At 41.0% G+C, this 576,716-nt stretch overlaps 2 protein-coding genes and 1 long non-coding RNA gene across 8 annotated transcripts; 1 reads left to right on the plus strand and 2 right to left on the minus strand.

Moving 5' to 3' along the window:
- Positions 1–65,930: 65,930 nt before the first annotated feature.
- On the minus strand, positions 65,931–112,746 carry LOC120789715 (cadherin-12-like). 5 transcript variants are annotated; one of them, XM_040126650.1, is made up of 11 exons: positions 112,707–112,746; positions 108,949–109,243; positions 104,849–104,968; positions 102,779–102,946; positions 99,875–100,062; positions 84,714–84,967; positions 80,197–80,333; positions 76,539–76,660; positions 71,647–71,767; positions 69,951–70,202; positions 65,931–67,224 (listed from the first exon to the last, which is right to left on the minus strand). In XM_040126650.1, the coding sequence occupies exons 2-11, from the start codon at positions 108,959–108,961 to the stop codon at positions 66,713–66,715; spliced, it is 1,887 nt and encodes a 628-aa protein (XP_039982584.1). In that variant the 5' UTR covers positions 108,962–109,243; positions 112,707–112,746; the 3' UTR covers positions 65,931–66,712. The 5 variants fall into 5 exon arrangements, with proteins under 5 accessions (XP_039982584.1, XP_039982582.1, XP_039982580.1 ...); XM_040126648.1 differs by lacking the exons at positions 108,949–109,243; positions 112,707–112,746 and adding an exon at positions 105,579–105,838; XM_040126646.1 differs by lacking the exons at positions 108,949–109,243; positions 112,707–112,746 and adding an exon at positions 105,074–105,838.
- LOC120789716 lies at positions 112,334–418,711 on the plus strand. Of its 2 annotated transcripts, XR_005707443.1 has the most exons (4): positions 357,491–357,613; positions 359,377–359,479; positions 415,670–415,815; positions 418,525–418,711. It is a non-coding gene; the product is annotated as an uncharacterized LOC120789716 (long non-coding RNA). The 2 variants fall into 2 exon arrangements; XR_005707444.1 differs by lacking the exons at positions 357,491–357,613; positions 359,377–359,479 and adding an exon at positions 112,334–112,831.
- On the minus strand, positions 257,822–277,098 carry cdh10a (cadherin 10, type 2a (T2-cadherin)). Its single transcript, XM_040126645.1, has 11 exons — positions 276,889–277,098; positions 270,176–270,470; positions 268,216–268,335; positions 266,705–266,872; positions 266,367–266,548; positions 265,253–265,506; positions 264,132–264,268; positions 263,867–263,988; positions 262,166–262,274; positions 260,898–261,149; positions 257,822–258,312 (listed from the first exon to the last, which is right to left on the minus strand). Exons 1-11 carry the CDS (start codon positions 277,096–277,098, stop codon positions 257,822–257,824), a joined length of 2,340 nt encoding a protein of 779 aa, XP_039982579.1.
- Positions 418,712–576,716: the final 158,005 nt, after the last annotated feature.

The raw sequence follows: 576,716 nt of genomic DNA on the forward strand, positions 1-576,716 counted from the left end.
TACCCCAAGCACAGTCTTTTCCAGCCAGGTGTGGAGAATATGAAGCAGAACAGTTGGCAGACAAAGGACAGGGACGCAACAGGACCGTTGTACTTTGCACCGATACAGTTTTGGATTATTGTGCTGTTGTTATTGTGCATTTCCCGTTACTGGCACATTAAAAACATGTGCGTTTTTCCATCATTGTCACAGGCTAATTTCAACCACCTATCAGTTTGAAGCTCACTATAACATGAGAGGACGGCTGGCAACAGCTTAAAATATTTATGAGACGTGATAATGATGTTTCATAAACGTAATTATTGCACTGTTGCTAAAACAACACAGGAAACTGTGTTTTCTGCGATGCAAATTGAAATTAAGCCTCAGCATCTACAAGGGGCAACGTTAGCTTAGGCATTGACCCAATGAAAGAAAATCAACAGGAAACAGTGGGAAAAATGGCGTCCTCCCACACCAGTTGATCGACAGGCGATGTGCTGGAGGTGCAGCGCATCAACACCTCCTTAAAGACAGGCGAGCAGCTTAGCAGTGGCATCTGATCACCAAAAATGTTGCCAGAATGAAAAGAAAATACATATTTTTGTTCAGCAACTCATTGAAAGGTGGTCAAATGCAGTGCATGACATGGGGAATCTACACGATGGTGTTCAATTTCATAAAATTCAAACTACTCTGACAAAGCACTCAGAAATAGTCAATGCAAACATTGCCAAGGGCTGGATACTTTCAATTGGATGAAACTGTTTCCGTGTTTATACCAAGCACCTCTTTTTCTAACAGCTCATAAGCCGAGCCAGCATGTTTGCCCACTGCTCTACCTGTGTCACATACACATCATCTATCGGAAAGGCATTAGAACCTTAGTCTTTGACAGTGCAGTTCACCGAGAGTGAACATGTGTTACAGTGTAGGGCACAATAAATGTTGGAAGGCACAGATGTTACATAAAACAAGGAAATTGGAGTGTTGGATCGTGTAGAACTAAAAGGAGGAGTCCGATCAATTACAAAATAAGAGTGGTTAAATCTCATGGGCTGTTTTACCCTGTAAACATCGCTGTTTGAGTTGCATTTTTCCTGTCACATTCAACGGCAAAATTTCAACAGTATCCCACTTTGGACCAGCCTCTTTGATATCCAGCTGCGTAACCATCTTGCATCAGACTTCAGCCTCAGTGAACCTCAACACTTCCTTATGTAGCAGCACATCAACAGCCAGTCCTACCGAGATGTTACACGTTCCTTCCCCTTCTGCCTTTTTCTTTTCACTCTCTCCGGCAGCCTGCTCTTACACCCTCCGCATTATCAAACAGAAAGTCAACACGACATCAACTTAAAGGTGTGCCACAGTATATCAAATCGATTCGCTTCCCTCGGGCAGCGGTCGCATATCAATCTCTGGCCTCATATTGCTGTGTGTGTTGGTGAGCGAGACAAAGAGAGAAACGTGCACAAAAATCCCCTCCAAAAGAGAGGCTCAGCCATTTTAAGCTTGAAAACATTAAGTCTTCCTGACACGAAGTTTAGACAAGAAGCATATTATGAAATTAGCTCCCAGAATCCTTCACACTCTTCACAAACAGCTTTATATATATATATATATATATATACAAATACATATATATATATCTGTGTATGTATGTGTATATATATATGTATATGTGTGTGTGTGTGTGTATATGTATATATGTCTGTTTGTGTATATATATGTGTGTGTGTGTGTGTGTGTGTGTGTGTGTGTGTGTGTGTGTGTATATATATATATATTTGTGTGTGTGTGTTTGTCCGTGTGTGTGTGTCCATACAGTATATATATATATATATATATATATATACATATAAATGTCTATATGTATATATATATATATATTATATATGTCTATATATGTGTATGCATATGTATATATATATATATATATATATATATATATATATATGTATGTATGTATACACACATATATGTATACATATATGTATTTGTAAATGCTACGTGTACAGATATCAGATATCCCAGATATCACACAGATATCTGATCAAAAGTTTATATACAATATATATCTCAGAAATCAAGCTGCGCTATAAAGCCTCAGTCCCAACTGGATGTGTCCAAGCACCATAAAACATGAAATAGGGAGGTCTCATTCTGCCACTCTGTTTCTGTTTGGCAGAGCAACACAGTCCAGATTCCGTTGAGCCCCATGCAATTGAACCCACATGATAAGCCTCAGTGTTGCTCTTTATGAGTGAATAAAGGTAGAGCAGCCGGCGGAATGGGTGGATAGTGTGTGTGTGCGTGCGGTGGGGGTGGGTGGGGGGGTTTAGTGACACGCATGGGAACATTAAACTTTATTGCATGCCAAAGACCGATGCTCCAACAATTTCTAATGTACCCCCTGATGTGTAAAGACTATCACTGACATTTTTATCATTTATTATTTGTTTTTTTTTTTTTTTTTGGCTGCTTCAGTAAGCTACCATGGCAACAGTTTCACCGACTCTTTGCCCCAAAAATCATCTAATTGCAAAAAAAGGTAAATTATGCAGTAAGTTAGGAAGCGAATCAGCCACGAGACTTTAAAAGATGCATGCAGCCGGTATAAATTTCACACACCACAAACTCTGAATCTCATGAAGGCAAAGTAGCACTTGGTCTTGCTCTCGCCTTACCTGTGCAGCTTGACATAGAGTTCCAGATGGGGGGTTTACAGACGACTGATACCTCAGGTTGTTGACGCTGTGCTGGAGTGAGAACGGTAGTGAGTAGAAGCAGCACGAGCAGCGGGCAGAAGGAGACAGGAGGAAAAGAGGGAGGAGGAGGGCGCAAATGCTGAATAATGGATGTGGAGGGGGGAGGGAGAGGAAATCCTCTGCCGCTCTTACTCCCCAGATCGCAGAGCGTGAATCATCTTCGGCATGGATCAAATGGCACAGTCCACTCAAGGGCTGGGTTGGTGCAGTGAACAGGGTAGAGGGTGTATACCGAGAATGGGATGGGACGCAATTGTGGGTGGGTGGGTGGTGGTGGTGGTGGTGATGGGGGGGGGGGGGGGGGGTCGTGTTATATGAGGCGCAGCAAAGCACAGGAGTGTTACAGAATATACACCTATGCACACATGCAGAGTCAATCTTGAACTGTCTAATCAGTTTATACTCTGTAGCTAACAGTCCCCTATTTAACCAGGTAATCAATGCCTGGGGTTCTTTGCGGTGAACGGCCTTCAATATCCTTACCCTCCTCCTTTAATGATTTACTCTCCCCCTCTTCCAGACTCCCTAAATCAATTTCTCCGGTTTACAGTTTGTTCCAGCATAGTATTGTAGACCGTTCATCAGTCCTTTCGGTATTGTTCTTGCTAAATTTCCGGATGATCCGGTTGGGCAAAAAAATCTGGTTGTGGTCCTGATTTACTGAAATTGACATTCCTCAGCTGCTGCTAACTGGCTTGACTACGTGAGGCAGGGTTTAAAGCCACCCCATTCTTTCCTTCCCTTGGTGTTTGCAAACATTCCCTGAGAAAAAAGGCAATGTGGCCTAAAACCAGACAGCAAACACCAATTTCCCGTCAAATTTTATCTCTTGTTTTCAGTATTCCCCTGATGTCCTGCAGCGGCTCTTATTAAGTTCATGATTTATGATATGAATTTTGTACCAAATTTAATTTAGTTTGAATGGAATTGTTGCAAGCAGTCAGTAAGTTCACGAGAACAAAGTCCGCCTCTGCCTATGTCTCTTGCCAAATTCACTGCATGGTACCTCCAGGGGGCCACCGGCATCCCTAACCCAGGCAGTATGCCGCTTTGATAATGCATATCAAAGTATATAATCTGTCACCGTGGGGCTACGGAGCACAGGAAGGGAGGACCCAATCGCAGGCACACTTTCATTCATGAACTGAGGAAAACCAGGCTTACAGGCAGATGAATGGACTAGCAGGTAGGCAGGCAGACGGGCAGGTACAGACAATGGGGAACTACACGCAGGTAGCAGGCACAAAGGAAAACACGTGGGAGCATGAGCGGACGATCTGACAAGGAGCTGGTGACTGCTTTGAATACTGGCTGGGGTTGTTAGGGAACTGGGAACAGGTACGTGAGTGGGCAGGTGATTCATGGTCATTTGTAGCAAAGTAGGGCAAGCCCACAAAAGGGAATTGAATGGGTCAAAAGAAATAATGACAGCTGAAAGGGTAATACACCGCTCGCTTTTCATATACCGCGTCGTTAAAAGGCCCCAATGGTGTGGTGTGTCTGGTCATGATGCATAATCGGGTAGATGCCGTAAATTGTTTCTACATGCGCTTTAAAGCAGTATTAATAGATTATTTTTTGGCCTTTTGGGAGCAGTTGAAAGACCGGTGTACTCTTCTCTCATCTTTTTGTTCTGGTCTGGTCTTCGCCAACATCTGAGAGAAATATGTCCACTTAGTTGTTAAATGCTGCAATAAGTTCCCCCACTAGTCACTAACTTTGTCTGCTGTTTGGTGCTGGCAAGTACAATACAGGGGGTTTATCAGAGCTTTTCCCCCCCGTAAAACAGCCGCCTCTTCCTGCTAGAAACAGGGTTGATGAGGACGGCGAGAGCGAACCAAAACAGTAAAGTTTCAGGTCTGTAAAACCAAATAGTGATGGCCAAAAATGAATTACCTTTGCCTGCACTTTGGACAGACTTGTTGTTACAGTTCAGTTAAGTTACTGGTTATCTTTTTTATTTCTGCTATTGTAATGATATAACTTATATACAAGTTTGTGGACTTTTATTTATTTACTGTAAAAAAAAAAAAAAAAAATTCACAGCAAAAACAGTTCTTGATTTCATAAGTTATCAGTTTTACGCAGCCTGCAACTTAATAATTCGGGAAGATGTTAAAGCATGTCGTTTTACTTCCACTCGATACTGACGTCTAGTGTTACTGACATGTCATCATGCGTGCTGGGCACGCCTGCGGCCTGAAAAGTGAACAACGCCAAATGCTGGAAAAACTCAGAAAGTACACTTCAGAAAGTGTACTGGAAAATACACCCGGTGCATACAAAGGGGGAAAAAAAAAAACCACTCAAACATCCCGGCAATAAAACCAAACGAATGAGCCGAAAGATGCTAAAATTGTCTGTAGAGCGGAAAATAACTGTCAAGTCCGGTGATAAATCTGTGGGTCCATCTTGCCAAGCATTACACATAGTCAAAAACATATCGATTGGTGCAGCGTTAAGTTGGCAGGCCTGCTAATGCACTAATCAACTTCTGATACTGCCAACATTTGTAAGCAACACACAGGGGGATTTAGCTGTGCCACTTTCTGGTGAGGTCTTTGGTCTTCAGTTACTCTGGCAGACACCACATCTGATAACACCGGTCCCCTCGGCCACCCAGATTAAATTTCCATTCAAACCTCCTCAAACATAATCTCCTCTGTCTGGGTCTACGATCCTGAAAACTGTCAGTTAAGCCTCTCATAATAAGTGGTTCAAACGTCATCAACCCGAACCCCCGACCCGAGATGCATTTCCACCAACTCAGACCAAAGGCTGCTGTCTGTGGTTTGCAACATGAAGCCACTCTCTTCTTCCGTTTCGGCGTTAGTTACATGACGTCGAATTATCATGGCTTTACTGCCTCCATTGTGCTCAGTGTGAAAGCTAGAGTATACAGTTGAATAAAATAAACTGGTTCAAGTAATCGTTTTCCTGCATTGATCGAATGTTTCAACAAAAACGCAACGCTGCATTAAAGCAGAGCACTGTGAAGGTTCCAGCTCTCTGTCGTCCATCTTAGAGCAATATTCGACTCTGAGAGCGCAATATATTATGGGTGATGGACAAGTGATCGCCGGGACGTGCACTGCACGGACACCACAGCAATGGCTGCTTAAGATTTAGCTTTATCCATAATTTGTTATTGAAATCACAAGCTTTACTGTTTATGTGCTTAGGAAATTGTGGCTTACAACCTGTGATGATGTGTTTGAAAGTAATAATAAATAATAACTCCTTAATATTTAATGTGCAGTTATCGTACCTGTAGTCCTTACCATAGGGGGTGTGTGGGGGGGCACTATGGGGAAATTACCTGAGACCACTCTTAGGAGTTACTTGTGGTGAAACAATGCAATTGTGTAATCCAGGTCACATTTTCGTAGCTTTAACCTGTTTTCTGTTATTTACCACCAGAGGCAGGTGACTAAGCTGATTGCAGTCCGCGGTTTAAGTGTTGGTTAGTTGGACACGTGTGCCTATCGAAAACCAGTGAGTGAAAATAAGCCGGTCTATTTCCAAGCCCCATTCCAGCAGACGCCTGCAAACTGTTCTATCTTTATCTCAATCTATACAATCAAGTGTGACGCCTCTTCAAGTGTACATCATTATATTGATGGCAGTGAGGAGCAATTGTCTCCCTCCAAGCATGCCCTCGGCTCCGTGATTGAGCTTTACACCTGCGTTTTCATTCCTGTTGGGTTTCTGCCTTGTTGAACCTATCCTCGGCTTCTCCTGTGCTACCCGCTGCAGCGCCTTCCCCTATCAATGTCAGTCTGTCAGGGGAGGAGGAGGAGGAGGAGGGAGTCAGCCTCGGCTCCTCTGCTGCTCGGCCCAGCCATGCGTCTGTAATCATTCTGGCTGTTGCGGTGCTGATTGGTGCTCTTGTGTCGGGCCCTGCTGTAGGTGAGTGATCAGCCGTTCTCTGGGATACACAAGTCTGCCGTTGATCAATTGCCCCATTAATCCAGCAGCAGAATGGATAATGCACAGCTAGCAGGGATACACATGCCAGCACAGCGACACAGGCACATGTTCTCACTTTGCAGCGCTTGTAAAACAACCCCTGAGGTTGTTTTAGGGAAAAAAAGTCTTACATGGATGATGTCCTCTCTCCATTTGCATAATGCGGTACCTATTTTAGAGCTGAATATTACCTTGTGACACAAGAAGGAAAGCTCTCACGCTGATGATGCGCTGGCTTATAATGCAGGGTTCAGGATGATGACACAATCATTCAATCAGTCGGGGGAAATGACCAATTTGAGGGGCCAAAATAATAATCACAAAGGTTTTGGAAATGTCATCAAAACAAGGCCTGCAATCACCAAAAGCCACTCCAGCCGTTTTGTCGGTGTAAACAACGGGCGTATACGATACAACCTTGCGCTGCAAACGATTCTCCCCTGTTGTCCGCAACGGTAACACCGCGTATGGATTTTGAAGTGGCCAGCTGTCCCTTCTGAAGTCCGTAGCATTCGGGCACGTTCTGTGTTGAGCACGTGGCTCACGTATACTCCGCTCCAATTGGGCAGGTATTCGCTGACATTGGCTAAATCATTTTTCCAAATTGCATTCAAATTCTGGTTGCCGGTTCAAGTTGGAGAATTTGGAAGCTGGAAACCGCCATGATCAGCGTTTCCTGCTTTTGATTTAACCTTGTGTGCCTCCGTTTCCCACTGGGATCAAACACTCATCACTGGATGCTGCTCCTGTACATTTGCATAAATTTGAAACTTTTTCAACTCACCCACTCCGCACTGCTGGGCAACTTTTAACCGTGAGTCTCGGTGGCTGGCGGCGGTATGTATAGTGACATTCACAATGGCTGTCGCCCATGTTTATTTTCAGTCCTTGAGTCTGCGTGTGTTAACGTAGGTCACACAGAAGGGTATGATGCTGTAAAATATGACAAGTACTGTTTATAGATTCTCCATTCAGTGTCTCCATAGACACTCTAGCCAAAGAAGAACTCGTTACTGACTGGCTTGCGATCAAATCTAAGTCAGGACACAAAGTTAAGTACATTAAAATGCAAGTAACCATTATGTCAGAACTTCCTGCCATGTTAAAAGTTCCCACCCAAGGGTGAGTCTAACCACGGCTCACACCGACTACAAGCAAACTGACTACTACAAAGCGAATAACAAACCGGACATTTCTGTCGCCTGAGGTTGTTGGCCATGGTTCGAGCACAATAATACACCCCAAGGGGTCCTGATATGAAAAAAATGACAAAATCCCTTCACCTGATCGTAATTCTTCGGAGAATTTCTTTCCACTGTGTTATTCATCACTTACAGATTTCAAAAAATTCAATCTGCCTTTAAAAGTATAAGCATAAAGAAAGAGCCATAAATGCTTATCTATCCCTACGGCGTTTTAATGATCGATCAGTTCTCTCCTCCTCACTTTCACCATTGATCCAAAATAATTTAATCATGTCATATATATATATTATGCTGAGGACTTGTTTTGAAATGATTTTTCAGTCTCTGCAGTCTGATCCTAATAAAATAAAAGCGTCATGTCTGACACTGAAGCCCTGCCAATGATCAATACAGGTTGCGAGCTGAGTGACATTTGCTTTGAGTGAAACTCTGGCATCCAACTACGCGCAGCTTCTGGAGTGGATAATATTTCTGTGGTAACACCAACGCACTATAAGTGCAATCAGCGGGAACTTGTTAGAGTTTGTGGGCAGGGGAATATTTTGACTAATGATTCAAATAAAATCTGATTCTTATTCAATGAAGCCGAAATGTAATTGCTGTATTTCACAGCTCTCTCCGTTGTCCTCTCACAATGTGGCAGCCGCTACACAGGTTCCTGTATGAAAAATGACACCCTCCCTGTCGTCCTCTCTCCGTTATTCCCCGTTCTGTGATTTATTCATAGAGCAGCCATGTTCAGGTTCCAGGTATGTTTATTGTGTACCTGTGGCAATAACTCTGCAAGGACCATGATCATACATTTCAAATGTATTTTTTTTTTTTAAGGAAAAACAAAAGCTGACTTACTCAGAGAAGACCTTCACCTCAGCAGCTAAATAAAGATAGAGGATGATACTTGACTCCCTACCTTGGTATACTAACTCTGTGCCTTATTCGCTGTTTCTTCCATTTATTTTGCTGCCTCGGTGCTCTAAAATTAAGGGCTGCAATTCAGCACTTATTTCCCTTGCAGAACTATTGTTTTGAATATAATTTTGTTTCCATATTGTATCTATTTATGATCCGCTTTTTCTTCTTGCAGGCCGTGTCTCATTCCATACAAAATAGCAAGGCCATATAGTATGTATATAGTATTCTGTTTTGGTGGGCAAAATGCAAGAAATGAGTGTCTTTTATCATTTTTATATTAACAGGAGGCGAGAGACTGACTTTGGGACAATGATTAAAATTTGGAAACTCAGGAAAACCAAGCTTAATTTAATTTAAGAGATTTAATACTTGGTTTTAATTTTTTTTAAATTAATGTATCCTTGAGGCTTCCACAGTTTGTTTGAAACTTCCCCATCCTCAATGCCATTTTTCGCATCACATTAATGGGCCATAGTGACCATCAAAACTCACCCAAAGGCAAGCGGTTTGAGTACGCATAGGGACATCTCTGAGTGCGAAACACACCACATACTCAAAACCCAGTCAGAAGCGGTAGGTGGTATGGAACTGGAAAACAGTTTATTCTTAAAAAGTGAACAGTCAGAGCAGCTGACATTGAACTTAATGTCGACTCCACTCAACTGAGTAAATGCTGAGAAAGAAATCCAGAAAAACTGCTTGGCGCAGTAAAAGTCTTGCCTGCATCTGCACAGCTTTTGATGTGTTGCTTGTGCAAGCAACAGGTCACAAGACAGTGTACCTCAATTTCTTGAGAACACTCTCATGTAACAAGTAAACAAATGCACTAAATGTGTTATTAATTCTTAGCCAATATACACCTGACACATAGGGCCAGCAGTCTAAGATGTACCGTGTACCATGTAGCTGTGCTGTCGCTCTCTACTACCAACCATCCAAATAAAGCAAAAATGCCCCCAAAAATCTAGTGTACCGGTTGCTCCAGTTTCAGGTAAAAAGAAATATGTTTTATTTGATCAAGAGGCACTTCTACTCTCACATTTTCCGCTGAAACTTGGGCGAGCACAGCTCATTTATCACAATTCTTCACGTCCTTTTTTTCTAGCCTGAATGCAATAGGGAAGGTAATTAACGGCGGGATTTCATCAGCGGCAATCAGCAGCAGGAACTGGATTTGTTCTGACTTCCTATTCAAACCAAATCTGCATTAAAAAGTTGTTAATAAGATCCCTGCGAGTCCATGTGACTTTTGTTTACAAGCACAGCCTCCCCTGTATTTGGAATATTCCAACCCTTTAATGATCGAAACACAAAGATGCACATTTTGTACTAACCCATAAAAATTACTCAAGTCATACATTTACATTTCAGTGGGAAAATACTTATTTTTACACTTCACAGCCTCTCTCCTGGTAACTGCCTTTTTTTTCTTTTTTTCTTCCAAAATGCAGTCGCATATGAGTTGCTGCTGTTACACCCCGGCAGCGCTGATGAGTCACGTCTCAGTCATTAATTAAGAAGATAAAGCTGAGAAAATGCACCCGGTGCCCTCTGTGTGCTCCGCTCGCCGGAGCGCCCTCTTCCCGGACGATGCCAAGGTCACGGTCTGCACTGGCTCTAGCTCCATTAGCAACATTCTGCCCACTGCTTGTATTCCATCAGGCGTGCGACCACCTTGCTCCGCAAAATTAGCCAATCATTACAGAACTGATCAAACATAATGACTAAAATGCAGCACACTGAGAGCCGGTTATTGAGGTTGCCATGCTCAGTAAATTCCCCCCAGTCTTGTCAGTTTAGCTTTATTGGTTCTTTTGGTATTGAGGGGACACTACATTTATACTCCGCTGCATTAAATACTACGAAATGCAACCTAAATTGCTTTTTGAATGCCCGCATCTGTACGTCCACTCACTGTACTCGGTGCGCTGAAAGTCCCTGACACAAATAAATTAATCTATATGAAGTGGAGGAAGGACGAGTGAGGAAAGAGCAGCGGTCTCTCCTGCAAACCCTCCATCATCCTGTCTCCCAATCACCCACGATGATTGAGGCCAATCAGTGGCATCGGGGCCTACTTCTTTTTTCCACCTCTTTGCTCTCTTCTCTCCTCCATTTGTGACCCATTGTAAAAGGCATTAGCCGCCCACTCCGAATGCAGTCCCCCCCCCCCCCACAGAATCATCCCACACTACACCTGCACCTAATTGAGGTTTTTCTAAATCCTCTTCTCCTTACCTATGGCTCAATCATGCCGAGATTGTATCATCCATAAACATTACGGCTTCGTGCGTGTGGGTTTGTGCGCGCGGATGCGCGTGTTTGAGTTAGCATACGTGCGTGCATGCAAATGCCCACAGGAATGTACCCCTTTGCCAAGAGGAAATATTTTTCCTCAGCTTTAAGATTAGGGCTAGATGTGAAAGGAAAACCTGGGCATGCAGAACCTGAACTTTAAGCTCCGTAGTTAATTGAATTTCATGACATTTTCATATAAATAAATTTCCATTTTGTCTATCCCCGCTGTTATCGGCACATTCATATAATACACTATGGAGTCAACCTAAACTCATTCTGGAAAGCCTTGAAGTTTCATGTTCGTAACACCGGGGTGTGCTTCAAAAGGTCAGAAAATCATTACGGCTTTTTTTCGTCTGCATGACCCAGCAAGATGTTCACATAATGTGGCTTGTCGCAGCAGTTGACAAGATGAGTGAATGGGCTCTTGAAGTCTTACGGGGGGTGGTACCCTCTGCTGCGAAGCCGGACGTGTCGACCTCACTGCAAACATGTCCAGAATTAGACACCACTGACGAAACTGGAAATAGAAGCCTACGGCCGCGGCAGTGGCCCCGTGAGGCTGTAATGCTCGTTGTAAAGAAAACCGAACTGAAGCATCAATTGAGTAGCATTTGTGGTAAAAGAAATTTAAAATCCTGGTGGTCAGTATCGGACGGTGGTTGTCATGCTGTCACCTTTGTAGTTTAATGTGCTAGCATGCTAGCGTTTCCTAATTTGCTCCAAAAAACGAAATAAGGCTGAAGTTGACGGGGATCTCATTAGTTTTGATAGTAGGTAGTAGTGACAGGGCGATGCATTTTACCCGCAGCCGCATAGGTTTGCTTGTGGGCAGAAGGTGAATTGGTGTGTTAACATTAGCAGTGAAAGTGGCTGCGATGGAACAGACGAAAAACACGATCGGAGGCCAAGGAAACAAAGAATGTGAAGGGAAAAAAAAAAAAACCCCACTACCCACCACTGGGAAGAATCACTGAGCAGAAACAACACCGAATTTTAGTGAGTACAACTTTATAAATGGACTGGAATGATTAGATTTTAAGGGTCGTATCGCAACTAAAAACAGACTTATTGTATTTTCCCGGCGTACAGGTTAGTGTGGGGTGACGTAGCCCACGGACGCCCCCGGCTTGCACACACTGAGTCCTTTCGGTTTGGGTGGCACACTTCTGCCCAAGAGATACAATGAGCAGCGTCTGAGCCATTAGTCACCACAGAGAGGGGTCAGCGCTCTGTCTCAGCTGTCTGCCTGATATCGGCCCGCAGAGACTCATCTGGCTCTAATGATAGCGAGGTGTGAGCTTGTGGACACTTCCTGCTTCATCTGTGACCCTTGTGTTACTCCAGGAATGGGCAGCTGGTGGCTCGCTAACTGCACCTGCTCCCTGCCCCTCTTCGAGAAAACTCCACGTTTTTACTGTCCATTAGCCAAAATGGCTGTAATATACGGGGGGGGGGGTGTTTGATGGGATTGTTGATCTATGACCTGCCGCGCTCTCCTGCGTGTGATTTCAGCTGAATGGAATTAAAGGAAGTCTTTTTGTTCTCTTGCCGAAAAAGCTCTTGGCATGAGTAAAGCTATTATTATCATTTATGTTAGCTCAGCTACTTTACTTGGCTGAATGTGACGCCTGGAATATTTTTGGCATCTTTCACATTCACCCACCAAAAACAGTCGCCGGCCATGTTCCCTTACTAACAGTAGAGCCATTAATACACAATGAAACAACACACACTGACTCTGTGCGTGACAGCTGATGCGACCCTGCGATGAAAGGCCGACCGACTATCACCCGAGTTACAGCAGGCGTACACGCAGTCGTCCGTTTAAAGCACCCGTATTGTCAAAAACTCATCACACGTACCTGTAGACCGTCATCAGCGGTGACATCCCAGTTATCATAAAACATCAGAAATGTAATGAGTGACTCATCTTAGTGTTCATATCAAAAGAGACCTGAAAACTTACTCCACAAAAAAAAAAAGGATAAAATGTAAAAACTTGGAAATTAAATGGTGCCTCCGAAGTAAAAAGAAAAAAATTGAATTGAGAACTCAGCTAGATATGTGCCTTAGATTGACATATTATTTCAAACCCTTCTGTAAACAGTGTCACTGGAATCCATCATTCACAAAATAAAAGAATATCCACTTCAGTATCTCACACTAAACTCCACCATAGAGACCGAAGTATGAGTGAGGTGCACACATTCTCACTGTACATTCTTTTATAAATATAGTTTGTGTGGTGAATGCTATACGCATCATTTTTACCAGGTCTTTTCTGAAATTGTTTCTCCAGACACTCTCCACTTTTTATACCTGCATACTTTTCACTGAGATAGATGCGTTTCCAACTCCAGCAAAGTAGCGCCTTTCCCGTCTAAAGGTCCTTTCTTGTTTCCGCTACCATCGCGATAAGGCATACGTACACGCTGGTGGAGTACGTATGCATCAACACAATTATCACAGCAAACGAAGTAAAAACAATTCTTGACGTCATAAGTTATCAACTTTTTGTACCCTGGAGCTTCATATTTTGGGATAACAAGGCATACTATTGTTCTACTTCCACTCAATACTGGCACATCGTGTTGGTGTGCCCTGCCCTCGTGCTCAACACTCAATACTCGAAATACCCTAAATACTCAATCGACTCGATGCGTTTAGAGGTCCGGATCCAGCACACACAGAGGGAAAATAACATTTGAAACCTCCCGGCACTACAGCAACCCCCGCCCCTCCTGCTGAATTCTCGTTATGATGGCCCTCTCGCCCGCTTGGTAGTGCCTGTTGACTTGCTCCCCCGTGTGTCTTGTATTTTATTGGTGGGCGGAGCTGCCCGGTCCCTTCAACTGGAAGCACCTGGGCCCAGTGCTCCTCAGGCACTATAAAAGGTGCACTGCCCTTTGTTTCTGCTCACTGAGGTTCATCCTCACCTCCACTGATCGTGCTTGGTTCCTCTGAGCTGACATTTCAGTTTGTTTTGTAGCTTAAAATAAGCTTCTTTAAATAAATGTCTCTTCCCATTATTTTCTGTGTTGTACAAGCCGGTCATGACATCTCTTTGTATCTGGACAATGGTTTTATATGTATTCACACCACCCAATTTTTGCTTTTTTTTTTTTTTTCAAGCCTTGATAGCGTTGATGATAAATGCTTGGATGCATATACAGTAAAAGTTTGTAAAAGTTGTGTGAAACTATTTGATATTCTTTTTAAAAAGAATGCAGGAGCATGGGCTTAAAGTGACCTTTGCCAGCAACTCGTTTGATGTGACAGCAGTTAGAATTTTTACCTTTCCATCATGTGACGTGGATTTTGGCCATCTCCTGCCCTTCACCACGTTCAAAGACCGTTGCACTTCTCAGCCCCAGCTCTTGCTGCCTGCCTTCAGCCAGCAAACCTTGACGCGTCGGTTGAATGTGGCAGCCGCCTCCGATTTTCAAACCACAAACTCTGCAAAAAACACACAAGTGCAGTTTTGGCCGTTCCCTTTGTCGCCTTGGATTGACGCTTTGATATGGTCGTTTTATGTGTTTGAGTGATTTTCATGACTTTTTTAAACCTCAAAAGCTCTCTAAGAGCGACTGTGAATGAACTATGACTAATTCTGTCTCCTGCAAAGAAAAAACAAATCAGCTTCTGAATCATCCAAAAGACCTTTTGAATCATTCTTCCTTCCTCCTTTTTTTTCTCACATGAGTAAATATAGCATGTATGGAAAGGTATCATTCTGACAACTATAGACTTAGCATAGCTGCTAAATGTTTGTCACCTTTTTATATAATATCATTAGAAGCGTGACTGTTGGATTATCTACAATGGGGAGAAGTGTAATTCACAAAACTGACTCTGACTCTCGGGTGAGGCATGATTTGGACTTTAGCATCCCATTTTTCCATTTGGCCACTTTGCGTCTTAAGTCAATCAGATGGTGATTGGACACACACACACACACACACACACACACACACACACACACACACACACAAAAAACAAATTAGTGTAATTGCAACCAACTCCCACGTCTATCTGATACACTGATGGTGGTGGTTGGTTTTAAATGGAATGTTTTTATAAATTATATCTGGGTATTATTCACTAACAGGCACAATAATAGAGCAGTGCTTTAAGCAAATTTTCTATCCTACCAGGTAGCTGATTGCAGATAATTACGTTCACCTTGCAGCCCCGGTGTGAATCAGTTCCCCTATTTTTAGATGGCTGGAGTGTAAACCAGTAGGCCACTGCATTCATATGGACCCAGACCTAGAAGCTTACCTGTCAGATGTGTTTGTTTCTAACAAATGAGCACATTGCCACTTTTTTTCTTTCTTTACAGAATCCTCAATCCGGAAAGTGAGCTGCTCTTTTTTTTTTTTTTTCTGTGTAACCACACTGGGTGTAAGGGTGCTGCTCCCCTTTTCAAAACCTCAGCCTGCTCACTTAAATTAAAAATTTGGATTTTTGGAAAAGTGCTGCATAGAGATGGCGTGGCCATGACAGTTTTTTTTTAAGTTTTTATAATGAGCGTTTTCTCCCAGAGCCCAACACTGAGTTAAAAACCGAAGTTGTCACATCATGCATCCAGTCAGTGTTTCCAGGGGAAAAGCTTAAAAAATACAGCTTTTAGGAACTGATAAACGCTTCCGCTACGCTACTACTGTGAGAAGATCAAGACTAAATATGTTCTAACATTTCTAAAGCCTCGATTCTCCTTCTGAATAATCACCTACAGTAGGGAGTACTGAACGTGTCTTTTGCCTCGTCTTTCTTTCTAATATGAACAAGGAACAGACCGCATTAACAGCTGAAGAGAAATTCAGTTTGCAGTGCCATTACACAAAACCGCATACATCACATGCTACAGTGGACAAAATCCATTGGCTTGCTAACAAGGTAATTGAACTTTTGTCTTAACATGTTGGGCTCGTTGCGTCTGCAAGGAGAATATCTGTTTTTATTTATACTGGCAGGGTTCCATTTGCTGCCCACTGTATGATATATAATTTTTCTACTGTCACATAATGTGACATTAGAAAATTCAGACATGGGAGCCCAAAAAACATTATTTGTTGCAGCTACATTTTTTTTGTTAATACAGTTTAGACTTTCATTCTCACTCTCACAGTGGAGTGTGAGAATGAAAGTTTAAAGCAGCGCATTTCAAACAGAATTAGATGAGCTGTAAGAATATTTTAAATATTCTAGCGTATTATCCGATGTATCCACTATAAAGGAGCTGTTTTAATTTCGAGGATACATTTCTCTTTTGCTAGGCAGATCTGTCCATTTTTTAATGAGACACTCCACCAGTAGTGTACACTGCTGTCGGTGATTTAGATGCAGTTCAACGCACACGTTGTTTTCATCCTGATTTTTAAATGATTCCGATTTGAAGATTTCTGGTCAGCTGTTTTACGTGGGATGTGATTTTAATACAGTCCGATGTTTACATGCAGCGACGCATTTGACCGGAGCAGCTATGTGCGTCGTGCATCCGTCCTCCTCCAACGGCTATCTTCTCTCTTCGGCACGTGTTTGATCAGCCACCTTGAGGGCGGATGTCTATCGCCTGTTCAGCGCAGTAGATGCCGTCATTGGCCAGCTATTGCCCAATAACGTTCAGTTCTTGAAGGGTTTGTATTAAAACCCAACTCTCAGCAGAGGACCGGTTCAGCTCGGAAGCTGCCATTTTTTTTTTTTTTTTGGGAAGTGGAGAAACGTATGTCCCCACGTGAAGACGGAGGGAACACAGTCAGGAGATAATCTGGTCAAATCGTATACATGGTACAATAATTTTTTTTTGATTTGGTTTCATGAAAAGGTGTCAACTGCCACCGAGCGATTGAGGTGTTTATATGCAGCACTTTTGTTCTGTTTTGGCTTTTAAATTGATTTTTATAATTGGAATATTAGGCTCCATGTAAACGGACCTATTTGTTTTTTCCACACTAAAGCAGGCATTTACTTTTCCCTTTTTTGTCCTTGTCTCCCGTTACACGGAAAAGAAATGCACGTGCACAGGCATTTTTTTTTTTTTTTTTTTTTGGCGCAGCTTAGCAGGGTTGGTCTGCTTCGAGCACATGTGCACTCCCGGACACCGCGATACCGAGCAAGGAGAGTCCGGCAGACCGGATTCGATGAGGGTGACTTTAATTGAAAATGGCATGGAAATCGCCGCACTAAGCCCGCCTGGAGAGAGTGCTGGAAACTGACACTGGCGGTCTGCTCACTAAATGTGATGTCCAATACTAGCAAGTAGTGACACTCACTCTCTCTAAAATACAAAACCATGAAAGCTCAATACTTGGAATAATGCTGGAACATACGAGCGCTTGATGTAGGCCTATGGGGATTCTAACTTTCTTCAAAGTGAGCATGATTTTATTTATGAACTGTTAAAATACAGTCTGCACAATATACATAACTATCATCAAAACAATCCCAGCTGAGGGAGCCAGGTGATTAAACTGCAATCTTGTAATTACTTTCACTGCTTTCAACCATAATGGATATAATATTTTACCCATTTGCACGTCGCTATGTTTTCCTTTTATCCCATTATGTGAGAAGCCAAAATTGAAAGATGGCACCCTCCTTTGCTCGCATCAGTTAGCAGCAGGCAGGATTTGGTTTCCCAAAGCTGCCAAACGCGATGAGCTTCCCTTCGTCCGTCTCGGTGAATTTCAGTTTCAGTACCGCGGTACCTGCCAGCGTTTATAGTGTAATCAAAGGTGCACCCTGAGATTATCCACCGGTCAGTTCCAACACACATGAGATAAAAGTGCCGTATTTGATATCACCCCTTCTTCTCTGCAGTCAGCTCACGCGGCGTAGAGTCGCCTATCCGGTATGCGCTGCGGTGCTGTTAACTCCACTGTGGGTCTAAATCCTCCCGGTGGTAATGACCATCATTTTTACATGACTACTGGATTTACAGGACTGCGCGAGTGAGACGCCGCGTCTGGATTTAGACAAAACGGGTTCTGAAACCACTGAATCTTGTCAAAATCCCTCAAGGAAAACCACGTCCAAGACATTTTTTGTTTGTGAAGAATTCAAATGATTTGTATAAAAGTGCAATGATTTTGTTGAGAATTTGGAGACGGATCACTTGATGACTGAGTAGGCGTACAGCTTGGGAATATCACACTTGAAAACAATTTCCTTAAATTAAATGAATCATTACTTAGAACACCAATAAAACCCTAGATAGGGCTAGATTGGATTTAGCAAGCTTTTTTTTTTTTTTTATACTTTTAATTTACTTTTTATAAGTTGTTTATCAAGGGAAATTAAAGTTGGGATTTAGTTGTAGGTTTCTCAAGAGTCACAAATCGGTTGGTTGCACAGTCTTACTATTACATTTCAGACATTTAGTTCTCCCTCTACTCTTGAAAAAGCACACTCAACAATAACACCAAACATTTGTCAGGAGAAATAATAACAAAAATGAGATACAAAAAAAAAAAAAAAAAAAGGAATTTGACACTGAAATAAAACAGTTCGACTACTACAGGCCCAGGTTCAACAAATTACCCATCAATAACCGAAACGTTCATTTTAGCACTTCCACGTCCAGAAGCCCGTTTTTGTGTTGCAAACGTTTTTAGTGGCTCATTCATAGCCGCGGTTTAAAACGTCAGACTTGCTTCCGTCAAGGTCTCCGACGTGCACACACACTCGTGATTTCCGTGCGTTTTGTGGGTGAATGAAGTCCAAGCGCCCCTTCAGTGACAGTTTGTGTGTGTGTGTGTGTGTGTGTGTGCTCGTCATCGCTCTGGCCGGTGGTGAGAGGGGAAAGCCACAAAAACGGGAACCATGGGATGACCAAACATTAAACGAACTTCACAATTTTAAAGCAATGTATCGGGAGTTTAAGGCGTCCAAGTGTTATGTGCACTCGGCTTATTAGAAAAAAATATGGGTTTCCCTTTTTTTTTTTTTCTTACCATCATAGCAAGGGAGAGAGAAAAACTGTCTGCGTGGGAGCGAAGTGTGAAGAACAGAACTGAAAAGTCATGTTGGTACAGAAGTGGACTGTACATTATTTAATAGCTTTTATGGGTTTTCAGCTGATATTAACTCCAAATCCTGTGTTTGACCCTCAGCCACAGCAACAACAAAAAAATCCCTTCTTGTTGACTTTGCTGCAGTTTTCTCATATTTTGATAATACAATTACAAGCTGAAAGCTGGCAGGCGTCTCTCTCTCTCTCTGAGGGACGTAAGCAGAGGTGAAACTTGCATCCTCCGTATAATTCTTTGGTGTTTGCATTGATTTCAGTTGCTTCTCATTTTATTTCACAGAGCGGGTCTGACAGACTTGTTTGAGGCGAGCATTAAAGTGTCAAGAGATGAATAAGCTTTCATTTTGGAGCAGGCTGACATTTTTAGAGCGACAATGCAGAATCCATAGCCCCCCTTTTTAAAGCCCCTCTTCTTTTTTTTTTTTTAGCACAGCAGGCTATTTTTCAGGGAAGAAAAATTAGATAACACTTTGGGACTTTGTGAGCCAGTTGGTCATGACATATTAGTGATGGGGGAAAAAATGGAATTGCATTGGCGTGTGGTATAATTTGTTCAATTACACACAGTGTGTCCACCTGACAAGGTTAATTTGGTATCGTGCATGAGATGTATTCTTAATCCTCTGAGATCAAAGTTCATATATAATTTCATTCATTCATTCATTCAATGAACAAGCTTTTATTTAGAGATTAAAATGCTATTTTTAAGTTTTTCTCTGCCGCCAAACGTGGTTTCTTGCCGGTAGCGGGTGGCGGTGATGGTCACCAATGCGTTTACAATGAAAGAGGTTACAACACGCCCTCCGAGCAGAGCTACTTCTTCCGGGCCGCCTGGACGCTGCAGTGACTCGCCATCGGACAGTGACCGGACAGCCAGCGCGCTAACTCCAACAGAAGAAAAGCAGCGCAGACCAAGAGTCACCGTTGGCGCTCGCCAGCGGTGGAAGAGAATGTATGTAGGTACGTTCAGTGATGGAGCTCAACAGTACAAAAAGTCCAGCCTTTATCAAAGCCTGGATTTACTATTGGGCACAATGTGCGCGTCTCCTTCATCTTGGCAACTCGACCTTTTTTTAAGGCAAAAGAATCCTCCTTCGAGTGTTGCAGATCTATCAGAACTGCGCTGACCCATCCTCTCCATTTTTCACTTCTTCTTTTCAAAGCTGGTTCCGGGCATTACAGGCTGCAGGTCATCCGCGCATAACACACCGTGTACCGTACAAACCGGCTCTTGACTCCAATAAACTTAAAACTCCTACTTGGGGTCTTTCTCAGAAGATGTGAGCAATGTTCGAAGGCGAAAGTAAAAAAAAAAAATGAACCTGACTCGGTATCGACGCTGAACCTCTCTCATCAGAATGTGTTGATTTTTCCACATGGTTTTTGTTGAAGAGAGCCAGACATTTAGGCGAGCGATGGACTGTTGTTTCACATCTGAGTTTACCCTTACGCAATATCATCCTTCAATGAACTGTGTCACTCACTAATTTTCGAGAGCTAAATGCAGCCTGCAGAGCCACACATCCGGCAAATTAGGTCAAATCCGTTCCCGAAGCACTTTAAACAGAGTTGTTAGGCAGTGTTTTTTAAAAAGAAACAAAAGATGAGAATGCTTGACAGAAAACAAGATAAAATAATGGATAGTGAAACAGGGGATGAGAGCAAGAAGAAGCAGAATCAATACATCAAAAACTTCTCCGAAATGGGGCCAGAGGTTTTTTGTGTGTGTGTGTGTGTGATGGGCATGAGAGCAGTGAGAATACAAATCAGAAACAATGAACTCAATATGATCTGTGTCGTTCATATAATTTGGTCCCAAAACACAAAATCGGCAGGTTGACTTGAACTCCACTTCGGCTTGTACACGTCTGCATCAGAGCGCAGAACACCGTCTGACGTGCCCCGGAATCCAACGTGCCTAACGTACCTATCTAAAACCGCATGAATGAACTGCAACGTCGGTGCAAGGCAACGGCAACCTTGCCAGACCGTTTTCACCAGCATGGTGTTTCTGTAAATTTTAAAAGGGATTTTATCCTTCAGCCTCATAGATGATGCGTTTCTCCCGGCACTAAAAAAAAAAAAAAAATGGACATTTGGGTGATGAATCATCCTGCACTTTTTTAGCGCAGCTTTCAATTTTTATTTTATTGTACAATCAAGAGAGGATAATTAATTTAGCAGTGTGCAAAGATGGCTAGCTTATACCGTGCATAAATCACTCTGCTGTTACTCATAAGTGGTTTGATCAGCATATATTGAGATGTACTTCATATTGTGATAAATCAAATTGACTCAGTTAAAGCTGCACTTGGCAATTTTTATTTTATTTTTTACTAAATGTAAAATCATTCTAAACCAGTAAAAATATATAGTGGTTCGGTGCTCAGTGTGCTTAATCCACTGTTTTGCTATTTGCTATTTTCTTAAGAGCTTCAGTGGGTCTAAAAGCATCCCATCCCCATTAAATGAGACCCTGTAAATTGGCCCTATTTGCCCAAATGAAATGTTTTTATTGGGTCTAAGCACTTAATTTGTTCCATCCAGCGTATGTCTTTTTTGTTTTGTTTTTTTTCCCCTCTCCTCTCCCTTTTTTTTTTGCTATAAAAGTGATCGCGGGAGTAAACGTGAGAGCACTGTGTGCCGTTTGCTGACATCAAATTTATACGACCTCTGGGAAGTGAGGTTAAAAGTCTGTAAACAAACCAACTCGTGCCAACGCGGGGAAGCTGCCTTCCACAGTCGCACAGCAACGGCATTCTTGGAGAAACATGCTCGTGCGATGTGATGTGGTAGAGGATTTTTGCAACTGTAGCACCGTTCAAACTGAACCAAAAAGTACAGCAATGAGTGCTTATGTATGGATCTATGGGATTGTTATTAGTGATATGGCTCGTATGTCAGAGTGAGCCCATCTCAGGTGTTCAAAGACAATAAATACATATTAGCCAGACAATGTTAATTGTTTTTAGGGTTACTATAGGTGTGTATGGGACTCATTGATTCAATTGTTGGCTTCTTCATCCTCGCTGTGGGGTCTGCTGAATGTAGCCTGCTCACCATCCTGTTTCTTTATCCCATTAAGCATGTACTGTATTCAAACGCCCCCCCCCCCAGCAGAATTTGTTTTCCCTGTAACTCACTCACCAATGAATTAGCAAACGCATATCTGTAAATGGTGCAACGAGGGCACATGTGAAGTGTGGGAGTACTCCGGAGGAGGTTGTGTGAGGGTTATACTGTAACTTGCGGTGCGTCTCGGGGGGCCGAGTACCCTGCTGTAATGAATTCAAGACTTTGGAAATTTTTTATCGATCGTCGCAGCACAATAACATGAAAATCCAATTTACAGTATTTACTATAAATTTAAGAGCCAGCTACACCTTGGAGCACCAAATGACCTTCCTTTTGCAGATTTCCGAATATAGAGAACATTTTATTTTATTTTTTTACTGTTTGTATCAAAGTAATGTTTTTGTGTTTGAGGATTCTTGGAAAAATAGCCCAGTTAAAAATCTGATTAAATCTCTTTTTTGATTTGATGTGTGTGGAGATGTTCATGCAGCTCCGAACAACTGTCTGTATCTCAGTGTTCTTGTGTGCATTTTTTCACCATCATAAATATGGCTATGGGGAGCGACATGCTCTGAATGCACTACTTGCCATGTAAATCAATCACTCCTGTAGGGGGTAGAAACCGACACATCCTCAGTGCTGCTGCTAAATACTGAGCTATCGTACCATTCTCCGCTACCCACCTCTCAACTGTGTTTTTATTGTTGTGTACAGGGGCAAAAAAAACCCTGTTAACCCTGTATTTTTTTTTTTTAAAGCTTTTACACTGAATATATTCTGAATTAATAATCAAATGATTTTGAGTAAATTCAAACCATTGTACTTGGCTTTGAGTAACAGCCAGTCCCATACAGCGAAGCTGTTTATTGTATTACCACCATCTGTAATTATTGCAAGGGCATCGGGCTTGTACATGTGTGCAAAACAATGACTATGTTATCAGGATGTCGGGATTCCAAACTTCTTCCTGAGGAACAAAATCCACGGAAAGGACTATTAAGTCAGGATTCCGAGTAGGAAAACTACTCCACTACAAAATTATTTACATGCACTGACATGATTAAAAATAGCAGAAGCTCATGTGCTTTAAAGACAGACGTTTGAAATGCAAGCTGTCAACCACATGGCCATCGCTGTCATTTAATTCAAGATCTGGTTTTTGTGCCAGCAGCTCTCTTGTTTCCCCTTCCAGATTTTTGTTTTCGAGCGTGCATCGCTTGGTGCCATTCATATTCACTGACATTTTAGAATGACTACCCTTTTTATGGGGAGGTTTTTCAAGGTTAAACTGTCAAGGTTAAATTTGGTGAGATTTTAGGGGGTTGTCACTTAAACTGAGCTAAGCACGGGGACGGACACACACTAAAGGGGCTCAAGTTGCTGCCCCTTTCCCCTTTTTGGCTGAAATGCCCCTTTAGGACACATTCAGTAATTAAAAATGTATAATACTGACACTGCTGTTGTTCTAATAAGTGCAATAAAATCTGTCCATGGTAAACTAATATTTAATGAATGGTGACGTCATCATCCACAGATTTTTTTTTTTTGGCATTCATTTCTTTAATTGAATAAAATGAGAAGGACCTCCTTGACCTTTTCTCCTTTCCCTGCAAATGAACAGAACGGTAGCTGTTACACTGACTGTATTTTATTTTTTGCCTGAAACAAAATTTTATAAGGCCACGCGGTCTGGGAGAAGTCAGAGGGGTGACATTTATTAAGCCATCCTGTCAGAGATAACTTGTCTTTTGCGGCTTTTTTAATGCAAACTGTGACACAAGATATTCATTTTGGCTTATATAAGCAAAATAGTTACACGCCCTTGTGTCATTTTGTTCCAGATTTTTGCGGATAATCTAGTATTTGAATTGTAACGGAACTGTACCTTTTTTTTAAATTATCCATTGGATATTTACATCCGGAGTAAATGAGAAAACAAAGCGCATGGTGAAAAACTGGAGTAGCTGTGGACATGTTGTTGTTTGAAGGGTTTCCCTTTAGGGATTTAGTTTCTGGCCAGGTGGAGTAACTGCATGAATACTCGCCACTGCCATGGGAAACGTGGCTATGTATTATTTTGAGGAGGAAACTCAAGGACATCCTTGTTTTTGGGCCGCTGTAGGACCACTGTAAATACGACCTCCGATACCATCTGCGAATGTCTGAATTCAAACTGTCCTTTTACTTTTTTTTCTTTTTTTTCTTTGTAGCCTCACCAGGATGCCCCTCTCTCTGTCCCCAGGTATAAAAATATAGGTAGGGTTTTTGGAAGGGCTCATTAAAGAAACTTCTGCCGCGGGGTTGAACAGAGGTGCAGAAAAAAAATCAGAAGTTGGTTGTTTAAAAAGTTACACACACTTTTTTTTAATGTTCTAATGGGAGAACATTGTTTTATTGTTTCAAATACAACACCCTTAAACTCGCTTAAAAAAAAACAAAACAAAACTAGTTGGGGGGAACTCAAGGGCATTCATGTTTTTCTCATGGTTTGTCCAAGTTGGACTAATGAAATGCACAGAAGCTGTAAATACAACTTACCGTCTGTGAATACCTGACTTCCAAGTGCAATGCAAAATAAGCCTGTGTAGTGGAGATAGCGGCCCTAAACCAATCTATGGGAGAAATTAGGGTTGTGGTTGTCGTCGTTGGTTAATACAAAATACTGGCACCGCCAGCACTTTGCAGACGTCTCTCAGCATTACAGGGGGCACGCTAGAGTGCATCCTTTCCTCTGAAAATAACAATAGGCGCTCTGTGGGTCCTGGTGGACACAGACTCTGACTGTGAGTGACGGAGATGACGGCAGGTCATCCTTTCAGTTGAAACGTGTGTTTCCCAGTCGAATGACAGAATGGCGGGGGAAATAGCCAGGCAGTCTTCTCCCACCTCGATACAACACATGAACAGTTTTTTTTCCCTCCCAAAGACAGAGCAACCATTTGAAAAGATGGCGGTGACACCTACAGTAGAAGAGAAAAGACTGGTTGACAAAATAGCAGGAAACCATTGCATGATATTGTTATTCCAAAACGATGGCCGTGCAATAAAATTCCTACTTTTGTGAAGGTCATGATATTTGTTTGTTTTTTTTGGTGAGATTGCATCAGAAAATTTCACATAACTTTCAGCTTTTTACTTAAAAATGCAATTTTGTGTCTTTGATACAATGATGCCCCGAAGGGGAAATTAATCTCTTTAAAGGTTGTTTCTCCGCAGAGAGACGAGACCCTACAGGACCAAACCCATTGATCGCTCCTCATAGGGATTTAGTGTCCTGCTCAAGGACACTCCAGCAGGTCGCTTCGCTGTCGTGAGTGATTTAAACTGGGTCATTTCTTTTTTCCTTTTTTGGGGGGTGGTGGGTGGAGGGGGTTGTTTCTTTGTAGCCTCACCAGGATGCCTCTTTCTCTGTCCCCAGGTATAAAAAAATATAGGTAGGGTTTTTGGAAGGGCTCATTAAAGAAACATCTGCCGCAGGGGTTGAACAGAGGTGCAGAATAAAGGGGAAGTTGCTTGTTTGAAAAGTTACTTTGTCCTTGTGGAACAACAAGGAATCAAATCAGAAGTGTATTCTGATACAAAATCAAAGAACTGTTTTGATAATTATTTCAAATGCACCACCCTTAAACTAGCTGGGGGGGAAAAAAAAAAAAAGTTCTATTACAGCACAATTACAGAAAGTATAGACCTGCAGTGGAAATACTAAAACTGTACCACTAAATGTCAGTGGACTCATCGATTGCTGTATGCCTGATTTAAAACAGTTATATACTATTAACATTAAGTTCCCTCAAGTAAAAACCACCAAACTGTATTGATTCAATGATTTATTATCATTAACGAAAATAAAAAGGTATGTGTCTTGTATCTGCAGATAATGATGGCAGCGGGGAAACATGAAGTAAATGCACTTGTAGCAGCAGAAAACAACCTTCATTTTTCAATCATTCAGTTCTTAATCAGTCAGTTACAGTATTTATTTTGTAACTGAACTGCACTATCATTATTGATAAGGAGCTGGAATAGTTCAAAAGTTCAAACTAAGAGTTCCAAACTTAGAACGCCTTGCCAAATCTCTTCAGGCCAAAAAGCCCCCCAAAACCGGCCTTTTTAAAAACCAAACCTTTAATTCACTTAGGGTTTTAACAATGCTGTAGATGAGGTCTACAATGTTACCTCATTGAAAAACCTTGAGAGAGCTCGCATTTGAAGATGTCTGATCAGCTCAGCGTCCGCAGTGGAGTGAAGGATTACTAATTTATGTTCACCTTTGCTGCCTAAATATTCAAAGTCTTCAAAAGTGTCTGCATCGTCTCCAGAATGATTTCCTTGGCCTCAAACATTGTCCCGACAATATATAATTTTTTTTCCCCCATATGCATTCATAAATACACTCTGTGTTTACTGTAAGCATCGTCTCCAGGATAGTCCATCATACTGTCATGGAGATCAACTAACCTTTTCATGATGTCCAGCCCAGCTTCTGAGCCTCTTTTTTTCCTCTATTTTAGTTCAGCTTCATCAAATAAAGATAAACCTGTCAAGGTGGAGAACAAAGGACATCTAGTTTCTTTTGGTCCACCTCATTCTATTCTGCCATCAAAACCAAATTCAAACACCATTAACATTTTAAATCATCTCTCAAAATAGTTTTGGGACTTCAAAGAGGTATTACCAAAAGCTGAACTATTGAGGCATGATGAGGTTTCAAATAAATCTTACTTTTTTTTCTTTTCACAATGCTCGACGGCATCACTGCGCCGCAAATAAACAATATTGACACCTGAAATTTGTTTTCAGCATTTCTCCATACCAGCGCAGGGAAGACTGTCAGATGATGTTTAGATGTGTGAGTCAGGATTTTGGGCTGCATTTGTAAAGACTGCTGTGGCTCGGTGTTAATCTTTGTACTCAGGCCAGAGCTGTGAGTCTTTGTGACGCCGGTCTGTATCTTTATCTCCTTTATCACAGCAGAACAGGCCACAAGCTTCCACTACCAGGAATGGATGAAACATCTGTATACTGTATGTCTGCATCCATTCTACTCCTACTTTATTATGCAACAAATATCATACAGCATTTGACAGCTCAGAAGCACAGGCTAACCGTTTGATGATAAACCGCAGAAAAGAAAGGAGGGGTTGATGATAAACACATTTCATGCTGGACTGCCGGAACTGAAAAGCCTAAATCCTCACTTTCTCGCACAAAAAAAAAAAAAAAAAGCTACGGGCATACCTTAGATTCCTGGGTCCATTTTGTTGTAGTACATTTTTCTTATCTGACATTGAGACATTTCCTGCACAGCTGGGGTTCCATAGCAAAAACAAAAACAAAAAAAAGGTTATCTTAAACATCAACAGCGGGCGTCTCGCTTTGATGTCATACTCACAAATGGAAAAAATATATATATATATATATATATATATATATATATATTTTTTTTTTTTTTTTTTTAAAGTTCTATAGGAACACCTAGAGAACAAAAGTAATCCCCCGAGCCTTACTCTAACCTCCAGAACCATGCCAAACTCAAGCTAATAATTTGAAGGCACTGATTTGCACCAATGTTTTACAGTCATTTAATAAGAAATTCCTTGTGAAAGAAGGGATGTTTATCTGTCTGCAGCTTCAATAGTCCACGATCCACAGGGGGAGCATAGCTGTAAGACATTAGCTCTTGACCGCCACTGTTATCACCCCCTTTCCACCCACGCTACCTGAAAACCAACGGAAAAATTCAGAAAGAACGGGGTCACACAAGGAATTCTGGGAAAATGTAAGATACAACATTAGCTGATGCAGATGAACGTGAGGCAGCTTAAGAGAGTGTAGATCAGACAAAGAGGTAGATTACAACACTTTAAATTACTCTTTCAATGCATTACAAACCACATGTGAGGGCGGCCCCACTTTGTGACTTAACCTGATGAGACAAACGTGTTTTTGCACGAAAGCAATGGGCAATGCAATATCAACTGTATTAAATCAGGAGAAAAATCTGCCACTTAGGGCTGATAATTTCAAATGTTTCCAAAGAAGCTTCAGTTGCATTCTTTTGTTACTAAGTGGAGGTCTTGGTCTTATTTCAAGCACATGAGTTGGCTGTGGGCTGTGGATTGTCAGACCAGGAAAGAACCATTCTTCCCGGGTCAATAGCAGCAGTTTCCAAAAACTTCCACCATTAAATTTGTATTCTCTGGGAAAAGCTATCTCAAAATGTGATGGATATAGTTGATAACTGAAAGTTTGCTACACGACTACAGTAGGCTTACTCGCAGTTGCTCAAATGCTCTTGAGACTGCACATCTAGCTGTCACAGCTGTCCCACAAGACTGAGATCCTGGGCCTTTTTAGGTTCTAGGAGTTTCATTTTGGTCGCTGGCATTGCCTATGTGGCTGGGGGCCACCGCATTTATTATGCATAGCAGCTCCTCTTAGTCAGCAGGTGGTGACTGCAAGTGGGAATATCCAGCATGGAGGAGATCATCAAGCAGGTGGTACTGGAGCCCCTGGAAAGCAATGGGTGACTGGTCCATTGGCTATTCATCTTCATGGCAGCCATGGCCCTAGCAGACATCCATCTGCACCTCCAGCCATTGAGGAGCTTAAACCTATCCATGGTTCTTTTCTTTGATCCTGATTATTTCTTTCCCCCACCTCACCAGACATTTTAATATTATGTCGCCCGGTTCCTGCCGCCTCGCTGGTCCAGACCAGCGAGCGGTGTCCCAGTACACAGGGTGGCACTGGGCCATTTTGTGACAAATGCTTATTAATGAATGTAGGGCAGGTTGTTTAAGTTGCCTGTGGGTTAGCTTCCCTTTATATAGTAGGGATTTACCAAAAACCAGCGTGCGTATAAAGGGGTTTTAAACTGGGATGGTCACAGTCTCGTAAATGAATTTTAAAACTAAACTCAATCCCAAAACAAAGCATAAGACTGCCCTTACTGTCCTGAAGGTAAAAAAGTGGACGATAAAATATACACGTGTGTGGTTCTGACAGGCGAGGTGATGTTTTGTTGTGATGCTTCGTCATACAAGATTGATGAAGATGAACAAGTTGAGATGCAGGTGCACCTCTCCCAGGATGAAGGCTCGGCTCCCAGTGGGGCTCTGGCTGCAGTCTCGGGATGACACATGACGGAGTGATAAAGGATGACTGTGGCACTATTAAGTGCACAGGGTTTTGTTTTTATAAAAGGCCTATTGGGGTTAGTTAAACTGTCAAGAAAAGGTTTTCTTAGCAATGTAATATTTCTGTTCCTGGTATTTCAGTATTTAAAAGCGCTTTCTGGTAACTGTTTTGCCTTAAGCACATGAAATATATGTGTGCTGCTGTGTGAAGGTATGTGGCCTTTTTGGATATGTCAACTAATCAACCTCCGAGGCATCCAAAAAGGGAGTTACCACCCCCATCTCCACAGTTGATGTCCCATGTAAAAGAACTGGCTCGGAACACATCATGCCGTCAGACTGTGGCGTTGACATATTGCTTTATACTGGTCACAGTTGATTTATGCAACATAATGTATCCTGATGCAACGTTTGCATGGCAAAAGCTGCTGCTCTACAACTGTTTCATCTCATCCCCCAGGTCATAATCCCAAACGAGTAGCTGACCAAGATTCATTGTAAACACTAGGAAACGTAGAAAAACAGACCAGGACTTTTGTTTGTGGGGTGGCTCAGTGGAGGGAAATGTCAGTTGACCCGTCAATCAGGTGGTGCAACTTTTTGTTGAAGAGTGAAATGTCTCAACAAATGCGAGTGGATTACTATTACAACTAAGTTGGTAAGACTGTTACGGAAGTCTTTTCAAAGTCCCAAAAATGGATGAAACAGTGGGTATTTACTATTGTAAGTGTTTTATACCAGTGCTGTAAAAGCCAATTCAACCGCCGACTGACCTCATTTGAAAAGATGCTCGCACAAACCTAACTTTTTTTTTTTTTTTTTTTTTTCCTTTTGACCTCTAGACGAATTAATCAAACAGATGGCTGGGGCCCGTTTTGTCCCAGAAGATCAATTTTCAAGTGATCCATATGTTTTTGGCAGACAAGACGGCTGCTGACTTCCTCTCCTGCTAACAGAGTGGGGATGAGCTGGCTCCTGGCTGGACAGTAACCCTGTTTACCATAAAGAGGTGCATCTGTGTGGCAGTGGAACAGCAATCAAACATTCAACAGTCAGCCGTCTGTCTACGCATCTGACCATCCATTGAAGTATGCCTGCTGAAAGTCAGTATAAGGCAAACCTTTTTAGTTGAAAAATACCGCAAGGGTTGTGCATCACTTATGTTATATAAAGGAAAATGAAAAGGATTATTCTCCATTAAAATCAGTAATGGGGGCAAATGGTGTCCCTTATTGTTGCTGATTTAATGTCATCCTGTGCGAACACTAATATGGTCCTGCTTAAAAAAATATTAGGGATAATTTTAGGTAGATCTGACCATTCACTTTTGAAAGTTGCAGCACTACGGCATTTTTAGAAAAGTACAAACTGAACAAATGGTTTTGGTAGCACCCATAAAAGGAAAATGTTATAACACACAGAAAAAAAAACAAAAAACAGCCGTTCACAGTTTAACACCTAAATGAGGCGTGCAGTCCTTCAACAGGAAGAGTCTCGCTATCAGTGTGGCCTTATGTTGTGGCGTTTTTTGGAGAAGGAACAAGGACACTCTGTGCTTTAAAACACCCAAACGAGTGAGTGTCAAACTTCACGCTAGAGCCCAAAAAAATGCAGTTGACAAAACAATTAAGTGTTAAAAAACGAAAAAAGGCCATAACTATTTTTGTGACTTGAGGTGAGATTATATACTCAACCAAAATGTGCGCTTTCTTAAATATACTGTCGTTTGCAGATATTTTATGCTTTGACCCAAATAAAATCTTTCCACTAATCTGGGGCGCACCCCTCCCGTTTCTTCTATTTCCCCCATTGTCTTGAGAATAAAACCTCCTGTGACTCTCAGACCCATACTGCCGTCCTCCACAGAACATTTTGCCAAGAAACCAAAGAAGTTCTCCTAATTTTTTTTTTTTTAAATTTGGATATGGATATGTTTTTATTTCTGTTCAACTGTTCAGTTGAATTTTCTGTAAACTTTATGTGCCCGTATGAAGGTCTAATTGACGTTGCAAAGCCTTCACCACACTGACCTCAGCGACCTCAATGGTAGCTACAGCTCTGCAGATACTATATCATTATACTGTATATGGCCACTTTAACCAACAGGACAATAGGAATTCTCTTATTTTTGTGAAAAAGATAAAAGTAAAAATCCCACTCTAGAGTAACAATACGTGCGGTAATAACACAGCTGGATTCCCTGTCATGGTTTGTACAAAATAAAAGCCCTTCAGTGAAAACTGCACTTTCTCATCACAACACCGGGCTCCATATTTATTCATCTCGGGTATTGGATATAGTGTGAAAGTCAGAAATACATCTCCCTGCTCCTCGCCTCACATCCGCATTCTGCTCGGATGATATTCCCTGGGATCCCTCTTCAGATTGCTGTGTGACTTGGATGTCCTCTGAAGCAGCCCAGGCACACTGCAAATCCATGCTTCTGCACTGGCTGGCCACTGCATAAGCCAATGCCCCGGAGTGAATAATATGCCTCTACTGAGCAGCGCCTAGTTTTATATTTATTCGTCACCGGTATCTATTCAGGGTTTCATGTGTTACCTGAGGCCCGGGTTTGTTGTTTGGTACCGATTGAGCAATTCTAAACCTGTTTTTTCTCTGGAAATCCCAGATACGTATGTATAAGGGTATGTGATATACTCCTGCATCATGATAAGCTAAGGGGGGCTGTGCTTCTACAATAAGCTTCTCCCAGGAGGAGTCAGAGGTCAGACGTGAAAGTAAGTCCATAGTCGGGCCTCTGCTTGCTATGGATCTTTCTACCCAACCTCCCATTTACTTACCTCCTCAGCGACCTTGGCCTCTCATTTAATGACTGACCCCGCAAGAGCCACAGGAACACCTTTCCCTTTCTGTGCTCAGACTGGAACACGGTTGCAGAGAAAAACTGCCTTATTGACGAAATGCAACCGTAGAGCGGGGTCCCAAAGTCTGAGGGTTGAAAAATTCATGCGGGAATTTGTGCTTGTTCTTTGGCTCTTGGACCTGTCTCACTTAAATCTCGTTTCTCATCGGATAGTTAAACAGATGTGGAAAGCCACCTGGATAAATGACCATTCATATCTCCTACTCATAACACTTGTTCTGTAAACTACACAGGTTTTAGGGAGAACGGTTTTTTTTTTTTTTTTTTTTCCTTTACCAACTGCCATTCAAACCCAGGCATCACATCTGCTTTTACGTACGTAATTAGGCAAACAAAATTACAAAAATAGCTTGAGGGATATTCGTCGAGGTTGGTGAGCGCTGAAACTGTGCCAGCGAGTGAGTGGGGGAAAGATTTTCTTGTATAATTGAAGACGGCAAAGAGAAACAAAGGCTCAGTCTCCAGAGGTGTTGTCAGGTGCCATTTGTAGGTTTTTTGGGGGTTTTTTTTCCTAACCAGCTGCAATAAATTTAAATAACCAAGAAAGTTCCTGTCATGAATTTTTCAGGATATCTGAGAGGCAGTCGCTCATCACTGACTGTTTATTTACAACCCCTCCCCAAAATCCCTCCACTCATGCAGCAAAAGCCCACCTCAACGAATAAAAGTCCCTCATAATTCACCCTCTATACGGAGGGTGAATTGAACAGACAGGATGTCAGAGGTCTGATTTACACTTAAAGTATATACTTCATTCCCTCTCCGAACTGAAAAAATCTGCACTTCTGACTTTCCTGACAATACTAGACTGCGCAGCAAGACAAGCACACGGTGTCAGTCTGACACTCGCTGTCAAATGAGCTCAGGCTCATGTGAGGGATGATACATCTGTGGCCACTTTCCCTTTTTAGAAAGAATAAGGTAACGGATAGAATACACCTTGAGAGGGGGTCTGAGGATTAACCGTCTGAGGTCACGCAATGGAGAACAACCCATTATTAAATTGTTTATTAAATACGTGATGCGTTCAGAGCTTGACAATGACTGTTTGTACGACGATCCCTGTATCTTGGGATGTTTAAACCCTCTCATGTAGCAGATGTGTACGTGGCATGGATCTGCAGGGACTACACTGGACTCTTAACACGGGTTAATCTCCGGCAGTCACTGTTAGCAGAGACCCCAGTGTGCAGTGAACTGTAGGTCCATTCACTTCACTGCAAAATCACAGAAATAACAGAAATTTACACTTAATAATCGTCAAATAAAAGCTTCTTTTTTTTTTCTCATATCCATGTTTATTCTCTCATATGTGCAGTAAAATGATTAAATGACTCATGTCAAAATGTCTGAAAAAGGGGAGTGAAAAATCTTTTGTCACACAAAGAAAAAAAAAAAAGTGACATTTTGATTATACTTTCTTTTGTAATTTTTCAAAAGCCATTAATGCTTCACGATAAAATTTGTCGAGGACACAGAGGAAAAAATTGTGAAGCAAATTTACAGACACATTTGTCACGAAAAGAATGATGCCATGCACTGCAGATTTTCTTTTTTTTTCCCCAGTTGTTTTGGTAGTTGTCTACACACCCTCAAGTACAATTTCTGAAATGACATTAGACCACAGAGACGGAGGCAAATGTTTGGATGTAATGTATGCACAGATTTGTCCAAATTTGAAGACACGGCTGTGAGAATATTCATCGCCTCTGGGTGAATGATTTAGTGTACAAGAGTACAGGGCGACCCCTGCTCACACATTGAAATATGATTGATTGATCCATTCTAAATGGAAAGAGAAATGTATTCCTGGTCGGTGCTAAGAAACCTCTCCTGACCTTAATGCCACTGGCCAATTAAACCTTTCTCATGAATGTGCAGGAATGGAGCTGTTTTTTTTGTTATTTTTCCCCCTTTTTTATTCAGTGGAAACGGGAAACCAGAGCCTCGTTTGATTTTCACAAACTTGAGGCGCATAAAAAAGTTCTTTTTGAAGGAGAGTAATTTGTTTTGTTTAGACACCATGCCTCTGCAGGAACAATGAATCATATGAAAAATGTATGGACCTAAGGTCTCTTAGAATTACCTGCCAAAATGTTTCATGACTCATAATATGCAAACAGCTGAAGGGTAGGTATATTCAGCACTGGGTTGCTTCTTTGCATATAGCACATCAAATAATGCGGGAAAACAAATATTAGTCAATCAGTCAGTCAGACAATCATTCACCACGGGAAGTGAAGGTATGTGTTTTCTTTCGGAGAAAGCGTACTCTGGTGCGTTGCAGCGCCGCCCAGTTTGGGGGTTTTGGGTCTTCGGCGCGCGTGCGCGTGCATCTTCGTACGACGACCGTCCATGAAGTGCTCAGGCCACACGATCCCGCCGTATTCCTTTTTTTCTTGTCGCTACTTTCTCCAGAGTGAGCCCTTCTCTACCGGGCTGGCGAAAAATGAGATTTAAACAGCGGAGAGCTCCAGGGTCACAGCGCCGCGCTAAACTCCTCCATCAGACTCTGTGAAAGGGAAAGTAACTGCAGAACCAAAAAAAAAAAAAAAAAAAAAAGGGATGGGAGAGGAAATCAGTTTCTAGCAAAACATACAATGGCTAAAAACTTAAGGCACATCAACAAAACAGAATAGATACTGTAAAAAATAGGTCCATGCATTGATTATTATTAATGCAGATTTCCACACCATAAGCTCTGCAGTCTTTCCAGATTCTTGAATCCATGGTTGGGACCTTGGTTGGGACCTAATCATACCTAATCATCTGGAGAGAGATCTCTTTATGGTCATTTGGATGACAAATCAATATCTAATCTCATGGAGTGTGATCAGGTTTAATTCAACATTTGCGCGTTCTGTTTCCATTTGCAGTAGGGGAGCGAGCGTAAGCCAACTTTCTTTTCAGTCCAACAGGAGGAACATCTTGTGGCCTTTGAGGTAAAAGGAGAAAAAACATCTGAGAGGAGGATTCTACTTTGATGTCGAGTTGCCAGCTCTGACATTCTTTCTTTCTTTAAGCTGATTCTTGGGGTTATGCAGCTTGAGACCCATCTGATCTGCTCCGAGAGATTTCTCTTATTTCTCCTCACCACAGCATATCAACCTCACTGAGTTTTCTGATATCTCATTGCAGCACCTTGATGTTGCTGAACTCCACCGCTTTCCCCTGCAGTTGTCTGTAAAATTGTTTGCCGCATCCCTTTCCAGGTCAACAAGAGGAGGGCAACGAATAGATGACTAACTACAAGCGCAGAGGAGATTGCGAACAAGACCCTGTGAAGGTTCATTTTAGGGATACCAGTGATTAAAGCGCGCGGGGCTTGAACTCTGGAGAATTTCCCATTTCACAAGGGCACTCGGGATGGGATACTCTGCAATTTAGGAACGAGCACGGAGAGATCTGAAAAACAAAAACCTAAAGCAGCGCTGCTTCTAAGCAATTATGTGGATAATTATCCCTTGCATTAATAAAGTGGCAGAATAAATGCAGGCCCGCTAGCACACTGTACGGTTAAGGAGAGACTTGGCCGGGCGTCTTTAGCTACAGGCAAGCTCGAGGAGATTTTCATTAGCCCGCGCTTCGCTTTTAAGGAGCTAGTAAAAGAGAATAATAACAGACACGAAGAACAGATCGAAACACAATTACCCAGTATACCTTGCCATAAGTACAAAGCAAGCACCCTGTACTTCTCCATTTGCTGGTTTCAGCTCACGTTGAGGATTTTGATTCTTTTAATGAGGCATTCCTTGTTTCGTAAAACCAGCAGTAAATTCTGCCACGCTACGCCAAAAAAAACCCAAAATTCGATGCTGAAGTTAAGACAGCTGTGAAAATTTCCTTGTCCTAGATCCAGGAACCAAGTGTGTGGGCATCTGTGCAGCAATCTCACATTTAACCCGCTGAGCCCAAAAATGTATCATTTCCGCTGTCACCTTTTATTTCCTCGAGGAAAGTACAGCGTGGATATCCCCCTTAGCTGTTCTGTAGGGGATTACAAAAGTAAACTGCAGCTTTACAGGGACAGGAGAGGTCACCCCAGCACCAGACCCCCCCCCACGACCACCACCTCCTTCCCTCTCTCCTCCACGCATTCTCATACTTCTTTGATTCCGTCAGACTTCTTCCCCTCCCGCTTCATCAGTCTGTTGCACAAATGCCACTGACGGTCTCGCCGGGGACGTGCCTGCGACCTTCCCCCTCCTTGTCCCGGTGTGCAAGGACAGAGCCGATACAGTGCCGCGGGGCCCCCCCCCCGAGGAAAACCGGCGACGCCACGTCTCCCTTGCGTGCAGTCGTACTGGTCTGGGTGTGTAAATTTCCCTGGTAGCCCAGGCTGAAGACACGAGGGAGGCTTTTGGAACAGGCACGAGTGAACTCCCATAACCATGATAAAACTCAGTGTTGTTGACTGGTTGGATGTTGTAATTTTGAATGTGCCTCTCCGTGTACAGTGTAAGATGCAATTAATATGTCACACTGCAAGACTCGGGTGTTTAACTCTTGTGTTTTGTTGACACTGGCTTTACTTCCTTACTGTCTGGGATCCTACAAACCACCACTGCTCTATCAGTAAACATGAGTAATTGCAAATGAAACCCCTTTCTTCCCTCTTAATATTTTTGTTTATGTTCAAAAGTAGTAAAGTGGTTACCCTACACTTCACTACAAAACGGAAAAATACAGAAAAATGAATAAAGTATGTTTATATTACACTAAATAATCATCTTAGATATTATTTGGGCTACAGTATGCATGAACAAATACTGTATATTACTCCTTTTGCTGCCAAAAGCGAGTCGTTCGCAGACAAAGAAATTGCTTATGTAATACACTTGGGATGCAGCTCTACCCTGTTAATTGTAGCGCTGTGTAAAAGGGAAAAAAAAGTCCTATCAACACCCATCACGCACGCAACACACGTGACAATCTTCGGTTTTACAGCTGTCCAGTGTCTCTGGAACCCGATCAAAACCCCTGTGTCATTTTCTGCAGTGGATTTCCGAAACCACGTAGTTAGTTCAAAACCATGCTTATAATCAATTCTCATTAAATAAGGAAAATTCATTGAGTGATAAGTCAAGTGTCAGATATGTTTTTTTATTTGAGCAGTCAGAGAGCACCTGGAACAACACATTTATAATCTCCTGTTTGGGATGCTGGTCCCGGAATATGACATATAATTAACAAGTCAGGCGTTGAATGCTGCTCTCCAGGAGTGAGAGCGTCCCACTATTGTTCTCCGTTGGCCGTTTTTCCGGTTATGACGTCCTTACCACTCCACTTTCTGCTCTTTTCGTGTGTAGAACACACTGTATCTGCTCAAGGGGAATAAAAATAACCTTTTTTAAGTACAATATATTTGGATTTGTCACAGAAGTGACATTTGCAAAGTAATAATATATATTTGTCGCTGAAATATTGTTCAGAAAACGTATTTGCTACATCTGAAATTGTGTGGCTCTGTTTGGGACTGAGAAGATGTTGTCTGCTGGGACAGCGTTCGGAAGGAAAATAATGAAATAAAAGGAGCAGAGTCTATTTGAGGAAACGTTCCCACATGTACAAATAAGAATCAGAAGCCTTCCCTTTAAGCTCTTCGGGCTATAAGCATCTCCAGTCGAATGGGTATGCGCATAGATGGTGTCACACCAAGGTAAAAGTTCATGCTAAGGCCATTGTCTCCGCCTCTCTCGTTTCTTTACGCTCCAGATGTGATTTCCCTGAGCAGTGGCCGAGGCTTGATTTCGAATGTCTCGCGGACCTTTCAGGTGAATTCCGCTGCTATCGGGGACACACATCTTGAACGCTGCTTTTTTATCAAAAAGAAATTGTCTCAGAGTCGTAAAAAAAGGAGGCACCTGGTTCAGGCAAGCGATTCACTAATCAATTATTAACCCTGTTTTGCAGATTTTAAAGGCTCGGGCTGTTTTTTTCTTTGAAGACGTCGAGGCACTTGAAGTTTCTTTCGTCTCAATCAAAATGCACAAAAACTCAAAACAAAAAAAAATCTTGATACACATGCTACGTGGATGTATGCGCTAATACGTATTTTTAATGCTCAGATCCAGTGTTCAGAGCGAAGCTTCACTGAGCTCCTCACAAAGGTCCCGTGCTAATATTTGCATATATGCTCTACATGCTTAACGGGCTTGCTCACACTCTGCCCATAGAGGACCTCCGTTTGCATTTGCACATCTCCGAGCATTACCTCTAGCGCTGTCTCGGAAGTCCTGTAGTTCAGAGAGAAAAGGGAAGATGTGGTCAGTCTAGTGTCTAGTAAGTGAATGGTGGGAGGAATGTAGGTTACGGGAAACTGTCTCTCTCTTCCAAAACAATCGAATAAATGTTTAGAGCTTGAGAAGTGCAATTTCAGGGTTGTGAGCTCGGTGAAATTATCTTTATAACTTCAAACTATCATTGTTTTGTGTCCAGCAGCACTGGTTGTCTGTTCAAATGTATTTCCACTGTATTTACATTTTGTGAACTGGTTTTTTTTTTTTTAATTTCGACAGGAAATCCCCGTTTCCTACCGAACGTCAACAACAGTGGTTTCTTTTAACGACGAACAGCGTCTTTCCCCGTCCTTGACAAGGTAGTTTTTGTGCCTGAACCCAACCAGAGTTCAAAACGCAGCGATGGCGGATCCGAAAATCCTTGTATGAAATCGGCTTCTCATTTTGGTTTTGTTTGTCGTCCTGACATGTTTACATGGGTCTGACAAACAACCTTTTTTTGGCGTTCAGTTTGGAGGTCTTGCTGGCAAAATGATCATTTTTGCATCAGAAATTGTAAGAATATGTCAAAGCGGTCCGCATCCTCAGTCCCTTCTCCCCATGGCTGATGTCTTTCACTACGGCTGTGAGAGTGTGTGCGTTAGGTTTTCATAAAAGTCCAATCTACAAAACCTTTGATCTCTAATCACCTGCTGTTCCAACACAGTAATAACCGCTGCGGCCTCATGTTGACCATTCAAAATACAAATGCACTGATGGTTGACACTTTTCTTTTGATGCTCTTAAACGAAGGCGTAATTGTGCTTCTCACAACATCTGCCACTGTTATCCAAAAAAAACAGATACACCGCCAATGTGTGAAGTTGCAAGCACGGGGGATAGGTACTCGTGGGCTGGGCTGTGACTGGGAGTTTAAAGATCTATTAAAATAGGAGCGTTTCCTCCGCAGCTTTCCGAGGACCCGGCAGGCAGTTCGTTAGGCAGAGAGTGTCGACTCTTGACTGACTGCAGCAGATGCTCGCTCTCCGCGTGCCGTGCATCACTTGGCTTGATAATGAGCGGAGTGTTTTTGCTCCATGCAGCAGTTTGCCAAAAATAATTAAAAGTACATTTCATTTCTCCGCCTCCCTTTTCTTTTTCATTAAGCAAGAGCGAGGGAGTGGTTGTTCGTCAGGAAGAACCTATGACAGTATACTAGTTTGTATTTAAAAATGTCAAGTTTGCTAACTAAATTGTTTTTAGAAATGTATAATCACTTGAATGTACATATTCTAGATTGTATGTTGTATTAGATTTGAATTGCATCCTGATTACGTTTATTTAACAGAAAGCACTTTTTGACAAGCCTATAAGCCCTAGGTAGAAGTGACTGTGCAGTTGTTGAAAAGTCCATTCGTAAACAAAGAAAGCAATAAATATGACATTTTGAAAGTGTATTTGTTACCCAAAAAAAAAAAAAAAAGGAGCTAAGGGTTTGAAAAACAGTTAAACTTATTTGTGTGGTAGAACTGCAAAGCATTTGTCCCCTTCAAAAAATGCACCTCTGAATCAGTTCAATCAGCAGCTCGGTCATCTATCACACCTGCGGTAAACTGACGCCGCCACAACACCGGCTCATTCCGAGAGGTCTGGAGAAAATCAAGTTAGAGACCGCCGAATAGGTGGGCTGCGTGGAGCGCAAGGTTGCCATCGGATTGGCTGCAAGTTTGAGGAAAAGTTTCTCGCAGCACAGCCACGGAGGAGGCTTCCTTTTTCGTTTTGTCTACTGGACTGGACAGGCCAAGTTCTCAGTTACCTCAATGCAATGTACAGTACTGAGCGCCGCCTGCCGATGTGACTCCTGAAGCAAAGGAAACGGGTGAAAACTGTTTTGCCTGTCGTTTTCTTGTTACAGCAGATGCAGAGCGGCCCATGTCACGTTCACGCTCAGATGTAACGCCGCAGACAGGCAAGCAAACGTTCGGTTTGCCGGGCATGGTTGACCGTTTGTGGCATAATACAAGGGGAGAAAGAAATCCATAACACCATAATTCTGTCCTCTCAAATCAATAACGCTGGATTGGCTCGCTGTGATAAATGCAAAAGGAATTAGAGGACAAAACACGGACAGAAAAACACTTGTTTAAGCAATTCTGAATGATTGGCACTTTGGTCCGGAGACAAGATAACAATTTTTTATTCCTGAGGAAAAAAAATGAAGGGATAGTGGTGTGGAAAAAAATGACAACCTACGATGTTACTCTCGAGGAAAAGAAAAATCTGTATTTAAAGAGAGAACCTGGATATATGAATGCAGAACAGGTCCATACGAGCCAATAAGGAGGATCCATGAAATTACTCTGACCCGCTCAAGGGCCGTAAGTGTGAAAACACCAGTAATATACGCTCAGCGTTCATTCCTCTGCACACTAGGCTCTTCTGATGAATCTGCCGTAACCTGCCACTACGCTACAAAATAACGCCTGACGTCACACAGGCGTCATATAAAAATATTGTCCGAGCCTCGCAATCATTCAAAATTTTGATGGACATGTGAGAAGTTGGACTTTTGAATGATTCATGCAAAATATAAAGACAAAAATAGGACAAACAAGAAGATGAGGATTTGTCACATGAGGCACACACGAGTTGCATAATGCACCTGGGTAATCTTGTTTAGACAAAGAGTAAAAACTGACAACCACGAGAGCAATGAGAAGGATGTCGCTTTCATCAAAGCGATTGCTGAATTATTCAATCAAAATAATGAAAGTTCATAAAAAATGTAAGTCTTTGACTTAGTGCCGCCTTTCTGACAGACGCATCTCGGCGAAATTAACCGTTGAAAAGCTCCTTTGAAATAGTGAGAGGTCCTTCATTATTTAAGATCTCTAGGGTTTGCTCTTTGAAATAAAGAATTACCGCGTGTAAAGTGAGGGACACATTAAGTCACGTCCTGGCCCCGGTCGAACAAAAATCGCATTTGTTGTGGGCTGTTTTGTCATGACGTTTGAAAACAAGCTCCAGCAGGACGTGGATGATGCCCGAACACTCCTCCTGTCCCCGTGATCTGAAGTGTTCAGGTTTGCCCTTCAGAGTGAGCGCAACATTGGCGCGGTGCATCCAAGTCATAATGGAAACTTCTCCTTACTTAGCCCATACGTTCTGTACCATTTCTGTCAAAGTAAATCTGATTTACTAAGATACAGCCACCGTCTCACACGACAGCCATTAACTCTTTGAGTTAATAGCCTCTAGAAAGATACTGTGTGAGCGGACGCTTACTAACCCTATTAACACTATGAGTCATATTTATATTTCTCTTATTTTTCTAACTTTAATATAGATTCAGTGACTAGTTCTACATGTCAGGATTTAATTGAGGCCTCATCCAGCCGTGGATTTTTAAGCACGTGGCTGACACTGTTTGATATGCTACGCCTTATGAAACATTCCCCCCCTTGTGAACTCTAATTTTGGCCAAACATAGTTAGTTAGTAAGCAGTTTCTACAAGCTCACAGAGGTGGACAGACAAATTGCATAGCAAGGGACAAAGAAATCAATAAATGAGTGGAGAAACAAACAAGTGCAGGTGTTTCCCTATAGGTGCATGATACGATTAAGAAAAAGAATATCTTATCACGCTCTGTGACATGTAAAAATGCTGAGCAGACTCGTTTGACCTCGGTTTTTTATCAAGATGGCAAGAGGAAAAGATCTAGACCTAGTAGAAAGTTTGGTTCACCAGCAGATCTCGCTATATCTAACAAACAATATTGACCAATTTTGACAAAGTCTGACCAAAGAGAAAACCCAAACACACACAGTCCAGCATCTTGAAATATAAGAGAAACTGAAAAGCATTAGTTTTGGCCCAGCATGCTGGAGAGCGCTCTCCACCGCCATTACCAAAACACCACATGAAGGGATTATCTTTGGTAAGAATGGAGTTCAAGCATCTGTGCCAAGGAGCACTGAAGCTCTTCTGGAGGCCTGTGTTTGAACAGCACCCTTTTCCCAGCATTTCATGCGAGTGGTTCCTAGAATTTATCGCCCATCTCTGCACGTGGTATTTATACAGTATATGATATATATATTTATCTGACGTGTCTGATGAACACACTGACTAATGAGCATTTCAACATGCATTTCCAGAGGAAAGAGGAAAAAAAAAAAACAAGATTTATGGAGTTAATTTGAATCTGCTGCCGAACCTCATGGATCCCTTCTGCAACGTGGGGCAGCACCAATTAAAACATTCTAATTATGATGACCGACATATGGGTTCAACAGCGTGCATATTCACACGTGGTGTGATATATTGCGTACACACATAATTCAGAGACTTGCGCGGAGTCTCGTGGAGCTGTAGACCCTGGGGCAATGCAGATAAGATTACATCGGTTGTGTGTACACTACTCCAGGTACCAGTTCCTGCATGAGGATATCCACTGCAACTCAACACATGAACCGGTAGGGCTCACATATTGCTTAGTAATGTCGATTTGTATACAATTGATTTATTTTATTTTTTTTAATTTGAGAGATCATACTTTTTAAAATAATCTCTTATCTCCACTTTTGTATTCACCTTCACATAAATTCCCATTAACACTCTCTTAAACTGCAAATTTCCCTCCGTAATGTTAATACTGAAACCACCAAGCGATCAATATGACTCAACCAAAACTCAGACTCATGAACTTTCATGACTGTAAAATTTGGAAAAATATGCATCGTTAACGGTGCGAGCTTTATGGGGGTTATGTTAACTGTCGGCTGCCAAGAAACCTGAGCGCCGAGCCTTGAACCTGTGGCCTCGTGGTTACGGCTCAGTCTCTCCAACAAGTGACACACGCTGATAATAACAGTCATACCTAAACAGTCCCTCTAAAATATGAAGTTTATTGTTGTATACAAATCAACACAACCACATACCAACAATGTTTTTTTTTTTTCAGAATAACCATAGTAGGCAAAGCAAGTTTATTTATATAGCACCATTCAGACACAAGGCAATTCAAAGCGCTAATAGATGAGTTTACAATCTTTGGTCAAACAGTGCCACAGACTCCAGCCACTTTCTTTCTATGAGCCTCGGAGCCGTCACTTTGACTGCACTCGCATGTCACACGTTCCTCTGTGGTTCACTGTCCATTAGGCTCACCAGGTGCCCATGTGTTGGCACCTTCTGCACGCTACTCTGCCCGACCCATATGCTCTAGTGCAGGCTATTACTGATCATCAAGCATATTGACATGTAGATGAAGAGGTTGTTGGCGCCCTCCCTCTGCCATGAAATGGTCAAGGCTATTATTATTATTACTGTTTATGTATTGTTTCACTTTTTGTAATTTTTATCCACAAGAAAAAAAAACCAACAAATGATTGGATTTACAGAACGATTCAACGTTTACAATGTTTGACAGCGGGACCAGTTTCCAATGCTCACGTCAGGGGAATTTGCTAATCCAGTCACAGATATGTTTTGTGGATCTTTAAAAAAAAAAGGAACGCTCACACCCACACTCCCCGAGGTATTCCGTGGGAGGTGTGCTGGACTCCAGATTGGCAGCCATGTCCACCTACGGAGCATGGACAAAATAACAGGAACAACATGCAATATAGTGCAATCCAATACAAACTGTGGCCACAAAAAATCACCATGCGTTTCTGACATGGGCTCAACAAAAAAATGGAAAAAACAACTTTAGAACGCTGGTGTTTTGCAAGGATAATGTATTGTATTATATTTTGATATGTGCATGTTATTAATGTCACCCCATGTATGTTATTTCAATGTGCTTGAATACATTCAAACCAAGCTCAAGATTCAGTGCACCAAATGTTCAGCCTGTTTCACAGCTCACAGTGAGATGTCCTTTTGCATATATCTCCAAAATGTTCTTGGCACGTTCACGTAAACAGAGCATACCGGTTTCATTTGGGCATTTCATTCGAATCAACTTAAATTCAGGCCGCATGTGCAGCGGTTGGCAGTCAGAGAGCAGCCCTCAGTGAATAATTTTTGTCCTTAGTGTGGCGAATTTTAATTTTGTGCGCTTTGCGAAACAGCTCCGTAGAGAGCTTCACTGTTCAATTAGATATTTCACACATCCCAGAGAAAAGGAGAGGTTTAGGGAACGAGGAACCTAAATTGTTAAAGAAATTATATTATTATTATGTAACTTAGTCTGTATACTAAGATATAGGAGCAAGTCTCCTGTGGATAAAGTAGGAAATCAAAGAAGGAAAGGAGGGAATATTTTATAAATTTTGAGGCTTGTGAACACAGGGATCAGCTCCTCCTTTTTTCCTCTCCTAATTCTACATAGATTGTTGTACTACTGCTGTAATTGCACAACGATGATGGATTTGACAGTAACTGTCGCAGCTATCATGTTTCCACTCTGCTTTTATCCAGCCATGTGACTCAGGTCTGTGAATTGCTCCTGAGCAGCTGAGGGAATTAACCATGAAAGTGTAAAAAAAAAAACAACAAAAAAACCAAAATCAAAACAGCTGCTGCAAAGCCGATAAAGCAAAACCTTTATATTTGAATGACAAGTTTGTCCTCCTTTTGAGACTAATTAGACATCAAATCAAGGTTGAATGAGGTGATGTTTAAAATATAGCAAATTGGCTTTTAGTAAGTATCTAAAAAGTAACTTCGCATTGGGTATGAAAAGCATTTTTTAAATTATATTATTATTATTATGTTATTCATATCTGACGTCCCTTTGAGTATAAAAGGCCAAAAAAACCAACACTTTGAGCTCAAATAAATCCAAAAAGCCTTTTATTATTGATATTCAGAGACCAAAACAACAACATCTGTCCGTGTAGCACAAAAAAAACCAGTGACAAGTCCCGCATCTTTGCAACATCCAACAGTCATTCAGAGGAGCGGAGATCATAGTGGACTGCTGCACCTCCTTTGAAGAAATCAAAGCTCATCAGAGTATAGACCTCACGGCAAGGCAATTTCCTGGCTCCACCAAAACTGTTGAAGACACAGCTATTACAGCACCTGTGGGAGAAGTCGGCCCATTACCAAAATCTCATTAGCTACATCACTGCATGTTGGCATTACAATGAAAAATGATGTGTGCTCGCAAAGTTTCATTTTAATTATTCACTGTTTGCAATAAAGTTCTCTAGTACGTCCGGTGAGGTAGACGATAAAGCTTAAATGGGATTTTCCATTCTCGCATCCTCCCAGAACGAGGATTGAAGGGAAAGTATGGTGCTTTGCTATGTCTTATGTAAAGTTGCCTGATGTTCAGAGAGATGGGTCCATATCTAAAGTATATCCAGTAGGATTTAACTCACGATGTTTTCATGAGGGGAAGTAAGATTTCAGTTCATGCTGGTTCATAATTTTTTATTTTTTTAGCCACACAAGTGGCAAGGCCTCTGTGGATGGCAATCGTCTGTTTGTTGATAGGTTTTGCGAATCAAACGGTCCACCATTTTGGTCCAGACATATTTTCAACAGCTACTGATGGACTGCCATGAAGCTTTGTACAGTCATTTATAGCCTCCAGAGCATAAATCCGCCAATAGGCTGAAGTATCTTGATAACTACTGGGTGGATTGCTGTGACTGCTGCAGATGTTCAATGTCCCTATAGGATGGATCATAAAGACCTTGGTAATCTCCTGGATTATCCTTCGGTGCCACCAGCAAGTCAAAGTTCATCCATTTCACTCATCCACTGAAATATCTCAAAACCTATTGGATAGACTGGCACAAAACTTTGCAGAGAGAGTCATGACTCACAGATGATGAATCCTCTTGACTCCGATCTCATGACTTTTCCTCTAGCAAACCTGCAGTTGTACTTGGAGTTTATTGCTAGTTATAAAATTGAAGCATGGTAACTAAGATGGCTATTATGGGAAACATTACACTTGCAAAATCATTGTATTAGCATGTTAGTTTGCTGATGTTAGCATTTAGCACCACCGTGCCTAACTACAGCCTCCCTGAGCTGCTAGCATGGATCTAGACTCTTATTCTCTTTTCTTTCTTTCTGCTATCTCTTATTCATCATTGTTTGTTTAATGTAGGAATTTTATGTACAACTTCGATGATTTTGAGATATGGGGAGAGAAATTGCGACGGTGCGACTATTTTGTAGGTGTCTTAAACGCTAGGTTAACGGCGCCCCAACCCTGCTTTTATATATTATTGTCATGCCAATTCATAAGTCATATGCACTCTCAAAAACATTCTATCTAAAGACAACAGTGTCTCTTAAATGCATTTAAAAAACAGCGATTGTCATTTGACTTACAACAAATATAATGTACAAGGTGACACTTGTTCAAACACGTGGTGCACACTGTGCTTTCTCTCTGTATTAAAGACACAAGCTATAATGTGTTCATTAGTGAGCCTCAGAGATGCTGGTAGGTGCAATTTGTTTCCTTTTCCTTTCTTTTGCAGGCTCCTGCTGCATGCAGTATCTACCACACAGACAAGATAATGGTTTCAACCTTCTCATATAACTCTCTGCAAGAAAGCAAGTAAATGTATTTCCCAAAATGGCAAGCTATTCGTGCAAGCATCTACATGGTAAACCAGTGCAATCCAATTGGCTTTTTATGGGAAAAAAAGTAAAAGTAGAGGAAAAAAAATAAGCATTTCTAAAATATAGTCATGTCAAAAATGATTATGTTATATTACAGTAAAAGGCTCTGTTTCCCTGCATGACAGCATTTAACAACATATTACAACAAGCTAGCTCCGACAGGGCGGGTTGTGATCATGTTAAACCTACTATAAATGCTGCGGCTGCAACAATTGAACTTTGTTGGTTAGGAAAGTGAAAGAAAGAAAGAAAGAAAAATCCTTTCTACTTTGAAATCCTAGAAATGCCTCTGATCTGAAGCCAAGCAGTTAGCATGCAACCATCAATGAATCCTTATGAAACAGCTAATCTAAACGTTATGATAGCAATTGCTTTCAGTGTGTGGCTTCATAGGACATTCATAGGCTTATATTTTGACTTAATAAAAATCCACAGTAAGATAGAACTGTACTAATCAACATTTAATCAAAAATAACAGAGCTAAAAGAGGCTAAGAATGCTTAAAAAAAACCCTTTTCAGCCAATTTCAACTCATTATTTTTGTCTTACATCACATTTAGCCCACTGTATGTTTCGTTCCAGCCGCAGCAGGAAAGAAAGCTCTGACTAACCCACTGTACGCTGCGTGTCCGGCGAACTGCGGACAGAGTTAGCACCTAGCTGGTGAAGAAAGTGGAACATTTAGCAGCTACATAGCCAGATATGTCTCTTGAGGAGTTGACACACGTCAAGCCAAAACCAAAAGGAGAGCGAATATTGGGATTGAATTCATTAGGTGGAAAGAAACAGAAATCGGAGTGGTTGCTAATGTTGCTTTGTGTCTGCTAGCTGTGACAATAGGCAATTCTTTGCTATCACATTAGCAGAAACAACTTAATAAGCTAATAACATGTCAGAGATGTGGCGCAGGTAAAGTTCTTCACCCATGTTGCCGAAAAGTTGAAAATAAAAGCATAAGGTAACAAAAGATTTAAATACATATACATACACAATTTTCATATACATACACCTACTGCCCTATACTTTGGAGACATTTAATACTACCAGAACTTAAGATTGAAAATGCCAGTCCTCAGGGGCCCTGTCTTTTTCATCAAATCATGGAACAGAAACCACTGCGGCAAATTGCCTCCATTTCTTTACAATACATGTGCTGCATAAGAGGGACCCGCTCAAGTCACCTGGGTTTGTACCCTGAGCGAATTTCAGAGAGAGAGAGAGACCGCTACCCTTGGCTCGTACCTTCATCAATAATTACTTGGCTTTAAAACTTGCTTTTGGAAAGCAAAGTGAGTGGACTGCTGCTAATTTTCCCCCTGCATGAGAAGAGTCTCAGCGGGTGGCCTGCAGCGAATTTCACTGCAATAAGGTGGTTTTCAGACAAGACTAAAAAGGGGTCGAACAGGTGAAGGTTTAGGAGAGGACACTGATGACACATCAGAAAGTGGCTTTAGAGTCGGCTAAGTCCGCTTTGTTTGCTTTCAAATTGCTTCCAAAATTTGTTTTTTAATGTGTCCCTCACCATATGTTGACGCCTGGCAGAGTCTGACTGAATGATACTGCAGTTTAAGTAGCCACCAATAGAGAAGGATAAGAACCTGACTTTCAAAGGTTGTCGGTTGAGCGAGGGGATCCCTTCTTGACGTCTAAATTTTGCTGAGGCTCAGCTTTGTAGTGCTGTGAGTGAATCCACTCTCGCACACTCACAACCCTCAAAAGAAAACAGTACTGAGAGTATCTCCGCAGCGTTTCATTGTTTTTGAGAAGAGAATCTGCTCCCTTGCCTGTCTTGTCGCTGAAATAGGGCAGCATCAGCCGGAGTTGCTTTGAACAGTCTGACATGATTTCAGGAGGCATCTTAAGGGAACAGAAACATAAGAAATGATCTCTCAAAGGTGTGGGATGAAAGGCAAAAAAAAAGTTGAGGACTGTTGAAAGTTTATTGCTCTGAAGCCAGCTATTTTGGGCTGCATAGCAGCTGAGTGGTGTCAATAGTTAAGTGAGATTTACAGAACTGCCCACAAGCATAAACAAGACGCGATGGCCATTGCAGACAGAAACTGGATCTCATCTGGGCTACGATCACAAGAATACATCACTGTATTACTGTGAAGGACACTGGAACACTTACAGTACTTCTAAATGGAACGTTTTGTAGCGACATGGTGATACTCTTTTTCTGTTACCTATTTTTTCAAAGCTTGTGTCCAAAATAGTTTACTATGTAGCATGTTTTGCCAATTTTTGCCAAGTGTAGAATATGCAGTGAAAATATGCAGTGAAAGAGAATACATACCTTTTTGTTAATGGACAAATGATCCCGGCGTGCAACACGGGTAGCACAATAAAATCAGCATCATGCTTTGCACAAGAAAAATAGACTAATATGAACGACTGCTAGATGACAGTAATAAAGTAATGGGTGGGGAGTTTTGGTTTAATAAACTCTTATCAAAGTGCATTGTACTGGTCTTTTGTTTTTTCTGTGAGAGAACAAAAGGAGATGTTATTACTCAGACTTCGACTATATGGGCGTTGTTCGTTTCTCTGTGTTTTATGTGCGTGTGTCTTTGCTATCGTTTTACCATCCGGTTTGGTACGTGCCCGTGCGTCATGTGACACGTACTGTGAGTGACAGTTTCCTTCGATGAAAACGTATGAATATAATAAATAGTATCCCTCTGTCTGAGCGATCTGTCTGTCTCAGGTTGTAAAATGCCCCCTAAAAAATGATTTAAAAAACAATGCATGAAAATGTATCTATTTTTCTACCACCGGGAAAAAGAATTGTCTCTTGAGTTTGCCAACTGAAATGCTGCATGTCGGTGTCCTCCGCAAAGAATCCCTCTGTATGATGAGTAATGAATATGTGAATCATTTCATGATATGTCACTTGCCAGTTATATTCCCAGAATATAACTGGCAGGGACTTCGGCGGTGATACTGAATTCTGCATGTTTTCGTGTTGCCATAGGCGCTACAGTAGACTGACCCGGAATCTTGGCCATTTATGATTTTTCTCGACGTGTCTGACTCAAAAAATCCTGGCTGAAAGATGGCCAATAAAAGCTTGTAATAATTCTGCGTGTGTAAACAGGTCTTAAATCAACTTAATTCCTCCCAGCTTCTTGGTAAAAAGCTACATTCTCAGTGGGATTTGAACCATGATTATAATCCTGAACGAGTTTCTCTCTTCATCAGGGAAATAACCATCTGTGTATGAATAAAATGCCATTTAGTAATGGTGGAGATAAAATTGTAAATGTGTGAATGCAGTGCAGCCTACTGTATCTTGAATTCAGCAGTTAGATTGGAATTGGACAAAGGTGGTGTGTAAAGTACGCGACTGGCAGTCATGGATGGCCACACTGATCTCCATATCTTCCAAACACAGCCTTTTTCTCTGGTGTCACCTTGTTTGACTGCTTTGCTGCAAGGGGCTTCACGCATAATCTGCCATTTACTCCCATGCTCTAAAAACACAGGGCTTACAAGACACACGCGGCCCGAGTTACGCCAGCAAAGCGTGTGTTCCTGTGCTGATCCACACCAAAAACACCCAGGTGGCAAACCGGACACACGGGGGGAATGCTCACAGATAAAGCTGGAATTGCTTGTTGTCTTACAATGAAATGATTTCCATGAAGCTTTGGAGAAGAGGGGATCTAATAATATGGAATATAATGGAGTTTTTTTTGTGTTTTATTGGTTTACAAAGAGGTTTAGCATAAACAGACACAAATCCTACCAGCATGAGCTTTGCGGGTGTAAACACACTGCAGAAAGCTAAAACACAGGTAAGAACGCTTGAGTTTTGATGGTGACATGTACTTAGGAGAAGGTAGCCTATAAAAAACAATACATTTAATTTCAATTGAGACATTTTACCGAGAATCATTTTAATGAGCATATAATTGCTTTATCAACCAACCGCAAAGGCATATAGAAAAATTAACATTTACTTTGTTGTTGCAAGGTTTATGTTGCACAAACACCCAAAAACTTTTGAATCTATGATGAAAACAGGATATTTTTGACTCAAAGACACACTCCAGATGGCATTAGTATTACCAAGGGAGGACCTGGTGACGAGTAATTATTCTCTCAGGACCCTGTGTAACTTGTCGCTATGAGGAACAAACACGGGGATGAATTTTTCCTTGGGTTCCCTGATGCAAATTCATCTGTATGTAAATACCTACAGTATTTTGAGTTACCTCTAATGTCTGACGGGGTTTATCTTTGTTCCCGCCCTGAATGTCATCCGGGACATTTAATGGCTTATGCACACATCGTTTTAAGAGTCTGTCTTCGCTTCACTTGTGAAATCTAGCTTATCATTGGTCATGTGCTACCTATACGTGTACCCATGTGACCTAAGAATGGCAATGTTGGTTGGGCAGTCATTCCACAGCTTTGCCAAATGCTGAAATGTCTTGGGGGCGATCAAACGCACGGGTGAGGTAAAAACTAGCCTTCTAGATTTGAGTCGACGAAATCATTGTTGTTTTGTAGCCTTGTGCAATATGTTACCGTCAGTTGCACTCTGTGATGACGGAATGTCCCAGGAAATTTGACCCAGTCTGGCCCCTTCACATCAACCCACAGATACTCCATCCAGTGCCCCAGTTTTCACTGTGACACACACACACATCACAAAGTAATATAGAGGATGTAACCTATTTTGGGAATTTATAACAAACACCGTGGAAACTTAGGGAACGCAGGAAGTCTGGACCATCCCCATACTTTTTTGCTTTCCTCCAGCACGGTCCACACAGGAAACAATCAGTCTGTCAGTGCTAGCTTGGTTTATGAAAGAGAGAATTTACCAAAGTAAAGCTGCAGAAGGAAAAATGGTGAACTCATGAGATAAAGAATTTATAGCCCACACAGACAATAAACATACCTGTATGGAGCCAGACAGCCAGTCTAATGCAGGATCAAATAGCAGTGGACAGTTTTAATCTTTTTCTGTCAGTGTTGGTAGACTCAAAACTGGCCCACAGCTCAACCATCAGGGAAAAAACCCACGATGTCACATACTGTATTTTTCCTATACAGCTTCCTGACTGTGGCTGTCGTCTCTCAGTGTGTTCGTGACGATTTAATCCACAGTTAGAACATCCAAGACGTCCTTGCTGTGGTTATAAACCCAAAATGACTGGGGTTTAGGTTATAGTCTAAAAGTCAATCGCCAGTAATATGAATGAAAAACAGTGAAAATCCTGACTAGAGACTAAAGAGTCTGCATCTTGTCAGCAGATTGCCCTCACGAACCACATGCTCACCTCACGGTCTGTCACAAGGCTCTCAGGCACCAACCCTTAGCAATGCGAAATGAACTTCATTCTCAATGGAAGCACAAAGATCGTTATAAGCAAATCACCTAATTCTAAATTTCTTTCTTACATTCTGAGATCCAGTTACACAAAAGAAGAATGTCCTCGCCTCGCCTCAGATTTAAAACGGCCCGTTTACACCCTCAACAAGTGACCTTTTCCTGGTCTTGAGAGTATTTACTGTCCTCCCTAAGTAGCAACATTGAAACTAGCGTAGACGTAGCAACGACTTTGTGACTTCAGAAGGGTAGACCATGGCCTCTCTTCATCAAGATGGCAATGTTTTCCTAAACCTAACAATTATCTTCCCTAAAACTTAACTGCATACAGTAGCTCTGGTTGCCTAAACTAACCGGGCCTTTGGCCACAGAGGTGGCCCCATTCAAAAACGTGCAAACGAATAATGTTTGAAGCAGCCAAATGGGTCATTTTAAAAGACAGCCCCCCTCTTTTGTTGTTCAGGTAGGAGCACTTCTTAAGAAGTAACTCCCCAGATGTTTTTCCATGAGCCGGACCTTGCCTTGGAGTACTGAGTCTGGCTTCCATCTCTTCAGCAGAGGGACACTGCAACCAACTTCATTTCAAACAGTGTATTCGAGACCTTTTTGTCGGCCTCAGCGTCATAAAACTGCTGCTTTATAAAATATATCAGATAATAATTCCTGTCTATATAAGGTTGTTGACAATTTATGCACTTTGAATCATGCTGTCTATTGCTACACGGTGCATCTCGAGGGTAGAGGGATTTTTTTTCAGTTTTTTTTTTACCACTCACTCAATCCAATGACAGCGAATCCGTCTCTATGGTCTGTCTTTTCTGAGAGTGCGTGAACTCTTCCGCCGCAACCACCCTTTTCCACAAAACCGCCTTACACAGTGATGCAGAATATACAAGGTCATATTGCACCAGGTTAAAGCCATAATACAGTGGGATTGAAGTTTAGATTGCGCGTATAAAGCTTTAATCGCATCCTCCTCCATGTGAGCGCAAGCGCATCACATCTTTACCCCATTGACTTAATTTATCACAGGTTCATGCGTTTTGACCTTGCACATTGCCACTTTCCCCCCACGGTTTCAGCAGCACCGATACAGAGATTCACTTCATTCATGTAGCCCAGAAACAGGGATCTTACCTACCAACCGAACCTAACCCTGCTCTTCCCGACCTGCCACGGTCACATCAAGGGGAAGATCTTATTTTGAAATTGACATTCAGGGGCAACTAACGAACCACTGCCTGCAACTAATTTATGCACAGCTCGTATCCATTTTAGTTTTCCAAGGCTCTATGTAGCTCTTCCTCACGTTAGAAAGGTGTTGAGTGCTTATTTCCTCAGGAGTCCCTTCTCTAAATGAAAAGGGGTAGGAGAAGCAGTGAATCAGTTCCACTCATCCTGTTTGCTGATAATACTGCAGAAGCAGAACTGCGTTTTCCATCTTTGAATTCAAACTTCAATAAAACTCAGGATTTTGCTTCTGTCTTCATAATCAAACTTCAATAGAACCCCACGCGCTCATTTACATGTCTGTTCTCAACAGAGTCAAATAATGACTAGTTTTCTTTTTCTTTTTTTTTTTTTTAGGCATTTTGTTATGTTTTGTTTTTCTGGGGATATAAATGTTTGCCAGAAATGTGTTGCAGTGTATTGTTATTTGGTGTGGCAAGATCTGTAAAAGGAAGCCCAAGTGAAATTTAGATTGTACATATATACATTTGTGTTTGCATGATATATGCACAATAAAAATGTGAAATCTGTTTTCGTACTTTCCTGTTTAAATCACTCTATTCATAGTAATATGAAAACAAAACTAGATTGAGGAAGAAATTTTAATTGTATATAGTTTAATGAATTCATTATATTTATTCATTTCAAGTACTTGTGCTTTGCTTTAATATTTCCATTTATATTGTACGATATACATTTTCAAAATAAAAGCGGCGTAGTATCTTTGGTTTTATTGTTGACACTCACGATGCCTTTTGTAACATTAAAATGTGAAAATTAAGTTTTTTTTATCCTGGGTTTGTCAGAAATGATTCCCATACATGTACCAATTCATTCTAAGTTTTGCTTGAATATTTTCAATATTTTTCAATCCTAAACTTCTATATAATAATGTGCGCTGACATTTTAAATTAGCACATGTTATGACCAGTGTTTCCGTAATGCCTATGTTTCTCTCAAGTACTGTCGGCACCAATGATTGAAACCCACAGCGTTTGAAATGACTCGTGGGGGCCCCGACCCTGCCACAATCACCAGGAAAGCACAGACGAGAATGCACATTACATTAATGTGCAACAAATCTCAAGAGTGCTTAATGGCTGGGCAGTTAACAGTAATAACACAGGTGACGCAAAAAAAAACAAAAAGAAGTAAAAATCCGGAGGAAATTTATACACTGACGACCACTGAGAATGACCCACAGAGCACAACACGGTGATCATTTGAGTGAGATGGGTTTTCCCCTCTTTAATGAATCTTCCCACATCTAAAAATAGAACACTTTGTTTGTTAATGGTGTTGTAGAGTGACTGCACGGTCGTCTCATATGAGCTGTTCGGGCAAATAATTAGCCCAAACAACGACGGCACACGACAATTAATCAGAAACCACTGCGCGCAAAACGATCGTCTAACCTTTTTTTTGGGGCAAACAATGCAAACCAGCCACAACTGCTGAGCCCATCACCAGCATGAAGGATACAAATTTAAACAGGGTGGTCATTCGCACAGAGAGAGACAGAGACAAAGAACGCTTCGAGGGAAAAGTGAAGAACTGCTCCTCCTCCTGAAATGAACAGCGTTGTCGAAGACAGCGATGTCGTCACTTTTAGCTTGGAGCCGGGCACGAACTGGAGATTTGTCACAGCAATCATCACCCAAGCAACTTGAGGAACTCTGGCGACAAAAACAAAATACTAATACCTTTAATTACATTACTCGTTTACACTGAATCAAGCTACGAACCCCGTTAAAGTCAGCATAAAGTAAGTATTTTGAAAGCAGCTCTGGAACAACACCATAATCCCAGCATAAACATTTGGTTTTCCACTTAAAGCGTCTTGGGTGAGGTAGTTTGAAGAGGACACGCTGTTTGCTCGGTTGGGCCTCAAGACCTGGCTTCATCATCTTTACTGGAGTGATAATAAGAGTTTCATCACGCAGAACAGAATTGCACTGTCAGCGTCTGCACTTACACCTGAATGAAGTGGACAGTTCGGGGGTTACTATAGTCTTTCTTTCAACCCCCCCCCCCCAGTAGTTGCAGTTGTCGAGTTAGAGTAGTGTGCTTCTCATCAGTGAACAAAAATGACAGGGCTAATGAGATTCCTCCATTTCTCTCAGCGAGTTTTCTATTTCAGCAAAGTAGATGCTTGTGGCAAAGTGATGGGAGTTGAACTTGTGCCACTGTCTGCTGGTATTTTCTGCACCGGTTTTAGAAAAGTCTACAAGCTAGCTAGTCTTCCTACAGAGATTATTGTACTAAGTAGCTCGATTTTGGTAAAACAAAAAAAGTTTGGAAACTATCAAGGTCTCTCCCAGATACTAATTATTGGAGTGTGAGCCGAGCAGTGCTCACGGAAAAACCAGTTATCTCTCATGGCAGGGGGCGGTGAACTGCCTTTTTCATTAATAGGTGGCAGCAAGGATTTCCACTAAGTCTCAAATCTCCGGTGCTGCAAAGGCGTCAGAGGTGAGATGACAGCCGAGTTTTTATGGTGGACAAAGGCAATAAATAAGAGGGAAGAAGTAAAACAAGAAAAAAGAAAAAAAACACGTTAATGAGATGATAAACAAATCACAGAAGAACAGAGTCATGACGCAGTAGACAAAATACAAGGATTAAATTAAATGACAAGAGAACAAAACATGATAGAAAGCAACAACAAATGCACAAAATTACAAGAGAGAGAAATGAATTAATTCACTTGGCTGAAGCAGCCTGCCTTGAAGATTTTCCCCTCGCAGGATTAAGAGAACTGTGCGGTTGAATCTTGTTACGCTGAAAACAGACTGAGGCAACAAGAATCTTAAAGCACAAACCTAAAGACTTCAAGGTCTCCGTCGTTGAGTGTGAAGGTCAAATAGATATTACGGCTGGACAGTGTTAAGATGGAATCATGCAGATAAAAAACCTGTAGCACTCTCACCTCGAGACTGGCTCATCTCTGGAGGAGCGGGCAGACCTGAATCTGAATTAATGTCTAAGTTACCTGTCAGATCCCTGCACCGATATTCTGGTACCGCACATGAATTCTGCATAGAGCGTTCAGGGCGATGAAGTCTGTCTTATGTGAGGGTTCTGATCACGTTCCTGAAACCTGCCGGAATTACGCAACAATTCAGTTGCAACCCCCTTGGAGGTATGTCAGTCAGGAAGAACCGAGGGACGAGTGCCAAATACTAAATAAATCAAAAGTTTTACCGTAAAAGACATGCGACAGCGTTTGTCAGTCAAAATAACATCATTTCGTATAAGCGTAAAATCCGATTAGTAAATCAAACGATGATATTCAAGGTAACACATTACACTCTCTAAGTGTGGGGGACAAAAAAAAATTGGAATCCATTGATTGCACATACAGAACCAGACTGAGAGATGGAGACATCATTACCGTTATCACATTGTCACTTCCCACCGACAAGTAAAAGCAGCCAGTGCATTAAAGCAACCCTGTCATATTTTTTGTACGGATACTGGGTAAAGGGAGCCATTAGCAACATAGTGTATCAGGGTGAACTGGCATCACTTAGTCTCTCTTCGTTACCGTTTTCGGAATATATTTATATATTCCTCGTAAGAGAAATCTAGATGCGGTCTGCACTGACGATGCAAACCAATATGATACACAGCACAGACAGATATAGAGTATTAAACGGTATTTAAGTCTCAGATAGAATCTGATCACATGTTTTGTCCGCAGAATCTGAAGCTGCAGAGTAACTAGTAACTGAAGGCACTCGAGTAAAAAAATGCCCACATTTACCTCGTAAATGTAGTGGAGTAGAAGTACAGGGTTGTATGAAATGCAGATACTCAGGTAAAGAACAAGTACAAGTACAGTACTAGATTAAATGTACTTGTTTCATCACTGGTGACCGACCGATACACATCGAACAATAGTCGAACCAGGTCAATTTCTTTTATTTTAAATTTAAATTAGAACAAAAAAAAAAGAGGTATACCTTAGAGCTTGTTACAATAACAACAGAAATCGATAAAGGTGAAATATGTGTATTTTGTTTTTCCCCCTGCTGCCCCCGTAGAGGTCCCTGCGGGGCAGCCATCCCAGCTTGTTTATACTCCCGGACTGGGCTGTAAAAACACATTAGCTCGGAGCTTCGGGCTGAACGCCTATGCTTCACCCCGCGGTCGAATCGAGGTGGCCGAGGTGGCATTTCTCAGAGCACAGGGATAATCCCAGGCTTCATTACACTGCACTGTATGGCCGGGATATTATTTTGCTGGGGTTTTTTTCGATAGAAGGTAGGGCTTCTGAATTTTGTTTAGTGGCCCCAGTGGATGTAGAAAACTGGCAAATTCATTCGTAGCATTTAAAAAAAAAATAAAAAATTATGTTTTTTGTTTTTTTTTTAATTCACAGCATGTTATAATCTGCAGCATTTTCCCCCAAGTGTGAAGTATTTCCAGAAAGTTATCACTCCAATTATGATCAGTGTTCTTTTATTCTGTCACAACAAATTTATCTAGCCCCCTTCTATAGACAATTTCATGATTACAATCAATGTCTCTATCACATTTCACTCAGCGGCTACACCTTCATGTCAGCCGCAAGGTTTATTATTGCTTAAAATCTTTTTGTAATTTTCAACCTCTCGCAGACTCAGTCTGAATAATAACTTCGGCCGGGATCAGATTCCCGACTGTCTTTGTAGCAGGTGCCAGACTAGATGAAAGCTTATCGACGTGGGGAAAGCTGTCAAAAGCGTAATAGAACATGATTGTCTGATAAAGGAGATGAACAGCAGTATCATCCTAACACATTCTAATGAGTAATTACGGGGAATCTATCATCATCATTACACGATCAATATTTCACATTTACATTTATTCATTTGGCACACACGTTTGTCCAGAGGGGCATACAAATGAGGTACAATTCCGGCCAATAGCAGATCAAGGAGGACAAGGGCCTCAGCTCCACGTTCCACCTGACACGGCTGCCACAAGGCGGCGGGTTGCGCCGAGGTCACGCGTAAGTGCATAGCAAATGACAGGGAAGGATCGTGAGATAAAGAGCGAGAGAAGGAGCATATTAGGTGACTAAGTGCTCTCGGGAGAGGTACAGCGGGCCTTCCGGCAGACAGATTGTGGGTTTTATTCTATAAGTTCTTTGGGCCCATCTCTACTAAACCCAGATGGTATCTCTTTCCTCCCAGATTATAATGAATCCTCACCACCTTTGATGCGTTAACATCTTCTAAATATTACTAGTTGCCAAAATCTTCTCTTTGCAGCCTGTTTGAGGTAAACTGCAGTTATCACTTACAACGAAATATACGGGTTGTAGCTGCCGTGCAGAGCAACACGTATACATTTATTTTTTTCTTCTCTGACACCCCTGTTGGCAGGGCGACATTGTGTTTCAGTGCTTTCCAAAACTGTTGCACCTCGCTGCTGCCAAATGGAAACAAAAGTTTAAAAAATGGTTAATGTTTGGACAGGTTTGGACACAAAAATGACGTGGTTAAGGTTAGAAAATAATCACGGCCCTGATAAATAAAAAGATGCCAACGTAGACCGTCAGTAGGAAAGGAACGGTGGCGTCAAGGGTCAAAGTCTGACGTTTGCTGGAAAAGCCATCCTTGTACAAATCTCAGTAATTCCAGAAGGTTTTTGTTAAAATAACAGATTTAGGGGATTGTGCGGTCTGGGCAGCGGTATGCACTCGCTGAGGGCTTTCTAGTGTTAATCAGTAATCTGCTCCATTTCACAGATCTGTGGTCAAATCTTTTCAAGGAATCGGGGTCTTCCACGCTAAATCATTTACTCTACCAACGGTGCATCAAAGAAAGCTTAAGGCGGCAGGGGTGCTCTGCGGAATTGGAGACTCCTGAAACGCTCTCTCTCTCAGCGAACCCAGATCCGAGTAGGGTGCTACGGTAACAAGGACTCACACGCACACCCCCAACACAGATAATAAACCAAAGTGGTGTTCACAGCGGCCCAAACTGTGGTTCGCCCTCGGATCGTTTTCTGCTGGATATCAACATCCGCCCTCTCATAGCCGTGAAACCCCGCATTTTGGGTTTGCCCGCTGTAGTTTGTTCGGACGATTTGCACAGCACCACTGCAGTCGGAGCAGACTTGAGAGCTGCATTTTGAATGGACTCGGTGCCGTTCTCCGGTGCCCCACGAGTTAGAAATGCACAGAACAGACTGGTCTAAAAAGTTTCAACAAGCCGTCTCATCCATGCTTAATGGGTACATCCCGAACCGAACCCTTTACTTTATCAAGGCTTTTCGGGGTTTTTCAGAGAGGCAACCAGCTGTAGTCCTTCCCTCTAACAAAATAAAAAAAGAAAAGTACGAATGTATTTCAATAAATAAGTTGAAGGAAGCCTAAGAAGAAGAAGATGGCTGCAGACGGAGAATCCCTGACCCGTGTTCTTTTAGAACGCGCCGTTGTGCATTTGTATCTCACCAGCCAGGTCAACCCTTTGTATTGGCTTTAAAAAAAAGCATGCGCACAGTCCTTAGGGAAAGATACCGCGTGGGAACTGGCCTGTGTGTGTGTGTGTGTGTGTGTGTGTGTGTGTGTGTGTGTGTGTGCGTGTGTTGGTGTCGGTGCAGCGCATAAGCAGGCGACTGGATGAGTAAGCGGAGTGAGTTCGCGCCATGCGTACGCTACAAGTTTCGTCTGAACAGAGCACGGAGCATATGGGGCCTTGACTCATTCCGTGGTCAACAGTTAATGAACTGGCAAAGACGACGGTGATTCAGACACGACTATGTGGGAATTTCCGGAGGTACATATTAGAATTTCTGATTCAGAGAATGAAAAGAGAATCGTACTCCGCGTGCACAAAATGGCTGTTGAAGTCTGCTTTTCAGTCTTTTTTCTGGCATTGTTTTCGACCATAAAACCTTCGACCTGTGAATTCAAAAAATTGAGTACTTTTTTTTTTTTTTCCGTCGTACAGTGGTCGAGGAACAACAAAGGCGTGTTTTGCTTTTTTTTTTTAGCAAACACCGCAGAAACCCCTTCACTTCAGTAGGAGTAAAATGATTAGCGTACAATGCGGCATCAATTTCCATTTGCCATTAGTCGTTTCTGGGAACGGCTTCAGTGGCAAACCTGTCCAACTCTGAACAGTTACCGGCCAAGGCATTGATACTTCTGAAATTTGGAGAGGGCTTCAGTTAACACCGCAACTCTTTCACTCTTTTGCCCATGTCCTACATGTAATACCTGCATTTTACTCAGGCAAGCGTGAATGTAAACGTGAGACATAATTGTTTGTAAGGTGAGGAGAGGCACACGCTAATGGAAAACTTCAACACTTTCAACAGAGAGAGTGCCGGTGGTACAGAACAAGCTGCACGCTGACTTATTGTGGCATTTAATGTTTAATGCATCTGTTTCCACTCTTGCCGTTTATCGCCTGGAGCAGTAATATCCAGGCCTTTCGGAGGAGGCGGAGGAGGATTGAGGTGAGGATCAAAATTTGACGTGGAACATAGTTGTATATGTTGCTTGTTAAATTACAAAATATCATCGAAGCGAGCATTTTATTTATTACATTTAGTTTTCGAAGGGAAGATGTGAGAATACTGTCTAATTTAATTCTGTTGTGTTTTATTTTCCTCTTGCCCGTGTGTTGAACTGCATTTGTTTTTCCTGATGAGGAGCATCTTTTCTTGCCTTGTCTTGTATTTGAAAGGTGCAATACAAATAAACTTGCCTTGCCGTCTTTATTATTGTGCTGTGTGGCTCTTCCTCTAGCAAATATTCATTTCGTCTCTTTGCAGTATTATACTTACAGTTCCCTGATGTGCTTTGCAGGATAAGTAAGCAACAAGTGCTGTGAGGTGAGGTACTAAATTTTAGGTAACGTTGTGCTAAACTACTAACTAAATCTACGCAATCCATCTGGTGTTTTATCTGACATTCCAGAATTACAAGACTCCCAACTTAAACGACCATATAGGTCGTTTAGGCATAAAAACTACTTGGTTAGGTTCTAGGGAAAGATCACGGTTTGGGTTGAAAGAAGTACTTCGTCAAGGTCAGAGGAAGTCTGTTGTCATGGGGACGACGCGTCTGAGGTTGTGGAACAGTCATGGGTAAAAGAAGCAACGTAGACTAGAGGTTTCACGTGGGAAACAGACTAGCGGTCTCCTGTGTGAAGGTCCTGCGTCCGCCCCAGCCTCCTCCCAATGCGGACTTTACTGATCTTTTAACTGCGTCACCTGACTTCCTCCTTTGCTCCTGTCATAGTTACTACGGCCGCTAGGGGTCGCCTGACAACAAAACGTAACTATGGGCTGTGAGAGGCTGCTGACACAGACGAGCCATGGGATCGTTCGTTACAGGAGGACAGTCCCCGAGTCCCCGAGTCCCCAAGTCCCCATGACTAGATTTAGGTGGTCACTTGCTCAGTATCGGCCTGATGTTTAAATCTTCCTGCTGATTCGTTCCCTAGCAGTTCTATCGTTCCTGCTGAGAAGAAAAAATGAATGCGGTACACTTATTTTTTTTTTGACTTGTAGCGGGTCACGGTGCGGGGAAGAACAACACTGGAGAACAGGAAAATAAAGATATTACATCAGAGAAGAATTTAGAATTTTTCATACATCGAATTTAAAAAGTTAAGGATGGATTTAAAAGAAAAAATGTTGCAGCTTAGTTTTGATGTAATACCTTCAAAGGAAAAATACAATGCTTTCTATTCACTGGCTGACTTTTTCACCCTGTTCTTCTCAAGCTTTACGTGTACCTGGACGTTATGGTGTCTCTGGTGGTTTTAAATCGCGATGAAAATAAGGGCGTAGTTTTCACGCCTCTTGACTTAAATGGGGTTTGACACCAATACGTAGCAAAACAAATTTAACGCCAACTGTGGTCTTCAATTCGACCCCATCACTTGACACGTGTCAACAAAAAAGTCAGCATTTTAAGCTTCACAAAGATATGATACCTCGCTGATCTTTTCTATTGAATTGGATTAGATTTACGCTACCTAGGTGAACCTTAATAAACTGGCAACTATGTGTGCGTTGCCCCGTAAACAATTATTTTTGCTTCTCCGTCAGTTAATTATTGCTTGGCACTCGGTAAACACGTTCTTGCACGGTGATGACTGCTGTGTTTGCTTACATGTCACTGTCTCAAGCGTAGTCTCCGCCGCGTCTGCATAATTAACAAAGGTTCAAAGGCCACAAATATATGAAGCTTTGCGCACTGAGATCCGCACATTTCTGTGAAGCAGACATGTCATATTAGAGAGCACTCAGCAGCAGTGGTGACAGCTTTATTTCCATACGCAACACCACTCTCAGAAAAGACCCCTTAGATGCAGAGTACAAAAGTGACTAAACAGAAAGTGACTGGTATTAATTAAAGCACCACTATGTATCAGCACTATACAGTAATTCCTAACAGCAGTGCAATACAGGGGTTCATTAGAAACTGAGGCGTATTTCAATGAAAAGTAATAACAAAGAGTGGTCTTGTGTATTCGTTTATTTCAGTCTTATCAAATTGTTCAGTGCCTATATCAATAGAGGACGCTGTGACAACACGTCTTTGTTGATTCATGACAGCAGTGCTTGCACAGACTCGTATGCCTTAGAAACTGAATGCTGTAAACACATTTGGTTCACAACCAAACAATGCTCCCATAATTTGTAAAGCCCAGTAAATTGTGATTTTTTTTTTTTTCCCCCTACATTGTGAAGTCAAATGTTTGCTGCATCTTTCCTGCTGATAAAAAAGCTTCTTGCTGTGATGAAATTATTGATGAATGAGTTGCAAGGAAGGGGACATTTTGATTTTACTGAGTCTCTCTACTCATAGAGGAGTACTGGCAGTAAAAAATCCTAGAGAGGAGACTAAACAATGACACTGGACGATGCTGTTCACTGGGGCACAGAGAGTTGAAAACCATCCAACATAAACAGTATCAATGCCATCACTTCTTTTTGCTTTGGCCTGTGGTAATGGTTTGTTTCCCCTGAGCTGCTGCGAAAATTGTGCCAGTTCTCACATGTTTATGCATAGGATGGCAGCACTCCTCGCTCCCACACCCACCATTCCTCCCCGTTAGTGCTGATGTCTCTGTTCTGTCTGCGCAGCCTTGGTGCCACTAGACGGGGTGAGTCATAAGTCGCGTGGAAATGGTGTGTTTTGGGAAAGGCCACAGAACGGCAGGGGGGATATAGTGTTTGGTGATCACAACCTCCTGTTGTGCCAATTCAAAGACTTCATCAAGATGACCGCGCGCACGGGGTTGCAACTAACAGAAACTGAACTAAACACAAAGTGCAGCTTAGGCTGATGGGAATGTCATTAGTTTTGCAAGTATATAGTCAGGAATGAAAATATTGGAAAAACGGAAATTTTGACCGAATGAGGACTCTAGATGAAAAGTCAGGGAATCATCAAAGTGATTCACATTTCATCCTGAGGGGTGGACATGAATGTGTGTACCAAATTCCATTATAATCCATCCAATGGGTGTTAAGAAATGTCCCTCATGACCAAAAATTCCAACCTTGCGGTGGCACTACAGGTTAAGTGAAGGAGTGTCTATATGGATTCATTGTCTGGAAACCGTTAATGTCTGTATCGAATTTTGAGCCAATGCATCCAGTAGATGTTGGGATGTTTCACAGGATCAGGTCAGCAGCGTGGCTAAAAACGCAAGGCAAGTTAATGGCATGAGATAGAGAAGAACTGCAAATCTTCACATTGGAAAAGCTGGAGCCTACAAATTTCTGTTGGTGCATTAAGCGATTTATTGACAGATCATTTCAGCACAAAACTTTTCAAGACAATTTTGAGAATTGCAGGTAAATATAGTTAAAAAAAATTTTGTGTTCCTTTATTATGAAGGAGCAACAAGCCAAATACAAAGCAGCATTATTACATCATATCCTAAACAACAGCGTTTGCCGTTGCCTTCCAAAATCAACGATATAAGTTTATTGTGATCCTCAGGAAGATATGGTTTGTCGGTGGCCCCCTAAACGCATATGACCACGACAAAAAGGATTCATATGACAATTTTGTCACCTAGGGAAGACGGTCTACATGGTTAAAAGGAACCATCCACCCCAACAGCTTCCCTAAAACAGGTTTTGTTGCGACATCATATGGCTTCCACCTTTGCTATAAAGAGTGGACAGTTTCCGTCATTACTCTAGTTTTTGTCAAGGTATACATCACTTCTTCTGTTGGATCTCTGCTCTAATTAACTAACTCACTCCTCTCTTCTGAAAATGTGACCGCATGGTCGATTTCAGTTACAGACCACCATGGCTCAAAATGATGGCGAGGGTGTAGAAGTTAACTTACTATGTGTCGCTGTTGTTGCTGCTGCCTGCAAGGGTAATAGATTATTTAATGTCCATTCAAACACGTCACTGCACATTTACTGAAGCTCATCCTTGAGATATACCTGTTGGATGTGATAGAGAGGGACAGAAAGGGGAATCACTTCACGTCCATTGGTAGAACCTCTGTATTGTATGTCACTGACTGCTTTGGCTTTCATCCAGACCTTCCATTTTGTCCTCAGCAGAGCATGGCAAGAAAGCTCTGAGCCGCTCTTATCAATGACTGAGGATATAGGGCTATGTTGGTACCTTACTGAAGCCTTGGTGTGACTGGTAATTCTTGCACCTCGATTGACTTCCTTCAGCATGCGGACATCTAGCAGAATTAGGAAACGGTCCCTTTGAAAACATTTATTTGTTGATTTGTCTGAAGAAAACCAATCAAATGTAAAGTAATTTCTCCCTTCAAGGAAGGTTGCACCGTGTTGTTGGTGGAATTAGGGATATTAAGCTTTGTGTCATTTGATGGCAGATACATGAAAGTTATGAAAAGTTTGGGATTGGAAATAATGCTTGAGAGGTTATTGGAGGTTGTTGTTTGCATTTTCTTTAAGCTGTTTTAAACGTATTTTTACTGAGATTTTATGTCAGCATGAAGTCAGAAGTCTTTGTGTCATCCACTTTCAAAGGACACGTCATTGCAACAGCTCTGTCTGGAAAATCAGTGCACCCTCTTACATTTTCTAATTATCCTACTACGTGTACCTATTAGCCATCTTTTAGGTCTGGACTGTTATGGCCCGTTCATACCGATTATCCCAGACAGTATCATCGTATACAGTACATTTTTAATCAAATGAATACAGTGGAATTTAGAAAATAGAAAAGTGCAGAACTTTGAATATTAATAGATCAGACATCATGTGAGCCAAATAAGTAAACACAAAAAGGGATTTTGTCCAAGTGTGGTTTATTTAAGAAAACAGTGTTTATTACATGACTGAACTGCTGTATTTAGCCCTAATTTATCTTTTTACAACTCTAGTACAAGTCTATTCACAGGACCCACCTAACAGAAACATACATTTTCATGTGGGCCTTGATTAATTACAAAATTACTTGAGTGTCTCAAAAAATAAAAAATACAGATTGATGACTGAGAGATAAATAGATAAATACACAAAAATCTAATCAAACTCAATCAGCCAATAAATAAATAGAACAATAAATAACATTCAAAACATCTTTGGCCAAACTCAGGCCACTTCATTGTCCCCACAGAGTTGACATTGATCTTGGTAGATGCCTGGGCCAGTCAGAGCACAGTGCTGTATGCTGACCGAATCAGTTTAACCTATGGGGTTCTAAGGAGCAACACTGGATATGTGGCAATGAAATAGCAAGTGAAAGAACAATTATATTGAGGCACTTTTAAGGATGTTGTAGGAAATGACAACATTTCCGTGTGTACGCGTATTCCCCAAGAGGAATGTAATACCAAAATGTAAGACAAGAAATAACATTCAATTTAATTTTAATTGAATGGCTGCTTTGCTCATCTAATCATGTTACCGTATGTTCCTTCGATTTTTACAATTTTGGGACTGAGCATGGTAAAGTACCACATAAAAAAGAAAACAGTGAGCTGGAAAAAGATGAAACAGATAACATGAGAGGAAAACAATGCTGAAACATTGTGTGTCGCCAACCAAAAGAACATTGTTGTATACTTGCTTTTTGAGTCTGTGAATAACATCAGTGTGTGTTCTCTGTGGTTGTTGAGTCTGACTGAGTTTCTGACTGTTCCCCAAATATCCCTGCCAACGTCTTAAAGCGGGGCCCCCAGTCGTTGAGGTAATCGTAGTCCTCCTCGAGGTCTATGGTGAGGGACTGGATGGAGCTGAGCGACTCGGCTACAGAGCCGTCGCCCTCGTAAGCATATGTGGCCAGGGAGTCATAGGGAGGGGCTGAGTTGTCGATGTCGTGCTCTTTTAGACGCTGGTTGATGAAATCTCGGATGTCAGCGCTGTCCTGAGAGACAGGTGGCCTGGGATCTCTCTTCATCTCAGGTTTGACGTCCCTGCGGTACAGGTTCTCTTTGATAACCTTGGGATTGCGAAGTGTCCCCATGTCAAATGCGTGAGTGTCCTCCTCGCCCCCTCCTTCGTCATCGTAGTGGATCACATTATCCCGGATGTCCTCTTTGGATGACATGAGGGTTTCCTTTTTCTTCTGCCGTCTCAAGCCCACATAGAGGACCACAATAACTGGAGGAACAAAATCAAGAGAATGACATCTCAAACCACTGACGACAGACCCAAATTACTGTGCACTCTACCTGTGCGGAAGGCAGAGACCCTAGTACTGATGGTTTTGGGGATTTGCAGCCCAAAAGATGTCAAGGTATTTAGGTAAGAATCTGGTTGACATTTTTTAGATGTTAAATGTCAGTTTCTAGTCGCATGGCTGTAGGGATGGAAATGTCTGTCTGTCTGGTTCAGACTAAAATATCTCAACAACTATGGGATGGATTGCCATGAAACGCTGTACAGATATTCATGAAGAGGATGAAGCCTACCGACTGAGCTTTCTTGTAGCGCCACCATAAGGTTGCCATTTTTGGTTTTGTGCAAAATGTCTTGACAGTAATTTCCTCTAGAGCCTTCATCAGGTCAGAAGAAAATTATTTATCCAGTGCTTTGTCTTGTAACTAAATACCTTCAAAACTAATCACATTCCCATCAGTTTCAGCTACACTTTGCGTTTAGTGCTAATTAGCAAATGTTAGCATATTAACACACTAAACTAAGACGGTGCACATGTAAACATTACCTGCTAAACATCAGCATGTTAGCACTGTCACCTTTCATTATAAGTACGCCGGCATGTTTGCGTTATCAATTAGCTCAAAGCAACACTGTGTCTATACGGTACATACAGCCTCGCAGAGCCACTAGCTGAAGACTCTTAGTCCTGTTTAGACATCTAGGTTAAATGTTAACTATGATTTAACATTATTTCAATGACATAGTTTGGGACCCGATTCACATTAAAATAGAGTAAACAAAATCTTGTTGAAACAATAGTTATACAGCATGCAACCTAGATATCTGGGGAAAAAAACAATTCGCAAACAAATTATTCCTCGGCTTTCTCCTACATGTCTCGAAAGATTCTGACCTGCAAATCAGTACCTACTGGGATTCAAATTGCTTTTGTAGCTCAAAATGAATTATGTGCACTGGCAGCATTACATACTCAGATAGCAACAGAAATGTAAACACTTTGGGGGGGGGGTGTACCAGAATATAATTACTGTTTTAGCAAGCATCTTTTCGGTGGCTGTGTGAGGTTCTGCATATTTTCTGCACCGTGGTACCACGGTGCGATTTCTAACACATAATGTTACAATAAATTTCCCTCTCTCCCTTTTCTCCTGTCAGTGCAATCTGTCTCCCTCTGTCTATCTCCCTCGGTGTCCCTCTCTCTGGCTCCTTTGTGAAAGTGCGGTAAAAAATGTGTTCTTCCTCCGGGTTTTTAATATACAGCTGCATCTAGGAGGAAGAGCAATGGCCAGAATAAAGCTGAAATCATTCAAATGAAAGGGTCCAATAAATACATTCAGACTGGGAAAAAAAAAAACCCTTTGAGTAGGTCTCTTACTTTCATCCGCTCTGTATCTCACTTCTTTCTGCCTTCCTCCATTCCCAAGCGATTCTATCTGCCTGTGTATTGTGTGATAGTGTTCCAGCTCCCCCCAGTGGCAACTACGTAGACTTCAACAACAGGCGGTTGCTGTAGGACACGCTGGTAGAACGCAGCCTGGCACTGGGTGCACCCAATCCACATCGGTTTGGAAGAGGCAGCAGTGCAGATGAAAGTCTCTGCGCTGGTCTGTTTAATTTACCTCATCAGTTCTCCGCAAGGGAGAGCTACTACAACTGGGTCATCCTGACAAATCCTGCACAGAAACAAAGTGGCTCAATGGAAATGTTCTCAGTGTGAGTTCGGATTTTCTCTGCTTCTCTCCTTCTCAGGGCCAGCATGACAGTTTGGCGTCAGCCTCAGCCTTGTGGGCGAGTCGACTTGGAGCTTTGAAGACATTTTTTTTCAGAAGAAGCGAACACATCGACACGGCTCCACAGCAAACCCCTACAATTGACTGTGTTCTTTCAAACTGATATTTCACATGAATTTAAATGAAAAAAGGATTGATGTTGAAGCACTGTTGCAATTTCATGGACGATTCTTTGTTAAGCCGTATATTAGAGAGAGATAGGGAAAAGCAAATACAGCTCAATTCAAAGGTCATGGCTACCCTTGACTTCCACTGTAAAATAGGGACTTCTTTAATAACCTCCCATCCCACATTTATAATTCAGAAAACGATGCCATAAACCTACATTTACTTCCTCCCTGCTATGCAGATGAGTTTGGACATTAATAGCAGGGAATTAAGGAGGAGTTTTACAACAATGACCTTGTGGGAAACATAAAAGCCGGAGCCTGGGAAGCAGCCACAGGGCGGCAAAATTGGATCTAGTTTATAGAGCCGAGCGTCCCTCCCTCCAATCTCAATTGTCTCATTGAATGACCAAAATCATATGGGTTCCATAATTAACTGCAGGCACTCCCGGAGAGATGCCAGCCAAACTCTGATGGTCAGCTGAGTATGCTCGGAGCTGAATGCAAACAGATCTGGAAATTTGGATGTACATTTTTATGCCACCGACAAAAAAGAATACAATTAGGTCAGCTCACTAAGACACATAACATAAATTTTGGAAATTAAAAGGTATATTTAAACCCTTAAAAATCAGACCATTTATCTTTCATGCCCAGCTGGAGCTCGCAGGCGTAAGGTTATGGCTGGTCATGGCTGTGGCACTAGGGCGTGGCGGTACAGTTAGGGCGTCCTGTTTCCTTTTGTGATTATCGGTGGTACCGTGCTGAAATCAAGAATGTTTACAATCCAGTCGACAACAGGTCTCACCTAACAAGATGATGATACATAGAAGGATGGCAATGAGAGCCCCCGTGCTGAGACCCACAGGGAGAAAGATGGCCTCGGCGCTGCACGTTAAGAGGGATCCATCTGATTCGCAGCCGCACACACGGATGGTCAGGGTGCCTGTGCTGCTCTTGGGTGGGTAGCCATTATCTTCAATCACCACGGGAAGGAAATAGATCTCCTGTAATCGCCGTCTAAAGCCACTCCGCTTCGTCACAATTCCAGCTGTGTTATCTAGAAGAAGGAACACGGGGAGAATTTTTTTTTTTTTTTTGGAAAACATATGTAGTCTCAAATTTAACAAATCTTACAAATATGTTTGGGAAAGGCCTAAAGTAGCGCAGCAAGTGCTTATTCCAAGAGTGCAGGAGTTTATCTGACCAAAGCAACAAAAACACTCTGCCCAGTATAACCTCGCATCAATCAGACAATCCTCGGAGCTACATCGCAAGTCTGTAGGTCCCAGAATGAGAAAGATAAAACTTTTCAATTTGTGATAAGTCTTTATGTTTGATAGGAGATCCTTTCCAAATGTGTCTCTCTGAATGTGATGAGAAACTTCAACATATCAAAGACTTGGCTTATCAAAGCTCTCGACATTTTACGCTGCTTATTTTAAAGGCTGATTGAGCCCGTCCATACTCAGCACATTGTTCTTTGAAACGCTGCGAAGCCTTTTCCATCTAACCGCACTGGGAGAACTACTTGGATCTGTTGCTATTTCGTTATCTCTTTGAGCGGGCAGCGTCACGCCAGAAAAGCAGCAGATTAGCAACGATAGATGGTAGATTAAAACAATAACAACACACAAAGGGAACAACTTCGGAAGACAGCCGGAGGTGTGAGGACGGTGAGTGGAATGGAGGTCGACAACGTATACGAGAGAGGGGGAACATGTCAGGTTGGACCTGCCTGGTTCTGTCTGCTACAGCTAGACTGTCTGACCCCTGTCAAGCTGCGTTTGTTCCGCTGACAAAGCCTGGCACATTTTCTTGACAGGAGGTCAGGCACATTAGCACACCTTGGATGTTGTGCACAACTGCGATTTTGTTTGCGCTCCCTCTCCCTCTCTCGCTGAACCCGTTCCACGGTGCCAATGGTGTTTGTATTTCCTGTCCCTGCCTATCAGATCTCGCCCTGTATCTGGAGAGGGTGCTTGCAGGGCCCCTGGCAGCCAGGAAGCTGCAAGACAGTGTGTCTAAAGGTAAAACTGGATCAGGGGTTCGGACCAGGGCTTGTCAGGGAGAGCGAATACATTCGTTTCCCTGGCCTCATCCTGCCACGTCCCACTTTTCATTACCAGTCTTTCTGGTTAGACTTCAAAGGGCTTGGCCGGCGCACTCTGCAGAGTGTCATACGTGCCCCAATCATAAGACAACGTGTGGCCGCATGTGTTTAAGTCATTTTTAGAACTGAAACATGCCGCTCTCATTGCTTAGAGCAGCACATTTTCATCTAGCTAAGAAATAGTCTTGAGCAGATAGTTGTCCCAATTTATTTATATTGCAGTTGTGAATTAACACACTGTTAACGCCGAGTGTGACGCGGTTCCAGTAGTCTAGAGGACCAAGTTGCACAAACTGCCGGAAGGTGATCTTCAGGCTCTATACTCTTATCACACTGCACTGAGTCACCACGGCACCTAACACAGCTGTTGTCCGGATACAAGAACACTTACTTCCAAAGTCCCGGATGGTGAAATTCTTGTTGTTCTTTATATCTTCCTTCGGTGATTTGAAGGAGAACTGTTGCCCAGAAGTCGGTAGATCCTGATCTTTAGCGCTGAAGGTTTGAAACACCTGTCAAAAATAAAGAGAGAAAAAAAACATTTGATTATCAAAAAGGAATAGATTCTTATTTTTTTTCATTTGGCATTCACTTGTTTTATTTTAAACCTAGGGTTCTTGTTAAACTTTTTCTTTTCTATCGGTCTTGTCTGTATGGGGTAGATTAGTAGTGGACTGCTAACCCTTTCCTAAACATCCTGATTTGCGCAGTTGGAAGGTTTTGTTTTGAGTGGTGGTTCCAATGTCAAATGTTTCTCATTACTGGAGAGTAAAATTCCCACGGGTCAAATTTGCTTTTGCAAGAAAATGTGAAATTATTCCACACTGAACATCGGTATCAACAAGTCCTGAACTGACTGCTTGTCAGACCTGTCAGTGCTGAGAAAAGGCAGTGAACTGTTCTCTCTGTAGTTTTGGATGCAGTCACTGAGCACTTGAGTGATACCTTTTTGAAAATTTCTAGATTACCTCAACACATACTGTGATGGATAAGTTCATTCAAAGCTGCTGGAGCTTTGTGCAGGGGTCACGAGCAGAGACCAGTTGTTTTATAGGTTACTTATTTTACAGTACATCTGTTAAACCACAGAGCAACCCCCAATAAAAGAAGAAAAAGACACAATTTGATCAGTCCGGCAGCTCCTCGCGCGTACTGCAGCACTTCGACAAACTCCCTCATTTATGTGTGAAAATTGTGAAGCTGACTGTCGTGCCAGCCCAGCTGTGCTACCAGTCTGCCCTTCCCTGCTCACTGGGCTTGACCTGCTGGAGACCTGACGCCTAAGGCCCCGCATCCCCCCACACGCGGGAGCGGCTAATCAGCCCTCCTGCCCGGTTACATCAACCTGACTGCGTTTGCTGCCCCTCTCTTTCACCTCTCAGTGTCTGAATAGGGTTCCCTCAAGGGGAGCAAACCTGACACCAGGTGTGATGAGTGCGATGTTGTGCTCCCCACAGCAGATGTACTGTACACTTCTCACTATTGATTTCCTGCAACCACAGTGGCTTTCAGATGAGTAAATCTAAAGCTTCAACTAACAATTACACTTGCATTTAATCTGTCAACCTTTTTTTTTCAGTGTATCAGTTAAGTTAGAAATACTGGCTAATCCGCATCAAACATTACCGCAGCCCAAAGTGATGTCTTGAAGTCGTATGTTTTGCAGGGTGTCCCGGCGGAAGAGCAGTTAAGTTGCATCTCCCAGGTTCAATGCCAGCTTTGTTGCATGTCATCATACCCCCCTCTCCCACCCCCTCATTTCTGGGCTAACTATACTATTAACTGTCTAAAAAAAAAAGAAGAAGAAGAAGACGAAGACAAAGAAAAAGAAAAAAAAAAACACCCAAAGACAAGATGGGAGTTTTTTTCTGAACTCCTAGTGAATTGTGCATGAAGTGTGCACCATCAAATGTCTGGCATCTTACTTAACAAATGGCAAATGATTAATCAAAATTGTCCATTACTTATCTGACTAACTGAAAAATCATTTCAGTGCTAATAAACACCCATAATGCGTATATTCTATTTCGTCTTCAGTAAAATGAACACACTTAAATACTGTCCGGTTACACGATACAATAACGTGTTTTTTTTTTCTGCACCTTTTTTTTTGGGGGGGGGATTTCTAGAATCGCCTGTTCAGCGTAACGTTACCCGTCTAACAGTTCTTTAAAAGCTGTTTCAGAGGCAAGAATAAATACTGAACCAGTGGAAATATCAAATGTTAGTATATGACACTGCCTCATCATCAACTTCAATGCTAAAAACATCAGTATATGCCGTACGATTTGTTGTATTTTCTAATTGCAATATTAATTATAATCTATCATGTACAAATGCCCCCATTGTGGAGGTGGGAAGCACCTTCTCTCAATCACAAGTAGACCTGTGCCTGCTGTAACTGCTTATTACTGGGCGCTATTGTATACGTGAAATGGCTTTGAGTGTATTCTGCTTTTGCACTTGGCAAAGCATTGTAAATCGAGCTAGATAAGAGCGCACAGCTAAATGCTGTTAATGTAAATGCAATTATTCCGGCACAATAAACTGATTCAGTTGGTTGGCATTCCAATGTGGCTTTATAAAAAAGCAAAGGAAATACATTAAAGAGCAGGGAACACATTATAGCACCGGTTGTCCTAAGTATATCTAATTCATAGAACTCCGCAGTGGTGAATGCTTGTTGTGTGTTTCCTTTGTGGCAGGTTTTTTCTCATTTCACACTTGACCAGTTGACCAGTCGGGCCTTTGAATACAGTAAATAATAAAATAATAAAATATTCTGCGGTTTTGCTTTGCCACAGCGCTGACCTTTTTTCATTTGCTAAATCTCCCTTTAAAGCCTTACCCCGCTCTCCTCCCTGCTCCTGCCACACATTTACATGAAAATAGTCAGCTCCCTCTCTCGCTCGGCCATGTCCCGGGAACAGATTATTTTCCATGGGAGGTCGTGCCACAGCGTGAGACCCTCCAAAACAAGTGGTTCGTATTTTGAGCGGTGTGAGTTCAGATAATCATCAGGGGACAAATGTGACCGATTTAACGAGAGAGGACCCGCAAGTCTTTTGTCGTCCACCCGCTGTGCGCTACTACACCGGGTGGAATCCTGCTCGGGCAACACTGGGGGACGGTGTACATTCTGCACTGGGGGCCGAGGGACGAGAGAGGAGCAGGAGAAGCAGCGGAGGGGGAACGAAGAGGTAAAAAGCGGGAGATTAGACTTCACGAGTAAGAAATAGGATAAAAGAGAATTAGGCCACAGGAGGGGAGAGGTGGTGATGACTTTTAAATACAAGGCACATATTGTATGATGATTGCAGCTAATCTTAATATAAGGCCGTAGTTGTCTAGTCTTGCACTTTTTCTGCCTCTGTTGACTTTGACTTGTCTTTGTGTCTACTTTCTGGACTTTTCTGAATGTGGTAAAATATGTATTTCTCTCTAGCTGAGTGGATTAAAGGCTGCGGACCTCAGTCCTTTTACGATTTCCTCCGTCTGATTTATTGAAGAGCATGATGGTGACACGTTAATAGCGGGAGTCATGCAAGTGAATATAAAGATCTGTTAGTCCTTTCTCTATAGCTTCATGAATAAAAAAGAGAGGCAAAATACTTTGCTTTGAATAATAACTTGTGTCTGATATGGTTTATCAAGTTCAATTATCTAGTTAAAAATTCTTTTTAAAATTACGTCTACTCATTCTCCCTCACTGAAACATCCAGAAACTGCGAATGCAAATATTGTTCATTTCAAAAGTTTAACTACTGGACACAAAATGTCTCCTACTTCACCGAAAAAAGGCTTCAAGTGTTCACATCCAACTTGCGTGTAAGATGCCTGTTGGACCGCAGTTGTTTTCCCAACAAGCTGTAATTTGATAAAACCACATCACGTCCTCAAGTCAGACTTAGCGGGAGCGTACGGAAGCTGTCTTCTTCGGAAGATGAATTTAAAAACTGCCTTCTAGTGTAAGACCGCACAGAGGTCACTCTGCAAACAGTGAATGGAAAACATCCAGGTGAGGCGACAGTAAGCCAGACACATTTCTGATGGGAGAGGGGCTTGAAATAGGCAAAAATGAAAGTTACAGTTTGAAAGAAAACAAAACGTATGGATGGATTCGATCGAATCTGATTGACGGAGCCTTAATGACATCAGCCAATTTTAAGCAGGTGATGTTAGGTTTTTCCAACTCGGCCCCTGCGCCCATCGAAACAGCAAGAAGAGCACAGACAAAGAGAGACAAATTCAGAAACCTCTAGATTCAACTAACCCAAACTTTGGCAGAAATTGTGTTCTCATGTGGGACCCCAAGGTAGCAAGCGGCATATTGAAAGAAAAGGTTATCAAGGCCTTTGAGAAATGTGTTATAGTTATTTTTTAATTTGTGATTTGATTTGTTTTTCAGTATCCAATTGGCCTCTATCCCCTTTATTCTAAGTTTCTTGACTCAGCCTTGATGGCTGAAAAGATGGCAAATTCACATGCCAAGGAAGACAGCGATGTCCTCAAATGGAGTTCAGAGCCGTTGCTTTGATTGCAACAGCCCTGAGGAGCAGCAAAACATCCTCAATATGATGAGGAGTCTACAGCAATTTGATAGACTGCCAAAGAAGCTGTTCCCTCACAACGCTAACTGCATATAGATGCTAGTTAATGGGCTAATTTACAGGCACAGGTGATTTACAATGCACACGGGCAAATTCTCCACTGCATCTCAAATATATCATCTGAAATGTACTCCAGATTGCTGATATGCAAAGCACTGCTGTGCTTTATGATTGCTTCCCCTGGCTGAATCCATCTATATGACACAATCAGTTCAAGATTTAGATTCATACTCCGTGCCGAACGATTCTCTGCAAAATCCCCCGAACTAAAAGTCAAGTGACCTTGAGTTAAAACAATGGAAACCAACCCTCTGCTAGGTATCGGTGTGCGAGCTAAAATGTATGCATTGACTAGACAGAGCAGAAAAACATCACTAAAGTTTTATCTCCGCACACCACAAAATCAGTGTTTATTCCTGCCTAAGCGTAAACAATAACTCTTTGCCAGTCTTTATAGAAATCAACACCTTTCAGATTCAGTTTAGCACCTTTGATAGTTTTCAACAACCACCTTGAAGCCATATAAGGTCTATGGGAGGACAAAAAAACACTCCAATCAACAGCTTTCTGCTCACTAAAAAAAAATCAACACGTCTTAACACCGGAAAATTGGCTGCGTAGAAGGCCACCAGCGCACGGAGAGAGGCGGGGGGAAGAGGAAACGCTGACATACCTGTCCCATTTTGGCGTTTTCACACACAAAGGTCTCGTAGGGACTGGCGAGTTCAGGGGGGAACTCGTTGATGTCCAGCACGTGAACGGTGACGGCCACCCGACTGGTCAGAACTGGACTATCTGGAGGACGAAAAACAAAACAAACACACAAGACAGGACTGTTTAAGTAAAGCACGAAAGTGCACCCAGGGCCGGACAGTGTCCCATGAATGCAGAGTAAAAGACAACATGGGAGTTTTTTTCTGTTGTTTTTTTTTTCACAGCACTGACATCATGTGGATACCTACAGTACTACCGCCTTATGATGAGCCAGAGCCCCCAAGGTTTATCACTGTTGGGGCAGGATGGCCGGACGGTTAAAGAGGCCGTCATGCTAGATTTTCGCTCAGTCGGAGTGTCCTTGAGCGGCCGCTATGCCACACCTAGCTGCTCGGCCACCGAAAGACACCCTGGTTAAATGCTGGGAAAACCTCTGATGCGTCTGGGACGTGTCGACGCATAAATTGCACCTGGGACTCTGCTGTTTTATGGCGCTTTTCACTGATGATGAAAAGGAGAATTAAATAAAAACACACAATAAATGCATCCCATGTGCTGCCTACAAATAAAGCATGCCTCACATTATGGAATATGGCTCTATGGAGAGAATATTTCTTTACAAGCATTTTTTTTCCCCTTAGGTTCTGTTATAGGGGGTTCTTTTCCATAAGATGTGCAGCCCATATTAATTATAGTGTGAAGCCCCCTTGAGAGGGACTAACTTGAATCCAGGGTTGTTTGTAACAATGTCTCCTCACTGCCGGGGCACGGCGGGGAAATGTTTATTTTTTGTGTATCCCAAGTAAGGTAAACTTTATGGATTTGATGAGGGAATAGGCGTTTCTCTTCGGTGGCGGGGGGGGCTAGCGTGCACCGGTTCGTGTGAGTGCTAGTGGCACCGGTGCGTAGTTTTTTGTGCAGGTGGGTGGCTGAGAAGAAATGCAGGGGGGGGATCTGTAGAGTGGTCTCAAGGGGATTGGAGACGCAGCCACGGCTCAGTTACTAACCTGTGTCTGACCTTGATGGAAAAAGCAATCTTCCCGCCGAGGTAAAAGTGACACCGAACATGGGATTTGCTGCTTTGCACTGACTGAACTACTAACATTGATGCTCGGCCAGCAAAAATACTAATCTTTTCTGTCATTAAGGTCCTGTATTCTCTGGCCTTCAAAAAGTTGGAGCAACTTCAAATCTAACAGATCAATGAAATCTGTAAAATGTTTCTTCAAAGGCCCAGACTTCTGAATATAAGAGTTTATCCTTTCTCCCTCGTCTCATCTTCATAACTGTTGACCGACTCTCAGTATATCATCCGTGATATATCTTTCAGCCCACTAGATGGCGCAACGGTATAGTGGTTATATTCAAATCTGACTAGCATCAGCATTTCAGCCCAATAACACATGCTCTGTTTATTTGATTAAATCAGAGTCCCATATCGCTTGCTTGAGTGGTCAGCCATAAAGTTGTCTGCCTTATACTGCTTTTCTTCTGGCTATTACTTTTTTAATTAAGCTTACTTTAATAAAAATAAATAAATAAATAAAAACCTCAATCTCTGCAAGCCATCAACCACAAATCTATAAACTGCGCTGGAAAGCGGAGACGGAAAGATTCCTTGTGGATAACAATCTGTTAAAAGTGCAACTGTGGCCAGAAACTGTAAGCAAGCTCACAACCAAAATGTTAAGTTTGAAACTAAATTCAGCTGCTGTAAATAGATGGGAAGCGTGCTTTCTCATTGCCTCCTGCCGTGGTTATTATTGCATTTAATAGATCTTGCTCTCTCTTCGACTCCTAAAAATTGCCAGTGGGCTCAAATGCCAAAAAGCAAACCGTTAATCTAGCCCCGGCTCTCATTTAGCACGCCTTCTGCTGTGTGCTGTGTCTCGGGAGAGCAGCAGACACTGCTCTCATTTTGCTGCATGACTGCAGTGTCTAGCAGTGACCGGACAAATCTCAGAGGCTTTGTGAAGTGAAAAGCCTCCAACTCAGGTGTTATGCTAATCAGTGCAGAGTAAAGGTAGCTTTATTCAGGGGAAAATGTCATCCGACAACTCGTATTGTTGGATATTTTCTTCCGAGTCATTATAATTGGGAATAAAAGGTGCGGCTGGATAAATGTTAAAAAGTAATAGCAGCAAGGACACACAGTAGATGCAGTGATAGTTCAAATATAGAGGTCTGCAATAATTTAATGTTTATCAGAAACCGCTGTGGCTGTGGCTGCTCAAGACCATAGAAAAGTCACGTCTCTTCGCACAAGCAATATGAACAATGTGTCATGTATATTGACATTAAAGGCCTCTTTGCTTTAGTATGCACTGCCGTTCCTCGTGGTTTAAAACCCGAATAACAGACAGACAAAATCCCAGCAATGATAATAGAATGTTCCACAGCGGAGCCTGAACAGCTTTCCAGCGCTCAGACCGCAAAGTTCTGCCAAATCTCACTCAAGGTCAGAAACAGATTTGAACTTACAAGTTGGGATGCAAACACTGGGGCGCTGGGGCTTATCTCTATGCTTACTGCACCAGCGCAACCGTTATTCTAAACTCTGGCCCCGGACGGGATTTTCTTTTCCGGTCATGGGGGAAGAATCGTCTCTAGACAAACAACGGTCCTCCGAGAGGGGGGCCCGGAGTGGGCAGAGGCCTGGTGCAGAGGCTGACCTGGGGAAAGGTGACGAGAAAGGAGTGGAAGGTAGGCGGGCAAGGGGCGAGATGTGGAAAGATACCGCTCGATTCCTGCGTCCGGTACGATGGGGCTGAACATGTAACGCCGTGCTAAAACCTCCATCTCCCTCCTCCGTCTACGCTCTACCCTTTCAGTCTGCCTCATCCTCCAATTCCTTGCCACTCACACACAAAAGCCACGCAACGAAACACACACTCACACGCAAGGAAAACAGAATTGGCATGTCACTGCCATGACCTTGAGGGGAAGTGAGTAATATCAGTTTCCAAGGCAACAATGACTCAAGTTTTAACAGCCCATATTTCACAGTCTATCCTAATGAATATACAGCGTGGGTAATTTTGATTGAGCACCAGCTTGCCTCCGGGATAATGACTTTGACGGTTCTTAGCAGATTTGATGACTTGATGACGATGGATTTGCTTATTTATCCGGAAATTTGCTCCACTTCCTTCATAAAAACATAATTAGCCTGATGACATGTCTTAAAGCCACGGCTCGGCATCAGTTCACTCTTCTTGAGCTTGGCGCACGACGGCCCCGTGATGCGGCCGCATCTGCGTGCTCCGAGACTCGGGAAGGTTCACATTTTACTGCAGTGTAAGTAAAAGTTGACTCTGGCAAGAAAAGCTCCCTTCCAATGCCAATGTCATCAAATGTGTTAAAAAAAAAAAAAAAAAAAAAAAAAGGCAGTTAAAAATGAAAACAGACTTGAGGTGAGTGTGCTAGAGGAGACAATGTCCTGAAGATACATTTTCCGGGAGAGCCATCATGGTTTATAGTCACCTATAAACCTTTCCAGCAAAATGGGATTGAGTATTGACTTGAGTAAAAGTGTGTTAAATCCTTCACACAGATTATGGCGGGGGAAGGACAACAACACCTACATGAATCACAGTCTACCTTGCTGTCATACTTACTAAGTTTGGTCGCCACGATGGAGATATTGTGCTGTGCGATGCTCTCTCTGTCAAGGAGTTCGTTCGTGGAAATCGTTCCCTCCACCGGATCGATATCAAAGTAGCTGTCCAGGTCACTCTTCCAGTCGATGGAATACCTGAAAAACAAAATGTTTGTTTAATGGCTTTCATTTCCCACATAAACCAGAGAATTAAACCATAGTGATTTTCCCCTCTGGGCTCATGCATTAGGTGTAATATAATGTTTGCATAGTATTCATTACTCATTCTGAATGGCCATTTCCAGAAAATGTGCTGAGGATCGCATATACATTCCAATCTAGTAATGGGGCACATGTACTTTGGCCGTGCTGAGCAAACGGTTTTCTTGGGAACACAAATTAATTTTAGGCACTGTTGAAACCCTATCAATCTGTCACAGCCAGTGAAGAATCAAAGGCTTAAAATATTGGTTTGGTGTATGAGAACAGAGGGTAAGACGTCCTCTCTGTGAAACGCATCTCGGTCCTGCCCGGTCGCTCTGAACGCAAACCGAAACGCGAGCGAGATCTGAAACCGAACCGCATGCCAGCAACAGCACCATTCATCATGACATGCCATTTGATCTTAAAAAGCTACTTTTCATTAATAATTTTGTCACCGTCAGTGGACTTCACCCAGGAGAAAATAAGTTGTTGCCTCTTATTCCCCTTCACGAGGGGAGGTCGGAGGTTTGGGGTCCGCGCTTTGCTCCTGGGACCTTTCCACAGGACTGATGCTTAATTTCTCATGGGCTTGAGCCTGGGTCTTTCGAATGAAAAAACAGCCTCTCTATGCCACAATTCTACATTTTTTTTCTTTCGCATGCCAAGCTATTTGATCTTTAAAGGCCATTTCTCATTAATATTTACCATGCTTGTTTTTTTACACCATATAACCTCAAACTGGACTTGGCTCTTTTATTACGAGAGTACATTCAAGGCTCCGAGTCTTTAACTGTAATGAGAATGATAATAAAACCAGTAGAAATATTTTACAAGCTTTCGTTCAATCAAATTTTCTGTTTCAGTTCTGTTTTGTCCACGTCCTCTCTCTAACTCTGTGTTGAGTGCATCCTTGAAGTGAACATGATATTGTCAAAATAGTTTAGTGTGAGTCTCTTTGATAAATATTACAGCCAAACTCCCATCAAGAGATCAATGGTTTGCAATTTTTCCTCAGGGCAAAAAGCTTCTTTTTGTGTGTGTGTGTGTGTGGGGGGGGGTTGTTAGAGCCAATCTCCAAATGATGTATACATACATTTTTTTGCAGATTGACAGCATGGAAAAGTGGTTGGAGAGACCTTCTCATAACCAGAATGATACAGGTTAATTCACAGTGTATATGAATATTGAATAATGAAATTTCCTTGAACCAAAACAACAAACCCCCACCAGCTAAATGACAAAAAATGCGTCTGAAATTACTTTTTTTTTTTTTTTTTTTTTATTAATGTGAGATAGAAAATCATCAGGAATGTTTTACTTGTAATTGGATCAATCTCCAAGTTATCTTTAAAGAGAATAGAGCTCATCAACAGCTGTGAGAAAGAAATCGCAGATCTAAAGAGTCTACTTAAGCTCAGCTCAGTACTATGAGCTGTAGATATGAAAATTAATAACAGTGTTATCTCCTGCTTTGAGCTGCAGTGATGTTAATTCAGTCCAGTGAACATTACACACAATACACAAGGTAATTAAAGAAAAAAGAAAAGGCGTGTACGAGTTTATTTTCCGCAGTCATTGATTTTTAGAGTTTGAGGTTTTTCCGCAGTGGAGCCCTTAAAGTCTGTGACCATTGTGGCCGGTCACTGTCTTGTAACGTGTGATATTACCATTTCAGACAGAGGCCAAAAGTGCTCATGTATTTGCTTCAAAACTTATTCAAACCCTAGGAAACTCCTTAGATTCACCCAACAATGCAGTATTCATGATGCCCTTTTTGTTTCCCCGGAGATAACTCGGCACTATATTGTTAAATAGCAGAATCAGTTGAGTCTGAAGTCTAAAAGCATAATTCCCTATGCATGATGGGTCACTGGGTCTATTGTCTTGAAGTGAAGAATGCAAGGCTGCTCTCTGAAGGCACACTAATGAACAGTGTCAGCTGTGATATTGATGAATATTTAAAGTGCTGGAGACAAAGTGGAGATCCACAGACTAGAGGGCATAAGCTATTTGTTGTACAAATCTCTGCTTTTTCCATTCTTTTGTTTTCTCTGGAGTAAAATATTCATAATAAAACAACTACATGCAGCAGGTATCTCTGCCATTTGCGTTTCACTTGAGCGATACATCTTCGAAGAACCATTACTACAAAGCAATTTGCTAGAGCAAAGAAACAGCTAGCAGATTCTAAAAACAACAGGGTTTCATACATTTTTAAGAATGCGCTTCTTAAAAGACAGTCTATTGTTACCTACCGCTCAAGCTTTATGTGAGGATAGCGTGTGTCTGAGTGTGCATGTAGTTTTATGGTAGCGGGTGCATAGTCAAATGGAGAGAGATTGAGAAAGAAAAGGAATGACTTGCCCCGAGTATAAATCAGGAGTTGAGTCAGGCATGTCAGAGCTATAAAACTGAGCAGTGATGTTTGAATGTCTCCCCTTATAATTACCAAGGAAAGACAAGTGATTTATAGTACAGTGCCTTGTAAAAGTATTTTGTCAAACATTTTGTTATCCATATCCACTCCACTGTACTTTCAATTACGTTACACCAGTCCGCCAAGCCAAGAAACACGAAAGGAAAACTAAAGAATATGTAATCAATTATGTCAATCATCCCAATTAAAACAGTAATATCCTGTAATCTACTAAATAAATCTTAAAAGGGCTTTAAAGAACAAACCCAATGGCAAGGCAACAGCTGGCCACTCAATTAGGAAAAAAATAAGAGCCAGTTATTTCCTTTACAATAACATAACTGTTTCTTCAATCTTTCCGAGCCTTAGTGGATGTTAGCCACAGGGGATAACACGGTGTACGTAAGCATTGGTTCCTAAAAATAGTCAAACGAAAACGCCGCAACTTTTGTTCAATCCAACAGGTATGATGCAACAATACATAAAAATGTGCATATAAACATCACCAGCGGAGAGGTGACATGACAATTCCTTCTGAAACTTAAAACTAGTAACGTTTATAGCCCTAAAGAGTTGCAGTTATCAGGACATCAGCTGAAATGATTTTTATTTTTAATTTTGTTAGCGAAAGCTGAGTGAGTTCCCGCGGCACTGCTCTTCCAAACCATGTGTTACAGGGCAAAATGACATACAACATACATAGAAACTGAACATAACCTACGTCAAATGTCCAGCTGCAAATACAGTTGCTGAATTAATTTAAATTATAAGTTTAATATAGTAAAATCAAACTAAAGCCAGATAATATCCGCACTCTCATGCAGATATTTTGAGAGTGCGGATATCAGGTGCAGATATGCAAATAGGGGGGCCACTAATAACGTTGTAATATTCTCTGCTGCACAACGTCACCAACAACTCCTGACCTGCCACGAGATGAGGCTAGCAGAATTTTACATGACGATGTCAAATGTTCTACATAGATTGATTAGTCCTCAAGCTGATGAGTAAAATTGGCAATACTCTCGAGATTAAAGCCATGCTGACATTGATGAATGGAGTCCGGGGACACTGATGAATGGATTAGAGTTCCAAAAGCTTCGATCACTGGTTGCAGTATCACAGCACTTCTCCCTTGAGCTGTTTTGTCCTCACAGGTGTACCGAGGAGTAAAGCCCCTGAAGACGAAGATGTGCACTCAGATCCAGGACTACTTCATTCACTTTAAGTTTTCATTGCAGAGTAAGACCTAGTCATTGTGGAGAATCTGATCTACATTACGCTTCTTTAAATAGACTAGATTTTCCAAACCGTGGATCACACTGACATGCAGTTTCTTTCTTTCTTTTTATCTTGACCCTTATATACCGTACACTATTCGAGGAGCAAAGTTTTACTGTGTCTGCACAACAACAAGTCTACACTGAAAATGGACTCGAAAAATCCACTGAAACAGCAGATGAATCTTCAAAAAAAAGACTTGAAAAGAGATGAAATGTGTATTTTTTAACCAATAGAACTGGACTCTAGTATCATCCACAAATGAACCATTTCTATTTGTTAAGAATTCTGATGCCCCATCAAGTCCCTATAAGTTCCATTAAAGCTGGGAATTTGAACTGTTTGTAAAGACGTTAAAACCCATACTCTAAAAGGAGATCTTGTTTTCAACTAAATATAATCTTAATGCTGTATATCACGAGTCTGTATGTCGGGCTTTCTAATGTGGTTTAACCAATTTATCCTAAACAAAGCAATTTCGTTTTTTAACAAAAAATTTGCTTTCACTTTGGTAATTTAGATCACTTTGTAACAAACCTGATTGAATGCATTGTGATACAACACCATCATATCACACCACGCGCAGAAAGTTATGTGTAAAGACTGTTGTTTTCGATAGAAGACTTCAACTTTACCTGACTGGACTGCTGCCGGCATCTAAATCCTGTGCCGTCACCGCTCCAATGATGGTGCCCGCAGGTGTGTCCTCATACACATCCATCACATACGAGTGCTTATTGAACACCGGGGGCTCATCCACATCCAAGACGTTAATCTTCACCGTTGCTGTGTCTTTGAAGGCCCCAAAGCTCTGAAATCGTGGATCCAGATGAGCATTGGAGGCATCTACCTTAAAGGTGTACGCCTTCTTGGTTTCATAGTCCAGGGGCTAAAAAAAAAACAAAAACAGAAAAGACTACAGTTAAAGTTTCTTTTACGCCTTCAGTTCACTCCTGCTGTAGTTCATTTTCTCTGTAGTGTTCATCCTGTAGGAGCTAAGAGCTCTTGAGGAGATGCTGTAACTGAATATGAGCAACAGTGCTCACAGCAGTTTCCTCTCAGTTCGTTTTTGTTACTGTAGCATTTTCCAGGATGAGTAACTGCTATCAGATGTCAACATCAGCCTCCTCATATCTAACAAATTCCAGTATTTGTGTCATTTCTGGTGTTTATCTCATCGCACGAAGCAAATTCAAATAGCATTGTCCTCACCTGCGTGAAAAGCAGAAATAAACGCCCTTGTAAAACCCCCCTCGGATATGATATCACATTAGATTATTGTGTGCAATTTTTTGTTGTTTAAATGACAGCTCAATCGGAAGCCAATCGTGGAGTGGTGCCTGTTTCATGAGAGACTCACATTAGGTCCTGACCGGGTTAATGGTCAGGTTAATGGTCAGGACCTGACAGGTTAATGCTTTGCCCCGCCAGAGTGAGAGAGCCAAGCTGCACTTCCGTGGTTCAGCAGAACTTCACCCCTTTACAAGAGTTCTTCAGACAACAGCTTAGGAGTTCATATGTTCTACCCCCTCAAGCCTCTGACATATCAGGTCAGGTCAATTAGTCAAAAGTGAGGGGAGGAATTGGCATCCTCGGCATGTCTGCAGCTGAGGTGTAAACATCCGACAGCAGTGACACCCGTGTTCGTGCTCCTGCCCGTCTCCTGGCCTCTCATGTGTGACCGACCATACTTGGCGAGCTTGCAGTCGGTCATGCTCCACTGGCCTGCAGTCACATGAGAGACATTCCTTTCTGTGTATTTCAAATTGACTAACATGTAACCACTATGGCAGCAACGCTATCTTTCTGCCCCAGGACTTGGGTTTCTCTGGCATATTGTTCTGAAAGACATCAAGTGAAAACAGCTGGTAATAGCACTACGAAATGTGCTTATGCACAGAGACAGCGAATGTGAGGCGGGAGGTGCACTGGAGGGTGTAGGAAAAAAGCTTTTTTGTGATGCAAGATAAAAATGACCAATCATCTCTCCAAATTAAATGGACATGAATTAGCGATATAATTAGAGTCCAGCCACTAGAAATGATCAGAGGCTGTGCAGTCATGATTTCACAGGGATAGCAGATGCTTCTCAAGCCCTCTGTTTTTCTTCCATCTCCATGGTTTCACAGACTTTCTGCTACAGCAGGTGTCCGTAAAAAGAAAAAAAAAGGGAGCCATGTGAAGGCGAGCCAATCTGAAAGCAATCATTGACCATCAACCACCGTGATTGGTTTGATTACAGTGTGCCAGATGCAACTGGCTAGGCACAGCTATAAGATCCTTCAACAGGAAATACACTCCGTCCCTTTCAATCTCATTCAAGAAGTGACAATGCTGCGAGAACACCAAGCTCTCTGACGCAACGGTCCCATACAAAAACTGAATTCATTGTAGGTGTCGTTCAAATGCTGATCCCTACAGTCAAGCCCAAAGGCTTCCCGCCTAGCTACACCTACAAAGGGGTCGAAAATGTACAGCATTCATTATTTCAGTTTTCTTCTAGTTCCCTCCTAGTTCCTGTGAATTGCTGGAAGTCAGCATCTAAAGGGAGGTTTTGGAGACTTCAATAAGTACATCGACAATTACAATCAACACATTCTCACTATTTGGAGTTTGTGTTCTGCAAGACCGCTCTGAGAAAAACTGAAGTAAGTAACATACATATAAATAAATACATAATAGGAGGCCCCTCTTGCACTGTATATATCATATTGTGCCCAGACTGCGCGTGCAGACAGCCACGCGTAGCTCAGCTGAAATACTTGCACAGGTGGAGTAGAGGGAGGGAAGGCGAGGCTGGGAAGGTGGACAGCAGGAGGCGCACACCAGGCCTCATTAGCCTCGAGTCTCACTGGGGATGAGAAGAGACGTTGCTTTCCATCTCAACATGCTGCATCACCACAATTAGGATGGAGGCCCCAACACTCACCCTTTATAACTGTCTCATTTTAGTGTAATCGTCAGCTAGCCGAAGACAGAGACTTGTGGAGTGTGATGGGGAAATGTTGCTTTCACGCACAGACTCTGCAGTTTTGATGCAAATCTCCTAGCGGGCACAGCTTGCATCCTGTCCCAAATGACAAATAATTGTATGCAAACAATGCCTTCATTTAAAAACAGCTGAGCATGAGAAATGTTATTTAGGTGCAAGTGGATTCATTAATGCTAAAGCTGATTGGTTTGAAAAGATATAATTTTACAAAATAAAAAACATATAAAATATATATTATTCGCTTTTTTCTTTAGTATGTGTTTGCTATACTCTTGGCTGTGGAGGGGCAACTAAGTAGACGGCTAAAATGAGGGAGCTATTTCTATTGACCGCTAGCTGGTCAGATAGCCATGGCTAGTTGCTAATGCTAACACTAGAATTGCTTGTTGGTTTTTCTCCATCCATCATCGCTAATTGGAAACCACCTATTCTGATAAACCAACATCCTGGTGATTTAGTTTGTTATTCGACATAGCTAAACAAAACAAAAACAAAAAACGAAAGAAAAATGTTGTTAATGGTAACTCGCATAGACAGCTACTAAAAGAGCTAGCTAGCAAAACAGAGATACATTTGATTCCAGTAAACTATGGATTGTAAATAATTATTTAGAGTTTATTTTCTTAAACAAACTAGCTAACGAAGGAGAGGAAAGTTAAAATAAAACATTCTGTTGGTGGAAATGCATTTTCCTATTGCATTACTGATAAAATGGGTGCAACATCTACAGTTTTTGGTGATTAAGTAGGTTGCATGGCAGGGATTTTTCGATAAAATTACCAGCCCTAAAATGCCTAAAATGGAGGCCTTAAATCCTTTCTATCTGTTACGCAGTAGCTTTTCCAGCTGGCCTGTAAACTTTAAACCCTTTTTTTCCCTCAACTTCACTGCTTCTGGAGTTAATGCTCCCTACCTTTTGTAGGGCAGAATTTACCAGCGTTGGCGTTGTTAATGCTAACATGCAACTGCAAGCCACTGGTAAATCCTACGTGAGATGCCGTCACTACAGTGCAAATCAGATGTCCTCACTCTGACAACACTATCGTTGGCCAGATGCTTGATTAGCTAGCTAATAAGCTAACATTATCAGCAAACCCAAACAGAGTATTTTTTCTTTAGTTCGTTCGATATCGCCACCAAAGCGCTGTGGCGATATTGGCCACGTGATGTGACAAGTGTCTGTGTCGATTGATCTTCCACATTTGAGCATCTCCGGGCCTATCTCAGATGATTTCTTTTTTAAACGTATCATTATATGGTTACTCATTATAAAATGTATTTAGTTCATTTGACATATTATCCAGTGTAGTACACACATAGTATTTGATCAGTGTTGAAAGACTTTGCTAGTGACAAAAATAGATGACATCACAGGAACAATTTGCAGCTCATTTCCTCACCAGATGGAGGAGGGAGAGGCCTTTCTGACACCAGTGGAACACTGCATGGACTGCCATATGATTAACTGTCGTGCAAATCCAACAGATTCATTTACAGATTCCGTTTTTGGGCGCAAAAGCAGTAACGTTGAGAGCTTGACTTTCTTTTTAATGCGTCTGAGACACAGGATGGTCCAAGTGTGTCCGGGATATGTGCTGTTAAATAGGAATAAAATGAGGCCAGGAGAGGGTAATGAGAAGACATGCTAATGTGTCAACACTTGACTTGGGGAGAATCAAATCAGATCTGGAGTCCATGGGGGAAATTTCCCATGAAGGAAAAGATGGCCATTCATTCTCAGACTGCACGAATCGTTTTTAGTTTTTCCCCCTTCCTTGAAGATGGCCTACTTATGCAGTCAGAACCAGTGCAGCCCAAGTAAATATTACCCATAACCAGACATGTCAGCCTTAAACAGGTTGTATACACCTATACACGTTCAGTTACACATTGGAAGTGTCTCATTATAGCTTCAGTTGTTATGCACCTTTTATGGGTTACTGCGGACACAACAAGGAAGTGTATCAACGGTAGAATTTGTAAGGACGACAGACCGAGTTCCTCTCACGTCAGCGCTGCTGCTCTTCAACATCACAACAGAACACACTTGAAATTCCAGACATGGTGCTGCGCCCTTTGATATGTAAATGTGCACCTTCATTGCACTGGCAGTGATACCGAATCAAGGAACTTTTTTTTTCTAGCCAATTGAACCTGTTATGTTCCAAGGGAATCTGTTAATTTAGAACTGGGGACTAATCAAGGCATCACAGTCTCACAGGTACAGTATTATAATTCACACGCCTTAAAAAGCCCTTATTTCGTCACATTTGCATGTGTGAATACAGAACAATGGATGTTCTTGTTGATGATTTATAGTGAGATATGATAAGAGCTAATCCATATACTGAAATATGTTTCTTGCTTGATACTTAGGTCGTTTCTGGTCCCTCCCTCACAGCTTGCTCTCTGCATGGCATAAAGTGTTAGTTGCAGCTGTTTTTTCAGCTCGGTGGTTATTTTGGGGACGGGAGAAGCAGGATGATATGCATATTTAATAGGTTCTCAGTTTGTTTGTGTGTTCAGTTCAGTAGTACAATAGCAGATTTCAATATTCTTTTCAAACCTCCACCACGCTCACCCACTAATATGGGGAACGGTCTTCTGCCAAAACCCATGGGTAATCTAGTTTTTCCCCTTGAAGAATCATTATCACAGCACAGCAAGTCATTAGTAGGCTGATTTCATTTGTTTGTGCTGAACACAGGTATTACCTGAAGAGGCTGATGATTAAATAGGTTGAAAAATTCTGCAAATGTCGTTTAATCTGTGTTATGCACTGCAACATTAAATCCATTTAACGACAGTATTATATATTTACAATAAAATTTATGAATCATTAACACCCCCTCACATGATTTATCCCCTAAGAGCAAATCAAAGCTAAGCCAAACATGCCTAGAATATCACACATCTCTGAAAGCAGCTGTGTGAGCCAACATATTACTCCCGACAGAAACATTAGGCCATGTCTGTATGCTTAACTCTAGTGAGGCCAAAACCTCTCGATCCCACATGACAGCACCCAATCATCCAAAAGCTAAACATTACCTGATTGGCTGCAGTAAGCTCTAATAGTCATAACAATTCCCAATGAGCTAAACTCATTGTTTCTGGAACGCAAAGCTGCTTCATAGCGAAGATTCCTCTGAGATACGGAGATAGGCAATTATAACCCAGTGGTCTGAGTCCGGCCTAATGTCACTCCTGTGAATGAATGACGTCTTCACAAGGTCACCACAGTCGCTGACTGACGGTTCAGCAAGATACGGCCATGCGGAAGAATGCTGAAGACCTCTGGCCACCACTGTGCCATCCCCACTCAACTGACCACAGAGCACAATGAGCTTATCGTCAGCAGCGAAAAGCTTCCATACACCAGAGAGCCATTTGATGTCCCCCTGAATACCGGGGCTCCTAACACTTTGGAGACGAGATGCTCACTTTGTTTTGCCGCCATCAGTCACATCAGTTTGTGTCCTTGGCTGCCTCGAAGCATCTCCATCACCCCCGTGCGCAACAACAGCGGAGCGCCATCGGAGTGCCTTGCCAGCAGTCCTGTCCACACTGCAGTGGAGTGGAGTGACTGTGAAAGACTCGCACTGCCACTCTTAATAGGACAGGGTTAGCCATGGGATGAGCCCCGAGACACTAGTTTAATCTATTACACCCACGCCTCCCCAGGCCACCGGAGAGAAGGCACTTCATCGGCTCCAAGCACCACCTCAGCCTCCTCTTTCTCACTCTCTCTCCCCTTTTTTCTCTCTTCCTCTCACACGCAGCGCATGCATGGCACGCAAACCTACACGGAGACATGCACACACACACACACACACGCATTGCTCCCTGCTTGGTTGTTTGGTGAGGTGTTATTTGTCTGAGTTGTGCACCAGGCTCTCCTACTGTTCTGAGGTATTGTTTCCATCTTTCCACTCCTTTCACATCAGGGCCTAAAATAACTCATTTCAGCTCCCACTGGAACATTCAGCACTATAATCAATAGATTAGCTCCAACTCCTGTCTGTGAGCAAGACTCGGTTGGTGTCATGCCACTGGATGAGCTCTTAGGTACACGGGCTGTCAGCTTTAAGATATAATATCCTGCAATTACCCCATGACAACATAGAGATTACGTATCCTCTGTTTCAGAGACTTTCTCAAGGTAAGGACATTTTTTTTTTCATTTTAAAATGTATGAATGCGTCCTTATGTAAACTGTAAACTATATTAGACAACAGCCCATTGTTTTCTTTAGTATTCAACCAACACTTGCCATTGTAATTTCGCCTTCAGTCGAATTAACAGTTTGTTCATTAGTTTTGTCATTTGGCCATTACTTTTTTTTACTGCCTGGTAGTATCTCATCAAGACTAAAAATGCAGTAACAGCTTCCGCTCTCTGAAACGATTTACTGTTCAAACAGCCCAGTAATGACATTTCTGATGGAGAAATTAGACCGCAGTCACTGTCCGGCTTTAGTGAAATTAAGTCCTTAATTGATGGCAGGAGGGATGAAAAAGGCTTCTCGCCTCAATACTGCCAATGGCGCTGACTTTGGGGAAGTCTAAATAGGGCCGTGTGCTGAGGCATCCAGACATTAGTGGCATTTGTTTTGTAGGCAAGTGTCAGTTTTGCATTATGTTGTTGACAAGCTCTTTTCTTGAATGTTATGTAACATTATAACATCAAAAACTTGAATGTGCTTCTCCTTGGAAGTGGGAAAAATAAGACCTTATGCAAGCTGGATGAATCACTGGATACTTTGTTTTAGACGGTTACCTCACGAAAAATCCGTTTGCAGTGATAAATCAATTACATACTTATACAATATCTCAAAACATCAAACCTCGTCTGGAATCGGTGTGCTAGTACTGGAGTCTTTGAACCGACATACACAGATAGGTGAAAAACCTGAATAAATGGGTGCAGAAACATAACGAATGCAGATGCTTCCACACAGGTGCACTGCATGGTACAATTAAGCAGTTAACATCCAATCATGCTCTGTGGCATGTATAAAAACGCTGAGCAGGCCCAGATGATTCTGATTCTGCATCAAGATGGCAGCAGGAAAAGATCTACGTGACTCTGAAAGAGGGCTCATCGTTGTGGTGGAGACGGCGGGAGATTCGGTCACAAAAGCTGCTCAACTGACCTGTGTTTCAATAGGAGCAGTGGCTAAAGTGACATCTGCATTTAGATCTATGGGCAAGACGTCAGTAAACGGGGTCAGAAATTGGGGTCAACAGCGTACGTTAGATGACTGTGTCGACAGTCTGTCGACAATTACGTAGAGATGTATATGATAGTTGGGTTGCAGCGCATAAACCGCTCATTACAAAGATGTATACACATTTGAGAGTTCGGTGGCGCAGAAACCATAGGCACTGGTCTACAGAGATGTGGAAAAAAGTGACATGGTCAGATGCTCCATCCATCAACATGTTCTCGACAAGTGGGCGAGTGCATGTGTGGGTTACATCAAGAGTGCAGGCCTGAATTGCTTGGCCCCAGCGAGGGGATATGGTGGCTCTGTTATGCTGCGGGGGGGCATTTCGTTCGCATGGTTGGAGTCCACTTGTCCCCTTAGAGGGACGGGTCGCTGCTAATCAATACAAAGTTGTTCTGAGTGATCGCCTTCATCGTACGATGAAACATTTCTATGCTGATGGGAGTGGTGTCTTCCATGATGATAAAGCCCCCATCCAAAGGCCACGAGGGGTCACTGCCTGGTTTGATGAGCATGAAAATGATGTGAGTCATATGCTATGGCCTGCGCAGTCACCAGATCTCAACCCAGCTGAACACCTATGGGAGATTTTGGAGTGATGTGTTAGACAGCGCTCTCCAACACCATTATCAAAACACCAACTGAGGGAATATCTTTTGGAATAATAGTGTTCATCGTGACACTAGAGACTTGTATAATCAATGCCAACAAGCATTGAGGCTGTTCCGGTGGCACATGGTAACCCGACACCTTACTAAGAAACTTTTTTTTTCCCTTTAATTTTTCACCCATCTGTAGTTTTTTTTTTAATTAATTTCGCAGTAATCTGTCTTCCTCTACTGCGAGCAGTCACTTAGGAACACCAAAATGATAACTCTGAAAATCCGAGCAACCACAAACCCTGGTGAATTGATTGCATTTAGTGCTTTACATTGCGCCTCTCATTCCCCCAGGCCCAGCCACTGGGGGCAATTGGGGTTCAGTGTCATGCTCGAGGACGTGTCGACAGGCGAAGTCAGGGATCCAAACCCCATCCTGAGTCACGGCTACTCAATCAACACCGCATATGCAACACCATAGCAATCACTGTGATCACCAAAGTAACTACTGTAACACCTTAGAAACAAACCTAGAAATAAACTCATAACACCTTAGCTGCACCCCAAAGTACCAAGCAATCCCCAAATTACTTTTAGTTAGTATTCATGCACACAACTTTTCTTAAAACCATTTATATTTTTAGTCATATTCTGTCATCATTCTTATTTCTATTAAATAAATTGGAACTAAACACTAGCGGTATAAGTGTACATTCATCAGTTTGAACTATACATGTCAGCCTGGCTTCTCTACATTGTTTTTCGGAGCCCTGTGCCACTCTGGGGCAATGAATTTGGAGGCAGTGCCAGAGGTCTGCAGCAGATGCTCTTTATTCAATGCACTGTGTCCGCTGATGGCATTGGGTTTGTAAGCTGAGGAGATAGTTCTGTTTTAAAATGGATTCCCTGAAAGTGAGCCAGCTACTATTATGCCACACATGCTGCCATTAAACAATGCTGTTCCTTTAGGCTTAGAACAGCAATTTTCAATTATGCATATCTGCCATCTTTTATTCTCCCAGGAGGAGGTAAATGAACAACATTTAAATGACATTTAATCTGACTAACAGTTTTTTTTTTTACCAACACAACCGAAGGTCATCATTCCGCCACACTCAATGTGTGGGAGTGCTCTTGCTCTCCGTATACAGTATATATATAGCAGTGTTTGAATACGGCTGTGTCCTCTTGAGTGCCTTTCCATGTACTGTATTTCTCTCTGTGTGCCCACATTTGTCTGCACGTTTCCCTGGGAATTCATTGATGGATTTACCTATTGTCTCCCATAATCTTATGTTTTGCAGATGTGATGTGCAAACCCCCTCCGTGCCTCTGTGCCTCTTTTTTTTTTCTCTCCCCCTGTATCGGCAGACCGGGAAACAGATGATCATCCTTTGAACCCATTACTCAGCCTGATCCTCTTATCATAACCAACCTTCCTGATTCTCTAATTTGGGGTCTGCCAAACTCTGCTCTGTGTACAATGTGGCTTTCGTCTCTGTCCTGCTGTTTTTTTTTGTTTTTGTTTTTTTTTGTTGTTGTTGTTTTGTTTTTTTGACGTGTGTGAGGGAGGCAAGTCAGAAGAGGAAGGGAAAGAAAGAGACAGAGAGAGAGAGGGAGAGGGGTAGAGAGAAGGATTTTCTGCACACATTTGCACACCTGTCTCCGGGGATATTCTACCAATCTGAAATAAGACAAGTCTGTGGGCAGGTCAGTATTCTGGGAACACAGCGAACAACTCATAAAGGCTTCATCTCCAGCAACCTACTCCCCGCACCTTTCAGCGGCATGGCTCATACTTTATCTCCTCTCTTTCTTACTCTGTGCATGTCCTGCCAATATCACAATCTCACATGCGTAGGATCACATGTTGTTTAGTAAATTACACTGTTGGGGGGGGGGGAGCTTGGTCAGTTAAAGGGGCTCAAAATATCCCCCATCAACACTGGCTTTGTGCAGTAGTCTCCCACTGTAGGGAATATATTACACTGCCGCATTGATGTTATGGCAGCATATCAAACACTGGAAGTATAACAATTAGAGGAAAGATGCATCCTTGCCATCCATCGAGGGTATACATGACATCAACAAATAACTGTCTTTATTTACATCATAATTGCTTTCCGTCTCATTCTGTTATTCCCTTACTGTCGAGCGAGAAGGTCACTAAGCAGTGATATATAGCGATGAATATAAGCACCATTCATACTCTCAGAACATACGTGATTTACGCACAGGGGAGGCGTTCATAAACACATGCAGATAGAGTACCGGGGGAGCTCTTACACTGAGCAGGGAATCAATTACTCACTGCTGCATATTTTTGGGGGATCAAAGGATCGCACACCTTTGTGTGCCGGGGCATGTACTAAAAATGTACCAGTTAACGAATACCTCAGTCTGATGCATCAGAAAAACAAATGCAGATTTGCATTCCCCCAAAGAACATTTTAGACACTTACATCAGAAATACCCTGAAAGGCACAAAACCAGATGGAATGGGCCGGCCCCCTTTTTTTTTTTTTATTACTTTTGCAATCAGATGAAATATATGCTGTCTACATGGAAATGAAACGGCAAGTGACAAAAACAGATATATTACCACTCCTTGAAAAGTATTTTGTGAACTTTCATGGAAGAGGCAAGCTTTGATGAGAAACCCACTTTTTTTAATCTTCCAGAAGCGAATTTGAGTGTAAAGCCACAAAGTTTTGGAGGAAGACTGAATGACCGTGTTTTTATTTAAAAAGTTTGTGGCTGGGTGGTTGATAAGAGTGATAACTGTTTTCGCTTGTCCCCGACCCTCGGATGCGTCCCCTGGGAGCACACCGGAGGCAGGCGCGCCTGACCTTCGTCGTCACGGTAACAATAATAAACACCAGGTTAAAGTTGTGGAGTGGTCATAGTCTGGTTAGGTTTGGGCACAAGGTGGTTGCGGAAGGGTCCTGGATAAAAGAAACGATATTAACAGTATCGGTTTTCCCAGGGGAAACAAAAAGCAGCCTCCCGTTTGAAAGTCCTGGGTTTCATCGACTCCTCCAACCATCCCCGGCCCGCTCCCAACACAGACCGTCGCTCCGCTTTTGCTCCCGTCGCAATTGCCACAGAGGTCGCCTAACAATAAAAACAGGGCTGCTGGTCATAGGAAGCCACTTGAACAGACAACCGATGGGGTTGTTTTTTTACAGAAGGACTGTCTGTGTGTGGCAGCAACAGCGAGCACCAGAAGCGCTGTGTGATTAAACAAATCAAAGTGAGATATCCATCACTGGTCAACAATACTGTTTGCTCTCACCAAACTATCGCCGACCTGATGGTGAAGCAGAATGAGTTGTTTGTAAAGTTGGGAGAAGTTGTGTGTTACCCTTCCCTACACAAAAGTCTAATAATAGAAATATTTTATATGTTTTGGAAATGATGACACAAATCTCAAGCGCAATTTTTTATCCAAATCTCAAGCAGCATTTTGGGAGAATAAGCAGAGAACTCGTTCCAGAAAAGGAATCCATCTCATCGGTGCATTAGAGCTTTGCTTCAAAAAAATCTTTACTTTCTGACATTTACATTTTTCTCCTTTGTCATATCGCAGAGACATTTTGTGGCTGCTGCATTATGTAAATGTAGCATTGCTCTGCGGTTCTTTTCTTTTTTTTTCTATCGAACCTCAATAGCACCGACAACAAATGGCATTTAAACTCACCACATGGGTCTACTGCATGCTGCCAAAGGGAAATGCAGCACAGAGAATGAGGGAATCAATGTGCAAGTCTGTCAGAGCACGTAATACAAAAGCAGCTTGAAAGCTTCTATTTCTGCATGTTTGCCTACATGTGTGTGAGAGCAGACAAGAAACTGCCTACGTGTGCACCGGTAGTTTGGTGTGTGGGCAAGACCCTACTAACTTTAACATCCGTATGATACGCTAACTGGGACACTGAGCCAAACCCTCGCCAGCTCCTCAAGTGATACTGACGCGATGTGTTTTAGCAGCACGCCGGTAGAGGTGCGGAATCGGGAGCAGCTCTGCTATTCAGCGGCGGCTCCAAACGGCAGCGAGAGATAACAGCTTGTGAACTGTCGAAAACTGCACAGTCCTGTTTACTAACCTGGCTGGCCCGCGATGCTCGATGCCGTGGTGTCCCAGACAGATTAGAGACGCAAACAATCCCAGACTCCTCTGTACAGTGCACTTACATTCTGATTAATATGACCAAATGTAGGCAAGGCGTCAGTCTAATGATGATTTCATCAATACAAATTCTTTCTTTTACGCCCTCTGTGACACACCGATGCTTGCCAAAGTGTTAAAAGGGTAGGTGTACCTTTTAAGAGTAGGCTCCTGACATCTTAATCAGACTGTACAGAGACACTTTCATTCTCTGCCCATGCAGCACTCATAAATGCATATTACCCACCCACTGTCATCGAGCCGAATGCTCCCAGTGTCTAAAGAGAAATAATACCACGCTCTGGCTTTCTGCAGTCGAGCTTGTGTGTAGAAGAATCGTATTATTCCTGTTCAGTGTGTTTGGGTATAATAGACCTGCGGGTCTTTAACTAGGCATACCCTCAGGAGAGTGTCACCGCTGGGCTGAGGACGTACACAAATGAGGGGACACGGTCAACGGGAGGATTTTTACTGAATAAACCAAAACATCACGAATACATTTGGAAAGATGACATTATCGGGCTAATCCACGGAGCAGCTGCGAAGCTCTAACTCTATTACTCAGTGTCCTATTATCACAGTTAAAAAAATCGGTGTGGTTATTAGTCGCATTGTTTATTAAAAACTGCACTGTGGTATATATTTGCAATGAAATGAAACATCTATCATTCCTTAGTTCATTCCCAAGGTCCTAAGGATATAAGATAATGATGTAATTTAAGAATGAATGAACTGGATTTTCGGACAGAGCTTATTATTTTTTTAAATATATAGGCTAAAGTTAATAATTGATTGCATAAGAAGTTTTATTAGACTCTAGCTATTTAGTAGATTAGTACTCATTTCACTGACTGGACCTCAATTTCTCCCTCTAATTTTAGTCTGTGGCGGCTGTAAGGTTGCTTTTCTTCAACTCTAGCAGTTGAAAATGAGATGATAGATCTCAAAGGGTTTATCCTAGGATTAATACATTTCTCTAATATCACTGGTGGTTTTGTGCCACTTGCCATTTCGTGAACTCACATCATGGCTCTGCAAATGTTACACGTGGCAAAAGTTGGTTTTAAATGAGATACGGTGGTCCAAAGAAAGTACAACTGAAGAGCACGACCCCTTGCTGGGGGTCACCATGCGCTGGATGTATTAATCCGTGCCGCAAAAAGAACATATGGCATAGTAAATGAGCCCTGACATGCTGAGTGAATGCTTAATATAGCACAGTTGCTCGGAGAGAGTAATGCCTTTGCTACGAACTGTGCTTCAAGGCATGGACAGCGAGGAGACAAACAGTTAGAGAGCGGCATCACACAACTGAAAGACCGTAGCCCTTCAGCCCTCGCATCTGCCAAACGTCCTGCTGGTACGCCATTATGCGACACTGTCTGCACACTTGTTGTCATTTTATTTTGATACACATCTTATTTGACTTATTTTGATATCTAGATTTAGAGTTGCTCTCTCCATTGGCCCCGTGATGTTACCGACGGTGTTTCTGCTATTGAAGTAAAGACGTGCAAGTGTAAAATATACAGCAAAGGTAACTTTCCACGGGGCTCCAAAACAAGTAGACGCACCGGTGGAATAGCAGCACTGGGAACTTTCTAGGTGTAAATATAACGCACAGAATGGCGTACCTGCGGGAAGTAGGGGTGGTGGGAGCGACACCCCCCCCCCCCCCCCCCGGGTGCAGCACACAAGCTGCTGAGATATATATACTAAAATTCAACATGCAGCATTCAACCAACACGATAGGAACACTTGTCAAGGTGTGGCATTGTCACGAGGGAAGACTCTGTGCAACATCTACAGAATTCTTTTGAACTATGATTTTCCATATTGTCAGATTGTCTGATAACATGATATGGTGTTGTAAAGATGTGACGTGACCCACGATGTGGTATGGACCCAATAGGGCACCATTTTGCCGATATATTTTGCAGCAAGTTCGATAATATTACAATCTTGTGTTTTATGTTTTAGTGATTTGAAAAAAAAACCCTAATAACCTTTTTATCCATGTAGAAGGCCAGTGGCATACACAGTATTCCCTGGATATAAAGTTACATAAAAAAAAAAAAAAACATATCATAAATTCTCAGATATTGGCCTTTATATTTGCCGCAATGGCAGAGAGAACTGTGCTCTTATTTATTTGGCTTATATTAGAGACAGGCTTTTTTGTTCCCGATTCACCTGCTTCCCAGTTAATGCAAACTCAACGTTTCCACCATGTTTACCGTCTTGATAAATTCAGTATTACATTTCCGAACACGACAAGAGAGTCACGTGACACTGTACTTTACCACTGCTGCGCTCAGTTTTTCTTCTGCGACAGAAAACCATTTTCATTGACCATTTGATTCAATTTTTTTTTTCCAATTTAACGTTTGAGCAAGCAAATTTTTTCACATTAAAAATGATTCCAGCCTTCCCATTATTGGTGGGCTTTTAATGTGAATAACAGACAGGAAGACTTGAGTTTCTCTGACAACGGTTTAACATCAACTGGGGAAAAAAACTGGAATTAATAGGTGGCTGAAACCGTTATCCTGTTAAAAATAGAAGCGCAAAGCGGTGAGCAAAACCTGGCTCTGTTGTTGTACAGATGAAGTAGTGCTGTTGAAGTGTACAGTAGGCTGAAGTTACCATGTGAGCCATACAGCTAATTTTACACCCCTCTTTTTTTGTTCCCCAGCCTTGATTAGCGACCGGGCCTTTATTTGTTTGTGATGGCCGCCTATTATTTGATACTCAGCCCTTTATGAGGATTTGTTTAACATTTTGTCCTTGTTTCTGAAACGCCGTACCCTTTTGAGAATGATGATCCCCTCTTGGTTGTGTTCACTGGTGGCGATGTCAAACATGGCGCCTCCATCTCCTGGCACAATGGTGTACTCTACTTCGGCATTTTTCCCGATGTCCAAGTCATGGGCTTTGATTCTCCCCACAGCCGACCCCACTGCGGAGGACTCAGGAACTCTCAGGTGAAAGAAACCTGCGAACAAACCAAATCAGACTGCACTCAGAGTCACTCATTATCATCACTTGACATCGGATGGAAACACTGAGCGCTTCACATCCTCTGTCTTTTATGTTGTCTCACCCGGGGGTGTCTCATCCACCCACAGGCAAGTGGCTGATATCCTCTCTGTCTGAAGTCAGGCCTCTAGCTATAGGCATGACATTACTCAATTTTGATGTGTCTGGACATCAAGACTGCTCAGCTCCGCATAATTGGCCGGCTCAACCTGTAAGATCAACAAACACAAGAGTAACAAACACACGAGTCCCCGGGCTTTGATGCCGCTGACAGCGGAAGTCACTGCTGAGGACTCTGCTGGGGGAGAAATCTACAAACCAACAAACGGCGGATTGCTTGATTATCACGTACACCTGACAATAGATGGGAATTAATCTTGTCTTGTGTTTCCCTTCACGCTCTGTGATGGCTAGCTTCAAACACCGGCACCCGCTTGCGCCAGAGACATTCAAACTTTGATGTTGCATTACAAGTCTGCTGCCCGAACCTGGCGGCCTCGCAGAGGTGCTGTGTGCGGTACTATGTGAAAGTGTCCTTACTGCTGTTCTCGGGACTTGGAATGCCTTTGGGAAAAACTTGACAAGTACGCATCCTTTTTTCATACTCTCGGCAGTTCAAGGCATGTCAGCAAATCATTGTGACAATTATTCAACATGACTTTACAAGCTGGTGCTATGTCAAAGCTACACAACATTATAATCACAGTCTTTATAATCACAGTGTAGCTTTGGTAGTTGGACCCTTGTCCGGCTTCACTTTTGTGTTTACATATATTTGACTAAATTCTTAAGACACATTCATCCATTGAATTCAACAAATTCCTAATACATTTCCCTTCTGCGACAAAAACACAAACACAGAGAACGCTGCCAGAAAAACACAATTTATTCCGTGGCATCTGATTTATTTGGCCCTTACATGAAAAATAAACCCTAACTTGGACTAGAGCTGAAGAATGGATACATCTAAGAGAAGACAATGTGCCACAGAGGAAGGAATGAATGAGTCTCTTATAAATTCCTTCTCTACTTGACACACAATGGCAAGTTTGAGATGGATGAACTTGAACATAAATGTCTATAATAAGCCAGAGTGTCAGCCACTTGGCAGTGGAAGGTTGAAAAAGGATGCTGCTTGGCAGAGAGGATATTTCTCTTTTCTCAGTGGAGGACAAAAATAGATGCACTGACACTAAAATGCCCTTCTTCGTTTAGTTTATTGGAAAATGTCGCATTAAATATTGTTTAAAGTCAATAGTATACGTGTGGCCGTGCTACACCGCGAGATCCCGGTACCGCTGTGAAGTATATGTTATTGCACTCCTTCTCATTTGTCATTTTCCTCAGTGTTGATCCTAGGATTGAGAGAGGGGAGCTGAGGTATATGGATGCGCTTGGGTGCTAGAATTTCAATAAATAAAATAAAAAGTACCTTCAAGGACATGCATAAATTTAAAAAAAAAAAGCCCTTAAAGGTTCATGTCCTTGGAAGGACAGGCCGACAACTTTTCTTTTTGTTAGCTCCAGCGCTGAAATGGTTTGAGCTGCAGGTTGAGAGAAGTTTACAAACGGCTTCCGGGACGGCAAAGCCACATAAAGGTACCATACAGCACTATTAGTCAGGACCGCCGCAGGCTTTGCAGATGCAGCCGCCTCCGGTGCCATTATAGAGGTTTAGGGGATTGACTGTTCGCAAATCCGTAATCTATAATAACTAGGGAGGAAAAGAGAGATTTCTGGTAAAGACAGATGTGGGGTGGATTCATGCAACACCATAATACGTAAACTGAAACATCTGATCAGGTCCTGCAGTATGGTCACGACACTTTTTTTTTTTTTTTTCCCTTTTTTAACCTGAACAGAAAAGAGAGGAAGACAAAGGGAGGATTTGGGACAGGGCAGAGGGAGCCGCCATACTTGGCCCAGCCCTCTGTGCTACGACAGCATTATGGAAATATCATCTTTTCCGCGCAGCCAAAGGAGCTTGACCGTCTGACTGCCTGAATTTACATTCAGGGGAGCCCACTCGGTGTCACCTCAAACTACCTGATGAGACTGCATCAGTACGGAGCACTGGTTTTGCTTTCCTGTCGTGCGCTCGCTGTTTTGGAGTATAATACATTTTGCACACAGTTTAATATTCATCCTTAGTACATGTCGAAAAGCTTTCACAGATCAATGAGTTTACAGTTACATTTCCAGCTTGGCTTCTTACACGATCCTGTGAGCGGTACAATCAAATGAATCTGGTTTAGCTGCTTATATAAAAAAAAATACGGGATAAAACACAGTGTTTAAATACACTGACTCAATCCCTGGTGCAGCACCATCGCGCTCGAACCTGATCTAAATATAGAAAGATGCCCCAACAGTGAAACGAGACCAAGCCTGGTTTATTTGCCAGGAGTAGTAGTCGTAGATGCAATCATGCTAAATAAACAGACCTTTGCTTATGATAAAAGCATAATGACAAATAATGAAAACCAATTACAAAGAGTAGGCATGATGAATACCTCCTGCCCCGTTGTAATTGCACAGGGGTTTATTTCATTATCATAAAACGTGTCAACCGGTGAAGGTCATCGGCATTATTACTGTTTTCCAAAAATGAAAGTTGCTGTTGTTAAACAGTCGTTATATTTCAATATCTCTCATCGACAAAGGGCACTCACTTTTAGAGAACCTGGGCGGGTTATCGTTGACATCGCTGAGGGTGATGTTGACAGTGGTGGTCCCGGCCAGCCCCCCTAGTTGGCCCCCCATGTCCTTGGCCTGGATTAATACCTGGTACTGTTCCTTCACCTCTCTGTCCATATTGGGCAAGGCCGTCTTTATAACTCCTGGTGTACGGCAAGATTGATGAGGAATAAAGATAATAAAAGAGGGAGAAACAGAGGAAGATGAGATAGTGAGAGACAGAGATGGTAAGATAAAAAGACAAAGGGGGGAAAAGGCAGTCCACATAAAATCCCCTGAAATATGTTTGATGCCAAGTGCACAATTTACCTCAAAATGCACAATATATTTCCACCTAAGGAGTTCGCTCCCCCAGCGAGAAGCTGCACATCTGCCCCTGACCACGGCTGAAACAGGGGTCATTTCACAAACCGGAGCCACTTGACATTCAGTAGGGAACTCTGGTGAAGCCATATGACGATTCACTTGAGGATCAGAGACCCTCAGATCAGAGAGTGTTTGTACTGCAGATTAATGGCTAGGTCGGAGGGAGGTTGGCAGGCTAAAAGGAAGCAGGCAGCATAGGTAGGTCCACCCCCCCCTTTATTCCATTGAATGTGGTGAGGATGTGAGGATGTCCCATTTGATCCACCGACTCCTAACATGTGTGACTCCAAAATCAAAGACTATATTTATATTTGAAATGTCTGTCATGTTTTTCTTTTTTCTTTTGGGACAGGGAGGGGTGTCTCTCTCTCTCTGACGCGGATGATTCCCATGACATGCGCGGTGATTTACGTATGTTGTTGTCCTCCCCCTCCCCCTCCGTCACCTTTTTTCCTTCAGAGGTTTTTTTTTTTTTTTTTTTTTCCTTTCCACTTGTTGATGTGCGTTTGGAGATAACGCAAGCCCAGCGGGGCCAAACATTTGCTTGAACAGTTTGATTTTTCCCCGGCATCGGTCTGAAATGCCGTCACAGTATGCGCTCTGTAAGCGGCATAATCAGCGACAGACTCGACAGGTTCTGCCCGTGTGATACGTATGAACCTGTTTTCACATGTTCTCAACTGTCCCGGATAGCCAGCCAACAGCAGCCCGCTACCAGCAAGCACTGCTGGTATGAAGGCATTTAAGATTTAGAGCAGGCATCCCTGCTGCCTCTCTACAACCTTTCTAATGCCATTTTTCTCCTATGACGCCATCTGCCTAATCCAGCAAAGTGCAGGTATAAATAAAGTGGAAAAAGTAGCCCCGTTAACGTTTCAGCATCAAATGTTATTGCGCCATTTGTTTCTTGGCGATTTCAATGTAAGCCACCTGGTCCGGCGGTTTGCAGACTCACTTGTATACTCGGTACCCTTGCCGCAGATATATTGAGAAAGTCGCCGGCGGTTGAGAGATAGCAGCTTATTTCCTGGTGCGGAGACCGTCAGTTTACGGGTTCACCTAGCCTTTTGATATGTTGCAAAAAGTGATGTAATTCTGCAATTCCACCCAGTTGAGCACCTGCCATATTATCCCGCCCGAAAAAAAAAAATCATACGTTTGATTTTTGCAAATCTACTTCCTCCGAAACAGATATTGTTCACCTTTTACAATATATTGCACAGTATACCCTCTCATAATGGTAAATGCTTGATATTAGCGCTGTTTGATTTAAGTGCCGGGTTACAACCGACCCTTTGTTTAATACCTGTCAAATAATGAATTCACTCTCTGTTCTGGAGAGCATGTGTCCTTTTGTGTCACAAGGGGTCAATTCCTACTGGCCTGTTTTATCTTCCTGATGTATGGTTCTACGAGTCCACATTATATTACACTCACTGTTTAGAAGACACTCAATCATTCATATCATTTAAGACTAATGGCCTAGATAACCTTATTTCACTGCGAGACTGCCTCGCTGCAATTGCCAGGTGCACATAAAACAGGGGCACTTATTTTTTTGACACTTCTGACACGCATATTTAAAATTAAATATACAGATGTTTATGAACTTTACCGCTGGCTAAATCACTGTTTTGCCACATAAATACTCGGTAGAAAAAGAAGGATAAGCACTTTACCGGTTTTAGGGTCTACAGAGAAGTACGGTTGGCCATGGAGGATGCTGTATACCACTCTAGCACTGTTTCCATAGGTAGGGTCATCTGCATCTGTGGCTGTCACTTGCGTCACATACGTCCCTGTGGAAAAGAGTGGGAAGACTTATTGACCTTGGCTTAATTTGTTTCCCCGGGAGACCGAAATCCAAGCTCTTTGAGGTGCATCAGTTTACCGAATGATCTCACCTGACACTAATGAATGATGAATCCCAAATGGGAGAGCCACAACTGAAGCTGAACAGTCAAAGTCCCTGATAGAGTGCGATGAGGGGGAGTATGGGGGAGACGGAATGTGTTGGGAAGTTTGCTTTGCACATTTGCAGCATTACTAAGTGGCTATTATTTAAACAAACAAAGTAAGGGTAAAATTGCTCTTGTGCACCCATTTATTAAACAATGCTGCCATTAAGAAAAACAAAGGTCCAGGGGAAGAATAGTATTAAGATGGCAGTCTTCCAAACTCCTGCAGTAACAGGGGCTGAATAATTACTCCTTGGATGTTTGGCTCATCTCCCTTAACTAGCTGGCACTGAAAACACCATTCCATTAACACGGTCCTTATTTACCATGCATTTATATTCAACAAATTCATCAAAACTTTCCAGTTTGAGTAACTAACTAAAAAATGCCCTGTCAGCCTGACTGCTTTAGAACTCATAGGCCCAATCCCGATTCCCCCCCTTGGCCTTACCCTGGCGCTAGTCTTGGAGTGCCTTTGAATTGGTAGAGGCCCTACAGAACCAAGCTACAAGGGGTACGGGTTGAAATAGGAAATGGGACACCACTCGTTACTCGTTTGGCTAAGCATTCTGGGAACTTGCTTCTTCCACCCCCTTCGGAGGCTGCATCTCAAAACGCTTTGTCTGCAGGGCCATCGGGAGGGCTAGATGACCGCTACCCCTCAATCCCCAAAAGAAGTGGGACGTCCTATCCTGCAGGACAGCGCACAAAATGGAGGGGTAGGGCCAAGCGGTGGGGCCAAGGGGGTGAACTGGGATTGGGCCTAAGTGTCACGCCCTCTGCTTCTGCCCCCTCTCCCTCCCTCCCTCAGAGCCAGGAGCTTCTCTCTCTCTCTCCCTCCCTCCCTCTGACTGTCTGTGTTGTGCTCTGATTACAGGAGTGGGATCAGGTGCGGCGGTGTCGTGCAGCAAGCTGCTAATCATTTCTAATCTTCTCTGCTTTAAATACCAGGCTTCAACTCCACCAGGCTACCAGATTGTAGACTCAGCTACACAGCCAGTCCCATTCCTGCCTTTTTTGAACCGCTTTGCTTGTTTGAGCTTTTCTTCATTTTTGCCTCCCTCTGCCTGCAGCATTCCCTGATCTGACTCCCGCCTCCGTCCCTCTTCCGTTCTGCCTGGAAACCTCACTGGATCAGCCCAGCTCTTCCTGACTCTCCGGACTCTCTCTGCCTGGCTCCCCTCTGCCAATTCCCCTGCCTTGCCCTGCTGAGCTCCCCTACTCCTGTCTCAGCCTCAGATTCTGGCTGCCAGCCTCAACCTTTCCCCTGGGTCCTCTTTGCCCAGTCTCTGCTCTTCTTTGACTACAAAACTCTGCTGCCCGCTCTCTACAAATAACATCGGTTTATTAATAAATCATCCCTCGTTCCAATTCTTAGCCTCTGCATCTGTGTTCTCCATTTGGGTTCTCTAAATTCTTTAGAAACGCTCCTTGCAGACAGGTTGGCATGTCCACCTTCAAAGGCTGACAGATCCGCGTACATGTGTCCATGTATCAGTTGCATAACCACATCTGGCTGGCTCAAAAACACGCCGTGTAAGGTATTTTCAAGTGCAGGAATTGTGAAGTGCTTACTATGATTAGGGGGCTCTGACCAGAGGGATGGCATTTACATGGTCATCTTAAAATTCTGGCAAGCTACTAGTTGCCTTTTAGAGAACTTGATCTATATTAAATAAGCTTTGCAGTCTCAGAAGATGGTAACAATGGCATTAAAACATTAGGTGAGAGAGAGAGATTAGTGTCTCAGTCCTCCCTAACAAAGCCACATATCCCTGATTAGACACGCCAGCGAAGGACTGCAATGTCTTCAGCACAAATATAAAGCAGATGATACATTAATGCGTTTTCAGTTCAGCAAAGGGGAGAGTATCCACAGCACTAAGAGCTCAGATGTAATGAAAGTTTAAAAGCCTCTGTGCTTGTCCGACACCTATGCATTTCCAGGTGCAAAAGTTAACAGCATTTGCTTAGGTGTGAGACTATAAACGAGCCGAATAAATTCTGTTTGTATAATTACGGAAATGCAGGTGTGTGACTGAGGACGACGTGGAAGGAATTGCTTCAGAAGTCATTGCCGGTAAACACCGGAGGAGAATGCAGGCAGTAGTTTTGCAAAATGTAGATTTTCAGTCTGACTTCGTTAAATGTTCTTTATATTTCAATATTAGACAATTTACTGTAACGTGAGAATACAATCCAGAGAAAAGCAATTAACTCTCTCTGGATTAATGCCATTTTAGTCATTTTATATTGTTTGGCCATAGATTAGTCTTCATTAGCATGCATTATGGTATATTAATTTTCAGCATCGCTCTCTTTTAGTTTTTGTTTTGCCCTGCTAACATAAAAACATCCAGAGGGACATTCTAGCCAAAGACGACAACAACAGGGGTATAACAGTTAATGAACACATGATCACACAAGTCTTGCTGGTATGAATATACATAAGGACTTAATTTGTTTTGATGTCTATACGATGGTTGCATCTCTCGCAGTATTTTACTTTCTTGCACTGGAAGTAAAGGTAACTTCTCACACAAATTGTGGGGGGATGTTTAAAACTCACAGTTGAATTCTCCATATCTCTAATAACGGTGTCGCTCTGCCTCAATTGACAACAATTATCAGCGTTTCTTTTGATTTTTATGGTATCAACTGTTATGTGTGACAGTGAAGATTATTTCTGAACCAACAGCTTCTTTAGTTTTGTTTTTATAATCCGAATCGTTCCTTTGCTTGACTGTAAGTGCACATTTTGTGATTCTGCTTGATTTGCAGCACCATGTGACGCTAAGGCATTTCCGGCTCTAGCCACAAAAGCACTGACAAGTTTTTGCAGTAAAGATGATTTGATATCATGGCCCAGACCTTGATCGCATTTTCTTAAATTTAGAAATTACCTTAGGGATATTCTTCATGTTTTTTTTCTACATTGCTATTTGTTAAAAAAATACAAAACAAAAAAATACTGTACACTCAAATTTAACCTTCTCCTAAAACGTAAGCTGTCATATTTTGGCTGGAAAAATTCTAATGAATAAAAGGGGCAGAGACATGAAGCTAACACGTTAGACAGCAGTGAAAACAGCTTTTCTATTGGGCTAAAGATTTGAAATTTATAACAGAAAGCTGGTCTTTCAGCGTCGGAGTGTACATTTCGAAATAGTTTGGTAAATTCAGTTGACAAATTACAAAAACGCTCAAGTGATAATCTAAATGAAAAGTGATTATTCACCTACCAATCATCTATTTGATCATCTGCGGGCGGTGTTTAAAGCTAATCTCTGTACCCTGCTTCCATGAGCTGGATGTGTTTTTGATAAACTTGAAAGGTTCTCTGATTCTACTGCAAACAGGTGGAGCTGAGTAGTGTGTGATTTCCAGTGTTCACTGGGGCTAGGCTGTGTTGTTCCTGCTTTTCTACTCATACTCTAGAGACTCCTGATTTTTGGAGTTTTGAGGGCTTTATTGCCATTCAGATCAAGAGGAAGCATTCTCTCATCGAATTACCTTGATCTGTTCTCCCTGGAAGGGGGGTGGCGGCTGGGGGCTGGGGGTGGTGTATGAAGACAGAGCTGTGAAATATATACTCAGGGCACACCAAGAATAACTGGTTCTATTAAATGTCGAAATCGGTCGGGGGCAGCAGCTTGGCCCCTCTGGTTGTACCTGTGACGCTCTTCGAGCTAAACTTTTGTTTTCCTCGGTGAAAGAGGAGAAAACAAAGCTTCTACTGCAAAGAATTCCAATTCATTACTGATAGCACTGGCCTCTCTATATTTAATGGGCAGAACAAGTCACTGCAGATGGTCACTTGCCTACTGGTGACATCTCTGGGACGCTGGCCGTATACGGTCCCTCCAGGAACTTGGGCTCGTTGTCGTTGATGTCTTGAACCTTGATTACAAATTCAGATTCAGGCTCTAGGGGCCTATTGGTGTTGATATCAACAGCCTGGGCGCGCAGGGTGTAGTAAGGCTTCTCCTCCCTGTCAAGACTCCTTAAGGCATGGATGTCCCCCGTTGTTTGGTCAATTGTGAAAATGGAGCCAGCCCCTTCCCCCGAGAGAGTGTACTTGACCGCATTGTCCCCCTTATCGAGGTCAGTGTGCAGCTGCAAGACAAAAAAGGGAAAAAAAAAAAAAAAAAAGACAGGTTGAGTGCAAACATTGGCACAGATAAGGATTCACCGTAAGCACTAGGGAAAAGCTGTCACAGAAGACTATTTCACAGAGACAGTCGAGGAAACTGACTGCGCATCAAAGAAGAAATTCATGTCTCTACAAGGATCTGCAAAACACTAAGTCATGAGAAAAATAAAATACTTTCAGAACGTTTCACAAATTAATGAGGCTAAATCTCTCATAAATAATGTATTCTCTCAGTGCAATTACGCTGCAGTGACAACTCATGGACTAATTTCTATTCAAGCGTGACTCAAAAATCTTCTCTTATGTGAGAGAGGAGGTAGGGTTTTTTTTTTTTTTATCCTCAAAGTGGCAGAGATCGGGCCGGGAAAACCAGAGGTAAATACTCGTTTTCCACCAGAACAATTTCTAATACCTCGATCTCATAGCGGAGGTCAGTGTCCAGATGACTCTCAGCACAGTTGCAAAATATCCCTACTGCAGTCAGAGAACATCTTTGCTAATATACTAGATCTGTGGGTACGGCAGCTCTCTTTGTACAAGACAAACACATTCCGGGCTGTTGACAGAAAAACCTATTGACATAGTTATGTTTGCCTCTCTGCAGAGATCAGTTACACAGTTCAAAGCATTTTAAATATTTCAGGGGCCCTCATGCAACGTGATCGCCACCCTATACAGTATGGATATGGATTTTTGCCTTCTTATCGATGGCGTGGACTTTCCGCCAACACCGCTGAACATCAGTCTCATTCCGGGAGACAAGAAAGGATATTTTAAGCTCCGAGGCAGAGGCATGCAATATAGCCAGCTGACCAGAAAAACCTGCCGGCTTGTGGCAAAATGGATTAATTTTGTCTCTGTCAGAAATCTTCCATAACTTGAGCGGAGCTATCTCTTAACCCAACACTTTATGATTGAGTCTGGGGCTTTTTTTCAAGCACCGCTGTAACTAGAAGGACGTGGCTACTTTTTTTGGCTGCTTTGGGATGGGAACTAGCTTCTTCCCAGTGGTGTCCTCTGGCTGACGATTACCGTCCTGTAATCACATTCTTATGTGTGCACTGGCCAATGGCTGAATGGATCCACACTCTAACATTGACTTTAAAAAAAAAAAAAAAAAAAAATTTTTCAGTGATTTAGTCTCTCTCTACCCCACTTGTAAATATTAAACAATAATTTGCATACAGCCAATTTTCCACTGAGCCTCCATCGTAGTGGGAGCCATGGAGAGGAGAGGAAATTTGAGATGCGGCTATAAATTCTCTGTAGGTTGCGGTTCAAAACAACCCAAGACAAGCAGATGCGAGCTCAAACACACAGGGAATGATTGGTTATTCAGTGCAAATTGCCCAGTTCACACAAGCATAGCATGGAATTATAATGTTCTCACCCATGGTGCATTATTCATTGCCATTCAATTATTTTTAGTACATGACCCTTGTTGGGTGACAGCTACATCCCATAACATTTTCTGCAATGAGCACAAAATCTGAAATGTAGATTATACACTATATTGTCTGTATGAATAATGCGAACAACACGCTCCTCCTCCAGAAACTAGACAAACTGGCAATAAAACAAAACAGATTTCAAAATGAACTCTCTGCTGGGTTAGGTTCAGGCAGGTGCTGTTAAGTAATTGCTAAGTTCAGTCAGGTAAAACGTTCCACTCAGTGTTTGGGTGATGTTGAAAAAAAATGTGTTGAAACAAATTTATATTTTCACATCTGAAGCCCCTGTTTTAAATCAAAACATATATAGTCTATAATCAAAGACATATAGTATTTACCTATGACTTATAGTCGCCTGGATAAAAATATTGGCGAATATGCAATTTTATGGCATTTCCTGGCTTTGTGAGTTTACAAGGATCACCTGATTGTCCATTTAAGTACAGCCAATTTCTGAGATACTGAGGGCCGCAGAGAATAGTCTACACTTGTGTCCCCCGAAAATTCGGAACCAGACTATCTTGGTTTGCGGTTGCAAGAGCCCTTTGACATGGGAACAGGCCTCGTTGGCCCATCGCGGCGCATGCAAATGCAGACTAGAAAAACGCTGAACTTTGCGGATCCAACCTCTGAACCTGGACGCAGGTTCAGAGGTTCCCCCTTCAGATTTCTTTCAGTTTGCGGTGCAGTGGGAGTGAGCTCTTCCAGTCTGGAGCAAAGGAACAAGGGGATCAGCTAAAGCCGAAGCCGATCAGCCCTCGCAAAAGCCAAGAAGGTGACGCCAAAAGAGCTGAAAGCGCGGGATTCTAAGGAAGTGTACGCCTCAAGTGCTTCAAAAGACACATAGTGGGTCAACAACATCAGGGACGCATCAGAAAACTTCATCCCGGTCATACTTGACCTGTTTCATTTTCTCCAGAAGGGCACCTATTATTATTATTATTATTATTATTATTATTATAATTGTTATTATTATTATTATTTAATGATAATAAGGGCTTCTGTTTTTCCATGTGTCCCTGATTTGAAATAATAATGATTTAAAAAAAAAATGCTGGGGCATTTTTTTTTTCTTTTTATCACAACCTGTCTCCGGTGCAGCAGGGAAAGCTAAACCCCAACAAATTTTAATGTCCACTTGAATTTGTGGGACCACAGAGCCCCTCTGCCCTCCCACCACCTATGCGGCGAATCCGGGGCTGATTTGGCGCACTGTGGCAGACTTCACGGAAGGACAGGGGACATTACCCCCCCGGTTCCCCGGTTCCCCGGTTCCCCTCACTTCACATAAACTGGAACTAGACTAGATAGCAGCATCTTCTTGTCGTGGGGCAATTCGGGGTTTTTTCCTTGCTCATCTCCGGGGGACAGAGATTCTCTGAGGGGAGAATTGAAATGGCGCGCACCCACCTGGTGTTGGCCATAGCCCGAAGAACCGGGCAGGAACGGTAAACGGGAGGGGCTCCAGTTATTTACTTATTCATTTATTATTATTATTATTTATTTGTTAGGCTGTAGGGTGGCCGGGTTGAGCAGGCGAGCGCCAGCTAAAGCTCAACTGCGCAGGTGGAGGTGGGCGTCTACCTAAGGGAAGGTGGGCGAGCCGCCGCCGCCAGGTGTTAGCAAGGGAAGGCGAAAGGCTGGCTAACATAAGATGGATGAAAAGACTTAGCCTAGGACGAGGTTGTGATGAAAAGACTCGGGGGTAAAGTTAGTCAAATGCAAAACTTTATGGTCGTCTTTGAAAACACAAAGTCCCCTCGGAAAGACCAGAAAAACAAAAACCAAAAACAAACAAAAACAAAGCCAGGCAGGTGATAGCGGAGCTGTCACCGCCGTGGAAATTCACGTAGTCCAGCTGGACCACGGCGACCGGTTGAACTTGAGCCGGTTCTGGGTGAATCGCAACGAGGTTACCTGCCGCCTGGCTACAACCGGGACACCCCCCCCCCCCAAGCTGAGCGTTTAAAAGGACCTGGCTGAGGGGTTGAACTTCCAAGTGGACATTCGTCAAGTTTTCCCGATGGAAAATTTAATCCCGAGGACGTTGCTACGGGCAGGTTGCCGGCGCACTCCCGAGTTACCTGTGACTACAAAGCGGTAGGGCGTCGTTTTTTTTTAATTTGACCCCGTTTTGAGGTGCTCGCAGGCCGCCTGGCCCCCTGCTCTGCTTGGGTTTGCACGTTGAAAGGCCGCCGCGCCGTGGATTATTCTGCTGTGTGTGTGTGTGTGTGTGTGTGTGTGTGTGTGTGTGTGTGTGTGTGTGTGTGTGTGTGTGTGTGTGTTTAATTTATTGATCTTCGGTGGCATTTGAGTGCCGACATAATGATCCCAATCAAGTCATCATTTTACGAAGTTCTCTAAACCAAATGAATGATTACATCTAAACTGCAATTTCACTTTTATAGAACCTTTTTTTTATAGAAAGTTTTCATTCACGTTTTCCATTTCCTGTCTGCAGCTTTAATGCAGATCAGTAGAACAAAGTGTGACAATGTGCGACTTTGATTACACTTTACCTTGATACAAATTGGGGGAAAAAGAAAATCTCATTTTAATTTTGGGACATTTTATTTAAAAGATATTGCCCAGTCTTGTGTGCTTGTGTGGGTGTACACACATGCACAGGCGTGTGTCAGGCTTTGAGGTGACTTTCTCTTCTGTCTTCTGCCTTATTTTATTCTATTCTGTGCTGAGCCGTTGTTGGCCGCTGTGCCATTATGCTTTGCTTGGCTGCTGTACTGCTCATTTGCCTCTGTGTGTGTTTTGTATGCGCACAGACATTTGTTTGGTATTGAAGTGAAAAAGATGTGAACTATTAAATGTTTGTGCTTGATTCCTCCCCCCCCTGTTCTCAAATCTTTTTTATTGCAATGTATGATTTCGTTTTGCTCCACCAAACACATTCCATGTTGTGAAATTTTTTTCACAAACAAGAAAATACACAGCGTGCATGATACGGAAAGTATTCGAAGGATGGTTTTGCACACAAGATGTGGACCAGGTGGTCTCTGACTGCAAAAGGTAAGACGGCGTTCTGTGCTGCTTGGCCGCCGTGCCACTCAAGCTGCCTGTGAGCATGTCTGTGTCACGGTTTTTGTCCCGCCCGCTGTGTGGGCGCTGGTGGGCGATTGATTCTCATGGATTTTAAGTTAGGGACGTTTTATGTGCTTTGCTACGTTATCAGACAAGCTGGTGGGACACTTTGAGCTGTAACTTATCGTTTTGTGAGGAGCGGCACGTCTCCGAAATGTAGGCTCGGTTCATATATTGTTAATCGGCACAAAGTCGGCAGGATTTTGTTTGCCAACTTTTGTTGGGCTTAAAAAGCCGAGTAACTGTGAAAGTGACGCAGAGATTTGGTTTGGATTGTAATCGTACTGATGTGTGAAGTGTAGTTACCGTAGTGCTGGGCTTTAGACTCCAGGCTGGAAGTGAATACCGTGGTGGCTTTGCTCAGGGCTGGATTTATCGGCAACACGGATACAGTGTGCTCCCAACATGTCTTCTGCCTTACGTACAGACACAGTTCTATCATTTTCTATGCTGCTTGGGTTTCTGCCATCGTGCCATTATCCCGGTCACTGTACTTGCCCGTGTGTGCATGTGCACATGTCGACCTGTGGCAGTGGTTGCTTACTTTTTTTTGTATCTGGTTGTGTTGGAAAATGGTTACAGTCTCCAGTAGAATGAACTGGGCAGAGAGCCCCCTCTCTAACTGAGGTTCCCTCATCAGAAAAATCGGGAAGCACTTATTTGATCAGTTACGATCATAGTTAGACAACATTTGTGTGATGGTGTGAAATGGCATTTGACTGGCGTGTCTGCAAGTGAGGCGACAGAACAATAATTACTGGCAAGAAACCACTGGGATTTCAGCCTTATGAGTTTAAACCCTAAACAACAAAAGGGAACTAGAGTGGTTTGAGTCTCCATTAGTGTTTTTATCTGTAACCCTTCTTAATGTTGACCTTAAAGTGACCCTAGAGTGTATATATACATATATTTTTTTTTAAATTAGTCATAGCTATATCTAATACAAACCAAACACAATCCCCCAACGATTACATGTTTAGTTGAGCCAAATGAAAGGGGACTATTTCTTGTGGGCCTCCATACGCCGTCAGCGGTATGGTTTATGAGTCTCGTCGCCGCCGGCGGTCTCCCCAGGTTTGCCGGTCTCCTAATAAAACACTGTACGTTCCAGTGCCGTATGTTTTAGTCAGACAGTAACGGGGGAATCTTTCAAGAGCAGCTGTTTTGTATAACTGTTGTTCGTTTTTATCATCGCTCTCGTTTCCTATTGTTTTGTTTTTTTGTAATCCTGTAATCTTTTGCAATCCATCAAATTATCTGCGACCTCATTATACTAGATTATCGCAGGATTTTAGTGTCGCAGACTTGTTCAAACAGTTTTTTCATTTTTTTTTGTCCAATTAGACAGATTAAAATGGCATTGCCAGCGAACAACCATTTCATTCTTAGGCCTGGTGAAAGTTGATACCGCTTTTGCTTGTGGTATTCGAGAGAGATCAGAGTTGCAGGCGGACTGTTGCAACAGTGTAGTCATACTAGTGTCCACGGTCCTTTTTTTTACTTGTTAGACTCAGCCAACAAAATGCGTTGCTGACAGAAAACATACAGCGGGTGGCCACAACAACGTGAAGACTTGTGCACAATCTTAGGCAATCCGGTACAAAATTCCCCCTCAACAAACGCTGTTGTGAAAATATACTGTTTGTGATTTGTGGTTGCTTTAAATTACAAGATGTTAACCTTTAATTTTTCACTCACTCCGGGTTGACAAAATGACAAATGCCTAACAGTGAAAGTCCATACATTTTTTTGTCTTCCTGAATCAACATGTTTGACACCCATTGCATGTGATGGTTTCCATAGACTACACTGCACAAAGGCATTTGAAGGCAGAGAGAAAGTGACACTGATTACTGTGTAGATGATAAGTATATTGATAACTCAACAGGCTGCTCAGGCCAAAAACCATATTCTGCCTACTGAATAAATGATCAGTTTTGTATCCGTGATTAATGGGAGTTTATATTTGGTTGTCTTTTGACTGACAGTGATATGAAAATCAAAAACAAAACAAACAGAAAAACAGCAAGTTTTCCACTGTTTTTTTTTTTTTTAAAATACAAGTGCCCAGGAGAGGCACCTGCAAAATGTTTCAGAACTGCACAATTAAAGATGAAAAAAACGTAAAAAGAATAGGTACATTGCATCATTAATTAAAAGTTGAAGCTGACTGATGATAATTAAAAATGACATTACCCTAACAATGGTAATCGGTTATATAAAAAGATTTGTTTAATAGACAGGCAGACAAAGGCTTCTTTTAAACTGCAAAACACCCATTTGGCTCAGTAGAAAAGAAGCAGAATCACAGCCACAAACGTCTTCACAGTATGTGATTTTTTTTTTTTGTAAAGAGAAGAAAAAATTTGTCCATTTCTTTCTTGTAACAGTTGTTTCCAATTTATAATGCATGAATCAACAAAGCTGAGTCGATGCATGCAGAATTCAAATGATGGAATCAGTGATAACCTTCTGCAAATTCAAAAAAGCAAATATCCACCTGGTTAGCATAAAGCATGTGCAGAGTGACTGACTGGGACCTGGCTCGTAGAGACGGATTGACGATATGCACCCATATCAAGGCGAAAATTTCCTAACAAATAGGCATAATTAGCAAGGGGCTCTGCTCAGCATACCGGTTGACGTGGCGGCTATAAAAAGAAACAGGTAGTGTGAGGAACTGAAATAAGATTGCTGTTACCATCCAAACTCATACCATCTGTTTGAATAATCATGTTTGCATTCCTGAATTTTTTATTTATTTTTTTTTTTTTTTGGTGTCTCAGATCGTTGCTCAGTGTTTAGTTTTACAAGATGCCAAGCGGGACTGTCAAACGTTTCAGATTAACATTTCAGACCGTTAGTTAATGCTCTTTGTCAAAATGAATGTTTCGGCAAAGAAGTAGTGAAGGGTCCTCCTTATCCTCGTTTTTGCCAGGATGTACGGCCTTTTATGGACACGCGTTAGACGTTTGTAGGGGTTTCAAAGCCGCGACCTGTAAATCCCAGCAATGTTCCCTCCAGCCATTAGGCCAGCTCGCCCTGTCTGGAGCAGCTGAGGCAATGGAGATGGCACGCCAGTGCATCAGTGACGTCAGGGTGCAGCACATCAGTGCTGCTGTAAAAACAAATATCGACATTGCCCATTATCTCCTATTAATCATCAGTGCAAAATACTTCTGTCGACTGAAGCCCCTCAACCACTGGTACAAACGTGGGAAAACCGTAGCTCATCTTACTGGCTGTGGGATAGCCACATACTTAGGATAGTTGCTGTGCTTTACAGGGAATTCTGGACTCTGAGAGAGGGCGGCGTTCCCTTTCTGGTCCCTGGTTTGCAATGCAGTAAACTCACATTTTTGATAAATTTGAGTGATTTCACAGGCGAAATGTAACCAACCTCTGCAGAAAATGCTGTAATTGGATTTCTGCAACTGAGGATTATGTGGCGCTCCTCTCAGGAATTCATATGGAAGCCGCAACCCTCTGCTGATAGAAAACCGGCATTGTTTGCCGAATGGCCCAGCAACCCTGCGCCAGCAAGTATATTTACAAATAAGTAAACATTCAGAAAAGGGTGAGAGTAATTGAATTTATTGCAGCTTTGTTATACTTTGTGAATAAATTGATTCCGATCCGTTTTTAATGGTGGGTGACAGCAGGACCAGGGCATGTGCTATATGTAAGTCTCATGTCAGAATTCATACTTTGTGCTGTTTTAATTAGTGAAAATCATTCAGCACCCATCTGTGCTGTGTGTGCGTCCCTGGCCTACGGCTGTCTCGAATTTATTTTTATGATGCCCTTCATTATTGGGTCTGAAGCTCTACCCGTCAATCCAACGACCGCCCGGCCACTGTCCTACCAGCCCAGTAGTGGGATGACAGAGCGGCGGTGTGGCGGCATGTTCGCATGTCGCAGGTGGCTCCGAGCTTGTGAATTTGTCAGGCCAGCGTCATGTCATACCACGGAATGACAGCCGGTTGTGTGGTAGGTTTTCGCAGGTAGTCGTTGTACCGGTGAGCTGCTGATGGAGAGAAAACACTGTCAAATGCTGCAAGCTAATTATAGCTGATCGATATTGGCTTGCGAGCCATTTCTTTGCTGCTGACAGCTCGGAGCTTGCTATCTGGGTTGTGTCATACCTCTGTCAGGTAATAGGGATGGAGGCACAAATGCACACATACACGCAGGAGATTACACTGGTAGGTATGCAACCACAGAAAAATTGTGTGTGCATCTATCTTTTGTGAGGACCAGTTTGAGTTTTAGACCTTGGGAGCGAGGACATTTTGATCCTCACAACTTTTAAAGGGCTTTTTGAGGGTTAGGTCGTGGTTTTAGTGTTCAGGTTAGACTTGGGTTCGGGCAAGGGTTGTGGTTAGGCATTCAGTTGTGACAGTTGAGATCGGGGTAAGGGGCTGGGAAATGTATTAGTCCGCCAGTGCCCTCGCAGAGATAGAAGTACACGTGTTGGTTGAGGGAGAAGACAGAGGGAGAGAGAGGGAGAAGACAGAGATAGAAAAAAATAATTCTATTAAAGAATAGATTGACAGATGCAGCCCCAGGGTGTGCGACAACAACTAGAAGCCATTAAGTTATATTCACCTCTAAAGCTATATCAATGTACTACAGCGTCTGTAGATGGAGGAAGTTTGTAACCGTGGCTGTTGACGCAACTGTGACCTAGGTCAATGACCTTATGAACTACTAACGTGCAATATGCAGCAGCTTTACCATACATTTAATAAAAGTTACCTGAATTAAGTGTTTTTTCACGTGAGGTTATCTTTTGCATAGCAAATGACATACTCTAACAAGGATTTTTGACATATCACATTAATGTACATGATTGTTATTGATCTTAGAGACTGTGGTTAAGGCTTGATTCCCTTTTCTCATATCACACTTGACTAAACAATACGGTGATATTGATATAACATACAGAATGCAATTTTCTACCCAGAATCACAACAGTATTGCCCATCAATGTCAAGACTCAAATGGAAAATGTTGACCACGGTAGTAAGTGATACTGATTGGGACATTAGCACACCATTTGGAAATATGATCCAGGCAATTCAGGGGAAAAGTCCATTACCCATGAGGGCAAAATATATGAAATATATTACTTTGGCAGGACAGATGAATGGCATCATTAGCTTTTATTTCAGCTGTTCTTTTCAGAATTTCTCGCAACATTCATCATCAACATACATTACGATTGTAAATGCCCTCAGCCTCTTAATATGTTCTAATGAGCAGCTGAATCACTGGCACCCCTCATGCATAATCTTCAGAAGAGCTATCCTTTCAAATTACTTTGCATTTGACAGTGAATTACTTAGGCAACAAATATCTAGATGAATTTAGGAATAAGATCATGAATCGTGCATTTGATAGGGGAGTGTTTTTATACACATTTTACGTAATCTGCACATTTACTGCAGTTTCTCTTCCTACATTCAAACATATATCTGTATCTCTACCTGTAATTCCTGTTTACTAAATAACTGTATTAACACTAGAGTGTAGGGTCATCTAGTTGCTGACGTATGCACTGTTGTGCCATGCTCCCCGTCTCAGTGATTGCAGTATTGTTGTGCTAGACAATCAGTTACCGCATTGGACATGCTTTATGAATGTCATGGATAGATCGACAGGATTACGGTTTGGCGCTTTACTCTGGTTCTGCGTGAATAGCCCGGCTTAGCTATAGATCACTGAATAGACCTCTGCAAATGGTGCACAGCAGTCAAGTTATGGAGCCTGCGATTTTTGGAGACGATGTTAATTAGCTGCTGACTTGCAGTTACTCCCACTGAAGTATTTTTACAACGGTGGCTATCGTCCTCATCATGGCGTTTTTTTAAACAGGTTTGCTGCTTTAGATGAGCCTCTTTGGGTTTTCAAGCATTTTACAGCTAAATTCCGGAGCATTTGAAGTGACCAATATTTAACAATGTGGAACACACTATCAACAGTAAGGCTGGTAAATTTCATATGGTCAGATGATGAAATCTATCTTTGTTGGGTCCGGTGCATAAGTCTTGTTGAAAAAGGTTTTTATGTCCTTCTTATAGGTCCTCATTGAGAGATTAAATTGTGGGCTCCACATCAGTAATAAATCTCAGCCAGGTGTGGGGTGGGACTGGGAGGAAGAGCCATCAATAAAAAGAAGGATGGTCATTTCTTGTCAGGTGGGAAGCAAGGGAATAAACAAGTTGTGGGAGAAACAGGGCTGCCCTTTCTAGCAAAAGTGGTTTATTGACTTTTATTTAAATGAGCGACCTTTTGTCTGCAAGTGTAAGAAATGAGGCATTGGAGCATGCTGCTGCATGCCATCACATGCTCCTTATTGCATTAAAGGGTACTGAGATCTTTTTTTTTTTCCTTTCATTTTATGGGTCCTAAGTGTGACTCCCTTCTAAACTGATTGGATTCCTCTTTAACCTTCAGTGCATGTACTGTTATGGGTACGATGTTTGCTTTCTGAATTTAAATTCATGGAGAGTCCCCTTTGAGAGAGAGACTCTCACATTTCCTCATCACGTTCCGATGACTTCTATAAAACAAGAACTTCGTTGTGTCTGTTGTTGCTCTCTGTGGGAGGTAACGCAACAGAATCCTCCTGACGTGCAAAGATGTTTCTTAAAATACACCAAGAATCCAGAGACCACGTTACCCTTATTTGGGTCCAATCTAGGGCTAGGTGGTATGGCCTAAAATTTATATCGCGGTACTGAGATTTTTTTTTTAAGCAGGGATTTGTCACGGTACATTTGTTTTTCTTGAAATTTCAACAAAAACGATTCTGAAGGGGTAAAGCACCGGTATGGAAACTGCACTGCAGCCAGCTTTTTACTCCTGACCGCTGCCCTACGACTCACTTGACAATTCACCATGTCTATATAATGGAAGTTGCACCAGACTTTTTTTTTAACCAACTGCTCCTTTTTCTTCACTGTGTGCACTTGCTTACGGCCATTTCGTCGTTTCCAAACAAAGCAGCATGGGCTTTCCCGTTCCCCATGCGACTCGCCGGCGCATGACGACGAAGCCTGCGGCAAATCATCTTCTTTTCTGGCAGACCAGGAACGATTTTAGTGCATTGCGGCCTCCCACTGGTATAGTTACATCATTGCCAATTTAGATCTGTGAGAGCTCCACCGGTCAGCACGGTATAGTCAAAATCCATACCGTAGGGCAAATTCATACCGGTGTACTCTCTGTACCGTTTATATTGTCCAGCCGTAGTGAATGCAGAGGATAGGTCTATGGGCAAATGCTCCATTTGCTCTCTATCAAATCTGTCTCTCTATCTTTTTCATACCAAACATAACTTGTTCTTCTTTTTACTCATAAATTGAAGCCTTTATGTGCTTTGTGCTATCAAAGGATAAAGTCAGTGAAAATTAATAGACAGCTCCAATGGAAAATAGTACTTTTTTAATTGGCTTTTTTTTTCTTTTTCTTTTTTGGCCATGCTCCAAATTTCATCCGTGTACATCACAGTGACACTGTGTGTTCTGTGTTTTGTAGCATCTAGTCAGAAATAGTCTAGTCTAGTGATAGCAAGTCTGAGAGATGAGTTCTTTTTTGAGTTTTTATTATATTTACCATGCATTGAAATGACAAGCACGGTTCCCTTAAGTGGATTCTGAATTGCCACATTACTATGATTCTAGAGAAAATATGTCAAACAGCAATTCATGACTATTATGCTCAAATGGAGAGTGCCACAGTCGTAGACAGAGATGCCGGAGAATAGCTGCTGAACTCAGCGGAGAATGTAATAGGAGAGTGAGAGGAAGCAGCTCGGCTTCCTCTCACATGATGTACAACCACACCACTAACAGCAGATTTTTCTTGCAGATAATCGTTATTCAGCATAGGAGAGGCCTCTGCATTATCTAATTGTGAGTGCACAGGGCTGTTACATTAACCCCCTTAAGACCTCTGGGCTCTAATTGCTAATCTGCAATAACGTGGCTGTTGCCGACAGGAGATTGTCAGACGTTTCTCCACATGAAGGCTAATATTAAATGTGAACTGTTGAGGCTCGGTGATTTCTAATGAATATGTTCTCTCAGATGAGAGAGTGATTATTTAGGACTGTTTTCAAAAACTGCAGAAGAAGACCGTCTTAAAATTCTAATGGTCAGAATATTTGTCTGTGTTTGTTTATTGCTAATGGCATTGGATCTCGCTGGTCACACAGCACTGCTTTTCACTCAGAAGACCAAATTTGCAATAAAATTGACCGCAGCAATAAGTGGTATAAAACCTTTTTAAAAATATTCTTGCCAGACTGCTTTGTCTTTGTTTACAGCACAGGTCCGCTGCGGTATTCATACCCCCAATGTGCTGTTTCAAACTTGAATTTGATTCAATCTAAGTAGCAGAGTCATCTTTCACAGAGGAATTTTGGTGGTCCAGAGACTCTTCGGAGATTTGTGACTCTATGTGAAAAATATAATAACCACTTTTCTAAACCACTGCAGATCAATCGCCCCTCGAGGACGGCCCTAGAGCCGTTGCTCCCATATTAATGGTGGTAGTACTGGGGACGAATAGTAGTGCTAAAGACCATGCTGAATCTTGTCATGACCTTATTTGCACCTCAGGGAGCAGAGAGGATGATTAAGTGAGTAGTGTAAGTAGCAGCTCCCAGTTGGGACTGTAGCTTTCCTAACATTCCCTTCACGTTTGGTGTCTGCCACCTCACCTTGCTTGATCAAGAAGCCGGTTCGGCAAAAATATACAAATTCTGGCATAAATAGTGTGTGTGTGTGTGTGTGTGTGTGTGTGTGTGTGTGTGTGTGTGTGTGTGTGTGTGTGTGTGTGTAAAATCAATATGAATATGTTGCTGTGCTTCTTATTTTTCACAGTTAGTTTCACATTTTTTTGTTCTCAAATTAGGTCGCATGGATTAAACGGTATAAAAGCCTGAGTCCAAATTCATTCTGTCTTCACTTTGTAGTCATGTCATACCACCAAAACAAGTGGAAATGCAGATTAGGCGTTTTTTCCACATCTTTCTCTGTCACAGAATTTAAGTAATGTTGCTTTTTCTTGCCGTAACTAATCCCAAAATATACCAGTCAGCATGTAAAGATGGACAATGCAGAGCTCGACATGAACTTTTTGAGGCACTTATCCTTTGGACAAGTGAATTTACTTTTCACTTGTCTGTTGTCACACTGGGTAAAAATGACACTTTACTTTTTTCATTTTCTTTGTGAAATGCGAATGCAGATTTCAATCCAACAAACAGTTGGAAGCATCCAAACTGTGTCAACAAATGATTGAACTTATGAATATTATTAAAGTGGTTATCCAGTGTATGTTTTCATCCCACCACGTCATTTTCATATTCATTTAGACAAGATTTGGCAATGCAGAATGACACCAATGAAAGTTCAGCCTTAAACAGGGTAGCCAACACAAATGTGCGAACTTCCCTTCCGGGTCAAACTGAGCGAAACCTTCAGGGCATTTGCAGCCGTCATTGAACGCATCTAGTTGCTGCTGGGACGCATGTGGAACGCTGTTCATCTACATCCTCTGTGCCTTCGGCCTGACGGAAATGATGCTCATGCACTGGTGCCTGTTTCCACAGTGATTTGAGATTCATAAGACAGAATCAGGCGTACATTCGGCTTTATAAATCCGACCTCAAGAATTCGTACACGTATTTCTGTCTCTGTGCGTACAGAGTCGTGAATCTATGGAGTTTTATGCATTTGGCCCTAGGTCTGCTCCCTTGGCACACAGCTTGAGAATCTGGTCTAACCTACTTGGATTTTTTTCAACACCTACGAAATGACAGAGCGCGTTGTTTACGTAATGCCAGACTTGGTTAGCAAGCTAGCTTTCACTCCTCTCCAATTTCACTCCTCTTGTCCAATTGCCAGCGAGAGCAGGTAACAATTCTCTGGGTTGGTGCTTAGCTTTGTCATCATAGTGTATATAGTGCACAGTGTTACGGTGAATACACAGCTGTTAACGCTAGCTAGCTAATGTTGCTTATTTGTCAGCCCTGTGGGGTTGCCCCCAGCAGATTCCGCAGACCATTACCCCTTCCTCATAACGCACCCAGTCAAATCCATGTCTCCAGCTCTTCGCAAATTTTCGTTCTCTCTCTCTCTCTTTGCCTCGTACGGTGCAGTTGTGAGGTTTCTCCTCCTTGGTGCTTCGCCCGGCACTTGGCCGGGATTCAGAGCCCGGAGGAGCGTCTCCGCCACTGTTCTTCTGAGTTAAAGTGTTTGAACTGCGAGTGGTTTCTGCCCTGTGGAATACTTGGATCGATTCCTGATCGGTCAGTCTTGCCTGAGGCATTCTGAATTGGAACTATCTTGGGGGGAAAATTAATTTGTTTTGACTCGGTGTTCTGAAAGTAACAGATTTACATTCGTTTAACTAAATAGCGAGTAATGAGTGGCACATGACATGAGAACACACATCATTTTATTTTATTTTATTTATTTATTTATTTTTTAATTTATTTTTTTGGTCTATTTTTTATAAACTTTTAATTTGTCTGGTGCGGCAAGTAAATTTCTCTTCCACACAAAAAAAATATCCAAAGCTTTATTTAATTAATAGTTTTAATTTACATTCTGGTGCTGAAAATTTACAAAAAAATAAAACACAGATACAATCTAATGCAAACCACTAAAACAGGTTTGCAGGAAATATTACCTCTGTTAAAGCTATTATTCATTTTATTTTTTTTGTGACTGTATCAGATTATGGCCATTTTGGAACATGTAGTAAGAGGCAGTGTTTGTACTGGATTGCTATGTACTGAAATATACATTTTTATTTTATTTTTTTTCACCGTGGATATATATACTATACTCTTGGTCATGGGCTAGTGCTTAGATGCCAAAAATATGTTGCGAGCAAAAAGATTTTTTTTTTTTTTGGGGTGCATTGTTTATGCTGCATAAGTTCTTCAAGACTTTGTTACGCGCAACAGTTTAGTGGTGAAATGGATTAGTATCAACTACCATGAGATAGTTGGTTATTATCGTGGTATGGTGAAGAATGTGCCAGAACACTGTGACCTGTAGTTGATGTAGGTTCAGCTACAGGTGATGCCTCTTGAAATTTTAATTAAAAAAAAAAAAGGAAAACACTGAGCCATTCACAAGGAGAGCTAAATGTTGTTTCCAAACATCTGCCGTCGCTGCTAGCAACCACTGGTGCATTCACCAGATAAAAGACAAACTAGTCGATCCGTAGCACCTGTACTCCGACTCTCCTCTCCATCATCAGTGGTTTTACTCCTTCCTCCCTTTTTCCCCCCAGGGGATTGTCTTTCATTTTGTATGCTGTCAGAACTGACAAAATCACCGCATCCTGTCACTGACTTAGGTTATGTTTTTAATGGGCAGCGCTTATTAGTAGTGATTTGGCTGTTGCAATTACAGTTGGCAGACGATGCATTGAACACTGTTGACATAGACGTAATTATTGCTGACACTCTCAGGTTGTGGTAACACTGGCACAGAACTTCAGCGAGACGTAGACGTTGGAGAAAAAACACGTTTCTGAATAAGTTTCTCTCCTTTTGTTAGTTTAATTGCACTGTAAGGCAAAGTATAAACCAACCCAAAAATGTGATGAGACACTTTCTATTGATCCAGAGACCTCAACGCTAAATAGCAACTAAGAATTCCTTAAAGCCACAAATAAATAACCTGCTCTTTTACCTGGTTTCAGTCTTATATTTACACCTGTTTAACTGGCACAACATTGATTCTTTCTATTTTCTTGTGGTTTGAATATGAAAAGTAGTGTTGCTTCTTAAAAAAAAAAAGTCCAGAATAAATATCTCACTAACCTCACTATTTGAATGATAATGTGAATCATCAGTGTTTATGGGGCAGCCCAAAGGATGAGTAAATTAAATGTTAATAGAAATACATTGAATTAAACGTTCAGTGTGATTGTAAGCATACATTTACAGATCTCAGGTGCCTTTGAGGCTTAGTTAACAGACTTGTTCATATTTTAAGCCATCAAGAGAGTCCAAGTAGCCACAGGCTTCCATTCCAGTGTTGGCTAGGGATGTTTCAGCGTGGCTTTAAAAGACGAAACAGTGCTCTCAGTATAGGCAAAGCCATTTTTTCCAAAAGTTAAAAGTAAATGGTATTTTCTCAGTCAATTTAAGCAGGATAGGAGGGGAGAAAACGAATCAATCAGAAAGAGAATAATGAAACAGTAACACTGTGCAGGGGAAGTGGCTTAATACATTACCAGAAAAAGGCATGATGTTACATGCCCACAATTATGTTTTCTCACTAACACATGCATCCGTTGGGTGGACTAAAAGTGTGTGGATAAACAACTGTTCACAAGATAATGCATTCTACATAACTAAGGAAATCTAATACATGATGGTAATTAATGCTCAAAGAAAGAGGTAAAAATAGTGGTGTTTTTCTCCTCAACTCATTCAGTGAAAGAAGTCAATGTTGATACCTAAGTGAGATTACTAGCAATCATTTTGATGGGCAACCATAGTCCCAATACTGAGTGAGTAAATCATCACAATTAGTTATGGGAGTTATTATAGGACAAGCATTCATTGCACTATGACTCATGGTCCATTATAGTTCATTTATGTTCCTTGAAAGCAAAACTGGTGCCCTTTTTATAGGCCTCTGTGATGGTAATTGATAACTCCTTTAGAAGACAGGTCACCAAGACCCTGCCCCTCTCAGTCTCTGGGCATTATTTGTTTAGCCTTCATCGTGTTACAGATACAATAATTTTAAAGCGAAAGCCTTTCCTTAAAGATTGTCCTGACAAAGGTCCGAGGATCTCATCTCCCAATGCTTTTCGTATGGCATCGGATCAGTCAATTATTTGGAAGCAGTGCAGCAGCCAGGGATTAAGTGACTTAGGAGTGCAGCAGACAGCCGCATCCCTCCCCCTGCTTTTAGCCTCAGAGACTTCCACAAACAGCATCGCTTGTCAGGGCTGATTGCAGCGGCACTGGGGCAGATAAGTCAGTCTTACTATTATCCTATGTAAGCTAGGAGTGCCAAATTACAACTTTAGCCTTAAACCCTCACAGACTTTACTATGAATTTCCTAAGCCAGAGCAGACAATAAAAAAAAAAAAATCCTATACTAAAAACACAGAATGGCCGGGGTTTTGAGGGGGGACAAGAAGAAGTGTGTCTGATTGGATGCATGTTTATATACCTCAGTCTGGATTTAGTTCAGGCTATTGGGTTTCTCTGTTGTCTTTTTATTGCTGTCAGCATCTTCCCTGGCTCATAACTATGATGTCCTGACAGTTTTACAAGCACTGTATTTTAAATTTATTTCCACGAACGCCATCGATTCTCTCATCACTTCACTGTCATGTGTGTCTGGCTGGTCTAACATAGAAGTGTGGGCACTCCAGCAGCTCCATTAACGTATAGATTTGTTTCCCGTGCCTGAGACCATTTATATCCTTAGAACAACTGGGACAGGTTTTACAGCAAGCATTATAAGATTAAGATGGTGAGGCTCAGTTCCAGGGGAAAAAATGAAAATGGGTAACTTTCGCAATTGCTGTGAGAGTTGGTAGATGTGTTTGTATGCGTGATCATTTTGTTTGAGAGGACATCCTTGCCCAAAAGATTGTCCCAGTGTTGACATGCGCATGTATCAATAATGAATAAATATATTCTGATATTTTGTTGATGTTGCCCAGCTGAAACCAGAGTAGATTTAATCCTACTTGACATTAGTGTTCTTTTCTGTTCTTTTTCTCCCATTTTGTCTCCCTCATGTTCTGTCTCTCCCTCCATTTACCACCAATTCAATTTCTCCCAAGCTCCTTACTGTGTGATTTATTACTTCTTGCGCACCATAAATAACTGGAAAAATAAGGCTTTTTACCTTGCCTACGTACTGCGGGTCTGACCCCATGTACTCCTCCAGTACAAAGAACTGGTTCCACACCCAGCCCCTTTTGACCCGTTGAAATCCAGCTGCCCCATTCCTCATTGGGCCCACCAAGCTCCTGGCGTGCTCCCTCCCCGTCCTGCTCCGTCCCAGTGGCGGTGAAGGCGGGCGTAAAGAGGAGACTGAGCCTGCGTCGACAAGAATCCACAGGAACAGCAGCAGGCAGTTCCTTGTTAGCATTGGCGATCTGTGAGGTTCAGGTCCCCAAATTAAAGTCCAGTGGTGAGAGCTGAGCCACGCTGAAACAACTTGTGAAGGTCGTTATGGGGAATGGGTGAGGCGGGGGCCTGTACCAGGTGCGGCAAACCCACAAAGCAGTTTTTCTGGGTCTGTCGGGATCCCACTCAGAGATTAATGGAGCTCATCCCCTGGAGGAAACAAAACAAATACATAGTTTAAAAGGTTTGCCCTTTGGCTAAAATCCCACATTAGCTGCATTAACCAATTCGGCATTAGCTCCATTATCTATACTCATGACGCAGTGTTATTCTGATTAGAGACGGTCCACGACTGTCTCACGGCACACATGCGCGTCATGTACAGTAGGTATGGGCTGTTATCAGTTTGCTGTTCATAGATGCCCGTGACTCTGTGGCAGTTTCTTGCCCATAATCTTTGACCCCCCCCTCCCACCTGCTTTTAGTTTTTTTTTTAACTGCGACGGTGACCGATGGTACTAGCATTCTCAAACATACAAATGTTTTAATTATTTTCCTGGTGATAGTTTTCCTCTGCACTAGACAGCTACCTTGGGGGAGGTATGGTCCAATTAGCTAGATTACTCGTCTCTCTTTGCTGTCAGTTACATGCCACCTCACCGTGTCACGGACCTGTCAGTGACACTGCAGTTCCCCGATTGCCCGTAAAGGCTGAAAGTCATGTATTATTTATCGGCACCTCAACGACAGGGTGATGATGAGCTTTTGTGTTTTGCTTCACAAACGTTTTTCCTAGTGTTCTAGTTAAACGAGAAAGCCGTTTAAACATGGAGATAAACCCTTTTTATAAAAAAAAAAAAAAAAAAAAAGACAAAATTGCGCTGCTGTTACATCAGTTGCAGCAACCATCTGAAGGTACAGCATGATCGCATCTGCATTGGCAGTTCATATATCAAAATGACACCTGTGCTGTGTGAGATGTCAAAAGCGCCGGGCTCCCATTGGTTGCTTTAAGATACTTTCCAAGATGCTTTCCCTCAGACATCACTCCGGTGAGGAGCACAACAGTTCTGACAACCACGGCCGCAGAAGATTGTTCCGCTTGCTGCGGCATGTCATTTAATAGACTGCTCTCTTTTGAATTAGAGAACTCATACAGAAGATTACCAATATGTAATCCAGTTTACAGACATGCAGTGTAATATTTAATTTGTTCTTTCGTCCAATATGTTTTGTTTATGTCTTCACATGGTTCAGTAGAAGTACCAATGAGTGGAGACAATTTTGAAACAACTCAATCCCGTTATACAAGGATTTTCCTTTTTTTTTTTTTTTGTATAACAATACAAGTAGATTTGGTATCTTAGTTTTAAAAACAGACCATTTGTGATTATAAAAAGCAACCAAAGGAAATGCAGGTACTGAACAGTTGGTCTCATCAGTTGTAAAAACAGTAAAAACAATAAAAACTAGGGATGATTAGGTGAAACAGGATTCCAGAAGTCCACCTAGCTCAGTTAGGTCACTCTGCACCTTGTGGCCTACGAACGTTCTGAGTGTTTGATAGACATAAAATACCGGTTTTTAATCCACAGAAGATATTGAGTTATTTACCTGTATGTACTGATGTCATGTGAGTTATGTTTAGACAGGTAGCACATTTTTTGTTATTAAGAGGACTGAAAGTGTGATTTTTTTTTTTTTGTAATTGAACAATCGCCAGACAGTTGATGCAAAGAAGAAAAAAAAATACTACACAAGCAACCTAATTTGTTAAGCCTCATTCATTACTGAGCAAGCAGCTGTTGTACTGTTGCTGTTCACACCTTGTTTGCACTCCTGGCTACCATATCAACACTCCAGCATTCAGCTCTGGCCTCACTACGAGACACTTAATTGCGCTGAAAACAGGAGAAGGGAAACAGAAATGATTGGGATGAGGAACGGAGCTAATGGTTTCCACACCTGTTTTATTGTTCCTCTCCGTCTCCTAATGCACTTATAAGCTGTACAGTAATGGAAGACGGCGTGCCTCTAATTTCATAACCGGAGCCCTCATTGACATCATTGTCTTTGATTAATTATACAGACTTGGAACATCGGCTTCAGAGGGAAACTACTTCAGCAAGGTTATGTCGTGCACCCAGATCCATTTAGTCTCTGTCACCACGGTATCTTAAAAGTCAAAACTGATCTGCAAAGTTCTTGGCGCAAAATTGGCAGGAACTATCTGGACAAGGGTCAGACATGCCTCTCCCACAGGTCAGTCCTCATTTAGCACTGACATAATGGAAAATGACTGTTCCCATAATTCCTGCAAAATCACGCCTCTGCCACTGTATGGCCCTGGGAGGGCCTGATGCATATTTTATGAGATAAGTTCATTAGCATGTGTCGGGCTTCGGTTGTGAGCCTTGACCCATGTGTCTACTTCAGATAACACGACGCAGCGGGCTGACAGCGTTCTCACACACCACCTTCAAAAATCAAAGAACATATGGCTGGCCGATCTGCCGGAGCAGATTACCACCCACGAGAGACTCCCACAGAAAGTTATTAGTTGTCAGGGCTGCCATGAGCTCGACAAACAAATAAGTAGGCATTGACTTCTCGAATGGAGGGAAGTAATGAGTCATCCGGATCAGGTTCTTGTTCTGCATACGCTTTCATTTCCTGATAGATATGTTGGCAGAGATATGTTTTCTTTTCTTTTTCCCTTCTTTAACAACTGCAGTGTTTTGCATTGTGGACTGACATGTCATTCAGAGACGTGGATAAGTCATAGTATTTTTTTTTTTAAATAAGGCTAAGGAGCTGCCCACTCATGATTCTGACAAGAGTTAATTAATTGTCAAGGCCTTTTTTTTTTTTTTTTTGCGGGAAGCTTTTGAAATGTTTTCAGACTCTTGTTGAGGCGTTATGATCATGTCATAAGCCAGACTTTATTTGAAGAGAACACAGCAAAAAGTTTAGTTTTTTTGTTTTATGAAATGAAACGCTCATGTAAATATTTTTATCTTGTAACAACAGTTTTTGGTTTTTTTTCTTTTCTTTTCTTTTTGGTTTTCTCTTGAATTTAATGATACCAGAAGAAATAAAATTATTCTAGAAGCAATTGTAGTTTTGTAAATTTTGGGTTTGTCTGCATTCACATATCTTGTATGGTTAAAAAAAAAAAAAAAAAAAAAAAAAACCCAGCAGACTGGCAAAAGATTTTAGGTCGCTCTATTTATGTGTGTCCGCACGTACATACAGGGACCAGTAGCATACTAGTACAGATCATATTATTTTCAACATGATTTGTAGTAATAGTGAAGGCTCTTCTCATAATACGAGATGTGTTGATGTTCAGCAGTGTCACTTCAATGATCAAAACAGTGACCTCGACCGAACTGCAGCCCTGACTGATGAGAAAATATGTGCGTTAAGGCAGAGGAGATGATGGGGGGGGGGGGGGGAGTGTTAGTCGGGGAAATCACTGTGAAGACATTGTTTTTGTATGAGTAAGACCAAAAAAGATCGTAATATCATAAAAACCCTTCAGGGGACGAGTGGGAGGAGAGAAGTGTAGGTGAAAGCAATTTAATGAAAATGGGAGTAGCAACACAGCTGGCCAGTCAAGCTAAATGATCAAAAAAGACACCTCATGCGTAGGTTAGAGCACAACCAAAGTAATGAATAGTAAATAAAATGGCTCCGTTCGTTACCGAGAATACATTAACGCATGTACAGGGCAGTTTGGCTTCAGCCACTGTGTTGGCCTGTTATAAAAACAGGATGCTTTATCCATGTCCAGGTGTGAAACAATGACAGATACTTGCATCACAGTGGATATGTTGCTATGTTGGGAAAAGAAAGAGATACCGTATCCAAGCTGACCTTTTTGCCGTTTTTCTTTTCTTTATGATATTCTTTGGATGGCTGCCCGCGTGCCGAGACCTGTGCACAAAAACTTGGTTCCCTTAACGGTGGAAACATTAATATGATGCGATGAGTCGTCTTCTCCATCTTCTCCTACATCCCACGCACATTATGTTTGGGGTAGGCCAAAGGATGCCTTCAGCTCCCATTATGTCTGGGCGGTTGTTGTGAAACGCTGTGGGCACTCGCACCAGGAATATGACGAGTATTTACTTGGCCAGAGTCACCCGTCGGTGTGTCACCGATGCTGTTCCATTTACGGTACTATAATAATAATAATAATAATAATAATAATAATAACGTTCCCACCTATTGTGGTTCCCCAATCAGATCTTGAACACAGCGGTTTTGTAAGTATTAGAGTTAAAGTCAGGATGCATTAACGAGGTGTCCTCTCCACTAACTGTAGCCTTCCTACAAGTGCCGTTTCTCTCATTTTGTCCACCTCCTCTGCGTTCATCTTAGTTTTCCACATTATCATGTTACAGGGGGGGCCGCAGGGTTTTGTCCACCAGCACAGGACTGTAAATTAGCCACCTTTGCCGAAAATTTGATTCGGCCATAAATAACCTCGGGGATTTAAGATAGAACAGTTTTTTTTTTTTTTTTTTTTGGGAACCATAGATTTGTCCTGAAGAACACCTCTATCTTTAATTGAGTTCATTAGAACACTAAGACAGTAAGCCAAAAACACATTCTTTTAATAGTGACAAATAGCAACTTCCCTCATTGCCAAGGGTGTTTCTGTGATAAATGTGCCTTGATGCTTACTTTACTAAAGTGCCACATCGGCAGAACCGAGAAGTCATCACTTGAAAAGAGACTTTGCAGAGGGTTTTGTTAGCGTTGGGGAGGCTGCTTTGGAAGTATAGCTTTCACAGGCTCGCCAGTTGTTTCCAAAAGAAAACGTTGGACTGTGGGATTTTTAACCCTTAAGAAATAAATTTCTGTTTATAAAAAAAAAAAAGGATAATTTGAAGTGGCTCCGTCAGTGTGGTTGCTTCGGAACGACGTTTGCGCTCCTCCTCGTGTCAACTTCACCATTCTACACTAAAGACGCTTTTAACTTTGAGCGGGCAGACGTCAGCGGGTGCCGCGGAACGGTCGGGGACGTGCCGATGCCGGATGTAACGTCACCTGAGACAGAAGGGTGAGACTTAAATTCCTAGCCTTCAAAGCTCGATATATCTAATCGGCCGCTCTTAAAAACACATGCAGTGCTCACTGTCTGTTTAAATTAGATTGATTCCGGTCTCTTAGTGAGAAAAGGACAATAATGCTAGTTGTGCTTCAGTACACCAGGCCAACTTGGCACAGTGTTTTAATGAGAGAGCAGTGGATTCGCGAGACAGAATCTTTCCACTCTGCCACATCGTTGTCACCTCTAGTCACTTGGTAGATGGTATGAGCAGCCTGTGCAATACAAACAAAGTTATTATTTTTTAAGTGTGTTCGATCTCTTAGCTTGGCTATTTTTTTTTTTTTTTAATTATTTTTTTTTTAAGATCAGTTTTGTGATTACTTCTGGATATTATTTAGATGCTACAGTTTTTAAAATTTAAAATAAGTGCACCGGATGTATTCGTGCGCACCAGTGAAAGTGAAAGTGTGTTTTGACACCCGGATTGGCAAAATAACGTCACAGGGATTCACCAAGCTCCAAATCCAATACGCTCTTTTCCTCATTAACAGAGAGAGGTGCCCAGTGCTGACTGTCACTTTCGCCAGGTAAAATGACAAATGCCACCGTTATATCAACAGTAAATATTTTAATCTCGATTCTGTGTGTTCTGTGTGTTTTTGTCGGTTCTACGCCAGCGAGAGTGATTTACGTCTTCTCTCTAGCTGAAGCTTTCACATCGATCTCAGGAATCGCAGTCTCCCAGTTAAACTTTCATTCATATCAGATCAATAATGGCAGCTAATCACCTTTTTAAAAAGTTTTAAAAAAGGATTTACAACACTTAGATCAAGTAGCTTGTGAAACTTAAGGTGTGCAAAATTTAGTGGTCTACATTTGATAATTCAGTCCGTCTGATACATATTTCATCAACAGTAAATATAATTATCGGCTCACATTAGGAATCAGCAGATATACCCAGTGTTACAGGACTTAGATCGGGGCCAGAATAATTTGACATCTCCTAGATTCAGCAATATGCAGGGTTTATAATGGAAAGGCTTTGACAAGTGAAGGCCATAAAGCACAGTCTGGCAATAAAAGCAAACAAGACAAGGTTAGGTTTGTCACAAGAAATACAACAGATGTCAACTTTTTTTTTTTTTTTTTTCATATGTGTCTATCATTCCATCAGTCCTGCATTTTCACTTTGACACCTCTCTGCCGGAGACACTAGTTTCAGCCTAAGCTTTACCTATTCACCATTTTTTCCATGTTAAAATTTATATACTAATATGTTTGAACTCTTTAGAATAATAAGTAATATTCAAACTTCAAATAGCAGGTAAATACTGGGCAGGCAACACATTAAATTGTATTAAAAAAAAACAAAAACCATTAAAACTTCTAGTTTCCTCAGGCCTAATCATTTTTACAGTAATGTTTCTTATGCAACCATAAACAGTAAAGACAACAACTATTTATTTATTTTTACCCCTTCAGTTTGCTATACACCGATCATTCAGTGCTTGGCTATTTTTTTTTTTTTTTTTTTTTTTTAATCATGTCTTATCATTTACCGTGACATCGTAAGTTTAGACAGATACGAACGCTAAGAGTCAGGATACATGCCTGATCTAGTTTCGGAGCAGTGAAAGACAGGCAGCTATTGATATGAGAGATGAAATGAAACAGCTCTGTTGCCCCGAGGCAGCAGTGGAGCCCCAGTGGTGCGCCGGCAACTGTTGTCATCCAGGCAGACAGTTCTCAAACATGTAGGGCCGCAACACATTTTTTGACCCTGGGACTTATGCTGCTTAAACAGTTTCGTTTTATCAAAGACCATCTATACTGAGCAAGCAGATATGTTCACTGCCTCTTACACTCCGTTCAGACCAGATGCTGCTTATTGAAAGCACGTCAGCGGACCCTGAAGTAGTGTCAGTCCACAACCGGATTGCACTCAGTCACGCTGCTGCTATGTGGTCGTCTGTGCTCTAGCATGATTATTGGGCTTATGTGTGTAACGTCAGGAGCAAATAGGTAAAAATAAAAACAAATATGCCTCAGGTTGCAGGTGTGCATTTTAAGCGCAAGTGAAGCACGTCATTTTATGGGACCAGTTTAGATGGATGCATTGATTTTAAAATAAAGCATATCGGTTCCGTTTACACTTCCGCGGGATGGAGGACTGAAAAACAAGGCTGAAATGAGACAGGCGTGGACCGGCTGTTACAGAGACTTTGCCAGAGCAGCTGATGGACACGTGTTTAAAAAAAACAAAAACAAACTTGTGACCTTTTAAAAAATCTGGTTCAGTCACAAATCAATTTACTACTCAGGAGAAACTTTCCAAAGATTTGTCAGGCCAAAATCACTAAATGTCGGCAAAGTGGGTTTTTTCTTTAAAATGTAATCCTGCAGGGTAAAAAAAAAAAAACAAACCCTTTTTTGAGATGTTGTTGCACCATAGATTACCTTTCGTCACATTATTTTCAGTCATACTGTCATTAAAAAAAAAAAAACCCTAGACTAGATTAGATACTAACAATGTGGTTTCATCAGTTCAATTTTGTCCAATTACGAACCTCTCATATCACGGAGTACGTAACACCGCCTGAGAAGGTATATCACCTTGAGTATAATCCAGTGATGATGAAAAATAAATTAGCTGTGTGTCCTACTGAACGAAGGTTGCCTCGCTTAAAAAAATGAACCCCCCCCCCCCCCTAAGATATGGAAGGCTTAGCGGTAGAGACAAAAGTGGCCTGAGGCAACAGAGAAGCATCACACTGACTCAGCTCTCCCCAGCGTGAACACATCTGAATTCCCTGCCAACAAAGTCTATGATGCAACAGATATGGCTCCATTGAAAGGTTATGATTAAAAAAGGGAGTGTGTATAAAACTTGGGATAGGTGCCCAGAAAACTGAACGGTGGATTTCTCTTCCTAGCTCCTTGGTGCTATGGCTAATCTGTGACTTATTGAACACACGGCGCACACATTCAAAGAAGGTATCGCTGAAAGTGGAACGGCTCAAAACCGATGCCTGTTTGCTCTGTTTTAGTCGGAGCTGCCGCCGCCGCCGCTGTTCTCCTGATCTGAACTGCATGAATGTACATTAAAATAAAAAAATAAAATGAAATCAAAATAAAAAAGGTGTGAATGTGGAGACCTGTCAGCACACAGCTTGATTCCGCAGCCACAAGCCAAATCGACAGTGAGGGGGGGGGGGGGGGCTTGCTTTACCTGCTACTGCAGCATGTGCAGTGCAAACTCTGACTGTGCTTCGGCTCCTGCTGCTTCAGTTTGAACGGAGAGAAGAAAGACTAAAAGGCTGAATTTTGAACCCTGCTGCCGCGTCACCGAATGTGTCATTACATCTTTACCGGAGGTGATATCAACTATTTACAGAGGAGGTTATAGACGGCAAGTCAGATTATAATACGACCGATTAGCATTGTTCAGATGGCCGGGCACCTTTTCTTTCCTAGGAAGAAAATGAAAAATAAAATGTAGTCGAAAGACATATGTAATCAAAACACCGGATCACTATAAAGTAAAATCGGCAACGGTCTTCCAGGAAACCTCTCACTTTTTGAGTTTGTCATGATTGTTACATTACTAACGCGGTATAATCAATTTGTGAAAGACAAAAGACTCAGAAAATTGTGAGACACTGAATATAAACAGTTCTCTAATATGCTTGAAATCCCCCTTTTTTTTTTTTTTTTTTAAAACTAAGAGCTGTTTCAGGATAGAATGGCTGTAACATTTCTGGAGTGGGGGGAAAAAAAACTCAACTCATCCAAAACATCTTTGTATAAACTTTGGGAAATATTTGTGTTTGTGTCACATCAAGTGTTTATTCACAGCGGTGTAAATATTCCTCTGTTTCTTTTGCCAGGAAAAAAAAACCCCCAAAAAACACAACCCTTTCTTATTGTTTACCAATCAGTTAATGAGAGTGTTTGGTGACTGGTCCACTCTGACAACCTGTCAAATAATGTGATAATTAACTTTTCTGCTACAGGTGTTGCAGACATGCGTTATTGTCCCACAGACCCAATAAATACACGATTCTTATTGAAAAATCAACAACGCAGTGGGCTTGAACCGCAAATCTCCTGCCACCATCATGAGTGTTATTTAATAGTGTGGCGCCCAAGACTCAGGAGATACTGCAGTGGACACGGGACCAATGTTCTTTTAAAAAGCCAGTTTAAAATGTCTTTATTATCCCCGATGCGACATAAATCAAGAGTCTCTGAAATTACTGAATTTAATGCAGCAGTTATCCCCATACTTTGTGAGGTAGAGGAGAAGCCCCTTAAATATAGTACTTTAAATCCAGTCATGGGTTGAGCCCCTTAATGAAGGGATAAATTGTGGACCATAAGCATCATTAGGGGGGTTACCTTTGGTCTGTTAGTTCCCCTGAATAACTTACGCCATCGTAAGCATTCGACCAAAACCATTGGTGTGAGCTGAGTGTAGCTGACCCATTTAACAACATATAAATAATGTCCAATAACCTGGAAAAATTTGCTCGCAACAGCATCATGACAAGACCATGAGATCATTCTGACAAAGAAGTTTATGGGTGTCAAAAGTTTGACTTGGTTACGGAGCGTGGATTTCAAGGTAGCCTCCCGTCTGCCGAACTTTGGTTTCACACTTTCGTGCAGTAACATGAGGGCAGGAAATCGATCTACAAACTCGGTGTGTATGATGTAAAGTATACACAACTTACAGTTAGTTACTGATATGCTTCCCGGCAGCGCAGCAGCGATAGCTGACCAGATAGTGCTGCAGTGCATCCCGACAATACGGCTTTATTTGCAACACAAACTCGATTATATGCGTGAGAGTGAAATGACTCGGTCAGCTAGCACGCAGAAGAACGGCACAGGAAGATATAGTGCTGATTAAGTACCGGGGAGCTGATCCAGGACAGTTAATTAGTGTTGTTTTTATCAGATTACCCAAAACAGCATTTTTGATGTTTGTAGCGATTTTAATCAAGCCTTCAGTGGGTTTGCTGAACGGAGAATTTTTTTTTTTTTTAGTTATTTTGCCTTTGTGACCTTCATCAGTCATTTGCACAGCTGAAACCTGATGAGAAAACAATTGATGTACTGCAAGTTGGCCCCTTTAATCACGGATGAACGGCTTTTGCCTATTACAGCTGTTGTCTTCTTCTAATTACCCCGATCTAATAAATGCATTTGCTTGCCTTGACAGACATATATCCCAAACTATTATGACTGTCATTATCCGGCCGCAGCATTTTTCAGCCAACGCGCTTCCCATTTTCGCTTAATTAGACATTGCTAAATGTTAACAGATAAAGCTTGGGCGAGCAAGTCAGTCGGCGTTCAGATTTACACCCAGCCTGAGCAGATGGCAGTAAATTAGATATGAGAGAGAAAGAGGGGGAGAGGGAGGGAGAGAGAGAGAGAATGGGCAGTGGCCTAAACAATTCCTGAACTTCTGTTAAATGGCCGAAGAAAGAACTCGCCATGCTCACTTCTGTACCATTTTGAAGGTGCCAGTCCCTCATGTAATCAACCGGGCGGAGCTGATTATTACAACCAGTCCCCCCCCCCCGTCTTCCTATCTGAGGGGGATTTACTTCATTTTGTTTTGTTTTTTCATTTGATTCCCCAGTTATATACAGAAAATTGTTGTCGCGTGGCAGCTTTAATACTGCGTCTTAAATTCAACATTTGGATCAAAAGGTTGTCACCCAGCGACTGCGTTCGCACGGACCCCAGTTTCCGTCGCACTTATCGTGTCGATGCAGCGAGCAGATAACTCACAATTCACAACAGGTGATAAAACTCTCTCCTGAGTTTGGTGAAACGAAGGAAGGAGAGAAAAAAAACAGAAAAAAAACAAACAAACAAACTCGCAAGCATGTATTGAAATAGAATTGCTCCACTGCTCATTGGTAGTACTCACAAATACTGCGTGTGAAATAGTCAGATCCACAAGATTGCTGTTCACCGAGGCTTATACAGCGCTAACATCTTCACCTCGGCAGCCGGCCGAATTCTAATAACAGCATCTGACAGATCAGTGCCATTCAGGAGACAGTTGCATCGTTGCCGCTCTGTACATAAATTAAAAGTCGATAACGCGACTGGCACGGAGCAACGGCCGGCTCGTTGTCACGCAGTGCTGCAGCACAAAGTTCCCTCTCGGCCTGAAAAGTAAGTACAAAATAAGCTAACGCTGAATATCTTTTCTCCAACTTGTGTTCAATTGTGTTTCTCTCCTTTTTGTTTACGCCTTCCTTTCCACAGTAATGACTGCATCCGAAGGGGTGAATTCTAACCCCGATGAGCGCCTTTTTATTATTTTGATTATTTGAGACAGCTCTAAAAAGCGTGTATGTTTTAGAGGCTCGGTGATGCTTAATTAAGTGGCTCTGATGCTGTGGAGCCGTCACTTCTGCGATTGGGGGACGGGAAAAGAACTGAAAACAAATTAAGCCCTTTCCGTATTGCGCTACTGACAACAATGTGGTGCTCATGAATTTTGAAAATCAGCGTTCGACGTGGTGTGTGTGTGTGTGTGTGTGGCAAATGCCTCTCATGACTGAAATGCAGTAATTTCCCATCTCCCATGTCTCTAAGATATATGGTTTCCTTCCTTCTATGGCATTTATATGTAGAGAATGAAGAAATTTAGAAGATAAAAGATTCATATTTCCAAAAGTCATACCCTGGCATTGTCGCTGCGGTGTGAAGAATCCCACATGACCAGCGGGAGCTTCAACTTTGTGTGAACTAGAGCACACTTCAAACGGGGCCGTCATCACACAATGGTGGCGGCAAGCTGTTTAGCTGAAGACATAATACACCCCCTGACAGTAACTGTGCAGGACGTACAGTGTGGACAGTCACATTCATTATCATAACATTTGTTTCTTTTTGCATAATGTTTTCCACATGTTAATAACGACGGCTTGGCTGTTGTTGTTTTAATGATGATGGATTGATTATGACCGTTCCATTACACATCTTTTCATACAGATTCGCCCTGAGCGTTTAACTTTATCATTTTATTCAAAATACAACCACATTAGTCTCTTTTTCAGAACAAGATTCATCACCGTGGTTTTTCTGTTACCACAGTAATCTAAATGCAAATTTTAACTGTCCTGTTTTTCACCAGAATGATGCTTCTGGCACAGCATGTGCACTAGGGTTGAGATGTGTTTTCTCCCTCCTATTCTACCTCGTTTTCTTGGAAATTTAATCTCGAATGAAGACTGCTTATCACGTTGACATATTGTAAAAGGAAAGATGTCACTAATTGAACAAAACCAAGTCCCCGCAGTTAGATTCTGGCACTTTTTTTGTCTGCATCTACTGAACCAGACAGAGTCAGCTGGGCAAAACTGGGTTGACCAAAGAGTGGAATATTATACTACAATAAATCATTGTACTACAGAGAGGAATCAGTGTGTTGAATAATAGATTTATGGTGGTGATCTCCGATGATCCATATCTTAATTTTGAATCTAATCAAATTGCAGTTTCAACATCAAGTCCTTTCTTAAATAAAATGTTTAAATGTAATCCTCGGGGCGGGGGGGGGGGTGCTGTGTTTACCATCTCGACTTAAATGGAAGCTTTGCAGAGTTTTTTGTCACTGAAGGTGTCAGCCTAGTTACTTTCATAGCTCACGCAGAGGAGGAAAACACACTATACACACTGTCTACACACAGTGTGATGCCACAGCCATCCTGGATGCACTGATATGGATTGGTGGCGGTGAAAAGGCTTCATCATTCCTGCCTTCCTCCGTGCCCCCGCCATAAATTTTCCCTGCATGGATATAGTCCTGAGTGACACCTAGTGAGTTGCCGTCTCCTATCTCCGCTCTTGCGCAGGACTGTAAATACATCCGCAGCGCAGGAGCCGAACGTGCCTGTCCTGGTAACTTTTAAAACCCACATGTTGGCGGTGTGCTACCAATAATCTTCCTTTGCACATTGGTTACTTTTGCACTGCGACTCAGTTGTACTCTATCATTGTGGCCGGGGACACGTGGCCTTTTTTTTATCATCTCTTATTCATTAGAGACGGATGTGGAATATCTGTATCCACATCATTAATTTGGCCACTGTCTCTTACAGCTAGGCAACATTTATCTGAAATTAAACACATCTGCCTCTCGTGAAACTAAATCACAAAATTAGTCTGCAACATAGACATAGTGTACAATAGTGTCCCTGGTAATTATTATATCGTAGCTTCCTCTGTTTGCACAGGTTCGTTTTAGATGTCGAGAATGTAAAGGCCTCAATGTGTAGGAAGAGTTGCAGTACGTCTTTATAGCTCAGAACAAAATGTCAAATCTTGGCCTGAGCCTGACAAAAGGAAGCCGGACTCTTTCATAGCGAAGCTGAACCTGCAACAAAGAAATGATCAGATAAATACAAGTTTAACGAAACACCAGGTAAAGAAATCCCGACACATTTCGGCTTTCACGTCTAGGATGTTTAACATGAGAAAGCAAAGTTTATCTTTACAGCCTTTCTTGTTAACAAGGGGGTTTCTAGATAGGATTTGCTCAACGCTACATCCTCAACTGTGGAACTGTTTTCAGATTTGTGTCCCAGCGTTTTTGTCGAGCCACCAGAAATGTGAACTGTCTTGTTTGGGGTACGGGTCTCGTGGTACATTTGGTTATGCTGTGAACATCCGAATCGCTTTTAAATCTCCCAAAGTGCGTTCGAATAGGACAGTTTTTCGAAAAAGTCTCGCTGACGCTTTCTTCTAAAAACAAAGGAGAGAGTCAAAGACCCGAGTAACGCCGACACCACAGTTGCTAATGGGGCTGGTAGAGCTACCTGATATGAGACTGATGAGTGCAAAAGGGTCTCTCAACTGAGGCTAATTACACATTTTATACAGTCGCAGCTGACAGACTGTGCTGTCTGTGTGTGTGTGTGTGTGTGTGTGTGTGTGTGTGTGTGTGTGTGTGTGTCGTTGGAACGTTCAAGGTGGATTTAGTATTTCATTTAACCTTTTGACGTTTAGTTGCAACTCATCTTAGGAATTAGAGTTGGAGTGGAGCAGTGTTTCCCATACTCCGGCTCCACTTGGGCGGCACGCCCGCGTAGATGAAATCACTGTTTCAACTTTTGTCCGTCTTACGTTAGAACGCCTTATTCCACTCTTCTCAAACTGACTGATTTTGGGCCACACAGTTTTTTTTTTTTTTTTTTTTGGTCTGAGTTTCAGACGCTGCAGTAACTGAGTGGGGACTAGAGAGACTAACCTTTTTATGGAGCCACCTAGCTGGCGTCCACTGATAGCCTGTGTGTGTGTGAGGCATTTAGGGAACATGGGTAAATTGTAGCGTCTACAGATGATTTATGCATGTGAGGCGTTTAGGGGACTGTATATTGTAGCTATAGAAAATAACCTGGGTTACACTCTTCCCCCCTCTAAACTACTCAAGTCTCCGCATGCGCGCTGGTCACACTCGCGATGCCACCCACCAACACAAGCAATTCTGAAACCGTGGGAAACACTGGGGGCAGGGAACACTTACCAGAGAGATGTACAGTAACAAGAGCTCACGGACCACTGGATGGTGCATGCAAGAATACTACTGCTTACCAACAGTACAAGTTGAAAAGTAGAAAAGGTTTAAACAATTGAAACGAGCTGTCAGACTACGAGGATAATGGGACTGAGCAGCGCCAGATTGACGCGAGAGTGTAAATCAAATTCTCTAGAAAACACAATTACTAATAATGGGACTCCACTGCGTTGCAGAAATAGCATAACACCTAAAGGTGAACTGACAATTACACGGAGCCAAAGCCTAATGAACTCAACATTATTCAGAGGCAGAAAAGGAACAGGCTGGACTGAGTCTTGTCTTAGTTGTTACTGTTTTCTTGAATGTGCACATAAATATGATAATAGAAACTCTGAATTGTAAAAGTTAATGGTCTGATGCAATGTGTTTCTTTATTTATTCGTATTCTTATCCTTCTCATTATTCTTCTTATTATTACTACTACTATAATTGTAAATAAGACACATTAGGGTAAACTTTAGGTCCAGCATTGTTCCGTCTCTGTCCATGGTGCTGATTTTTTTATTTTTTTATTTTTTATTTTTTTTCTTCTTCTAGTTGAACTTGCATAGGGCATAGTAGCCATAGGTCTTTTTTTTTTTTTTTATTTATTTTTGATTTATTTAAAAGCACAGGAAAGTCATTCTTTGCGCTTATATATATATATATATATATATATAAAAACACACACACACACAGTATGATTGTTACTGTGTACAGCAGTGAGTGTGTACAGCACAACTTATTCCTTGGTAATCAAGTACCGGTGCAATCTGTTCTATACAGTGTGAAGATCGTGACATGTTTTTATAACAATGAATTAAAAGAAAGTAACTCTTAAAATGTTATCTTGTCAAAGTCCTTCCTGAACTTTTCTTATGGTAATGTATTAAATTAGTTTTTGTTGGCCTTTGATAATACTCCAATAATTTATGTCGGTATACCCATGCTGAGTTTCCTTTTTAGAACGAGAAATGGATTTGTACAAACATTTTAATCATTTCTGATGATAATTATGTTTGAGAGCATATCTGCCATAGTCCATTAAGCATTTAGAATAAATAATGAGAAATTCAGAAAGGTCTGCTCAATTATTTAATGCCTCAAATGGATTCAGTAGTCCACATCAAATGGATGAACATCAAACAGAGGATAAGGAGGTGACAATGACTCTGCCACAGAACTTCCCCTCCGCGCTAAACAGCTGGATCTGCTGAATTTCTTGGGTAGAAAAAAAACCCCTTTGCTTACTCACATGTGCTACATCCGAAAAAAAAAGACCTTTTCCCTTATTCTGTTATCCGTTATCATCGATCTGTTTTCTTTGCATATCGATGTGTGAACTACAGCACGTTCCTGGAAGCACGATGAAACAATAGTTTAAAAGTAGTCGCATGTCAAACAATGAAATACAGGGCTTAATGCTGTTTTTTTTCAAATAGTCATCCATTATTATGACTGTTGCAACCGCAAAGGGTGATGGAAGTGCGGGAGTGCTGACCAAAAAAAAAAAAAAAAAAAAAATACACACGGAAAATCAACATAGATGAACCGTGATTATGTTCACGTCCGAGTCAAGATCAGCCAGCTCCACAGGTATCGGCCATTGTTGGATTACATCTGCTGCAGCGAATAATGACAAAGACACAGAGTAACTGCAGGGGGTCCACTATAATCCTGGCAAGGGGAGCAGCAAATTAACATGTAAATTTATCACACAGAACCGTTAATCAGCGTGTGCTTGGGTTCCCTGTGTTGCGTAATTACTCTGTGCGACAGAAGACTTAAGTTTAGTGTTGCACTGATCAGATGTTTGACATTTTTATTGCAGGACAACCGAGACGTCCCCGGGACCTGGAGCATACTGAAAAGAGGCACGACCCTGACCTATGACCCCGTTTTGCAGGGTTTGGCTGAGATTGATTTTACTGTCATCAAAGATGAGCATGGGTCAAATGGGCTACACGAGCTAATGTGTCACTCAGGACGATCGGGATATTCTGTTACTGCACACCTCTCCTGTCGATTCATCACTTTGGACCTTCTATCGTAACCTAGTAGCAGAGAGCCCTGCGTGTGCTGATCCCCTGGGGTTCCTCGAGGTTTTTTGGTTCGGACTAAAACCCTACCGCTAATCTGTGTTTGTGTAGATACCAAATAGCTTTACAGTTCTTCCATCCGAAAACATTTAAAGGGCACTGAAAGTTTTCATGACGTAAAGAGCTTAGCTGGGAGTGAAAATAAACATTAAACCCATATAATACAACGAACAGTTGTAACAGACATTTCAGTAGGTTTACTTTAGGTGTCTCATCCAAATATGGTTTTTAGATAACTGTGTTACACGTATCTAGTTAACTCAGTGCTCCTGCCGCTTGCCCGATGTGACACTAATTAATACAAAAGTAAGAGTACTTTTTAATTCTTAAATTATTTTTAAACGCCACAGACGCTAAACTGGTTTAGTGTTTAACGTACACTCTCAACAACTTTTAGTCTGTGATATAGTAAACTATACCTGTTGGACTGTTTTTAACCCAAGTTTCCTCATGTCAAGCCTTTTCAATAACCAACAGGGTACTTAATATCAGTCATCAGTTATCGGTTAACGGTCCTGCGGAACCAAAGCCTGCGCTTCAGCAATGTTGAAGTGGTACCGAGAATGGTTAAAGAGTTTACGCCGCACTATTTTCCCTTCATCCCTCCCTCTATGACAGAGACATTTTAGAAAAAGTGGTCTCAAAAGGTGCTTCAACAGAAAATACACCCGACCTTGGTGCACACACGTTAGCTTAAGTTAAGACTGCATATTTGCATGGCGGCTAATCTATTTACGGGCAGTTTACCTTAGGAAAAAACAAGTCCCTCTTGCATGTATGACCAGATTTCTGCATTGTCAGTTGTGTTAGATGGGGGCTTAGATCTTAGCTGAGACTTGAAAGGATCCACAGTTCGGAATTGCCAGGAGCCCGATTTGTCGTCTTCACTTTTAGATGTGGTGTCCATTGTGCTTCTGCTGTAACGCTCCTTGCTATTCCATATTGTTTAAGCTGCCTGCTCCTGTTCATCAGCCCTACGTTGCCTCCCAAGTTTTGACGATTTTTTTTTTTTTTTCCCTCCTTTTGCTGTCTTGTTTGGCTGTCACATTACCAGAAAGGCTGTCTACATATTTGTCCAGCTAGAAGATTCTACTAAGGCGAGTGAATAATTTCCCTTGAAAATCAGGCTGGTAGCAGAATCACCCGTACCTCACATAATTGCTGACACAGATTCGGATCTGTTTGCTTGGGTCAACTGGCCGACTGTTACTGTGGAACCCTGGCGAGTAACGATTTCATGTTTAGCACTTCCAGTGGAGAAACAGACCACGGTTGCAGAGGCGGAAGGCGCTTGTTGAAGCAACAGGCATAAAAAGGAGCCGAGTCACGTGCCTTTGCTGAATCGTTGTAGACAGCAAAACGATTTCTAAGGGCCTCCTCCGTTTATGAGACACGAACAGATAAAAAGCACAGCTAACACATGTGTTGTCAGCGCGCTTCTTAATGCACTCTCCTTTGGGTCATGATACTTTTAAGTGATTCTAGAGAAAGACTGTAGATATTTGAACTCAACAGCAAAACAAATAACCCCCCACACACACACACACACACAAATTCACGGATGCATACTGCCCAGGCAACAACGGTAACACCTGAGCTAGTTGACCAAAAGAGAAATATGGCGGGATTCAGAGCGTCTTATACAAACATTGTTACATAAAACGTCCTCAAACAAACGACATGCGCGTGCACACACGGTATCCAAAACACAGCGGAGTAAAAACCGAAACTAAATCCAACTAAAAAGTGTGTTGGATTAGATTTCCTGAGCGTACCTTTTAATGCTTAGAATGTATATTGGATTTATATTGATTTGTCCATCAATTTATTATCCCATTCATCGACGTGTGTTGTGTCTCATCTGGATGCAGGAAGCCCCCTCAACATCTTTTATTTTTAAAATAGAATAATAAATGCAAAACTTTGAGAGTAAAGCCTGAATAAGAATATCATATCAGTAATAGAACCGGGCTGATTTCCCCTTTGTTGGAGTTATGTCCTTGAAATGAAACCTCCCAGACGAAGCCCTCTGGACCTAATTTCATTAGACGGTAGATTTTGCCAAGTCAGTGAGCCTAAAATGATGCAGTTGAACTCCGTGGTCACCGGTCTCCGTCAAGGGGAGAGGGGGTGGGAGTGAATCGACCTCAGACGGGTTACCACGCCGTGGCATCCGGTCAACCTCAACTGCTCCTCAACCTGCTCTGCTTTTAACCCGGTTTTAAAAGGCTCCTTCATGTTCTCATACGTGGTCTCCGTTTTCTGCTCAGCTGTGCTGCATAATAAAACTAGAAAGAGGGACAAAAACAAATATTTTTATTTTTTTTTTTTCCTCATGGTGTTATGGGTTATTAGGCACAGAGTCACATAAAGCTGAACCTCATTATCACGGCAAAGATAAACTCAAAAAGCATTAGGGTTGAAACTCACTGATGTATAACTATGATCATCACATTGGTTATGCTAATGGCTCTCTGTGTTTTCCGTGTGTGTGTGTGTGTGTGTGTGTGTGCTGCTCTAATGGCCGTGTTCATCAACGTGTGCATCTGTGTACGTCTGCGTGCACGCCTGTGTCCTTTTTTTTTTTTTTAAGAGCCGCAGAGCGAGTGTTAAATGTGCAGTATCATACTGTAAGAGGACTGACCGACAAAGCGGTAAACATCCCCTCAAAGCTTTTCATAGACTTCGCGAGTGTTAGCTACTCAGATCTCGTCACCTCAAACTAATGGGCCATTATGCACATTGCACACGCTAGAAATTCAGTGTAATAATTATCTAATTAATTAATGCAGATCAAAAGAGTGCACGCAGAAGAGAATTGTGTTCAGGATTTTGCCTTAGGCAGCCCTTCAGTGACCACAGTATGTGATATAAATGATACGCCTCATGGAATCTCATCTTCCTCCCCTTTAGCAATCGGCACTGCAGGCTATTGATGTTTGCAGCTATGCAGTCTGTGCTGCTGGGAGATATTACTCTCAGTGCCAGCAAAAAAAAAAAAAAAAAAAAAAAGGTCCACTTTAACCCGTGATACGATTTGCACAACCAGGAGGGAGGTAACTTTGAGAGTCGGCGACTTTAAGGATTATCGCGTTGGAAGCGGTCGCGGTGTCGTTTGTTTGCCCCTGCCACCGCCTGCCGTCATCTGGCTCCGATTACAGAAAACAATATGAGGCAAAAAGCTGACAGAGAGCGTTAGGAAAGGCAAGGGTGATGCGCTTTCAATTAGAAAGGTAATTTTTTTTTTTTTAATATAGCCAACATGCTGGAATCTTCTCGCTCAGTATAACTGCATGGCCCATAAGTCTGACACTCGTCTGAAATCGAAAGCAGATTTATATAAAAAACAAGCCACAACAGTCGTCTCTATTTATTGTTATAGTAACCTACCCCTTTGTTTTGCGCCTCTGAACAGTTTGACTGCCATGACTCTCCCCCTTCGTGAGATTCCTTTTTTTTTTTTTAGGCTGTCAAGCCCCCATCTCAAATCACAGATAATCTAACGGTCCCTCATCTGAGCCTCACTATTAAAGTGGAGTGGTGTGACCTCCGAGGCGTTCAGAAAGCTACTTAAGCACCGGTGTTTTTCAGCACTTAATTAATGTGACACGAGCAGCATTCCCAGAGTGTTTTAATCAAAGCATTCTTGAAGGTATGACAGTCTCTTCATTTCACTTAAGTGGACCACTGCTTTACCTTTTACTCCACAGTCTATTTTTCAGTGCAGACAAATGATGCAACGTGTAACTTGAGGTTTCGAAAGGCAGCTGCTATAGTGTCTCTAGCACACGATGCAACCTACATAGCCTACATTGGAATTAAGCTAATTAGGTAAATGGGCAGAGTCTGTCTGAGTGCTTAGCATTAAAAAAAAAAAAAAAAATTAAGTGGCGATGAGATCCAGTTTGGGGTGTTTGGGAAAATTAATTTGCATTGTTTATTGATTTTAATATTTGAGAATTCTGAGGGATACTTTGTCACAGAGGGCCAATCAGCATTCGTAATCAAGCATCGCAGTTCAACATTGTTAGCCTCAAGCAGCGCGGGTATAATCAGTCAGCCAGGTAATATCAAATGGTGGGCTCACTCAGGCTCTCAAGTGACATAACTGCCTTAATCAAATAGTTATCACGCAAGAGGCCAGGAGGAGAGAGAATAATGAGAAAGCAATATTCTAGATTAAGAATTAGTCTTTTCTGTAATGGCTCTGTCTCACCGGGTCAATGGTGCATAATGGTATAGCATACAGAATTGGGGTAAAGAAGATTTGAGGATGGTCCGCTGGGGTTTCATGAGTCACACTGACGGGAACAAAATGGAATCTACTTATCCCATGCACTCAGTGGAAAAGTAAAGAGTACGGAAGTTAATTTTTTGCCTGCGTGACTGCTTCCTTTTGCCCTGATGGTCTCTTTGCCATTTTGTTTCCCTAGTGTCAGAAGACTGTTGTGTTGTGTTGTGTTGTCAAGTCAAGAAGAAGGGACAGCCACTCAGTGGGAAACCAGTGCTGACGTGTCTAACGATAGAAACCCCTGTATTTAACAGTCAAAATATTCCCTGCTGAATATGAGATAGCAAAATATATGTGAAAATGCCTTTATTTCATTTTAGGAATGGAAGCACTTCTGTCATAGGGTACTGGTTGAGTTTTAAAAAGGATTATTCTGTATTTCAGATAATATGCAATATCTTTGGTCTGTGTTGCAACAATACTGGCCCTAAAAGTCCCATACGGAAAAACTATCTCACTCACTCTCTTTCCATTTGTACTTGATTCTTTGAAAGCTCTATTGAAATATTGAATAGATGGAGTCAATGCTGACAATGGCTATAAAAAGCCTGTGAATAACTTCACATACTGCATTTTTTTTTTCTCCTCTACATAATTCAGTTCCAGTTAGCGAGTAAACTTTGAAAAGCTATTGCTATGTATTTAAATTGGAGTAAGTTTTAGTGTATTTCTTAAACTGGAAAATCTACCTCAGAAAATTGAAGTTGTTTATCCATAATTATCTGAACTGAAGAGAATATATAGAAAAACTATTCTATGAGGTGTTGTGTTTTTATCAAAGCTGTAAAATATGCTCAGGTAACCTGATAATGGGATGAAAACGGGGAAAATCCTTTCACCTTTTGTTTCAAGTGACATTGTTTGCATTATTTTGACTTCAACCCCCCACCTCCACATGTGTAATATTAAATAATAGATAAATAAGCCTTAAAATCATTTATCACATTCGCTTTGATTCCTGTGAAATAGAGCATCGGTAAAATGCCCCAACATAGAAAATTACAAGAACTTGCTTCCATAAAATAATGGGAAATTAATCAACTATAACAGGCTATCTTGTCCCGGTAACAGAGTCTGCTCTATAAGGGGGGGGGGGGGGATTTTAAATAGAGGGAAAAAATTGATTAAGGGTTGATGAGCAGCCACTGTGATACATCATCTGTCTAATGTGACGACACTACGCTGCTTTTTTCCAGCAGCTTCAAGCCTCAAATCCTGATTTCCCCAGAGCAGCTGTTAATTGTGTAATTCATGCTCATATGATAAGATGACAGATCATCCACGTGTTTCTTGAATGAGTCACATGACTCAGTTATGTCTTTTTTTTTTAATTCTCTTTTACATAGCTATCATGCATGATTTGTATTTGTAATGTTTGTTGACGTTAAATGTTTCACTATTGCACACATTACCACCTTGAGACATAGTCATCACTCACCGAAAAACCTCTGCAGTGTGTCTTCATTGTATTTCTTTAAGGTGAAAAGTAAATGATTTTCTGGAGGAGGGAAGTAAACAGAGTAATATTATCATAATGAATGTAAAATGTCTGTTGGAACAGCAGTTCATATGTACAGTGACTTGTGATTGTGCTCCCTTTTTCATTTATTTTTTTAAAATCCAAGTTTACGGCATTTTTATCTAAACCGTGATCGCTAACCTCAACTTATTAGCTCGATCTCACAATGTCGGTACACGAAAGCGCTCAGACTAGTTTTCCGTGGTATGTAAAGTGAGTGCATCATGGATTAAGAGTAAATCTGCCACATGGCAGAATGGATTAGTTATCAGAAGAGTTTTAAAACAGGAATAAAACAGGAAGCATTGCTTTCTTCAGACACGGGCAAAACTATTATCTTCAAAAAAAAGGAATCGAGGAATTGTGTCCAACATTTTGGTATAGAATAAAGTAAAAATAACTTCTCTTCAGAATGTGACATGCACAGTTTTGAATCACTGTAAAACATGCACACTTAGTTTCTCATACGCATCTAATTTGTTCACTTATCACTGTTCTTTGGAATCAGTCAATTGCAATACATCCAAAATTGCTACTGCGACAGATTGCCCCTCAACTCCTTAAATTAAACCATTTTGAAGTGATTTATGGCTCTATATTAGAAAGATGATAGATCTGTCAGTCCAGAGGATTGCGTAGACAATTGGACATGGGGCTGGTGGAGGCCTTGCTTGCGCAAGGGTGACTGGGCAGTTGTTTATGCTCTACACCATGAAGTCAAAGGGCCCTTGCTCATCAGCAGAACTCAGCAGGCTAGGTCACAGCTGTCAAATACAGATACAACACTGCCTTTGGGGTTTTTTTTTTTTTCTTGAATTTTGCTTCCTTTGAGTCATTGTTCTGCTCTGAAGAAAAGTAAAACTGAGACTTCGGAGGTTTGGTAAGATCAACGCATACTGTTGCGATGGCGCGTCCATTTTCATAGTATTTGAAACTGAGAAAAACAACCGTATTGTAGGGTGGCTACAACATCCAGGCCTTCATAACGTGCGCATTAACACTTGAAGAAAAACAGAACAAAATAGCACACTGTGAATAACGTCAAAACATATAAGCAGCCATCTGTCGTACAGAAAAACCTTTTAGTGGCAGTTAGTTTTCATTTTCCAATGTAGTGCTGGATTCTAGGTTTTAATTTTTCCTAAATGAGTTTTGATGAATTAAACTTTGACCCCAAGCAGTAAGGGCAGATGACACCGTGTCACATAAAATACTAGCTGCTGCTTGATTTTTGTGGGAGCCCATGGAGAACGGTGAATCCAGTACAAAAACACAAGAACTACGTTGGATATTTTTTGATACAGGTTTGAGGGTGTAAGAAAATATCGATACGCTTGAGGACCACGATATTATGTTTTGTGATACGGTAGCAATTCCTCAAAAACGGTCGGTTTTTAATTAATAGTTTACAAGCAAAGGTTCGTGGCACACCTGGGTTCATTTTGTAGCTAGATTGTGGTGTTGTAATCTATAGTCAGCCATTTGACGCTTCCACTCCAACATGACAAAGTAAACTGATACAGGAAGCAGCGTAAAGGGCACACCGCTAACGTTAGCCTTAGCAAACCAAGCTGACTAGTAACATTACCGCCGGTAGCTGAATCTGAAAGTATTCGACGGGCTCCCAGGCAGTGCAGAGCTGAGGTGTGGGGCTCATTTTGGCTTCCGCAATGAAGAATGCGCTAAGGATATCGACAAGGGCCATGCCAAAATCAAATACCCGGGGAACGCAATGAATCTGTAACCATGACAGCGCATCACAGGGTTACTGAAGGAGCCTGTTCCTGAATGGAGGCTCCAAGCGAAAGATCCCGTCACAGACAATGCACAATATGAGTGCCGCAGCTGGGACTTGCAGACACGAGCAACGTACGATGTGTTGCGCACAGCCTGAATCTCGCCTCGCAGAAAGCACTGAAATTGCCAACAGAGTGACTAATCAGCAGGATCAGTAGTCCTAGTCTTTGTTTCAAAAGCATAAACAGCAGCCAGCCACCAGCTAAAACACAAACAAGACCTGCTCCAGCCGCCATAACACAGGTTAAGCATGGACGTTGGCACAAGGTGGAACAGCTCTTATGACGTGATCCTGCAAGCACTCACTGGTATAAGCAAATGTTGATTCCTGTGCTCAGATTGCACAAAAATGTAGTGCTGGGATGTTGGATGTTATAGGGACTGTAATAAATGCAAATCCAACTGTTCTTATTGCATAAAAAAGTAAACTTTTTTTTTTTTTTTTGACTTGGATTTTATGCATATGATGACGTTCTTTAGACTATGACAGTTTTCCTGAAATAGGATGTTAAAAATCGCAACACATCGTCTTGCTTACAGCATTGCAATATATCGCAACACGTCGTATTGTAAACCCTGTAATCATGATACGTATCCTATGCCCAGATTCTTGTCAAAAGCAAAAAGCCCCATGGAACAGAGAATGACACAGACACAGCACCTGTGTAAGCACCGCCATCTGCATGGGTTAATACAGGCATGCTGGCGCCCCAAGTATGCAGACGCAGAGGCACACAAACCAGCACAGTCATCTGATTAGTCAATATGGCAAGTCCTACCCCACTGACTGAAACAGATTTGTAGCACCTTTTTGTTCTGTCCATTTTTTTTGGGTTCTCTTCAGTTCCATGTCGGGACCCTGGCCCGGTTAGACCAACCGGTTTAGTTTTTCAAGGCGGAAGGGACTGTTTGATGCAGTTGCCACATTTTTTCATTCAGTCTGTTGCACGTCAGAGGTCCACACTGTGTTTTGGTCCAGTCCTCTCCTTTTTAAAACGCCATTCTCACCTTTTTATTCTGCTCCTTCATAGTTAGGCTGGCTTCTTGTAATGGGTGATATACTGAGCAATACTTTCTGTGAATTGTCCGGTGTTGGTACTCAGCTCAATTTTAGGTGAGGAAAAGATACCCTCACGGCTGCCCGAAAAATTGAACCAAAAAATGACCATGAGTTTGTCTGTCCTCTTGAGACGGCAGTCCGGGATGCATACCATGTAAACACGAGCTACCCATGTCATTTCCGTCGATTTCCCTTTGCTGAATAGGCTTATCTGTAGATTGCTTTTTCACACTGTCATATCACCATATGAAACTCAGTAGACTTTTTTTTTTTTTTTTTTGGCACAATAACATGACTTTTAGGAATGAACTGTACTGATTGTGTTACCCTTATATTAAATATTGCGATCTGCACTTTTGAAGAAGGCCCCGTCGATACAACAGTTTTATCTTAAAGCTGTAGTGTAACTTTCATTTTGGAAATTTTTCATTTCATCAGTGAAGCCCCTACCTAAGCATTCTTAACCTTTAGATAAAGTTAATAAAATTTCTTGATAAACAAATAAACTTGGTAATTAATTGATAAACTTTTACTTTCCTCAACTGTTGAGTTACATATCTAAAATTAATTGTGAGGTTGAGTCCTGATATGGTGTAAGTAATTTAAATTTACTCAAGGCCACGACAGATAAGAATATTTTAGAGTTTATTTTTTAATTAAGTCGTGTGACTAATGTGATTTTGCTGTGGACACCGCAGATGCTTAGCTGTTCTTGCCATGTGCAGTTGGTGGCCTTGTAGCGTAGTGGCGGACACAACAGATCGGAGGGTGCACGGGCGGTCGCGCGGAGCCTGGCGTACACCCTCTGATCTCAAAAAAATGTACCCCACTCAGACCCCAGTGGACCGTCTTTTTGCTTGCTGATGCGGGACGTGTAACACTAGCCTTAGTCACAACTGAGAAACACTCAACTTTCCGTGGCCTCTCTGTGGTAAACACGATACTTTAACCCCACTTACGCCAACACACACACACAAACAACCCCTCCCCGGCCCTCAGTTTCCTCTCTCCCTTATCCCTCGTCCTATTCATCACAGGCACTGCAGAAACTGAGGAAAGTACGATTATGCCGACCTTGAGGAAGTCTCGTTCGTAAGAAGACTCACCCAGGCCAAGATCTAGGGTCTGTCAGGATGATTTCTTATTCTATTTAATGGAAGGAAGTGCAATGCTTTATCACTCCCCAAGTTCATGGTTTATATAAGGCACAAGGGCCAACCCCGTTTGAAATGGTAAGCCATTAAGTCAAAAAACCCTGTACACAAAAAAGATGTCCTTAAGAGTCACAGTGATTTAGGTGTGTGTGTGTGTGTGTGTGTGTGTGGGGGGGGGGGGGTGAATTGGTAATATTGTGTTAAATTGGCACTCTTCTGAATAGTAAACTAAGAAAGAGATGACAATGGTCCCCTATCTCCTCAATGACATTTTCCACTGAGGCATTTGCTGCGAGATAAGCATGAGTGAATACAGAGGGAAGTGTTTCTTTGTCCTTATGCTCTCATCTAAGCCCACAGTTTAGAGTTTGATTCTTTTGCTCCAACTAAAAGTTTTCACTAGATTATTTGATAGATTTTTACTTTGCAGGGTGATGTTAAGAACAGGAGTTGCATTGCTTTGCTATTTGTCATTTAATTCCCAATCCGTTCCTTTTAAAATGCTTTTTTTTCAAAGTTTGCAAAACTTCCGTTTTGAAAATGTAGATTTAATAATATAAAAAGACATAAAACATACTGGTCCACCTGACTACCGCTAACATCTTCACCAGCTCATATCAAAAGGAAGGTGTGGGCTACGTTTCGGTTTTTAAATAAAGAGTAAAATAAAGTTCATTGCAAAAACCATAGTCTAGTATTTGTTAACTGAATCCGTGGTAAAAGTAAAGTCAATAAAGTTCCATGGCATGTTTAACGGACTTTAATTTGATGTGGTCACAGGGTGGAACTTCATATCAGCACTGGGTGACATGACTGGCAGTCTAACCCTAGCACAGACTGAGCATGATAATACTATAAACGAGGCCGATTATTTCATGGATTAAATGCAACTGAGTTTTGTGGTTGGCTCCCATCCTCCCGTATCAAATGACTGCCTGCTGCTGTGCTAGCTCAGCCTCTGTTCTACTCCGGTAAGTTATGATGTAATTTTCCCCTCTGCCACGATAACGATAAGAGGAGGAGATACTGGAAGGAGCGACTTCCACGGGTGAATATTTCAAATTAAACTTCGGCACCTACGCAGGCCGTTCTATGAACAAAGACTTGGAATTACACCTCGGATATTGTAAATCATGCAGAGCAGTTTCCTAATGCGTACATCCTTTTTGTTCCTGTCAGTTTTTAGTAACAACTGTCATTTTGCGGAGTTTTCCTTCTTCTTAAATTGTTTTTATAGAATAGGTTACATTCTACCGTGCGCACCGTGGTATCCAAGACCGAAATGATACATGAATTTGGTTTGAGATGCTCTGATGGTGATACTGAGCAGAAGGATAGGATAGGAAAGGATATAGACTGAAACATTTATGCTGCACTGTTTGCATTTAAACTAGTCTATATGCTAGGGAGTGTAACTTGCTCAACTGTGTTAAGCAAAATGTGAAATGTAATACTTTGTGAGAGGTACTTCACAGGATGGCAGTGTCTGGTGCACTGGGAAATGATGTGATTTAAGGAGCACATTTTCTTTTAATGAAATGAAGATGAGTTTTGACGTGGATGAATAAAAGGGAAAATTTTATGTGGCATACAGTAGAGGACGGAATTAATTGCAGAGGCTTCCTGGAAGGAGGAAAAGGGGAAAAACTGTTGCTACCATAGACAGGTGAGCAACACAACCATTGCTTTTTACATCAAATGTTTTAGACCAGAGACTCCTTAAAAAAAAAAAAAAGTCTATGTCTTAGCAGTAAAAAGATGTTGCACTGTGATATGTTAAACCTTACCTTACTAAATAATCACACCTGGCACTGTATTTCACTTGTTACGCCCGAACGCATCGTTAAAGGGAAAGTTCAAATTCACAACTTCCCCTTCCCCCAAAACAAATTTTCTAGAACTCTAAAGAAATAATAAGGAAGATACTTTGCAGTTCAATCGATCGATTGACAGAAAAGAAAGAGAGAGAGACATTTTAATAATCTATTATTTCAGTCATTTATCAAGAAAAAATAGGCAAATCTGGTTCCAGGATTCATAAATGTAAAATTAAAAAAAAAAAAAAAATGTTGATTCTTATTGAAAATGTTTGTCAACTGAGTAACTTTGGTTTGTGGCCTGTTATTCAGTGAAACTTGTCGTCTTTGACCATTTTTTTTTTTAACTTTTTAGAGACTAAATGAAAAATAATGAACCAATTAATTGATAATCCAAATAACCATTAGTTGCAGTCCCAGTGCCATCCTCCATAAACAGAACTGTATCTTGCTGGTCATCTTAGATTAAACCCCAACTCAAGAGAAAATAAAACGTATGAATTTTATTGATCCCCCCCCCAAAACAATTATGTGTTTAAAAAAAAAAAAGAAGAGGGTCATGTTAATTGACTCGGGGTCCTCTTCAAGCTTTAATCAGCGCACTAAAATGGAGTATTCCATATCTATTTCTACCTCACACTTTCCTGCAGGAGTGCTCCAGTGCTGCTCAGCCCCTATAATGAAAGCCCCCCTAGCACCCTCTCTAAAAATCATTACAATCTCCCTCTACCTCTAGGGTCAGTAAACTAATAGTCATTCACCTGTGTGACAGGAAATCTTTCCCAAGTTGCCATTGGGGGCTGGCGAGGTTGTGTTTAAGGTTATAGAGTCGAATCCAGCCAGAGATGACTGTTTATTGTTTGGATGGATCCAGATGATGAAATACGCGTCACGTCAAAAGCAGTTCATCGCAAATGCAAAGGATTAAATGTGTAACCTGCTAATTGCCCGTCTTCCCTGAAACTGGTAAGCCGTGAACACCTGTTATTCAGTGCTCGCCAAATATGGAGACAAAACATAAAAAAAAAAAAAAGGGAAAAACAACTTTTTATAAATAGTAAACACATTGGCAAAGAAACACCCTCCATCATCCTGTTGTACTTGTGCCTGTGCATGGCCTCCAGTGATTTTTAAATAATGACCGCAACCATTCCTGCCCACTTGTTGGCTGAGAATCTGTGGTGGATTGCTCAAAGGGATGGCACAAATGTACTCAAAGGCACAAAGGCCCGTAGGTCTCCGTGGGCTTTTTCAGGACTTTGCTCTGCAGTATTCAAAACATATATGAAAGGACATTCACCGATAGAATACCCCGACAAAAGGAGAAACAATGAACTGACTTCGCATTGGAGTTTCCTGAAAATATCTTGAAAATAAATGGTTGTGAATGGGAACACAGTTAAAAGCCAAGCAAAGCAGCTTAAAAACGTCAAAGTTTCAATGATATATATATAAAATCAATGTTCAGACTCTTCACAGTCAAGTCTCAGAGGACCTTGCCTCACCTTTCACGCCACATAGCACACCTCACTGTTTTGTATGTTCGTAGGGCAAAGCAGCTGTTCTCGGTACAAAGTAGTATCTTCAGGTAAGTGCACCCTTCCTGCTTCTATTTTCTCTGCTACTTCAAACAACACACATTCGCCACAGGGAAGGTTATATTCGTTTGCTTTCCACAAAAGCTTCAGCAGCAGTAGGCTGCAGGAGCTGCGAGTTTGAACCTCTGCGGGGTATTGCTACCACAGAGGGGAAGAAACACCATGTCCAAAAAAACTGACAAATGAACAGAGACAAATCTATATAAATAATTGCTAAGTGGAGTGAGGAGGAGTTGCCCATCATTCAGAGCAGAAGCGTGCGCAATATCTCCTGGAGACTGAGAGTCATCCATCACTGTAAGACTTTAATTTCAGATGTTTAGGACTTGCTGATGATTGTCTGAGAGCCAGGAAGAGCCTTTTCTTAGAGGTCTGCGGGGGTCTTGGCTGAGTGTAGCTCACTGTGAGAGAAATTGCTGCCTGACACAAAGCACGTTTACACGAGTATAATGGTCTCATTTCACACTGGCCTTGAAGCCGCAGACAAAACAACCAAATTCACTATCCGATTAGCATTTGGATGCTTTAAACTGGGCAAACAAGTTTCTGTCATTTAGCTTATTACATCTTACGGTGCTACAGGAATGCGTATGGACACAGACTTTTCACTCTTGGTGCACGCGGGCACGCACCTCATTTAGAGTGGAGTGATGTCAAAATGGGTCCATTGAGTGGCGGTGGAGATTGAAGAGCCCAAGGTAAAGAGAGTCTGGAGACTATAATAATCTCAAGTATTGATTCTATTTAAGCCCAAGGCTCTTGATGGACATTTACTTCGGAATGCGATGATAGGTGGCATGTCCGGATGACTGATCACTGTAGTGCTGCTTGCGGTAAAGGCTACGGACCATCCATAAATAACAGCTCGCCCTCATCAAGCGGTGCCGTGGATGCGATGACATAATGACAGCCCAGTGGACGTGTGCTTTAATTTACCGCAAAGCACTCGCTCTTGCCATTAAATTTACATTGACGCAGGGGAGAGAGAGAGAAGGCGTGGGGAGTGGGCGGACTTTACATTCACCCCGGCAAGTGGTCCTGTTGTCCTGCTGGGGTCGGATGTATTTCCGTCAGGCTGTGAAGGCGATTTGATAACATCATGTTCTGCTTTGGTCCTGTCAGGTTTCCTCTGGTCCTACACGTGCTTTTAAAGCACTTAAGACAGAGATGTTTAATGACTCCAAAACAATCCAATACTAATTGACTGGCATTAGTCACGCAGTGTGAATAATACACAATCGCTCGATGCAGAGTCTTTTATGTGCTTGTGCCAATAAAATCAAGCTTATATTTTTGCCACAAGGTGTCGTGAGTTAAATCGATCATAAATCCCAAAAACTAGTCGAACTCGATTTGCAGAGTTATATATTTAAATGTGCTACTTACAAACTGCAGACGGTCAAATAATTACACTGGCAATGAAGACTTGAGACTCGATTTAAAAATGTGTGTAAACAGAAGGCAGCGTGGGACAGTGTGAAACGAAGCAGTCTGGTGTAACGCCGTTTAATAGAATCCAGTGTGATAGGCCGCTGCCGCCTGTCCTTGTAGAGAGGCTCCACCTATCTAGGGCAGCACTGAAAGTGTGCGACACTTGTAACGGGAGACAAATGACAGAAAAGTTTGTCACCAAGTTTGACTTTTTAGGAAAAAAATGTTTCCTACCACGTCACTCTGTCACTGGGTAGGTGACTTTTATTTATTTTTTCTTCCTCCGGTCACGATATGCACCTGAGCCATGTACTATCACTGTCATCACTTAATATACCACAAGTATATTGGATGTCTCTCCATTTATCCCCTCTAATGCAGTTATAATACCTGAGTGGCTGGTGGCTGCATTCCCTGAATGCTCATTTTCTGCACAGTAGCCTCTGTGTACTCGAAGCGTCCACCTCTTCCTCTCCCCTGGAAGTGGACTCCTTAGTGCGTAATTTCATTATTCCAAAGCCAGGTGTTTTCAGCTGCTAGCTGATAAGAAGACTCAACGCTTCTGACACTAAAGTGAGTTACATTAGATTTGCTTAAAGTAGTGGCAGGCAGGAGCTTATTTTTTTTTTTTATCTAATCAGTAAGTGAAGATGGGATTGACTTTAAAAATCGTTGCTGGAATTCACAGGTATCTCTTCAGTCACGCTGAAGTAATGTTACACGCATACCGAATAAGGGAAGAGAGTGATCCGCAGTTTGCCTGGTGCATAACAGTACAATAGTGGAACGCACATGGATTCAGAAGTCTGTAAAGAATCATATAGCCTAATGGTCACTGGACTATGTCGGTCTCCGTCCATGTGGCTGCCCGGTCGCTCGGACGCCAGACGCGTACGATGCAACGGAGTACTTGAGATAACTGTGCCTCGGGACATTTGAAGGGATGCAAATTCGATACCGTAGCAACATGCGGCGGGGCCGCTGATGTCACGTGTGTAAATTCGCAGCAGATGTAGCTCGGCATCGCTTCTTGGGTACATTTCAACATTTCGTGTCCTTACATTTTCCTTTCTCGGCTCACCCCGAGTGAGCGCCTGCTACGGCGGAATGGGGGCAAGGTTGCATCTGTGATCCCATGTTTCTCAGCAAATCAGATTCTGTCGAGCCCCCTTTTGATATCCCCTCAGATTGTTCTCTCTAATCCCTTTCCACACCACAAGAGCGGTCTTACCCACTAATAATATTGCTGATATAGACTGTGTGCAAACAAAAGGAATAATCCCAAGCCTGTGAGCTTGTCAGACCCTGGGTGCCCTAACTCTACTGAAAACACTGTTTTATTAGCCCTGCGCTGTATAAACGGATACTACACTATCTGTTACACTTAAAGTGAACACATTCTGTTATCCCTGAAGCTGCCATTTCCATGTGGAGTACACTATTAATATTAATCCCATTTTCATTATTATTATTATTTTCATTTTCCTTTTTTTTAATGAAGGAAATGAAAGGTTAAATATGTTTTGTAGTTTGCTGTCTTATTTACGCACAGCTTAGATCAACTTGCCGAAGCCACTTGACATGTCGCGGCGTGATAATCGGTGTCGAACACCGTCCAGCGCAGAGCTGAAAAAAGCAACGTAGCCTTTCATATGCAGATGAGCTAAAATAACTCAGACCCACAAATGGGGTCAGCACATTCGGAGTGAAATGTTGCCTGACATGTAATCCAATCTACTTTAATTGACGTTTAACGGAATTCTCATTTCATCCCGCAAAGCCGTGACAGAAAGCACAAGAAACGCACAACTGCCCGAGTGTCTGCGGTCCCCAGACTTAAACAGCGGTCTTGTTTCACCAACTCCTTTTGGCTTAAACATTGTCAAGGGCACAGCTGAGCCACATTTCATCACACTTACCCAGCTGAAGGAAACGATACCAATAACAATCAATAACGAATAATGCTCCTTCTCTTCCGTCAATCCCTGTCAACAGGCTACAAAATGTATATCAACAGCACAAGGCAACCGACAGTTCAGTTGCTGGAAATTCAGTTGAATTTCTATGAAGGTGAAAACTAGGGTACACGTGAAAATGCCTACAGGCGGAGTGAGAATAGCTTAGAGAAAGACACACTTACCTTTTAGTGGGACACTTTAGAGCAGAGACGTGGCCAGTTTAATCCAAATATTCACTGAATCAAACTGTCCTCCCACCTTTAACACAAGAGGAGACTCTCTCCTTTGCTGCTTTTACTCCTCTTTTAATTCCCTCTCTCACCCTGCCTTCCTCCTTGGTGCTTTTCTTTCATTATCCCGCTCTCCCTGTACAGTTTAAGCCCACGCGGAATAAGGAGCAGATGCCTGCGCGAGCTTCGGAGACAGCCGCCTCGGAATAGCCGGAGAATACACACCAAAGTGGAGTGTGTCCGTGCGGTTACAGAATGACGACTGAGAGGGAGGGCGAGTGAGTGAGCGGTGAAGTGAGAAAGGAGAAGCTTGTGTGTGTGTGTGTGTGTGTGTGTCTGTGTGTGTATGCATTAGAGAGTGAGGGAGGAAGTGTGTGTTAAGGGGAGAGAGAGGGTGAGCAAGAGAGGGAGTGAGGAAGAGAGAATGTGAGAGGGTTTGTGAGCGCTGCAGGCTCAGTGGCGGGCGACAGCCGTGATTGCATCGGCGTAAGGCAGTAGGCAAACCCCCCCCCAACACACACACACACACACACACACACACACCCCACCCCACGCCACTCGTCAGGTCCCCTGAGCACTGGGGGATCTTCATCATCAAGCAGATTAGAGCCAACTAGCAAGCACCCCACCCCCAACCCCCCAAATGACACACACACACACACACAGACCCAGTGGTGTGTGCTGTGGTCAACCGGGGATATTCTGATCGGCGAGACACTTTGAGAGGCTTCTTTTGTCTGGAGCTCATGTACTTGTGGGTCCTTTAAGGTCCAACTGAAATTAGAGAACTGAAGAAGTGAGTTAATTAATACTTTCTTGGAAAGGATGAAGGAAAAAAATGTGAGGTTTTTATTTATTTATTTATTTTTTTAATTTTATTTTTTTTAATCCAGTAATGTTCTGTGGAAGGTTAGGCGTTGGAGAAAAGGGTGTGGTGGTTTAGGGCTCCATTACTCTTGTCTGACTGACAGCAGAGCCAGCAAAGGGAAAAGGGACATGATGTAAACAAACTTGTTCTGTTAACTGCGACTTGCAAACCGGATTGCAGATTAGCGCTTTGGTAGCGGTTTTGGCGCTGTGTGATGCAACATTACCACCTTCTTAGCATGGAAAGTGGTCTGGATCTGGGAATGTGCTAGTACGTTGCAAAGCTGTTAAGCTGCTGCGGCTGACTACCTACTGGCTGTGTAGCCTACCTAATGCCATTAACTAGTCCAATTTTACCAGAGGAACATTTGATTTGGTATAGTCAGCTGAATGGCTGGTTGCCAGTGCTAATACTATGCATATATTTCTGCTTTATGCTAATTCAAAATGTTTTGGTTAGCCAATTACACAAATAGGTTCTCCGTCTAAGTAGGTAGATAACACACAGGGGGGTGTCATCCTTTGAGGGGAAAAAAAAAAGATTTTAATTAATGTTTTCATTTGTTGCGTTTGAGTACCAGTGTTATTTCACTTTTTGTCCTCTTTGTCCACTTTTTGTGTTATTTCACGTTTTGTCCTTCTCTTTTGCGGCCTTGTCGCCTTGACAAGGCCGCGCCGTTTACGCAGCATATATATTGAGGCGGCAAAGAAAACTATTTTAATTATAGCTCGAATTAAATTGCAGTGCAAAAGTAAATAGTGAGATTGTGTATGAGTGTATTCATGCATTGTCGTGAGATACATTCAAGGAAAGCCCTCCATGGTAAGGAGGGTTTTTTTTATTTTTTATTTATTTTTAAGTGGTCATATCTGTACAGAGTAGTTTAAAGGAATTCCAGTTGGTGTGGAATTACTGTCAGGTTTATGGAGGATGGTGTTAAAGCAAATGGCATTAAAATTCAATTAAGCAGAAACTCGAGGTCAAGTGAAATTTTTAGTTCTTTAAGAGTAAGTTTAGGCCAAACTTGTGTTCATTGAATTTTGTATATAAATACCCTTTTTTGTTGATATTTATGAGGCTCTAAGAGCATAGACTTCAAATTAGGAGTAGTTTATGGTCCGGTTTTGGTTTTGGGGTTAAAGTAAGTATTAGAATTAAAATGAGATTAGTATCACGGCTAAGGTTAGCTGAGGGGTAACGTTAGTCAAGGTTAGTCTAGGATTCTAGGGTGCAGTATTGCAAATGTGTGCGTGTGCAGGGATGTATTGTTTGGGTTGTGAATTGTGCCTCTGCATGGGTGCTGGCTCTAAAAGAGGTTATAAAGTGCATGGGTAAGGGGAGTGGCCCGGGTTGGGCTGGGGGGGGAATCCAATTGGAAAAGGAGGCATCAGCTGGTTCCTGCTAATACCATAACCTCTCAAAGAGAGAGAGAGAGCTAATAAAGAAACCCATCACCTCCCCCTCTATTCCCAACAGATATCACCACAGAGAAAGAATTACATCATCTAAACATCAAAACTTCATGGTTTTCTCTGAAGTCTGGCATTTCTTGCTGACGATGACCTAAATTCTCTTATTTTCATGTCTTACATGATTTAATGCACCGCTACTTGCCTCACTTGGCCATGCAGACCACAGAGATGTCATCTTGTCTCTCCCTGGCATATTGAGGAGCAACCACCGGCTTTAACCTTTAAAATTAGAACATGATATGGTGGGGGAATCAAAGGTGGCACACATCACTCTATCGGAAAGGTTATTGTGGCATTAGCATTTAGTTCCTCTCTATATTTCATTTTGACTGTCTTGAAGATTGACATGGCCCACAGAGAAACAAAATTCCCTTTTCTTCTCTTTTCCTTTTTCTTAAAATGACACTTTTTGTTAAAGTGGAAACCTCTGCTTTAATTCTAGTACGGCCAAGATTGTTGAAGATTCACCGGTTTTTCGAGAACTGCTTGTAAAAATACATTATTCTCTTTCTCTCTTACGTAGCTTCACTTTCAGGACTGATACCGGTTGCCATCAAATCGCAAAATAATAGTAGAGTGCTTGACAGCGAGAACCACTTTATCTCAAGACAGGAAATAACATATTTGAAATCAGTGTGGAATTTTACACTGAAGACCCCCCTCCCCAATTTACATCCCGTTTCCAATTTCTTTTCTAATATGACACTGTGAAAATCAAATACTCAACAGAAAGTTAAAAAAAAAAAAAAAATTGCTTCCTCTGAGGAAAGCAATATAAAGAGAAAGCAATGTGTAAAAAAAAAATTAAAGCTGAATCACGTGAAAATTATGCTTTTAAAAAAAATATATAATACCCAAAAGCTGAAAGCTTTATTTGAATGTAGTTATGCAGCATTTTATACACTCAGCAGTCCTGGCTGACAACTCTGCTCCCAGATCAACCCTGTCCAGATGGCATGGCGTGGCCCTAGAGGACTCCATTTTTAATCCTCTTGGCACAGGCTCTGCTAAGCAAGAGGTGGAACGGATGCTCAGAGTCAAGCGTCAATCAGAGCATTTCAGACTTGCCCAGTGCTGTATGGGGCACAAAATTGTCCCACATAAGTATGTATATAGGAGAGCGAGAGAGGGAGAGAAATGGATCTGCATCAGTCCATACAAAGGACTGGCTGACATTTAATTGAAAGTCATGATACATTGTGGCTGGCCGTTCATGTTCGGGCACACTGCTGCTGTGGTGGGGGGGGGTTCCCGATACGTAAAATACCGGCATCCGCCCCAACAGCTCCTCTGTTCAAATAAATAGTAAAATGCATTTTATCACACATGCGAACGTCTGCTGCACAAGTTATGCTGTTATAGTTCAGGCTTATTTAAATGGTGACATTTCATCCAAATGCGGATAAAAGTTTTTAACATGGCAATTAAACCTTTAACATTCAACAAAGAAGTAGGAGGAAGACTAAGCCCTAAAAAAATAAAATTGTTCCCATATTTCAGAATTTCATCCCACCTGACTTTGTGTTTTGACATTCATCATAGTCACATTTGAGTTTGAAAACATAACCTAGGGGGATTTGGGTCCTTTGGGGCATGAAATCAGGCAAGTGTGTGTGACTCATTAAAACTGTGGGGAAAAAAAAAAGAGTCGGTGAAAATGTCCCAGAATGCGGCAGAACCGAGGCAGACCTACTTGTTTAAAGATAAATAATACTGATGACGAAATGTCAGAAATAGACAACTTAACTTAACTTAATGGTGATTTGACTGCACGAGACTTGCTTGATTTCCTCAATGGTTCCATAGGACAGAGCAATAACCACTTACTTGATTAAAATATTGCAATATTGCTTATGAATAACATATCAAAAGACACTCTGCGGTGAATTATGTCTGTGAATTGTTAATAAGCTAAGGGAGTATTTACACTGTCAAACTAATGCAAAGTAATAATTCCGAATTAATTGCATCTGGTTTATCTGTTAACTTTAATTGGCCACCAGAGGAGTGCGATGGCTCATTTTTCTTTTTCTTTATAATGTCATTGACTAAAGTAGCTGTAGGAACGCACGCTTGCTTTCTAAGGTCCATCAAGTAAGATCGGAAAAGGGAGGGAAAGGTGTGTGTATCCTAAATACGTCCGGATCAGCAGCGCAGTGTATCGAGCTAGGTCACAATGTACCCGGTAATGTAGACGTAACGTTTCAATAAACTTCCAGTGAACCTAATTTGGGGGGCAAATCTTTGAGAAAAATCCAGAGATTTTACTCCCATTATTTATTTACTTTTCTTTTCGTATCATTTTGCTGGAGCATGACTGGGACGAAGGGGAGTGGATGGATGGGGATGTGTTGCAGGACAACGAGGGACCCAGGTGTAGTTCTTATTAGTGGCTAAGCTAATGGAATCACTAGTCTGCCTCTCTCTGGATCACACAGTTCAAGATGAGACCAGCCTGTCCTGGGGGAGGTCTGGCCCAGAAGAGGGCATCTGGAGCTCCGGTTCACCTCCTCCTGTCTGACTCACTGCAATTACCGGCAGGAGAGAGACGGGCATTATCTTGTAACAAGCACACCAGATCTGTGGCTCATGATTTGTGGCTGTAGTTCCGTCGAGGTGAAGCATAGCTTCTTTTTCGACAAGCTTCAGACACGTATCCTTGTGACACATTGGTGAGAATGAACCTAAAATGGCATGTTCTTTTCAACATGCTTAATTCAGTGTCGCATGTAGCCAGTATACCTAAGCCAGTATGCATCAAATGACCATATTTAGCGACCAAAATAAGTCGGGATGTGCTTATTTCACATCAATTCGTTCCTTTTCCTCTATTCTATCAAGCTATTGCATTGTTGGTATTAACCGTACATCTTCTCCCATATGTTCTCTCGCTTGTTAGGAAAACATTGACCGCTTGATTTCTGATGTCTTTTTATTGCATTGTAACGCCTCTCCAAGTGTCTCGCCCATTTTTCGAGAGAAACATTTCATACCTGATGTTTTCACATCAGTCACTGTTGGTGCTTAAAAAAATCCTGTGGTTAGACGAAACAGTCTTTATTTTTTTTAGGGAGCCAGCTGGAAACGTTCAACATTTATTTTACAGCTCTGTTAGATCAGTGATTTTCCTTGTGGATATATTTGTATATGGTTGTGAGAACTCATCCACATCCACAGTGTTAAAATAAGAACAGGGAAATCTTTGATTAAGCCTGCTCACGTAAACAGGCTCTTCACAATCCCAGACCTGAGGCCCAACGAGTTCTTACGGAAAACTCAAATACTGAATAGTGATCTCAGTACCAGTGCTGCAATAATCTGAATGGAGTGGTAATTAAAACAGTCATGCGTTTCAGAGAGTTTCTTGAACGGAACGAGCCAAACACTCAGTCTGACAATGCCCCCGCAATACAGGTTGCCATTAACAACAATCAGTGCAGGCACAAGGAATGAGACATCTAATCAGTTTCTCAAAGCCGTAATGCCAGCCTAATGAAAGCGATTAAAAACGCTTATTTGAGAGCGGCCGGAGCACGTCTCCCTGACGATGATTTTCTTCCTCCAGCTCGAGATAAAAGCACGGTAATAATGCTAGAAGAACTATTCTCGACAAGGATTTAAGATACTGAACATTGAATTCATTTTCATGGATGAAAAATACTGGTGGTACGGGAGGGGGAAAAAAAACAGCAACCCACGAGCAGTTTGATTCAGGGTCACATCGGGTCCTGTCAAAAAAATGTGGACGTCACAGAAATTACCCCGCAACTAAAATGGGGTCACATTTTTTTTGCAAGTAGCAATGGCAGACTGTCTCAAAGTTTGGATAATTTGACAATTTGATGAGAAATCTTTGCAAGAAATCAGTCCTGGCAGACTCGAGCCCACTCCTGTCACTGCCATGGGCTGCTGCGAAATGAGCCCATATTACTCTGCTGCAAAGGCTGAGGGATGTGTTGTCAGGAAAGCATTTGGCACAGGTTTGGAGTGGGAAGGAAGAAACGCATTAAATACTTTGGAGAGATGAAGCGGCCGGTATATGGGCTCCAGCCTGCAGAGGTGGAGGTATATTGGACGAGTGAACGAGGATGGGCTGAGCAGCCAGGAGGGCTGTGGCACAGAAACTGCCTCAACTCACCGCAGGCTCTGAATTGTGCACTGCAGCTACAGTATATTACCTTTACTTTTTTCTTTTTCATTCTACCTGAATGCAGCCCACAGCCTCATACTTGAGCCTTTTGGGAGTATTTTAGTATTTCACTCAGGCGGCATAATTCTACCCCCAGCCCTCTACTGTGAAAAGGATTTTGTGTTGTTGTCCTCATTTGAAAAGAAGTTACACACTTAAATATCCAAGTATCCTTGTACCGTGATGTTTATATGTTGTGCGTTTGTGAAGACCTGATGGTGTGCAGCTGACACAGTTGCCCCTGCTGTGGTCTGTTTTTCTTGCCGCCGTCACGTGACGGGATAAGTACTGAGGTCTGTCTTGCTAATGGGAGCAAGCCAACTTGGATGTTGTGATGAAAACGAGAGACATGTAATCTCCGAGGGACGAGTGATGCCAGGGAAACGGCTTTCCTGTTTGTCCACAGCACGGATTTAGGTCCCCTCATACCAGCGCTCTCCCACTACCTTCACAGGGTTATTATTCTCTGAATTCCCACGGTGTGGCCAATCAACAGATGTGTTTAAACAGAATTTATCTTCCCTCCCGACAAGCCTCCCCGTCCACCAGTGATATTCTATCATGTAACAGAACATGGCACATTCGTCATGATTGCCAAGATATTGTTTGCAGACGGGGTTTGTGTATGATTTGACATTGAGCAAATGCTTTGTCCTCCAGCTAAAATATCAAACCAGCGTTTAGCGCTATGCTCGTTAAAGCTGGTGTAATAGCAGGGATGAAGTACGAAACAATGTACATATAATAAGAGTGGGTTTCTTTTTATCTTTAAATATTAGTGTTAAAATAATAATCTATTCTAATACTAAATCGTGACCTATTAAAATACATTCCGCCTTGCAGTGATTGGTCGTCATGGTGGTGACTAATCTTAAACACAGTTTAACCGGAGCAGCTGTTTGAGATTTTAGAAATGTCAACATTGAGGACCCAGAATTGTCTGGGAGAAAGGAAGAAAGCCTTTGACAGGGTAAATAATTTAGCATTGGGTATTTTTTTTTCCCTGATTATAAAAACTAAGTCAAGTTGATGTTGTGCACAGACTATGGTTGTAGGAAACATAATTGAGGGGCATTTGTTAAAATTAAAGACAGCTCGGCTCAGTTAGGCAGTCAGTTTGAAGCTTGATCCTTTTTTAACTCGCTAGATGAGCAAAACTACTGCAATCGCATGCCTGAGTATTATGTCTGTCTAGTATGGAGCTACTCTGAAGATTTTTCAAAATGCAGTGTAGTTGCTGCTGTTGTTGTTTCAGGAAAGCAGCAGAAGCACAATCGCTGATGTAGGAATGTGTCACACAGTGCAACATCATGTTAGGGTTTTTATTTTTTATTTTTATGACATAACAACAGTATATCAGGCATCTCAATGAGGCAACCTTCCATACAGTACATTGGAGAGAAATACTAAGGTGCCGTGTAACCAGTGGTTATTGATTCTGGTTTTTACCTCTTTTCACTGACAGGTACCTGAATATTTTTGAAAAGGAGGGGCCTTCATTTGAAACAGAGTTTCACCCGGGTTTAATGTCCCCGAAAGTTTGTGTATTTTCATGCGAAGGGAAACACTATTCTGTACTGTTTCGAGTTAGGAGCCACACAGGAGGCATGAAACATAGGGAGAGAGGGAGGAGGGTAAAATGCATGAAAGGTTCCCATATGGTTTTGAACCAAAACCTACACTGGATGCCCACAAAAAAAAAAAGTATTAATGAGACCTTTACATGTGTCATGAGTAGCTTGGATATTACAAAACATACAAAGTACCTCTTCAGCAGTTATCATCCAGAGCCTAATTTGTTACTGGAGAAGATGATTCCAGCAATTCTGTTTCAAAATTGGGTCAATAAATTGCTGTCAGTCTAATTAATTTGGCTCCGTGTCATTAAAGCCAAAATGATGCTGTTGTAGCACTGCTGCATATGCCATCCTTGGCAAGCGGAGCTTAAATTAGTATTCAGCTGGGTTGGTTTTGCGCACGCACACGCGTGCACGCACAGCGAGACACAGCTAAAGAGAGTGGGAGACAGATTATTTTAAAATGATGGTATCAATATAAGCAAATGACTGCCTCCGTCTTCTCCTTCAGGAGCTGTTTTCACCATAAATAAGGGACCCTAAAGTTCTGCATGCTGAGCTTCATAAACGTGCATCACCTGCTGTATTTCATTAGTACAACTCATAAACACATCACATTGAGTGCAGCTAGTTCTTCCGGTGACTGAATCCGCCAGCTGTTTCTGTGTTTTTATATTGAGCGACATCTTATGACCATAAATACGTTGCGGTTGTCAACGTCTCCCAAAACACACTTTCCCACAAATTCATCAAAAAGCATGGCATCATGTGCCGCTCTTTTTTTTTTAACCCTGTGTCATTTAACAGATTCGCTAAATGAATTGTCCAATCCATTCGGCATACGCGGTTTATCAGTGGTCAACATGTGTGGTCAATTACATAAAGGGATATTCCTCCTTCATATAATTTCCGCCGGGAAATCTGGGGAAAAAAAAATACAACCGGGGGTGTGTGCTTGCTAAAAATGCCACTCCATTTCTTTCTCTAATCTCCACCAGGGGCTACTGGGAGTTTCCTCTGAGTGTGTAAGCTAATGGTGGAATATCATTTGATATGGTCCTTGGCTTTGGACATGATTCATAGTACTTTTTTTTTTTTTTTTTTCCTTTTTCCATGACACACATTTGTGTATCCTAGTAAGAAGGAAACAAGCTTTGGATATTGAGTAGAATCAAGGTCTTTGAGGCAATACAGTGTGATCTTCTAACATGCAAAGGCATTTTCAATTTTTTCTCTTTTTACCAAAGGAAAACGATTGTTTAGATGTTCTGCATTTTATGTGTTGTTGACAGAGGAAATCACGGGCATTCTTCACTAACATCAAGAAGAAGTAATGCTGTTCCTGCTTGAAAGCTCTTAGCGTCTTGGAAGATTTTAATCTTTCACTTGTTTTTTCCATTTAAACAAATCCAAAAAAATAACATACACGCACTCTACGTCTGAAGTAGACAAAATAAATTGGTTCTGCTGTGAATCCTTGCAGCCTCTGCGCCACTGCGCAACACCTTGGTGGGTTTAAAGAGTGATGGTCATTTTACGACATTTCAACACACACTTTTCTATGACCTGTTATGAAAGGGTCCAGCCTACTCGGCGAGGGACCCGTTCATTATTGGACTCAGCTTATGGTGATGTTGAGTGCGGGATCATGATCAAATGGTTTCTTCCAACAGGCGCTAAAGAGTAGTGTTGGCAGCCTTAGGCCTCAAGCTGTTCAACCTTACGCTCACTAATTGCTCACTGTCAGGAAGGCCAGAATGTGTCAGTTTAACAGTGTTCAAGGCTTTAGTGAGGAATCCTGGTAATGAACCAAATGGGGGAAATACGCGGATTATATGAAGAGAAGAGAAAAGAAGAGTTGTCATGAGTAAAGAAATGCAATACAAAATATTAATGACCTTTTGATGTGGCAACGAAACATTTTTTTTTTTTCATTGTCAGATAATTTACCAAATATTGACATGAATAAGGATTACCACTGCAACTAATGATTTCGTTATCCATTTATCTGCTGATTATTTCCTCGGTTAATTAAATAATCATTTGCTCTGTGAAAAGAACCTGACACGTTAAATAATGAATTGATTATCGAAGTTGAATAATCGTTTCATCTCTAATAATATTTAGATTTCAAAAAATCATGTGTTGACACAAGAGTATACCCATTTCTGTTTAAAAAAAAACAAACAATAAAAACAACCCCCCAAAAAAAAAACCCAGCAAAATAAAACATATGGAAATTTATTGCAACAGTTGATTGATTTAATTATAATAATGTCCTAAAATAGGCAATTTCAAACTTAAGGCATGGTACAAAAGACTAGGGCTCTCAATTAATATTCTAAATTTGATTATTTTATCCAAAAAAAAAAAGACATTCATTGTGAAAACTAATATTTGATCGGCATCGTGAGTTCCCGCATGGGTCTGGGCGGCTGCACTGAATTTGCTGCATGATGGACAGGAGTCACACATCACTTTCATTGATTTGAAAAATGAAATGTAGGTCAAGCTGAAACCGGCAGATGGAGGAAAAATGTTCCCAGACTCTTTGTTTGAACTTCAGAGCACTTCACTTCTTTTGTGACTCTCTTTGCTTCACTAACAGTGGAAACTTTATTTCTAAGTGCTATATGAAGGCTACTGGACTTGACTGAGTTTCTTATAAACATTTCACCTCTCAAGCAAAAGGCTTCTAAAGTTCTACTGAAGCAGAGAACCAAAGAAACCTTTTTCTTCAAGCAAGTCCAGTCGCCTTTGCATAGTACTTACAAATACCACGATTTTAATGACTGAGAACCTTCACAGACAGTGGAATCTGTAGTTCAGGATTAAGTTTAGTAGAAAAAAAAAATACACCTGGTTAATTTATTTGATGCCTTTGAGTGGAAGCTTCAAAATGACACTTAATTCAGGGAAATATAGGGAGCAAACAATCAGATCATCCTAAATCAATCATACGAAAGTCCAAAGGAAAGGAGTCAAGAAGATTGAGCATTTGCCTTTGGGGATCATGCATGTACCAGAATGCAAAAATCCTGCGGAATAATAACATCTTCTTTGTGTCACTTTAAAAAGGGCTGTAGGACAAACAGAACAAAACAGCCTAAACAGGCATGTTCAATGCAGTTCAGTTTTATTTATACAGCGCCAAATCATAACAGAAGTTATCTCTGGGCACTTTTCATATAGAGCAGGTCTACACCGTGCTCTTTGTAGTTATATTTACAGAGACCCAACATTCCCCTATGAGCAACCACTTGGCAACAGTGGCAAGGAAAAACTCCCTTTTAACAGGTAAAAACCGGGGGGGGGGCTAGAACATAGCACAATGCAGGTTCCACATAAATATGTATAATAATAATTATAAGACTAATAACTAAAACTGATGATAATAATAGGGCCAATAATAAGACTAATCATAATAATAATCAGACTAAATATAATGATGATAATTGGAGCGGCGCGTGACGAGCAGGATCATGGCGGCAGTAGGTGGTTTGCAGTTACTGATCCAGACCTCTGCAGCTCCAGAGGCAGAAATACCTGCCAGAACGTTTAGGCACAATGTCTGATGTAAACTGAACCAAAATGGTAGCGCCCCCCCCACCCCTTACAATAGATTCAAGAGATATGTCTTGTAAATCTCTAAAAAGGCTGTGTTGTTTTTGTAGCATGTATGTTCTCTTACACCCATTCGCTCCAGTACTTCTACACTGCTCTGTCGGTGGCCACTCATTAGTTACCTGTAAGAAGCGGGGAATAACTAGCCTTCCCGATGGAATACAGCCTGTCGTGCGTGATTGCTTTTCTGAGGAGGCGCATGATTGAGATGGACACTGAGAGTTGTAATAATAACATGGAATTCAATAGTAGATCATAGTTGCTGGGGGTTTTGTGATATGTAGAAAAAGTTATATGGGGGACCAAGAGGACTCGTGGGCCTTCAGTTCTCATACAGTATGTGTTTGGGGGGGGCGGGGTTTGCTTGGTAACTCATTCACCCATTACTGCCCTTTCATTACCACCCCCTGCCATAGTAGTGGGGAACAAATGCGTTACGTCTCTCACAGCATATAGCAGATACCGAGGTGGGCTTTTAAAAAAAAAAAACGAACAAAAACAAAACAAAACCAAAAAAAAAAACCCCGGCCTGTTTGTGCTGTTTTGACAGTTTCCCCTTTGTTACACCCCATGTTGCCTTCTTGGTGTTCAGCCTGCTCGCACATTAAGATGATGAAAAGGTAGCAGTCCTTGAAGAAAAGACATCATTCATTTTTAAATAATAAAATCACACAGTCTATTATTAATGCGCCAAATGTCCGGCCTGGGAAATCAAATGCACTTTTGAAGTCTGGAAAGGTATATCTTTTCACCTTGTTTGAAGCAAGTCCCAACAATATAAAAGGAAGTGGGGGAGTATACAGACAGAGAATATCAAGCTGAGTGTGTGTTTACTTATTTATCTGTTTCATGCATTTACTCTTTTAGGGCTCAGTTCACAGGAAGTGCAGGATGGACATCTGAGCCTTTTGGGTAAGGATATTTCATAAACTCTAATAAGTGGTGTGCGCCAGCGGTAACCCTCTTTCTCTTTGAAGACAAATCAGAACTCCTTTGGGAGTTAAGTATTGCTTTTTCCATCCCATTGAAATTGGATTGGCAGCTGTTTGTATTAACAGAGAAGGACCAAAGCGGCAAACTTTTTGAAAACATTTCCCACAATGCAAGGATCATGCACTAGGAAAGCTGATCATTGATGACAGCAAAATATAGCACACTTTAGTGGGTTTGTTTAAAGATTGAGAGTTCCTCCAAAGTTGTTCTTCAATTCCTAACATCCAGAGGTCTTGAGACATCCGTATTGTCTTATTGGCTTTTTCTTGACATTTGTTTTGATTGACAAGTTGACCCTAAAGATTTCATCCACCACGAAGACGGAACAAAGTATTAGCTTGCTTTTCCCTGCACGGTATTGCTCACTAAGTTCTATTCCCACAGAATCGTTATTAAGCCCCTTATCTGTAGAGTGTTTTTATGTAATAATAACCTGTTTCGTAGTAGTGTTATGCCATATGTTTTGCATGTTCTTTGCTTTCTGCAACATTTGCGACAGCAGTTTTTATACCAGCAACCTAAGGGATTAAAAATGACATAATAATAATTGTGGAGATTCCACTTATTCAAATCAGATTTGATTCTGACATGTCTCAGGAGCAAACATTTCTGTGTGGACTAATGATTTTTACGGAGAACCATAAACGCATGCTAACCGAGTTATTGCTATGTAAAAGATTTTGTTTTCATTGGACAATGTATTTTGAAGATGTGCTGGTTTTGTGTTTCTCCTGAAGTGGAAAAAAATTGTGGCCGTAGTGAAAGAAAAGGTTTTGAATATATTTGCAGGATGAAGGTGAAATTGTATCTCGTTAAATCATAAAGTGAGAGATGTAGAATTGTTGTATCCAGGGCACTGCTGGATGTAGTGCGTTTCTATTATGTGACGGTATAATTCACAAACCACAGAGGTTGTCGATAGTTCATTAATTACCTGAGGTCCCCACATAACGAAGGCCCCGTGAGAGCGGGGCTTAAGGCTTACTTTTGTTGATATATTTCTCTGGCATACTTATGCATGCATACGTTGATACCTACAGGCATTGAGAATACAAAACAAGTTAACCGTGGGAGTCTCTTCCTGAATCACGCCGACCGTTAAAGTGAAGCAAACGTGAGGGGAGAAAAGGGATGAATTTGTTTGAATGTAAGTAACGTTGGTCTACAGTATACTCTTGCTGCAACCTGGGTGTTGAAGAGACCTTTTGCTTCTACCTCACTTAAGCCTTGTTAGCTAAAGCTCACTTGGTTTTCTCCACTGCACATTTTCCTGATCTGATGTGCAGAGACATAAATCCTGTTTTGCTTGTGTGTCATCAAAGGGAAAACAGACCCATTTGCTGTCCATCTGTTGTAGAGTAAAAACATGCAGCCAGCGTAATCGCTGGTTTACCCTAAATACGTCTCTGAGTTCGGAGGCGTGGCCGAAAAAAGCATGACAGTAATGTTTCATAATACTCCCACTTGGGTGAGCTGTGACAATTTTGTAAATCTAAAGTTTGAAGCTCCCTCCCAAAACCACAGATTTTTAAAATTGCATTTGAGACCCAGCTGTGAGTTAGTGGGTCCCCTTTTCTAGCTCCACGCATGAACAAACAGATCATGCACTTAAAAACACAAAAATTGAGACTCATAAACACAGCGTTGCTCCGTCATTGACATACGTAAAGAGTTCCCCACGTGAACTCTGAGTTCTTAAGATTGTCCGAGTTCAGGAAAATTTGTACCTATACGTGTAACCCTCTGCATGGGATAGCACTAATATAATGGGGTGTATCGACCCTCACTAACAATACGTGCTCTGATTTGAATTCTACATTCCTTTAAATGGTTGACTAGGCAGAAGCAGGCATACTCTTACACTTTACACTCTGTCTCTGGTGATAAATCCCAATACCAACGCCTATTACTCATGCTGGAATAGGTCTGTGTTCTTCACTGTAGGGATTGAATCGACTCTGCTTCCCGGGTGAACCAGTAATGCGGAAATGAGAGAAAAGCAAAAAGTTGCAAATTAAACTCCTCGCTTCCTCTGGCAGGCTTTTTTTTTTTTTTCAAGAGGAGCTGTCAAGAGAGCTGATCTCACTCAAGGAAATGATAATTAAATAATGGAGTCCCACGTCTTGCAAATTCCAAAGTATGGATTTAGGATTTCTCAGCAGTTTCACCTTCCCTACTGTGCCATACAATCAATATTTGATCAAGGTCCCAGTCATCACAGCCAGTGCATTCCCTGTTTTAAGTTTTAATTCCCTCCCCAGATGTGTAATTACCTTAAACTGGAATGGCAGGTTTTGCCAATATTTGACTTTCTAAGTGTGCAGCCACAATCAGTGCCCCTTGAACTGTATAATTTCAGGCATGAGTTCCTCCCATGTACCTTGAATTCACCAGAGATTGTGGTCTGTAGATGCATTCAAGGCGTCTGCCCACACATCTGCCATATGAAGGAGAAAAAATTGAGCATTGCTTGAAATCTCATCGCCGCTGCGTCAAAACGCATCAATTCAATTAGTGCAAAACTGCAACAGGACGAATCATTTCCACGTAAGGTGGTCAGTATTAATTCAAACACATAGTTGTTAATCTGAATGAATAAGAAGATTTCATTAGATTACATACAAATATACTGAAAATGGTAAACTTCAAAATTGACCTGTATGTTTTTTGAAATTCTGTCTCATATTTAAGCACAATATGGATTTTTTTTTTTTTTTTTTTTTTTTAAATATAAAAGTGTGTTCATGTGCTGATGACCGAAGCCAAACGGATGGTTGTCTTCACAGTTTAGTGAGGCAGCGGGTGTTTGTGATTTCAAGTTACTTTCAGTAAACAAGACAGTAGTATGCGGGAAAATGTTTCTGCAGTGATGGTGAACTGGAACTAATTCAATTTTTTTTTTTTTAAATTGTTTTTTATTTTATTTTTATTTTTATTTTTTCAGTGTATGTGAGTGTACGGGAGGAAAATGCAGCAAGGGGAAATCACAGGGGATTGGTGAAGGCATTCTGTTTCCTGTTGTAGACAAGTGCTTTGATGACACTCGGAATGGGCAATAATTAAAATCTTATTTCCATAATGTTCCTCAAAAACTTTTTGACAGCAAATTTAATTAAACTACTTACACACCATGGCCTCGCGGTAACTAAAAAAACGAGATTTTTTTTTTTTCCCTTCAGAGGTGTGCTATTTATATCATTTGAAAGAAATTTCCACCCCTTCCTCAGTTTCTGAACATACAGCCTATATCTCTCCAGTGGTCACATAAAAAATGACTATGGTACTTTAAGTTTGAACTAGTAAGCAGGACAATTAGGAACCTCTCAGTGGTAAATATTAAGTGGATACTGTGCATTTGACTAAAAATGAGGGATTAACTACTTAAAATGTTCTGCTTGATCCCTTGGCTGGACTTCAAAGTGAAGTTATATTGGAAGGGGAGTGTTTGAGAAGACGGGGCATTATCTGTGGCCCTGTCGTGTTACTGACGCTCAGAAGTCACAGAGTGCTTCCAAGAAAGTTTGAACCCCATGGAAAGTACACAGCGGAAAAATGACTGGCGTGACGAGTGGTTTGTTAGCTGCAAAACTAATGTGAAAATCTGTGGCTTTTTTGTGAAAAGATTGCCTACTGTGAGACTAATATATTTCAACTATGTAAAAGTGTTGTATTTGCTGTTGTAAATATTCAGTGATTTGTTGCTGTCTACGGCACGGGAAATAAAATCCAGTTGCAATCAAGGATCGGGGTTGTCCAACTTCATATAATGAAAATGTCACAGTGGTAACTTTGACTGACAAGTAATACAGTTGTGTAATTGTGAACACAGCCCTTTAATTTAGGTTTGCTGCAGGATAACAGATCCAATAAAAGAAAAGCACAGGTTGTTTTCATACTAAAACGATCACTCAGTCACAGTGTTTCGGTCGTACAGTTGTTTGATAAAGGTGTCTGTAAGTGTGCATGCAAGGAGAGGATAGAAATAGCAAGACTATTTTTTTGGTGTAACATTTGCAGTTGGGGTATGAGACAGTCATGCTACATAGAGAGCACGGTCGGCGCCTTACAGTGTTTATGATGGCGTCTTTCTCGGCCCAAATCAAAACGAGGTGATACATTGCTTTGTTCTTCACTGCTAATTACTTTGTCTTTCATGAACTACCCAATGAACGCATGTTGAGCTCTGTTACTTCCCTGATGGACGGATCGCTATCTCAAGCGTTGTCGACTGGGTCGTTGATTTTTAAATAAAACTGAAAAGAATCAACTTGTTTAATTCTGAGGGCACGAAACTTGTAATTGCCGGTTAGAAGCTTGAACAGCAACCTGTGCTAGATGTGGTTCCATTACGCAGATTTCATTATTTTCTTCAGTGTGTGATGATATCATTTCAGAAGAAGTACCTGAATTCATACCGCCATTTCATTCAACACTCATTTGTATGAACATGGCACAGAGAGTAAAGTCAAGGCAAAATGTGCATATGATTTGGAAGCACTATATATATTATACCATGTGTAAGTAAGTAAGTGTGTATCTTCATTGCCTAAATTTATGGACCGTCAGCACAAACAAGCAGCAGCAGCTAAAAGGTTTGCATCTAACTTTTTAGGAACATACATAAAATTAACAACAATAAGCGAAAGTGTTCTAGTTATACTTGTTACGTTTGGAGAGACACTAGTCTGTCGAGGCATGTGCTCCCTTTAGGTGACCAGCAGTTACAGTAACATCTACCCGTGGACACAACTCTAAGCGTTGGGGACGGAGCTTATGGACAGTCAGGTGTGTAGAATAAATCTTTGAGACGTCACTTTTTAGCAGTGTGAAGCAGCACCATTCCCTTGGTGTAGTATAGCTGTAACTGCTTCGACTATTTATATCTCTGACTTTGTGTTCTTGATTTGTATTTCTGTTGAAAAGTTTACTCATTGTCTTGTCCCCTAAATTTTGCTCATCTCTCAGAACTCACTTTTTTTTTTTAAACTAAATGAAAAATTCTTAAGCTAGAAATATGTGTATATGTATGTCTATGTATGTGTATATGTATGTGCATTTATGTGTATATGTATATATGTTACTAACTAGAAGGATTTGACAAATGAGGAATGTTCCCTGATAAATCATAGTGGGAGTTGTATTTGTTTTTACTCATAAGTGCGCTGATTGTGATCCAACACAGGTACAGAACCAAAGTGGCAAGTTTTCATATACGGACGGTTGGTACGGGTCCCTTTGGTTGTCACTTTTTAATGCACTGGGTATCCCTTTAGCATCATTTCTCAACATGCGGTCGACGGGAGAGCTGTCTCCTGAAAACGATGTTTTACACGACTAAAATGCAACAGCAAGTACATTTTGTAAGACACGTAATTGCGATCAGATTACGTTTTTCATTAATGTAATGAGGATGTAATGTTTTTAAATGTACGAATACGGCAGGTGCATTGACACTGAACGCATCAGTAAAATGTTCACAGACAACATATTTGTTTTTCCATCAATATATCTGATCTTACAGTAAAATATCCATTTGCAGTGACTGCAGCATTATTAAATATTTTAATGGTTATGTTCAATCACTCACAGCATTTGGTCAAGTTTAGGGAAGGATTGTGATCTGGTTTAATACAGTAAAAAGTTAAGGGACTTCAGGCACAACATTTTTTCATTTATATTCAACCTAAACCACGACCTTTTCCTAACCTTAACCAAAGCGTTTTTGTTGCCTGAACCTAACCACAGACGAGACTCTGCAAGCGAACTCGAGTCTCTGGTGTGACAGTTGCGTGCTTTGTACGCCCGCCATCCGCCCCAACCGACTGGTGATTTAGCTGCCGTTAAAAAAAATGTAGCACTGCATTCATGCTGTACCCTGCACACTGAAAAATGACGCTAAAAGGGGGGGTACTCTGGTTGTTTAAAAGTCACGCCAAAGGGGGGCCTTGACAAAGCGTCTGTGTTCGAGGACTTGGGAGTGAGCATGTGTTGAAAGTTTAGTATTGGTTGGTCTGTGTTTGGAGAGCCTGTTGACCACCAACGGCATTAGTCTTTTCAACATGTTAACCGCAAAACCCCCAAAAAATTTACTCTGCGTGATATCAAACAACAGCTTCCACCAAAAGATCTGGCACACAGTGGTGTCATGGAGTTTACAGGTGTTTGGGCATGCTGGTGAAGGCAGCAAGAAGGCATAACCTGGCTGAATTTGGAGCCAGAGACTTGTTATTCCCTGTGATACCTCTTCAGCAGGGACACTGCAGTTTTATTTCATACCTACAGTGTTTGCACAGGAGAGAATAGCGTTAACTCAGTCCCAGAGGAAAGAAGGAAAAAAAAAAAAAAAGGGTTGTCTAATATTGATACCATCAATTTTCAGAATTGCTCCACTGTGGAAAACATTATTGGTACCCAGGACAGTAAGTCATATGTGGAGAACATACACCAATGACATATTTTGTATTGGAAATATGCTATAGCACAGCAGTAAAAAGATAAATAAATAAATCTTGTATTTGGTTGTTATTTTCTCTTTCAACAAAGCATAAAAAGAAAATAAATTGTCCAAAGAAGCCTGGAGTTAAAGGCCACCTCATTGATTGAAATTATCACAGGGAATGTATGTATATTTTCCCAGTCCCTAGTAGGCTCCTCAGACCAGATCCTATGATAACATTTTAATTTCCACTATGTATATAACTTAAATGTTGGTTTATTTAATTTTACAACTTAATACCTGTTATTGCATCTTGGGATCATTTACGCCACCTGCTTCCTTGGCCCCTTAAAACAGCATAATCGAGTACTCTCGCACATTTTCAAGTGTCTCAGTGAGCCTATATGCTGACACCTATGTTTCACTTCCATTGTTTACCTGCCAAAAGGACCCAACTAAAGAAGTAAACCATCTAGAGCTTGCTCCAAATGTACCTTTTTTTTTTTTTTTTAATTATATAATTAAATCAATGGTGAGGGATTTTTACTGGCTCCCATCCAAGCATCACTATGGCTGAATCAAGTGTGTCTGTGGATAATGACTCTGTATAGCAGCTTGGAGAAATATCTGGACTGTTGAAAGCAGCATTTAATCAATTATCAAATGATGAAATTGTTTTTCGGTCTGATTTAGAAAAAAAGATCCATCTTTTTAAAGATGGATCACCATTTAAGATGACCTTGAACGGCTCGAGATACGCATGCATTTAAGAACAAGACCTCCAAATGCCATTTTGCAGAGCAGGAGTCATTGTAATTAGGGGCTGTCCTCAAAGAAAACAAAGATCTTCCTGCCGGCTTTGCCAAATGTGTTTGAAAAGTTACTGGGTTGGCTGATGGCAAGGCTGGTAGCTGCTCTCTCAAATTCCTGTGATAAATTTAATTTAAAATTCTAATAAATGAAACATACATCTTGTTTCAGTTTGAGCAAACTCAGCTGGCTAAAGAACTTTTTCACACAGCTGGTTGGTTCCTAAGGTTCATTCTAGACTTCCTCCGCAATTAAATTCATAATATCTGACCACAACCAGAAGTGAAACTATATATATACAGTAAGTATAAGTTTTCAGTACATACTGAACTCTAATAATATTCTGTAGGGCTGCAGAGATTGTACTTTTAAACAGAAAGTAAGGAAACCTGATGATGCATGCAATTTGAGTCTTGAATTGATAAACCTCAGACTATTATTAAAACTCAAATTAGTGTCTGATAAACAGCTGAAATGTTAAGTTAAATACCTTTTTTTTTTTTTGAATGAAAATGTTGGCATGAAAAATTCTGGGGAGCAAGCCACTGATTGGCCCTCTGAGTATTTTATTAATATATTAAACCTCCAAGGACAAACCTATTCTGAAGCAGGAGTTTTCGGTTTTTAATTATGTATGTACTAGATAACGAGACCCTATGATTGAGCTTATGGCAAGGTTTTGCTACCTCGGGTCAAGGACTACTACAGCCATTCACATCCAAGTGCCAGTCCTTCCCCTTATTATTCATATCGGAAAGTAGGGCAAATCGGAGCCAGTGAGGAGCGAAAAGGATGCACCAGAAGAATAGCAATAATGGAATTTAAAAAAAAAAAAAAAAAAGAATAAGCTGTGGTTCGTAATTTGACATATTGTGGTGCAGCTGAGGATCAGCCTTTCTTACGTCTGAGAAAATGGGCGTGTTGCAAAGAAGTTAAGGCTTGTAACCCAGGACAAAGAGAGAGAGACTTAGCTACAGCTACAGAGATAAAGACCCTGCCTATTGCAGTTCCTTACAGTAGACTTCTCTGTTGGAGATCTAATTTCAGTAATTGGAGCCATAAAGGAAGTGAAATCTCATCACAGTTAGGTTATCAGATCAGACACATCTAAGGCTGCTTTAGATCTTCTATTGAGCTTCTTTATACAAAGAGAGCTTGGGTAATTAAGTCTGGGAACCCCAATGGCTTTGGCTGATTCACTATTATTAGTTAGGCCTTCAATAGGACAATGACTGGAATGATAAGTCTGCCCCGATGATTTAGCCATATGTTAAGGCATCAAAAAGAAAATTAACCAGAGGGCAGCACGTACCATAATGCACGAGTTTTTAAATGCATTATTAGTCACACCAACCGGCTAAGCAGTATTTAATGGTATGCTTGCATACAACACTGTAAAATCAATAACATGAGATACTGTTGATGAGTGTGTAATTAGTATTTATTGTGAATGCAACCATATTTTACAGATGAGAAAGGGTTTCATTTCAGAGTCTAGTTCCCAAAGAATCCATTCTGCATTCTAATAGCGGCAAGACTTGGTCTGGCTTTCCGAGCACAGCCTTTTCTCTTCTTATCCTCTGCAAATATATTACTGCAGTATGTTCAAGTTTTCAGACATTCATAATTGAGAAGCATATGATGAATAGCACAAGGGTGTTCCATTTTAGGCTGACTGGAAAACAGTGGCAGGATCCGCAATGAGCCAGTGCTTTCTTCCAGCTATCAAGCTCCATGTATCTCAGTGCAGAAGACAATTTGCAGCAGTCGGTGCATGAGAAGGAATACGAATTTATACTAACATGACACTTTTATGTCCTGCATCTCAGTGTCACATAGATACTGAATAATTTCTCGTCTCTGGTCCAGTTAGTTGTGTATGTGTGTGTGTGTGTGTGATACAACAATTTATAATTTTGGGAATAAATAACTGAGATTTAATTAAATAAAAAACAAGTATAATTTTGAATGGGATGGACGTGCTGTGGTTCATGGAAAAAATCTCTTATTGAAGATTTTTTTTACAAATATGTTGAAATCTTTGACAGTTATCAATAACAATTTGTAGAAATTGAAATATGTAATGGTTGGGACTTGGTAGCATAAAGCACACATTGTATATTCACAATATTTTGTTGAACTGAGATAATTTTCTTTTGTAGTGTATCGCCCAGCCTGTTCTGTTGAAAACCACAAGTTGGTTGCCCCATTGGCGGTCAGGATTTTATCCAGATGATAATTTGTCTGAAGTTTGTTTGAGTTTCTCTCTCTGGTCATTTTACAGCTTTTCTCTTTTCTTTCTGTCCTTGCCCGCTACGCAGCTCTTTAAACCTGCTCTTGAACAATTTGCTACCAAATAGAACCTAATACTTGACTTAGACTCAGTATTTTGTATTCAGCTGGGTTGGTGGTAAGGTACTCCATGCAAGAATGCTGGTCAAATTTAATGTATTTAAAGGGTGAGATCAGCCTAAGTAGCCACAATCTTACACATCTGACCCGGTCTTCCAGTCACTCAATTTAGCCAGGACCTTTTGTACCTTTTGAACCTTTTGACTTTGACCTTTGTAAATAGGAAATCAAGCCAAAACATTCAAGTAGCAGTTTTATGTTTGCGATTCACCACAAGGGTGCTTGCAATGAACTACTTCATTTCCAATCTCTGTATTCACATTATGAAAACATCAACACATTGAACAGCTTTAATTGTTATTGTTAGTAAAACTTCATGCAATGCCATGTTTAAGCAGTGAGTTGTGAATTTCCGCAAATATTTTGATAATTCATATGTGGTATTTTAGAATATAACCTCCTCATCCAAGGTAAGTTTTAATGCAGGCACCTTTGGGGTACTCCAACATCAAGATCTAATATCTAAGTGTTTGTTTTTTTTTTACCCATGAAATGTTGAGCTTTGAGTACTAGCTGCCTTAAGACAGCCAATGTGAAAATACTAAAAGTCTCTGCTCCCAAGAAATCTGTCCTGGCATAGCTGCATGTTGTCTACACTCATGGCATTTGCTCAAGTAATGCCAGCATATCTTGTTTTTCCATTTGATGTGCTTAGGGCCAAACATTCAAAGTGTTGTGTGCACAGTTCTGACACCCAAGTGTTTAGTATAGCCAATTGATGTCAATGTATTGATTTAATGTATTAAGGGAGCCTTAATAGCCCCATTGATGCATCCCTCTCGATCCACTGGTGATTAAATGAGGGGCTATTCTATATGGTTTCGTTCCTCGTGACCAGAGAGTCTTCCTATCCCCTGTCAGGTGACAGTTTAGCCTTTTGAACAGGAGTGTCTCTAAAGTTTAGCCGAGGATTTATTTGTGTGTGATCAAAAGATGGGTGCGTAAATAAAAGCATTGACGGACGCATCACCACCCACGAGGGTCAAACCGCAGTCAACCACTTCTCTGCACAAGTGTTTATTAGAGAGGGCGCTCACTTGATTAAAAAATGATTTAGATTGGGATCCGGGTTGAGGGGCATTTAGCTAGGTTCATTATTTCCATTTTAACGTAATGGGAGCTATTAAAACATGAAGGTCCTATAGGAGGTGAACGCATTTGTTATGAATGGCTGTACATGCGGTGGTGACATAAATTAAATACATAGCTTAAACCTTCTTTTTGACTTGTGAATCATACTCATTTTGATTGGTTTTCATCAATTAGATTCATCATTTTCAGGGGTCAGTGTTCTTGAGGACGTGACAGGTCAGAGTACACTTACCTGCTTGTGGATGCGTATTTGATAACAGAGTGACATCTGATGAAGGTGTCCACTGAGGTGGAAAGAGTTTTTTTTTTTTAATTGAATATGTTCACGTCATCTTATATTTTCTACAACACGCATCCCTCTTCGAGTCAGCCAGCATCTCTTTTGACATTAAATCAACAGAAGCCGATTCTGTCGGCAGTCTGACACTTGCTCTAAGAATGACATTTGTCCCAGGTTTTAAAGTTTCTGGAGGTCGAAACTAAAGCGCAGAGTTTAGAATTCGACCAAGCGGTTTGTTCAACATGGACTGCTTAAATACAGAAAGATTACACCCCTAGTAGGCGAGAGAAGGAACTCTTGAGGGTGCTTTGATCGTTAGTTCAAAATCCATTACTTTGGCCCAGAGGAGACAAGGAGATCCAGCAGTATAAATTAACATCAAAGGCAGATCAGCTAGTGGGGAAAGGTCTAATAGGTCCTTACTCATAGAAAGTAAAATTACTGTGCCAATATCTACCTGTTTTAATTATTCTACAAAAATCAAGAGCACGGCTTGAAGCTAATGTTAAAATTCAGAAAATTTAATGTTTCTATTCTTCTGAATAATTTAGCTTGGGTGTGATTTTTTTTTTTTTTTTTTTTTTTTTTTCGAATTATCTTTACAGGACACGCATACTTTGGCTTTCTTTGTGAATAATATGTAGTATGAATAGTTTCCAGGCATTTAAATGTACACTTGGTGCCAATACAGTATGCATCTCTACATCAACAAGGATTTAAAAATGAGTAACCCTTGCTTTGTATTTTAAGTTCCAATATGTAATTTGCGAGCATGTATTTGAGAATAAATTACAATTTGATTATCATAACTAGGCCATGGTTACGTACTGTATAGAGCTCATTTAACAACCCCTTTCAGAGATCCCTGTAATATTCAAGAGCTTAGGTTTCAGGGGAAAATAAATGATAAAACCATTAGCATAGCTCATTTTATAGTATTTGTTTATAGCATTGCTACAACAGAATTATATTTCAACAATGAAAATGACTGTGTGGGGGGAAAAAAAATCCAAATTTTAAATTCGGTACGTACAGGAGTATACAGATTATGAAGTCGAACCTGTAATGTTGCAATGGATAAAATCTGCGGGTTAAAAGGGATACTTCAATTTTTTATTCTTCCTGTGAAAATCCAAATCCAATTTATCCCCGTCAGTTGTTCCTATTCAGTCTTTGCTCTGAAAATTTCGGTCGGCCTTCACTTGCACCTGCAGCTACATCCTTTAAACATTTACAGGGGGACACCAAACCATTGAGCCCCTGGCTTTTAGTTTGAGTTGGCTGGAACACAAAGTGTTGCTGGAGGACACACTATCTTTAATGGAGATTTTTTTTCTTATTTTTTTTCTCACAAAACAAAAGAAAAAAATGAATGCCATTTGTTGACTTAAGATATATATTTCTTTCAACTTGATATGTTTGCTTTTCCACCTTTAGCCAAGGAAAGATAAGAGCAGGCTCCAATGTAACTGCGGTGGATGTACAGGGTACAGGATGGATTTATATTGTGAAAACACCAGCACAGTTATAAATCAGTTTTGGGTTCCAGGTCTTCAAGTTGCTCTTACTAAACCCCCCCCCCTCAAAAAAAAAAAACAAAAAACAAAAAACAACAACAAATAAATAAATGAAAGATGCACATGTTACTTTTATTGGTCTTCTATGTTCAGTGATCAAATGTGATTTTCCTTTAATTGTCCATCCTTAATGGACAATGTTCTCTGAGTTTTCCTCTGCAATCAGCATCTTGGTGCAGCAATATTAAGCTAATAAAGACATATGAGCCTTGGCATCCTTTTTAGAAATCCTTTTTCCCTTGCAGGGCTGTAATTGGTTCAGCAAGCGCGATGATAGATACATTTCCCACGGGACAAGACCTTTAATTAACTGTCTTTCGTCATTATCGGGAGCAGTCAAAAGTCTTGATGGCTTATGAAGACACCCAAAAACTATAGCCTCCATTGCCTGTTACAATACCTTACTCATACAACAGTGAATGGAAAAACGAATGAGAGCGTGAAGACGAAAGAAAGCAGAGTATCCCGTCATGTCATGCATTCTCAACCATCCAGCCACGTGCTATCCTGTCCTCTCTTTTGACTCCGAACTAATGAGTTACACTTGCAAGTAATTGTCATATCAGTCTCATTAACACTGAGGCTATTTCTTTCAAGTGCTTTTGCCCACTGAACTGTTGTAGAATTATACCACCACTCTTAAGCAGGTAAGAGGACTTCTACTGTATATATTTGTACATTTTCCTTGACATCTACGGTCTTTTAGTGGTACATTGATATAGTGGGTCACAATGAGTACAAACAAAAACATGTTAAATTTAACAACAATTTTAAACAATATCAATGTTAACCTGCAAGATGCAAATTTTGTTAATATCTGTAACTTTGTTGGTACAGTAAATACTTCTCAACTGCTTAATGCTAACCAGTTTAAAAGCACGACGCTATCTTCTCTTTATTACCAAAAAGCCATCACTTAAGTGGAACTGACAGACTGCTATTTTATAGAAAGCAAAAGGTTAAACCTTCAGGTTGATCCCTCATCACTTGTGGTTTTAACACAGCATACCCTGGGCACAGTCTCCACCACTGCAGCTACTGTGTCACACACCTTCAAAATGGTAATGAACGCAAACAAGAGGGGTGGGTGTGGGCGCAAAGGGTGAAATCGTGTTCCGGTTGTTTCGTGTCAGCGTGTGCATCTTCCTGGGTCTGACAGATAGGCCAATTAACCTTATTTACCGCGACTCCCCTCATCCTCTAACAAGCTCCACTGGGCTTCTTTCTAATGAGCTACTGAGATTGGGGACCATTGGTGTGTTGGTTCCAGTTGTGCTTGTCCTGCAATTATTAAGGTGACAAGATAGTGGCTCGTGTACTCCTGTGCTGCCTGAGCAGGAATGTTCACGCTGTTGTTCACGTTGTGTGTTTGTTTTGTTATTTTTTATGATTGGTATGCCTCATGTGGACTTGCTTGGACTTCAATTAGTGTACCATAGTGCAATATTTATTTGCTCAATTGTCAAATGATTTTGGTTCACATGGACCACATTAATACCAATATAATGGGATTATCTGCCCTGCACAAATGAAACGTAATGAGAGCTTTTTACATGGTGTTTAAAAGCTTGAGTGAGCAAGTGGGGAAACTGCAGAGTGCAATGCCTTATTCATCATCCTCTTCAACTGTCAGTCCAAAGATTGTCACTGATTGAGCTTTTAATGACCTTTTTTGAATACATAATTCTCTAAATTACTAAAACAGTGTAGACAGACTTACTACACATGCCATTTGATGGATGTATTTTTACATTAGATGCAACATATAAATCGACACCAAAAATTAGCACCAAATAACCTCCAAACATTAAAAACTAGGGCCCATTGGTGTTTGCGATTCCAGCTTAATATTTGAAAGAGAATGGGTATTAACTGGTGGAATCAGTCTCCACTTCTAAAAAAAAGCATAAATCACACCTTTGTACAGACGTGTTCTAGTTTTCCAGTAATGACGTTTGGGGATACTTTCTGCTCGTTCCCACAAGTGACGAATGAGCTACATGTTTGATTAGCTAGCAAGAAACCTAATGTTGTAGGTTAAACTATCTTACTTGCATGCTTGTGGGGCTTACTAACTCGGGCCGACTGTAAGTGGACACGTTGAAGGTGGCTTGCAACATAAGGACTGAAACAATCCAAAATACAACACTGTCTTGAAGTAACAGGCTTCACTCTGTAACACAAAGAGCCAGTTCTGGCTGCATTCAAAGAAAAAAAGGTAAATATGTAAATGTATAGTCCTTGAATATAATATAATACTCACATTTTTTTCAGGTGTAATTTTGGGCCAGTGTATTTATACTCTCCAGTTACTGCTAGCTCAAACAGTGTGAATCCAGCGCAGTTCTTCACCTGTCCACCTCCAATACAGAACACACATTGCCAAGATACACATTGTCATGTATCGTGCAGTCCAGTGGACGAACAAAACAAAACAAACCAAAACACTCCCTTATGTCTGTGAATGAATAATGGTGACCAATGATTTCTTAAAAATGCCGGTGGTGTGACAGAGGTGTAATTTTGCCTACAGAAAAAGGTATGCTTTCCCTTAGACGGGTAAAGTACTTTTTTCTGTAGCTACATCATACCACATGCCCATCGTATATATATATATATGTCACGCTATTTATAGTAAGTACAAGTATCTGAAGTTTCTTTCCCTAGCTTGATCCGTGACTGTAGTTTGTGTCTGTTTTTATATGACAAGAGTTTCACCTCGGTAGAAAGGCGGAAACAAAAAAAATAAAATAAAAATAAAAAGATGAAAAACAACATTGTACCCCGAGCACTTGTGATTCATCTATTCAGGTATGCCTGCCTTTGGAGCACATACACTCTCCGCTCCATGACCTTCACTGGACAAGCAGTGGTTTCAGGCCTGTGATTTTTCTCCCAGGTCCCCACTGTGCTCGGCGTGGTTGCCCGTGGAGACACTAATACAGCCCGTGGTGCGGAGCTCTAATACGGTACCCCGAGCAGGTGCTAAGAACCTTCTTCTGTTCAACCTTCAGCCCTCTAGAGGCACTTGAACAATCTTCAAGTTTCCATTTTTATGAAGCACAGGGGTGTCTGCTGTAAGACTGGAGGAACAAACATTAAGACCACTTAAATAAAAGAAGAGACCGCCGTCGTTGTGTGAATGTGCGCGAGTGCATTATTTGTCTTCATACCTTTTAGCCCAGTTTACTGCCCTTAATGCCTCTCGGGCCTTATTACTCACTTATAAACAGTCGTTAACCAAGTCGATTTGCCCAGTTAATGTTCGGTCACAATAGCTGATATATGGCAGTGATCCATACCATGTGATGTGCTTAAGGCTCTTGTAATGGTCTCATGTCAAGTTCAGGTTTTTATGTCTCAATAAGTGCTGTCACTGCAGCACGCCGGCTCGCTGCTGCAGCAAAGCTGTCGCACGATATTTTAAAACAAGGCTCGGGGTCTACCTCATTTCCCTTTAAGCCACATTCATCGGACTCTTTCGGTTTTAAGTAGGTACAAGCTTACAAAGATTTACCTCGTTGTGTGGTCTTGACAAACAATAAAAACGACGCCAAACAAAAACAAATATCTGCGCTGGTCCTTCTCCGTCTGTGTATGTACATCATCCTCATCATGTAGCAATTTAAGTAGACGTAAAACAAAGCTTCCAATTAATCAGTGTCACTTGGCAGAAAACGATCCAGCCATTAGTTTAATTATTGTCCTTCAAGAAGTCCTTTCTTGCCAAATATTCACTGGTTCCAGCCTTTCAGATGTGAATGTCTGGTGGTTTTCTTGGCCTCGATAAGATAATTTCACTGAATATTTTGGGGTTGGGGACTGTCGAAACAAAACAAAACAAAACAAAACAAAACAAAACAAGCCATCTGAAGATATTATCTTGGCCCCTGTGAAGCTTTGACAGACATTTTTTGCTATTTTTTAATTATTTTTTAATTATTTTTATCTTTTATTTGCTATTTTATAGACAAACGATATTAAAAATAGAAAAAAATAATCAACAGAATTAACTATAATGTAAATAATCATGAATTTAAGGCACACGTTTTACTCCTCTTCAGTCTGGCTAGGGTTGAGCTTTTAACTCAATATTATCGCTAACCGGCCTCTCTCATAATACTGTAACAGAATTCATAAAACTACATGGAGATATTGTGAAACTGTGTCGTCAACAATATGATGCTATGACTTGATGAATGATGCAATTTGTGTGACCTTAGGTCTGAATCGGTTTTACCAGGTTTTCTCACATTGTGAGATCTTACATACAACAAAATATACAGTTTGAGATAAATAAATACATGGATTTGATGTGTTAAAACATAAAAAATGACTCATTTGGATATTGACTCATGTTTCAAACATGTCATTTTCAATACTCGGTGAATATCTTTCACATATCAGGTGTAATAGTGTTGTGATTGATAATTATTTGGATATTAATTTTTCTCTACAGCGTCCACAGCTAGCCTAAAAGGAAGATTCCCGTCACACTCTCGATCTAGGATTGTCAGTGTTACTGCTGTTGCACGGTGTTCAGGCACACACCGATTACATGTCTTGCCCATGGGCCCCACGTCTTTTTTTTTTAATCTTTTTTTTTCCTTATAGACATTTAACACCCATTTGGTTCATTTTCGTGTGTCGGCAGTAAAACTTTATTTTGAGAAATACTAGTGATCGATACCTCAGACGTTACAATTGTAAACTAAGAGAGTCCGCTCTGTGCAGCAGCAGGGCAGAGGCGCACCACAGTGTAGTGGAGTCTTGGAGGGGAGTAGACCGACGAGGCAGTTGCAGAGGGTCCGGTGTCGTAGCGAAGCGTCAAAGCCGCTGTTTTGCAATATTTCAGTGAGGCAACCTGCAAACTTTGTCTGTTGAAGGTGGCGACACCTGGAGGTAGCACGCATTCGTTTTGTTTCGAAAAAGGATGGGGAAGATCTGAAGATGTGACGTTAAAGATCAAATGAGGCCGATCTACAGATATTGAGCCGACATGTCTTTTCTTGTAAAATGTCCAGTGTAATCGGTAACACCGGTGATGTCACGAGTTTATTCCCCGGCGGGAATATTTCCACACTGTGGCGTCTCTATCTCAAACACTCGAAGCACTTAAAATAAAAGACCAGAAAGACTTTCTAAATTAAATAGAGAGCCAAAATTGGAAAATCGCGCTTCACTCTCGGGTTAATAGTAAATATATATTTGCAGGCCGTGACACTGAGTGCGCTATAATCCCGGTAGCTCCCCGTCTCGAAGAGGCCAGTGGGCTCCCAGGCAGTGCAGAGACATCAGAGAAAATGTAGCATGTCATCTTCGCTAATGCAGCGGGAGCCATCTGATAATCAAGCTGGCAAGCCGCACTCAGTTTTATTTGAACTGTAAAAGTTGATGAATCAGACTTGGCTGCACAATTGCAACCCCTCTAGCCTTCTCCCTTTTGTCTGTAGCTTGGCCAAGATTTGTGTGCCGCCTCCATCCTATTAGGGCACAGTGTCCTCCAATACACTGCTCTTCAATATTTGCATGGAGGGGCAAATTCTAACCATTTGAGGGTTTGCCTTGCGTTTCCACAGTGCCTTTATTGTGCCTTTATTCGACTATCATTTCTACCTAATCAGTGTTTCCCCTAGGGTGGAGGTGAAGTTTTTTTTTTTTTTTTGGTTTGTTTGTTTTGTCCCCCCCCTCTCCTGCATAACTTCACAGAAGTAACCACCTCCTCCTCACCACTGAGCATCACTTCTCTTTCTCCTCCTTTGATCACTCAGTCTTTTCAACTCATCTGAAAATTCAAACCGGGGATTTGACAAACAAGCTGTCAATTCGCGTGAGACCCGTATCACCCACTGAGTGGGACCATTCACGTCCACTGGGTTTGACCTAGCGGCTCGCTAGCTGCCATTCATGCTTCCAATCATTAATTCCTAACTTTTTACCAGAATTAACTTGCATCGCCAGACTGTTGTATTGTCAACCAGTGCCAGTTAACTCAAATATAATGACATTTTCGGTGATGAAATAACTTCCATTTACGGCGTTTCTTCAAGGGAATCTTATCCGAATCACATGTGAGGTTAATATCTCTGTGGGGGAATCTGTCAGTGGTCTTTTAGATGGACAGCTTTTGCACATCACAGTGGCCCTTGTGCATGGCAGGGCCTTCCTCCAGGCGTCGGTGCATGTTGAATACTGTCTTTGTATTGGGATGGATCTTCCAGATGTTGTTCATTTCCAGAGATATGCGTTGCCATGTGTACCCCTATCAAATGAGCGCGTTTGCTGTAATGTTACTGTTCGATGCAGGACACTGTTTTCCCTTCGGTCGATCGATGATCCTGAAACTGTGATCGGCGTCGCTGCTTCGTTGTCGACATCTACCCATCTGCTCGTTGTTACAATCATTTGTGCACTCATTATCGGGTGAGCGCAGGGTTTCTCATTCATATGCTTTACTCACAGGTGTGTGAAATGACCTGGATATGAGGTGTGTGAAACACTGACCAAATGGCTAAACTGTGCATGTGCAACCTAGCGTAAATACACCCAAAGCTATGCTTATACTTATTTGCATTTGCCCCAGTGTATCACTCTTGTGATATAATAAACTAGGGCTGCAACTAATGATTACATTCGTTATCAATTTAGCTGCCAATTATTAAAAGAATAAATAAAATAAACTATGTTTTACAGTAATCATTTAATGTTTTTTCTATGTCAGTTGTCAACGGTGCAAAGAAAGAACAGTTCACAATGATATGAAACGGACAAAAGCAGCAAATCCTGACATCTAAAAAAAAATTGGAACCAGAGTATATTGGACCTTTTTGCTCTATGAATTGACTTAAACGATTAATCAATTATCAATTTAATGGTGACTGACTAAAAAAAATTACTCAACGAATCATTTCAACACTAAATGAAACATGATTACTTCTCCTTTGAGAACGGTTTTCATTGGTTGCATTCATCAATTTGTTTCCCAGTAGCGTAACTAAAATGTTTGGATAGAATTTCGAGTAGTAATAGTAGTGTCTTTTAGTACCATGCAGTTTCATTTTTAGTTTCCCTCCTCCACACTGAATGATGAGCCTAGTGAAGTGTCAAGAGAAAAATCACTGCACACCTTAAGAGCTGTAAATTAATTTTGAAATTTATGAGAGCTGAGTCACTTGGCCATGTTTCAAAAGGAGATATTTATGCGCTTTCCATCCACATTCAATAAAGTTGCTTTAAGAGAAACACTGACAGAAATGCGGGGTGTCAGGAAACCATCAAGGTTTTCTGGTTTTCAAGATCACGCCACCACCGATACCGTCCAGGCCCACAGTGCCTGTGTGCGCGTACTTAAGGCCGTGGCTTTTGTTCCAGCTCAGTACAGCACAGTTATCCTGGTGCACCCGGGCCATATGGCGGAAAAATACAGCATCCTAATATTTTTAAACTTTAAAGAAATGACCTAACAAAACGGCTTTTGTAATCAGAATAGTAATAATGGACAGTATAACAAGCAGCCTTTAATAAATGCCATTCTATTTGCACAGGTCAAACATTTTTCATCGAGTACTCTTTACATTAAAATCAGCTCACAGATGTTTTTAGCCTTTTATAATTGGCTGTAACATACAACATGCATATTCTATTAAACAAATGTAAAGCGGTGGAAGCAGTGTGCACTTGGCTCTATTGAAACTTTGACACTGTGAACTCCAGTATAGCGACTTTAGTCGGCCTCCGGTTTATATTAACGTGCCAGTAAACATATGCCACTGAATGTGTTATCAAAACGTTACCATACTGTACTGCCTTCCTTCCATGGCACTGGCTTGTCATTTGTAAAAGAGGACGGCCCAATGAGCGAGCAACAGGTTTCAGAAAAAGGCTTACACAGCAATGTTTTCAAGCCAAGATGGCAAGTGCACAAAGCAGAATTATTATTACCGTACTTTGCATCATGATATTTTACTTTGTCATTCTACATTTTTGTTGGATCTCGTGTCTAATTAGCTATCTTACCCGTCCCTTTCATGGAAAGTGGTTTTTGTGTCAGTTACAGGCTACCCTACCTCAAGGGGACAGGATGGGATGGGGGGGGGGGGGCTGCATAATTGTTGGAGGAGACATGTTTTGCAGATGTTGCTGCAACTGCTACTATTACTAGGCCAACGGATATTGTAGATCACTTGATACTCACCTGTAAATTCGCCTTAAGTAGCTTCAAAGCCGCAACAATTCCACGCATGGCTATGGTGATTGTGTATCATGTAACTCATTCGTCGTTTATCGGGTAAAAAAAGCTTTCCATGTCATTTGTGAAATCTCAAACACATTTCCCTGTAATTCGATCTGGCATATTTGCTATCTGTAAAATCGTTGATCTCCGTTCGTATTTAAGATATAGCTCCAAGAGTTTGAGAGATGGGTCACGACAAAATTACAACCTCAAGGCTGAGGCTGTTTACTGAAATGTGAATTTAAAAGTTACGTGACTCGTACCGATTCACAGCTGCCAGTGGCATGTATGTTGTCAATGTGTCAATTTGAGTCCCCATATTTTGCACAAGACTTGGTGGCAGCTGCAGTCGGGAAGTCTGTATTCACAACAGACTGAGAGAGGGTGTCCGCTTAATATCGTCCCAATCCCCCGTAACGGGAACTGTATCAGTAACCCTCACCGTCCAGTGAATCATAAGACACAGACAGCCTGCTGTGCTCTGCCTTCATTCTCTTTGTTCTAATTTCTATTTCTGTCCTCTGGACACGATCCTCATTGTCAGTTGTCGGCCTCAGCGATTGAATAGCCTCGTGAAGCCTCCCCAGAGTCCCCTTCTCTACTGCAGTCTTGGCAGGAGGGGGGCATTTGATGTTGCCTGTGTTTGCCTTTTCTCTCGGAAATACTGGGACTTCAGCCTTTCGGTATTACGTCGATTTATTTTCCTAGTAGATGGTTTGATTTGTTTGGAGCACTTGGAAGGGCCAAGTAATTGTTACAACATTGTCATTCCTATCACCCCCTTGGAAGAAAAAGTAGTCCTTTTGGGAAAGTTTGATGTACAGTGTTGTGCCACATCTCTGTGTCAATTGCTTTGTTGATTGGTACTGAAGGTACGGTGTAATTCCTTTTATTATACTTGAAATAAGTGACAGAGTTTTGTCCAACATGTAAAATCTACATCAAAGCTGAAATATATAGATGACAGTTATCTGCTTTCCGTTAAGATGTCATTCATATTAAGATTAAAGTCTTTCTAGGACGGTCTCACTGCCGGTATCATGGCCCTCAGGCATGCGTGCTTTGCCTTTGTGTTTTTTTTTATCTTGAAAAAAGACTTTAATTTTGTCCTGAGCTCTGATTTCCTCACCAAAAGCTCCTCTAGCAATGCGTTAGAAGGGACTCGCTAAAAATTCGTAAATCTACCGTCAAGGCTCTCCGGCTTTTACCCTTTTTTTTTTTTTTTCCCCGCCCCTCATCACCCGCACAATAACAGCGTCATGTGTATGTGCAGTGAGAGGTTCAAAAAAAAAAAAAAAGTGCGGCCCAGTCCGGTGCCGTGGTCCGATGTTTATATGTGCCACCGGCATATCTCCTGTGCAGCTCAGCACTCTTGAAGAACACGGAGCCCTCTTTGCTTGTCACTGTTGTCTACCTGTGTAAGTGCAGAGGTGGACAGATTGCGCCTGGCCTTGCGTGCCCGTGGCCTTTTGTTTTGTTTCCCTGTGGAGCTCCCTCTCGTGACAGGCCCTGTGTTCAGGTGGAAACCCTGCCGCGCACCCTGCTGCCAGGTTAAGTGCTCTTGCACATCACCATAGGGACTGGAGACAGAGAGGAGATGAACGTGTTTCTCTATTCTTCCCTTAGTGGGTTCTTGTGCGGAAAGGCCTTTTGTGCATTGCTATTATTGGATCTTCTGTTTTTATGTTTGTTTGTTTTTTTTCTACGCTGATTGAAGTACAGTATATTCCCACAGGTTTAAGAGAAACTGAGGTATCTTTCCAGGCGTTTAACTTTCTTATCTTTGCTGTATCTCATTGTCTCTCTTGCAAATGTTCAAGCGAAATACAATGGATTCCTTAGGCGTGTGTGTGTGTGTGTGTGTGCGTGTGTGTATAAAACTTTGAGCCGCAGTGTGAACGTAGCCCGTGACGAGCTGTAACTCATATACCCGCTTTGCCGTTTGGTCCTCTTCCTCCTTTATTGTTTGCTGCGTTCCGTTCTTTTGCTGGAGGCATTTGCTGAACAAGCGGCTTTCCTTCTGCCAATTTCCAGACCGTTGAAAGTCTAAACGCTTCAACGCAAATGTTTTCACGAGATAATTCCCAGAGAGCAAAGATTTAATTAAGTGTGCTCGGTTTATTTTCTGGATCTTGTGTTCATCAGCGTAGTACAATCAGAGAATTAAACCGTGGTGTTTGAACCATTCATTCCAATCAACTTGAACAGGCATGGTCTCACTATTGTTTGTTGCTCTTCTGGCTCTGGATGTCGTAAGTGTTTAATGAGGGGCTTTATCCCTGAGAACTGCATGCGTTTGACTTCACATGTGACAGACTCGCTGGAGTCTTGTACGGTGGGGCTTGCATTGCTACTTTACCAGAAACGGCGAGAGTTTAATAGTCCCGAAAATGTTGCTTCTATAAGAGCAAAGCCAAAGGAAGGATGTTTGAAAGTGACCCTTTCTTCGAGCAGTTCTTCATTTTCCATTCCATCGGTTTGCACTGTGTTTACAGTTCTTCACCTCTGTCATTTGGAGTAACACTCACTATATTATTATGGATATTCAGCTCGGTACACGTTGAACACACACACAACTTTTGACCAGCACCTTTTACACACAACAACAACTTCCTGCACGCAAGCACAACTTCCTACTTCTTCCGGCAGCAGCAAAAAAAAAAAAAAAACATGATAGAAATGGCATTAATAATTAAGACTACAAACGGGATCTGACTGACAGCTAAACAGGGATCGGTTTTTCAGTAGGAAAAGATTAAGGCAGTGTGATATGCCGCAGGGAGCAATGTAGTCTGCTGCGAATTGACTACATGTTGAGCCAGGAATAGAAAAATAATGCTCATAAATTGTTTTTGGCTGGAAATGGAGGTGGTATTGAAACCTTTTGATAGAGGACAGTGACACACATACCTTACCCATGTAAAAAAAACAAAAAAAACCAACTGATTTTACGACTGCACTGAAAACACACAGCCATAAAAATCCTACCACCTTTCCACCCTGCCCCTACTCACCACCCCCGGACTCCCTGGATGCTCCTCATTACCAAACTCTCCTCTCCCCGTTCAGCTCTGCAGTACGTGAGACCGGAGGGAACCGCGGGGCATTTTCACCTTACCTGGGACTCGAACGTGTACTTACTGTTTTTGTTCTGAATGGATGTCGGTATGATTGCATCCCCGCTGACCTTATTAAAAAGGGTGAGCGTCGTAGCGAGTGAGGAAGATGGGGGGCGGTGGAGAAACGAAATGGGTCGGACACGAGAGCAGTGATGTGACTAATGCTGTAAATGTGCTGGCGTGCTTACAATAGAGGCTGCTTGAGTGACTCGAGCCAGTCGCTGTATTTGCTTGCTGTCTCCTCACCTGTGCATCTTAAAGCTCATTGAGAGGAGCAATTTAAACTTTTGTCTCGCTTGGTTTTTCATTTCTACTTAGACGTTACATAACTAGTGGGATAAAGTAAAAGTACAGGTTATTTGCTCTGGAGATGTTAAGAGAGACCCAGACTAATCCCTGGTGCCATGTATATGATACGAATGTGTAAATAAACCATTTAATGATCATGCTATTTGATTCCACAGGTATTAACTACGCTTAGGACTAATTGAAAAGGTATTCCTTGTCGTAGACTGTTGTCTTCTCTGCTCCAAATGAGACCAGCGGCTACAGCTTAGGGCAGTGACCAACCTAACACCCTTCAAATGAACCTCTCAGTAGCGTAATAGCAAGTTTAAACGCACACCTCCGGTTTGGCTTGTCCCTGCTGTCAGATTAATTTAGATCAACATGTCCGAGCGCGGTGAAACTTTCCCAACTTTTCCCAACTGGAAAACGTTTGTGCCATTGTCCTGCAGACTGGATTTTCTCTTTGATATAACAGTAAATGTTAAAAAAAATAAAAATAAATATATATATGACCAAAAAAGCATCATATCCATTTCAAGTGCATGTTAAATGCAATTCGGGGACAAAAAAAATGAAGCTCAAGTCATTCCAGCCTCTGAGGTATTTTTATTTGTTATAAATAATTTCTGTGCATTATTTTATGTTGTTAAGTTTCACAAATATTAATAGAACAGATGAGATTACTACTTGTTTAAAATGTTTTACTTTTGCTGAAAAAAAAGCAACATTAATATATTGTCATTTTAATAGGTCTTTTGTAATTTTATGGTGGTTGATGCAGTCTGCAGTTGTCGATGTACCCAGCTTAATGCACTAGCTTTACACCATCCTTTTTGAAAAACATAGCGACGGCATGTTTTTGGAGTGGGAAGGATGAAATGCATTAACTGTATTAGGTTTGTGCATTTAATTCCGAGCAGCCTTTTAAGGGGGGATACTTACCATCTGTCTGTGTCCAATAACATGTATTATTTATTCTTCTTTGAGAGCACAAAAGTGTTTTTTGTGACGGGGACAATATCTAAATGGGTTCTTTGAGTGCTTCTAACCCCGGTTTTGCCATTGCACACTTGAGGGCATCCTGTCACTGTAGATTTGTTTAAAGAGGCGCATCGGTCCCTTTGTGACAGTTATTGCTTCCTCCATTTACTCTGTTAGTCTATTAAGATCGCTGAATACAGTACTATTCCAACCTTAACTGACTATAATCGGAGTTCCCGCGTCTTTCTTTAAAATCTAACATATTAACGGTTTCAATATGATGAAGCAGCATTGCTTATAAAAGTGGACACTCAGTACATTAATTTACATACATGTATATCTCACCCATAGCTGCGTCACCGTCCACACACAAGATACAAAGTGTGTAACCAAAAAAACAGAAAAGTTTAGGATGTATTTTTGACTCATTAAATCAGAGCTACATTTGTTTCCAGATTTTCTGCCACTCCGCAAAAGGGACTTTAAAGCTGCACTAATGACTACTTTTATATTAACAATAGATAAAGTGCCTCTGTGTAATGTGCAAAGGTTTTGCACAGATCATTAGCGCATTTTGTAGAGTCTGTCACCTAATTGTTTGGGTTATAGTTTAGTTTATTTTTCTGCACAAGTAATGAAAAACACATAGTACTTAATACATAATCCTAAAAACAGGAATAAAACAAGGATTGTACTGGTGAGATTACAAAAACCCCAAAAATGGCTAATAAGGAGCCCTCACCAAAAAAGAGAAATGAATGAATTGAATGAATAAAATCAATCTTTAGGATAAACAAACACATTAGGACAAAGGAAAAAAAAACAGAACATTTAATATATCATGTCGTGTTACATTTGTCAAATGCTAATAACATCTAACATGCTCTGTAATTGCTTGAAAAGATACCTGGAGAAATGAGGCTACAAGATACAAAATCGAAGTAGTCTGGCACACCGAATAAGCTCTAATCCTGGATTTTGTGAAGTTTTTGAGAGGGGGAGGATTGTGGTGCAATATGATGGTAGTTATTCCACAGCTGTGCACCCCTGAATCTGATGGGTGTTTTCTGGAAATTTTCCGGAAAAAATAGTGATGTACATCGTGTACATCTTGTATTATATGTGTGGAATGATGAATTTGACTGAAAGAATCTATTAATTGATTCAGACACCAAATCATTCTGCTGCAAACAGTTGTAGATTAAAAAAAGGAAAAAAAAAAAAACACGTGTAAAATATTTAATCTATATTCTAAATTAAACACCCAAGTCACGTAAAAGTAGGGCAAAGTGTTCAGTCTGGTTACTAAATGTAGTGAGTCAGACAAATCTTTTTTGCAAAGAAAGTATCATAATAAGGTTGGAATAAGTAGACAGGCAAATTATAGCAAAGAATTAACTAACGTGTGATGAAGCGAACTGCTTATTTTATTGACAGTGCCAATTGGTTTTCTTATCCCATTGCAGGGTGAATATGATTTTTCCAACCAAAACAATTAAAAAAAAGAATTAGATTTACACTGACTTTGATTTTATCATTAAATATCATTAAGTTAGATTTTTAACATTTAAAGGTGCTATATGTAAATTTTTGCTATTACTGCATAGCCATCGTTAGCGTTAACAGCTGTTTACTTACCAGTCTAGAAGAAACGTCGCGAGTTCAGCACCAAACTACCTTTTGCTGATTGTTGGTCAACTCGGCAGTGACGAAAGTGTTCAGGAGCCCAAGATGTCTTATGCTGAGAATATTTATCGATGCTTGGCCAAGGAGAGTGGAGAAATTATCAATACAATTTTATTTTGCATGAAGCCGTCTCCATTCTGAAGCTCAGTCCCCTGTGCTCAGTCTTTTAACCCTTACAAATTACGCTGCAAATACTTTACGCCCAGAAATGGTCAAGCTCAATGCCTCCAGAGTTTGCGCAGTTAGTCTATATCGGTTCGTTATTCTGTAAACAGTGAAATGTTTTTACCCGTGTTAGTTCAGATCTCGTTGCATGTAGCCTTCAGTACAACGTCAGTGCATCCTTGTCTGGAGCCACTGTTATCTGGCTACGCCCATGGATTCTAGCAGACCCCAATCTGTGGCGTCTAGGCAGGCAGAAACAGCCATCTCCTGTGACCTTGGCTACCACAGCAATTCTGTTTCACTTTTATCAGAACGGCTTTTTTTTCCCCAAATGACCTCAGACAGCTGCCCAACGTCTCAAGGAGAGAAGACAGTGTGCCTTTCAGAAAAAGGCCCGTGCTTGACCTCTGTAACCCAATAGAAAATTCCCTAACCCCTTCATTTGCCAATAGCTGTCTCCAGCGCTGGAAAGCAACACCAATGTCACCTCTTGTTTTGCTACTATTTCGATCACTTCTTTTCTTCTCCTGAAGTTAGCATGCTAACCAGCTAGCCCTAGCCAGTCGTCTTGTAATACTGCTTTGGTAGTGTCCAGTCTGCCCTCAGTCCCACGTGAGAGGATGAAGAAATAGTGCTCCTCGTAGGGCGTACTCTAACCTCTTGTGAACGCGATTGCTGACATTCTCGGTAGGTGAGCCGCTGTTGATGCTAACATTGGCTGCGTGGTGATTAGCAAAAACTTACATATAGCACCTTTTTAAAGAGAGTTTGTTTGATTTTGAACCAATTACATATTTTAACTTAATTTAGAATTTGTCACAGAAATAAGTGTTGAAAAATGTTTGTGTGATAGAAACAAACTAGTATCAGCAGCTACAGACAGAGCTACAGCTGAAGATAGAAGGACCAAGTCATTAATGTATATGACAAACTAAATGTGTCCAAAAACGGAACCTTGTGGGACATCACAAGTGATTTCGTCAGAAATCAATTAACATTTACAATTAGTAATAATAGAAAACAGACAGCGACTTAGTTTTTTTTTCTCATCAACTTTGTTTAAAGCAGCAGGTGGCCGTTTACAGAAAAAAGGCTCCATGCACCTGCTGCATCCTACCTGCCCAGAGCCAGACAGCAGACAAAGTTAGCAACCTAGATGGTGAACATAGTGGAGCATTGACCCTGATATCTCCCTCAGGAAACTTAGAAAAAAAATGAAACTGACAGAGCAGTGAATATTGGACTTGCATTTATCAAGTGGCCAGAAAAACAACGCTTTGTTTTGTTTTTTGTTTTTGTTTTTGTTTTTGAATATTTAAGGTGATGTGTAAATCAGTGAATGTGTGTGTATGTATATATGTATATATACATATTTATACCTATATATTTATACATACGTACTTTTATACTACTTTTTTTGAGTATGCGTTGTTGTCTTTTTCGAGGCTTGTATGCATACGGATACTTGTCCACGGGCACATCTCTCCCCGTGTGACAAATTGCAGCAATTACTCCTGATGAAGTTCAAGGATGACACCATTATGATGATGTAATAATGAGTCCAGCCCACCTGACAGGTTCTAATAGGAATGTGCCAGAGGACATTTCAGTGATCAATGAGTACCTCCTTGTGCACTGCCTTGTCAAACTCTAATATAACCTGGTTCTAAACAAACCTTCCCTCTGGGTTTCCAAAGTCCAAAAAGCTCATGCCTGGGATGAAAAAACTGGTTCAGTGCAAAATGTAATATCCTGTCAGGAGATAACGTTAGATTTTTTTTAGATTAGAATGTTAAGGCATGTCTGTTAAATTGGATTTGAAGCATTTAAATTGTCTAAAAAAAAAAAAAAAAAAAAAATGCCCTTTTAATAGATGCATTCAGATTGACTTAGAAAACAGTAATGACACATGGATTTAAGAAAGTTTAGATACACATGATCATTATTTAGAAATGTATTTAATACAAATGATCATACTTCATTACTAAAACTCATTTCAGGATATGTATAACAGCCACTTGAAAATTTACTCACCGCATCACGGCTTAGACCTACACACACCCACATAGTGATCTTTTTTAGCAGTCTCTCTTTCTCTTCTTCTCTTCTTCTTTCCATCTTTCTCTATATCTAAGCATTATCGCGCAAAGTCAATAATCAAATGGACTTTTGCGGTAACAGTGGCTGGTTACCATGACATTTCTGATATAACTGTGGAACCTCCTTAAAGTGTTTACCTTTACAGAGTTCTTCTATCAATTGCAATTATACCTAAAGTCCATTAGCCTTAGAGGTTTGCTTCAATTATATTAGAAACAGTTGAGAGCCCCTGCTGTGGAAGGGCCTGCAGGAGCAGCTGAGTGTGTGTGCGCGCAAGACAGCTGTTAGCCAACCTCTAGACCCCTCACTGCTCCTCTAATGGGCCAGTTGGCCGCTTTGCTGTCACAGCCCTGTAAAACAATCTCTCAGGGGAGAAGTGGCCACAGTAAAAGGGCATAAATGTGTGCAAATATTCACCAAAAGGAGAGAGCCATTGACAGCACATCAAATATGAATGGCTTGTCTACTGGTCCACTAATGTGTTTGTTCATAAGTGAGCGCATTAAGACTGGGATGGTGTGTGCGGGATGCTGTGAACTGCCCGAGGATTTTTGTTTTCTTAGAGTGAGTAATGGATGGACATTGGAGGGATTATGATGCCGTGTTGCATTTGTGGTCTGAATCAATCTCAACTCATATTTAGAAACTCTACAGTTAAAAACTAACGTTTTTTTTTAAAGCCTCTAGCATAGTATGTTTTTTTACTTCGTTTCATCATTTATCAACTTCGGGGGTGCTTTACTGGCATGACTTACGGGTAGCCTCTCAAATTGAACATTTGGCCAACTTCTTTTTTTGGTCAAAATCGCCTCGTCGTTACTTGGTGCTAGCAGTAAGTAAGCATATAGCTCTAAAGATTTTCTGTGTTGGTGCAGTAAAGTGCTAGTGGGGATCTCTTACATCCAGGATGTGGAATGGGCTGGCTCTTACATCTCGACTGATTTAAGGCCTTCCTGCCAGCACTAAAATACCCCACACTAGCCAAAACAATCAATACTTTCAACTGCATTACCAAACAAGGATAATGTAGCCAATGGGTACTATTCATCACTGTAAAAATATGGCGTGGTTTGGCAGAGGAAAATAGGTGCAGCGAAAAAAACATAACTGCAACCGTTCGTTATTAAATATAGAGCAGAGATGATTATCATACTAATGCATTAGTTGATTGACAGAAAATTATTCTGCTGCTGTTTCGATAATCGTCATTTGTAGAAAGAAAAAGGTCAAGCCTTTTCTGCTTCCAGGTTCTCAAAAGATTTGCTGCCTTTCTTTTGGGTTTTTGGACTGTTGGCCAGAGAAATCAAGCGATTTAAAGATTTCGCCTTTGGCTCTGGGAAGTTTTGATTGGCATTTTTCATTATTTACTGACCGTAATACTAAACAATTAATAGAGACATCAATAATTGAATTAAATTAAATGAAACTTATCAATTGGCGCAGACCTAATGAAATAACTCCTGCATGGAAATTCGCTGAACCAGATCACATATAGCGATATGAGACTGCCAGGGAGTGGTACTTTTCTTTTCACACAGTTTTAGCAGCAAGGTAATGATGGCTGGGTTATGCTCCGAGGGTCTGTGCGTACACAGGACGGATAATTACACAGCTGTACCAGCTTGTTGTCTGGTGCTACATTATAATAGAAGACTAAATGTCATCTGAGATTTTATATGATATTCCATAACATGGTAAAACGAAAAAGGAAAAAAAAAAAAAAGTCACTCAAACTTTACTTTCTGCTCTAGGGCTCGGCTTATAACGCGCCATAATGAAAAAAGGAAAGTGTGGAGTGTAGGAGGGTGTTTCAGATCTACATGACAGAAAGTCTATAGAAATCGTTAGACACTTGGACTTCAGTTCCTGTTTTGCCACCCTCAGAGACCAAAATGGAAGAATATCTATTGTTTTGAACTGAATAATCTGTACATCACCTTCGCTGTATAAATATTGACAATTCTACCGTAATCAAATGTTAAATAAAAAAGACAATTACACTTGAACACACCTAAAAATCAATTTTTATTTTTTCCCACTACTGTCCTCATGCCAGAACACAACTGTGCAAACCGTCAGCAAAAATACTACTTTACACCTTGTTGCTTCCATCTGTACCAAAACTCTGACTGTTTTTGTTTAACATACAGATGCCAGATGCAGGCATCATTGCTGGCCGGCTGCTCCACCTGTTTGAAGAATTTTTTTAAAATTTCTCCCATCAGATATGTGTGTGCTTTCTCAAATCCCTTTTTTTTTTTTTTTTGTATGTGCAGCACAGATTCAAAGTGAAAGTGGCGCCAATGCACAAATGTCTACCTTCTAGTCAACATGTTTTTCCCAGTGTGCTCTATGCAGGATCATTAATCATGCAAACACACATGAAAGTAAACTGAAACATTTCTTTCCCACAAATTAACCCAAAACATATAAATGGTTGTAATAAACCATGCCGTCTAAATCAAAAAGGTAAAATTAAAAACTAATTTCCACAATGAGTCATGAGTTTTGCTGTGATGGAATAAAGACGTCCATCCGATCGTGTGCTATAATTTGAAGCTTCAAACATCGCATTGTTTGTGGACCAAAGTATGATTGTTGGAGATATCCCAACAAAACATAGCAATATTCAATTACAATCCGCAGTCTGATCATTTATCACATTCAAGGACGTCAGTCTGCATGTTACACGTCGATCTGTGTATCACATCAGAGGAAAACTGAAATGCGTGCTTTAGACCTTGCTGGTAGGAGTAGGAAAAAAGGCTGTCCCTCGAGTGAGCACTGCACCACAAGGGTTTTTTTTTGGGATAACGAGTGGATTTTATCTCGGAGTGTGATATTCATCAACTACTTAGACGTGATAAACTGCATGTATTTATTATGCAACATTGGCTCTTTTTTTCTTTGTCAAGCTGTATAGAGGAAAAAAAAAAAAGCACACGCTATGTTTTGGAGAAGTCTACAGTGATCCCTCACCATATACTTTAATGAAATAACCCCATTATTTGGATTTCTTAACCCTTGAATGTAAATGATATGATAAGCGCCACTAAATGGCTGACAGGTAGTATATCTCCTCTAATTGGAGGCATTTGAAGATGTGACTCTTTTTTTATCTCCTACCAGTGATTACAAGCGCGCTCTGCCCTAATCCATTGACTTTAAAATATCGCTTTAAGGGGGTAAGAAGATGAATGTCTTTTGCCAGTAATCCTTGACTGTGATATATGTTTGCTGCCGTTTCCTCGGTTTCCCAGAAGCTTGTATGCAAACCACCATTCAGCATGCTGGTGGGATCGCACTGTTCTCAAAATGAATCTTGTTTTTTTTTTTTTTTTCCCCAATAGTCTTCAAATAATGGTTTCACCTTCATAAAGTATTTCGTATGTCGACACTGACACCTTCTTAAGGGAGCATCAAGGCTGTGTCCGGGTTAGCTGTCACCAGAGTGTAAAGGATGTCATTGTAATCTCTTTATAGCTATAGTGGCCACATGGCTCTGCTGCGGAAAATGGCTGAGTGTACTATATGTATTTCACTCCTGTACAAATTAGATGGTCTGATTTATTGAGGCCCACGAGGAGCCGTTGTATAAATCACGGCAGCTCACATCTTACTCTAACATACAGATAGCAAGAATTTTCAACCCCCTCAGCTCTGCGGGAACCATAAATCATTCTGCTTCTGTATACCAGCCAGGGTGGGAAGGTTATCTTGACGGAGAAACTCCAACGGTTCCTCAAGACAACTATGTAAAATACTAACTCTGAAGAAATCTTTAAACAAGAAGCATTTTAATTTAATTTTGGAATATGCTGTGTCAACAGATGAGGGCAGCTGTAATACCTAAGTTTTTTTTTTTTTTTTTTTTGTAGTTGGCAAAAGACAATTTCCAGGCTACAGTTTTTCTTTGTCTTGCGCAGAGGCTGCCTGAAAGCCCTTTTTTTTTTTTTTTTCTGGATGAGTACACTATGGACTCCGTCACACCCTTCGTGGCGGCAACACATTGAACTTCTTCAAGAATAACATCCTCTGCTGAGCCGAGTCAATGAGGACTTTTCAATGATCTGATCCATTTCACGCTCTCTTAAAGCATGACTCATTTTCAGCACATTTGTATTTGTTTGGGGTGATGCACAGTGTGTTCCTTTTAATCCCAATGTGTTTTTTCTTGGTCCTCCATATAACCAGTTGAATTCATTGATATATTCATTATTTTTTCAAGGAAACCCTGGCTAAGAGACAAACTGAAACAAACAAGCAACTTTATTTATAGTAAAAGTTATGTCATCTCATATAAAACACCGTAAAACAGCAATTCCATGAATGTGATGTGCAGGTGTAGGTTTTTAATGTATGTAATATGTACTTAAGCCAATAATGATTGTTAGTAATCACGGGGGACTGTTAACTGATATTTGGAACCAATATAAATTAAAGTTGCAGTAAAAATGAAAATATTGGTGTCAAAATTAAGAATACCACAAACTCCAACACAATACTTTGTTGAAAAGCCTTTAAGCATGTAGCCCTGGTAAGTGACATGTAAGAAATAACGTAATATCCCATATATATATATATATATATATATAATATATATATAATATATAATTATAATTTTTTTTTTGTTTTTTTTTTTTTGTTGCTATTCAGTTGGCTAAATTATCGATCAACAGAATAACTTAGCGAGGTTCAGTGTCGCATTCTTTTTTTCTCTACGAGACTCAACATTAGTCAACGATATTATGACCATCGGCTACCATTAACATTCAAAAACACCAACACAGGCGAGTGGTGTTGCGCTCGCAATATGGTAGCTAAAATAAGTTCCAGCTTCACTGGCATCAACGTAACCCAAAGATATAGCTATCGCTACGTATATAAAACTCTATTATCTCGTTATAGTTAACTGTATGTCACTGCAACAAAGTGCATTATTCAGGCATTTTTGGTGTAACTGGGGAAACTAGGCATGCTTGTCACCATGGGAATAGATCGTGAGATCGTGATGTTTATGGCAACTTCTGAAATATCTGCTGCCTTACCTTCGAAACACAGATCCGCTGGCTCAGCCGGAGCTGCTCCAGTCTGCAAATGCGTTGCCCTGTGCCCATCTGTGGCACAGTGGCCTTCAGTGTCGATGAGCTATTACTCGTTACGTGTAACCAATCAAATAGTGTTGTGAGCGGGACATTGCTCGAGACCACAGAGTCGCGACTACAGACAGAGAGGCGGCTGCATCAGAGCCAAAGTAGTGTTTTTTTTTTTTTTAAATAATTTTAATGGAAATCAGGAAAAAAAAAAAAAAAAATTCCAATAATCTGAAAAATGCCTCGTATCTGATCCGATAATCGGCCAGGGAGATGATCGGTTGGCCCCTACTTAGGATCATTTGGTTTTATTGCTCATCTGTGAGGTTGTTGCAATTCTACAAGTGTTTCAAGTGAAAATTTTTATTTATATTCGTTTGTATCCTCTGTGCTTGACAGTAGCAAATAGAATTCTATTGCTTTACAAAACTGAATTTTTCATGGGTGACTTTTGAGTATTAAGGGTTCTAATTATCCTCATATGAACTTTGTTATGAGTTCGTAATGACTAATACCTTTCCATTTTGTTTCTTAACTTTTTAACATATCTAACATTGGCTTTCTTCCTTTGCACCAGTGTTGAGCACATCACTCTAACTGTGTACGTAGTCCGCCTTCCTTAATATTTATTGTGGTTATAAAGAATTAGCAACACACCCTCAATAGAAGGAGATCAAGTGCCCTTGATTGCACTTGCAATTGGTTGTTACATACTTGAAAAACCGTTAAGCAGAGCCAAGATTATCATCAGGATCTGAAATATTTTTGTGCACCTACAGTACTTCTTAAAAGGGCCAACACAGTCTTCCATGGATATATTCACGGATATATTTGCTTTGCTTCCCTTTTAACTGGGAACAGTCTCTGAATCAAACGTTAAATGATGCAGTGTCTTTAGCTGCAAAGCTTTAGTTGAAAGTTGAATATGTTCAATCTCCAGTATTTTTCTTTTCATAATGAAAAGCTGGGCCTTCATTATACAGGATGCCTGCACGTGTTTGCTCAAGGTCATTGTGAATATAAACTTCCTTTTTGAAGTCATGTTCAAACTGACTGGGGCTGGAGCAGGGAGTTGGTGCTCTGCCTGATCCGTGGGCCCCCTGGGAACCAACAGCAGTCATCTTTCGGATCGCTGAGGGCATTTCAATCAAACCCCTCCAAAACTACGGCACAATCGCGCGCATGCATTGACACAGTTACACTCGCACATACACGCGCATGCAGAAATACACAGAGGCAAAGAGACAGAGAGCGAGAAGGAGAACAAGAAGATCAGCAAAGTGGCTTGATTCTTTATTTTTTCAATAGACCGATGCATGATGCAAGCAGATGAGATACACTGTATTCACTGCATTGCTAGTACAGAGTATATTATCAAGATAAGATAAGGGCTATAAAATATGTGAGGTGGTAGTTTAGGTGGGGAAAAATATAACATTTTAAATGTAGTGTTCCTATTGCAACATCGTTCAGAGGTACACGTAGCTCATCGTGTGAAATCTCTCCATTCAGATTTTATAAAGTGAAAACACGATAGCTACACAATTCCTTCGCTTGAAAACAATAAAATTGCTGATATTTCTTATCCCGCTTGGTGAGATGCTAATGTCGGCACCTTTTTAATTTGGATTTTCAACCAATTTCATTTTGATATCAGATAAGGATAAACAAGGCTCATTAGCATCACTCTAATGAGATCTCTGCCATGACTGTAATTAGCTCAAAAAAAGCACTCCTCAGATCTCCCAAGTTACATCAAAAGAATCTTTCTCAATTAGAATTCAGTCCCATGTAATTTTCCCTTTGTTTACCTTTTCTGAGTAACAGTCTTCATACTATATAGCGTTTGACAGCTAGCATCCGTAAGATTTCCATATTTTCCCACCCCCCTACCTAGTGATTCTCTGCCTTCATTTTTTGGAGGCATGACACACTTTGGCAAGACTCAAAATCCATTAGCAGACCTCCATAGTGTAAAAAGTGGGGCTAAAACAGGCCGCGATGCTGCCTGAAAACACTGGTTTCAACACGCGCAGCACAAAGCGCCAATGTCAAAATGCAAAGGTTTATGGGTATTCAGAAACAGATGTTGAGTTTGTGTGGCAGCTACTTTTGCAGGGAAGGTCTATCTAAGCAACTTAACCAAGGTCTTTGAATAATTAAAATCAAAAAACTTTTTTTTTTTTTTTTTTTTTTCTGTTCCCTTTTACCTTTAGTAGACCTTTAGTCTTCTTGGCCAGTTTCATGTTAGTCTGTCTCTGAGATTACTGATGAAATATCTTTCGAATTAAAATTTTTCAAAAGAAGGTTGTGGCAGAGGAAAGGTCGGGGCGTAACAACGCACAATAGGATTTAATTGTGACCACAAAAGATCTTGGCATATTTAATGGAAAATTCGGCCATTTTGTTCAAAATACTTTGTCAGGGACCAAAGTGCTGGTCAAACAGAATTTTTGTTCCCACCGCGGTGCTAGACAGAATGCCAGGGGATCACTAGAATCAATGGAAATCATCTTCTGAAACAATCGTGGTCTGGATCAAAGTGCTAGAAAGACAGAAAACATGCCAGGTGTATAGTAATTATAAAGTATGTATGATAATTTAACCCTTTTTCTGAATAATGACCAATAATTCTTAATTCCCCCCAAAGTATATGATAATTTCTACATTTCTACACGTTCTGTTTTCTCCCCCATAATAGTGACAGACTAGGCGCATTTGGAACCAGCCTTTTGATTCATCGTACATTAACTATGCCAGTAATGCAATACAGGAAATCGATCCTGGATCTGACGTCGAGGATCCAATCACATCCCTCACACTGTTTTGTGTAGTACGCTCCTTAAGTTTTGATAGGTACCCTTTTTTGGTACGGAAACGATAGAGCTGCTACAGGAATCACTGAACACTTGGCGACACTTTGACGGAGAGACTGACATCACTTTTGTCAGGCCTCGTCAGTATCAGTGGGAATAAAAGAAAAAGGCAGAGTCAGTGTTTTAGAAATGTTGGATTAGCCAAAACACCACCTCTGCCTGCTTCTGAAGTAGGGAATAGGCCCGACTAGATAACCTACTAGATCTGCCACTTTTCCTGCACCCCTAGGTCTTCTTGCTCCACATTTATTTTGCTGCTGTTTTATATCTAAAGTCTTCATTGATTGTCATGTGAAGCCTAGAGGGATAGAGGATCTTTGAGTGACCTGCTCTATTAACGGAGAATTATTCTGTCACTCAAGTCTTTGCTTTGCCATAGACATGTCATGGTTTCCAGATGTTTCTCCCAGGACACACACACACACTAAACCTGTCACCAAAAATGATTTGCCTTTTAAACATGAGTTGCCCCGCAATATTTAAGGGGAGCGGAGCACATCATTCAATGACATATCACCGAAAGTGGAGGATTGCAAGACTCAACATTGGTCAGCCGGATACTCTCCTTTTGCGAGAGCCAGTGAGAGTGTAAACTGATCAAGTGAGTGGTCAGTGATTTTGACAAATAAGGATGCTTATATCCTTTTTTGGCATTTACCTTGACGGAATTTATCGCCAGTCCTCCATGTTCCACATCCCTTGTCCCGGCTGACACCTTCTGTTGACCTCAGGTGTGCACACACCGCCACGCGTTTCCAATACATACAGATTCATCAGTTGCTTTTTCTCACCTGCCAGTGAGGAGCTTCACTGGGAGGGCGTCACGCATGCAAGGGGTTCACACTAATCCCCACTGGTCTGACTGGTAGGAGTGCAGGGACAAGAACATGTTCTCTTACTGATTTTTTTTTTCCCCTACGACCACTTCCAGTTGTGTTTGATGGAGCGGCTGGACAAGCCCAAAGGCACCGCAACAAGAAATTCAACTCGGGACGCTGCAGAGGCGGGAAAGTGTTCTTCCTCTAGCTACCTAGGAACGTAACTACTAATGTCATTAGGGCTGCCACTAACTGTTATTTTCATTATTGGCTAATCTCACATTTATTTTCCGGATTTATCAAGTAATTGTTTGCTTAATAAAATGTCAGAAAATAGTGAGTTTGTGTCCAGATGTTGCTTGATTTGTCCAACCAACAGTCCAAGACCCCTATAGTTATTGATTTACTCACACTTAAGTCAAAGAAAAACAGCAATCAAGAAGTTTGAACATGGGTGTGTTATTTTCGCTCGTTTGCTCGCCAGCAATCGGCACAGGATGGCACGCGATCATCTAAGTTCAGGAAAGATATATTCAAAGGTTTTTATTTTTTTTATTTTTATTTTTTTTCAATGAATGCTTTGATCAGCTCTCTGGGCATATGCTCTAGTGTCAAATAAAAGTACAACTGGATGACTATGACAGCAAGACACGTTTATTTGCTACGAGTGTATGATCCATACCCATGTTGCAGGTTGCCATGACTCACTTGCCCTGTCAATTCCCAGTGTGGCAAATTCAGTCGGATTTAATGATGAAGATGACTGTGTCATTAATATTTCCTACTACTCCTTTGCTCTCCACTACTCCAATTTAATTTTCAAGGGTTTGGGTCAGGATAAAAAAAAAAAAAATCTTGCATGGAATAGCAAAAATACAGGTCCCTGGTTCTCCCTCGACACTGAGTGCTAGGAATTTGTGAGGCCAGGCGTGTGAATTGGCAGATTATTCTTGAGCGGGACTCTGATGAAGACTGCTTGAGCCCTGACCAGTGCAAAACTGAGTCATATCGACCTAAAACCAACATCCAAGTGAACAACAAACACTGTACATGTAATCCCAGGTGTAAAAAATACTATATAGGCAACATGTGCCTCCTCATAGAAATAAGGCACATTGAAATAAAAATATAAAAATCAGCAGTGTGTAATTACAATGTGTTTAAAAAAAGAAAGAAACAAAGACGGAAAGAAACACACATAAACCTCATCTGACATTTAGACTAGTGTTTGTCAAAAAGCCTGTGAGACGATGAAATAAAGTGAAAGAAACTTCTGTTTTGTGTGATTTTGAGCGTTTAGCCATAATATTAAATGCCATGTTTGGTTTAAATCAACAGGTCAAGACAAGTCTGAATCCAACCTCCACAATGGTTATGGATTCCACCAGAGTTTGAGCTAGATTCAATAAATAATGATCTTATATATGCTTCATTCTCAGGTCTGACGCGACACTTGTTCAGACATTCAAGCAAAGAAACCGGAGCCAAACCTGAACCTCCTAAAAGGCAGAAAAGCTCATCATAGCAAGTCGTAGTCACAGCCTTAGAATGCGTAATTACAGCTAATTTCACAGCAGTCTATTAATGAGAGAATGCTAAAAGTACCAACACCCCCGGAAGCTATTGCGTATTCATTTACAGGCCTGCATTATTTTTCTGTATCCAATTAGGATACCCCCTTCTGTGTTTGGAGAGCTGAATTTAGGGGGAGGGGGGGGTGTATATGGGAGAAAGAAATATATAAGGAGTCACATACAAAGGTGGAAAATACCAGCACCTGAGGCTGTCATATGGTAACCTTCTAAAATCACACCCTAGTGCATAATGTATGATTTCAGGCTATAGGCTTAAAAAACACTGAATAAGTAGATAACATGGCAGACTAGTTCAAATAAAGCAGAGGGGATTTGTAACAAACAAACCAGTGACTCATAAATCAGACAAAACAAACAGCAGACATGGATAAAATGTTCAGAAATTACCAAATACATTGTTATTGCAAAGAGCGGCATTAAAGGATTTCCCTACTTGAAAGCTCAACAAAAAGCGAAGAAATTGGCAAATCATATAAGCTTGCGCCCGTTTTTAAGCTGTTTTGTTTCTCATTCAAGTAGATACTATAATAAGTATTTTCATCCCATTATCATTTTATTGTCAGTCACTGTGGCGGGGCAATTTAATTTACATTGCTATGAGTATTCATTCTCGAGTGCGTGCAGCTACAGATACAGATCTTCCCGTGTTTTATTTTCATCCGATCTCTGCACGTTGACACGTCGACTTGTGGCTTTATCGTCTCTCCATAACATTTTTTACCTTTTTGTCAGCGTTCCACCAGTTTAAATGAGAGAAAGTACAACACTGACCCAAGAATAATAACGCATACCACACACTGTATGACACGAAGTCATCTGCGACTGCCACTGACAAGATCTCAGTGTCCAAAGCTGCTTGCACCCTAATGTATTAAGCAGGGAACATGCTGGTGTTGGCTGAGGCTTGTGACTCACTCTCAATCTAAGGCAACGCCGCTGCCACAGACCACAGAGAAATGTATGCAACATGTGGTCTAATACACAAAACTGTCAAAAATGCTAACAGCCCTGGCATATGATTCTGCCTGGGAGGCAGAATTATTCATTTTTTTCCCTCAATTAAACATCAACGTGTGGGTCTTTTTCCAACCGAATCAGCGTGTCCTCACTCAAGCTGGAACTATGACTAAGAATATAAAAAAAAAAAAAAAAAAGAAAAGTCAGCTCATTCATCTTGAGACAGATACATGTGGGAAATAATTACTTCTGTGTACAGTGGCAGCGTACAGTTTGGCAACAACACGTACATAATGTGGACTCAGAGCCAAATAAGAAGGAAATTGCTAGGATAACTGTTTACTGCCATCAAGTGTTGTAATGCGCTCTCGACATTTTAAAAAGGGGCCATCACCTATGGAGCCTCTCTGATAAGCTTAGTTGTCAGTCTGTGTAATCATGTTCATATGCCCTACATTTATTGTTTTCAGTAGGACAGAGGTAAATGTCATTCCAGACTTTATAGGCTGTAGCGCGTCTATACAGTACACCCTCTGGTTTAAAGCTGAACACTAGCTGGGGTTAGCGGTGATGGTTGAATGGGGGCGCTCATCCGTGCTACCTCCCCGTCGGTAAGTTGCTTCACCCAAAGTACCTATGATTTTCCACTGTATGCATTTCCACGGCACAGTGCCGGCAAAATCGATAATGCATTATTTGTTTTCTTTCCCTCTAATTCAACAGGGATGAAAAGTCAATACATAACTACTGACTGCAGTAAGTGGGGCTACCATTTGCCTAGATCTGTCCTTTATTTAATAGATGTCGAACAGAGTCAACCAATTTTTCTGCAGATAATCACGAGTCATTTTTTCTTTGCTCTCTTTGATGAGAGGAATGAATCGTTTCTAATTAATACAGCATCTGTGAAATTCCACAATACCAGTGTTTTTAGCAGACGTGGAGAGTTTAAAAAACAAACAAACAGGATTATGCATAAAGAAAAAATGTGTGCATGGGTAAATGCTTAAGAAATGTTTTACTTGCCACACCTTGTATTAACAACAGTAAGCATTACAACAGTTCAAACTGTAGACTCAAAACCCCGACTGCTTCTACCCACAAGCTGATGTAGCGGCTACCCACTTAGCATTACGCATGGTTTACACGCTCATGTCACTAGCAGTTGTCCGTATTACAGTTAAAGTTGCCGGTGCTACAACTCTGGCCGTAGCTATAGATTTTCCTTGATTCTTAAAAATGATGACGGCACGACGGAAATGGCAACCGACGACGCGGCCGCTCCTGCCGACCGGCGGGGGCCGACTTTCATGTCGCTAGCTGGGCAACTTTCATCAAGGGCACCCTTTGGTCGTACCATTAAGTGAACTGGTTTTAATTGAATTACCTTCTACTATAAGTCCTGCATGGGAACTGGTTTCTCTGGGGGAAATGCGATGAGTGAATTATAAATCTGCCTGTAAGAGACGAGGTCCAGTGGTAATATTACATTTCAGTTTAAGTCTTTGGGATAATGAGCTTAGGTTTAAGAGCAACGAGCCAGACAGTACTGGAGTGACGGTACTGGAGGAAGCTGAGGAACTCCAGGGATACAACTTCTTAAGTCCTCATCTCTTTTATGTCAGAACTTTACTGACTCTTGGAAGTAGATACAAGCATGGAAGCAGAGAGACATTTAAATGGAACATTAGCAATTTATCACACTTCTCTTCAATTAAACTGACGGAAGTTTTAAACAAGAAATGACAGCTGCGCAGTGGAGTGACTCCCCAAGGTGCATCATTTCAATACTTATTTTTGGATCCAACTTAAACATATACTGTGTTTTATATCCAAGCAAACGTTTAGTGGACAAATGGACTAAACAAAAATGAATTCATACTGTTTATTGCAACGGCAATGTCAGTATTCGCCAACAGTTTCTTTCGGTGTCGCAGAAAAACAGCTTTCCGTGCCTAAAGCCAAAAACCAGAGTTAAACCCGGAACCTGTATCGATGCGTCTGTATGTAAAATGCATAGCAGCTTCACAGTGTTATTACTCGTGACTCACGAAATTTCACTGAGATGCACTGCACATCTCCAGGGGTGCTGACTGGTAGCCTGTACTTTTGATTCGAGGTAGAAAAAAAAAAAAGATTTATAATTAAAAACTTTTCACTGAAGCCCAAGTATCTTAAATTCATAACATACAGCAGAGCCGTGGTAGAGGAGTTATTTCTCTCATTTGTATTTCATATATTCTTCAAGGAATTTGTTTTTGTGTCACTAGGAGTAATTTTTCTAGTGACCGTCCATCATAAACCATCACCGTTTAGTTTCTCATTTTAAAAACCTTTTAATCATTAAGAGGAAAAAAAACACAAATGCTGAATCATCCCTCTATCAAATCCATCAGCCGGTACCATCACTTAGAAATGCATCCACGTGTAACATCCAGCACCACTGCTCCGGTGAAATGCTGCACTGAAAGTCTTTTACACTATATTTATTGCCAAAATTGATTTTTTTTTCTTCTCCCTCCGCCCTGGGAAAGGAAAAATGAGAAGAGAGGAAAAAAAAAAAGAAACCTCCTCAAAATGACAATATAATCTGTTACCAAGGGGGCTTTCACATTAGGGCCCCGAGCCTGGATCCGAGTACACTTGACCCCGGAGTCCAGTTCATTTGATTAGCGTGTACACTGTGTACTGTACCGGGTCCATTTGTATATCTACATAGTGCCAGAGTATTTAAGCAGTCACAGGAAACTATTGCTACCACTGACATCGTGTCTCCTGGGGAGGCACAGTGATAAAAACACAGCATTTCATCTTTCAACATTATCCACCAACTAATGGTATTCTAATTCTGTTCAACACCAGAAGAGGAAACAGCATCAACAAGAACCAAGGGAACTCAGAGGAATGTACCTATGTTAATGAAGCAACTTCAGAGTTTTTTTTTCAAAAGAGACCACTAATGAGACAAGGATTGGCAGAGGGGATTGTTATGCGTTTGAAATGCTAATTAAATGTAGCAGTGAAATTACAGTCGGATCACATGGCAATACCAAAATAGTACAGTGAGGACTCCGCTAACGCGCATGGAGCCACAAGAGGTAGGCAAAATTAAAGAACAGCGACAAAATGAACAGCGTGTTTCTGCTACTATGGGTAGGGGGATTTGTGAATGATTCAAAGGGCAGGGACAGAGTTTAGAGCTCCTTTTGAAAGACCAGATGTGTGAATGTGACCAGTCTAAAAAGCGGTTTTAACACGATGCCTCCAGCTGATTCCTTCCTGATTCCTACGTTTTTCTTTAAAAGGTGCATTTTTGCAAATTAGAGGGAGAGGGAGATTTTGGCCAGCTGGACATGCATACTCTTGTGTTCAGTATGTCGTCCATTTTGTATGGTCATGTCCACTGGCTGAAGAACTTAAACAGCTACCTTCTTACTGGTACAAACAAAATCAATACTTCCATGTTTGCTTATTGTTTGTCTTCTTGGTTTAATTTGATTTTCTTTCTCAGAGGGGGAAAAAAAAAAAAAAAGTTGGAAAACTTTCCATGACTGTTTTAAATTACAAATACTGGTGGAAAGCATTTCAGTATGAATCTGCTCTCTGAAAGGTTACGAGCACCCAATAAATTTGTGTGCATTTTGTTTTTGGCATTTGCTCTGAAAATAAAAAGCATCTTGGAAATATATTGTACTTGACGTGGTCAGCCAATTTTGTTTTCCATTGTTTAAAAAGCTACTTTAGTTTTGGGAGGGAAACACTGGGTCATTGCAGAAGCAAATTAATAGCAGGTTGGATTTGAGAACACCCAAAAAGGCTACGCTGAATAGGTACGGAAAAGTAATACATTTAATTGGATTAAATCAAAGATTGAACTTTGAAAGGCTCTAATTAAAATATGTCTGTGATGTCTACAAAGAAGTCACAAAATGAAATCCATGGAAATCTTTTTTTCGGTAATTTGTGATTAGAGTCTACTGTACTGTCCCCGTTTCACATGAGGAGTTTAACAGCAGGCCTGTTTACGGGGCGGCCAAAAGAGCACGGACACTGTGAAGTGCGTCATTGTTTGCCGAAAAAGCCTTCAAAACACAGCGCGCGGCACATTCAGAGGGGCTTAGGGGATTCGGAGGTCAAGCCGTCTCTGCACTCTCGTAACTGCTTTCCCAGTAGGAAGCACTCGAAGAATTAGCCTAATAAATGGTCTTCAGAGACACCATCCATGACTGCGAGAGAGAGAGAGAGAGTGATATTGCCCGAGACGGAGACTGCAGTGAGCGTGAAACAAGGATTAAAGCAGAGGGAAAGCTACAGAGATGTTTATCTCACTGACGCACACGCACTTAAAGCACACAATGGGGAAAAGGTTGAAAGACTCAATAGATGACGATAGCATCCTTATAACAAATGACAGCTCTGCCGGCTTATAAATATTAGATGCCCGAGTGCAGCGCTGTCAACCAGGCCATCGTCTGCCCTGCCCGAGGACTGTCCGCAGCGATTCGGCTCGCTCGTTGACGGAGGCCATTCGAGCAACATCGCGCGGCTTCCCACCTTGTCAGTGGGAATCTGGTGGGAGGCTATGATGGCCGATGCTGCCATCTCGTCAAATTAGCATGACGTGGAGTCCGTCCGGCACATCCCAGCTCAGCAGCTGATGTTGACGAGTATATGTTAGTAGCTGTTCCGGGTCCACGGATTTTAATTGCTTTTAATGATTTCAGAAATGTCGGACTGTTGGTTTGCTTCAAAGGGCTGGTTTGATATTTTAAAAAAAAAATATGCCTATTTGCTCTCTCGCCAAGTTAAATGAGAAGATCAATGCCGCTCTCATATCTTTTCATTAAATATGAAACAGCCTGTAGCCAGTTAGCTTAGCTTATCATAAGGACCAGAAATCACCCCTCCAGCCCAAGAAATGTTTAAGAACGTAACCCTGCTTCGAACTACAAATTGACAGTTTTACTCCTTCTATGGATTAAACACACAATATATAACATAGCAGTGAGCTTTAGAGGTGCCGGTAGGTGGATTTTGTTACCTTTTGGACAAGGCCAGGCTGTTTCCGCCTGTTTCCAGTCTTTATGCTAAGCTAAAGATAAACTAAGCTATACTCAAGTGTCACTCGAGCCGGGGAGTGGGATAAAACTGTGTGGCATAAATTGATAGTGAAGACATTACTCAGAGTGTATGAGCTTCAGGCTAATCACTGACAGAAACTTATCAGACATTTATACTCCATGAGCTCCAGAAAACCTTGTGTTTTTTTTTTTTTTTGAGTTTAAACTTTTCAGTTTACTTGCAGATTAAATAACAAGGAGATCACAACCCCATTTGGGGATAAATACAGTGAAGTCCTCCAGAAGCACTGCGCGCACTCTCAAGAGACAGAGACTCCGCAGTGGCGGATGCGCCGGAGCTTGTGACTCCACACGTCTCTTTTCAGTTGTCGTAACAAGAAGGAGCAGCTACCTGCCATTTTAATTGCATTTCTCACTTTTGACTAATCACAGAAGACACAGTGGCCCCTCTGGGCAGCCAGCCAGCTGGAGCAGAAGGACGCTGCGTGTCAAATTTATTCCCTGGCAACAAAAACCACAGGCGACGGCAGAGAAAACTGCCCCTCCCAAACGAAATCTCGTGAGTTCATTGTGATGTGATTTTCAGCTGTGTCCTTTGGTGCACACATTTACAAAGTCTGAGGGAGCAAGAGAATATTATTTTGCGGACAAACATTTAGGGTAATTCGGGATAACACGTGCGTGCCCTGATTTATCACAGAGAATCCAAACGTAAGACAGTGATTAAATAAACGAGAAAATAAGTAAGTTTATATGATCTTAACTTACTTATTTGAAGTTTATTACTAAGTTTATATGAAAGTAATTCGATTGTGGCTGATGTTTATTCAGCACATGATACTACACTTTGTTTTGTTTATGTATTGACTTGCAAGACCTGGCACGGTATTCCGGTTAATGTGTGATGGATGGGTGTGGTTTAAAATATGAGAAATTACCAAAGAGTTGAGGCAACACTTCTGAGACAAACTTTAGAAAAGCCTGATCGTCATGCCGAACACTGGGGAAGGACATTTGGATTGTATTGCATCATACTGCGAGGTCTTTGGCGCAGCTCGTCCACCGTTTGTATTTCACTTTTTTGGACTACGACGTATGTTCGTCGTCAAATGAAGCTTTCATCAATTCGTTTAATGTTTTGTAGAGTAGAAAATGTTTTTGGCTCCGTGATGGACTCAGTTTGTTTAATTTATGTTTAATTTTGGCAAAGACACCATGCTTTTTTTTTTTTTTTCATTTTACTTATATTTCCAGTTTATATTTATTTTCACGGATTTCCTGTTGATGATGAAGACTGCACTGTAACTGCTCTTCTCCCCGGATCGTCCTTGAGAGACCACGACAGCCGTGGAAAAACTTTAACTGGCTCTGTGGTCAGTAGTCAATAAAAACGGGGGAGAGAAAAAAAAAAAAGCCATCTGAATCAATGTTGTCTGACATCTGTGTCCATCGAGTGCTCCATTCCGCTATATGTATTAATGGAGTTTGTTTGCCTCACAGCACTTTTCATTTTCCAGCCGTGATTGTCACACAGTGGTGTTGCGGTCTCTTTGCGACGTGCTGATAGGACAGATCTGAGATAGATATCCCCCCCAGCTGCACGCCTCGCGGGCCGATCCACGCAGCAGCCAGGCAGGGCTCAACCCCGGCCACCTCATAAATGCTGGCCTTGCAGCAACATCATGGGTGGAGTAATCTCTTTGCTGAAAATAGGGTCAGATGCGCCAGATCTCCCTATTCAAAGGATAGCACACATAGGGTGGTAGCAAGTAAGCGCAGCTCTTTAGGGTGTAATTACATTCTGTTCTGTTCACGGCTATCTATAGAGCAATTACGTTCCCAAACAAAACACTGTTATTGCATTATTGTGCACAGATCACTGTCCTCAGAGAAGATACAGCAGTTTACAGAAATTAATTGGATGGGTGGACCATAAAGGGGTGATGTGTCCAATGTGTATAAAACACTAGGTATTGTTGTTGTTTTGATAATGATTCTTCTAGGAATTTTCTTGCCAGTTATTTTTAGGCCCCCTCATTATTCCGCCAACCCAAGGTCACACTAACGAACCGCTAAGTGAGTCACCGTTAGCCAGTCCCTCCACTTAGCAGTCAACTTATCAGGAGTTTCAATTTCCTAATTACAGTTACCATTAGTATTCCACAACCGACCCTTACTCTTGCGGGTGGTGTATTGCTCTATGGACTACGGAGCCCCCTCTGGCGTCCGGTGACGTTCATGGAGTGGCATCCTTTGAGAGCCGGGCCCGGTTAGGTCTGTTCGAATAGGGGAAAGAAATGTCCAACAATGGCACAGTAATGTTTCGAGGAAAATATTTAGTTGTGTTACAAATTTCCAAAGTGGCTGAAGTCCGGAGACTGCCAAAACATTTCCTTAAACACATTCTGATTCGGCACGGAGGAACTGCTTACTCCAGCGATTTCACTCAGTAGCTCATCTGAAACGGGAGTGTAGGTGTGTCTTGAATTCACTTTGATCTTATTGAGTACCTCGGTGTACGGAGTGGCAGCACTTTCATAATTAAAACCCCAGATTCAAGCTTACCCGCATTTCACAGAACTCAGAAGAAAAACAAGTATCGAGCGCTGAAGCATATTCCGAAATATGGCTTCCTCCGTGATGTAAGATCCAGCTCGTTGAATTGAGGTCTCTTTCTGTATTTCTTATTTAATGTATTTTTTTTGTCAATTATTGCAATTTAAGCTCTTTTGAGTTGCCTTTGTGTTTACTGTGCTTTATAAATAAACTTTCCTTGCTTGCCTAACGAGTGTTCTTCTGTTTGTGTATATCTGGAACATACACATTTGCATTTCCGAGCATCAAGCGGATGTCCTTGTCCAGAGTGTCTAACATGAGTGATCAAAAACAGCTTATTTTCTTGCTTAAGGGTACTTCATCATTACTCACTGATGCAGATGGACACTTTGCTTGTTGCGGTGAAAATGATTCATGACAAATTGCTGTCTAGAAATATTTTCTGACCAGCCCCGCACAGAATGCTGTCTCCAAAACAAACCTTGAACTTTAAACCTTGAGCACTTGGCAGTTTTCCATGAAACTGTTGTTTATATGAGCAAAAACTGAATAATTTCCCATCTTCTTGTTTCTATATCACCCAACTGACATTTAACATATTGACAGGGATTAGGGATCCTGTTGTTCAAAGGGTGGAAGTGGCAGCAGGCACAGAAGGGCGTGTTGTCACATGGCTACGCTGTCACACTGCTCACAATTTAAAAAAACAGAGGGGACAGTAATATGTGCCATTTACTGCTTGAGGTCAGTTTTTCTACTTTAAGCAAGACAAGGTCATTTTAATCTGATGTGAGAACTATTTGCACAGTGCATCGGAATTCTTGGTATAGAAGTGCAACATTGACCAAGAAAATACAATACTGGTCAAAAGATTTAGAAAATATACATTTTTCCGGTTGTTATTTAAATTGACATTATTCAATGTCTGGGGGTTTCTGAAATCAAAGCAGAGAACAAATAAATAATTGGAGACTTTAAAAACAAGGAATAATGGGATCTTCTCGTTGAACTACATTTAATCGAAATTTTTGACCCACTCATGTCATTCTTTCTCCGACGGAAATCGAATGATGTTCAGAAAGTCCGTCCCAACACTGCTGCAGAAGTTCCCACAAATGTGTTGCACTTGTAGGTTGCTTCGCCTTTCACCTTCTGTCCAGTTCCTCCCAAACCAGCTCCATTGGGTTGAAGTCTGGAGACGGTGCTGGTCTTCCATCATTTGTAGCCTACCGTCTCCTGGCGCTGTCAAAGTTGGCAAATGCCAGAAATGATGTTCAATTATTCCCTCTAAAGAACAAACAGGTTTGAACCATTCGAATATCTATTTTTGCACATTATGTCCACAAGAGGGCAAAACAATTCAACGAGAGACATAACGACTTCGGTGCGCACTTTTGAGATGTGCCCTCAAGTTGCCAGTGTTTGAATGGTAGGCTAACTGTAGCATCCATAGCTTGCAAAAAACCTTTGTCACGAGGTTCCACAATTTTGCCGTCTGCTGACCAAAATCCAAAGTATTTCCAAACGGGGCTTTTGAGATTGTTTGGAATGCAAATCATCCTGTCCGTCATGCAGCGCATTCAGTGCAACGGCCCAGGTCCATGCGGGAACTTGCAAGCCGCGGTGGTGCTGCTTTTTTTTTTTTTTTTCCCCACAAGTGTATATTAATACTCACAATCAACTGTAATTTAAAAAAAAATATTATTATTTTTTTTTAATAAACTTTGATCATATAATCGAAATTTAGAATATTTTTTCACCGTCCTACCGTTTAGCTCTTTTCTTCTAATGTTTTGGGTCATTAGGATGAACCCCTGTAGGATGAACCCCTGACCAAACAGAAATATAACCAAAAATAAATAAATAAATAAAAAATGGTAAAAGGAGGTAGTGTATAAGTTGTCTGATACATTAGCAGCAGTCCAACCTTCGTATTCAGGTTATACAAGTACAGGTGCTGGGTTGAGGCAAGTTGCGAACAACTGTGGGGACAGCTATCACATGTGTGTGTGTGTGTGTGTGTGTGTGTGTGTGTGTGTGTGTGTGTTAACACGCTTCTTCACAAAGTTACGTTGAGTTGTTTACAAATGCAACTTGTACCACATAAAAGTCGGACCTGTACAGAAGGAGGGTAGGATAACAAGCCTTTAGTTATTATTAGAACAGTGACATGCAAAATTGGTCAGGTTGTCTACATGGATGTGTGCGCAATGTGTGATGGAACAAATATATGTGTCAGTTTTAATCAGTTGTTGAAGTAGCTGCTTCAGGTGTGTTTTCTTCAGCCTCAGTCACATAAGTGTGTTATGTATTGGGCTGTCAATGGTGCCAGAATGTAGCACCCCGCAAAGTAGCACTGCTGAAAACCTCCATTGTAGGCACCTACGCGGGATTGAAGCTACTGCTGCTGCGCTGCTGACAGTGTCTAGATTTGGTGTTATGGATGTAAATGCACCGGCAGCTGGTTGTGTTCGGGCTTGGTTGTTTTAATTTTGGCCTAGGAGTTTGAATGCGTTTAAATTCAGCCTTTATCAAGTCACTGAGACCGATTTGCAGTATCCTTTCTTAAAGAAACGGCCATCGTTTTTCCTTGGTATATTTCTTTACTTCAGCCACGTGAAAGCTGAGCAGGTCGTACAGCGTGAACGTTTTCCGTCAGGTTTATTCATGGGTTCATTTTGTTATATAGATGCTTTAGGTTTGATTCTTAAGGATTTCATTTTCACCTTTTGAGAATATTTAAGACGAAAAAAAAGAGATTGTGGTCTGATGTGTCTGTCAAAATAGGAAAGTGTTACAGCCTCTTTGGGATCTCTTCTTCTCACTTAAGTTGAATCTGTGCAAACCAAGGGTGAATTGTTTCAAGCCTATAACCAAATATAGTGAAAATAATGATATGGCTCGGAATATTTGTCTCCGTAACAGTGGGGCCTAACGAACGTAAGGTCTCTCTTGATTTCGGATGAAGACCAGGTTCTTTAAAAGAAAAGGGTGAGAATGAAATTCAGTCAGTGTTTGTGTAGTGGGCCGTGAGCGCTGTCAAAATGCTTCAGAGTGCACATCGGTGTTGTGGCTGAACTGATCCAGCGTGAGCTGATCCACTGTAGACATCGACGGAGGAGCGCTGCTGACGCCCACAGCACAACAGCGACAAGATGGCAGGAGAGCTACCTCTCTATCAAAGAGTCTTGTTAGAGGGCTCCACCTCTGGTCAGAGAATTAGGGTTATAATAACTAGAATTTTTTTTACTAAAGTTACTTTTTTTTTTTTTTTTTTTTTTTTTACAACAAAAAAATAGTATTAGTGAAAGTAAAACAAAAAAAGGTAACTCACATATTGGAATTTGTTTTGAAAACGGTAGAGACTGTGTGGAAATTGTATATAATCAGGTTGCAAATCTCACAGGATGTTCACAGGGAATGTTTCTGCAAGCTATGTAAAAAAGGATAATGGTACTTTTGAAATTACAATAGCTTATAGAACAATTTTATGAGTAGCCTAGCATGAAATTAGATTCTCCTCAAGCCCTTAAACTGCGTTATTGAATTTCATCTGTGCAATGGTGTCTCTCAAAAGGCCCTGATGCCAGTGTTCGGCCAGATGTGATAGGGATGTAACTGATATGGTATGAGACTGCAGACAGAGATTAACAAATTTAATCTAGATAATTGAATAATGTAAAATAAAGCCAGTGCTGTTAAACTGTATGCTTTGATGTAAATTGTTGCCAGACAGAGCCCCCCTTTTTTCAATGATGTTCTCACCTTTAGCTCTGTCCCTCTCTGCCAATGTCTCTCCCGTGCTTATATCCTGTTCAGTTTCATCAGTATGCCGGGTCATGCACGTCTCTCCCCCTCTACCATCTGCCATAACATCCCAGTGTCAGACCGGATTGTGGTGGTGGTGGGGGGGGGTGTGACATGATGAGTCTCCAAATTATGCTAATGAATAGCAACAGCTCCTTTCATATGTTCCACAGAATGAATTGTGGTTAGCACTAATGGCTAATTTTGCATAGGGTAATGGGAAAATCCAAAACAGTTATCCCACTCCAACAAACCAACACTATGGATCAAGATGTAAGTTCATAAGAAATGGCAACTGATTTGTAATGCCGACGCACGACTTTATTTCAGCATCTTGGGAATGGCACGCCCAATGACGGTGCATTTAATGGTTCGACGCGCTCATTACCATTTTACCCTTGGTAATCATTTTCAAAATCAACAATATTTATGTAAACGATGTGGCACCATACACCTGGTAACAGTTCTGATAATCAATTCAAGTTGCTATTGAATCCATGTCCTCATTGGTGTGAATTTTGTGATTATTTGCTGTCCTAACCTTGGTTGTTGGCTGTTTTCGTATTTGTTTTTACTTTATATTTATGCTTTTTCATATCATTGTCAGTGGGATTTGGTTTAGGTTTGTTTTGTTTTGTTTTCTTGCGGTGGTGTAAAGGTGCACTCCAGGGTGTGGGCGGTACACTGTGACATTACTGTTGGATTTGGCCACGGGTGCAAGAAAACATACCGCTCACCACACCCAACCAGAGGTAAAACAGACTGTAAACTTTCAGCCAGAGAGGGCAGTGACACACTACTTTTCAGCCTGTTGTTAAGCTACTCATTTAGGTCAAAGATACATATTGAAAAACTCATACTTCAGAAAATGTTTTCACAGCCTTATTTAAATGTTTTGGTACATGCATAGTTTGCACATTGTGTTTAGATTAGTTCAGGGTCTTCCTTTGTGGTTGTATTTTTACTTCCATCATGCAGTATTTATTTGACTTCTCCATCAAGTGAAAACAACTCTGAAGAAAATCCTCCCTCCGCCTTAGGCTTTGTTCACATCGAAAGAGCTTCACCCATGTTTACATTTTCAGTTTTTATTCTGTTAAGGCTGCTACTTTCTTCTGTCATCACTTTCATCCACCATCTGCTGCCCTCAGCTCCCGAGCAGAACAAGGACAGCCAAACAACTCCTTACCAAAGAACGGAAATTATTCTGCCACGTTCTCCCGTTGCTGGCACGCCTAACTCAGCAGACAGTGCTTTCTGAAGTAAAACAGCGGAGGCCACAAATGAGGATACTAATCTCATGCCTCAAGTCCCATTGGTGTAACAACAGAACTAAAATGCACGGCCCTCTGCAGTTGGAAGAAATGTGCTTGTGGCATACATAAGCGTTTTCATATAAGTACTGGTGGAGCATGAAATACAGTTCTTACAGGGTCCCACTTAGCAAAACACTGTTCTACAGTACCATTAGGCGTCAAAACCCCAGAGGGTACCTTAAACCTGCAGAATAATCCCAAGAACTAGGTGGAAGCTGCCGTCATCATTGTTTAATTTTGTTAAAACCCACAAAAGTTTCAACTCCCACTAATCCAGAGAAACGCATTTCAGTTCTCCAGGAAGCGCAATCAAAGAACTGCTGAATGAAAGACTGCATTGAGTCACAAATTTCCACTTTGGCAGAGGGAAATAAAAAGCTATAAAATCTTAATGGATCTCCATGAATTTGTGCGCTCCATTTGAAACGAACTCTCTGCATAGATATCCTGGCCTCAAAGAAGAGCATTTCATTTCACAATATTTTCACTATTAACACCATTTTATGGTTTAAGCACTTTCAGGAAATGTTCACGGGAACGTGTTTAAAAATTGTGCATTCATATGTACAGATTTGATCATTAATGCCATCGATTGACAAGTTAAATACAGGTGTTTGGTGGCAAAATAGTAACGTGTTGGTTGGCAAAAGTCAAATCAAAAAAAATTGTGAGTTAGTTGGATATTTCTCCCTGCACTCGCTGTCTTCGCTTGTTCTGATGTGAGCATGGTCCAGCAACCCTAAAGCCCTGAGGTAGTCACTCTTGGTGTTATCATGGGACCCTCTTCTGTGCTGCCTGACTTGTTTGGCTTAGGGAGAACATCATATAAATCCATATCTCTCTCTCTCTCTCTCTCTCTCTCTCTCTCTCTCTCTCTCTCTTACTAGTTTTCCTTGTCTACAGTATATCAAGCAGATATGAATCTATGCATGAATGACGAATGTAATCATTTAGTGACTGAAGCACATAACTTGATGCCAAAGGGGGGAGTTGTTCATGTGTTTTTATTCATGCGCATGGTTATGTGTAGAGATGTATTACTGATGAAGAAACCTCTTCAAGGATGATTAGCTCACATGTCATGTCATTGCCAGATGACTCGATAAAACATTTGATGCATCTTGACAATAAAAGTCGAGACATTTCAATTTGGCACCCCAGTGCCCTGTGAAAGTACTACATCTGCTGCCTTCTCTTACTTTTCACATTTCTCACAACTTTCAACTTTGCCAGAATTTTACTCGTTGCTCTCAGAATGTCTTTCCAATTGACATTCAGCACCATTGCGGCATATAACTCCTATCCTGAATGTTAAACAGATATGACATGGAGCTTTGATTGTAAATAATTTGGCTAAAGCTTTGGGGTCATCCAACCGAGGAGCATCTACTTTCTCTTCATATCAAGGCCTTCTGTTCCTCCAGCTGCCAAGCTGCCTGTATTTGAGACAGGTGTCAGGGTAGCTATGTGAAATACCTTCATTCTTGATACAATTATCCCCCTGGCTCTGTAACTTAACCTACAACATGGCTGGGAGGCCAGTGCTTCCAGGAATACTCACTGTCTGTGCCGGAAAACTATGACATGAAGGATTATATAGATGTGATGAGTTGACCCACCGTAAAGTAGTTCTTTTGGAAAAGTGCACCGTCAACTGGAGCTCGACAGTGATAAATCAATGTGTTAAACGGACCCCTACCTTTTCGCAGAGAGGGTTTTACCGGAGGATAGATCTTGACCCATCAGAGCAGCTGCACAGGCCATATGAAAACATCGTTATGTATTGTATGGTACTACTTATTAACACCTTTCCAACCTAAATTATTGATGTCCATAATAACAAAACGAACACTGCATTTTTTGAGTGATGCCAAAACACCCAAACCCTTGAATTTTGCCAAACACCTGCTGGCTGCTGCACCAGTGGGAACTGCCGCTGGCACAACTTAGTTGACTTGTTGATTATTTAATATTTGTGACCAAATTTACATGTGAAGCACCTGCTCCCAAAAATCGAGGGTAATTAATTTGACGATGGACAACCACTTGGTACCAGTGGCTTTCTCTCCATATAACTCAAATAATGCACTAGGTGACATTGTTGCAACGGAGTTTCTGTTACGGTTGACTTAGTTGTAGCCCAAGAAGGGGTGGTGCAAATAGTTCGTCATTTTGCTACTTGGGCATATTTGTCAAATGGTTATTATTATTTGAAATTATTGCCTACCAGCATACACTTACTGATCATTCTATCTGGAAACAGTGCAAACTGGAGGGGCCTTAATGATTCCCATGTCAAGACTGTGTAGACAGCTCTCAGTCAAGTATAACAGATTGCAGTCAAAAAGCTGAAATGGTCAGATCATAAATATTGCAAAAGCCGAGAGAGTTTCGACTCAGACCAGTCCCTCTTCCCTAAAGACAGGAAAGAACATGTGTTTTGCCGTTAATTAAAATCAGGACTGGGCCCATGTTGCATGATTAATTACCCCATACCTTGCAGTTGCCCACAAACATTGATGACTCTCTGCTTGTATGCCATGGATAGGACTTGCACCATTCATCACCCTTGTAAGGTCAAGCTCAAAGCTACATGTGTTCTGTAATTACAAGTCCCTGTTTCTGTCTGCTATGTTCTATTATTGCCTTTGATTTTGACAAATACACTCTTGTCTGAGTCCTACGTTTGGATGTCGATTAGTGTCCCTATTAGAAATTAAATTAATTTTTGCATACAGCATAGATCTATGAATTCAAAAAACCATCCATTCCGTTTTCACATACAAAAACGTTTCCGTACAATTCTTAGTTGCCACCAGATCAATGATGGCAAGAAACATATTGTGAAATACTGTATCGGACACCAGTTGATGAATGACTATTATTGAAAGTCAGAAGTAGTTAAAGAAACGACAAAAAGAAAACACAGTCTTCTCGAGGTTAAAGCAAAATCCTAAGATATTCAAGAGATTGGTTCTGAGATATTCGGCACTGATATACAGTGGCGTGAAAAAGTTTGGTCACTTCTTCTCAAAATTTCTGTCACTGAGAACAGTTAAGTGATGAGCAGATGAACTGATCCCCCAAAACGCATTAAGTTAAAGGGGAAACATTATTTTTTAATATTTTAAGCAAGATTTTGTTGTATTTTTGTTTTGTACAACTTTAGAGCAGGAAAAAAAAAGCAAAGTAGCACCATACAAAAGTTTGGGCACCTCAAGAGATTTGAGCACTCAGATAACTTTTACCAAGGTTTCAGAACTTAAGTAGTTTTTCCTGTGGGCTGATGAAGTTCAACTAGAAATTTTTTGGACACAATGAGCAAAGGTGTGTTTGGAGAAAAGAATTTCATCGAAAGAACACCTCTCCGACTATTAAGCACGAGGGTGGATCGATCATACTTTGGGCTTGTGTTGCAAGCCACTGACACAGGGAACATTTCACTGGTAGAGGGGAAGAATGGATTAAATTAAATACCAGCAAATTTTGTCAGCAGGCATCACACTGTCTGTAGAGAGGAAAAAAAAAAAAAAAGATGAAAAGAAAAACCCCCCAAATTAGAGCTGAAAGACTGGCTACAAAAAGTATTTATAAGCTGTGATCCTTGCCAAAGGGGTTGTTACTAAGTAATGACCATTGCAGGATGCCCAGACTTTTGTTTTGGGCCCTTTTCTTTTTTTAAAAATATATTTACATTTTTTTTTATTATTATTTTGAGACTGTAAGGGATGAAAATAAAGTAATCTTGCTTCAAATAATAATGAGATGTTTCATTTTTAACCTAATGCCTTTTGGATTTCCGGTAATCTCCTCCTCGTTTAACTATGCACAGTAACAGACATTTTGACCAGTGGTGCCCAGACCTTTTCATTCCACTGTACATAAGAAAACTAGAGCATCTTCCTCTAGAGGGAAAGCATTACATACCGTTTTGGCTTTGGAGAATGCCACTGAGCAAATGTGTGTCTCCTGACACCTTGAGTTAATGATCAGCCAGCTTACAGAGAGGCAATGTATTTTGAGTCACTAGTGAAGCATCACAATAACCTTTAACATTATCATTTACACACATATTATACCACGGGACAGATTTTCTATAGGCTCCCTTGCAGCAATAAGTCATCCTCCACTGATAGGGTACCATCCTCATTTTTTTTAATGTTAAGGTGTGTGACTCTGAGGTGGTTTGCAGGCCAAAATCGTTCATCTTGTGAAATTTCATTTTTGTCTTTTTCAGAATGCCTCTCTCAAGGTGAAATATGATGATATTGCCACAGGCATAATGTTTTGAGATTAAAAATAGGGAAGTCAGAAAGTCCAATAAAGTGAATCTTATCATATAGCTTGTCAAACAACATTACTTAATGCAGAGATTTTGAATTAATGTGAGTGTTTTGAATGCGGGATAACATTTTCAAGACCATATCATCTGCCACCGCGAGAGGAATGAAGTATTTCTGAGCAAATGAAGAATGGCAGGCACCTAGAGAATCAAAGCTGCCGGAATACAATGATTTGTTATGAATCATGCAGGGCAGATGTTAACACGAGCACTCGGTGGAGGTGTCTGGATTCTGTCTGTTTTATCAGGACTGACTGTCATGACGTGACATTAAAATCACATGGAAAGGACGGAGAAATTAATATAATAGAAGATAAAACACAGGTAGAACTTGCCATATAATTTAAGATTAGTATTACAGTGCATTGGCGACTGCAGGGGCTTTTTACATATGTATGATTCCTGCAAAGCACAGGCTAATAAAAGAAAAATTAAAAAAAAAAAAAGTGTTATAGCCTCTAAGATAGTCAAACATCAAGCAGAAAGAGAGCTAGACATTTCTCTGAGTCACATGTGGAGACCAAACCAGAGCTAAAAGGAAATGGCTAGAAACAAGACTCCAATGCAGTGTTCGATCCTAGGCATGATGATTACCTTAAAAAAAATACATAAATAAGATATTTATTTTAGTTTGGGTGATAACAAGTGGCCAAAAACGAAAAAAAACTAACAAACAAACACTTAAAACTAGTCCTTTGTTTGTGTCAAAGCAGTCAAATTGATCTCCATGTAGTTGGGGAACAATTAAAATAAAATAAAAAAGAACTGTTGTAGATGTTGATTATTTTCTCTATCTAAGAAGCAAAACACAGTGTCATTGGTCATTGATTTTAATTTTGTTTCATACTTTAAATTACAAACTCATCGGGTTTGGGGGCATGAAGGGGATTAGACATTACACGCAGATCCCCCTAAAGGTATATACCGTACCTTACCACTGACTCATGCACACGTTGGCACACTTACAGCCGAGTCATCTCATGACAGTTAAATTGGACTCTTTAAAAAGCGTTTTAACGGTACATAGTTTGGCAAACAAAGGAAGATGGGACAAATTTACGGCTAAAGTAGCACACAGTGATTACTTCAAAGTTGACAACGTTTTGTCAGCTGCACAGCTATGAAACCATTTCCCCTCCCGGGTCTCGAGACCCATCACAGATAATCACTGACTGCTTGCACAGTCAACTCTGCCTGTTGTAGATGTACTTCATTAATCCCTTTCCCATCCAGCAATGGGCTAGGGGTAGAAACAGTCCAGGGAGCTTTACTTTGTGTACAATTAAAGATGCCCTTCCCTCCTCGATCAATGGCGCCGGAGGGCAAATGAGACAATGTTGACGCAATGCATAGAGACCGCTGGGAAGGAAAGGCAGAAGTTCGGCTTGATCGGGTGACCTTCAGAGACCCTTTTGGAGCCTGTTGTGGTAGTCTGACTTATGTGTCACGGGTATGCTAAGGCAAGTGCATGTGTGTGTGTGTGTAAACCCTCCTGGACTGTCAAGGTAATGTATATTCTCACATCAGTTTTTTTTTTTTTTTTTTTTGTGTGGAAAAAGTGAAAAACACACCGAGGCGAGAGCGGAAACGACATAGGAAGCAGCTCCGCGCTGCCGTCCATCAGAGTGAGATGTATGAATGTTCGGGTTTTAGACTCATTTGCTGGGCGCTGAGCAATGCACATTCTTCTTGTGGAAACAAACATGCTCAGAACATGACCTTTTAAAAAAAAAAAAAAAAACAACAAGGAAACATAACTTATCACTTTCACCAGAAGAAAAGTGAACTGCTACAATGGCTGGCTCTTGACTGAGCTAAGGATTCATCTCTCTCCCTCAGCACTCTGAAAAATCGGTCTGTACTAAATACTGCGGTTCACCGGGTCTGAGTCGCGCATCCCGCACGTTCACTTACACACGCTGGTCTGTAGGTGAGCCAATGAAACGTTCCCACTTAGGCCTTATCAGAGTGCCCGTTAAACATGCCTGCAAACAATACTGTATCTTGACGATCTGTTTGTCGAACAGACTCGCAAGCATGGTCCTCTATTGAGGAACGCTTATCACCTCGACCGCGTGGTTGGAAACAACGGTGATAGATTACGTGAAAAACAATCCGTCTGTTAATTACTATGACAAATAGAAGAATTAAATACATTTGCTTTGAATTTCAGCCACTATAATTAAAACAGTTTGGTTGATTTTTATGTAGCATTAAGAGCCTGCCAATAAATTATCAGCCCCCGAATGAGATGACCAGTGGCAGTGGTCTTTGAAATACTACCAAAGGAGGCAATATTGATTCATTATCAAAATGAAAAACATAAAAGGAAACATAAATAGCGAAAATAAAACGGAAACACAGCAATAACAATAACTGCTGCTTATTTATCCATATACTTTGCTCCTCCACTCCACATCCTGGTCTGCCGTTCTTTTGTCTGTGTTGTGTCTCAAAATAGCTTGTTACAAATGAGAGAACCAGCAGGTTAGACTTTGCATGGACACGCGCTGTTTCTTTTGCCCCCACTATTCTGATTCAACTCGGTTGTTCATTTGGGGGTGAACGCATTTCCGTTTCTTTCTAGACAATGGCCTTGCAGGTTGCAGCTGTGGATGATTCATTGCACGTACACACACGTGCAAGGCTGCAGTGGGACGGATGGATGGGCAGGACTGCAGTAGGATTAATTTATGAAATATTCCCAGTTTTTCGAATCCTCTCTCTTTCTCGGTCTAATTTGTCATTAATTTCAACCAGTCTAGTAATAGTGATGTCAGGCGTTGGCAGCTGTCATATGCAAAGGCTACACACCCGTCCCTGGGAGAGAGCAAATGATTTTACACTATAGGGGTATGGGGGAGCATTTTAGGTGTCAGATGGGAGATTGTTTTTATACACATTGGCAGATGTCGCTCAGGTATACACACAATGAGTGGGTGTAAGGCTGCACGGTGTGCAGGACAACGAGGACACTTTCGACTACATCCCCCCGCTGACACACACTTCATGCCAAAGGAAAAATAGTAAAGAAGTGCATTCATTCACCGCCATTAAGTGGAATAAATGTAGCAGCCGCACTGACAGAGGGGCCGGCAGTTGTAAATGTATGCTGCATTTCAGCGCTTCTGACAGGAGCCGCAGTAACATCACCGGGCTAGAACTGGCTGACCCGCGCCAGTAAAATGTTACCGGTATGTTGCCCCGAGGATTTATCCAGACCCAGGAGATAATGTGAAACCGTGTGAGCTGTCTGCAGCTGCAAAAGTTTGGGTCGTTAGAATAGTCTGCTACAGCGACCCATGCCAGATTGGGTGGGTGCAGTTGGAAGGTTTAATCATTAGAGAACTGTTCTAAAATGGAAAGGTCACAGGGTTTTAGTCTTCATAACAGCATTTAGAGTCTTTTTTTTTTTCACGTTATCTAATTGCTCTTCACCAAGAATGACGGTACTGAGGTTATATGGTCATACATTTCAGTGGATGTGCCTAAAAACCATAATCATCGCCGTTAATGTTGCAAACTGAGACCCCGAGAATGACAGGCACAGAGATCCAACAGACGCATGTCATAAAGAAGCAACATCTCCACGTACAGAACTTCAAAAGAGCAGTACTAGCCTGTTTGGATTTGTGCGAAAGTGTGAGTGTGATTTTTGGTTTTGTGTGGTCTTTACCTGACTTAAAAGTAGTAAAATCGAGAATTAAGAAAATGGAAACCACAGCTGTCCTTCCATGGCTCGCTGTAAAAGTTAGTTTAGTTTCCTATTGTCCCTCCTGTAATATCTGTTGAAAGGCAAGTGTCGGTATGAATCTGTTGAGGAAGGAGGAACTGACTCGCTTCGTCTCCAGCATGAATTTTAAGAAAGAGCAGCTCTTTAGATGTGAGTTTCCCCTGCAAAATGTCAAATGGCAAATGGTTGCATTTGTAAAGCAATTTTATTTAAAGTGCCGTACAATTTGCCTCTCATTCGCACGCACACATGCACACACACACTCAGACTCTCACACACTGATTGCAGTACCATGCAAGGTGCCGCCAACCCCGTCATAAGTGGATGACCACGCACCACAGCTGCCCCTACGCCATCGATAAATGTAATTTAATACACACAAAAAAACGGTACAGCAATCGGACAATACATTCTGTCTTGGATTATTAGAAGTTATATTTGTGGTTAACTGGATAACGTTAACTAGCTAATCATGTAGGCCCGTATCGCTGCATTTTCCGTGGAGCAAATTCAGGCGGCGGACCGGCTACATCAACAAACTTAAGTGTCGCACGTGTCCTTTGAGGGACACTGCAAGTTGTCATCCGTTTGTGCGGTAAAAACGCTGAAAGGTCAGCATCACTGTTAAATCCTTGTCCCACTCTAAGAGGTCTCTGTTTTCTAAAAGCAGAGGTCATGTTCATTGAAGGGCAAGCGCTCTGACATTATACGCTTTTGTAACTCGTCTACTCCTACGTCACGCATCACATCGACATAAAACCCGTCGGTAGTGTGTATTTTCATAGGTTGAACTGTTTGATAAAATTGTAGATTGAATTGGAAGGACTGCAAACGTCTTACTTTTCTCCCAGTGTGTGATTTAACTGAATCTTTCTCTTTTTCTTTTAACACATTTGCTCATAGACTCCCAAAAATGTAGTTACCCTTACAATAATGCGCATACTTAAGGGTCATAGTATATGGGCACAGATATGTACCCGGTCATCTTTTACCATTAGATTACGAGGACCGCATGCTTTTTGTTTGTTGTGGTTCTCCACACGTGCCTTTTTCATCATCGTTACATTACTTAAGGCCATAAACAAATAGCCCTGTAAATTTACTCAAATGTGCCTGTCTGCCTTTTTCCTGCCTGTGGTCGCTTCCATCTCCCTCAGTAATAATAAGATTCTGTCCTTGCGGCCAAATTAAGATACAATGTGACCTCGGGTTGGCAGAATTGCTTGTTGCAGAACAGATTAGAAAGGAAAAACAATCCGGGATTTTTCTTTGGGACAGATTTGAAGTTTAAATTAGCACACTCCCAGTGGCGTTAAATTAGAATCAGTTTTTTTAACCGCTGTGGTGGTTAATTTCAACTCCTAAGTTGAAAATTGTCTGATAAATCATAAGGGATTGCATCATTCTGCACTGTACAAACCCAAGTAACTTAAGGATTTATCTTTCATTTTATTTGCATTTTTCTTCATTAGGCTGTGTACCAGTGTGCCAGTGGTGTTATCTCATAAAACAAAGACATAAAGGGAGTTTTTGAAGCACACACCTTTAGTACCCCCTTTTGGTAGCTGATAATAAAATTGAATTATTCTCCCATGTTTGGCAGCCCACTTGGGACTACGTATCTCCTCGTCAGTGGATTCAGAATGGAGGAGCCGGAGTCCTCTAAGAGCCTTTCATTATTATAATTGCCATGTCTGTCCATCACATGGGCACTTCCAAAAGAACATTATCTCACGTTGTACAACTATGGGAGACTTAACATGGGAAATACGCACATTTCCAATTGAAGCATGAGTCGCATTATGCCGGAAATTCCCTCAACGGAAATTTAACATTCAGCTTTGGTGTAGCCCATGTTGGTTTAATTTACGAGAAAGTGTATAATTTGCATTAAGGGTTTATTTATTTTTTTTTTTCCTTAGCTGATGCATAATCAGGTGAGAATAAAGGATTACCATTTGACATTATTGAACAATTGTTTCTGCAGCCTTTCCACAACTTGGTAATTTATGCAAAAGTGTGTGTTCTCTTATTTTAATAATACCAAATACCCATATGTCTCATCAAACACATCAGATATCCCTCTGTATGCATTTAAGTGGAAATTCAGATGGCTGTGCGGTGCCGAATTTTGAACAGCCTATTCCACATCAGTATGTTTGAAAAATGTAAATGGCATTGTAATGAATTTTTTAGTTTCATAGTGTCAGAAATCTCAGCAGGGAGCTCGCACCAATGGAAACAGTATAGAAGAAGAAAAGTTGAAGGGGCAGCAGACAAATACCTGCAACGCGTCGTCAATGGATCATGCCGCCTCAGCATGGATAGCATGCTGTTTCAAGCATACTCTTCAAGAGGTGACAAATGCGTAGGTGGGACTTTGACTTTGACTAACTAAGGAAGAGAAGTACCTAGCGGAACACTTAATTATGTTCTTTAAAGTTTATACTGCCAAAGATTTCAGTCGGCATTGACCTGGGTACAGCTGTGGTCACTGGAGGCAGTGGCGAATGTGTTTACTACCGCTACAGATCCCGGACGTCCGTCGAAGTCACACACGCATCAACCAAATCAACATCTCGAGCAGCTACTCTGATAGAAATGCAGCAGAAGACGACCGACTTGGGTGTTTTTACATTGAGAAACGACCGTGGCTGCGTCACGACAAAGGCCATCTGTTGGTGTCACCATTTGCATGCCTTCGTCGTAGATTATGAGTCTTAGGAAATTGTTGTTCTGTGTTGCGGTACTTGAATACAGCTTTGATACAGCTGTGAGGGCTTTCAGTAAACAGGACTTTTATTAATGAGTGAAAATGTACAAGTACATGCATACATTGTCGTCTTTGAATCCTTTGTGTGTGTGTGTGTGTGTGTGTGTGTATAGATAATCTGAATCCTTTGCAGTAACGGTGCTACCGATAATGATAAATACTACTATGCACATAAATTTAAAGGCTATAAAAATGCCAACCATAAAAAGTGTCAAAAGTGGAGTTTAAAATAATGATCATCTTGAGGATTATAATGTGAAGGCAGAGAGTGGATGTGTTGCAAATTCGGCTACTAAATGTTTGTCTGACAAAAACAGGTGACAGCACTAACCGGTCAGCCACTGTGCTACCACAAAAACAGCGTGGGACGCGGGATTTATTTGTGTGGATATTCCTGTGAGATTTGGTCACTTGACTTTTAAAGGGCGTAGCTATTTGGGCATAGCTATTTAAATGCAAAAACAAACAAACACCCCCCCACCCCACCACACATTTCTTGAGGCCAATAATTCAATGTAATACGGTGTTTTGTCAATGAAGAGTCACCCCTTTCTCCTTGATAGGATAGGATGGCCTAATTAATGGCAAGGATAATGAACTGAGTCCCATTTCATTGGACTCAAAGTGCAAAGCAGCAGCCCCATTATCCTGTTGATAACTGAAGTGTCTTTCCTTTCATCCCCGCTCTTAATGCCATCAAATACCATTACGGTTGGTCCAATTTACAGAGTGCTCTGGGATCTTACTGCTTGTTGAGGCACAGAAGTGCATCACAAATACGAGGTGAATGCTCAGTGAGGCACAATCGGCGGTGGGCATCGCAACGCACAGGAATGTCTTCCGCCTTACTTTTTAAACATGGCCTCACATGGTATTCTGAGGTTGGGTGTTTCAGGATGCCAGTATAGGTCGCCCTATCTGATGCCCGGAATGTTTCACACTTAACAGGGTGACGGAGCAGGAAAGGTGGGTTTATCGGAGATTAGTTTGGCCAGGATTCACAGACATTAAATTATTTCAGTGTTGAACATGGATGACAATGAATTCCAAAGAAAGCTATTGCGGCCAGATTGTGGCAGGAGCAATATCCACATGCTTTAGAGATTGTGGATGGATGGATGTCATAGTTGAGTAACCTTGGTGGCTCAGTTAAGCGAACCAAGATTGAGCCTAAGAACAACTAAGAGTTTCCTGATGCTGTCTATCGTTCATACACTATACTCTTCCCATGTGCAGTCCGCTCACAATGGTAGAGACCAAAATGTGGTTTCAGTGCAAGCGATTAAAGCCTGGTTCACTTTCTGTATCAAATAATGGATCAGAAAACGAAAACCCATCCATCTTTTTTATCTTAAATGAAAATTGCGACCAATATACACATGTTTTAGAATGTAGGTTTAAGTATATTGTTCAGCAAAATAAAGTATATCTGTTTAATTGTGTGGAATGTAATTTGGGTTAAAGTGCAATACTTTTTTTTTTTTGTGTGTGTGTGTCATACATTATTTTAATTAAAAATCAGTTTTGATTGTGGAATAGTGTCTTCGCATAGATATGACAGCGATCTTGGTCTGTATATTAAACAGTGCGAGAATCATTTTTATTGTCTCTGCAGTAGAGTTTACACTTAATTCCAGGTACCTTAGTTATGTTGAAAGATATTTAAAAACAAATATACTTAAAAAATATAACTCCTATTCCAAAAGTATCGTGGACCTTTGTACTTACCATTGCTTGCAATTTTAGAAGTCCAGGCATGTACGCTTAAAATAAATTAATACTTACTGCTAAAAACTTTGCTTTGTGTCTTTATAATTCGTATGGCACCCGGAGGCCAAGTCCAGCTGAGTTTTTTTGACATTCTGTAAAAGAGTTATAACCTTCTGAGGGAACTCTTGTTCTTCTCTTGGGGTGGAAGACATTTTATATAAAGGCAGAACAGAGGTGAAAAAAAACAACAAAAAACACATGGTTGCTATTTGAATCTCCCTGTAGAGGGACCTGAGCATATTTGTTGTCAGATTGATAAGAGGAATTCATTCTACAATGAAATGTATACAGTGTACTGTACCTCGTGGTTACTGTTTTAAATGTCCTGGCCGTCACGTGTGTGAATACATCAGCCTCGTTGCATTTCCAGAGCAACTGTCCATTTTTGTCAAATGAGCTTTTTTTTTTCCCCAATGCTTTTTTTGTGATCTGACAAAATTAAGTAAGTGTACAACTGTCGCCAACACCAAACAATGTGTTTGCTTGACATCATCCGCAGACTTTAACTCGAGTCTGCCACAGTGATTAGTCTTAAGCTGTACCAACTACCAGCTGTGTGGGGGAAATTTGACAACATTGCAATAATTTTAAAAGGCAACAAACTTGTTGCCACATTTGCAGACTATAAAATATCTTAGATGTCTGTTGTAATAAAAAAAAAAAAAAAAAAAGATGGGCTGAGTGCAAATAAATGCTTTTTGTGTTGATGAAACAGTCCTGACAGTTGCGATAGTATTACCAGTGTGGGTTTATTTTCTTTGGGGATTAGGAGGAATCAACACAGCTGCAGTGAAGGTGGTGCTAACAGAAGCAGATGTTATTTGTTTTAATACTTTGTGGGGAGGAGGGTGTTGCTGCCGCAGGCATCTTTTGCCTTAGACTTGTTGTTTTATTCCAGCATAGCCTATGTATTTCTGTCAGTCTTCATAAACACACATGTTTTTGAGGTGCAGTGTGGAAATAGAGTATAGGTATTCATTTTCATAAACCAAGGCCTTATAGGTCCCATATTCTGTTTTCGTTTGTTTCCCCAGTGTAATGCAAATAGAAGAGTTAAGCTACATTCACAGAATTAACCTCCTCTCGGGCAACCGTCACAATGCTGGACTCAGGGAGCCAAGTGGAGGTTTTTGATGTCAAATATAGCAAGATACTCCCAACTGGAAGGCCTTTCGGGATTTGCGCGTAGGTGAACAGTCAGTATTATCTCCATTTTTTAAATTTGTTATTCCGTGTCTATATTTGATTATTTATAGGAGATTTCGAGTTCCCATCTTAGCTTTCTTTTAAATCTGTTCAAAGACCAACTGATTTTTAATTTTAATTTTCCCCTGTTTATAACTGGACTGTAGAATCTCTGTCTGTTCAGTTGGTCAAGGACATTGAAAATCAGAAAACTCGAGTGTTATCTTTAAAGTTGATCAAAAGCAACATTTTAGTAGGCACTGAATAAATCTTGAAACCTTTCACATAAATATTGCTAGATTTTCATCTAGGGCATCCAGCGCTTGCTAAAAACAAGATCATGTGAGATATTGATAGAGCGCATGAAAACACGAACTGAAATGGCTATAAGACCATTAGCATTCATAATCTGTCCATGTGTGCCACTCGGTCTTGGAACGACTACGCTGCTCCAGCTTGGGTCCATCAGACCTCTATGAATATAAGGTGTCCGGATTACTAATGCTCTGATTACTTTAGGAGATAACATAAGCATTAAAGAAGCATAACCCGAAACTTAACCAAGGTCAAACCTTAAATATACAGCACAGAACAGATCCTAAATTTGGACCTGCAGTTTAATATCTAACAAGCAATTTGATGTGGTTAGAGATAACTGGCACATGATATATAGCGTGTGCCAAGTGACGTCCTGACTTATTTGCTGCACCACCTTTTTATATCCTGTACCCAATAAATCTTATATTGACATGGCATTATCATGTACAGCCTGAAACGCACATAGTACTCCTGAAAGGGACGCTTAAAACAGCATCACACCAGGGGCAAATACAACTCACGGCGTGTAAACAGCAAAACAGCTCTCCACCTCTGGCTGCGGAGACCGGGAGCTCGAAAGTGCTGATCCTGACGTAATATTGACAGGCGCTGAGCCAAGCGAGGTCTTTGGGTCTGACACAGTAAGGTCACATTACTTCCCTCCACCCTTTCCGCCTCTCTGAATGAGCTGAGCGCTTAGGATAGCACCGGGCCAATACGGAAGCCCTACTTGTTACCATGTCGATGATTAAAAATTCATGGGCCTTTTTAATTTCAAACACGCCAAAGGAGAATAAGACACAAAGGGTTCGGGACACGTGTTGGAAACCAGTGTAAAAAGATCTAATGAAACGACCTGTCAGTCTGCAGTTGCCGGAATGGGGGTTTATTACTTAATAAGACATCGATACTTAGTTGAAATTAAAACACAACCAAGAGTTCGATGCTCCTAAACAGATGTTATGATTTGCCGTACCCCCTTTGAAGTTGGAGAGACAATGTTGTATTGAAGCGTCAGAGCAAAATTCAATATGTTGTCTTGGCGGCATAAATAATGCATTACGGGCTCTTAGGGTAAAGAGGAGAGGAGGTTATAAATATGAAACATATGAGTTGTATTGACAAGGCCTAGCCTAGCTGGCACCCGTCATCAGCAGGAGAGCTTCCAGTGAAAGAACAGACAGGTGTCCTCTATCATCTTTGCCCTTTCATTGGACCTTTTGGAGGTTGCATTTGTACACACACACACACACACAGTACTTTGTGAAGGTGAACACGCTCATGTTGGGACTCCTTCCAGATACTATTTATTGTAAAAGGATGAAACTATTTCTTTCTTTCTCGATAAAAAACACATAAATAAGTAAAAAAACAAAACAAACATCCTCAGTATGTTTTGGGCGTATTGAGCGATGAGTTTCATATATGCTTTCTCCATAATGGCGATCACAGATGCCCTCAGCAATAAAAGAGGTGGATTCTCTGGACAGATTTTACCCATGTGCCTTTTTTTAATATAGTAAACAACAGCACCAGAACTGACTTCAGGAGATAATTGTTACCGCGATCGATATTATATTTCTCAGCACCAGCTGATTCGGGAGTAGTCACTGGGGCAAACAGTTGCTTTAGTCATGTAAAACCCGATTAATGGTCCAAAAACCGACTCCGGTTCTAGAGCTCGGTGCCTGTAACCCCCGAGGAAAAAATAACCAAAAAAAACATGGATCTGAGGAATTTCACTGAATTCTGAAAAATACAACGTTCAAACAATACTTGAAATAATAAAATGAACATGTAACCACTGCCAAGGTCAGAGGGATGCATCCACCAATCACACCCTTCACTCACTCATACTTTTCAATTTTCAAACTGAAGGCCGCTGCACTAAAGGCCTGGCAAAGCATCTCAAGGGTGGAAACTCAGCACTTGGTGGTGTCCATGGGTACCAGGCTTCAGTCACTGACTGCAAAGGATTTTCCTTCAAGTATTAAAAATAATCCTTATATTTATAATCGTGGTTTTTTCCAATTAGTTTTGAGCCTCTGAAAATGAGGGACGATGCATAAAATGGCTGCAATTCCTAAACGGTTAATGTGACTTTTTTTTTTTTTTTAAAATCCCTTGAATTAAAGCTGAAAGTCTACACTTTATGCACATCTTGATGGCTTCAGTTCAAATCCACTGGGGTGGTGCGTGGAGGCGAAATGACAAAAATTGTGTCACTGTCCAAATACTTGTGTATCCAACCCAGTAAAAATGAATATTAACAGAATTTAATATAATCTAATGAAACACCTCTGTCACAGGAAGTAAGTCAGGAATTGAACAGGCAGATAAAAACACTTATCTGCTTACTTCCCAAGCTGCAACTCGGTTCCGGGAACTTTCAGAGTGAGAAAATGTGTTGTTCACACTTTGTGTACATGTACTGCGACTTCTTAAGGAGACCAGTGTAATGACCAGCAAATGGTGGTTTTGTACTTCAAAAAAAAAAAGGGTTCCTCTGGTCTTTTCCCAATTCCGAGACCCTGCTTTCTCACTTTTGTCACTTTTCTGTCATTCTCAGTTTTTTTCATTACAACCTTGTGCTGCTCCCTTGCCATCCTCAAGGTGGTTTTTCTCGACATCCTCCCGGCACACATCTGCCACCTTTTTCTCACTCCAAGGAAGCCAGCACCCAAAAAAGAAAATTGTGCTTTTGTACATGCCCTGACCAAATACCCTGGGTAAAGGCGCAGCCTTTTCAGTCGCTGGCGCAAAAGATTAAACGTGTTTGACGGTGTGTAATAGCGAGACAAAAAAAAAACAAAACAAAGGAAAACAAAAGAATACAAAAAAACAAACATAAGAAATGCATTTTTCATTTCATTTTATCCTGGTAATCCTTGGAGGTCAAAGCTGTGGACCTCATGTTGCAAGGACAGCCCGTTCAGTGTTAGGCATTGTAAGAACAAAGCGATTGTTAACGTTGAACTAAAATTTCACAACAAAAGCCGTTTCAAACAAAACATCGAGATAGGCAGACTTATTTGAAACGATGTTTTTGCAAAATATCCCACCCATTAGATCACTTTTTGCCAGTTGGTAAAGTCCTTGCCACAATGCCCCTCCATTAAATAAGGAAAGTACTTAATATGTATTGACAGGATTTATCATGTTCCATTACTTCTTTGTATATAAAAATTAATATTTCCATCAAGTAATTAAAACACTACCTTTCATTTTGTCAAGAATGGCTGTCTAAAAAGATGTGAGAGAGGTGTACTCTCCGTCCTAATTGCCACGTGTGTGTGGGAAGCTGGCAGTTGTTTTCTTGCAACACAAACCCTACTATCTTCAAATTGTTTCTTCTTTCAATTAAAAAAAATAAAAATAAAATGTTCCTCAGTCCTATGGAAGTTCCAGCTGCAGTTCATATTTTCACCAAAGAGCATTTTTAGTTTACCCTAAACCAGGTGGGGGGGCGGTTGCACTAGCGTGTCTGAGCTGTCTGAAAGCTTCGACTCGCGTGTTTCCTCGTGTAGTCTTGGATTGCCAGTATTGAGTAAATTCTGTCAAAGTGGTTCGATGGGTGAGACCCGTGGGGAGATGCTGCACAATCTATCGTTGGTTTCAGTGTAACTTATACTGGATGTGTTTTCATTACGTTGCTGCTTCAAAATGTGTGTAGCGGTGAAAATTGGGTTTTGGGCTGTTTGGTCCGACAAAACAAGCAAATCGAAGACATCATCTTGAGCTCTGGGAAATTATGAATCTTCAAGTACTTGAATAATCAACAAAATTACTCTCATAGTAACGGATACTGATAAATAATCGTTAGCTGCAGCTGTAATACAGTTATTGTAACCTAGCTGGATGCTGGATGAGAAGACAGCTTGCCAAACATTATTGCTAACCACTGTGGTCTGCAGCCTATGGAGTCACGAACGTTGAGCACTACTGAAAGTTTCTCGAAAGTTTTTGATCCATCTCTCTGCATCTACCCACTCTGTCTCAAAAAGTACCGTGGATAGAGGATACACCCCAAGGGATTTCTGCTCAGAAGCTCACCAGCAACAGAAATGTCAGTGCATCAGCTCCGGGCTTTGTGTCTAAACAGAATCAGAGCCTCCAATCCTCTTTCCCGTTCGCCAACCTTGGTATACACTTCCATTTTCACACCTGGACAGAGTTACCTCGAAAATCATAGGAATATTCTGTCTTTGATTTGCTCTCAGAGATTGCAACACGTGTATTGCTGTGAACTGCGCTGTGGAATGATGCTAGTTAGTGAGAAGAGAAGAGCCTGCTGTATTATGGGATGTCTGTGTTGAGCTACAGGCAACCCACAGAGCTTTTTATCTGGCTGTGCAACCTGGCCGGATGGCATTCTCTTGGCACGCCATCCTTGTGACTGGCCACTTGGCTTGTGGCCCAGGGATATTTGGCTTGCTGTGCATAGCAGAATCACCCCATCCCCCTAATTCCCTGCTTTACTTCTCTTTCTCCCTTCCTCTCTCCCTCGCTTTCTCTCTCTCTCTCTCTCTCTCTCTCTATCTCTGTCTTTCCCTCGCTCGCTGGCCACTTGCCTAAGGACAACTGCAGTGCTTTGTGTGGCCTGGCGGGTCTCTTTATACTGGCTTCATGGCCATGGTCGGTGGGAAGACAGTGTCATGATAGCTACACACAACCGCGCGATTATACACTGTAGTCAGTCAGTCAGTCAGTCAGTCAGTCAGTCAGTCAGTCAGTCAGTCAGTCAGTCAGTCAGTCAGTCAGTCAGTCAGTCAGTCCACTGCAAGGTGGCTTTTTGCGTTGCATGAGGCCCCGTCATCTGTGACTTACCCAGGCACTGGCGCAATTCAATTGCAGGAGTGGCCTTGGGTGGTGCAGAATCGGGGGACGTACAACGGCTTATTATCCACCTCCCTGACTGTCTATCAAATTGATAGCTCACTCTAAGTGGCATCTCATTGACATTGTGTTGAATGTCCTGTGTCTGCCCTGCTTAATTGAACACAGAATTACCCTATTTGGATACGCTTAGCAGAATGGGGCTTAACGAACGTAGAAAATCGAAGATGAGATCGGAGCTGACCTCTGGAACACACTCCGTACACAAAAGCCAGAGGCTGCAGTCACAGAGATTATCTAAAGGGGGTGGTATGAACATTTTGTAATCTGTCAAATGCTGGCGCCGCAGAATACACACAGAAAATTCGGCATCCTTTCATAATATAGTGTGTTCAATGCAGAGCCACTGTATTTTTCATGATTTTGTGACATTATAAAGTTTCAGGGAATGTGGTTTGGGAAAGATGGAAGGATTCCAAATTTGTGTTGATTGGATTAGAGTATTAAGGCGTTAAATATCGGACAGTAGGGATCGGGTTCAGAGAGGTTGATGAAAGTTGACATGTCTTAAATATATCATGCATGTGTTCTTTGGAGGCGGGGCCTCGTGTTATCACAGAGGGCGTGTGGTCTCGGCAGCACTTCATCTGTGCAACATGAAAATAAAATGTCCTCGATCATAACCGCTCAGCGGTGCGGCTGGTATGAGACGCCTAATGAAAAGGCATCCAGAGCTGTTTCAGTAATTTCTCAGCTCACGTTGTACGGCCAGTGCTTTATCATTGTTTGATGACTGAAGCATTCCCTTTAAGTGGAGTGTGAATTCATGGAGGTACGGGTTAGATCCAGTTACACAACTGGAGAAATGGTCTTTCGGTACCGGTGTGCTTGCAAATGAATCGCTTATCTGAAATTGACCAACAGCTGCCGTCTATTAATGGAACTTTTGGGCAGTTTAGGAAATAAACTTAATTGCTTTCTTCCCCTAGACTTAGATAAGAAGATCTAAACTACTCTCACCTATGTACAGTAAACACTGTATGTAGCTGCCGCCAGGAGACGGTTATCTCAGTTTAACATAAAGCCTGGAAACGAGGGGGGGGGGGCAGCCAGCCTGGCTCTGTCAGAGGTAAAAAAAAAAAAAAAACATTCTGCCCAGCAGCACCTTTTAAAGCCCACTAATTAACAGGCTATATCTCGCCTGCTTAAATGCAAAAACAACAATAGGCCATTTTAGGGCTAAAGAATAGTCTCAATCTGAAATATTTTTTCACCTCGTAACTTACAACCGCAGCTTTGATTTGAGATTGATTTAATGCTATACGAACAACAGCATTAATGGAAACGCACCATTAAAAACACCAGACGTTCGTTATTTAGCTGTAGCCTTGTAAAGGTTGTTACCTGGAAACTTACAACCACTTTCAGTGACATGTAAAGTTTTGGGCTTTGAATATTGGTGATGCTTTTGTGTACATTTACTGATTTTTTTATTTTTTATTTTTTTTGACATAATTATATAAAAACTACAGTTTTAAATCATTCATATCCGTGCATGTGCTGCAGGAGGCTTCATGGAAGTGTTCTCTTACCGGTTCAAAGATCTCTGCTGCCCTCTGCTGATGGCGCGCCGACCAAGGATATCAAACCCCACCGCCCACACACATTATGTCAGTATTCAGAACTGTGGGTGTAAAACAGACGCATTGATGCTGTATAATTCACATGCTAAGGAGCTAAGTGTTTGATCAAACGAATGCCATGTAGTTTCCTCACTATATGGAACAGGATCTCCAGCAAATACAACAGTTTTTTGTCAAATCTGTAGATTTGTCTTCAGACAAACAGAATCTAAGAAGGTGACCATCTATCATGCTTCTACACTCTTGCAATTTCTATAATCTTTATCCGGACACATTTATCCATTTTTTTTTTAAAGAAAAATGTAAGAATGATAACAAATAATGGAAACATTGCAGCATCTACATGTTGTGGCTTGAGTCTTCCAGGAGATGGAGCCAAATGCTGATGAAATAAATCCGCTGTGAGGTACCACACTCTCCAAGTTCTCTATAGCACAACACGTTGGAAGCAGGCAGTTGGCAAAGCTGCAAAGTTCAGCATATGTTGAACCGTGTTGAACATGCACGTTTTGATCATTTCCAAGTTGATACTCAATAGGAAAACCGCATCACGTCGATCGTAAAAGTGCAGCACCGCAAAAATGTAAAGTCTGCTTTTAAACCATCCTTTAAACAGGGTATTACAGGCCTGATTGACAGACAGGCAGAAGACGGGCACATGTGCACCTGCGTTACGTTAAACCTGACAGAGCAACATTCCTTTGGCAGCGGAGCAAGTGGTATTATGCATCATCTCAGGTGCTTGTGTGTGTGTGTGTGTGTGTGTGTGTTAGCGTGTGTGCATGCACACTCGCCACAACAAAGATAGCAGTCACCATTTCTGAACAGCAATTACATTTCCCTTAAGAAAATTATCCAGATGGGTTTGAAATATGCAATAATTTGTTTGGTCATTAAGATGCCTATTCAGAACTGCTTTTGCTTGTAATTATAACAAACTAGGCAGTATGCCATGCCACTGATGCATTCCCTTTGTGCTCAGAAGTAATTTTCTTTTCCTACGGGAAAACAAAAGCTGCCTTGTGTTTTTTTTTTTTTTGTTTTTGTTTTTTCATGTTCAGCCCACGTCCATAACTACTAGCCAGTAAAGCACTGAAATAGCATTCAACCTGGAAGAGTGGCTCCAAGATTGCAACCGCTACAAGAAAAACAAAAAAAATAAAAAACGAAAGTCAGCAGTGGGGTTGTTGGGCTGAATTCATGTGAAGTTATTAAACGTCATTAAAATACAATGAAATATCACATATATATATATATATATATATATATATATAATATACTTTTTTTTTTTTAATAATTAAATGTTTGAACGAGAATACTCCTCCTCCTACTGACATCCACTGGTATGCTGTGCCTTCAATAACATCTTGGCGTTCAGTCATTCACTCTGTCCAGGCATGCATATGCAGATGTTTGTCATCGTTCTGTTCACAGCAGGATGTTGTTCAAGATATATTGTTCTATTTCTCTACGTTCCCTGTTTTTTATTTACCGACATGGCCTATAATCCCAACTTTATATTTCTGACAACGTATACAAAGATAATAATACAGATATAATAATAATAATAATATGCAAAAAAAAAAAAGTGTCCTGGCTCAAAATGAGGCAGAGGTGGTACTATCCTGATTATGTGCGCACACACACGTGCATGTGTACCGTGCCTTCAAATGGCTCAAGCAAACGCCTTTTACAAGTAACATGCTTTATGAGTTCTAGTTAATCCCAAGGAGTTTCTAGAGGGACGCTAATTAACAATAACAATTTTAGAGATGTCACCTTTCGCATTCTCACCACTTCATGACATTTTAAAGACTAAATTAAATCGTTAATTGAAAAAATAATCAACAGATAAATTGAGAATGAAAATAATCTTTTCTTTAAGCCCTGCAACAAATCTTTGTGTCACACTTACAAATTTTACTGTCGGTTTCAGAATTGTACCACTTGAATAATTCTCCGGCTGAAACTTGGCAGAATCAGAAGAATACACAAACGTTAATCATCCCGCGTCTCAGGAGGATCTGCAGTTTGAAGTGTCTTTGGGGGGAGATGAATGAAAAGTGAGGTCAGAATCACGTAAACGTCCGCTCTGCGTTAATACACACCTAATGACTTGGCAATGCGGTAGCCTTGCCTTGACTCCTCATCCCGCGTCTTGCGGTCTTGCTCCGATCCGCTCCATCACCGGTTCCGGTCCGGGAATGCGCGCAGCACGCTCTGATGCGCCCTAGGAATGACAGGCGCCCAGACAGCGCTGGTAAAGAGACTGACAGGGACGATAAAAACTTTATGGATTTTTTTTTTTTTTTTTTTTGACGGCCCACCGATGCGGCGCGGTGGGCCGACGGCCGGTCTGACTATGAAAAGACTATGAAAGATTTCTGCACTGTCTCGCCGGACCTCATGATTCTCCTCCTCGTCAAGTCGCCTTTGTAAAGTAAAATAAATAATATTCACTTGTTTGAACGGTCTCGTGCATCTGCATTGATCAGACATCCTGGTTCAGACCGATTCAGCTCCGTGGTAGTCACTGGTTATCAGAAATCACAGTCTGTGTATGTATTCTGACAAATACATGCTCAGGCCTTCTAAATTCTTATTCGTCTAAAAAGGACACGTCTCATTATACAAGGTGTATGAGTCAAAGCAGGTGTCATCACATGTCAAGACCCCAGGACTCAACTGCGCTTCACAGTGTTCTGCTCTCTTCGCTAGCCCGCACCTGGCCATGCTGTGACTCGTCTGGCCCCGCAAACATGTGACAGCGTGTCCCAAGGTGTCCAACCCGGCCGTTACCGACCGAGCCATGTCCCAGCTCAGACACGGGCCTAGTCAGACCTGAAGATGAAGTGGTTACGAGCTCCGAAATGCAATGCATTGCTTGGGTGGATTGTGGGTGATTAGAAAAGAACAAACAAATGACCAGAAAAAAAAACAAAGCAAACAAGCCTCAGTGTCAATATAGATGTCTGTTGTCTGTAACTACAGCCATAGGTTTCCAGCAGCGGCTTCAACTAACCCTGCTCCTTTTTTGATTTTACGTTAAGGCAGATTTTATTTTGCCGCTAATTTCTGAAGTCTGCCTATACCGGCACATTGGGGTTTCAGCTGCTAAAGGTCAGTTAATGGAAAAATCAATCCCGTGCTCAAGTGGGGTAGCTGAGGCTCTACAAGCAGCCAAATGGGCAGTTATGTAATCAATACGTGTTATAAATAACAGCCTTTCGGTTACATTTTAGCCACATAAAGCTGAAATGCATGGAGTGTGAGAAACTGGGGATCTGTATGTAACTTATTCTGGGAAAGTGCTGTGCTAGAAGGAACTCTTTTAAATAGTCCAGGCACAAGACAAGGAAGGGGGGGAGCCTCAGGTGGTCCGCCAGTGCTGTCACATCTTGTCTGCATACCAATATTTCACCTGCATTATTGATTGCAGTACTTCGCATCTGTTAGTTTCCAGCCACAATAGACCCATAAAAAACATCATGCATTATGAATCGTGAGATGTGGACAGTTTCTTATAAGCCTTGCAGGGGGCACACAAACATCCTAGAAATTAAAGTCGCCAAGTTACGGCATCAACCTGCTGTCTGGCAGCGGCTGCACGCAGACGATCCGTCCCAGAGCCTTCAGAGAAACCGGAGCCGAACTGATGGTCATGGATGTGCCTTGCCTGCTGTAGGAAAAACCTTTTCTTTTAGGCGCTGGAACAGAAAACGACAGAAAAGTAACTCTCATGTAATCAATTGCGGTTAGAAAATCAATGGCCGTAGCTTAGGGGCCTCCGGTCACGTCATGCACCTTGTCCGTCAGAAGAAGACGTCAGCAGTCGTCGTCTCCCTTTATGTGCCCTGCTTTTAACTAATAAAGCCGCAGCGGCCCGCACTTGGTTTACGGTCAGGAGTTATCGGCCATGCATTATTCCATCTGACATGCAAATGCCTTTCTCACATCAAACACGATATGTTCTACTTGAGCTCTAATCACGCAGTCAAGTGTGAGTCGGGTTAGCGGAGAAAATTCTCTTTTTTTTTTTTTTTTTTTTGCCTGGAAAGCCAGCAGAGACCCCGAGGAGAACAGAGGTCCTCCATGTTCCGGGCTCCATACAGGTCACTGTGGTCAAATTAGTGGCAATACATGAAACGTAATGGGGATACGCCATTAGTGAAATGATGAGGAAATAATCACTTCTCACTGGGCACATGTATCTCTGCATAGCGGGGTCGAAGTAAAGGCGCATTCCCTTTGATTCAACCCGTTGGACAGAAGACTAAATTCTTTTATTACAAGCGAAATCGTTTCATGGTGGCGTTTCATATTCATTCATGAATATTCCGCTGTCTTACGCAATATAACATTGGAATATTATTTGCAAGAGAAATTCATCACGCAAATTTAAAAATTGCCCTCCGGGGGTCATGGGACAGTGTCATAGACTTGTTGACTCAACTATATATGTTATTTAGGTCATTATGAGTGGTGGTGTTGTACTACTCCCCATTATCATGTTGTCCAGTACAACACCACCTTTAACTATCACCTCGGTAATAAACAATTGAATTTACACATTTTTTTTCCGACAGTGTCACCAAAAACTGAACATTATAGCCTTCGTAAATATGGGCGCTGTGGCGCAGCAGTCGCGCTGGATTGCAATGTAGAAAACATGACAATATTTCCTGTGTTCAGCAGGTGTGCTCTGGGGGAACCTAAGAGCTCTGGCAGGTGAAAGAAAGCAGGGTGGTCAATAATAGTCACGTGACATGGAAAGCCGCAGCGTGGACGGGGCTTGAACTCAAGAGACTCAAGAGGTTTTGCAGGATTAGGTCTTCCCTTCCCTTGTTTCCCTTGTTGCTGGCGCTTGACTTGGAATGCACATTTAAATATACTAAAGTAATGGAAGTTTTTTGCGAGTCTTATAGTTTATTTGATGGTGTTGATGATGTGAAGAGGATGAAGGAGACTCCGCTGACACTGTCTTGATTACATATAAAGGTTTATTATGAAGAAGAACAGCGTCAAGTCAAGCATCTGCAGATCTGCTTGTGAGAGGTTGTGAAGCCAATGAACCACTCTGAAATTCAGCCTTGGTCACCGACTCTTAAATAGGACAGTTGTTTTCCTAAAAACTGTCACTCACATATGGTTTTAGTTACAAAGCATTACCTGCCTTTGGGGTCTGCAAGACCCCTTCTGAGGACCTTTGACCTATGGCCTCTGAGCCATATCTCTATTTTCACACATGGTTTACATTCTACATATATGACCATACACCTCACGAGTTTCCACGCCTGTACAACCTAATGCAAATCATCCCCGCAAAAAGAAAACAAAAAAAAAGAACAATCTTTGTGAATCTTAGAATTTGTCATTTTTAACACCTTTCAGAGAGGTGTTGATTGAACTTTTTGGGGGCCTTGGTAAGTGGTGTTTTTTGTACTGGACAAGGTTATTCTGAGGGATGACTCCCATAGTGTTGGGAAAACAATAGTAACACCTGCCCATGTCGTGCACTTTCCAGGGCAACACCAACACTTACCGATGCCTCTGAATTTACAACAGGGGTTTGGTCAACAGCTCTTTATGATGGCTGGATCATAAAAGCTTCACAGAGACGGGATTGTTTGCTTGGCTGTTATATTGTCTTGCATTAGATTGTACAGGTGTTACCTAATCACCACTTAACTCTGTAATTTCTAGAGTTCAGGCACAACTTTGCAAATCAAGTGTCACTTTCTTTTAACAATGATGGATTAATTGAAGAGAGTTAGATGCATTGCTTGTGCAGAAAGGAGTTAGACATGTCGTTAGGTTTTGGAAAACAAAGTTAAAACTATGTCTTGTTGCAATATTTAAGACTTTTTGATAGTGTTGCTTGAGTCACTGTTGTAGTTCCTATTTATTCAGCAACAGAACTGCTGTTAGTTCTTTCTATAAAGCTTTCCTTTGATTTATTTTTCTTGAGTTAGTCATTTTAGCGGAACCTCTCTCCTGTCTTGCAGTCCTCTCTGCAAAACATAAAGCACAAAGTGATGTGTTCTACACAATTTTGCCCCTGGAAAAAATAAATGAGCCATGCTAAAAACTTTCACGGACCCAGTCTGCCTATTTGATGTAATTTTTGTAGTAGACATACATTCAACAAAAAGAACAACAATTTAACTTTGCAAATAATTCTCCGGTACACGTGTTAGAAGCACTTCAGGAATCACACATTTAAAAAAATAAAATAAAATAAAAAATAAAAAACTGCAACAGTGATCTGGCAGCTGCTAAGATTTGAAACCAAGTGAAGCGACGTGAGCAGGATTTGAGGTTTAGTCATTTCAACAGCTGTCCACTAATCAGCAAATTCTCTGTTGAATAACACAACATTTTGCAGATGAGTGTAATTAACCACATGGAGTTTGGTGTACTGTAAATTGGGAAACACCATTTTCTTCTGGTAACTAGTTTTTTCTTCAGCTTCGGTTCGTTCAATGTGCTGACGAGAGATTCAATCACAGCTGTGCTCCAAAATAACTCGCTCTTCTGCTGTCATTTGTAATCTGTAAATAGGTATTGCAAACAAACGATCAACCTTGTTAAAGTTTTCTTTTTTTTTTTTTTAAGCAGAAACTCCGTCTCTGTCATTAAAAGTCAATAAGATGTACAGAACAAGGCACCGTGTCGAGGGGCCTTAGATGTTGCTAGAAATACAGATTAGATTAATCTGAATCTGCATTTTTAGTACAGCCACCCACAAGTAAACATGACACTGTATTATAGCATGAAATATTTAATATTTTCTCCTTTTCCCTCTTCTATCTCTCTGTACATGTTCTCCCTCTGTGTGGTTTCATTCTGACGAATAAAAATTGTAACACTGCTTAACGAAACTGAAGTAGGAACACGGATCAGGACTTAATATTCTTATATACATTCAGTTAGGTGCATTATTTGTTATTTTGGTATTTTTAGTATTTAGTATTTTTTTACACAATTTTCTTAATTTTGCCTCTGTACACCACCACAAAGGACTTAAATTGATGCCACCAAGACCTGCATAAAGTTTAGACTTTCAGCTTTAATTCAAGGGGTTTAAAAAAATCTCACATTAACCGTTTAGGAATTTAGTAGTCCCTCATTTTCAGAGACTCAAAAGTAATTTGACAAACCAACGTAATTATAAATATTAGGGCTATTTTTAGTACTTGTTTGAAAATTCTTTGCTGTGAAAGACTGCCTGAAGTTTTGAGCCCCATGGACATCATCAAATCCTGAGTTTCCCCCATTGAGATGCCTTGTCAGGCCTTTACTGCAGCTGCCTTCAGTTGCTGCCTGGTCTGCCTGTCTTTCTGCCCCATAGCTCCGTCTTCAGTAAGTGAAAAGCATGCGCACTTGGGTTAAAGTTAGGTGACTGACTGCCCAGGAAGGATATTCCATTTGTTTGCCCGGAGAAGCTCTTGAGTTGCTTTCGCTGTGTGGGTCATTATTCATCTGTACTTTGAAGCAACATCCTGTCAGTTTTGCAGAATTTGTCTGAATCTGAGCAGATAGTATAGCAGATAGTAATCCCTCCTGCCAGTTCTATCAGCAGTCACATCATCAATAAACACCAGTGACCCAGTTCCAGTGGCATCCATACATGCCCGTGCCATAACACTGCCTCCGCCATGTTTGACAGATGATGTAGTATGCTGTGGATCATGAGGCGTTCCTTTCCCTCTCCATACTCTTCTCTTCCCATCGTTCTGGTACAAGTTAATCTTGGTTTCTTCTGTCCTAAGAATCTTGTTCCAGAACTGGGCAGGCTTTATTAGATGTTTTCGGGCAAACTCCAGTCTGGCCTTTCTGTTCTTGAGTGTTACCAGTGGTTTGAAAATTGTGGTAAAACCCTCTGTATTTACATTAATGAAGGTGTCCTTTTGATTGTGGACTCTGACAGTGATACACCTACCTCCTCCAGACTGTTGTGGACCTGGCTAGATGTCGTGAAGGGTTTTTCTTCACCAAGGAAAGAATTACGCGATCATCAGCTTTAGTTTTCTTCCGTGGTCCTCCAGGCCTTTTGGTGTTGCTGAGCTCACCAGTGCACTCATTCTTTTTAAGAATGAACCAAATTGTTATTTGGCCACTCCTAAAGTTTCTGCCATCTGTCTGATAGGTTTGTTTTGTTTTCCAGCCTAATGATGGCCTCCTTCATTTGCAACGACACCTCTTTGGACCTCATACCGAGAGTTCCCATGAACAGCTACCGAATGCAAATTCAAGACTTGGAATCAACTCCAGACCTTTTATCTGCTTAATTTGCCATGAAATAACTAGTGAACAGGCCACAACTGGCCATGAAACTGAGTCCATTAGTCAGTCAATTACTTTTGAGCCTCTGAAAATGAGACTGTGTATAAGAATGGCTGTAAGTCCTAAATGGTAAAAGTGATGTTTTTGTTGAACCCCTTGAATTAAAACTGAAAGTCTACATTTCAATCACACCTTAATGGCTTCCTTTCATATCCTTTGTGGTGGTGTACAGAGGCAAAAATTACGAGAATCGTGTCGCTATCCAAATACTTATGCGCCCAGATTTGGTTGATCTCAAAATGGCCTCTATTATCACTTTGCCTACAGATAGTTACATGAAGGTTTTAATGAACCACAGCTTCATTAGTCTTCATAGTGGGTGGAACAGTATTCCCAAGATGCAAACTGCCAGAAAAATAGACATTTCTTTGGGCACTTATCAGTGTGTATGACATTACTAATTTCATATTGATAAAGAAATGGCAAGGGGACAAAAAAAACAACAAAACACACACTGTACTCAGCCAGTAACACCCCTTCAGTAACCCTTAAAGCACGCAATGGACTGGAAATGTAGCTGTTTCTTTTGTACATAATTTTATTAAGAAAATAAGTATAAAAATATAAATATAAAACAATATGACTCAGCATTCAAACAGCATGAATTCAGTGTATGACAGTTTTCCTACAACATACACTTTCCATTACATATTACACCTATATGATGAAATGAATTCACAGTTTGACAAATAAACTGCACCAACCATTCACATGAACATTGCTTGTCAAACAAGGATAGCAAATAGTATATAGGATATCCATCATTAAAAACACTCTGTACATTTACAGCATTTAATGGAGTTGGCTGGAAAAGCTGCTTCACTCCTTCCCTCCCCCACCCAAACCCAGTTCAGTGCCATTAAACATTGATAGTATACAATACTACTATCTCTCAGGTCAATTACAAAACACATTGTCCACACCATTGTTCACAAAAAATCCTAAAAGTCAAAGGCATCTTTACTGATTATGACCAAAAAACAGTAAAACGTATTATACTGTATCTCCATTAATGAGAAAATTCACCTCGGTTCAGGTCTTAACTTCCATTTCAGCATCCACACGGGGATTGCAGGAATTTTTGTTTGAGTGTGCGCACGCACGCACACGTGTGAGAATCAAATAGACAACTAGTTAACTAGCAAGCTAGCTAGAAAACTAGACAGATAAACAGATAGATAGCTTGATAGATAGGTAGACAGACGGTCAACTAGCTGGCCAGCTAACTAACTAGACAAAAAGCTGTCTGGCTAGCTAGCTAGATAAACAGAAAAAATGGACATGAATAAAAGAGAGACAGGTCGTTGCTTTGTCTAGGTCTCTCTGTCAGGGCTCTTCCCTATGTACATCTCGGCCAACTTTTTGAATTGTGGTCCCCAGCTGCTGAGGTAATCAAAATCCTGGTCCCCCTCGGTCGCAGCGGACTCCAGTGAACTGAGGGATTCTGCCAGTGACCCACTGCCCTCATAAGCGTATGTGGCCAGGGAGTCATAGGGGGGTGCCGTGGGATCTGAATCGTTCTCCTGAAGCCTCCCATTAATGAAGTCTCTGACATCAGTGTTATCCTTTATAGGTGACGTCCTCCGAAAGGGAAACAGCATTTCGGGTATGATGTCCCTGCGTAGCTTGTTAGCATCCATCACCTCTGGGTTGCGCAGTGTGCCGATATCAAAGGCCTGAGTGTCCTCCTCTCCACCCCCTTCATCGTTGTAGCTGACAACGTTGTCTCTGACATCCTCTTTGGAGATGATCAGAGGCTCCTTCTTCCTCTGCCTCCTCAGGGCAGCAAACAGCACCACGATCACTACACAAAAACAGTGGGAAATACAGAGAGAGAAAGCTCAGCACAAGATGTGTGCCTCCTAACGTGTGTCATGCATTAAGGAGCACAGGGGAGCAAAAGCGCAGAGGGGAAGACACATTTGCTACCAGTGATAAATCCCCAACACTGCCTCAGGCACTCACCTCTTATTATTAAAGATTCAGTGAAAAAGCTTTTTCTTTCTTTTTTCGCTTGAACGTCACATTCAGTGTATAAAAAGCAGGGTGGTTGGAGGATCCTTTTTTTATACTCTCCAGCCCACGACCTCGTATCTCATCTCCTTCGTTCTTTTTCAGCAGTAAAAGACAATCACAGATTGCAGAGTGAGCATGTTTCCAGAGAGTGCCGATGTGTGGCAGCGAGTTGTAAAATAAACTCATAATTCTTCTGCAGAAAAAGAGGAGGCAATCTCTTATTTAGGACAAGCACAAATCCTGCTACACCTGTGCTCCTCTCCTTCTCCCTCCTTTCCCTCCCCCCCCCTACCAGCAGGAACTGTTGTTGTGCGCTTGCCTCCCACCTGGGTGTTAATTACAATGCCTTCAACATGGGTTGGGTGGGGGCGGCTGTTTTTAAAAAGGGTCTTTGCAGACATTTTTGACTGACCAGTGCCACGTTTTTAGACAGCGCGGAGGACTGCAATGAGGAGGACCAGATAGGGAGAGCCGTTCCAGCTCAGCGCCTGCCTGTTGGAGTCAAGCAGAGGTGAATGAGACAGTCTATCAGGGGGGTTCAAGCGCGAAAAGCGTCAGATAATGAGCAGATGTCATGGTATTTTGCTCAAGAGGAGAGCGTGGAATCTAACCTTCAGTACGCTTGATATGTGAGAGAAGATCTGCCCACCACCAGAAACAGAATTCAAAACTTGGAATTAAAACAAGCAGATGGAAGAAAAAGCTGGTGGATACTAATTTGCTTGCATCGGTGGTTTAGTCAGGGTTCGGATCAAATAACACATCCAACTCTCTAAAACAAGAAGGTGGTCCAAATTCAACACGGGGAAAGGGTTAAGCTCTCATGCACAGGGCAGCGCGCGCACGCACGCTGAAATGTAAAACTGCATTGCCCCCAACAGTATGCAAGGACTTCCACATTCACAAGTAAGTCGGACATACTCTTATCAGGTGCTCTGCTTGGCCAAGCAAGGTAATGTTCAGTGACAGTTGAAACCCATTACTTATTGATGTGCCCTTGACCATAAGCACTTCACATTTCTGCTTTTTTGGTAGTTAAAACGACAGGCGCTGTTGCCGTTGTGCCCTGCGCGCTGCCGCATACAACGTTAGATCACAGGGAGGGGCTGACGTGGTGCTCCAGAATGTCAAGAAGTAACATGTGACCTACTTTACCAGAGAGGTACACAAACCATTTTTTTTTTTTTTAAGTGGGTATATTTGCTAATGAATGGAGCTTAGAACCACAGTACCGTTTCCTGAGGGAGTAACTGCTGAATTTAACCAAATATGCAAAGTAACCTGTCATTGATCAGACCTGCTTAAATTACTAATGATCGCGCATATGTTAAGAGGAACCCAACAACTCCTCCTCTAGCTGTTTGCTACAGGCTGTATTACTTAAGATAGACAATTTTTACGATTTCTGCATCAGCTACTTTGCCTCAAATGGCCTGTTTTTAAGTTTCCCTGATAAGTCACCTCTTGTGCTCATGTGAAATAATGACTGTCCTCTGTAGCGTGGTGTGTTTTTCTAGCCCCCCGGGGAGGACATCGAGTTGGATGGTTGGGCGCACGATGTGTCTAATATTAGGCACGTGAGTTCTTCATCTGAATTTGAGAACCCCGTGATAAATATATATTTGAAATAAAGTTTCTGAAGTCGCACAACTTGAAATTTACTTTTGGGAATTTCGCAAAGTGAAATTCAGACCACATGAATTCATAAAAGATGGTTTTTCAAAGTCGAATATTTCAGTGCAATAAATCCAGTGGTGATTAAATTTCAGCACTAAGTATTCAGTGGTGATTGAATTTCAAAATTTGGTTCTCAGTTGCTGGTATAATTCAAATTAGTGTGGCGATGTTTTGTTTCTGCGCAGTCCTTTCAGTGAATTATTTCTAATAACATTAGAGCACTGTTTAAGGGCAACATCTCCTTGCATCAACAACTGCTTGTATTTAGAAGAAAGGAAACCACTTGGTTGAAAACCACTGTACGCTGTGACAAGGTCATTCAGACTTTTTTTTTTTGGATAACTCCTGTCCTACCTGAGAGCTCAGGATGGTGTAATGCTAAAAGGAGAGTTAGTTCTGAGCGTAGCAATGGAGACCACGGGGGACGGATTATACGTATGCTCCCATAGTGCTTGCGCGCCACTGACATTTCTGTGACTTCAAAGTTGGGTTGGATCTCTGTTTCGGAAAAATTCTCTTTGACATCGACGTGTTTGATATCGCGGGGATTTTATCACCGTCTTCGGAGTTGATTTAAAAAAACAAAAAAACGACTGTTAGCTAAATACCATCCCTAACCAACAAGCGTCGCATGATTAACGGAAGGGTTCCCACATACATGGTCACATACACATTCTTACACACGAGAGGACTTACTGAGGAGAATGATGACACAGAGCAGTATGGCCACCAGAGCTCCAGTTGTGAGACCATCTGAGAAAGGCAGGACCTCGGGGTTACATGACTGCATGTTTCCACGGCTGTCACAAGCGCACACACGCACGATCAGCGTGCTGGTGCTGCTCTGAATGGGGTAGTCGTTGTCAGAGATCACGACGGGCAGGAAGTACATGCTCATCTCGCGGCGGCTGAAACCCCCCCTCCGCGTCAGGATATTGGCCGTGTTATCTGCGGAAAGAGGCAAATGGGCGAGGCTCGTCAGTGACGAGGCGTTTCGGTTAGCCAGATGATCTTACAGGAAAGAACTGCAAGTTTTACTTCCTTTTCACTCTGTCCTGTGAGAGAGACATACCGTAATACATTTACAGGGCCATTTAGAATTACTGAGGTGTCTAAATAACAATTTCAAACAAAACACCAAGCACATTAATGATTCCTAAAACAAAAAGACTTTATCCTTCAAAAATAAATTCAAACACTGCTTAATTAACAATTATATAGTATTCCTCATCATAGAAAGACAATAGCAATGCAGTTACGCATGGCAACGCTTTCTTGCAAAACTAATTAAACTCCAAACTTTGTGAAAATTCCACTCAGAGTGGAATTCCCGGTCTTGATCACGAGTCTTTTTCATTCTGTCTACCGCAACAGTTTTAATTACTATTTACTCTGAATCAATGCTAAAACTTGGCCTATGCATGCTGAAGCAGTTAGACTAAATAAAAAGGGAATATACAGACCCAGCGGCTGAAGTTTCCCAACCTGCTACTACAAGCTTCCTCAACTACCACTGCATTTCGCTCTCCCTGAGACAGCTTGTTTTGACAACAACAGTGTGAGCAGTACCACCTTCTTTCGGTAACAAATATCTTCCGTTGCGTGACAGCAAAACAAAAAAATCATGTCTGTAACACAATGCATGATAGATGTGGGATGGCTGCCTGAAGGCTGACTCTCACAATGGCTCCACTGTAAATGAAATTTCGCCGAAGATCTCTAGAGCTCACCGGGAAAGGAAACCGACATTACAGTGTCAATCAAAAGACTAAAATAACACAGTGGAAATATATCATTCTTCTTGGCAAATATACTGAATACATTCGGTTCCGATCTGTGACTATCTGCATTTTTTCCAAATCAAACAGGAATGAAGACTTAAGGCTTACTATTTTAAAGTTTTATTATAACATGCATAGAGAAGCCTTTACATTAGTTCGGGGGTGGTAAAATGCATATCTTACCTTCCCTGTCAACGATGGTGAAGTTTGGGTTGGTGGCGCTTACACTAAAGACAAACTTGTGTCCAACAAGGGGTTCGTCGGTGTCAACGGCGCTTATTGTCTGAATCAGCTGGGAAGGACAGAACAAAGTATGAGAGAGGAACAGAAAAGAAAACACAGGAAAGCTCACAGTTCTTCTTTGCAGGGAAATCTAAAGGCATCTAATCTAAAACACACGACGCTGGTACCAAGAAGAGAGATCATATCTCCCCTGTACTGGCCTTCCTCACTGGTTACCAGTGAAGTTCAGAATTGATTTTAAGATTCTTTTATTTGATTTTTTTAAAGCACTGCATGGACTGGCACCAGGTTATATCTCTGAAGTGCTCGTCCCCTAGTCCACCTCCAGACCCCTTAGATGTGCTGACCAATCACTGCTCTCCACTCAATATTAGATCTCCACCCTCCATTGATACGAGCCGTCTAAAGTCCCATGCCTTTCCATTAGCCTTTCAGTAGCCATGAGGACAACTGACCACACTCTTTTGTTTGTTTGTTCTGTTTTTGTACTTGTTCTCTGTGCAGTGCTTTTATGAATTTACTTGTGTCCTCTTTTTTATGTCGGTGTTTTTATTTGATCATTCCAGTGTTTTACTTGAATGTAATCACCCATCAGATAATCGCATCATTCAATTTCTCTGTAAAACACTTTGGTCAGCGTTTGTTTTTGTTTTTTTTCTTTTTTTAATGTTCACTACAAATACACTGGTTTGACTTGACAAAGCAAAGTGGTTTCCTGTACTAGTTTTCATTACATTCAAATCGTTTTTTTCTGCATTACAGTTTATTTCGTTCCTAAGGAAGACTACACATTAGAACATCACTGTTGCAAAAACAGAACAAAAAACATTCACTGAGAAAAAAACTGAGGCCAATGATATACATACCAGACTAATCTGTAATTAGTGAGTGAGTGTTAAGATAATTAAGGGATTTGCTGTCTCTTGAAACTCCAAAACAATGAACACATGTGGCTCTAGTGTGAATGATGGCTTTGTAAGTATGCAATATGCACGTGGAGTGTGTCCAGTGTGGACACGGAAACTTCTTCTGAAAATGTCAGGCAGTGACTGGTGGATGACTCCTCCCTCGGTTAAACCGTCCGGGTCGTTCCTCTAGATCTCCTCGGACCAGAGCATCATGTTAACCACATGTTACGAGCTTCAAGTCCATTTATATATATATATATATATGGATTTCTGGTGATTCCACACACACAGCATACTGTGTCCCTCTGTACTCTGACTCTGATGAAATTTTCAAAAATGACCTAAAGTCAGGAATCCCTACTCTTCCCCGTGTGCTCACCGTGGATGCTCTTCATTTTGTTTTTCCATCATTCGTACTGATTCAAGCAACCTTACATTGCAGATAGATTATTACTGTCATCGCAATATGAATGAACAGTGCACAACATTATGACTGCATAATTACTGTATGAAGCAGTCTATCAGACCCAAATGATTTCTATGGTATGCCTGATAATTAAGCAACATAATGATTAACGGTCTATATAGATATCTTGAAACATTGGTGTTACCGTGCCACCATCTATGAATTTGTCACCTGAATAAATTTGAACCTGATGCTTAAATGATGACTGTTAATTTAAAAAATGCTTATTGAGATATTTCAAAAGGTGAGATCGTGAGTTGTAAGCACCTGTCCTGCTTTGACGTTCTCACAGACAAACGTGTCGTAAGACATTGCAAACTCAGGGGCGTTGTCATTGACGTCTAACACCTTGATGAACACGGGCACTCGCGTAGTCTGACGCGGATTGTCTGAAATAAATGAATACGTAAGGTCAGCATGGAGTCAACCACAACAAACAAACTAAACAAAAATCACGATAAAGGTCATCCAAAGTCACAGATTGGTGTGACATAAGTTACAAAACTGTTTCGGAAACCGAAACGCCAATTACTTATTTCAGTGGCCACCACAGAGATGTTGTGCCATTTGGACATTTCTCTGTCCAGTGCTTTCAGTGTCGTGATGGTGCCATTCACAGAGTCAATGTTGAACAGCCTCTCCAGATCTGTATGCCGATCAATGGAGTATCTGGAAGAATAACACAACACACATGACTCCTGAAGAACTGCAAACAGTGCACAGTGTGTTTTTACCTGTCTTGTATCGGCGTTGGACATTTGCATACAGGTAATATTGCTCATAAAATTCAGTGCGGTTTTGAGCCGTTCTGATTGCACAGATCTGTCTCCAGACACTAAAATACTTCTTAACTTCATAAAGGTGTGTTTTACACAGCACAAAACTGGTTTTCAAAAGAGAATATATTCTCTCCGTCGTCAAAAGATGATACGTCTTTCATCGTGCCTGCTCATTCGTCTTAGTCAACTTTCATATTCCAGGGAAATTTGAATACGCAACACAATACGCCATGTGGCATGGGCCGAGAGTGGCATATCTCTGTGTCAGAGGCGGGCGGGCGCCATATGTGTGGAATGGCGGCACTGAGCTCCGCGAATCAATACATCAAATTAGGCTTTTTCGCTTTGACTTTGTGCAGTGCCACAGAGGGCTTACATAACTCCGGGAAATAAACAGTGTCTGTATTCACTTCACAGGGCCGCCGCCATCTTCCACTGGGAAATCACCAGGAGGGACCCATGAATAATACCCCCCCCCCCCTCCACACTGACACATGGCTAGGCTGATGGATTAGATTTAGCCACGTGGGCACATTTTTGTCCTCACTAAAAACCTGACAAGTGGCTATTTAATGTTTCTACCATGTGTTGCGTGTTTTCTTATGGATTTTATACTAGTTTAATTAAAGGCTGGAACAATGAGTTTTGAAACAATCAAATTTCCACAATGAGGCGTTGCACTCACTCGGTCGCTGAGTAAATCTTTGCTTAATGGGACATTGACTAACTTCTATGTTGACCAAATTGTGAGTACTCAGTTCCTAAGGAGAGTGAATTTGTTGCGAAAAGATAGAAAAGAGATTTTGGCATTGGGCTCTAACAGTCTGGCGCTGTTTAAGGTCTAGGCACTTCTTGCTGGTCTCTTGTAGCGTACTTGACTGGCTTGTTGTCAGCATCGGGGTCCCTGGCCGACACCACACCGACGAAGCTGCCAGCAGCCGTGTCCTCGTGCACCTCTATGATGTAAGGGTTCCTGGTGAAAACCGGGGGCTCATCCACATCCTCTACTGTTACCTTGACCGTGGCGTAGTCTTTGAATTGCAAACCGTGGATGAACCTTGCATCTAAGTAGGTGTTTTTCACCTCCACTCTGAACTCGTAGTCCCTCTTACTTTCATAATCCAGTGCCTAGAGATGAAAGAGCATCAGATGTCAAGCTGTAGACATTTCCATAAAAAAAGTAAAAAAAAAAAAACAGTCATCCTCCAGGATTTTGATAGACAATTTATTCCATTTAATTTTTCTGCCTTTATCTTTTTCGTATTCTAAATTCTAAGTTACAAATCCAAGTGAGGAATACTGATCTGGAAGGTCTTAGGGGAAAACTAAAAAGAGTTTCTAGCAAAAGACTATTTTATATTATTCATTTCACAGGCTTAGGGTATCTGATCTTACATTGCAGTTCAAAAATAAATTCTGTCCTCTTACTTACATGAATAAACGTTATCGGGGGCTGTTTCTAATCTGAAACTGTGCTATTCTGTCCTTCCATTGAAGTAAAATGTACATATTAAAACAAGATAAAAAAAGGGTGCTCAAATTTAATTTAAACTAAAACATACAGTAAAACTTGAGCAGTGAAGAGGAGCTTCTAAAGTTCATTCTTTATCCTTTTAGGTTAAATAATGAGTAACTTCAATCTGGTGCAAGTTACACATCTTTTGTCTTTTTATCATATTTCTCACAAACGTTTTAAAACAAATCTTCCAGGAATTACTTGATGTATTAGTTAAAATGTATTTTACTTAAAGACTTTCCTTCAAACACACTAGCACTTCTTGAAGACTGAAAGGGTCGTCATTACTGTTGTATGTTGTGTTGTAGAGGTGTTTTTATCAGATTGCATAGTCATTATCAATCGAGTAATAGTTATACATGACTGTTTGATGCTGGTTGCAGACTACAAAGCATGATACAGTTAACGCACATAAAAGAAGGTTGTACATCACCTCAAAGGAAAACGAAATACGACACAAAAATTACTTTACCTCTTTGATTATGATGACTCCCTCTTGTGTGGATTGGTCAGTGATAATGTTGAATGTGTCATGACCTCCGACAATACTGTACTCCATCTCAGCGTTACGGCCAACATCGGGATCGTCAGCCTTAATTCGGCCAATGGCGCCTCCGATCTCCGTCGACTCCACAGCAGTCACGCGAAAGGAATCTATACGTGACATAGAGTGAAACACATTTATTACAGTCTCGTTTGTGTGTACGGTTTTGTACATTTGTCTTTACCTCACAGATTTGGGACAAAAGTTCGCTCGTATTTAAAAGCCTATCGGGAATCAACACCAAGTACGGAGAAATGGCCTCTTACGGTTAGCGAAGCGTGGCGGGCTGTCGTTCACGTCGGACAGGGTGATGTTGACCGTAGTGGTTCCTGAAAGCCCACCCATCTGTCCCGCCATGTCTTTAGCCTGGATCACAACCTGGTAGTTTTCCTTGAGTTCTCTATCCATGCCAGGCAGGGCTGTTTTGATGGTGCCTTGAAAAAAATAACATCCTTTCCACCACTTATTCCAGTTCAAAGGAAAACTTCATTTTTGGGAATTTATTTGCTGTCTTGCTCCAAATTTGATTACATTAAGATCAATTCCATCTCTGTTCTCAACCATGTCTCCAAGAAAATTACATTTATATGTACTACTAAATTGTTTTGCCAGTTATGTTTTGAGAGGAAATGTAATATCTGATCGGATTATGTTCCCATCAACGTTTTTCTGGTGTCTACATTAATGTACCACATGCAAGCCGTAGTAGGTGGTCAGGGTGGATGGTGGACATACTAAGTTGAGGACTTCCTGAGTCCCGCGTGTGGTTACGTTTAAACAACAAAAACCCCTAATTGATATTGATTAAAATAAACACAGTCTGTCTCATCTTTTAGAGTCACTTTGACTTGTTCAATTTCTAACTGAAGACCACAATCTTTACCTCACTTTATCCAACTGGTGTGAGTGCACCTAAACGTACCATTTTGAGTTGAAAATTTTGCAACTCGGCAGATTCATCAACTAACTGCATTTCCTCATTATGTTCATTGAAAAGTGTAATCCAGGTGCCATTACGTTTCGTACAAAACATATTTGCCGTTGAAATCGGAGAAGACTATGGCTGCATGTATCTGGAGCTCAGCTGTTTTATGGCCAACAGAAACAGAGTCACTGCATGTGCTCACTGTTTTTTCAAACCACGTTATCCTTTCCATTCTTTCCGCACTAAATGAACACATCCGACGTGTCAATAAGACAGTTTTTCAATCTTTTGGAATTTGTCATTGATGGAGACAGGCTAACTGTTTTCCCCGACTTCCAGCTAAGAACCTCACAGAAGTACCTCTGTATCGAACCCCCGGGATGATGAGATAAATTTGACATTATTAATCTCCTTTACCTCCTGATGGAATGGCAGATGTTGTAAACTTACTCCACAAAATGTCAGATACTACTTAAATGTAATTGTAGACATGGCTTATTGATGAGTGGCTTCTTACATGGTTTTTTATTGAGATGTTATAACTGCAAGCACCACAGTCTTGTTGAAAAGGTTCAGCTCTTCATATTTTATTCACTCAATTGTTGAAAGATATACTTTTCAGCCAAATGAAAACAACAGAATTTGAAATTTAAGCTGTAATTAGTCATCTCAATATGTGGTGAAATTTCAAGTGAAATCTTGTGTTTTACAGGAGCAGTAGCACTGACAGGCGGATCCTAAGTCATCTTGTTTATTCTCACAAACACTTACCCGAGCAGCACGAGAGATCTGTTTATAGACTTGCGTGACATTAGAAACTGCATCCAAGAAATCTTGCTGAGTTTGGCTTACCATTTTCGGAATCCACAGAGAAATACGGTTGTCCCTGTAGAATGCTATACACAAGCTTGGCACTGTTCCCGTACGTTTGATCGTCAGCATCAGTGGCAGTAACGGTGACAACAGATGTACCTGCAAATAGAACGCGCAAAGTCAGTTTTAGAGCCAAAGCGGTGATACCGAACGTATTGAGTCAAGACGCGGTCAAGTAACTGACTCAACATGGTTTTATTTGCTTCCCCTTCATATGGAGAGAATTTGTTATAAACCTACCAGCACTTTTCAGCAATGTCATACTGCCAGATTTAATGCCTGCTGTGCCCTAGTAGTACTTGTGTTTTACCAGTAGCCAGTGACTAATGTCTAATTTTCATGTCAAACAGCAGGGGCCTGGGAAAACTCAAATTAGTTGGCTCCAAAGAGGCACTGACATCTCAGTAAAATCAATCAGGAACATAGCCTTACAAGTCATTTCTTCCCGTTTTAAAGAAACAACAAGGTAGTTGCTGCAGCTGCGAAACTGTGAAACAAATGTGACAGGCTTGCAGACTGCGGCTGGATCTCTTCTGGCGCCTCAGTGAAAATCACTGCTTTGATTGAAAAGCCTTGATTGATTTGATTGAAAGTGTTTTTCAGCAATATAAAACTGTATCACGGGGACCTCTATACGTAGAGATGCCCAGCTTCCACAATTGAGCGATAGGTGCATGAATACGTGTTACTCGTTTGCTAAATGTCAATGAACATTTACGCCTAGAAAGAGTTCAGTCCTCGCAGATATCCTCTCATTGAAGTCACTTCCATATAAAGTCCCGCGTAATCAACCCCAGCATTTCAATAATGCCACTTGCAAATACTGTCCTCGACATTCAGGGGACCTCTGCTGTGCCCTGTTTGGGTCAGACTGTCTCCGAGCATACTTATGTACCCTTGAACATCTGTCCCACTTAGTCCCAGCACTGATAGCATTAAAGGGAGCTCCTGATTTTTCATGGATGGCTGGCTTGATTAACCAGTGTGTTCAGTCTGACCATAGAAGGCAGTTTATTAGTTCGGAGACGAGCAGCGGTGACCCTGAGCCACCTTTCGCCAGTATCCATGCGGCTGAGAAATGCAAGAACAGTGCATTATGAATTCCAAGTAGGACATTGTTATTTGTCATACAGACAATTGGGTTTTGATTTAGCCTTGATTGCTCCTGCGTATTAATTTGTGGTTGCATAATTGAGGATTGATTTCAAGTTGCATGCATTATTTTCATAAGCTTTGTTTATAGTCATGCCAATTGGTTTATTTATATTACTTGAATGGAATCAACTACAGGGCAATGAAGCAAGTCCTTAATTGGAAAGAATGTGACAATATAAACTTTCAATATTTCTACTGCCTATTTAAAATGGGAAATGGTATTACTTGTTATGAATGCCCAATGATCCTGACTAAACAAAGAAGAATCACAAAAACAGCAAACAACTTTGAAAAAATACAGCATCACATTAGGGCCAGTCCAGCTGACTAATGAACAAAACTGTTCACAGTGTTTTACTTTTTTTCTGCATTGCCTGTAAAGCGTGCCTTGTAAAATTGTGTTAAAAACATAAATAAGAACCAATGCTTCTCTGATTATTTTCTCAATTTATTGTTAAATTCTTTGGTCTATGGAAAAAAAAAAAAAGCAAATGTCCAATAAAGTTTGCTAGGACACAAGGTGACTTCTTCAAAATGCATATTTTGTCCAACTAACAGTCCAATGAACAGTTTATGGTGATATAAAACAGATTGAAGAAGCAGATCTTCACATTTGGCAAGCTGGAACCAGTGAATATTTGGTATTTTTGCTTGTGAAATCACTGAAATGATTAATCGATTATCGAAAATAGTAGGCTAGTAATTTTTGTCGATCTACTTAGTTGAACGCTTGATCAATCCACTAATCCATTCTGCTCTGAAATAAAAGCAAACCATAACTTACCAACTTCGGACATTTCAGGGACACTGGCGAAGTAGATGTCCTTTGCAAACTTTGGTTCATTGTCATTGATGTCATGAATTTTTATATTAAATTCAGTGTCGGGCTCCAGCTCTGCATTAGTGTTTCTATCCAGAACCTTGGCGTGGAGCGTGTACATAGCTTTATCTTCCCTGTCCAACTTCTTGGTGGCGTGGATATCCCCGGACTTCTCATCGATCAGGAACAGGGTGCCTGCCCCGTCCCCAGTCAGGACGTACTTCACGTTGCCGTCACCTTTGTCCATGTTGGAGTGCAGCTGAAAATTAGAAATAGGCATTTTATACATGGGAACAAACGTGAAATGCAGTGATCTTACACGAACTATTGTACACTTTTCCGCCACTCACTTCAGACTTACAAGAAAACGCAGGATGTGATCTGTGTTTTGTGATCTTTTAACTCCCCTACTGTCTTCACACATCTCTGAGGTTGGCCAGTTGAGCTTCCTTTTTAATCATTTATGTATTCTTCTCCTATCAAACGTAATTGACTCGACCCGACTGGCCTTGTGTTTTGCTTCAGATTTTATTTAAATTATCCAAGTGCCAAAGTTACCAACACGTGCGCTCAGGTTCACTTACTGAACATGCAGTAAAGAAACAATATATGCTGCATGGGTTTCTTGGGAATTAATACGATTAATATACTATTTGGCTAAGGGGACTTCAGCTACATCTAAATCATAGTCTAGATGTATTAAAAAAAAAAGGAAAAAAGAAATTGTGACACTGCTGTGAACAGTGGTGTAAACCCGCTGAGGAATCTGTTTGTGTCTCAGAACAGAACAGTGCCTTGGCACCCACGGTGTCAAGTGGGACACTACTCCATTACTCCGGATCAAATTAGTCTTAGATTTTTCTTCCAAATTGCGCTTTTGAAAAATGACGAAAACGTGACCTACAGCAACAATTGCTAAAATTAGTCACCTCTGACCTATCCATCACCTTGGAGCGGCCCTGAGTGTCACGGAGGAGTAATGGTGGCGTACTGTAACAGACACTTGGCTCAAGCTCATTACTGTACCGGGTCTGTCAGCAGATATATTTAGAGCACTATCTCATGGGTTCACATTTTAAATGACAAGTAGTTAGGGACACAGAATGTACGTCGGTAACTTATTAATATTAATGTCTGCATGCTGTGAGGAAACTAATTATTTTTTTCCTGCGGTTGGAAGAGTGATGTCAACAGTACAACTTTGGATGGAAATCAGGAATGTATTGCCAGAGTGCTAGCTTTTCTCAGGCAGAATTAAAAAAAAAAAAAAAAAAAAAAAAAATGGAGATGCATGTGGAAACAAGATGCTGTCAAGTTCAAATGAGCAATATGCACAGTATGTGGCATTGTTTGAAAAATATTTTCATGCATATGAACTCCATTATTGAAAGTCTATTAAATAGGATTATCAGTCAGTCGGCTTGAATTTTCACATAGATTTGTGTACTGGGACAGCCAATTCATTGTTTGAGAATATGAATTCTCTCCTGAGCTGTAGACCAGCGAACCAAGGATGCATGACGTGTCATGGATGTGGAGGCTGCAGCTGCAGTTGACTATGAATGACAGGCTAATTTAGGCAAACAGGAGAGTGTTTGTATGAATTTTTGTATTTAAATGGCCTTTACATCTGCAGCACGTGCAATTTATTCCCCCGGGGTTAAAAATATATATATATGTCTGTATAATGGCACGTCACCTTTTCTCTACACGGAAATTCGGCGTCTGTGTAGAGATATATTGAGTGTAGGATGCATTAGGACATGCTCACTAAGCAATGCTGAGCTCCTCTGCAGCATAAGAACATATTTCATTACTGGTATTCAGAACGGCGACTGTTCAAACACACTGCTGTGCTTTCAGTGTAATAATTAGGCCAATACAATCTCAGGCCATGTCTCACACCGCACGAATGGCATTTCTTATGAAGCTTTTAAACGTGTACTCCAGGAGCTTTCATCCGATTATTGCCATATTCACTTGTTTGTGAATCCTTTCGAAAAGGGGAGCCATCAGAGGAGCCTGCAACCTATGCAGCCGGCTGTCTACAGGATAATAGGAACTTTACATGCCTTTGCAGAACCTCGTGGTATGTATTTTCCGTGTTTTCCCTCAGTCTCTGTGGGAGCATCCAAACCCTTTAGCGCGTGCACTTTTGTTAATTAATGGCTGTCTAACGTCAGCCTCCCAATCATATGGGTAAACAGACCTTCTCCCTATGGCCATATTTATTTCTTACTGAGTAGTAGTGCAAATAAGGAGGGATTATGCATACGTAAGCAATGTTGTACCAACTTATTAAGAGAATACATTCCATCTAAAAATAATAATGCATCCTGCCCATACAGTTTCATGAGGCCCTTTGCCATCAACGTGGGTATTTAAGATCTGACGTCAGCAGGAATGTCCGGTAGCAACAGTATCAACTGTATCTATCCGACGCAGTGACTCACAGTGTAGAAATCCAGCCACACACATACCAGAGGTGATCTTTCGCGTGCTGAAGCGCACTAAAATTTGCATCTAACACGTAGAGTAAACACAGTGCATCTAGTGCAGCTAGAAGAATAGCGGCACTTATACTCTGGCGTTTACGCAAACAAAATCAAATGTTAGCACTACCTCGCTATATTTACAGGGGTTTAGAGGCTCTCCTTTCAAGGCCGCGCCGCACAAACACAGCCTTTTCAAGGCCTTACGACAGAAGCACAGAAGAGAGCCTTGATGAGTTAAATCGCCTTGCACAAACACTGAGGAATTGTCAGGAAAGCAGCAAAATCATTGGCAATTCTTGTCAGGTCTCTGGTAGGCATTACTCGGTGCTGCAAAGAGGAGATAGCAAAATAGAGCGCAGAATGGATACAGAATAATTACTCTTTCGCCATCTCCTCGTCTTTCTCCTAAAACAAGGACAAAAATGATTTACTATTGGAGCGCTGTACTATTATATGTCTTATGTAGGTTAAAGTTACAGTTTACGGTGTCTGTTGTGTGTGCTTTGTGCTTTCTCCTTGCTTTCATTCAAGTTCTATAAAATTACTGCACGGAAGTACGGAACGAGAGCGTGCGGAAATCTCAAGGATACTTATTGGCAAAATATTAACACAACAAAGCGAGCTACCTTGAATATTCAAATTCAGGGGGAGCACATTTTGTTTACAAGGCACAAGACAATGCAATGTACCGAGAATTTAATAGGATTTTGCTCACTTCAAAGACACCACTCCAGTACCCCGGAATCCAAAGTTTGGTGGTTGTATTGCTCAGCATTGCAAGTGTTCACACTTCACAGCCCTGCTTAAGAAGTAGGGCACCGCAGCTGCACACAGTGAGCGCTCACACTCATTAATGGCTGCGTGAAAGTCAGTTAAAATGAGATTTGAGGGTTTTTTTTTTTTTTTTTTTGCTTAATACACGAACAGCCACTGCATAGTATATTTACAATCACAAAATATACTCGGCTTTTTTTCAGTGTTGACAATTGCTGCTGAGCCTCACTTTTACCAGTGCACTTTTTTTATTTTATTTTCCTATATCACTCTGTGAGGTATCAGTCAGCAGCACTCGGTTTGTAAGCCTCAAAGCAGCACGTCCCTTGAATACCTCGATAAGCTATGCGAGCCGCATGTATTTCATAGCGGAGCTACAGTGGTGCGCCGCTTCCTTCTGAGCGAGGCCTACGAGAGTGTGACTGCTCTTTACATCCAATTTGATTGCCCCTAATCAAAAAATCAACCTCAAGTGACAGCTAGTGAGTGTGTGTGGGTTGATTGGGAGAGGTTTGATTGAATGTGAAATAAACAAGGTCTCCCACAGTGCTTTGCAAAGACCATTAAATGATCTTTATGAGGGCAACCATCAAGGGTTTGATGGCTTTGTGCTGGGCATTAAAGTGCCTTTTGCGATTGGTCTCGGTTCTCCGTCTCTTTCTCTTGCTCTCCCTCATTCCTTCAATTTATCTGTCTGTCTGCCTCTCTAACTGTCTATCTGTATCTGAATATGTCTTTCTGTTATTGTGTCTTTCTATCCCTCATCGCCCTATCTGTCTAGCTTTCTTTTGTCTGCTCTCTATTTACCTGTCGTTATGTCTATTAGGGTCCCAGCTAATGGTTATTTTCATCATCGATTGATTTTCCAATTATGTTCGCGGTGAATCGATAAATCATTTTGTTTGCAAAAATGTCTCAAAAAAAAAATGCCTGTCATTATTTCTTGGAGCCTAATATGATGTTTTCAGATTGATTTTTTTTTTTTTTTTTTTTTTTCCCCCTAACCAACAGGCAACAACTAAATAGTTTTCTTAATATATGAACCAGCAACAAGCAGCATGTCACACTATTTATGAAGCTGATAAAATATGCCCCCCCTCTCCCTCTTTTTTAGGGACTGTTTATCAAAATAGTTGACTATTAATTTTAATTTTCAGACTAATAGTTGCAGCTCCAATATGTATTGTTATTTTTCTGTTTATCTATGTATATGTCTGTCCTACTTTCTACTGCTCTGGTTATCTGTCTGTCAAATAACTCTTTATCTGTCTTTCCATCATACAACTTTTTTTCTATTTATCATCCATCTTGTAAGTTGTCTTTAGGGCTGCATTTAATTATTATTTTAGCAGTGATTAATCTGCAACTTATTTTCTCCAATAATTGGTTAATCGTTTAGTCTTTGAAATGTTAGTAAAGAATAGTAAAAAAAAATGTACATATGATTCACGTTTTCTTAAAGGCCACAGAAACGTCTTCTGTTTGATTGTTTTGTGTGAAACCTTAAGATATTCAATTTACTGTCATAAATATCAACAGACAACAACAAATTATCACAGTTTAGAAGCTGGGCCCAAAGAATGTTTGATACTTTAGCTTGGGAAAAAAAAAAAAAATCGATTATCAAAACAGTTGCCGATTAAGTTTCTGTTGATGGGCTAATCGATTAATCGACTAGTCATTGCCGATCTACTTGTTTTCTGTCTATCCAACCAGCCAATCACAGTCTGTCTCCTTATGTAAAGCTCCAAAGTCACGCTGATGGAATTAGCGATACAGCTCGCCCACAGCCCCTGCTCTGAAACATATCGGCGGTATGTGGCTGCCCTGTTTCCCCCCCCCTCGGTAACGTATCACGGCCTCGTGTTTTTCTGACAGTTTAATAGCAAATGATATTGGACACAGAAACAGTGGAGAGCTGGTGAATGTGAGTGCTGTCATGCCACAAACGTTGGGTGCTAGAAAAGCATCAAAGAGTCGAGTAGAAGCCACATTGCTCCAGTCACTGACATATCAATGGATGGCCCCATTTATAGTTAGCATTTGCTTTGCTGCTTCATCATATAACACAACATGGTGAATTTCATTGGTCTTCTTGAGTGATATGTTTTCTGCTTCCTCTTCTTCTCTCCCTATTCCATTTATTTTTGCTGTTCCCTTGTTTCTGCAAAAGAAGTTGTCATATCCCCCTACTCAACCTCGCACAAGACACTTGTTTACTCCAGAGAATGAGGTGTGAGATGAAAGCCAGCTTCCTCTGAGAAAATTGGCTGTCGACAGTCACCTCATTTCCCTCCCTCGAGTTGATAACTGTAGCGTTCCCCATCACACCTGTCTTTACAGTGCTAGCACGGGTGAGCTGACAAGAGCCTCTCTGATCTGGGTGGTTAGGGAGGAGGAGCATTGTCCCGAAACTCTCCTTTTTTGTGATTCCTACCGGGGGGGGTCTTGCAAGAGCTGTGGTTTTCGAATTTGGTCTCCAAACCTCTCTTCTGACATCTCATGCCCGTTTCCAGGCAGACTCGTCTGAGCATTGACCTGATGGGCTGAATCTGTACTTATATATATATATTAACTTTTTAAAATTTTTAAATTTAAATTTTTTTTAATAAAGATTCGTGGAATTGCAGTATTTGGCAAATGTCTATATAGTGTACATACATACATATACAAAATTACATGTTGGTCCTTAAGGTTATTTCATTTAATTTTATTATTTTATTTTTATTTTTTAGAAAAAAAAGTGTCTGTTTGATTTCAATTGCTGAACAATAGGTGTCACTGTCTGCTTATTTCATTTCTGGTATTTTATCTCCGCCATGGGTCACAGAGCCCATAAAATCTCTCTTAAGGGGTCATTTTGGAACGAAGCGGTCTAAGTCCATTTCTTTGATGGCCCCGGTGTTGAATAGGGGGGGGACTTGCCAGCAGGAAGTTTCAGCTCAATTACCCCTGAGTCATGTACCTTTTGGTATTGTTGACTGAATTGAGCAGTGATTATGATTTGTGAATGCTGAAAATGATGTCATTTTAGCTTAAAAAAAAAAAAAAAAAACACAACAAGTGGCTTTTTTATCATTAAGATATTCTTATTACATTGCTGGCATGTGCCAGACAAGAAATCAGTGGAATTTAAAGTCTAGACATAATAGTATGATTTTCACCGAACAAACAATGTGATTTAAAAAAAAAAAAAAAAAAAAAAGTACTGTTCAAACTGAGAGAGACTGGAGGCAAAGGGAGCAGTTTGAGTGCACTTGCTGTGTATCTGACAGCTCCAGTTAACTGCGCCTGTAACAGCCCAGATTTCTGGCAGCCCATTCGTCTTCAGCCAATTACATCAAACACCGCTTCAACAAGCTAAACCTTCCGCAATTAGTCTGCAGACAATGTGTTTGGACACGTTACCTTGCCGACATATTGATGGTCGTTTCCTGCGTATTCCTCGAGCAGAAAGAATTGATTCCACATCCATCCACGTTTGGACCGCTGGAGAATCCTCCCATCGCTCTCCTCCATCCCAAACAGATTCCCAATATTTCCAGGTTTGAAAGGCAGGGCAGCACTGGGCCACGGGACAGAGAGCACCAGGAGGAGCAGAACCGGATTGGTAATCATGGTATCCAGTCGGCTGGGAATTGTCCTGGATGACTTCTGAATTACGGTAATAAGCTTCTGATAGGATGAACACTAGAAGGCAGTGTCATCAGAACAGACATTGTATTCCTCTCTTTGATGTCCTTTAGATCCCTGTGAAAAGAAGAAACTTTAGTCGAGAAGCACTTTAATGTCACTTATGTATTTCTTTAGCAATAGGCTTTAAATCCCGAGAGAGTAGAAGAACCCCTGAAATAGCATGCGAGACTACAAGAGGGCAGCACTCAACGCAGACGGGGGGGGCTCAGTGCAGATTTACTGAACGCTGTGGGTTTTCTTTCAGTTCGTGCTATGCCAGGGCCAGCAGCTAAGTATCCAATCAGCACGCATGCAGATTCCTCCTCTACACATTGTGTGAGTTAGTTATAATTCAGTGGTGGTCGTTGTCTAAGACCAGTGAATTAAAATGTAGTGTTTTTAAAAGGGGGAAAAAAAAAAAAAAAAAATACAAATCGACATTATAAAACTTTTCAAACCCGGTTTAGAAAATTGTTTCCCTTCATTTTTTTTTTTTTTCTCCACTAAATGTAAATAATTCAACAATAATAAGAGTGTCAACAAAACAAAGAGGACTCATTAGAAAAACTTGTAAGGAACTGAAAATGAAATGGCTGAGGGAAATTAAAAAAGACATTAAAAGGAAAGATTGCTCATAAATATATTCGAGAAACTGCAATGGAAATGTGTCATGGTCATCATAGTGCATTAGCAACTTAGTGAATGCCTAATGCAAATTAAGTTTAATCATTGCAACTCCATTTCTGCTCTTTGTTTGGTATTACAGATGGTCACTCTTTGATGTATTAATGTTAGCATTTGCTGCTGCTATCCTTTATGTAAGAAGCTGTTTTTCATTTATTACACTCGTCGTCTTATCAGTTTAGTGCAGCTTCCCCTTCACACTTTATTTTTCGATGCGCTGACCCTTTTCCATTTGTTACTGACATCGATGTCCTGTAGAGATATTGATTAGTTTTCTCTCAGTTAGTGCCATTGTTCTATAATCCATTGATCCCCATGTGCACTTTGTTGCACAGGAGCTTAAAAACTTGAATTCAAACTACACGCAGTTAAGTGAATCCAGTGGAATTCACCATCCGACTCTCACTTATCATATGTCCTCCTTTCCCCGTATTTGGTGAGTAAAGGACTGAGCCGCGCTTCTCTAATTATAAGTTGCATTACTGATGATAATGCAAACAGTGCTTCAAAGCCAGCGAGCACATTTGAATAGCTTAATACAGGCATCTCTCGGAGCAGAATGCTTCTGACACGAGCAAAAGCCACCACTGTTGGAGGGGAAAAAATAAATAAATAAAAGCTCCACTGAAACTCGGTTTTTTATTTTTATGTTCAGCCTCACACTCATTCAGTTGCACTGCAGAGCTGCAGAGCAACCTCCACCGACGTAGGCTGAGAGGAATTGTCTTGTCCCTTACCCATTGTCCCCCCCAGATTTGAACTCCAGTTTGTCCTCGCATCCATTACCGATGGTTAATTCCTTAGATTTTTACTCTCCCAAGACGTTCTAATGTACTCTAAAAGGAAAAAAAAAAAAAAATCTATATAGACACGTGACAAATTGACAAAACCCCCAGATATCTGTTAGGTGTTATGTGCCTGTGGTACTTGGTGTTATTGGGAGTCTTCCTTTGATACTTCACTAAGACAGTGTCCCCGCCAGGACTGGTCCTGATAGGTAATTTGGGTATGCATCCATAATTTATGCTCTTTTGGAAGTTAATCCTAATAAATCTTGCCCCTCTTTCTAAAAGAGCCCATTTACTAGGGTTCCCGTATGAGGGCTAGACTTTTCGGCGTTATCCCCGACGAGCGTCCACCGGGTACATCGGGCAGCGCTGTGTAAAGCCACATGCTAGTTTAGCAATTCCTCTGCTATTGTTCAGAGCTCTTAAATAAGGTCTGTAATGTCAGAGTAGGTATTCGCATTAACAAAAGGCCTGTTACTCTCTAAGAACAAATTAGTATTAACGTTCCACTGAAGTGCCGAATATAAATGAATGTAATCCCGTGAATAGAAAATCAAATTAATTGAGCTGATGAGATCTCAATGCCAAAAATCGGTCAGTTCGCCCATTTCTTAGTCACTGTCTTTTAGTCAGTTGACTTTGTTTAATCAGCAGTGATTTTCTTCGAACCCCCCCCCCCCCCCGCCGTGTTTTTTGAGTGAGTTGCTCCAAGTTCGTTGTGCGTGAACATCACCGTTGAGGCTGAAAACCAAACGGCAGACAACTAGGTAGCATAGCTTGGCGCTAGCTACAGTGGTGTGGCAGAGCCGACCCGAGCCTTTCGAAAATCTATAAACGCGTCGAACCCGAGGTTGTAAATATGAATAACGGCAGCCTCTTTTTCTGGCACCTGAGCGGAAAAGTACCGATACTTTGTCTTATAGTAGAAGAGATAAAATATAGATTGAATTATAAATTGCTTTGACGTTTTATTGTTCGGTTTTTTTGTTTTGTTTTTCTTTTCCATTGTGCGTGCCCATGATGTGGCAGGAGTGTGACACGTGCGCTCCCGAAATCAGGAAGTGCGGCCTCGCAATTAATCTAGTCTGATGCTTGTGATTGCATTTTCTAATTATCATTCCAGCCTGTCCTTGAGTTTTAATAGCATTCTGGATATTAATCTTTGATGTGGTGTGCCTATTAAGCATTAGGCCAGTGTGTCTTTTCAGAATTCTTCCAAACACTCCATTAAAGGATGAGTGAGCATGCTGAATCCTTGCCACAGCATATAGACTCGAGCTGAGTTATCTCAACTTATTCAGCCTATTAAATAGCGGGGTTTATTAAAAAAATGTTTACGATAAGATTAAGTTGGGTAGGCAGTTTATATGGCTTTGGCACTAAAACCAGAGATGTGAGGGGACAAAATTGTTAAATATGCTTTTAAAGTGTTGTCAACGGTTGTTTTTTCCTAATCTTGGCTAAGACACATTCTGGCAAGAGCTCTGCTGTGCCCCATTTCTGTAATCTGCAAAATTATCCATTCTTGTTTTGCTGAATAAGAATATCTTTGATCAGATGTGTGTATGTATAATATATATGTATATATATAAACTAGCTGTTCATCAGGCCGCGCTTCCTAGAAAAGCAACGCCTTGCACGTTGGTCTGTGTAAATCTGTATGCACATGCATTCCAAAACTGAACACTCAGGCTCCCCCACAAACATTAAACTGAGCCGTGCCACTAAGCATTTTTATGGCTTCCCTGGCTTCAGTAGGGCAGTGATAATAAGTGCAATGTGCGGCAGAGGTCTGGTCGGTAAACCTATTTAAGAGGTCTTGCATGCATAATAAATTGATAATCCTCTATGTATGGGAGTTTATAAACACCTACATGGACCATCTGGCTTCTGGGTTGCTGCAACCTTTGGCACCAAGATTAATGTCAAAATACCTGTGTGTGTGTGTGTGTGTGTGTGTGTGTGTGTGTGTGTGTGTGTGTGTGTGTGTGTGTGTGTGTGTGTGTGTGTGTGGTTTTCACATTGTGCTCCTACTCAATATGACCATGTTTGGTATTTATCGCAAGCCAAAAAAAAAAAAAAAAAAAACAATCTAAAGAAGTGGACATGCCAATGGCATGTTTGAATAAAAGTAATTAAATGCAAATAGAACAGAAGAACTTTACTTGGAAAGTGATTTAAAAAAAAAAAAAAAAAAAAAGTCCATAAAGCTTCAATAGAGTTGTTGAAAAAAAGTTCTTCCAGAGCCACAGTGCATAATCACAAATACATACTCACTTCCTGTGTTTTGCTGTACATTATCATACAAGCACACAGCTCTAAAACCAGGCAAATCAACACACACACACACACACACACACACACACACACACACACACAGGTTCATACACAGATGTCGAGTTACATAAGGTTGGGTCAACATGATTGGGCATCTACCATCCGAAACCTCTGACCTGCTACACAAACATCAACCGAATTTGAAAACTCCTGGCATTCAAACACCATTGAGACTACAGGCATTAACGGATTCAACAAGTGACTATATTGCATGGGAACCATGAATAAACACAGACGGAGTTCGGGCGGTAAGTGGGAGAGGAAAAGGCAAAGATGGCGAGAAGGCAGGGGAAGGATGCAAGGTCATCAGACCGGTGTCACGATTAGTCTTGGCGATCATTTGAACTTATTTGAGCACCGTTTTCCCAATAACGTGATTCACGACTGGTAAATGCATTTTTTTGCTGCAGCAGCAGACATTCACCACGTGTGTGAGTTTGGTGCAAAAAAAAAATAAATTAAAAAAAATAGTGCGATGTGATTGTCAGTTTGAGTGGCTCCAGTGATTTGCTCGCTGGTACCGACAGACCAGCACACACACAGAGTGTAAATCTAGCACGAGGGGCGTTGATGCACCAAGATGCGGCACCTGTGCCAGCCTCCACTTGGTGGAGCCCTAGACCTTCCCAAGTCTGCCTCCGCTGGCTGCAGTCTTTGGCAAATCTCAGCAAGCTTTACTCATGTTTTGAAATCCTCTAAGCAATTTTGTGATACAGTGCACACTTCATCATTGAAAAGCTACTCCTAAAGGGCGGGAGGGCCTTTTTTTTTCTTTCTTGAAAAGATGTATGTTGACAGTAAAGGTGTAATATAAAATGCACTCTCTTAATTAAAAAAAAATATAACCTTATTCATGTTTGGATGCCTTTAGGAGGGTGTGTGCATTTCAAAGGTAACCATAATCAATTCACAGAAACATCTGTCTTGCTAAAGATCTCACTCCTGTGTGAAGGGAAGTCTATCCAGGTCAGCAAAGCCAAACCACAAGAAAATACACACCGGCAAAAGACGCCGTCAAATAAAAATCCTGGAATTCAATTACAACCGATTAAAAAGAGCGTATTAATTCCATCATTCTGTTGAAAAATTACCCTGATCTCCTTCTCTCAGTTTAGCATTCCCTCCCTGTTGTTTTTTCGTTTTGTTTTTAAAAAAAAATAAGTATTCATGTCTAATCCTTTTAAAACAAGCCGTGCGAAGGCTCATGAGAGCCACTGTGCCTGTGTGGGAGAAACGTGGACTTGCACCGCTTTTCATTTCAGCACCGAAAAGGTCACTCCGTATCTGACAATAATTCAAGGAGCATGTTAGTGGCTAATTTGTACTAAACAATAATGGCATTACACGGACGACCTGCTGCGCACCACTATATCATAATATATTACTTGTTAGACTGCAAAGCTGTCCCCGTGTGAGGCGGCATGCAGAGGACTGGGCGGCTAGAAAGAGTGGGAGAGAGAGTAAGTTTGTGCTGTGGAGGATATGCACATGTACATACTCGACGGCACCGTCGGCTGCTCTCGTTGAACTGCCCGACCACCGCGGTAAACACCTCCGTGCCTGTATTCGAGATAGGAATGGCACAGTGCCTCTCCATCAAATCTGCCCACGGCACATGACAAGTACGATTCGCCCGCACTGCCTCCCAGCACACACACACACACACACACACACACACAGAGAGCTCGGCATGGACACTTGAACAGGTGCGCACTAACGGAGATGCACCCACACGCACTCGGAGACGTTCATACGTATTGCATGATAACAGAGGCAGGGACCTACAGGCACATCAACACGTACAGGCACATATGCCGCCCGGGCACCCGGTGATGCACAGTGTGGCGTCAGAATGGCACCTCGCCTGGGTGTCGCACTTTGCATCGAGCGGCGAAGTTGATGCCAGTCTCTGTGAGAGCACAGTATGACCCCGGGGCCATAATGCCCACCTTAAAGTGACGTTTGCAGTGTCATCCATTGTTTGACAGGTGTCATGGGCTGAGTGTTGTGCAATTCAAAGGGAACGAACGGATTCAAGAAGGGAAAGAAAAAAAAAAAAAGACTCCTTTTCACTTTTGGGTTTGATTCGTCATGCATCATTAATGAGCTTAAAGTTCCGATTTTTCAAAAGGGAGAAGATATTGGGAATCTACTCGGGTACTCCCACGTGCAGTTTCTCTCATTCCGAATGCACCGTGTACATGAGTAAATTAAAAAACCAAATTCAGATCAGAGAACTGAGCAACAAATCTAATCATTTCCCAGTTCAGTCGATCTGGCTGCTTATCAGCCTCTTTGAAGTTGCAGCACTTCTTTTCACGAGATGCTGCTGCATTAGTCGGGCTTTGTCACAGTGCAAGGAGCAGATCATCCCCTGGAGTCTGGAGGCAGACAAAATATAAATATACCTTTAAAACACTCATCAGAAAAAAGCCCTTACCTTTTGATTTCCGCAGCTTAGCATCCATCTGTGACACCGGGGTGCACGTTACCGCGTTCCCACTCCTGAGCAGTGCTTAGCGGCGGAGAATCTGACTCCTCACGGCAGAGCTTACATTCCAAGACTGACAACAGCACAGCTGGTGCGAATGTGTATGGGAGTCTGTGTGTGTGTGTGTGTGTGTGTGTGTGTGTGTGTGTGTGTGTGTGGGGATGTGTATGGGAGTGTGTGTGTGTGTGTGTGTGTGTGGGGATGTGTGTGCAAGAGAGCGAGAGAGAGAGAGAGAGAGTCTCCTGCCTGCTTTCCTCCCTCGCTCTATGCTTCTCTCTTTCTCTCTGCCCTCCCTCGCTCCATTTCTCCTCCCCGCTCTCTGGCTTCTCTCCCCTTTCCTCCTCTACACTTTCTTTCTATCATCTCTCTTCTCTCTGTGTGTGTCTCTTTCTTTCTCTTTCTCTCCCCCTCCTCCTCCTCCTCCTCCTGCCCCGTCCTCCCTCGCCCGCTCTCTCTCTCTCTCTCTCTCTGCCTCTCTCTCTCTCTCTCTCTCTCTCTCTCTCTCTCTAGCAGTGCATCGCTTCTGGCGGTGGATGTCACCCAGGCTGAAGCTGAGGCGACTCTGCCCCTGATTGGCTGCCATTCACAAGTTAGCGATAAAGAAAAGGGAGGGAGAAAAATGGGAAGAAAAGCAGAGGCGGCGGGGAGGAGAGGGTTGGGGGGGGGTAGCGCCCTTACATCCTAGTGAGCATCAGTTGGCCGTGGAATGGAGAAACTGGGGAGGTTAGAGGCTGAAGAAGAGGGTGGACTCTGGGAAGGCATACGGAGCGTTTTCCTTTTTTTTTTTTTTTTCTTACTGTGAATGCATCCAGAAAGCTCTCTACACAAGAGGCTGCGCCGAAACTGACTGCTCTGACGGATCGACCGTATGATGTTTGATGTCCAAAGCAATCGGCCCCATCTAATCTTCTTTCAATGACAGTGGAATGAAGGAGAAAAAGGCCGTAACTTGTAAATCAGCCGCACAGCGAGGGGTGTGTGTGAGTGTGTGGTGGGGGGGGGCTGCTATTTTGCCCTGTTCATCTTCATCTCTCGTCCCGCCGACTTGGCCAGCAGCATGTGACAGGTGCACATTCAGTCCGGGCACTCTGTCATTTCTTCTCATTACACGTCCCATGTTGGATGCATATCAATACGTCTCCATACAGTATGTGCTACTGAGGGTGATATAGCATTTTAATTCAACTGAAGGGGGGTGGGTGATATATCACGCGAGCGTTTGATGCTGAGGGATGAGACAGAGAGGGACAGGGAGCGATATGTCATTAGATGCCGATATCCATCCCCAACATGTACCTTGAGCAGATAAATGGTCAGAGGGAGTGACTTTGAAATACACGGGATGCCACTCGGAGCCGCACTGTTGATGAATAATTTAAGAAAAAGCAGCAGTCTCACTGGCCGGCCTCCTCCGCGCGCGGGTTTTATCACCCGGTATCAGCGTGCATAGATTATCAGCTCAAAACCCTTTGCACCAAATGAATAAAAATGCAAACGGGCCAAACTAATTAACATCGGAACAGGCAGCGAGGTAGCCTCCCCTCTGATACCGAGCCAAATCCTCACACTTCATAATTCACTCGCTCGTTGCGTTTACGGTGCGGAGAGATTAAGAAGTAGGTGTGTGTTTGTATTTGTATGTGTGACTGGGGGAGGAGAGGTGTGTCGTGTTTACTTTCACCCACGTTGTGTACGGGATGGGTGTGCGTGCGTGTCCCCGTGAGTTTGTGTGTGCGTGCACATACGTGTGCGGTGTTCCCCCACTAACAAGCCACTGGAAAAAAAAAAAAAAAAAAAAAGCAGGCTATTTTGTACATCTCTGCATAGAATTAGTATTAATTTACTTGCTATTTACGCCCCTGGGATGTTAATTACGCTGTTGTTACGCAGCCCAAACAACTCTGTTCAAACATCAGAGAACAAGAACACATGTTTTACCCAACTGTTTCAGGGAATATAGAAACGTGTTTCCACAGCCAAAGTTCCTTTCGCCCTTATACACACACACACACGCAAACGCTCGGAATTTCTGATCTTCTCATCGTAATTTCAAGGCAAGCAATTTCCAAATTCCCACCTGATGAGCACTCCATTACATTAAATCGAAGTTTTCCGCGCTGAGGAAACAGCTTCCTTAAGTAAGGGTGTCTCTTGATCCTCTCCCAATTCTCAGTGTCAGCTCCCATCAGCATCACTACCTTGTTGCACTTGCGTTCACCTCCACAGTCCTGGCTGCTGCTGATTAGTTCTCTGATTTCCCTCGCCTTCCCAAAGGAACGCTCGATTGCGGATGTCTGCCCCCTGTTTGCTGTGCTAGCATAACAACCGCAGCTGCTGATAGGTTATTGATATAGCTCCTCTGTATGGCAATGACGGGACCGCATTGGCTGAGCACTGAAAACTCAGACCTCGCCACCTTTGGCAGCTTTTAGCAGCCAGGTGGAGAGCCTCTACAAACCAGAGAAGGTTCAGGCTGTAGCTGCAGCCCTACTGTGCCCAACCTTTTTTTTTTTTTTTTTACAATAAGCAACCTATTTGATGTTAAAATTAACACAAGACTAAATTATACACTATCCTTTCAATGCTAATGCCAAATTTTCATCCTGAACACTAATTTTCATTTGTTTATTGAAGCGTTTTTGAACATTTTTCCAAAAAAAAAAAAAAAATCTCACTTCAGTTCAGAGATACTATTTTCAGATTGAACCAGCTGTCTTCATAAGGTTTTTTCCTGTTTTTCAAAATGACTCCCAGAACTAAATAAATTTGCAAATCAGTTTCTATAATTATTAATTAAATCAATGAAATAGAATGAATTAAATTTAGAAAAAGTCAACAGAAAACTGTTTCATGCTCAAGTGGGTGCTGTGGCATTAGGCATATTGGGGAACGGGTCCAATCCACTTTTTTTCAACATACATACCTTTACGACAGACACCCGACTCTTGGCTGACTGAACCAAGCTGCTTGCAGGTTCGCTGGTTGCTGGGGGTTTGGGGTTTTGCTTGTCTCTGACGGCCCTGTTTGCAGAAAAAACAGCTGTATCGTTAGAATTGCTGAAACGAACACAACGTTGACTCTTCTCGGCAGTACAATGGCGTTCGCAAGGCCAGAGCCGTGTGGGCAAATATTTTTGGCTTTTCTAAAATGCAGTTACGTTGGTACAACAATTGCAATGAAGTGTTATGGTTTTATAAAGTGGCATTTTGTCATTCTTTTCTGGAGGATTCTGTTTCTTATTGAGCGCATTGTGTGTCTCAATTTCTCCAGTTTAATAACTGCAGGAGTGGAGTATTCTGACAAAACTGTCGCTTCAGTACAGCAGTAAATTAATAATGGTGCCAAGTGTTTGATAGAGCTCCGTCGTTTTCAGAAGTTCTGCTGATGGTGGTGTTCCGGGTTATTATATTTCAGATGTCAAAACATTGCCTCTGATTACAAACAGTGGAGCACGTAAAACAGTGGCTTTATACCATGATTCGATTTAGCAGCGCGCGGTGCGGTGGTTCCCAGCTACTCGCATGTCATGTTTGACTCAGGAGTGAAGCGCATCTTATCTTGAGCTTGAATTTTTAAGTAGTCATTCAATGTGACAGTGTCAGTATTAAAGGTGCGAGGCGGTCTACCTGTAGCCACCTCTCCGGGAGATTTCCCCAAAATTATTCTATAATTACGCTCACAAGACTGGCAGGAACTGGAAGGTAGAGTCTGAACTATAGCGACTGAGTTTCATTTGCATACATTTCACGCATTTGCTGCAGCTGAAGCACTTTCTAAGACCAACTTACAGTGGGTGAGAGGGTACACTAAAAGTTCAGGTCCTTGCTCAAGGACAATTTGACAGTTTATATGGCTCTTAATGGACACATGTTAGCTATTACAGCGACTAAACCTGTGCCCATCTTGGTTCTATGACCACCATCCCAGCCTGGTGCTTTAGAAATGCTCTCTTTTTTTTTTTTTTTTTTTTTTTGTGGAGGTTATTCAGAAGTCATCTTCACTCAGGATGTAAGCTTTGTGTTTAGTATTTCATTATGCATCAAGGCTCTGAGAAGGCCAAATTCGATAAATTGCAATTCCTCTTTAGCATAACTGTTCACAGACACTGCGGAATTTTTTCATACAGGTGGGTCCTCGCATCTCAGAAGACATCAGAACAAGTTTCCAAGCAGGGATTATTTGCATAATACGCACATTTGAAATCTAAATGGTTACTGTCTCGCCTGAGAAATGTCAAAACTTAACCTATCCTATCCTAACCCTTTACTATCGAGCCCATCGAGCCCGCTAGCGTCCCAGAGCGCTTGTGGTGTTGCAGTTCTTATTGTGTATATTTTCCCTGTTTGTATTTGTTGTAGTATATATTGCATTTCTAGATTTTGAGCACCCCTTTCTCGCTTATATGTGGGAGGGACTGTAGCATCGATTAATTTTCAAACCTAAAAGTTGCTCGCTGCGATGCTCCTCAGTTAGCAAACCTTTCTCTATTGCATTGGATAAAGAATTCATTTCTTTTTTTTTTTTTTTTTTCAAACGTGAATTGCCAACAAAAATAACTGCAGCTGCAATTACTGTCTGCAGAATTGCCGAGCAGTAGGCGAAGTATCAGCAAAATATTGGTATTTTTTTCTCATGTTCAAATGACCAAATGAATTTGGACGTTTTAGTCCGACGTGAGGTTCAATAAATGGAGTGTATTTGTGCAGGCCAATCAAACCAACAAATATCGTGTAAACATACTGTATCATGTAACTTACCACCCCCCCACAATAGTGTTTTACGTGTTACTTTTGGAAGAAACTTCCATCAGTGGTGGGCCCAAATCCACGCTATTGTACAAGTGACGTTTTTTGTGGAGTAAGGTGGCGTGTAGGAAGAAGCGCTGGGGTGGGGGTTTACAAGAAAAGCCCCAAGGGTGTTCCTGTCCCAACCGAAGGGATGACACTTCACTCAGTCTGTGAACACTTACTCATTGGAATTGCTCAGCAGGAGATATATTTGCTTTTATTGACTAAATTGCCACTATCATAAAAATTTCACAGTCCACTTGCCACTCAGGCATTTACCAGATTTTGCAGTGCAGCACTCAGCTGGGGAAATAACTAGTTTATTACCACAGAAATAATTATGCTGAGTGTCTGTCTGAGTGATACATCTTTGTTTCAATGCGTTTTATTGCCCTGCACATGTATTTCTGAAAAGTAAGTAGTAAAAGAAAACAGTGTTGAAACCATAAAAGTTCAGCGTTGGAGTTACGAGTCAACTTCATTTCCCATCTCTTCTCAGGTGCAATCGTATTTTATGTCGCAAATATGTCCCGTACGGTGTAAAGAAAATGTTGTCGTAGAAATTTTGAAAACCGATGGTAAAACTCGCCGCGTGCCTCTAGTTTCCTGCGGCACCCGGTGCTAAAATGCACAACCTTCTTTTGTGTGAACATGCCCCACGTTGGGAACATCTCTCATGAAGAGAGAAAATGGCTCCCTGTCAAAATAAAAATTAAAAAAATCTGATTTCGTCACTGTAACAGTATGCTAGGTCAGCCTTAAAGTTTACGTTTGACATACAAACTGGCTCTGTGAACATGCTGCAGCAAAAGAAAAAGACTGAGACTGAGAGCTATGCTTGTTTTTTTAAGGTCTGTGCCTACGAGGGGTATATTCTTGAGGCATCTCTCTCTGTCTCTCTTTATTGTTTTTTTATATCTACTTTCACAGAGCAGTACTCCCGGTGACGAGTAAACAGCACTCCACACATGGAATCAGTGGGGTTTCTCCCTCAAATAAGATGTCAAAATTCATACAGTGTACACTGTATTCTCCCACAAACATAACTCTGCTCCCTAATTCGTGTTCCTGCCCAGATGTTTTGACCGACCAGCGCTTGTCATTGCATTTTAAACAGCACAGTTGTCCCCGGCCCTTTTGTACACTTCACATTTCCTGAACTAATCAACCGCACCTTGGAAGTACTCGATTGGTCTCCTCGAGGTGTGGTTGATCCTCAGGCCTTTTGCGAGGATGTTTGTAGATGGGGCAAAATATTAGTGGGAGAGGTGAATCTACAGTGTGTGCATACGATTAATTGTGGTGCTGCAGTTTTATTGTGCATCACGATGCATACTGTGGCCTGTGGGGGCAGCTTTATCCTATATAGATGCTAGCAGTTGATAATGAATGCTGGCGTATGCCAACCCTCCTCCAGCTAAACTGTCCGTGGAGTCCAACGCCAGTCCTTTAATTGCTCCTTGCCCTATTTCATTATTGAAGCGTTATTTTTGTTGGCCAGCGGATCTCCTGGGTCCATCGGTAAACAAATGCGTTATCCCTTTTTTCCAACATAAATTAATGGAATGTGCTTGGTAATCATTCTTGTGATTTTACACCTCCCACCATGGACAGCGTTCCTGTCTTGGAAGAGAAACTTGTGGCAAATCCACTCTCGACCGAAATGGACTCAGACTGTCGGAGCGCTAGGTAGGACTTTTAAAGGGGAAGAGAGAGAGGCGACTTGGTCATGACTGATACCAGCTTGTTCAACACCTACTGGTAATGTATCGCTTCCCACCGTTTCCAACTGTGGTGCTGTTACATCACACACCCCTTGACCGCTCTCTGAGATGTGAGCTGTGCACCAGTGATTCTCGAAAACGGAGCCCTAAAGAGAGACTCAGTCTCCATTAAGATTACAAGGAAAATTGTCTGTTTTTTTTTTGTTGTTGTTGTTTTGTTTTTTTTTAAGAGTTGCCTTGTCACCTGTTGCTACACAGTATAAAGTGAAAAAAATCTGCATGTAAACAGGTTGTAAGTAAAGCGCATATAGGTCGATTATATGCTGTTCTACCATGACACTTGTGTGTTAGCAATGGAGGTTTACAGGGACGCTATGTAATTGGAAAGTGGTCAAAACGAATGGGGGGAAAAGCACAACTTGAAAAAACAATATTACCCTATTTTTATTTATTTTTTTAACAGCATCCCTGTCAGATTATAGTGTTGTCTTTCACAGGTTCACGTACCAGAAAGACAGACATCCAAAAAAAAAACATATAGGCGGCAAATTACAATTGAAAATGTAGGCCCTAAGGTGGCAAGCTCAAAAAGACACACTGCCTCTGTCCCAGCAGAGAGCCCCAAGTGCCCTTAGAGGTCTTCAGTACTAATCATCTGGTGGTAGAGAGGCTGACTGATGTTACCATGTGTTATCTGAATGTCTGTACATGGTGGTTTTATTTTTTTATTTTTTATTCTTTGCCACTTTTGCAGACACTGCCTTCCTATCACTTCCACATTCAGCATGAATAACACGCCACGTGCTACAACGCACACGGTCAACTTCAGCCTGACATACGGACAGTCCTATATCCATATAGTGTGATAGTGTTTGCTGCAGAGGAGCAGCAGTGGAGTAGTGCTCTAATGCACCAGTAAATATCTGCTTTTAGGTGGTATTTTGTACTTCAGAAACAGCATTACAATAATTTGTGGTTCAGTGGGTTGAAAACATTTTCATACCATTTCTTTAATTTTCTTTTTTTTTAAAAGTTTGCTTTACTGGCTCCAATCATGGCTCCGACATTAATCTAATTTTTAACCAAATTATATTACGTGCCCCAAGTTTAACTGTTTGTATGCTAAATTGTGTGACACAAACTGGGAAATGGCCTCGCCGGTGTCATATTATTAGTTCTATTTTATTAGCAGATGTGATTGGTGGTACTGTCAGGTACTGCAGTGGTACTGTCCATAACTCGACTCACGTCGAGAGACATTTATTCCTCAAGCCATGTAAACAGGCGTTTTCAGTTCATGCTTATTTCGCAATTTTACAAAGTAGGTCCGACACGCAAGAGCAAGATGGCCCGTATGCTTGAATGAGATCCATTACAGTTTCTGTGCAGTACCACCCAAAGTAATACCCAATGTCCAATGCTTTGTTTTACTGTAAGGTACATCTAATATGTTAGAAATGAAGCCTTTTGTTTCAAGTACTTAAGCAATGACTGCGATCAGTTACTTTGTAAACTGTAAAAAAAAAAAAAAAAAATTAAAAAAAAATTACAGGGTTGTTTAACTTAAAAAAAAAAAGTTGTTGTTACCTTTATAAATGGGAGTTTTAAGAACTAGGCCTATAATTTTACATATTTTCATTATTAGTTGCAATGTAAAAGATGATGTATAAGTCAGATACCTATCCCTTCGCTTTGAAGGAGCCGGTTTAGATGGCTGTCGCCCTCCCCGTGGATGTATTCTGAGTGTCCAAATGGGAAGAGATGCTGGGGGGGGGGCGCCCAGAACACACTGGATGGATTATATTGCATACCCCCATAAGTGCAGCAGGACCACCAAGAAGGGCTAGAAGAGTGGCTGGGGAGAGGGCACTGCAATGTCCTGGATAACTGCTGGAAAGTGGGAAGATCAAAAGCTTTCTGACACATTTCACTAAAAAAAAAAAAAAAATTGAACATCATGATAGAAGTACAGACATCGTACTGTACTTTATGACATTGCTGCACACGGTAGGATGCTGCACTCAAGACCACTATCCTATGAATAGTTTTGGAACAAGTCTTATGCGGGAATTACATTCATACAAGACAATTTCGCACCTCGTCGTGTACATCCGATGCCAAACATTCATTGCCGTCGCATAAAGTAGCATCTGTTATGTGGCAAGAAGGGGAATCGAGGACGCGGAGTGGGTTGGTCGAAAAGTGTGTAGCCGGTCAGACTTTCATGCAGCAGATTGGAGTCTGTCACAGACCTGCAATCGACGTTTGCAGTTAACCATAAACACTGTCTTTCCCCAACCTTACCGGATTGTTTGAGTCGCCCAACCCTAGCCATAATTAAACCACAGTTTATTTCCCGTAATCTTTCAAACGTAATCTTTCTTGGCGCAACTGTTGCAAGAGGTAACCAAAACACCAATCGTGCTTTTTTTTTTCCCAACAATTATTTTTTTGTTTTTGTTACACACACGTCGCATCACTCTGTCGGTTTGACAGCATCAGTGTTTACTTTTTTTTTTTTTTTTTTTTTTTTTTTGCCCTGGCAACAATTTTTATAAATGAAATGGTAAACGAAAGACCCGGACTTTGACACTGACGTGCAACAGACGTTCTCCCCTCTCCGGGTTATTAATTTTCTAATTAATTCTGCAAGTCTCGACAACCAATGTGCTGATTAACCAGCAATCACCACGCGCACATGGTGATATGAGCGGCCACTACATTCAGTCAGTATACATCCAAAATGGCATGATGAAAAGAACCACCAGTTCTGACATTACATTCTAATCATCCGGTTTTTTATCCATTTTTTTATGCTGTAATTTTACCCTTGAGGATTACACTGGAGACAGTGTTGCCACGGCACAATTTGGAGAGGTTACGGGACATGAAATGAAATGATTATGGTTTCTAAGGCCTTTTTCATGTGTCAATTTCTGGAAAACAAAGAAATGCGCGGAGATGAAAGAAGCAATAGCATATCCTATTTCACCACCTGGCTTTCAAAGAAGAAAAGACAAATCACAGATTTGTCACTAAAACGTCGACATGTAAATTTGTTGCAGTCTCTTTCAGCAATTCATGACATGCATACGTAGGTTTAAAACCTGTTTGGGCAGTGGTTGAAACTGCCGATCCTGTATTCGGTGTTATTCACATCTGTCAGTCTTAATTTACAAGTAAATTATTTACAAAACAAAACCCTCCTTCTACAGACACACACACACACACACACACAAACCCATTCTGCCCGAGGGACATCAGAGTTTAAAATGAAGGAAAAAAAGCTTGATAACCCGACATTGCTCGAGGGGGAGAGTAATGGCCCAAGATTTTTTTCCGGTGATGCTCACCTTAAGTCCAGCCACCGAAAATCCCTGTTCCTCTTCCTTGACAGTCTGGACCTTTGTCAGGACAATGACGATAAGAAAAACAGATCATTCTGAAGGCAAGTCGAGTTATTATCGCCGCATATGCTGATTAATGACTACAGTGAGAGACGGTAATGGGAGTCGATTGTGCTCTTAAAAGTAAGGCAGTGGTATTTTACAGTTACATATCACTAGATACTAGGGCTTCTCACTTTTAATCATTCGGGAAGTATCGGAAGCAGCCAGTTACATCCTCTAATTAAAACGACCGATCCATTAAAGACCATTAATAATTAGTCTTTTTTAGTAGTCAACATTTCCTCATTTGAGCTGGGGTTTTTCCTATGGAAGGACTGCAGACGCAAAAAAAACGGTTTTAAGAATATATTGCCAAATACACAGACAACATCTACACACTTGTCATTTTTTTTTTTTTAGAGGCTAAAAACAGAGCTCCCATTTGTGAAACCATTTATTTTAAGTAGCACTACAAGTAGTAGTAAGTGCTACATCCGGGCATCACGCGAAAAGGCAAATGTAAAAGGAAGCCCAGGAACAGAATACAATGGCAGTGTTACAATTTTAAACAGATTTCCATGCTGTGAAATTGTTTGTTCATAATTTTATGGAGGCTTTGCACATGCAATCGCACATCCCCTAGCAACCATATTTGCTGCCAGCATAGAGATCCAGTAAAGAATTGGCTGTGTGCAAGTACTGTCAGTGTCAAAATATATTGCAAAGACTGTGTGTGTGTGTGTCTGTGTGTGTGTGTGTGTGTGTGTGGGGATGCTGCAGTGTGTTTCTACAACAATTCAAAGTGTGCATAATTTAATCAAACCAAGGAGTTGACTTTTTTTTTTTTTTTTTGAGTGAAGAGGTTAGTGTTTATAAACAGTATTAAAAAACATATTGTAGCCGGGTAATGTAATTAGTCAGTTGTGCATGTACCACTGTGAGCAGGAACTTAGACTGGGAAATCACATCAGGCCAATTTATTTCAAATTGTCATGGGAAATTAAGCTGCTTTTAAACCTCTAATAACAGATTTATTTCTTTATTTCTTTTTTATTTTTTTGGGGGGGGGCTACCTGGGAGCAGGGGAGATACAAGTGTAAACACTACACTGACATATTTTCAGGCTTTAAGTTGATTTTGGTTAACTTGTTAGCAAACAGTTGCCTACATACTAGTTGGGACGTGGGGGAAAAAGTCTCAGTTCACCTGCCCAGATCCTATACCTGCAGGGAGTTTGAAAATGTTTGATCGTGCATGATTTTTACAAAAGTTTCCAGCCCAAAATAGAATAAAATATACATATATAATAATGGTGATGTTGATGATAAATGAATACATAAATAAAAGGTATGGAATCCAAGCTTTGTCCACTCCGTGTTTGGTCTGACACCCCCGTCCCAGCTCAGTTGCCTCACTTCATCGGTCGCCGTGGCCAGCGGTCTAGACCCTTCATTGAACTCGCTCTTTCCCCGAGCATTCCTCCGACGGCTCGCACAGGGTACGGTGTAACACTAATTTCAGAACAGCTCGAGCTCCACACCACCATCCACCTCCACTCCTCTTTCTGACAAGTGGTGACACAGTAACTGTCGGTCTTTCCTCCCCCATTAAGGAGGGGGTTTCGCATTTCTCCAGGCTGCCAAACATTCCCCTCCGTCTCAGTATTTCTCTTTTGAAACTTGCCAGACTCGGAGAAATCAAATCATGACGTATCGAAAAGCGCTGTTCGCACATAGTGGCTTCTCTGAAAACACCAGAGACAGCTTTGGATGTCTGGTGTGGCGTGTTGTTACTTTCGGTAGCTGACTGTTACCTAGCAAAGAAGGGGGGGGATCCATTCTGCTGACTGCTCAAGTGTAAAAATGCATTAGTTTTACAGAAAAGAAAAAAAAAAATCAGTCTGGTTTATATGTCTCAGTATTTTTTTTGAGACAAAATCCAGCAGGGACTGCTTTCAAAAAATGGACAATGTGCATATACTGATGACAACGAGCCTCAGTGAAGAGGTTGTTTTGTGGTTGTGTTTTATTTGTGTGTTGGAAATCTGAATCTTAAGGAAGAAGAATTTGAATGAGGAAAGCTGAATCTGAAATTATGACTAAAGGTTAAAAAAACAGTAGTGTAGACTCAAGATATTCTTCTATGACTTTTGAGTTCAGTATAAGAATTGCAAATGTTCTTTTTTTCTTTTTTGCAATTCAGATATACACCTCTGCTGGTTACCAATATGTTGTCATGAGCAAATCATACTAGTTGAAATCATGAATCACTTTAAAGTTTCCTTAGCTCACTGACTCATCTGGTTTTTTTTTTTTGGTTTTTTTTCTTTTTTGTTCAGAAATTTTCCCAGAAACAGAGGCTGATGGTGGCGAATTGGTGATTAAGGATAGGAAGTACTTAGGTGCTTCAAAGGTGCGGATGTCTGCCGCCGGCTTCTACGGGGCCCCTCTGGGACCTGTACTGACAGTGGCTGCTGGATGGATTTAACTCCACCAGATGCTTTCATTGCTCAGGGGTATTCCAAGGGTAGCTACTCTTAAGACAAGTATAAAGCCCCCCCCCATTTTAGGATATATTACAGAATAGCTCATTCTCAAGGGCAATTTGGCGGTGATATTGTGCGGTGTGTTAGCACAGTTCAATCATAATGTTCAGTCTGGAGAAGTTATTTTTGAAAATGTATTCATTTCATTATAATGTGGAGTTTAAAAGAAACCCTCAAGAACTTGGTGATTAAACAGGGAGAAATGAAACAAACATCACAAAAGGAAGGGGGAAAAAAGACTCGACAGTTATTTACAGGTGGTGCGAAAGTGACAAAAAAAAAAAGACACAAATAGAAAACATAATTTGACAGCTGTTACAGAAAAGTTACACTGAAGTGTAATTAAGATGACAACTGAGGTGTCAGCATTTCAGGTTCAGGTTGTTCTGCAAGCAGTAATCAACCGAAGCCAGTATGTGCCATAGGTTTAATTACAAAGTACCGCCGCTGCACTGTACACTGTCCCTTTGTCTGAGCTGAGGCAAAACGTCGGGTTGTGGGACAAACAAAACCTATACGATTTAGTATGGAGGACTCGTCGTGATATGCTGTCGCTAACAGTGAGCAGATGCAGATGTTGAGCGTGCGCAAAGGAGGAGCTCATTTTTCGAGACGGACAAAATTTACCAACGTTTGACTCCAGTCCAGCCGATAGTTTCGGGGGCTGTTTGATTATGTTGCCGGGTGACAGTTATGACAAAGCAGGTTAGCCGAGTTTTGGACTGCCAAACTTTAAAAAAAAATATATTTAGAACTTTTAACATAGATTTTTGCCTGTTTAGTTAAGTGTGTTTACTTTAAACTACGTAGTGTTGCATGGCTCGGTGCACTCTTGACGATGAAGATGAAGGGGAATGCAGACTGGTGACTGCGTCTGGCAGTGCACAGTCTTGTGCCAAACTGTCTTCAGTGACAAACTTGTTTTCTGTCCTTGCTTTTGTGCATACCCAAAGATCCTTTTTCTATACAGTGCCTTGTTTCGTTGACTTCACACATACAGTACTGTATGTGTCTGCCACCTTACCATCAGTAGTATGAAGGGACTTGTTTTTTCTAGACTTTGCAACACAGAGAGACACGAGCACAAACTGAATAAAACGTGACTGCTGCGAATGACCCAGTTTGCACAAAAGGTTGGAGGTTTTAACTTAATTGCCAATTATTTATTGTTTGAAAATTGGTTTTGGGACGTGGCTCGTGTTGAGTGACACTTGTGGGTGGATGGGAGGTTACTCAGTCACTCACAGAAATTATGTAGCAGTGGTCACTCACGATATAATGAAGAGGTCAAAGCAATCAGGTATAGACTAAAAAAAAAAAAGAAGAGGTCAGGTATAGAATTAGATATGAGTCACCTCTTTTTATTTATTTTTTTCATTTTATTTCCTTTGACTCGTAAAATTAGGTGTCGAGGTAGGACACTGGCAATGCTGGCAGTACCACTGAATGCTAGACAAAACCAGTTTATAGTATGGCGTCATCAAACACTGTTCTAAAGTAAGGTGACTTATTATTTTAAAAAAAATTGGCCTACACTTCAACACACAAGTCTGTATTAATCCAAAAAAAAAAAAAAAAAGCGCAGTGATCAGTGCACTGGCTTAAAATTAGGTTGCATTCTTCCAACAGGTGTAACATTGATCGGAATGCATAGAAATCCATGAAATGGAGCAGAGCAGTAGCTCAGGGCAATGTTAATTATAATCATCATCCAGACCATTAGCAGACTGATGGTGGTTTAGCAGCTGCTAAATGGGGAATCACTGTGGATAATGTTGTTAAAGCTAAGATAACCACATTCTGCAGAGAAGATACCACTTATTCCATTTTACTGTAAGGCAGCAAAATATTCTTTCTGACAAAGGGCAAATGGATGAGTTGGGGTGCGTAGACAGGCTTTAGCTAATTCACCGACATGGATTTAAAATCCTACAGGTGCACATTTTGTGTACCTGTGAAAAAAGGACAAGGTATTAGCTTCATGCTGGCCATTTGCCTGATGAAGACCTGTCAGGATTGAAATGCCTGAATCAATGTTTTTTTTTTGTGTTCAAAAACTTTTAGGAGCTAAAGACCCAGGAAAAAAATAAAAAATAAAAAAATGGCTAAATTAAAATGCCAACATTTTGCAGCAATATAAATTGATTTCAGTGGAATTCGGCGCTATGGATCTGTCACCAGGGTGAAGTAAATGTGTGCAATTCTTTGCAGAGATTTACCTGCGTATTTTTTTTGTTTTTGCAGGAGCTGAATTTGGGTGTAAACTGCTCCACAAATTGTTTGCAGGCAGATGGGAGCCAGAAGTCAACAGTCAAATACATCCTGTGAACAAATGCGTGAAACGAACCAAGCTAACAAGCCCTGCTGAGTGTTAGTTAACTCTGCTTACCTGTTAGCTAGCTAGCTCTGAAAAGTTTTTAAAAATAAAATGATGTGCGGTTCTGACAACAACATGGTGACACCAACCCTATCAAGGGGCTAGCATGTTTCTGGCTTGCTAGCACGTTAGCCATTACCTTGCCAGCTGTAATAGTTCACTACTAACTAGCCCTGCTAGTAGTCCCTTTATCGCCAAGCCTTTGTCTTTTCTTTTTTTTTTTCCTTCAATGAATGATGTTATCATAGAATCTGTTATGCACCGCTACCTTTCTGCTGGCACAGCATTTCACTATCGTTTAATGACATTGAACATTAAGGAGGAACAAAGAGGGGCAGGATTGAAACGATAGCAGTACAAATAATTCAGTGTTACAATATTAGAATTCCTGCCTAAATGAGAGTAATGTCATGCACTTACATTATTTTTCTCACTTGAAATTATCTCTTTCAGACAGAGAATGAGATTCCCAGTCTTTAGACATTTAAAGCCTTTCAAACCCAATAACCAAGAAAACCACCTTGCTTTTTTCTACATGCTTTTGCCGGAATGGTTTCCTTTTTCTTTTCCCCCAGCAGCATTCTGAAAGCATTCCTCAGTTTGAGCAATATGTACTGTACAGCTTCAGACAAAGTGGAATGACTGAATATCAAAAGCCGTAGAGTATACAAGAGGTGCTCTTTGCACTCTTGTGGACCTTCTTCTGCTTCCCCCGCCTTTGTATTTACATCTCTCTCTGTACATCTTTTTTTTTTTTTTTTTTGTCAGCCAGACGTCGGGATTGTGCAGATCATGCAGTGGGTATTAAACTCAATGCTAGACAGCAGCATATATGAAACAATACATATGACCCCAGCCATATCTTTGTATATTACTGATAGCAACATATCTAACAGCAAATTGCACTTGATAACTCTGGCTCCTTATTTTTCCAACGCGTGTACATATTTCTCTCCATCTCTGGGAAACGAACAGCTTTTTCTTTACGAGATTTACATTGTGTAGAGTGACTGATTGGCAGGAGTTTGAAATCATTTTAGCAGAATAGATTCTAATTTCACTGCAGTATAAAAGCTGAATTATCCAACTTTTTGCAACTGCAGTGACTGATTTGCATAATGTACTAGAGATCATTCCAGTCCAGAAAAGTGAAAAAAAACAAAGAAAAAAACAAAACAAAGAAAACTTTGTTGTTAAAGGCCAGCCACCATATTGTGCACAATTAATGATGCAGAATGTACGTTATAGCTGTTGCTTAACATCTGTTAAGCTGAGTGAGAACGTGGACATTGCTGTACTTACTAGATAGTTGACAGAATACAAAACATAGAAGAGAGGTAAAGCCCACGCACCCAAAGTGGCTCCCAAGGTGTATGAATTTGTAATCACCTGTTATTTCCTTTGGACTCTGTTGGTCTCCTTCACTGTTTCACAGTTCTAAAGACACACGGTATCCAGGTAACAAAATTGAGGATTTTAATCATTTAAGAGTCTTAATCTGCTATTTACTATATGGCCATGTTACATAGATCATGTATGGTAGTTGTATAATGAGCCGTTTTTTTCAAACTGATATTTCTTGAGACAAAATTTATTAACTAATCAACTATATTACCAAATAATCAAGTGTGTAATGAATTAATTCTCAAGCACAATTACGGAGACAATAAAATGTTCACAATTAATTAACAAAAACAGGACAGCAAGATCAGGCGAATACCCTGTTTTTATATTGAATACCAGTCTTTGACAGCTCCTTAGTATGTAGTAAATCGTGCTTTCAGTTCAAATTATATTGCAATGAGCTCCGTGCAGGCTGAACGTACAAAAGAAATCTTATGAATAAGTCAATTTGGACCTTTGTGACAGAGAGCAAAGACAATTCCTGTGACTGTCGATGGCAATTTCCCCCAGTTTTTTGATATTTCAGTGCAGAGAATAAGGGAGTGGAACCTGACTCTCTCTCTCTAATATGTATATAGATATAGATAGATAGAGCTCGGGAAAAGTCGGTTTCTCTGATTTTACTATTTATAGGTATGTTTGAGTAAAATGAACATTTCTGTTTTATTCTATAAACTACTGACAACATTTCTCCCAAATTCCAAATAAAAATACTGTCCTTTAGAGCATTTATTTGCAGAAAATGACAAATGGTCAAAATCACAATAAGGATGCAGTGTTTTCAGACCTCAGATAATGCAAAGAAAACAAGTTCATATTCATTTTTAAACAACACAATACTAATGTTTTAACTAAGTAAGAGTTCAGAAATCAGTATTTGGTGGAAAAACTGATTTTCATTCACAGCTTTCATGCGTCTAGGCATGCTCTCCACCAGTCTTTCACATTGCTGTTGGGCGATTTTATGCCACTCCTGGTGCAAAAATTCAAGCAGCTCAGCTTTGTTTGATGGTTGGTCACCATCCATCTTCCTCTTGATCACATTCCAGAGGATTTCAATGGGGTTCAGGTCTGGAGATTGGGCTGGCCATGACACAGGGTCTTTGATCTGGTGGTCCTTCATCCACACCTTGATTGACCTAGCTGTGTGGCATGGAGCATTGTCCTGCTGGAACAACCAATCCTCAGAGTTGGGGAACATTGTCAGAGCAGAAGGAAACAAGTTTTCTTCCACGATAACCTTGTACGTGGCTTGATTCATGCCTCCTTCGCAAAGACGCATCTGCCCGATTCCAACCTTGGTGAAGAACCCCCAGATCATCACCGATCCTCCACCACATTTCACAGTGGGTGCGAGACACTGTGGCTTGTAGGCCTCTCCAGGTCTCCGTCTAACCATTACATTACCAGGTATTAGGCAAAGCTGAAAAGTGGACTCAGAGAAGATGACCTTACTCCAGTCCTCTATGGTCCAATCCTTATGGTCTTTTGCAAACCTCAGCCTGGCTCTTCTATGCTTCTCATTGATGAAGGGCTTTTTTCTAGCTTTACACGACTTGAGCCCTGCCCTTAGGAGCCTGTTTCGATCCGTCCTCGCAGTGCACTTCACCCCAGCTGCCATTTGCCATTCTTTTTGTGGGTCACTTGATGTCATCCTACAGTCGCTGAGTAACATTCGAATGAGTTGACGGTCATCCCGGTCAGTGGAGAGTCGATTTCGCCCTCCGCCGGTCTGTAGCTTTGTTGTCCCCAATGTCTGCTGCTTGACCTTGTTCTTATGAACCGCCGTCTTAGAAATTTTAAGGATGGAAGCAACCTGATGCTCACTGTATCCCTCTGCCAGTAAAGCCAGAATTGAACCCTTCTTTTCCTCACTCAAAACTTTTCTTTTTGCATGGTCAATAGTTATTTTTTGATTCCAATTACTTTTGAGGTACCACTAGCACTGTTTTTGCCATCCAGCTGGTCCTATTGGAAGAGGATAGGGATGACCACTGCAGTGGTTTTTATACTTTTCCTCGTTGAATAAGATTTGGTTCAGGTGATCACCTAATCAGCACCTCATTAAGTAGAATGAGGTGTGCTTGTGTGGGAATTCAACCGACACTGGAATGCAATGACTGTCATACATGTAGAGATGCTGATTTCAGAAAATTTTCAGTGGTCTCTTCATTTTTTCCAGAGCTGTATAAAGATATAGATACACACACACACACACACACACACTCATGAATTAATAAACAAGTGGACTATGCAAGCTAATCAACCCCTCAGGAACCATAGCTTACATCCTTTAATCAGATGCATGCAGTAAACCTCAATCGTCATGTTGTATTTGACTTCAGAAATATATAACTGCAAAACAAATATCACCTAAGTTAGTAGAAACTCAATAATATTCCAGTGAGGTCCATGAATACCCAGGCTTTAATCCCAGCCAAACAACAGGCGATAACACTATTTTGATTACAAGGGCTTAACTAATGAGAGAAGTAAGCTGTTGTGGTGAAAAGATACATTTTGGCGTAATACAGTAGATCAGCTGTTAGTCATAACCTACATTTATGTAAAATGCATCACTTTGCGTGTGACACATTTAAAAATTGTGGAGAAGGTAATATTAAAGATTATATTCACTGAAAACTGCATGGGGCACAGGTTGTAGAACAGGGTGACCATCAATCGTCGGTTCATCAGTTCAAACCTCCGACTAGTCCTGTCCGCATTTTAAAATTTCTCTGAGAAAGACACTGAACCACAACTCGCTCTCGATGTCCAGGCCAGTACCTTGCATGCAGTGCAATCCATTCACCATTGCCATTTACATTCTCCAATGTCCTATTCAGAAGACAATGTTCTTTGGAGCCGCAACTTATGACGGTGTTCAAAATTAAATGCTTTTTTTTCTGCTATAAAATACGCAGAAAAAAAAGCGATTGACCCAGGGGAAACACTGGACTTAAATGTTTAATTGATTATCAAAATGGCTGTCAACTCCATAGTAAATGTTAGTTGATCAATACAGGCCTATAGGTGAAATTGTTGCTAGACTGGGTGATCCAACTGATACTTAATAGTCCAGTCTACAGCTCTGTTAAGTAATCAGCTCATTGTTAGGCAAAAATATTGCCAAAATTGGCATTGTGTAATACAGAGTCAACTGTTGAAGATTAGTGCTGCAGATTGTGTTAAAATTAAACAATAAATAAATGATTTTCTTTTTTGTGCCAACTTTTCACCTTAGATATGACTAAATGTTCACTGAACATTGTTTGACGCAACCTTAGGGGCCGCAAAATTCCCGTACATGTTTTCAGCTATTTGCAAGATACTACTATCTCTTTCAAACATGTATTTTCAACAATGCTGTGGTTACATGGGCGTCAGCTGGCAAAATGCACCACTATTTCGTCCAGATCCGGCATAAGTGTTTTTGACATGCTGTTTGATAATACTAACCCAAATTACTACAACTGTTCAACTGCTCAGAATATCATACTGTGCATTCATTTTGTGCACCATCCAAATATGTTTGTCTCCCACTGGCCAACAACCTACAATTATCAGCCTGGCACAAACTGCCACTGCACACGATAAGTGCCCCCCCCCCTTATAATTTGCTACTCACTAAACAAATCAGTGCTTTGTTTTGTGGCACAGAGTGACTGGAGCCATATTCTTTCAAATAGTATGACAGTTTGTTTCGTTGTCAGTGCAATTCTTGTCAGGGGTCACAGGAAGTCACCTTAGGAGACTGTGATATAAAGGAAATCTTTATTCCACTGCTCTTTTACGAAAATGTAAGAGTTATAGACCTTCTGTCAGTTTGATCACATGAAAAACAGTCAAAATATTTGAGCGGAAACAAGATGAAAAAACCTTTTTGATGGCATTGTCTCGGAACTTAAAACCCACTCACTACTTAATCCACATTTGCAGTGGCAGTTCCCAACAATGTTTTAACAAGCGCAGTGGGATATTAAAAGTATCTTTTCGTTGTTTCTGATTAGCTGCCACTGAACCCTGACTGTAATCCCATAAGCTCAGCCTCATAGCATACAGACTCCGAACAAGCCTACTGATGGGAGGAATTGCGGAGGAGTTGTTCTTCTAACTGGTTCTTCTAATCCATCATACAAGGCTTATCACACGTAACCTTGGATGGGGGGAAAAAAATCCTTCGATGGCCTAGTTGTCCAGATGACCGTTCCGTGACAAAAAGTTTTTTGGTGTCATTCTCTGCGACAGACAACATGCCCGTCAACAGTCATTGGGCTTGGACTCTCAAAAGTTTGGTGCGTCTTCCCTTCCGTGTGAAGGAAAGAACGCGTCAGCAATGCGACCGACTCAGATTGCTATGCAATTCACTAACTCTATGCGGTGAGAGAAAACTGCCTAAGACCTTGTCAAAGAATAAAACCTCTGAAATTACATCTGAATCTCATCATTTTGCTGACATTGAGCTTTTATGTATTTGAAATGGCGCTAATGCATCCACATACATAAGAATAACTTCCGCTCCATCAACCTATGCGCGAACACATGGAACACAGGTTACCACTGGGGGCTGAGGGGTGTTACTGCTTTGGCCTCATTGATATGTAGTTTGGGAAATTCATATCCTAAGATGGACAGCAGGTTTGCACCGTGAATCTGTGCACAATATTTATTGCCAAAGTTAAAGCAGGTGGCTACGGACATTATTATTGTATCAGAGGATCATTGTTCCTGATCCCGGGAACTTGTGTGATTTAAAAATAATATCGATTCATGTCATGTTGTGAGTATTTAAAGAAAAAAAAAGATTAAAAAACAAAGAACCACAAATCACAATTCAGTACATGTTGTCTCAGATTTAAAGAGGTAATGCATTCAGCTGTAAACTAAATTATATAATTGTATAGCTTTGTCTTGGGATGAAACACATCAATGCAGGTGTTGATATTGACATTTCTTTCCAAAGTTATAAAAAAAAATCAACATTTCATGGGTTGAAAATGGCTCAAAACGCCATCTACTGCTTTAAATCATCTTGAACCTTGCACGGCCAATGCTGACACAGAGTCAACCGTTTGGGACTTCTTTACATCATTCATATTTTTAAAAAAAATCTCAGCCCCTTGCCCACATTTTTTTTTTTTTTTAAACATTTCTCTAATCTATGGTGTGTGTGTGGAGAGAGGCTGGGGATGAAGTTCAGATTTTAATAATGCTACAGTAAAGTTGCACCGACTCGGTTTGACCCTCAGGGAGACTTTCCCCATGAGGTAAAAAAAAAGATGACACTCATCAATCATTCTGAGCGAGTCTGGGTTGACTGGCATATCTATCTTCATTCAAGATGTCTGTACCCATTAGTGACCAAAATTATATGGGGGCCCTAATGCGTTTACAGGTGATTATTCTATTTTCCCCGCTATTAAGATGCTTATGGGTTAAACCTGACTTTTTCTTCAACTGTCAATAGGGCTTAACTGCTAAGTCATTAAGCATAATGTATTTAATGCAAAACCAATTAATTAAAGGTTTTCTGTGTTTAATCTCCATATAGCAGTCTTCACTAATGATCGCCGAAGAATAGTACCATTTATCAGGTTACGCCTAAACTTACCTGCAAGTGGCGTCATCAGAGGGGATGTCAAACAAACGGAAACCGCAGCACTTCTTTTCCTGGCTTCCTCTGGCTTTCTATTCCCTAGCCTCCAGAGGCAATGATGAGGGCTCAGAAGGAGTCCAGTATCAACCAGTAAGAGCTGCACCCTTTGCTCTGTATTTAAACTAAGTGCCGTCCTTAAACCTGAAATATTCTGGTTGTAGGTATTTAAAGTGGATGAACTTGCCTCAGCGCGACTCAAACAATACAAACAACTTTGCGTGCGGAAATACTTGCTGAGGTTATTGCACTCGGTTCCCTATTTGACAAGCGGCCGCATGTAAACACGTCCAATGTACGTATTTGACTGCTAAAATGAATGGAGTTGTGTAAATGTTTGAAACAAGGAAAAGCATAAGTGTACAGAGAAAAGAGGCATTCTGCGTTCGGAAATGTGGTGTGTTTTAAATAATATTCCATTAATACATGCAGGCAACAGTGAATGGAAAGGGGTTTATTCGTGGAATTGGGTTTAGATTTGTTTGTGGTAGAGATGGTTCTATGTATATAATTATATATACTTAACAGAGCACCATCCTCTAGCTCCCTGTATTATGCACATGCCCACACACTCACATGCAGTGTGACTTTATCGTGGGTTTCACTGCCAGTCTGTGATCTGCGGGTCCTTACCTTCTGATGGGCCCTCGTTATCATCTCCAAAGATTTACAACTTCGGGAAGCAGGGGGTCAACAAATGCCTTTCAGTGATTGGTCGATGGATGATTTAAAAAAAAAAGTCACAGCAGGAGAATGTGTTTTAGAACTTCTGTGCTTTAAGTATTCCCATCCACAGACAGTCATTACTTACTTTTTATCATACTGTCGGATATGGAAGCAGTGATGTGTTGTTGCTGTAAAAAGGTGAGAGCATCATATGTTTTAAGGTGCATAAACTGTGGAAAAACATCAGTGTACAGTGCAGCACTACATGGAAGTGTCACACATTTTCATTATTTCTCAGTTTTGTTTTGTTTTTTTTTTTTTTTTTCTATTCACTATTGTACAATTGAATCTGTTGATCCATACTGGTAAATTGAATCATTGAAAAAGCAAAAGTAATCGGATATTGGTTTAGCTCAGGAAAACGAAATGGAGACATACAGCCATAACAACAAAAATAATGCAAATACAAAAGGCAAGGTTTGGTTTCATTCAACGAAAAAATTGCCACTTCAGCTAACAACTCAAACGAAGATATATAACTATTCATGGATTCATTTATTAAGACATATTTTATAAGGGGATACACTGTAATTGGAAAACAAACGCATTAAATCAACACAGTGACTAAATGCACAGGTGTTTATAGACTTGGTTGTCACATCACCATGCGTTAAGGTAATAAATATAATGGCAGGCTCACTGTTTGCTGATATTGGTGACATTAAAAAAAAAAAAAAGGTCACAGTTTGGTGATTTCAAGAGTATCTAAAAATGAAATATCTTATCAAGGTTTATACATAATTAATGATTGGTCATTTTACATAAGGAGTGGGAGTTATCTTTCTCATTGCCCTTACCAGTCATCTTGTGTCACTATGATAGGCTTGGGTTCAGCCAATTTAATGCATCCGATATGAAATTCCTGCTGACCCGAAACTCCCCGCCATCTTCATAGTGTTGGGGTAAAAACAAATGATCCCTCCGACAAATGGACTTTTTCTTTTAACCATCTGATTCGCCTACCGGTTGATCAAGCGCGACCTCTTTCCTGGAGGATACCTAAAGAAAAGAATACATATACAGTATACGTGTGTGTGTGTGTGTCATGTATGTATGTATATAATATAATATGATATAAAAATTGTTTTGTGTTTCTGCAGGTGCTACTGTTGTAGCAAAAATTTGCTACACCTGGTGATACTGGTCCTTTGGGGAATTTGCTCTAATACTCCTCCAAACAATTCCCCATTTAAATTGTTTGGAAATGCTAATAACACCACCAGGGAAGGGGGGAATAAATGGCAAAAATAAATATGTCTCAACATTTCCATCCATATTTGCATCCATTATTGGGTTTCTGTGTCACAGGGATTTGTCTTGTCTTTCGGCCTAGTCCCCACTCAAGCTCAGTCTAGTTTATTTCAGGAGAAGCAGTAATGGCAGCCTAACAAACAAAACAGCGAGGACAAAAAAGATGACGGTAATGCAGGTTTGTGGCCAGATAGATTTTCTTTTTTTAATCTCTTATTGAGCATTTCTAACAAGCTATTGGGTTTTTAATTCATTTAATTTAACGAAAAAGAAACCTGATTATTGACATTGTAATGACGCAAAAGTATGGCCTCGTCAGAACATCCATCTTATTTTGCATGCATCTTGTATAATTCCGTCGCAGTATTGAATTCAGATGGAAAATTGGCCCAGGAATGAGGTAGTGATTGCCGACCACCCCATATGTTTCCTGTCAAAGAAAACTTCAATAATCTAAAGAGCATCTGTCAAAAAAATAATGCAGTCAGCAGGAGCTGTCCATTTCCATTTGTGAGCAACCTAATGCTACTATCTCAGAGCTGGCAGGAAGCAGATCGTATGGCTCCTGTTTATTTTGAATTTATGAATCTTTAAGTGATACTCTGGGTCATGTCAGCCATCATGATGGTGGAATATTTTCATGTGACAAGTGCAGCCAGTGTCTGGTTTGCTACAAATCAGCGGTGTTACGTCAGAGTGGAGATAAACTGGGGGCTTCAACAAATGCAGATACCGTATAGATATATACATGCAGCAAAATATAATAGAATAACATAAAATAAAAGTTCAAAAATACGTAATGAATTATCCAATATTTAAAAATATTCAAAAATCATGTAAACATGATTTGTTTGAAAAGAAAATAGATGTGAATACATGCCACTGATTTTATTCTACCACCCAGTCTTCCAAGTTTAAAACAACCTTTTGTTAGTGAACAAGTTTAGAGATACTCTGCCCAGTACAACCTACCTTGAACTGTTAGCGCACTTCCACCAGAGCACATTACTTTTCTACCCAGTAAACTACTGGCGTTCTTGCATTATTACTAGAAGTCATTGCCTTTGCTACTCCCAAGATGTGTAGATAAACATGTTTCCTAGAGGGGCAGCCCCAAAAACACGAGACCTATCTTGTGCTATTATAAATTACAGCACATTTTGGCCGACTTATGTTACGGTTGATTCTATTTTAATTGGTGTCAGCATTTAGACGAGGTGGTAAGTAAATCTTCTAGGATGTGCTTAAGTTATGCTTAACAAGCAGAACCATATTCACATTTTCCTTTTTTAGTCCCACTTTCATTCTCTCTCAGTATAGATGTGTGTGTATACAGTATGTGTGTGCGTGTATATGCGTAAATGTGTATGTGTATATGTTTATATATATATATATATATATTTTTTTATTCTTTTTTTCATTATAAAATGTCAAAATAGCAAAATGTCCAAATCAGTATCTTTATTTTTGAGTACATCCAGTACAGTGGGGAAAGTTTCAAATGATGTGGGGCAATTATCCATTAAACATTAACTAAACTTACCAGCCCTTTTGTAATCTAAATCTAATTGACTCATTAGAAAATGAATTGCATAAATTAATGGTCTGGAGAGTGCACAGACAAAAATAAAAGATTATCTTATGTTGTTTATGGCTTTCAGGGAGGAGAGGAGCATGGGGAAAAGGATGGGTACAACACAGGATAAATGCATAGATACTAATAATAATTAATAAATAATAATAATAACGATTGTGGTAAAAACATGCCAATGTCAGTTTTATGGCTGAGGTATATCAGCTTTTTAAAAAAACAGTCCTTAAATGATTTTGTTTTTCTGCAGTCAATATCGAAACATACCAACCTTGTTTAAATTTTCAAAACGAATTAAAGTAAATGGCATGTTGCATGTCGGCCTTTAACTCAATGTCCATTTTTCTCTTAATTTAAACTCAATCTGACTCATTAAAACGCAGTGTATACATTACCCTGTCATTGCAGCGAGGCTAGTAGTAGACATGTATGATTGAGATAGAAGTCATTGATTTTACTACGGACTCCCTGTTAACGAGAGCCAGCAGAGTAACCGGCGATGCGCTCTCAGCATCCAAGCATCCTCCACTTATGTATCCCTTGGTTGAAAGATCCTCAATATTTAAATAAACATAAATGAGGCACTGCTAACAGGAAATCGACGGCACGCATCTTAAAATACAGGGATATATCAGACTACTTGCTGAAACGAATGGAGACACTGAAGAAAGCCATTATATGCCCACCATTAACAGTGCATCATTTCAGCAATAAGCTGATCAGCACTTTTAGAGATGTAACTGCCATTCCTTGAGGAGATAGATGACCTTCTGTACTCATTATCATTTGGATATGCGCCATGTTGCTCGGATCCACAGCACACTGAAGTGCATTGAAACCCAAAATATGAACAGTAGGTTTGGTTTTAATAACTACGACAGCAAGTGCACTGATACAACACATTTAACACTGAGAAGAACAGTTATTCAAAGCATCAGTGTACCTTTTTGGGATGGGTTTGGCTACTCCGAAATTCCTTTATTTGCTTTTGTGACTGGTTCTACATATGTCCTGGAACATCTTTTGGAAGAAACTCTTCTGCAGCTTGAAATCCTTGTTTACAATTGAGCTCAACTCTGCCATGGAGTCAGTGTGGCAGCTGTGGACCTCCCCTCAGCTGTGCCATCGTACCTAACGTTGTAAGGAGGACATTTTTTATATCAACTTCCAGCAGCTGTGCGGACAGTTTTCAGTTAATTTGCCAAAAATATCTAGAAGCCGTGTATTTGCTTTGTTGACGCATCTTATGTACATTGATGCGAAACAGTGTCTAACACTAAAATTAGTTATATAAGACAACGACGTAAAAGTGGAGGGCTGTGAATCCTTTATGCTGCATAAGTAAACACGGGTACTTGACTGGAGACGCCTTGTTTCAAAACAGGGAATCATACAGCAATTACAGAGTGGACCTCGATGCGAAATGACATCTTTTGTATGAGAGCTTCCAATGCCTTCCCCTGATGCCTCTAGTTCTGCAGTGAACAACCTGGGGTCTCCCTGCTGATTACACCGAGCCTGGCCGACACTTGCACAATGATTCATGCAATGCGACTCATCATTTTCACAGGATTGCCTCCATTACATCTCTTATTACACAGACTATTGTGCTCGACAAATGAGCTGTGTTGAAACAAGGGTTAGATGATATCACCTCCGTTGAATACCCCACAACTTGCATTTTAATGAGTTGTATGTGGCTCAGAAAGTTGTCAACACTTAACACAACAGCAAACATTTGCACCATTTTCCACAAAATAGGGATCTCGCCAAACCGTCAGCAATGAGCGTTTAGAAAAGACAGTGATACAACAATAGAGAGAGAACACGGTATCGAATGGGTACTTGGTATCTTCGGGTTGTCATGTTTTCTTTAACATTTGAGAAAAAGTGATGTTTAAGTATTGAAGACTTTCAGTCATGGATGGGTGTCAGTATAAAAGTAATGCTGGACTCTGTGGCAATGGATTTGTAGAAGTACCTAATTCGGTGGCGGAAAGTAAGTCCATTTACTCAAGAATCATACTTAAGTACAGTTTTCAGGTACTTGTGCTTTACTCAATTTTGTGCCACTTTCTACTTCTACATTTAACTGACAACTGGATATTTATCAAATTGAGATCTTACATACAACACATTATTACTCAAAGATTAAACAGCCTATAAATAAATAAATAAAGGCTGACAACTCACATGTGTGCTGCCTAAAGCTAAACAAACCCTGCAAATATGAATCATGTTTTCCAGCCTTTGCACTAGCATAGATCATCCTTTGTACCTGACCCATTTTTTTTTCTTCTTTTTTTTAAATTTTTGAACAATAGCAGAACCAAAATATGAAAACTGGATGAAATAAGATTAAAAATAACCCAGACAGAATAGGAGGGTTGTTCAGTATGTGGCGGTAGAGAGGCCCAAGAAATCTGATACATCATTAAAACACTTATCTGACCAAAAAAAAAAAAAAAAAACAACAAAAAACTGAAGAACAAAAAAAAATCTCACCCCCCCACACACACTGTATCTCCAGTTCCTCCTCTGCCGTTCTATCCTTACTAAATCAGATTGAGAGTCATAGATCACCAGAGACTTAGCAATAATTTATATGCAAATCGGTTGCCATCTATTAGCCTTTCACAGAATAAGTTTAGATTATTGGAGAAAACAGAGCGATGCCTGCACCTGATCTGCTTTTACAGGCTTCCCCAATTTGGAAATGCATTGTCATAAAACACCATTTCAGACACCACCTAGAGATGCTTCAAGAGATTTACCCACACTTTTTATACAACCTGAAGTCGTACCCTTACTCCCCAGGAGTCATTTGACATTTCCTTGGAAATGCTAGGAATTCAATTTGATATTAACTTGGTACTAAATCTTTCTAAGGTAGTCAAATGTATCCTACAATACAGGAAGGTACAAAGGAGTAAATAAAGGGACATGTGAAAAACGTTAAAAGTATTTCAGCTTGAATACATTAAGCCAGTGAAGTCAAAAATGTTCCTTTTAAGCTTAAAACATGTATGCCTGACTCCCTGAATAGTAGTACTATAATTTAAACTGTGCCCACTGAATAAAAAATAGCACCTGCCCTGAAATACTCATGAGACGTAGTCTCTGGCTATTGTTTCTCTGTACCTGCACTGATATATTTGGCTCATATTTTGTGCACAGCAATATTATTGTGGTGTTGTTACAAATGATGGCTTGTTTGGATGAAGGTATGAGAGAGTAATGGGTTAGGGTGCCCCATCTCCGCTAATTAAATGATGGTGAGCAAGCCGATGAGAGAAAAGCCTTAATTTTTCAGAGGTGACAATGCAACCGGGAACATTATGCACCGGCTATCAACATACATAACAGGTAGAGAGGCATCGGCTGACAGGTTTTCTAATGAAGGGCCGGAGCACCGCAATCTTTTCTCCATCTGCTGTCAGATCATCTGGCCCAACACGTCAAAGCATTCGCACTGTCGCTGTTGTCACAACTACTGATGTTTCTTCGATCGCATGTCGGTACACGTTGGCCTACTCCTTCCAAATGTTAGACACAACACACATTCGACACATTATACGGTGGACGATGTCACATGATAATCACTCAGGGCAAAGAAAGAAAAGATTGAAAGTCAGAAGTATGTTTTATATCTGGTGGAAAAAAATTTAATTCACCTGTCGTTGTTGGCAGCAGTCACTTTGTGGCTCACTTGCTAGCAGGCTGTAGCATTTAGCTAACAAGATATGTGCTGAATTTTCCTTGAAAAGGACTTCGTCAGAGCAGACATTTGAACTTTTCTCCCGTTTCATCGTTAGATGCCCATTCAGCTGCATTAACGAACTCCTTTTTCGCTCCTGTTTTTGAGTTGTTGAGAAAAAACTTGTGTGTACCTAGCTGTTGGATTGGTCGACCTTCTTCACCAGCTCGTTGCTCGCGTTGTCCCTCTGCCTTTTGGTGCCGGGCGTGTAGTGTAGTGCACGCTACAGTTCAGCTTTTTATCCGCTTTTCTCTGCATGTCGGTATTCCGCAAGGACAGCCCATCGTATGAACCAGTGCTGTTGAAAGGCTTCGGTCAAGATGAGTTCTAGCTATATGACATACTGTATGAATTATGTCACGCTTGATTTGAAATCCAAAGGTTAATGTCACCTTTACTGGTTACGTAAATGATTCACATGCTAGACCATAGCTACCACTCTATATATTTTTTTTTTTTCTTTCAATTGATTTATTGATTGACTCTGCCCAGTGGTCACTGGATAAATCAACATCCGGAGCATCCAAGCATGTATATTTCAGCTCTTAAATAAGACGCATGTGATGTGAATTTGATTTTCAATTTACCCGATATGAGAAACTGGACTATTTCATTACCACCGCATCACGTTGCATCTCAGGTCACGTAGCTGCAGCCATTCACAAGAAGTAAACAAAAGGCAGCCTTCAAAATACACGAAGGATATGCGTTTAGATCACTTTATTGCATCATTTTTACCAACATCTGTCTGCTTACAGACTGAGCAATCAGTGCACTGAAAAATAAAATTTGCTTGTTTTAAGAGGTTTGCGTTGCTTCCCACTCAGGGTTGGAGAGAACACCTGGGCACTTGCAGTTAAGTAACTGATACCATTTAAGACATCGGTGTCAATGTAATTTCTTGATCAATTTCTGATTTAAACCTTGCTACTGGGGCTACTGGTTTGACACCAGGGTTAAGGACTGAGGAGGGAAGGCGGCATGGTGTTGCTTTACCTGGCAACAGACTCCGGAAAACAAACGTGGAAGGTTCCCCCCCTTCATTTTTGAGAAAAATGTGTAGCTTTACATATAAAACATAAAAGACACTATACCTCTCCTTGTAACCATCGTAGTGTACTTGTGATCGCACGTATTTGACAGTTAACTGATCTGCAGAGGTCAATTTTAAAAGTGATGTGACATTCGAAAGAATGAAATTTGAATCAGCATCTTAGGAATTATAATAGGAGGCCCCTGCCAGCTCAGTTGCCTTGGTGGTTTGTTTTCCAGGTACATTATTGTGTTAAGTGAATTCGGTGTCCTTAACAGAAGTGTAGTCTCTTTTGTTTGCTTTGTAATACTTCCAAGTGGAATATTAATCCTTTATATAAAGCATTATGGTTCTTTTTATAGTATGTGAGGTAGGCAGTTCCCAGTAATCGTAGTTGTCCATATCATGTGAGAACTCTTTTCTAAAGCTGCTTATCCATCCTTATCCATCCTCCTTGTGCAGGGGCAAAAAAAAAAAAAAAAAAAACGGCAATGTTATTTTTCAACTTGAATTATCTGTGCTACTGGTGCGTGGTGCGGTTGCAGTGATTCATTTTAAAAATTCAATTTTGCAGCTTAAACACTATCTGAGTGTAATGGGGACAGGGATATTAAGCATTGCCAAATTAAAACTATCCATAACACTGATTAAAAGCACTGCTCTGAGAGCGCGCACACACACACACACATTCACACACACAGGCGCACAGTCAGACACAAAAGAACAGCAAACCTGTCTATTGTGTGTTGCTGACATCTTTATTTTAATTCAGAAAGATTCACAAAGCAAAAACCATTAGAGAGTAAACCATCAAGGGAGATACTTAGCTTCACATTGAAGGCCTGCTTTTGTATTATTAATGCCTAGTTATTCAGAAAACTACAGTTGCTTATTGTGCTTGTGTCACTCTGGATGTTTCTATACAGTATTAGGTATGTCAAGAACAGTAGTGTCTATAAACCGTAGTCATTTGAATAATCTCTTTTAAGGCTGAAGTCTCCTGGTCGAGTGGTTGATTGGTTGGTCGATTATGCTTTTAGACGGTCGCCGGTGTCGCTTTCATACGGAGAGAAACCGCTACATCAGCAGCCCCCTGGGAACAGACCACCTGCGAATGGGGGAGGAGGGAGGGTGTTTCGAAAAATCTCCGTTTTCGCAACTTTGAAATGGCCCAACCTAACGGAGACCGCGGGGGCGAGCTTATTTAACGTTCGCCAACCGTTTACTCGGAGTCGGCTCCAAGCTCATTCACACCGTGTCAAAGAGGACGCCGGTGTGGCCGCGTTTTGTTAAAACGGACGACCAAAAAGTCGCGTGTTAACTCTGCAACCAGCAGCTCGCACATCACAGCTCAGCGAGCAACATGGCCTGTCATCTGAAATAAACTTGTCTGCGTCAGTGTGCTCCGTCAACTCTCCTGCTTAGCGCTCGAGGCTTTGAGTGTATATTCCTTAATAGTTCTTGTTCGGGGATCACCAGTTGATTATGGTTCCGTTTTCAGAAATCATAGTGAGTCCGTTATCATTTCAGTATAAAATAATTGGGTTAATATGATTTAATATGCCACAAACACTATTTTTTTTTTCTTTTTTTGTTTTTTACCCTGCGACCAATCGATTGGTTGAAGATGGTCGGCCAAGATTTTTCTTTTGTTCACTACAGCCCTACTCTTAAATATAAGGTATATGAAAATGTTTGCGCGAGCCTGCATCTTACACATAAGGAGTTGACCTTTGTATGAGAACATGAAGATTTTCTATTTTTATTTACATTTTTCCTCCTCATGGGCAGAGAGCATTGATTTTTTTTCATTGCCAGTTGCAAGACAGAAGTGTTTCTCGTTTATCTTTAGAAGTGCATAGTATCGCACTTTATCCCTTTTTCTCTTTTATTTACTGTGTCACTTTTCCTAATCTAACTGTTTGACCAAATATGTTGAACAATGCACAAACTGTACAGTTGCTTGAAAAATGAGAGAATAAATCACTTGTGAGTATGGCTCATTGAACAGATCCTTGACAATCTAAAAAAAAAAAGAAAAAAAACAGTCTGTGTCCCCTCCCGTTTGCTGACTTTGATGAATTTCTGCTACATCAAGCAGCTCCAATTCAGACTGATGAGTTATTGATATATTTTGTGACTTAGTATGTCTAAAGATGATGTATTTACCAGATGATATAGGAAATGCTAAATGTCAGGTATCGGTGTCGACAGTGTAAACTGTGAAATTAATATGAGATAATCACGAGATTGCTGAATGTAGTGAACTGGAAATTAACTAATTGAAAGTTTTGCATCCTTGATAATTTACAGATGTATCACAAAAGCACCCACCTAGTAATAGAGATACACAGCTGTGTAAATATCCGGAAACACACGGGCGGGGTACACACACACAAACATCAAACCATAGCAAATACAGTGTGTGATTCATCCGGTTAATGTGCATCTTAACGGTAAACTCTAATCATGTCGATAGTCGTATGGTTGACCCTAAAGTATTTATATTCTAACTCACTGTGACTTATTTTTTTAATACTCTACACAGGAAATTAATAAATTAAGATCAAAAAATTTGACTTTCAGACTCGGCTCAATGTAAGTAAACACGCTCCTTCCCTGGCATCTCGTGAATACTACCATCTAATGGGTGTCATCCAGCGAAGCTCGTGTGGCCTTTTCTTTTCCTTTTTTATGCATTCTTTTTTATTTTCGATTTTAAATATACATTTAAAAAATGTATTTTAACAATGTATTTATTTATTTAATTTTTTTATTTATTTATCTTTGAGCGTAACGTGCTGGTGTCCACCTTGGCCCCTTCTGCAAGCATTTGCAACCTTACGTTTACCCATAGCACCCTTATCCGTGTAGATCCGCAGACAACATTTATGTTTATCTTCGAAGAGATTAATTCCACATAATTCATCATTTTTACATTTCCTTTCGCCTGCACTTAATCGCCGTGGTAGAGGGAGAAGAAACACACAGGCGGCTGGAATAAATGTAGCTCCCGGAGTACAACTTCACCCTCATTTTTTTCCTCTAGATCCAGCACATGACTCAGATGAAGTTATGTGCTCACAGCTACGGCCTTCCTGGCCCAACGGAGTAGTGTTTTTATGAGTGGGTCCCCGATGTGTTTGTGTCTCGTGCACATGGACTGGGATGCGCAAGCACACACACACACACACACACACGACCATGTGGCGATGCAATGCTCTTTTCGGAGACCGGTTTTGGGCTGTTACGCTGATCAATGGTCATTTGCGGTGATGTGCTTTAGAGATGTAGCAATGTCCCAACAGGAGACAAAGAAGAAAAGAACGCTATGGATGTAAACAAAACAAACATCCATATTCATTTATTCCTTCTTCTTTAAAATGGCTACAGTCAGTCTTCTTTTTCCATTATAAAGTATAATAAATAACGTTAAAGAGGTCGCTCATAACGTTTTAAGATTTCCCCCTGTATGAGATTCACCATTTTCAGACCAAGAGTTTCCGTGTTCCCCCTGCGTGAATTCTGTTTCAGTGCCTCTCCTCTTACTTATCTTACTCATTTCTTTATCATACTTATTGACCAAATCCAAATACATTGGGCTGTCTGCACAATATATTGGCTATGGCAGCCCCACTTCAGATATGTTGACATCAGCCCACGGAAGCTTATTTCAGCTGAACACAAATTAATGTACAGGGTGATGAAAAGGTCATTAAACAGATGAAGTCTCTTTGAAAACATAAGAGGATTTATCAGCTTTCAAAGGTAATGATTTGGTACCATCTGCGGCTTGACTGCCGTTGAGACCTCCTAAGGTTCACCTGGGTGCGAATGTGCATTACTCGGTATATTCCCCGCTTATCAGTCCGCTCTGCTTTCCCTTTTTCTCCGTCTTCCCACATTCAAATGGCGCAGTGGAAGATCTGACTCTGCACTATCCATCACACTATTATAAGGTTAATGGTTCAGGGGATAGGGGCCAATCATAGTGTGATCAGGCATCTTGTGTTGTTCTACACGCCTGACCACTCTGCTTGTTAACTCTTAACCTAAGCAGAAAGCTTTTTTTTTTTTTTTTTATTATCTGCATCCACACATTAACGTGAAGCTACACGGAGCACAGAAGGCTGTAATATTAATTAAACAGGAAAGTGAATCAAGATGACAGTATTTTTACCCACTCTGAAATGTTTTTCCTGTGATCTCTGATACGATGTCTTGTACATACTCGCGTTACAATGGTACAGACGCTTGTTAAAATGGTGATCTTTTACCCGATGGGGTCACCTTATTTTTCTGCCCCCCCCCTTGTAAATGTTAAACTCTGTTTTGACCGAATGCGATATTAAATCTAATGACTTCAGCTCTGTGAAGAAGAAAAATCCACTCACATTCTGTGACATCGCCTTAAAGCAGCACAGATGATTGTAGTCATGCAAGCATATGAATAAATAATGGAACCCTGTTGCTGTCAAAAGAACCAGCGGAAAATGGATGCTCAGTGACATTCACTTCATATGATAGTCAACAATTGCACATTAATTTAATGTTTGAGAGGGGCAATTTCAGCTTAAGGATTTTTAGCATTCACTCTGTTCTTCTTCTTCTGCCTCTTTATTTATTTATTTAATGCCCCCAGTGTTTGTGTATAATCATTGCGCAATATCTAGGTTAATAGATACAATTCATACCAAAACATGATGCGTTATATAATCTAGTCTATTTCAGTCTTGATTTATTTATTTTTTTTTAACATAAAACACAAATTCAAGAGCAGCTCGGATGACCTATGCTTCTCTCAGACGAACCCTGTGGCTGAACCTCAGCAATATCAGTGGCTTTTTCAACATGTTTTAAGATGCGTGCCGTCGAACGCTATTGAAGTCTTATTATTAAACGGTGCCTCTGCGGGTACGGGAGTATTTATGGCATGTATATTATTAGTACATTAAATTAAAAATGACTTTAATCATCATTTCATTTGCAACAGAGAGGTTTTTTTTTTTTGCCTTTTTTTTGTTTTTCATTCCCTGAATTGGCTGAATTGTTGCTGAACCTAACGTAAGCGCTACAGCAAAATACAGTAACAATCAATTTATATATCTCTAAAAGCCTAAAACTATGCTTTAAAAATACAGTACCCTGTGCATCACACATTATTGCTTACATTCACGGATTAGTTCAGCATTCTGGTAAAATCCCTACTTGCTTTCTTAGTGTTAGATGAGCAGATTGTCTTTTCAGTATAAAGCCGCAGCCAGGACGTGGTTATCATAGCTTAGCATAGCATAAAGACTACAGAAACAGGGGGGATACATCTATCCTGGCTCAGTCAGAGGTACAAAAATAAATAAAGAAATAAATAATAATCTGCCCTACCAGCACCTCAAAAGCCCACTAATTAGCACGTTACATCCCATTACTTGTGCCGGTTGCCTGGCAACCTCACAGCGAGGACAAGACTCTTAACTATAACTAGGTTAACTAAAACTCCGGCTTTGTCGTCCTTTTGTGGAACTCTAACGGCAGGAAGGTTTTGAGTGGACTGCAGCCAGCAGCGGCGAGAGTGTCCATGTCTTTTTTTTAAGATGTCGGGTGCTGTCCGCGGATCACTAGCTAATTTTGATTTGCTGCTCCGTAGTTGCTTTTGTGTGATGGGGAAAGTTTCAGTGCTCTAGCGTAGCGCAACTGCATGCATACCATTTTGTTGACCGGATGAGTTATCGATCAATTGAGACAATCGTTTTCAGATTAACTGGGGAAAATGATCATTAGCTTGCTAGCCTAAGTCAAAGTTAACCACATCTAATGACAAATAGAGCAAGTAAATAGAGAAAAGAATTTATCGCGGGAGTCAATGTAGAACATAAAGCTGGAGCAAACCAAGGCTCTTTGTGGAAAAACGATTTTTTTCCTCAAATTAAATTAATTTTGGACCCGTGTGTAAGCTCCATCATGCCGATCCATGCTACTGTGATGGTAATAACCTTCAACCTTAATACAATCGCTACAGGACTTTGAATTGAGAGACGGCACACAGGAGAAGCAAAGAGTAATCAACTAAAGAGTCTTCCATTTGTTCCCACAGTCGGGGTTTGCTGGGGAGCTGTTGGCGTGCACGGCGTGAGCGGGAGAGATGAGTACTGGTGGCGGGAGGTCACTCTCTCCTGCTGCCCACCTTGGCACACGACTAGTTTGTCTTCAGATCAGAGCTTCGCCATGAACTGGAGGTTGGCGATGAATCCAAGTGGCCAGGGGAGATAAGGCCGCCTCTGGGACATTACAGATGCAGGCATTAGCTGAGTGGAGACTTGATGGGGAGCAGGGCAAGCTGAGGCCTTTGATAATGCTGCCGATGTTTACTGCCTCCACTCAAGAATGGGGCATCTGCTAGGCGGTCTAGAGACTTCGGACTTATGCAGACTTGTACAGACGGAAATGCTCAAGAAACTGGTCAGTGCACAGTCACAGAGCGATCAGATTTTTTTTGATGTCGTCTATTCTTTGACATGTTGCCTCTCGTTAGGCAGCTGGCAGAGGCGAAGCGTGGAAAAAAAATCGTTCAAAATGGTACGGTTCCGTACAAAATCTCACCGTGTTCGAACGCTTTGGTGCAAATTACTGTTTTAAAACGTTTGACATTTCAACAAACAGTCTTGAACAAGCCTTTTGTTATCCAGCTGCTATTCAGTGCTTATATGCATAATTTTGTCGAGGCTCAGCATGGGTCTGCTTTTCTCCTCTCCTTGTTCCCTTTTTTTTTTTTCACCTTACTGACATGCAGGCGATTCCCAGTGGATTGCTAGCATGCCACGATTTCAGCTCTCTGCTTATCTGACAGTAACAGTGCCTGTCCCATCCTGAATCTCACATTTACTGTACCATCCTTCTCCCTCTTTGCTGGCTTCAAGTAGCTCTGCCATTTACTGTTGGTGCCAAGTCTGCAATGCAAAAAGACAACCCTGACCGCAGGGGGAGGAGAACGGTTGACAAAGTGGCTGTCACTCTCCAGTGGTGTTTCTTGGGTGAGTAATTCCATAGCTGGAATAAACATTAAATATCTAAAACCTAATACAATAACCCACAGTGTTATTTAATGTACAACAGGTCCTCATTAATTAAAAACCCCAGACACCCAAACAGCATGGTCAGCTAGCCGGGCCTAATTTACAAACAGTTTAATGGTGCTAAAAATTCCTTGTCATGAGAAATGTTCCAAATTGCAAAGTCATTTCAAGCCCGACTACCTTACTGAATGCAGTTGTACTGTATGTAAAAGTTGCTTCTTTTACAAACTAAGCATCTCCCCACTATTTCGTGTGTGTGAGTAAAGCAATCATTGTTAAACGAAGTTACGAATCCCTAAAGGTCCTGTGACACTATGTGCTTCCTTATGCATTTTGTATTATTCCATATCAAATAAAAACATCTGTTTTTAACTGCGAGACCCATAAACCCACCTTTGCCTGGAACAGTTTTGTGTAGTTCAGTAGCAGCCATCCCAGTAGTGATCTGGAAAAAAGCTGATCTTTTTTTCAGTTTACTGGTTGGCAATGTATCAAGGAAACACAATTACCGATTTGAACTCCAAATTCATTTCACAGACAGGCCACTGACTCGCCAGTTTAAATACAGTGATATCTCTTCGTCTCAACCTCTGTACTTCATGGTTTCAAGGTTTCATTTAATATGCTCCATGCACAAATTAGCAGGATGTAATTTGAAATTTAATATGGGAAAGGCATATAATAAAGGGTCACATTTGGCGTGTGATGAATACTGTATAATCCATCTTATGGTCCCTGCTATGTGGTCTAATCATGCATGGTCAAGTGGACTGTGGACTAAAGGTCTGTCAGTCTATTTTTCATTTTATATTTGCATACTTACTGCTCCAATTAGATTTTTGCTTATTTTGTTTTAACGACATCCTTTTCACTTTGTAACGACGTATTTTTCATCTTACAATGACATATTTTTCTCATCATTACTACATTTCAAATTATTCAGTTTTACCCAGATTCTTTTCCTGTTTTAACAACGTATAACTATCTTGTTACATGACAAAACTTCAAAATCACTGAGAGGCATTAAAAACAACAGACTTTTTATTAAAAGCGGAAACATTTGTAGTCGTAACATGGCAATTTGGTAAGCTGTTATACATGAAACATTTAAATCACTGGTTTATGATTTGATAAAAGATTTAATTTCATGCTTGGGATGAGAATCATCCCGATAATCTGAACTGCATTCCACATTAAACCACAATTTAAAAGCCTAAATCATTTACCTACTGGTAACATATGAGGCCTATGGGTATTGGAGTTCAACCACTGATTGGTATCCTGTTCCTGTATTTGTCAGTCTTTTCGGTTTTAAAGGAGGTCTCACAGTGACCTGCACTGTCTGCTAACCACTCCCTCTGGATATGGTAAACTGTTTCCAATCAATAAAACGTGTCCTTTGCACAGAATTGATTGATGGTTCTTTTAGTGAGTTCCACATTGTTGGGATTTGGCAACGAGGAGGAATTGATTTAGTGATGACCATATTTCCTAAAAAGGACATTTTTCACCATTTCTGCTCAGGTGCATAATGGAGCCAATGGTTTCACTTGGTATTGATAATGTCATTATCATTCTTTTCTAATTGCAGGGCTAATTCGGCAAGTGTTAAATGAAAAATTCATTAGGTGGTATTTATACCTTCAAACAATGCCTAAATCACTTCAATAGTGCATATTGTAGGTGTACCATCCATCCAACTATGTCTTTATAACTGTTCTCTTGTGTTTGTCTTTGATAGCAAAGACAATTAGGCTTTGTAATGTTAGAGCAAATGTCCATAGTTTCTAAGTCCTACTTAACTTTTACTTGGAAGAGTTATACAAAGCTCACTTTCTTTGTTTAAACACCACAACCGGTTGGATATTTGGTTTTATTGGACACAAAGCTCCTTTATTTTCTTTAACTAACTGTTTGACTGATTTTACCACTCATCCCACCCGAATGTGTACATTTGTTAACTATTGATGAATATGGAGAAGTTAAATCTAACCTCCGGCGCCAACCCCATTTACTGTAAGAGACTCTGCCAGCAGGCCAACAGGACTTTTTTCTGTAGCATAACCATCCCTTTTCAGAAGTGTACTGCCAGTGGCTCTAGACGCCTGTAGCTGTTTTGCCCTGTGGGAAACATTTCCTCTCGTGACTGTTGCCGATCTCGTACATATTTCCAAACGGTCCTTCTCGTCCTATTCCCTCCTCGCGGTCGATCATGTGCACAGTCCCTTCTCTTGCATCCGGCTCACCTAATTATCCTGGTGCTATGAGGCATGTCAGAATGTATTCATCCTGCTACTCCTTTACTGGTTTCCAGTGCGTTCTCTATAATTGGTCATCATTAAAAAAGGTATATGGATAGAAAACAATATGCAGGTAAAAGTTTTATTTTTCTTGTCTGTAGTGTATGTCACATGCTGAAATAGTTGATGGTGTGCGTTCACAATAATGATGCTGGTGCAATTATATGGAGGGAGCCACTCAAAGTATTTATATCCTTTGAGCGCTACACTCACTCCAATCAAATACACATGTATAAGCTGAATATAGAACGAGGAAGTGACAGGTGGTTTGGGAAAAAAAGGGGCCATTTTCCAAATGTTGTTAGTTTACAACACATTTACTTTTCAAGACAACTCATTTATACACTTCAGAGTCGTAAATTCTCTCTGTTTCATCTGTCTTTCTTGAAAACGATGCTTTGGTCAGGGAATGATGCTTTTCCATTTCCTGCAGCAGCGGCAGCAGCAGTTCTTTTTTCTGTAAAGAGACAACCTTGTCTCGTAAAGAATGACAATTACATACTGTTTTAGTACGTTGTTTCCCCCCATTATGCTGTGGTGACAAATGTAATTGTGGGCTGGATTATATTCAGAGGCAACATTAGTGGCCAGGGTGGATGGCTGGTGTGCAAAGTGCAGGGCTGTGACTCCCTAGGAAAATAGTGTGGTCTTGGTTAGATGTTAATGAACAGGTTATTTCTCAAGTCACTGTAAAATATTTGTTCTGTGTTAAACCAGAGCGCAGTCTATCCATAGAAAACTTTAACAATGCGGTAGTCACTATAATTGGATACTGTACTGCAAGGTTGGATAATTTGGTTAGAAACAGGCGTGTTGTAAAAGAACTTTTTTACTGATAGTTCAGCCAAATATGTTAATTAAAACCATTTCATCATTCTGTCATTAAAAAATAAAATAAACTCACAAAAATATCAAACATAAAACTGATTTGCAAATACACAAATTCCACAAATGGGGGGAAAAAAGCATTCGTGAATATCTTCCTAACAGTTACAACTTTCAAATAGGCATTTGTGAATCCATTTTTTATTTGTGATTTGAAAAGGCATTTGTGGGTCTCAATTCTCCGCGTCGCTTTTCTTCTTGCTAATGTCCGAGTGTACTTTGAGAAACAACAACCCTTGTTGTGCTTTTAGAAATATTGTAATGATAAGCGCCCGCCGCCCAGAGACCTAGGAAAAACCCTGTGATGGCAAATAAATATTTTGTGGGGTTTGGACTATTAGTTGGGCAAAACATGCAATTGGAAGACAACACCGTGGACTTTAAGAACAGCAGCACATCTTTTTACTCCAGCAGCCGGAACTTGCAAACATTTAGCACTTTCTTCTTGGAAAATGACTATTAACGGCGATTAACGGATGGATGATTATTAAATAAATAGTTACCAAATAATTTTTTGTCAGTCTACTAAAAGATAATCGACGCCATTTGTACTTTGACCACTGATTGATCAAACTGAATAAGATAATAATTCTTTACTAACTTGACTGGTCAGTGAGGCACTTAATCCATATATTTTCAATACAGGGAATTAATATAAGAATCAAATCTGGGGTGCACATTTAAAATCCAGACATATTTGGAGCAATGACCTCAACTTGACAAGATTCATCTTCTTTTTTTAGCTGTGTTTGCTGTGACCACATCATGGCACAGTAAGTGATAAGCGGCGTGGCGAAAGAGTAAGAGGGATTTATCTGCAGCACTGCTGAGTGGAGAGCTGATAAAAGGGTTAACACAGATGGCTTGTTTTGACAGTAAATGAACAGAGGAGGTGGAAATGTGTTGACAGCATTACGCAAAACTGGAGAATTTAAGAAGTATTTAATCAGGAGTTGATGGTAATACCATGGCAAAAGTGTTATGTGTTGATAATTACAATTTAAGTTACTAAAATACTGACAAAAAATTACTAAGAATAAAAATATATTGGCACATGAGTTGTGTAATTCTGAGCATTCACCAACCTTGATGCGAGAATGGTACTAAATTGTGTACCTCATTCTACAAATTTTATGGACGGTTCAGAATCAAAAAAATCCGTTCTGCTGTGAACCCCTGAAAATAAAAACCCACCAACAATTCGGCGGAATATACGGTATCTAGTATGGACTGTTTATTGGGATATTGGGTATGTTGAAAATCACATGATTTGATGTTTGGACAGGCTGTTTCAAGGATTTTGAGTGATGCTTGGTCTTTGCTGCTACTCTTGGAAAGTGTAAAAGTTTAAAAACATAATTTTTTTATAAGGGAGCGGGTGGCAACCATGGGGTTACTCTGTCTGTCCAATCTATCAGGCCGTGAGTTCTTTCCTGGACAACAACATACCTGGGCGGAACAGCCGAGAAAAAATTGATCAGGTCACCATCCTCGGAAACTGATCACGCTGCGGCCCTTTTCTCGGCTGGCTTTGATCAGATACGTCACGTCTCGTGGTTGGGAAAATACGGAATACAGATATAAAGCCATACCTGCAGCGAGAAGAGGAAGTGTGCACTGACATGAAATACAACCATTGAGAATGATGTGACTGGGCTGACTGTCTGGGAGAGCACAACAGCCATACTGTATATCTGTAGAGGGGCTCACTTATGAGTCAGCGCGTATTAGCTCATTAAGTATCTGTCTATACAATCTTACATTAATGGCAAACATTTTTGGCATCCCATTTTAATTCTGACACACAGCTTGACCTTTTTGCCAATCTCATTTGTGTTACTGGGAATAGGCAATATAGTTTAGTCTTTCAGCTAAACATTCAGTGAAATGTCAGCCATGGTTAGGGATGTAGGCGCGCACACTGCATAAAGTGGTAAAATTGAAAATGAGTTTGCTGAATAACCTGCGGAGCAACAGGAAGCCATATGTATGTTATTTGAGTAGATAAGTGGACTGACATTGCTAGTGGAAGCTGCAATTACGTCTACTACTGTAGGATGCGCTACTTTGGTCACTTGTCGCATTTTCAGTTAGTGTTGCATCCAGTCGTAATCAGCAGCTCTTTGTGCTTTTCCCCAATTTCTCCCTCGACTCTCTGTGATCAGAAGAAAGTTTAGAGCTATCCTCGTCATAAAATTATTCAAAGAAGCATAAGATACTTGAACGATCCAGGCCATGGTCCAGGTCCTGTTTAGTTGTGTAGCGAAACAATATCACAACGGGCTTTAGAGGACCAAAGAGCTACGCCTACTAATCAAGACCAAGGTCACTACAAAAAAAAAAGTAAACAGTTAGTAGAAATACAAAAACACTGTGGTTATAATCTAACAAAAGGTTCATTATTGTTCCAGTGTTAATACTGGGAATTCAATATTTAGAGATCCATTAAGGTCAGTCCAAGAATGTGTCCAATGTAGGGAATCCAATAAAAATAAATCCTTGGATAGAAAAGTGGTGACCTAGTCTTTCACACCACTTTTAAGTCAAGGCATTTTTGGACAATTGGTAAAAGTGACGAAATTCAATAATTTTACCTTGAGAGACTTGCTCTAAAACTATTTAAAGAGGTGTTTTACTGAGTACGTGGTGCAAACAAAAAATGAGGTGACACCTAACAGCCAGGCAATGGATAAGACTAAAATCACAAGCGATTACATTCCCAATTTATGCCATTGTCAGGCCTGGCAAATGATTTTTGAGAAATCTGACATTGGCTTACACAAAATGTGCATTTCTGCCTGGAACCTGATACCAAACTTACATTTGTGCTCTCCAATGTTAATGTAAAACTCACTCTGACATTTATTTAAAATCCAATTTAGCTCAGGTGCAAGGGGAATATCAAGTATTGGAGTTTTGTGTCACCTCCCTAATGAAGGAACCAATGCAAGGACTTAGAGGCTGATGAATATGAGCAGATGTCAGAGTGTGATTTGACACATATTCCATCAATTTCTCCATGTACCTGCAAGGAAATAAAAACGTATGAATAACTCATTCGGTAAACAGAGCAGCTCATATAGCACCACAAAATCGTATTAAACTCCAAGTTAAATCATTCTGTGTGTGTGTGTGTGTGTGAGAGAGAGAGAGAGAGCGAGAGAGAGAGAGAAAATTTGATAGGATCTATCATTTGGACAGTTTGAATTAGAGAAAAACACATCGTTGATACTACAGAACATCCAAATTTATTGTATATATATTTCTCAACGGATTTTGCACACTCGTAGCTCACGAAGCTGTAAAGTAAGTACGGATTAGTGTATCTGCAGGACAAATACATTGGACCTTTAAGGCTTTTAACACAGTGGTTGAAATTCACTCCGTATAAAGATGCAAATATAAGGTGTGTGTGAAAGGCGAAGTTTCCCCTTCTTGAAATGAAACAAGCCTATATGATTCACCTCGTAGAAAGTGCCAGAATTTGACAGAAAGGCAAAACAACGTGGTCTTATCTTGATGACCTGCTTAGACTGATATAGCAGAATATTGGCATTTTAATAAAAATGCCTCCTGACATTTCTGTCATTTTCTAATTCTTTTCTGTCAAGGTGACCTTTTCTTAGCCTCTACTGTGAGCATTTCATCATGCTCACATTATCAAGATGCTTTGAACTCTCTTGTACACTTCCAATGGGAGTATGCCATGTTTTATTGTAGTGTGGAAGGAACTTGACAGAAGTATTCGCGGTACTAGGCGTTTAAAAAAATCTTTGTAAATAATAAATAGGCAGTATACCGTCAATTTTGATGTTCGCAAAAGTGCAGAGATTGGCTTTTAAAAACTTAAACCCAGTTGTTTATTTCTTAAAGTTCTCATGCATATGCATTACTGTTTGTCACAGTGACTAGCGTTGGCCCATACTCAGTTTAACTTCATTCAGATTCATCTGTCTATGACTGCTTGTCTCTCAAGTTAATCTGCAACATGACCTTTACAGCCATCATTTGTAATGTGACAGAAGTCCGGGAGATAGAAGTGTTAGTGGGTGAGAGAGTGAGAGAGAGAGAGAGATTACTGTGCATGCATCTGTGCAAATATTGAGTCATATTATTGTTGTTCATTATATTATTGTAAGCAGAAATTGCCATAATAAAGAATGCCTAGCCATAGCTCTAAAACTTTCAGTATTGAGACATTCAAGCATCGGATATATGTCGGCTTGTTCCCAGACACATCAATGCACAATGCACACCGGTCACACGCTGCTTGAAAGCCAATTTAATTAGCCAAGCCTCTCACAACATCCCTAAACAAGACATCTTAAGACATAAGAAGACGTCAAATAATTCTGGCATCTCGTCCCCAGGAAATCAGCCACATTGTGTCTGAATATTTGTTGGCAACCTTAAGTGAAGGCACTGGCTTCATTCCTCAAAGCTTAAAGCACTATCAGTTTGGCACAGTGACTCCGTTCTTCATCACGCTCACTTGCTTGTGACTCCATTAAACAGCGAGTCAAATGCCACTGGAAACAAGTGAACTCACCAATTTGACATGTTAGCAGATCCCTATCCACCAACGCCCCCCCCCTGTTTTGGCACAACAAAGGGTATTAACCAACCATATAATTTTTACTCCCACTTGTAAGCAGGGATGAGACATGTACACAAACTTGAGTGTAGTCCAACAACATATAACAGCAAGAAAAATCATCAAAGTAGTCTTTCTTTGTGTCACCCCTATATACTGTATGTATATGTATGCATGTTTAAATCACTTCGCAGCTACACGAGCGGCCTTGCTCTGGGGATGCCGGTGCTGTTGGGTCCACCACTTTGGTCCAGACCAAAATATCCCAACAGCCATCGAAAGGATTGCAATGGAATTTTGTACAGACGTTCGTGGTCCACAGAGGATGGATCCCATCAATTCTGGTGACCCTCTGACTGACAGACAGACATTTATTCTTCCAACACAATTGTATCTCAGTGACCTCGTTGATCCCTAACTTTTTCGCTACTTTTTCTTAGACTTCAGCATCAGTTCTCTGGTGTCTCATAAAGTGGCCTTTCGTCTCACCTCATGTCTAGTTAGATGACACACAACTTGACATGTTCCTGTGATTTTCGTTGTCTAAGGAGAGATGCCAATTTGTATGGTGTCTGAAAATAAGTACCTGAGGTCTCTGGATGTCCTCAAATGAACACTGTATAGGTTTATGTAATCTGTAGTTAGAATCATAATATCAGAACATTTCATTATGCATCAGCTGCTGATTACAGAAAATTAAATTTATGTTTCTCAGTTACTTTATTTGAAAAAAATCAATTGTTGTCTCAGAAATAGATTTCCAGGGTATCAGCTGACTCTCAACAACAGTTTAAAAAAAAAAAAAAAGCAATCTACTGTACAGGAAATATGTGTCTACTGCCTGTATGCTGTTGTTTCCAACCACACCAGTTCAACAAGCAAGTCCCAATCTGCTCTGGTTGATAGGCCATTTAAAAAGGAGGAGAGGGGAAAAGAAAAAAAACTTAAGTTGAGGCTGACATTTAGGCAGTGAAATATGTTGTTTGTCTGTTACAGCCTATGGTGACAGTCCGCATTTACGTTATTCACCAATCGACCATTAAATTAGAAGGTTACAGACTGATGGCACATGGCACATAATCACTTTTAAATGAATGTTGAAAAGAAAAAGCTACGCCAATCAAAACCATAAAGATATATCGTTGAGACCACTTAAAGCACATTACATTACATACATTACATTTGTCATTTGCCATTGCATGGTAGATCTCTGCCTTTTTATCCATTAGAGTCAAAACTACTTTTTCGCTTTTTTTTTCCTAGCTTCACTCCACTTCACACTTGAATATGTAGATGTCAACAAGTGGCTTCCATACTTGGATATTTTTAACAGTTTTTCTTTTCCAGTCATGTTTGATTGGTCAAACTTTAGTTTAAAACATTTAAGCATGTAAATCGGAATCAGTGTTGTATATAAACAAATGGAAATAATTAGTTTTCTGTTCTAGTTTTGACAAAAAAAGTTTACTACATTAGATGCAAATAATGATATTTTCAAAATAGCCTTTTGTGTTTTGATAATACTACTGGGCATTGTTATCAGGAAATTGGGTACAGGTTCCTGTGTGATGCCTATTTTTATTTTTTTATTTTTTTATTAATTTCATTTAAATGTCTCCAGTGTTTTTTTTTTTTTTTTCCCCCACTCCAATATCATTGAGAAAATGGCAGTGCCATTCTCTTTGCTCTCACAAGGCTCCGGTTTTTATAATTGCCTTCTACTTATTGTAAGGCCAGAGGGTAGAGGGAGCTGTGCGTTAATTGTACGGGCCTCCAGACATTGCACTCAGCAGTTACTGCTGTCAATGTGGTGAAACTAATAATATGGGGTCTCAGAACTTCGAAGATAAAGTTAGCAGATGACCTTAAAGCTGTCATTTGTTTCCTTTGTCCCTTTTTTTTTTTTTTTTTTTTCCCGTAATTGGGCAGTTTTGAGTTTTACCAGCAATTCAAGTGATAAGAAAAAAGGAAAAAAAAAAAAATATAAAACCTTGGTCAGTTGGTAGTGGAGAAAGCTGGACAAACAGTCATACTCAACTCAAGGTAATAAATATTACATCTTATTCCACTATTGAATCTATCCAATCACATTTACAAATAACAAGGAGAGCAAGGGAACAGGTGAGTGGGAAGCAGCTCAATTTCATCCCATAAATAAGGGTGAGCTGACCAGCTGGGGCTTCTGCGAGTGGTTACATCAAGACTGACAGCTGCCAGATAGCTTACAGACATGTCAGAGCCGTGGATGACCTGAGTTGTCTGGCAAGTATTATCAGGAATGTGAACGGGGGTGGCGGTGAGAAGGTCAGATGTAGCTCTTCTTTTTATCCATTTATTTTCTTCTCCATTTTGGTTTCTTTTCAAAGGTGCACAGTATTTTTAGGTAAATTTCTACCTGTCAGATTTGTCTAAACCTCTAATTTAACACCCCCCTAATTAAGCTGGGGTGGCTCGTGCATATTCCCCCAAAATGAATGCCCATTTCTTCTCTGCCCACACAAGGTGACAAATCACATCTTGAGACTGAAACCCAAATGGTCTCCATTAGCACGTAGAGCTCAGAAATCAGGACTACATTTCCACTTGGTGTGTGTGTGTGTGTGTGTATTTTTTCATGTTCTCATTGGCAATCAACGTTTTTTTTTTTTTTTCCTCCCTGTTTTTATGTTTTAAAAAAGTAAGCCAGTAATTTGTTTATCTAAGCCTCGGTTCCCTTTGAGCTTCTTTGGCAAAGCTTAACTGCTTAAACATACATTTTCCCTCCGCCATGTAGAGAGGAGCATTAAAATTACATAGAGTCAGGCTGAAGTATATTGCTGTCCTGCAGAATAACTGATAGCCCGTTTGTCCTTTGTCAATGCTCCTACTAGCGAGAGATAAAATTTTCTGAACTGGGGATTGTGAGTGATCATGTCCTGAGGCAAATGACAGTCATTTGTCAGAGTCAACTGAGGACGTATCCGCAATAACACATTTGTTCTGCATATTTTCCCTGTGCATTGGATCACATGCTCTGCAATATGTTAGCTCTTTTGATACTAAAGAATGATATACTACGCTACTGGGCAAAAGTTTTAGAACACCTCAATTTCCAGCTGTCACTTAAATTTACATAATTAAATAAGTCAGTGTTTCTGAATTGAAAGCCTAGAACAAATAACAACTGGAGGTGCTAAAAACAAGGAATCTTCTTGTTGAACTAAATTTAATCTAAATTTTTTGACTCATCCAGCAGCCGAACACACTCGTTGCGCTCTCTCGACAGTGGAAATCGCATGCTGTTCGGAAGGTCTGTCCCAAAACTTTCCCCATAATCTGCACCTTCCGTCCAGCTCATCCCGAACCTGCTCCGCGGGGGCTGAAGTCTGGAGACTGGTGCTGGTCTTCCGTCTTGTGAAGCCACCGTCTGGTTTTATTCCTTTGTGGGGGTGTTCTAAAACTTTTGACCTGTTGTGGTAAGACATTGTCAAGGCATCAATGATAGATTATTGCCAACATCTGCAGTGTAGAAGATATGAATTTGGTAGCACAACAGGTCCAGTTCTTCCATTTGTACTTGAGAAGTGCCGAGTTGTAATGATTAGAATAATCTTTAATATTGACTAAAAGAACACCGTGTTGCTAAATTAATCATATGATATGAAAGATCCAGTAGTATAATGTGGGTATGTCAGTATGTATTGATTAATCATATAACCAGAATAAAATATGTGAACTTCCTAGTGTTAAAAGTAACCACTGTGGTATTTTTATTCCATTATGAAATGGTCTACTTTAAGTATATTCAGCTCTGTGTTTTTAAAACCCCTGTGAGCTGATCTTGTTCCTGCGTATTTCACTGCATTACCTGAATATTTCTGAGGCCTGCAAACATCACTAGTCCACCAGGAGAATTTCAGACTTACACTTAGCAGGGGATTGAGTCTGATAACCCCCCAGGCTGGACCAACAGAACACGTGGGGAAATGTGCGAATCTGTTATTTCTCTCTTTAACAGTTACTGTCACATTTCATCGCTTTCATCAGAGTGAGCCGTAACCATGAATCCCACAGCTCTGCATTAAGGCACAAATCTAATGTTTACCATTTCCAGCTTTCATTTCCATCAAGTTAAATTAGTTTCCCCAATTGATATGGATGTCGATAAAAGAGAGGGGGATAACTGCTTCAAAATGCATATCATAACTATAATTGCAGGAATAATTTTTTTTTTCACCTAAATTTATAATATAAAGATGCCTCAGTCATTTATTGCACTGAAGGCAATTTTTTAATTTTTACAAGTTTGGCAACTTTTTATTGCAAGTTTAATATTTCCAAATTCCAAATATACACGATAGTTTCATTTAATTAAACTCCTACCACACGAACACCATTTTTTTTTTTTTTTTTTCAGTGATAGGTCATTCCACAAAAGTCTGCAGAGCCTCATCACAACATTACTGCGTGCACTATGTATAATTAACCTCAAATGTATCCTTGTAGTCTGCCTATGTAAATCATTTTAACACTACTGGCATTGTGTTTTTTCTTCATATTGGTTGCCTAGATACCTTGTTGCTGTAACATGGTGATTAGGTGCTTATGGGCATGAAACAGCAACCACCTTTGACTCCTCTTTGCCTACTTTATTTCGGTTATTGCATCATTTTCCGACTTACATGCGAGAAGTGATTGTGTGGCCTGTAGATTCGAAGCCCCGCCATCTGCACAGATCAGCAACTTTCAGGGGAGTCAAACGAGTTTGGGAGAGAATATAACAATTAGGAAGAAATCGCGAGGAAATCAGAATGGAAACCAAATGTTAAAAGTTACTTTGGATTCTTTACTGTGAATTGACACACACACACACACACACACACATTGCTCAGCATATATATTAATATATATTAAGCTTCAGCAACTCTGAGGAAGGGCAAAAACCTAAGGGAAAAAACAAACAAGAATCCTAATACAGATTGTGACCATAACATCCATATTTCTCTGTCAGTATTTTTTTTTTTTTAAGGAAAAACTAAAGGAGAATAGTAAGATATTAATATCAGTTTAGTGCTTAGGTAACTCAGTTTATTCAAAACATCCCACACACTGACTGAGCTGCTGCTAAAAAAAGATATAGAGAGCAGGCAGCTACCGTACAAATGGGACACAGTTAAATAATTGCTCCTCTGTTGTGCGCTTACCTCAAAAATAAAAATCCCCGGTCCTTGAGTCAGAGGCCAGGTAAAGTAAGTGAGTAAGTAAAACCTTATTTATATAGCACTTCTCAAAACCAGGGTTACAAAGTGCTTCGCACTTGCAGAAGTATGACTCTTAGTTTGATTTGTCTAACCAGAGTTCTGAATACTACCTGAACTCAAGTGCTATAAATTACAACGCAGCTTTGGATGTTTTTACAGCCGGACTATGCTGTGCTAAGGGTGATGAAGTGTCTTCCGCTGCTGCCAATTTATACCCCTGCCAAGGAGGTTACGTAATCACCTGTGTCCGTTGGTTTGTTTTTAGTGTTTTTTATTTTTATTTTTTTGTTCGTTTGTTTTTCAGCAGGATTAAACAAGAAGTACTGGGCCAAGTTGCACCAAACTTGGCGGCGGGACGGGGATGGGCCAGGGAAGAAACTATTAAATGTTGAGGCAGATCCGGATAATCTGCTATGAATTTGACTTTTTCCCTCCGACGCGGGGTGTACGATGTTCGACATCGGCCTTTTGGCGGAGGTCTGCACTCTACTGACCGCTGCAGCGTACTTCCGAGCAGGGTCCTGCACAGTGGCTACCGCAGTGGGACAAGAAAATGCTGGTAGGATCAGCTCTGCCGCAACTCGTGCACAGAGACTGTTCCAGTGTTCCGTATCTTTCATTTCCCTCCTCTTACTTGTCACCTGTTCGTCTGATCGCTCTCGTCTCGCGTTCATCTCAGCTGATGCTGTTTCTGATATGCAGCAGAAATGCAGCAGGATGGAGCTGATTAAATCGGAAGCTGTGTAATGTTGCCATATATATATATATATATATATATTCCCATTGAAGTATCACTTCCAGCACAGTAAGCTAAAATGACGAAAGTACTGTATAGCATGCAGGGCCCATACGTTTTTCTATGCGTATCCTGACTACATACAGTATTCACATCACTCCCATCTGACAGTGATCATGAAAACAGTTCTCTACTTTTATATACAATAGATTCATCACTTACATCTTAATGGCTCAGAGCAACTCAATTTTTTTTACAAAATTCAATTTTCTTTTTTTAAACCACCAGTCTAGAGATACATTTATCTAATCAGATGCTTATTTTATCTACCAGATACTGTACATAATGTGTGAGAGGTGGAGGGGTTTGTTGCATAGTAGTGGAGGATGGTTACAGGTTAGATGCAGGATAAAAGTGTGAAAAGCCAGTGCACAGACGGCACAAAAAAAACCTGCTTAATTACTACTGCAAATCACTAATGAAGCTTTGATTTTGTGATGAAGCTACTCAAATTTCTTACAGTTTAAGTAAAGTAAGCGGCAGATGCACTCAGCGTGTTTCGTTTGAAGGCTAACTAAAAGTTAGGATAAGACAGAGTTCAGTGAACAGCTGAAAAACATTAAAGGAAATCAAAATCATGTTCACATTTTGAAATCTAAATAAATAAATAAAAGTACTGATAATCATTCCATTTCTCTGCCAGTTTCTGTGTTCTTTTGCATTTCCAACACAGGTTTATTGGTATCATTCGTCTAAAACAACAATTGAGAGCACCCACTTTGGGCTAAACTGACTAAGGTTGCGGAAACTTGTGGTTTGAGTTAAAATAATTACTTCATTAACATCTGGGCACCTCCTTCCCTATGGTTACACTAATAACTGCGTCTTGAACATTCAGGAATGATCCCGGCCATGGGTACAGAAACCACATTTGACTGTTCTTAGGAAACGACAGATGAACAGTTGTTCCCTTTTTTTAGGTCAAACCAAACGTTTGACCTATCTGCCATTGTAACACCATCGCAGTTTCCCCCCCTTTGCTATCAACAGGCAGAAGTCCGTTCTTTTGTCAATTCCTGCAGCCACCTTGTCGCCTCAGCAGGACCACATTTCATTGTTTTGCATTTGCTAAAATGTCTGATGCTGTTGCTTTCCATGGAAGAATAAATCTTCCTAAAAATTTTTTTCCAGCCACATATGCACAACGCATGATTCGACCGGCATAATGTCCCCAACCTGTAACAGAAGAATGCATTCTAGCGTAAACACTTAATCACAGTTATTCTTAGAGTTTTTAGAATATCATCGATATTTAATTGCAGGAATAGTAAGGGGAAGGGGTGGAATTGCAGTTCAAAATATATCTATTAAATTTATTTATTTATTCATTTATTTATTTTTCTATAGACATTCGAGGTTGGGGTTGTGGCCTGTTAGGGAGCATCCAGGCGCACGGCATGTTTTGCCTACAACCAAACAACGAACCCGACGTGGCAGTCTAGGCTTGAAATAGGAAATATTGATCCCCACTTAACCTCCATGCAATCAGAGTGCTGAGGGTGAGGAATTTATAATGCCTTAGGTGAGAAAATCCCGACCCTTTTAAAGGTCTGAGTTACACTCAGGAATCAATATTACAAACGTCTTTTAACCCTAAGCATTACTTAACCATGCCTGCCTTCATGGAGAAATGATGAAATATTTGGCTCTAGTGGGCTGAGGAGTTTGTGTGCTTTGATCCTGCACGAGAGCTTTGCTCATGAATACAAGGAAGGACAAACTGCCTTTGTTTGCTTGAAGATACTCTCCATACATCTTTTTTCTTTTATAATCAGTAATCATTATTTGCTTAAATAATTGGCATGGCTTTGAACATGAACACGATTTAAACAACCCGAATTAAAACACAAGGCAGCAGCTCAACGGCGCCACTATTGTAGCAGTGATACTTAAAAGATTCATGATTTTTTTATTTTTTTTTTTATGCCCTTTGTGCCAGTGACAGCCGTGGTTGGAAACATTATGTTTTCGAGGTGTCCGTCCGTCTGCCCCGTTCTCCTGAGCACAATATGTCAGGAACGCCTCGAGGGGATTTCCTCAATTTCGGCACAGTCTTTCACAGTCTGACTAGAATTTGGTCGTCAAAGGTCAAGGTCCCTGTGACCTCACAACACCAGTTTTTGGCCATAGACCGTAATTCGTACGCTAATTATGACACAACAGACTTTTTACAACGCCTTTTACTAAATTCCTCCAAAGTCTTCACTACATACTGTATGTTATGAGTCTGGACAGACGTGGACGTAAACTTTAACGAATGGTTGGCGGAGGCATACAAGCACAAGGTGGTAATTCTAGTTTTCTCTGAATTCTGATGGATCTTGTTTGACATTGGCTGTGGCAGAGGTGCTCTACCGAGGGCCATTCTATTTTTTTTTTTTTTGTGCAACTGAAAATGTGGAGCCTTACACCTGACCCCTAAACCAAATTATGTTGTCATTCATTTTATCAGCTGTATTATCCAGTTTTCTACAAAATATATGGCCATACAACTAAACCCTCTTTTCTATCAACTTGTGTGAACTCACTCACATATTTGTACCCCCTGTTCATTGACTGCTCGTTATACATTTCTTCAAATTTGCACGATATTCCATATAGATTATTATTTGCATATCTTATTGTCTGCAACATAGTATTAGTTATATTATTATTTATTGTCCCAATATAAACACTCTATTTGGATACTCTCTCCTGTGGGGTTGTAGTGATGAAATTGCAGACTTTTCAACTTTATATGATCCTTTTTTTACTTTATTTTTATTAATACTCAGTTTAAATTCTTTATCTTATAACTTTCCCATCTAGGTCATAGCAATCTTAATGTGTTTTTCTGGGAATAAAACCCTTGACCCCGGCCGTGACAATGTCAGTGGGCTTACATGGTGAATTCAGCTTGTGTTTGGGGATGTTTCATACAACAAAGCAGAACGGTTTTTCCCTCATACTGTTTAGGCAAATGTACTAATTGAATAAAAAGCCCTTGCTGAGGGTAACACAGAAACAGGGTGTCGTAGTAGATAGACTTCCCCATCACTAGAAGGTCAAAGGCACAATAGCTAGCCTGTCCCCATCTACAACGTGTGTCCTTGAGAAAGACACGTAGTGAAAGTGCTTGATTATATTGCTAAGATGGTACAGTCTTCTAAATGCTTGAAATGAAAGCATGAGTGATAATATTAAAATTTAATTTTTTCTTTTCATTTTTGCTCTGTTCACAAGGGCTGCATATTGTATGAATGTGCTGAACCCCAATGTGCTCATTCTTTGTGTACAGAGGTGTCAATTGTTATCCATTGTGATGCTAGGATTTAACCTCAGCTATATGGATACACAAAATGTGTGATGACACCAAGCATGTTTCAAGTAGTTCAAAGCTGCTATACTCAGTATTTTGATATTAACAGTGGGTCAGACGACTGTGTGTAATATAAAAGGTGCTGTTCCTAGTGACGAACCCACAGAAAATTACCACACGACACTGCAGCTTCCCTTAGCTCCCAAACATTTCAGCATTTTTCAGAAGAGCATTTTGGGTTTCAGTTCAGTCTTACTTCTTTCATCAAACACACTTCCAGCAGCAACAAGTAGATGTTTTGAGCTGAAAAGCTGTAAAAACCCACCGTATACTACCTCCATGTTAAGGACTCGTCTGTGAACATAGTTGAGAATTTAGCAGCTAGAGAACCAGATATTTCCTGTAGGAGCTGGTCGAGACCAGGAACAGAGCTAAAGGCAGAGTAAATTGGACTCAGATTCACTGTGTGGACAGAAACACAACTCCAACTCAACGCTAATGTTGTTCCATGTTTGTTGGATGTGTAAATAAGCAACTGTTTGCTAGCAAGTTTGCCATATTAACATAAAATGAGGTCAAGGTTGTGTTTACAGCTTGTTTCTGCTGCTCCCAAGCTGCCAAAAAATCTGTTAATACAGGTTGAAGGTCAGAACTGTTCAGTTATTGGTTGGTTTGCTTGGGGTTACTATGGAATCCAGATTGATAGAACAGGCCTTAAGGTTCCTAAATCTGTCAAATGATTGCGTCAGCCCTGTTACATTGGAATTCAAAGATGTGGACCTTAACGTACCAAATTTGAAAATATAACAAGTTTAACTTTCACACTATGGCTCGGCTCAAACAAGGAAACTTCAGCTGTGATCATACCGCCGGATGTCAGAACCCTGGCATATTCATGGACTGTGCGCTATTATGAAGAAGGAACTTTAAGGAAATTAACAGAAGCCATAATAAATGGGCAGCGTGCTCAGAGACTGAACTGAATCCTGACCCAACTGTAGACTAATCAATTATATATTGATATAGTGTTGTAAGTTTGTATCTCACCATGCCACCTTTTGGTACATTTACAAAGGGGAGGAAGGTGCCAGAAAGCTAAAATTAAGCAGTGTCTCAACAACTATGACTCTCGCTCCCATGGATAGTGTCACATGCTGCCAGTCCCTTCTCAGTTTGGCAGACTGTTCCTCTGGGTTGCCTCTGGTAAGATCCTGCAAGCCAAGAAGAATAATAAACACAAAAATTGTATACTAGAGGCACTGCTGTATCTGGAATGAAAATCCTGGATGACTTTGACAAACTGATTAGTGAGCAGACGGGTAACACAAGATTAATGTGTGTAATTACCATCAATGTGGCTTATCTCAGAAGGACAGATTTTTTTTTTGTGACAATAGTATGAACTTGCGTTATAATCTACACAGACTTTGTCTAAAGTCAAAACATACCCTATAGGTCAGTCTTCATTGGTAGAAGCCTTGGGCTTTAAGCAAAGCACATAAAAAAAGCACTACAAATCAGATGAATGGATGTGTGCCTTTAGTGCCTTAAAAAATGTTTCATAAAGTCTCTCGATTCAGGCAATTTACCTTACTTTCATTCAACAGGCTGTGTGGCTGCAGGAAGGTAAAAAGAACCTCTGTCTCTATTAAATCATTTTCCAATTCCCATCGGAGGTTAGCTATGTCAATATCTCATTGCTAGATTGTCTGATATCCATTCAAACCAAACAACATGTGCGCCAATGGGGTTTTGTATGTCCATAGCCATCAGCCCACACATGCAACTGATTAGGAATGTCCCGAATACCAATTTTTGGGGCTTTGAAACCAAACTCGTTGTAGATTTGTGATATGCTAGTTTCCTTTGGTATATCTGGCACTCGACTTTTTGAGGGGTCATCTTCGCAAATTTGGAAGTTATTCCGCATGCTTGACTTTATCGACATCTTGCTTTTAGCGTAGTTGTTATTTCTAAGCTTATCACGTGGTCACGTGTTGCTGTCCCAGTGTCAGTGCTGGTAATCGACACACTAACACAAAACTGTCACTAAGATTAAATGTCCTTGTCTGACAATAACTAATATTGAATAATTTAGATTAATGCATAATGAATAAAGTTCGACATTTTTTTTTTTTTTTCATTGAGATTTTTTGGCAATGAATATATATGAATATAATAAATAAAAACAACAAACAAAGCAAGCAGCATTGGACGTCAAATTACCACAAATGGTAGAAGCTTTAAAGCTTTAAGCTTGACTTCTCCTTAGCTCCCATTTGGCTCTGACATTTCATTTTTTGATTTGTGGTTTGATTCAGAAGAACCAGATTGCAGCCAATGGATTGCACTGAAACAACAATTGCAAAAAGTCAGTTAAAAGTTAGGTAAACCACCAGATTTTGTGTGGCTCGTGGTGGTAGTCATAACTCCTGCTGTCTGACTTCCTCCTGCTGAGCCATTCTGCCCAAAATAGGAGCAGCTTGGGGTTGACAACCTGGGACCAGAACGCTGTCAAGCCTCTGCCACCCAGGGGACAGAGGTGTTATTAATGTAATATAACACATAAACCAGTGGGGGGGTTTGCCTTCAAACAAACCCTGGTAAAGTGCCTGTTGTGAATGCCTCTCTATATCAACCACCCTAAAAGACTCACAGACATACAGTGAAATGATCAGTAAAACTACAGTATCGGACTCGGGAGGTTGTCTTCCCCATCCGTAGAGGAGGCCACAAGAAATGAATGATTGATGGTTAGGTTCAGTATCTTTCAGCACTTTCCCAGAACACTGTCTTCTATCCTGCCTTATACAATGACCCCACTGGCTCCGTGTTTGAAAAGTGTATCTATATTTGTTCATTCATTTATTTATTTTTGCCTCTCATAAATACAGTCTGGCTATTTCTTCACTGTCTCCTTTGTCAGTATTTCTAGCTCCTTACTTTTATCACTGAAGATGTGACAGCTTTTTTCGTCAGCGTGATGCAGGTGGTACATCTCATTTTAGCACAGTCTGTTGTTGGACATAAATAAGTCTGTTACAACTACCATGTATGTTTAAGATGCCAATTTTTCGTTAGACTCTTTTGTACCCTATTAAGTAATGATTTTATGATTTTAGTGAACTCCGAAATCCTTTTGACATCCCGTAACCAATTTAAGTAGCATAATGGAATTAAATAATATTCATTATGATCCAAAATGTTACAAAGACTAAATTATGCTTATGTAACCTTTCCTCAAACTATGGTGTCTATACATATACTTTTTACTACATATAAGTAGTGGAGGGAAGTGAATAGTAATGGTTAATTGATATGTTAATTTTTTAGGAATTTTACAGTAATTAAAAAAATTTCTTACCTCACTCAGCTATTGGGCCATAAAATAAGCTCTTTTTCAAAATGTTGGTTTAAAGTCACAACACTAGCTGAACAGACATTGCTTGTATAAAGTTATGGTATATTAAACGATAACAACTCAAAAACACCTGCAGCCAGGGGGGGAGGCTCACTGATTTTCCTTTTGTACATTCACCACCAAATAATTACAGGGGGTCACAGACCGTCGCAAACAGGTAAAACTAGTAAGCGGGAGTGACTTAAGAGTACTTGCAAAATCTCGAATATCCCTGAGGGCACATTAAAGTCGTATAAAGAGATGGAAAGAATATGAATCAACTCCAAAGGCACCTAAAATGGTATGTCCTCAAAAAGTTGTGTTCAGGCAGGCAACAAGAGGCACATAGTTAATACATTTTGAATATGTTTTTCATTCTATACAGAAAAACAAGAGGATTATGATCCGTGTAAACAACCACCGGAGCCCTAGACAAGCAAACATAAACCTCAAAATGTTCCAGAGCCATGCTTCCTTTTCAACGGTTGAGTACCACTTCAGATGACTATCAAGTTTCTTGGAAAAATAAGGGATTGGATGCTCTATCCAACCCCTCCCGCAGAAGGACCGTGCCCACGCCGGTGTAACTGGCATGCACAGCTAACTTAAACACCTGATCGAACCAGGGCCATCGCAAAGACAGGGACAAAAAGAGCCTTCGATGATTATGACCCCCCCCTCCCGCTAAACCTTTGACGGAATGCTTCTGGCACCAGCTCTTACGCTCTAAGCACAGCAGCTTTTACTTTTTGCCTGAGCTTTACCCATGTATCAATGTGGAAGCCACCCGCTAAAGTAAGATGAAATATTTGTCAACATTTCAAGATCGTTGAAATCTGTCAGTTCTGTTTCTTTTAAAGACAGGCGCTGTAATTCAACCTCTAGTTCTTTAAATCTTACGGCTTCATCAATGATTTCACTTGACCGCTCGGGAGTTTTTGGAGTACTCTGTAACTTCAGAAAAATACCTTTATCCACCAAGGCCTTCTACAACTCTGCCTTTATAGTCTGTTTCCTAGTTTGTTCCTAAACAGCATAGTGATTGGCAATTAACCGCAGATTATCCCTAGTACACCAATCAAACCCCTCTAAAGTAGGAGATTCAATAATCTCCTCCGATTTAAACACCATTTTCCAGAAAGCCAGCAGTTTTCAGCCACATCATAAATAAATTAGGACACAAAAAATGTTAATTTTGTTTATTATTGTGCTTTGGACTTTCATGTTATTGACTTTGTATGGAATAAAAAAGGGAACAGCTGGATATTTTCAAAAATTGGAAGGTTTTTAAGAGCTGCTTCAACATCACTTTCATACATGTTACCAAAATGCAACATGAAGGCCAAAAAGATTGTTCTATTGTACTCTGCTTTTCGGTGGATGCCATAGATTCCAATTCCAAACATATGGCATTTGGTTAGAGACCAGTATGATGAATATATTACCGTGTGAACAGTCCATGTATGAAGATACATATGTTGTTAAAAACACATCATTGTTATTGTCTGTGGGATTGCCAAAAAAAAAAAAAAGGAAAACAATGACACACTAGACAGACAAAAACAGATATTTCACTTAGTGAAATGTTTTCCGGAGACAGTTTAAGGTCAGGAGTTGTCCTTACACATCACCTCACTTCTGTGGGAGTAGCAGAGCGGCGTGAGGCTGAGAGGCCAGGAGTTAACTGGCCAACACTGGATCGATCCGGGGTCAAGGGAAAGGAAGCCAGCGGGTATATAGGGTCAACTGACAGCTATGTGCTCCTCCTTAACTTACTGATTTCTGCTTTAACCTTTTGACTCTGAGACTTTGACCAGTTCTACTATACTCTGTGCACTTCTAAAATCTATACAAAGTGCAGTTTGCTGCTCAGTCAATACTGTTGACTTAGCCTTTTCCGTTTGGCCTTGTGGTAAATAAATGGTGCTGGTACAGTATGTTCCTTTTAAGGTCTATCATAATGGCTTTGCATATTTACTTTCAACCCTGAACAACCACCAATCATATCAGCTATTTACTTTCATTCACTCTGTAGGAGATTGTACTTGGTGTTCTCTTTTATTTGCAGTGATCTGGTGGAAGAGTTCATTGCATTTGAATTGCCGTGGAATCAGTGGACACTTCATTTGCACTGCATCACTCTGGGGTTTGACTCCGCATGGCGTTTCTCACTGAAGCTGTATTACAACTGTAGCCCTAGAAACCAGATTATGCAAACGAGGAGCATTCTCCCGTGAGCCAAAGTTACATCCAAGTGCAAAATTAGCCAAGCATTGAGAGACAAGCAAGATCATAGAGAGTGAGAGCAAAGGAAGGAGAGGGGGTGAGGAGGGGGCGATATGTAGATGCAGGCTAAATATACCCCCGGTTTATTGACCATAATGATTTGGTAAGCACTGACTATCCTCCACTCTGAAATCACTGGTTCTGATTTGATTAGTGAAGTGACTCGGGAGCAACCCCCCCCCTCCAAGACAAACTTGACTGAATGAGTCAGAGGAATTACCGTCTCAGTCTGATGCGTTCTCCCTGGATTTGACTGGGACTGTTGTAATAAATTTGTCAATATTTCTGTCAATCTTAGATTGGCATACGCAAATGTTATATCCTCAGAAGTTACGAGTATTCTACGATTTTACTCTACAGGAATCTGGCAACTGTTGGTTTCTCCAACTCCGCTTATGACCAGACTGACAGTTTTTTTTTTTTTTCCTCTTCTTCTTTTTCTCCCAATGAGTTAGCACATCTTCTAAAGGAGCGGTTGAACATTTTGAGAAATATGCTTTCTTTCTGAGAGTTTGGTGAGAAAATTGATTCCACTTTCAGGTCTTTATGCTAAAAAAGACAACAAAGTGAACAAGCACATTTCTCAAATTGTTCAAGTATGACTGACTTCTACTATTTAGTGGCAGACGATACTGCTTTAAATTCAAAATGAATGTTTAACACACCTTGTTAAACAATGCAGTGAAACATTGAATTGAAAAATGACCTCGAACCTCATTACGGATTTTCAACATTTTTTATAGATTATTGTTGGGAGGCATGAAACTCCCAACCTGTCGATATATTTTAATGCCATGCAGCTCAGGTTGCAATACATGAAACGGAGAAAGTATTCATTAAAGTGAGTTGGTGCAAGGATCTGCTGTGCACACTAAAAATAGGGAGGCTCCACTAGAATATTAAGGACTCAGCATTAACATACTTGCCCCCCCAAAGACGAGTTACGTAAGCCAAAAATATACATTGTTTTGAAGTTTTTGGAACAAATGGGGATGTGACAGATACGGTAGCATGAATGAAGACAATGTAATTAAACCTTTCATAAATCACTAAAGCATTCCCATTATTTTTTAGGCATGTGGGTATGAAGAACTTATCAAACTTAACAGTTCACATTGTGGCAACTTTGATTTTTTTTTTTTTCTTAAATGTTGTCAGATTTTTTACAGTCTCTTGGCAGATGTTGAATGGCACAGAATAAAAGAAACAAATAGTGTAATGACAGCTTGTGATCAAAGTAAATGAGTCATTAATAAGATGCAAGCCTTGTGGACTATCTCCATTTTGTTCTCCCATGACAGGATATGAAAAGAACTCTGAACATTTATCAGACGATGTGTTAATTCATGTCACTGAGGCATAACTGGGATAATACCAGTTGAAAGTGAGAAACTTCTCGAATAGCAAGTCTCAAAGCAATATAGCGAGGCTACTTCTCGCACGTGTTGTCACTGTCGAGTCGAGTCAGTTTTATTTATCTAGCCCAAAATCAAATATTATGACTTTGTCTCAAAGGTTTTAATGGCTGTGTAGAATATGACATCCTCTCAATGTCAAACTAAAATGTAAGCAAATAATTACTTCTTGTCGATTATGAAGTCATTTATACGTCAGTATGACATTAGAACAAAATTTAGACATTTAGCGACGCATTATAGTGCTCTGCATTTGTTTTTGGAGTTCAGTATGCTAAATTAATGGCAGTGTTGGACAGTCAGTCGACTACTTTGGTCCAACAACAGAAATATCTCAACAACTAATGAGCGGATGGACATTCACGGTCCCCGGATGATGAGTAGCACTGACTTTGGTGATCTCCTGACCTTTTTGTCTTGCTCCAGCATGAGGTTGAAACTTGTGCATTTCAATGAAATGTCCAGACAATTTTTGGATGGGTGAAAATTTATAGAGACATTCACTGACATATCATCACCTTTTGAGTTGACAAACCAGTTGGCAGAAAATGCTTATTCCCTCATGCAATATGCGGATCAACATTAGCATTCATTTGGAGTTGTGTTTCTGGCACCTGACAAATGTAAATCCAGTATTCACTGTCTTTCGGCTCTGTTTTTGGGTCTCTACCATCTGTTAAGCTGCTATATTCTCCAGTATGCTCACCAGCTAGTTGCTAACTGTGAGCAGGCAGTGCACGGTAGGTTTTTGGAGCTCCCTCTCTGAAAATCGCTGCCTTAATGCGGCTAAAAACAATGCAGTGAGAGCGGTGAGAGTTAACCAAAACAGTAAGAACGCATCGGACAACTAAACGAAACAATGAGCTGAAACTCAATATAACGTTCATTAAAGCCGTGGGATAATTCTCTGTAGGTTCATCACAACAAGTGACCCTTTCATATTGTAGAATTGTTTTCACATTCGATACATTGTTCTCCAATGGATTGTAGCCTATTATGTGTTATAGGTGTTGCAGATTACACTATGTAGGTCACTTGCTCGCATACACCCAGTGAGAAACTGAAAGTAATCGATATGTGTGCATAGCTGCGACGAAAATGCAGTTACTGTCCAGACACAATGCAGAATAACTGGATTTTAAGAAGTATACGTTCTCAGAATAAAACGAGAGATACAGCGGGGTACAAAAGTCTGAGACCGCTTTGCCGTTCAAGTGGTCGGGAATGTGGTCTCAGACTTTTGGGCCCCACTGTAGCTGTCAATAATTATTGATTCCAACCGTGTGCCTCTGCCACGGCACACTGTAAGGCTTACAATGTGCTCATGACTTCGCAAGTGGACTCTCATTTACTTCCACATGCTACACATATTTCAGAGGCTGCTTTATTCCGCATTAGGGAGATGAATCCATTCGCTGATGATTTGCATAAACACCTGTCAGTCCTTTGTCTCCCACTGATACCTAATGAATTTCTAGCATTGACTGTTTTTTTTTTTTGCTGTTCACTTCCCCACCAGATGCCCTTTCCTGACACTGGAAGTAGATTTTGTCTCACTTTCTTCTTAAAATTGCATTTGGAAGGATCAGGAGCAATTCATCCTTCTGTTCATCTCATTTCATTTTAATTTGCTAATGTGTGTTGTGTCTTCATTACCACTTACAACAGATTGGTTTGAAGGATCTATTGATATAACTCAGTTATATCACTGCTTTAAATCCTGTCTCCTACCTTCAATCATTTTTTAAAGCACCCCCCCCTCCATCTTATTTGCATTTCCATTGCTAAGAACAATGCATTAAATTTATAATATGTTCACAGCTCATAACAGAAACTATGTGAGTGCACCCTGAGACCAAGGATTGTGAGGTATCGATGGTGATGAGTTGGTTTCTGCCTCACATAGTTTGTTATAAATACTGCCTCAGACTGACTGGCTATAGGAGCCATGCATCACCTGGGCAGATAGACCAGTAAAGCGATGATGCGTGTGTCCTTGGCATGGGGGGGGGGTGAGAAGGGCTCATAGCTTTTATCTCTGGCAAGCATCAGCAGAGAATAGCCATCACAAGGTCAGCCTTGAAGGTGAAACATCAGTGGGATGCTCTGCTATTGTAATTCATTCAGTAGGCGTACTGTAATTGGCAGGAAGGTATTTGTACAATTTGTTAAACTGAATTTTACTGTTAATAACATTTGCTGAGAGGTATTTGAAAGCTTCGCTCAGGAATTCTGCTGAATGATGCTGCAAACTGTGTCGGCGGTGGAGGGGAAATGAAGGTAACGGAACAACGTTGCAGTGAAGCTTTGTCCATATTCATTCCAGTGTTGCTGGATATTACTGCCGTTTTAGCTCGACCACATGCATATTTGGATTATGTGTTTCAAATATGACAGAGTGAGGGGGGGGGACAAATTATTTCTGTTCCTGTTTAGCCTCCATTGCTCAGCCACCTGTACCATGTCCCAAGGTGTTTCTGGTAGAGGTTGAAGTGCTGTCTTGAAAATAAATGTAGAGTCCTTTGAACTAGTGTTTCAATGAAAGGTTTGCATGTCACTATGCATGTTTGTTTATATATATATAATATATATATGTGTGTGTGTGTGTGTGTGTGTGTGTGTGTGTGTGTGTGTGTGTGTATGCATAAATGTGTATATATATGATTGCATACCAACAACACTGACTTGCAACAACTTCACAAGGATGACGCCACACGGTTAACTGCGTCTCCTAGAAGTTATGTTTCTATTGCCGTTCTAATTGTTCTGTTCCCGGTGACGTTGTTCCGGCCAGATTTTGTTCAGAGGCAACGTCTTTTCGAGCGAACGAAGAGCTAGATCTATTAAAGACAGTGGAGTCTCCGTGGAGGTTGTTGGGGTGGATGGTGGGCTTATAAAGGGTGTGACTGTGGCACCAGAGAGCCCCGTCCGTGGTGAGGTTTAGGCACAACGACAAAATCACTCGGTTAAATGTAAATAAACAAGTTTGGCCTGAAGTCACCATGAACTTTATTCTGTATTAAGCCAAACCAGGATCGTTCCCTAACCTTAACCAAGTTCTGTGAGAGCCTTAACATAACCCTAAAAAAGTTTAATAATGCCGTAGTAACTACAGAGGGAACATTCTACTGACACCTTCAGTGCCAATTAAGTAAATTAACAACATGCCTCATTATGTTAATGAGACGTAATCCGGTCGGCATGGTGTTTCCTTTAAAACACATTTGCCGTTGCAAATTAGTTGTATATGAACGGAATTTTGTAGGAGACAGGGTTGGTGTGATCTGTCAACTTTTGAAGCGAATTGTGAGAAGTTACACATTGCAGCTTTAATTATCATATCATCTTTAATGTAGCTACCTTTTCATGATTCTCGTTTGTACAGCTCATATCCTTCTAAGAAGCTTCAAAATTAATCAATACAAGTTTGATTGAACCTAATTATGGATGAAAAACGTGAGATTTTTTTTGGTGCATTAATTCTTTGTTTATTCCAAGGATTAGCTTTTGTACAAAATTCATATACAATGCTGAGAAATTCAAATTATTCATATCTGTAAAATGTTGACAGAAATACTGTTGTCTTTATTTAGTTTCTTTGTCATAGAAGTTGTGCTTTTTTCAACTTAAACATAGTTAAGTTGTGTGCTTGGGCAACAAAGCTCACTTGGTTAATGTTAACAAAACATCAGGTTCATGGCAAATATAAAGTATGCAACTAAAATCATTAGATTAAATATTATGGAAAGATTGTGATCTCGTATAATAACTGAAAATATCAACCTTAAACAGCAAAATTAAATGTTGGACGCACACTGGTTTTGCAAATTTGCTGCGCATTGAATCGTATATGTCCTGGAAGAATCAGAGTTTTAAGTTGAATCAAAAATTCTATTGTATTAATTTAATGTTTATGTGAACATGTATGTTCATAACAGAAATGAATAGGCCCATATCTGATCATTTTTGGCGCTAGGAGGAGACTTTGACGTCCAAGATTCAAACCACATAAACAGAAAACAGATCACAGTGGGACCGAAATATATAAATTTTAACAATTTGAGGCAACAAAGAAAAACAGACGGATGAAAACAGGTGAATTTCCTGTAGAAATGAACCTCTACCGTAAGAGTTTCTCAGATGAAATGGTGATCTAACTGAATAGACACAGTGGGTCTGAATTAGAGGGGCAAAAGGAAGGTAACAGTGTTTGGCACAGGCTCCATGTTTGCTAAGCGGTGTAGTCAAAGAGGCTCGAAATACAGCAGATGGCCCAACAATAACCAGAAGCAAAATGTGCAGTCCTAAGAGGGATGGGATGAAAGTTGTTGGAGGAGTTGGCATTCAGTAGTCCCCTTCACCGGCGTCTGGCCTTTTTTATGTGCTCTTCCCTGTGGCTGTGGTCATTCTAAACCAATAAATCACGGTGACAATAAATGCTGTGACATCTGCCACACAGCATCTGACGGCTGACAAAAGTCATCTGTACCCTTGATCTGTGAGGGGGGGAAGACAAAAATAATGCTCAGCGGAGAGCCAGTGAAATGAGCCACCCGTGTGTGCCACAGCTGAGATTGGCAGATCAGTTGGTAAATTAGTGCAAATTGAATCACTACTTCTATTCTCAATTAGTAATGTCACCACGGCTCAGTTTTGACCTTGACAGTTGGGCCGATGATTCTGAAAGCACACAAAATGTTAACGTTCATTGAAATTATTCAAAAAATGGTCATAAAAGCCTATTTGTGGTTATTATATAAATAACCACCATAAGTAGTTTAATCACTGAATGTTATTTTAATAGAAACCAATAACACTGAATTTGAATGCGGTGCCATGGCCACTGGGCTCAGGTCACCGAGAATATAATCAGCAGTATTTAAGTTTGGTTTCATTCCGCTTTCCTGATTAATGTCAAAATGATTTCCTGTCACGGAGTTTACAATTACCAGTACCATAGACATTTCGCACGGTATCAATAAGTCTGGGGGGGGGGTCGCCACACCAATGCATGCCGTGCAGGAGCAACGATGAGCAGCGACTCCATGATAAGACACAGAGCGGCACGGAGGGAACAGATGGGGGCTGAGGGAAACACCTGGGCAAAGGGGGGTTACTCACTGTGAAGCCGCCATGCGCAAAGCCAGACTGTCGCGCGGAAATCGGAAGACTGCAAAGAATATAAAAGGGGACCATCGCCGTGCGTGGCTCAGTTTCTGTGTTTACATGCACAGGTGATTCTCGCCTTCGCCCTTTTACTGAGATAACTTGGTTTTGGATTGAGACGGCTAAACATAACAACTCACATAAGCGCGTGCTGCAGTTAAAACTTAAAGTTGAGGTGTCAGGCGTAGCTTTGATATGTAGCGTGCCGCTCCAACGAGTACGCAAATTCAAATTTGGGCTGCTTTACGGGTGTATCTTAAGCAAAAAAAGTGCACTCAGTACTACTTTTAATTAACCCACCACTCAAATAAAGAGGGCAGCTTGCAGCTGAACCATTCCATGCGTTTTTGCTGACTCCCCGCATACTCAGTGGGTGGGAATGCTGTTTACTGATTTATTCATCTGAACAACTACACCAAGTTGTATTCAGTCTTCAAAAAAAATCGGCTCGACTTGACCTCAGTTGAACAGCCCAGATCTTGCGTCAATGAATGCGAACGGTTAACACTGTGTACAATTGTGCTCCCGCTTCATTTGGTTCATTTTGCATTCGATGTTTTCATGGATATGTGACGAGACAGGAAAAAAAAAACAAAAAAAAAAACAGCACTGTGGCTTCAGTAACGCCGCCTTATAAAAATCCCAAGCGTATGAATTTATAACATTATGCGTAAAATACCAGTTCCACGCCACTACATTCGCCACGTGCCATCCATCAATAATGCCAAGCATTACTGGACCAATTTATTAAACGGATTTGTATTCCAAATGCTCTGCAAACCAAGATTAAAAAAGTGTCACTTTTTTTTTCAGCACAGCGATACATCACAACAGCTGTCTAAATAGAACATTTATTTAGAGAGTAGTTACTGTACAGAGTAATTCATATTAAAATTATCCCCACATTATATGATAATATTTCCCGGTCAGTTTTCCATCTTTACTGTTGATCTGCTTAAAAGGGATTTCTCCCCTTTAACTCGTGCTCAGATTTTTTTTTTCCAGGGGATTATAGATTACTTACGCGGGCAGTTCTCACAGAGGCAAAATTCCTATCACAGGATGTACAGAATAGAAAAATCAGTGGCAATGGGAAATCCCACGGGGCGGTTGGGACAAAAGTGGGATAGGTCTGTGCTGTCAAGGGACCACTGGCATTTGATATTTCTGTCTGCATCTTGAGAATTGAAACTAAACAGACTGTGTCCCACGACTTGGAGGAGTTCTCGACTCAAATAAACAAAGCATTAATTTACATTCATTAATATTAAGTAAAACTGTTGGTTTTTCTTAACAAGGCTACCAGTGTGTGCTAGGTGTTTATCACAGAGATGATGATACAAAAGTTCATTGTTAAGGGGTTACTTCTTGATCTTGCCATATGTCTTTTAAATGTATATTTATGAGGAACCCTGGCACTTGAAAGCAAGCCAACTCAACCCCCAAGCACGTAATTCCCCCTTAATTAATGCATTTATTCAACACCCTGTTCAAGCTTTGCCGTGCCCTCTCTTTTCAAACTGCCCTTTTTGAAGATGGTATTATGTGCTTAATGGCCAAGATGCGCGTTGTTTTTATTTCTGTTCCAAAGATAACAACACAGCCTATTTCCACTTTGCAAGGACAGAGAGGAACATGTGATTTAAGATATACATAAATAGAGACTTAAATTAAGTGCCAGAAATAAATATGTGCAAAGGAGGAAAAAGAAACAGCTTTCTGGTGGGAATCAGAAATGGAGCATGAAGCTTATGAAACAGCAATGCCACAGGCTCATACAATTATCTTTCAATTCCCATGGCAAAGCAATGTTATTGTTCCAACAATATTTTCTGCTGAAAAGATTTTTTGGAAATTGTTACCAATTTACCACGGGATCTATTGCGTCAGGGTAGAGCGTGTGTCGTTAAAAGCGAAGAATCTGGTGGCGTGGAAGCAGCCTCAAATTGGCGAAAAGGGGGTGGGTCTGCTGAGATATTGTGAATAAAACAAGTTACCTGTTGGACGTTTACAAAGATGGGAGCTGCTCCTGCCGTGCATCTCATCCGCAGATGTCACAAAACACTTTCAAGGCACCGTGAAATACAGAACAGAACAGAACGATCGCCATGCACTTCTTTAGCATCACCCTTCGGTGTTTGCTATGTCAGTGGTTCCCGACCTCTTTTGTTTGACATATCCCGCAGCCTTTCTGAACTCAAGTATCCCTACATCAGCACCACCGGTCATGTCCAAACTTCCATTTCATCTTACACTGGATGTTATTCAACACTGTCAATTATACAAAAGTGGATATTGTTTATGGCTTTTGACTTTTGGCTATTCTAACTGTTAAATCGTTACTTTTCGCTAATTATTTAGATATCTCTGCTTTCCTGCTAATTTATAACTAATTTCACATAACCTTTTTTTTTTTTTTTTTTTGGTTTGTTAATATAAGTTGAGCTACTGAACTACTGCCTTTTCCACGTACCCCCAGCTGGGGAATCACAGAGCTAAGTCACAATCTTCCTGAGTAATAACAATGTTGGTGAGTGTTGTAGATTTTAGCTTCCTCGAGCTGTTTGTCGACACAATCATGGCACAACAGACATAAATATCAATGCAAACAGCTTTACGGAGACAGAGATGTCTCTGAAAGCCAAAGTTCCGTGGCACTGGCTATGAATAGCTCTTTCACACTCCTCACTGTGAAGCACAACAGAACCGAGGAGACATTATACATTTCCATTCCGTCTTTTCATCATTGATATAATGATATAAAGTGTCAACATCACTTGTTAGGGACATAAGCAACAATACTGAAGCACATACACACTACTGAACAACATTAAGAAATTGCTTTGTGCTGCACAAACCAACGAGAACAGCGTAACATTAGACTGCTGCGAGGTGTTGTGGGTATGCACATAATCATGTATTTATTCATCTGTTTGCTGCCTTATATGTTCACAGTGTGTACAGCTGGACCATCATAGTAGCACCAACAGTCGTTGCTAGGAGATTTATCTTCTGGGGGTTTCTTTTGTTTTGGTTTTTTTTTTTCCCCAAGCAAAACAGTCTGCGTTATATTTTGAAGCAGAATTGTTACCAGCTTCCTGATGCCGTCGCACAAATTGTTGTATCTCATGAGCGCACAACCTGTGTCACTCACATGGCGTTCTTGTGATACATTTAAGGGATTTCTCAGCAGATTAACACCCGTGCGCCGCCGTCTGAGCCAGCCAATTTTCGCATCTGACTCGCTCGACTCTGATTTCCAGGTTTTAATATTGTGTCCTTCTTCACACAATGCTCCAGGGAAAGTGTCTCGCTATCCACGGGGGCGTTGTCTATTGTAGGCAGAGAATTGCCCCCGGTCACTGAGTAGGAAGCAAGCGTATTACAGTATGACCCTAAAGGGTCATTAAAAGGGGGCAATCAATCTCCAGATGAATATGTCTGCTACCTTTCAGGAAGGGAGGCAAATGATATTGTTAAAGTGGTAAGACAAAATGAAGGAGACACTGGAAGGGAAAAGAGAATCCATCTTATCAAGTCATTTGTATGCAGTTTTAAAATCTTTCATATCTCTTACTACATACGTACAAAAAATGACTGTCACTTGGAAATAGATAAGTAATTTCAAATGATGTAAAGTCGTGTCACTTGTTTTAACAAAAGTGCCTGATACAAATTGAACTAGAGGCCATGTTGCGATGGGATCACGCCAGCCGAGGCACCCGTCACCATGCTGACATTCCAATCTCTTTCCAACGAGACAGACGTATACAACCACCTGCCAAACTTACCCGGTGGTAGTTTCCGCTATAGTAGGTGTCTCCATGACCACATGTTGCCGTGATGACACACACACACACATACACGCACACTCACAAGGTGAAAACAATACCAGCCACGCTGTCACGGCTGGTGATTACGATGCAACGAAAAAACAGACTCTTGCCAGTGACAAATGTCACAGTAAGTACATAACTTAGAGAAAAATCAGATGTATTTAAGCAAGAGCTGTTGTATCTTCTGAGCTTGGTGCAGCTACGGCTGTTCTTGAGGACAGGATGCATTTCAGCCAATACATCTCCTTGATAATCCTCCCTGAACCAATGATTAATCCATCTAGGAGCTGACCCGCCGACCAAATAGGGCCATCCCCGGAGTGACACCATTACAGTGGCTAAAAACTTTCCCATGATCCCAGGGCCTGAGAGAGAAAGTGCCTGCTGATAACTGGTACAATTGTCTCGGCGTGTGTGTGTGTGTGTGTGTGTACGCATGTGTGTGCCTGTACCTATGTGCGTGGGCCAAACTGTAAGCCGGGCTCTCTCTCGGCGAGAAGTAGATTGATTAGCGATGAGGTCATAATTGCTGACTGAATCACGTCCATAGTTAATCAATCTTTGGCTGAGGGATAAATACGTTGGGCGAAAAAGGACAATACTTCATGAGGTGATGCACGGTTGATAAAGGACACGTTCATTCATCACGGGTGGCTTTACTTGATGGATATGCATGCATCAACGGTGGGGCCATCCATCAATCAGGAGAGAGGGGAGGTCAGCTTTGAAGATCAAAGTCAAGCACCCAACCAGACCACACGGGAGATCGACAGAGGTACAGTATAGACATAAGAGGTTTTCAGAGGGATGTAAGGATATAATTACCTGCTTTATTCCACCTTGAAGTATCCATTTTGTGTCTTAATCTCTAGGTTAACTAGACGTGGGAATAGATTAGGCATTGCTTTTCTTGTATTAGACAAGTTAACTTCTCAGGCTTCCCCTCTAGCATTCACCACAAAACGTGTTCTTATACATATTCAGTATGTTAAGCTATAAAGGAATTGTCACATTCCTCATCGGTGTTGTTGACTCACGAGGTATAAACATTTGCATACTGCACATTTTAGTTGTGCTGTTTTCTTCGGCGCTAAACTCTTAAGTAATACCGCTAACCCTACAGAGTGACATGGATCTACAGCAGGAGCCACCTGCTTTTCACATGTGAAAAATTCCTTTCATTTTAATGTTATTTCTGACATTCCCTCTTCCCGGGTTCACAATGAAACACACTGAACCTCTCAAATTATGAATCTCTGAGCAACCCCTTTGATGTCAGCTCCTTTTGAACCAAATTCAATAACCATAATAGAGATGAAGGGAACAGAAGCAATTTTTCAGCGTGCTTCCTGCCATCCGAAGCACAGTACCCGCTGCCACACCGTACACCGCCACGCTTCCCCACAGAGACTTACTGAAATGCCCAAAAGCAAATATTAGTTCTTACAGATGGCAAGCTATTTCCACACCCGCCATAACTGCACTGAGCTCAGACGGTATACATTAGCCAGACGTCGGCGTCTAAAGTGCACTATTTGTCTACTCCTCTCTAATGCTTAACAAGCTGGCTCCCATTCTTTCCCACTGCTGCTACCTTCGTCCCCTTGGTGTTATTGATGGGGACTTGAGCACCACCTCGGCATTTGCCAGTCACACAGCAGTTTCTGATTACAGAATGCCTCCGAGCCAATGTGCGAGCATTCGGGTACATGAATCTGCTCGTGGGACTGAACTGCAGAGAAGACTTTGCTATTTACTGTTTAGCCCAAAGCCAATTCAGCTTGGTGCTACTTTGATGTCACAGCAGTTTTGTTTTTAATTTTTTTGTCTTGGTTTTTTTTTTTTTTTTTTTTTTTTTTTTCAATTATATCGAAGTCAAGTGAGAATATTTTAATTGCACAATTATTAAGAAAATGATCTTTAATATACCCATGCTTTTGGTGTAATGAATGACTTCGGTGGAACCTAAGTGCTTAACCTAAGATGGAGAACAGATACGGATCCTTGCTCTCCCCCTTGCCCATATAATCAAATTACTTCATAACCTGAGAATGAAATTAATTAAAGTCATACGCGGTTGAATATCTGGGTTTAAGTAAAGTTAATGGAAACTTTCTGTTCATCACCACAAGCAATGGAAGGGTTTCTTTTCTCCAAGCAGAGTGGCTGCAGCCAGGGGAAAATGCCAGCAAGGTGAATTCTGCCAGGCTGCCTGGCTCGGTCATGCAGGGATCTTTGGGAATCTCAGTATATCTGGGAAGAAAAGATTCCTGTAGATTAAATAACAATATCTTCCTCTTTCCTGCAACGTGTGCAATATAAATTCCAATTAAATCGTATCATGATTTTTATTTTCAGTGATTTCATTACTGGACCGCTATTCCTACCTACACTCATGCACTGAGAAGTGTATGAAGCATTGAGTAAAATTTGCACTAGATGATAAAGAATGAACAACATACATATTGCAGTGTTTCATTGCCATCAAAATGTAACAGAAAATACATTTGTCTATCCAATTTGCACTGTCCAAAATTATTGCCTGCTAATCGCAGGCCAACTCTTATTTTGTATTTGTAAGGAGGGACAAACAAATTATCGACTGATTGCTCATAATAATACACATGAATTAATGTCTTTGCATTCCTCCATGTCTAATCCAATTGCTTATTGAAAACAATTAAACATCAAAGCTGGCATTGTAATCACCCCCTCTTGTAATTTCAGTTCATATTAATCCATGTTCCCATTGCCTGTGCTCTCATAAATGTCAGAGGGAAAAAAAAAAAAAAAAAACCTTTTAAATCTGTCCTCCCCTTAAATAAATGAGGCATACTGAGATGACTTGCTTGTGAAATGTGACAACCATGTTTTCAAGACGTGCAACACTGCAGCTATGCAGCAATAACTGGAGTATTCACAAAAAGCAGGATTTCTTTGGAAAAAGAAAAACGTACAAGAAAAACTTTGTCACACAGTGGTAACATCTTCCAAATCTCACCACAGACTATTTCCTTATAAACTGAAGGTACACGCTTCTTTTTTTTAAAACCCTGAGTGGGAGGTGTTTGGGAGGCTAACCGTGCTGTCCACCAGTTCCCAACTATCAGCAAAAAAAGTTCTTAATAGAGTGCAACTCCTGGTTAAAACCCCAGATAACCACGGTATACATTCCCGACCTGTATTTTTTTTTACAATCAACTGCATTCATTACTTTAATGTCATTATTACCAGCCTCTACTTACTTACTTTGAGGATGGTGCGACCTCTCGCTTGTTACTTCAAAACTGTCATTATGACCGGGGCTGTAGCTACCACTGAAGACACTGAGCTCATTTAAAAGGGGCTGGCAGGAATTTGAGATTTAGAAATGATCTAAAGATTTAGATTTAGAAAAAAAAAATCCCTGCACACTGCTATCTCGCCCTTTTGAATGGAACGAGCGTCTCCTACAGAAAGCGCTGCATTATGGGTCGTGCGCCGCCTTAGTGTTGTTGGGCTAATGAGCGTCTTCAGGCTCATTTGCCATACGGTGGTCCTTTTGGACTCTGTCAGCCCTAAAAATGCTTCTCTTGCCCAGTTTGCATCGCTTGTACAGCAGCGTGTGTCGCCGCCGCGGAGGAAACAAGTAAATGGTGAGTGAAAGTGTGCAGGGTTAACAAGTAAATAAAACATATTTATGTTTCAGTTTACAGCATCGCTCGAGTAAATCCCCACAGTCATTTCCATCTTGTCTTACAATCACGTGCAATTGTTTTTATTGACTTGATCTTACAGGCGTTGAGAGCGATGACACCACAAGCACAGGAAACACGAGGCTTTAATGGAAATCATAACGTGACTGAAACTATCAGTCCCAGTTACCTTTTTTTTTTTTTTTTTTCTTCGCGTCCAAGCGTTGACAGATTTTAAATAACCTGCCTCTTTATTTGGGGTGTCGTCGTCAGCAGTACCCATTTTACCATTGTGGAGCTGTTTTGTATTCTGCACGTGGTGATGAATATATTGATTTACATTTAAGGCCCGAGCCAGAAGTTGTGGATGGTGATGACAGTATTTCCGTAGGCAATAAGGTGAGAAGATTAAAAATGGAACTGAGAGAATACGAGAGGTGGTTAAAAACGCCAGTGAGTCACAGTCCAATGTATTTAGTCTTTGATGCGACGAAAACAAAGCTATTAGAAGATAATACTCATCCTTCTTCGACGTTCTACTTTTAATATCATATAAATTAAAATTGAAATGGATTATATTTGAAATGTGAAGTCGTTTTTTTTTCTTTTTTTGTCTTTGGATAGATGTTTTTTTTTTTTTCAGAATTCAACTCGTTCCCAGCAGAGCAACTGAAATAAGCTTACATTGTCAGCCACTGGCCACAGTTGTCCATGTTACCCAATGTGATCTGAATTTCCCAAGGTCACAGCAATAATGTTATGTAAATTCTGTTTAATGGTGGATTTCCTCCTTTAATATTGTGGTTGGAATGCAGGTTGGATCCATTCTAGTCACTGTATGCTCAGTAAAGCGATAGCTCTATTTAAATAATGTAGATATATCGAATGCCATTTTTAATGTATGATATGAATACATTTGACAATAGGCTCATATAAGCTTATCTCATGCCGGCTGAAAATGGCCATATTTTTGGATTGCCCCTTCCCCGTTTCCACCATCCACCTCACCGCGGAGCCTCGCTAAAATTAATGCCCACGTCTCTCTCACGCTCATTTGCCTTATTACTTCAGATTTCACCCGGATAGTCAGATTCACAGCGGTAGCCCCCCTTTTTTTTTTTTTTTTTTTTTTATTGTTGCAGCCTCACGAAATCAACGCCCCATCCGTATTGCTAAATTGAGAACAAAGACAAGCGAAATAGGGAATCTGGCTATTCTAGAAGAGGTTAAAATCTGTGGTACACGTTTTAGGGAAATGTTGCCATGTGTTCCATCTGGAGGCAGAATCATAGAAGGCTAACTGCCGTTTTGCTATCTTCGATCTTTTTTTTTACCCCTTAATTTTTTTCATGCATAGCTTTACTGTGTGATTAGGTTTTCAAAGGGGCTCTGAGTACATGTTACAAAGTCTATATTTAATGTTCGAGGAAAGGCATCATAAATCTCAAAAGCACTCATCACTTTTCTCCAATGGCAGTCTTAATCACTCAGAGGATGAAAAAGCTGACACTTCTCTCTTTGGTCGGGTGCAGAATGGAAGCTATCTAGCTTTAGATTCTTCTGACTTTTGGCTCGTTTATCAAGCTGCGAGTGCTGCTCCGAGACCGTGGGCAAGGGAGATATTCAGCTGTTCTCAGCCACTGTACAATATGTGCCTCTTCCTCTGAAGCCCTGCGTTTGGTACATGTTAACTCTACACTGTATACTGTCTATCTCGTTGACAGAGGCACCCGGTGATTACTCACCGCTTTGTTACTGCAACACGTCCGAAAGTCGGCGTCTCTGAGGACTTAAAAAGTTGTGGAGAGAGCGTGCCATTCAAATAAGGTAAAATAAGGTCATCACGTACGCTTGTTGTATGCTAATTACCAGCATAACTGTCTTTGTTTTTTAACTTATTTGGGTCTTAGTAGGAAGGCCGATTGCCCGATTCGCTGATAGAGAGAGCGCAATGTAAACTGTGTAAAATTATTTTTAGGGGGTATCAAATGTCTGATGAAGCCAAATATGAATAAAGGAGTAGTTTTCTTAATGCATAACTGTATTCCCAGTTCATGTAAGCTTCGCCGCTTAGATATCCATCCTTAATCCATACTCAAAGCTGCTCTCTATTGATTGGGTGTGTTCCAGATAAGAGGGGATGCTGAATCGCACAGAGATAATACATTCTATGGATCACAGGGATGCAAATCAAATCAGATAACCATGTAAATGTGTGCCAAAGTCATCTTAAAGCAAAAGTATTTCATTTAATCAAATTCAAAATTTCTTGTTTCAAGTCGGTATTCGTGTGATTAGCATTTTCAGCTCTTTTTTTTTTTCCTGTGATATAGAGAGTGTGCGGGCCCTTTTAGAAAATAATTAATGGCCTAATGTTTTCCAGGGTCCAATTACTGCATTGCTTTCTGCTCAAAATACATAATCAGAAAGTGTGACACACAGCCCCAGACTCCTTTATCACACTGTACTCAGTCACCAGCCCAGTGCTGAATCATTACACTGCTTGTCTCTACTGCTTTCTTCATCTGTCTTTCTAGCCAATACATATAAATATATATATTCCAATAAAACTCTCCTATGTCTCCGGACACTTGTTAAATTGTTTATTTAACATTAGTTTTCCATTGTTAAGTTTATATGATTGTGTGACCAGAAACAGCAAGCGGTCTTCCCCGTTTTCACTCCGCCTGCAAGTAGATGAATTCAGAACCTAAGCTAACACAGCAGCAGCCTTGCGTAGTGCTCGAGAGGTAACCGGTACCAATTTCACCCTTAAATTAAATACTGTGTTCACGTGTGACTAAAAATAATAGACAATTAGGTCCATAGATTGTTGTGTTTATTTATTATGTAAATAATTTACCTGTAACTTTACGTAAAACTACGTTACCGGTATGAGAGCTGCCTTCGACAGCGCAACAGTCGTTGCAGCTAAATCCAGTTGTGCGGAAGAGAGAGCTTTGGGCGCTGGAGTTTACAGAACTATCACTATTTGTGATTTTTGGGGATGCATGGTGAAAGCTGTTGAATGAGACACAAAACAACTTCCGTGCTATTGTTTAGTCATGCGGTGACTCAATTTGTCATATATAAAGTCTTAGGTTTTTGTTATCGAGGGCTACCTTTCATTTCTTTTTAGTCTCGTTTTCATCTCGGGGAAAAAAGATGGTCATCGTACACTTTTCACCATAGTTCCTGTTGATGAAAATACTCCGTGTATTTCTTTAAATGACACCCGTCGCTGAGGCATTAGCACATTGCACTTCCGAAAAACCTCTGCCTCCAGTCAGAGGTATTTCCAATAAAAGACCTCGTCGCCATATCATCTTTATTAGAGAAGATGTAAAACATAGATAGACTGTACATAGGGTTTTTATTATTTTTGATATGAATACATCAGGGGCTTTCCTAACTAGATCTGGTATGATTCCAGCAGGCTTCTGTTTCATAGAAAATACCTTCAAGACCCTCTTCCACTGCATCTGTTTTAATATGTTTTCCTGTTCATTCATAATGTTTTTTTTTTTTACCTCCTGTAATATGAACCGGAGTTATGAGCAGGGCCCACTAATGCAACACGCTCATCACTCAAATCACCCACTGGGCTCCTGAGCTGTCAGGCACCGTACTCCGGCAAGCGTGCTTTGCACACACAAGCCAACAGTGGACCGCGCCAGTTCATTAATTGATCTTTAGTATTCCCTCATGAGCAGGAAGGCTCAATAGGACGTCTTTTGTGTGCCCTCCGCTGAGGATTTTCTTACATATCCCATAATCTGTGTGTAGAATGCAACACTTCTTCCTCTCTGTTGTTCAGCGGGCTACGAAAAGTGGGGCTCAATGTGTGGTCCTAAGGAGAGGGAGATTTCTCTGTGCATCTGAAAGCAAATTGTCGCCCCTCCGCTGTTCCAGTTGATCTAGACAAGCATCGACATACCTTGGTCCAAATTGTTTGTTTTCTGTTCAGTGTCAAATTGAACTTTCCATGATTATAGTTTGCCCTTAAGTAAGAGGTTCACCTAAAAGGAGATTCTTGTTGTCAGGACGGACCTGTGTTCGCAACTTTGATTATTTGCTGAGAATCTAAAAACACAGAGTCTCCTCCCGGACTCCTTTTAGATGCTGCGAAGCGTTGTGTTTGTCAGGGCCCTTCTGTGTCGCACCCCCCCCCTCCTCTTCTTTTTTTACATTTTCACAAGAAATCTGGAAGCCTGCAGGCCTTGAAGTCAACCCAGCTTTCTCTAAATTGTTCACTGCTGTGCTCTGGGAACAAGCTCCCTGTCATTAGTCTGCCCCTCAAATCTCCAGCACTGGTTAGGATGAGGGAGATCTGTCTTTGTTGAGCACAGTCCAGCACACTGCAGGGCTCTGCGGCAGTTTGAGTCGTCCCCGCAGAGAGAGTGCAGGGTGGATGTGCAATACACTGATGAGCACTTGTCCGAGATGTCAGAAAGTTAGGACTTGAACGGTTCCCTCAACACGGGGCTATTATCTGTTCAACGTGAAAGCGAGGCATTTATTGATGCATTGTATATTTCTGTTGCTGTCATTTTTATTTAAAGCAAACTGTATTTTCTTATCAGCAAGAAACCTCATTCATCCTGCTGTTTTATGGTGTTTGAATAAGTGGGTGTCTTACGCGGATCCTTTTGGAGTCCTTCGAACCAGCACATTAGTCATGTTTCCGCAGTTGTAAGAACAGTACAGTTGTCGATCCGGTTTGGAAAATGGGAAATGAACAAAAGCGGGAGAAAACAGAATACCAAGGGCTGCAGCTAACGATTATCTCTATTAAAGATGAATCTTTGGGCAATGGCTGTGGTTAATTGATTAAGAAACGAAGTAACTGGTCTATAAAATGTTTTAAATTATGAACAGTAAACTATTATTATGAATATATGCTATTTATCATTGAATGGAGTCTTTACAAGATGCACGCAGAAACACACAGCGTAGTATAAATGTCTGTCTCTTTTCTCATAAAATATGATTTTAACAAATAATCCAAAAAACCTCCATGTGTTGAATTGTGAAACACTTTCATTTTTTTGCCTCTGTACTTACTGCCAATTCTTGACAAGATGTTTTTCTAATAAGGTTTCCATTTCATGCAAGGAAAAAAAAAAAAAAAGAAGAAGAAGATTAATGTCTTAATTCCTTGATACAATGATAAAACAAAACCGAAGATGAGTTTCTCTCTAAAAATGATTTCATTCCAGCTGTAATACTGCTTTTTCTTCCTCTTAGCTGGACGCAAGCACAATTCTACCTTACAACTCTGATCAAAACAAGAACAAGTGTTCAAAGCCGGCACAGATGGGATGAGATTGTGTTCAATAGAATTACATTTTTCAGAACTAGTTAAAAATGAAAAAAAAAAAAAAAAAAAAAAAAAAGTCGAGCTCCAAACTGGAGTGAGGTGTCTGTGTGGCACAAACAAATCGATAGACAGAGCAGATGAATCCAATCCCGGCTCATCAGATGAATCCTCCGGGATTGCTCGGCGCTCCCCAACACTGCCCACCCATTACTACTCGATCCCTACCAAATCCCAACACAAAGCCGCCATATTTATAAAGCAAGCAAGCCACACATTTGGCTTGGAAAGAGCCAACACTACCTCCTGCGCCGTATACGATGAAAATATCGTATTGTAATGGTGTGGTATTCGATGATATTGTTTTTTGATATCAAAGATTGTTCGGGTGATGATGAAAGGGATAGCCGATTCCCTGTTTTGCCTTGAAGTGGTTTGTTGATCAGTGTTAATAGCGTCTACCCTTGTGCTGTGGCACCTTGGCGCTTGTATCACGCAGTACACGGAAAAATAAAAAAATAAATAAAATCTGGGAATCGAATGAAATAGTTCTCCTATCTCGTGCTTCAACGTAAGGGTTTAAGTGTTGAAGACGTGTCTTTGCTTTTTGAACGGCATGGATTGCTGCGCGATGACTTACCTTAACTTAGCTGAGTGGTCCTCGCCGTAGATGACGTCGGGAGCCGTACCTCTCCACTACATCTACGACATGTAGTCTGATTGAATATAACGGTGTCAGACATGTAGAATAACTGATGAATACAGCAGTTACACCCTGGTGAGGCCTTCATGGGCAAAACGGTCAATGGATGAAAACCACCCATTGACCATTTTCATCACATATATATATGTATATAATATAGATATATGTGTGTGTGTGTGTATGTATGTGTATGTGTATATGTGTGTGTGTGTATGTATGTGTATGTGTGTATATGTGTGTGTGTGTGTATGTATGTGTATGTGTGTATATGTATGTGTATGTGTGTGTGTGAGGGATATACACACACACACACTATACTATACTATATATATATATATATATATATATATATATATATATATGTATATATATGTATAACATACACACACACAGACAGTGAACTCTCCCCATTAAAGAGAATGGGGAACAGCTATGACGCACACATCGGGGGTACATGGAGGTATAATCAAGTGCAGAAGGAACAGGGCTATACGGTGATTAACAGAGAGATAGACCAGTCCCTTAGTGTACAAGCCTCCCTTGAACAATGTGTATGTGTGTGTGTGTGTGTGTGTGTGTGTGTGTGTGTGTGTGTGTGTGTGTGTGTGTGTGTGTGTGTGTGTGTGTGTGTGGCGGGGGGGTTTTTAGGGTTAATACGATGTAATATGCCGTCAATGTACAGTCGGTCACATCTGGTTAACACATAAATACACAAATTCCAACCTATAATTTCTGCATATATTTCATCTCCACTACACAGTAAAACAACTAGATCATGTGGACTTGTCAGTAAATGCATTCAGCAGTAAGAGGTGATGGTGGGAAACATAAATGGCAGCACTCAGTGCCACTCGGCACCTTTTGTGTTTTCGTCCTTTTTTTTTTTTTTTTTTTTAAATTCAAAAACTAATGACCGCTGAGTGAACTACGGCGTTTCAAGCTTAAAAAAAAACATATAGAAACCTTTCATCTGGTTTTCATGCTTCAAAGGTCATTCTTTACCTGTGTGAGGAAGCAGCTAGAGAGCTGTGACGCAGACAAAGTGAATGTGAGCTGCCAGAAGGGGAATGAGTAACATAGTCATTGACCATGAGTGAGAAGCGGTGAAATAACATAAAAATGACAAACGCATTAGCTGTTTGTTTTATTACTACGGAGCGATGTCCTACTTCAGCAAAGATGGCTTGATTAGTCATTTTTAATTTGCTTTCAGTGCTTTGCTAAAGGTTTTTTCATTTCACAGAAGATGTTGGTGGATTCGCTATATTCAAATGTCCATAAACAGTTTCTTTTTTCAGGAGATAGGAGCTTAGGGGAGTAAATACAATACAATACAGGATGTTACTGTAGTCCACATGCAAGGTAAATGTTAAACTATTCAGAATATCAGACCAATTTCGGAAGAGCTCAGCTTTATGCCACCAGGATCGTGTTTAGCAAATTTAGCCTTTTATAGGCTTTTTTTTGTTGGGTAAATATGTAAAATGATTCAGTAGCGTAAAATCTAAGAGTGATAAACTTAAGTTACCCGAATGAATTTGACCTGCTTGTGTTTCATTTGCTTGCAGTGATGTGATAAATGCACGTAATTAAACACTGTAGCATATTGAGCCGTGAAATGGAGCTACAATGCAGCCTAGACAGTCACTGACATGCAATCATTCCCATAACAGAATAAGCAAGGGGGTAACTTTTAGCTGCCACGGCACCAACAGCAGCCATCGTGTAGTTCGGAGAGATACAGGGGCATTGATTTAAATTGTTTTGCTCAGTTCTAACAAATGGGCTGTCACACGTAATGCCCCAGAATAAAAGATGGCCCCTTGGACGCTGAAGCCGGGGACATGGTCAAGACGCATGTTGAGTGGATGTTGCTCAGCTCAAACAAAGGCCAAGCCCTCCATCCCGCCTCTAACTGCATCTTTGAACCAAGACCCCTGCATCCATCTCACGGTCTTACCCGGCGCAACTTAAGCAGCAGTGCAGGTAGGGGCCGGTTGATTCCTAAAGGACGCCATGACATTGCAGGTTGGCCGTTTCAAGGATTGAATCGGTGGCCATCTGGCTACAGGACAGTCTCAGGAAACACGAGGCCAAAACGCCTGCTGCTAGGTAATGAGAGTGTCCAGTAGATTTGACCGATGCAGCCTTGTATATGACCAGCGCTTTCCTTTGATTAAATATGGGCGGTGGATCTCTATCATCAACCAAAAAAGAAGGCCCTTAAAATCTACAGGGGCTGGACAAAATAGCAGAAGGACTTCAAATTAGTGCAACAGCAGCATGAACTCCAGCCTCGAAAATGACCACGGAGAACGGAGCAACACCTCTGTGACACAAAAAAACTGAACATTATAATCTTCACGTGGGTAAACATATGTTGCAGTAACAAAAATTTTTTATTTATTGCATTTTATTTTAATATTTGTACGTTATATTGTAAGATCTTCAAGTTATTGCCGTCGCACACAACGGAATACAGTTTTGGAAGACGCCATTATTGTTTTTATTCTTTTGCTGTTTATAAAAAAAATTGTATATCGGTTACAAGTGTTTCCCTTGTATCAGCTGATGCACAAAGACCGCAGGTAGTCTGCGTCGGAAACACTGACCGGCATCGGGTAGCACGCACCTTGTTAGTGAGGTGGAGTCAGTGGACCTCGTGTGAAGGAGACGCTCGAACGAGGGAAGCGTGTACGCGAAGGGCGTCGTCATAGATATCGAAGCTTCGCTCCGACCCGATAAGAAAATAAATGTGACGACGTGTCCGGAAGTCCCAGAAAATAACCCCCACTACTATGCAGGACCCAGTTCCAGTAGGTCCCAGTAGTATTTTACTGACTATTACCTTGTTTTTGATGGATATTATTACAGATTTAAGAATTTGTGATATCTACCTAAACGGGAGACACAATTAACCAACCCTACTGCTCATGCTGTTGTTGTTGTTTTTATTATTATTGTTATAATTATTATTATTTAACAATTATTGGCTTTTTTTCCCCCCCTCTCGTGTTATTTGATAAAGCTTAATAGCTGTATAATAGATAAGTATGGCGCAGGCTGCAGGGTAGGGAGGCTTCGGCTGATAACAATGAGGAATGCGGTGACTGAGCCGGAAAAAATCCACACAACACGACTTAATGTATGACTTTTCTCGCAAGGCTTTGCTTACCTGCACAGGTTTTTGGGATAAGATCAGCACTGCTCTGCGCCGGTCCCTAGACCAAATGTGTGGGAGGTTACGGGAGAAAATGCTACTCGGTTTTTGTCTCCCTGAGGATGACAGATGTTGTTATTTCATTGCAATTTCTAAACTGCACAGATGGACGTAGATAGAATGCCTTGTTATCCCAATCCTGCCTTGTTATTGTTGGTTTTTCTTATTCTGATTCACTGAAATACAGTGTGTACGGCCCCGCATTCAACAACTCTATTGATCTTTTGAATATTCCCAGTGTGGCCGGCAGGTTGATCATTTCCTTTTAGTCTGGGAGGGGTCGATTCTTCTGTTAGATGTGTGTCACGTTGATAAGAGTGTGGCAGGTATGGAATACATGAATAATCCATGAAGTGAAGACGTATATTCTGCGGCTTGAAGTCGAGAAGCCATTATTCAACTTCGGTTATTTTTTCACAGATGTGCTGCTGCTTTTTAAAGACGTACAGTAGATGTAGTCTGGAGATGCATCTTTTTCTGAGTCATATTTCAGTATGCGTTGCACTTATCTGTGTGCCAGCCGAGGAACCAGAAAAACCAAACACACCGCTTTGTTTGCAAAGTTTGTTCAGACCACGCGCTGCATCGTCACGATTAGTGTATAAAAATAAAAACCCTTAAATCAGTATTGTAAGGACAAAAACATTGACATCAGTGCTGAGTGGTCATAAGTAGTCATAAAAACCTATCATTGTCTTTTTTAACTTCCACTGTCCGGCCTCACCTTTATTACTGTATCTGTTAAAAATGCTCTCATACTATCAAAAATGTACCACCAAGCTGGCCTTCTTTACCGGGCCTCGTAAGTTTATCATTAGTAATAGTGTTGTGGACAATGCTCCTTGTTTAGCCTCTGGTGAGTATAAGATAAACGGGAGATTTATAAATAGAATAGACGCCAGTGTATCCCAAAGAAAAATGAGTGCGGGGCTGAAAACAGCGTACAGCCAGTCGGACTGGGATACTCTAAATGCCTTTTTCTGCCTGATTTAATTGAAGCCAAGCAAAGTCACTGGAGACAGGAACATTGCGGTTGTTTTTTTTTTTTTTCTGACAAAGCTTTACCAACAAATGATGACGGTACATTTGGTTCACTGCTAAAAAAGGATCCAGCCCTCTGTCCTGCCGCAGCGCTGCGGTTAGCACCGTGTAAACGTTAATTTGTGCGATCTAATGCGGCAGTAAAATGGGAGAGAATGGTGCATGTGCGACTGGGGTCAGGGCAGTGATTCGGCCGCGGTAGCTGTGAGGTACTAATGAGTTGTATGTTGTTCTAACAGATAACTGCATACTCCTAGTAAGGGAGATAATGCAATCGCATCTGATTTGGATGACGTTTCAACGCAATACCTCGCTGCGGATGTCACGGTCGGTTTTTTTCCTGACCTGAGCGATCGCCGTCTTTTATGTGTGCGCTCATTCGCAGAGCGAATTTTATACACGTGTGTGTGTATATATGTATATATGATTTGTCAAGTGGATAAGACTTTTGGGATACATTAGTGGATACAGCACTAAGGCCTCTAGGTGGACATTTCCCAAAGCAGTGGTTGACTGGCATTTGAGACATTTACCCACAAACGTTGACACAAGACGCTTTTTGACCTTTTTTAACAAGTTCACTTAGCCGTGTTTGTACACCATTAGCAATTTATAACTGTCACCGGTGACATTCAACATTTTGGAGGGACCCGTCGTGAGGTTAAGTTCACACACACAGCGCTCTGTTTGATATCGTAGAGAGGTGGCTGTCGCTCGACACGTTTCCATGTCTTCACATCTCCGTCTGCTCTGCAACTCCGAAGTCGGGAGTGGAGACCTCCCAACCTGTGTCTTACTCACTCCTCCCTTCGGGGTTTGTTTCGTCCATGTTATTCCAGAGCATCGCTCCGTTGAGACAAACCAATCATTTAACTGTAATTTCCATCCTTGAAACCTAGCGAAAGAGTGATGTAGTGTTCCTCGTGCCATAGCTGTCAGAAGTATCTGTCACAGGCAAGGCTATTTGAGGAAGAATATTTGTCAAACCCACGCTCGATCTGGGGCCGAGGGTACTGATAACAAAGTTCCAGGTGATGACGTTTTAAGGTCAGTGCCCTTGGATTGTGTCGGTTAATAAACGGTTAAACTGGGTTCCATCGGTATTTCGACTCGTTGTGGGTTTTTTTTTTTTTTTTCAGTTAGATCTTCAAAAAAGATTTGCTGATATCTGCGAGACAGATATCCTATCAAAACGTTTTGGAAAATTAAAAGAAAAAAATAGGCTATCATGATTTTATTTAAACGTTTCCTTTTCCTTCATTGGACGCATGCTGTCTGTGTTTTGCGACTTAAAGGCAAAGTCTCAATTGTGCTACTCTGTGTAGATACTGAAGATTAAAACCCAATTTTGTTCAAAAATAGATCTCCCCCCCTTCATGTTCCTCACTGTAATTCTGCCATTCCAGCGACCTTCTGCTTCCCCGTGTTATCTGTAATGTTGTAATACACTTCATAGTCAGCTCACATGCATCCAAGAACAGTGGGGAGATAGCGTTGATGGTTGGAGTTCACATTTTCGGGCCTTTCCTTAGCCTTCCGGTATGGTCATCGTGCTTGTCAGGGGGAACAGGCGCACCCGACGCGTCAGGCGTGGGAGTGAACGTACGTACGCGCTGGTCCAGGAGAGATGAGGAACCCGACGCGCAACACCCTCTTCGGGGAAAACACGTTTGATCTCTGGTATCATGAATTGAGCTGTCCGGTACTATAGTGGTTTTCCTTTGATGAGTGTTTGCTGTAAGAAAGAAAAAAAGGGGGACACTGGAGTAAAACACGAGCTTTGCTATCTCACAAGTGGAAATGCATCATTTAAAAAGACTGTGGGGCGGAACTTATCTGTAAAAAGGAAATGTACAGAACGTAAAGGAGGACTAAGTTCAATCTCAGTGGTGCATTTGTGAATTCCTTAGGAACAGAGAATTTTTGAGGGCAAGCTGTTCTATTTATTCTTTCCTCTTTTGCCCTCATAGGCGTCAAGGTGACGTTATACACGTCATGAACAGGCGATTGGACAAGTCTGCTGTGATATTGGAATGTGGACGCAACTCCAGATTAAGTTCAGTGTCAAAGTTTTCCAAATTCCCCCCTTTTCAGCAATATCTGCGCACGTCAACCATGATATGGTTCCGACTAGGCAAAGACTGCGGTAATGGCAAATAACAAACGGGTCGGGCAACTAAACCACCCGGTTAGGGTTAGGAAAAGAGGATGGATAATACGTTTTAATAAAAAGGCAAATGTTGACTGTAGGTCTGTGATGGGACTTAAACTACAGCGTCCTGCATGAGAATTTCACTCACTACACACATCAACCACCCTGACCTCCCTTTCCATCCTCCTGCATTGAGCCTTGGTATTAGACGTGCGCTGTAGCTGTTCGAAATCGTCCAACGCGATAATTATTCCCGGGGATAGCCATCTCTCTCTGTGGCTCTCCTTATCTCGCTGCAGTCGCCCACCCGTGTCTCCGTAAATGGAGCGCACGTGATTAATTTAACATTTGAGATGAGGCTTTTTTTGTAAAGTTTAGATAAGGGCGGTAGATTAATTCAAACAAACATTCGGCTGTGATACATTCATGCTGTATGGGCTCCTCCAGGGAGTGTATTATTGCGTTTATGTTAGCGATAACATGCCATTTGTAGATATTATGCATCCAATAAAAAAATAAAAAATAAAAAAAACAAGAACTATGTTACAAGTTTTGCTCCACCCATCTCTGGACATGATCAGTTGTTCACCATTGTAATGCATAGCTTCACAACAATCTGTCTCTCTGGTGACCTTCAGCCCGGGAGTCCAGGGCCTCTCATTCCCTTTGACCCTGTTTGCCATGCAGGCTGTAATTGTCACTTGCTCGAGGCTCTTAAAACCATCAAAAAGCTTCCCAGTGCTGGGCCGCACGACAGTATATCTCAGCCCTCATCAGAACACTGGGCTGCCAGGGAAACCGCCCTCCAAGAGCTAATCCAGCCCCCCCCCTCCCAAGGTCCTGTTCCAACCAAACTAATTATTCTATGTAACCACACCAGCTGGAAAACAGCCACTGCATCTGGAAAATACAGGTTTGGAGTGAAACATAATGCGATCCCTTTCTCTGACCTTCTTCCTCGTATTCCAACTGACGGAGATGGCGTCCAATTTGTCTCTCCCCTTTTTCCCGTAATAACCTTTCTCTGGAGCTCCAACCAGAGTTTTTATATCTAATTGAATTTTTCTGTTTGCGGACTTGGGTGTGTTATATGCGGAATGGAGGCCTACCCACAGCAGGGTGATGTCACGGAGCAGATTTCGGCCCTGAAGTCTTGACCGTCCCTGGGCCAGCAAATATATCAAGAAGCTTTCCAGTTTGTGTTCTGCTCTCGGAGGAAATAGGCTCCCTGGGGCTTGGAGACCTTCTCTTGATCCTGTGGTGATACCAAGGATTTACGGGGACTCTAGTGATTAGCCAGAGGGGAAATGGGAAAACAGGGCAATCGCTGCCAGCAGTCTCACATCACAGAAATATGGACAAACAAACACACTCGCGCGTCTGTGTGTGCGTTCATGCACGCAAACGCGCACTGGCTCGCATGCACACACAAGCCCGTGCACATACATGCACGGGCTGGTGTGAACACGCGAGCGTGTTGTTTTTGTAATACAAAATATGTCTCTGCCACTGTGGATGGAAAATTCTAAAGGTTATATAAACTGCTGCTATGCCACTTTGTTTTTGTGCACTCAGCATATGAATATGCATCTTCTTTTAACCTTGGAAATCAGCATATCCCCACAAATCATGCCTCCTTGAAACTGAAAATGGCTGTAGGAATCCCACGTGTCCCGTCTAGCCTTGAGGAAAAAAACCGTTAAAATACACGATTCCAAAGCATAAGCTCTCTTCGCCACTTACACTCGCTACACTCGTAGAGAGCTGACATTTGCTTGATCTTATCCCTTCAGTATAAGAGATCATGTTAGATCAGGATCAGATTGCCCCCCCCCCGCAGAGCGTTGTTAGCTTTAGCAGAAACAGAGAGTGCTTAACCCGAATAGAGGCAAGAGTGTTGCGTCATTCTTAACACAAAGTTTGACACCAACCTGCCAGCAGTTAGGGTTATCCAGCTCGCTGGCGGAGCTAACGAAAGTCAGAAAAGAGGGGATCACACTGATTAGAGCAGAGAAATAAAAAAAGATAGTCAGCCAGTCTGTTTCATCTTTAGTTTCGACAGTTCGCACCCCTTGCCCAGGAGGTGGACGGTAGCCGTTTCAATGCGTATTTTTGCAGTGACAATGTGTGGCGCAGGCGAGTTCCGCAAAACACGCTTAATCAGAAATTAAGAGGCTGCTGCAACGACGTCATAAGCCAAACCGCTTTCAGAAGTCGTGACCACGCACTGAATGGATGAATACAATACAGGGATTAGACTATTTTGTGTGGGAACAGCGAGTGCCGTTTTGATGGTGATGGTGTTGATTGGCCAGAATCCAGTACTCACAAAACGAGCCAAACTTGGCAGCAAACAAATATATCGTTTAATGCCCGTCTTTATAAATTTTTAAATAGTTTAAATATGTGATATGACCTATTTGACTAATTCCTGACTACAGATTATATTTTATTAAAAACCAATTACAAAGACATTGGTGAATGTCTTGTCTCCCAGAGGACCTCCCACAGCTCTGCTCCCGCTCATGCTATGCTCCTGGGGTTGCAAAAAGCAATTAAAGGCGCCACCTGTTTCTCCATTCCCTCTGCTTCCAATGTTGGATAATTGGAAACCTCTGTCTATTGGTGCTGGTGTTCAACCTCATCTGCAGCTGATATTTCACACAGCTGCACAGCTAACGTTCTAAAAAAAGACAAAATACTGAGCCGGGAAACAGTTTGTGAGCTTCTAGCATTATTTTGTGAGACCAAGCGGAGAGCTCTGCTCCATAAAAAATATCTTACAATATGAAATACATAACTTTGCGTACACCACCACAATGGAAACGAAGCCCTCAAGATGTGACTGAAGTGTAGACTTTTAGCTTTAATTCAAGGGGGTCCCACGAGAATATTGCAATATTGCAGAAAAAAAAAAAATTCAGCTATTGATATATTGAAAATAATCCTTATATTTATAATTATGCTGGTTTGTCCAATTACTTTTGAGCCTCTGAAAATGATGGACTGTATAAAAACTGCTGTATTTTCTAAACAGTTAATGTGACGTTTTTTGCGAAGCCCCTTGAATTAAAGCTGAAAGTCTACACTTCAGTCACATCTTGATGGCTTCCTTTCATCTCCATTGTGGTGGCGTGCAGAGGCAAAACTACGGAAATATAGTCACTGTCCAAATACTTATGGACCTACCTGTACGTCTACTGCACTGGCTAGTCTTGAATAACGAATCTGTGGCGTTGTCATACACACCAGGAGTTCGCTTATGCCGTGACGTTGTAATTTTATCAGTTGCAAAATCATCATGAAATATTTGATGCCTGCTGTTCTAAACACTCACGCTCATTCCATATTAAAAAAAACAAAAACAATTTCAGTCCTTGTAAATGACGATAAAATCTAAAGATTTCCTCTCTAGACCTGTTCACTAAGCTTCTGAGAGAATCGTCTCCTACGGAATGGAGAGCACTCTTGAAGGTGAGAGAAGAGGCAGCATTGACCCTGTTGCTAGTGATAATGTTTTTTTTATTGAATGAGTTTACTGCATCTACAGTCAGAGCCTGATTGGGGAACGATCTGTTCTGGTAAATTCATTCTAAAATTAATCAACTTAGATGGACAAGTACTGCTGCTGTATTCACAATTAAGGTGTTTGTGCAGGAGGGAAGTGGTTTGAGCCTAATTAATTCGCAGTCACTGCGCCCACCGTCCACAAACAAGTGACATCCACATGGGACATGATGGTTCTCAATTAGCAGCATCAGTTACTTGAGGGCACAGGAACTGGTAATTTGAACAGCCTACATTTGGTAACAATTCCAGGTATATAAACAACCAGTCTCCCTCTGAAAGTGCTGTAACATTCATCCACCATAGTCAAGTTTCCACCCAAATTATCGCAAATTTTAACGGAATTTCCAGAAAACAGGCAAAAGAAAATCACGAATGCACATTTCCATACACTACTGTTACGTCAATACTAAGAGTACAATGAGTTAAACAGCTGGTGGTGTTAATCCTCCAGTTGAGTGCCATTAAACTGTGCAGCGGGATGACACAATTAAAAGAGCGCCAGCCAAATCTCAAACTAACGAAACTGATACGGAAAATGTAATGGAAACACGGCATTTATGTTTGTTTCATGTAAGAATTAAATTCCTAGCTCTCTTTCCGTTGTACTTAGTTGCATTTTGCATTTATGGATAGCGATTCCCGCCTTTTTTTCCCCTAATTTTTACTTATTCTACCAAACATCCAAAACACCATAGCAACAAGTGACACCCTGTTAACCCTTATTATTATTTTTTTTACAGTCTCAATTTAAATGACCCCATTAAAGTTCTTCAGGGAGGGTTCTTTTTCTTTTTTTTTTTTTTGCCTCAATGTTGTTGGTTTTTTATTTTATTTTATTACTATTATTGTTAATAATAGTTAATCTGCGATTGTGTTTTAGATCTTAATGACGTACCGGTCAGCATTTTTTTTAATTTTTTTTTTATTTATTTTAATACTGATTCATCCATATTACCAAAATGTCACCCCTGAAGAGTTCATATTGCCATTAACCTTTTCAATGGACACACTTATGCCTCATTAACATTTCCAGCCTCCACAAAAAAGAGCAAATTTTTTCCGCTTTCATACTCACCAACATTGGATTTAAAATAGTACAATACCCGATCAACCATGAAATTGAGCACTTACTAGGTCTCAGTGGTGAAGGAGCAAAATCAAGGTAGAATTTATGTGGCTGTTAGTGCATCCGGAGAATCTGACTGGACTTTGGATCGGAATGAAATAGGAATTGCCTAAACACTTGGTTTTCTGCACGGAGGCTTGCTCGGAGAGACACCGTCCACGTAGCATCTTTTGTTTTAGCATTGCTGTTATGCGTCTGCGAATACATAATTGGTTTGCAGGTCCTTGGCAAAGAGAATACTCTTCAGTACTATTGTTCCATTTTGAAGGAAGGGGATAATCAATCAGCCGTGACGCAGTTGTTGCGTACTGTTTTATAAATATGTTGTGTCGTTATTCGGTCACACCGGGATGAGTAAAACGATTCCTTACAGGGCAATTATTAGCTCCGACACCGTCTGCAATTCATGCTTCCTAGTCTAATCAATTTTGAGCCATCTAAAATTGACCCTTTTCTTGCACTTTCAACTGAAAATTACTCTCTCGATGTGGAACTAACTCAGGCTTTGGCACCATTTCATTTCTCCTTCAACTATCCTCAGCAGGCCTCCAATATAAATGTGATAAAGAGATGGAGCTGTAGTCATCTAAGAGTATGTCAGCTGGGTGGTTCTCACTCGTATGTAATACTTCTTGTTTCCCAGTAGCCCGCTTGCTACACTGGTACCTGCTCTCCAGGTTCATGAAATCCCCTAGTTTGGCAAACCAGACAGAAAATCACACTAAACTACCTGGTCCCTTGGCATCTCCCTCGGTAATGCTTATAATGTCTCTGCAAAGGATTGTATGAATTGGGACCAGTCAGGCGGATGAAGGGAAAAAAGAGAAATCGAGAAAGCCGCCACTGCAGCGATATAAATCCTGATATTTTGTTATACCATTAATGGCACACGTTTTGCCCTAATGGTTTGCACTGATATATGGTCTGGATTTATGAAAAATAACTTTAAGGTCATCATGGGACACTAAAGAGCCTCAGGGATACCCACACATACCCCATAGGAACAATATTTACCCTTAAAATATTTCATTTGAATGTGTTTAATTTTTTGCACACCTTTTCAATGTAGAAGAGTGTGCTGTAAGCACTGACTTGTGCCAGATCACTGAGTGAGTGTTTTGCCTACACATACGTCTACATATTGAGAAAGACTGGAGGGCCGGCCCCATGCTGTGCCCTCTGGGTCTCCAATAGAGTGTACCGCAAGCTCTCTCTACCTTCCTGTCTCTTAACGTCTTAATGCAGTTTTTTTTTCACCGTCAACTGAAGCCGCGGCGATGCCAACCGTACAGTGTTGATATCCAAGTACGCTGTGATGGGTACAGAAATATTTGCTTGCTCTAACAATAATGTTCCAAGAACCAGATGAGAAAAGTTCTACTGCAAATAAACAATAATGATAAATAAATAATGATAAATAATATTACTTCCTGTTTGCCATGCTTACAAACATGGACAAGAGTGCGGTGATGGCATTAGATTAGTGACTTTCCTCCGCCATTTTGGATCTTTCCTCATTAAACGGCCTGTCGAATGCCACTTTGACTTCCAGCGATTAGGTTTCAGATGCAACCGCAACTGTTCGGCTAATCACTGGCGCCCTGCACTTAGTCTAAGTAGGTGGACACACCTCTAAAACCACTGAGACACCAGTGTGAGTATGGAAAGAGTAGGAAAATGATCTGGACAAGCTCATCCTCACAGCCCGCTAAGGGAAGTTAGCAATCACACTGCTGTTTCACTTGTCTATGTTTGGGTGATCAAGCGGAAGATAAGTTCCCCTACTTCCAAACAACAAGGGCCTATGCCTGAGGTTGAAGCTAAGTTTTTCCTTTCCCGTGCACCAGAGTGTTGGAACCCAAACGCAGTAACATTTTCAAGGCCTCTTGCAGGGTTGAGCAGCAGGGCATAGTGACCCTGCTGCCAGCCATGAACGTCCTTGGGTGTCCTGTGCATGAGGCCCGTTTAGCGGTGGTTCGGCGGGATGAAGTGGCTAATGTCACAAGTATCGCCGGCTTGCCGTTTCCCCCAGCGGTCACTTGAATCATTGGAGGAATACCCGAATTGTAGCATCGAGCAGACACACCCCACCAGGGATGCTACAGTGCTGACAGCTGTGTTAAGCGGCGTCTCACCGGATGTTTCAGGGTCTCTCTTAAGGTCTATTTTGAGCTCATACTACAGGTAAGCTGCAGCTTCTTTTTTTTTTCCAGTTAACATTGTTCCTAGTGACGCCTGTGTCTTTTACTCAGCCTGTGCTTTGCCCTAGTAAAATGGCTGGCAGGAGCAAGAGGCAAGAGGTGATGACTACGACTGCACTTTTGTTTCCTACAAGTCTGCAGTCAACCAGACCCAATATACTGTATGATGTGGTTTGCTTTGTTTGAGTAGTGACCTATTCATATGACCCTTAGCCCCCACATATACGTACAGTATAGACCAAAACACCGGAGGTGCAGCAGTCATTGTGAACTGAATGTCAGAATAACATCCTTGAACCCCCCCAACGTGATGGACAACCTCCGCATAATGATGCTTCACCGAGGCGCACAACCCTTTTTATATATGTTTGGGCCTTTTTTTTTTTTCTTTTCGATTTGCTGGCCGACAAATTCAAATTTTGAGCGTGTAGTGATGTAGTGTCGCTCAGCGAGGATGAGATGTTAAACCCATAAAACCCTGTTTCAGGGCTCCACCTGTGCTCATAAAACTAGAATTATCACACACAATCATTGCCGTGCTGACGCAGCGTTTCCGTCCACTATTTGTTTTTTTACCACGCTCTACGTTATATCGCAGTGGCTGTACGCAGATTCTGTAATGTCACCGGTCGTGACACACCGCATCGCAGCTGAGTCGTGGGGTTTAGATCCGGGCTCGTGTGGTCATAACTCCCAACACTGCACCACCATCACTATGGCAACCGTTTGACGGATTGCCGGCATCACTTCTACTCATTAGCACATTGTAAAGGTGGCATATTGTTTTCCAGCCACAGCTATTTTGGCCACCTTTCGATATCCATCATTAAGCATTGTCTATATGTGCATAACAGTTGTGTGTGTATGTATATCAGAGAGTGAAATAAGCATAAGGCAGGGTGAACTGTAGGCTTCTCTTCAATCAGCAGTGGAGGCAATGCCGCTGTGAATTCATTATAAATATCAGAAGAGTGTAAAACATATTACCGGCTAAAACAAAAGGTAAGCAAGTGCATTGCCCTGTCATTGTTTAATCAATGTCTGACTTGACAATGAGAGCTTGTGAAGGTCTTTGTATCACTACAAACAGCTAGCGGGGAGAAGAAGATACGTCCAAAGGTGTGACAGTTGTCTACGCTACAGCGTTTGTGAAGTGTACCCATACTTTTTTTTTTTTTTTTTTTTCTTTTAAATTGAGAAAGTGCAGATTTGTGGAGGAGGCACGGCGTATTTTGAATTACCAGCATTTCCTTATAGAACCTGGAAAAAAAGCGATATACTGAGGTGTGTCTGACTTTCTGAGCGAAAATCTTCAAGGAATATAGATTTCTGTCACTTGACCAGAGTTCTGAGAGTATAAAGACGACGTGCACTTGTTTTAAATGTATGGGCAACGGGGAAATGACATGATGTGAGAGCGCCAAATGAACATATAAGAGAGTAAACTCGTCTTCTGATATTGGAGATTCTGTTATTGTTTTACTTTACTAAATGATATTATATATGCATCACTTTAGCTAAATCCCACCCGGGGCTTATGAATTTTTAATTTTGTTGTTTTACTCTCTATTTTATTCTTTGAAGTAGTCACTTTTTAGTCATTTTCAAACTGATATATATATATATATAGATATATATATATATAGATATATATATATATATATATATATATATATATATATATATATATATATATATATATAGATATATATATATATATATATATAGATATAGATAGATATATAGATATAGATAGATAGATATATAGATATAGATAGATATTAGATATAGATATAGATAGATATTAGATATATATATATATATATATCTATAGAGAGAGATATATAGATATATAGATATATATATTAGTGTGTATATATTATATAGTGTACATATATATGTGTGTGTGTGTGTGTGTGTGTGTGTGTGTGTGTTAGTGTGTTAGTATAGCTGTACAAATGCAGGAATGTATGAGAGTTTATGTTGATGTGCTGTGCCTCTGTGTATTGTGTGCATGTATAAGTTCTGCCCGTCTTCCAGTCTGTGTGTGCATGTGCGTGTCTGTGTTTGTACAGTGCACCGCTCCTCATACTGCACCTAATTATGCGCAGAGCAAAGAGACAATGAGACAATTCAATCTTTTGTAGTAATTGATCCTTCCACCTGAGGGCAGTACTTTCTAATCTAATATCAGATAAATCTGTTTCACATCTTCAATTAAACTACAATATTGAACTGGCTTTCAGGTTGAGCTGACTTGTTTTAGTTAGTTCACCTCCTACTGTTTTGGGAAAGAAAAAAAAAAAATCAACTTAATGACTTGTAGTTCCATCTTCCCCCTGCAGGATTACAAAAATATGCACTCTAGCCTTGGATGGATTTCTGGAAATATGTTTTGTTGTGCAGAATGTAGATTTTGTCTGAGAATTGTGCCGTATTGACTGAAATCATCCACTTATTACCAAGGACGGGTTTATTGGACATGGAGCTGTTAAACACACCTCATGGCTGTTGCGGGCATTGAAACTGTGAACTTCTTTTTGCAGGAAGGTCTTTTTATAGTTACATGTCTCCATTATTAAGCGCAAAGCGTTAAGGCTGGACACTGTTTTGTCACTGTTTTTTTTTTTTTTTTTTCTTTCATACAGTTTCATACACTTGACCCTATAGATGTTTACAACCCAGGCAATATCTCTAAATCCACTGAATCTTTATTAAGCTGCTTTGAGGGCAACGTGCTCCCACTATTTATTTTTATTTTTTAAAGACTGCAGGCAGTTTGTTTTTGTCTTACACCAAGCTATGATGTACACAGCCGTGCTATACCATTGCATTGTTGTTCCTTTTTATTCTCCCCAGAAACAATTACATTCTCCTTTTACACAATTCAATTATTTTCACTGTTCAGAAACATGTGCCCGAGGCCTCACTTGTCTCCTCTTCTTCATCCAGAGACAATCATTTGGCTGATGACATACATAGCCGCCTATCACCACTGAGGATAAGAAAATAGTTTTTTCTTCGTAGATGAAAAGCAGTAATTTGAATGTCTTATGTTGGAGTGACAAGTCACGTGATACGGTTTACAGCCAAACTAAATGTCTTCTTTCTTTCTTTTTTTTTTGTCTTAGTGGAAATGAGGAAGAGAGAAGAAGTGATGTAATTCTTTAATTAATCTTGCGCTGTCAGTCTCTGATCAGGAATTGCTCCTTGAAATAGCATGTAATTTTAAGCAGTACAAAAGTCAAATAATCCAAGTCTAAATGCAACACTGCTTTTAGGAATGACTTGGGGTTGTCCGATTAAAAAAAAGAGACAAAGAAGATGTCTTGAACTTGCATCCGTCTCCAGACTTTCAGATAACAAAGCCATGGTTTTCCCATTGATTCTTCCAAGCCTCCCTGGAACCTCTTAGTGGAGGGATGGACCACCTGTCACCCGAAGGATGTTCCCTCATTTCGGCGTTTTAATGACGATGGTGGAGAGCGCTGTCTCACAGCTTGGCCCAGAACCTCCCGTAGGTTTTTCAGCTGGGTTGAGATCCGCAGACTGCGGAGGCCACGGAATATGACTCGCATCACTTTAGCCGACCAATCACCGACCCCTCGTGCCCTACGGATGGGGGCAATGCCGTCCATTGTCATTTCTGTATGTACTGACTGAAATCTGTTTGAGCCTTATTGCCACCATAATCCAAGTTTCAACACTAAGCCTACCGACGATCTTCACATTGAAAACTTGACTTTAAAATTCAGATAGTCAGTAGGTGTTTGAGTTGGGAAGTCTAAATTATTTGATTAAGGGGAAACTTTGTTGATTAATTGATTAGCCCATTGTCGGAATATTAATCTGTGACTGTTGATTAATCCTTTTGTCATTTTTCGAATAATAATACCAAACATTCCCCGGTTTAAGCTTCTCCGTTTAGAAAATTTAGTGGGTTTTTTTTTGTCTTGTCTGACAGTTAAATGAATATTTTTGAGAACAAAACAAGAAATTTGGAGTTATTAACTTGGCTTTGGGAAATTGCTACAGGCGTTTTTCGCCTTCTATTCTGAAAATTAATTGATGGAAAAGTATCATTAATTGCAGCCCTAACCTGAAACTATTTCAACACAAAAGTGTGGTAACACACTTAGAAAATCCCTCCGCATTATGTAGTTCCCCTAAGCCGTGATCATGACCAGAAAACCAAACAACCCATAAACCGCCCAATGAACCCTCACATATAGGATTTGCTGTAACTACAGGAGTTATTTTCAATACGTGAATTGAAATGAGGAAATATACTAAAATTTTTAGGTTCAGTGATTTATTGTTGCCCTCAGTCATGGTATTTCATTAAGATAATTTAACACTACAACATTATACACAAATTGTAGTAAAAATACATCCCAAAGAAATGTTTGCAAAACATAACTTTTGCAATCATCTTTGGGTTTCCAGTCAGCCATTTTTTTTTTTTTTTTTTTTTTTTTGTGTGTGTTCAATTGAGCTACTCTCTCATAAGACCATTAATGAAGCAAAGGCAATATGACTTTGTTTGATCATCCACTAACAGGATTAGTGTTCTAAGAGAACAAACCTTTTAATAAATTTGATAACGGCAGCAGATTGAAACCAGATATTCTTCTAAGGAAGACATAATCAACTGTAATTCCCACACTGGGTTGCAACTGAGTGGAAGGGAATTGTTATCAGGAAGCTTAGTATTCTGTGACTGCTTCGTACAGATATTTAAAAGTAGGTGTTTTAAAAGCGTTTAAAATGTGTGATTTCAACTGTGTATTTCAGTAATGCAGTTTTGTTCATTCATTGTAAACTAAGAAGAGAAACTGATATTCTGTAAAACCTATACTACTTTAAAAAACTGAAAACAAAGATCTACCAAATCAGTGTGTGTATATATATATGTATGTATGTATGTATGTATGTATTTATGTATGTATTTATGTATGTATGTATGTATGTATGTATGTATGTATGTGTCTGTGTATGTGTATGTATGTGTGTGTGTATATACAGTATATGTATGTATATATGTGTATTATATGTATATGTGTATATGTATGTGTATATGTATTGTATTGTATTATGCATAATATAATATAAACTTTCTCGCTGTCATGTCATTGAATTGCAGTGAAGAAAATTCATCACACAGTGAATAGGTTAATTACATGCTGCTCTTTGTGATTATTTAACGTGTGCTTGTGTCAGATTTAATTTTCTCTGAAATGTACAGGAGGGTTGTCAACTGTAAGAAAGAAGAAGAAAAAAAAAAAAAAAGACTTCCATGTTGTACTTTTTCAAAGGCAAAACAAATCCACAGACATGTCCAGATGCTATACAGTCCCACGGTGCCCAGCAAGGTGTGCGGCATCAGCTGTCACCGAAGCTGAATCTGCTATTGCCTTTACCTTGGTGTTGTGAAAAAAGAATAGGCCCCCTTCTTTCTTTTCCCCACTCTTACACTGAAATGTCTTCACAAACGCAGCGTAGTGTCAACTAAAACATTCGCCTGCACCTGCCTCAACACTCTTGAAAACTGTGAGATTCCCCAGCAATAATCAGGCCGTTAGTGAAACATTCAATGACGAAGCCGATCTCTATTCTCGCGGCACCGGCAAAGTGTTAGACCGGGCTTGTGCTGCAGTGAGATCACTCAGCTGCTGGGTATCGATTTGAAACATGCATTGCAGACGTTTTTAGAGGATTTCTGACCGGGCTCAACCCACTAAAAAAAACATGACCTGACCCAGGGCTGGTCACTATGGCCAAAAAATGAAATCTAGTTACTGTCCGAGCTTGGGGCTCAGTCCTGAATTTAATCATTTTTATTACCTGCAGGACTAAAACATGTTTGAAACACGGAATTTTTTTTTTTTTCTGGCTTACTGTCCATTATACTTGAGCAAGCATAATAAAAGACCAGGACCACTTGCAAAGCTGTCATCTTTATGTATGTCCAGGAAAACAACAACTGCTGTACCCAGCAGGTGGGGACGGAGTGAACCAAGTTCTCCGTTCGGTTGAGCGCGGCGGCTTTGCTTCCCTGTTTCACCAGGCACGAACCAGAAGCACAGATCAGTGCCCGGGATCATTTTGCAATCTGTTAAATTCGGATAGCCCGGAGGCTGCGAGCGAACCTGGAATCGGGGGGGGGGGGCCACCCAGGGTCTCAGCAGCGGCCAGGACTGCGACACGTCACCGTTTACGAGACTGTCACGACCCACGGTGGCTAATCGGCCCAACTATCATCTACGTTACTTTTTTCACTAAAAGTCACAGTTTTGTTCAGAATTGTAATAACTTGATTTTCACAATGTAGACATCTTATACATTGTCCAAAAGCACAAGTTCAAATTAATCGAATGTATCTGTGTTAAATTCCCTCACCTGCATGGGTCGGGTCTTTGCTTACCTGTAACACTAACATAACACTAAACCACTAAAAGACAGAGCCTGCATACTAGTGAGGCCACCAACATGCAACAAAATCCTGACTCGGATGTCGCTTTATTATTTTTGATAATGTTTTGACGATAGGTTAATTAGAGAGTGTTAGATTCGGGCTAAACCTTAATACCTGAATGCTCAGCGTCCTTGCTTAATGTCTCCCACAATGCAAGGCTGTCTGGGGAAAGTGTGGCTGTTTCAGGGATCAAACCTGATCTTTTTTTTTTCTTGTGTGTCAGCCATGCTGTCATTTTTATCCAGTGTTTGTTCTGAGCTGAACGGATGACAACATTTGTAACGAACACGTAGCCTGATGTGCCCATTTACATCTTTTTCCTTTTTTTTGTGTTTTTTTTTCTTAAAAAAAAAAACAAACACTTAATGCTTTCATAAAAGCTTAAGGCTGCGTGTGACGTTGGAAAGACTCTGATATTTCCCTCATCTTAGCAATTACACCCCCACACAGTCAGTTAAGGTCAAACAACGATTTTGATACAAAATTATCTTTATTTTCCTAAATAAAACACAATCCACTACTTAAACCCTTGCGGCTCCTCCTGGCTGTTCTCCATTACAGTCCATATATGCGCTTCTCTCGTCACAGCTTATGTTTGCATAGGTAATTCATTCATCTTTGGCTCCTTTTCCAAAAATTATCCCCCCCGAAGGTTTCCGATATGATATTTTGGTCTTTATATCTCAGTTCACTAAAATGTGTGAATAGTTCCACTATGTTAACGATCGAATGAAACTGGAAGGATTTCGGAAATTAAAATGATCAACTTCATCAACCGGAATCAGGATTCAATACACATTACAGATTTTTTTTCCCATATAACAGATAACTTATTATATATTCCTTTAAATAACATCATACATTTACAATTTGTCCTCTCTAACTACCAGGCTAGGATTCGATCTCAGTTTCCTCTTGTTTATATACATCACAGGATGGTAGCATTATACGAGGGATAAAGGGGAAGAAGCCGGCCATAATGAAATAATGCAGTCTGTCGATCTTAGCTTTTGAGCGTACTCTGGATGAGCGACCTAATTTTCTATCCGGTGTCCTTGCTCTGATAAAATTCTAATTGAAAATTGTCATCTCTAATTGATACCGCAATTAAGGCCTGGGCAAGAGAAGAGAAAAACAAACGAGCTGATAGGAATAATAATCTTAAAGGCAATACCATTACTTCCATTGTCAGTATAATAATACTTTGAGGAATGCTGCTTATGATTCACTGAATGGGCAAAATCCTATTACTGCAGATGGTTGTTAAAGATATTTGGAGGACATCCACGCCATACACAGTTGTAACATTTAGTTAAAAGCCCAGTCGATAAGCAATTTGGGCTAGGCCTCCAGTTTTTGACATCAACTAATGAAGCCAATGAGTGCAAATAAAAGACAGAGCAATTTCTCAATTGCTCAGCTGTGCTGTTATATGTGATTAAGAAGATGCACCGACTCAATTATGACTGTCCTTAAGTGCTTTTCTGAGCAAAAAGAACCCTAAGACTTTGACTTTTTTAATGGCAGTAAATAGTGGAACTCCAGCAAATCTCCAATAAATGATGCATTGTTTCCCAGTCCTTTTATTTTCTTTTACTGTGATAACTAGTTGTTGTAAATGATGAATTGTATTGTACCATTCATCATTGGAAATGGTTGAGACAAATAGCTACTGTGATGTGCAAGCTATTTCTTGTCATCGAAAGCTTTCGGTGTTGCTGAACATTATATGCTTAACCTAAGTATATACTTTATTCGTAAACTGTAAGGTAATTAGCTAAAAGCGATACCCCACCAATATCTTTTCGATGTTAAACACGGCCTTTTGGCTCGAGTGGCGCCCGTGCTCCTTCAGAATGGTGGCCGTCGTTACATAGGTTTCAAGTAGGTCACAATTCTTTGTGCTGAATCGAAAAAAAAAAAAAAAAAAAAAATTGAATGTGTGTGCAATTTCAAAGCCACTGGCGCGCAGAGCAAAAAATTGAAATAGATAATGGAATATTAACAGGTACATAGAACAATAAAGGGGGCCAGATGTCGTCGTATGAAAACCAACGAAATTTGTCAAAGGAACAATTCAACAGATGGAGAAAATACTATTACCAAGGGAGCGCCACACACAGCTCTGGTGGATATGTGATGTGCTGTAAATTATTATCATAACAAATATGCCTTTCCACCCACAGTGACTACTTGTTTTGCCCCCTCTCATCTTCTGTTGACACACAGACAAACACTTCTATCTAGCTGTGGGGTTAAGTGCTTTATGTGCTCCCTGGTTGGGCCATGGAGCTATTTATGTATGTATGTATGTATGTATGTATGAATGTATGTGTATTTATTCATTTATTTATCTATTAATTCAGGAAAGAACAAGGCAGGAGTTCATTATAAATCATAGGAACTGAATTTGTTAACCTGAAGCTGCAGCGTTGGGATGTGTGACTTATGTGTGTAATACATGTTTCATATGTTTCAAAATCATCATAATCATAATGCTAAATGCTAGTCCGATGTACTGGCATTTAATTAAGAATCCGACTGTTAATTAATATGGTGTTTGTCTTAAGGGCTTAAACAGTCAGTACGTGGGGGACCTGCCATTGGCAATGCCATGCGCTGCACCACCGTTTAGGCTTCGCAATGTATGGCGGAGGTTAGCAGGTGAATGTGCGAAGCCACTCGGAAACAGGTCTCACGGAGTCGGTGCATAATTTTCTTGGCTCAAGCAAGCAAACCATAAGAGCAGCCCGATGCTTTTTAGGTCAGCTTAAGCCCTGCGTGGTAATGGTGCACACAAAGCTATTAATAATGATCGCTTTGTGTCTGTGGTGAGGCGATTCTAACCTTGTGGGAGTGGTCTCTTCCGGAGTTGCCACTGTTTGCCTCGGTCCCAGGGGTGTGAGTGATTAAATGGTTGGGTGGGCATAAAAAATATGTAAATACCGTGGCCACCTTGGACTGACTTGAACGCTACTCTTATGAGAAGGCAGCCCTCGTCCCCGCTTATTCCCTCCCTTTACACCAAACGCTTGAATCTGTTATAGGGAGCTGGCGTCACCTTCGACGCTAAAGACAGTATCAAAGTGTCGATTGAATATTAACAGCGAGTGGCATGGGTAGTGACAGCGAGCTGTGAACTTGCCAGACAAAGCTTGAAGGAGCAAGCGATGCGCTCAATAACGTGGCAACTACATCTGGTGTATATTTTCACGCCATCGAGCGTAACCTCGAAGGTGGCAAAATATACAAAGAGTGCAGCATGTTAAAATAGCTGCCTTAGCAAGCACGCGTCAGATCATCTCTTCAGAGCAACTCACGGCACCAACACACAGACACACACGAGTAGTTACATAAAAAATAACCATTGCAAGCCAATCAGACTCATTTATCCCTTAATAGTATTAATATCATTGTATATCATACTATTAATATCGTATACATTAGTGCTTTTTAAGTGTATTGATTATCACCAATTTTAGCCTTCAGAAAGTGTTATTTTAAGGCATATTTTATAACTTGGATACACAGATATAAGCCCTGGTTAATAATCTTAGCTGAGGCAGACCTGGACAATTTGACAGCGTCTCATCAGTCTATTGTTGAGTCTATTATGCGCGTAGCTGTAAAAGTGGTTACTTAGTGATGTCCCCCACAAAAGAGTTAAATCTCAGCTCGGAGCTATCCAAATCAGGTTTGCTCTTCAGCGCAGCGCGACGCGTCTGTCCACGCAGTTCGACTGTGTCAACTGTCAGGTGCATTAAACTTTGAGTACCTTTCCAGTGATGTTTGAATTTGCTATAAAACTTTAATCAAAAAGAATAGCGCTGGCATATGAAAGGGAATGTAGAAAAGATGTAAAGGAGAGGGGAGGGGGGGGCATCCGTGCTTACATGTTTATCTCATTCATCTAAGAGAAGCAATGGGAAAGAGTAAAGTTATTTAATAATTCGGCTGTTAAGTAGGAGTAGATCTAAAATTCCTATAGAGAGGGAAAAAAAAAACAAAAAAAAACACTTATCAACACAGAGACTGCTACATTTACTTAGTCTCACTGTGCTCAGTTGTAATCGGCTCAGATATCACCTTGGAAGTAGTACTGTTTTATTCTTCCTTTTATTGCTTTCAATACATATCTATTCCAGTGATGATTACATTGAGGTTTCTCCCCTCATACTCAAGTCAGTCATTTGTCGTCTTGGCGCATCACTGTCATCCACCGCGACGCTCTCTCTCTGGTCTGCTGGTGCCACAATAATGAGTCGCCTCAAGTGAACAATGTGACATTTACTTATCGTCACAGTAACGAAGATAAAATTTGATCAGAGTGTTGAAATACAAGTCACTTATAGGTCACATGTCACAGGGTGCAATTTTGAAACGGCATGTGACCACGTGGTCCCAATAGGAACTGACAAAACTGTGAACTGCAGCATCCATAAAAAGCAAAAAAACAAAAAAAGCATCCTCCTTCTGTTCCAGCAGATTACAAATGATGAGATATGTAAAATCTGAGAACACGTAAGGCCACAGTATGAACAAGGCCTTTGAGTTACTTTTAACTGCACCAGTGAACACTGCTGCATTAAAAACAACTGGCAGAAACCTTAGCTCGTAGAGGTTTGCAGGAATTATTGGCTAGTATGCGTTCAGAGAGTGCAGAATAAGTCAAGTTATAGTTTCAGTTCTTTCCCAGATGTACTTTGGCACAAACAATCCAAAACTCAGATTTTAGTTGCTATGCTGATGACACATGCCTTCACCTTGAAGCTCACAGACTCTCAAAAGTTCATGTACCAGACTGCAGAGAAAAATGTTTGCATTTCCCAGAATTTATTTATGGTCAGAGGAAAGAATAAGTGAAAAGAAGAGAAACACAATTAGGGAAAATGTCAGTAGCTATCAAAATAGTGGTAGCATTTCCCTTTCTGATACAAGGCTGTTTACTCAAAACCGAGAACGCTCAGCACATCCTTCACATCATCGGCTTCCTGTAGAGCTTGTATTTCACTTTCAAATCTTAGCATCATAAAAAACCTCAGGATCTATTGTGTATTTTTTACAATTCGTTCTTCTATGCGTTACAAGGGTCACAGCCCTGGCCCTCCACTGGGAGGTGAATCAGTTTATTATACCATAAGTCATGGATGCAGCAGGACATACCATGGCTTGAAAATGGGGGGAGGGGGGCAGACTGGAACAACAGAATATGTGTCATGTTGAACGGGTGTGTACTTTTATGTTACAGGGTTAATTTCTACTACTCACATGGCTTCCCATTGAACTGTACAGCCTTTTATTTTGTTAACTGCTCGATAATAAATACATCTGTTGGTCTTTTTTTCGAGAAAAACTGGGTGTACACAGCAATATTCCCAAACATTGGGGAGAAAAAAAAAACCAGCAGGTAAATAAAAACCATCCAAGGTTTGACCTTTTCAACTGAGGCCGTGTCAAACTTAACTAAATCACGAGCGAACACACTGAAATCCTTCCCCACGGTTCAAACACTTAAGTTAAAACTGCGACCCAGTGCCGGTGCGGCAGGAGGTGCGGGACTGCTACCGGAAGTCCCAGGTGGGAGTAGTGTGCAGACAGTGAGGCTGGTGTCAGCGAGGACTTTGCGTAGACTCGTGAACATTATATAGAGAACATCTTATTGTTGTTTTTTTCCACGACCAAGTAAAGATTCAAAGCTGCCTCCCTCCCACAGTCGTCTTCTGAACCTGACGCAGGCAGAGATTTTGCGGTCTGGAAAGGGCATTACATCACTTTACTAGTTTGATGAGGCCACGTCGTACAAATACATTTACAGGATATCCCGACACAAAGCTGAGCCTCCGTGTTGTTGCATATGAGTTTTGGTATGAAATCAGTAATATTAATAACACACAAAGGTTGTAGTTTTCACATGAAGCTTCAGTTTGTTGTATTCGCACTTGGGTGTGCCTCGAGTAGAGTGTTGCCCCCGCTGTGGTTCTGGGGTCACGTGCTGAATTCCCACTAGGATCATCCATATTAATGATGACTCAGTTTAATGGGCTGTAAGTAGCTTTGTATAACTGTATTCACCAAAGGGCATACGTATGTTTTCTTCTGGAGGGAGCTGGTGTTAATCCGACCCCGTTTTATGGAAATTACATGCATGTACCACTAAACTGCAATGTAAAATATGTTTTTAAAGAAACATAATCACTGACTGGTTTGTGTCCAGAGGCAATATTTGTGAGTATTCGCTGGTTTTCCTGTTTTTGTTTGATATTACCCTAATTATCTCTTGGTTTTGTGCTGTTGGTCAGGTAAAGCGAGACATTTAAATAAGTCAACTTGGCGGCTGGAAAATGCTGATTCAATTTTCGTATAACTATTTTCTATCATCCCATGGACCAAACTATTAATACAATAGTCAATAAACTCATTATGAGATAAATCAGTAATGAAAATAACTCTTGCTTGCAGCACAACAAAACAGTAATACAGAAATATAGTTATGGGATATTTCTGCTCCAAACCACAAAAACATTTAGGTATGGGGGGAGGCATTTTAAAATTTCAGCTTTACTGGGACATTAATGAGAGAGAATGCATTTGTCAAATGTTTCACCAACTGGCTATAACAGCTTGGATATACAATATTTAAATCTTTTGATTATCCACGCTGATCATCTGACAGCATGTGAAGTATTGGAGCTGTACATTGTTTGGCACTTGATCACATCTAGTCACATAAGTAAATATTTGTGGTCCCATGTCTGAAATCGAATGAATGTCGACAGGAAACCTTCGGAGGTCTGCCATTTCTTGATTGCCATAAGCGTTTATGGATATGCTTATACTCAGAATTTGTATTTCTGCTCTGCACACGGTTCCCGGAACACCACAGCTTGAACAAAAGCTTTATCGTAATGAAACAATAACAGACTGCGCTTCACTATACAGTAATGCGCATCAGATAAACATCGTGTACAAATGTAATGTGCCAGAGGAGGAGGAGGGTGGACCCGGTTTGAGCATGACTGCCATCTGCAGCTAAATCCCATTCTCTCTAGACATGGGGTGTGCTAACCAAAACAAACCTGAATACCTCATGTTCTTGGGCTCTCATTGTAATTGGAACAGATCAATTGCACCTTTATTACACGAATAAGATGGATAACCCTGTCCTCCTTCCCTTCCATTTTAATGGACCACTCAGAGTCTCTGCTCCTTGGCTCTGGCTAATCCCCTGTGGAGCCTATATGCTTTTAATCCCCCCCCCCCCATTTTGTGGACTAGTAACACAATATGGGCCGATCATCCGTCCAACCACAGAACCTCCCGAACACTGGAAAAATTAAGGGGTTCCTCGGGGTGCCTTAAAGATCAAAGATGCTTGTAGAGAAGCTTGGGGTTTCTGCAAAGATTGGAGGCCCCCTTAAGAAATGTGTGCTTTCGGAAATGGTCCGATTCGGATGCTTCGAAAATCCAAAACTCAAGTTGGATTGCACGTGTAAATGTGCCATTCAGAGAAAGAAATAGTTTTGACAGTGTTCTTTTACATTATTTTCAAGAAACACCATTACGTGTGTATGTTTATATTGTATGTTCCTGAAGTGAAATGAATAACATCAGAGTATTTGTAATGCTGTTGGCACAGATCCTATTAAGGCATATTTCTCTCGAGGGATTATACAGTAACTCTGCCAGACTTCAAATTTAAGACACAAAGACTTTGACAATTGATTTACGCGATTAATTAAACATTCTCATATTACCAGTTGTGGTGTGATGGCAGCTTGTTACTAATAATCCTTGATATTGTCAGTCCGATAAATGTTGAGGTTACGGCCGATTATTTTCATTTTCAAATAATCACGTCTAAATAATTGTGAAAAATTGCCTATTGCAAGTTCAGGGAACCCAAGGTCTTGTTGTGTTGTTCAAAACTCAGATATACAATTCACAGTCACTTAAATCACAGAAGAATCACAGAAAAGAAAACAATTCTCTACATCTAAAAAAAACTTAAACCACAAAATGTTGGAATGTTTTTACTGACGCATGACTTAAACTGCCATCTGGAGTAATGAACTAAATCACGTGTCGAAATGGCTTAAGATCAATAAAGTTATTATTATGATTTTTTTTTATGCATTCGTACAGGTAATATGCTTTTGGAGAGAGTCACTTCATCATGATTCCATGGAATAATTGTAGATAATAGGTTGAACTGGAAATCACATATTAATAGGATTTAGTCTAAAATAGCAAAAAAAAACAAGATACAGGCTTAATTTAATCACTGTGTTATCTTTATATTACTCCATTGTTTACCCTTATAGAAGTTACTATAATACAGCTTGGACAAGTACACACCCTGCAAAACATCACAAGATTAATCAGGTACGGAAACAAAATTCTCTGAATTTTATTTTGTGTAAAAGTGTGTTAAGAAATCCCTCATTGTCAGCTCTTCTACGGGAGCCGCGCAATAAGCCTTTTGCCATTTTGTCTCAGACTGCACCTTTTGCGTAATCGTACGAATATTTCCTTGTGTTTCAACTTGTCATTTTTATCCGACTCTTTACATTTTACCCTCTTCTAGATATTCTGCAAATAAAACACGCAGGACAAACAAATGATTAATCGGTTATCAAAACTGTTGAGGATTAATTTACTATCATTTGACTAACTGACTAATTGCTTCGCCTCGTGTACCGTTTGCAAAACCCCTCATCAATTGACAAATGAATTAACAAAACGATAGTGATTCAACGTCCAACTCGTTCCGAGTCCAGAAAAACATGACGCTGGGCAGAGTCTGGAATATCGTAGGTACCATGAGCAGTGACGACCACCGTAGCTGAAAGAAAGGGAGAATAGGGCAGCCGATTACAGAAACTCAAAACTCTACGGACAGAAAAATAAGAGAAAAAATTGAATCAAAGTACAGCCCCAGTTTGATTAAGTGATCGGTGGAACACAGAATGCAAAAAATATCGCAGCCGTGACTGCCTGGCACCAAACCAAACTGAGTAAATAAAGAAAAAATGAATACAAAAAATAGGATTACCACTAGAAAGTGGAACTAGAGGAGGAAAAAAAATATACTGAACACATGTAATGACTTCCATTCAGCTGTGATATTATTGTTGCCATCTTTACGCTCATCCAGCTTCGATATGAGAGACACCACGAAAAAAAAAGAAAAAGAAAGAAAAGTTTCCACGAGGAAGTGTTTCTTCTCTGAATTTTCCAGCAAGCTTGGTGCTGCAGAGCAGAGAATATTTCTCGGGGTGCGGTGCGGATACTGTTTGTTCTACTCTGCATGGACTCTATAATATCCCGTATTCCTGCTGTATCCCTGTGCATTCAGCTGACTGATCAGAGGAGACAGACTGCCAGTGCACACACCCCTGTACATTCAAAGAATAAACACAGCAGAGGTTGGGCAATGTAAAGCCTTTTATCTGATGCGCTGTAGGTGGTATGATTAGAGGGTCTCTATTGCAAACTCTTACCTGAAATTCATTCCCTTTCAGTTTCATGTTTCGAAAACAATAATTCCTCCATCAACAAAACAACCATACATTTTAGCCAGAAAATGGAGCGAGAGATAGAAACGTATGGTTTGTTAAAAAAATAAATAAAAAATAAAAATTGTGATCGAGGTCTGTGAAAAAAGAGAGGACAAATACAAGGACATGCTCTGCAAATTATTACACTTATCAGTTGAATCAAATGATTAGGTAAATAATTATGAATAGATGATGTTTCTTTAAACCTTTACCGTGCCTGGAAATCACCACTGTTATCTGTCTGTTGACTGCAGTCTCAGGACCAAGTAATTGGGATCAGGCCTGTAATCTAATAAGTATCTATCCTCTCCATCAACGTAACTAACTTTGCATTTGTGTCAAAGTGTGGGGTACAAACGGGCAAAAGATCCATAAATTGCCGCGGTTCAATAAATGCGTAACCTCGGGCCTCGGTTTAATGCCAGCCTCCATGTCATAAACCCCAATCTTCTGTACCCTGGATTCTCTTATCAGATGGACAGGTTGTATCTCCCCTTCACGAACCGTGTCGATCGCCACACTCGCCTCCTCCTTCATTTAGTGTGGATACCTCGACAATAGTGCACTGCTCTTCCCCGGAAATGAAAACATTCAGGGCGATTTCATATGAGTGCGTCGAGCGGGCACCCTTTTGCATCTTCAGCTGTTAATAATACTCTGTTATTCCTCCTGTAGCTTTCGTCAAATTTTCACCCTTCTTTTTTATGCTCGTGGAGGTTTTCAGGCAACTTTCAGAGCAAACATTGCTGTCGCCGGAGAGATCCGTTGGACAATTGGCCGGTCCTACGTAGCTATAGCTAAATATATAACAACCCTGGCAAAGAAGAAAAAGTAGATACCTAAAAAAAAAAAGGTAATTGTGGTGTCAGTGTACGTCAGTCCTGTAATGACTGAAGAAGAACAGTGAGTGAAAATGCATCCAGCAAAGGAGCTGACATTGCTTCAACAAACGCTTGATCGGATGCATCAACTTGAGAAATCAGTTCCATGTGCACTTTTTTTGACTTTATAACCCTTATAGCCCTCTATGTCCCGTCGAAGTGCTCAGGCCCTCCAGTACGGATGACGGAGGATTAAACCATTGCCACAGCTGTACGTCTTTTTTTCTGCAAACCTGTCACTTCTAATTTGTTTTTCCCAAATACAGTACGTTTTGAGGGAAATGTAATCGCTGCCTAGATCAGTGGTCCCAAAAGTAGGTCCCGCGCGATTGATTTTTACATGTTTTTTTATTCTGCTTTACATTTATTTTTGGCCAATATAAAATAAAAAAAAGACAATTACAGCAAATTTAAAGCGAACATCAAAATCACCATGTTGTAAACGGCTGTCGGAGATAGCAGCCGTCAGCGCAAGTGACGGAAAGATTTGTCACGGTAAATAGAACTCGGTGAAATGCTGATACATGTCAGTGCTCGACACCGTGTAAAATGACCGAACCTGAGCCAATCAAAAAGAGCTGAAATGAGACTATAGAGTGAAAGCCACTTTCGCCTCGTCTGCAGGGGAAATCTGTCAAATACAACAATGGTGTCAAGAGACATCTGGAGATGAAACACTCCCTTTTAAGGTTTTTTGAGGTTTTTGTATCTTTTCAAACACAGATACATGATAGGGTCCTTTTAAAAAAAACAAAAACAAACAAACGTGGACTGGGGTTGACATCTTCAGTTTCTTTAGATTTGGCAGCAAACACACTTTGGTTGAGATTAGGGAAAGGTTGTGTTATGTTAATAAAGTCAGAGCGTCCTCTCTCATGTTTCGAGTCACAGTGTTTAGCCAGGACCACCATCTTGTCCAAGTGTTGTGAGTCCCAAACGTAGTCCCGGAGAACCTTGCTCTTCAGTAGCTATAGTAGCTCCAGGCAGATGTTATAACAAAAACCAACTGAAGTATTTTTTTCAGTGGACAGATGAGTTTCGTATCCGCATTTGGCAGCTTGGTAGATGTGTTCAATAAAAATGTCTCCTCATGATGCCGATTAAAAATGTAAACATTCAGGTAGCATCAGCTATCTGTGTAATGCATTTGCTATTGCAGATTTGTAGTCTGTAAATGTGGGGGCTTTTGTGAAGAACCATCGCTGTGAATTAGTGTCTCGGGTGAGAGCCGTGCAGCCCCGTCTCATAGAACTAATGTTCACATACAACCGCACTGCATCAGCAAATACATTTTTTAAGGAAATGTGATCGCACCCGGATTTCGTTTTCTGTTAACGCAATGAGGATACGTTGTTAATGTGCGTCTTTGGCGATTTGCAGATATATATTGATACAGAACGCGTCGGTAAGCTATTTGTTTTCTGCCAAAATATCTTTCTCCACAACATCTGCTTGCCGTGACTGCAGCGTTATTAAACTTTTTTTTTTTTTACGGTTATGCCTAGGCACCTCACAGCAGCGCGGGTCGGGGTTAGGGAAAGATTGCGGTGTGGTTTATTACAGAAAAAGCTCGCCTCGCGAGTTTTTCCCTACATTTAATCAAAACCGGGACTTCCCCCTAATCCCAACCAAAGCGCTGGTGTCGCCTGAACCTCGCCACCGGATGCGAACCCCGGTCTCCCTGCACTCTGTGTGCCCGCCATCCACCCCACCCGCCTACCGGTGACTCCGCCGTGCGGCGCGTCATACATTCCACAACGAAACTGCCTCTGAAGACAATCGAGCCAGCGATTACGTTTCCCTCCAAAGGGTGTTTTCTGTTACTGTGTAGTGGTATACCAATGTAATTTCTGCTGGACAGGGTTGGTATGCGACATATGCATGTGTGCATTTCCTCTATGTAATATGTAGTTTACATGGTTCGTTTGTGCTACGTCTGTAGTTGCACAGGTTTTTGCCGGTGTAAAAGTCAATTTTCATGCCTTTTTAGTTAGCTCCCTGTAAACTACCCGGACCTGATCTAAGCTAACCTCTTGTCAGGCTGTACTTGAGTGACCTGCCTCATATATCAAGAATCATTAAAAGTGGAAGATATGGAAGCTCTGTCACTCACCAGATCTTTAGCAGGTCATTCCGTGCGAGATCATAATCTGGAAGTTACGTTATTAATGGAGTAAATGACTTGAAGTCATAGCCGTTGTCACATCTAATTACACCAAAAAAAAAATAACACATAACCTTTGTTATCTCTTACACCTTTCACTATCTCTGGACACATTTCTGAACTCAATTAAACAAAAAAAAAGTACAACTCCCCTATCACTGCCAATTAAAGCGTTAGTGAATTATATTTCAAAACCTGAGACAGTCTATATTTAAATGCACATAGGCCTATACACACAGACACCATAAAGGTTAATGCCGACTCATTAAATATGTATTATGACCTGATTTTCATGTTTAGAACTCTGGCTTCTTGTACATACATATGTAGATAGGGAATATGTAGGATTAGGCGAAGAAGCCATTATTAGTGTGCCACGTGAAAGACGAGTCAAATGCATATTTTGTCTGCCGATAATAGCCACGCCGCTGTTTCAGTAAAACCAAAAATCGAATGTTTTTCGGTCGAAAGAAATGAAGCGCTGAGAAAGCCGGATGCACGGCAGACCTGACACACATCAACATTCTTATTTTATAGAAACAGACATTGGTATTCACCCGGCATTCGCATTTAGGAGGAAAAGGAAAAAACACAATGCTATCCAGAAAAAAAATATATATATATGTTGCATGACAGGCATACCATATTACCACGTAAATGCTGACTGATTATATTTAACGTGCAGCAGTAGCAAATCACAAATTGCTGACCTGATGTCAAATTGCTCCCGGCGGAATTTAAGACGCAATCACCTGACAAATGCACAACGTCGTACCACCAGAGTGATGTCTTATTCACCGGGCAGTCAGGTGCACTTGCTCCCCTCCCTGTGAACGTGTTTGTTGACAGGTCTTCATCAAATGAACACTGCGTCGGCTCCATACATACAATACCATCTGTTTTAACTCACAATGCCGCATAACACGTCCGTTCTCGTTTATTCTTTAACACGGTTTCCTTTCATAAATCTTTACGCATTCATATGGGGGTAAATGCGTGTATTGCATTATACACTATATATACTCACGGCCTGTTTTAACTCACAGAACCTGTATGCTCATAAATAGTGCATTGCAGCTCAATACATGGCTAAAATAAAGTATCATTTCATTTTTAAAAGATGAGTAACTAGCAATGTTTCATCTGCGATGGAAAAAAAAAAGCAAAACAAATGAAACCAACTTTTAGATGCTTCCATCCGCCCACAACGAGACGGAAATCCAACAGAAAACAACACATTTACAGAGAGCAAATAGATAAAAGACCCCAGAAACCGTTCGCACTTTATCCAGCTGTCACAGTCGTTTACCATCAGTCATATTTCATGCTATGCCGAGATGGAAGATTGACACCTGGCAAGCAGTGTGACGAGTCAAAGGTAAATCTACCCATAATTCATTTTCTATTCATCAAAATCACATCCAGGCGGCTAACAAGAGCGAACAGTGAGATTGATGCCTGGCGTCCTTTTACATCGTGCAGTGGCTCTTATTGATCCACCTCATGTTATGTATTCATCAGTCACTGACAGCTTACCTGAACCTAAACACCTGGTAAATACCCACTTTTTAAAATCCTTTTTAATTTTTTAACACCCCAAGGAAAAGGTGAAGAAATTTGGATTTATTGATAAGGGTCGAAAGTTTTGAGGTATCCTCTCGGAGAAAGAAACAAGGTCCCGTGGGTCTCTCACTTTCTCGTGGTCAACGTTTCAACGACATCAACAAAAAAATGATTACAGTTCCAAACTATATGCCCGGACTTTTATGACTTTGATGTTTGGGATGAAATGTCAACCTGTAATAAAGTTTTTAGTGATTTTTAAAGGAGGCAGCTCCTCGATTTCGGCTCAAATAACGCACACAATAATACAAAACACTTGGCAACAATTAAGTAAAGATAAAGCATACATGTAGGAAAAAGTGAAATGAAAAGCTTTAATGTTTAATTTGCTGGATTATATCGCTTTGTAGAAATGATTGGTCAGTCTAGAGGATGAAAAGCAGCCAATCTTTCCTAACTGCGAAGACGAGCTGTGATATTACAAACCATGCTACCGACTGTGTGCAGAGGAGAATTACTAGAGTTGTTCCAAAAACTACAGAGCCTATCATTGTTCACAAAGGCTGGGAAACCTCTGAGATCATTCTCAAACCCCAAGGTATCAGTAAAGATGTAGTGCAGTTACGTCAGTAAATGTTGTGTGCGTGTGAGAGAGTGATCGCACTTTTACCTGATCATTACCAAAAGTTTTTTTTTTGCTCTCTTTCTCATTTTTTTTTTTTTTTTTATAAGGATCCTAATGTAATTTATCTGCAGAAGTGCGCGTGGTTCTCCAGAAGTCTGGATTCATATTAAATGAAAAAGGTCATGGAATAAATGAGACCAGTCAAAATAACTTCAAAGGTCCTAATAATGTTGTTTTTGATTGCTAGAATAAGGATGTCTCTTGCTTTAAAATGGCAGAAAATTCAAATCCGTCAAACCTCGGTGGATAGCTCACCGTAGCCTAACATCCGGTAAATCTACCTCGGAATATTCTGGAGCTGAATTAATGCCTGCTCAGGACGTATCCTGGGATTACTGCTCACCATGGGCCAAGAAAATCATGCGAGCACATTGAAATCACAGACAGATTGATTGACACCCCGTCAAGCCATGTCCTCGCACCATATGCCAACTCATGTTGATAAACTGCAGGCAATTCATCATAGTCAGAAAGGACACATCCCCAAACCACATGCTTTAGTGGTTGGTAAACTCTGCAACGCCGCTACCACATGAGAGTAAACTATTGGCTTTTTGACTTTAAATGGTAAATGAGCAAGATCACATCATAAATCGATGGACGTTTGCTTAATTCACAGCCGCTTTCCTACTGTTACTGTACGCCTCCTCTCTTCGGCCGGCATTTTGGGCTCACGCCAGAGAGCTGTGTTGATGTCAAATCAAATGTGATTATGGCCTCCGACTATACCATCCGATTGGCCAGATCAGTGAGCCGGGGGTGCAGAGTCCTCGCTAATAATATTAAACCTCTGAAAATGCATAGGCCAACTGCGGTTCCAGTCTGCAGCTCGGGAGATGTTTTCTGTGACGTGCATAGTCTATTCAGATATAGATTACACTGATCTACTTAGTGTAATTAGTCAAAAATCCGGTGGGCTAATATTGAATGAAAACTGAAATGGGTCATAACGAAAAAATAGATACACTGGTTACACAGTGTTGCACAATGTCCTGCTGAAATTTTAATGTATAAGGAAATTGAATGGGACAAGTTGGTGAATGATGCCAAGAATCTTTGTGAATAATAGATCTGATCTCTGATAGCTTGTCACATTTAGTATAGCGGTCAACTTTACACGGGGTAGGAACGAGGAGATGAAAGTCTGTTCACCCGCGAAAAAAAACGACAGCAAGCTGCAGGAACCGTGACTCTTGTTCATCAGGAGGAAAAAGGAGGAGGTCGGACGGCGCTGCTATAGAGACGCAAGGTCCGTAGAGGGAGGAGACATGGGTCACGGGTCTTGAAACCATTCTCCTGCTGGTTTTCTTCTAACCGTGACCGTGCTCATTCTCCAGCCTTAACCAAGTACTCATTTTAAGGTGTTTGGTCGCCGGTTCTACTCCAGCGAGTAAGTTCATTTTCACTTCATTTGCCTTTGGTGGAACTTATGAACCAGCGGTATAGGCGGTTGATCAGAACACAAAGAGCTGCAGGTCTCTTACCACCATGGTCTCCACCATGGTTTGAGCATGATAAAATAAAACAATCAATTTACATTGTCATTTAATTCAACCCTTTCTAAAGTATCTCTGACCACTTGCTCCGGCTTGCAAAGCACGGTGTACAGTCAGTTATTTCTGATAAAAATGTAGGGCATTTCTTTTCCCTGAGAACTTCTGTGTAGATTTATTGCTTTCCTTTTTGGGCGTTTCACGGGGGGTTCACTTTGTTGTGACCTCGTTGGCCATTCCAGATGATAGATTTTGGTGGTAATAGCCGTTTCAATATTACTGTTTGTTACTAAGAGCATCTGAGTCAGCAGGGCATAGCTTCAGAGGCTTAATGGGGCAAAATAAATTGCCACACCAAGGGAAAGATACAGCAGTAATCACACCATTAACATTGAGCATCAGCCCAAAGTAGCCATGTTTGTTTGAAGTGGGGGGGAAATGAACTTGGGTCAAATCAAATTAGGGGCATAGTGACCACGTAAAGAGAGGATATGCCCCCCCCCCTCGTTTTTTTTTTTTCACCCTCAACCTCTTCTACGTTAGATTTTTTTAAAAATGCTATTCTCTGCATGTCCTTCAACAGATTTCATTGTGTTCAGCTGTCTCTTTGCTCATTCACTATCACAGGAGCTGAGCTGTAAAGCATTAAGCATAGTTGTAATTACTCGGAGCCTTTGTTTTATGACCCTCTGGCCAAATAGTCAGCCTTGTCATAGAGGAATCTATTGCAGATTCACTTAGGCTTATAGTGCCATTAGGCTTTATGTGAGGACATTTTCAAGCCCCATTTAGGGCTTTTGTATATATCAATTATGTTTATATGCAGACAAATCCTACAGAGCTATAATATTGCATTCAACAAGTATTTTATCTCCAGTGTTATAAAAATGAATTTCATTCCAAAGGATTCATGATGTGGTAGAGTTAGAGTTTTTCTCGTCTTTCACAAAAAGTGTCTCTGATAATAGCGGACTTCAGCAACTCCAGCTACATTGCTGCCCTACCAGTAACATTCTTCCTCCGTGTAAGAGATAAGATATATATAATATATAGGATTGTAGAGGATCTGAAACTTTATACAGCACAGACCTCGGATCAGCTTGAGAAATCTTGACATTGTCTTCATATAATTGAAGACAATAGGTATATGTCCCCGCTGCTACGTCATCGGAGCATTAGGGAGTGTGAGATTTCTTAAAGTTGGGATGCGTTGTCTGTTGACCTTCACCTTAAGGCTGAATGATGGTGGAATGAGGTGGAAAAAAAAAATACTTTCAGAGGTTTGCCTCAAGAAGACCCATTTTACCACTTAGATCTAGGGAAACACCGATTAACTAAAGGTCATTTAAACATTCCAGTGATACCAAATATATATACATATTCGATACCTTTTGATGTAAAATCTATGTTTGCGTTGAACGACCTTTTTTTTTTTTTTTTTTTTTTTGGATGATGGCTCAATATTTGCTTAATGATGTAACCAAATTTCAACAGCAGCAATCATGAGCCGACATAAGAGCTGTAAAGACGAACAAAGAAACAATAACAAAGAACACTGAATTAATTTTTAAAGCTATACCATCATTTTCTGAGATCCTACTACTGCCCACGTTGCATTCGTTACTCAACACATCAGTAAAATTTTCATAATAAATGTATCCGCAAAATGTTTGCTGTTTTTCATTTGTTTACCGGACAATAAGGACTCATGGGATATATATATATATATTTTTTTCTATTCATATTAAAGAAACTAAATGTACTTGGCTGAGATGAGAAAGTTTAAGTTTAAGTTTTGGTACAATTGAAAGTGTTGACTTTTTGCTGCACTAGAAGAATGTAAAGCCACTTCCTGCTTCGGAGCTAATTGTTGCCGTTAAACATAAATCGCTACTGCAGATCAGCCGCAATATGAATGCAGCTGGAGACACAGTCGAAGGCGCCGCACTAGTTTCATGATAGCTGGAAGTGCAGAACATTACAGAGCTTTGTCGTGTGACTGTGATATCAGGATCCTTCAAAGGCTAACTGATCTTACAGATCTCAAACATCTAATGGGACAGACTTTATCCTATCTCCTGTGTTCCAGATCAGCCTAGTGTTCCTTTTTCTGGAGCTGGGATACACAAACATCCCTGATTGCCCTTGATTGACATGACAGAGGCAGAACAACCCTTTTATGGTAGTGAAAGTAAGGGGCAAGATGAAGAATGTATAATGCCTTTTCACTGTGTTGTTGCCTTGGGTATTCAAATTGTGTTTGCAGAGAAGAGGAAACCAAATAAGGGCTGTGCATAAACTCCCTTTGATTGACTGTTGATGAATTCTTCAGAGATCACTGGAGGTAAACTACTGTATAATGGAAAGGTTTGATATTGACAGCTATCCAATAAAATTCATTCCTGAATCCGGAATTCCCTCCAGGTGGATAAACAAGGATTTCCACTGAGTGCTGTGCTAATTGAATAAATAAAAGTCTTAACAGCATTAGCTTTCTTTTCATAGGAATACACTTGCCATACCCTGTCTGCTCAGGCTCGTCCCGACCTCTAAATGTGGCTTGATCTGTGCTTTACAATGAAATATTCATTACTCTCTGGTATTTCCACATTTGATTTATCCTGCATTATCACTGAAATCTGAATCTTAAAAACCTGTGTCAGGAATGTATTGGTTTTACATTTAAAACACACAGTGGCGCTTATTTCCCTGAGTGGAATTCTATTTTGTGATTTATAAAGATAAAAAGTGAACACAAAGGAACTAATTTCCCGGCATCTGGAACTCTTGGGAGTGACATTTCATTTGGGACCGAAACAGGCGAAAAGCACGACTCCGTTTTGACTGTTTTGGTTCAATGATGATGGAAGGGGAGATGTTGCAAATACAGGAGGGGCCTGGCATTCAGTTGCATTTTTATTGTCAGCACACAGTGTCTTGAAATTGCAAAATGTCATTGTGGATTCCGCAAAAACAAATTCTATATGTCACTGTCTGCACCTGTATGGGGCCACGGAACTGTGCATGTCCATGGGAACTGCAGAACAACTGCTCTCTGTTTCCTTAGCTACAATGGCAACTGCTGCCGGATGAATGAATTGAATGAGTCATTGGCATTTCAGTTGGGCTCTATTAAAAGACTTGGAAATTTGGTAAACAAGCGTCTTGGAAATACATTACATAACATGACAGCCTTTGTTATTACATCATGCCTTGGCGCAGTCCGGGCGAAACTTGCTTGTCGTCCCTGTAAACATGCGAGAAATAGTGACGAGCTGCCGTGAAAGCTGACGAATCCCCATAGCAACTGTCACCTCGTTCGTCAACATATCAGGCCTAAATTTACCGAGATCTCTGTCGTTTGAGACAAGGGCTCAGCCGCATCAAATTAGCTTGTGAGAATAGAGTGTTTTAAGTTAGGAGACTTTAAGAGCAGGTGAAATAATCGAAAAAAGAAAACTGAATTTACAACAGCAATCTTAAAAGTTAATTCTATGTTACGCAAAATTAAAATGGGTCCAAGGCTGGATTACGAACCAGGCAGCTGCCCAGGGGCCCCAAAGGCCCCCAAAGGTCCCCAAAACCCCCATGTTGATTTTTTTTATTTTTAGAAATTTGAACCACTGGAGTAGAATAAAAATAAGACTATTTGTCTTATAGAGTGCAACCCCTCGCCCCCCTCCCTAACACACACACACAATAAATAAACAATCAATACCTCATTCAGGGAGGGGAACTCGTGCAGCTTGGGGATCAGAACGTCACTGACGCAGCTCAAGCCCTCGGAATGAAGAGATGACACCACCGCCACTTCCTTACATGTTAATCAGTGCATGAAATTTCACACACCACAATAACCAGAAGCCAGGCAAGTGTTAGATTGCTTTGTTGTTGCATCAGTATGATGCAGGGGTTGTTCTGTATCTCTCTCTGTGTGGGGTGTTTATTCATTAATTTATGTAGTAGTTTCTCTGATCCCACTTCAGAGAGAATACAAAGGGCCCGGTCCTTTTTGTGCACATGGATCTAAGTCACTGTTAAAACACAGGTGCCTCAGTCATACGGCCTTTTTTAATACTTCTGTAAGTGTGTCTATCCGCTGGGTCGAAAAAGTGCATTCTGCACCGGGGTACTATCTAATGTGCGCCATGATTTTTTGCAGGCTTAGTGTTTTCAATCCGGTGCAAAACTGCAGTGTGTGTAATTTGTAATGTAATTTGTAAAGTAAACGTTCCAGGGTGAGATTTAGTGAATACAGAAGTGCCCCGACAATATTACCATGCAAATACAATTCTCTGCACTGTAATTTCAGGTTTAATTCATTTTTACCCCGTTTTCCTCTTGCAGACAGGCAAGTTCTCTTTCCGTACACGCTGGTACAGTGTTGGCTGAGGTCTCAGGGTTTTCACACAGCTGTATTGGGGATCTCTTTCAATCACCAACCCGTGTAAATGCATCTCAGCAAATAAAGAGATTGAGTGGTAATTCATATTTACACGAGGTCACTGGGGGCCACCCATCCTGTGCGAGGTGCACTTAGGTTTCTCCTTTTCTTATTCTGTCTCTCTGCTTCTTTGACATGGACACAAACTTTTGCTTTTCTCTATTGCTTATCTGTTTAGGATAAAAGCAGCTCACGGCACAGCCAGCTCATAAACACATTCACATTTTAATGTTATAAAAAGTAGGTGGGGAAGTCTTCTCTTGAAAATGTTCCAAACAAACAGGAAACCATATGTGTGTGTGGGGGGTTGGTTACTTAAAAAAGGAAAAAAAAAAAAAAAAAATCATAGCAGTAGAAAGTACTTAGTAGCACCAAAGGTAAAACCAAACTTTTCTAAACGATGTTCTATGCATAACCAAGTTAACACGTAAAAGGAACCTTTCGCACAAAAAATGCCACACGAGCTCACACGGCTCCTGACTTGGGCAAACGGTGAGGAAAATTGATTACAATGTGTAAATGTGAGATGGGCTCAGTTTAAGGGTTGTGTGACAAAATGTAAATGAAAAACAAGTATGAGAGCAGCTATCAGACAAGGATCCATGGTGACCTTTTGATGGGAGGATGTGAAGGCCAAAGAGACTTAATCGAATGGAACCCCCCTCCCCACGCCGCGACGTGCTTTGACAGGTGCTGAGCATGAGCAGTGAACTAAACTATGGAACCTACTGAATGATTAATAATGGCCTGTAGCTTTATGTGTGATGAGACAAGGGGAATGGTTATTGGCAATTTCTCTCCTGCCTCTTTCTCACACACACACACACACGCACGCACGCACGTGCACGTGCACACGCAAAAACAAAGACCTTTGGACTCCCACAACTTGCACCACCTACGGTGTGTGAGCTTGTGTTAGTCGCCAATGGCTAAACCAGACCCCCCCGCCCGCAATGCAAACTCAAAGCGCTCCTGGCCACACAGCACATCTGCTCATCCTGCCCCTGAGAATCATCAGTTGCTCATGTGCAATTAGGGATCAGAGTTCTCAGATCAGGATGCCACATGAATATACCCCCGTGTTTTGATCAGCAACGACAGAGAGAGTGAGCCCTGCGAGTGGGTGGGTAGGTGGGTGGGTGGGCGCGTAAAAAAGCAATGCATGCGTTTTTTTGTTGTTGAAAATATACCGCACAATAAATAAGGCTTTGCAACGATGCCCCCTCGTATAGTTTTCAGCTCTGGACTAAAATGTGAGTACTACTGTGTCAAGCATAAACTTGCTTGTGCACCATAATCCATCGTCTTGTCATACTGCTCTACATCCCTGCATCCATCATACCGTATAATGCACACGAGGTCATTCAGTAATGAAGGAATCTTTTAACTGCTAAAAATTTTGTGGACTGCAGGAGCACAGGCCTATAGAATTAGCTTGTGTGTGTGCGAGCACAGCGCATCGACACGATGTGTACATATGTGTTTTTGCGTGCCGGGTTGTACCTTTTATGCTGCCAGAGAAGCACCATTTTCATTCTGCTCAGAGAGCAAGAAGCCTGAGGGAAATCAAAGTAAGCATTTCCACCATTCTAAAGCAGCACCTTTAATAGGTACAGCACCACCCAAGCATTCAGCCCTGTCCTTTGGATTGTGAAGACATATCGTCGCCGAAACTGCCAATCGCTCTTGAAAGGTATTTTGTAAAATTTGCTTTATTTCTCCTGCTCAGTCTACACTGACGTAATATTAAAACAGCAAAAGAATAGGTTTTCTATTTACATCTTGCATCCACGCATGTATATGTTCTGACTCTGTGATCCTGTAGTAGCTTCTGTCTGAGCTCGCTGGCTCATGAATCATTATATACATTATATACTATGTGAGTAAGACCTACCAGAGCGGTTAAGTAGCGTCTTGATTTACTACAATACATTTAAGGACAGGTTACCCAACTTTAAAAATGAACAGACCCGCTCGCTACACTCGGCGCACTCACTTGTCCCGGGGGAACTGTGCGTGGTGTATTGCTTTGTAAAAGAGCACATTAATAAGGGAAGAGCTTGTTCCTTCATGTCGTTTAAGTGTTTCTAGAGGGCATCCGCCATGTCCTCCACGCTCTTTGGGGTTGGAGGTAGGGACAGTGATGGGATGTGTCCCATTTCTTAATGGATACTCCACACATCAGGATTCCCTTGAAAGGTTACCCCCCCCTTGGCTAATGTTATTGTAGATACTGTAGTTTGCAGCTTTCTTGAGAAATTAAATTAACATTTAACAGGCGATATTTTGTTACTCATGAATTTAAAGATACATGAATTTTACATTAATAGAATTGGTTTAACGGTGCAGTAAGAAATTTTTTTTTTTTTTTTTTACTCTGATGGAAGCAAAAGCTACAGACTTATAGGCTGTTGTGGATATTAAAGACACTGAATTTTGTCAATATCTTAAGTGGTATTCATGTATTGTGGCTAAGAAAAGTGAGGACTGAAAATGAATGTCTCATTGATGTACAGTACGAGATTAATTGTCTAGAGGCCTGATAGCATTTCTTTGAGGTTGTACTTCGCCGCAGTGGTGCTTAGAGCTAAAAGCTAATGTCAACATCCTATCATCTTCACAGTGACAATGCTTGAATGGTAATATTTAGCAGGTATAATGTTTACTATGTTCACCAGCTTACTTTAGCGTGCTAGAGTACTAATATTTGATAATGAGCATTAAATCCAAAGTACACCTGAGGCTGATGGGAATGGCAGGAGTTTTTGCAAGTGACTGCAATTCATCCTGAGGGGGACAAGAATGTCTGGACCAAATTCCATGGCGAACCGATCTGAGAGTTGTGGAGACATTTCACTTGTAACCACTTGTTACCCTGCTACACGCACTAGGATAAAAGTCAGGAAACTATTAACATCATTAGGAAACATCACCTGGGAAAGATGAATGTTTGTACAAAATTTTATGCCAAACTCTTTAGTTGATGTGGAGATATTTCAGTCTGGGCCAAAGCGATGGACCGTCCACCGTGTTTCACATGTTTTTTGCAAACCATGTCATGTTCATGCACCTCTGCTCACTCTCGTTGTGCATGTTCCCTTCATACGTCTAAACTGGTGCCAACCTTTTTTTTTTTTTTTCCCTGGCACTGGTGTTAAACAGCTACGATTTATTGAGAAAAGAACTGCACAGAATACAGCTGATGGGAACAACAGTAAACAAGTTTGAAAGCAGAGCAGCATGGTTATGGGAAAAGGGGAGGGCGAGACGATGTTCCAGACTTAAGAACACAAACACACTGTGAAATGGTGTAACAGGCACTTGAATGCAACCAAAATAGGTCGTTTTAACAGGACCGTTTTTCTCTCATCAAAATGTTACTGATACTGATTGCCAGAATATCTGGCCCTGTAACCCAGAGGATCAGCGGACCAATGCAATTCTGTTGAGCGGCAGTTCCACATAGATGCCTTGACTTTAGCACGACTGAAACTGGTTCATCCTCTTGGTTTCATTGAGGTTAATAGTGTCCAGACACAGCAACCATTAAATTAATTAAAAAAAAAAAAAAAGAGTACCCACATAACAGAGATGGATGGGGCTCTAGCAAAGATATTTACAGGTAACTTAATTACATTCACCAAATAAAACACATCTAGGTCACAAAGAGGAGAATTCTAAATAGGCAATTAAGCCAGTGGTAAGAGCCTTAATAAGGCAAGCAAAGTACATAAAATGAGGGGAAGTAAGTGAGTGTCAGTGCAAATGACTTTGCCTAACACTATTCATCATGGGACTAAGTGGTAAGATGGTGTCAGGCTTCTAAATTCTAACAGCATTAATCCCAGATAGCAGGGCTCATACCAGCCAGTATCAATAATGGCAATAATAACTCATACATCTGGAATTCATCCAAACCCTGACTGGTTAATTATGCTTCCCTTATGAATATGCCTTCCGGTTTTTTACACTAGGAAAAGAAGAAGAACATGGCAGGGAGATAGAGAGAGATGAAGGGAGGGAACAATGGAGCAGTCTTCCATCTAAATAGCTTTTGTTAGCCAGTTCAGAGGCATCTGCCTGTTATGTGCTCTTGATCATAGTGACATCAGCGTCAGGGACCGTGCCTCATCCCAGCTGGTGGATGTCAAGGGACCTTGAGTATCTGCAAACATGAGTAGAAGTCATTTATTAGACAGCAACCTTGACCAGCTCATTGTCCCCAAACTTGAAATTGTCAGTTCTGAAGGGAAATAGCTCGATCTCTTCGGTGTGATATGAATAGATTTCAGTAATACCGGGGGAAGGACAGAGTCAGGCCCGACGGGCTCCACTGCTGGGCTCGATGCATATGTGAAAGTTGCTCTCTCAGACACATTTCAATACCAATGATCATTTCAGCTGATAAGATGGGATATAGCATTGTTGTCCAGAAAAATCTACAGTCAGTACATTTACTCAAGTACTTGAGTGCAATTTTGATGCAGTAGTTGGGTATTTCCATTTTATGCTACTTTAAACTTCTACTGCATCCGTAATAATAATCTAGTATCATGATATATAAAGTATATTGTTGAAATGAAGAATCTGAGGGAGGCTGTTCTTCCCAATACTACCTGTGCTTTTGATACTTTAGGCACATTTAGCTGATAATAATTTTTGTAACTTTGGATTATACATTTGACTTTTACAATACATGTAAGAGTGGCATTGCTACTGTGATTTAAGTCAGACATGACCCCCCCCACCACTGCCCCTCTGTCCAAATACTGACACCCCCCTCCCAACCATGGACTCAGAAAAATAGCCCTGGCAATATAAAATGTTACACCAGAACTGGTATTCTCAGCAAACAGACTTAGCACAGCCTCTCATCTTTTTCTACCCCTTGTTCCCTTTGCAGACATAAGCCCAGCTGGCAGAGCCTGGCTAACCTCCACAAAAAGTTTTCCTTGAGAGAACTCACTACCCTAACCTAATTCTATCCTTTAAGATGAGTATCCCCTTACCGTAATCCCCTGTTGGAATAGCAAATGGTTGCTGTTCCAAACGTTTTATCCCTAAGGATTGGATCGCCAAATTTTGGTCCCTGAGTACAGACTAAATTAGAAGACACACTTCACCTTCACATTCGCACGGAATACGTTTTAGAATTCAAGGCAAACTACCAGCGAACTGGACGGCATGAGGCATCACAAGAGGTGTGCTTTGTGTGTTGGATACTTCAAAAATAATAAAGGAAGATGGGTGAATTTATAGAATATTACATGGTGCAATGACGTAAAACTTCTCTTCTGATTTCAACATTCTGTGCTTTTGATTTTCACAACAATGAACAATGGACATGGCCATTTTTACTCTTGACTTATGACTTGACTTGCCCTTTGGTGCTTTACTTAAGATATAATAGTTTAACTATGACTGGTACTTTCGTTGTTTCGGTTGGGAGCACAATGATAACCGCAGAGATGCACTACAGCTGACCTTTTGTAAAGGTCAGATAAAATAATGAAACAGGTTCAACCATGACTTAATGGAAATGGCTTTGAGGATCTTGTTGGCAAGGTGCAAGAAATGCATCATTAACCCCTGCCTCTGTCTTATGCTCCCTCTCTTACAGAATCCTTAGCACTTGGCAGAGATGCCGGCTCACCGGGCCTCACTAATCAGGCTGTTGATTTCCTTCCCTTTAAAAACTATAATATCCTGAAAGAATATAGTGCGCTTTATTCGCAGTTGTGTTTTGTGCCATCAGTAATCTAAGACACATAGCGGCAATGGGGCCGCATAATGATTTGTTGCTGCTGGCAGCCCGGTGGTACCTCGGGAGAATGGGAAGACATTTTCACACAAGTTTCTGTGTTTGAATGCTGGTAAGAAACCAGGGGAGGTTACCACCTGCCTCAATAACTGAACCATTCACCAGCGCTCTTTTCATTTACATTAATAATTTACATTGACATTTTCAAGTACAATGACCTATGCCAAAGTTAACTTTTGTTTTCACCCTTTCTTCTTCCTTATTCTGAGCAAAATAAAATGTCTTCTCAAAATGCAAAAACACAAGGTCAGTTTTGCGAGCTGGACCAGGTCAACATTATCAGGGCACGTGCATATCTGAATATCTCACTATCATCAATTATTGGCACTGTCCAAGCACTGGCCATCATTATCCTCTGCTAATTCAATTATGTTGACACATTTTGGATGACACTGTTGCACGATGGCGAGACTTTTGAAGGAAACTGTGATTTCAACACTTTTTTGGAAGCTGCAATTGCATTGACACGCCACACGACGAAAGGTCACTCAGAGTAGAGATCAAATATTTGACAATTATGATTCGAAGCTATTTCATTTGATGTAACATAAGACAACTCAGTGAAGATACTGATATACTAGTATTACTTTTAATGGTTCTGAGTGAATGACTGAATATAAGCATTTAGGAGATAAGCAGATACTGTACCTACTCAGCAATTTGATACCATCATCAGTTTTTCATGTAATGAATTATACACACACGCGCACGCACTTACCTTTTTTTGCCTCAGGCAGTAAAATGACACAATATTCCTTGCATCTCTCATAGATATTCTAGTTTGAAAACAGTCAAATCTGTTAAGTGACGGTATACGTATTGGCACATTTCCCCTCATCGTCCATCACCGTGCTTTTACAAGTGCGCTTGTTCAATCTAAATGATTGAACTCTGCTCAAGATCACTGACAAACTGTGCAGACCTGTTAAAAAAAGGTTTCTGAACATTTTATATGTTATACACTTATTTATTGATGTATACTTTTTAATAATTTAATAACAATTAATCATGAATCTTTCCCCGAAGTCAGTCCTTCACTTCCACAGATTTCATGTTTTGACATTTGCGTTGCCAGCAGCACGGGCCATGAAATCTACAGTACATCTATGGCCCAGCTGTTGAGACGTTCATGTTAGTTAACGTGAAGATGGAGGGTTTTGACCCCTCCATGTGTTGCAAATGACACTCAGTCACGCTGCATATGTTCATATTCACCTTACAGAGATTTCTTAAACGCCGAAGACGTCTCATAGGGTGGTGCCAAAGAACCTGCTTCTTAGAAACCTTTTTATAACTGAAACTCAAATTAGCCCATGAATCGCTTTAAGTGATAGTGGTTCCATTTACATCCTCGGGTTAGAACTTGATTGGTTTTCAATACATTTGCATTTAGCAGGATATGCAGCTTCATGTCTACGATTGCAGCCTGTTGTTTAGCTCGCTGAATTATTCAATTGCTAAAAACAAAAATAAATCCTACACCCAGAAATATTATCAGGGCACTGACTTTCTAACTCTCGCACGCTGGGTGCTGGTTGTTATTTTGGTGACTGGAGAATACACTTTTGGTTTGTGTGTTTGTCATTCTCAGTCACTTTGGATAAAAGTCTGAGCCAGATGCCAAAAATGTCAGCGTAATGTAATGCTAATGACTTTTATGTTGAGCTTTGTGGAGTCTTTTACCTCTCTCGCATGCACCCAAATATTTATGCGACCACGCATACACACGCATGCAGGGGCACACAGAGAACACACAATAAAACACTCTACCTCAATACTTCAAAAGACCCATCTGATACAATAAAGAAGAAGACGGCAGAGAAAATGTAATCGGCAGCACCAGATTGGGTCCAAAGAATTCCTGATCTGTTTTTTGTCCTCTACTGCATTACATTTTGTCAGGTGGACAAAGTTGTCAATCAAGCTGGCAAACCTATTTTACGTTGTCAATAGGACAGAGGAGAGAGTGTTCATTCCTTCAATAGAGGGCTAGAGATTAAAGTAGGCCAAGCAGAGAAGAGGTAATTTTCTGGGGTGATGTATTGACACTAAGACTCGATCATCTCCCGCATTGTATTTCAGATCTGCTCTGTGAAACGGCCAGACCATGGAGAGAAATAGTGCTGCCATCCAGCATATGGTCTTACTAGTTTTTATACCAGTAATTGGTGTTTAACTTCACCTGATGATAAACTTTTTGTTATTTGTTTATTTTATTTATTTATTTATTTTTCTTTTTTCCATTTCATAATGAGTAGATAGAGGTAATGGTTGTGGGAAAGACGACAAGCTTGCCTGTATTAGAGAAACCTGCCGGGTTGACCAGTACAAAGCATATTTCCCATCCTCGTTTAAATTACTGGTTTTCTTTTTTTATACCTTTGGGCTTTGGGCTGTGACTCAGATTAGCTCCGTCTTCCTCTTGCAATCCGCTGATTTTCAGTCGGCTTTGATTGCAGTGATTGGCCAGTGTGGCAGATTGGCAGCTTCACTCACTTAACTGGAATGCGACACTTAGACTAGAGACACGGAGGCAGGAGATGTGACACATCGTGTGCGCACGCTAGCATCGCAAGTCACGCCAGGAAGTTGATAGCGAGACGCTGAGGGATTAGCAAATAACCCTTGATCAAGTGCGTGAGTCTAATCAAATTTCTGCAGACTGCCTTTGGATTGAGGGCCTATAATGCATCGATTTCAGTGCCGTGCAAAACTTGTCACAATGCCGTTATCCCTTAAACCTACGTTTTACTCATTCCTTACTAAGCAGAAACCCAGTCTGCAGATAAAGAATTAAACAGTGGCCATTATTCTGTACGTGGAAAAGTGCCAAGGTACCAGATTGCATGAAACCTTCTTAGCGTGGTCAAAGACATTTGCTGCATAGGGGGTTAAGAGGGGTAAGAAGCATGTTAAATATTCATGGCATGAATATTCTATCAAAAATGTACCGAGAACATACTGATCACAAGCTTTTAAATAACAAAATTTGCAAGCTGAGGATGTCGAGTCAAAAGGGTCTTCTAATCTATTATGCTAGCAATAGGTGAACAAAAGTATCAGTACTGTACTGTATTACTGCGCTACAATTTAATGATCATGTCAGCATTTCTGTTCAAAGGCCTCACTTCTGATCAGATAAGCCTCTCGTTTCCCCCCCTTATTTAAATTCCCTTGAACTAGAAAATGGATCTATGCCCCATGTCTATTGAGGAAGCGAAACGGGATTCGAGAAGTGCTTTTGGAAAGGAATTCTGATTAATAACATAAAAGAATATTCAGTTCCACTGAAAATTACTGGCATAAGGAAATTTTGGAGTAGAACTAGAGTGGTGTGGGGAGTGAGCCAATGTAATTTTATATTAATAAAATCCAAAGTGTTTGCTCTGGCCTGTTCGCGTTGTACTAGGTGGTGATAAGGATAATGATTACATGAAAGGGTGATCAATTCCATAGACTGTGGAGGTGAAACAGGCAGACCACAATAAAGTTCAAGGAAGCTGTTGAATCCCTTCATCAAAAGAGAGGGTTCAATAAGCAAAGTCAGCTAAATGGCCCCAGTCAGTTAACAAGGATTAGCCCTGAAAGCAGTTACGTCGCTTATAAAAGAAAATAAATAAATAAAAAAAATGTTTTGCGTCATCATGTTGGCAGTTTGATCAGCAACAAATTAAATGGCCAGCCTTTTATCTCTCTCCTTTTCCTATTTTGTTTGCTCTGACCTTGAATGTTTTCCCATTAAACTATCAACACTTTGACAAGTATCCATCTCAGCCTCAGGGAGCTGATGCACAAAGATAATGAATCAATTTTTGCCTTTATCCACGATCCAAAGGTATGATAACTCAGGATTGAGTGTGTTCGCCTGAGAAACTCATAAACCTCGAGGGAACGACTGTAGGCTGCAGCAGAAGGGTAAACTGATGCAGAAGGAGGTCACTGTCTGTTTTCCCTGCCGGCGGCTTCCTGTTAAGATGAGGTGCTATTGAATATATCCAACAGGAACTGTACTATCTTTTTTGCCGTGCGGTTTTGAGTATCTTAGAAATTCTATGTGTATATGTACTCATTTGCAACAGAAAATATATGTATGCTTCAGGAAACAAATAACACCTAAATTGCATTTTTTTTTTTTTTTTATCAACATAATATGGAAATGTTTCTAATGAACAAATCTGCCAAGTCGCAAAACGTCCATACTGAGCATACTGTATCTGCAAAAACGTTCACTGACAACATATTTCATTTGGTATCCCGCGGTATCTGCTCTTGCGATACGGTATTCGCTCGTAGCCGTTCAAGCACCCACTAGACGCCGTGCCTCTAGGGGTTGGTAATGTCGGCTGGTCAGTCTGCCAGGTCGGTCCAGACCGCAGCATCTCAGCGGCCGCGGCGTTCCATCCAGCGCCATGCTCCATCCAGCGTTAGCATGGCTAAAGACCGTCGGGCCTGTTATGGTCGTGGTCGGCTACCTTCGGTTCCGCAGGAGATCTTTCCTTGACAAACACTCATACACGTTTGAAGCACACCTTATGATAATTCTGCTCGCAACGTGCTTTTAATCTGTCCAGCAACTGTAATGTAATAACTGAAATTTAAAGCCAAATCCATTTTAATCACTGCTAAGACATTACAAAGTAGCATGTGTCACCCATAACACTGCTAATAGCTGCAAATTAATAGTACAAATAACAGGTACGCAGTAAAGAGTGATGATAATTTGCAGAGTGTAGCCCTGACTGATCTTGATGTAGTGAGTATAATTTTATGTAGAAGTATTCTTACTGCTACACTTAGAGATTGAATCTTTAAAAATAAAAAAAAGAATCAACTTTTTTGACTGGAGATGCCCAGCACTCCTACAGCTTTGCCCAATTAATCACTTGAAACACTGCTACGAATCTCCTGTCCAAAGCTATACAGTGCTCACATGTCTCATTTAATACATTTTAATTTCCCGTCATCTTTAAGCAGCCCATCTACTCCCGCTTCCACGCATGCAGCATTTGAACATACAGTCCCCATGGTACAAGACTTCATCATTAAACCAGGAAAATTACTATTTCAACCGTCTCCTATTCCTAATACACAACTGGCACTGCCAGTGGATTTGATGTTCATGTAATGCTTACACTCATCATGTAAGGGATATTAGTCTCTCTTTCACTGAAGCCCATAAAAACTGACATCATGAGACGCAGTCTCTGTGAGGAGAATGCCAATCGTGGCCCCGTCTTTCGTGCGAATGCTGCTCACAAACGCGCGGTATCTCGCCGGAAATCGTCTGAAACATGAGCATCTGCGGGAGTAGTCAATCAGGTTCGGTCAATCAATTGGGAACCGCGCCGGTGATTAGGTTGGAGTGTGCTTTTCATGCGCAGCATACCGTAGTGGTCGACTCCTTATCTCCAGTGCGAGGGTCGCTCGAATTTGGCTGTTATGGAGTAACGGTCCTTTTGGTTTCCGACAACCTGCAACTGTGTACTGTGTAAACTCCCTGATAATTCCGCACACATGCAGTGTTATTATTTCATCATGTTTTGGATTATAAGATATGCTACTTATTAATTAGAGGTTATAATTAATGCCCGTGTGTGTTTACAGACTCGGTAGAGCAACAGTCATCTCTATCACCGAGAGCCAAACTGCGGCTCATAAGACGAGCTGGTAACAGTCAGACTTCAGCCTTATTGAGGAGGGCGCATTCTACAGACGTCGGCCATCCCCTGACTTTTCCTCCAGCGCCACCAGTAGGTTGACATTCTTGGTCATGAGTGAGATGCCTGCAAAAACGATTGGATGGATTGACATAAAATAAATGCCTCTATGAATATGTGGTCGTTCATAGTTTGCATGTTTTATCATATATTACATATACATATATATATGGATAAACGAAAATCTCTAAGCAGTTCATTGCCTTCACCACATTGCCTTTTAACCTAACTTATATGCTTATCTACACCTTAAGTGACACACACACACACACACTCATGCCGCATAGCCGCTAATTTACCATGTTAGCATCTTTTGTATTCCAACTAATGCCCTGTGTGCAAGTATGAAATATGAATTATGCACACTGAATCGGGAATACACACAATATCTCATAAATTATGAATTAATGGCCGTGACCTCCCAAACATAGAACATAGCATCAGCTTTGCAGGGATGGCGAACACTAGCACGGCGCTGCAGAACTGTTATTGTGTAGAACTGAATGCCTTCTGCATTTGGAGGTAACACAATAGTAACATGTTGAAACTCTTTATTTTCTGGTAACATTCAAGGCAAAGCAAGAGCAGAAAAGCAATTGAAGACGGCCCTTTTACTGTCCAGAGATTAGAGAGACACGCAATACATGCTAAATTGTGTTACAGTTTAGAGAAGGGGCAAATAAAGTTGGTTTTATGTGCATTCAGACGTGGTATGAGGCGGAACACAATGCTTCATACACAAGACTGTGTTATTGTGCATTACTGCACAAGCACAGTAGGTGAGGTTTTGGTTTTATTTTAGATGGGGATAATATATTGATTGTGATTGTGGCGATCACCAGTGTTGTTACACTAGAACTTTTATACCGTGTATGCGGTATGCGGTACATATACTGTATCTTTTGTTGTTGTCCTTATTCCTATTTTAATTTTTTTTAAGTGTTTTTTTTTAAGAGAGTAAGAGCTAAACAAGCATGTTAAACATGGAATGCATCTATTTGTTTAAATCAACCTTTAAAACACATATATATACCTCTGATTTTGTCATGGCAGTCAAGTGTGTAATACCCCGTTTTAAAACAACCTCCTCACAGCAGGATTGTAAGTTTTAACCTCGCTCAGGATATAAAAGTCCCAACTGTGCTGGGGTTTACAAAAGTCCACACCCATCACACTTAATACTTTTGACAGTTTCCAACAACTGCCCCACAGACATATCAGCTCCATGAGAGGACAAACAACACTCCAATCAACACCTGTCAACCCTGAATAATTGTCACTGAAGTACTGGAATGTATTCAGCGATGCGGAAAAATCATGAGTACAGTCGGTGGCGCGGCACGAGTTTTCCGCCATGTGGGGCTGCGGCCCTTTGATAGGCAGCTCTGTGGTGGCCACTTAGCAGTTGCTTTCACTTTACAATTGTCACCACAGTATCACAGCGATTCGTGTATGCTTTGGCTGCATCTAAGGGGTAAATGATATCTAATAAGGAAGCAGCATTATTAATAATAATAATCATAATAACAGATATTGTTATTACTATTGTTTTTTATAATAATAATGCTTCCTTGTTAAATAACATGTAATTGGTTGAATGTAGACTGCAGATACACACTGCAGTGCATAGCCTTGCACCTTAAGATAGCGGAGTGCTGTAAAGCGCTGCTCGTGGACCTGTCAGAATTGTCTCCGGCAGCCCAACAGAGCCTCGTACTGCGGACGTCACGGTACGCAGCAAAACTAAAAACCGTAGGTAGAAACTTGACAGCACAGAGGCAACGTCCACCAGATGAAACAGAATTAAACTTTTAGCTCCTAAAATACTTTTCAGACAGCTCTGATGGAGCTTCGGATTCATCGGGTTGACGGCTGCTTTACTCCAAAAAAAAAAAAAAAAAAAATCACTGTATGAACCTTGACTGTGTGTTTGTAAAAGCTGACCTTTTTCTGTCCAAACTACTTTGTCAAAATATGGACGTCCAAAACAGCAGGCGTGGGAAACGGAGAAGAGCATGCCTTTTAGCACGTCCAGAAACCCACGGTTTCCATTGACACCACTCGCTAGCAAAACTCCGAATGCAGCGCTTCCCTTGATCACATCCAGACGGCTGTTTGATATTCCAGTCCCTCGGCTGGTCTGGTCTCAGATTTTTCACTGAGCTTTTCTGATAACCTCCTCCGGCTAAATAGATTTTTTTTTGAGCAGCGAATCCGTACTGTTTTCTGAAAATTGTTCATCTGTATTAGCCCTCGTGGCTACTAGTTGGTCTGACAGTTCGAAACCCGGCAGGCGCGTATGGTTGGGTGACGAGCTTGGTTAATCAGATGTAGCCAGAAAAGAATATGAATATGAAAGGTGAAAACATTTTTTTTTAAAAAAGCATCTGCACTATGACAAACCAGACCAAAGTGAAAATAGCCCCATCTGACAACATATCCTGGGCGTAAAATGTTCCACGCCAGATCCAGTTAATTACAGCATGCGGTGTCAACCAATCAGCGGAGAAGCCAAACATATTACACACACACCGCCATCAGGCAGAGAAAAGCACGCCTTTGGGCGATGAGATAAAGATCGTACACAGCACTTTTTCATTTGTCTTCGCACGTTTCTCTACGTATATATGATTTATGTGAGAGTAACAACTGAAATTAATACACACAAACACACACAAATACGACACAACAATAACAAAAGTGACTTTGCATTAACATATGAATTTGCCATTGGAATTGCAGGAGGGGCATCGCCCCAGCACCCTTCATGGACCCCGCACCCCGGAGTGTTGGTTGGAATCATCGTGATTACTGCCGCGGCCATCTGTCACACCGACAAACCCTTGTGATTTCCAGGTGAGGGAGAAACTCCGTAGACATTGCCGGCTCGCATGACACGTGACAGTGCCCGCCGGCGCGGGCCTTCCTGCTGGGCTGACCTGCTGATCTGTGTGGCTTGTGTGAAACAGAGCTGCGGAAGTTGATTAAACAAAGGCATTCAACAGATATTCCACTTCTCACCAGTTAATTCAGGGACGCGCATTTGAATTCAGTAAAGGTGAAACGTGGCAAACTGCAAGATCAGGGCTTTTCAAGTCGAGCCGGTTTAACTTGTATAGCTCAAAATTACAAATCACAAATTTGAGATCTTTAGAGTCTGTTCTTAGACCGTTGATTTTGAAGAGGAAAAACCAGAAGTATATAGTATATATAATATTCTAAAATTCCCCTAAGAACTCATTAATTCATATAGTTCTTACACAATTCATGTCCAGGTTTCCATTGGAATTATTTTAATATAATATAACATAAAGAGTAAGATGTACAATATATTAACCATATGCACTAATCCATTAATGCGCTGAGGCTATGGGGATGTTTGAGTTCTTTCAAATCCTCAATTTCTATATGGATCTGAACATCTCATCTGGTTGTCAGTGTTCTGTTATCAAGTGGTGTCTACAACGGGGAAACTGCATTGAGAGTTTGTTTAGCCAGAGGTCAGAGTGTCTGTAAAAAATTTTGATTCCAAGCCTGAGTAAGGCCAGCGGTTTAGTGGAAATATGAAGAGAGCGTCCATAAAACAAAGATCCTTGGTCACCCGATCAGACTTCATCCCCAACTAGAGCGCTGGCCATCCTCGTAGCTTTAAACTAACCAATGGCTGATTGGAAAATTAAATTTTCCTTTGCAATAGTTTAGTGCATGAGTAGTCAGATGTCACAAGATTACAGCTCCTGGGTTCAGCTGCCCCGCTTTGTTCTGTGTGGGTGTTAACACAACCGTAACTCGATAAGGACAGGTTTATTGGGTTTGTATGACCCGGCCCTGCTGAAGGAAAGGCGTCAAAGCTTGACAAATCAGTTTAAAGGCATACATCTTTTTATACCGCTCGTTTCTTTGATAAAGTATGCAATCTGGCCTTCCTGCAACAAGCAGCAGGACCAGAACTCTTTTAAATATATTCTGGACTCAAGAGACAATGAGCTGGACTTACCAAGGACAACCTGTAGTTCCAAGTGTGGTCGGTGACAGAGTGGTGCGTCTCAAGGTATTTTAGAAGTGTCATGTAGACAGGCAAATGTTAAAGAGCGGTAAAATAACTCTACAACCGTTGCTGTATTGTTTTAGAGTTATGCCAGTAGCTACTGGGAGAACAGATGAAATATATATTGACATAGTATGTATGTTTGAACTTCAGTTGCCCCGAGCTTCAGCAGAAAACCTCCATTTGTTATGTGGATGGTAATTACATAGTTATATTAGTGTCAGTTTGTGAATGCATAGGTTCATCACGGAAACAGATCACCCGCTCTGCATCCTCCAAGAACAGACTCTTGTTCTTTGAATGGGGTCTTGTGGTTATGAAAGGCCTTAATTACTTGACATTATACATGTGTGTGTGTGTGTGTGTGTGTATTATATATATATAATATAGGAGTTAACATTAACTTTGAAGACACCAGTGTAAAAAAGCAGCCAGCGGACAGTCGACAAGCTTCGTTGGCTGAAGGAAGTTGGCCACAGAGTCTTTCATGATCACTGGTTGTAAACAGCTAATCAAATTTCCATGTTTTTTTTTGTTTCCTAACCGATGCAATTACGTCTCATGAATAGTTTCACCTGGCAAGTGAAATTCATGAGGAGTTGATTGCAGCAATGGGGAATGTCCCAGCTCGCTACACTTTTGTGTGAAAGTAACAGATGTAAACGTCCATTTAGAGCTGTAGCATAGGATCCACTGGTAATTCCCTGCTCAGTCGCCGCCTTCTTTGGGAAGAAGTGAACTGCAAACTTTTTGCTTACTAAAAAGAAAGATTTCCTGTAGCGTGTCGCTCGTTCTTTCACTTTAAATTTCACTCGGTTATGGATTTATGTTCTGTCTGCTCTGACTGTGATTCGTAATGCCACTGAATGCAAGCCCCGATTCAGATCTGATGGAACAAACAAAGAAGCTTCATCAGGCTAGACCTCGTTTTGTCCTGCGGGGACCTGAGGCAGCTAAATGTTGAGATTAAATTCTTGCCTTGCTTCTTGAGTCTTACTTACATGAAATATTAATTTAATTCATTTTAAAAAGCATTACCATTAGGCTGAATGAAATAAACAAATAGAATAAGTTGATTATGATGATAATGCAAGCTAACCTGCCTAATAACCTGTCTCGCAAATTGTCCTTAATGGCCTTTGTCATGACCATGATGATACAGGTAAGAGGTAAAATCAAATATATGCCGATGCAGTTGAACATTGGCTTGAAGGAGAAATGTTCTAAAAATCAAGACCCCTTTGCTCCTATGGAGATGTTGACAGTCTTAAAAATAAAAAGTCTCTTTGTTAGCAGCAGAAATCATCATCTCAAACGTCCATTTTTTGCCGGAAGTGAATGAATAACTTCAGTCCTCCAAGTGTGTGTCCTCATTGCTCCCACACTGGGGTCTTGACTAAAACTGGCATAGAGACATTTGAGAAAGGGCACAGCAGCCAAAGATATAGGCAATTCATCAGAGAGGGGGGGGGCTCTGATGTTACATTATTTTTATTAATACCACAATATGCAAATGACACTAAGAAAGAAGGAAAAAACTTTCCAGCTCCTTTAATAACTTTTTTGTACAAAACCACTTTTTTTTTTTTCACCTATTCAATAAACTGGGGTTGTGTGTGTGTGTGTGTGTGTGTGTGTGTGTGTGTGTGTGTGTGTGTGTGTGTGTGTGTGTGTGTGCGTGGAGGAGAAAAAGTAGTTGATCAGCAATTTTAAAAAGTTTGTTTCTAAATGAGTTTTTTAGTGTCACTGCAGTTCATGCTCGCCAGTCAGTTTAGTGTGAAGTGTTTTTGGTAATGATTCCGTGTATCTTTAAATAACTCACTTACCTGCTTAAAATGTCAACAAGAGAAATATCATTGATTCCAAAGAACATCCTTACAGAGAGTTCTTTTCATCTTTAAATAGCGGCGTACGAATACAAACAGAAGCGTGAATTGCACACGGCTACCAACCTCACGTTAGTGACCATGTACCAGTAGGCATTGTCTAATGTCTAATTCAATATTTAACCGTGACCTCGATCTTTCCGTAATGCTGAACTGTACTCCTGGTTGCGTAAGCCTGCGTTGATGGATTATTATTTTTATTTTGGCCATCTGGGCTCAGCTGTGAACACAGCACTGACATATCATCACCTTACAAAGCCACATTGAGTAGACACAGAATAACGTTAACCTTCATTAACTCTTGTTTTAGCTCTGTTTTGATCTTTGCCACCTCCTGGTGTAAATACCTGGCTCTGTAGTTACTTAATGCTCCACTTTGTTCGCATGCTAGCCACTACCTTTGTCCTTCAGCCATTTGGTGCCTGGACAGATACTATACGGTGGGTTTATAAAAGCTTTTTTTGGCTGAAAATAGTGATGAGAGCAGTGAGGCAGGGCCAAAACAGTAATGTTCTGGGCTGTAAATCCAGAACAATGAGCTTAAAAAAAACAAAAACAAAAAAAGGACTGCAGAGCTCAAGAGAGCAGCAGAGTTGGCGGATAATTCTCTATGGGTTTGTCATTAGAATCGAGCTCTTTTGATAAACATAAGGGGAAAACTTTTTATGCTAATTTTCATTTTGCGAGTAAAAAACCTGAGTTAAAATGCCAGAAATTGGGAAATAAAATCCAAGAAAATATCGCAAAAATCGGAAAAAGAAAGGTTTTACGCTTGGCTTAGGTGGAGAAGTTGGTGTATTGACAAAAGCAAAATGCGACAATGTGCTCATCAAACACACTTGGCGAATAAATCATGACTCTGAGGAGACTGAAAATAGCCGCAGATGAAAACATCAGATCTGTGTGGAGCGGTGATGAAACCATTACGATCCTTAAATTAATTCATGAAACAAGCATAAATGTTATTCCCATCATGTTTTCTACATCCTTTGTCGCTGTGCTCTTCTATTTGATTCGTGTTGTTGCACCCTTTTCCCATTCAATCTTTTGAATGGCACCCGACGGCAGAATTAGCGTCACCAGCTGTTTGTCTTGACGAACCATCTCCTAACATTTGCATCATTTGCAGTGGATGGAATCACGTGTTAATTCGGATCTTCTGTAGACAAATTTCTCAAAATTCAGTAAAGTCTTGCACGACATTCGGGTGGAAACCCTCCTAGTATCATTTGATCGATAGTTAACATAAAAACATATTGCTGTTGGTTTAGCATTAAAACCTAACCAGGCATTTGCCTAAGTCCGTTTCTACAATGAAGAAACTGATTATCATAGAAATGAGAAGTCAAAAAACCTCGCCAGAGGATCTCAGTGAGCTTTGCCTCATAATGTATAAAATCAGGTGCAGGCGTTAACCATTGCACCCTTTTATTTTTGTGGATCATTACAGTACCTCAATACGTTTCTATTCTACCCACCTTCTTCGCCCTCTAACATGCAACAGCAGGTGTGATCAACATCTGTGCACCACTCTGAGAGGAAACCAACAGAGATATAACACGAGTCGTCTTCCTACCTTCGCTCTCACGTCCAATTTTGAATCTTGATTATAAATTGTCACAAAACTATGCAGCACCTTTTTACGATGGCGCTTTATGAAGTTGAACCTTTTTCGGGTGTGTGTTGCTAATGTGTTCGAATGCAAGGTTATAGCGGTTCGTCAGTGCAGCACCATACAACCCAGGCATCTATTGGTGGGGAGCTAACATCTGTATCGTAAGTCTAAAGAGAATACAGCAATGCAATCAAGTATTCACTTGTCAACCGTTTCAAAGGTATCAGAATACACACACACACCCACAACTAACAAACACTTGGATATTGTTTATCACCAGGAGTGTGTATTTACAGGTTTTTGCATGGGGTTGCTAAGCTGTATGCTCAATTGGAAGCAGGTGCAGCGTAAAGACCTAATCACATTTGCGGCTCATTACCCAGTGACTGTGTGCACATATTTGCCTCTCTGTGTCCTTATTAATCAAGCACAGACAACCCTAAGTGCTCCTCTCCACTTTTCCACATGACTTGCTACAAGCAACAGTAGAGCACAACAACCTGATGAGACCACCTGCTGCCGCCTGCTTTTCCAACACCTGCAATGCAAACGCTCATAATTTCTCACTTGACCTCCAACCACTTGCCAATTGAAAGAGCATCGGTTTTTTGGCCTCTCGATTGTTGTTGCGCTCTCTTGTACTGTGTGTTCTCTCCACGGTCTGGGTTGGTCATTTTCAGAAAATTCCTTGTATGAATCTGTAAGTCACGTAATGCTGAAACAGTTCGCCGAGGGATCGAGTGGCCGATCGACAGAAAACCAATTGCCAATAATCATTTTTCGAGTGAAATGCAAACCATTACCTTGTGGCAGCCTCTCGATTGTGAGGATTCTTTGCTTTCGCTTGGCGTGTGTGATCGAAAACTAAACTGCTGGTAAGACAAAACACCGCAGTTAATGACTTTACCTTAGGCTCTGGAAAACTGCGATGGGCATTTTTCACAATTTTTCTGACATTTTACAACCCCAAAAATTAACCACTTAATCAAGAAAATAATTGCAAATTAATCAAATTTATGAAAATAAATGTTAGTTTCAGCCCTAAGTTTGTCAGTGTTCTGGAATATATACAATATTTTGATATGTTGGCCTGGAGGGCTACATGTATATTCTTTCTAATGTGATTGGCAGCGAGTTCCTTCATATCTCAACCTCTCTACCGCTTGTGTATTAATGATATTTCATAAAAGAATTGCGATTTAACAGGGCGGTCACTTCTACGCCAACGACATTTGCAATAAAGGCGGAAAAATAATGAAAATAAAATGAATCATCAAAAATGGTTTGAAGACCAGGATTGTAATGTGGATCTTATTTTTATTTATTTTTTATTTTTTTAAATGCTTTTGACAAGGGTTGGGCATCACTCTGACTCGGGCATATGTTGGCCTTTAGAATAACATGTCTAAGAACACCACTATAGACATGTTGAACAAGGACGTCTAAAAATGGAGGGAATCGAATGATGAGAAGAATATTATTTGGTTGTTCATAGACGAACCTTGAGTGAGAAACTCTCCCTGTATTTTTAGGCAGGACAGGCGTAAGATGAGTGTATGCTGATGCCAAACCCTTGCTTGAAATGATTCTATTCCCACAAATTGTTGAGTTCAATTACACAAGCATGGCAACGATTATTAAGCAGAGCAATTCAGGTGGTCATGGCAAGAGACATCAAAAATGAAATTGTCTCCTGTGATTTATAACCATGTATACACCGAGATGAAAAGGGAAACCTTACAACAGTGGCAGACAATGCATACCTTGGCGAATTGGAAAAGAACAGATAAAAATAGTCTTGAGGCTGTAATACATGACGAGAATTTGGACCAACATCTTTCCTTGATGCACTGTCTTGTTTGCAGGAGGTAGTCTCAGTATGGGGAGTCCTGTTGGGGTTTGGTTTCCATTGTTCCTCCGTGTTATCTCGTATGCTGCGCATGTCCCCCCCCGTCTCCGAAGGACCCCAGTTCCCTTTTTGTCTGTGACCCCAGAGACACATACGGCACTGTCTAAAGTACTGTAAGTGGGACACAGAGCCTCACTGTCGCGATAAAGGAAGGTAAAAAAAACAAAAAAAAAACAATAGAAAAATAGGCTTAAACCTTGAGAGGGATTTTTTATTGTATGTGCATGGCTTGGTGTCCGAACAGCTGTTTAAACCAGGGAGACAATGGCCCAGGAGTCCTCTCTCTCTCCCTCCCACCCTTCCTCTGTCTCACATAGTTTCCAAAATGCAAAACGACGTATCCGGGTGTTGCTGAATTGTGGACAGGGGTGCTTGTGTGAATGTGTGTTAGCATCAGACTAATGTATATTGGATGGATACGGATTAAACCCAGTAGTTTGGCCCACGTCTGATTTAATGGACGCACGTTGTTACTGTGGATGCTCTTACATTTTTACTCCCGTTTCTCAAAAAGAGCGCTCGAGAGCGGCTGCACACGTGCAGCGGTTAAGGGCTTTTCAGCACCTTCTGTTCATAGCGCTCATTGTTTTGAGTACCGCTTAACCTTCAGCAGAATGTAGCAGTATGTAGCATGTAGTTCTCAATGAAAACTGATCACTTGGGATCATCCGGAGGCATTGCTGCTGGACACAGATGTTGCTGTTGGGTTTTTCAAATTTTTTTTTTTCTTTTTTTTCCCTCTCAATACTTTTAGAACCACATTCAAAATGCGATTCACTTTAATTGTGCGCGACTGGCTGCAGCGGTCTGAGCAGAGTGCGTTTCAAAATTGAGAAAAACAAATGGCGCCATGGCTACAATAATAAACACATCCCGAAAGGGTTGTCATGGTTAAAAGAAATAGCGTTCACTGTTGGTGTCAACATATTGAACAGCATTCCATCCGTCCCAACCACTTCTAATGTGGACTATGCTACATCACCTGACGTCCTCCTTTGCTCCCGTCATAGTTACAGCGGTCGCTAGAGGTCACCTAACGATACAACGAAACTACGGGTCATAACAACCTCCTTGCGCAGGCCGCCTGTGGACTATTTGTTTACACGAGGGCAGTATCGGTTCATCTTTTTGAACACTTTGATATGTTGGCCAGGACAGAACGGTCCTCTGATGCCGAAAGAGAATAGGGCATTTCACTGTTTCCAGTGCAGGGGAGTCGTGTTTTTTTTACGGGGGAACCTCACTTTGAGAGCGGCCTCTCCGACAGATTTGCATTAGATTTAGTCTGAAAGGTATAAATCCAGTCTCACCAATAATTCCACCCAACAGAGATTAATAGTCTCGGGTAAATTCAGTATCCTTGATTGTTTGCTTATTTGTTTTGTGTGCATGACAACACACAATTTAAGCAAGAGGTATGCAGTTTTCGGATTCAGCAGGAGCTCTGACTGTGTGTCTGAACTGGCACACAGGAACCTTGGTGAGGCAGTCTTCCACACTGTCAGACCCTGAATCTCTACCAAGATTCATTCTTATTCAGATCGCACCATGGTAGCTCATAAACATAGCATTAGATTATGGAAATGAGAGGTCTGCATCCATTCTCATTTAATTCCTTTTGGGAGACATTTAATTTAAACAAATAAATATATAACAGTGTAGCATCAGGTGTTTGTGAAGGGTATTGTGTAAATTTAGCCGGGCAAACTGAATAATAATCACTCCATTTGACTATGTGCATTCAATCAACCATCACTGAACACTTCATTAAAGCTTTAATAGTCTTTTAAACGTGCAGGACACTTGACTTAAGACAGATGTCAGGGGAATTTGATAATTATCATTCAGAGTACTCTGTATGTGGTCCAGTAAACTGTCCATAATCTGCAGGTTCCCCGTGTCTTGACCTAAAATGAAAAAGGAAGGAGTAACCAGTGACCTTCAAATGAAAGTCACAATAAAAAAGAAACATACTTTTTTTTGGTTTAACTTGTTAGCTTATATAAAAATGTATCATCATACATTTGTTGTGTCATGCATTTTATTAATTACTTTTGTCTGTAAACAAATATAGTCAGTAGTTCCATCCACGATTTGTAAGTCTTCCCCTCCATTCAAAACCTAAAACCGGCCACGAACTAGAGCTTATCCATTATTGAGTGTTGTCCATTTCTGATGTGCTGTCAGTGGGAAATCTGTGAAATAATTCATGTTTTTCTGTGATTTTGACACTTGTATATTGTGCATCTAGGTGCAAAAGCAGAGGTCATAGGTGAGAAGTAACCCCCCCCCCCAGGCTGATGCATTGTTGCATAGTTTAAGATGGCCACTGTCGGAAAAATGGTTCACAGCTGGCGGGTGAGGCCGATGCTTCTGTCCAGCAGAATACCGGTTCCCATCCATGTTTGTTGGCGCCCAGTCGGCCCACGTTTGAACACCTTGATCCACCCAACTCACCTTTTTATTCTACCTCCAGCACGGTTTCGGCTAGATATAGGTTGAATTTGCGGAAACAAAACAACGTTTTCACTTTTAGGAAATTATGAATACACACAGACATTTCATCTTACTAGGCGACAAGACAAAGACAGACTTTTGCCACAGAAGATCGAACGCGGCTCAAATATGGCTTTCATCTATAAACTTTTTTCGTTTAAAAACAAAAAAGAAAAAAATATATATAGATAGATATATAGATATATATACAACTTTTTATATGTTATAGTCATTATTTTCAGACACAATTAATGAAGTATCAGCATCAGTAGGGTACATCTGTATTTTTTTTCTTCATCATCTCTAAGGGTGTATTTTTGCCCATGTGTTGTTATTAGCAAAGGAACCTGTGTAATGGAAAGAAAAATCTATTCAAATGTCACATTGGTATCGAAGCATATTTTTCCCAAAATATGTAAGTACCTATGTTACACTCAAATCCGTTAAGTGGCCTCTTGAAGGTCATTTCGTCCTATCATGTAATTACGCTAACTCCATGATGGAAAATTATCCATGAGAAGATGAACTATTATAATGTTCAGGTACATAGAATGAAGCCCCCCCCCCTTGGTGAATGTGTCTGTTGTTGTCTCTTGCTGTAAAGATATTTTCACCAAGAATGTCAAGGTTGTTGTCTGTGCAGCCTTTGTGTGTGGCTCATTGCACTGATCTCATTTGGTGTGTATACCTTGGTGTCAGGTGGGGCAGCGAGTATGGAATGTTTATCTTTCTGTGATGCTATTATGAGGCTTTTATTTAATTTTACTTGAGTGTCAACAGTGAAAGTACATTGCCGATGAAATTACTTTCAGAACTTCCTCATACTTGCAGTGAACGATTAAACTAAATGCCACCGATGTAGACAATCGGAAAAATACAAAAAAAAAAAAAACACATCTAGAGGCATATTAATTCTAATTAAGAATAACACTAATTAAAATCTCATTTAAGTTAACAAAAATTCTGATGACCGTACTCTGTCGAAGTAATATTTTGGACCGCAACCAAATCATCTTAAAACTGTGTTCACTTGCGTCACTGTCTTTTCTGAAATATTCACTTGAGGCAAATTGAGAATGAAATTCTTACGTTTGTATCATCCATCATAAATAAGACGTAGCTTATTGGCTTTTCGGGTGGATATGAGTGAGCAGTGTTGGAGGCAGCGTGGTGTGTTGGCAGTGGAGGGAATAGGTTCAAATCTTTCTGTCTGCAAGCAACCCGCCATGTTGTCTGATTGAACGTCATTACCCATTTTACATCATTTCCACCCAGTTTTTCATTTTATGTTTCAGCGGCACTTCACGAGAAAAACAAGCATTGGTTGTTTGTTGAAACTGCTTCAAAGAGCCAAGCAGCAAAGATTACGTCTATACACATCTAATTTGCAATAGCAAATACGTTTTGTAGGAAAAGTAATTGCGACCAGATTATATTTTATAACAACATGATCAGGACATCTTTTTAAGTCGTGTACTTGGCAGGTTGATACTGAACATATCAGTAAAATGTTTACAGAAAACCTATTTGTTTTCTGCCAAGATACATAATCTTGCAGTACAATATCCACTTGAGCACAGTATTATTAAACTTTTTTTATGGTTGTGTTTAGGCGCTCACAGCAGCTGGTTAAGGTTGGGGAAAGATCCTGGTCTGGTTTAATATGGAAAATGTCTACAGTGACCTCAGACACAATATGTTTATGTCCATTTAAACCACAGTCTTTCCCTAACCTTAACCAAAGTGACGTTGATGCTTAAACCTAACCACGCATATATGTTCCTTTACGTTGCGACCACAATGCAACTGGGAAAGCACTTGAGTTGTATTTGAGCATAATTTCGAGGAGACATTGCATTGCATTGTTATGGTACGTCCAAGTCTTACTGTTTGGAGAAAGTCTTGGTGGATGGATGTGTGTACAGTGTGCGAATTCAACAACTGAGACTGGGATACATACTGACCATGGTAGCGTCGGGACTTCGCTAAAAATACGATAAAATTAATCAGTAATATCACTTCAGTACTTTAGGCCTCTGGGGTGTGATTCAAGTAAAGCTCAGATGCTATTTTCACAGATATGTCCAAAAAGGGTTTTATCATCATTTGAAAAATAGAGAATTATGCACAAGTATCATCATATTTCCATTTTCTTACACAAAAAGCAATGCAAATTCAAATTTCAGTGCCACTTAAAGTAGTTTTACTTGCCTGAACTTAAACAGTGAGGTGGTCCTTGTAGTTTGTCCCCATTTACAGAAAAAGCTGGTGAAACCTTGACCTGATGCTTTGTCGTTATAGGAAAGTTTCAATTTTTGTTTCGTTACTTGTGTGATTGCATGTTCTCCGGATTAACTTGAGTTCAGGCATCAGCATGCATTGCAAATACACAGTATTTACCCTAGAAACTGCCCTGAGACAACAGTCAATCATTTAAACACTTAGATGAGGTTCTGCCTTTTGCTATTCAAACCATCGTGCTCAGTAGACAGATTGTTTAATTATTCTAATGAATCTAATTATCCCGATAAGAACTGAATAAACAACTTCAGCTTACAGCTGGTTTGTTGTGGCCACCATTTATACATTTATTTATTTATTTTCTGACTAAGCCTGTACTATTACTTTGCAGGAAGTCAGAAGAAAGTGAAATTTTTAAAGCTGTATGAATAAAACATGGCCAATACCTTTGGTGCCTGTTGGTGGTAGTGTCCAGAATGTTTGATTGACATTATATTGTGAATCAGTCTATCAAACCATCGCCATTTAGTACCGTACAGCACTAGAATATGAATGAGACAGGAAGCCATAGGATGCCGCACTGTATGAATATTTTTTCAAAATTGCACAAAATTAGATGCAAATGGTTTGAAGGAAATGTTGCATTTTAATAAGCTCCACATTCTTGCCATATATGCTAGATAAAAATGGCACACCCAACCAAACATAGAGCAACAACGAATTCAATTAGAAGAAATAATGACAGGAATCAGAAGAGTTCATTAAAGTGTAAAATACAGGAAGACATGGCCCGTTCCCTGCCGCCACCACAACTCCGGAAGAATGCACCAATATATCCTGCAGCCACACAACCTCATTCAACGTCATTTTCCCTGACAGGCTTCTACTGTACACCGCTGGGGCCAGATTAACAACATCCACAACACTTTGTTTACTTTGCAGCTTGAGTCTAGTCTAAGTGCGCCATCTGTGAACATGTGAGTGACTGAGTCAGGAGATCAGTGCCAAATAGACCTCAGCTGTCTGCCACTGGCTAGTGTTCAGCTGGATTTCACTGTCTCCTTTCCCTCTTGGACTCTTATTAGTGTGAAAAAGGCCACCTATGTCCAGGTGTGAAGATATCTTGCCAGGCGGAAGATATGATACCAATTTGTTGTGCTCATAATGTCAGTGGCCTGTACTCTGGGAGCACAATGCTTTACTTTCATCTCAGTGTAAACCAGTTATTGAAGTTTCTAATTTGGTTTAATCCAACCACCTCTTTTAAAGATACATTGCACTTGACATATTCATACCAGAATATGAAATAAGGCAAATGTGAATAGCTTATGAGCCTATATAGTGTATGGAGACATTACTTATGACTGAAATATCTCATCCGACTATTTTAAAATGAGCCCTCTCCGAAGGCTTTCATGTCTTGGAAGTGCATTGATACTTTTGGTATCATTCCAGTATCAAAGCAATGCAAATGACTTGCATTGATCTGGAATTTGAAGGCAATTTCTCCCAGTATTTCATTTGACGCGCACGAGACAAGCTCAGCTTCCAGATGCAAAATTTAAGCACTCGAGATACTCAAACAATGCCTGATCAATCCAAATTGCTTCGAGCTTGACTTCATTATTAGTAAAGATACAATCAGTGGCAAAAAAAAACTTGAAAGTGCAGCATTGATAATGTAAGGTAAAAATACACTTGTGTTATATTGTTCTGAAACAATGTTCAATCATAGCCATGATGATTCCACATTCACTACACTTTGCCTTTTCTTACATCTTCTTTAAGTCTGTAATGACTGAACGCTGGTGGCAGATTACATGTCTAGATGTAAGCTTGTATGTCTAACCCAAAGTACAAATGGTGGCTGATTATTCAAAGAATGATTAATGTCCATTGCCAAGACACCTTATTTGCACCGACACATGTTGTCATTGAGATCCCCCCCCTCCCAGGTGTAACATGTGATGCCGACAGAAGCAACAGCACATGATGTATTTGAAATAGATGCTTGTCATGGAAATAAATTCGAAAACAGCTGCCAGACAACCTGTCAGCTTCAATACATCCTGGTTTGTCTCCTGCATTATAGTACCTGAGATGTTCATTGAAAGAGAAACAACCTGGGTATGTGTTTTTGACTAGTTGTGTGTACTTGCTGACAGCAAAGGACTTCGAGGGCATATTAGTTATTATGTGGCATGAGCATACTGTTTTTTTTTGTTTTTTTTTTTTTAACATTTCCCTGATGGCTTGTATCAAGCCTTCAAGCACTTTTTCTCTCTTCGCTCCCTGTCATTTCACAGTGACATTGCTGACACATTGTCTGGAATGACAGTTATTCATCTAGCAGAAAAACTAACAGAACTGTTGGTGGAATAAGATGTACTTAGTACTGGGATCAATACAACATGGTGCATTTCATTTCGTTTCATACTGGTACATGATTAATGATATAGAATATCTTGGATATCAAAGACATGAGACTTGAATGGCTGCAAAAATCCTTTAATCTCAAGCACCGGCTTTTCTCCGCGTATAACAGAAACAGATTGGTTGTAATAATGAAATGGCAAATGTCAGGTTTTTCTTTTTGGCATGTGTTATGGCATTATTTACAGCCGAGCTAAACTCACGTGCCTGTTTCCCAAGCTTTACCAGGGTGGGTTGGATGCTCAAAAGCAAGAAAAATGAAGAAACTGTTAAATGGGTTTCATGTACAGTGGGGTCACCCCTACGTTAGATTTAAAATAACCCTAGTTTTATATTTTTTAATTGCTAAAACAAGAAAATCTCAGCATTTGTAAGTACCAAAGTACATACATACTTAGTTACCAAGTACCAAGACTCACTGAAACACGGATAAGATACAAAAACAAGCAGAATCAAGCTACCATTAAAATAATAAAAATACTCAAAATTAATCAAGCAAAAAGGAATACGTAAACAAATCATAACTATTAACACGTGTAAGCATATGCTAGGGATTGTTTGACCACATCTTCAGTGGTGGCAATTGCTAATTCCATTCCTGAACAATCTTTGCAGTGTGGCAGGGCACATCATCCTGCTGAGAGAGTTCACCGCCGTCAGGGAATACTGCTGTCATGAAGGGGTGTACTTGGTGTGCGACAGCGTTTGGGTAGGTGGTACATGTCAAAGTGACCTCCACAAGAATGCCGGGACCCAGGGTTTCCCAGCAGAACATTCCCCAGAGCATCACACTGCCCCCAGCCGGCTTGCCTGCTTCCCATAGTGCATCCCGCTGCCAGCCGCCTGCTGCCCAGGTAAACGAAGGACACGCACCCGGATGTTGATGTAAAAGAAAAACGTAGTCATTAGACCAGGCCACCTTCTTCCACTCTGTTCTGGCGCGCACGTGCCCATTGTAGCCGCTTTTGACAGTGGACAGGGGATCAGCATTAGCACTCAGCAATAGCAATTACTTTTTCAGCAATTCGTGCCACACGGGCCAGCCCTTTGCAGCCCCATGTGCACCAGTGAGCCCCGGGCACCCGTGACCCTCTCGTCAGCTCACCGCTTGTCCTTCCTTGGACGGCGTTTAGTAGGTACTGACCACTGCATACCAGGAACACCCCACAAGACATCCCCTTGTGGACATGCTCTGACCCAATTTGGCCCTTGTCAAAGTCACTCACATCTTTATGCTTGCTGTTTCCAACACATCAACTTCAAGACCTGACTGTTCACCTGCTGCCTAATATATCTTACCCCTTGACAGGTGCCATTGTAAAGACATAATCAATTTATTCACTACACCTGTCAGTGGTTTTCACATTGTGGTTGATCAGTGTATATATTTTTTTTCCATCCTTTTTTCTTTTTTTTGTACGGGCAAGGGTTTCCTCTGTGTTCTCCTATTTTCTCAGACAATCCAAAGACATAGTGGACTGAATACTCCAAATTCCCCTCAAGTGCTAATGTTTTTGCCTGTCACTGCTTTTCTGGCTGCTGCCCATTGCATGCTGGGGTAGACTCCCAGCCTCTGTGACCCTTGGAAGGAAAACAAAAAAAAAGAATGACTGAAAATCCCCGGTTTAATTTGCTGTCTGTGCTCTATACTGCAACAACTGAAACTGCATTAAAGTAGAAGTGCAACTACCAACGCATTCTGATCAGACTTAACTATTCTCTCTTAAATAAAATGCTGACTGAGAGATCCCACTCCCACGGTTAAAATTAAAATTAAATACTGTAGGTTTTATGTACTATTCATGAACAGGGAGCTTTAGTTTTCTAGAAATACATTTATGTAACATCATAAAGTGGAAGTTATGTTAAATGTAGGTTTGATAATAAGAAGCAAAGGTTTTCTGGTGTGTGTGTGTGTGTGTGTGTGTGTGTGTGTGTGATATAAATTTCCATTATGTTGTGTGCGCTGAGTTTGAGGCCAGCTCAATAGCATCATGCTTGAAAGACATCCAGTCATAATTGGTGTTGGCTGGCTCTCAAAAGCTGCTTAAAGATACCTTGCCATTACATTCCTCTATCACTATTGCTATTGCTCTCTCCACATAAATGCATAACTCCCAGTTGAATGATTATACTTTCAAGCTATTTATGTGCCCATTCATCCCTCTTTTATTGAAAGCAACAAGTTCACACCCCTTCAATGGGGGTTGTCAAAAGTCGTCCTGGGAAATGAAGGTCACTAATTGAAGTAGACGAGGGCAGGTGGCTGCGGCAAAGAGGTAGGCTGCAGCATCACAGAATGATGATATGTGAACTGTTTAGGAGTATCTGAGGGTGGATTTTTCCTTTAAGCCCACTTTGTCACCAAAAAACGTCAAACAAAACAGAAGGTAAACCAAAATCAAACACCCAGGAATCCAGGGAACTTGGATTTAATCTTTTGCCAGGTAACAACATATGTCTGCAAACTATTTGAATTGCAGAGAAATGAAATGCCGTGTTTCAGAATCAGCAAGAGCAGTGCATTAAAGAACATTTCTTTGGTCCATAAAGGATACTACAAAAGGAATTTTAAACATTGGCTTTTTTTTCCATGGATGAACCTAGGAAAGTTTTGCAGTCTTCTAGTGACAGCAGCACATGCAGAGGCTTCAAGCACAAAAAGAAAAGAAAAAAAAGAGTGTAAGGGCAGCAATGGCGGCATTTGTTTGACAGTGGCCTTGGAAATACAAAACCCGGCGGATAAATAATGTCGGAGGAGAATGGAAGGCCTGTGCTTTCACAGCTAAGAACTAGATTCCCAAGTCCGAGAGTGGCCGTGACGAAAGCACAAACTGATCACGATTTCTGTGGCAACTGACAACCTCAGAATGACGTGTCAGGATAAGCGGGGATACAACATTCTGTCGGATTAATATTAGGATCACACGTCTTAATTAGATTTTTTTCTTTGAACATAAATACCCGGGTTTTCCTCTGTCATCTGTGCTACTAAACTGTAAGCTAGGTTCTAACGCAGCAAACCTTTGCTCTATCAACCGTTCCCAAATTGTTCCATGCGCTTAACTTTTTGTTTTCTCATATTACTCGGGAAACCAGCCAACCTACAGACTGACGCGCAGGCTGCTGTCTGCAGCTAAAAATTAGCACCTTCTGCTCCCCAGTGTGCAGAGCTAGCAAGGATTATTCTCCCGCCGTGGAGTTTATGAAGTTTATATTGTCATACAAATCCTGAGGGCACCGTAATCAGTCAGTGGGCCGCATATTAATCCTCGAGAACATAATGTACATTAGAATTAGCATTTATATTCCTTGCCTCTGAACATCATTGTGTGTCCAACAGCAGACAGACACATTGTCAATGCTTGAGCAAGCAGTAAAATTTCCAGTGGGGCGGTGACAACCAAAATCCTTGTAATTAGTTGAGCGTACCCATTGTAATACTTTCTTCTGTTTCTTATCGTCATCATCCATAATGATTGGAATAAGTAGTCACGTGTTGTTTGTGTCAAATGGAGGCCAGCTGCAATTTATTGATTTGCTAAATTGCCAGTCAATTAAGGTCACTGGGTAATGAACTTAACGGCAGCACTTGATGCTCAGTAATTTCACAGACAGTACAAGATCATTTGACGCAAAACAACTGAAATCCTGCAGAAAGAGAGATTCAGGTAAGCTACTCAATATTTTCTTAATGTAAATCTACCCGTTTCACAGCAGACTGCAAACACAACTCATGTAATCCAATCCTGACCAGTCAAAAGGTGGCCCGGGGTTAAAAAAAAAAATGAACGAGGTCTTTTCAAGAGTGTTGCGTTTGTTGTGTTTTGTTTGTTTTTTTTGTTTTGTTTGTTATTTTAATTTATCCATTTTCACTATTGAAATGAAATTATGAGCTACGCAATTTGTGCCAGGAGAAAGAATGATGCAAACGAGAGAAATACTGATTGACATTTTGCAATTATTCCTTATTTTTTAGCCCCTTGCCCTACTACTGAATGTTTGCTCGTATTATTTAGACCATGAAATATATTTTACCTCAGTATACCACTAATCATGTCTTCACCTTCAAGAGACTTGAAAATTTGATTTGTGATTTCCTTTCAAAGTTTGAATTTTTGACTAATAATTGCAGCCCTGTAATTATAAATACTTGTGCAATTTGTCAGCGCTCTTTTGTAAGTACAGGCTGTGTGTTAGTTTAATTAACTGTAAATATGTGTTCTATTAAAAGCATGTAGTCTGTCAAAAGTAAAAGATTTTGACCCTTAATTAAATTTCATAGCACACCTAAAAACAGGGACACAATGCAAATAAGCATCAGTGTGCCAATTGCTGTCAAATTTTCATGTTTAACAGACAGCCACTTCTTAATCTGCCACTTCTCAGTGCACGGTGCTCCATTTCAGTGCATGGGGTCGAGAAAAAGGTGGTTAAGGGTTGTCATGGTGATGAACTCAGCCGATGTATTTGAGAGCATGCCTAGATAGCTCTCCGCCCGCAGCTAGAATTCACAGTACCAAGACACAAATCAGCGATGCCGTGCTGATATACACTCTTGGCTAGCAGCACGAACTGTTGTCAGCCAGTAAATTCCCCCTGATCCCCAGAAAGTCGGTCATCCTAGATGCTGTCACAGTCTCCCCTTCCTATCTTTTCCCCATTTATTTAATTATTTATTTATTCCCCCCCAATGTATAGATGTACAGCTTTCGTAGACGAGTGACATCTCTGACCGGTACATGAAGCAAACTTTTTCTCTCTTGTTTGTGGAGAAAGGGGCAGAGCCGTTAATCAGATTTCAAACCTTAAAGACCGCTAAACCAAGCCATATATATTGGGAAGCCATTCGTTGATCCGTTCATTGAAACAGCATGTACAGTACATACTGTATCTCTCATCACTCTAAAGATCCTCTCATTAAAAAAAAATTCCGATATTACAATTACCTTATTAAATACCAAGTGCCTCAGTTAATATCCACCTTCTGAAGAGTTTTTAATTTTATGCTGTCAAGTAGAGCTGAATCAAGTAGCTGATTAATGGATTAGTTAATCAGCAACTATTTTTGATAATTCAAACGTTTTGGTGATATTTTTTCAAGCAGAGACTGAAATCATTCTGTGGCTGCAGCTTCTCAGATGTGAGGATTTGCTGCTTTCCTTTGCTTCAAACCATTGTACACACGTCTTCGGGTTTCGGCCTGTTGGTAGGACAACAAGAGACATTTCAGGAAAATCTGGTAAATCGAAACAGGTATTATAACTGTTTTCATGACAATTTATACACTACATTATTACACGATTAATCAAAACATAAATTGGCGGAATAATCGAAACGTGAAAATAGTTGCAGCCCTACTGCCATGTTTTTTTTTAGGAGTATATCACTTTGGTTAAATGGGAATTCTCTCTTTTCATTTCGGAGCAAAGCTCACTGAAGCATTTTCTACAGTGGATAAAAAGAGAATTTCACATCATAAACACTTTGGCATGTAAAAAAAAAAAAAATACTCACTCGCCACTATCCTGTTCTGTTTATTCTCACCCTTGACATAGACATTTGTGGGATTTTTCCAAGATCATAATCTTCTCCAGCCTTTCAACATATCTGGCCTTTTTTTTCCCTATGTATTCCTCACACAGATTCCTCTGGAGATATGTGTAGTTTATGCGAGTGTGCAAGCTGTGCGTCCGTCTAACGCCTGGAAAAAAAAACTGATTGTAGCAATCAAGAGTCAAGGCTAGACCACATGGCAGGAGTGACGTTCTGGAGAATTGGTTTAAATTTACACACACACACACACACACACACACACACACACACACACACACACACACACACACACACACACGTGCGCACGCAAGCACAACGTGCCTATGAGCTGTTCACATGGAGTTGTACAGGGAGCAGTGATGCAGACTGCTGTTCTAGGAAGCACATTTATGAAGTGAATGCCTGTGGTCATAACCCCCTCACCCCCCACTGACCCTTACCTCTGGCTGAGACTGAACACACTAATGTGGTGGTAGTCTATTTACCCGGATGAAAGCGGGTTTAAACTCCTTTTAAAGCCCAACACACTCATCACCACCACAATTACACTTCAGGGGCCTTCTGATTGCTGACCGGCTGATTGGGCCGTGAATGGGCTTTGCTGACCACAGGAAACCTTTCCAGGAGCCAAGAATCTTTTAAGAAAGTCAGACACTTCACCTTAATTTTGATCTCAGGAACCTATTTATAGTTTTTGTTACTCAATGGCACTTCCTGCCCCCCCTAGAAGTCTTTTCTCCTGAAGGATTACTTTCTCTTGACCCACAAAATATCAGAACAGAGTTTTCTGTACAAACACAAGCTTTGTGAATTCACACAAAACTATATTTATAAATGAAATGATATATATTAGTGAAGCTATAGTAGCTACCCTACATACTTTTGACATTTTTTTTTTCATCTGTAGTAGACTAGCAAAGTGATACATGCTAGAAACATTAGCAAAACCGTTTGGCAACTCATTTTACTAATTGAAAACTAGAACATGGTTTTGGACAAGTGAATGTAACCACGTGATCAGACAGGACGCAAGGCCAGATGTCGGGGCGACCGCAAACAAATTCACGTGAAGGCGCATACGTGCTAGTGGAAGACGTTTCAAGCCGAGCAAAATATTTGTGCTTATCCAGGGGCTTCACAAATATACAGAGAAGAGGCGGAGAACGTTAGAGACTGGGAGGGAAGTAACAGGAAGAACCAGAGCTCCTGGTGAGTTCGGAGTTCAGTTGGAGGCTGCGACCGGGTCAGACGTTTAGCACGGTCGGTGTGTCCCTTGCTGGTAATCTTACAGCTGACAAACAGTTTGTCCATTGGCTGTTTTGGGTCCAGCGGTGAAATTTGCGTGAATGGCGCAAGGCAAAAATCCCACCTCACATTTGATCTGAAAACACCTTTAGGCCGTTTTGAAACTCCCGCAGGTTCTTTTTCTTCTTCTACTATGTTTATTTTGTCAACAATGTGAAGGTCTATATTGTTGGCCATGGAGGATTTTGCCCCCTTGTGGATATACAGAATGCATTATTAAAAAGCATGTGTATGGAAGCCTGTTGCCTGTATCATAGGTATAATCTTAAAGTGTTTCAAAATTTCCACTGGATACAATAAAACAAATAAATAGCAAGTAACCTTGAGAAATGGGCCTGGCGAGAGACTGATCCCTTAAGCATGACTGGGTGTGCAGTGACTGATTTGCAAAGCCTGGACACAGATTAAAAGGGGATAAAAAAAAAAATTGAGTGACTCTATTGCTGCAGTACCAGCCCCTTACAGTAACTCCATGCAGGCAAGGTTAGTCATAATTGATTGAAAGCTTCTCCACACTTTCTCCGGGTGCCCTCCTGCCACCCCACTGTATTGATGAGGGCATGACTGAAAGACTGCTGATGGCTTCCTCTCCCACTATTTCTGTCTGCTGGGTAGTTCTGTCAACAGATCATCCCATCCCACTGAGAATGAAATCAAACCCGAGGTGGCTGTCCTCTATCTACTGTCATTTCTCATTAAAGAGATATGAATCAGTCCTGACACTGTGTAATTGGTAGATGGTAATTTCTGAGAGGAAATTCTAGGAGTGTGGGGAGAAATCACACTTTGGATTTGAGATCGGAAGGATTATGACATGAAGCAAAGACTGGAGCTTAACTGCCTCTTCCTACTGTCTTTTTTTTTTTTATTGTATCTGATAGCCAAGGATTCCACTTGCTCAGGAATGACTCACAGTCATTGGTACCCTCAAATGATGACACCATTGGGATTTAATATCAGTTGCCATATATCGTTTCTCTGTCTTTTAAACTCCACTTTCACAAAGGAAACGTTTTCATCGACTTACCTTTTCAAAGGAAGACTCAGTTGTCCTTTAGTTCTTACGGAAAAGTCACTCGGAGAAAGAGAAGGCTTGTCTAGTTTTTTTTTTCAAAAGTTATTCAAATACATATAACATTTTTAGTGATCATTAAAGTTTGGGAGAGCATCCCATGATTTCAAACCCTGATTAAAGTCACTCATTAATCAACTGCACCTCCTGCAAATTAACATTAACACTGCAATATGGAGATAAAAAGAAAGATGAAAAGACTGGGGCTCTAGCAATTAGGTACTTATTGCTGCACAAAGAGCCCCAGAGGGAAGACGGTCATACTAGTAAGACGCTTAATTGGTTTCAGGTTAGTATTCCATTTGTTAGAGTACCAATGTACCAGATATATGCCAATCCGCTGCCTTTCCTCAAGTATAATCTAGAGTTAATCAGGTGTCTGACGCTTTCCGAAGAAACATACATTTTCATTACCTGTGCACATATTTTGCATATTTCGCCGCCTTCTATCGTTTTTTTTTTTTTTTTTTCCTGGTTGGTCTGTGTCACACCACGCTGATGAATGTGTCGTGTTTAATAAACTCGGTTTCATCCAAGCAATCTGATTGGCTGGGCACATTTCAATAGCGCTAAGCTGGAGCCTTGCATCTGCATCACAGATCTCCAGCAACAGCAGGTGGTGCAACCGGCAAAGCCCCTTAGACAAAAAGCAAATACAAATATTTCTTACAAACATAATAAAAAGCACATTGCAACCTCAAAGAGCCCAATGTGACATCTTAAAAACCCATAATATTCAATTTACAAATTCTTTATTCAGTTTACAATGATATATGAGATAATTAGTAGATCATCTCATTTAAAATGTTTTGCATTTTCTTTCATTGCCTTTGCTTGAAATATGATCGAAACAATTAATCAATGATCTAAATAGTTGCTAGATTTTTTCCTTTCAGCTCAATTTGTGTTAAATCTGGGCTTTCTTAGCTATCTAGCTAACTAGCCATCAGGCAGCTAATGCCGTTTAAGGGAAGGTGCGATGGCATTTCATCCAGTTATCAAAACACACCCAATCATATTAATCAGGGGCACATAAATTACCCATGTCTCTTCAGTGTAGTTAGCTTTGGTGTACAGAACGGTCATCCATCACTGACAAGGCAGCTATGGCTTGCTTACAGATGAGGACCTCCAGTACGGCGGCACTACGAAGTGTATGCCACCTGAAAGCCCCCCTAATGTGTTCCTGCTGGCATTTAAAAGCAGTATTTGACATTTCCCATTACCATTTGAATGGGCGTGCTACCACAAGCAATGCCCTTTCATTTAATGCCTCCTTGATCGACATGAAATCAGTCTAAACATTTAAAAAGTAAGAATGTAGGAAGTCGTTCGCAACACTAGCCCGCTGGTAGCAGCTGAGGAGCTACAGTACCTGCTCTAGCCCCTCCCGGGGGACACAAATGACTTCAGTGTTCAGCACCAGTTTCGGCACCGATAGCGAAAGAGGTATTACGTTGATGATAATGGGTAAAAAGAAAGTACTGTTGAGGGGTGAAAAAAAAACCCTCAGTGAGTCTGACAAATGCGGAATTTGATCTTCTTGTGGGTACAGTTTGATGCATGAGTCACCCGGTTGAGCGATCAGTAAAGACCTCGTCCTGTCTCCTAAATAGGAAAGCTCAGTGTTCCTGTCAGCCTGCGCAAACAAAGCCAGACTGCAAAAGGTGAGCAAAGGGCACTGCTTTGTTTAGAGGGGATTGGAAGAATTCATTGGACACATCATTAGTATCATATCACATCAGACCAGTACAATAATCACCCACCAAAAAAAGCTTTGCACTACAAGAAGTGTTAGTTTGTGTCCTAATAAAAGACACAAACTGATTTTAAATAGTTATAATTGGCAAAACCATTCTGACAGTTACTAATCGATAGAGAATGCGTGGGATTTTTCTTAAGTAAACTGAGATCAATAATTATTGAACCAAACATTAACTGCATAAATACTGACAAATAGAAAAGCGTTGAATGACAGGGAACAAAGAACCATTGCCCTTGCATTTTTAATCAAGGATTGCCGTTGCAGATGTAGGCAAATGGCGCTTACAATGGACAGCGTAACCCAAAAGCTGATGTGACTTTACCAATCTATTCAAAACTATTTAGAAACTGTCTGCAAGGACACACAGATAAATGGGATTTAAATAATTATGTCACAATCACTTATAGGATCCCCTGACAATGTGCATCTACTGCAGAGCTGTCACGTTCCGCAGTGGTCAGTGCCTTCAAACTGAGCCTTTTGTCATAGGAAAGTTTCTAATGTGATATTGAAGAGGAAAAAAATAATAATAACGATGAGCTCAGCCAATCTAACCCTTGCACAATGGTTCATTGACATGATTAGAAGTAAATAAAGTAATTACCCATCCTGCACTTTTGACAAAGCTCCTGCATATAAATAGGCATCATTATAGGGTACACTGGATGAGTTTGCTGAGCATTTCTACCTTTGGTGGAGAGCGATTTTGATCTAAATTGATTGCTATGGGATTATCCAGGATTTATTAAATATTAAGGCATTGACTTCCACTAATGTAGATAATTAGGGTTTATTCAAAGTCAAAACGAAATTGGCATAAAATGTGCATGGAAAGTGATTCATTACTGAGCTACTAGTCAATTCATCAATTATGATTTTCATTACATATCATAATTAAGAATGCTCATGCTAAATTGGTGTAGTTTAAAACTCTCATTACCCTGTTATTTGGATTAACAAATACATTCTGGAATGTGTTGGCGCGTTTTGACATGCGCTGAATGGAGAATAGTATCAGCTATCACAGCTAAATTAAATGACAATTAGAAAAACAGCAGAGCACCCGTTAAGGAATTTTTGAGCTCATCGTCAGTTATTGGCACTGAGAGATATATCGATCACAGAAGTCAGGACTTATCGCATGCCCCACCGTACAGAGGGTGCCATGAAGAGAAGCTCGGAGCAGCTGAGAGAAGCACATCCACAAGCAAAACAACATCACATTTCACACTTTCAGGTCGTGGAGGCCGACTAATGGATCATTGAGGTGGATACCAGTATTGATTTTTGAGAGTTACAACAATCTGATAACTCTACATTGGCCAGAAGTAATTTTTTTTTTTCCCTTTGTATCTCAACTCAGTATTGGACTTTGAAGCTCATCATGTTTTGAATCTATTGCTCCTACTTTTGACAGTAGAATTTGCCAAATAAATTTAAGGTACAGTACATGTACAATATGCCAACCTATATTCTGATGTTAGCTCCCGTTAAGGCTCCTCTCGTGCTGTATATTTTTTGTAGACGTTATAGCGGCTGTTGTAAATGATCATGAATCTCATAGTCATTTAGAAATATCAAGACAATAGGCTTCTGAAATTATACGCAAGGTTGAAATCAAAACTGTGCTGGAACCTTGTAGGGACAAAGAGAGACTTTATAAAAAGGCCATTGTAACACAAAAGCAGATGTAGGAACAAAATACAACCTGTATTGCCATAGAACCTCTATAAAATCTTGACATGGTGACTACATGGTCGACCTCAAACGGAAATATCCTTTGCCTGTGCTGCCGCTAACGTCCCCCTAGCCCTTAGACTAAATCATATTTCGGAGATAAAGTGAACATTTCATGTCCATGGCATAAACGTGTAGCTTGTAGGGTAGAGAACCATGGAAACAGAAGCAAAAACATTCGAGCACCTCCTTATGAAATGTTGAGTGCAGCTTTAACAGAAAGAGAATACATTCTCTGAAGAAACTGGCAGCACATCACACTGTTGTGGAGCTGGCAAAGACTCGAGTGCCTTGCTCTTAGTTGTGATAGGTGATTAGGAAATGTTTTGCCCCCCCGCCACGGATCCGGGAAATGGGAATGTGGACTCCCCCACTGGTGCTTGGGAGTTAATCACACAACAAAGGGGTGCCGAGGAGGGGAAGGAAAGGTAAGGATGAAAAGGGATGGGGTTGGATGGAGGCTTCTCAAGACAACGCCCCAAGTTTAATTGCCTTTGGATGATCTTATTGTCTGGTGGTCCGCACGGGTGACTCTCTCCCCATCGCAGCAACTCGGCGACTATAGAAAGCCCAGATGAAGTCTAAGGCAACTTAAATGGTGGACACAATATGTTGCTTTAACCTCACAATTTTGGACGTTCAACATTGAGTTTTGTGGATAAATGTAATTCTCTTTCGATTATTTAGTCAGGGAAACATTAAAAAGGTGACAGTTCTAATCATTTTTATTTTTTTATAAATAAATTTTGAATTTGAATTCAAGAATTTTTGAATATAACAACGTTACAGCTTGCGCTATAATAGTAATAGTAGTAGTACTATATTGTGTATATTAGTAGTATCGGTTGTAGTGTTGTAGTATGAATATTAGATCCATCGGTATCAACAGATACGACTGTAGAAATGGCAGGAGTAGCATTTTATGAATCTGATTTATGTGCAGCAGCTGGGCAACTTTTCTTCCCAAGACAACAAAAATTAAGTGTCAGAACTGTTTTTATTTACTGCACCATTTGCAAAAGCCTAATCTAACTCTAAAAAAATATGTATCTTATGTTTTTGTTTTTTTGTTTTGTTTAATAGAGATGAGGGAACAACAAACTTCGCAAGATCATGACATGTCTTATTGGGACTTCATACTCTTTATACAGTACTGGTGTGCTCTGCGGATTGAAAGAACATTCCCCCGTCACAAACACTGTGTACAGTTGTTGAACATATTAACATAAGCACAATGCAACTACTATATTCCATGTAACACTTTTGCACTGGGCCCTGCAGGACATAAACGGTCATATGTAAAACATCTGCCTTTTAATTTTGGCTTCATAACTAATTGGCTGTGATGAAATAGATGTATAATTAATACACAAGTAGGGATTTCTACTATGGCTACTACTGCACAGGGCTATAAAACTAGGACTACAGTACATAACTTGTAATAAGGATCATTGTCCTTAAGAGAATCATTTCACGATTGCTGTGTTGTTGCTCTGTATTACTTTACAGCCAACGTCTAATATTTCCTTCCTTCCCTCCGCTGTATTTGCAGTGCTCCTTTTCCTTCTCAGTTGCTCCCGGTGTAACCAATTAGATTTCCACAGACCTGGGTGCATATAAAGCCGATAGCAGCTGGAAAAAAAAAAGCCTGTTGTTCGGGCTTACTACAAGTCTGGTGTTTACATGACCAAACAGCCCTAAAATAATAAGGCAAATAACACAGTGCTTTATTGCATTAATACCCTGTATATAACCTCCATCGAAAAATAGACTAGGATGTTGGCTTGATCCATGTTTTTCCTCGCATTACCCCCATATTTGCTTCAGCATGAAGTGTTGCATTGTAACCATAAGCAGTGTAAACATCCGCATTTTCAGCCTCATTATTAAAACTTATCACCTGCTTTTCTAATTCTTTGCCACCCGTTGTATGAATTGCATTGTATTACGTCAGCTAATTTTTTTTTTGAAAAACCTACACGTGTTCTTAGTGCGCTGAGCAGTTGTGGCCCTCGCACCGCAGCCAGTCCAGTATTAAAATCACGCCAGCTGGTTGATCATAATTACAACCTCCTTGTGTTTTCTGGTCCAGCTTGGACAAACCGGCGGAAAAAATGTGGACGCTGGCAGCTCTTTCCTTTTCTCAGCATCGAACCCTCAGCGACTGCCAAATCCAATGCGTGATAAGTCAGTCAGTCAGTCACCGTGTCCTTTTCATCAGCCTTCCTGTCTTGGAAAATTAACCTCTCTAGGATGTTTAAAAAAATAAATAAATAAATCAAACATGTATTTACATTTTGGGATAAGCTGTGGTTTTGACACGGTGCAATCAAATAAGCTGCACAGGTGTTCTCCAACCAGCTGTTTATTACCGGCCGTTGTGCTGTTTGGACATGATTCATTGTTTATGCATTGGACTGGTCATCCCATTTGTTGGCCGTGTCACTGTGTGATCCATGCTTTGTTGGCACGTAAACATCTGGGATGTTTATCCACGTCAATCAGCAGCTTGAGCTAGTGAATGTGTATATTTAGATAATTTACCGCCGATTTCACTAAATTCTGGTGGTCCGGAGACCGTGTGTATTTTAATGCAGTACGGGGATGATAAAAGTAAAGCGGTGCTGCTTTTAGCTTTCACAGCGCGTGCCATCTTGTTGATGTAATTTTTGATAAAATGATCTGAAATGTTGTGCTCGAGTCTTCGGAATGCTAACTTGAATGGCTGTTTTTTTTTGTTTTATTTTTTTTTCCAAGTTGAGACATTTGTCTTTAATGATTACAGCCTAATACAGTATGGCAATTGCTTTCTGTCACTGACTAATAAGAAGGAATCCAAAGTCTGGGGATCAGCCTTGTGTATGAGTAGTTTTCTTCAGCTGCCTTTGAATGATGGCCACCATTAACTGATCGCTATAGTCACCACGCTGACAATAGAGATTAAATGACTGTTTTTCCTTCTAGATTAGTTTGGTTAAAAGTCAGAATTAAACAGGCTGCCATTACTGGGGTGGCATCTTACTTTCGTTTGTGGAGTAACACTGCAGCACATCTCAAGTATTTTACTTTTAAGGGCTGAAAAGAAGGAGTGAAGATCGTGTAAAAGCTGTCCCGTGTTGAAAATATTGTCATTGCATTGCCACTGAAGTTAAGTTTCTAACATCAAACGCTTTAAGCTTTTTAACAAGTTTTAGTTCAGTTTAAATAGTCAACTAAATGTCTTTTTTATCTTCAAAACGCAGAAATGCACTTGTTTGGCTTCGTTTTTACTCGCCTAAATACTCCTCCATCCTAATGGTTGTATGCTGGGTAGCGTGCCCACAGCAAGACCGATCTGGGACCACTTATCATGGGGAAGTCTGCCTGTGGTGTGTTGCTGATCTCTCTCTAGCTGGGCTTGGTACACTCTGCATATATTTCCTGGCCAAAATCTTTCTTACAGTTTTATGTGTTTCACATTTTAATTGAATGACCTACATGATATTTACCATTTCAAGAAATTATTGATTGCACGTTTGTTGATTGAAGCTTTTGTCACGGCCACTAAGCCGTACGGCTATTCAAGCTATCAACAGGCCACGAAATAAAACTGAATGCTTTTGGCTGCCAACAAGAAGAAAGGATCGAGGCCTTACCTGAGCCCCTGGGGGCGGTCGCTGCATGGATGGGGGCCAGCCCGCTCCAGTTCCCTTCTTGGGTCTCAAACCATGCACTGAGCTCGATTTAAGTTAACCAATAAACACAAACAGAAACTATACTTCAGTGGTTCACTTTCATGAAGCTCGGCAACCGATCAAAAATGACGAATGGCGGCCGCAACCATGACGCTAGCAAATAATGCCGGCAAGGTCCGAATATTACACGGTACCGTCACATCCAGACTGCGGAGGTTAGACAAAAGTAGTATGTTAATGTTATTTCTCTCTCAGTGGCTTTCATAACTACACTAAATAGCTCACACACTGACATGTGCTACCTATGTGTCTGAGGAACTGATGGACAATTACGATCCATTCAAAAAGCTTTCAGTGTCAAAGAGAATGCTTTCCTTCCGACTGCAACTGCAGTATTGGCGGCAAATTGGTCTATAATAATCCATATTAATCTGAAAGACAGCCTCATTAAGAATAGGCAAGCAATGACAGAAAATAGTTCCATCAGTTTTGTCCAATATTTATTATTTTTTATTATTAATTTGTCTAGAATATGAACAATGTGTAGCACATTAACTGGGCGGTAAGACCACAAGTACTTCTTCCCCGCTGAGCAGTGTAAGAGCAAAGTGTTAAAACAGATTTTATATTTCCACACATAAAACCTCAGACAGTCTGCAAATGGCAGGTCCCTCTTTTAGTCAGAGGTGGTATTCTTTATAAAAGCCCTTCTAAGAGCCTCTGCAACCAGCCTTAAATGGGAGCTGAATAAAAAATCTTACGGCCTCAGAGATGGTTATGTGCTCAGGTTCAGTGCTGCTCGGCAAAGATGGGTAAAATCCACACGGAAGAAGCAAGTTTCCTTCTTCCTCATACTAAAAAAAAATGTGACTGTTCCTTAGGTCCCTGTTGTTATGAAGAATTCAAGCTCTTGGTAAGAGGGAACTGCCACCCGCAGACTTTCTGAAGATGTTATATGTGGTGATGTAAAATATGTTCACGTCACATCCAGCCAGGACCGAGTTGTACATCTCAACAGAATGTCTCAAGAAAGCTTCTGCCACAATCTGTCAGCTGGTGCTGCAGCGGTCTACCAATTATAGCTGTGAGAGGCGAGCAGCTGTCTGGGCTCTACAGACTTCTGTGCCACCATGTCTCACCCAGCATTACGTACGTATTCAAATGTAAAAAATGTGACGTTGTACAGAGAGACACGGATGACTTACAAGGGAGAGATTGAATATTAGCAGGACAGAAAGATGGTTTCATACCCAGTGATCAGAGAGATTCATTACAGCCACTGTTAAAATGATCTCCCGGGACGCTGTCTCGGAGCTGGGGACAATGCGGTGACAGCATGGTGACTCTGCGGTGATCAGATACCAGATTTCACAAACAGACACTGCTGTACGGAGGACCGAGTGCATTTCAAGGTAAGTGGTGCCCAAGCCCCTGCTTCTCCGTGAGAAAAGGGGAGAATAAACTGAGAGAGGGGGGAATGGAGAGGGTTATTAGATTCCACTGTAAATTGCATCATAGAAAGGCAGCTTCTTAAATCATCGCAGTTTTCCCACTGCGTGTCTGAGGCTATGTGGTAGCCCCTAACTGAAACACTCTTTTCAGTTTCTCTACTAAAGTATAAAACAAAGATCTACAGTACCGGGAGGATTTTCACATTTTTCTACTTATACAAAACTTCAACCAAAACTCAGACAAACTTTCAGTCATAAGGAAACAATTGATTCTGGGCACATACACTACCTGAAGACTGTCGCTGCTCCTGATTGCAGCGGCAGTGTCCTCAAACTGAAGCATTGGCACCTCCATCCGAAATCCCCCGCGGTGCGCCTCGAGTCACAATTTGACTGGATTTTTGTCGGAGGAACTAGGTAAAATGATTATTAGAAGTTTGTGTGAAGTGTAGAAAATTGGAACGGATGCTGGTAGAGAGGACACAATAGTTCCGATGTTGGGCAAATCAAGGCAAAGCGTAACATTTTCTTTGGAAGAATAATGTCTCCAAATTCCTCTTCAACTGGGATTAGTTTCACAGGGAGACGAGGGTGGTGTGATCATTACCCAGGCATGTATGCGTGCAATTTTGGCCTGTTTTTTTTTTTCCCTTCAATCTGGATAGTTTTCTGTAAGAAACTGTTGACCCCAGCAAAATGAAATCATCCCGTGGTTGCTATGAGCGGATGCTTTATTTCAGGATGTTGCAAGAAAAGAATATGTGATCGGCATTGTCAGTAAACATCGAGCAGACATGTTTGGAGTCAACACTTTGCATCTCGGCGGATACATTAATTCACAACATTTCCTCATAGTGCTGATAAAAAACATAATCCAGGCAGCATTAGGTTTCCTTCAAAACATATTTGCTGTTGCAAATTAGTAGAACAGGAGAGGGGCTTCGGCTTGAATTAGTTTCACAGGGAGATGAGGGCACTGTAATTATCACCAAAGCATGTATGTAACGTGGTTCTTTGTGGATTCACCATGTCACGTTTTTTATTTTATTTAGTGGCTTCCCATGCCTGCAACAGTTCCTGACTTTGGTTAAACTCGTCCAGTCCATGCATCGCGGACGGACACGGGCGTAATGGACATGAACATTTTTTTTCTCGAACAAAAGTTGAGCTGTCATTCTCAGAGGTTGCTAAAAAAAAAAAGTATTTTCTTAATAGATATTCCTGTTTTTAAATTTGAAGACTCATTACAGACTTGTACGTGATTGGTCAATAATATTACAGATGTCATATCTTGAAAGTGAACCTTTTTTCTGCCTTTATAAGGATTGAGGACATTAATTACGCTCAGTAGCTGTATGAGTTTAAGCATTGTCACATTTTTTTTATTAAACCAGAATACAATCTCTGTAGGCATCATTAACCCATTCGTAATATTTGAATAGTTGGTTTGAAGTGTTTCTGTTGCACTTTGTCCCGTATTAAATAAGAAATTGTGCCTTAACAATGTTTGACGTCGGATTTCAAACGAACCGGACTTGTGTGTTTGTGTCTGTGAATAGTTTGCAGATGAGATAATATCAGCATGTCGTTTTCTCATATAGTGCAATCTTCCCCCTGCGTTTGAGCGTAATTGGGTAGATCAAGGGAAGTTACTGGATCGCTCTTGTCACCACTGTCCGTGATTACCAGCAAAATCAACATGCCGCGATTACCTTGAGTCAACGGTAAATCATAATTACTCTCCTAATTGCCATCCACTTGCTCGCCGAGTCAGAAGCTATAGAAAGCAAATTGTCACTGGTGCAAGCCGAGCCAGCGCTACCGACTTCAGCTCTGTTTGAGGAGCCGAATATTAGCTTGTCATAACAGAATGCCTCGTGGTAGCCCTGGGGAAACGGGGGGGAAAAAAAACCTGACAGCTTTTTTTGCCCATTTCCCCTTGTTAATGTCATGTACAGTAGGCTACTGTATCAGAAGTGCTGCCGATCTAAGGGGCACACTGGGCTGCTGATAGTGGTGAGACAGACTCCGTTCAGTCGGTATTTCAGGAACTCATGTAAGTTCAGCATGATTGATCCGGGCGTCGACTTCATGCTGAATGAGAAATTGAAATGGATTTCTGAAGGATGTTATTAAGATCCAGGCTATGACTTTTGCTACCCCGGCTTTTAAAATGTAATTATAGGTATGGTATACAAACAGAACCAGAAAATAAAAAAAGACTCAGTTGCACTTACTTGGACAATTGTACATGTGGAATTTAAACTTTTTCAGATCCCAGACCTTCACCGATGCAGTTGCAACTGCTTTTCTGCAACATAACTAAACAGGTTTTTCACTCTCTTTTCTGTCCTCAAGTGCTCGTGTAACGTTGATAGTTGTTCACCGTGGTGTTTCTTTGCTTAACAGTCACTGTTTTCATTGTGTGATCTTGTTGCCCACTGTCAACTGCTAACATTTTAATCTTGTATCCCTGATATTCCCCAGTGCCTCCCGTTCTATTACACCAGAAGGTTTTTGCCTTTTCTCAATAAATGACTTCTCTCTACAGTGACTCGCTGGGTTAAATAAGTACATTCATAAATAAAGACAGAAATAAAGTGAATGTTCAAATCAGTTGGAAATGTCCAAATCCTAATTCACTCCACTGTAGCAAGCTGCAGTTTACTGCCATAAGGTTCACGCTTTGATTCAAGAGTCAACCTCTGACCCTCATTATAATTTTCTGTTCCGCCAAGTATCAGAAAACGAAAATGTTTTCATGAATTATGAACGTCAGTGTAGCCAGCCAAGAGTTGTGTAAGGTTTACACATGCACCACACATAGGTTTGTTAGCTAGCACACCGCTACTGCTGTTCTCAAAGTAGCATTACAGATTTATTGTCGACGGGGTCGCGAGTCCGCGAAATATTTCTTCGAGGAAGCAAAGAAAATAGGTCCAGTCCATAATACTCAACACTAAAGGTTTGCTCTTTCAGTACCCAAAAAGGTACAGTTTTTTAGAACTTGATTGGCCAGGTCAACTTTGCCCGGGGCAAAGGACATTTTTGGCATACAGCCATTTCAGCTGGGTTATTTTTTACATATGTGGTTGGTTTCCATAAATAAATAGCACAAATCAATATATGACAGATGAATGAAATAACGAACACCTGTTATATTTTATTTTACCTGGTTCAGTGAATTATGTGATTACCTTTAAATTACGCTAATTTGACAGTTTTGTAAGTTTAGGGTTATGCCTAAGATATCTGGCTCATTCATTGTGAGAAAATAATGGGATATTGAGTGGCCTTAAATGCCGTTTTCATGGAAAACCAACTATTATTTGGAGTTACAATTTTATATAATCTGCACTCATCGGTTTTTATAGTTTTTTATAGTGTTTTGCAAAAGGGTTTCCACATTAATAATATAATTTAATCATTTAATGATAATTCGATTTAGACATGCATCAGGGGTTCGGAAAGATGACTACAGTTGAATGATGATGTTGCCCCATGTCTGCTGGATGTGAAAAGAGGCAGCTGTTTTGTTTCGGTCTTATTGTACTGCCCCCCAAGTGGCCGAAACTTCAAACTTTAAACTTCACGTAATGCATGTTTACAAAAAAAAACGTAGTTAAATAGAAAATAATCAAACCGTCTGAGGAACTGACGATTGCGTTGTAGAATATGGACTATTTTGTTTCCTTCTCTACTCACCTCTGGCAAGTAGGATGTTACCCGTATTTGTTACTGATATCTGACAGAGATGCCCAAGCACTTGCAGAGTGCAGAATCACATTCGGTTTTGCACCTTCACTTTTTCTACATTTACCAAAGCTTTTCACAACGGTATTTTCCCTCAAGTTGTGACTGAACTCAAGCACTTGCCCAAATATCAGTCATCCTATAACTTCAATGGATTAGTTTTAGAGTATTATGTGTATTTCCTTATTTATTTTTGTTTACATTGTTGTGTTACATTGACCTGTATCAGTCAAGTTTTCAGGGATAAATGGTGACATTGCATTTACTCTAGGTACTATTTTGTACCCTGTAGCTGTTTTATTGAACAAATGGTAGTTCTCGTTGGTTAGAAACTATCAGATCCATGCCACCTGTGAGGAAAAAGAAAAGGTGGGACTGTATCGCATTTGCTCCTCAGTTTTCTGTTACATTAGCCATGTTTTCTAAATGTGTTATGGCAGCAGACAATCGGGTCTTTCCACAGTTTACAATTGCCCCTGTTACATCCACTCATCTGCATAAACATCCAGCCATATTGAACATGATCTAAAGGGTAAAAAATGGGCTGATAGCACAGAGGGAAAGGGTCATTAAGCACCAGGTTGGGAGACAGAGAGAGACAGCTAGGGAGACATAGAGTCCCAACTTCATCAAGATTAATGACTGACATCTGGTGCCTTGGAGGACCTAGTTAGTAACCCTCTGTTTTCCCCTTGGTTGGGTGTGAATCATCGATGGCAGGCGGAGACGCAGGAAGCGCAGCCCCGGATGCCTGTTGTATCTTTTGTCACACTGGGTGACAAAAGTGTATAATGAATGACAGTGGGACAGTAAAGTGTATAAAAAAAAACAAAAAAAACAACTCATGTCCCGATTGGTAATGCTGCCATATATTTTCATCAGTAATCTGGTAATGGTATTGAAAACCATATTTATGGCATAGTAGATATTATTGTTGCTGTCTGTGTTGGCAGACATCTATACACAGATGCATAGATGGATGGATATATGTGTCAATCAAAGATATAAAGTAGCAAAACTAACTTTTTTTTTTTTTTTCTTTTAAAAGGTGTTATATTATTTCTTTAACACAATGACAGTTATTTTGCAAAAACGGGGAATCTAAAAAGCTTGATTTATGAAACCGTGATTGAGACGGTATTTAGCCGAAAGCAATGTTCCATCTCACTGAAATGTACGTACATGGCAAAATACTCCAAGGACAATCATAAATCCTGGTTATATACCATATACGTCACGCATCAGTTTAATTAGACACACGGTGTGGTTTCTATTTATCCAGTGTGGGTCTATATAATCGATTATGATCACCGCTGTAAAGCTCATAATTTGGTGAAACTCCAATCCATATGAGCCTGCCAGGTAGCAAAGGGGGAGACGGACATATTGAACTGAATTTAAAATAAATAAATAAAAAAAGGCAGGAATCCTTGACACCTATTGGCTGATTTAGCGGAGTCCTGCTTGCAGATTGCACGGAGGGAGATGAATTGATGCTGAGGAGAGGATAGACAGAGAAGGTCGTGCAAGAGTGGGCGCTTGGAGGGAGACGAGGGGCTGAGGGGGTGGGGATTCAGAGTCCTCTGTATTAACTATGGGCCTGAAGGAGGCTCCTTACCGCCGCCCGGTTCTGGCTGTGTTCCATTATTATGCTCGGTTTAGGCGCTGGGCATCGGCACATAAAGACAGAGTCCGACCCACATCTGCGCAGGCATCTTCAGACACCATTATTTCTGATATCATTTGTTATCAATAGGCAAGGCCGGGGCCAACGTTGATGCATGCGGTAGCGGAGCAGGTGAACCAGTTGATGCTATGATAAGCTGGATGATTAAGTCTGAATAAGAATGAGATAATTAGACATGCTGCAAGGGGAGACTGAAAAAAGAGCAAACAGTCTGGCAAAGCGTGACTATAACTTCTGGTTTCTCTCTCGCTCTCTCTCTCGCTCTCTCTCTTTTTTAAATATTAACATTGAGATCATTAAATTGGTCCAAAATGCAAATATTCTATTCAATTTGCTTTAATTTTTTGTAGAGTGTCTGTGCCATGTTTTTCAAACGATGGTTATCCCACTCTGGGTGTCTGACTTAGACGAGAAAAACGATGGTCAACCATATAAAGCGTCTGATTGTGACATTTGAGGCCGCTGTTTACATCGAGTCTCCCGTTAACCGTTGATTGGTGGTTTCCTTTCAGCTCAGCCCTGATCCTGGATTGTGCCCTATGTATCGCAGTCCTCCATGGATATCTCCTGGATCTCAGACATTTCAGTCACATCCGCTCATAAATGGAAACCAATGTTGAAAATAAACACACACACACACACACACACACACACACACACACACACACACACATCAGATGGTTGGAAATCTTCTTAGTAACCTATAAGATGGGGAGGGGAATAATGCCAGGTGGCTCTAAGTAAAAAAAACATTATAGAGGAAGATCTTCTGAGCAAGGAAGGACTCTTTTTGCCATCTTTGATTTTTTACAAGGTTTGTATTGACTAATGAAAGAGATCTTTCTCTATTGGAACGAATAACCTTTCACTTGATTCGGTTTTTTTCAAGCTTATAGGTCACTAAGAGGATTTCCCCAACAGTCATGCTGAATGAGGGCTACTTGCATACACCAGATGCGAAACAATGATAAAAGTTGTTTTTTCAAATAAGCTTTTTTGTCATTTTTATTGGAATTATTGTTTCCCTTTGGACCAAATGTTTGATTTTTAAACTCTGAGCAATGCTCATCAGTATCAAAAAGTTTTGGGCACCGGGCTATAACCTGGAAAGACTTGTTTACATCTGAGTATTCATTTAATAAAGTATAAGTTAAAAAAAACAACAACAACAACTCACACACACACAGCATGTTAATCTCGTTCAGACAGGCTCTGTTCTGTGTGGTCTCAACAAATATAATATCCCATTTGAGTCATCTATCCTGCATTTCCAAGGGCGTCATCTCATTATTGATTGGAGGAAAGTGAAGAGATATGGATATTACTAGGCTGAAGGCCACAGAGGTACTGAAGGTGATTCATGGGAGGGTCTTCCTCATAATTCAGGCCCTGGACAAATAGTTCATTTCCAACAGTGTTGGCATTTGAAGAAATCAAATCCTTGAGGTGAATTTAAAGCAGGGCCCGAGGCGGATCTGTACCTTGTGCATACCTGGCCGACTCCTGCGAGGTCTCGCAGTTATCTTTCAATTACCACCACAATATACTTCTGCTCCACACACACAAACACCCACCGTCCCTAATCCACTGTAAGATGTCGCCTCTAACAGCGCGTTCTCTTTCCGTCGCATAACTATTAATGCTTTTTTTATGCTATTTTTGTTTCTTCCTCTTTCGCAATCACTGCAGCATATTTCATGTAATGGTTGCTATTGTTGCACCAAATCACCAGAAGATTATCATTTTCCAGGTGGGAATGAAAGAGTAGTTCTCAGAGCGCAGTTTTTTTTTTTACTGCAGGAACCAACCATTATCATTTTCCTGACCATGCCCTTTCTGGTAATTCTCCTCCATATAGCCTCAACCTTTCTTGTGGCTGTCAGTTGCAGAGAACCAATTAACATATTATGTCCGAGGGAGTCATTGTTCCCAACACTCCTTAGTTCCCCTCCCTCTGTTTTTGTCACACTGCTAGCTGGTGGGAAGAGTCACACAAATTAGTGGTGTGGGCTGGAAGGCTCAATTACCTTTTAAGGACTTTAGAGGTAGTGTGTGTCCATGTCAGCCTGTCTCAGAGCTTCTTCCAACCTGCCTTGATAAGGGCATAAAAACGAGAAGGGGAGCGGGAAGGGGGGCGGCGGAAGGAGAAGGAGAATTGGTGTGCAAGGGGCTGGGATGAATTTCTAAATGATCTAATTCCTGTGTCTGCAGAGCATCTCACTGTTGGCATCCCTGTTTCCCCTAGAGACAATGGCAACTCTCTTCTTCTCATCAGCCCACCTCAGTGTCACTTCAGCACCTCCCCCTCCCTTCTTCCTCCCACACCCCCCATCTTCTTTTGTGAGCCACGGCGAGCGGCGGGGGGGGGGGCAGCCAGCAGAAAGTCCATTTGAATACGATGGCAGGGGTGTATTCTCAGAGGAACAGCACCACTCTGTGAGCCGTGCCAGGCCTGGCCTTGTTATCCATCTGTGACCATGTAATGGAGATGGATACCGTACCCCTGGCAGGCTAAAATAGAAGAGATGCATGGGCCAGTAGATATCAAGCATCTCAAAGTGTGAAAACGCTGCAAGCATTGGAAATATAAAGCATGAGGCAAGAATGGTATGGCTGTGATGTTTGAGATATCAGCGTTGCTGACGCTGGGAAGCACTCATATGGTTACCACGATGCAGATACTTATCATGACCTCGAAAAGAATTCCGGTCTACTGGGTCAAAAATTTTGCAGCTTCAGGCATGACTTCTGTTGATTCAAGATACCACTGTACTCAGCTGCTGGGATCGAAGAACACAGCAGCACTGCATTTTTTTTTTTAGCCGTGATGGATGTTTAAAACGAAGAGTTTGGGTAATTGCCCTCTCTTTTTATTTATTTATTTTTTTTCTGGTCATTTGCAAAAGTAATTATGCCTTGAAGAAATAGTAATGTTTTCCAGATTATGTGTATTTATTTTTATTATTATTATTTTAATCAACACAATGAGCAATATCTGGCTTGTTGCAGAATTTTGAAAAAATCCTCAACTTATCGGCAAAAGTTGACTGACATGTTTACTTCAGTTTTCGTACACTGTTTGGCCTTCCAATGCAATATCTGCCTGCAGCAATTAAAAGTATGGTTAACATTTATCATGGTTAATGCATGTTGGAGCACTCACTGCACTTTGGTAAGGAGACATCTGGGTCTTGGTTAAACATTAAAAAAGTCAAAAGTGACTTGAGGCGCAAGGCACGACGTGTGTGCTGTATTTAAACCGTACTCCAGTGATTTAGCATTGCACCCCAGAAACAGAGATATCTTTTTCTTTTTTTTTTTTTTCAAATTTCACACATTCCTCTTCCTTGTCAAAACCTGGCGCCTACATTACCCACAATGAACTCAGCCACCAGTGGGAGACTCGGCTGTGTTAGGCTAGCAGCAGCTAGTGTAGCCTCCAGCGGAGAGGAGGAGTGGGCCACAGATGTCTGGTAACCTCGCTGCTTTGTAAATACCCCCGCTCCCCCGAATGCCTTTAGATGAGCACATCTAAAAATAAAAAATAAAAAAAGATGCATGTTTTAGAAAAGCTGCACTAAAAGAAAAATGCAGAGTGAACGCACTGCCTTAGCATTAGAATCCCACTTGGAGCACACATGGCTCAATTTTTGCGTGACCGTGCTCCAGTCAAGTGTTGCTTCCTGCTTTTCGGATGCTTTCTGGTAAAATATGTTTTTTGTTGTGCTCAACCTGACCAGGAAGTCACAGTCAGCAGTTAAATTCACACTTTCAAAAGGGCGGGCAGGTTACATTTTATTTATTGATATTGCTTGATATATTTATAAGTCCACACTCATGCATTATACATGTGGTCTTGAGGTCCTTATAAATCTTTGCACAACAGGGAGAGCAATGTCATGAAAGAAATACAGGCCCGAGAAAAAGGTAGGCACAGCCATGATCAGTAGGATCCTGTTAATAGAAGTGACAAATCAAAATGCGAAGGACAGAAAGGAAAACAATTTAGCATATTTATCTGTGTATAGTTTTTAGATTATGTTTATTGTTGAATCAAGTACAGAGATTGATTGCTTGCGTGCACGAGTTCCTCACTTTTTTTGGTGGATTGAAAAAAAAATACGTTCATTTATTTTGACCAATCCCAATAGATACCCGATGAGATCCTGCGAGTTGTTCATTTTCTGCCTCTATGTTTGATTAATGAACTTCTTGCTTTGCTCTTGTCTCAATAATCTGAACAGTAAATCGCTCATTACCTATTCTTTTCAGGAACTCCCCTGCAGCTGTTCCCACTGTATCTGGTGCACAAGTGAATGAGTAGTTCCGTTGTAAATGGGGCTTTTCTTAACTGCGGTATATATGAGAATGGTGTGGGGAGGTGCAAGGAGAGAGTAGCACGGCTTCCACACTCAATACTGCATGAGAGGATAACAGCTTCTGCCTCACCCTGACCAAGTCAGTCGACCAGGCCCGCAGTGTTTCCTGTGGACTTGCACACGTTTGTATGGAAGTGATGGAAAAATTAGATTCTCAGTTGTGAATTCCCAACACGGCTTTTCAAACACCCCGCATGCCCCCGAAAGCCTTTTGTTCTCTGCTCAGTGTCTGTGTCTGTCTTGAAACGTTTAAATGACAATCTCAGTGTAAGTCAGACTTCTTATGTTGCATAGCATGCAAAAAGTAACTTTCAAAAACGTATGATTGTCATTTATTCATGTCCTTTATGGAAAAAAAAAAAAGGGAAATGTAGGGAGTGACTGGGAGGAAGTATGGTCTTTGTTGTCAGGGAACTTTTATCCTCCACTAGGGGTCACTGTTGTGCAGGGAGATTGATCCCAGCTAACCCACTCCTGAGAAGATCAATGAATCCAAGTCTCTATGGTAAACAACGCCCCCCCCCCACACACGCACCTCATTTCTGTGCATCTCAGTGTGTGTGTGTGTGTGTGTGTGTGTGTGTAAGAGGGAGAGCGTGCGCGTGTGCATGCATACACAGTCGTTATTCCGCTGTGCTGTCATTACTCCTGGCTCTTGGTGTGGTGAGTATACACTGCCTTCAGAAAGCATTCGGATCCCCTTCACTTTTTTTCCATACTTTGTTGTGTCGCAGCCTTATGCTAAAAAACTGTTTACATTTTTTTTTTTCCCCCCTCATCAATCTACACTCACAATGACAAAGTGAAGATGCAATTTTAGAAATTTTTTGCAAATGTATTAAAAAGGAAAACTGATATATCACATTGAAATAAGTATTCAGCCCATTTGCTCAGTACTTAAGTGAAGCACCTTTGGCAGGGTTTACAGCCTCACTATTCTTGGGTTTGACGTGACAAGCCTCTCTCACCTAGATTTGGGGATTTTCTGCCAGTCTTCTCTGCTGATCCTCTCAAGCTCCGTCAGGTTGGATGGGGACAGTCGTTGGACAGACGTTTTCGGGCTCTCTCCGGGTCTCGCCATTCAAGGACACTCACAGAGTTGTCCCTAAGCCACTCCTGTGTTGTCTTGGCGGTGTGCTTAGGGTCGCTGTCCCGTTGGTAAGGGGAACCTTCGCCCCAGTCTGAGGTCCTGAGTGCTCTGGACCAGGTTTTCATTAAGGGACATCTCCTTACTTTTCTCCGTTCAGCTTTCCCCTCGCCCCGACCAGTCTCCCTTTCCCCGCCGCTGATAAAAAACCCCCGCAGCACGATGCTGCCACAAACATGCTTCACCGCCTGGATGGTGTTGGGCAGGTGATGAGCGGCGCCTGGTTTCCTCCAGACTTGACGCTTAGAACTGAGGCCAAACAGTTCAATCTTGGACCATAGAGTCTTGTTTCTTACAGTCTGACAGTCATTCAGGTGCTTTTTTTGCAAACTCCAAGCGGCTTGGAGGATTACGGAGGCCACTGTGCTCTTGATGACCTTCAACGCAGCAGGTTTATTTATTTATTTAATAGATTAATTAGGTAGTTTTTTAATTTTTTTTGTAGCCTTCCCCAGATCTGAATCCTGTGTCTGAGCTCTGCAGGCGGTTCCTTCAACCTCAAGGCTTTGTTTTCGCTCTGATGTGCATTGTCAGCTGTGAGACCTTATATAGACGGGTGTGTGCCTTTCCAAATCGTGTCCAATCAACTGAATTTACCACAGGTGGACTCCAATCAGGGTGTAGAAACAAAGATGATCAAGGGAAATTGGAGGAACCTGAGCTAAATTACAAGTGTCATAGCAAAGGCTCTGAATGCTTACGTCAATGGGATATTTCAGTTTTTCCTTTTTAATAAATTTGCAAAATTCCATTTGTCATTATGGGTATTGAGTGTAGACTGATGAGGGGAAAATTAGATTTAAACAATTTTAGCATAAAGCTGCAACACAACAAAATGTGAAAAACAGATGTAGAGCTGCATATTTAATTACTATAATGTACACAGCATGGTAGCGGCTATAGCCGTAACTTGTTTTGTCACTACCAGTCTCACTGATGGATTGATTGATCACTGATTTATGTGTATGTATTTATATGTGTGTGTGTGTGTGTGTGTGTGTGTGTGTGTGTGTGTGTGTGTGTGTACATATATATTTATAAGCTATACACACACATACCCACATACACACACACACCTGTTGCAACTGCCTCTAGCATGGTCTGGGGATTATCCAGAATAACGTGGGCACTGTATCTCGAAAAACGCGCTGCTATTAGATTTTTGAAATGTAGATCAACGAACACTAGAAACAAAATCTGTTTTGTTTGTGTTTCTTTTATCGTTTTTTTTTTTTTTTAGTATTTCTTCACGCCCCTCAGCTCAAACCCTGAGCAGATGTTTAATGTCTCGGAAAATCCAAAACACCGTTGAAGCCGTAAGCATTTGCAGTGCCATCTATCCACACACCACTTTAATGTGTGAGAACAGCTCCATTAAAAGAACATTCGTTTAGGAACGGGCCTTTTACAAAATCTTCAGTGTTTGTGTAGGGAGCTACCCAAAAAATAAAATACCAAATCACAGAAAATGCAGAGCTAAATGTTAATAATACATATGTCTGTAGTTTCCTTAAATGGGCAAACCATCTGTTCCTGGCAGCCTGAAGGCTCCCTGTTGTAATTGTCCCGTCTGTAGTGTTTGATATGCATAATTAGACTTTTAATAATCTTTGCTATGCAGGTGATGTTTGCCTTGAGTTCACAGAGTTTTGTATTTCACCTTTGGTTGTAATGGGTATTGTGAACCTCCCATTACTTGTGTACCGTTCTTTCAGTAATGCTGCACGTAGACCATCGTAAACACATACTGCGCATTCAAATTTGCAATGAGCTTTTTTAGTCGCGTTTTTGATCAAGTGATAAAACAGGCAGATAACTTAGATGTTTAGGCTATGTAAAATCATTGGTTCAAATATACTTTACTAGATAACAATAGCTGATCAAATTGCCTCCTCCATGGAGGTAATGTAATCACCCGTGTCTCTGTTTGTTTGTTTGTTTTTGAGCAGGATTACGCAAAAAGCACTTAACCCACTTGCACTGAACTTGGTGGAGGGATGGGGCATGGGCAAGGGAGGAACCCAATACTTATTGGGGCAGATCCAGATCATTTAAGTAAAAACTTTAACTTTTTTAAAGGATATATACTATAGTATACTATACTTACCATGGTTCAGATGACTGTGTTAATATGAAAGGGGGTGCTTGTAGTGATGAACCCACATAGAATAATTATCCAACTCTGCAGTTCTCCTCAGCTCCACAGGGTATTTCAGCATCTTTTAATTAATTTATTTATTTATTTTGCCCTCAGCTTTACTACTTTGGTTCAGTCTCACTGCTCTCATCATCCTTGTTTCCAGCAGCAGCACGCAGCTGTTTTCAGCTAAATAAATAAATAAAATCTGATAAACTGACTGTCCACTACCTGCTCGGCGCCATGCAGCCGACAGGCAAAGTTGACAACTAGCTTGTGAAGGTAGCGGAGCATTTAAAGAGCCGGATATTTTTTCCTCCGGAGTGGGTAGAGACCAAAAAGAGGCGCAACCCTGATTCTAAATGAATACTAATGTTGCTGTGTGTCTGCTGGATGTGCAAGTAACCAATTGTTTGCTAACAAAGTTCCCCGGTGACGTTAAGGATGAAGATTTTCACAGCTTCTCGCGCCGCCCCCAAGTGACCGAAGCGTTACTAAGCCATGATACAGCCTCCTCCACATGCATTGGATTGAAATGTTGTCATAACAAAGACAATGTCGGTCCCGAGTCAACATCTGTTAAATGAAACATTTCTAGTAGCTGAATTTTTGTACAAACATTCATGGTCCACAGAGGATGAACCCTACTAGCTTTTTGTGATCTTCTGACTTTTCACCCAGCGTCGCCAGGGTAGTGACGCCACGTCTCTCTAGATAACAGAGATAGTTCATCTATCTTCCTCTACCACTGTAAAGGATACTCCTGTAATATGCGTTGACTTTATCCAAGGCCTTAGCAGTTGTAAAAAGATCTGCACGCTCTGGGCTTGACGTTTTAATAGCCGTTACGCTGGGAGAAAAAGAAGAATAAAGCACACAAAAGAACCTCCACCAGTAGTGATGAGTTCAGTTTTTGTTTTTTCTTATTTTCTCCATAGATGACTTGAACTTGAAATGCGACAAGATTTTAATCATTCTACTGTATATTAAGCTGAAAACACAAGTTATTGTACGTAAGAATTATTTTTACTGTCTCAAATTTCACTGTGATTCTGTATTAACAGGTGCAAGGGTTTTTAGTGGTGATGTAAGCAGCCAGATCAGCATCTACTCACAGAGAAAACGTTGACAGGTATTGAAAGCTACATTTTGTCCTTTGGGGGAGGTGTCTATGAAAAATGCAAGTGCTAGGAAGAGCCTGCAAATGCACTACAAGTGCCAAACTACAGCATTTCAAAACTGGTGTAGGACAAGGCGGTATTCTGCACATGTCCAACATCATTTGAGATGATTTAAGCACAGCAAGGCATTAAAGGAATGCAGTTTGATCGCTTGGCATCGTGTTTTTGCATGCTCTCTGAGAGTTTTATCGGGCGAGAGGCTCTGGCACAATGGTAGTGTTGTGGCATTGCCGCTGATGCCCCCTGAAACCCCACAATGGCGGCGGAGGTTTAAAAAGCGCACTCAAAGGACTTGCTGATCAAAGGAGCGTTTCATCTGTGAATTCTGCTGCTGCGCCGAATGCCAGAGACATGTTATGACAGAAATCTGATGCTAAGAGACTGACAGCAAAGTCTCTGATGACCCCTCTGTACAACGCAAGTGAGTATAAACAGGATTATACACAGAGGTAACAAATTCAGTACAGAATACATTGCATCCATAATGAGGAGGAGGATAATTACACTGCAGTTAAACACTAGGCAGTCTAGGTATAAGGTATACAGTGGCTTCAGAAAGTATTCAGGCCGCTTCTGTTTTTGCAGATTCTATTGTCTCGTAGATTTGATTTTAAGTGGAAGAAAATTGCCATTTTGTCCATCAGTCTACACCAATAACCTGTACGGACAAAGTGAAAACCCATTTTGAGACATTTTTGCAAATGTATGAAAAATCAAAACTTGAAATCTCTCATTTACATGAATAGTCAGATCCCCGTTGTGCTGTGGCACTCCAAACTGTGGTCATGTGCATCCTGTCTGCGTAATTATCCTTGAGCTGCGTCTAGACCTTGATGGGAATCCACCTGTGGCGAATTGAATTGATTGGACGTACAAAGGTACACCACTTGTGTATATAATGTCCCCCAGTTCACACTGCATTTCAGGACAAAAACCAAGCCGTGAAGTCCAAGGAACTCTCTGTAGACCTCTGTGATAAAACTGTGGTGAGTCATAGATCAGAGCAAGAATATAAAACCATTTCGAAAGCTCTGTTCCCAGGACAATTATTGGCCTCAATAATTGTGAAATGGAAGAGGTCTTGAACCACCATGGCTCTTCCTAGAGTTGGCCTCCAGCCAAACTGAGTAACCGGGCAAGAAGGGCCTTGGTCAGGGAGATGACCAAGAGCCCATCTGTCACTCTTAACGGAGCTCTGAAGCCACTTTGAGTAAAAGGGTCATTCCGTGTCAAATCCGACAGAATCCAGGAAAGTGGTTGCAGCACTTTCTCAAATGTTGTTCAGACTTTGTCTATATAACATTTGGGTTCCAAATCTAAGGCTTGTAAAATATTCATTGCCAGTGTTTGTTTGTTTTTTTAAATATATTTTTGGCCCTTCATATTTTTTTTAACACTCTCAAAAACACTGGGAAGTCATGTTTAGGCATTGACATCTCCAAAAGTATTATTTCTAGCCTCACCAAACTTTGTAGGATGGAGGACAAGCGTGTTCTCAGTATGACTGAGCCATTAAAAGTTTGTATTCTATATGTCTACTTATTTTCTATATGATATAACCATTATTTTTTTCTTTAAATACAATCTTTTATTTATTTTGTGCCAATGTTTCAGGTCTCTGCTATTAATGGACATGAAGATATTAAGAATAAAACAAATAAAAAAAAGTTCGGTAGCATTTTTTTTGGTCATATCCATAGGACCAAAATGGTGTGTGGGGTAGCTAGAAGGACCAGGAAAATGTATGTGAAAATAGCTTTAAGTTATGGTTATTTACTGTACAAGGAGTAGTTAAAAAGAAAAATGTCCATAATGAGGAAGCAGGGTCTTCCCTTATTAGCTTTACATTTATGCTTCCCAGCCTCTGAAATATTGATTGGAGTAAAGAGAGACATGTTTTCTGTAGGCTCATTTTACCATAGGTCATTAATGCAAGTTATGCTCTTTACTATTACTATTATTGCTATTCATCATAGAAAAAAGACATTAACTCATATAGATGCTATATTCAGTGGAGTGGTTAAATTTTATATGTCATAATAAGAGAAGATACTCAATTAAAAAGTCGAATAATTTTATTGCAAATGACATGCAAAGTAGCAAATTGTGTACTAGAAGTTACATTTGATGAAGACTATCATTCTTTTTCTTTTCTTGATAACATGTAAGGACACACACTGTTGATTTCACTGCGTGGACATGTTTCAACATGCGTACCAGTACAGTTTCCATGTATAGCTTTCTAACATGCACACTGTAAAATCACATGTATAAACACAGCGATTCTTTTGTGTGGAAACACATTTAGATACTCCCGCCGGAGCTTGAGAGGGCCATTTTAGGATAACACTCATATCACCTCATACCCGAGGTTTTATCAAAATATTTCACGAATTTTCAGTATGTAGGACCTCAACGGAGACACAATTACCATCTCGAATGCCCTGTATTCTAATTAACATACTGAAAACATATTTATACTTTTATTTCTTACAGTTCCTCTGACACAGGAATTCAATAATCATGGAGATACCGGGGCAAAAAAATGTAATTCTGAAATGTAAATTTTTCTGCCAAGGGTAAAATATCTTTCAAATCCGTGTCTATTTTGGTATGAAGGAAAAACAGAAGGACATCTGCACATTGTAACCTTAATAACGACACATCAAACAATTTCCATGTGCATTTTCATGTTCCTTCTAGCTACCTCGCATACCGTTCTGGTCCTATGAAAATAAGCAAAATATGCTGACCGCGCCTTGTTTTATTCATCATATCTTCATGTCAAATAGTGATAGAGGCTTCAGATATTGGCACAAAATTAATAAAAATGATTGTGTTTGCAGACAAACACTTTTGTACCAACAAATATTGGTACAAAAACGTGGGTTTGTATGACCCTCAATATAACTCTGGTTTAAGAATTTCGCACTTTCTTCTAAATCATGGGCCATACATGTAGTTTACAGGCCTTCGTTTTGGGACCCAATCATGAGGGTGGGCTCAGGGAGACTGGTCAGAATTGAGGGAAGGATGAATGCAGCCAAATACAGAGAGGTCCTTGAAGAAAACCTGCTCCAGAGTGCATACAACCTGAGACCGAGGCGACAGTTCACCTTTCAGCACAAAAATGACCCAAATACAGCCAAGACAATCCTGGAAGGGTGTCGGGACGAGTCTCTGACTGTCTTTGAGTGGCCAAGCCAAAGCCCAGACCTAAACCCAGACTGCGGAGAGGCCTGAAGATGGTAGTTCACAGATGCTTACCCACCAATCTGACGGAGCTTGATAGGATCTACCAGGAAGAATGGGATACACTGCCCAAATCAAGGTTTGCAAAGATTGTACAGACTTACCCAAGAAGACTCGAAGCCTGTGGTTACTGCCAAATGGGCTTTGACAAAGTACTGAATTAAGGGTCTGAATACTTTTGTAAATGAATTAATTCAGTTTTTGATTTTTAATTAATTTTGCAAAAAATTCTAAAATACATGTGTGCACTTTGTCATTATGGGTTATTTAGTGTAAATTCATGGGCAAAAATGATTTTTTTTTTTTTATCCATTTACAATTAAAGCCACAACACAATAAAGTGTGCAAAAACTGAAGGGGTCTGAATACTTTCTTAAGCCACTGCCAAGATGGTGATGTATTATAAAGTCATTCATGGTTGAGCAAGGGCTCCGGTCTGTCCATGTCCAGAAATGGAAGGTGTTTGTTTTTCTCCTCTTTTCCTTTATTATAATTCACTGTTTTTTTTTGTTTTGTTTTTTTTTTAATATCTCTAAACATTGTTCCATCTGTCCATCCACCATTATCCACATAAGCAAATATCTGCCTTGGTGAAATTGTTTATTCAATTATTACCGTGCACTGATAGCAATAAGCTTAAAGGGCAGCAGTGAGTGTGTTGCAATCTGTTTTATGCCTCTCAGGCTAGATACAGGCTGCCATACCTCATTGCTGGAGGTTTTTGGGGGCAGTATGCGGCCTGAAGGAATCCCACAGTAGCAGACGCTACTTTGGACCGAAGGAAGGTTTGGCGAACCATATATTTGAATTTATAGTTAATATAATCCTAAAAAGATTCTAGAAAAAAAAGAAGATGCTAGAACTGAAGAGAAAGTATCAGGTAACAGGAATTTCTAGCTTTTGTTATATAACCATTATTATAGAAACCACAAAAATAATTTCTAATTTTAACTATTTATTTAATGATGATGATGTTTTTTTTTCCTTTTTCTTTAGTTTTGTTCTTACTTCATTGTGGCCCCACCTCACTTAAAAACCGAACCTACACCCTTTATGTTTTTGACTGTGAAATTTAAAAAATTCAAATGAGGGAGATTTCCTTTTTTTTTTTTTTTTCTTTACCCATCCACTGTTCTTACATATATGAAGTTGTAGAGGTTATGTCAGGCCTCGGCTGCTTGGTAAACACCCATGTCTTTCAAACTCTGTGGCCCCAGTTTCTAATGCACATTTTCCGTTAAAAGTGTTACCCCACTGACATCACCGGGGTTATTTTCTCAGAGTTTAGGGAACCCATTATAGATCAAATATAAATCTTTTAATATTTGGATGGACATTCAGACCTGAATATGGTGACACATTAGGTACCTCCTACCTCTATCCACCATCCACAAATAAACTGTTACTGGACAAATTTGATTATTTTCCATTTCACCTGTAAAAACCTGATATCAACTAAATGCTTCAAATGTTGATTTAAATGTAAACGAACTGCATTCTTCAAACTACATGTACCAGTGCTGAAAGAAAGAAAAGTACAAAGTAAGCCTAAAGATCTCTGGAAATCATTGACCCCCGAGCCGAAGAAGGTAACCGGTCAGCCACAGTTAACCCCGCTGGCTTTAATTGTTCCCAGGTGCAATCAACCGCATTCAGATTCCCTGAGGGCAACAGCCAACACATTGTCGGGGGTCACAACACACCTACTTCGCTTCCTGCCTCAGTGCGTTACGGAGGAGATCTTGTCACTGCTGAGACACAAAGTCAATTGCGGGGTTGGAGCAAGGTTAAAACTTCTCTTGAGTAACATTTGTTCTCATCAGTTACGTAAACAACTTTGGGTGGGGGAAAGTTTCATGCCATTCGTCAGAATTCAGAAGGTTTTTAAGAGCTTTGCTTTATAGTTCAACGACCAATTTTAGCTCAATCATAACACTGTTAAGATTTGTTTTGTTTTTTAGGGTAAAAAGGGACATTTTTAAAGACACATTTTCAGGTAATTTCACGGAAAGTGTTTAAGACTTTGGATAAAATATAGCTGTTTTAATTAAAACACAGAGTCAAAAACATGTAAAAATACCAAAAAATCATAATTTCATCAATCCAATTTTGAAGTTTGCTTTCATTTATTTATGGCTCTAGTGTCACTCAACATATTTTTTGTTATTTCCACCTAAAGACTCGTTTTGCTTCATTTTTTTTATCGAATCACCTTACATTGTGTTTCTCCGTTTTTCAGTGCCCCAACCTTTCCATCACTCGAGTTTTATCTGTCAGTTGTTGTTATTTCCACCCGTCACACAGACCCTGGGATGAATGATGTTGTAATGTAGGAGGAATAAAGTTTTTAAGCTTTCAGGAATGCATCTCTGATTTTGGCAGCTCTTCGACAAATTTCATAAATCAACATGCAGCTTAATAAATCAACAGCAACCCTCGGCCTGCATCCCCGCTGCACGCGCCTAAAACCTGAACTTTTGCTGTTGCAAAACAATGACATATGTGTGCAGAGGCTGTGAGCACTGGACTGTGGCATGTGACGGTGCTTGCTTATTTGAGGTTAACTGTCCATGAAACAGCATTGTTAATCTTTGCTGCTTTAATGGTTGTATCTTTTACTCCAGATCGGTGGACACTGAAAAACAAATTACCCCAACACACTACATTCATTCAGTTCAAACCAGGGTTGGACTGGGAAAGAAAGTCAGCCCTGGACTTATCTGCTTGGAGGGGGGGGCTGACAGGGCTGGTACAAACTTTATGGATTTTTTGACGGTCCACCGGATCAAAATTTGCTGAAAGATTTCACAAGGGGAAAATGCAGCTCCTCTAACAGTCCAGACATAACCTTCTCCTTACAGTGAATAAAGTCAGCATTTTATTACAGTGCATTAAGACCAGCGCTGAATGGTAGGCGGCAGCACAGCGGACAGCACTATGTTGTTCTGTTCAGAGGAGAGGCACACCTTTGGTCACTTTCACACAGTGAAAGGCCATCAATCAATCTGTGATGCTGAGTGCATTCCAGGACAAAACGTTGTAATTTACCTTTTTGGGGTTCCACCTTCTATCCGTCCGCCTCATCTACCTCTTCCTCAGTTACTGATTTCCACCACCACAGAAGGGGTTATCTGTGAGAGCTGTAATGCAGTAAAAGGCATGCAGAGAAAAAGGGCAAGTTTGTAACATATAAGAAAAATGCTTTTGAAAACCGACAAAAATGTAGTGTCTGAGTAGGCTGGATTGTATATATACTTGAAATGTGTTTACTTGTAAAGTATTTGACCGGTTATCTACAGGGATAAGAAAAAACAATGCAAGGCTAACAAACAGATGTAGAAATCAATACCGGTATGTACCTTAAATTGTTAGTTTGCACAAATCACAAAAGAACAAACTGAAAAAAAAAAACCCACTTCCACCTGCAAAATTGCTTTTCCTAATTTTTCTTTAGGTTAGTGTTTTTTGTGTTTGTGTTTGTTTGTTTTTTACATTCACAGTGAGACACCTGACACATGAAACATGATAATGCTCTGCCACACATCGACTTTGCAGCAGCTCTAGGACCGCCGTTTCCCACGCCTTGCTGTCCTATGACTACTCATTGTCTATTGACAGGAGCATCATGGTTATTATGTTTAAGGACAAAACATATAAGCGGTTGTGTGACTGGAAACGTTAAATATCATGCTCGTGTCACAAGTTTCCAAATGACCGCAATCCGTCTTTCTTATTCCCTCTCAGACACTTTTCCAAAATCGATTTAGTTCTGCCAATAAATGCTCGTGAGCAGAGTGTTCACCACTTCACCTTATCCTGCCTTGACTATTGCAAGGACTAATTTATGTGCTTCAGGAATGGTTCCTTATCACACTTTATGTTAGTTCTAAACGCAGCCAAGCCAAGGGACTAACAAGAACTAGCCATACAGCACATATAACTTCCACACTCCCTTCCATTGGCTCCCAATTAAAAACAGAATCACATTTAAGATTCTCCTCATTACTTTCAAAGTAGAGGGCTTCATCGGGTCAGGTAGTCCAGATCCCTGCAGGAATGCAAAAACTAAAATAAAATAAAAATCAATTTCAGGGAGATTAGAAAAAGCTACTTAAAACTGCACAGTAGTTTGAGGTTTCATCAATTAAATTGCTGTGAAAGATGAATCAAAATGGATTTGTTATAGTTTGAATTACAAACCTAATTGAACACGTAAAAAACAAGCATGATACTCCTGGATGACTGGCATGTACAAGTATGCATGTTCCTCTATCATTTATCAAAGTAAGCCATTACTACACAGTGAATTAATAAAATCAGAGTCTGTAGGCTACTGTTTAAAACCTACCTTCGCTCAACAGGCATCAGTGCAGGTGTCAGAACAATCCTTGCGGGGAGGCACCACTGGTAGTACAAAATCTGTCATGATGACGGATACCAGCTTAGTCTCTACATTGTGATAAATGAGCTTGCTGTACCAAAATAAGGACCTGTTCAGGACCCCACTGCAAAAAACTAACAGACCTAGTTTCATGCTGCATCACAGACTTATCGATGATATATCTGCCCACAAGTCTCAGGTCCTCGGACCAAGATCTTTGTCCTTGGTATTCAATATTAACTAAAGGTGACCTTACAGTTAATTCGAGCATTTGAGTCTATATCTCCTGTCCTTGCACTTGTTTTGTTAAATTTGTTTGTATTGATTTGATCGGCCTGGCATCCATATCGATCCACTGTTTTTAGCCACATTAGCAGCTTGGCTTTATGGATGGCGCAGCGTCAGTCTGTCGCTCTGTTGGTCAGTCCGGCACTTTGGTCCCGACTGAAATATCTCAACGATGACTGGATGGATTGCTATGAAACATTAGGTAGACATTCTTGTTACGGATGCACTTTGCTGAGACAGCCAGTTCAGTCATTGTTCTCGGGAGGACAGTCTCAAGAAAAAATGTTTCACCCAGTGAAACATCTCAACAACTAGTTGATGGATTTTGTACATGTTTCCATATCCAGATGATGAAGCCCACTGACTCGGATGATCCTTTGACCCGGGGCGGCAATTTATGGTTTTGAATGAAATATCTCAACAGCTATCAGAGGGATTACCATGAAATTTGGTCCAGACATTCATGTTCCCCTCGGGACGAATTGTAATATCTCTGGTGATTTCTCCTCTCCCTATCACCACCTCAGCATTGTAATTTGTCCAACACTTTGCTTTTTGACCTGCAAAACAAGACGTTCCAATCAGCCTCAGCTGTGCCATGCGTTTGTGCTAATTACCGACTGTTAACACGCTAGCATGGTAAACGTTATACCTGCTAAACTTCAGCATGTTACTGTGGTCATTTTTGAGCATAACACTGCAGCACGCTGTTGTTGTTATTTAGCTCGAGGCACCACTGTGTCTCACAGAGCTGCCGTCACGGCTGTAAAAAGGTAGTCTGGTTTAAGCTGTCTGTTTAATGTAGCTGTTTTCATAAATGGTTTAATTAGATTATAGTAGTAGCATTAGCATCACCACAAATAACAAATTGCTGCGTAACCTTCATAGCTTGAGTTTTTTTTTTTTTCTTTTTCCCTTGGATTACTTTTTGGATCTCGGATGGGCTGATTTCAGGTCAAATTGTTGATTTATTCAGTTGTCAGAAAACTCTGCTTCCTTGAATTTCCAAGTCTGCAGAGTCAAAAAACAAATCGCCCAACGGTCATCGAGGAGACTGTCAATTCAATCCGTGACATGGGGCCGTTGTAGGATTTGTCCACATATTTAGAAAGCTATTTTGTTGGACCTCGTACAGAATGATTAATATTCCTCTGGATGACAAGGGTAAACAGAATAAACTTGTCTGTGATGGCAGTTCACAGCCTCAGGAATGTCAGACATGGATAGCCGTGCTGACAAAATACCCTTAATCCTCATCCCTTTAGATTACGGAAACAATGCCTTACAACAGGAAAGGGCAAAAAATGATGACTGCTGACCTGACAGAGAGCCAACGTGAAAATTGCTTCTCGGATTACCATAGTTATAATATGCATTCACATATATTATAGAACTCAGATAGCAGGTCTCCTTTAATTTTCTTGTTAAATCCAACGTTGGCACAAAAGAAAAATGTTACATTAATTTAAATGTATGTTTTGTTTATTCAGCTGACGTTTTCACCCAGTCTCCCTCCCAGTCAGGGTGGATGAAAAGGAGTCCAGTGTGTTGCTCAAGGACACAGTTAAAAGACTCCGGCTGTTTCACAGGGCAAGGCCCCTTGTGCCATTAAGACGTGTTTTAAATATCGCTTTTCTTTGAGCACCCGTAATGAGCGTGCATTTCCAAGTCTCCCCACAAAAGGTTTTGCACGAGGAAAAAAGTAGCAGTAATACCACAGCACTAAATACAGTATAAACATTAGAGGAGAGTTTGAGGAAAAAGGTCACTTTCTTCTTGCATAAAGGGTTAAAATCTGACTTAATTGATATTAATTTTTACATTATTCCTGTCATCCAGCTGTTCTTTTTACCACTTAAACTACCTCGAATTTGTTTATATTCAGGGCCACATAGCCATATAAATTTGCATGATTATAAGCAAGTCAAGATAAGTGTGCATTTTCAGAAAAGTGGCAGTCTCCTGAACACATTTTCATTCGATACTTTGATGTTTTTTTTTTTTTTTTTACTTACTTTTGTCTGCGTTTAAGTGTCTTTTATGAGCAAGTGTATAACAACAGAATGGTAAACAGCACATTACTGTTGTGTTGTGGGGGATAAAAGGACAGGGGCTCACAGAGAGTAAGGGTACATAAAAGAACATTGGCACCCAAGAGCGTAGTTCATTGTAATGCTAAATAGGAAGCAGGAGTGATTCTGCCTGTGTTTATCTGCCAGGCAAAAGTTATCATACCCAGTTACCTCAGCTTCGAGCCATTCGTAGCGTGCATTTTCAAGTGCCAGTGATCTACCCCCGCGCCAAAGGTTACACGGATCAGCAAAACGTACTTGTAAAATGCAAATGCAGTATAAGAAATTAGAAAGGAGACTGTAGCGGACAGAGAAGGTCCTACTCATCGGATTTTGCACGTTTGTTTGAAATTACATTCAGGAATGTGTTATTATGGCATGACTGTAAGGTGTTTGTGTGAAGCTGGCGTTTGAGGACTCTTCGGTGTATGCAAAAAACCTCCCACCACAGTAAGCAATTTGACACACCTGTTTTTCTTCTTGCAGTTGTTTTCACCTACAGCTGGGACAACGTGCCCGTCCGCTCGGTCAAGTACAGGCAGCGCTTTTACTGTACACCTCAGAAACAATCGTTCGGTTTTTTCTGAATATCGAAAAAATGGTGCAAAAAACATGTAGTGCGGACAGTGTAGTGGAGTTTAGGGGGAACGGGACAAGGCCTAGAGATATGCAGGGTTACTGAGGATAGCAAAGATTGATATGTTTCCACCCAGATCCATTTCAGGAAAATCTGGACTAAATGTCTTTTTAAATAATGTATGTCTAATCTTCCAAAAAATTCTATTAGGGTTATATTTGCTATTGCATGAGCTCAAGAGTTGGCCCATGTGTACTTGTGTATGTGAAGATGTGTGTGCGATTGGAAAAGAGATTATAGTGCATGTATTGTCATTTTTGCTGCCATTTTTTTATTTATTTTTTTTTATCTTTTAATCCCAAATCAAATCAGTTTGTCTTAATAGATATTTGGGGAGATTAACCATAACGTCCCTGTCCGCACTTGTTTAGCAAGACAAACTCAGAAAACAGGAAAATAGGAAAACCTCTTAATAATAGATGAGCCTATTTGGGACAGTGTCCAGTCCAGCCACAGGGGTTTGGGTCCTAATATTTCAACAACAAAGTGCAGCGCGTGCACACGCTGCTAGACTGTCACCAGTTGCGATCACCCTCCGTCTCTCTGTTTTTCCTCTCACATGCATGCACAACAAAAACACACCCACTAGCACAGCAGGTTAACCGCATCATTTCTGGGAGAAGAACAAAAAATTCACAGACATGAAACAATGAAAAGTTTCACAGTGTATAAATAAGAAAAGTTGTGTGAGAAGCCATTGTTTTGTGGAGGCTGAAAGAGAAACAAAGTACTGCAAGGTGTTTATAGTCTTGGTTCTTGGAGGTTGATTGAATGCTTAGAAGATAAGCTTGGCGACATTAGATATCCCAGTGGGTAGAGGATGGGAGGTTAATCTCATTCTCCACAATGATGTATCCGAAGTGACTCTTTTTGCCAGTGGTATCGTTTCTGAACACTCCTTGGGTTCCAAGGGCAAGGAAAGTGTCCATCGGAGCTGGTGCATTGATTGCTTCAAGATTTGATTAAACGCTCGGCTGTACTCCAAATGTAAGACAATAGCATTGAGATAATCTCACCTTCTCTCCTCAGGTCAGACATAATGCGGTTTAACGATATGGCTGTGCACTCTTCCAATGTAATACCTCACCTAGGACATTTCTAGTTAGCTGTAGGCTTGGTTGAACTATGGCATGTCCAAACTACAGATATACACACACCCAAAAACACATCGTGAAGGTTAGTAAGTCTCATCTTTTCTTTTAATCACTTACAAAAGTGGGAAGCCAGAGGTGTTGATAGATAAATTAGCAGCACAAAATCGCCACTTTGATAATGGAGATCTAATATTTAGAAGGGGGATGATAAGGTAAACACTCAAACAACCCCGCAGTCTCAGATGGGTCATCTCTTCCCAAAGGGCAGCTCCTGTGACTCTTAAATAGGACACGAGTCCATCCACTGCAGCCCATGGCTAAAGTCTTTATTAAACCTCATTAGCAGCCTTCCTATACAAATTTATTCACTGCAGATTACAAAACCAGGCTCTAGGGTGGGAAACCACAGCCCGGTAAATCATTAACTGATGATCCTGCAATTTCACTCCTGCTACAGTATTTCTCCGAGCCGTACGAGAGCAGACTCACACTAGCAACCTTACATGTTTTTGCCCGAAACAATCTCCGCACTGTAAGATCTTTTTTCCTAACAAGGGACTGCAGAAAGGCACGGCGTTTCATCTCTTCGCATCTTTAAATGACCTTGTCTCAGTCGATTCCTCGCCAAAGTGGACCGTACTTAATTTTCCATACAGTCTCAAAAGTCGGAAATTACAGCGAGGGAAAGGAGGAATCCTGTATATCAAGAGCCTTTGTCTCACAGGGTTGAGCAAAGGGCATGTGGATTAGGCTGTCGTGAACTGTGTATAATAAGTTGGGTAGGGGGTCTGAAAGACACTGAAATAATACTTCCTCCTCCCAATGGGAAAGTAATTCCCTTGACAGGATGGGTTCCCCGTAAAGGTGTGGGTTGTCTATTTCTGGGAAGGAGATCTTATTCAGACATAGTTAAATCAGAGATCCTGCTGAGATGAGATGGTTGTTCCTCTGCTGAATCTTTTTTTTTTTTTTTTTTTTCCAGTTTTCCAGTCCATTCTGTCGGCTCAGCTCACTCCATTAATTTCTCTGATGCTCTGCTGAATCCTCCTGTAATGATGACAATTAACCTGGAATCACAGTAATATTAAAGACTGGAATCAGTGCACATCAACCAGCTACGAATGCTAATTGACTTGATTGTTATTAATTTTGACATTACATTCCAATTAAAGATAGCAAAACACTGATTTCATTTTCTTTTCATTTTATGGTTGGAGATTAAGAGGGCATTGATCACACCTGAATGACTCAGAATGTGTGTAGCTAATTAAAGACTGAGATTGCAATTAAGATAATGAGTCTAAGTTTTCAGATGGAACACACAAACAATTTTTTAATCCTGTCAGTCAGGGACCCATGGTTTTAACCACTTACTGTATGGTCTAGAGTGTAATACCGTCTACATTTCTAGGACATACTGTGGGGTGAATATGCTAGACAACATATTCCCCACTGTACATTCCTTGAAATGGCTGGTAGATCCTTTGTTGGGCTGCATGTAAGCAAGCATGAACGGGGGTCTTTTGGAGAAATTCATGTAGCTGTTCCTTTTCATTGTATCGATTTTTTTTTTTTTTAAGTGCTTTTTTTCTTTTCCTTAATGAACCTGCCTCCCAAAAGGAGTTAGATAATCCAATCCGCTACCTTGACAGTACCATGACTCATTGTTGAAATTTGGTATTCAGCACGTTGGCTCCCTCAGGAGGCCCTGTGACCTACAGTTACCCATAACATCCTCCTCTGTGTAGACCCGCAGACACATCTGCACGAATCTTCGGAGGACCACGCATGTAATTCTAGCCTCAAGCAAGTTATATGTGACAAGCTTCATGCACAAGAATAAAAGGTAAGATTCTGAATCCTCTACTGATGATGGACATTTGAATTCCGATCTAACAAAATGTTTTAAATAGGCGGGTCAATCTTTTCTGTCTGGTGTTTAGAAACAACAAATGGGTAACTAATATGTCCCCTCAAGGAAAATTAACATTGACGTAAACCTCGTTTTTAAAGTGCTGTAATACTTGGACAAAAAACGTCTGGAGTATTTAAAAGCTTAGCTTTGGGTGGGCAAGAAGAGAATTGCTAGGATAACATTTAATAACTACAGTGATACAGCTAGAAATATACACAATCCACTATACAAGGTTCTGCAAGACTATTGCCAGACAAGTTTGGACGATTCTTTACAGCCTGGATTACATTCAGTGCCCACATTTAAAAATTGTTGATTTCTTCGATATCTTAGTGTGGCAACACCAACTGAGTTAGGGGAGGAAAAGACTGTTGATATAGCAAATAAAAGTCCAGTTCACATATTGTTAGGGTTAAGAAACTAAAAGATTTGGCTAAGTTCACAAACAGATTGTGGATATGGTTAACAAAAACGCAATTGCTATGACAGGACTTGATCTCTACATGATCATCCACCAACACTGACCTCCCCACTCGACTCTCTGCTGTGCTACATGAAGGCCACTGGACATAACTTGTGAGATACTGAATTGTCCAATATAGACATGATTCGTAAGGGATTGTGGGCTGAGGTCTCAGTTCGGTTCAAATAGTGCGGAGTTGAATGTTGAACGCTGATTGGTGGTCACTCATGATAAAACTACAGTAGAAATACCAAATCCACTGAAGAAACAACAGGTAGGACCGATGCTGATATTTAGTTATTCTTCATGTTTTCTTATCTACGATGAGGTGACAAATGATGTAAGAAGAGCAGGCATTTCTATCAAGATTAGCCTAAGTAACAGAGATAAAATCGGGAGCCTCCTCTCGCTTCCCAGCTGCTTAATTCTCTGACTTTATGTAATGGCAAGTTGCCAAAAAATCAAGGTCTCTGTGACTCCATTTGCCTTTTGTTCAGCCACCCTGTTGCTTGTAATTAGGCAATGTGAACCTAAATTAACCAAAGACAAAACCACGACAAATTTTTCCCCCCCCCACTCTCATAAAAGAAGGTGTCATTGGTGACTGCACCATTAAAGTCTGGCCAGATAGGATGTGTCAGCGCTGTTTTGATGCACTGCTAACTATGCCACTAGTGCACGTGGGAGTTTCGACATGCCCATGACAAGGCAGCTTAAGAGATCCTTTCCAATGTCAACACAAACGCACTTAACTGGGTTCACAGCGGGGGCAATTTAGCACCTCCCGCAGCTCTTGAGAATGATACGGTTGGCCAGAACTTCAGACTCCAGACAATGGAATTTACAAATCCAGACCTTTAAGTTGGATTCCTTCCCTCTGTTGTTGAGTTGCTAGTCTGACGAAATTAACACAAAACCAGGCCTCATCAAGATCTGTCTGGGACATGGCTAAACCAGTCATGTTGATACTTCACTTATTTATTCTGGGATATGCAACAGAGGAACCTGTCAATTAATGCGTTTTTTTTTTTTTTTTAATATAATGAATGACGCTGCTGACACCCCACCATTTTACCTCCGTTTCCTTAAAAATCGCAATTGTCAAAGTATGCCTGTGCTCTGAGGTGAGAATCTTGTTCTAAGGCTTGTTGTCTTGAAACAGCTCATTAAAAACAATGCTGGTATGCGCGCGCGTAATTACATATTTTGCCTTGGCTTTCCTCCAGCTGACCTGATTTTCTTAATGACTAAAACCTCGAGTCCATGCTGGTCCCAGAGACATTTCTGCACAGTGACGTTGCGGCGGAGCTGAAAGGGATCTGGCCTAATTAAACGAAATATCCTGATGCAATGGGGCATCATGAGGAGTGTGCAGCAGGGTATGTGCTTGATTAGAGTGGCAGTCTATTTATTATTGGATAGAGCAAGGTCTACCTTTGTAAGTATGGCCTTTGATGCAAAGTTTCTCTACGTAATGCAGCGAATATAATTTGTCATTCATTATTCATTCACTTCACTTTTATATTCCTTTTTTTAGAATTACATTAATGAGTTAGAACTACAGGCTTGTACTGCACTGTATAAAGGTCTGGAAATAAAAACCACTGAGGATGTTACCACTGTCTGTTTTAATTAAATATGTTTTTAGTGTTAGCCTAAATGTTTTCCAATCAGTTTGCCAAGAAGGCTAACTAGTAGGACAGCTTAGAGCAAAAAGGCTTGACTAGGGTAGGCAGAAGTTTGTAATTACGTTTTACTATTGACTGAATATTTCCATTAGAGAAGATTCAACTGATACATTATAGCATAGCACATAACCATAACCACCATATGCTGTAAATTGATTTTTTTTTTTGTTTCATGCTTTGCCTTGTTTATGCATTGGATTTTTTTCCCCCTCTTATTTAATTTCATTTATATTCATTATTAGGGGAAAAAAAAAAAAAAAAAACATCTCCTTGGACCTGTTTCTATGCCTACGCTTGTATTTATTAAGATGCACGCCAGCGTGAACCACTTTGGCGATTCACAATGGTCGCTAAGACGAGGCTGAAAACAAGTGCTGAGAAGGGATGGACAAGTGAGTTCACAAAACCGAGGTTAGATGAGGGCAAGCAGTGAAAAACACCTCTGCCAATGGATTTTATTAATAATTGATTTGTCTCTCCTTTTTGTAAATGAGCAGGGAGAAGAAAGTGTATTTCACAATCTTGTGTCCTGTGGCCATATTTGAAAATTAGCAGCATTTGTTGCATTTGTATACTCCACATTTTCTAAACACATGGCTAGAAAAAAGTGGAAATTTTTTGACAAAACACTATTTGCCCTCAGCCCATTTAGTGAAACCTTACCGATCAGTCACTGTCAGAGGTGTAAGAGTAATTAGGGTGATTTCATGGTTAGAAGATTCTGGTTGCAAACTGATTGCACTTTCACTATTACTGGATTTATTAAAAATACATCCCACGCATCATTAAGAATGTAGGCTGTTCAAAATCACGTTATTAAACTTGTGGTTTTTTGTGTGGTTTCTGGCTCTACAAGTGAGAGCTGTATCGGCAGATATTAGACACAGCAATGAAAATGATGAAAAAAAAGAATATCCTTTGAGGGAATACTGCATGTGCTGTCAAATGTAAAATGTCCAATTGTATGAACAAAATAATTCCTCACGTGCATCAGATCCCCTTATATCTGCTAAGGAAGGCCCCCGTGGTATTTCCTTTCTCTTTTTCTCATGTTTTATCATGTTCTTTTCTTCACGGGCTTACAAAATGCCTCTTCAAAAAAGAGTAAAAATAATAATCACAGCACTGGAGTATGAAAAAAGAAGAGGTAATTAGCACCACTGAATTAATCAGAGATAGGAAAATTGCAATTATACTTGTTTCTATTAAGTTCCGTTATTTTCTGGACCACCATAAATTTTTTCTGGTATTTCATTCCCTTGTAAGACTCATTAATAAAAATAGTGTATTCTTTAAAAACTTTAAAAACAAGTGGTGGGTTACAATTAAACTTAATCCTTTCAAAACAAGGCCATCCCAACACAAAATCCGGGCTGCTCCAGGGCGAAAATTTGGGCACTCGCTGACAAAAGGGCCGTTTTTCAGGAAGGAAACAGGAAAATTCAGGCTCAGGTGTACTCGCCAAACCTCACATCCTTGAATAAATAAAGGCAGCTCTTTCAGGCTGCGAAGGACGGAACTGAATACTGCATTCATTCACAATTTCTCATTGTCCGTGTAAGATGTCAGCGTGGCTAATATTTTACGGCAGAAGATTTACACAGTATACAGTCAGCCAGTTTGACCAGTGATAATGAGAAGTGCAGGAAACCTTTTTTTTCACCTGGTCCCATCCCTATTCATTCTGCTTTAGGACGGCATGCAGAGCCTTTGTCGTTGACCATGACACATTATGTACAGCTATTCCTGTGAACACAACAACAAGTTAAACATATAGGTAGTGACTCTAATCTGAATGTATCCTCATGGTCCGCTAGCGACCCTTCCTGTTGTGTGTGCTGAAAAAAACAATCTGGTGTTCCCAGACAGCCCCGTCTCTGTTAATGGGAAACAAAGAGAGTGGCTCGGGGCTACAAATTCCAGCCAATCAGCGCCTGGGGGGCGATCGTGCTCCTGCTCTGGAGGGGGAATGGGGTAAAAGGGGCCAATCGGAGCAAGAGAGCGACAGAGACAGACATCGGCGCATGCCGATGTGCTACACTGGCCCACCGGGATTTGTCTCGATGGACCAGTCCAACTACGGTGGAGAGACCTCGCCAAGTTAGCTATAGTAGCAATGGAGTTGTGAGTAACGCTTGCTGCGGCGGTAGCTTTGCATCAGCAGCGTTGGCTACAGTTTGCTGTCCCGTCGTTTGCGCTATATCATGGTCTTTGTCTCAAAAGTGTGCGAAGGGTTTTATAGCCACAAAGAACTAAAATACACAAGTTGACTAGCACAGTGGATTTATTTGGTTGGATGTGTAATTCGAAATCCTATGCCAGGTGACGTTACCTTCCTTGTTAGCTTAGCTACGAATCTACGGCCCTCTCTTCTGTCACTGGAGTAAAAAACAGATACACAGTTAGAGGTGGCTTTAATATAAAAATGATTTATCCACTTTAGAAAAGACTGTATTTGTAGTTTGCCTTTGTTCACCGGTCAGTATATTTGAAAATGCTGATCGCGTCACTGCCTCAGAAGTCAGCACTGTAAAGACGTCTTGCTATTGGTCAGAGGCAAAAATGTGTGTCAGAGTTCATCAAAGTTGAACTCTGTGCGAAAGATTTGCAGGGATCTCCACTGTTCTCAGTATTTTCTATTGAAATGAATGGATCTTACCAAAACATTTTTAAATGCTTGTGTAACCGTGCCCTAAATCTTTTAATTCCTAAAACTTTGTTTAAACTTTACAACTTAGTATTTTGTTTTTCACTTCATAACTTGTTCTTTTTGTGTTACATTTGTTCATGTTGGAAACTCTATTGCCATGTATCATGTATTACCCCCTGCTCTGTAGCCAAACCGTATAACAAAGCACTATACTACTTAAATTGTCTGTGTTTAAAGCATAAAGTTGGAAATCTAGTAATAACCTGAACCATGAACTGTGATGACCTATTGCTACCATGTGTATCAGTTATGTACACATTGCCCAGCATGTGCCCAACCAGACCACAGGTCCCCCGCTCAGCTCTTATGTCTATAATTAGTTTCATAGTGAGAGGAAATTCATTTTCACATGCCTAACAGCCTCCAACTGTCAGGCACTGCCAATGGAAATGGATGGACCTTATTCAGCTAATTACCCAAAAGCAAATTTGCTTTTTCTGCTGTAGCAATAATAAAAGTTGAACCTTTAAAAATGATCCAGAAAGTTCTTTGTTTTAGTGATCTCGGTACCTATATGGAGTACATAATAAATAAATAAGGAACGTTATAAAATTAACCCTAAGAGAGGTTAGAAAGACGATGACTTAATAGTGAGTAGCCACACAAACATCTCTCGGTTGAAATGATTCAGCCAGTTCCTCGGAAGCCCTTTGAGCCATTTGGGAGTGCTGGTCATGATATGTAGATTAATTTAGTGTTGTCAAGCTGTGCAGACCACATGCTAGGTCACTACCCTCGTTTCCCTCTGAACGCTATACTTACTTCGGCTCTAAAACATCACTGGACTTAATGTGTGCTCCGGTTCAAATAAGTGTTTCATCCCCAAAGATTAGCCATCCGTTTTTTGAAAACGAGCCACAACAATGGGGGAAAATCCAGTTTACAGTTTTTCATGCAAATGGCTCAAGCATTTTTATAACTACGATTAAAAAGCAGCATTTAGTCCTGTTTCTAAGAATGGTGACATCAACATAGGTGTAACATGTTTTGATTAGTGGGCATATCTTTGAATTAATTATATATTTTCTTAATATGTTGACGTGTACATCCTTTGGTTTAAAAAAAAAAAAAAAACTTTACAAATAAAACTTGCTTATGATAATTGATAGTAAATGATTATTGGCCACTCCTCTTATAGGCTGTAAATATAGCAAATATTGTCATTCATGACTGATCATACAAACAATAACAACTGCAATTTTAAGAACATAGCATATTTTTAAAAAAATCTATTCATGTATATGTTCAGACAGACGTCATCTTGAACCTTCATAATCACCAAAACTCACGCTAACATTACAAATGGACTTTTCTGTCACAGTCGCCATCTTCAAATCTATCGGCGACCTTACGGTGGTGTGGAAATGGCACAATGTCAAAGTTTAATAAAAGTCAAGTCAGGTTGTTAAAGCATTCAGTATGTGAAACTGTATGACATTGTGTCAGTGCTTAGTGTTTTGTTGTAGATGTTATCAGGTAGCTACTGTTATACTTACACATGACTTATACTCCAAAAGGCCACATTCAAGCACTGCATCTGTAGTTACTTACAATTTCAGTTCTTTTTTTTTCCCCATCCATCCATTATCAATACCTGCTTATTTTTATGTAGTATTCTGTTTTTCCCCCTCCCGACTGAATACATCCAATTAAGAAGTCTGAAGTCTAAAGAGGGATGTAGTGATTTAGGACTGTACTGCACAAAAAAAATGGGAGTTTGACTTTGATCTATAATGCAGTGTCATTTCTCACAGGGACTGCTGATGAGATCTTAAGCTTCATTTGGCTGAGGGTCTAGATTTTTTTTTTTTTTTTGTCTAGAGGGAAAAGGCATGTGGGGCCTGGGAGTGAGTTATCAGTGACGTTCTCTGTAGTGCACGATAATCCAATGTAACCACTCGTGTCACTGAGTAATTTTCTCATAATAGGAATTGCGCAATCCGACTGCATGAACGTGGGATCTCCCAATGTATGATGGCATTCCTGTTAGAGATTAATAAAGGTTACAAGCAGATATTCCCATTGTTATTAGGTTTCAGTCTTAGTTGTAGACAGTTAAAGTTCACAGCATATTGGCACTTCATTAAAAGCCTTCTTTCGATATAAATCCCTTAAAGTTGATGGGCTCATTTCTGTAAAGTGTGTTTACGGTACACACGTTTGTGTGACAGTGGCAATATGCAATAATGTGTTTTAACATCGCTCCTTTAAAGACAACAAGTTCTCCAAATTAACAATGATAGAACACATTGTTTGTTCGTGGCACACAGAAAAGTTTTCTGATCCGATGCTCCTGAGGAAAAATAAAGCTGTTTTGTGACGTGACAACACCATGATTAGGTTTAGGTAAAGATTATTGTTTGGGTTTAGATAAGTACTCGGTTAAGGTTAGGGAAACATGATTTGGGTCAAAATTACTACTTCATTAAGGTGTCAGGACTGTCATCATCGTAGTTACGATAACAAACAAGTGGTTAATGTTAAGGAACAATTGTGGTCATAGTTTAAACAACGAAACAGTGTTGACTCTTTGGTGGCAATGGCAAAGAAACCGCTCTATCTTATGTTTAAATCCGTTGTTTACACGTGTCTATGAATGGGTACCACACAAACAAGTCACGGCTGCAGCTTGTTAAGAATGAATTTCATGCAACTTGTTTGGTTTTCCTAAAGATGGGCCCATGCAGCTAGCGCGGCTTCATTCAAGGTGCCGTGATTTTAGAAAATCTAAGGAGGAAAACAACATGACATCAGTGGTGTGTGATGTTGTGTTGCCCTGTTGAATGTGCTCATTGTAGGTGTTCTCATTTTGTTAAATATATTTACCCTTATTCAGTAGTCTCAAGTATAACCTCATCCCTTTCTTATTTGACTTGTTATTTACAAACCAACTGGTGTGGTGCAAGTGCAAAGGCAAAGACAGACAGTAAAGAAACCACAGCAGCCACCTGGCCTTGGTTTACAAGAACACAAGAGTCTACCTCACGGACCTGTTTTCGGGAAAAACTGGCACATGGTGGCTGCTGTGACCTTCTGTTGCTAAGACTCACAGGGTATGTTTTCGTTGAATTCTTAAAAAAAAAAGAATAATCATAAAATTAAATTTAAAAAAACATTGCTTCACTGAGGAGCTCAAATTTTGCTACCCAGTAAACCTGGTGGAAAACTCATTCACCATTAAAGAACAGAAGGCCCATTTTTTATGTTACTTCTTTTTCGAAAGACAGATGAAGGGAACCTTTAATAAATTGCCTGACCCATGCCAGTGAAAGAGGTGTCAGCTAGTAAAGGAGGTGGGACTTGGTCTTTCAAAGCTGAAGGTAACGTACAAGGACAGTTTCTTCATACACATTGGTGACCCTGAAAAACCTTAAAGTTGAATTAACCAAGTCAAAGTTGTCAACATGATCTGGCCGAATAAATGTAAGCTTTAAACCAGAGGAGACGATTCTGATAAAGGAAATCAATAAAAAATAAATAAATATGAGGACATGTGTAAGTTTACAGATAAATGCTTCTCATTTGGCAAATGCATACGATTATTCCTCTGCAGGGGCGAAGGTGCGAGGAGGAGATACAGGCGGGCCGAGCAACGATTCATAATGTACTCGCTAAGACGATAACTGAGTGAGTTGTTCCCTGGAACGTGCGTTACGGCGGCAAAGACTGTGTTAGGTCACCTGAAAGCCCTCTATAACACTGCGGCAGCTGTAAAGTTCTGGCAGCTGTTGCTGGCAGCTTATGGATGGATTTACGTCCAGTAATCATACTTAATTATTATCCCCACCTGCTTGTGGACTCTCAGATACTGTGGGACCTTGTAAACGCAGAGTTAAGAGCCAAGCAAGCATCTCTGGGGAGCTGGTTGAATGTCACCAGGCAAGCGAGCCAAGCCAAGGAACATTCAAGGTTGTCAGGTTGGCATAGTCCTTTCGGAGGCCATATAAAGACAAAAAGGTCACTAGTTCAATGCCAGCAGCAGCCAATATGCCCCTCTACACTGCTGTGTCCTGGCCAAATGTCCTTCAGTTTGTTAGTTTGCAGGAAGTTATTTTTGAGCTAGTTTTCAAGAAGCAAGTATGTATCAGTAGAGCAGTGTTTACATCCCAATTGCATTCAAATATCGACTTCTAAAAAATACGAGGTCTGTTTTATTGAGCTCCCTTTCATTTTTTAAAGTCTCTTGTTTACAGAAACTATATTTTTACACATATGACACCATTTGAAACCCAAAATGTTTTGCTAACTTAAGACTGGAAACGTGGAAGCAGCTTGTCTGACTCTGTTTATTCATTTTTTTTTTTTTTTTTTTTGCTTTTTACAGATTTCACAAATTAGATATAATTTGTTGATAAGTGAGCTTTAGTAGGCCTATTGTGTTAGCCAGGCTAGCTGTTTCACCGTGTTTCCAATCTTTATGCTAAGCTAAAATAACTGGCTGTTGTGTTCCCCAAAAATGTTGAACTTTTCTATATACTAGATAACAACAGTGAAACAGGTGTCAGCTAGTAAAGGAGGTGGGACTTGGTCTTTCAAAGCTGAAGGTAACGTACAAGGACAGTTTCTTCATACACATTGGTGACCCTGAAAAACCTTAAAGTTGAATTAACCAAGTCAAAGTTGTCAACATGATCTGGCCGAATAAATGTAAGCTTTAAACCAGAGGAGACGATTCTGATAAAGGAAATCAATAAAAAAATAAATAAATATGAGGACATGTGTAAGTTTACAGATAAATGCTTCTCATTTGGCAAATGCATACGATTATTTCTCTGCAGGGGCGAAGGTGCGAGGAGGAGATACAGGCGGGCCGAGCACCGATTCATAATGTACTTGCTAAGACGATAACTGAGTGAGTTGTTCCCTGGAACGTGCGTTACGGCCGCAAAGACTGTGTTAGGTCACCTGAAAGCCCTCTATAACACTGCGGCAGCTGTAAAGTTCTGGCAGCTGTTGCTGGCAGCTTATGGATGGATTTACGTCCAGTAATCATACTTAATTATTATCCCCACCTGCTTGTGGACTCTCAGATACTGTGGGACCTTGTAAACGCAGAGTTAAGAGCCAAGCAAGCATCTCTGGGGAGCTGGTTGAATGTCACCAGGCAAGCGAGCCAAGCCAAGGAACATTCAAGGTTGTCAGGTTGGCATAGTCCTTTCGGAGGCCATATAAAGACAAAAAGGTCACTAGTTCAATGCCAGCAGCAGCCAATATGCCCCTCTACACTGCTGTGTCCTGGCCAAATGTCCTTCAGTTTGTTAGTTTGCAGGAAGTTATTTTTGAGCTAGTTTTCAAGAAGCAAGTATGTATCAGTAGAGCAGTGTTTACATCCCAATTGCATTCAAATATCGACTTCTAAAAAATACGAGGTCTGTTTTATTGAGCTCCCTTTCATTTTTTAAAGTCTCTTGTTTACAGAAACTATATTTTTACACATATGACACCATTTGAAACCCAAAATGTTTTGCTAACTTAAGACTGGAAACGTGGAAGCAGCTTGTCTGACTCTGTTTATTCATTTTTTTTTTTTTTTTTTTGTTTTTACAGATTTCACAAATTAGATATAATTTGTTGATAAGTGAGCTTTAGTAGGCCTATTGTGTTAGCCAGGCTAGCTGTTTCACCGTGTTTCCAATCTTTATGCTAAGCTAAAATAACTGGCTGTTGTGTTCCCCAAAAATGTTGAACTTTTCTATATACGAGATAACAACAATGGGAAAAGTGTGAAATGTGAAAACAGTGGAAACATGGCAGCAGTGCAGCAACAAACATTAAAAAAAAAAAAAAAAATGACTGTACATTCATAAGCATGTTGACCAGGTGCATGCTGGGGAATTTCCCTTCACGCATACCTTGAATTTAATTTAATCCAAATAAGTAATAGCACCTTGGCCGCACTCTATTAATGAATTGATTAATTCATTACAATTAATTAATTAAAAATCTTAGACCACACGAATGATTAGACGATTGAAGATGGAATTACAAATTATACACTGAATCAGCAGAGTGCCACAAGTACATATGTGTTGATCTCAGTGCAGATTGGACTCAAGTGGGGCCATCCTCCCGCCCTGGTATGATCTGGGAGCACATATGATTTCTATATCTTCCTTCATTTGACTCAGATACGGCGATTGGAGCAGACAGTTACTGTGCAGAGATAATTAGCTTCGCAGCACAGAATATCATACCAGACTTGGGATTCGCAGATGCAGAAAAGGTAATTTTGCATCCATTTCCAGTGATCAAAGGTATTCAAGTTTTTGTCTGCTTTTCTTATGAATTTATGTGGTATCTCATTATAAGTTGTTTTGTTTATCTTTTACAGTAACTTAATTGCTGCCTGTGGAAACAGATGTCTCGACACCTTTCATTATGAAAGGGTAGCCTGCGAGATCCAAGAATCCTGCTCCACAGGCAGCCGGAACAGAGCATGAATTTCAATTCACACAAGACAGAGAAAGTGCCTCCATTAGATTAGAAACAAAACAGTTCAAAATGAAGTGAAACATGAAGAGCATCTTCATTTACTTTTCAGCTTGGTCAACAATCGAACATTCTCGGAGTGGGAAGCTTAATAGGAATTATTTTCTTTTATGTTTTTCCAAAGTGTGCTGCATCAATTCATATATGGTGTGCACCGTGGGATATGGGGACTCTCTGGGAAGAGCGTTTCATGGAGTCCTTTTGTTTTAATACTCATGCTCAGTGTGTTGTATAAGGGGGGGGGGGGGCAGTGTGATTATGTTAGAAAGCAAATCCATGAACGCGGCTGAAAAAGAAGTTTGCTTGGCTCAGTGATTTTGAAAAAACAGACAAAGCTGTTTTTTGTAGCACTGAGTTTATGGTTGTGGACAGTAAACTTTCTCTGGCGCCTTTTAGAGAGGAGTAGTAAATTGTGTCCAAGGTTGTGTCTTTGCATATCACTTCAGTACTTTGCAGCACCCTATAGGACTGACTGTTGTGTGATATTAAAATCAACGGATTATTTGAAAGAAAATTCAGTAATAAAAACCACTGTGCCTCAATTTTAATGAACAGTTTTACCTGGAGAGAGTTAAGTGAGTGAATGAAGTTGATCGCTGCATTTCAGAACTTCCCGGTTCACCTGTGTTTACTTTACTTGAAAGACTACATCTTTAAATGGCTCAAAGGCTTTGCTCGGCAGATGGTTTCACCCATTACTAGGGGTGATGAAGAACTAAGCCGAGGGTTTCTGCCGTTTTTTTCTAATTTTTTTTTTCATCCTAATTAGTGTTTGCTCGCAAGCTCTGACAATTCATTGAAACAGCGCAACACATGAATCAAAAACAAAGGAAAATAACGGAATGAAAAGCAAAACCAATGCGTCAGTGTCAGATCTGTGATTTGCCCGTTCAAAACTTTGTAGCCGCGCACAGATAGAGTCCCAGCATCTCACAGTCGGTCAGAGTAGAGCGACCCACCAACTAATGTGCTGTCACCATTAACAGCCTGGCTGTCTAGTTTATCTTAGATCATTAAGAAAGTTTCATCTTGTTTCATTCTCCCTGGCCTTTGCACTGCTAACACCTCCTGGTTTGCACTGAACTATTCACCAGTTGGTAAAGACATATGTATATGTATGTATTGTATTTATTTATTTATATTTTTATTTCATGCACACAGAGACACCAAAAGTACAGTTGCAGTGATCAAACATTTCATTTCATTTCATAACAAAACTACAGGTCATTTGTAATTTTTGTTTGCACCATAAATCAACAGAGAATTTTACTCTGTACACGAGGAACATTCTGTTCCTAATCACCTGAATATCATAAAGTAACCGGTTAGTAAGATAAATGACAAATCGTTCAAATAAAATAAGGATTTCAACTCATTAGCTAGGGATGACCATGTGAAGTGTCCCAATTTAATGTCTTTTTAGTGTGTCTCTGATCAGACATCTTCACAAGCCTATTCCAAAGCCGAAGCACTTGACATTCACGTCTGATGTGTGGAGGTTCCCATCCCATATCTCCACTAACCGCCAGAACTGAAGTAAATTTATGGACTCCCAAAAAAGATCAAATAGCTCTATAATTTACAGTGTTACATCTTGTATGATCACATGACACGCACATGAACTGTAGAGTTGTGTGTAAGTATGGAATCCCAGATTACCGCAGTGTTTAACTTTTCTTCAGTACGGATCCCAGTGCTCTACCTACCGACTGAGCTAGAAAACTAGTCTCCAATTCCAGCACCATTGCACAGCAATGTTCAGCACAAACTGCAGGTCTGTTTCACGTTCGACAAGTAAAACTGCGTCATCCGCGTGTAATAACGTGCCCACAGTCTGATCTTCGACTGTAATTCCCAAGCTAGAGGCTTTCCTTTGAAGGGCTTAATAATAAATATAAATGGAAAACAATGTTGGGGACAAAACATCTCCTTGCTTCGCACAAAACTGTTGGGAAAAGCACCATGGTGTGTATCCACTAACCTGAACACAGACAACAGGATCTAAATAAAGAGATTTAATGACATTATAAATCTGACCATTAACACCAGAATTTAGTAACCTATATTGAAGAAGTTCCCTATTATCCAGTCAAACGCCTTCTTGGACTCAATAAAACAAACTAATGTTGGCCTGTTCTCCTTAAACCTTGCGCGTATAATTGAAGTGACTGCATATACATGATCAGTAACATTCTCTGGCTTCCGTAAATCCATTTTGCTCATCCACGAGCAAACCTGTCCCCTCGAGGTGGTTAACAAGTATTCAGTTTATTAGTGAGTAATACAATTTATGCACACAACTAATGAGACTTATCCCCCTGTAGCTGAGTGGTAGACTGGGATAAGTTTTTTGAAGACTTAGGAATAGGTTTAATAACGGTGCTTGTGCTACTGTGTAGGAAGAATACCACTGTCAAAAACAAGACTGAAACAATTCAAATAACACATTAAACAACTTCAGAGACTTCAAGACTTTATTGGAAAATTCATCAATTCCAGTAGCTATGTCCAGTTTGCATATATATCTATTACCACTTCGATAGAAAAATTTACCTTAAAAAACATTTTAAGTTTATCTACATCAACTTTCAACTTCCATTACCTCTTTTAAACTAGTTATGTCCTTCAAAAAAAAAAACTATTCAAATGAATTGTTGCAACCAGACAACAAATCTGCTAATTCAATTTTCCCACTATTTTTTAATACAACCTCGAAAAAAGAGCCACATTCACCGTTCTCTAGTTTTACCTCCATGGATATTTCTCTAGACTTTGTGGGACCCAATTTATTAATTTCATTGCAAAAACGATGGCGATTATGAGTCTGAAAGTACTCAATATGCAATGAAAGACCTCTATTAAAATAGTGTTACACAGTGCGTAACCTCTTGTCAAATTTGGTTTGCCTTTTCTTAAATTCTGTCTTCAGCCATTCTCTCAGGTTTTTGTTCTTACGACAAGTTTTTTCTCTGCTGTTCTTAAATTGTCCCATTAAGTCTGCAAATCTCAATTCCAGTAGGGTTTTGGTAGACTTTCTAAAACATTTAAGGGCAGTTAAATTTCCTCTTACCACATTTATTCAATTTTGTATAGACACAGCCAGACAATCTATCATACCAATTATCCAAAACCCTTTGTGTATTTTAAATGCACCCCAATTGCTCAATAAAGACCAGCAGAATGGTGTTACATTGGCTAGAGGACAAACATGAATGGGAGTCGCCTTTGTGGTACAATTTTACTAGTATATATCGTAAACGTGAGTCCTCTCTAACAAAATATGGTCCTAATTGAACCCCATCAGTAAAGAATGGTCAGGTCAATTCAAGCTATCACCCAGTAAAGAGAAACCTTCTCCCCCCTAATCTCTCAATTAACTCATTTGGGGATGAAAACACAGAACATAACACAATCACTTATGCCTTCATGTGGAACAATAATATAATCTCCTACTACCACTTTTCCTTTAACTGAAACTGAAGTGAAGTTATCCTTGCCCAAAGGTATTCTACCATTGAGCACACAACATTTTGCATCTCTCAGAAACTCAATTAATATTTCCCCATGGCTATTAACGGTGCTGTCTAAAATTATTCCTGTTAGGAATATTATCCACATCACTTACGCAATCGCCAAGACTACCAATACGACTATTGAAATCCCTGCACAAATAAAAAGCATCCACTTCAGACAGACTAAGCATCAGAGCCATTAAAAAGGAATGGGAGCCAGTTGGTCTTATGGATCCCTCTGGGGGTGAATAGCAGGTGAAAATGACATAACAAATAAAGAATAACAGTATTCAGAAAACATATTTTTAAATTGTAGTGCCAGTATCCCTTTCATTATTTTTTTCTGTCCTTTACTTTAACTTCATCAAACTCAAAACAGTTTGTTCCTAACTAGTAAACCCAATCCCCCAGATCCTGTGTTTATTCTTCAGCATGACACGTTGTCTTTTTAGCTCCTTAATTCGCAGGAAGACCCCTCCAATGAATTGTTGGATCCCTTATCTAATGGGAAAGATTTTGGCATTTGGGCCAAAATGCATTTATTAACAATAGTCTGTACAGCTGCAGATTGCATGGATTATTGTAAATACATTTTTTTCCAATGACTTTAGAGCTAATGACTTATTAGAAAGTGGAAAATTCCATCCTTTATTAATGGATTACCAACATTTAAAATGGCGTACGTACCAAACAGAAAGGCGAAACACCAACCAAAGAGATTTTTTTATTTTGTACAACCTGGCAACCAAGTCTTATTAAAATGCCGGTAAATAATGTATTACCCACCGATACGGCCATTAGATACTACCCATGAACCCTCTATAAAGACTCCCTGACTAGAAAGGGCTGCCGAATCCTTAAGAAACTGTACCTGCCTTCAGTAAATTGGTGCAGAGTCACCAGAAAACTAGAAGCAGATGAAAAATTAAAATGTCCTCAGTGTCCTATGTTTGTGTCCTTCTCTGTATCTGGAATGATGCATTATTTACTCACATTTATTATTATGGGACACCAGTGCCGAGATGCGGCTACTACAGTCTCGTCCCGTAATGAAGGAACTGTTCTTGCACCTATCTAAAAATGTACAGACTTTTTATGAAGCTTTGTTCATCTCGCTGTATGTTAGTACACCTACTTTTACACTACCTATTCTACAGAATACATTTTGTGGGTCATCGTTGTCAATTCCAGATTAAAAATACATTTCCCTCTTTTGCATAATACTGTTAACACATTTCCCCCTCCTTTGCTGGTTTACTGTCATAACAAGTCATCTGTGTTAACCCCTTTATCAGCTACCCACTCAGCAGTGCTGCAGATAAATCCCTCTTACTCTTTTACCATGCTGCTTATCACTTACTGTGCCATGATGTGGTCACAGCAAATACAGCAAAAAGAAGATGAATCTGCTTGTCGGCAGAAGTGACTGCTGCAGATATGCCTGGATTTTAAAGTTTACTTAAGTCTCCCAGCAATTAAAGTTGACAAAGTGAATAGTTGCCATTATTCTTCATAACACATTTTTATGAGTTTACATCTCAATGGTGAGGCAGGGAAAGAAATGTGACTGGAAGGAAATTTGTAGTGACAGAGCCTTAAGTTGTTAAATCAAAGCTATCATTTGTAGCCATGGTAGCGGCAAGGATATCTGTATCCAGCTATTGTTGGATAGTTGGACTGTAGCTCAAGAGTCAATTTAATGGTCTCTATGTTGACGCCTTCTGACCTTGATGATCTCCTGAATTTTCCTCCAGTGCCACCAGGAGGCTGACATTTTTATCTTTTAGTGAAATGTCTAAAATTTTACACAGATAAGATATCCATGGTGCCCAGAGGAGGAATCCTATTCCCAGAATTTTCTTCTGGTGCCAACTCCATGTCACAGAGTTCACTTATCCATTGAAATATCTCAACATCTGCTCAACGGATTGGCACCACATTTGGTACACACTCCCTAGGATTAACTGTAATAACTTTGGTGATCCCCTGACTGTTTTTCTAGTGCCAAAATCTGGTCAGAATTTCAATTACTTCAGTACTTCCTGCAAAACCGATGACATTCCCATTAGTATTTCTTAGTCTTGTTAGGGCATTCTTTCCTAAACTGGAAATGTCTCAGCTGTTAGATAACTAGCTAATTAGTTAGCAAAAATAATCCAGTGTGCCAGAAAAGAGAAAAATGAGAAAACCACAATTACAGGTCAGCTTTCAAACCTTTAAAAAGACTTTGGAAAGGTTACAAGAAGTAGTAGGTGGAGGAGATACTTTGCTGAGAAACATTAAAGTTGAACAAGCTCTGCAGAGAGCCTTTAAAATCACCCCCCACCCCATATTAGATGATTCTTTCCTGGGGTCTGTTTACAAAGAATTAGTTGTCTGATTGGTAGCTATGCTGGTGCATAAAATATACTCCTTCAAAACTGAAATGGTTTTGAACAGACAACAGTTGAACATCATTCAAGTTTGCTGCTTACGACATGCAGAAATAGATTTGCAATTGACAGATTTATTTTGTTTAAAAAGTCCACTGCCCTTTCCAAAGGTACTAGGACCGATTTACCATTTTACATCTAACCTGCCCACAGCATTTGTACTTCCACTCACTGTATCTCCCTGGCAGAAATTTGAATCGAAATTGTCCTGTCTGCTCTTAGCGCCTGAAAACTGCATCTAACATGCTTCAGAGACTTTACTTTTCATTTGTGCGAGCTATCTAACCTTGTGACAATCACATTGCCACCCATGTGTATAATGGCTGTTTGGACATCATTTCAGAAAATGGAAGGTAACGTGCCCAAACATCTTAGTGTGTTGCTGATACAAGGTCATAATTGTCGAGAATCTACACGTATACTAGCATTGTGACATAACTGCAGGTTTGAAAGCTTCAAAGACAAAATTAAATTATCATAGAGTTGGAGTGTATTCTTTACAGAACACATTTCCTTGTTAAATTTACCAAACGTACCCGCCAGGAGCCCTTTTGAAGTCTTTATTGTTTTGTGGAAACATCATGCCAAAATACTGTGTATCAGGGTGTGTGTGTGTGTCCTTAACGTAGCGCTACAATATGTTTGGATGATTTGAGGGCACGAGGCATAAACGTGTGTTATAAATTTAGCCACTGTCTTGGCCTCCCTCCCCCCGTTCCTCCCCCCGTCCCCCCCCGTTGACCAAGGCCAGTTCCCTGCTGATGGAGAGAGAGGGGTCAACTCTGGCAGGAGGAACAAAGTGGACTTGACAAGTGTGAAAGATTTAGTGCTGGGCATTTATAGTGATCATCCTTTCCCCTTTGTCAGCAGGTAGAGAAATTTCTCCACCCTCACTGTGTCCTTGATTCAAGTTTGATGGCACAGGGGGAAATCCTTTTCTCGGTGCATGTTTCCCCTCTGCTGTGATGTTGAGGCCGGCTGGGTACATTGGCCGGTTAATGACTGTTATTGGTCAGAGTGGGATGATTATCATTATCTCAAAGCCTCAGCTCTGACTTCCTATCTGCCTGAACTGCAGTTTACTGATTTATATATACGAGTAACAGGAAGTATTACAGGTCCATGGGGATCGTGAGACTTTAATCTGCAGATGGTTATCAATCTAAAAACTGTTACTTTTCTCTTGAAAGGAATTACCATGCTTTTGTTGTCGAGTTATATTCGAACCCCTTTTCTTAACCCCTTCTTCTTCTCTTCTTCATTTTCCCTCGTTTTCCACAACTCCCCTTTGTATTACATGGTTTCATTTTCCTGAAGAGCAGCAAATGTTACAGTTCAGTGGAATTTTGAGGCCTCTTAAATCCCAGAGACTGCACCTCATAGATTTCAGTAAACTATGAAATTAAATATGGGACCTCCTGTGTGAATTGGATTTAAATATCCCTATTACTCTGGAAAATGAATTAAAAAAAAAAAAAAAAAAAGTAAGATTAACTTTTAAATGATGGTGAGAATCCTCCAGTGCTACCGCTTCATAATTAGGTCATTAGTGCAAGTATGATGCTTCATAATCCTTCCCAGTGGCAAGCATGATACCACAGATCCATATCACCCCGTTATCAACACTCCGGAGATGCAACTATTGCTTTTCTTTAGGATCTCTCTTGGACAGTGAGAACAAACAATAATAAGCCACAGATCCACCTCAGTTACGTGCCAAGTGCCTCGATGTGATGGATTTAGATGAGGCAAGTACAGGTGAATGCTGAGCACTCTTTATGGTGGGCGCTGCTTGGATGATCCCCCCGGGGCACTATAGCTTTATTCTTCCTCCCAATTACCATTTTATTATTTTCCACTTTTTTCGGCTTGACTTTTTTTTTTGCCATTTAGAGCTTTATTCTCAACAACTTATACAAAAAAAGAAAAAAAAAATACCAACATTTCATCATTTTTTAAGCATCTTGTGCTTTAAGTTTGGAACTTTCAGCAAAAAACACGTATATATGCAAAGAGCAGGTCTCAACGTAACTTGTAGTCTTTATCCTAGAACTGTTACAAAGCAAGAACATACTGAGGCCTCGCATCTGATTCACACAAAAAATAAATATCAACGAAAGCTCTCTGAATGAACAAATCAAATTATTCTAAACTTCGAATAACTAAAATAACTTTTCAAGACATCTCACAGTAAAAGCTTTGAATGTATTGTTTGAAGTATTGTAAGGCATGGATGCACTGCTTATTTGGCTACTGTATTTGGGAGAGGAATCTCATTTGCAGCACTTTCTTTCTAATCAAATTTAACTTTAGCCTCAAAATCTATCAAACCTCGCATCTGGAGTCGCTTACTTGTTGTGAGTTGCTCTTGACAAAAGCGTCGTTCAAATGAATTATTGTAATGAAATCGCAAACACTTATTGTCCCTTTGATTGTCTTTTTCATGAGCCGGCACCAGGTTCCTTTCTTTGTCCCCCCGAGAAATTTGCTGAATAATGCAACTTCTCCAGTAAAGCTGCTCTATGGCCAGTAGAAGACTGGTGTTGCTGTTTATGAGAATGTAACTGCCAGAAGGAGATAAAGGAATGTATTGTTGAAATATTGTATCTGAAAATATATCATTAGGGAAAACGGTAGGATTAATAATACACTAATCATTCTAATATAATCAGAAGAATGCAGGCTTCTTTCCTCAAGAGCTTTTTCGATTATATACAGTGCTTCACACAGAACTATTGACATTTCTGTACGAACAGTTTTTTCAAAATGTGGTGGAAAATCGTATTTGCCTAGAAAGATGAAGATGAGAGAGAGTTTCTGCGATGACCCCTACCGGCTCTTGGGTTGAACCGTGAGATTATTGGACGCAAGCTTAGTTTCCGTTCATGAACATGTAGCTATTCAAGAAACGTCCCTGCTTAAGGGAAAATATTTTAAAGGGCCCACATTATACATTATAAGCCTTTTACACAAGTTAGCACAGCTCCCTGGGGCCTCAACGAGATGTCTGTGACATGCTTCGGTCAAAATGCTAAAAGGATGAAGCACCACAGCACCCTTCTCCCCCTGTCTAAACAATCCCGTTCGGGGCAGCCAGTTCGGGAGCCTGCTCCTCTAAATCATCATTTAAAGCCGTGTCTTTTAAGTGTTTGACACCATTCCGTCTCGGTGTCTGTTTCTTTTGCTAAGTTACAGAAACTACTGTATTGACACAGATAGCGTCGCCTCAGCTGTGGGACAGCGGGAGTCGTACAAGCAACAGCAGAGTAAAAGTATACTTTCAGACCTTGGAAAAGGATCGTCAGAACCAAAAGTGTGACTTTTCTTTGTTTAACATATTGTTCAGCGTCAAGCTGTTTAATCAAGTTGCTTTTAGTTAACCAGCATTGGCTAAACTAGCATCGCATTGCATAACTGCAGCATTAGCAAATTTGTTGAATTCCAATTCTCCTGCCTCCTTCATGAAACGTAAAATACAGGACTGGTTTACTTACGGGGTTGCGGATTTGGAGTCTGGGCCCAGCAGTGTGGCTACTGCAGTGTCCTTCATCGCTAACCTCTTTGAGAAATCTGCATTGTCTTGTGTCTGATTAAGGAAGCAGTCAGGGCTGAAATGAGCCAACCAGACAATCAAATTTGGATTTAAATGCTCTGTTTGTTTGTTTGTTTTTCAGAAAAAAATAACCCTTTCACAGTATTTAGATAGCACCTAAACGTGCTTATTAATTTTAAAAAAAGACATAGAAATCTCACTTTCTAGAATATGGGACCTTTAAAGTAAGTGAACGACTCTAAAACTAAATACTGATTAACTAGATTTAAGTTTAAGATGCCGCCATAGCGTGTATAGAACCAGGAAATTCTGTATCTCTGCAGAAAAAACCACTACTTCAGACTGCATTTGAAATATCGATTTAAAACAGGGAAAAAAATGCTCGTTATAAATATGGGGAAACTCTGTATAGCCGTCCTCAAAAGGAATTTTTATGAGCCCGGGATTTGTAATAAAAATCAGTTTGAGATTAAAAAATACGGGTGCTCTTTGTGAGCTGGTGGGAGCTATTCAGCAGTCCACTTTGAATTCCTGTACTGGAGCACTGTCTTTGAAAACGTGCTTCATGTTCCAAACAGACAGCCCACGAAATAAAAGAGTAAGCATCGGATAAAAGAGTCTCAGTGTCGATAATGGTTAGAAAGCCAAGATGGCAGGAAGCAGCCAGCTACGTCTCATTTGGGCTTCATTCAAACCAAATAGACAATGGGCCATTAAATTGTGACATGTTTACAGCTCTATGTCATTTATGAATGATTTACAGTATATGGTATAACATTTCAAGGCAAATGACAGGTTACAACTGCAGCAGCGTAATATAGCGAGAACACGCACATTCAGCAGGAAACAAAAACTATGACAAGTGGATAAGGGCTTTGGTAAATGGCTCCATAAGTCTCTCCTGTCACTTACATATATGCCCTTGCATGTGATCCATCACGGCAGTGATTGGAACTGGTGGGAAGCTCAGGTCAAACCAGCAGCTGGCTCCTTTAAGGGAGTGCAGGGAGAGGGAGACTTGGCATGGCTGGCCTGTTTAAAGGTGATGTAAACAGGCCCTGATGGATGAAGGACTCCTGTCCATCCATCATCCCTCCATCCTGAAGGGCCTTAATCTTCAGCAAACACAATCCTGCCACCGCGCCCCTCATCTCTCCCGCCTTGTCTCTCAAGTCCTTAATATCCCTTCGTTTGGGGACCTTGTTCCTGCACTAACCAACACACTGTCACTGGACAGAAAGAAATGACACTGTCTGGAGGTGAAAAGCCCCGAGAAGTGTCGGGGAAAGGACTCTGGAGCTGTGAGTTTTCTCAATTCACATAGCGCGTTATTTATTACTGCTCTGACATGAATAATGCTGCACCAAACAATTGTTGACATCTCATTAATTGATAGCACCCCAACTGTTATACTCTCCTATTGAGCCGTTCTCTGCTCGGGCCTGATGGTTTGGCTGCAAAGCTTTCACTTTCTTTTTCTAGGTTCAAATTACTGACAGTCTGAGCTATGAATTCAACAGGACCTGGCAAACATGAGTCATGTTAACAATGCAGGCCTTCAAGTTCAAATCTTGGATGCTGCTTATATAAGATTTGTTTAGGTGATAGTTTCCATACCGATATGATCTGGCAGTGATGTTAAAACGACCGACTTCAGTCTTATTTTGATCCGTACATCCCTTTGACTTTCAGTTGATTTGAGGCATTGGTTAGGTGTCTGTCAGTTCGCGTGTCTCCAAGTCCTCCCTGCTAGCGTTGGTGCAGACAAGCTGCTGTCTCAGCCACGTGATGTAACGACTTCAGTGCCTGGCTGGAAGTTTTTCGAATGGTTGCCGGGCTAGCCACCAGACACCATCGGATTTTGGTTGCCAAAGTAGAGAGAATGTTTGCCTTATCTTGATAAGGTGCAACATGAGTGATAATGATGATAGGATGATGTAGCACATCTGTCACGAACCAAATGTATTCCTACCTTACACCAACAAAGACACGCACGAACCAGGTGTGTCTTGTCGATGTCCGTAAGTTCCAGTGAAGGGAATTCTCAATTGTTGGTGTTGAAGAACACTACTGGCCTGCACCAAATGCCGACCTCAGCCCCTCCCGACTTATCACCCGCTATCAGTGCCCGGCCTCACTAATGCGGTGAACGGGAGCAGATCCCTGCGGCCAGGTTCCAAAATCTTGTGAAAAGGCTTCCGGGAGGAGTAGAAGACCTTACAGCAACTTGTAAAAGCCCGTGATTTTGTAATGAGTTGTTCAACAGTCACATTCGGGTGCACTGGGTGTGCGAAATACCCTGTGGCTCTCGGGGGGTCCCTTCCACCGAATGCTCGAATGTTATTGCTGAAGTCTTGCACAGCCTCAATACACAATATACAAGATTTCATGGATGCAGTATCCCATAATAACCCATAATATCGTTAACAATAAGGCCACTCACACAACTACACAGCCACGCAACGACTATGCCCGGCAACGGGATCTACACAGCACGCTCACCTCTCTCTCTCTAACCCGAAGTGCATGGGCACATGCGCACACTCAGACCCGCAACATGCAACACCCGCAACATGCGCATGTGCTAGCGGCAGAGGCCCCAGCCTTAGTGTCTCCGCTATGTTTGCGTTGTCATTCTGATTAAGCTTTTTTAGAAGGGAATCCAAAGTTAGCGAGAGATGGAGTTTGCTTTCTCCTTGACATCATTTCCCGACTTGAAGCGTAACCGAGTGTAACCACGAGGGGGAAAAAAATCCACTGCTCCTCAGGTTCTACGGCGGGTACATTAGGTTTTCTTAACCAAACGACTCACCAGAAACCCCCCATTAATTTTGCTGTTGGTGCTTTCAGGGGGTCTCAAGTGTCAATCAAGTTGTCCCGGATCCCACCAAACGCCTTGTGTTTCACACCCAGGGTGTACGTTTGGCTGTATACTGCAGTTGTGTCAGTTGTGTCTAATTTGAGCCATTTTTGATGGGAACAAGAAGCAAGCAAGAAAAGGGCTGAGAAGTGTGTACCTCTGAGAATTGTAAATGGTGATTTTTAATATAGAGTTGAGTTTTTTTTTCCTTTTTTTTTTGTTTGTTTGTTTGTTTTGTTTTTAACAGAGGAAATGTTGTTGCCAGTAGGGAAAGAAAGAGGCTAAAATGATTGACAATGGTCAATGTACTGTCAGGCTCTGTGTCAAAACATTTCAAACATTTTCCGCTTTGAACGCTGAAATAGAAGCTGTACATCTGTGTCGTACGTCTCATTTGTGCCATTCAAAACTTTCACAAATTTCAAAAAGGTCTTCAAAAGGTCTTGCTTTATTTTCTCTGTATTTCCCACATACAAACATTCATATACAAATACGCAGTAAGTGCAGGCAGTCGAAATGTTGTTTTGCAGCGGCGGTTTGCCACAGCGATGCAGGAGAGACCGGGTGGCCAGTGTCTTGAATGTATAATCGTTTTTTTGTGCACCTACTCTCTCATCACTCACTGCATTTCAGCGTCTGTATCTCTGCCAGGCACCCCTACAATGTAACCATCAATTGAGCAGGACGTTTACTGCAGAAGCAACCTATTATTGTGAGAATCACCGAAGAAAAAAAAAAAAAAAAAGAAAAGAAATGTATGCCTCAAATACTTCTGAGCATCTTTGTATGTTTGGCGGGTCAATAACAGAGTAATCACATTCTTCAGTGTTCATGTCAGACATTGGTGGAATACAAATATTTCTCGGAGGCAAGCAAGAGGTAGAGAGGCAGAAAGAATACTGGTTGAGTTAAACGTCCCTTTGAACACTGGTAAAAATGGCACGGCTTTTTCACGCTCTGCGTTAGGTAACTAACGTTCCCGAGGTGACGCCGTGGTTAAATACTGCAGTGAAGGCCTTTTATTATACAGCTGGCAGACGTGATGGCTCTCTTACCGTCTACCATTGGCCGGGGTGATGGTCTGCTAGGCTTAACGAGCGAAGCTGGATTACTTAGACCAGGAAGTGTTGCAAATGCCAGGCTTTATAATATAAGCTTCCTCTTAAAACTGTAACCCGTATTTATTTTTTTATTTATTTTTTTTCTGCATGATATTTAGTTTTCTAAAATAATAATGGAAACACTAAATAAGCCGGGGGGGAAAAAAACAAGCAAACCTCAAATAAATATATGCTGTTAAATAAATTACAGGGTCAAAATAGAAAGTTATAACAAAAACGTTAAATGAAAAAATGAATTTTTTATTTTATTTTAAAAAAATCAAGTGCCTATCTATCTTGTTAAGTACATCCAATAATTATAGAGGCAACTGCGAGCAACGTCGTCTTACAGGAGCACAAAGTTAGAATAGTTTTGTTTATTTCACACGAGAGGTTTCCATGTTTTGTCTGTGTTCTTCTGGCTGGTTTGAGACGGGTGGAGCTTAGCGCCTTAAAGCCTCAAAAAAATGGGGTGTTGCATACTTGTGAGCACCGATCGGATTTTGGCAAAATCTGAATCAAAACCTGATGCCAGTGGAGGGGTTGTTTGCTATGGTCAAAAAGTGGAAAAAAAAACGTTCATCCCCTTTTACAGTAGCCAGCGCTGCTTTTAACTCCCATGTCAACTGACAACGATGTTGGGCGGGACGGATACGTCACTCATCGCTGATTGGTCGGGGCAAAACAACATGTCTACACACTGTTAGGATGAATGAATGAATGAATGAATGAATGAAGTGAAGCAAAAAGCCAATTCAATATGTTTATCAGGCTAATACCGGTTGGTAAAGGCAGTTACATCCTGTATTGTTGAGCGCTACCTTTTTCAGGGGTCATAACAGACACTTGTATGTTTCCTGCACTGCTGTTTGTAAATTATCATTGGTGCTATTCCTCTACAATCCTCTGTGTAATGTATTTTTTAAATACAAATCGTCTTTAATAGGCATCCCCTTTATCATTTTCCATACTCTGTTATTTACCCAAATTACCACTGGTTATGTGGCTGTGTGGTTCGAGCCACCCAGCAGGATCCTCTCTGCCTCCAGAGCAGCTCAGCATCCAAGGGATATTTACACGACCAAAGCCCGCTCCTCCTCCATTTAAGTCATGATTATAAGCAAGTGAATGTGAACACATTTACCATGGGCTGTGCTGCACTTCGGCGCTAATGCTCCCGACACTGTGTCGGCCGATATGTTGTTCACCGTTGGCATATTCACTACAAAATACTGACTAGGAGAAGAAATTGCCTGAAGAGCTACAGTGTGAGAGCTTTATTTGGCAAAAGAAAGAAAAGATATATTCAATGAGAGGTAGATGCGGAGCACTTTCCAGAAATATTGCTTGTGAAGAGATGTCCACTCTTTAGTGCTGAGATTCCGTAGGTGAGCTAAGAAACTCTGGACTCGCAATGTCTGATATTATGAACTGTCTCTTTTTTATCATTATTTTGCTGCTCTGCTTGACTTCAGTGTGTCAGAGATAAAAAGAAAACCCATGCAATCTATCATTCCGTGGTAGAAACATCAACCCTGTGGAAATGTGAGACAAAATTAAATACGGTATGATAAAGACGAAGAGAAAACAATCGATATGACAGGAGGACTGAAAACCCTTGTAAGAGCTTGAGGGTTATCAGTGGTCATTGTTGTCTTTTTTTTCTAAACCACAGTGGAAAAGTTTACTTTACTGCAGTTTTTTTTTTTTTTTTGGGGGGGGGGCACAGCATTGTGATTCTAAACAAGCCAAAGACAAAACTTTAATAAGCAACCTTCCGCTATGCTGCAGAGCAAGTGCGACATTACAGTAAGTCAGGAGTGTAGCCAAGAGATGTTTACATGTGGAGAGCCAAAAAGAAATGGGGAAAAAAAGGAAAGATTCCAATTTTTCTTCATCACAAGGTGAGCGGTCTCTCTGACTGCTAATCAGAATAGATCTTAAGATGCTGCACCGGTGCGGTCGGAGAAAGCGGGCCGTTAGGGGCCTCAGTGTCTAAGTGCCACCTGGTCCTCTCCTTCATCCTTTAACCTATCTTTCATGCCCCGCCGAACAGTCAGATCCCTCACCGTGGACGGCCGTTAATCATCCATTAATCTTAATTTCTATTTGGTCCCACTTGATTTGCTGATATCCGCCCTGAAACACCCGCCGCGGCCTTTCATATTCTTCCGCTCCTCTCCTGTGGTCTCTCGCCGCGATCGGCGATGACACAGACAGTCCCGGTGGTGTTCCTCACAGCTAAGCCAAGTGTTGCATCAAGGTTCCCAGTCAGCAACAGGCTTCCCCCCAAGGTTCCCAGTCAGCAACAGGTCTCGGGAATCCATGCGAAACAAATACTAATAATAAACACGGCAGTGTCTGTGAGACGCGGCTTGACATTGAGTAGAATGTTTTCGGAAGGTGACGCAAACATACCCCCGCACACGGATCTAATCACAAACGTCTTGGACACTGCAGGTGCCCAAGTGCTTAATCTTTAAGAAACCCATCTTGAATCACTCATCTCGGGGATTTTTTTTTTCTTTTTCTTTTCTTTTTTTTTTTTTTCGTGATTTTGTGTTCCAGGGAATTGACTTTTCAAGCTCCGCGGGGCTAAGAGAGAGGGATTTGACTCTCGCTGCTGGTGTGGATGACACCTCTGCACCGGAGGTCAGCATAATTCACTCACAGAGTCAATACTGCTGTGTTGTCAAAACCAGAACCATCTTGACTAGCATCCACCTATCCTGTAGAGACTCTCACATCAGTAGCAATTTGTCCATCGCAGGGCTGGTCCTCTCCGGATGGTTGCGATCTTACCTGGGAAGGTCGGATGCCCGTCAGCCCGGACGATGGAATTATTTACAGGGGTATCAGGGTAATCCAGGGGCGTGCCTGTGAAAATGTGTCCAGTGTCCCTCACAGTAGAGCAAAAGAGGCTAAACTCTGCTAACACGGCTCTAAACCATGTATTTGTAAAACACGACGTATAGGGCTTGTAATCAGTTAATCTGAAACACCGCCCGCTGATTTTGACAGAGTGAGATCTACCTTGTTACTTCTAATTTAAATGGGCTCTAGATAATTTCAGACGTATGCAATTTCATTCCTTTTTTTTTTACACGAGTGTAAGCGTCACAGTTTGACTGTTACCACCAGAGAGAGAGCAGCAGCGGCTGTTAAAAGCACGTAAAAGTTGCTTTCCAGTGTAAAGTAAAATGAGGTGCAGTAACAAGGTACGGCAATTTATGAAAAGAACATGAAAACAATCAATAATGGACCCATAAAAATTGTGTGGATTCTTTCCCTGTCACATTTCTCTGATAAGTGTCCTATTTGCAGTTTAGTGCAAGTAATAGCAGTAATCTTTCAGTCAAAAAGGCAAACGTAGCCCAGCAGCTTTAGACCACCGCAAAACGTCTTAATGAGGAAGACACGGCGATTTGTTGGGCGTGCAAAGCCTGACACGTTGACAGCTGAGACTTCCGCCGACAATCACCGGTGATTCCTTTTGACCATTCTCTTGATCCTTCTCTCACCATAACCGAGTCCTTTTATTCAGACCGTTTGCATAGATGCGGTAGATCATTGAAGTCATTAGAATAAACCTGCAAAGTCACAGGACGGTTTGCCGCATTTGCCGTCTTTATGCAGTGATGAAGACATGCCGGCCCTGTTTAAACTTTTCCGAAAGGAATGGGAAATCCAAGAAGACCTACTTATGAGACTAAAAATGATCAATTTAGTTGATTATCTGGCCCAATATCTTAATTTTCTGGCCAAAAAAGACCAGTGTGTTGAATGCATTCAGCGTAAGTTGTGTGGTAATGATTGATATATATCCCACTATAGCCAATACTCGTGTATTGGCGGTACCTGTTGCATTTGTTGTTGTGTAACTTTGGTGTTCTACATTTTAGTAACTGTGCTTCAATACTCGGTGCGAAACGCTTTTAATGAGATTACAAACAGCAAAACTCAAATAAACTCTCTATGCAACATCATGCATCTCGAGGTCACCGTCCAACTCAGTGCAAAAGAGGCTTGTAAGTGTCATCTTTTTCAGCTTCCCTCACCTTCCCCTCTGAATGGATGTTTCAGAGTTATTTCACACTTGCCCGAGGGGGATAACAGTGTAACTCAGCTCGAGCTGAAAATACTAGTGGCACCGCGGTACCCAGGAGTTAATAAATAACAGGCAGGCATATAATGTGAAATTGCAATGGAATATGAAAACATCGATGATAACACGGTGCTGAACTTGAACACTTTGAAATACCCAGCATTTTCAAATGATATTGTACCAAGCCTCCCACTGATATCTAACATTTTTGTTTTTTGGCTCACCTCAACTGCTATTCCGACCGCATGCACGTATTTCGACCCAGAGCTTAAAATGCGAGGTTAAGCCGAGACCCAACCGAAAGGCCAACAGTATGTTCCAGGCCAAAACATGTTTGGTGTGTTTGCATCGGTAACATGTAGTCGAAGGTTACATAAACGTACAGTAGCTCCGTGTGCATGCCGGTCTGATTCAGCCGGAGAGAACAGGCTGCCTCCAGAGCAGTGTTACTTTCGGAGGATGCTGGTGGAACTGAGAATCCTTTCTGCCTGGCATGAGCCTCCCTGAAATCACTCCCACCTTCACCCCACTGTGGGTTCACGGTGTTGCTCGAGGACACATTGGCTGCTGCGGAGATGCAACCCGTGACCTCCCGGCCAGAAAGCCCCCTCTTTCACCGTGCTGTGCCGCCCAGCAGAGCACACACGCGGTGTCACCGGCACCAAATCGTCCTCGAATCGCCTCAACCCCGGTCCAGTATCTCCTCATGGGATGAAACAAGTTCGTGACACGGCAAAGCAGAGAACAAAGGGGTCTTCTTGCGGGTAGTGAGTGCGAAGGGGTTGTGAAGAATGACTCACAAGTTGCTTGTTTCCCTCCGTTGGCAACAACAATCTTTCAGACAGCTTATTCGCTCGGTGTCTTATTTGAATATACACCAGGCCAAGGAGGGACACCTTATCACCGAGATGTGAGCAACTGTGATAAATCTGCTGTATCCAGCTGCATTGAGCTGATAAGCGCCAAAATTATATTCTCCCTACATGCCTGCACTAATTAAAAAGTCTCTCTCAGGTTTCAGCAAGTCACCATTTGATGTATTTAATCTTTGTTTTAAGTGACGCAAGTAGTGCACAAAATTTGGCGATAGGCTTTCCCGTGCTTCCGATACACGATAAATAAATAAAAAGAATATTACATGGATGCCTGCCCGCTTTTTCCTGACCACCTGCTGCCCTCAACACAGTCTCTGCACGTGGAAGCCGACATCGTCAGTATTCAGCCCGCCTCTTCGCCTTCCAGTCGATTCTCACAAAGGAGCCCTCGGGGCGTCGGCGGCGAACCTCTACCCACATGGGACCTGTTGGTCCCCCTGACACCTGTCTCCCTCGGGTCGACCCCAGTCACGCTATGGATCACGCTACGATGCCTCCGAGTCTGAATCTGCCGGCACGCTCAGACGTTGACAGGCGGCTACCGCTAGCCGGCGTGCAGTGGGCTTTTTGAAAACAAAGGGAAGCCTTCCAGGGACTGAATTAAAAGTATCACCAGTAAGATCATATTTATTCGAACAAGTCTGGTCACTTTCACGGTCTGGCTGACTATTGATTGTCGAGCCCTTTAGCTGAGAGATACACTTAATGGAATTAAAAAGTTTTACAGAATTGACTTGGAAAAGGCCATGGCTGTAAGCATGGGAAAAAAGTCACATCAAAAACAACCAGACAGAAATCTCTACCAAGACCAATCAATAGCTATCCCCATCTACACTACATGATGTTGAAATCTTTATTTTCTTTTTTTGTCAGTGGGCGCATGTAAAGGACAGTTTAGTTATGTGTATTGCTGCTCAGTGAATGGTTAGGGGACCTTAAAGAAGGTCAGGGGGAAACCCAGCGACTGTGTCTTTGCTGTGATATGTTACTGAGCCAGTGGAAGTGACCGTTTGCGTTTGTTCGACAAACTCAGTACATGATGTTATTGTCCATTGTACTAACATTATACAGGATCCGTCTGGAACACAGACAAAACATTGGCTCAGCAGATTCTGGTACAGCATCTCGGTCCTCCACTTTGAATTATTTTTTGGGCTGTTTCTGTTTCCTGGATCATTGTGTGCGGCGGAGGGAACACAATAGCCGCGTTCTGTGGATAGACATCACTCAATACGGCTGCCGCTTCAACCCGTTACTCATTATTCATTCATGTTGGCTCCCGTCAGATTCAGCCATCCGCACTGCTGTCAAATCTGCTTAAATGTTTAAATGATTTTATTTAAAAAATACCGGTTTACATTGATTTAAATCTCTCTGAATATTTTGTGCTTAAATGGGCTCTGTGACTGTTTGGAAAAGTGCTTTAGGCTTTCATTTTTTGGACCTTGTAGTGTAAATCTGTGCTCAATCCACATATATAATTGAAGAGTTTTAGTTAAACATTAAATATCAGCATTTAGTGTGTTTGGAAACAGATCTTAATTAAAATTACGGGCTTGTTTTAAAGACATGTTTACAAAATATACTGATGTAAACGAATCCCTTACAGCATCATAAAACATGAATAAGTTAGGCATAGTTGTTTCTGAAGTTAGCCATGCACTAAAAGACCTGTCAGCTTTAATCAGCTTTAATTTACATTTGTATAATAGAGCTTGGATTTAAGGCTTTCATCCCTCTCTATCCTTTACCCGATGTTACCTGCCGCATATTATACTTTATACAGTCACACATAGTGACTCTGCAAAGTTAGACCGGCGGTAACTTTTCTGCTGATGAAGCAAGCTGTTGGCTTGTTCCACATAGCGAGCCATGAAAGTGACTCTGTGTTTTACATCCCAACCGCAGCAGCCGCGGGGACCCCACAACAACTCAAAGTTAACACGAGCCGTGTGCCTTTTCATTTTTGACCACTGATGCGCACATTTAAAGATTCATGTAATCGTCTCTGAAGGTTTTTTGTTTTTGTTTTTTTTGGTGGCAGAAACACTCTTGCTCTCACTATGAGGGTGAAAGCTGATTGGCAGGCAACGGACATCAGTCGAAATTAGGATCAGTTACAGGGGCCAGAATAGAAATGGAATCGAGAAGGTGATGACTTCTTTCCTTCATAAATTAGCACAGATAATTCACATCTCCAAAGCTAAGCATCTCACCTTCTTGGCTAAGGGCTTGTATACATTTGAATTGCAGTTGCACTTAAGAGGCTCAGATTACAGGAAGTCAAGGCTAATTTACCTCCACTTTGCCCTCCTCAACAAAGGGTTTCAGAAATCAGATCCAGGGTCCTCGTTGTTCCTGATCGCTTGGATCAGAATCTCTCTCTGTATTCACCCAGGGAGCATATTTACATCTCCTTAGCACCACTTCTTTTGAGAGATGTTTGTATATGCTCAAATCTGCCATGCACGCACATCAATCCGAATGACACGCAATTACCCGTCTACTTAATGTATTGAAAATATCCACATATTTGCATAACACAGCCTTTTTATTGTCATTCTATGTGTCATTGTTACAAGCCTGTCTTTATATTCTGTTTATGTTCTTGTATTCTACAGTTTTCTAGGCGTATGTCTCAGGATGACACAGTAGAAATTGGACTCGCAAAAGGGCTGAACGGTTACGTCAGTGCAGAGATATTTATTACAGATATTGACATCGATGTGGATATTTTAGCCTGCGTACAGTTTCGGTAATTAACAGGAAATTAAGCTGTGTTTTGAATTCACATTTGACCATCCCTGTATCTGCTCCGCTGTTGCCAGCGTCCAGATAATGATGTCCTCTGCATTTTTGCAGGGGAACATTTCCCCCGGCCATTTATCAACGGCCTCTGTTCTGTTTACAGTCTGTCATGTCACACTTGCCTCTGCAGCCCGGATGTGAGGCGCGGGAGGACTCTGGTCTGAGGCCAGAGCGTTGCTTGTCTTGTGACGCTGAGTCCTCTGGTGAGAAATGACACTCAATTTGTTTCCCATCATGCTACCTGGGCAGTCACGTACGATTAACGTACCCCTGCCTAGCGACCCATGACGTGTTTTTCTTCCATTCTGACTGGGCCTGCTTGGGCAGTCACAGCACATGTAGCGCCTCGACTCACTGAGCATACGGTAAACTCATGGATTTAACCTCACACTCTTTTTTTTTTTTTTTTCTCGTGCACTCTGTGTACTTGTATTGGTCTTTTAACATGTAACAGAATTTTTTTTTTAAAAGGAAATAAAAAATAAAAAAAACTCCAACACTGTTGGCGAGGCTTATAAGTATAAGGATTTCCTCTATTTGCAATCGAGCCCACTGGAGAAAAAACCTTTCTGACACCATTACTTTTTGAACACAGTGATGCACTTTCACACTTTCAAGTGCAGCAGCTGAAAAATACAACATCATGCAGAAACTAGCCGGGTGACTTCTTTACACCAACTGGAGGAGTGATAAGGAGAAAAGGAAATTTAAGCCCATGCTGTTTCACATAATGTAGCTACATATATACGTAGTGGAGTGATTCTGCTTTTTGATAGATAAATAAATGAAAGGGAGATGTTAAAGGACGATGGGCAGTGTAAATTAAGAGTATGGAAGGCGAGGCAACAGAAATACGGTGCAAGCTGGGTCTCCTGCAGACGTGTGAAATGTGTTTTTGTTGGCCTTTAGGGAGGGAAACTGGAAAGACTAGATGACAGTTTGGGGAGGCACGGAGGGAACGAGGAGATTGGTCTTCCACAGAGACCCCGTCTGTGAAAAGAAGATATGTAAGGGACAGTTTATAGATCCATGGACAAAACAAGGCGCGTGCGCGCGCACACACACACACACACACACACACACACACACACACACACTCAGATAAAACCAAAACCCAGACTTCCCAAAATACAACCCCCTTACTTGAAAGAAGACCCCAAAACTTCACAGAGCTGAAAAGAAGGAGAAAAAAAAAAAAAAATCTTGATAGAGTGAACTGCATGAAGCTGCAAATGCGTGCTTGGGGAGTAGAGAAAAATAGCTGTCTATGACACGTGCTATACTTAACATCCTTTCATAAATGTCTTGTACTAAAATAAAAGAGAGATGCAGCACCCTCAAAAACATTCATCAGAAGAACCTTTTTTTAAGCTGTTCTCTGAAATTGTGGCTGCTGAAACTTTTGATGCCTAGTTTTGACGTTGTAACTGTTATTTCAGTTCAAAGTACCCCGAGTACTGCCATAAAGCATCCACTTTGCCAATACACGGCCCCGGATGCAACCATACCTCCTTTTATTGAGATGTGAGAGTGGGAAAATCCACCATCAAACGTCTCAGCAGTGCTAATTTTGTGGTTTGGTGTTATATGCTTGTCCTCTTTCTCCTGTGGATTGCAGGACAAAATGTGAAAGTGTTTTTGGTCGCGTCTAAAGCAAGTGCTCATTTTCACAATTTATTTTTCTGAGGTACGACAGCTAAGCCCTGAAAACCAACCTGTGCACATGACCCTATCAACACTGTCTGTGAGAAACTGCTGGAGAAAAAAAAAGCTAACCATGGAGACAAGTTAGTGAAGTTCAAAGAGTTCAAAGGCCTTAGATTAGAGTTACGCAAGAAGATTAGAAAGAGAAAACAAACAGTAGGTACTGGAAGAGTACTTTCTCTGAACTAGAAACTGCACCTCCTTCAAATGGGAGGGGGTAATACACCATGCAAGACATGAGAGACTGAGCAGAACCTAATTTAAATTGTGCTTTATTTTAGAGGTACAATGGAAAAAGACCACAGAGGATTCACTCATCAAACAACCCAGGAAATGTCTCCATGGGTAGGGGAAGAAAAAAGGAATAATAATTGTGTACACTCTGAAGGGCTAAGATTTGTCATTATAGAATGGAAGAACAGAGGGAGAAATAATAAGCAAGGGATTTCTAACGTTATTTAAAGAAGTTCTAATCATTAGTCCGCTGTGCAGCGCGGTCAGAGAAGCCACCAAGGCCTCCTTCTCTGAAAAGAATATGATCAAAGAGGATGAAGGTTAAATAGGTTTACTGGGTAGTAAGACAAGGAAACTGACAGGTGTTTCCTCTCTGCTCATTTTATGACAACAAGAAGAAATAGCATTTGTAAGAAAGCCGTAGAAATATGTCTAAAATGTGAGAAATGTGAAATATAGGATGCTTGCAAAGGCAATGGCTAGAGGTGGTTTGGTTTCATTTCCCATTAGCAGCATAGCCCGAGACCGCGAGACTGCTCAGAGTTTGTCCAAATCTCGCCATGTGGTGTACGGTGAAAATCGACTGCTGGTCAGCTGCTCCTCCCCAGATGTCCTTGCGTCCGCCAAGATGGAGCGTACCCATTTTTCTCACACAGTCTGTGGGCCCTTTTACACCACAGCACTGCATACCATATCTTCTTGTGATCTTTTTGTCATTAATGAGCACTTACTTCAAAAATAATTTTAATTGCAGCCTTGTTTTTAGTGGAATCTATGTTTGCAACCACCCAGCATTAAAATTTGAGACTGAATGTTGTGCTTTGTCATCATACTTACATTCCTGTTATCTCTGGTTGGAGTAAGCTAAACGCTGTCCAATTTTCATTGTTAGCAGCAATAACTGTATAAGCCATGGGTGACATAACTTTACCCGCTAGCTCCTGGCTGTTAATATAAAACAATGCTAGACACAAAATTTGTATGAGCACTTTAAATATGATATTGATTCTACAATATATCCACCTGCTTCCATTTTATTGGTTCTCATGAAGTAGGGTTTTGAAAAATGCCACAGACCTCTTATAGCACAGATTAGAATGGATTGCTTTTAATATTACCTCCAATAACGAGTCTTTGCTCCAAATGGCCATTTCCCTTCATTGCGTGAAGAGTCAACTTCCATTTGACAAGACATTTAGTGTGGCTTATGTGGCACAAACCGTGCATAAAGTTTCAAATTGAACTGTGGGGGGAAATTTGAGGATATTTGTGGGTGCTCTCTCAGAACACGGAATTTCAGGGTCATTAAAACACTTCTCTCTCCTGTATATCAATAGCCCGAATGTTACATTTCCCCCTCTGCCATTAGTCCAAGTGGTCTAATTTAAAGTAGCGACACTGTTGGCTTTTGCGTGATAAATGACCCATATGAGAGCGACCCACAGTGGGTAATGGAAGGAAAGGGTTTGGTTACAAGCAGTTAGAATACAAATATCCTGCTTTTCTTTTTTTCTCTTTGGTTCAGGAGTGACACTGTGTACGAGATACAGTATAATAACCTGTCTGTACAGTGAATACATGTTTCTGTTTAGCAACCTTAATCTCTATATATGAACTTTTTTTTTTTTATCCAAGATTCTAGTTATCCATTTTAATATGAAATAACATAATAATGCGTGCATATCTCTATTCTGGGTCTCAAATGGTTTGTCTGCAAACTCTAACTATAAAAACTAAATGTAAACTATGACTTACTTACCGTTCTCCTAAAAATAGCACACCTTGTCGTCTTGTCTGCAAACAGCGTCATGTTTTTCACAGTACATCTTTCTTTCACACAAAATAAAACTCGTGTTTTATTTTCTCTAATGTGTAATGTCGGATATTAAGCGATAGTCTTGCAATGGCCGTTGCTCGGGATTTTCACTCTGTTTGATGTGGCCTGGCTGGTCTCAGACATAACAGACATAATTTATACCAGGCTGCTTAACAGATGGTGGAAGGTTTTTCCCTACAATCAGACAATGAAATGACTCTTTCTACCCCTGATTGGATAAATGCATCCCTTGATTGGCTGTCATGGGCCGGCCTTTGCTTGCGGTTTCCAGCTGGATAGACATGGTTGTACTGGGAAACATCTGATTTCTTCCCAACTGTGCTCCAATCTAAACAGCAAAATAAGTTTTTTGCCATTGCCTTCCAAAATGACCATTATGAATGTTTTTATGGCAGGATGACACACTTTGACAGTGCCTTCCATAACACATATGAACATTTAGTCCATTTCTATGACCGTTTTTTGATCTGCCACCAGTACGTGGCCACCGGTACGTTCTCACTCCAAATACCCAGATTTTTTTTCATTTTCAAACTTACAGTCTCAGGTGACATCACTTGAGTCAGTTCATCAGACTTCACACAGCCCCCTCTGGACCTACAAGAGGCTTTATGCAACTCTTTTCACTTAAGCAGTATTACTCCTCAAGTATTGTGGACAGAATTTGACATGTGAAATTGGCGGAGTTCCCCTTAAAGGTTTTGTTAGGTTTAAGCAACTAAAACCTAAAAGAGCCATACATTGATTTTTGGTAGGAAACCGGACGCACAGTCACAGGCTTTGTTGACCCATCTGACCAATTCGACATACATCCGCAGAGGTTTTGCAGTGCTAGCAACATCACAATTCTTCCGCCTCTCCTACTGAAATTTGTTGTTATTCGGATGGCCACAAAAGGCCTTCGTTAAGAAAAGGTGCCATATGTTAGAATGTTTTGTCTCATTTTCCGTGAGGGAAGTCTTACTCCAAACTATGCCAGCTAAAATCTAACCACTCCATCACTCCACTGATCAGGCAGATGTGTTGGGTTGCTTTAATGTAGATCTCATTTTTCGCACCTGGATTCTTGTGCAAAAACTAAGCTCGGTACGGCTATTTAAGGATCCATTACGTTTCTTCTCAATGCCCTGGATTCTGTGCATGTATTTCCACTTCGGTAACTGTTACCTGATGACAGTGATCACAACCATTTCTGAACAGCTGCTATTTAAATGCCAATTCAATATAACACCTACCAGCCAAACTGTGATATGTGCTTGGCCCCCATTCACACCCATGGTTGCCAACACTCAGCCTTTATAAATTCCAGTCCAAAATAAATATGTTTTCATCTATTTACCAACTATTCAGTTGAACTCTAAGTCTGCCTCATAAATTGTTTGCTGCCACCAATGCTCTACATTCACGAGGAGATTTTTTATTTTTTATTTTTTTTAAAGCCCAATCTCTATCTGAGCCTACTCTGTATCCTGGTAAAGTTGAGTCACCACAGTGGGGGTTGGCTGGTACACAGAGGTAAATTAACTCCAGTGAGCTTTCTGCCGGCCTCGGAAACGCAAACAATATTTTTGTCATGATCTCCCGTCGCCCCCTGAAAGAAAACTCATATTTAAAAACAGCACTGTATTTATTACGCCGGTTTCGTCCAGCACATAGCCAAACTACTCAGTAGTTGCAATATAAATAATTAAATGGAGATAGCAATTTATAAAACCCTAATATGACTTAGAATCTGTGGCAGATATTAGTGCCCTTCACATATCCTTGGTGTTACGGTAACGTCAAGATGTGAATTTTGCCCTGTTGCACCACATCTTTTTCATTATTTCCAAAGCAAAATGTTGTTTTTCTGGAAAGGCTGTTATTCTTTCAGGCACAGAATTAATACATGTCATAACAGCTGTTGCAAAACATCAATAATCTGTCAAGCAATGGGGAAAAAAAAAAAAAAAAAAAAGCAGGCTTTAACTGAGAATGAAAGAAATTGGCACAGACCAATAGAAGCAACAAATATGTCGTCTGTCTGGGAAGATTTGGAGAGCTCCCATGAAGTGGCTTGCAATTACAATCCACGTGTCACCACAGACAAGGAGATAAACAACACTCTTTCAATTTGTATTGAATCAGCCACAGATATTGATTGGAACGAGTGTTTCATAAATGTAATTGCCTTTTTGATTCTGATCATTGATCTAAATCGAAGCGATTGTCTATGAAATGTAAAAAAAAAAAAGATATATTTATAAATTGTGTTATCAGCGTCTGAAAATGTATGACATTAAAACTCGATCTCCATATCAATTTAAAATATCACAGCATTGATTGATTTTGATAGCACGCAATAGAAGGGGAGTTATACCTCCAGACACACATGCAGCGTCCACTGTGTCCAATTTCTTTTTCAGTCCATTTTCACAATAGAGAAGAATGAAACTGTAATTTCATAGTTTTCAATGTGACTTAAAAAGTCATTAGGGAAGGGGATGCGGGTGGGGGGGGATAGGGGGGGCTCACCAACTTCTGTGACATGCCCTACATTTCCTATACGTGAGCTCTGTCTGGAGGCAGCCAGCCGACAAATACATCACTGACCAGTCTGAGAAGACATTTGCTCACGACGATATTTGTAATGCAACACTTTTGGGAGAGGTATTTCTCATTTAGTGACATAGCGGGGGAAGGATAGATATGGTAAACAGTGGCTCCTGAGGATAATTTGACCTCAGAAAGGCAAGGCCATTTATTTTCCTTAGCTTAATGATACAGATACGGTTGTATTTTATGAAGAAGTACTGCCGCAGCCAGACATTTGTGTGGCTTCCATCCTGAAGCAATATAAGGAGCACAAGGGTAGAAATATACATACAACAGCTTCAAAAAAAAAGTTAGCTTTACATTGAGCAGCATTAGGGGCCTTTGGCAGGAAGTACGAACGAAACAGACACCATTGCAAGTTTCCTGCTGGATGACTATCTCTGTAAAATAGGATTAAATCCGAGTCAAGCATGTGATTGAAGTTCTATTGTATTAAGAGCAAATGTTTTCTATCTAAAACGTATACTGCACATACTTGACATATGTACAAGATGCCAGACAGTAACGTAGAAATTCATCACGCTAATGTTTGCATCATGTTTTACCTTTTCATGCCCCTAGAATGTCCCGTCTTGACAACTCTGGATTTAGAGAAGCATTTTCCACTTTGTGAGTTCGTTTCGATGTGCTCAACTCATAATTATGTTTGCTCCGACAGCCAGTGAAGTTAATATCTCTGGTGCACTTTCAAGCTCTAACCCTTACCCGAAACCTCATCAGAAGCTTTGAAAAGAAATTCACCTATACCTTACCTCTAAGCTCCTGGAGCCTCTTAAGCGCATCAAAAACCCTGCGCCGGAAAAGGGCTCCTCTCTAACTCTTGTCACTTGATTACTAAATTGTAATCAAAGGCCAGAATTGGGTGGGCATTATCTACAAGTAACTCTACTGTTTAAGAATGTTCATTTGTCAATAAAATATGACCGCTGACAGCTCACTGAGCCCGTAATGGATTCTTTAGCAACCTTATCAAAGATATTCTTTGAAGAACAGCACAGCCTGAGGGGTTTTTCTGCACTTTCAGTAAGAAGACTCCCCTAAAGACCTGAATAGATTTTTTTTTTTTTTTTTTTTTTCCAACACGCGAGACTGCACCTTTACGGTGACTCAGCATATTTATAAAGCCCAATTATTCAAGATGCCCCAGATTAACTTGGGAGTTCCGTCGCTGTCGCATATCAAACAAAATTTTGACACAACCCGTCTTTGTCAACAAGCAAAGCGACGGAGCACATTCATCTCCCGTGTTACAAAGACTTGGATCCGTGCCCAAAAAAAGCAAATAATTTTTCCCATACAACATCTTCAAATAAAAAGGAAAAGCCTTTCATTTGTTTCCTGCCCAGAGACACTTATTAATCAGCCACAATATGAGTTTGATTCTTTGTATATCTGTTTGTATAATCCTAACGAGTTATGCAAATAAAATAAAGTTTGAATTAATTTTAATGAGTGCACAACAAAAGGGGCAGAGCTAATTAACTAAATTCCTTCTCTTTGAAAAATGGGTAACACTGACCCCCCGTCGAATATAAAACAAAGCCAGGAACATTAGAATATTCATTATAAAACATATTTATGTAACAGTGTGAGGTTTATGTGACCATGCGTCCCATGGGAGGAGGAGGCAGATTGTAAGGTGGAAATATATAGTTTAAGCTTCAAAGCACAAAAAAGTATATTGTATTAATTCATTCTGCCGCCTGCAGGGACTAAAGGAAGCGTAGAGGCATTATGTGCTTATATTTGCTCCATCTCTGCCTCAGTTTCTGTCCCCAGTAATTTCCATTTTGAAGTTTAGGTGCTGATTTAAAAATGTTCCTTCTGTAATAGACAAAAATAGATGAACATAGAAGAATGCACTCAGTCAAGTTCTTTTTTTTTTTTTCCCCTTTCTCCACATAGCGTTTTTGTTTCACGTATCCTTGAGCAATACGGGACGCTACAATGGCTTAAGAAGATGTATGGCTCTACCAGAGTACTATACCTCTATACCATCAGGTATAGTCATTAAGGGACACAACAGGATAGGATTTCTAATAATGAATGCAAGGACACGGACAAGAGGAAACCATTAACACTGTGAAGAAGAATCTTATAATAAAGGTGAGACCAGTGTCGTGCTGTTAATAGCTACAATTATCCATCAACGAGCAAATGAGCCATCAACATTTACTGCTAGCTCTCAATCACGCAAATCAGCCCTGATTCTGTGGAACAAGCTCCTCGCCACCTTTGGATCTGCTCTAATGCCAGGTAGCATTTCTTTTAATCCCCCTGTCTGCCATTTGCACAGTCATTAACCATTGTTGCACCGCTCTCAACAATGGCTGGAAGTTGCATCACATCCCTTAAGTACCACATCTGGAGAGAGGGCTTGACACCAATAAGCTTCAAATGTATAACAGCCACACTAGGAAAAATAAAGATGTCTGAAGCGAGATCGTTGTGGTGCAGATGCATTAAATATCGTTACAAGAAAGTCGTTTGAGAACTGATCCCAAATGTCAGAGCCGCCCTAGTCTGCAAAAGGATCAACCTCTGTAACCTGAATAGGCAGCTTGGCAATAAAATAAAATTATATAAAATAAAGAACATGTGTTTTCATTCGTTTGTCGACCAACTAACAAGCAGGCTAATTTACTAGCATGTTATTTCGACATGCAGCTAACATGTAGCTTGTTGTAAATCAAGTCTGGGGTGGTTGCCAGCAAACAAGCTAATCATCTCTATTCCGTATAGGTGGCCGCGTTGTAAATTTTAAGCATATCAAAGGACTACTGTGTAATCTAATGGGTCCCTAAAATAGAAATATTTTTAGGAAAATATCCCTAAATGTTTTAAACCAATGGATCGAGACAGGAAATGTTTTGTAGGCTAAGAAGCATTTTCTGCTCAAGATGGCACGGGTCTGCGTGTAATGACAGCAGCAGTAAATAGATGAGCTTTTTTCCCCCACAGGAGGAGAAGAAGAAGATTTGTTCTTATTGGCTAAAGGTCCAGCCACGCCAGAGAGTGTCACACCAAAAATTCATCTGTGCTTCTTGGCAGAATGGGCAGTGCCAGAGGCTTAGTGATGTAGGGTCTATTTGCAAGGCCAGTTGGCAAACTAACAGCTATTGTAACACACTAGCAAGCGGGGGACATGCTAGTGCTAGTCTGTCACAATAGTTCCCATGATCTTTCTTCTCTAATCTTTCTCCTCCAGAGAGGAGGTAAAATAAAAATGGAACAAGACAGCTAATGAGCTGCGGTAGCTTCCTCTATTTTGGACTCTCCAGTTCTCCGTTCCCTCAAAGGTCAGACTATCAAGGCAGCTTTGTAATGGTCAGTGGTGCCGATTCACGATTCCACTGAATGTGAATTAATTTTGCCACCTTTGTGACAAGGCCGTAACGGTTCTACGATTTACAAAAGTAGCTGTGCCTTCTGGAAATTAATGCTGTCGGCCAGTCTTTGAGTTAAACTTGAAATTATTGTCCTACTGCCAGATGCAGCCAGAGATTCTGAAACGATTTGGCCAGTGTGTTTCCTCGTTCGAGATGGAAAGCTCTTCAGAAGAATTTTCGGTGACAACAAAGTGGCTTGTTTTCAGTTGTGCTGGTAACAAAAATAATTGTATCATATACCTGAATTAAGCTTTTAAATTAACAGAATGCCGATAGGAGTCTATACAGTCACGCACAGTCGTATCAGTTGTTTCTCATAGCGAGAAAGGGACCTTTGGTGAAATCCATAGGAAAAACACTTAATTCTCCTCACAGCAAAGCTGCTCAAGCGCTGAGGACCTGGTGGCTACCAGAGGGGGCATTAAATGGCCTGAAGCCCTCTGTAAATACAGCCTGTCCTTCTGTGTTACAGAGCAACTCTGGCATGCTACTTCTCTGGCCTCCCCCATGGCAAACCAGCTTTGAAATGCATGGTTTATTCAAAACTGAACCGTTGGACCTAAAAACTTCCTAATCATTACCTACATTATTTGTTTTACTCTTTGGATAACACTGCATCTCAATGAGTTACCCTTACAGTTTGAATTAATCAGAGACGGACAAGAAATATCTGAGATGTTTTCATGAGTTCTATTCATGATCCTCTGTACCTCATTAATACGCATGGTTGTAAACCTTTGCCACCTGCTGCGTTGATTCTTTTTTGAGAGCCGACCAATAGATAATAAATATAAGAAACAATAAGCTGTTTTTCTGATTCTAACTCACTGCAATCATGACGTATTAACTATAATATGCAAAGAACTGAAAGTCAGTTTTCTAACAGAAACAAAACCTAGGTCATGTTACCGTGATTTCACCAGTTAAATGTTAATGAAGATATCATACATTACAAAATAAGATAACGACCCCGCAGCGTTACTGTAGATGTGAACGAACTCAAACCCGAGATGTTCTTCTCAGTGTCATGGTGGCGCCGTTCACGTCTCCCTTGCCAGACATTTCCATTTGTGTTTGATATCAAAGTACAGATCCCCCGCTCGTTTATGAGCCGGTGTTTTACACCAAAACAACCGCCTGATCTTCTGGGCCTGCTGGAATAAACGAACACCTTCGAGCTCATAATGATGGTTAGAGGACCTGTACCTGCAGGTATGAAGGTATGATCCTTTTTATTGATGATGGCGCTGGAACAAAGGTCAGTGGATGACCGAAGTGATTACAGTTCATCCTGAGGCGGACGCGGATGTCTGACCGCACGCGGGACGCGGGAGTCGAACCTCAGTCTCTGATGCCAAAGTCATTTGCTTTCATGTGGTACAAATGAAACATTTCCAATTATAATTATCATTATATAAACAGGCTTTTTTTAGAGACAGGGTTGCTTATCTGTGTTAGCTCCACTTAACTTTGTTTACTGAAGAAATACCCACTAACGTTGAGAAACATCCCAGGTACTGTCACACTCATCTTTCCTCATCGCCTCTTCATTCTCTGTGGAGTGGTACCGTACATCACTGTAATACAACTGATAAATAGGGCGCATTAAACTCCCTGTCTTGTCCCGGGCTGTGAGAAAGACAGGAAGAACAACACATTCCCAGTGGCTAAAATGACATTGTTCACTGCACACTGGAAAAGCGGAAGCTTTTAAACAGGAGAGTGACGTCTCTGGACAGTCATGTCATTTTTCAACGTCGCAAAGCTCGGCCGCACATTCCCATCCCAGCTCCACGTTACTCCATACGGTACCGCATTTCAGACTGACCGCACCTTAAAAATCATCCATTAAAAACCTCTCATGATGGCCAGATATGAAGTTTTGTTCTTTTACGGGGTGTAGGTAGTATATATTTAAGTAAGAATTTTACCTCAGTGATGCACCGCAGTCACCCCATTGCTCGGAGACCTCCGCTGGCTTCCTGCATTTCACAGAATCAACAACAAAGTCATGCTCCTCACCTACAAGGCACCGCGTGCCTCGGCTCCGGAGTAAATCTCAGAACTCATCTCTCACTGCTGCCCCTCTCCTCGCTCTCTACATCCATCTAGCTCTGGACCTTTGGATATTCCTAGCACAGGGCTCTTTGCCTCCACGCTACCTCCCACAGTCACAGCCACGAGCAATATTGGTTCTTGAAGACTTGCATTTTTGCAGAAGGAATTGACATATGATTGAATTGTTTGTGTGTCCAAGCAGTATTTGTTTCAGCAGTATTAGTCATTTTTTTTCTAGGTTCAATGCTAGCTAGAAGCTATGCAGAGTTCTTTTTCTGTTTGTTTGTTTTCTTTCTCCCAGGACTCAGTTCTGCTTCAGATGTTTAGCTTGAGGCACAAAGTCGGTGTTATTCTATGTTTTTTATTGTTGTGAAGAAAACCAAAGAAATTACCAAAACCATCAATGTGTGCTCGTCCGTCTCGCAATACTTTCCGACTCGCCCTCCCCAACCCTAAACCTACTTGTTTCTCGTGAATTTCTGAATCTCCAGGTCACAAATGTATAAAAATATACCCAGCTTATCCTTTTAAATATCTATATTTTGCGTTGTGGAGCAATATTTCCCATTGAAAGAGCCGAAGAACCACGTGAGTAAGATGCATGAAGTGGAAGAGAAAAAAAAATGTAAATGCCAGATACATGAGAAAATGTCGTGCCAGTCTGTTTGGTTTTGCTCTACCGCAGTACCTCAAGTAGACTGGACCCGTGCGCGTTTTTTTTGGTAAAGTTTCACCGAGATTCTCTGTGCCCTATAAAGAGAAAAAGATGAGGAAGCTCAGTGTTGTCCTCACTCTGTCATATCTGATGGATCTGTGGCTTTGCAGAAAGTTTTGCCCTAGTTTTGAAGTGAGGAGGTCCGGGGGTGAGAGTGAAAGGTTTGCCTCAGGCGTCTGCAGCTGTGTGATGGTCTGTTACTGGGAGTTTTTCCCAACCCACCGGGACAGAAACAACTCTCTGGTCAGTCTCATTCTCTGACCCATCCGGATGGGAACAATCTGTTCAAAGCCCTTCAGATATATTATATTAATTATTGCATATAATAGACATAATATTAATAAATATTATAAAAAGTATTAAAATCTACACCAAATGTAATAATAGATAGATAGAGAGATTTTACAGAATTTCTATCAGAATTTATTTAGAATGACTAGAATTTCTCATTCCAAAATATCTCCAGGGTTGATTGGTTTGTTCCTTGTTTTTGTGTCTGGCAGACTAGCAATTAATATCTGTTGCTCTCCAGCATGACTCGAAGATGATATTTATTGGAAGATCAATGCATGTTTTCTTCAGTATTGTTCCAATTTCCTTTTGAGTCACGGAGGTACTCAAACTGATGTAGACAGGCATGAAACCTGTTGTCCTCACATTATTTTCTGCTAAAACTACGGCTTTGGGTTTTCAATCAGCATACGATTCTCTTCCCGAGCTTCTTTTTTTTTATACAGGCGCTTTTGACACAGCAATTGCCCGGACACGCGCAGTATTCGGTCGGGATGCGGTGCCAGATGGATCCGTTTTCAGAGGGGGTGTTGCAGAGTTTGGGTATTTCTAGGAGTGCTCTTTCTCTGTTGTGGTAGTAAAAGAAAAACTTTGCTTCCTCACAAAGGGGTTTTGAAACTCAGTGTGCCAAAAAATATTGCATCTATTTTCTGTGAAACCATTGCTCGGAGAAATGATGGTGTTTGCATGAGTATTACTTATTCTTCCAATCGCAAAAAGGTCAGAGGTCATTGCAGCCGTGACGCTTTTCAGGGTTAAGGAACATTCCCAGTTTTTGAACCGACATATTGACGTGAACACAGGCAAATGAGAAATGCAAAAATCCATTTTTGTTAACTGCTCCCATCTGGAGAATTTATTTTTTGAAACTGATCATCCACTTAACTCTGGTGTAGCATTTAAGTGCTCCGGTTGTGTACCCCTCAGAAACAGGTGGTGGGTGTGGTGGCAGACTTTCATTCAGCTGCACAACAGCAAACACATTTTAACTCTGTTTATAACATGAAAAAACGGCATGTTGTACGCTAACCGGTACATACACAGTTTATTCCTCTCATATTTATTTTCAATGTCATAATTTTCCCATAAAAAACAACCAGGGAGACAAGTTTCTTAGGGATCCATTAATAATGCATTATCACTCAGCAAACTGCAGTGAAATGTAATGTACCTTGACCATTTTTAAAGCTTATTTAATTGTTAAATATTTAAGACGCATATCCTCCAAACATAAGGTTGTGTCACTGAACTGACACCGTGCCGCCGCTGTGACAGTGCTTGCTTTGCAGTCTGCTCTCGCATCTGCCAAGCGTGTTTGATGGCACATCAGAGGACACGGTAAACACCGATAGAAACCATCTATCTTCCCGGCAACCTGTTTTTATGGATTCACTCCAGTTTAGATGCTACCTGTCATAAATATAAAGGTGCCGTGATCATTAGCAGCTGTGTCGGGGGAGGGCACCTCGTAAGAGTTGTGGTATGTTTCGTATTCTGATTGCCTTGTCCACTTCAGGAAAATAGTTAGTTGAAATTAACTCTCACTCTGATCATGATGACAATGTAGCAATAGATTAGCAATATACATACTTGAAACACAATTACAAGACACCACTCCAAGTGTTACTTTTCAAGTAGTTGGCTCTCATGTCAACTGTGCAGTGATTATATATTATTCATTTCACCTTTTAATCATCCTGACAATTTATTTTAATTAAGCCCGAATAGGTGTGTAGTTCATTATGACTGTTTTGATAAAAAAAAAAAAATGGATCAAAAAAGGAATCATGATTACGAAGTTTGACAATGAATAATCTTACAAGTTGCTGCTTTTAATAGACATGTGGGAGAAGCGGAAGCTGCAGATTTAAAACTTTAAATTAGAAATAATGTGCTGTACAGTCTAACAAAATGTTTAATGCTTGTGGAATTAAGAGTTGGCAAGGCACTGTTAGATGTATATTGGAGCTTTGTATTTGTGCGAAGTCAGGATTGTGGCAAATACAACTTCAGCATTAGAAGACACTACCTGAACGTCCTGCTGAACTGAGCGCTGGTGTAAGCACATAGTCTGATGTGAGACATGTTTAAGTGAGGCATTGTGTCCGGTAATAGCGCACTCCTGTTCGACAGCAGCAAAAAATTACAGGTTCATTTCCATTGTAATTACTCTCAAGAGTCTCGTCTGTTAAAACTTAAAGCTCCGTTCAAGCGCTGTGCTTGTGGTTGCCACAAGGCTGGGAAAGCTTTATTTGACTGCATCCATTCTTGATTTGGCTACGAGACCAGTTTCTCTCGCCTTTCTCTCCTTCCGAGGGGATTTTCCAGTTAGGTCTTCGGTGTCGCGGTCAAGAGTAATTTGTTCCGAAGTTGGCCTGCTGTTTTGTGATTGTCCACTAACAGGCAAAGCACACAAATCCGTTGACAGGTTGTACAAGGAAGTGACGATAGCAGGGCAGGAGGATCACATAACGTTAACTTGTGAAGTTAGCAATTCAACAAGGGCACATAACTTCAGCAAGGTTAAGCCACTGGCTTTCCAACAGCAGCAGACGTGGTGACGCAGTTGGTGCAACTCCTGGCAAGCCTGGTAATGTCTTAAACTTTCTATTGTGTTTAGTAAGTTGGTACACGGAAGATTTCACGATAAAATGTTTTTGGATTACTAAGGTAGGAAATTGGCTGAAAGGCTGAGCAGGAACACCCATTACTTGCAGGAGTAGACTCAGATTTGACTCTGATATTCATTCTTTGGCAGCTTGGGACCAACTGAGTTGGTTTCCAAATTTCGAAATTTGTGGGAGGGCCCTTCCCTGATATGCTCCTTTAAGTGACTTTTCAAGACCCTGTCAATACCACAAAGAATGCAATTTAATACTGGATCATAAGCCAGAATAAATTAATTATATCCCATTTTTTCAGCACTGCCCAGCAGTAAACAACAATCATTCCTAATGAGATACATCAGCTAATTAATAATGCCTCATGCCATTATTAATAGAAAATGGATAGATCGATGGATTTACCATTTAAAAATGATTATTTAATTTAAGTTTTTACTAAATTGAAACGTTCCATTATGAGCAGGGGGCTTCCTTGCGACTGTAGTTGGCAGTGGTGACGGTGTCTCGTGGTGCTGACTGAAGCTCCATAAAAAAGGACTGAACAGCCCCAAGCACACACAATCCCAGTCACACTTTTAGGTCTCCCGGCAGCCTGCAATTGTGTCCACAAATATTTTAGGCAAGCGAAAACATTTAAAACTTTAAGTTAAGTTCGAGACCTGCTTCTACCCTGTCCTACCACATGGGAAAAAGAACTTCAAAACATGTCAGATTCTGGATGCCCATGCCCAAAAGTATTTAAATAAAACCACGAGGCCACGAGCAAGATGATCCTCGGCCCCAGCTGGCTGATTCATTGTGAAATGGACACATCATTCAGCGTCAATTAAGTCTTTGTTTCTAACTTGGTGCTGACATTGTAGTTCTATAGTGTATTCTCCTGTGACCCCAGTCAGCCATCTTTTTTTTGAAAAATGCTTCCAAACATGCACCAGTTGAGCCACTTCAGGTTTTGCCCAAATTGAAGCAACGTTCCGAATAATTACGCGATCTAACGGCTCACTGTCCCTCCAGTGAATGTTATAACCGTCGGCCGTCTTCTTATGGACAGCGTGAGTCATGACAAACGCTGCACTGAGGGCTCAAAACACGAGAGGGCCAAGGACGAAGGATGTAATGATCCCGGGGTTTAATGTGCAAACCACAAAATTCAAAGACGTATCAGGGGATGACATCTATTTGCTCTGAAGGTCTTAATTTCGTGATTGAAACTGAGAACGCGCCCGCATGCTGGTTGTACAGTATGTGTCAATGCGTACACACACCCTAACGGACCAGACACCCTGAGGCTGTATGTGGGTGCGCATACCGTATAGTGTCTGTGTATGCGGCGGGGTATGTGCGTGTGCGTCTGTTAGCAGAAGCTAAATGGGTTTTGCCTCCACTGGCCCACATCCGTGACTATAACAAAGCATTTTGTCTTTTCCCGAGGGGCATTACTTAGCACAGTGACATCAGGAAGAGACACCCGAGACTGCTCAGTGTTTATTGAGTGAACTGGTGTGCTCACCAATTTCTGTTTTAAGGGGAATAGTCTATTAAATATATGATGTTTCATGATCTTGAGAATGATAATGCCACTTAAAAACAGCACTTTATAGTCAGTGTTGTCTTGATTAAAAAAAAAAAAAAAAAAAAAACTCATCTCCCTGCCACTCTTAATAGCACATTGTTTTAATCAGTAAAACAATGCTTTCCCCTCAGAGGCACGCAGTGGCAGACACAAGAAGCACTGACAAGATCACTTCCTCACATACGGCGTCTGGGTACCCACACATGGATACAAGACACATGAACACGCAGAAACTAACACACGCACAAGAGCAAAGATAAAAGAGGATCCTAGTTAGGGGTTTCCGCCTCTGTTGATTCAGGCCAAAGGGGCTACCCGGCACTTCTGGAAAGCCATCGTTTTGCATTCTAATATTGTCGTAACCGTTTTGAAAATCCACTTGGTTTGGTCAGACAGGAGACTCGGTGAGGGCCTAACCTACAGGTTCAAGATTTAAGAGGAGCTGTTCACCCCCTTCGCTAGCAACACAACCACCACAGTTACATCAGCAAACCCAACACTAATTGTTGGTCACATCTGACGTCTTTCTGCATCCGATTCCTCTTCTGCACCTCAGGGAAACGACCGTCCTCTTAACAATCTCAACGAAGCTTGGCCAAATATAAGAAGTAACAACTTTAACAGAGCATTAGTGGAGCTAGACCAATAGTAGCCCAAAAACGAGTTATTTCATTAATGTCATTGCATTGTTGTTTCTAATTTATTTTTCAGTTTCCTATCAGACATAATTGAAACCCACATGGAAGACGCCGATGAGAACCTGCCGCGGTGTCTGGTGCATTGTTTTCTTTGCGTGTCGTAATGACAGTGTTTGTATTCGGATCCCCCGATGTGTCACTCTCATCATATACGGCGGTTCTTCGGGGTTTTGTTCAGCTGTCACATTGTATTGAGTGGCCACCGAAACGCCATCATGCCCTTCGATTTCTCCATTTGTCCAGTCTCTGGCTCCTCATTTGTGTTTGCTCTCCTTGTTGTTATAAAATAATTATCAATTCCAGTGTTTGGTTCTGACAGACTGCTTTACTGCCACTGCACATGGTCTTTTTCAACAATAACACCAAATTAAAAAGTTGTTTTCTGTTTTTAGAAATAGTGGGCGAAGTGGTTGATAAAACAACATTTTCATATATCAGTAGTGAATGAATAAAATAGGAAAACATGCAGTACATCCAATCACTCAATGCTAATGCTATACTGATAGAGTAACAGCAACAATGCCTAAGGGTTCCAATCCTGTTTTAGGATTTCAAATTGCACTTTAGATTTTGATAAACTGTTTGAAATCGCAGGTTGAGATTGAAAAATGTTATGTGCCCAGCTGATTATTTCCATATCATCCGTGGGTAGGCATCCACTGATTTCGCTTTATCATGGGGTGAAGGAGAGGAACACACCATGGGCATTTGAAAAGTGCCCGTTTTCCCATATCATAAGCACGCAAAAAGACGAGCAAATCATAACAATCAGCTGAACGATACACAGAGAGATCCCCATGAGGATGTTGATTCTCAGGTGGATCAGCACTACTAGCTGCCATTTTCTTTTCCGTTAATATAATGGAGCTTTAACCTCTCACTTCCCCATGTAAGACTGCCACTGTAACTAGGTAATACCAGTAAAACCAGCAGTTTCTTTGAATAGGTTTTTAAATGTTTTTTTGGCACTTATAATCAAAAATAACATGAACTAATGTATGTGCCTAGCTAATTATTTATCTGTAATTAATCGGCAGACGATCATTTTGTGTCATTGTGATACAGTACAGGAGTGAAAAATGCCTGTCAGAAAAAGAAAAGATTTAAATAATACTTTGTTTTTCAATTATCCAACAGACCAGCAAACAAAAAAATGAGCTGGAGGCAGCACAGAGCTGCAGATTATTATGCTGATTCTCAGTTGTACTAGCAGCCTTTTTAGATTACAATGAGTCATTTTCATTTTCTCAGTGTCAAAAATATACAACCCTTCAGGTCTCTTGTGAAAGTACCACTGTGTTTAGTTTTGCTAAAGAACTTAAAAAGATAAAGGTGAATCTGAATATATATATATATAGAATATGTAAAGAAAGCAATTAGGAGATGCAATTAATAATGAGAGAGTAGGTGAGAAAAAACACTGTTTTATGTACTCATGATGGCTCATTGCAAAACAAGCATCTCATCTGAGAATGAACTCAAAGCAAGCAAAGGCACAGCCATACGAGCTAACTGGCTATTTTACTTTCTCAAAGGTAGGCAGTAGCGCCATTGGCAGACATCCAGCCGTGTGAAGGTTAAATGGTTTGGGAGGTTCACGACCTTCTCTGCATCCTCAAGCACACTTGTAAAGATTAACTTCCATTTGACATTGCATAATCATTTGTCTCCTTTATTTATGTTGTGTATTATGTGTCTTTTATCTATTGTATCTGCTTGTTCCTCCATCTTTCAACCTGAAAGGCATATACTGTAAATGAGACGCGATTGATCCCTTCAGGATAAACGTCTGAAGGAGCCTTACGGTCTCAGGTAGCAGTTGTGAACACAAATCACAACAGCTAATGATGATCAGAAAAGCCCTAATCCTGCAATTCATGGACAGGAGTTACTGAGACAGCAATGCCCCATAAAGCACTGCACGGAAAAAAAATGAGATTTCCGTCTCTGCCGTGGTTATTCTCATACTACCAGGTTAATTATGTAATATAGGCCAAAAAACAGGAGGCAGATGCAACACCTTGATCTCTCACCCCAGAAAGCACCTCATACACCCGAGTTATAAAAGACGACGAGTCCTGACACTTTTCTGGTGGGTTTCGCTCATGGAAACGGGGCTGCGGGACGGGAGGAGATGGCGCATAGCACATCGGAGGCTCGGTCTGTCAGAAAGCCAACGCTCTCCATGAATCAGACAGTGTGGCGAGAAAGAGAGGCGGGATGAGGATGATGGTGTAAAAACATATTATGAGGTGAGCATAAAACAGGGCGGAAAGAACACATCGCTGTCATGGATCACAGGTGGAGGAAATGAAGTCGTAACACTGCCAGATTTGCCCATTACCACACAAGTAGTTCCACATACTGGTTGAGAAACTCTTCAGTTCAGTGCAGTACATTTCCGCTGTCCGGCAAAAACCTCGTAACTCTACTCGTGGTGAATTTTATATTTAAATTTCAGGAAATGTCATGCTCCTCCCGGGGACTGAGATGAAATTTGTCTTTTTCAATATCAGACACCCATTCAGAATCTATTGGATAAACTCAAAAATGCATGATTGTGAAGCTGATAGCGGGGCCTATTTTTCTCAGATGGATTTTACAGCATAGCAGTGAAATGCTTTACTATGTGAACAAAATCTCCACACACCCCAGACTCCCCACTTGTCTCTTCGGGTATCAGATTTCATAATCTTGCCAGGTTTTCACTCATTTACTCGGTGTAAAACAACAATACCGTGGTCATTTTCAATTATAGTGACGGGCAAAAAACATTACTGTTGCCGAGATCAATGCACGAGACAAAAATCCCCCTCCTCTGTTTGCCTCTGTGTTGTGCCGTGCGTTCTATCAGGACCCTACGAAAGCAGATCTAAGAGGAAGTCACATGCAATCCTGCCACTGTATCGATTTTAATTATCCCATTACTGAGCCTGGAGGTCTTATAAAAACAGATAAGCTAAAGACCTCCATCTAATTACATACCAAGCGGCATCGTGCATTTATTTTATTGTTGATTAAAGTTGCTTCGATTTATGTTAAATAACAGTGTGATTCAAATGCAAAGCGTATTAGCTTTGACGGAGAGGGGCCGGGGGTGAGAGAGTGGGAGAGAGAGAGCTTCAAAGACGCAGAGGAAGTGTTACAGAGGGTACGTCCACACTGAGCTGGACAAATCTGAAAACACATCTTTTTCGTCCTGTTCTAGCCCTCTCTCCATGGGTTTTCAGGACCGAAAATAGCATTTCATTAGCGGCGGCGCGTTGCTTCAGGTAACCGTACGATGAGGAAATATTATTCAGGACGGCCAGTTTGAGCAGTGTTTTTTTTTTTTTTTTTTTCTTTTTCAGGCACATCAGATGCCTAAACGCTGCAGAGCTATTTATAATAGTATGAGACCGAGGTTAATTCATTTTCTCACGAAAGTTATCACAGCACCAATTGTTTCATCATCTGCTGCAAAGACGCAAGGCACACGGTAGAATTATTCATGCTACTGGCTGAGCTACCCGTAAGTGCACCCGTACACATTTGCTTGGCGGACGCAGTGCCTTGCCGGATGATGCTGCATCACGTTCGAGACTAAGGTTAAGCCGGGTGCAACTTCTTTAGCCATGCTAGCGGCGGGGCTCTGAGGGTGGCCGGTCGGGCCACCCCTTTGCTCCAGACTGAGATATCTCAACAACTGTTGGACGGTTTGCCATAAAATTTCGTACAGACACCCGCGGTCACCATTTGATGAAGCCTTCAGACTTTGGTGATCCTCTAGTTTCCCCCCTAGCTGCCACCCTTAGGCTGACATTTTGGATTTCAGTGAAATGTCTTGACAACTACTGGAGGGATTTTCACGAAATCTGGGACAGAGGTTTACAATCCACCTCAGGATGAGTTGTAATAACTTTGGCGATCAAGGTCGATCACTCGCTCGTGATCACCTTTTGCATTTTAGTGTCGACGGGGACAACGGAGCTTCTGGCTATGTAGCAGAAAAGTCAGAAAAACAACTGTCTCCTCTTAGTCTCTCTACAGAAAAAATATGAATGCAGCTGTCGTCATTAGCCTGTATTTATAATCATTTTTCTAGCACGATTCCTGTACAGAAAGGACTTGAAAATGCGGGTCGGCGTGCAAGTCATTTTCACACTTTTAAAGCATTTTCCGATTTGGCTGGCTTAGTGCGGACATAGTCTCAGGTGGGTAAAAGAGATGCAGGGACAAATGCAGAGAATAGGGAAGAGGGAAAAGAGAGAGGACGAAAGACTGTGTGAGAGAGGGGAAGAAATAGGAAGTAGCAGAGTGGAAAGGTGAGGGCGTAAAGCTTGAATGCTTCAGCACCATTGCCAACATAAACAGTGCTGACCTGGAAAGCCTCTGTGTGGTGGAAATCAGCTTTAAGAAACCCTTTTAGAGACTTCCTCAGGGGATTAATACTGTTTTGGTGTTTGGGGTCTCTCATTCTCTCTCTCTCTCTCTCACTCTCTTGCTCTGTTTGTGTGCATGTGTGTGTGTGTGTCCATCACACGTGTGTTTGTGTCTATAATGTGCGCAATTGGTGTTGAAATGCCCCGTGTGAAACAGATAAAGGCAGCATAAAGTGGAGTGCAAGCTGCTGTGCGTGCATGTGTGCGGGAGAGGGGGGACAGAAAGGGAGTCAGAGAGCAAGAGGAAAGGCTGATTGGCATTTTAGTATTATGTAGAGGCAGAGATGCAAGGGAGGCGGAAATAATTCCGGTGGTTGAATTAAACCTCAACGGGCAGAGTGCACGATCCACAGTTCTTTACAGGGCAAGTTTAACCAAACTTAAACGGCAAGGAGGGAACTCTAGCCTAAAAACATATACAGATGTCATGGCAGGAATGTGTTTTTTCATTCCCTTCGTGATCCCTTTTTTTTTTTTCCCCCCCCCTGTGTTGGACCATTGGAGCACGGAGGGGTTATAATTGCAATCTACCAGTCGGGAATTTCCAGTTTATGACTTTGAATGGAATGCGGCATTAGTCAAGAAAGTGCTACCACTTTGGCTGTAAGAAATGTCAATTTAATGGACAATTAGATCTGGCTTATTATAAACTGAATTGTTTTTGTAGGTTTGAACACCGTTTCTCTTGTCTATGATACGTTGTACTCACAAAAGTAATCTGCTGAAAAAAGCAGTGACATCACTAGGAAGACAAGAGTAATTGCATGATTACCCAGCTTGAGAAACAGTTAGACAACTTTTTTTGGAGGAAAAAAACAACGGCAAACAGCAAAATAATTACCCAAAGGGTCGGCTGTGAACATCTATCACAGTTTACCGACCTTCTGGTTCAATTTGGAAGCGGTTTCCTGGGCAATGAGGGATTACTCCAGACATTTCAGGTGCACTCAGGTGTATCACGTCAAATGAATTGGTAGAAAAGATAGTTAAACTTTTAGGTTGTAAAAAAACCACTCTGTCTTTTGGACTTAGTTGTCGCAATGTTGCCTTGTTCCCAGATGTCAGCGGTTAGCTTTGGTGAGTTGGTTGTTAACGTCACTGATAGAAATGATGGCCAAGCCTAACTTGTAAAATGGAATTAATTATCATTTTAACTAAACTTCAATTTGCAAGAAAAGGAGATGGAGCAAAGTCAGGGAGATAAAAAGAGGGAAAACCTCCTTGTTTGTCTTTCAGAGATCCTCTTATCAGCGCTTCCCTAATCGTGGGACAGGGAATGGACATGGTCCAGTGAAGAGCTAATTATCACTGACAACAAACGTCACATCAAACAGGTATTATGTGAGCTGCATGAGGCCTGCTGCACTCAGCGGATCTCAACCGACTATTTTCACTCCGGATGCTAGATTACTTCTGACAGAAAACATACAAATAAAACATTACCAGGGCTTACAGGGAGAGCTCGCAGAGATACCCACTGAGTAAATTATTCATACATTGACTTACTGAAGGAATGAAAGCTTCTGTCTTCTCTCTAATCCCCAGCAAAGCTTTCAGTAATAGTGCAGCGCTCAAGAGTTGCCTCTCACAAGGCTCTATTCATCAAACTTTCCAATGTATGAAATCAGTGTCTGACAGGCTTTTGAAATCCTGCAGCTCCCGCGTTATTATAGCGTTTAGCCTCAAACAGCCTCTCAATCTAATGACTTCTCTGCGATGGTGATTGCTTTGATTTTAATTGGGATGTTCTAGGGGCGCTGCTGCTTCTAATCCAGCTGTCTCCCACCAGTTAGACAAGGGTTGCTCACGGTGAGCTTTTATTCCTGCTCTGAAACCCATCAGAGTGTACCGTGGTTGTCCTGTTGAGTTTAGTGATGGGGGATAGGAGGAAGGAGGGGTGTCATATGTCACAGAGGGATGCCATGTATTTTGCAGGGAAGTCATGGGTAATTGAGAGATGAACTGTAGAAGCCATCGATGTGGGGAAAGTCTCAAATGGACAACGTCCTTGGTCCCCAGAGATGGGGTTATAGTACAGTAAAGTACCATTTAGCTTGTCCATCCTTGAAAAGACTAAGCCATGACCCCTCTGGGGAAAAAATAAAGAGCAGGAAGGGCTTACCTGGTGCATATCTGTCTCTGCAGACAATTGAAGGATCATACCAGGGATGAGGTTTGTTTGTGCAACTGTCCTGTCCGAGGATCGGCAGCGCAGTTTCTCCCCAACGACTTCAACGTCAACTCCTAAAACAACCATACTTCCGATGTATTTCTAGACAGTTTTACTCACAATTATCATATTATTTATGTTTGAGTGTTGAGCATTTCGTGGGGATTTTTCTTGGGATTCTTGTTACTCCTCTTTCTAATTTTCTTTTTCCACTTATTTTCTTCTCTTTTCCCCAAAGTAATCCGGATCTCAGAAACCACAAGCCAAAATTCCCACACCGGTAAAAAGTCTTACCAACTGCTCAGGCACTAAAAACTTATTTCAGCTGAACATATTGTGGTACCAAAAAGGGAGCAGTGTAACGAGAGCGCGAGAGAGAAGTATTCGATTTCAGGGGCTAGATCCTTCGCAGAATGCAGCCAACAAAGGTGTGTCCTTCAAAAGACCCAAAGTCTAGACCGAACCGGCGTCTAATTTTTGTCATTGTTCTCTTACAGCAAATTGAATTGTGTTTCCTGAATAAATTATGCTGAACAAAGAATTTCAGATGTCAGCATGAGTGAACTGGAGGCAGACTTTATTCCCTTTGCCTCAATGGTCATAACTCAAAAAGTGGTAGTTCTCCTCATTATATTTTCAATTAGATTTTTATATTTTGACTCAAAGGGGGCAAAGCTGTACGTTCATATACCTAATGTGGGTATAAAGAGTGCAAATTGTGAGATTGAAAACAGTTTAATAACTTCCTTGTCAAGAAAACTACAGCAGAATGGGTGATGCCATTAATTACATGAATAACTGTATAAAGTTTCCATCTGACGAAGTTAAAGAACTCCCATTATTATCTTAGGGCAAACGTCACACTTTTACAAAACTATGAAAAGAGCATATTTATCCTCAATGAGTCACGAGTTTTTTATTTGTCATGTGTATTTGTGGAACCAAAACAGGAGGAGTACTGTGATGAAAAGCCATGAAACAGGAAGAATATAAAGAAAAATGTGAGTAATATGAGAAATAGTAGAAGCATATGTTTCTCAGCAAGCACACTAAAAATGGATTCCAGGGTGCTGCTGTGTCTGGCCCTGAAATTAGCTCTTGCTGCAGGTGACCCGTGCCACTATGAGTCATTCTCTGCTCCCTGGGATTTAACAGACTAAAGAGTACTGATGGATGGAAACAATGATGGATACCCCCGCATACATATGAGTGGTGGCGGTCTGGGTCAGTGGTTGTCGACCATCCTTGGCTCACGACCCCCAAAAAGGCAAATACTTGGCAAGCCGAAGTCTCTGTTACCTTTGACACTAAATGATGATTTTTTATTTTCCCTTGAGAGACATGACTTCACTTGACTAATTGTTGAAAGAATCCCTGGAGGGTGCAGGTATTCATTATCCTACAAGAACAGGACATTCATCACAAAGATTTAAAAGTTGATAATAAATTTATGCTGGAATTGTATTTTTTAAGATGCCATGAGTCATCGTGTCATACTCCCCAAAATGATTTTTCTGCATTGTTCTAGACTCCGTCACTAGTATCAACTTCTTTTTCAACTTTTCCCGAGTCGAAGGAGTGCGTATTAATTGGCAAACTGTAAAACGAAAACAGATTTTAGGCGACAAGAGGGATGAGAAAGATAAGTGGCAAAAGCAAATAAATACTCAAGACGGTGGCTTGCTTTTCTCTGAGCCTCTACTCTACGCAAACCTCGGACACCCATGGCTACCACTTCACTCAAAAGTATGCGCGCATAACCCTCTTTTGGATGATACATCCCCACATGCAATTTTGTGTTTAGTCACTCCTGATTTCTGACTCCCCCGCACCCCCCCTCCCTTTTTTTTTTTGCCTTTTTCATATCACCTTTGTGTGCTAGGCTTTGATAATATTTCTCCTCTGTACTTTTCTATCTGAACCGATTCCAAAAGAGGAAAATGTAAAGCACTGCATCCATTATTGAAGACCATCACAACCTCGGAACTTTGTGAGACATTTACATTTCATGGCCTCTGTCAGTCCCTTTGGTCAAACACAAAGCTTGTGGATGCTGAGGGCTCAAGCTGACAAGTGCTTGCCGCGCGTATTGTTATGCAAATAGAATTTCCGCATTTGGCATCACTTTTTTTAAAGAATAAAATGGGGAAAGTTTGATTTTAACAGGCCTTCTTGAAACTCCCCTAGAGCTTTGCCTGGGGTTACATGCCATTTATACCCAAGGTTCAGGCAGGTCATGAAAAATGCTATTTGATACCAGCTTTATCTTGCACTGTTTCTTCCGCATGTGGTAGAATGTTGCAGGTAAGTCCACAGCGCATACTGTATTTTTTCCTGCACCCGATGGCTCCCTCTGCATCAAGGCTAGGATAGGGGAAGGTTTAATGATAAATGACAAGGACACACATGGCTCGGAGGAAGGTGTGGTAAAATTTAAATCATTTTAATAAGTGCTTGGTGGCCTGTGAAACTGCCATCCAGTATTTTGCCGTCTTGTGGGCCTGCAGTGATCTAAGTGGTCAGTAACCTATTAGGATGCTTAGTAAAAGAAAAAAAGACAAAAAAAAAAAACGTCGTCTATTGTTGCTGAAGAAATATTCTGTGACAGCAACATTGTGTTTCCATCCCATTTCAATTTGTATGTCTTCTCCTTTAGAAGATTAATTGAAAAGCGCTTCACCACAGTGCTTTCAAGGTTAATACAACACATGCTCAGTTAAGTGCAGGGAAATACACAGCTATACTGCATTTCACAAAGCTTCGCTGGCAGAAGCCATACTATTTTCCATGCTACCTAATGATAAGCCCTCTCTCCCCCAGTTATTTGTAATTACGTTTCTTTTTAGCATTTAGTTACAAAGATGTCAAAGAGGAGGACAGAGAAGGGGGGGGGGTCTAGTGAGCTTGGGGCTGAAGCCGAATAAATATAGAGGTTGAACAGGCTTAGTGAATTTCAAAGTCACCCAGGCGCCTTAATAGCTTTCCTGAATGACTCAGCACATTATTTCCAGTTGTACAGTAGTCCATTACACGGTGCGTTACCATACCCATACAGGCTTTGGACTCCCACCCCCACCCCCACCCCCACTCCTGTCCTTCTGGCTCAGGCCTGGCATGCGTTCAACAAACCACTTGAGCCTGAATGCAAAATTAAGTCCCCTGGCTAAAACTTTAAGGACAGTTCACTCTTTTCAGTGCTTACCCAGGAGCCCGGAGCCTGTCAGTGACACCCGTAACCCTTTGCACCGCGGGCTCTGATGGCAAAGGTGATAGCTAAAAGTGTATTGCATTGGCCGTAAGGCATGGATGTGGATGGAATGAGACAGAAAGAGGGAGATAAATAGAGGAGGAGGGAGCAAGAGAGAGCAATTAGTGGTGCTCTACAGCATAATCCCTGGGAGACAAGGCCCATCAATCATGTTACTAATCCTTTTGTTTCTCAATAAAGATAACCATGCTGCAGGGAGTTAACATTTTCTTAATAAGTCATCCTACTATAGTACACCTGGAATGCCAGATTGGCCCAGAAATATCCTTATCCTTTATGTATGACATTGAGTTGATAAGAAGGCGCTGAGACATACCCAACGAGTATGTTATTCCTGTTATTTTGATAATAGTAGAGTTAGTAGAGGTAGCCAAGAGGTTATAGAATTAGGAAAAGAGTTGCCCGGTAAAATCACAGATGGGCTATTTGCTTTAACAATCCCCCAACCCAATAGCCAAAGTATGTTGTCATTTCCTTCTAAAATTATCATCGAGAGTTTTCTGATGTGGTACCCTCAGCAGGGCTATATTTTTTGTCAGTGCCTTCTGAAACCAGTTCAAACGACTGCTAAAAAAGTTAATTATAGTAATATTTTCTGATCTGCCGCCTCTCTGGTTAAGTTCAGGCCACTAAAAGTACTCGTTAAAGATTGTAGAAAGTTGGGGTCATTATTAAAACACAAGTTTACAGCCACACTATCTGCTTTGTGAGTTTTTACTTTGAGTTGAATGCTAACGTCACAATCTCCGCTTAGAGCGTTCACATACCAGTATTTGATAATTGGCCCTAAACACAAAGTACGGCTGAGGCTGATGGGAATGTTGTTAGTTTTGTAGATATTTATCCAAGCTCATGGTGGCAATAGTGGAGTCAGAGGACCAGCAACGTTAGTGGGATACATCATCTGGGAATCATGAATGTATGTACGAAATTTGATGGTAATTCATCCAATAGTTGTTGAGATATTTCAGTCTGGGCCAAAGTGGTGGACCAACCAACTGATCGGCCGACATTGCCATCCCTAAAGCAAGCGTGTCTAAAAACCACTGAATTAAGTGTAGGAAAATATTTTGGTCATGGTTAAAAGTATCCAAAACTGAAGGGTGGAAGGAGATTGGGTGTGACCATCAAAGTCAAATGCTTCGTTTGGCATGAGCAAGTCATTAAGCTTCTACTTAAAGCGGGTTTTCGGCAGGGTAGCGGTGAACAGTTGGCGCCTTATGACTGTATGTATGGTTCACTGTGAAACAAATGTGTGCTCGGCAAAGTTTTTTTTTTTTTTTTTTTTTTTTTTTTAGTTAAGTCATCAAGATGCACTGCAAACTTTCCCTGGATGAAGGTAAAACATGGTTAACTGTATTCAAATATCTAATCAAATAAGTTTAGGTTAGATTGAAGATCTAATTACAAGCTGTGCCTTCAAGGCGTATGCTCTGGTATTATCCAATGAGAAGAGTTAGCTCAAATATTCACTATGACAGCCCAAAGGCACTGCTTCAAGAATGAACCATTCTTCTGGGGAGCATAAGGGGAATGCCAGGAGGCAAATAACATATCTTTTGATTCCTAGACTCCCAGCTAATCTTGCATGTTTTCTGTTGAAATAACAACATTTTCTGGAGAAGTCCACGCGGGCGACCTTTGTAAAATCAAGTCAGCTCCAAATTGAATGAATTCACCGGCGACCTTGAAGGTACTCCTTTGTCTGATTCACTCTGCTTTCCTCTATATGATTCTTCTTGCACAGGCTAGATCTATCCATCATGTTCTCTTGTTCACCTTTGTCCCAGAGACAAGATTTTGCACCTTGTTTTTGTACTACTCATTTCTTTTTCCTGTCTTTCCATCACCCCTCTCTCTATCATTTCAGCAGTCTCTGAGAGGCGTCAGCCACGGATCTGTTGGTGTGGATGTGGCTCTGTGCTGTCATGGATGCTTCAAGGTCAAGAGTGCTTAGCTGGATATTAAAGAGACAGATGGGTGCTGAGACCAAGTGGGATGGCAACTCAATGCAATTATAACCCGTGCCCACTGTCTACCACACAGACACACAGACAAACACACACACACACACACACACACACACAGCATGAGAGAGAGCGAGACCAAAAGAGAGAGAAAGTGGGTGAGAAATAGATAGACAAGAGATCACTGCTATCTCAGAAACTCTGCTGAGACAATCTAATATCAGCATGAGTGTAAGTCCACAACATTTAGAGCATGCGCACACTCGTGTACAAACAAATGTGTGCGCACATGTATGCACACGCATGGCGCAGAGATTGTCTGATAGGAATTGTAATGGCTCATTAAAGCACCAAAGTGATCCTGTGGATGGTTCCAGGATGAGGAAAACAGAGTGAATGATTGATACAGTGATACAGAGTGTGCTCCCTCCACCAAGCCATTAGGGGTGATTTAGAGGGACTGTGGAGTGCAACTGGAATAGAAAAGAGGCTCCTTTCTCTACATTTTTGATTCCAACCTAGCCTGTGACTGATTGAGAGAGCACAAGAAAATGACTGTGTTTTTCACCATCATAAGATCCCGCCGCTGCTCATAATGGAATTTGGGAGGGTGCGATTGCGCAGGTAACGGCCGCAACATAATAGGTGGCGCAAAATGGGGGATGCGCTACGGTCTCTATGCCTGCTTAATTGTGTTTCGGGCTGTCGTATGAGTCATGAGTGGCAGGGGGTCGTGTGGCTCGCGCGTCCGTGTTGGTGACGCGCCGGGCTGGAGTGAAATAGTAAAATGGCCTGGAAGAAATAGTCGTCTGATGGAACAGTGCACGATCAAGTCCTGGGGTAATTTGCCCAGATTGGACCTTATTCACTATCACTAATGGTCATGCAATGAGGCGCGCGCTCTGGTTTGATTAGGTTCACATGAGATGTTTCACGCTTACAATAGCACACGTATATATCATCAACTGAGTCTCAAATTGGTTTTGGTTCCCTATCCTGTATCCTTCTTTAACATGCAATACTAATAGATTTTTCTGCCTCATAGCACAAATTAACCATAATATACCTTATGGAGAGTTGATAGCTTTGTTGGCCAGTACTAATGGGTAAAGGATTACTTTGCCAGGTGGAAACAACTCTTCAATCTTTGGCACTTTAAGATGCTCCCAATCCCCTTCCCCTGCCTACTTGGATTTCAAGTGCTCAACATTAGATTACAGTACTACTTCCACTACAGAACCCAAAATCCTTTGTTTCCTTGCCAGAAATGCAAACGAGAGAAATTTTTGTCACTTCCAGAAAATAAAATAAAACAAAGAGAGAGAAAAAAAAAAAAAAAGAAGAGTATACAAAGCATCTGGGGCCTTTAGGTCATGTGTGAGGATCGATGTTACATGGTGGCTTTGAAGTTGAAATTTTTCCTCGCTGATGTCACCCTTGCTTTAACTGGTGATGGCTGATTTTAAATGGCTCCGTTCATATAAAGGACTGAAAACAGAGAAGTCTCCTTAATGCTGAAATAACTGTACAGTTTCTCACTCGACTCTACTTGCATGCACACAAAAAAAGATACATAGACCATGCACAAAGGAAGATACTGCAGGACTTATAAATATACACACGAAGGCGGACACGCAAGATGCTTATATGCCATCCATTCATTACCCTGAGATATCATCCATATGTTTAACACGTAGCTCAGTGAGACTGAAGACAAAGTAATGGACAATCACACTGTAACAGACTGCTGACAGTAATATTTGTATTTTAATCTCAATCAAATGTTCATTTTAATTGCCCACAAACTCACTGTTGGCCAATTAAATCTTCAGTCTTTTGGAGGTTTGATTGTAACAGCGACACTCATTAAAATGTGAGTCACTCCCATTAGAAATCACAAGAGCGGGAGGATGAGGCATCGTAACGCATGATCACACAATGACCCTTTGTCATCGTTTACTCACGATGATAGAGACGTCAGCGGCACGGACTCCCACATCAGGCCCCATGATTGTGGACAAGAGAAGAAACGGCGGTCCTGTGAAATGGAGCCCTGCTCACGCTGAGGCAATTGAGACAGGAAATGGGGGTCAGCGTGGGGTCATGGCGTCCAAACTCAGCAATCTGAGGATTTTGTATTTCCCACAAATTCCTTACTCACCCGCCCTCTACTTCTGTCACACAAACACACACACACACACACACATGAATGCGCACACATCCAAGCCCACGCATCCCGGTCCTTTATCCCCCGGAGGTGAGAGTGTGATATCAACCAATCTGTTCCAACCACCCCCGTAACCCCAGCAGTCACACCAGCACCACCCCATGATCCTCAAAGCGCCTCCCTGTTCCTGCCCAATGTGTGCCGCAGCGGAGGGACGGCCACAGCAAAACACACTGCAGCGAGCGCTGGACCGGCCCTCGCGAGGAGGGTCAGAGAGAAGGGTTAAGTGAGCCGAGGAGAGAGAAGCAGCAGACATGAAGTGCTGCTCCTACTCCAGTTTGACCCATTACCATATTTGAAAGAACTTAGATTAGATGGCCGTTAATTGTCACTCGGCGGATTTAAAGCAGTGGTCGGTGACTTCCGTGCCTTCGTGTTTACTCAGCGGTAATAAAAATGGCGGTGGCCACAGGCTGAGCAGGATCATATGTCAGAAACAGCGGTAGCCACACCTCGCCGCGGTTCTCATTTCAAAGTGAGATGTGTGGAAAGTCATCTGACCAGTGAGGCAAATTTTGAGGCAAGAACGATGAGTACTTAGCCAGCAGGGGGGCAGCAGGGTGGAGAGGCATGCCATTGCGTGTGTTGCTTTGAACTTCCGGGGATCTCACCTCCCTCTTCACCAACTTACAGCAGTTTATGATTCTGGCATCGTTGACATGATTTTTCTCTCCGCAGAACATACTATTTTATAGATGATGATCTACATGTGTTTCATGTGTGATCACATGTTGTGTGTCATATGCTTTGTTTACATTATGTTTATTCCTTCTGTGATCATTTTTAATTCATTTAAAACCTCTTTGAATAGCCTGCAAAGAGCTCTATAAATAAAATGTCTTGTTTATTATTACATTTATTATTAAGTGCTATTTCAGACGCTTTTACATTCTAACAGTAAAACCTTTCAGGGTTAGGAGCTCATTGTTAAGAGAAACTCTGAGATAAAGTCCTTTTAATATTGCTGACTTTATATTAAGAATTCATTATTAACCGTGCAATGAAATGAGTAAATAAAATATGCATTTTTAAATTTCACTCAGGGTTTCAAAGATTGTTTCGATGTTGATGGTGTCGATCATGTTGTCAGGGGACAATGTGTTTGTCCAAGACCGGCCCCAGGTATGTACCAGCAGGCCAATTTATCAGTTTAACAGTAGTTCCAGCATCTCCTCTGTGAGAACCAGGGGAGAGGCAACGCAAGGAGGACACAGAAGGGAGGCAGCAATGAGGGCGATGAAGCAGAGCTCAATTTGGACATCAAACACAGAGGGAGAGATGTGAGGGGTGGCGCGCGGGCCAGAGATGTCAGGAAGGAGCGGTGTCCTGACTCCATTTCCAGCCCTCCCATGGGAATCCCACGCATGTTGCAACAATGTGGCAACAGACTTCATCCCATTACCCCCAAGGCTCTTTACCCTCAATCTGCTCCCGTTCCGAAAAACTGACAACTTGACTGCATTGAACTTGTTCAAAGGGTTTCCGGGTTCTTGGAAAGTCTGGAAAGATGAGAAATTAATCGTTTCTGTGTCTTTGGAAGTTTGAGAGTTGTGCCAAAAAAAAAAAAAATAAACAACAAAAAAAAAACCCAAAAAACAATTTAATTTCAGATTGTACTGAGTTATCCGTTACAGTGCTATTTAACATAGTGAGAAATGTAGCAGCTGAATGATACGGCCATCATATTTCCCAGCCACTGATAAAATTCATATTAGACAGCAGCAGAAACAGTCTGGAGAAATTAGAATGGTAATTTTGGGTTAAAAACGTGTTGGAAGCTTCTACGTTGACCTTTAAATTATCCAGACTACAAATTAGCCAAATCACGTTCACGTGTTATTAGTGAAGCTAAATGTCCAGTGTTATGTCCCAGTCACTTCAGATCATTTTCATTAATTGTGAGAGCAGCCAATCCAAGCACTCCCAGCGCATAACGCAGGCAAAATACAGGGAGCAATTAGCAAAGTAATGAAAGGTGATAATTGTTAGTTGCACTTCTGTTATTCTATTTCCTCTGTTCTCAGTGGCAAATGGAGGCACAGTTGTATGTAAGCAGAGTAGCCATTATCACCAGCTGCATGATAAATGGAGATGGCCCAGGGATGCCAAATCTATAAGCTTTTTAATGATTGGTAAGTCATGGTTTTGGGATTGGAATGAATATGGAAAAGATCTTTATCCACCGGTAGACTCAAGGTCACCACTGATCTCCCGTCCCCGGGGTGCTTACCGGGAACTTTTCACAAGGCCCAAATGATACCTGCTGCCGCGCTCTACTTTGCATACCCAGCATGGTGGACTGCTACACAAGCCGTATCATTTTTCATCATTTTTCAAGGTATAATTAACAATAAATAAGGAAAAGGACACCAACATTCAACATATAGTCTTTATTTAGCACCTTTCAAACACGGGGGGATTTCAAACTGCTTTGCATAAGTCGTAGGAATTCTATTTTATTCCACTTTATTCGTTTATTTATCAGGGACACACCAAATTATTTAACACTGATATGATGTAAAGATGTCAGATTTAGCCCAAAAGGCCAGTTTTCATCCACAGTTCCCTTGCAGGTGGATGTTATACTTTAAAAGAAACAGGAAAGCGAGACAAAAAACAGACAAAACATCATTAAAAGCTGACAAAGCAACATCAAAAGCAGACAAAACAGCATCAAATGTATTCAAATGTATTAGACGATTTTAAAAACTCACTGAAAAATACAATCAATTAAGCTAGAATAAGATTAATTAAAATAAAATTATTAAATAAATAAATCCGCATTTTAAAACTATAATGAATTTTCAGCTCTCTCTAAACTCTTGAAAATAGATTACAAAAGTATGCCATACCCAAGTTCACATGACAACTTGACAACTCTAATTGGGGTCATGAGAATTTTGGGACCTGAAAATGGGGTCACGGACCAGAAAAGGTTGAGAAATCTTCACTAACGTATCCCAGGTGGAGTAGATCAATCTACCTTAAAGGGCTGCTAACCTACCTAAAAGAGTTACAGCACGTCGCTGTTTCAGTTGAAGATCTGAGTATCGCAGTATGGTCTAAATGCCTTTTTAGTTCCGGTGGCAACAGGGAATCCTTGCTTATTTTTCGTAAACATAAAAATGCTTTAACATACTGAATGAATATTGGCTATTATCCCTTTCAAAAATGGAAAATTCTGCAATCACTATCGGGTTTCCAATACCTGTATTGGATGTGTCCTAATGTGCGGGGTAAGATTAAACTCCTGGCAATACGTATATGCAAACCTTCTCCCAAAACAGATTGCAGCTGTCGGTGATTGATTTCAGCAAGAGGCACTCCAATAATACGATCTGTGTTTGATGCCACTGACCAGTCTTTCCGGTGACGGATACAGTGATGGAGTGATGTCACCTGCACCTTGATGAACATGTCACCAAGGCGACTGACAGGCTGTGCCGCCACCTCATGCTGTCGCCATCCGCGAGTCACTCACCTGATTTACCGCCCTGATCGCTCCGCTTGTCCTCATCATTTTTTAAAAGCTCCTGAAGTGTCATTTCCTGTGCTATGCTTGACTTGAATCTGAGGAAATGAAGCCTGAGAGGGGTGAATTATTACCCACGGTGACTTTTAGACTAATTGAGACCATTACGCTATGCAGCACAGCAAAGAGAGAGTGCCGACGCCGTGCACGCCCAGCGCGCACACACCCCCACACCACCAACCAAAAAACTGAACTGCTTCTCAATTTGTCAGTTAACCTTAAATGCCAAGGTGAAACTGCTGGTGAAATGCAAAGGTTGAATGTAAATTAGTGGCATAAAAAAACATGCTCTCATGACCCCAATTGGTATAGTTCATGGTCTATGTTTGGATTTGCTTTTTAAATGGGTTATCTTTAATTATCAGCGACCCCAAGGCCGAATTGCTTGGTTAGTTCATTCTGTTAACAGTCCACTGTGCAAGGATAACTGACTAATCAAATGTCACAGTGCACTTGCGACTACAGTGACCTGCATCATTCTGGTTTACGGTAGGCGGGGCCTGAGCAGGGGGGCACTGCGTTACCAAGATGTATGGTGGCAAATATCCTGCACGGCCTCTGAAATGGGATCCATGTAGTCTTGCCAACGGATAATACATGCAAGGCTGTAAAGAAGATTTCATCCCTCTGAGTGCGAGTGAAAAAGGAGAGAACAGAATGAAGCAGAGAGCAAAATGGAACCCAAATCCCTTGAGAATAATATGAAGATCTGCCTAACATAAGACCCTTGTGGTAATGCAATTTAAGTTAGAAGGAAAAAATGTCAGGGTAATCTCATCAGTCCGTCAGAGAGAGGGATGTCAGACGTAGCCTGTGGCGAGCCTCCAGCAGGGCCGCTTCTATCCTCCACCCTGCACCACTCTGTCTCCCCTCTCCCTTGCCTTTCTACCTTTCTTTCCATGCCATCGCTCCATTGTGCCACCAACCTCTGTCAATACTTGTGGCCATGAAGACCTCGCAACGGAAACCAAATCCTAGGGATAAAAAAAAAAAAAACCTAAATAACATTAGAAACAAAAGGCCATGTAAACAAAGATTTGCATAAGAAAAATAGCCCTGCCGTGTCAGAACTGACAGATTATGCCTCAGGTCCCATATGCGGAATGTGGTGGGGTCAGTACAGTCTTAATATAATATAGTCTGCATAGGAAGGTTGAAATGACATGCAAGAAAAACATCCTGTCTGTCAGATGTTCCTTAAAGCCCTGGCCATATGGAGATAGGATCTGTAAATCACTGGCCCCTGTAGGCCCCGGGGCATTAAGGAGGGGGCGATGGCGTGCCTAAAGTAGACTAGGGGGTAGTGGGTGGGTGTGGGGCACCCTCAGACGAGAGGAGGTATCTCTTTTCTTCGGAAGCCGTGGGCAGCGCTCACTCCGAGGTCACCAGCCCGTTGGGGAGGGCAACTCAACGGGGACAGAGCCACAGCAGGAGTACAGGGGAACGACAACATGATATGGGAATCATTCTTAGTTAAACTACTGGTGCATGGAGGGTGAATAAAGCAAGAGAAGGATGCTAGAAGGGCTGTAGCCTGTGATATTTGGGAAATTAATAGGCTCTATTGTCTTCACTTTTTTTGATAGTTTTCCCCTTTTTCTTTAAAAGGTTATTTTACCAAATTTAGAACCTTTTACCGTGGCCGGGCTCTGCTGACTGTAGGCTTATTGGAAAAAGGTGGCAATCCATAATTGCTGTCAACGTTCTCAGATGTGACGCCGGAGGACATTGGGTGGTGTGGAAAAGTGGCTGTGCAGCATATCAGAGAGGGAGATAAGGCAAGATTGTGGTGTATTGATTATAGATAGACATCTACTCTCCAACACAAGCTGCCGGTCTGCTCTCCAGCTCTGGAGAAGCCCCGATAGGTTTTGGATGTGCATGTCCCCCCCGTTGATCAGATCTGTTATTAGAATGTCTGGCTGGAGCAGTTATAGTAGTTTGTACACTCGGGCTCCGATTCATTTAAGGTCTACACGGCGAGCGCTCAGTGTGTCACCGAAATGAACAAATCAGGATGCCGTGCTGTTTACTCACTGCATACAAGGACTGGAGATTGTGCTTCATTGCGCTGTCTAAAAACAAATCCTGTTGTCGTCTCTCATATTCCTAAGTATATTAATCACATGTAAAGCATATTAGTTGACTCATACATTATATAGGCAAGGGAACAAAAGTCGATATAACACCCTATTCACAAGTATATGAAGTGCAATTTATCATATCACTCATTCGATTTTTTTTGAAGTGTCAGGAAGACTTTGTGAAAAAAAAAAAAAAAAAAGATTTGATAGTTTGAAACGTCTGTTATCAATGTGTCAAGAGGCAGCCATCATCCCCACAATGTCAGGTATCTATGAGGATTCGCAATTAATTAAAGTGCTTGAGAACACAGTGCCACCCTTAGAAGATTAGTCCTATAAATAAAGCCTGAAACTTGTTTGAGACTAACTAGGAACAGACACAGGTGTGCAATTCATGCTCGCAACTTGTGAACAAAGTTAGACTGTATAAAATAGAAGAAAAGGTCTTTGTGTCAGAGGCAATGGAACTTTGTACGAGAGCCGACCCGTCGTTAACTAGCGTATGACTGCTAACCTCCGCCTGCACTGATCGTGTCCACTGATGTTCTCTACGTTGAATAAAAATACATGGATCTGCTTGTACTCCATTCGCAGCCGATGCACTAGGCAGTCTATCTAGTTGCTAACCTTCAACCCGCCCTTCACTTTGCTCATTCCGAAATACTGCAGCAATCTTAGAAGACACTACACCGTGAATAAATTCACAGAACATGAAATCAGTCTGGTATGAAGACATATTTAGTCTTTTCATAGTCCAGTCGGGCGTACAGGGATGCACTTTAATTACGAGTCACAATAGACTTGCCAAAATTATTTGAGATTTGCAGGGCTGGCTCCAGTGGTCCAGGACAAAATACACCCTTTCATTTTATCAGTGTTTGTTACCGGCACCAAACACACCTGAACGACGGACACTTACCTGCAGAGAAATCGTTAGCAGCAACTATGAAGACGTAGAATGCCTATGATGAGGAATGAGACACTACGGGTGTGTGTGTGTGTGTGTGTGTGGGGGACAGAAGTCCGTTGGAGCTGAACTACTTACTAACTGTCCATCGTGAGTCTGACAGTGTTACATGAGTGCAATGCCAAATCAGTGGTTGTACTCTTTTAAGTGATTGCGTACGTTGTGTTTGACATTGCCAGCAATCATTTTCTGTGCAACTGGTTTACACCACTAGCCCTGCCTAGCTGCTAGCTGCGGCTAGCTCTGTTTCTATTTCAAGCGGCTCGTTGCACTCCTGTCGGACAAGCAAAAAAGTATATGATATACTAATGCTGCGGAAATATATCCCTTTACCAGTGGAGCATTTGACAGCGTATTTTTATTGTGTTGAATTCTCTTTTCAAAGATTTTTTGTTTTTCCTTAGTTAACTTGTGTTATAAAGTAAAATCGGATATCTGTGTAAAAAAAAGGAAAAAAACAAAAACAAAGCTACTATAGGCCACATCTATTCTTTGGTCATTTAGAATATAGAGCCTTATTATACTCACTGATGTCCCTTTAAACTGTGATTTGTTTATCTCTTCATTGCACTGCAGTGTGAACACAGTCTGTGTCTTTGACACACAAACTCAGCACCACTGAGAAAATAAGAGACCGTTAGTTAAGAACTCTCTTCCTTTCACTCTCCCTCCGTCTGCTCTCTTGCTTGCGTCCCTGCTGACTTCTCCAAATACACAAACCGTATAGCACGTGCAGCCAGCTACGCGCACAAACACGTCGAAACGAGAACAGAGAGGGCATTTTTCTCTCTACGGGCTAGAAATGGAGAAGGCACTGTGGCTCTGTTGTTCTGTGGCCCTGTTTTCTTCTCCTCATTTATTCAAAGCTTTAAGGCAGCAGTCTGGTGCCATCAATCTCAATCGGTTTGCACTTCCTGCACTGCTCTGATTGGGTGTAATGATCTCCGGATGTCACTCCGCACACTGATATGTTTCTCCCTGTGACCCATCTGCTTCCCTATTCTGCCATGAGCAGCCGGGGTGTTTACCATTGTAACACAGGCAGGATCCTCCCACACTCCACTCACTCCACACTACCTCACCATCCTGTGTTTTCATCATACCACCTCTCCATCTCTTTTGTGTCCTTATGGCTCGCCTCCTTTTGTGTACTACTGATGAAAGCAGTTACCTTGTGTCCTTTGCAGAAAAAGAATCCAAAAATATACCGCTGCGTGTTGCTGCCCTGTATTGTGTGTGAAGAATAAACTAATTTCCCCATGCAGGAACATACTCTAGATGAATCATCTCTGGCAATTATTTCGCAATGTTCAGGGTTTTTAATAACTTTAATTAATACAAGAATTCCCCTTTTCTGTTTCAGTGTATTGGAGAGACGTTAGATGAGCAAACCCAGCTCTCTAATTCATGTTCCCATTATTCCTGATACTGTATAGCTTTGTAATTATGGCCTATTTTCTTTGACCAATGCAGTGGAGCCCTCAAATTACTCAGATCTTATTCTTTTCCAAGTTAACAGTGAAAAATGCTCATTCTGTTGTCTGCCAACCAAAGCAGACCCCGTGTAAGTCTGTCTAAGTGGCTTTTGGTGTGGATCAGATAGCAGCCATGTTTCTGAGATTACGAGGGAGGAAATCGCCCAGTTAGGACACCGAATCTGTGTAAACCGAACCCCCAAGAACACACATTAGCGCTGCGCAAACAGCGTGGGCGAGACCCGGCATAGAGGACGGCAAAGCATTAGCGGAACAACAGCATGAAGATCACGATAAGGACGCCGCTAAGTCAGATGATATCAATCTGTTTTGTCTGACTCTCTACTTGAAATAGAGGAGTGAACTGTGGGCTGTATCACTGACATAGAGAGAGACCCTCAGCTAAAGACACCTGAGGCAGTGGCCAGATAGGACGCTATTATTGTCCTGCGTCAGTGCAAAACGCAGCTGTAAGCATCACTAGTAACAAGAACGGTTGGGCCCAAATTTATCAAGCATCTCGGATTCCGTTTCCAGGAGCCTTCCCTAGAGTAAAAACACTCCTCAGTGTAGGACTCAAGAGTATGACTTTTCCTACTCTTTCTCTCAGCATGGAGACTCCTGGAGAGAGAGAGAGAGAGAGAGAGAGAGAGAGTTTCACAACACTCTCAGCCTCAAAGAAACAAACGGTTCAATCTGGAAGCTCTGAAAATTCTAAGTGCAGAAATTACTACCAGGTTTTATGTGTAAGCTTTGTGTGCACATGCAAATAACCTAGATAACTGAGATATCTAGGTTATAAATGCAAAAATATGGTATCGTGAATAAATAAATTAAAACGTACAGTATTTGAATATAAATGATGTCTATGGTGGGCTTTGAGATACCCACATGGCTTGAAACATGAAGGTATACACAAAGTAAGAGAATCAAAAAGTTTGTGAAATCACCCTAGTCAGCCCTATCCAATCCCTATCCACAGCATTTTTGAAGTGCCTATAAGAGCGAGCATTGTTTCTCCATGACTCCCCCTTGAGTGGTGGGGAAATGAGTGAGTCCGCACGATTCAAAGTATGGTAACAGCGTTTAATCTTTGATTCGCCAACGATGCCGGTTACGGCACCAGTGTCTCAAAGCTCCCGTTTTCCCCATTGTCAAAAAAGTGTAAGGTGGCAAGGATCTCGTTTGCTGCAGAAACACTGTGTGTTCTCACTACTCGTGGACCAACTGCATCCCCCACGAGCTCAATCAGAGAAATTCTTAATTATTGTGCCAAAATGGCATTTTTAAATAAGCCAATAAGCATTTCCAAAACATCTCTTCTCCCGTGGAATGTGCCCACATTTCTCTGCCCGACAGCGCTCTCCCGACAACTCCTAACAGGTTCGGACACCTCTGGCGATCCCCAAAATATTGGCAGACACATGACTCATTTGGCAGAAACACGACTCATTTCCTAGGTTAAGTAAAGTTGATAAAGTGCTTTTACCTCTGAGCCTAAAAATAGGAGCAGTCTGAGAATTTTTGCCCAGTTAAGACTGATTTTCTACACTGAGATGCTTGATGGGAACATAAGTTGAAAGGGCCAGAGAAGCGCTACATCCCTTGTGTAACAAAAAACACTGACAATCAAGCATTTAATTTAGTATTACTAATTTACATTAGAGGTGCACAGGAGATAACACTAATTCATGATAAAGACCCAAGTGAAAGTTAGTAAGAGTTTCTCTTGTGAACCTGCGAGGGTGCACCCTGACGTCGGATTGGAAGAAGATGTTGTGGAACATTCCCCCCACAAAAGGAAGCACAGAAGGTTTCATCATTTGGTCCAAGAGGTCCGGCGAGGTGTGGCGCTCATTTCAAGGGTTATGTTCACGTTGCCGTAACAGAGTCATGCTACGTTTGAAACTGGTTCACAAAAAACACCGGACGGATACATCCTGCAGTCTGGAGGAGATGTACTTGACATGTGCAGAACATTAATAATGCATGGAAAAAGGTGCTGCTGTGTTAAAAGCAAAAACGTCGTATGCGTTCCCAGCCTTAAGCTGTGTTGGTGAAGGTGTAATGGTCCGGTGATCAAAGCTGGGAGAAAGTCTGTGCTAAGCAGGTAGGGAGTTTGTTTGGTGAGCTTGAAGCAAGTGTGATCCGCTTCATATACAAGCCCTGAAAATTTCAAATATCATTCCACCACCTAGTCATCACTGCAAGGGAGCTCTTAACTAACAGAGAGAAAAGAAACTACAGCAAGAATACAAGAAATACAGATAAAATGCAAGAAAAGAGACCAAAGCAAACAACCTTGAGGCATATACTGTCCCTGAACCACATTCGTTTTATGTTTTGTTTTAAATATAAACAAACATTGTCCCGTGTGTATGAATAAGAAATACTGGTTCAGGGTATCTTTGCAAAGTCTTTGGTCCCCAGACACTCTTGCCGTGTGATGTTGTGGCTTGACAGTGGACACGGGGAAGCACAATGGCTGACATAGAGAGAATGCGTTACAGCAAACAAAGGACAGGCGCCGACATGACCCCCATGTGTCATGCGGGCACGCGAGCCGACGCGCAACTATGTCTCTTTCATAATTCATCGGATCTCACCCGAGAAACAAAGCAGCGGTCCCCGTCAAGAGCATTTAATCCAGGCACACTGCGAGAGAGGATGTCAACAATCTGTCAACTCCATTTGACGCTCACCTCGTCAAGTCTTCTGCCAAACACCTACACAGTTAAGTGACGGAGAGCAAGAGAGGAGGGGAGCGAGGCGGGGCCAAGAGTGTGACAGCCATGTGGACATGGCACAAAATGATACACACATTGTCTATTTTAAAGTTCAAATTTAGAGGTTTTTCAAGCGTTTACCCTTCGGATTCGCCCCGTTTCCTCCAAATGAAACTCCGGTATCAGGTTTGGTCACTTCTCCACTCATTAGTGAAATATGAACTATCTCCAAAAGAGCACTGAGCACTCTGTCCACAGAAAGATGGACTCAGCGGTGCTAGATAATTTGCCTCTCTGGTCAGCGTGCCTCTCCGGTCCCTTCGCTATCCCTTTGGCGTAAAAGGATCACAGACCGGCTGCATGGTAAACATTTGCCTGCTGTCTGCAGTTTACTGACATCATGTCACATGATTCGCAAGCACTGAAGCTCACATTTTCCAATGTGGACGCCATTTGCTGCAAATCTGACAGTGCACCTAACTGTGGGGTTGTAATTGTTTGTGATGAGATTCCAAAATAGCTGTTTGCTTAACTCACTCGCTTCATTACGTCAGCCGCACAAACACCTTAATCCCGAACTTGTTTCTGCTCACTACATAATAAACGGAGATGCAAAAATGTAATTGTGAGTCATCACAGCTGTTGACAAAGAAAAACAACACCAAATACAATTAGGGTTGCTTTTTATAGCAGGATTAACTGATTTCCCAATTTGGACTGCAGAGGTAGCAACCTTGAGGTAACAGAATTGACTGAGGGAGAAACGTGTGTGCTACTAATGTTATTCTCTTCCTGTCACATGACAATTGGTAAGAGGGATATACTTAAGAAATCAATATCCTTCCCATCTGTATATAAAATCGATCTAAATCTAATATCCATAATTGGATCAAACCATCAAAGCCTGAATATAAAGGAGGCCTTTAAAGGTGACGAGTATGGCCGCTTCTCACGTTGTTAATTTTGCACATTACAGACTTGAGGTTTTAATTACACCTCGTTATGGACTCTTTGTAAAGCATGCACATATGTCTACAGATAGTGGAACTTCCTGACGAGTCAAATCACAAGTCACGAACCTTTATTAATCTCGTCTGTGTAGGTGGAAGATAGCGGCATTTGTGCACTAGTAAAGACATAACTGTCTCAAGAGCAGGGGAATTACTTTTTTTCTCAAAAAGATCGATCGGCATTACCCTTTAACCATAACTGCCCGTGTCCTGTTTCTCTGCCAACATCAGAAGAGTCTTTTTTGATCCGACTGGCTACCAAGTGTGTGTGTGTGTATGTGAATGTGTTGCGCTGCTCTGCCCAGCGATGTCCTGTTTACTGCAGCTGTAGGGAAACGAGCCGTACAAGTTACGTACGCTACGTACAAGTTACATTTCATACAGGTTACAGGCCAGAAAGCATGCAGACATCCGGACATCACACCCAAAATTGCTGAACATCTCCCTCCAAAGCACAAATCAGCTGCTATAACAGCCTCCACTACACCGGGAGTACTTGGAACCTGGATGGAGGGATTTGCTCCCATTCGGCTACAAGAGCATTACTGAGGTCCAACAATAGATGTTGGGTGATGGGGCCTGGCCTGTGGTCGGCGTTCCAGGGACTTCGACCCCGTCCGAGGTGTTGGATGTACAGCGTGACCAGAGTCATAAGAAAAAAGATCCACCCAGCAGTTTGAAAGGTCACTTTACTCTGCCTGATTCTATCTCGAGCGGCAGGACAAAAGCTTCATGTAGTCGGAGTTGTTAGCTACCACCTTTGCAAAAAAGTGGTTTAAAAATGGATTCTTGACCCGTTCTCAGCAAAGGAAAAAAGAAGGGCCCGTTCCCTTGCAAGGCCTGTAAACCAGATGTCAATATCGAGATACCGATCACGTTTGTCTAAAACACCATCGCACCATATGGTGCTGTATTAAGAATTCTCTTTTTCGGTATTTACAATTCCCCTTACACTGTCTAAATTGTACTGCTCAGTATTTACTTAGCACCTACCAGCGTTCCTCCTGTAATGTCAATAGCAGTTTTACTTTTTTGTTAGAAGTTTTAAACAGGTAGAGTACTTATTTTTGAAAGGAAAGGGAGAAAATGATTGAACTTTTGTATGTCCACATGAGGTAAGAATACAATTGAGGCCATATCGTTAAGGACTGAGAACACTGAAAACGCTCCGTGTTATATTTCGACGCTGCTATAATGCTTTCTCTAACTTAATGGTCACCAAGAAAAAAGTGTGTCAGTTAACAAATGGGCTTTGCTCAATATGCAATTAACCTATATCGCTGGATGGAAGTTTTCAGTCCACCAAGGAGAGTTTTGACAGAGTGAATATCTAAAAATGGCAGTATACTGGGCAGAAATCAATCCCCTTTCTCTCCATTGATTCCATTAAAAGCCTTTTTGGAGATTGATTACACTGAAAGCCTGCCTCCACTTTAGATTACAGTTGCACAGTTCCAATCTCATTTTTTTTACAGATATGGGCATTTATTCTATTACCCTGCAAGGTGCAAAGCCTGGAGACTGAACATCAGAGACCACCCTTTTCTAAGAATAATACTTTGTACAGATAGTAGAACATCCGTTGGAGTATTGGGTATTGCCCTGCTTTCTCAGATAAGCGTCACTCTTCGTTCCCTTTCAAGATCAGTTTTGTCCCATCAAGATCAAAATGCACGTTTCTGAAAAGTGGAATCAGTGTTTGTGAAATCTGAAAAGAGCTCTGCGAAGTAAAGTGGTTCAGCCTGTTTCCCCGTCCCTGTTGTGCTGCTTTTTACAAGTACTGATGATAATTCGCACAATTATTTTAGAGTATTTGGGTGCTGTGTTGTTTTATGGTAATACTGATTCTATGTGCATTATGCAGTAGCTCAGAGGTCTAAAAATCCAAGGAAAATAAAATAAATTGCATACAGATTTCTTTGTATGCCGTGTCTTTCAATACCGCAGCCTTATCTCTTTAATTGAATATTTATCAGCAAGGAGTACAGCAAAAAGAATGTTGCCTATGGCAACTGAATGCATAAAACATTTTGTTATTTCCTGGTGTTTATATATCGACCAGATAGATGATCAAGAATGTATGGGGGGAATCCTTACTCAGCGCCTTGTGGAAGTAGCCATCTTGAGGGTAAACTCGGGGACAGTGTCCTTGCTGGCCTCCTGTATGATTCATTTATCTGTCACATATTTCTGCTGAGCATACCACTATCTGCTAGTGGGATGTTTATGAATATATCCGCAAAATGATATGAAAGCAATAACACTTCACAAGATCCAGGTTATTTCACTGAAAAATCGATCAGATATGTCTGGTGAAATTGCATTTCTCACACTCCCGAGTTGTTTAATATTGTATGAATCTCACAGGGGTGCAAATATGTGTATAGGGAGAAAGACAGCTGGGTTTTGCATATGGCTGTGTATGACCTTTCCCTGGTCCGCTGCGCTCCTTAGTGCAGTATTTTGGCAGGCTTAGGTGTTGTTGCTGAATAGATAAGCGCTCATCCTGAAACCTGTCCCTGTGAGGTCTGGCTTCTCAGCACCAGGCATGCATTTTAAAAGGTTACTTTAGGATGCCAAACTTGAGTCTGTACATTGCCCAAGGCTACTGCCCGGGTCTCGCCAAACACTCCTTGTGGCCCGCCTCCGCTGGCATCTACCAATAGGATGTGGATCGGGAGGATGGCAGGGCGCTGGGTAGGGTCTTGCCTTGACTGCCAAATTGAGCCAGAGGACACAAAAATCAAAAAAGGGGTCCACAGCCACTGGACGTCTAATAATGTCTTTTGATTATTCGATACGTGTTTGTGTCTTTGTGTTCATGCAGAGCGTGTTCAGATGTCCCCTCAAGGATAGAATTCCAGAATGCAAATCCAGCAACCGATAATCTTTTCAATGTACTGTACGTTTGGGCCTGTAAGTGTTGTCTGAGGGTAGACTAAAATGTGAACCTGTCCTTCATCTTCACTTTATTTGCCTCCACCTTTCCCAATCCTTAACCAAGTACTCTACAGCAGTTGCCTACCCTTACAGTATACTGTAACTGCCATGCACAGATGTAGTACAAATAAAATGTGGTTGCAATATGGGGATTGTAGGATCCACTATTTGTTTTTGTTTTTTTAGCTTGACTGAAAGTCAGGAAATCTCAGCTTCTGCTATTTTGATTTTAAAAATTCCTTTTTTTTTTTTTTTTTTTAAATCTGTCTCTTATGGGGGTCGCAGTACTAAATTACTGGTGTTCCCCGTTTAAGATTAAAGGTTTAGGTCCAAGTTTAGAATTAGACATCTGTGTAAGATTAGGCATGAGGTTAGGGGACGCATGGCTTTTAATCTGTGGTGCGTGGGTTTCACCCACAGAGAAAAAAGGAGCACAAACAAATGCAAACCCACTAGCACATGTGGACTCACACATGCGCACCAACCCCACAGAGCCATGACTAAGCCTGCTAGATTACCCCCCATCCCTGTTGGCACCGCGCTGCTATTGGGAACATCGGGCTTTGTCCTGTGTGGTTGGCTGGCCAGCGTGCCGCATGTCCTGGAGGGCTAGAGGCACAGGGCTTAGCTGCTGCTGCTGCCACTGACCACAGCCATCTTTCCCATTCTGACCCCGGGCCAGCACACAGTCTGCTGCTTCATTAGGTCACTCCACCACCACCTCTAGCTAAGGGTGCATTTTAAGGCAGGTACAGTCTGGATTACCATATGGCTCCTCTTGGTTACGCTGTCATGAAATATGAATCCACCACAAAGACGACTGCTCCTAACGCGCTCGCTAGTGTCGCATGCGCAGTTCGACGCTGCGGGAGCTCTGGGGGGGGCATTGGTGTTGCAAAGATTTCATCACACTTGAATTCAGGGTTTTCTGTTTTGAGTCCACATTTTTCTCCTTAGCTCAGTGTCAGTCCACATCATTTGCACAAAAGATGTCGCTTGACACAAATATAAAGGTGTTGGAAAAATCAACTCCGCTGGAGACATAGTCATCGGGTGGACGTAGTACATGTACCAAAATTAGTATCCAGAAGAAAAAGTGATTTTCCAACACCCTAATTGTCTCGTCTCTTTCTCCACCCACAGCATCAATTAGTATATAAAAAAAAAATCCTCTCTTTGTGAAAAAGTACTCCGCTTACATAACTTTCAGCAAAAAGTAGACTTTTAAACTGCAGAGGCACAGCCTGTGTCAGGTGAGGAAGCTGTAAGATCGGTTTTACTCCTCAAGGCCCAGAGGTGGCTGAAGTGACTGAGACCAGATGGTGGAGTCTGCATGTCCGGGAGGTGAACACAGACTGACAAGACAGCCATGGGTCTTGCATGATAAAGTGCGTACAGTAGCCTATATAAAATGCCTCTATACAGCCCTCATTAGTCTGTCTGACCATGCTGTTTTCTCAGTTTTCCTGAAATGTTAAAAAAAAATTACAGACTTTGCCGGAGAAAAAAACAAAACAAAACCCATTTCGGATTTGTTTCTTTCACACGCTTTCTGTTTGCATTTTAATTGACAACCCCGGTAGAAAATTTTTGCCGTCTCACATTTTTACCCAAAACATGCCATATATTCTTTTTCAGTATTTCTACAGTAGTATGAAGAATTGAATGTAATGAAAACATATAAGACCACTTGAAGAATCACTGGAAACAAGCTGAATTGTCTCAACCCATCTGGCCGATTATCTCGCTCATCTGGCAGTGTATTTCACCCAACTGGCAGCATTTGTCAGCGCGATGAAGAACTGGAACTGTTTCTGATCCACGTTGATAAACTTCTCCGGCCCCGTTTGCCATTTCTGACAGGTGTTGGCCCTGCGTATGAAAAACAATATCTCAAACTCCGAGCCTAAGCCTTGGGACAACCTTTGGGGTGTTGAATGTCACCATCTGTTGAGGACCTGCTTAGTTGAAGCCATTGCAGCGTGGAGGGAGAGAACAGCTCCAGCTCTCACCCATGAGGGTCACGGTTTATTGCACAGAAACTCAGGTGGGCCCTGATCTGATTTCAGAGGCTCAGTTGGCACTCGTTGGGAGCATTTCTAATTGTTGTGCACACAAGGAATTTCGCTCCCTCAAATGCTGAGGTGATTTATCGGCCCCACCAAAAATGATATACAAGTGCTACATTGGTGGCAGTGAGATACTATGATGTTACACACTTTAATATAAGCTAGAGTCCATAAAACTTTTAATTGTATTTTTAGAAATACTGTAAGCTATACAGTGTAAAATAAACCAACCAGAAAAAATGTTTATATTTATTTCTTTGTACAGTGCCAACTCCATTTATTGTAAATTCTTAAATATTATAAATAAGTATAATTTATTTAATTTCGTAGAAACAGGCCCCTTATTTCTATTTGACCCTATTTTATAAGTCTATTTCATCATATCTTAGAAAGGAACCTCTTAGTTTCCTGAGCTGCTCCCATTTTAATCTGCTGTTGATGTTGTTTGCAAACTCTCCATTTCCAGTACTTCTGTAAAAATTTAAAAAACACACAGCTTTGTTGTTTTTACAGAAAGGGCTGTATTAGTTGTTTTGTTTTTTTTTTTGGCTACTTGGGGGACAGATGAACTCCACATCCTAGCTAACGTGTTGGCGAACAGTTGTCTGTCTGCACATACAACAGACACAGAACCACGTTAGGATTCATTTAGAGCTGTGGTGGTGTAGTTTTGGTTTGGTCTCCACAAACTCTACAAAAACGCCAACTGAGAAGAATATCTGGCTTGACTTCTCTCACCAGCTAGTCGTTAACATCGTCTGCCATTTGGTGCTGGGCAGTTAGTGTACAATGGATGGAAAGCTTTTTTTTTTTTTTACAGCCTGCTGCTGCTGGAAATGAGATTGATGAGAACAGTGGGACTGAACCAAAGACTTACTGAGTTATTAAACAAACAAAAAAAAAAAAAAAGAGAGATAAAACAGGCATACAAAAATGAAAAAAAATTTTAAAAAAACTCAGTAGAGCTGCCAAATCGGGTGAGAAGTCTCTATTGGTCCAACACTATATGAACCTTTCACATTAGAGGAAGTGTTGTAATTTATTTTTATTATAAATTTGTAGATATGAAGATTTGAAGTACGCATAAAATGCACAAGCTCCCTTCAGCAATAACAGCCCAGCTGTGTTCATTCTCCAGCTGTAATTATTTTCTTCTGTTTAGCACATACGCACTAAGCGTGTACGGTAATATTCAACACCCACCCCTTTAAAGATGCGTACAGATGACTCAGTTCCAGCGCTTTGAGATACTGCACAATTAATTCCAGCAGTCTTCCATGGTAAACAGAGTTTGATTAAGTTTGCTGGGTGTGATGTACACACTGCAGGGTGCAGGTTTCATGCCCTCCTCAGGTTCCTGTCACACATCAGCCAGAAAGGACTGAGGTGCACCAATTCACCATAGCAAAACGTATCTCCGAGCAGATAATTCGGCCGAGAGGAAGGTATTATGTTTCTCAAAACCAACTCACAGCCATAGAATCCTAGTGGATGCACCTCTCAGGTGGCCATCATATTGCCTGAATGGATTTCAAGCAGTGATGTGGAACAGTTCCTTTCAGAAAGGAACCCATTCAAATGAAGATAAAGTCATTAAACTGCAGCAGCTGTCCTTGGATCTCTGCTTTTTCGTTGATTGCCTGTGATGAAAATGTGTGCTGTATATTTTTCAAGGATAAGGTACTCTTGAGAGCGATGTTCATTCTCAGTATTGCAATGTGTTTTTTCTCTATTACCGTATGAGGACTGTCAGTTGTCAGTTTTCCCCTTCCCGCCATTGTCAACTGGTATAAATCAGTTTGATTTTTTACAGGGGAGTCTTCATAGACTTTGAATATGGGCATTTAGAGGCATCCCGCACACATACCCCTTCCTCCCCATGCTCACATGAACACACACTTGCAAAATCCATTTCTAGACCCCCCCCCCCTGCATTGCAGAACTTACCCAGCCTCCCATTGACTGGTTGTAGTTACTCCCACCTTGTCTCGAAAATTTACGTGGAAATGTAATCTGAAATTTTGATTGATGTTTTGCTTTGGTTTTGAATGTGTGTTACCAGAAAATCTCTTGAATTTTTGATGATTTATATACAAGGTTGACTTGTAGACTCATATGGAATGGACTAAATGTTCGGCACAATATTAAAATAAAAAACAAACTGACACCGTTTGATCGCTGCCCTGAAGTTGAATCTTGGCAAACACATATTGTGTCCTTTAATCCACTCGGGAAGTTTATATAATTTCTATTATGCATTTTGAAGTACGAATGTTTATTTTCACCTTACTACTTTTCATCGTCATTGCAGAAACACTACACTACACTGTAAAACACTACCGCTAAGGTACAGGTTATCAGTCACTGAGTTTTGTTTGTTTGTTTGTTTGTTTGTTTGTTTGTTTGTTTGTTTGTTTGTTTGTTTGTTTGTTTGTTTGTTTGTCTTAACGCTTTGAAACAGAGTACAGGTAACAAAAGCAAGCGGTTGTACTGGTATGGCCATGTTCTTGTGTGGCTTCAGGGTAGGTGAGAAGATGAAATACAAACCAGTGAATCCAGTTGAAAGGCTCTCCAGACAGCAATAGGTTAAAACTATGTAAAGTTACCAAGTTTTTCTTCTTTGACTTAAGCAAAATGTTACAATCTACATGCTACAAGATATATCATATTCCCCTGGCCACTTACTTTTCATCTTGAGTTTTTGTGGGGGTTTTTTTGTTGGTTTTTTTTTTTTCCCTTAGTTCAAAGGGAAAACTTGATGCTACACCATAAAGTGGCATTTTAGACAACAGTGTGTTTCCAACTTGGCAGCAGTTTAGGGGAAGACCTGTTCCTGTTTCAACATTACAATACCCCGGTAGTACTGGCAAACAATCAACAACCATCTTTTGGACATATTCTTTTTCAAGTTCAGTATACATCAGGTCTTCATTAGTCCACACTGTTGGAAAGTAGCCACAGCCTTGCACTCACAGAGACCTGTTCTCGAATTTCGTATAAAACCAAACAGTAACTGCCAGCAATCAATACAGAAGCATTACAACCTTAAACTCGCTGCCCTTAATACTTCCCGTACATGCCAAACTGCTGCCCGTGTGCTGAATAATACCGAAGAGATCGCTTTATGTGTTCTACCACTTAATTTTTTAGAAGTATAATAAAGTATAAATTGCTCTACTTCCACTCAGTACGGCCACGAATGAACCTGCCCTGCACTTTTGTGATCCAAAAGGTGCTAAACACCTCAAAACTTGAATACCTCCAAAAACTCCAAAAACTCGATATGTTTAGACATCCGAACTAGGGCATACCAAGGCCACACAACGCTGGCACAACAAAGGCAGGTCCAAAAAGAAATGGTTTTTCCCAGTGTGGCGCGGAAAAACCTGACTGTTCAGGACGCTGAGCTCGCTCCCATTCAGCACCTTCGCGGTGAACTGGAAGGCCAACCGCGAGGCAAGCCTTGGTGCCCAACATCAACGCGCTAATGCTTCCTTGGCTGAATGTGAGCGAAGCCCTGCAGCCAGATTCCAAAATCTTGTGGAAAGCCTGAAACCAGAAGAGCGGAAGCTGTCATGGCAGCAGATTAATGGCCTTGGTTTTTTTTTTAAATGAGAAGTTCAGCGGTTGCATGTGGCTGTAACGTTCAAGTGTCCGCATACTTTTGGCCACGTTGCCCGTTTAATTCACCAAAGCTGCGTTTTGCTAGGCGATGTTGCATTGCACTGCAGTAAAAGTTGAGTCAGGATTCACATTCTCTTTCTCCTACAGTTTCTCCCACTTGCCATCTGCGCTGTGTATCCTGCTGAATATGTTTATTCTAGAGTGCTGAAGGGTGTTGGCTCTCAGGGTAGATCCTGTATATTAGTGAACTGATGTCTTTTGATGGGGCAAGAGCCTTATGTTTACGCTCTCAAAAGATTTATTAAAAAAAAAAAAGAAAAAGAAAAAAAAAAAAGCCTTCCGGCATGAGAAACCATTCCAGGCTGTGATGACACAAGTGCAGAATGCAGCATTGGGTAAAATGAAAGTATTTCTGTTCAGAATCAGACAGATTGGTTACTAAAAATGTAAGTGAGTCACGTCAAGAGGAGACAAGGTGTCAGAATTTCAGCGCACAGGTGGAAGAGGGGTTGGATGAAATACTTGAACAGCGAGCAGCAGCAGTGGTTGTGGTAGCTGCAGAGCCACGAAGGCTGAAATCGTTTGGTTTCCAGTGCAGTTTTACCTGTTTTGATCGTTTTCTTAAAATGCCACGAGGGAGATTGCTCATTTTTAGTGTCACAGCAGTTTCCCCGAAATGTCTTTTTTTTGCTACTATATGAGACTAGAGAAGCTTCTCATTAAATGCGTACTTCTAGCTGTTGCATTTATCAGGAGCATTTCAAATGTTTGGGGGCAACTTGTCACCCTTTTCTATACCAGACGCCCTGAGATGTGTTTCAGCCACATCAGCCATGTTTTTTAAACCCACCGCAAACAATTTGCGTAACAGAAAAGGGTCCAATAGTGCAAAACTTTATATCGACAGGTTTTTAGCCACACTGTGCCCAGTGCTAATTAGCAAAAGTTAGCATGCCTGCAGGCTTAACTGAGATGGTGATGTTTTTTCTTTTAATTTAGCACGTACCAGATTTGCCTGATCCCAGGAGTGTTGACGAGCTTAGAGTTTATTGAAGGAGCAACTGAAATTTTGTTGCGAACTTTTTTAAACGCTGAAACTACTACCCCAAATGTTTCCTCCACTCATCGGTGAGTAAACTCACAGCCATTTCTTTTTTTTTCAGTTTGTTTAGTAGTTGCTGGTAAGAGATCCCAAGAATCTAACCGAAGCTATTTTAGTTAAACATTTCATGTGTTTGTAGACACCTAGGTTGCTATTACTGCCGTTTCAATACAGTCATTTAAAGGCTGTGAAACACGAGTTATCGGTAACCTTGCTGTGTTTCCTTTATCTTCACTTTTCATGCAAGTTTCACCCACTTTAATCGTCTTTTGAGCTCTAAATCACATCGAGCTTATATAATGTCACATCGACAGGCAGCAAGAATACATCACAGTTTAGGTTCATCTGTTGATACTTGGATCTTGAGTGGCTACTTTTGATTTGAGCACTGAGCTTTATAGTCGATATGACTCAGTGTGCGTCTCAAATCTTGGCCCACCAGTGAGCCAAACTAAGGGATCATACAATTTCCTTTAAAAGCTTGGATGCGGTATTTTCACAGCAAGAGGGCTTCTCTGGCATTCTTGGCTGAACCTGTTAATTGACTGTAGAAAATCCATTTGATCTTGTTTTATATCAACGCATAACTCATCATTACTTTCATACCTGACACTGCATGGCATGATTATCATAAACAAGATATTGTTTGAGACCTGTGTTGTTATCTACCCTTCCCCCTAAATGAACTTTCCTGGTACCCGAAGCCTTTTCTGGCTGATGTAACCTTGTTATAACCAACGGGACTATAGCAGCACACTTAAGCATTCAGCCCACTGAAACGTTGGATCTAATCTTAGAAACTTGAACTAGAGTGAGTCTTTATTGATTGTGAGCCCGGAGAGCAACAATGGGCGCTTTACCCTCTAATGGGATTGTGTTCTTTGTTTGAACACAAAAGTACACCTCTGACATGACTTTTTTCATTTGCAATCAAACAAACCGTGTCCGCCTGCATCATGGGAAGTTAGACCTCTAATGTTACCGGAGCCTGAAGCACTCCTTGATTGTTACCGTGCCGCCAAAATTAAATCTTTTCTAATTTCACCCAGCACTTGTCGAGATTGTTGTCTGTGATTTTTCAGATTGCTTTCTTTGATTGTTTTGTCTCTGAGCTGCTCAGATTGCCTTCAGTAATAATGTGTCACTTTTCATGTATCATTTTATTGAAGCTTGATGAAATGCGCTGGGAGAGACAGTAGCTGGATTACATTAAAAAGGCCGTTGGCTGTACCAAGTTCATTATTCTTTTTTTTTTTTTTTTTTCCAGCATTATAAGCCTTTTCCCAGAGAAGCTTCAGAGATTTGTATGCTTGATTGTATCCTTGATGACTAAAAAAAAGGAGTCTCTGAGGCTTTCAGGAGGATTATTACTCCATTGTGCTGCTTTTATTAAGGCCAAATCATGTGTTAGGTTGAATTGGTAATCAATTGAAAATTCCCTGTCCTTTGGTTAGAGAGAAGTAATCACAGTTGTTCACACTGTATCATCACAGTATACCCATTTGTCTCTATCAGGGTGTCTGGACGCATTTCTTCTTGTCTGATTTTCACTTTCAAATTGAGTGCCACAAATGATGCACTACAAGATATCTGTTTAAATTAATTTGTACTGAGGAATCATCACAAATTCTGTGATGCAGGACATTGCTGCCCAAGTACTGCTTATATCCCATCCCTTTTTTCTAAGTTTCACAGAGAAGTTTCAAAGTCCACTCCAGGTTACTTGACGCTAAAGTCTCTGTTCTTTTCTAAATAATCAATATCCAACCCTGTCTCCTAGAAATTAGTAGTTAATTGACTACAAAAGCGCTTTCCCAAATACATTGGGAAAATCCAGTTGTGTCACGATCAAATTTTGACCTATTTTCTGTTGCAAAATAGTTGTATATAGACTTAATTTCTGGGAGACGGGGTTGGAAATTGGTGTATTGTCAGTTACTTAATTATGCGGTGTTGTGCAGCCCGAGGAACATGCGCATTAGAGTTTCCCCAACTGGCCCCGCCTGCGTGTTCCCACTTGGCCAAAAGACTTTACATTGTGATAAAAATCATTTTTCCAGTCACTGGGAACATTTTGCATGGATGAAAAATTACTCATACAAAGAGTTATTGACCTCGTTTGTAGTTCGAGGTGTCCTGTCAGTTTTACAGTCGTCTCTTTTGTAACAGGGGTCTATGGGGAAAATGCTTTTTGGGCCGCATGGGATGTTTTTTTTTGGTTACAAAACCAAGAGTGGTCACTGTGACAAACAGGCAGCAAGGCTGAGTGGCACTAGCGTATCCCGGTCCCTGAATACACCCATGGGGTGGAGGCCAACAGTCCTCCACAGCTTTGTACCATCACTACAGCTCTGTGTTGTGCCATATTCACCAAGCCACGTTCACCTCTGAGGGATCCAGTCAAATTATCACTGTTATAATATATATAAGTTTCACTCTGAAATAAAACATTTAAGGCAGATAAAGACGCTTCTACGGGGCTTATTTTCTTATTTATCAATATTGTACTCACCAAAGTATTTGCTGTCAGAGCAACAAAAATGTCCAGCAGAGCAAATAACGCAAGCATTCAAATGATCAGACAAGACGAGTAAACAAGTAAACCATTTAGAGTATCTAAACCCCTTTATCTGGAAGTAAACCCAAAAGTGAGGGCACCTGTAATAAGGAATTTAGTCTGAAAACCGTGATGGATGTTTGCAATGAACGGTTTGGGCAGTACTTCACCGTCCGGCTTTATTTACCATTTCAAATAACTTCAGTTAACCTGGGGATTTGTTCAGAAACTGTCTGATCGTCTGACTGCTAGTGTTTCTTGTTTATTTTTAATGATGTTGCCGAGCTGCTAGATTCCGTTACCTTGGTGAGTCCAGTGTTATCACGGCCAATTAGAAATAATGGCCAAACAAAATACAATAGAGCAATGCTGTAATAAATGGTAATTATCCTTTAAATGAAGTAATTAAATACTATAAAATATGCATGTTTTAGGTCATTTAAACATCCATAACAAATGATTAAACATTAAAATGGACGTTAGCAAAGCAGAATGTCAAAGTAAGCAACAAATACTAAACATAACCATTAGGGGGACAAAATATGGGAAGACAAGTCTTAGGTTTAACATATCCAGGATAAAGTTTAATCTTATTTAAACTGTACTGTAAATTATTGTTGTACCCTTTTTTTTGTCATGCATGTGTATTTGGATACTGAATTTATGGAAATACTCTTCATGACAACTATGAACAAATGGTGTGAAAATCCTTGAACTTTACTTGGAATATGTTTTTAATGGACCCAGACTTCAGTTTCTCTGATGTCAGCTGGAAGTGCCTTGCAAAAGAGCCTGAATTTCACTTCCACTGAATTTCTTGGATGGGTCGATCTCAGTGGCGCACTGTAATGTAATTTTTCCCCGTTCTTTTATCTACTATTTCATAAAAAAAGCTTTTGATCTGACTCTGCAAGGGGGAGCCTGTAAATGTTATCATTATGAGCATAATTTCAACTGGAATATTATTTTTCAAGGAAGCTGCTCAATAAGTGAAACTGACAATTTCAAGATGAGATAGAAAACAGATGGGGACAAAGACTAAATGAATAGTTCCCAACTTAAGAGGGGACTGTAGATTGTGAAGATAGTCAAGCTGTCTGCTTTAAATTATATTTCCTTGGAGTCCTTGTTCTTTTTCAGTGTCTTCATCAGCTGCTGAAAATGGACTCACTTTTTTGTTTATTTGCCTCATGCGGGTTAGTCTCTATCTAGTGATGGAAAAAGCACCTACACTATCAATTACATTTTAACTGTGGCCAAGAGGAGACATTGCTTCTCTGCAGAAGTACCGCTTTGGTAAAGAAATGTCTCATAGAACTACACATATATACATAGATTGTTCCAACACTGATGTTTACCATTTTAAAATGAACTCCTTCATAAAGGAAGGAAAGCGAAGCCTTTCATTCCCAAAATATAACCACAATTTGCAAAATGAAAGCAATGAGGTAGTCTTCTAACCAAAAGGAAAATTGTGCATTTTATTTGTTTACTTGACCGTCATTTAATGACAGTGGTCTCTTGAGATCGAAATCTCATTTTAGAGAGAGTCCTGGCCAAAATAGCAACATAATTATGTTACAAGAAAAACCAGAGCAAAAACTCGACCAAAAAGAAAACAACAAAAAAAAAGTTTTAAATTTAAAAAAAAACAAAAAACAAACAGGCACTTGAATACATTAAAAGACATTTCCTAACATGGAAATAAATCACAGAATTTAAATGCTATGATAACAGAGAGTAGGAAGTTAGTTTCAATTATTGGAAAGTAGCATTTTTATCATTTATATTAAATAATAAAAAGATCCACTCCTTTTATTTCCACAATAGATATGGCGGCTGTCCTTGCTGTACATTCGCAGCAGGAAGTCCAGCATCTGGTTCCGTCTTTGTAGTTGAGCCGAATCCTGTCCACTAGCTGTAGCCCACTGGGACGAAGTGACACCATCAAACAGAGCTGGGCTGTACAACTTTGTCTTATGTGTCCACCGAAGGCGTACTAGACAGAGACCCCAGCACCATCAGAGCACCTTCAGTGTGCCAGAGAGCTCAAGCAGGGCCTTGATTTTGTTTTTCCCCCCCTCCTGTAAGTCCTCAGCTGGAAAATAGTAACACAAGTCAACAAGGTCAGGACTCCGTCGGGTTATCGAGTTGTCCGTCTAACCTTTTCTTCAAGATGACTTTCAAACAGTGACTTTGTGTTTGTGCAGCCGTGAGTATGTGTCTTTTGGTGGGTGGTTGCGGTAGACCGAGGCTGAGGGGTGTATATGGGTAAGGGAAAAAGCCAAAATGTGATAATAATGGAAGTTACAGCTTACTGTCAAATTAGCCTGATAATCAGACACAATTGCCTTTTTATTTTCACTTCATCGTTCAGTCTCACGGGGGATTTTTCTTTCCTTTTTTTCTTTTTTCTCTTTTTTTTAAAGGGCAGCAGAGTTCGGGTTATTCCCCCTGACACATACTGACTGACTCCGTCAATGTGAGCTTTAGTCAACATAGACGCTGCAAGATGCAGTTGAGTAGTTCTTTGTTCGAAGAAATAATATCCCAATATAAGAGTTTTTCTTTACAGTAGCTTGACTTGCAACCGCTTGTGCAGGTGGTAGGATGTGATCCACGTTCCCCGCCACTTTTGGGGTCATTTCGCTGTCGCATTTTTTCTGGGTCTTGCACAGGAAGACAACGTCCCCTCTCTTCGTCCTGTGCACAAAACCATACGTTTGGCTGTTTTTATAACCGCGGCCACAGCCACCAATGAGCACGACATCAGACCCATTTAAAGTGCTGAAAAAAACGGGAGATATGGGCTGCAAGTCTGATCTGGGATCAGGCTACTGTCATGTAGCAAACTCACACATTTTAATTTAGCACAAGTATACAGGTTTCGGTGTGAATATCTGGGCAAGGTCACTGCCAAAATAGCTGAATACATTTGCAGGGATTCAGAAAATCTCATGATATCACAACGCATCGATGTGGAAAGTATGGTTCCAAATGGAAATTAAAGCATAAAGTTAAAAAAAAAAAAAAGTAATCAGATGATATTCTCAGTTTGGTTTTATGTGTGTTTATAGTTTGCATATAGCGCATCTATAGTATATGTGTAATCATGGTAGAGCTGGATAGGTGGTTGGTTATAATGTCGGTGACCTGGGGGAAAAACACTACTACTACCGCTGACTGACTGTGACAGCCAGTGAACTGCTAACTCCATCAATCGAGGCTGTTGTACTAAATATTCATAATCGCCCGAACTGGTGTCATATATTGAACTAAGAGAGCAGGGGTCATTTGGTGAGACAAGGTAAATGGACATTTATCCCTTTAGTGTTCATCACATTTTCATATTGCAGTTACTCACATGAATGATTATTTCCTGCAACAGATAATTACGTATGTATATGGGACCCTGATGCAGCCTCAGTTGTTCAGTCTCTCACAGGTGGGAAGATATATTCAAATGATGTAATCAAATGATTTCGGTGCAGAAAAATCACGGGGCTGCGGGGATATAAGGCGACTCCTTTTTTCTCACCTTTCAATCTGAAATAAAACAGATCTGAACAAACCGCAGTCAACAGTTGTTATACTTTCTGCCTGACATGCAAAACCTAATATTAGCTGAATGCTTGGAATACAAGCATCCGACGAAGGACAAATATTAAGGGTATGGAGTGACAAGAATTTTATAACCACAACATAACACTAATTACTGACGCACAGAGTAGGACTCTGTAACCAGAGACACATTAAACAAAACGTATCATTAAGTATATAAATCCTTACTTGGAGTTCAACGAATGAGAGGATATTGACTATCAAAATGTCAAACGTTATTTCAGGCTAATGATATTCCTTATATTCTTTACATTGTGCAGTAAATCAATTAATGAAAATCGGTGTCTCCTTTCGCCGATGCTGTATGTCTAATTTTGGAACAAAGCTGTTCATATACAAACACTGTCTTACAAACAGGCTGTGTGATCATACAGGGTCTTAGCCGCGCTGCAGCAGCAGCCTCTAGTCGCATATGGCATCTTACAGATGGACAATCTGTTTGGGGCTTCAAAGTTCGGAGGCAAAGTTCATTAACACGCCACGAGCTTTGGGCCTGCGATTAGAAAATAATTTTTTCTCACGGTGCCAATCAGGGCAACTTAAAATAAATATGTTCCTCACGGAGGTTACGTTTACGTCAGAATCGCTTGATTTGCTGCACAAAGGGAATGTGCATTAGTTTGTCCTGGTGGGAATTCACATCAGCAGCCGTCAGGTAAACACCAGTGCATCCTGGAAAGTACATCGCAGAAATAAAAGATGTAGCTAGTGAGAGTGACAGAAGGCTACAAATGAGACTGTACAAGCAAAACATTCGACACATGATCCTGCTTAATCTGTGTATAACAAAATAGCACATAAATGAAGCAAACACAAAGAGGGAATACCAGATTTAACAAATAACAAATTTTCATCCAATTAAGTTACTTTTCTTTAACACAAGCAGACGTGTTTACTTAATCTTGTTTACTCTTTCCCAGTTTCTCCTCCGTCCCCACCTGCATCTTAGATGTGAGCTGGGAAAGAAAAAGATCTCTGAGAGCGTAGGGACATCTTCCAGTGAGATTCAGAAAATAGCTGGCTCTCCTGGGCCGCATTAGTCTGAAGGTCATCAAAGGGGAAAATGACCCTGGTTCCTCCCTCTCCTCTCTCCTGCTGGCTCTCTCCTAGTCTCTCTCCCCTGTAATTGAGTATGGTGCATGGTCAGGGAGCCTGTGCTCATTGGCGGGCTGAACATGGTAGTTAGTTACACACGTTTTCACCGTAATTACCAGGCAGACTCTCCCTGTCTCCACATCTTTTCAAGGTCGCATCAATTTCACAGCTATCCACACTATCCACCCCCGCTCCATCTCTCTGTGTGCAGGCCACTGTCATTACAGGCTTTCAGACCCTCTTCCATATTGTGAACTTCCTCCTCCTTTCTTAAAAGCATATCAAAACCAGAATGGCAATTATTAGTTGATCATCCAATCTCTTTCCTGCAACTGTCTCTGTTGCAGGAGGTGTGCTGCAATAACCTTCTAGACTGAGAGGAGCTCATCTGTGGCTGTAAATGTTATTACTGACTCAATGTCATGCAGATTTACTACTTCTCTTAACGCCGTTAAATGCTGCTTGATTGCCTCGGAGGGAAGAGGTCGGGGATTTTGGCGAAGGTACCCAAACATTTGAATGGCCTCGGAGTGGAGAAGAAACCTGACAGAGGCCAGAGTCACTGACACAAGCAGTTCTGCAACACCTTGGCCAATCCATTCCGTCCACGTCCCCCTCTCTTTCACTGCATGTCTTGGATCAGCTGCATTGCATATACAACCACATGTCTGCTTCCTCCATCTCTTTCTCTTTCTCTCTTTCGTCCCTCCACATGCTCCTCTCATTTGCTTGACACCCTTGTCAGGCGTTGCCCAGCAAGGAGGCAGAGCGAGTACTTACTGGGTTCACAGCCGCTGTCAAGTCCTCCAGCAGGCCCGTCAGCCATGCCAGGCACAGAGTATACTTCAGTAGGCTTTAAATGCGTGAGCACCACTCAAATCAAGGCACAGCACGGCAGAACATCTGTTTCGCCATTTTATTCCATTTGGTGCAGCGTGTATTGGCAAACCGCCGATAGAGCCACCTGTTTACCACCATCACGCCATAACCCAATCCCCTCGACCATAGTCGCAATTTTGGGATCTTGCAGAAGATGTCCACCGAGTGCTGCTGAAATGATCGCTGCTCTAAGTGGTTGTGATTTGTTTATGTTGCCTATTAAACTAATAAGTCCTCATATCGTTGTCAAGGCTTGACATTGGAAAACGGAGGAGGATGATACTAGCTCTGATTACATGGCACAATGATGGCATAGATTAGCAAGAGTGCCGCTTCACAGATCCTTGTCCTATGAGAAAGGGAGGGGGTGGGGGTGGAGGTGCTTTATTGTGCCACTATTTGATTGAGTTGCAATGTGTCAGGACTATCAGCCCATGCCATCTGCACGTGTCCCGCATCCTCAGTGCTGAATTGATTGAGATTTATTGTAAAGGATGATTAAAGCACTGGCGGCGTAGTCGATACGAGAAAGAGTGAAGCTGTGAGCACACATCAGCTTCCTGTTCTCTGACAGAAGAGGTTGACAGAGCCAAACAGCTCCAGCAGCTCAGAGTAACAAATCGTTAGAAGGGTTCACTAGTGCTGATGTACTCAAATAGAAGTAGGTGAGTGTAAGACCGGGGAAATGCATGGTTTAGCAAGAGATGTGAGCATCCCCCTGGGCTGGCCCTGCCCGGGGATTGGCAGCACTTGCCCTAATGCATCTCGAAGCTGTCCTTGAGTGGATACAGTATCCACCATGCCAATACCAGCATGATTAATTGCTCAGATGGTCTCATCTCTTTTAGTCCAGAAAAGGCTCTAAACCCCTAAGGAACAAGCAAACCTACTTAACCATTTAGTGTTTTTCCTACCCCCGGTTACTTCTCAATCCACTCACCTGGATACGCTCCGACAGCCATTGACGCAAGGGAAGCATGAATCGTACAACATTGCACTCTTAATCATTCTGAATCTTCGAAGGTCAGGATATATGAAGGTTACCCCGCATTGGGCAGGTTAAAGCATCCAAGTGTAATCCTCTCCGGCTGATAGTATAAAAATGTAACAATTTACTGGCTAGATTTTCATCGTTAAATTTATTAAGTTCAGCCTGCCTCTCAATGTGTGTGGGTGCACGTGCAGCATACACAGGCAGCTGACTACGTCTCTTCCCTGTGAGCAATAACTCTCAGTGTATGCTCATGAAACTAAACTTGACTTTTTCAGAGGTTGTGGCGCTTTGCTCAGGCAGACATGAGTGTGCAGAAACGGCAGTGCAGTGGGTAAATCTATCCTGATTCGGAGCCAATCCCTCTGAGGCGAGCCTCCGAGTACAAACTGAAAACTGAGTTCTGTCCGCACTGATAAGGAGGTCAGCGTGGCCGTGTGACACAGACCAAGATTGCCGGACTTCTCACGGTCAGCAACCTTTTCCTCTAATGCAGCCACCTGAGCTGACCCAGATTTCTGAACGTCTCCAATTGGCCCTTAAGGAGTCCATAGCAGATGGCCGTCATACACCAAAGGGTGTAGATAACAGTCATTTATCAAAGCATTAGAGGACTGCCACAGAATAAGGCCACCGGACATGCATCACCCTATCCACAAATTCTCACTGCTGTTTCCAAAACGTTTCTCATAAATAATTCAGTCGCCTTTATGGCCACCGGCGCCTCTGACTATATGGGATATTTTCATGAAAAAGACTGTTTATGGCCGCTGAAGTCACCCCACCTCTGTATTGAATTCCCCCCTCCCCCCACGCACAGACTCTGAATTTCTCTCTGTCTCCTTTTCACTTAGTGCTGGACCAGCCGTTGTGTGGTCTCTCTTAATTACTTGGTGCTGGATCCGCTTTTCATCTCCCATTAAATGAGGCTGATGTGTTCTAGGGTCAGAATGTTTTAAATGGAACTGATGTTTTCTGGAACCAGGATCTTACCATCAGGACTGATGTGTTACAGAAGTGGAATTTGTTAAATGGAACTGATGTTTTCTGGAACCACAATCTCACGATCAGAACTAGTGTGTTCCAGAAGTGAAACTGTGAAACAGAATCTGAAGTGACACAGAAAATTGTGAGGTGAAACAGAATCTGATCAAATCCAGAACCTTTTCCATCATGAATTGAAAGACTTTGGTGTGGTCCAGAACCTGAATCCGGTAAATGGAACCTGTTTGCTCTGGAACCAGAATTGATTAAATTCCAGGACATCTTTTCGTAACCCGTGTGGAAATAGTTTGATATTTTACCCAAAGTTTTTATTTGCTTTCTTACTGATTGGTAAATGAAAGGACTGATACCATTCTCATGTCTGTACACTAAAAACGAAGCTACAGCAGGCAGCTGTTTAGCTTTGCTCAGCAGAAAGACTTGGAACAGCTAGTCTGATTGTGTCCAAAGGTAACAAAATCCAGCTACTAGAGCCTCTAAAGGCCGTTTCCAGTGTCTGTGCTTGTCAACCCAAATGTTTCCCAAATGTCAAACTATTTATTTGAATCAGGCTCTGTTTCCAGTCTATTGATATTCTGATGGCATAATATAAATCCATAAATGTTTTTAATCGATTGAACTAGATTATGTTTAAGTGGACTACAGTGTAAAGTGTTCTGCGACCATAATGTAATAAATGGAACTGGTGTGGTCCAGAACCAAAATCTGTTCAAATTAACCGATGTGTTCTGGAACCACAGGGCCTTTAAACGAGACCAACTGGTCCCAGAACCTTTGAAAAGAAGCTGGCGCTTTCTAGAACTGTAATGTGTTCAGGTCCATGGAAGTCTGAAGCATGCCTGTATCGGACTGCAATGCTTTCAGCTAGCAAGTCAGATACTACACAACATTTTAGATTTCTACGGCCATAGGTCGCAGTTTGTATTGATTTTTGCTTTCACATTTGCTGTCCATTGGAAACGTTTTTCTAAAACGGAAGTTCAAGTCATTACGAGCAACTTTTTTTTTTTACATCTAAACGTGTAACACCTTCAACGCTCGGAGACTGATTAGTAGCTTCCCAAGGTCTTGCTGTCAGCCAATATCACTGATTATAATTTTCACTGTGTCTTGTTGTGCATCTTTGTCGTGTGCCATGGGGGACACAGTTGGGTCTCGGTGGTCTCTAGACACTTAATTTGAGGTAATCAACAACTTGGCGTGAACTCCTCTGATTACTGGTGACTTCTTAAGCCACCCAGGAAACCTGCCCACGATGACAGTTCAGCCTGCATGATGGAAGGCAGTTTCTGGAGATTTGATTGGATATTTGTCATGTGGTAATTCCTAAATAGGAGGCATTAGTAATCTAGGTCAGAACCCAGTGGTAGTAGTAGGGCTGCTATTGACCATAGTTCATTCAGACATATTTCTTAATTAGCCCCACTGACTGCTCCCCTCAAAGTAATTAACTTGATCAGAAAAGACCTTGCCTGAAGTCGGAGTAGATTCAGGAAAAAATGTCATGGCAGTGACTAACTACATTAAAAATTCTGAAATCATATGTTTATCCTAAGCTGTCTGCAATTAATATGCATAGAAAGCAGCCTAATTTTTAATCCTCAAAGATTACTCTCGGGGAAGTGATCTGGGAATGTGCTATCATAATTTATTTGGCTCAAGGTGTTATTTTTTTGCAACTTACAGAACATTGTTGAACAGGTTTGTACTAGAACAACAAACAAATTCAAATTGAACATGACACTTTGGCTCCTGCTTGTTTTTACTTCCTTTTTTGGCACACATGTCCTGTGCTTCTGATTTTTTTTTTTTTTATGTCTACGTGTGAACGAATGAGAGAGAAAGAGAGAGTGAGTTTAGAATCCGCGGAGACCGAAAGATAAAGCATCACATGATGGGCACTGTAATTGCATCCGAGACAACGAAGCACATTAAAAAATCCCCTCCCTTTCTCGCATGTTTTATTGCCTCATCCTCTCTCCTTGATGGAATTATTAGCCTATTTGTCCTAAGACAGAGGAAGCTGGCAGAAACCATTCAGACAACAGCCCATCCCAGAGGGTAGATTGTCCCCTGTGATATGGACGTGCCCTGACACAGTGATAGAGACCTATAGTCATATCAGTGGGGAGAGGATTTAAAGCAGCGATGGTCTCCGTTTCTGCGCTGTCCATCATCTCTGTCTGTGGTCCTGAAGGTATGACGCTGGGGGGGAGGGGGGGGTGTACAGACACAGCTGCATATTATTATCACCCCCGACAAGATATTATTCTCATATATTTACCATAAACATTTCATTGCCCAGCTGTTGTCCCTCCTACTCAGTTGCTTTTATCACCAGTGCACAAAACAAAAGGCAAACTTTCTCTTTTCTACATGGACCTATGCTGCAGATTGTCAGGATTTCTCCTCTTTCCATCTCTCCTAATCTTTTGTATAGATCCGTAGGGCTTAAAGTCCATCTTTTCCAATTGGCTAATGATCTATTTTGAGCAGTTGGAAAATATCTGTCTCAGTTAGTTCTGGTGTTGAAAAGTTTGAGAGATGGTGCTGAGGGGAGTGCAAAATCAATAAACCTATCAGAGAATGGTGACATGATATATGCTGGCTGGGCAGCCACTCTGCAAGAGCAGGAGGACTTGGCACAGCCATGAAAAGATGAATATACACTACTTAAAATATCATAAACTGTGCACAGTAAAAACAAAACTTCATCGGTAGTTGTCTTAGCCTGACATTTATCACAAAAAGTAAGATTTAGTGACGCTGAGACCTTTAAATCTGAGGCAGTCTCTGTTTTTGCGGTCAGAGAAGTTCTCCCAACACAAAGTAGACAGAAGTTCAAGCCCCAACGAGTGCCGCTGAGCAAGATACAGCGGATCCCCTTTGCGTTTGGGCATTTGCGAGCTTCTCGGAGCAAGAGAGTCAGCAATAGTCACCACATAAAGTTATTCTCACGTCTGACTCAGCTCTATTAGAATGAATTTACTATCCCCTGTTACCTGAATACATACAAAATGTCATAGCCGTAATCCTTGATGAATATACTCGCATTATACTTGCAATTACAGCACTAATCTGAAAACATGTTCTCTATGGCAAGTTTGTGTTTTCATTCTTTTCCAATCCAGGATTTAGGGGTGTTATGGGAGCCATAGCATTGTCTGAGCATGCATGGTTAAATGAAGAAATAGATTTTGTTAATGAAAAATGCAACAGATGGTGGCTGTAAACCCAGTCCCTGCGGAGCACGAACATTTCCTGCAGAATGACGGAGAGCGGATTAAGGTCATTTTTGCCTGGTTTTTCAATTTATAAATTCATGCTCAGAGGGAACTGAAAAAAAGGGGGACTGGCATCCTGCCTCGACACTCTCTGGGAAATCCAAATGTCAATGAGCACATATTGGAAATGTGCAAATATTAGAACAAAAAACATAGTTTAGGAACAGAACGTTAGGGCGGTCATCATAACAGACACCCACATCGAGGCTGCCAGGGTCCACCGACGGAGCCCATTGCCCAAAAGAAAGACGGTTGTTTGTCAGCATGAAAACAAGACTTGAGTTGATCAGAGATACGTATTGTTTTAAAAGATGAAAAACAAAGTAAGTGCTATTCATTCGGCTCACAATCAATTCATTTTCAATTTCGGGATGGTGCTTGTGCCGTAATCATGCCAAAAAAAAAGAGGCTCTATTCATGTGTGCTATGTCTTTTCTGCTGTGTCCTTGGGCTGTCTGCAGACCCGGGCCAATGTCGTTTCAATGTCATAATTTGA

Source organism: Xiphias gladius, chromosome 5 (genome assembly GCF_016859285.1).
Source record: "Xiphias gladius isolate SHS-SW01 ecotype Sanya breed wild chromosome 5, ASM1685928v1, whole genome shotgun sequence".
In the NCBI taxonomy this organism is placed as follows: Eukaryota; Metazoa; Chordata; class Actinopteri; order Istiophoriformes; family Xiphiidae; genus Xiphias; species Xiphias gladius.

What these genes read in the sequence shown, in the direction of transcription:
- cdh10a (XM_040126645.1), bottom strand. Translation starts at nt 277,098, where the DNA reads ATGATTACCAATCCGGTTCTGCTCCTCCTGGTGCTCTCTGTCCCGTGG. An exon ending in AGAACGTCAAAGCAGGACAG is followed by an intron (nt 262,275 to 263,866) that starts GTGCTTACAACT and finishes TGTCCTTCCCAG; the next exon opens with CTGATTCAGACAATAAGCGC. An exon ending in CACCATCGTTGACAGGGAAG is followed by an intron (nt 261,150 to 262,165) that starts GTAAGATATGCA and finishes CTCTTTCCGCAG; the next exon opens with ATAACACGGCCAATATCCTG.
- LOC120789715 (XM_040126650.1), bottom strand. An exon ending in GGATCATCATTCTCAAAAGG is followed by an intron (nt 84,968 to 99,874) that starts GTACGGCGTTTC and finishes TTTTTTTTTTAG; the next exon opens with CCCCTGGACTATGAAACCAA. An exon ending in CATCGTGGCGACCAAACTTA is followed by an intron (nt 76,661 to 80,196) that starts GTAAGTATGACA and finishes TTCGTCCTCCAG; the next exon opens with ATAGTCCAGTTCTGACCAGT.